The sequence below is a fragment of the Canis lupus genome, chromosome 32, assembly GCF_011100685.1.
Source record: "Canis lupus familiaris isolate Mischka breed German Shepherd chromosome 32, alternate assembly UU_Cfam_GSD_1.0, whole genome shotgun sequence".
In the NCBI taxonomy this organism is placed as follows: Eukaryota; Metazoa; Chordata; class Mammalia; order Carnivora; family Canidae; genus Canis; species Canis lupus.
Window position 1 is genome coordinate 16,082,542 of NC_049253.1, and position 576,716 is coordinate 16,659,257.

The 576,716-nt window shown below is 36.3% G+C and overlaps 2 protein-coding genes and 2 long non-coding RNA genes across 17 annotated transcripts; 2 read left to right on the forward strand and 2 right to left on the reverse strand.

Moving 5' to 3' along the window:
* Window positions 1–501: 501 nt before the first annotated feature.
* SLC39A8 (solute carrier family 39 member 8) lies at window positions 502–74,025 on the forward strand. Its single transcript, XM_038582022.1, has 8 exons — window positions 502–735; window positions 24,335–24,497; window positions 32,958–33,127; window positions 34,271–34,393; window positions 35,094–35,261; window positions 69,186–69,393; window positions 69,588–69,772; window positions 72,258–74,025. The coding sequence occupies exons 1-8, from the start codon at window positions 517–519 to the stop codon at window positions 72,405–72,407; spliced, it is 1,386 nt and encodes a 461-aa protein (XP_038437950.1). The 5' UTR covers window positions 502–516; the 3' UTR covers window positions 72,408–74,025.
* Window positions 74,026–102,510: 28,485 nt separating this feature from the next.
* On the forward strand, window positions 102,511–238,196 carry LOC102154226. 11 transcript variants are annotated; one of them, XR_005382750.1, is made up of 11 exons: window positions 102,988–103,099; window positions 105,364–105,479; window positions 109,616–109,797; window positions 110,684–110,814; window positions 115,672–115,801; window positions 148,296–148,441; window positions 148,514–148,571; window positions 165,146–165,279; window positions 185,968–186,049; window positions 187,026–187,143; window positions 190,861–191,066. It is a non-coding gene; the product is annotated as an uncharacterized LOC102154226 (long non-coding RNA). The 11 variants fall into 11 exon arrangements; XR_005382754.1 differs by lacking the exons at window positions 187,026–187,143; window positions 190,861–191,066 and adding an exon at window positions 238,082–238,196; XR_005382753.1 differs by lacking the exon at window positions 187,026–187,143.
* LOC111093601 lies at window positions 164,324–195,189 on the reverse strand. 2 transcript variants are annotated; one of them, XR_005382758.1, is made up of 3 exons: window positions 194,993–195,189; window positions 186,200–186,369; window positions 164,324–164,606 (listed from the first exon to the last, which is right to left on the reverse strand). It is a non-coding gene; the product is annotated as an uncharacterized LOC111093601 (long non-coding RNA). The 2 variants fall into 2 exon arrangements; XR_005382757.1 differs by lacking the exon at window positions 164,324–164,606 and adding an exon at window positions 183,093–183,135.
* Window positions 199,485–479,824, reverse strand: BANK1 (B cell scaffold protein with ankyrin repeats 1). Of its 3 annotated transcripts, none has more exons than XM_038582025.1 (17): window positions 479,615–479,824; window positions 446,848–447,246; window positions 403,030–403,184; window positions 396,694–396,832; window positions 387,897–388,033; window positions 371,040–371,145; window positions 351,413–351,609; window positions 245,077–245,155; window positions 241,178–241,477; window positions 236,779–237,081; window positions 224,230–224,295; window positions 211,967–212,142; window positions 207,588–207,651; window positions 202,675–202,704; window positions 201,820–201,875; window positions 200,440–200,504; window positions 199,485–200,185 (listed from the first exon to the last, which is right to left on the reverse strand). In XM_038582025.1, exons 2-16 carry the CDS (start codon window positions 447,224–447,226, stop codon window positions 200,445–200,447), a joined length of 2,247 nt encoding a protein of 748 aa, XP_038437953.1. In that variant the 5' UTR covers window positions 447,227–447,246; window positions 479,615–479,824; the 3' UTR covers window positions 199,485–200,185; window positions 200,440–200,444. The 3 variants fall into 3 exon arrangements, with proteins under 3 accessions (XP_038437953.1, XP_038437952.1, XP_038437951.1); XM_038582024.1 differs by lacking the exon at window positions 479,615–479,824 and adding an exon at window positions 479,229–479,337; XM_038582023.1 differs by lacking the exon at window positions 479,615–479,824 and adding an exon at window positions 479,229–479,337 and having other exon boundaries at window positions 236,779–237,084.
* Window positions 479,825–576,716: the final 96,892 nt, after the last annotated feature.

Sequence of the window (576,716 nt, forward strand, 5' to 3'; positions counted from 1 at the left end):
ACAGGAGCAAGAGGTGGGGTTCTGCCCTGAGAACGGTTTTCGCTCTTCCCAAAGTAACTGCTCGGTTCGGGACTCTATATCCGGGAGGAGCGTGCGGCCCCACACTATGCAAATCCCGGGACGTTTGCAAACCCGGCTCCGGGGCAGGCGGCCCCTGCCCGGCGGGCGTCCGAGGGCTCGGGCCACGCGGAGCTCCCGGGGCTGGCCGGCGGGGGGCCCGCTGGCCCTTATCTCTGTCCCCCTTTGTCCTCTTTATCTTAGGCTCTCCAGGAGGCCCGGGGCCCCGCTCCGCCTATCGCTCCCCACGCCCGGCGGCACCTGCGCTTCGATGCGCCGCAGGTCGCGGGCTGCTGCTGTCCCGGAGGCGGCGGAGGCCCAGGGGCGCCCGCGTCGCGGCTGACCCGGACCCGCGCCGACGCCCGAGCCGCGCACCCTTGGGCACCGACGGCGGCGCGCCCAGAGCGTCCCGGAGCGCTCCAGCCCGCCCCAGGCCCCCGCGAGGCGGCGCCGGCCGGCATGGCCCCGGGCCGGGCGGTGGCCGGGCTCCTGCTGCTGGCGGCCGCGGGCGTCGGAGGCGCGGCCGCGGGCCCCGCGCTGGCCTTCAGCGAGGATGTGCTGAGCGTGTTCGGCGCGAACCGGAGCCTGTCGGCGGCGCAGCTGGCGCACCTGCTGGAGCAGCTGGGAGCCGCCCCCACCCACGGCGTGGCCGAGCCCGCGCGGCTGCACTTCAACCAGGTACGGCGGGGCCCCCGCGGCCCTCCGGGCGCTCGGCGTCCGCCGGCCTCCAGGGGCCGGGACGCACGTCTTTGGGGAAAGCGGAGGGGAGAAGAGGATCGCGGCGTTTCCCAAGTGTGAGGCGGGAGCCTTTGCTTTTCCGCACGCCGCGCTCCTTGTAGCAGGCGCTCACTGAGGGCTGGTGCTGCTGCGGGAGCCGGGCTTCGCGGTGCTGCTCCCGGGGCGCTGGGACGTCAGACCAGTGCGGTTATAAGACTTTAGAGGACACTTTACGAAGGAGGTGAGGCCTAGAACACAGGTTTAGCTAGACATTTGGTAATGCCTAGGATTTCAGGACAGCCATGGGCTACCTGGGGGAATGTTAAGATCATACAGTTAGTACATTTCAAAAAATAAAAAAAAAAAAAGAAAGAAAGATGCACCTTAGGAGATACTTTTTAGATCGGGACGGTGTGCTTGAATTTTCCCAGCACAGATGGTGGCTCACACGCCGCCCTCATCAACAGTTGCCTGATGGAGAAGAACTGCCCACGAGGTACATACAGCGCAGGTGTCTTTCCTAGGCGGGTTTCATAGGCGCGCAGAGCTGAAGGGGCTGTTGTACAGAGATGGGGAAACCAAGGAGGCCCGGACCGAGATCACATACCCGGTTGGTGCCCAGACTGGGTTTAGACTCTTAGTCTTTAGTCATTTGTCAGGTCAAGTGTTTGATTTTAATTTTCATTCAAAACAACAACAACAAAAATATATTGCTCAGTACCTATACACAGGTTTAGCTAGACATTTGGTAATGCCTAGGATTTCAGGACAGCCATGGGCTACCTGGGGGAATGTTAAGATCATACAGTTAGTACATTTCAAAAAAAAAAAAAAAAAAAAAAAGAAAGAAAGATGCACCTTAGGAGATACTTTTTAGATCGGGACGGTGTGCTTGAATTTTCCCAGCACAGATGGTGGCTCACACGCCGCCCTCATCAACAGTTGCCTGATGGAGAAGAACTGCCCACGAGGTACATACAGCGCAGGTGTCTTTCCTAGGCGGGTTTCATAGGCGCGCAGAGCTGAAGGGGCTGTTGTACAGAGATGGGGAAACCAAGGAGGCCCGGACCGAGATCACATACCCGGTTGGTGCCCAGACTGGGTTTAGACTCTTAGTCTTTAGTCATTTGTCAGGTCAAGTGTTTGATTTTAATTTTCATTCAAAACAACAACAACAAAAATATATTGCTCAGTACCTATACACAGGTTTAGCTAGACATTTGGTAATGCCTAGGATTTCAGGACAGCCATGGGCTACCTGGGGGAATTTTAAGATCATACAGTTAGTACATTTCAAAAAAAAAAAAAAAAGATGCCCATTATAGATACCTAGTCACCTCCCTAATAAATATCCTATGACTGAGTATTTCTTAAAGCTGTGAGGTGGGCAAAGTGCACATTTAGCATCCTCTCCAAAACTCCTCCCCACTTTTGAAAATCCGGTTAACCCGGTGTCTTGATTTTTTTTTTTTTTCCCTTCTGTTCTTGTTCTGGTGACAGCTGATGATGAACAGCAGTATGCAGTAGTTTGCATAGTGTTTGCCACTTCTGAGCAATGTTCATTTGTGTTACCAGAAATTTTTGCATTCTGAGATGTTGTGGGAAATACTGTATACTCTATCTCCACTCAGGAATTTAGCATTTCCCAACATTATCTAATCTTAGATGCCAGCTAGGGAAACTTTAATCAGGTAAAATCCTTGCTAGTAACATTATAGATAGGCTGGCATTCTTTTCACTAGAACCCCCTTACCTCAATTAAAACATATAATACTTGGGAAGAAGTAGAACTTTCTGACGCCACAGGGGTTTCAGAGGGTGACCTGCCTTTGACCTGGAAGGGTTTTGGGGTCCGCTTATGTATGTTCTTTAGTAAACTGTATATAGGTTCATTTCTGGCATGCTATTTCCTTTTGCTTAGTATCCGAGAACTTCTGTGTTGGAAAACTGTAATGCCCTCATAGTATACAGCTATTTTAGAAAATGAAGCAAACACCTTCCTAAGTGTTTTCTGTCTAGTTGCTTTTTCTCCTTTTCAATTAGGGGAAACAGCTGACTAAAGTATTCTAGGTAGGAGGAGGGGCGGTCATCTGCTTGGAAAGGAGTGCGGGGATTTCGCTGGCAGCTGCATATCTGTGGCCCACACATTGTTTTGACTTAAGTTATCTCCTTATCTTGTCATGTCTGGAGGTGTAGATGAATTATAAAGCGACAGAAGACCCCGAACCATCTTTTGGCAAAGACACTGGAAAATATGCCTAAATTATTTAGGAAAATCGGTTAACTATATTAGCAATATGATCCTCAGTTTATGAATAAGTCGGATGCCTCAATAAATAAATTATATGTATGTTGACACCTTGTTTCTTAATCTCGTGTTTGCATATTTAAGTACCATCATTATAGCATCTGTGGGCATCAAAAAGAGACAGGAAGAAACCCACAATTACTTTGGAAACAAAGGGAAGCTGAGGAAAGTTTATCATGTAATCAGGCCTAACAAACATCAACTAAAAAGTGCTAAAGAAAACAATAGTCATCAGTTAAATGGTGACAAATGAAATGGCATTCCAGAGAATCCATTAATTTGCTGGCTTTCATATCTGCTCCAGCAAGACACCATCCAATCTGGAGCAAAATTTAGAGCCATTAATCTCTCTCTCTTTTTAAAAATATATTTATTTGATAGAGAGAGAGAGCCAGAGTGCACATAGCACACATGAAGTGGGAGGGACAGGAGGAGAGAGAGAATCCCAGGCAGATCCCAAACTGAATGTGGGGCCCACCCTGGGGCTTGATCTCACTCTGAGATCAGGACCTGAGTTGAAACCCAGAGTTGGATGCTTAACCAACCGAGCCACCCAGGTGCCCCTTCATATCTCTATTTTGAAGAATACAACTTCAGTTTCCCCACCTGCAGTAAAGTAGAATAAATAATGCATGGGCCTATTGTGAGAAGCCTGACTTTCTGACTTTGAAAAAGGCTGAGAAAATAGAATTTATTTTGATAAGCCAGGGATTTATCAGATTTTCTAAGAGATCTATTTACAAACGGCATTGTTCCTTTGGATGAGGGCTGTAATGTTTCTTAGGTCAGCTTTTCTCAAGTAATAGACTACCGTACCCTGGAGGTTTGTTAGACAATTTTGGAAGGGCTTCTAATATATATATATATATATATATATATTTTTTTTTTTAGTATCCCCAAGTACTATTAAATTAAGTTGTTGCTTTGGGAGACCAAAGTGACCCAAGTTCAAAACAGAGACAACAAAACAATTGAGTTTATCCTTCTGCTTCTTGTGGTTACTGACATCCAAAAAGCAGGTAGAACAGGCAATCCCAGACAATGAGAGGAGGGACCTCTTTGAGCTAACTGAGTCTTGGGCCCCTAGAATTGGATGTAAGCTTGATCCATCTTAGGGGACTCCCACCATAAACAGGGGCACCCTGGCTGAATGAATACCCCTCGTGATTGATTTAGGGGATTTAAGAACGGCCTCAGTGTTACCCTTTATTTGTTTGGATGTTCCTCTCTCCTCCAAATGTTCTTTTCTCTTCATTTTCTTTTCAAAAAAACCTTAGCTTCTAGTTCTTAGGTGTAGACACTGGTTAAACAGCTTGATAAAAGGGAACACTCTTATCCTCCAAATGATAACTCCAAGCGGCAGGAAATGTGTCTCTTCAGATCAATCAGTTGGCTAGGGAGGGTTAGTCGGGGTGCTGGAGACATGGGTGTGGATGCAGGAGGTTGGCCTGGAAGGTGACCTTTGTTTCACCCATCACCCAACCCTATGATTTTACTTTTCTCTCTCAACTCCTTCTCCTTCCTTCTTCTTCTTCTTCTTCTTCTTCTTCTTCTTCTTCTTCTTCTTCTTCTTCTTCTTCTTCTTCTTCTTCTTCTTCTTCTTTCTTCTTTCTTCTTTCTTCTTTCTTCTTTCTTCTTTCTTCTTTCTTCTTCTCCTTCTCCTTCTCCTTCTCCTTCTTCTTCTTCTTTCTTCTTTTTGATATTTATCCTGCAGGACATATCCTGCTTTTATTTTTCCTTCTACATTCCTGCACCCTGTTACCTGAGCCTTGTTTTTAAACCTCTTCCAATTCATGTTCAATCTTCCTAACACAACACTTGGAGTATGCTTCTCTCCTTTCAAAACTCAGCCAGGAGCCGGCTGTCTTTTTGCTGGTGAAGTTTAAATCCTGCGACTGACATTCAAGGTTGATGCCTGAGATGCCAACCTATCTCTCTCTACACCTAGCACTCACTAAACTAAATTATTTGCTCTTTGGTGAATTCACCTGAAACTTTTGCACATCTACTTCCTAGCTCATTATCTTCCCTGTATCCTTCCTATGTCCAACTAGAAAGTCCTCCTTTTCCTTGAATTACCCTATCAAAATTGTACATTTTTATGAGACCACCAAACTCCTCCATCAAACCTTTCTGGGGCATCGAAGCCAGCACCAACTCACTGATTACTCTCTTTTTCAAATTCTGGAAGTATTTTTTTTTTATTATGCTGTTTACACTTAACTATTCGTATGTTCAACAGATAGTTTGAATGACTACTATCTAATGAAAATGGTCATTTTTAAAGTAGATGTAGATTCTGATCGTATCACTCCTCTTACTAAAGGAATTCAATTCCTTCAAGGTAAACTTCAAACACTTTAATGTAGTTCAAGCCCTTTTATGATCTGGTTGCTGTGTATTTCTCAAGCCTTATCCTTTGCCACTACTCCAGTCTTCATGGACTGCCCACAGTTCCTGGTTCTCTCTGTATATCTGTTGATGCTTCAGCTATATCAGTTTAGACGTTATTTCTTCAGAGAAGCCTTTCTTGATCTGCTCAAGCGTTTAGTAGGAGCCCCTTCTATGTGATCCTAAGTTAACTGGTGCCTATGCAATCGTAATATATATAGCAATTATAATAGTATGATATGTAAATAATTTCATGCATCACAATATTCTATTTATATGCCCCCCTCCCCTACACTGATATCTACACATCTGATTTTAAACAAATTGAAGAGAATGACCTGACTCATCTCTGGGGGCTAGTATAGTGCCTGGTACATAACACATATTTTATGTATTTCTTTTTTTTTTAAAGATTTTATTTATTTATTCATGAGACACAGAGAGAGAGAGGCAGAGACATAGGCGGAGGGAGAAGAGGTTCCCCATGGGGAGCCCAATACGGGACTTGATCCCAGGACCCCAGGATCCTGACCTGAGCTAAAGGCAGATGCTCAGGTCCCGATTTTCTGTATTTTTTGAATGGATGTGTGAAGATTGTTTAATGCGAGTAATATAGTTTGGGTTCTCCCATGGCATTACAGTTTATTGAGCGAGGGATGACATACACACACATAACTATAATAATGCACAATAGCATGATATGTCTAATTAAAGAACAGCAAACAATCAGCCTTGTGTTTTCAGAAAACTCATCTGCATGAGAGTGTGGAATATTGGGTTGGGTCTAGACGGAATGAAAGAGGAGACTGCAGTGGTTTCCAGATGTAATGATGATTGCTTGAGCCTGGAGACAGTCAGGAGGTAGCATAAAGGCTCTGCCTCTTGTACTAGAAGGACAGGCAAAAAAGTATCCCCCAAACAAATACCTTCTACTTCCATCTTTTGCCTGTAGTGTCATTTAACTATTGTTAAATCTTTTACTTCATTAGTTTCCAGCCTAATGATGCCAAAGGAAGAGGCAGTGAGGGAACTCTTGGCTTTTTATTTCGCTGGATGGTTGGGCTAGCAGTGTGTAGCCAACAGAAGGGGTGTGTGTGTGTGTGTGTGTGTGTGTGTGTGTGTTCATTACATATGTGTTGTATGCATAGATTGTTGTACTTTTTCCTGGGGTGGGGGTAATGGCGGGTTAGATGAGGGAGATTGTGGGAAACCCTGACATGGACGGAGGAGAGAAAGAACATCTTTTTTTTTTTTTTTTTGGCTTTTGTGTTCTGAGAAATGGGTGGGGGTAAATCTTCTAGGAATGCCTTCCAGCCGGCTTGTTCAGGTGAGAAATGAAGGGTGAGACAGAGGGCAGGACAGAGGGCGAGGCTGCATTTAGGTCTCTGGTTGCCTTTCCTTCAAGACAATGTATCTATTCTCATCTATTATTCACTCTCATTTAAGTTGACTGTGTACAGTTAGATCATTGTTTCCAAGAAGTTTTGGGAAAATGAAGGACACTCTTAATTCATTTGACTATGATGTCAAGAGCTTAGTTTGCCTCCATGCCAGGTATGATTGGGATCCATTTGGGAAAATGCCCTTTATTCTTTCTATATCTAACTATCCTATGAGTCACATGCACTCTTTTGTACTTATCAAAAAGAATTATATCTAGGAATTTATTGGTCTTTTACTATGTGTCATACCTTTTAACTAATTTATTTGTATTATTGTATTTTATACTCACAACAATCCTCTGATAGTGGCACCATTATCATCTTCATTTTACACATGAGAAAAATGTGGCACAGAAAGGTTAAGTAACTTGACCAGTGTCACATAGTAAGTGGTGGGACCTCAGGCAATCCTAAACACTATTCCAGAATGGATGTTTTTAATTATAGTATTAAAAAGTCACACTCTTCCTAGCCTGGGCAACTATTACTTCAGATTTTGAATGACGAGTAGAAATTTCTCATCATTGATCACAATCATTTTACTGATTGCTTAGTCACATGAAGGGAACTGTGCCAAGACTATAGAAACCCCAGAGGTGATAATGGGTTGTCTTCCTTAGAGAGCTTCTAATCGAAATAAGGAATAAAACGGAGACTTATTCCTTATTCCTTTGCCTTGAGAAGGTGTGCAAGGCAAAATTGTGTAGTAGTTAAGTAATCACTGAGATAAGGTGAGAGATATCATTAGATTGGCCATGATTAACCGTCATATGAATGCTGGTGATAGCATATGCTACTGGTTTCACGGGAAGCAATGAGGGAAGAGTAGGTGAGGGGAATTACGAACTCTGACCGCAGGCAAGTCTGTGTTACGAGGGGGAGTTTGAGCTCTCACACACATTAACAGGAGAGGGCAGAGGTAAAAACTTTTTTCCTTAATGGGGGTAGATCTTTATTCCTCACTATGGGTGTTCAGAATAGAGTAGCCCGGTGGGAGATTTGCAGTTTTTATGTTTTCCAGGATTCATGCCCTACTCCTGTTTCCCAATGATACCCATTTTGGGAGATGCTGAGGGCCAGGGACTTCTTTCTCCCATCATAAAAATTCATTACTTTTCAACTATGACTGTTGTTTAAAGGTTCTTTTTTTTCTTTAAATTTAATGTTCATTTGAATTCTGTATGTCATCAGTTTCTTTTGGCGGTAGTAGGGGTTGGGGGAGAAAAATAAGAATATAAATTGGAATGGAAAATGAGGCCTGGAATTGAAAGGGATTGATATTTCTCAGGGAAAAGAAAATCCACCCCTTTTTGAAGGCAGCTTAATGTGGTTGGTGATAAGAGTCTGCAAGTTACTTATTTTCAGAGTGGCATTTCCTTAAGGGACTGACCATATTGCTAGGTGCAAATGGTTAATATTACGATCTTTTACCATGAAATTTACTTTGAAAAAATAATGTTTCTAAACTCTAGACCACCTAAGAAGCTGTAGTTTTCAGAGAGTTTTCCCATCCTCAACTCCAGATAACAGTAGGTTCCTGCATGTAATTGAAACTAACTAATTTATTCTCAAACTATTCCAAGTTTTCTGTTTCAGGAGCCAAATGGGTTCACCAAGTCTTGAGATTTGTTTTATAAAGAAATGAAACTATCATTGAATTACCTTTGTGATGATGGGATTTGGGAGCAGAGAAAATCTCCCGAATGGAGCCTTGTTTCAGCTGGTTTCTGTCTGCTTCCAAAGATCCTCTGTTGTTTTTCTTGGCTTGGAGTATAAGGAGAACAAAAACAAAAATCTGTAAATCTAGATCAAAGGTGTTAACCTGAAAAGTAGTATTTTGCCTTTCAAGTCTAAATATTTAATACCTTGGCTTTTTAAATAACTAACTGAATGGCTAAAGAACAAAAACAGGTGTGCATTGATAAGGCCTCTAAGGCTTTAGTTCCATGAACCTAGCTTAAAAATAATCCAGAGTTGTCATCGATTTATTTGGTGAGCTTCTTAGATCTCTAACTATAGTAGCAAATACAACATAATGGTTAACAATTTGGCCTCTGGAATCAAACAGACCTGGGCTGAAATTCTAATTCTGTCACTTATTAGCTGGGGAATCACAGGCAAGACACAGGCAAGTCACTTAACTTCCTCAGTCCTTAGTTTTTACATCTGTGAACTAGAAAAATAAGAACCTTACTCATAGAATGGTTGTTTGAACTAAAAAATAAATAAGAACAATCATAACGTTTACTGAGCAATCACTGTATTTCAGGCACTTCTATATTTATTGCATTACATGTAATAATGCAAATAAGATTTTTTCCCCATTACCTCTATTACTTCAAATAACATAACAAGTAAGACAATATGTGTAAAACACTTAGCATCATTCCTGCCTCAAATATATGCTCAATGCATAGTTATTATAATACTGTGTTACTTGATACATCTACACTCTTCTTAACAAAGTCGTCTTTCACTAGAGGCCTGAGGACCCCAGGGTCAGTCAACTTACAGAGGAAAGCACTACTATAAAAGGACAGCTAGGATTAATGAAATGAAGAGTTCAGTGAGAAATATGTCAGTCCAGTGACTTTGGTTTCATTGTTAGTTTCCATTGCACCTCTCACCTTGAAGTTCTTTTACCTTTTGCCTCTGCTTCCCTTTGATTGACCACTACTGATAAATTCCTACAAATGTAAACCTTAAGTGTATATAGGCTAATGAAATAATATTAAGTATTTCAATATGCATTGAAATTATGGACATTTCTTCTCCTCCAGATTTCTTCTTCTTCAGTGTAGCCTCCACTTCTGAGGCTACATTTAGGAGTTGGCTGTATTTTATTATTTTTGTCCAAAATTTACATCACTACTGAAATGTGAATGGTTGATAGTCTATGTTATATTTCTAGAAATTGATGCAATTGTGGTTTTAAGTTTAGATTTACTTCAGGGTCTCTGTATGGGTTTTATAAGCTGACTGAATCCAGGGCCCTTCCAGTCTAGCTGGCCTTGTTAGTTGATAGCACAGGAGCTGCTTTGGTCTCACTGGAATAAGTGGGAGATGAAAGGTAGCCCAGACTCTAGATCAATGGGAATGGTAAAATCGGTAGGCCAGTTCTGAGTTGGGTCACAGATCGTTCCTGCTTCATATACATATGAGCACATGTGCAAAAAACACAGTTTCTTTTATTAAGGAATGCAAGCTATTGTCCTGGCTGATTGAGTTTCTGTATCAATCATGATGGATCAGGGATCTTAGAATTTAGGGATATTCTTCGCTTACTTTACCTACACACCTTAATGAGAAAAGCTAGACCTTGGCTCTATTTCTAATCTTGAGATGAATGCCAGTTAGGGAAATATTCTTTTTAAAAATTAATTAACAATTAATTTTATTAATTTTTATTTTTCTCTTTTTTAAAAGATTTTATTTATTTATTCATGAGAGACAGAGAGAGAGAGAGAGAGAGAGAGAGGCAGAGACACAGGCCGAGGGAGAAGCAGGCTCCATGCATAGCCCGACATGGGACTCAATCCTGGGTCTCCAGGATCACACCCTGGGCTGAAGGCAGCGCTAAACCACTGAGCCACCCAGGCTGCCCACAATTAATTAATTTTAGAGAGAGGGAGAGAGGAGGGGAAGGGGCAGAGGGAGAGGAAGGGAGAGAGAACCTAATGCGGGGCTTGACCCTGAGGTCATGATTGGAACCCAAATGGAGAGTTAGATGCTTAACTGACTGAGTTCCCCAGGCACCATCCCCCCTTTTTTCAGTTAAGGAAAGATTCCGGGTAGGACCTGCACACTAGGAGAGGAAGCAGGTTCTGTCCTAAGAGGAATGAGGCTAACATTTATGGAGTACTTATCATGTTCCAGGCACTGTGCCCAGTACTTCCTTAAACACCATCCCATTAGCCCTCTTAATCTCACCGGGTAAGTGTTCTAGGTATTTCCAAGAGAAAAGCCAGTCTTAGTGGGTTAAATACTTCACCCAAAGTCATAGCTCAGAAGTGGCAGAGTGAGAATTCCATTCTAGGGTGACTGGATTTTGAAGTCTATGCTCTTTCCACTTTTGTTCCTCATGCTGAGGAATATCATCCCAAGAGCGACTGATTGATTTTCCAAAAAGCCAAGTGTCCCCTACTGCCATCTGTGTACTTGGATGTCAGGGTAGAATTGCTGTGAGCTTCTTGAAGCCACTGGGAACTATACAGTCATTTGAAGCAGGAAAGTATTCTCTGTTGATATTACTCTTGTTTCAGTAAAAGAAGAAAAAAGTTGTTATTTTTTTCCTCGTGCTGAAGTTGTCTCTGCAATAGTCAGGACTAGCTCTAAAACCTGATGTTAATACCTTCATAGTTTTTTTTTTTTAACCTTGCAATGTTATTTCCTGATTATTGGCATTTGATACTCAAAACATTATTGTGAGAGAATGAAGCCATATATCAGTCTCCCCAGAAACTGAGACACAAATAAGTCATTTGTCAGAAATGTCCACATTTGTCTGGGAGAACAGGCATTCCGAGTCCGAATGTCCATTTCTTCTCCATTGTCCTGGTTTGCAGCAGATGCTGTGTTAGTGGGGCCCCTATGCTGTGAATCCCCTGAATATGAATATGCCTTTGTGCCCTGCTTTCTGTATATAATTGAACAGTGGAAATATTTGAATTCATATTCCATTTCCCCACCTTCCACAGCACATAGGGCTCTGGCCCTGTCCCCAGTGCTTTCATGAGATTACTCTGTAGGACATCCCCTAGAACCTTCTTATTGCTTCCCACACTGGGCGCTTCTCAGGCCTTACCTCTGCCAGCACTGGTAGGTCTTACCTCTACTACTATTGAGCACATCCTACCGGAAACACACCCTCCCCTTGCCGGCAACCACATGTGCCTTGATTTTCTTATCTCTCTGCTTCTTTTTGATTTCAGTGTCCTTTGCTCATCCTTTAACTATTATTGTTCCGCAGGATTCTGTTTCAAGTCCTCTTCCTTTTGATTTTACACACTCTCTTTGCACAACCGCAGCCTGTCCTCTGGCTGAGGTTATCACTCATCTGTCTATGCTCTGTAAAGAGAGGGCTGGGTCCAGATTTCTCTTTTGAGGTTTAGCCTGGCACATCCAGTTGCCCATTGATGTGCCAACTCAGCAGGTCTAGACTTGTCCCAAATGGAGCTCATCAACTCTATCCTTCCTCCGTCACAACCTCCTGGTAAGTCCATTTTGCCAATCTCAGTAATCAGCATCACCATCTGCTTGGTTGTTTGACTAAGCTGAAAACCGATGTCATTCTAGACACCTCTCCCCCATTATTGCACCTAAGTCCTGTCATGGTAATGTCAATGTCAACATATTTCTGACTTAATCTTTCCAAACTCCAGGGTTCTCTGTTGTCTAATGGGGGTAGTTTTACTTACTTGATGGGATTGTTGTGAAGATGAAATGAGTTATTGTATCTTGCCATTTAGTCCTCTGCCTGGCATGCAGTAAATGCTCAAAAAATCCCTGCCATGTTGCTGCTTCCGCCAGTCTTGCCCCGTGCCAGTCTGTGTGCTCCTCATCACTGCCTCCAAACTTAAATCTCTCATTTGCAAATCTGGTCATTGCATCATCCTCAAGTGGCTTCTCATTAGTGTTAGAATAAAATCTAAACACCTTGCCTGATACTTAAGGCCCTGCGGTAATAATCCTACCCCCATATTTCTCCAACCTTATTTCTCCTTTTTTCTTTACATCTCAGCTTAGATACTGTTTTCTCCTGGAAGCCTCTGACAGTTCCGTAACTCTAGGGTGGGTTAATTATCCTTTCTTCACATGAAGGAATCCTACTTTAGCACTTATCAGGCTATCCTATAGTTACTTATATTTATATCCAAACTTTTCAATAGTCTGTAAGATCTGGGAGCTTAGGGGTTGGGCTTTTTCAATCACTTTCTTTTTTTCTGTAACTAGCATAGTATCTGGCATTTTGTAGGTATTCAGGAAATATTTATTGAATGAATGAAAACTTCTACCTTGTAACACTAAGTTTTATACTGACATACTAACATAACTTTTTAAATTAATCTAGTTGCCTCACTTAATTCAAGGTAAGCCAGCCATTCCTTTATTTTTTTGCAGGCAAATTTTTAAAATAGTATAAAAGAAATAGTATGTTAAAATATAACCTGTGTATCATTGAAGTAGAAGGAAATAATAGTTTTTTATTCCTTCTAATTTGTGAATTTTGTCAGAATTTTTTCCTCATTTAGACTTGGATTTTCTCCATGGCTTATAGTTATCATTCTTAGGGCAAGTTGGAAATATTGGTGTCAGTATAGCTTATTTGTAGTATCAGGGCCACCGAACTCGTTCTGGGAAAGTTTCCTGTTATGAACAGAGAAAGTCGTGGTTGGAAAAATTGGCTCTTCAGAGATAAATGACTGGTAAGTGACTCTCAGGTTGTCCAGTTGTATTTCTCAGAATTATACTCAGGTACCATGTGCCAGTTTCTAATTTTTTTTTCATCCATCCTTCCTTTCCTTAATCTGGCAAATTAGTGATTGTTATAAATGAAGTATCTTACATGTCCAAAGCCTTGTTGGGGTTGAAGAAGATATAAAAGGAATACATCCACCCTTCCAAGATCTTCATGTGATCTTATTAGAAAGCTATCTATTTTCACCAGCAGGTGATTATATAAGGAAGCACACTGTGAGTGCTAACCGAAAATACCGTGGGTATGGTAGTCTGGTGAGCATAGCAGTATTAAGCAGAGGAGGTGGGGCCAAATGTTAGGACAAATAGGGATTGTAGATATATCCAAAGATATATATCACATATATATCTTTGAGAGGAGATATATCAGAATTGTAGGTGGGCGGCATGGGGCATAGAAGGTAAAATACAAGACACATGAAAACTTTTTAGTTAGAATAGCGAGTTCAAGTATGCTTTTGGAGGATAGTGAAGGGACTAAGGAAGATTGGACACAGATAATTGAAGTTCTTCAGTGTCAGGACTTTAGATTCTTGGCAGAAGGGAAATTTTTTGTTTTTCTGTGGGGAGCCAGTTTGAGTAGAAGAGTGACAAAGGCAATTTTTAGTAGAAACAATCTTTTGGGGATGTAGGATAAACAGGGTGAGAGGTATATTAGATAAGATCGATTAGAAGTTCTCAGGGTGACAGTTAAGTGGTATGTGTCATTCTTATGTGCCAGACCAGAGTTTGTAACCCTTTGTACTCTTACAAATTATTGAGAACACCAAAGACCTGGAGTATATGTGGTTTATATCTATTGGTATTCACCGTTATAGAAATTACTGTTGAAAAAATTTTAAATATTTGTTTACTATATTAAAAATAACATTAATAAGCCTATACCATATTAACATTTTTTAATGAAACATAATTGTATTTTCTATGACAAAAAATTAGTGGGAAGAATGGCATTGTTTTTACATTTTTTCAAATCTCTTTAATATCTAGCTTAGTGGAAGACAGATGTATTCTCATATATGCTTCTGCATTCAATGTTGTGACATATGTCACATACTATCTGGAAAATTCATTGTTCACTTATAAAAGAATGAAAGTGAAAAAGGAAAATGAAGTCTTCGTATTATTATAAAAATAAGTTTGACCTTACATTTTCTCTGGAAGGGTTTGGGTAATCTCTAGGGGTCCCTGGATCACATTTGAAAACCACTGTGCTAGGGATACCTGGGTGGCTCAGTGGTTGAGCATCTGCCTTTGGCTCTGGTTGTGATCTCAGGGTCCTGGGATTGAGTCCTGCATCCAGGTCTCAGCAGGGAGCCTGCTTCTCCCTCTGCCTGTCTCTGCCTCTCTGTGTCTCTCATGAATAAATAAATAAAATCTTAAAAAAAAGAAAAGAAAACCACTGTGCTAAAGATAACTTTGAAAGATGAGCTCACTCTTGGTGGCATATGCCCCAGCTCTGCCTGGAGAACAGTCATACCTCCTACACCTTAATCCTGGAGGGACTGAATGGGAGGCTCTTGGTGAGCAGCAAGGCCCAAAGAATCTTCTGATCGTGGCAGCAAATGGGAGAGGGCCATCCTCACATGTGATGGAAAGTATGGTAGCTTCTACCATCTAGAAGCAGGTCAATGTCCCAAAGCCAAGAATCCAGACTGAGTATCTGTGCTCTGATATTATGTCAGGCTTTTAGGGGTGAGAGGTCCTTGAGAAATTGAATGTAGATGGGACAGGGCTGAGAAATCTGTCAACAGCTAAAAATCAGAAAACTTTGTAAACCTATTTTAAAAAAGTGCACCATAGCTTTTAAAATTCCTTTTTCTTCAGTAAAAAAAAAAAAAAAAAAAAAAAAAAAAAAAAAAAAATTCTAGCCTGTCTTAATTGTGTTTGGAGGTACCTAGAGAAGGAGATTTAAGAAACTCCTCATGATTTAACTTTATTTTTCTAATTGAGATAGGAATACATATATATTGTCTAAAACTTTGGCATCTATTGAGAAGCACAAAGAAAAAATAAAAATCACCCATAATTTCATCAGTGTTTATCCTGAGATAAACACTGTTAATATTTTGAAGAATACATTTCCAGATTTTATTTAACTTTTTTTATCATAATGATGTCACTCTATGCATATTGTTTTATAATACATCTTATTTCCTTGAACAAGGTTTCATAAAACAAGGTATCTTCTATTTTATTTTATTTTATTTTATTTTATTTTATTTTATTTTATTTTATTTTATTTTATTTTATTTTTCTTAAGATATCTTCTTTTAATAGCATATCCAGGAAAAGCCTGTTTTGTCTCCTCTTAAGAAATAGTGTTGAGAGTGAATGTGAATGCATGCATATATGTGTATGTGTGTATGCATGTGTGTGCATGCATGTGTCTGTTTGCGTGTATATGTGTGCATTCTGGGTGGGAATGCATTAGCACTCTAGTGGCTCCAGGAGGAAGTATAAGAAAACTTGAGGGAAAAATGGAAAATAAACTGGGAAATCAGAGTTGGGAATCACTTGATTAGCCATTCCTTAAACCTAGAGAACACTTGCCTAGAATGTATTTTGCTCAAACCTTAGAAAAGTCTGTCTTATCTTGGTAAAATAGTATTGAGAAAACTCTGAAGAAGAAATTGAGAGAGAAAAAGTTCAAGAGAGTGTTGGTAAGTGTGACTCAGTGCATATATGCATTGAGCAACATCAAGGAGGTTCAGAAGTGATATTCATGTTCCTTGTGACTAAGGTTTGGTCGTTCCACTATTGCATCAGTAACAAATATAGAGGTGATGTTCTCAATCATTCTTACTTTGAATACTCCTGCTGCCAGTGTAGTTCTGTGCTGCCACTGGTTCTATGACATTGTGCAATCACCCCTGAAAGGATAAATGAATGGGACTATTCACCTGTGTTGGAGTCAGAAATGGCCTTCCAATTGTTAAACTCAAACTACCCTTTTAACATTTAAATATTTAAGTTGTTCTTTTGGGAACTTTGGCTAGTTGCCATATTTGAAACACTCTTAATGTAATACTTTACTTTCTGCTCTTGTTTACTTTTTCATTAATTTGCTTAGGTTACTACTATGAACTTAAAATGTTTTTGCAATTGGCTTTTAAAAATACCGTGAAGTGAGGGGTTCATTCATGCATTTACACATTTATTCATTCAACAAGTATTTACTGAGCCCTATTGTGTGCCAGGCACACAACATTATATTATTAGTATTAGCATTATTGAATACTGAGGTAAATATGATCTCAAGGTTTCCAGAGGTTTCTTTCCCATTACATTATTATTTTGGATCTTCTCCTTTTCCTCCTCTTAATATGTTCCAAAGAATCTATGGCCAGTCGTACTGGTGTCATAGTCGTATGGTTATGTGATAGTAGCTTGGGTGGATGAATTAACCGGTTGGCTTCTCTGCTTGAGCTGCAAAAACACTGACTTTAAAATAGTAACAGGGAAGCAAAGCATTCAAAGTGGCACACATCCAAGTATCTAGGTTTGATGATTCTGTTACAGGAGGACTTCTTGGCAATGTCAGCAGCCATGGATAGGTAGTAGAGAGTATTGTGTCAGGTTCTGGGCTTTCTGCTGCTTGAGTGTGGTTATTGTACCTGTTCAACATTCCTGGTTGAGTGATGAGTAGGAGGGCTATTTGAGGGACAAAGGATTACAACTATCATGCATTTCCTTCTTAACTCTCACCATGGTGGGAAAACCTGGCTGGTGTTTGATTGTTCTCAAGGTTTCTCTTTGGGTATGATTTAAGAGTAATTTAACTCTGTGACTCAAGTCACTTTAAGGGCAAGAAATATTCTCCTTGCCAGAGTCTAAACAGTTCTCTCTTTCATTATTTGTGTTCTTATCAGTGTTCAACCAGCAAAACATAGGGGTATAGCAGCAAGAGTATTGGCTTAGAAGTCAGAAAGTGCAAAAAGACAGTCTGAATTCTGTCGTTAACAGTAATAAGTTGTTTCATCTTGGACAGCTTACTTTTCTAAGACATGATTTCTCCAACCCAGATTTCTCCTTAAATTTACTTTAGTAACTGGTGTAGGGATTCTAAGAATATTGCTTTTATGTGCTCCTCAGTACTCTTGTAATAACTATTGTTTAGACAATTCATTTTTCAATGAATCATATATTTACTTGCTTTACTGATTTCTGCCTAATGTAAGTTTTTGTTGGTCACATCTTATCTCTCCAGCCAGCAAAAGCACTAAAGAACATTTCAGACTCAGCACATGTATCTCATTCTTCAGGAAGTCTTCCCAGACCTTTTCCCTCACAGTACTTTGCACCTATTTTTACTGTTGCCCTTCCTACATTAAACTGTAGCTATATCATTTGTGTGTATATATATATATATATATATATATATATATATATATATATATATAAAATCTACTGAATGGTAAGCTTATTGAAGATGGAATCATGTCTTGTTCTCAGCACCTATCAGAACATCTGGCCCAGAGAAGATGTGATCGACCGGTGTTTGGTGAATGAATATATGAATGGCAGTGAGGGATAAGTTGGATTGGCTTTGATGAGAGTAGGACAGATGAAGATTTTGGGTGGATTCTTATTCAGACTCCTACCTGTCACATATCTTCAAAAAACAGGAGATGAGTCCTTCACTTAGGGTATGGGGAAGGATGAGTTGTTTGGCTTTCATCTTAGCTCCATACTTGGCAAGTTCTAGAAGATGGCTATAGCTCCTGCTGTAAAACAACAGTGTGCAGAGCAAGGCAGTGTAGAGAAGTTACTAAAAGGAAAGGAGTTAGGGCTCTTTCAGACTTGGATTCTAATTCCCATTCTATTCCTAGCTCCCCTGGGGCTTGGTAATGAAATTTAAAGTTTCTGTGGCTCATTTACTTGACATCCTAGAAAACCGACTGGACTAGATCTTTCATTCTAGTTTTGATTGTCACAGAGTCTAAGTGCATTACAAGGTGCTTTCTCTTCCTACTTTCACCTTCACAAGAGAGTACATAGCCACACTTAGCAGTGTACTTACTGGGTATGTGAATGGTTCAGTTTCCACAGAAGCACAGATCATGAAAAAACAGAATCTGAAACCATCATTGGAGTGACTTTTGAATGGGATTAGATTTCATTTCTCATGGGGTGTGAAGGCCTTGGGACAATGGGTATGAGGTCAGATGGTCCTAGGATTCTGTATGACTTAATTTGTGCCATTCGAGTAGATACCCAAGTAGAGAAAATAGCCTACATGTTGAGAAAAGGAAGAATGGAGCAGATTTAAAGAGTGAAAAAGCTTATCTTTTCGTTTTCCCATAGGTTCTGGATGTAGCATTCATTTCCTAGTTTTAAAAATGTCTTTTGAATGATTATATATCAATCAGGACTCTTTCATTTGTAAGTGAAGAAACTTAATTTTAATTAGCTGAAGTCACAAAGACAATTCATTGTCTCAGGTCACTGAAGAGTCAATCTTTAGGCATAGCTGTATCCAGGGATTAGTTATGGTGCTGGAAGCCTATCTGTCTCTAAGCAATAGTTCACCTTCTTTCACATACTAGAAAGATGGCCTAAGGAAATCCTAGACTCATAGCAATCCTAGTCAGAAAAGAATTTTTTCCAATAGCTCTACTAGATAGTTGACAGGTTTGGGTCACATTTTCCATGGTCAGCCCCAACTACATCACATAGAAGGAGGCTCCCAAGACAGGAAGGTGGTCTGTTACAGGATGATGGGGGTCCTGGACAGGCAAAAACAACAGGTATTCAATATATTTTACTGGCCTACATGATTTCTTCTGTTTTGGGCTGGTCTGGCTTTTTCTTGTTCTCTGTCTCTTTTTACTGCTTTTGCACAATTTATATATGTATTCCCAAAGGTTTTCTCTTCTTTCTGTGCTCTGTCCCCTGATGATCTTCTCCCCTCCCACTCATCTCTTATCTCTTTACTGAAGACAGCTGCATCCTTATCTCTGGCCTCTACCTTTCTCAGAAAAAGCTCACTCATCATTTCCATCTGGTGACCCACAGGCATTATAACTTAAAATGTCTAAAACCAAACTGGCCACCATCCTCCCAAACATGTCCCTTTTCCTAGGTCCCTCAGTCACACTGGTGGCGCTATCTTCTTTCTACTTTCTCAGAGGTCTAACCTCAAAGTTGTTTTTGACGATTTCCTCTGCATATCATTTCTCCCTTATAGGAACTTTTCTAATGCTTTATCATTATGTATCATGAACTTATCACTTTTTCTCTCGTTTCACAGATATTAGTATGTGATTTACTTCTGCCATAATTACTAGATTTCTTGATGGAGGGTGTTAGGACTATTTTTTCTTGGTTGCCATCCTTCAGCTTCCCCCACCTGCTCCTTCTCCCATCAGTATTATGCCCAGACGTTTGTGATTCCAGAAATATTCGTTGGATGAAGGAAAATATTTACGCAATACCTAATATAATTACATTGTTATTATACATGTAGTATAATACAATAGTAGTTGAAGAGATAAAAACAGATTTTGTTTAAGAACTATTGCAATAGGGGGATCCCTGGGTGGCGCAGTGGTTTGGTGCCTGCCTTTAGCCCAGGGCGCGATCCTGGAGACCCGGGATCGAATCCCACGTTGGGCTCCTGGTGCATGGAGCCTGCTTCTCCCTCTGCCTGTGTCTCTGCCTCTCTCTCTCTCTCTCTCTCTCTGTGTGACTATCATAAATAAATAAAAATTAAAACAAAATTAAAAAAAAAAAGAACTATTGCAATAGGGAAGAAGGGACCTTAGTGTAGAACTGGGCCCAGTTCCAAATACATCATGGACAAGTGGAGATTTATAGCCAAGGAGCAGGGTAGGGGTCAATGAATTGAAAATTGCTATGAGGAAACATCGTGTGTGTGTGTGTGTGTGTGTGTATTTTGGTTAAACAAACTTAATAGGATTCTTGTTGAAGGCAGGCCAGGGTGACTAGATACCAAAGATGGAAGATTCTTTCTAAGCTGACTTAGTAGGATTCTTGCTAAAACTGAACAATGCTGGCCCTCCAAGGATGGACACAAGGCTGAGGCCTCACAGACTTAGAAGAGCCTGACCAAAGTTTTGTCAAGTACAGCGCCTGTATCATTATCCACACTGTGTCATTTCAAATCTTGCCTGATTCTTCATGTATCATAAGCAAGTTTTAACTCTACAAACTTTTGGAGGAGTACGTTGCCCTAATCATTCAACCCTGCCCTGAGCTCTCCCTGCATTGGTGTTTCCACAAAGATATGTCTGGGAAAGATGCAAAAACAACAAAACAAAACAAAAATTTCTGACTAGTCAGAATTGGTCAGGGAAAAAGAGTAGGGGAAGTAGAAGAAGAAAATGCATGGGACTCTGGTTTAATGATTTTGGATATAATTTGAGATCTTATTTTATGATATCAATCTAAACCCCCATACCTCTACTACTTTCTTACTTTGGCACTTCATCTATATAAGACCCATTTGAAATCACCTTAATGTGGCAAGAGACTAAAGGAGTTTAACTCAAACATTGAGAAAAGTTCTTTAAGAAAAAAGTCAACCCACTCAATAGTAGGGTGTCTGCGGGCTATAGTCTACCTCTGACAGCACAAAGCTCTGTAGTAAACAGCTGGGTGGTACTCTTGAGAATGGCAGTGTTGTAAAAACAGATGGAAAGACAAAAGCTCAGTAAATAAATGTAAAACAAATGGTAAAAAAGCTCAGGAAGTTTTATTAGGACACATACTATCCAGGCTTATCATCCTGGATTGTTTTGTGAAGAGCCCTTGTGGATCTACTGGTTTCATAATTTATTCCTTGTTTGTTTTGGAGGTGAAGGGGTGTGTTTGAGAGGATGTTTGACCTTCCTCAACGGTTCTACCGGTTTTGTTGTCACCTCACTGTTCAGGCACTGGGCTCTCATCCTGTTTGTCCCTGCTCTGGGAAACACCACCCTTTTCTTAGACAACTGCTTTCTTTGTTTCAGGTTCAACTTTGTTAAATCAAAGCATTATGAAAATTGAGATTGTAAAGCCAAATAGGCGATTGTATAAAGCTATTGGGATCCTAGTTACTGGTAGAGGACTATTTTAAATAAATCAGGCCTGCCATTAATTGAGTTTTGTCACACTGCTAGTATTCTGTTAATATTCTGTCCTCATTCTCAAAGGCAAAGCCTAGAGTTTGTTTTTTTTTTTTTTAAGTTTTAATTTAAATTCCAGCTAGTTAACATACAGTGTTATATTAGTTTCAGGTGTACAATTTAGTGATTCAACACTTCCAGGCAACACCTAGTGCTCATTGCAACAAGTGCCCTCCTTAATCCCCATCCTCTGTTTTCCTCATCCCCCTACTCACTCTCCTCTGGTCACCATCAGTTTATTCTCTATAGTTAAGAGTCTGTTTCTTGATTACGCAAGGCTTAGAGTTTTGTCATCTCTCCACCTCCTTGTTCTTTCTGGAGATTGAGCAGTTGCCACTGTCAAGGTGTTATTGTTCCATGACCATCTATCCAGCCCAAATTTCTACACAGATGTTGCATAGATTGTCAAGACTCTAAGCTCTCTTACAGTACTGATTATATGTTCCTTTGGCTGCACTATATATTTTTTTTCCCCAACTGTATGAAGGACAGTGTCTTTAATGACATATGGTGGGCAATTAAGGCATTTTTGAGGGTATCGACTTTCAAACTCTTAACTGCCATTTACAGTAAAAAAATGAATTTTACATTGTGATCCAGTATATATGTGCATGATGCATAGTTAGAGCAAAAGCTTCACTAAATAATAATTTCCCTTGTTGTGTGTGGTACACTCTATAGTTTCTATTATATCTTTTAGCTCCTTACAAAATGCTGACTGTGACATTGCATGTGGATTTCCTGACCCACTGAGTCACAATTTGAGTCTGAAAAGAAATGCTTAACAGTCACCAAATTTTAGGAAGTCTTAGTATGCTAATTCTGAGAAGACTTTGGAAATTATCTATGGGCAGTTCCCCTTTTCATCCTAGTTTATAGTTGGAGGAACTTGAAGTCCAAATAGGTTAAGACTTCCTTGTGAGGAAACAGTGCTGTTTTATGTTTATGCTACTATATTCATTTATTTCTGGAATCTTGCAGTGGGCAGTTTGACCACATTGACTTTAACTTTTGAGTCTAGCAGTTATGCTCCTGGGTGGCTTCATGATAACAAATAAATTATTCCTACTTTCCTTCCTTCAGTTGACCTATTTTCCCCTTCCATTAGTTTATTATCCCCCCTAGTTTCTGCTGAAGACAAGACTGTTAACAGAGCGTTGAGTGTGCTGTCTCTTCTTCTAGGGAAGGCATGCAGCTATCATTGTCATGAATCCAAACCCATTGTCATGGATTGAACAAGGAATAGCTTTAGGCAAACACTTAGGCATTAAAAAACAAAAAGTCTAAATGAGAACTTTCTTTAAGGCATCTGCAATTTTAGTTTTGCCCACTGCATACATCTTGGTGTATTTGATGTTTTTTCATCTTAATAATCAGTAGTGATCTCTTTATACCGATACCTTTCATTTTTAGTTTTATTGTTTCTGTTGTGAAGGAAATCACAGAACTTTGTGGTCAAACAGTTAACATCAACTTTGAGTTCTAAATACCATTCATAGAGTGTTAGTCAGCTTGGAGTGCCATAATGGAATACTATAACCTGGATAGCTTAAACAATGGAAATCATTTTCTCACAATTCTGGAGACTGGATATTCAAAATCAAGGGGTCAGAAGGGTCTGTGTCTGGTGACGGCTCTGTCTTTGGATTGCAAATGGCTGCCTTCTAGCTGTCTACTCACATGGTGGAGAGAGAGAGAGCAGGCAAGCTCTTTGGTGTCTTTTCTTATAAGACCACTAATCTAGTTGGACCAGGACATCACTCTCATTGCTTCATCTAACCGTAATTATTTCCCAAAGGTCTCAACTTTAAATATCAGTATATTAGGAGTCAGGGCGTTAATATATGAATTTTGGGAGAACATAGTCCAGTCTATAGCACAAAGCTAAGTTAGATCATAGTCGAGTTTAAATATTGGCTGAAGCATACAAAGAATTTTCTCAATTGTATTTATTAAAGATAGATTTTTCTGTTTGATTGAATGGATATTTTTCACAATCTGTAACTCTTATCATGATTATTAGCTATAGTAACACATTTAATTTTTTTTACATTCTTAATAAGCAAGTATGTGGATGATACAGTTAAAATATACCCAAGAAAAAACTGATACATCTAAAAAGTTATTTTCATAAAGAATTTTTTCCTAAAAATTTTTATTAATAGTTAATGAATTTCTAAGCAGCCCAAACACTATGTTCAAAACCTTACATGGTATAGAAAAGCTATCCGCCATCACTGAGAACCATACATATTTTAGCAAATAACCATATATGCTAAAGACATACTTTAAAACAACTTTTATATATTAGAATTATTATTGCAGTCTAGAAGCATGGACTAGTTTCTTAAATAAGAAACTATAGGGAAGCCAGGTGTTTGGCTACAAGAAATGTTACAGAGAGCTACTCCAATAGTATATACAAAATATCCATTCAATCTAAAGAAAAACAGAGAGGGGAGATTGAGAATATAGAATCGTCTTTAAGTTTTTGATTTGAAAGTTATCGGTCTACTTTTAATGTCTGTAAAGTCCTTGGAAACCCCCAAACCAGTTCTTAATCTTTTTGGCTGCCATAGGTAGACTGTTGATCAAGAAGAGTTTTTGTTTTGTTTTGTTTTTTTAGTTTGTTTTATTTTTGCTATTTTTTCTTGTTTCTAGGTTTAAAGAGGCATGGGCTATATTAAAATTTTAGGGTTTTTGTGTAGAGTTAGTTCTGTGTGTCTAGCTGAAATTCTCTGTCTCTTTAAAGTATCTTTGCATGCTTTTACTCTGTTAACACATATATGTTTACTTTGTTTATCCTGTTTCAGTGTCTATCAGCAGAAGAGATCTTTTCCCTTCATGGCTTTTCAAATACTACTCAGATAAGCAGCTCCAACTTCTCTGTGATCTGTCCAGCAGTCTTACAGCAATTGAACTTTCATCCTTGTGAGGATCGGCACAAACACAAAACAAAACCAAGTATTTCAGAAGGTATGTTGGAAGTTTTCTCTCCTATTTGTTTGAAAAGTCTACAGGCTTGTCTGAAATTAAGTTAACATGCTTCTTTCTCTGCTTTATTGCTTTTAATTAATCTACGGAGAAGTCCTTGGTAAAATACTTGCATTCTAAAAGTATTTAGAATAAGAATAATTAGAACTCATTTAAACTTCATAAGTTGTGCTCTTCTATTTGTGGAGTCAAAATTACACTTGGTATCACTTAAAAACATTGTAAAACTCAATACCTTATTATTTATTTAATTTTATTGATTGATTTTTTTTTAAAGAGATGGCGGGGAGGGGGGTAGGGGGGTGGGTGGGGGGGAGGTGGCACTGAAGGGGAGGGAGGGAGGGAGAGAGAGAAAGAATCTTAAGTAAGTTCCACGCTCAGCATGGAGTCCAATGTGGGGCTGGATCTCATGATTCTAAGATCATGACCTGAGCCAAAACCAAGAGTTGGATGCTTAGCCAACTGAGCCACACAAGCACTCCCTCAATTCTTGATTTTAAACAATATATGCTTTATACTGTACATGTTGGATCGTATATTAACTATTTTGCTCATAATTGATCAATTTTCATTACCTTATGCTTATTATATTATTTAAAAGCTTGACAATTTATCCATAATTTTCAGTAAAGGGATAGGGAATAGCATGGTTCTAGATTAAATATTAAGGTACAAGTTATTACTGCTTTAATTTTCATAAAGGATAAAAAGTGCCAGTGACTATTTTAAGTGCCTCTAATAGTAGTGGCATAGATGTTGCATTTCAAAGGAATAACCTGCTGCAAGGAAATATTTTTTTTTTTTTTTAGGAAATTTGAAAATACAAGAAAACAAGTGTGTGCTTACTATATGGTTCACATACTTAAACATATAGAAGAATTCTTTTGCAGAAAATAAACCACTTGTTCAGGGGGTCTATTTGCTATCTATGTGCAATTTCTTGATATCTTCAAATTGTTAACCTGACCCACATGGATATTTTAATTTTCACTTTTTTGGTACATTGTTCATTCAATAAATGTTTATTGAATGACATGTAAAGCACTCTTCTGGGCATTAGGGATTCAGTAGTGAACAAGGAAAATTCCTTGACCTTTTAGGACTTACGATGTAATGGAGAAGAGAAAGAATAAATATTTATACAAAGAAGCAAATAAATAATAGAATTTCAGAGTGATAAATGCTATGAAGATAATAAAGTAGGTAAAGAATAGAAGGAGACAGTGAGCGAGTATGATTTTTGACAAGTCAAAGGAGGCCTTTCTGATGAGATTACATTTGAGCAGAGTCTTAACTGCAGGTAGGGAAAGGACCATGGCAAGGTCTTTTTTAGGAAAAGAACATTTTTGGTCAAGGAAATAGTCAGCATGAGCTTGGCAATGAGCTTGGTGTATGTAAGGAACAGCAAGAAAGCCTGTGTGTCTGGCATATAGTAAGCAGGAGGGGGAATAGAAAGAAACGATGCCTGGGGCCTTGTAGGGTACAGTAAGTTGACTGGATTTTATTCTGAATGTGGTATGAAGACACTAAAGTGTTCTAAACGGGGGAGTCACATAATTTTGTTTGGATTTGTAAAAGACTATTCTACTTGCAGTTTGAAGAATAGATTGTAATAAGGTAAGAGTAGAAGCAAGGAAATCAGTCAGGAGGCAGTTGCCAGGGGTTGGTGCTCAGGATTGGAGACTTGGACTAAGGTGGGAGAGGTAGAAGGGAGGAGAAGTGATCAGATCCAGGACGGATTTTGGAAACTGTGCTGGAATGGTTTGCCTCTGGTTGGATGGGGGTGGAGGGAGGGTGTTGGGAAGGAAGAATCGGGATTTGAGCCACTGAAATTGGAAAGATGGTTGTGTCATTTCCCAGGATCAAGAAGACAGGGAGGTGCAGTTTCTTAGGGAGAAAGCAAGTGGTGAGCATCGGGTATAATTTTTCATATGCTTAGTTTGAGACATTGACATAGACCAACAAGGGGGAATTACCAGTAGGCAGTGGCATGCATACATTTATGCTTAGATTACAGGTAAAAGCTAGAGATTTGACTGCTTAGAAATGGCATGTGAAGCCACTTCTAACCTGAGCCTAAGAGACTATAAAGAGAGAAGATAGAGAAGAAAAAGGATACTTCAACAAAGGAAGTACTTATTCTACTGACTCTTGAATTCCTTTGTGTATATATGATCTCTCTCTCTTTGAGTAACAGGAATAACAACAATGACAAAAATAATGATAGTAGCCAACTCTTATGTCATACTTACCATATGGCAGGTACTATTTCAAATACTTGATCTATGTTAACTCATTTAATATACATAGAACTATATGGTGTAGGAACTACCATTGAATTGTCAAGCTTTTAAATAATATGAGTTTCAAGTATTTTGCTTAAGAGTACACAACTTGTACATAATCAAGTCTGGTTCAAACCCATGTTCTCTTTTATATTTTATATTTACATACATAAAGAACAGAAGGCTCCAACAAACATACTTTATTAATATAGTTAGCAATTTTGTGAATAACAGTAATATAACTAATTGTCTAAGCAAATATTTTTCTAAGTTATATACTGAATAGGAATATATTTGTATTTCTACAAGTTTGTTTAATACGGTTTGCATTTTATATTCAAAAGTAAATTCAGAAAATGATTTATATACTAACATTTAATAGTAGTGTAACATAATAAAAGCATAGGTTCTGAAGCCAGCCCACCTGGGCCCAAATCCCAGCTCTCTACTTTTCCAGCTATGTTGGGCACATGACTATGTCTTTCTGCCTCAGTTTTCTAATCTGAAATAGCACCTTTATGATAAGGTTGCTATAAGGATTAAATAATATTTGTAAAGCTATAGAATATAATATGGCACATAGTTAGGCCTTATATATATATTAAATAAGATATACCTACCATGTACATATTTCGGGGCATAGGCGATGAAACTTCAGAAAAAGGAAGTCCTCTACTCCGTGCAGATTAGTAACTGACATTCAAAAGTGTTTTTTAGGGGCACCTGGGTGGCTCAGTTGGTTAAGGGTCTACCTTCAGCTCAGGTCATGATCCCGGGGTCCTGGGATTGAGCCTCACATTGGGCTCCCTGCTTAGTGGGAGCCTGCTTCTCTCTTTCCCTTTGCCTGCTGCTCCCTCTGCTTGTGCTCACTCTCTCTCTGTGAGATAAATAAAACAAATGTGTTTCTAACTTTAATTCCTAGGTTTCCTCTATCCCAGGAACCAGGAGGTAGGAACAGGGAATTGGGAAGCAGGAAGTGACACATTCCAGGGTCAACACTGCAAAGTCATAAAATGGAAAATCAATAATTCTACATTACAAGATTAGACTGGCACCAAATATTTGGATGGAGGCCCAATAAAGACAGAAATGCCTCTTACAGTACACCTTATCTTAGGAATTGAAATGGGGCTGGAGTGGGTGGGATGGGATAAGAGAAGAGAAAAAAACTCTGGAGAATTAGGGAAACTGGTAAAGTACTCATTATTACTAATCTAAGATGTTTATTTATTTAATTTTTTAATTTATTTTTTATTGGTGTTCAATTTACCAACATACAGAATAACCCCCAGTGCCCATCACCCATTCACTCCCAACCCCCCCGCCCTCCTCCCCTTCTACCACCCCTAGTTCGTTTCCCAGAGTTAGCAGTCTTTACGTTCTGTCTCCCTTTCTGATATTTCCCACACATTTCTTCTCCCTTCCCTTCTATTCCCTTCCACTATTATTTATATTCCCCAAATGAATGAGAACATATAATGTTTGTCCTTCTCCGACTGACTTACTTCACTCAGCATCTAAGATGTTTAATTTGACACTACATTGTCTTTATTTGATGTGCTATCTTATTTTAGTGCAGCTGTGTGTGCAGCTTGGTTGAACGATTTATTTAATATCTCTGTGCCTCAGTTTTCTCATCTGTAAAATGGAGATAATTATAGTACATTCCTTCTAGAGTTGTTGGGATATTGAATGAGTTAATATATGCAAAAGTCTAGAATATCTATGTCTTCACTCCTTTTATACATGTTTTCACAGGTTTTTTTCCATTCCCTGCTCCCTGTGTAAGCCTATTCTTTTTTCACAAATAAAATATTTTTTAAGTATTAAATTCATTGGATTCTTGATGTAACTGTTCACTTAATATAGAGTCAATTCTGAGCTCATTCAAAGAAATGAAAAACCAAAATAAAACTAATCCAAAGGAGTCATGATATAAAGATTTTATAAATGTGTTTACACTGATGTTTCAGTGGGCAGATAAAATAGTCTCATTTATCAGAGACCTTGTATTTTGTGATTTTGAAATTGCCTTTCAGGTGTTTTATAAGCTCTTACTGATGAGCACAATAAACTGATGGTAAATTAACTTCTTTAAGAGAATAATTAAGCTTTAGCAATAATTTGATGGTCCAAAATTGGTGCGTTATTTTGATGGGGTCACAGAATACTGCTTCATTCAAATAATAGGTAAGAGGAAAAGAATTTTACTTATTTCTGGAGATCACACTGTCCAACTCTGTAGTAGAACTGACTTAAGTCTAAGCACCAGAGATGTTGAATGGCTTCCTCAAGGTATAATATCTGGATGAGAGCACAGGGTTTTTAAGATGGTCTGTTTACTAATTTATTATTTTTAAATAATAATGATATGTATTGAAGGCTTACTGTATATTTTGGGGACTGCATTAGCTGATTTTATTTTATTTTTGTGAAAACTGTATGTAATAGGAGAATTAAATGAATCAAAGTGGATGCAGTTTTTAGAAGAATCTTAACACACAATGATCATTCAATAAATGTTAACTATTGGTTACTAATTTTCCTTGCAAATTTATCAAAATCTTTCATAGTTCACTAAGAAGCAGAGAGGAAAAGATCCTCTTTCAATCAGATCATTAGAATGAGGCCTATGGGTATAGGAAGAGGTTCAAGGAATTTCCTTAGAGTAATTCATTCTGTGGTGCCCCACTTGAAGAGATGGATGGAATTTTTTTTTTAATAATGTCCTAACAAAACAAGAAGAGGAAGCTATGTAGTATGCCTAGAAGGCGATGATTCACACTCCCAAACTTCCCCAAGTGGTCCTGAAAAATGTGCACAATGGTAATGAAGTTGGAAAAACTGAGTAAGCAAATGATTTTTTTTTGACAGAGTTCTGGGTTCTACCATGAAATATGGCATTCATTCATTCATTAAAGAATGTGTGCTATTTGCTGGCAATATTCTAGACACTGTCTAGAATAAACTTAGTTCCTCTCCTTAAAAATCTCTTGACTTGTATGATGTAGACAAATATATGTGATAAAACTACTTTTGTACTCAAGATATGGCACATGGTCCAATTACCTTTAATCAAAGCCTAAGGAGCAAGGGACAGCTGCCTGGAAGAGCTGGGAAAGCTTCATAGGAGAGATCTTGGAGTTGGCTTAGAGAAACACATGTGAATTTCTCAGGCAATGAAGATATACGTTTTTGGATAAAGTTCCTCAAATAAAGGCAATTCTGTACTTGGAAAGCATTCTGTTAGCATAAATTCCATGTTGAGAAGTGTGTAAATAACACTGGAAAAGTTGTGTGAGAGTCAGTTTGTGAACAGCAGCTTTGAATAGGGGCATGAGATGATTTGAGTTGTGGTTTCAGGATAGTCTGGTGGCCATGTCAAGTAGGGGTAGGAAGACTGTCATAACACCTCAGAAGAGGAAGTGAGAGATGATGAGGCCTGAGCTCGAGACATTTCAATGAGGAAGAAGCTAGGGTGAGAGATGTTTCAGGCAAAACTGATAGAGTTCTGTCGCGAATCGTCTATGAAAATGACTGGTTGGGGTGAGAAATTGAAATTAATCCTAATGTATTTGCCACCTGTGGAGATCACAGATTTCTCAGGGGAAGGTGATGTGTTTAATATGTGTATGTGGTTTTGCCTCAGTTTGGTACTCACAAACTTCTTTTGAGTAACACAGCATGCTTCACTTGTCTTCCTGTCGTATCCTTAAGCCAGCCTCTCTAGAATAATCCGGAGGAAATAAAGGTCACACCTACCATTAGCTATAAAGCTTAGGATAACATTCGTTCATTTCATTGTCAGCGATATTTATTAAGCATCTCTTGGATACCAGGCCTTAGGGACAGAGAGTTGATTTTTTTTCATTCATTTCATTGTCAGCGATATTTATTAAGCACCTCTTGGATAGATAGCAAGCCTTAGGGACAGAGAGTTGATTTTTTTTTAGCATGTTTCAGCATGTATGTATCCTTTCTACTGGATGAGATTATAAATATTTGTTGAATGAAGAATGCGTATAGGTTAGTGAAAGGATAGAAGGCTATTTGTGTTAAGGGAAACTATACATCATTATACCACGGAGGCAGATGTGAGATTGAGAGCTCTCTCCAAGTGGAGAGTCTGAGGGGAGTAGCTAGTACTGTTTTAGGTGATAAGGTAGTAAATGGGAATGAGGTGGACCTTCATAGTTCCAATGAGATGACTTTGCAGGACCTGGTCAGGGGTCTGGAACTGATAGGTAAGCCTCTGGAGAAGATAAAGGGATGGTCAGTGCTGTGAAGATTCTTGTGGTCAGAGTAACATTTATTTCTGTTCATTTCATTTGGTATGCAGGACAAACGACCTCATACTGCTTTGTGTGTGTATGTGCCTACACATTTACCAGTTCCCCAAGCAAAGATCTGGACTCCCTTTTGGCAGGAATCATGGTTTGGTCTGCTAGGCTCCATAAACATTTGCTTAGATTGTTTATATGTAGATAGAATTGCTTGAACTAGAATAATGGTGAGCAATCTGGTATTCATGAAGCACAATGTAAAATACTTACAGTTTCATTGAGTCCCTTGGTCTTTTTAAAAATTAGAATACCTCTACAGGAATAACGAAGCATATTGCTAAAATATGTCAGCACTGGAGCCAGACTGCCTGAGTTCAGAATCCAGCTTTTCATCTGCATGACTCGGGCAGCTCATTTGAACTCCATATGCTTTGGTTTCCTCAACTATATGAAGGAGGCAATAGTAGTACTCACCTCACAGGGCTTTGTGATGATCAAATTAATTAATACATATCAGTTTCTTAGCACAGTACCTGGCAATGGCAAACCCTCATAAGCAGTAAGTGTTGCTATGGTACTCTACTGAGACTGTCAAAGAGAAAAGAGGCCTAACATTTAAAAATGTTTTCTGGGCATTTTAAAGAAGTGCCTGTGCTGAGGCAGCTTCCTCATCGTTCATGCTGTCCTTCGTGCTCAGTGTGTGGGGCACAGGCAAAGCCACATGTTCCACGGTTCCAGGGGCCCGGGTTATGTCAGTCTGCACTGCCGTCCCAGTGTGTCCTGGGTTCACACAGCATGCTTCACTTGCCTTCCCGTCGTATCCTTAAACCAGCCCCTCTAGAATAATCCAGAGGAAATAAAGGTCACACCTACCATTAGCTATAAAGCTTAGGATAACATTCGTTCATTTCATTGTCAGCGATATTTATTAAGCACTCTTGGATACCAGACCTTAGGGGCAGAGAGTTGAAAGACTTGCCACCTCCTTCTGTCACCGGAGTTCTCACCGTATAGGGTATTTTCGCCTTCATCTGGGCTCAGCAGGGTGAGTTGTGCAATACAGCTCTCTCTGGTCCCCACGTGCTCCCCTCCTGACTGCTCACTGCACTGGGCTGTGTCCAGGTCCTAGAGGCCCCAGCTGGGTGAGGTGTTGCCTTCCCAAGGAAGTGCACTTCACAGGCGCCTGCAGACAAGTGATTATGCCAAGCACAGTGTCAGCAACTATGGTCACCTTGAAGCTAACCAGACCCACCCATCTCCACCCTTACCCTCCACCCATCACTTTGTACCTTTTCCCCGAAACTCTGTGTTCCTCTGAAAGGCTAAGTTTTAAATCAGGCTTTGAGCTACAGATGAAAGTAGGTGACTTGGAACCTGCAGCCCTCAGGTGGTTTGTCACACTCTTCCAGATGTTCTCCAAATTCCCTGCGAGCTAGAAATTTCTTTGTGCCTGTAGTGGCGATTTAGGACTGATGACAGCGTAAAGCCATGTTACTATTTGTATTTATTATTCTATATTTATATCACAGTTTTCTGTACAATTTTCACTGAGAAGATTTTGTTATTATTTTTTTAAGATTTTATTTATTTATTCATGAGAGACACAGAGAGAGGCAGAGACATAGGCAGAGGGAAAATCAGGCTCCCTGTGGGGAGTCCAATGTGGAACTCAATCCCAGAATCCTGGGATCACACCCTGAGCCAAAGGCAGATGCTCAACTGCTGAGCCACCCAGGTGCCCCAACATTTTATTTTAAAGAAGATATCTGGTTCAGGCTTTCAAAGAAAAAGATTGTTTCAAGCTTCATGTACAGTATGACTTCATTTGGCTCCTTTGTTCTGATTAATTTCTCCTCTTTCCCTTTGATCTACAGTTTGGGGATACGGACTCTTGTCAGTGACAATTATTAATCTGGCATCCCTCCTCGGATTGATTTTGACTCCATTGATAAAGAAATCTTATTTCCCGAAGATTTTGACCTTTTTTGTTGGTCTAGCTATTGGGACTCTATTTTCAAATGCCATTTTCCAGCTTATTCCAGAGGTAAGGATGATAGCTATTTGTTTCTGTGAGTAATTGTTTCTTTTAAATGTTTTAGCACTTTGTACATTTTAAGGCTCTATAATTCTCACAGCATTTTATGGTCTGGTTGATAGGGTTGGATAAGAGAAAGCTGAATCACAGCAGATGAAAAAGCTTGTCTCAAGCTACAAGGGATACTGGTGTCAGAGATAAAATTAATATTCTAGGAGGCCAGCCATCAGGACGTGCCCAGACAGCTCTGGGACACCTCTAAGGGCCTGAAAACTTTATTTTGTCTTGCATTTGGCAAATGTAATTTTTCTACGGACTTTATTTATTTATTTTCTAAAGAGCCTGTGGTGTCAGGTTTACTGAAGATGTACCACCAAATGTCTCCAGACATTTACTACAGCTTTTATTAAAGTTCGTGTGTCTTGTCTGTTAGGAATACCTTGACTCTTTATAATTTCAAACTCTAGCTCTTGCCCTTGCCCTATGTCCTTTAAACAGTGGATTATTTCATTCTCCTGTGTGTATGTGTGTGTGTGTGTGTGTGTGTGTGTGTGTGAAAGAAATCTTTTCTTCTTCATTCTCAGATCCAGCCCTTGAGTTTTTTTTATCTCTTTAGGACCAACCAGGATCCTCTAGGCTTAAAAGGATCTATTTTGGGAAAACAGTAATCCAAGTGGCTTGTTATGTTTCCTTTAAGAATTTGAATCTGGGTATGATGGACAAATATATTACTTTTAGAGAAAATGGATTATCAATGTCTCATTTTTCTTCATGACCTAGATCTAATATTATCTGGAAAGGTGGGAATCAATGCTTCCTCTTTACTGCTAAAAGCTTGCTCTTGCAAGGCAAACATTGATGAAGGTAGGAAACTATAAGTTAGAAAACTATCTTATAGCTAGGAAACTATAAGATACTCTGGGGTTTTATGAATAGAACTTCCTCTGGTTATAAGACTCCTCTGTGATCTCTTACAGTTTGGTTACTTAAATTTCAGAGTTTTTGTTTGCCTTTGGTGGTTAAATTCCCAATATTACCTGATCCGAGATGGATTTAGAACTTTGGTGAAAATTGTACACTGAAAAATTTTGTATTATATTCCAGAAATCAGGTTAAGTTACTTGGTTTTACCTGAATATTTTTCTCTCTCAGGCATTTGGATTCAATCCCAAAAGTGACAACTATGTTGAGAAGGCAGTTGCTGTGTTTGGTGGATTTTACATACTTTTCTTTTTTGAAAGAGTGCTTAAGATGTTATTAAAGACGTATGGTCAGGTAAATAGACTTTATTGAAATGTTTGATGTTTGACTCCTTAAAACTATGTTATATATTTTTATAGGCAAATGACAGAAATTTTATTCTTTTCTTTCCCTTTTTTTTTTGAGAGAGATATAGACAGCATGAGCAGAGGGGAGGGGCAGAGGAAGAGAGAGAGAGAGAGAGAGAGAGAGAGAGAGAATCTTAAGCAGGCTCCATGCCCAGCGCAGAGCCTGCCATGGGACTCAATCTCACAACCTTGAGATCATGATCTGAGCTGGAATCAAGAATCAGTTCCTTAACTGACTGAGCCACCCAGGTGCCCCAGGAATTTTGTTCTTATAATTATGTGAACAGCTCAGTTATTAGACTTGTAAATGTCAGGAGAAAGAAAAGTCAATATATTGAAAAGTATAAGAGAAGCAATTGATTCACAGTGTAGAATTTGGAATAAGGACCAACAATTTAATGTTAAGAAAAATGTGCCCAATTTGCATTCATTCATGTTCATCAAAATAACAAGGCATAGGTACCCTAACATGAAAAAACAGAATCTAATAAATGAAGATACTTTTAATCTAAAAAGATTACTTTACAGAATAGATATACACATTTTCTCTTACAAATAAAAAGCACTAAATTCTCTACTTTCTTGTATGTGTGAGCCATCATTTTTTAATTTTTATAATCTCTTCCTTTTTAAAATTTTTCATGCAGAATGATCATACCCACTTTAGAAATGATGACTTTGGTCCTTCTCATGAGAAAACTCATCAACCTAAAACATTACCTGCCATCAATGGTGTGACCTGTTATGCAAATCCAGCTGTCACAGAGCCTAATGGACACATCCATTTTGATAATGTCAGTGTGGTATCTCTACAGGTATGGTGATTCCATTTTCTCTTTACTATATTGCATCCTTTATATAATGTGAAGACTTCTGTCAATACAACCAAATCAGTATTATACACTTAAATGTGTCTGATTTATTCTATTATATGTGGGATAAGTGAAATGTAAGTCTATATTCTTTTTCTAATTTTCCTCCATACCCTAAACAAGTGAGTTCAGCAAGAAATTGAGGGTTACTGGATCTGAGACTTCATTATTCTTTAAGATTATTTAACTATAAGTGTGAGTTACTTAGATTTATATAGTAACATGTAGCAAACTTAATCAGAGCATTTCTCTTATTTTGGAATTCTTTCAAGATCCCAAACCAAAAAATCCCATTGAGTAATTTTAGAACTGCAAGAAAAAAAGATTTGTAAGCTATTAAAATTGGGTTCATTAATTAATTGATTTAGAATTTGTATCCCCACCTTCTAAATAATGTTAATAGATATCATTTGTTGAGTGAATATTATATGCCAGGTAGTATGCTAGGCATACTAATTGTTTTACCGCATTTACCTTTTATAACAGTTATTCAAAATAGGGTTTATTTTCTACATATTAGAAATATTTTGGTTTCAAGTGATGGATATCATACCCAAATTATCTACGCAGAAAGGAAACTTTATTGGAAAGATAGTGGGCTGTCTGATGCAACAGCTAGGCCAGAGGAAGAGCAAGAATCTAGGAACAATCAGAACCATTAGAACTCCTGGTCTTCCTCCTCCCTGTATGTTAGAGTCATTCTTTCACTGTGCACTGGCTCCTTCTGTAAGTGGGAAACAGAGCCACTAGCAACTCCTGAGTTTTATGTTTTACAATTTCAGCCACTAGAAGGAAATTGACCTGATTCTTTCAGCCCTGAATCCAAAATTCCTGGCAAGTGCCTCCTTGGTCTGGCTTGAATTAGATGTCCACTTCTAGACTAATCTACAGGGTTGGCTACCTTGTATGACTGTAGGGCATATGGATGGAGTAGAGGAGTGGTTATGAAAAAGGGATACTAGGTGACAAGATCATTGATGTTCACAACAATTCTCTCTCTCTTTTTTAAAGATTTTATTTATTTATTCATGAGACACACACACACACAGAGTGAGAGAGAGAGAGTGAGAGAGAGAGAGACAGAGATACAGGCAGAGGGAGAAGCAGGCTCCATGCAGGGAACCCAATATGGGACTCGATTCCAGGACTCCAGGATCACGCCCTGGGCCAAAGGCAGACGCTCAACCGCTGATCCACCCAGGTGTCCCCACAACACTCTCATTTGACAGATGAGGAAAATAAATTCTCGAGGGTCATTTAGTTGGTAAATAGTAGATCCATAAGCCACAAAGTTAAACACAATATAAAGAAGAAAAATTGAGGGGTGCCTGGGTGGCTTAGTTGGTTAACCATCTGCCTTCAGCTCAGATCATGATCTCAGCATTGAGGGATTGCATTGAGCCCTGCATCAGGCTCTCTGTCAACAGTGAGTCTGCTTCTCCCTCCTCTTGCTCTCTGTCTGCTTGCCACTCTGCTTACTTGTGCGCTCTCTCTCTCGCTGTCAAATAAAATCTTAAAAAAAAAAAAAAAAAAAACGGAAAAATTGAAAATAAAATCAGAGAAAGGCAGCCAAGAAAAAACAAAAATTAGAAAAAAAATATCTGGAAGAGGTTATGGCAAGTGACCTGAGTTTCCTTCTGGAAAGAAAACATGATCAGTCATATACTTTGCCCCACCTGATTAAGGAAAATCTCAAGTGTGTTTGAAGAGGCCATTTTGTGTTTGCACTGAGCTAACAGAGGAAATTATTTCATGCAATGATACTTCCAGCCAAGATTTTGCAAAGAATATGAAAATGTTCAAGTAGATAATCTCTTAAATAATTATAGCTAACATTTATTAATGCTCAGGGATTCTGCCTAGAATGTTAAATGAATGACCTCCTTGGGCCCTAGTCATGCCTGGGAGACAAGTACTGTCATAATTCAGAGACCGTAGCTTGGAGAGATTAAATAACAAACCCAAGGATACGTAGCTCCTACACGGCAAAGCTTGGATCAAGATAGAGGCCAACTGATACAGAAGCCTGCACGTTTGTATACCTTACCAGATTATTGGGTCATGGCTCTACTAGAATCAAGATGATGACATTAGGGCTCCTGGGTGGCTCAGTCGGTTAAGCATTTGCCTTCAGCTCAGGTCATAATCTCAGGGTCCTGGGATGGAGCCCCACGTTGGGCTCCCTGCTCAGTGAGGAGTTGCTTCTCCCTCTTCCTCTGCCTCTCCCCCTACTTGTGCTCCATCTCTTTCTCTCTCCTCTCTTTCAAATAAATAAATAAAATCTTTGAAAAAAGAGATGATGACTTAACTCTTAATAAGTATTAATTTTTGTAAGGGAAGAAGATAATTTGGCCTGTGGCCATTACTTTCTGAGAACAAATAAATTGAAATGCTCAAAAGTTTGATTTTAGTTTTAAAGTTTTTGGTTTTCTGATTTATGATTTACTATGGCTAGAAGACAGGTTTGTAGTAAATATAAACACCATGAAAAAAATGGGATCTTACACATGATGCTGTTTCACATAATTTAGAAATATCAATTGAAAAGCTATTCTTACTCTACTTCTCAAAGTAATGCTAGTACACAGGCTTTCATTCATTTACCCAATAAGCATTTATTGAGTACCCACTCATTGTCCTAGACAGTGGGGATTCAGAAGCAAATGAATTCTCATGAAGCTTATCATTTATTTAGTAGACAATATAGAGAGGAGTAAAACAAGAAAATACCACATAGCAATAAATACTTTGATGAAAATAAAATATGATGATGTGGGAGTGACCGGTGGGGTCTTCTTTTTTGATCAAGAAAGGTCGGTCTCTTCAGAGATCAACAGATAATTAAATAATGAGAAAGAAGTGCCAGCCATGCAAACATCTGAGAAAAGAATGTTCTGAAATCTTTGAGAATAATCAAATGGGTTATGTACAAGGGGACTGGAAGCTAAATAGCATTGGACTTCGTGATGTCAATCTTGGAGACCAGTGGCACAATTCCATCGATATTCTGAATAGAAATGACTGTGGAGGGTGCCAGGGTGACTCGGTCAGTTAAGCTTCTGACTCTTGACTTTTGATTTTGACTCTGGTCACGATCTCAGGGTCCTGAGATTGGGCCCCGTGTCAGGCTCTGTGCCCAGTGCGGAGTCTACTTGAGATTCTTTCATTCCCTCTTCCCCTCCCCGCCAACCACTTGAGTGCTCTTTCTCTCTCTAAATAAATATATAAATAACTTTAAAAAATATTTAGACAAGTTAGTGACCCTTGCTCCAGACCCGGTAAATATTAGGCATCACAATCCATGTGGTGTGCAGGAGTATGTGTGTGTGTGTGCACGTGGGCACACAGATACTTGTACGGAAGAACACGCATATTTCCAGGACAAGTTGGAGAATAATAAGAGGCAGTTATAGGAGAACACAGTTACTCAGTTATTGCCACTAGGTGTAACTGCGGCTGTGTTGCCGTGTTCTTTTCTCTCTTTGACTACTATGTAACCCTGTGGAGAAGTCATTTCAGTATCTGTGCAGCCAAATGGGTCTTTTTCACCTGAATCTACAGCTTTAGAAGGACTGTATTTTTATTAGGTGTTGATTCCTTAGGAATGTTAGATACTCAGGAGAGTGTTAGCTTTTCTAGGCCACTAGAGGGACCATCTGGCTTATTTCTCCTGTAGTCTGTAATCAGTCTTTTTCTAAAGGAAATCTCTTGTGCTTTTATTTAGGAATCGATGCCAATAAATATAAAGTGATAGGACTCACTTTTTTTTTTTTCCTAATAGAAGAAACATTAACATCAGCGATTTTATGTTTAAAATTGAGGTACAGTGAAGTGAAATATAGCTGCAAAATGTGGTGACGTTAGGACACTTCTTTTGTCAATAACTGACATGAAGTGACATTCTCCAAATACAAAGAGAACATTTTTGAGGTGCTTGGGTCTCTATGAGGGTCCAATAGATGTTAAATACATTTAATTCATCCATCAAATACTTACTGAGCACCTAATATGTCCTTGGCACTATTCTAAGTACTGAGTACACATCAATGGGATAGAACAGACAAACTTTATGCCCTTTCATAACATAACAAATATAGTGAAATGTGGAAAGAATTATTTTTAAAAAAATGTTTTATTTTTAAAAAATTTATTCATGAAAGACAGAGAGAGAGAGAGAGAGAGGCAGAGACACAGGCAGAGGGAGAAGCAGGCTCCATACAGGGAGCCTGATGTAGGACTTGATCCAAGGACTCCAGGATCACGCCCTGGGCCAAAGGCAGGTGCCAAATCGCTGAGCTACCCAGGGATCCCAGCATTCTTTTTAAAATTAAGTATGAGATAGAAAAGCCTGATCAGGAAGCCATGGATGCGGGGCTTGTCTACTGGTCTTTTCTCTTGGATGGCTGGTATTTCTCCATTCTCACTTGGAAGGGGCAAAGGTGGTGTGCATTCCTGGCTGCCCATGTTGGGAGTGGGGTGGGAGCAGAAGGGGGCACTGTGCATTTCTCACTTAATATCCCTGTCTTCAGCACTGTGTGTCATTGTGGCCTTCAGTTTGCTTTGTGTCCTCCAAGTGAAAGTCTCTTTAGTTCAATATTCTCAAAGGGCAAATTTCAGGTGCCTGGATGGCTCAGTTGGCTAAGGGTCTGGCCCTTGATTTCAGCTCAGGTCATGATCTCAGGGCAGTGGGATTGAGCCCCATGTGGGGCTCTGTGCTCAACACAGAGTCTGCTTGTCCCTCTCCCTCTGCTCCTCCCCCTGCTCTCTCTCTCTCTTAAATAAATTACAAATCTTTAAAAAAAGGGCAAATCTCTAGTCATCACTTGGGGTGGTTGCCTTGCTGCATTGTCTTGGAAGCAAAGACCTGTTTGGAAAACAGAAATCAGTTACTTTCCTATATGTGGTTATATTAGGCATTAATCAAAATGGAAAACCATGTAAGTAATAAAATTATCCAGAAGTGATTTGTGTTGATTTTGATTAACTGGTGTTTATGGAAAAGCTGGTTTAGTGGCAGACAGATGATGCTCCTAGACTGTCAGGAAGGGGACTTCTGGGTAGATCTGACTGTCAGTGGAATTTGCTCTCACTGGATCCGTCTCAATGCTTCTTGCCCCATGCATGGGCCATTTTATCTGGCTTTTGTCTTTGTGTCACAAACATTGATAACTGAATCCTCTCTGAATTTAGCCCACACTTCACTGGTATTAACTATACTTTTATGCATCTCTAGTGAACCTTTTCAAATTTTCAAGAATATCTTGAAATATCTTGAAAATATCTTCTAAAATCTTTTCAATGCTCTGCAAAATTCCCACTCCTACCATTGCTTCCTTTAGTGAGATGGAGATCATTATTTAGAATCTGTGAACTTTGCTGTTTTACCTTATTTGTTACATCCTGAAAACGGCTGTCTCCTCATCTGCTCTCCACCTTTTCATTTTTGTCAGGACTTGTATCCTTTCTCTTTTTTAAGGCCAGTTCCTCTAAAAGTATCCATTGTTCCCATGGCTTCCTGTTTTTCCAGAATATCTCCTTTCCCTATGTCTACAAACATGCTCAAGACTTTTATACCTGAAGGTATTCTTTTCTCCTGACTCTGCTTCTCCCCAAGATTTTCAACCCTACTCCTTCCCTGCACTGTCCAACTTCTTGAAGGACTAGTTAATACTGAAGACTTTTTGTCAGACATTCTTAAGTGCTTTATATATTAACTCATTTACTCCTTTCAGTAACAATCCTATGACATTAAGTATGATTATTATCTCCATGTTAATGATGTGGAACCTGATGTACAGAGAAGTTAAGTAACTTAACCAAGGTCACACAGGTACCAAGGTAGGATTTACATCCAGGTATCCTGATTAACCAGTCCATCTGGTTAACCCTACCCTGCGCTACTCTGCCTATCATTTCCATTTGGTAACTAGTCTTTATGTGCACCTTCCTCTTTTTCATCATTTTCTCAAATATTTAATCATGTATTACTTAAAAAAAATCAGTACCTGTTCTCTGAAATTTCTCTTTGGGGTGATACGAGTGATTTTTCTAGACAGTGTACTATATTCTTAGCACTCATTCTTTTTGAGAAATTCCTAGAGTTTAGCACATATTTGAGTACTTCTTGTTGGCTGAACACTAGGAATATAACAGCAGATTTTTCACTGAGAGCCATTGCCTCCGTCTTATAATTGCTCATTAGGTGGCTTCTGTGATGCTATACTTACCTTCTCTTGCCATTTTAGCTACTACTTTCCTGGTGCTTTCTCTGAAACTCCTTTTCCTTGTAGGGCAACTGGATGTGGAGGAGGAAGCAAGGGTTTTGGAGTGACATGGGCCAGTGCTCACATTTCAGCTATAAATTGTTCATTATATGATTTAAGGAAAATCAATTAATGAGCCTTTGTTTGCCCTTCTGTTAAATGATGAGCAAAAATCCTTAAGCTAATGATTTTTTGCAAAAATTAAATAATTTGTTTTGGGTTAACTATGTAACAGTGTCTGGCACACTGTATGCTTGTGATAAATACATGTTTCTTTACTCCCATTCATTAGTTTTTATCCTTCTCTTTTCTTAGTTTGTAATCATAGTGATCTCATAAAATCCTATCAGTGGAAATTTCATTCCTCTGGGAATAACTTCTAAATCTATATGCTTAATTATTTACATATCAACCTTTCCAAAAGGCCTGCTTGTACTAAGTCATAAAGGCTTTTGAATCTATTTGCATTTTTCCACTGGGAAACACAAAGTAACACATTGAAAGGCTAAAACATACAGAATTTCATGCTTTCTCAGCTCCATTATTTACCTTTTTTTATAACTTAAGTACTTTTTCTAAAAACTAAAGTTTGATTTTTAAAACTTGAAAGCCATCTGATAATAAAGACAACCTTCTAGATATAAATGCTTTCAAGTCAGACATTGACTTTCTGTTAAATAGACTAAGAGAGTTTGAAACATTTACTCTCACTTAATGGACTAAAACTTTAAAGTCTAATTTAATTTGCCATTTGAATGATATCAGTTTTTGTACCCCAGATTCTTTCTTTTAAGATTTTATTTATTTATTCATGATTGACACAGAGAGAGAGAGGCAGAGACATAGGCAGAGAGAGAAGCAGGCTTCGTGCAGGGAGCTCAATGTGGGACTCGATCTCAGGACTCTAGGATCACGCACTGGGCCGAAGACAGGCACTCAACTGCTGAGCCACCTAGGTATCCCGGACCCCACATTCTTTATCAGAGTTGTTCAGCTGTGCACTTATAAATCCAGTTGTATCTGTCACACTATGACACATTCTGTTCATTTGAAAGGACATTCTAAAGGATGTTCCTAAAGGAAATCCCTAAGGAGGGACTTTGGGTTATCTGCTGGGACTCCTTAAATGAGCCAATCATTTGGCCAGCTAGGACATCTCTGATTTCACTCAGGGAGGCTGGTATTACCACTGACACATTAACAAAAAATGTTGGTACTACCAATTACTAGACCAGCTGAGAGAATAAAATAAGTTAATGTATATGAAAGTGCTTTGAAAAGTAGTCAAACCTGTACTATTTAATCTATTTGAAAGACAGACTGTTGCTTAAGGGTTTCAGTCAGGGACTGCTATGGTATCCAGATGAAAGGGGAAAATATAAGGTAGTTTCCCAATAAAGATTCAAATGGAAAAAAAAAAGATTTAAATGGTTACTATTCTTCGTGAAATTTATAATTTTAATCAATTGATATGTGCTATCAAGTCCATGTAAGCATAATTAAAATATTATTAAATTTGACTTTTGAGTATAACTTGAAGATTTTTAGGACTTTCTTTTCCCTTTGTATATGGATACAAACACAATTTAATTTCTGTTGAATGAATGAATATCTTGAAGTAAAAAAGAGGAGAGAAAAGATGTTCAAAGACAAGACTTTCCAAGAGAAGCCTTCTCAGCTTCCCTAGAAATTACCAGAGATATATTGAGTAATTCCTGTCCTACATATTGTTTGCCAAAGAATCCTTAAAATACTCTCAAAAGGTCCTACTCACAGTGGACAGAAAGAAACCTTTTATGAGGTATCAGGATAAGATGCCAAAAACGTCTTGGTTTTGAACTTGATTTATAAAACACGGAGTTTTCCCTTCCTCCTAAGGGAAACTACTATGAGTTCTAACATTATATGGTAGTTTTTCATAAATTATGTAATCATTTGTATCTTCCTTCTTTTGCTCAATATTACATTTGTGGAGTTCATTTATATTGTTGCTTATAAGAGTCACCCATTCATTTTCATTGCTTTATAGTATTCCACCATATGTATATATTCATGACATCAGTTTCATTATTGTGAATTTAATCTTACCATATCTATTCATACTCTTATATTTCTATTTATCCATATGATATATTGAACTTCACATTTTTAAAACTAAGTAAAAATAGTATTTTGGACATTTCATTGTATAACTTGCTTTTTTTTGCTCATATTTTAGTACTTATATTTCTACTTCATTTTAACTGCATGATGTTACTACTACTTGTTTATCCATTTCCCATGACATTGATAATTTTTTTCCTTTTAGCTTTTTGCTATAACAACAATGCTGTAATGCACATTCTTTTTTTCTTTGAGAGAGAGAGAGAGAATCTTAACTAGGCTCCACATCCAGTGTGGAGCCTCTTGTGGGGTTTGATCTCACAACTCTGAGACCATGTATGACGTGAGCAGAAATCAAGAATCGAGTGCTTGACCTACTGAGCCACCCAGGTGCTCCTGCCATGTACATTCTTATCCATGCCTCATCAGGTTTCCATGGAGAGTCTGTCTAGGACTGTGATGGGTGTTAGTGGCACTTCAGGCAGAACAATTCTTTGTGTTAAAATGCCCTGTACATTGAAGGATATTAAACGTTGAAGGCTCTCAGGGTGCTATTTATCAGACGTAGCACTCCAGTCATTAATAACAAGGGAAAAATAGCCCCCATTACCCTCACATTTCTAAATGACCTTGGGTGACATTAGGTAGTTTCTGATTCAGAATCATTGATCTTTTCTCAACTTGAGCTTTGTGAGACAAATTTTGTAAGACAAGAAAATGATTTAAAGTGACTATTTTCTCTCATCTTTTGAGGATGGTACATAGTTAATATCATTGTACATGCACAGAAGAGAAAATAATTTATTTTATTTATTTTTTTAATTTTTATTTATTTATGATAGTCAGAGAGAGAGAGAGAGAGAGAGAGAGAGAGAGAGGCAGAGACACAGGCAGAGGGAGAAGCAGGCTCCATGCACCGGGAGCCCGATGTGGGATTCGATCCCGGGTCTCCAGGATCGCGCCCTGGGCCAAAGGCAGACGCCAAACTGCTGCGCCACCCAGGGATCCCCGAGAAAATAATTTATTAAGCATGAAGGATACCTTATGGCATTAAGACTTGTCTTGCAGAACATCTGTGAGAAAGATTGGGGTATATAGCTAGACTTGTAAGAAATGGGTCATATATACACCTATAGTTTTACTGAATACTAAAAAATTGCTCTATAAACTGTTATGCTTTTTTTTAACATTCTTATCGAGAGCAGAAAAGAATTCACTTTTTCTTCACATCTTTAGCAATACTTGGAAATTTCAGACTTAAAAAATTCGTTGCCGGTTTTAACGAGTTTGAAATGTTATCTTTTTGTGATTTGTCTTTGTATAATTCTGATTACTCGTGAAGTCGAGCATCTCTTTATCTGCTTATTGGTCATAAGTTTATTTTTGTGTTTCCTGTTCACCTATTTCACATATTTTTTGTTGAGTTTTTTTTATCAATTTACATTAAAGAAAAAATTTTTCTGATGTTTGTTAAAATGGTGAAAAAGACTTTAGTCTAGACTATAACAATGTGGGTGCACTCTATAGAGGATGTGGATTGGACTCAACTTGGAATACAGCAAAGCCAGCTGAGGATTTGTAGCTAATGAGCAGAGTGAAGGGCTCAATGGATAGGAAATCACTAAGAAGAGACATCAAGGATAGGGGACCTTTCACAAAACTGACTCTATACATTCTTGCTACAATTGGACCCTGCAAGGACACACACAGAAACCCAGATTGATGCCTTGATGACAAGAGGGCTGACTGAGGAGACTGACTGAAGGTTGGTTGAAGAATCTTTGTCATTTGCAGGAGTTTTATATATATATATATATATATATATATATATATATATATTCTAGATCCTACTCTTCATTGAGTAAATGGATTGAGTAAATGGATTACATATATGTTCTTAAAGTCTGTGACTTCTTTTCACTTAGTTTGCCTTTTATTTTTATAAAGTTTTAGGGGTGCCTGGGTGGCTCAGTTGGTTAAATCTCTCCCTTCAGCTCAGGTCATAATCCTGGGGTCCTGGGATTGAGCCCTGGATCCCTGTTCAGCAGGGAATCTGCTTCTCCTTCTCCCTCTGCCCTGCCCCCCCCTCTTAGTATGCTCTCTTTCTCAAATAAATAAATAAAATCTTTTAAAACAGTTGTAATTTTAATGAGGTCAATATATTAATACTTTCTTCACATTTTCTATGCTCTGAATCTTGTTTAAGAAAGATTTGCCCTTTGCCAAATAAAGAAGAGATGTTTCCATACTTCTAAAAGTTTTAAGCGTAACTTCCCATGTGGAATTTTTTTTTGTATATGATATAAGAAAAAGATCTAGTTTTTTTTCTGTGTAGATAGTCAGTTATCTTAGCTTCTTTATTGAATAGATCATTTTATCTCTGTCATATATCAATTTTCTATAGATCAATGCATCTGTATCTGGGCTTTCTATTCTCTTTTGTTTATCTGTATAAAAAATTTCTGGTCCAATACCATACTACCTTAATTATTATAGTTTTTAGTGTGCATTGAATCTCCTAAGACAAGACTCCTGTTTTTTTTTTCTCCATTGAAATTTATCTTTGTTCTTCTGTATCAGTATGATACGGAGTTTTGAAATTTTTATTGACATTACATTGAACTTAGAGCTCCGTTGAAAGACAGCTGACATCTTTATAATATTTCAGATTTTCCTTGTTTTGTGATTTTTTCACATGAGTCTCTTTAAGTTTAAAGCGAGTTCAGTTAGATGTATTCCTAATTATTTGTAGCCTTGCAGGTATTCCAAGTGTTATCCTTTTCCTACTATATTTTCTTTTCCTTTTTTTTAAAGATTTTTATTTTTAAGTAATCTCTACACCCAACATGGAGCTCAAACTTACAACCCTGAGAACAAGAGTCACATGCCAATTAACCAGCGAGGTGCCCCCCTAATATATTTTCTAATTGAATATTACTGGTATGCAGAAGTGACAAACTTCATTTAGTAACTGTATCCTGCAGCATTGCTGAATTCTCTTATTATTTCTTGTATTTTAATGCTTATTCTTTTGGATTTTCTATGTAGACACTGAAGAACAAATAAGTACATTTTTTTTTCTTTTCCAATTGGGCAAAAAAATTCTTATTTTTCTTTTCTCATTACATTGGTGAGGATTCCTGAGATAATACTGAATAGAAGTTGTGATGGTCAACATTTTGTCTTGTTTTTTTTTTTTTTTTTTTTTTTTTTTTTTTTTTTTACTTGTCTTGTTTTTGACTTTGATGGGAATGCTTCTAAATTCAGTAGGTTGCTTGTTTTAGTTTTTTAATAGATATCCTTAATTAGATTAAGAAAATTCCTTCTTATTCAGAATTTACTGTCATTCTCAGTGTTAGGTTTTATTGGATTTTTTTCTTTTCCTATATTATAGCCAAATATTGATAATCTATAACTTTTTCTTTTAGAATTGAGGAGTCTTTAATCAGGGTGAAAGACTAAATGAATAAATTATTTTCTCACAAAAAAATAGTGTCACTTCCGAACTACAGTATTATTTATTAGATGTAATTGATTAGTAACTTTTAAAACTTTGTTTCATCAAAAGAACTTGAGTCAGATGGATTTGAGTTTAAATTCTGATTCTGACAACTAATCAGTTTACTTAACTTTTCTAAAACTTACTTCTTCATTTGTAAGTTTGAAAAATCTCTACCAGTCAGGATTATTACTAGGATTAAATGAAATATTTAAAAAGTAATGAATAAGTATAGGTATGCAGTAAATATTAAATCGTATTACTAGTATGGCCATACTATCAGACATCACCATGTTCCTGAGAAGCAATGGGGATTAGGTGAGAGTAACAGTGAATGTTGTATGAGGACTCAAAGCCATAAAGTCCTCAGTTCAATGGCAGAATATTGAGCAGTTCTGGAAAGGAAGCCTTGGTAGAAATTTGTGTGATCATATATATGCCAAGTTTTTAAGTACTTGTCAACTGGAAAGAGGAGAGCATTTTATGCATTTTATCTCCTATGAAGATATGGTCAGAAAACATTTTAAAGATTCAAAAGTAGATGGCTTACTTCAATGCAGGAGCAATTTATAGCTAAGAGTTATATTAATGAAGGTTTCTGGAATAGAAGAGGAGAACAGAGCTTTCATCACAATTTTCAGAGAACAAAACCAAGTAGTGAGTTTGAATAAAGGATCTGGAGGCAGTTGAATTGAATTTGAATGTTGATTTGCTTACCTTTCAGAAAAAAATTCCCAAAGTCCAGGTTCATTAGAAGAGACTTTGGTGGATAAAGTCCTGTATACTAGGCAGTACTATCTTCAGGGACATTAGAGAGAAAAAGTGGAAGAAAATGGCCAGGCATGAGGTGGTGCCAAGTTTCCATCTGTGATTGAAGAAACCCTGTATAGGTACTCCATTGTATAGTAGATCCTCCCTGATAAGATGTGTCTTTGTTTATTTTAACTCCAGCACAGAGTATTGAAGGTGAGTAATAGATCAGTGTCCACAGTAATAAGTTTACCTGAAGATGGAGAACTGGTGTGGGGTGGGGAAAGAAAATCTTGGAAGAGTTTTCAAGAAAGAGGAGATTGGGAAAATCTGCCCTGATGGCTGGAATTACCGGCAAGGAGAGAGTTCTGAGGGATATTTAGAAGTGGCGCCAAATGTTGAATAATTCCTTCCTCAGTGTTTTGGAAAAGGCTTTGGAAAAGAATGCATACATTTGCAATGCTTCTGAAGCCAGATATAGCTACCTTTGGAGGCATTATTATGCTGCAGTTGGCTGTTAGGAGAGGAAGGCCAGATTTAATAAGTACAGAAAAAGACTAGAAAAGTGAACTATTTCAAGGAGTTTGTCATTGAAGGGACAAACAATATTTGGGAAATCCAAGGGAGATTTCATACAGGTAGGAAAGCTGAGTGGACAAGGAGAACTAAAGATGCAGAAGAGAATGGAAGTCATGGTAAGAATATCTGTTGGAGCAAATTCCTAGAAAAGAAACAAAGAAGGAATTAGAACACAGGTAGAGTTACTGATCATGAAAATGAGAAGGGGTCCTATTCTGAGATGGAGTGGAAAGTGGAGAAAATATCTGTGGAGTAGAGGAGAAAGAACGTGAGACAACTTCCATCTCAGGCAGGTGGGAAGTAGCGGTGAAAGAGTATGGGGTTGGGGAAAAATGGAAAAGGTTTGGACTGGACTCTGTTAATGTGGTGATCAGAACAGATCGAAACAGATTGCTGAGCAGAAAGGCAGAATTCTCAGCCTTGAGCCTGTGTCCTTACTTACAAGGATGGGTATGTAGACCTTTACAGTCTTGTGTGATGCCCACAAACTTGGGCACCGCTTTGCACACATGTGAGACAGAGCAATAGTCCATCTGCATAGAGTCCCACAGTATTCCAGACAGGGAGAATGACGTGCTTGCTACCTTCGGAGGCTAGAGGATTCAGGGAGCCAGGTGGTCACATACGGGAGTAGCTTGCTCCTACATTGAAGTTCCAGAAACATCATTTTGCACTCTATCTCCTGGAAGGCTGTTTCTGCGCAGATTTTCTTTTCTCTAGGCTCTAAAACATAGTATCAGGTAGAGCAACCCATTAATACTCATGTTAGATTTTTAATACTTGTCACTCCTGAATAATTCACAGCAATGAGGGTGATGGCGCTACTCGGTGTGATGGTGGTGGTACCTATTATGTGCAGGAAATATATTCAGGACTTAACAAATATTACTCATGTACAACCTTGATTGGTAGTAAGTGTGATGATCTCCGTTTCATAGATGAGGAGATTGAATTTCAGAAAGGTCAGAATTTAATTGAGTGTAGATTGATCACACTCTTTTAACAAAGCTAAGTTGCTTCCTGATTTGCATGCTTCTCATCAACTAAAATGACTGCTTTTGATGAAATCCAAATCTAGGTAGATTTTTGTGAGAAAAAAATTCTTATGTACTTGACAGGCATCTACCAGGTACTTGGTACTCCTTACAGTTACTTATAGACATGTAAAAAATAGTTAGAATACAGTGTGATGAGTACTGTAGTGGGGTGTACATAAGTTGCTGAGAAAGTTGTGGCACATGTTAGGGTGGGAAGTGGTGCAAGTGAAGTGAGCATGGGTGCTTTCCTGAGAAGGTGATGCTTTACCATCTTGAAGGACAGGTGGGAGGTTGCTAGGTAAATAAGATTTGATGAAATGGTAACCAACCTGCAGAAGATACTTCCAGTTATTATTTTTAAACATTTGGCCATTTAAATTTTTGAAAAATTTAGGGAAGTGTGCCTACAGAGCATTCTTAATTATTCCCCTTAGGAAGCTGCTTGATGAAGCGCATTAACTTTTACAACAGAAGAATCTACATACTCACCAATTATTATATACAATTTAAAGGGGTTCATGAACCCATTGAAATGTTCCTATAACCTCCCAACTAATCCTCTCTGATATAAAGAGATATTTGAAAAAAGAAGATAAATGCCTAAGGGTAAGAGTGGGTAGCACTATATAGTAGGTGCTTTATAGCTGTTATTATGTTTGATTCATACAACAGCCCTGTAAAAGAGGTATTAAATTAATTTATGCATGAGTAATTTAAGACTCTTAAATCACTCACTCAAGTTCACCCAGATAATAAATGGCAAAGCTATAATGAAATCCCTTCTTATGGTCCTGAGTCCCAAGTCCATGTTCCTTCCACACACATGAGACTAACTTCCTCATGGGAACATTGCTATAATGTGTTCCAGTTTCTAACAAGTAACTTAGAGGTAAGCTTCTGGAGTACAACTTGTGGTGAGTTGAGGATTGTCTGCACAGTGAAACCTCCCTATTTTTGATTCTACTAATCTGTCCTAGGTGATGAATTATTATTTGTTATATTTTGTTTATATGCTAGGTTATGTGCTGGGCTGTAGATTATCTTGGCAGCATCTACAAAAATTGCTTTTGAACAATTTGTAGTCAAGATGCATCTAAGGTTTTTAAGTTATCTAAAGAAATAATAACCAAGTTGTTTTTATATAATTGATATGCTACATTATTCTTATCCATACAATGTGGCAGGTTTTCTTAAGGACCTCTACCCACCCTCCACCATGCTTGCTGTGGAAGCCATTTGTTGGTGTGAGTTCCAGAAAGCAATAATAGTGTATTTATCTAAACACACTCTATACTAAATTGCTTTCACTAATCAAGCAGGACTTATCCCTATTTAGAAGAATTAGTGAGAATTTACTCAATTAGGCTTGATGTCAAGTTAATTTTCCCCCTATTAGTATAATGAAGAATTGCTGTCTTGCTCTGTCATGCATGCTGATTGATAAAAAAATTTAGAATGGATGCCAACACATTTTTCTTTTTATAAGTGAGGAAGAAATTGAGGAGGTTCAAGTAAATTATTCTGGACATCAGAAAGTTGCTTAATTATTTTGTGTAGAAAGCCCAGTTACAAACCAGCATAAGTGATGGAAGAAGGTAAATACATATTCTATTGCTGGTGTGTCTTTAACATCAGCTTTTTCAAAATTTTTTGAAGATTGCATTATAAAGGACGCTCGTATCATAAATATCAGACTAGCCAACATAGGCCTCTGTCTTTTCTTTGACTTCTGTTATTTGCTTATTTGAAAATATTTATAAAGTACTATATTCTTTGCATGCTACATCTTGCAGTTTGGGACTAATGGATAAAGACCTGGTAAGTAATTTTTACTCAGTGGATTGCATGATGGAAAATTTGCCAAAGCTTGAGTTGTTTTATTATAATAAATGGAATTTATGTCTCAGGGAGAAGCAGTTGGGGAGGTAGAATTTATTCTATATTCAAATATTCCAGGTTGTATTTATTCCATATATTTAAAAATAACTATTCTAAATTAGAAAGATTACAAAGTGAAACCATCTTGCAAATGAAGTGTGGTCGTACCGAAATGTTTTTGGTTTGACAATACTACACTACTGAGTATTAGCAGATTAGCAGATTGTTACACACACACACACACACACACACACACACACACATTCACTCATCTGTAGATATTTATCTTTTTTTTAAAAGATTTTATTTAATCATGAGAGACACACATCCACACACACACAGAGAGAATGAGAGAGAGAGAGAGAGGCAGAGGCACAGTCAGAGGGAGAAGCACGCTCCATGCAGGGAGCCCGATGTGGGACTCGATCCTGCGTCTCCAGGATCACACCCTGGGCTGAAGGCAGCGTTAAACTACTGAGCCACCTGGGCTGCCTGATATTTGTTTATCTGTCTCTCTATTCGTATCTATTCAGTTTTATGTCTGAGGCACATGTCCAGTCCAAAATATCACTTTTATAACTATTAATACCTCTCTGATAATCTTAGTGAATAAAAATACAATTGGAGGTGTTTGAAGACCGAATTAGGTGTTCACTCTTAACAAATGTACCAACAAGTTAGAATCAGATCATTGATTGGGTGGTAAAATTTGATTTTACTATATGTCTACTTTTTAGATAGGGGATTTCAGTCTCTTTCTGAGGATCTCATTCCAATTAAGTTAATAACTCATTTATTTTAGTTAAGTGGTGACTTTCTCCTATGTTTAACTTTGTTTGCTGTTTTAATCAGTGGATCAATTTATTCAGATATATTGTAAGTTTTAAGTTCTTATCAGTAGAGAAGACAGAGCCCAATGTGTGAGTCTAATGATTTTTGAAATGGTTGAGAAATTATTGCTTTATATTTCTGTTATCAGGTATCAGAGTATTAGAAGTAAAAAAAGAACAAAATTTATTTTATTGAGTTTTCTTCTTAAGAATACCAAATTGTTTAATGAAAATGACTTTATTTAACCTTTATAGCAACTTAATGAAAGTGCATTAAAGTAAAAAAAGTTCTATAGCTGAGAAAGTGCCAATAAAGATGATCTTTGCAGGTTCAGTAAATCTTGCAGATCTTTGGTCTAATACTTTCTAGTTCATCCATTTTAATTACTAGGTTATAAAGTATGTATCAGAAAAACAGAGGTGAGGGATCATCATCAATAGTTTTCTAGGCTGCAAAACAAATACTTAATCTACAGGTAGTTTTACTTTTTTTGCAAAAATCCTTTACTTGGAAGAAATAGTCCCCATTTTCTCTGGATTCTTTATATTTTTTGTGACTTTGACCAAAATTTCAGAGTCATGCAATGTATATATTAAAACAATATTGGTAATCTTTTTTTTTTTAAGGATTTATTTAGTTATTTATTTGAGAGAGAGAAGGCATGCAAGCAGAGGGAGGGGCAGAGTGAGAGAGAATCTCAAGCAGACTCTGTTCTGAGTGCGGAGCTCACCACAGGGCTTGGTCCCAGAACGCTGAGATCATGACCTGAGCTGAAATCAAGAGTCAGACATTTAACCAACTGAGCCACCCAGCATCCCAATAATGGCAATTTTAAATTAGGACTTCTGTGAAAACATTCATATTCTGAATGACATTCTAGTCTATAGGTCAAATCAGTGAACCTATATTAAAGGGCAGGAGATGGTATTCATTTATTCATCCTGTTGTTCACTCACTTGTCACGTATCACATGATCACCTCCCCAGTGCCATGCTCTGTTCTATGCTCTGGAAATACTGTGGCAAATTAGAAAATATTCCTGCTTTCTGACACTCTTTCTATTCCAGTGGGTCTCACAGCTCAGTATCCTAGTGTTACATATGATGTTTAAGAAATTAAAATGTGGTGGCGTGATGATGTTTGGGTGGCTACTTTAGTTTGGGTGGTCAGGGACACATTTAAACTAAAGTTTGAACCATAAAAAGCAGCTATCCGTGCAAAGATGAGGGTAAAGAAGGTCACGGCTGAGGGAACAGCCAGTATAGGTCTCTGGGGTGGGGGGAAGAGTTTGGTGGGTTTTAGCAATAGAAAAAAGGTCAGAGTAGCTAGGGCACAGTGAATGCTGGTATACCAGGATACTGGAGAAAATTCAAGATGTAAATCTTTCTTCAAAGTTTTCTTGTATTCTAGAACTTAAATATATCGATAACCTCAAATAAGTGCCTGGTTCTAAAATTACATTTTGTTATATGTAATAAACTCAGGAAGGCATAGTTAAGAAAACAACTACATTTTTCTATCCATAATGCGATCTGTAAACAACAGGTTATGGATTTGAAAGCCTAAGGATGGTGTCTTTTCCCTGCAATGACTGGAATTCTTTTCAGTGCATATGAAGTGTTAGCAAACCTCAGAACATCAGCTTAGTGTATTCTGCTCAAAACCAGAAGTATTTGAATCCCTGGTACCTAACGGAATGGAGGCTGGCAACAGCAGTAAAATAATCTATTATTGTAATAATAAACCACTGAACTCAGAAATTCTTACCTGAAAAAAAACAGTTCTTTTGAGCAGTCTCTGGCTTTTATTGCACGGGCTTAGGAGCCAAATCATGTGGGTTCGAATCCTGGCTTTTCCATTGTTAGCTGTGTGGTTTTGGTCAAGTCGTTGCCAGTGGTATCCTCATTGCTTCATCTGTGATTAGGGTGTTAGAAGTACTCATCTCATGGCAGTCAGGAGAATGCTCTGCAAACAGTAAGCACTCCTCAGTGTTAGTTGCATTTGTTGCTACTACTCTTATTTTTATGCCTCCTTCTCCATCAGTCTTCTGAGGTGAGTCTTGTAGAGGGAGATGCAAGATGGCTGCTGATAGAAATCTTCTGCTCTTTAACACCCTTACCAACACCTACTAATGTTAAACTCTGGGCTGAAATGAAAACAAATCCATGCCCCCAGGAGCTTTTGACACCTTCAACTTTTAGTCCCAGAGGATTGGTAAGGAAACAAAAGACAATAGAACTGCTTCTGTACTTTTAGTGGGTTTTTTTTTATGTAGATGAACCAAATTTGGAATTGACTAATGAACATTCTTCTTTCTACCCCCTTCTCACGTTGTGTATGAATGCTCATGTTTGCTCCATGGGGAGATCGGAGTAGATGCTTCACATGGCAATGATTTGTGAGAGGAAATGTACTTTTACTATTCTTCTACCTTTCTTTGGACATTTCTTTGGACAACAAATATTCAGGGTGCCTGCAGCAGTGCTAGATGCTGGGTGAACTGGGGTGAACAAGAAAGAAAATAAAATTCCACATCTCCTAGAAATCACGAGTATGCTTGCTTGGCATAGATGTTTAAATCCTGTCTCTGCTCCTCTCTAGAGGTATGACTTTGGGTATATTATTTAACCTCTTTGTACCTTGGTTTTCTCATCTGGAAAATGGGAATAATAACCACCTAGGGATGTTGGGAAGAGTAAATAACTTGTATTGTTAATGTTATCATTATTACTATTCTGTGCCAGTGAGTATGTCCTATATCTTTCATGCTCAATTCTCCACATAATTCTTCTTAAACTGAAAAAAAAAAAAAATTCTTCTTAAACTGGTGAGCAGATCTTCAGAGGGAACTAGGTCCTGGTACCCTTATCCCCTGTACATTTCCACTCCCCCTTTTCCAAATATGAAGTAAATTGGCCTCTATTTTTCTGAACTACTGAAATATAGATCGGGCTGCTGGCTGCCCCCTCACAGAGAACAGCTCTTTATTTCCAACTCTCTGTTGCTCATTTTCCTTTCTATCCCTGGCTGATTCCTTATTTCTGAACACCTCCACTAGCACCTTAGTTATCTACTCGGTCACAGTGACCACAGTTAGCTCTCGCTCTTATTTCTCCTGTCATCTCTCTTTCTTTGCCTCTTTTCACTTTTCCCAAGCTTCTTGCCCTAAGTGGCTTGCATTTCTAGATCTTCTCTGCCAATCAGAAAGCACTCCTTCCTCTTTTAATGGCTGGTTAATCAGTCATTTGTATTACATTGGGTGGGATCTTCTACATTTCAGTTCTTTTGACATAACTCATGTCAAATGGTAATTACACAATGCAGCTCCCACATGGGTCTGGTTCCTCTATCACACCCCAACCTACCCCTTTCCCTTGTCTGAACTATTCTGGAAGCCTTGAGGCTGAGCTATGTAGATATTTCTGGATTTGGGGAAAACTACTTTTCAAGAGCCTGGCAACATTCTTCAGCTTACATTAAAACCTAACCAATTTCCTGGTGCCTCTGGACTCCCTTTAAGACTTCTCAGTAACAATGAGAGTTGTGTGGGCTGGGGTGCACATTATACAGGCTTTTTATAAGAAATGATATCCTGCTTCCCGAATGTGTCAGAGAACATTAATGCTATTCCCATCTGTAGGAGCAGTAGGCAACCTTTTAAAGTGGTGTAAATAGTCCATTAGGATAACTGCAAATACTTAATTAGTGTATACTTTAAATTCCATTGGCAAAATAGTAGCATGTTTCTTGAAACCTGTCAGATTTCTCCTAAGTAATTTTTTTCAAGACAGTAAAATGATATGGTCCCAGACTGAAAATGAAAGGCAATTATTTCAACTCCTAAAGACCAAAACAACTTTACTCACATTCCACTGAAGGGATGGAGGGAAAGGGAACAATTTTCAAGGCTTCTGGAAATTGTTATTTTCCTGTTAATAGTTGTTTTCATTAGCAAGGGGAGTTTTGGAAATAGTTAAGAGATTTTCCAAAACCAGATGACTAGAGACTAAGTGCATTTGAATTATGTTTGGTTGCATACATTAAAGATAAAATTGATTTTTAAAAAGATTTTACTTATTTATCCATGAGAAAGAGAGAGAGACAGAGAGAGAGAGAGAGAGAGAGAGAGGCAGAGACACAGGCAGAGGGAGAAGCAGGCTCCATGAAGGGAACTCGATGTGGTACACTATCCTGGGACTCCAGAATCACGCCCTGGGCAGAAAGCAGGCACTAAACCGCTGAGCCACCCAGGGATTCCCGATAAAATTGATTTCTTCTTTCTTATATATATGAAGTTTCATTTTGGTTATAGTAATCTGAGACTGACTTTTCTGGGCCAGAGGAAGGACAAAGGAACCATCAGCTATAAAGTACATTAAGATTACTAGAAGATACTGTAATAAAACCAAAGCCCACTAAAATTTTACATTTGCTATTTTTCAAAAATTTTTATTATTTATTTATTATTTATTTATTTATTTATTTATTTATTTATTTATTTATTTATGAGACACACACACACAGACACAGAGGCAGAGACACAGGCAGAGGGAGAAACAGGCTCCATGCAGGAAGCCTGATATGGGACTTGATCCCCGGTCTCCCGGATCACACACTGGGCTGGAGGTGGCGCTAAACCACTGAGCCACCTGGGCTGCCCTTATTTTTTATTTTTATAGTAGGAGAATGAGGGAGGGAAGGCCGGAGGCAAAGAGAGAGAGAATCTTGAGCAGGCTCCATGCCCAGTGTGGAGCCTGACGTGGGGCTCTATTCTCACAGCTCTGAGATCATGACCTGAACTGAAATCAAGAGTCAGACGCTTAACTGACTGATGAGCCATCCTGGCACCCTTAAAATTTTACATTTGTATGGCACTTAATCTTTATGATATCTTTGTATCTATTTAACCCTTTTTGTAATCTTCATATCTATATAATCCTTTTTATAATTTTTCCCATTAAAATGTATTTGATGGTATATGTAGAGTCTGTGAGCATTCTCTGTGGAAGAGCTTAGGTTTTAGATCAATTGTGTTCTTTACAGAAAAAGGTGGCACATTCAAATAAGGATAAATAATAAATAGGAAAGGGAGAGTTTACAAAACTCTGAGCAAGGTTAAGCAAACCATTAGGAAGAGTGCAGTAAAACTGGGACTTAGAATAGTGGAGCTATGAGTAATCTTATCAAGCTATGAATAATCAAAGAGAAAAGGGAAGGAAGAAGTTACTAGAGCCTAGGAGGTACAGAAAAACACTGTACATGGGACAGTGATCTTCATCTGGGTGAAAAATGCATGTCCCCATCACAGAGACTGCATAAATCCCATCAACTACTGTGTGGTGTATCATCCCTGTGTGATAGCAATTCAGTAATAAGCAATCTAGAACTAAAATGTTGGCCACCACTGGTATTCTTAATATAAAATACCAGGGGATGGAAATAGGAAGAAGAGATGCAATTAAGGAATATAAATTTAAATTGTAGCTGATCCTAGCTTCTGTAGATGGTTTCAAGGCCTAAGTTGGTAATTATAGCTGCCTCCTTCCACTAAACCTTCTATATTTACCTCACTGTCTGGCATCACCTTGACTGGTAAGGTCCTTTTCCAATTGAAGTGACCCAGACCTTCATTCCAGCCAGATCTGAGTCCTTGGTGGTCTGGGTCTTCACTGGGTTGTTGCTGTTGTTCCCTGATGAGGATCATTGGGAGGGGAGTATTAAGAAGTGCCCCACTGAATTTCCTGAGTTCCAGACATTGTTCTTATCTTTATTCTGTAGCAGAAACTCAGGTTTTCCTGCTCATTGGGTGTCATTATCCTAGGCAATATAGCGACCCCCTCATCTACCTATTGGTTTAGGGATATAAAGAACTTTAAATTTCCTGGGGTAATCTCCACTTCCAATGAATTGGAAAATGACCTTATTTTTTAGTGGAAGAATTGTTCCTTGGACGTTAGGATCTTCAAACTCACCAAGTCTAAGGTGTTGGGGATGAGAAGCAAGAATACTTCAGGTGGGTTATTAGGTGTAAACACAAGATGGGTCACCCTAACCTCCACTTCTAGGTCCCTGGATCTGTGTATCCTTTACAGCAGTGATAGCCTCATGTATTTGACTGGTGGTGTAAGGCACATATCTACATCCTATGGGCAGAACTCCAACCTTCCAGAGTTTTATCTCTTGGCTTATACCCTAGCTGAGCCTTCAGTAGGGCATTCTATAATTCTGTCAAGCTAGTTTCTTCTATGAAGGGGCAGGTGATAGGATTTGTGAATTCTAAGGATTGAGCCCACCGTCTCACTTACTTTGCTTCAAAATGGTTTGGAGACAATTTATATGGGTTATCTTGGCTATATATTGGGCATACTATAAATCTGTGAGTGATGCTGCTAGCAGAAACACTGCAAGTAGGGAAGGCATATTAAATATGTCTATCTTTGTGAGTGAAGAGTATCCCCTTATCATGGGGAAAATCATTAATGTGATCACCCTGCCTCTGTGTGTAGCCAGCTGGGCCTTCCTGCCCCATTGGGTGATGATGCCTTTTGTGGGGGTGGGGTTCAGCATCATTCCTGGTTTTTGACGGGTTGACGGGTTGGACCTTCTTCAGTGCTGGTAAGCCAGATCCTGGCTAGAGGAAGAGAATGCTGAGCTGTGAATAGTCTCTATCCTCACTATTCTGACCCCTTTGTCTATGGGCCCATTAAATCAACATTGGGATGACTGATGAAAGATACCAAGTGAGGTTTATAGTCGGATCTTGTTCACTTCATTATTGAGACTACACTCTGTGATAGTCTCTAATGGGATTTAACAGAGTAGAATTATCTTCATCTTCTGTGTCTGTCACAAGAGGTCCATCTGCATAGTTCTGTCCAGATATCCTTGCCACCAATATCCAATTTTGGTTTTTGGAAGCTTCTGACCACCTAGGCAACTTTTTAAAACAATATAAATGTATTTTTTATTGGTGTTCGATTTGCCAACATATAGAATAACACCCAGTGCTCATCCCATCAAGTGCCCCCCTCAGTGCCGTCATCCAGTCACCCCCACCCCCCGCCCACCTCCCCTTCCACCACCCCTAGTTCGTTTCCCAGAGTTATGAGTCTCTCATGTTCTGTCTCCCTTTCTGATATTTCCCACTCTTTTTTTCTCCTTTCCCCTTTATTCCCTTTCACTATTTTTTATATTCCCCAAATGAATGAGACCATATAGTGTTTGTCCTTCTCCGATTGACTTATTTCATTCAGCATAATACCCTCCGGTTCCATTCACATCGAAGCAAATGGTGGGTATTTGTCGTTTCTAATGGCTGAGCAATATTCCATTGTATACATAAACCACATCTTCTTTATCCATTCATCTTTCGATGGACACCGAGGCTCCTTCCACAGTTTGGCTATTGTGGACATTGCTGCTAGAAACATCGGGGTGCAGGTGTCCCGGCGTTTCATTGCATCTGAATCTTTGGGGTAAATCCCCAGCAGTGCAATTGCTGGGTCATAGGGCAGATCTATTTTTAACTCTTTGAGGAACCTCCACTCAGTTTTCCAGAGTGGCTGCACCAGTTCACATTCCCACCAACAGTGCAAGAGGGTTCCCCTTTCTCCACATCCTCTCCAACATTTGTGGTTTCCTGCCTTGCTAATTTTCCGCATTCTCACTGGTGTGAGGTGGTATCTCATTGTGGTTTTGATTTGTATTTCCCTGATGGCAAGTGATGCGGAGCATTTTCTCATGTGCTTGTTGGCCATGTCTGTGTTTCCTCTGTGAGATTTCTCTTCATGTCTTTTGCCCATTTCATGATTGGATTGTTTGTTTCTTTGGTGTTGAGTTTAATAAGTTCTTTATAGATCTTGGATACTAGCCCTTTATTTGATACGTCATTTGCAAATACCTTCTCCCACTTTGTAGGGTGTCTTTTAGTTTTGTTGACTGTATCCTTTGCTGTGCAAAAGCTTCTTATCTTGATGAAGTCCCCATAGTTCATTTTTGCTTTTGTTTCTCTTGCCTTCATGGATGTATCTTGCAAGAAGTTACTGTGGCCAAATTCAAAAAGGGTGTTGCCTGTGTTCTCTAGGATTTTGATGGAATCTTGTCTCACACTTAGATCTTTCATCCATTTTGAGTTTCTCTTTGTGTATGGTGAAAGAGAGTGGTCTAGTTTCATTCTTCTGCATGTGGATGTCCAATTTTCCCAGCACCATTTATTGAAGAGACTGTCTTTTTTCCAGTGGATAGTCTTTCCTCCTTTGTCGAATATTAGTTGACCATAAAGTTGAGGGTTGACTTCTGGATTCTCTATTCTGTTCCATTGATCTATGCGTCTGTTTTTGTGCCAGTACCACACTGTCTTGATGACCACTGCTTTGTAGTACAACCTGAAATCTGGCATTGTGATGCCCCCAGATATGGTTTTCTTTTTTAAAATTCCCCTGGCTATTTGGGGTCTTTTCTGATTCCACACAAATCTTAAAATAAGTTGTTCCAACTCTCTGAAGAAAGTCCATGGTATTTTGATAGGGATTGCATTAAACGTGTAAATTGCCCTGGGTAACATTGACATTTTCACAATATTAATTCTGCCAATCCATAAGCATGGAATATTTTTCCATCTCTTTGTGTCTTCCTCAATTTCTTTCAGAAGTGTTCTATAGTTTTGAGGGTATAGATCCTTTACCTCTTTGGTTAGGTTTATTCCTAGGTATCTTATGCTTTTGGGTGCAATCGTAAATGGGATTGACTCCTTAATTTCTCTTTCTTCAGTCTCATTGTTAGTGTATAGAAATGCCACTGATTTCTGGGCATTGTTTTTTGTATCCTGCCACGCTACCAAATTGCTGTATGAGTTCTAGCAATCTTGGGGTGGAGTCTTTTGGGTTTTCTATGTAGAGTATCATGTCATTGGCAAAGAGGGAGAGTTTGACTTCTTCTTTGCCAATTTGAATGCCTTTTATTTCTTTTTGTTGTCTGATTGCTGAGGTTAGGACTTCTAGGACTATGTTGAATAGCAGTGGTGAGAGTGGACATCCCTGTCTTGTTCCTGATCTTAGGGGAAAGGCTCCCAGTGCTTCCCCATTGAGAATGATATTTGCTTCGGGCTTTTCATAGATGGCTTTTAAGATGTTGAGGAATGTTCCTTCTATCTGTACACTCTGAAGAGTTTTGATCAGGAATGGATGCTTTATTTTGTCAAATGCTTTCTCTGCATCTATTGAGAGGATCAGATGGTTTCTTGTTTTTTCTCTTGCTGATATGATGAATCACATTGACTGTTTTACAAGTGTTGAACCAGCCTTGCATCCTGGGGATAAATCCTACTTGGTCATGGTGAATAATCTTCTTAACGTATTGTTGTATCCTATTGGCTAGTATCTTATTGAGAATTTTTGCATCCATGTTCATCAGGGATATCGGTCTATAATTTTCCTTTTTGGTGGGGTCTTTGTCTGATTTTGGAATTAAGGTGATGCTGGCCTCATAGAACGAATTTGGAAGTACTCCATCTCTTTCTATCTTTCCGAATTGCTTTAGTAGAATAGGTATGGTTTCTTCTTTAAACGTTTGATAGAATTCCCCTGGGGAGCCATCTGGCCCTGGACTTTTGTGTCTTGGGAGCTTTTTGATGACTGTTTCAATTTCCCCCCTGGTTATTGGACCTAGGCAACTTTTTAGCACTCACCCACCAGTTAGTGTAGATCTATATCTCAGTCATTTCTTTTACACTACACCTAAAAGTTCTGCCCATGTGGAGAATTTTCCTTTAAGTTCCTTTAAGTATTTTAAGTTCATTGTGAGTACAGTTGTATAGCTAGCTGGAGCTGGCACGCTTACTGATGTCTCCACAGTTGACTGGCTTTAGGGAATACTCACGAAACCTTATTGTTGTTGAGGGAAAAGAAATGAAGCATTAGGTTCAGATACTATGGAAGTCTGAATCATCTGCCATTGCGATTTGCTTGTGTTTTCTAAAGCTGGTGTGAGTCTGTTCATTATATATAATTTAATAAAGGAATGCTGGTGTGAACAGCTGATTTTATGACTTGCTGGCCCAGATAACATCCAGTTCATGTTAGGCATGATGCCATGGCCACTTAATATCCCATGGGCACAAGATAAGTCTCTATAAGGACCCAGGAACAAGCAAGGCATGCCTTGAAAAAAGGAATAGTTAGTGGCAAAAGAGGAAATGGCTTTATTTTAACACCTTGGGGTTTGTACTGTGATTCTCTGATCAGGACTTGCTGAAGGTTTCTTTCAGCATCTCTGTCTGCCATAGACTCTTCTAATTCCACTGGGTCTGCTGGGTCATAAGAACCAAATGACAGGAAGGTTTGCAACATAGCCCAGACCTTGTAGAGCCTTTTCATGTTCTGGGCACTACTAAAAATTGCAGACCACTTATGAGTGACCAATATGCCATTTCCCCATACTTAAAATATATCTTAAAATATATGAAAAACCCAATTAAATTCCATTTGGGGGCTGCTTGTTATGGCCACTTCTAATACCAATGATTACATCATTTAGGATCCCAATAGAAAGCAGATGGAATGCTCAGAATAACTTAAGGAAAATATATGTATAAGGTGTGAGTGGGGTGTAAGAAGACCACAGGAACCAGTAATTGCAAGTTTTTGCCACTCCTGCCTGGACCCAAAAGGGTGGAGGGGAGAGAACAGTTACTAGAATCTGCAAAGAGAGTTGTCTTGAGATGAGCTGTGGCCTTCATCTGAAGGTCATAGACAGCCTTAGATGACTACACAAATGGGTATCAAAGAAATCAATACCTTGAATTCTCCCTCCTTTATCCTCTGAACTCCCTCTAGAGATTCCCCAGTGGTCAATCTCAAATGAGAACTAGAGGACAAAGAGCCTGCAGAGGTGGCTCATTCAGGACAGTAGAGTGAGAGAGTAGAGAGTTATTCTGGAAGGTTAGATAAGAGCTATTTATCACAGGTCTGGAGCTTGAATCCTGGCTGTTCCTTTCTGGATTATGAATTCTAGCAAGATGGAGAGTCTCTGATTTATGTTTCTGTCCTCAGTTCTTAGCACAGTTCCTGCCTACTATATAAAATAGGTGTTCAGTAAATAATTAAGTAGCCTAATCCCAATAGCTCCCATATGACTTTGAGCAAGCCATTTATATTCTTAGATTGTCATTTTCATCATCTTTAAAATAAGGATGCCAGTATCTGTTCTGTTTCACTCATGAGGATGTTGTAAAGGTCAAAAGAAAATGAGGACACTAACATATGCAAGTGCTTTGTAAACTGTGAAGTGCTGAGTATGCAAGACATTACTTTACATCTTTGAGATTCATTTTCTCCCATACCCAGTCAACTATCTGATTCATATAAACTTACCATGTCAGATTTCAATCTTCTCACAGTAGGTTTTACTTTCTCACTAATTAATCTCTTAGCTTTCATATACCTTGGACTCTTGTAGTTGAAAGTTCTATGGTTTTCTTCAAGAGTATATTTATGCTCAAGCTCAAGCACTTCTGTTGAGTTTTCCTTTTTTTTTTTTTTTTTTTGGTTAACAAGTCTCTGAACACTCACTTTTCTAAAGCTCTTTTTTTGGGGGTAGATTTTTCTCCCTTTTAAAAAAATAATCTTAATCAATGTGCTCCTAAATATATTCAAGGATCATATGTGAGGAATCTCTTGTCTTGCACACTTGTAGGCAGTTTTTGTTTTCTTTCCTGTAATAAATCCATGTTCATCTGTACTGTTAGGTAAAGTGATCTGTGGGAGATGGTAATAAACATTGATGGAGTACTTGGTGGCTTATAAAAATCTCATTTCATCATCACAACAATCTCTCTCATGAAATCAGTGATATATTCTCCATCCTACAGATAAGGAATTTGAAGTTAGATTCAAAGTGATTTTTTTTAAGGACTTTATTTTTTAAAGAACAGTTTTCAGCTCACAGAAAAATTGAAAAGAAAGTATAGAGATTTTCCATAGACTGTCTGCCTCCACACATGCATAGCCTTCCCTGTTATCAGCATCCCCTGTCAGGTCAGGACATTTGTTGCAATTGATGAACCTACACTTACACATGATAACCACCCAAAGTCCATAGTTGGCAGGTGACTCTTGATATTATATATTCCATGGGTTTGGAAAAATGTGTGATGACATATATTCATCAATGTAGTATCATGTAGAATATTTTCACTGCCCTAAAAATTCTATGCTCTGCCTATTCAACCCTCTTCTTCCCCCAATCCCTGGCAACCACTGATCTTATTGTCTCCATAGTTGTGCCTTTTCTATACTGTCAGATAGCTGGAATCATACAGCAGGTAGCCTTTACAGATTTGCTCCTTTCACTTAGTATTATGCATTTAAGATTCCTATGTCTTTTCACAACTTAATACCTCATTTTTTTGGGGGGGAGGTGTTAATATTACATGCACTACAGTCTATTCATTCATCTACTGAAGGATATTTTAGTTGCTTCCAAGTTCTAGCAGTTAGGAATAATGCTGCTATAAATATCTGTGTGCAAGATTTTTTGTAGACATAAGTTTTTAACTTCTTTGAAAGATACAAAGGAACATGATTGTTGGATCATTTGGAAAGTGTGCTTAATTTTATAAGAAACTGCCAAGCTGTCTTCCAAAGTAGCTGCACATCATGTCTAATGTACCATTAAACATAAGTTTTTAACTTCTTTGAGAGATACCAAGGAACACGATTGTTGGATCATATGGCAAGAGTATGTTTAGTTTAATATGAAATTACTTAGTTATCTTTCAAAGTAGCTGTACCATTCTGCAATCCCATCAGTAATGAATGAGAGTTCCCGTTGTTCCACATCCTTGCTAGTATTTGATGTTATCAGTGTTCCAGATTTTGGTGATCTTCATAGGTATACAGTGGTATCTAATTTTTGTTTTAATTTGTATTTTCCTATGATATATGCTGTGGAGCATCTTTTCATATGCTTATTTGCTATCTGTATTTTCTTTGGTAAATTGTCTGGTAAGGTCTTTGGTCCATTTTAAAATCATGTTTTTTTTTCTTATTGTTTAGTTTAAAGAGTTATTTGTATATTGTAATAGTTCTCTATCAGATGTATCTTTTGCAAGTATTTTCTCTCAGTCTGTGGCTTGTCTTCTCATTCTGTTGACATTGTCTTTGGAAGAGCAGAAGTTTTTAATTTTAATGAAGTTAAGGTTGTCAATTATTTCTTTTATGTGTTGTGCTTTTGGTGTATCTAAAAATTCATCACCCTATTCAAGGTTGTCTACGTTTTCTTCTATGTTATTTTCAAAGAGTTTTATAGTTTTAACTTTGCATTTAGGTCTGTGACCCATTTTGAGTTAATTTTTTGTGAAGGGCTAAGATGTTAAGAGCCTTGCTGATGATTATACAGTAGTTGCTATCAGAGCCAAGCTAGAACTTGGTTCTCCTGGGCTTCAGACCTAAGTTCTTTTCACTAGATTAAGTTGCCTCATCATGGCTGAGGTTAGAAATAGCCTAAAAAAAAAAAAGAAAAGAAATATCCTCAAGTGTACAGAAGCAAGCAAGCAAGCAATGACAACAGCAAACAAAAATAAAGGAGAGAGAAGAATACTCACTAACTTAACTAGAGGGATTTAAATTTAGTGTTTTCTTTGCTCAGTGGCTCAGTACCAGGTAGATTAAAAACAACTCCTTTGTGAATGTCTGTCTACTTATGTTTGTTACAAAAGTATTAAAAATGTATGGCTGTTAACCTATCCAACAGTGTCATTTGACACATAAACTTACAGAGCATAAGAAATATAGTTAATAATATCTGTACTTAGAGGTAAGAGAATCATGACTGATGTATTAATTTAATTTCTTTTTCAGAATTAAAGGAGTTTGTATACAGACTGTATGTAATATCAGGTAGTCAAGATTTGATCTTTTAATCTTTTCTGTAAATCCTCACAAGTAAATAAAGACATTATAACTATTTGTTTAGGTAAACCAAGTTGGAAGACGAAAACAAATGATCTTATTAAGTGTCTCTTGGCAGTAAGTTTTCGCAAAGCCAAGGTCTCTTCTACCGCTTTTCTCATGACCACTTTTGTTTCTTCTTTGGGAGCTATTGCTTCTGGCTCTGGGGCATCTCTTACCCAAGTCACCCATATGACCAAATTATGATTGTTTATTATGTTGCCCATTTAAGATGTATCAATTGTTAAATTAATTAAATAATGAGGCCATTAGGCTGGGGTGGCTCTAATGCCTTGGCAGCCTATATAAAGAAACCAAAATCTAAACCTGTAAATGTCTCAAGGCTATGAAATTGAAACCTAAAGACAATTGGTCACAAAAAGCCAACTGGGCTTTAAGTTAGAGCCAATCAATAATTTTCTTTCTTTGCTTCTGCCTTTTCTCTGTGAAAGTCTCTCCTTGAGCTTTTGTTGATTGAGTGCTCCTAACCACATCCGGTTTGACACTGCCCAATTTGAATCAATTTTTGTTCAAATAAATCTCCTAAAGTTTTAAATTTACCTCAGTTCATCCTTTAACACTGTAAAGTAAAAACACCACATTTGAAGACCAGATGGAATTCTTATGCTGCTGAGATTTACCTTTAAAATAAAAGAAAATTGAACACTTATTCCAACATTGCTTCAAGTGTTGAGAAGGGGGTATTCTCCTTGTGAATTGCCTTAAGAGCCTATTTCAACAAGAAGTGTCTCCTCACCCCCATAAATTCAGAGTAGGAAAACAGTTAGTAAAAATTGTCCACTTATTCCTTTTTCATCCCTGAGTAAGTTCACCAACATTTTGTAGTTTCCTCAACTCTAAAATGATAACAGTAATCCTTAATTCACAGAGTTGTTCTAAAGGAATTAAATATCTCAAGTGCTTAGAGCAATGCCTGCACATGATAGATACTATATGCCTTTATTTTGTCTCTTTCTGCTACTACTACACCACTGCTGCTACAAGTAACAATCCCTCCTCCTTCCATGTTAATTTAAGAATTTAGTGGCTCCAAATGACTTTTGGCTGTGTCTACAAACAAAAACATTCCCCAAGGATGAAGATTTGCCACTAATGACACAGTGAAAAGATGTATTGCAGGATCTAGTTAGTTCTGAAAGAGCAGTCCCCAAAGCAACTGAAGCGACATTGGGATAAATCTAAAACCTCTCAGATGATGACTTGGAAGGCAGCCCTTCTCGGCCGGATGTATACTGAACATTTTAAAAATAGTCAGTCATATACTTTACATCTTGTTTCTCCAATATAAATATACTTCTGGAAGATAGAAGTTGTATTTTCCACTTCTGTGCACTCCCCATAGCATCCAGCACAGTGTTTTACAAATTTCAGATGCTCAATAAATATGTTGATTAGCTGTTGAGGTAGAGTCGAGGGGAGGAGAATTAGGAATAAAATGTTCTCCAGTTAATTGCAAATTGCTTCCCTACTTAAAAATAAATTTGCATTTTATCATCTTTTTCTACAGTTTCTGGAAAATGCTTTAGTTGGCATTTGGTATTTGATTTTATACCATTTTGTAAATTTTATGGAAATCTAAATTTTTATAAGGGATTTTCTGTTTTTATTATTGTTTCAAAATAGAAAGAGGTGTTAGTGCAAAGGCAGGCCTGTTCCAATCACAGTTCATGAAATTTGTTAAGAGAATCATGGAAATTTAGAGCTTATAGGGAACACATTGTTACAGCTTAATTATCCGACACATTACTTGGAACACAATGGAAACTTAATAAGTCATTAAAAAATAAATGAATTATTTAGCACATTATCTTCATTTCTTCATAATTGAAGAAACTGAGACCCAGATAACCTACTCAGATGACATAGGAGGGATTACAGTAAATGTTCTTTATGTCATTGTGCTTGATTATTTATTTATTTATTTATTTATTTATTTATTTATTTATTTATTTATTTATTTATTTATGAGATACAGAGAGAGGCAGAGACATAGGCAAAGGTGGAAGCAGGGTCCTCACAGGGAGCCTGATGTGGGACTCGATCCCAGACCTGGGATCACACCCTGAGCCAAAGGCAGACACTCAACTGTTGAGCCACCCAGGTGTCCCTGTTATTGTGTTTTAAATTTGGATTTCACATGTACATTGTAACATGGAAAATGACTTTAAATTTAGTCTTTGAAAAAATTCCTTCGTTTTAATGTATGCAAATGAATCAGATTCTTAGGGTAGTACTGTTACTTTTTAGGAAGGTGATAGTAAGTATTTTTCATATAAATCAAAAGGATTTTTTTTAATTTTTATTTATTTATGATAGTCACACAGAGAGAGAGAGAGAAAGAGAGGCAGAGACATAGGCAGAGGGAGAAGCAGGCTCCATGCACCGGGAGCCCGACGTGGGATTCGATCCCGGGTCTCCAGGATCGCGCCCCGGGCCAAAGGCAGGCGCTAAACCGCTGTGCCACCCAGGGATCCCTCGAAAGGATTTTAAAAGAGGAACTAGAGTAAAATGTCTTTTGAATGGCTTGTTCAAAGCCTGTCAACCTATTCATTTCTTTTCTCCCTACCATAAATTTTTGTTGTTTTTGTGTTCGTTGTTGTTTTATTGTTATAAATAATTAGGAGTTCTTAACCACTATGAAAGATTCTCTGTTGGAACCATTGGTCTTTCTTAATATATATCTCCTACTTCTGTGTATCTGTTCATTGAAAATCTACCTCTTAGACTTTCAAGAAATGTCGGTTATTGGGGTGCCTGGGTGGCTCAGTGGTTTTGGCATAGGATTCTTGATTTCTGCTCAGGTAATGATTTCCTGGTAGTGAGATCGAGCCCCATGTCAGGATCTGGGTCTGGATCCTGCTTGAGATTCTCTCTCTCTGCTCCTCCCCTCAGCTCACGCAAAGACACTCTCAAGATAAAAAAAATGTTATTTTGTTGGTTGATTTTCTCTTATTTTACAGGATGGAAAAATGGAGTCAAGTTCATGTACCTGTTTGAAGGGACCCAAACTGTCCAAAATAGGGACAATTGCCTGGATGATAACGCTCAGTGATGCCCTCCACAATTTCATCGATGGCCTGGCGATTGGGGCTTCCTGCACCTTGTCTCTTCTTCAGGGACTCAGTACTTCTATAGCAATTCTGTGTGAAGAATTTCCTCATGAGTTAGGTAAGAGGCTCTGTTCACACAGTAGAAGTCAGTCACTTCTTGGTTTTGGTGGAGTGAGACATTTTAGGCGGCGCACTCTTAAAAATACCATTGGTGCATCACAATGAAGGAGCCCCTGTTGGACATTGATGCTTGTCTTTCCTCATCCAAAAAATAGCAAAAACTACTCACTTGATACTTTTTTCTTTTTCTAGGGGACTTTGTGATCCTACTCAGTGCAGGAATGAGCACTCGGCAAGCTCTGTTATTCAATTTCCTTTCGGCATGTTCCTGCTACGTTGGGCTAGCTTTTGGCATTTTGGTGGGCAACAATTTTGCTCCAAATATTATATTTGCCCTTGCTGGGGGCATGTTCCTCTATATTTCTCTGGCAGATATGGTAAGAAATTTTAATATTTTATTTTAATTTAAAATTTAGAAATAAACATCTGTGTTATGAGCTAAGGGTAAACTTCCACTTTCATATGTGAAAATTCTGTTGTAATTTAAAACATTCCTGGTTCAAGAGATCAACTCTTCTTGTACTAACAGTAATTCCAAAGTAGATTCTCACTGATCTTTTGATCTATGATCTTATTGATAAAAAAATGAAATGATTTACTTTTGCTGAAGTAGAGATATTTTCATAGGTTTTTTGCCTAGTGGGAGGTAAACCTTGCATTCTACTATAGTGTGTCCGCATGGGACCTTACCCCCTCTTTTGTGAGGATGTCACATCTAGAAAGGGATAACTTGTTAAATAGCATTTTGTTATTTCAAAGTTCTTTAAAATTTTTATAAAAAATTTATTTGAGAGCAAGAGTGTGTGTGCGCGAATGTGAATGGGGGAGGGGCAGAGGGAGAAGCAGAGTCCCCACGCAGCAGAGAGCCAGAAGTGGGCCTGGATCCCAGGATGCTGGGACCATGACCTGAGCCAAAGGCAGACACTTAACCCACTGAGCCACCCTAGTGGCCTGTTATTTCAAAGTTCTGAACAGTGAGAGCCTTTTGGGCTAAACTAGGGCTGGTAAATTGAACTAACAACATTGACTTGGGTTGGTATGTATTTGTATCTATGTTTATGTCTGTGCTGTGTCTATGTCTTTATCTATGTCACTGTGTATATGTGTGTGTGTGTAAGAGAGAATATCAGTGTTTCTGTGCGTTTTCAAATGAATCATGGACAGCTTTCTACAAAATGAAAATGTGCCACATATATGTAAATCAAGGAACATTTCCTTTGCATTTGGAACTGAATAAGTACTACATACATAATTTAATAAGTTAACTTCTTTCAAATGCATTCTTAGCTCCAAATGATAACTGTCTAGCTCTGGTCTTAGCTCTTTGCAAGCCCTTATCAGAGCAAGCACTTCATCTCTTGGCACTGTCACTGCATTTATATTTTTCTTCACAGAACTAATGTCTCATACTGTATCTATGCTAGGGCATCACTCGTTTCTCTGTTATAAGAATGGAATCTATTAGAATTGTTCAGTTTAAGGAAATAATACTAATAAATGATGCCTTATGTCCTTATAGCAGTTTTGGTTTTTTTTTTCAGAATAGTTTCATAACTTTCACTCACTTTATCCTGCTAATGAGTTTCTTAAATCAGGCACATGGATTGACTGGATTCTGGAGACATCTTGAATGCTTTGGTACAATGTGCCATTGTATATGTAGCAAATCATTTTGGAATATGTTTTAAAAAGCTGGCATCGGGCAGCCCTGGTGGCTCAGCGGTTTAGTGCCGCCTTCAGCCCAGGGCCTGAGACCCAGGATGGAGTCCCATGTCGGGCTCCCTGCATGGAGCCTGCTTCTCCCTCTGCCTGTGTCTCTGCCTCTCTCTCTCTCTCTCTCTTTCTCTGTCTCTCATGAATAAATAAATAAAATCTTTAAAAAAAATAAAAAGCTGGCATTTACAGATCTTATGCAGCTTTTTTAGTAGAGTATATTTGCTGAGTGAGGGTAGATTTTAAGTACAGAACTTGGAGTTTTAATTGCTTTCACTATAATGAGATTGTTATAACCTTCAATTCTAGAATAGCACATAAAAACTGTAAGATTTTGTGAGGGGTAGTGCAAGTAGAAGGAAACAAATTGAAGAGAACAGAAATTAAGTATATAGTGATTTCTAAAAATTTACTTAATCAGCTACTATAGATTGACATTTCTGTGCCTGGCCTGGAATTTGTAAGGCAGTTGAGACACTGGAGTGAGGAAAGGAGCCACGGTCTCTGCATCTGGGGGGCATTCTGTCTTTAAAGAGAGGAAACTGGAAATTCAATGAACAAAGTCACACACCATGACTAAATAAATACAAGTAAAAAAAAAAAATCTGTGAGCTAAGAGGAAAAGCAATATATGTGGTGAGACATGATATTAGGGGGATTTATTATAAATTAGGAGGGGCTCAGGGAAGCCTTGCTAGAAAGTATGATTTAAACTGAAACCTCAAGGGTGTAGCTCACTGGAAAATTGGAGGGGGAAGAGTTCAGAGAGCAGTTTGGGTGGGTGTGAAGATTGTGACAGGGGAAAGTAGGTGGGTACATCTGAGGTCCTGAAAGAATGGTGTGGATGGAGCATAGAGAGTAAGGGGGGGCTGAGAGAGAGAGAGAGCCAGATGGACAAAGGAAAACAGGACCATTAAAATGAGGTAAGTACCATCCCACTGATTCACTCTCTTAGGGAACACTATTTCCATACTTTTATTCCTGTTAGTGTCTGATAGGGCTAGATGTCCCTTTTATGCTATCTCTACTAAAGCTTAAACGTCTGAATTAAATCCTCACCCCCCTCCGCGAAAAATCTCTAGGCCACTGTTTTACATTTTACCACCAGATGGCAACAGTTATCTAACAATCTCTCTCTCTCTTTCCCAGTTTCCAGAGATGAACGATATGCTCAGAGAAAAGATAACTGGAAGAAAAACCGATTTTACTTACTTCATGATTCAGAATGCTGGAATGTTAACTGGATTCACAGCCATTCTTCTCATTACCTTGTATGCAGGAGAAATTGAATTGGAGTAACAGCAAATGAAAGATGGTGTTTTTAATGAAGGCATTTAATAAATAAAAACATCTCCAAAGGGATTTTTAAGCTGATCCTATTTAGTTAAAAGATAATTTTATTTTCAACTGTAGGTCAAGAAAACTGATTATTGGTTTTAGATCTGTGAAGTAAGCCATTGTTTGTTGTTAAAAATGCTTCAAAGGGTTTTCAGTTCCAGTCTGAGAAAGGCTGGTATAGGAGATCTTTGGTCAATACCCACTTCTTCATGTGTCATGCATTCTACAATCATTTAGACACCCAGACCCAGAGATGAATACAACCTTTGTAACCTATTGTATAAGCCTTTAAACCTCTGTGGCAGGCTCAAAAGCTCAGGCAGTTTCAGAGTGGTTTTCTTTTGGCCAATTTGTTCCAGTGCTTTCATTAACATGTGGAAGAGAATCGACATGCATATAACACAGATATAAATGATTCCAAGGCCTTAATGAGCCTAGGGAAGAAAGATTGCTCACAGCTTTTCTTTGTTTTATATACCAGTTAGAGACCTGCAGGATTGTTTTAAAACCCATCCTAAAATAATATGAATTCTGAAACCAGTAAAATTTTGTTAGCCCTACTAAGTTCAGACTTGGTCTCACACTTCATCTCTAAGTGGGAGCTCTAGTGGATCCTGCACAAATCCGGAATTGCTTTTTTTATGACTTAGGTTGTAATTATACCATAACACCTGGGCCGCTCGGCTTCAGAATACCATGTGTCTGCCTATGAAGGGAAAGACTCCGTGGGTTTGGAGAAAGAAAATGAATGTAATTTTAAGCAATTTACTTTTAAAAATAAACACGATTATTTAGCAGAGGATGTTTTAAATAAATGCAAAATAACAGATGGACTGCTATATCAAGGGCTGATTAACTAGAAGACACATTGCTTATGGGTGATTGAGAGCAATCAGAAAAGACTTCTGTGTTCAATCTACATTTTTCCTGTATGGCATACCTTGAAAAAATTTCCACGTACCATGGTTATGTCTGTACCTATTTTAGGTGATAGGGCCTGTTTGCTCCGTTAGCAGCTATAGAAAGTTGGTCTGCAATTAAACATCCTAACCCCAATTCACACTCCCACGTCACTTCAGGAGAGATGATTGACAGTGAGGAAAGTGATGGATAAAGGGCAACAATGATCTCAGGAATCCCATTTGCTCACAGACCATACAGTGGTGTCACACAGCAATAATGCAGATTAGATCAATATTTAACATATCTGTTAATGTAGATTTCACTTTATGACTGACAATTAAAAAAAAAAAATCTTCTTTGACCAAATAGTAAACACCGCTGAAGCCATCCATTGTCTCCTTCGTTGTTCATTTTAATATGTATCTTTTTGAGTGACTTCCAGGTATTTGGCATTACAGGGAGAGAGATAAGTAGGAAATTGGTGATGTGTTTATTGCAAAGATATTCAGCAAAATAAATACTGTAAAGATTAATCAGTAAACATAGAATCTATTTTTATCATCTAATCTTTTTACATTCAGTCTTAAGAAATAATCTTTACCTTTTTAAAGCACAGATTGTATGTCTGAGTTAAGAAACTATTTACGTGATATTAAAACAAGATAGTTTAACAAACTCTCATTCGGTGTAGATCATTGTGTGTGGGGGCTCTCTGGGTGCTTCATAGTACTCTCTCCACCTGTTGATTTTTTGGTCATTGCCCTCAACTATGAGGAAAACAGAGGTGATAGGACATGAAGGCCCAAAAAGCAAAAAGCAAAAAGAAAATAGCCTCTTATTGGAGGTTATGGTTGTGGGTAGAAGCTAGGATATGGAAAGCCATGATTATACTTAAATTATCCTAGATAACAATTCAAAAAATCAGTTGACATATACTGAGGCATGCATTAAACCAGTTAAATATTCCTTAATTTGAAACTTTAAAGATTCAACTCTGACACACCAAAAATTATTTGAATGCATTACATTTTGTGTTATGTACTTTCATTTTTTTATTATTGAACTTTCACAAAAGCCTACTGATAGCTGGCAGTTTTGTTTTTGTTTTTGTTTTTGTTGTTTTTTTAGCTGGCAGTTTTTTGAGTATTGAATTAGACCCTGTCTTTATCCGTCCAGGCTACCACAGACTGGGGGGCTTAAAAACAACAGAAATTTGTTTCTCACAGTTCGGGAGGCTGGAAGTTCAAGATCAAGGCACTGGCAGATTTACTTCATGGACAGCATCTTTCTTGTTGTGGCAGAAGGGTAAGGGAACTCTCTGGACCCTCTTTTAAAAGCACTAATCCCATTCATGTGGGTTTCACCTAAGGACTTAAGCACCTTCTCTGAATCCCCCCTCTCCTAATATCATAATCTTTGGGGTTAGGATTTCAGCATAAAGACTTGGGGGACATAGCTGGCCCCTATCACCATGCTGACCGCCCCCTGCCCCGCCCCCGAGACCCGAGGCTTACAATGTGTTATTCTTGTGCTCATGGGTCTGCAGGTGAGGTTTGGCTGATATAGCCTGGGCTCTGCTGGGTGGCTCCGCTTCAGGCTGGGGGTCATCTATGTGGAGCCACTATAGTGGGAAGTGCTACAGTCATGTGGTCAAAGGGCACAGGTGAGCAGTTCTAGTACAGAAGAGTGGAGAAATACAGTTTCAACTTACCTAGGTAGTCTCCAGAGACTATTATGTTACCTAGTAAAAAATAACTCTCATATCAATAATAATCCACCCACAGCTTCCAGAATTACTTCGTTTGAACTCTAATATTTATCCTTATTCCTTTTTTAAAAGATTTCATTATTTATTTATTCATGAGAGACACAGAGAGAGGGGCAGAGACGTAGGCAGAGGGAGAAGCAGGCTTCCTGCGGGGAGCCCAATGCCAGACTCAATCCCAGGACCCCAGGGTCATGACCTGAGCCAAAGGCAGGCACTCAACCACTGAGCCACCCAGGCATCACTATCCTTACTCCTTTTATAAGAATATTATTTCCTTTCCTTTACTAGTACGTCATTGTGTGCAATATAGCACTGCTTTACCCCAAGTCAGGATAATTTATTTTTCTTCGGTTTGTGAGTCTCACCCTGCACGTTCATTTCTATGGCAGTTGCTTAGCATAGCCAACACAGAAGTCCAGTTGTATAACCATCCCTCAGTGGCATTTTATAATGATCTTGAGATGCTTGGTAAACCCTGCCATGTCTACAAGGGTTTCTTTAACCAGAGCTCAAATTTTTTAAAAATGAATTAATTGAGAAGAACCAAAACAGCACTAGGAGTTTACCAGATAATTAGCATGAGTGTGTTATCAGAACTAGTTCCTCATGGCCTGTGCCAGGGGAAGAACTGCTGGTCTACTCTCCATGCTCTGATTGGCATTGATTTCCTTTGGGTCTCACTTTAGTTTTTATCAGTGGGCTACCATGATTTCCAGACTTTCTTTGTGTTTGGTCTATTAGAGTTCTTAACCTTGCAATAAATAAGTTCCCTAACATTGATGTTGCTACAGCTGCTTTCTCACTGACACTTTGCCTTCTCCCAGCTGTAGGTTGCAATAGCAGTGTTAGATTGCATTTCCTTTAGCTGCCTTTCTGTGATGACTATGCACAAGGCATGCTCTCATGGCTATTCAACTTCCTATGCTGGAGGCTTCCAGCTTCCCTATGTCTCATAAGCAATGAGTTTACCAGTAAGACTGCAGGCAAGCCAAGGCAACAGGATGAATTAAAAACTTGAATACATGTTCTGTTAATTCTTAAGATGTGCATTTCCCCCCATATTTTAACATTTCCAAATGATATGCTGCTCTCACTGGCAACCAGATGGCATTGTTGAGATAGTTATAGTTGAGTGAAAATGAAAGTCATCTGTTGGGATCTGGTAAGGCCAAGAAAATGCCAGTATCACTGTGTTTAGGATTTGGTGGTATATGATGATAGGCGCCTAAACATGTCAGGTTTACTTTCCTTCTTACAAAAGAATGTTGCTGCAGCAGTGCAGGGCTGGCTGGCATGGCAGTTTCTTAGTCATTGGGAATCCGTTCTGTCATTTGTGGCTTCTGAGTTCAAGATAATTTCATGTTCTTAGATATTTGCTAGAGAAATCCAGTCTTAAAATCTAATTCCACATGGCGGAAGGGAGGAATGGGTAGAAAACAAAAATTCACACCCATCTCTTCATTCCCCATAAAGGAGCTTTCTCAGAAAGAACATACACCAATCTCTACTTACATTCACTGGTCAGAGTTAGTCATATGGCCACACCAACTTGCAGGAGAAGCTGGGAAATGTTGCTTCTAGCTAGATACACTACCACCAATAAAATCAGGATAATGTTACTAAGAAGAAGTGAAGAATGGAATTGGGTAGACTAGTGGCCCTCTCAGGTATACACAGATTTGTGTCTGGTTCACTGGGGGAACTTATTATTCTAGATGGTTCTGGAATGGGCAGTTCAGGGAACTGCTTCTTTTAGGGATTCTCATGATTACTTTCAGACTAATTCCTTGCCACGTTGACTATTTTAATTATACTGACCCACTTGACCGGTCTTATCTTCAAACAGTATTGTTCATAAACATTTTTACTTCCTTTTATAGTCCCTCTATCTTGGTCTGTTGTGAGTACTACTGTACCTTGAAGACATCTCATGTTTTTTTATAGGATGGTCTAAATTCGAAGGAAACTGAAATAAAACTCTTTTCCTATGGACTTTGATCTTTCTGTTTAAAACTCTTCTGCTCACTAGGCTTATATCCAGAACTATGAAACTAAGTACTATTAGCAGATTTTGGCAGAAATAACATTTAAAAATCATTTATCCCCCAGCTGGATCATCACAGCTATTTAGCATAAGCAAAGCTGAGTCAAAAATGTTATTTTTTTACCTGATTTTGTAGGTAATTAGATGGGCCACTGGAGACATCAAATCTCAAGGTCATTTAGCTTGCGTGTGCATGGCAAGATTACCAAAGAGTGTTGCTGATGGTAGGGTTTGCATGAGTTAAGCTTTATATGATAGCTTAATTCCTACTGCAGTGATCACATATGTCATCCCCACAATCCTGTAGACCAATCTGTGGTAAAACCCCAGTAAGGCAACAAGTGGAAAATTTATGACCATGTTCATGGTCACCAAAGGGATATTTGATCAGGTGTCATGGGAAAGAAAAATAAAGATATAAAATTATGAGTTACAGGCAAAGTCTCTTAGGAAGATTTCAAGTCAGGAATGGTTCCCTCCCTCAAAAAGCTGAGGAAGTGCATAAAACCTCTCTCATTCTATATTTTGGGGCAGACTCCACCAGCATGCCCTACAGGATCCTCGGTGGGAGCTCGCTGCAGTCAGGATAGACAGGGTGAACTGGTGTCTGACTCCCCCCCAGGAAACAGAGGCTGAGAGTTTCCTGGTAAGTGGCTCTGGAGGTCAAGTGGGGAGAGTTGCTGCTGCATTTGGCTAGACCTTCAGAACTAGAGTTCTTTGGACAAAGGATACATGAATATTTCCTTCACCTACTATGAGCCATGTGGTGGGTAAGAGGTCTGTCTGGTTTGGAACAATTTCAAGTCATGTGTAAGAGGGATACTATTCTGAGGACAGAGAAGGTGAGTACTGGGTGGACTTCCAGAAACTCAAGGACTTAGGTGGTGCAGGTGGAGAACTAGAAAATATCTTTGGGAAGGAGCCTCTCTGAAGCATCCTAAAAGTGTCAGTAAGAGAAAGAAAATTAGCCTTTAGCACCTATCAGTCCAGGTGACATGAAGCCACACTTTGTATCCATCAAATAAGAACTTTCTATGACTCTTTTTCTCTCCCCCATCCAAGCAGGATGGGGGAGAGAAAACTCTGGAGGGGCCAGAAGCCACAATCCGCAAACATGGGGAGTAAAAGAGATAAAAGACGAGGACTTTTTCCCACATGCCTTGTCTTTGAATAAAGATGGAAGTACTGATTGGTATATTGGACTAGATACTTTTTTTTTTAAAGAGAAATATTTATTTATTTATTTATTTATTTATTTATTTATTTATTTATTTATGAGATTTTATTTATGTATTCATGAGTGACACAGAGAAAGGCAGGGACACAAGCAGAGAGAGAAGCAGACTCCATGCAGGAAGCCCGACGCGGGACTCGATCCCGGGTCTCCAGGATCACACCCTGGGCTGAAGGCGGCGCTAAACCCCTGAGCCACCCGAGCTGCCTGATACTTTCTTTTTTAAAAAAAGATTTATTTATTTATCCATGAGAAACACACACAGAGAGGCAGAGACATAGGCAGAGGGAGAAGCAGGCTCCCTACGGGGACCCTGATGTGGGACTTCATCCCTGAACTTGGGATCACGCCCTGAGCCGAAGGCAGATGCTCAACTGCTGGGTCACCCAGGTGCCCGAAGGTTTTGTTATTTTAAAGAACATATCTGTTTCAAGATTTTAAAGAAAAAAGTTGTTTCAAGCTTCATGTACAATAAGACTTCATTTGGCTCCTTTGTTCTGATTAATTTCTCCTCTTTCCCTCTGATCTACAGTTGGGGGATATGGACTCCTGTCAGTGATAGGACGCTCAACCACTGAGCCACCCAGGCGTCCCTGGACTGGATACTTTCTATAATTGACCTGGGACTATGTGATTGTAGGATTTGTCCCCCCAAGTCCTGTGTCAGAACAGTCATTTTGCTAGCCTCAGTTTCACCCAGGGGTAGAAGGACTGCCCCGGTCCCAGGCCCCAGACCCCAGGCAGGTGGGGAATAAAATCAAAGTTGTTTTTGGTTCACCCTGTGTGAACTGCATGTCAGTATACTGATTATATATGCGTTTTAAAAATTAGTACTCGCAACCATTCTGGGAAATGGGTTCTATTTTTAATAGCAGGCCGAGCTGGAGCTGAGAGCTTGCAGAGGGACATGGTGTCTGGTTGGGTGTATGGTTGGGGTACAGCATGACCGAAGTCCTGTCAGCCACACTGCTGAACTGAACAGTAGGAGAGCCCCTTCCTCCTGGCAGTAACCCCCAGGGCCTTCTCCTGAGAGCTCAGTACGGTGCTCCCTGCGCAGGAGAGGTGTGTAAAGAATTCTGTCCATCTGGGCAGAGCAAGTACGAAGGGTGAATGTGGAGCTGAGGGGTCATAAATTGGTAAGTGGCACGGGGGGTTATGACCCAAATGACATTGCTTTGTGATGATGGAACTTTGTGCATTTGCTATGTTGGGGACATACACTTTTCAACTGTACAGGAAGGAGATCCACTCTCCACACTTCTCTATCCTGCTATTTGTCTCAGAGGACCGACTTGTATGGCCATCAGAGGGCTTAGTCCATGGGGAACTTCAATAGGACATCAGAGGGAGAGAGGAGCATGAGGCTAGGGTATCAATTTCCTTGACTGTCTTTCCACTGGGTTCCCTCAGGTTGTTTGTGTTAGGTAACTTATGGGCAGCTCCTCTCTGGAAAGTCTCCAGAGCAGAGCTTCTTACATTATCCAAAATGAAGGTAAGTAAGATTTGTTTTTCTTATTTCCAGTTTGTGGCAGGTTGGTACTTTTGTAAATAGAGTGCAAAAGAATTACCAGAAAAATGAAGTAAAGCTTAAAATAAAGAAATAGATAATCCACACTATTTTTATTATTAGATACAAGAGATCTATGATTATTCTATCAAATTGCTATCGAAATTTACTTTCAGTTTCTGGACCTACCTCATGGAACAGCTACTGGGCTAGCACCAGTCTGTGGATTTCCCTCCTTTGCTCCTTTGCTTCTTGCAAACACCCTCCCTGTGCCCTTGACAGCTGGGATACTCTAAGCCCCAGGTTCACAGAGAAGGGCGGGTCCCTAAGTTCCACTTGTATATTTGCAATTAAACCTTTGTTAAATAAATGAACCCACCTCACCTTATCCTACCTTAGGTGGCCTTATTTCTCCTGTTGTGATTCCATTTGTTTCCTGTTGTGATTATGACTGATAAGCAGGAAATGTCTTAGCCCAGAAGAGGAGACTGCTCTGTGAATCAGGGGGGAGAGAGTAAGACACTAAAGTGGGTAAAATAGGAGTAGAGTCAATACAGTTTGACAGCAAACTGAAAATTCATAGGGCTAAAGATGATCAGAAGACATGCATTAAGTGTTCTTAGGTTAACAGGGAAGAATTGACTTAGATTAATTTGTCTGGCTGACTATTCAAACAGAGAATATCTAGGATGTTTTGAGAGATTAGTTGTGAAATGGACTTATTACCCTTCTGACAGATAAATATCTTTTGAAGAGATAAAAAATCCCAACTATCTGTGTGGTGACGCTTCTTAAATGGAAGTATCACTCCTTTTTAAATAAAGACAGATTTCTAGGTAGAGAAGAGTAACTGCATTTCTGTAAACACTTGCTGAATAAGCAGTTTGTGCCTTATGAGGATCTTTCCCCTATAGAGGTATTATATTCCCTCACTGAAAATGTACTGTGAATTATTATGGGGAATATCTGAATGGGAAAAACAGGCAATCCAGAATATAACCAGAGAGCTGAGAGGCTCCTCCTATTTGCTGCAGACACCTGTAAATACATAATGAGATTCATTATATTTGTTAGCCTTAATGTTATTCTTATAATTAAATGAGGGATGGTCAATGAACTTGGAAACATTGATTTTAGAAATTTTAGAAACTGTTGGGAAGGTACTTCCTATGCATCTTCTGCCTTTCTCCACCTTCATATTTTGCCTTTCAGTAACAAATCTTTTAATTTGCAAAAACCAAACCTCAGGATTCTGTGTGAGCATTTTATAGATGTCTGTGAGAATACTCGACAGCACTGTCATAACGATCACTTACTATTGAAGGTTAAAGAGGTTTAAGACATTTTATAATGGTGAATATTCAGGGCAACAATTATGTAAGATCAGGAATGGGCTGCCCTAAAGTCTTGTAGTGGCAAAACCGGTGAAAGAATTAAGAACACTGCCGACAGGGTTGGAGGGATGGGCTTCTGCTTATCTTGATGTCAGCTTTGTTCTTGTCACAGCTTCACTCTTCCTCTTAGAGATGGTTGCTGCCATCCTCAGGGGCTCTGGAGGGCCTGTCAAGCACTGCACCTACACCCCCCCCGCCCCCCCACAAGCTACACAGGATGCCCAGGCAAGGCCGGTCATAACCTTTCCATACAACTTCCCACAGTGGAAGCGAAAAGCCAGAGTTCTCACCTTTTGGACATGACTCCGGGGCTGCTGCTGGTCACATCCCTCATATGAAGAGGAGCCTGAGAATATAGGACTGAGGCCTGGAGTGAAGTAGAAGATACAGCTGAAGACTGGGGTAGAGAGTTATTCAGTCCTCAATGGTTCTCACCTCTGACATCCTTGGTCTATTTCTAATTTTTAAGTGAGTCCTTCAGTTTTGTGAAGGACTTACTCTAATGTCTCCATATGTCCTTTTCTTCTTTTACTTTAGGTAATTTGATTTGAGTTTCTCTTACCTGCAATAGCTTTCAGAGGAACACAGTGGTTCATATTTAGATATTTATTTTAAGCACAATTTCTAGCTTTTCTAACTCTTGAATTCAGCACATGCTGAGTACTTTTTGGACCTCATTGTCAAATTGTGGGGTGGGCTTCCTATTTGGGGCAGCATATAGCAAAACCTTCATTATGATCCACTAGCGGTAGACTGAAGTCTTTCAAAACATGCAGATAATATCCAGTTTATTTTTGTTTCACTTTGGAATATAGAAACATTGCAGGTATTTTAATTTCTGTGTTTCGCTATGTTAGCATATCAGAAGTGATGAGCGTTCCTCAGTAGTGACTGCAACTCTTTGGAACTAAGGGGGGCCTCAGTCTGTAATCTAAATAAGCTGAGGTTCAGAACAGATAATGGTGTTGAAATCATATTCTATGTATAGAACTGTGATTTTTAATAGCAGGAGCAGCATAGCAGAGGGAGTGACTTCTATGCCTTGACAAGCCATGCAAAATCAGACTTTTTAGGTAACTCCAAGGAAGATGTTTTATGTAGGATATGAATCTAGGGCATACTTCATACACCATGTGTTCACAGAAAAATGCAGTTTCTTAGCAACCATCACCTGGTTGTCAAGGTAGTACTTGATTTTTATAGACACTTGGCTTTTTTAGGCACATGCCTCGCTAATACTTAAACCTAATATCCAGGTTAGTATTGGAATAATTACATGTCACTTTCTTCCAAATCTTTAAAAACTAGCCAAACTTTACCTCTTTTTTTTTTTAAAGGTAAACTAGTGCAGGGAATCATTACAGAGAATGAGAAAAAAAATCTGAGCTTATTCTCTTGTGAATGAATGAATTCATTCATTTGTTCAGTACAACATATACTGATGCCAGGCCCAGAGGATACAAGATGAATCAGAGCTCATGTCTGCTCTAGAAGGATTGTGGGAAGATAGTCTTGTAAAAAAACCCCAATGATTCCACAATTCAGGGTATTATGATAGAGGACATGGGCAGTCAGATGAGCAGACACATAGACAAATAATAATTAAGCACAAATGGGGAATTTTTAGGCTGGCATGAGAGTCAGATAAGCAATAATTGACAGAGGAGGTAGCGTTTGACGATCTGACTTTGGCCTTAATGAATAATGTTTGATTCCTTTCTGAACAGACTTTCTCTCCCAAGCCATGGCTGGGAACCAAGAACTTCACTCTGTGACTTCACTTGAGATGGGAAGCCTTTGTAATTAATGATATCAAATGATACATTTAGTATCATCAGAATGATGCTTTTGGCATCATTTATAGTATCATTTATACTTTAACAGTCTGATTGATATCCATAGGTACCAAATGTATATATTTTGGTATATTTGCCCTGCAAAGTACAAATATGTTGGATGGAAGTTGTCCCAGATAGTAGGATAGTATCCACTGGTGCCAAATGTATACCTTTTCATATCATTTACGCTATAGATTATAAATACATTTGAGGTGAGGCACTCCAGATAATATGATTACTATGATCACTACAACAAAAAAGGAAATGTAAACAATTAGATTAATATTAACTAAAAAGAGCCTTTGGCTCAGGTCATTAACCCCGGGGGCCTGGGATCGAGTCCTGCATCAAGCTCCCTATGGGGAATCTGCTTCTCCCTCTCCCTATGTCTCTGCCTCTCTCTCTGTGTCTCTCATGAATAAATAAATAAAATCTTTAAAAAATAAAAAGAGCAGTCTTCTCAGCAATATACATTCTATAATTCCAATTTTTGTTTATATATGCTTAATATAAACAGATAAGAAATATATTCTTTAATACATCAGTAAGGGGGGATCTCTGTGGAATAATGAATGGTTTTAAATTGGTTCTTTGTAAAATATTAACCTTTTTTCTCAACTTCCTTCAATAAGCATGGATATAGCTGTGTTTCAGAAGAAATCTTAGTTGTTGGAATTTGAATCATTCAAAATTTGTCATTTTTAGTACTTTATTTTCTTCTGTGACTATTCTAAAAAAGCTAATAAATGCAATCAGCAAAAATAGAGACTTTCTCACAACTTAGATGACTGGAAAATATAAGTGTGCATCCCTATTACACGTGTAAATATCTCACTATGCTCTTTTTCCTTGTCTACAGTGGAGACAGTAATTTTGCCTCCAATTTCAACCCCTTTACCAGAGATTGGTTAGAGGTAGGCATATCAAACAGTTCTGGCCACCAAGAGAAGACAGTATGTGTCCTGAGACGTTTCTTAAAAGGAGTGAGAAAGAGATAGCTTCTACTTCCTTGGGACATTGGATCTAGATGTGATATTTGGAGCAGCTGTTTTTCCACTGTTATAGATCATATTATGTCTCCTCCCCAACCATGTCCCCCCCAAAATTATGTTGGAATCCTAACACCCAGTGCTTCAGAATGTGATCTTATTTGGAAATAGGATAATTACAGATGTAATTAGTTAAAATGAGGTCCTACTGGAGTAGAGTAGGTTCCTAATCCAGTATGCCTGGTGTTCTTCTAAGAAGGGGAAGTTTGAGTACAGATGTGCATGCAGGAGGACTGCCAGGACAAACTGAAGGCAGAGATTGGGGTGATGCTTCCACAAACCAAGGAATGCCAAAGATCCTCAGCAAACAACTAGAAGCTAGGAGAGGGACGTGGAACATATTTTCCATCATGCCCTTAGAAGGAACCAACCTCATACAGGGTTTGATCTTGGACTTCTAGCCTCAAGAACTGTCAAGACAATACATTTGTGTTGTTTAAGCCACCCTGTCAGTGGTACTTGGTTATGGCAGCCTCGGCAAGCTCATCCTGGGACTCTGAGAGGAAATAACCTGAAAGCCCAGGTGAGTCCTGAAGAAGCAAAGTAGAAAGTAGAAATGTGGTGTGAGGTGACATCCTTAGTGGCTGGATTAACAAACCTTCTCCTTGAGGTCTCCCTTCCTTGGGGCTTCTTGATGTGTGTAATGCCAGTTTTCCTAGTTGTACAAGCTCTTTGAGTTGCTTTCAATTACTAGCAATTAAAGCAAACTGATTCATCCCTCTCTAGTGTTCCCATTTGCAATCCAAATTCTCTTGTCACATGCTGCCCCTGGTCACCCTTCTCTACTTGTCCCCCAGAAGTTTCTCTATATGTCTTATCTCAAGAGGAATCATATATATATTTTTTTGTCCTTCTGTGACTAGATTATTTCACTTCACATAATGTCCTCCAGGTTCATTCCTGTTGTCACATATTGCAGAATTTCCTTCATTTTTTTAAGGCTGAATAATATTCTGCTATATCTATGTAGAATTTTTTTCTTTATTCACTCACCAATGGACATTTAGATCTTTTCCATGTCTTGGCTATTGTGAATAATATACTGCTACGTACATGCAAATGCTAATATCTCTTAAAGATCCTGATTCAATTCTTTTGAATAAACACCCAGAAATGGGATTGCTGAATCATATAGTAGCTCTATTTTTAATTCTTTGAAGCACTCCATACTGTTTTCCACAGTGGCTGCACCATTTTGCATTCCCATCAACAGTATACAGAGATCTGAATCTCTTCTCTACATTCTTGCCAACACTTATGTTTTATTTCTGAATGTTTCCATCTATTTAAAGGCATTTTATCTAGGGGTATCTAAAATAGATACAATCATAGAATTGAAGAAGAGAACTATGATTGTCTGTGCAAGGGGAAGGGGGTAACAGGGAGTTGCTAATCAATGGGAATAAAGTTTCAGCTAAGCAAGAGGAATATATATATTTTAAACTTTATGTATTTATTTATTTAAGAGAGAGAGAGAGAGCACAAGTGGGGCGGGGGAGGAACAGGAAGAAAGGCAGAAGGATAAGCAGACTCCATGCTGAGCACAGACCCCAGCACGGGGCTCCATCTCAGGACCCTGAGATCATGACCTGAGCCATGAAATCAAGAGTTGGTCGCTTCAGTGACTGAGTCACCCAGGCACCCCAAGAGGAATAAGTTTTAGAGATCTGTGGTACAACATTATGCCAATAGTTGACAATACTATATTGTACACTGGAAATTTTGTGAAGAGGGTAAATCTTATATTTAGAATTCTTACAGTAAATTAAAATAAAAATCCAGGAGGAAAAAGAGGCAAATTATTTATTTCTAACCCGAGGTTGCCCTGCTTCTGAAAAACCCAGAAGGAAGGGTGGTATCTTGCTCTTCCCATCAGTAGGAGTCAAGCCCCTTCATGACCAATGCTCTGCTATTTAGATAGCAGCATTCAATGAGAGACTAAACAGACCTGCCTGCTAGGTTTTCATCATTATGCATTCTTTACTTAGTGCTTTAGCGAGTGCTAGATTGTTGCTGGGTAGAAACAAAAGAAGCAATTTCAGGTCTATGCACTTGCTCTCCACTTCCTAGAGTTGGCTCTTGGGCCTAGGCTCTCTAGGCCTGAGGAGACATAGCTATTTTTATACACTGCTTTGATGGAGAGAAGCTTTGGAAAGTTTTGTGGTTGGACATAATCCCCAAGAGGAAAAGAGGGAAGAAAGTGCCTAAGGGGGCAGCCCGGTGGCTCAGTAGTTTAGTGCTGCCTTCGGCCCGGGGTGTGATCCTGGAGAGCCGGGATCAAGTCCCACGTCGGGCTCCCTGCATGGAGCCTGCTTCTCCCTCTGCCTGTCTCTCTCTCTCTCTCTCTCATGAATAAATAAATAAAATCTTAAAAAAAAAGATAAAGTGCCTAAGATCACAAGGCCTGGAAAATCAAAGACGACTTTGAGGTGGGCTATCATCCCTGAAAAGCTGGTCTGTCACATCTCCCCTTCCTGTACAACCCAGGTAGTTGCCAATGCTAGACTTCCCTGCTCAGGTACAGGGGCTGCAGTGACCACATCCTGCAGGTCCCCTCTGCCTTTTGCTGACAGGATGGGTTCCTATGACTTCTTCATCTTTGCATGGTTTCCTTGTGTCTTTAAGCTGTGAGCTAACTCACACCTCCACAGGAGAATGGGACATGGGTTTTGAGGAAAAAATTGCTCTCATAAGCTATCTAGCCCCTGATTTCTAGATGGCACTCCTTATTAGCTGTCCTGCTTCCATTTGTGTTATGGGTCATGGGCTTGAATGATCTGCTGGCAAAACTATGTTTTTATCCTGAGATGTTGTTGGTGTGTGCTTTCACCTTATTTATTTGTCCATTGAAGAAATGTTAGTAGATTGATATTCAGGAAAAGGTATTTTTGAAGGTGCTATTTTCCTGTTGAAGAGTAAACTAGTGGGAAGAGTCGTCCTTGAATTCTTTGTTTATCAGAGCTGAAAGGAATGATTTGTGAGGTACCTACACAGAACTTGTGAAGGTAAAAAACTTTCTTAAAAAGGACTCAGAGGGTGCAAAGAAACTAGATCATCCTTCAACCTGGTTTTAAAATACAGAACTTGCAATTGCTATTTCAAGTTCAGTACAAAAATAGATAATATCGAGCAGAGAACATTTTATTAAATATAACTCTTGTATTTTTTTAGTGCTGATCTATTGTCAATCAATCAATTAATCAATCAATATTAGCCATTAAGTGCTTCTGCTATTTTAAATGATATTATGCTATTTCTTTCATGTATCATTTACACTACCATTTACTAAGTAGTACTTCTGTTAAAAGTAATTTTCCTTTTGAAATTTCTCCTATGTATGTAATTATAAAAATAAGTTTGGGGGGCATCTGGGTGGTTCAGCGGTTGAGCATCTGCCTTTGGCTCAGGTCATGATCCTGGGGTCCTGGGATTGGGTCCGCATCCAGCTTCCTGCATGGAGCCTGCTTCTCCCTCTGCCTATGTCTCTGCCTCTTTCTCTGTGCCTCTCATAAATAAATAAATAAATAAATAAATAAATAAATAAATAAATAAAATCTTTTAAAAAAGTAAGTTTTGGGGATAAACTATAGAAATGTTTTTTTGTGTTAAATATTTACTATGAGCTTATTTTCAGCTACTTACACTTTTAGATTTCATCTATGTCACCAAAACCACTTGTTTTTAGTTTATTAATTTTTAAAATTATTTTATTTCTTTAAAAAATATAGAAACAGCAGACTCACTGAATGGGAAAAGATTTTGGAATCAAACAGACCAGACATTTAATCCTACTTCTGATATGTATTTGCTGTGTGAAGTTGGTCATACTTCTGCGAACCTCCGTTTCCTTATCTGTAAAACAGGGCTAATAATTTCTATCTTAGGGTGTTAAGTGGACCATGCATGAAATGTGTCTGGCGAGTGGTGGACACTTACCTCATTATTTTATAAGCCTCTTTATTTTCTGAATATCACTTAGGGAGGGTGAATGGTTTCTATTTCATAGTAACAAGGCCACAGAACTGTTACCATTTATAAAAAATTCTAATTGAAGGTATTTTTAAGATTCCACCATCATGCTAGATTTGCTGTCTTTGAAAGTATATATAGGTAGCAGGAATATTACTAACATTATTTTCAAAGAACATTATTTTCAAATTTTCAAAGAAAATTTCAAACAAAATTTTCATTACTAACATTGTTTTTCTTTGATGATTTCCATTACTTTGTAGTTTGTGGTGGTTTTCAGACACACATTACCCAAAATGCTATGGATTCTTTCCCTTTTCCTGTATTACCTCTGATGGAGGAAATGTGATTGCATGTTACAATTATAATAATAATAACATAGCATAAAGCATAGCACTTTATGCTCTTCATAGTTTTCTTTATTTCATTATTTCATTGTCATATTAACTCTACACAGTACACAGGATAAAGAATATTTGAATGAGGAAATTAAACCCCAGAGAAACTGTGATTTGTCTGAAATTATAAGCAGAATCTAGAATTCAGTGTTAATATCACCTTTGTAAAGATTATTTTTACTGTGTAAAGTACAGTTGGTTCTTAAGATTTTTTGGATCGTGAAATTATTTGAATGTCTGATGAACATGACAGAGACTCTTTCCATATGACAGTGGTATATGATACCACATAATAGAAATAGACGCATATAATGTCTGTAATTCATGTTCCCTCCCCAACTCAGGTAGTTCGTGAACTTCTAGTTTTATTACTTATTTATTTTTAAAGACTTTATTTATTTATTTAAGAGAGAATGAGTGAGTGAGAGAGCACAAGCAGGGGGAAGGGCAGAGGGAGAGGGAGAAGCAGTCTCCTTGCTGTGCAGGGAGCCTGATGCAGGGCTTAATCCCAGAACCCTGAGATCATGACCTGAGCTGAAGGCAGACACTTAACCAATTGAGCCACCCAGGCACCCTGAACCCCTGGTTTTAATAGTCTTGCTTATGGATCACATTGCACTGTACCTGAGAAGGCAGTCTTGTTTTTTTGATTTAGGATACTATGGTACATGTAAGGGTGCAGGGATGTGATGACCTGAGGCCCACAGCACCAATCCTTCCCCCTAACAATGTGCTCTGTTCATTTGTACCCCAGAGAAAGAAAAAAGGCTGATTACTTCATTCACCCAGTGTTCTATGGAGAGTGGGCAATCTACAAAATGTTAACATGTTTTTCTAAAAAAAAAAAAAAAAAAGAATGCTGGATTTAAAAAAGTTTAGGAAATGCTGCATATTACAGTCATATAATGGAAATTCACTTTAGTTCATCAAAGACTCGGGCAGTCTTTCAGGAAAGAAATCTGTGTAACTCTTTGATCCAGCTTTTCCCCATATTATCAAATCTCCTAACCTGTCCCCATATTTGTAGAGCTCTTATTAGCATCACTCTGAATACACTTTTAGAAACAGTGGCTACTTTCTTTCAATTTTTACCATTCTTCTAACATCTGCCACTTTATCTTCAATACCTACTGTGTTGTGGTTGCACCAGCATTTGGGAGGTGTGGATTCCTGTGCTTATCCCCTCAGCTTGGCCACATCTGAGGGCTGCTGCTCTCATCTGTCTAGTGGTCCAAAGTACTGAGGCTGATAGGGAGCTCATTTTCCTGGTTTTTACTCTAAAAGTTTTTGGAGATACTAGATGGGGATCAAATGCCCCCTTTGTAGTAGTTACCTCCTTCTATACTCTCCACAGTTTCTATTTCATTTGTTTTTAAACTGTTGTATGTGCCATTTTAGTGATGGTTGAAACTAGAGCTTATCCTTCTATAATCTTCTGATTTCCCTCCCATCAGGCAGGTTTTAAAGGCAGAAGAAGGTTGTAGATGAACACCATCATGGATGGAACCAAGAGGGTAGACTCACATTCTCAATCCACTTGTAGTAGCTCTGTGAGCATGGCAATCTGCTAAACTGCGTCTGTGAAATGGTTATAGCGATGGTGCCTTACCCCATCAGTGACTGGAAGCAATCAATCAATGCATATGATGGAATCGGAACAGGGCCTGATTATAGTGAGTGGGTGTTATTTTTATTGAAAGTCAGTGGATGGTCAAAAGGTGCAAACTTCTAGTTATAAAATGAAGGGGTCACATGGATACAATATAGAACATGGTCACTTTAGCTAGTAATACCATATTATATATTGGAAAGTTGCTAAGAGTAGATCTTAAAAGTTCTCATCATAAGAAAAAGATTTTTTTAAGGGAAAAGTTTTATTTTATTTTTTTAGAGGGAGAGAAAGAGAAACAAGAGTGTGAGCAGAGGAGAGGGGCAAAGAGAAGGGAGAGAGAATCTTAAGCATGGAGCCTGACACAGGGCTCGATCTCACCACCCTGACATCATGACTTCAGCCAGGATCAAGAGTGTCCTTAACAGACTGAACCACCAAGAAAAAGATTTGTAAGTGTGTGGTGATAGATATTAACTGGTTGTATTGTGGTGGTTATTTTACAGTATATATAAATGCTGTACATGTGAAAGTAACATAATGTTATATGTCCATTATATTTTAATTAAAAAAAGTCGAATCTGGTTCTCATGACCTACTCATGGCCGACTACACAGAAAGCACCCAAACCTTAGCTATTATTGCCATTATCACCATTACTCTTTTGATAATTCGACTGATTATGTTCTCATGGTCTTGATTTATCTGACTGCAGAATGAAGATAACTTTGATATGAACCTATTAGATAAATTTTAATTCTGGCGCCTGAAGTTCCCCTTATGGAATTGATACATTATCTTGTTGTTGATTTTTAATAACTTATACCCAGTAAAGAGCAGACAATTTTCTTTCTTGCTTATTTGAAAGAATTTTCCTGCCAAACTGACCCGGAGGGTAGAAGAGCTAACCAAGTGTGAATGTGTCAGGATGTATCTAAAGCAGCTTCAGGAAGGGGGAAGAGGCAATTATGCTAAACCTTCTGGAAATGCACAATCATCAAGAAAGTCATAGGTAATGGAAAAAACAACCTGGTCCCTATTGTGTTTATTTTGTCGTTCCTAACCATTTCATTACATTTGTCACAAGTGAAGGAGTAGCTTCAGTGTAGTTTACTCTCACAACCTAAATTGCTCAGAAAAAAGAAAGTTAGGCCTACATTTTCTGTTCTTTGCTTGTTTTTCCTTTCATTTATTTACTTACTTAATTTATTTTTTAAGTAGGCTCTACCTCCAGCGTGGAGCCCAACATGGGGCTTGAACTCACAACTCTGAGATCAAGATCTGAGCTGAGATCAAAAGCCAGATACTTAACTGAGCCACCCAGGCACCCCTGCTTATTTTTCTTTTTAAACTCCATTTTGCCTCTCTTACTGTGGGAATAGTTGCTAAACAGCTTTAAGTGTGAAATAGTTTTGTGAATCAGATTAATTTCTTCCTGAAAGGAAAAAAAAATTACCAGTACCAATATGGATTTATTTGTAATGGTCATTAGCCTTTTTCATCAATCAGAAATATAACCTTTTAAAAAGCAGAGCAGTTAGGTTTGAAAGCAGGTTGACTGGGATCTCTTGGGAAGTGCCTACTCTCAGTGGTCACTGGAAGAAGATACGTAAAAGAAGTTTTTGGCATAAGGGAAGCCCTGTTTCACTTAGGAAGTAGTTTTCGGATTTTTTTTTTTTCAGTGGTACTAATTATTTGCATGAAATCTTATTTGGAACTCAGATATGAAAGAAGAGGCAATAAAAATGAAGTGTGAGGACTTGTTGGCTTCTCCTTGCCCTCATTTTTTTCTTCCAAGATTATCTCTGAGGAAACCTGATAACTCCAGGTTTGAGCATCACAGTTATGTGGAATAAATGAATATCCTTGATAAATTTATCACTCTAATATGAGGTGAAATCCTTAAAAACACATTTTGCTTTCATATTTGTATTTGGGACTCTAGAAAAGGAGTTGGCGTTTTCTTCTATAAACAAGCCAGATAGTCAATATTTTATGCCTCGTGTGCCACGGTGCAAAATTGAGACTATTTTGCAGATAATTATATAATATGAAAGCAAACAAATTTCCACAAAATGTTTTGAAAAAATTCAAAATGTAATAATGATTGTTGGATACAAGTTTTCATAATACAGGTTGGCTAATGAGAAGAATTGATTTTTTTTTTAAGATTTTATTTATTTATTCTGCCCCAGAGAGAGAGACAGAGACATAGGCAGAGGGAGAAGCAGGCTCCTCGAGGGGAGCCCGATGTGGGACTCATCCTAGGACTCCAGGATCACGTCTTGATCTGAAGGCAGATGCTTAACCGCTGAGCAACCCAGGTGTCCCTGAATTTTTTTAAATAACGTTTTGCTTAATTGGAGTTCAAGTTAGCATGGCCTATAATCAAATTGATTGCAAGTGTTCATCTGTAAAAACATTTCTTACCTTGTGGATGTGCAAAAGTAGACGGCAGGTGAGATTTGGTCTGTGGGCCATAGTTTGTCAATTCCTTCTCCAGAATAAACTTCAATTGGAACATAGCAATTAGAAGATTTTAGTTAGCCAATAGAGTGCTTTTATTTCACACTGACAGCAATGAAACACTTTCTCACTGGTATCATATTGGCAATGCCTTTTCTCTTTGAAGGTGAAATTATAATACCTAGTGCTGTGGATAGTTTCAGAAAAAGAGAATTTCACATATTCTCAGTGGGAGTCTTTTCTGGAAGAAAATTTGTCAAAATGTGTCAAAAAATCTCAGAGAGTGTGCATTCACTTTGTTTGACTTAGTGATTTCACTTCTAGAATTTTAACTCAGTGAGGATTATATTGAAGTATTTATGTGCAATGTTATTTATCATGGCATTGCTTATTATAGCAAAATTTGGATGCATCCTAAAGGCTCAGCAATAAGAGGATCAGTGAAATAAATTATTGTAGAGCTATAAAAGAAAGTATTAAGTAGCCACTGGAAATTATATTGTGGAACTTTATCGACATGGGAAGATTGTTTTAAAAAAATGAACTACAGACATTATGGCATTGTATGATCCCATTACTGAATAAAAAAATATGTGAAGTATGCAAATAGAAAATAAAATGAAAGCCTACATGCCAAAACATTAATAGTGCTTATTTGCGAGATGGGGATATAGATCATTAGTAGTCGTAGCACAATAATCAGTACTATTTCTTGGGTGCTTAGCAACCGCAGGCACTCTGGGAAATGCTTTACATGCATAATCTCATGTAATCTTTAAATCAATGGTCTGAAGTAAAAATGCTTAGATCCTCTAATATAATGGGGATGCTGAGGCTTGGAGAAGTTAAATCGCTTCCCCAGTTGACACAGCGAGAAATGTGAGCGTCTAGGTTTTGTACTCAACTGTGTCTGATCCTGGAATTTTACTGTTATCTTGTATGCCATACTGCCTCTTATTTTCTTCATGCTAATTTATATTTCTAATTTTGCTCTAAAATATGAGGTGTATTTTTAAGAAAGTTGAAGATAAGAATATTGAGTGTAATTACACTAAAGCCCCTGAACTGCCATTAAATGGAACATTAAACCATTTCTTGTTCCACTACTGCTGATTCTGGGGATTTCCATCTGTCTGTCCTTTCTACTGGCTCAAGAGCTTCCATGAAGACTTGAAGATAAAAGTCATTACTCTAGCTATTGTAAAGAATGGGTATTCCAGCTACTTCTAAGTCTATAGCCTAGCCAAGAAAAATTTGCTTTATATAAGATGAAGAATAATCTTCCATATTTTAAACGTAAATTCCTTTTCTTCAGAGATGATATGACTCTCAGAGCTTTTTAGAATCAGTGCAAGAAGTGGGAGTAGTTGTCAACTGGTGACCAAAAAACTTCCTCGCACTTCTTCACTATTTCTCTCCTCCTTCACATTCCCTCAAAAGTGGATAGGAACAGCATTAGTCCAGGAGGGGAGCGTTAACTTATTCAAATTAAAACCTTAAGTGCTTACTTAATAATGTGTCTACCAGACATAAATTATCACCTGGATTTAAACTTCATGATTCTTTTTTTTTTTCCTGTATGCTAGGCCACAGATGCTATAAAAGTGATAACTATTAAACTCCGACATTTCCCATTCACTGAACAAGATGAACTGTTCTTTCCTACTAAATTGCTCTTTAAGGTAATGAGTCCAGTCACCAAATGATCTCTGTGATCATCTTGCCACTTTGGTTTGTGTGATTACTGGGTTATAGAGCATAGTCAACATGATCAATTTTTTTTTCTGACCTGTTTTGTCACATCTTTTGTTCCCAGCTCCTTGAAAACAGAATGATGGGTAAATTTATCTTTCTTAGGAGTTATGAAGAACCATAACTTTATTGAACTCAAGGAAAATGACCATTGTGAAATGATGCTGGATCACAGATAGATAGACAATAGGGTCATATAGGAGACACATGACAAATCTTGAAACACTGGTAAATTTTTTTTAAAAAAGATTTTATTTATTTATTCATGGGAGACGCACAGAGAGAGGCAGAGACACAGGCAGAGGGAGAAGCAGGCTTTATGCAGGGAGCCTGATGTGGGACTTGATCCTGGGACTCCAGGATCACGCCCTGGGCCGAAGGCAGGCACTCAACTGCTGAGCCACCCAGGCATCCCATAAGCACTGGTAAATTAAAAGAGATTATGAGCACAAATCTGGACATTGAAGTGAGCATATAATAGTCACTATTCAATCTGAATCATTTTGGAATAGGCAAAAATCAAGTTGTATGGAGGACAATAATAAATAGTTAAGTATAGTAGTTGGAGGTGGGGTGAGGGATAGAGGGAACTAGTCTATAATGGTATAAAGTCTGATTCCTTTTTAGTTCCTATTCATTTAACAATTAGCAGTTCTTTAAAATTAATTTCTTTTAAAAATTAATTTCTGTATTGGGAACGGTTAGTCTCTGATTTCAGAGACTTTGTTCTGTTTTGTGCATAGTCTTAGAAGAGGGAAAAAGGAATTAGTTCTGGAGGACAAGGTGGTGGCAGAAGCTCCAAGGATCATGGCCTCATATTACAGTACTGGGAAGAAAGTGGCCTTTTCTTATATTCCTTTATTCCAGAGCTCTTTGCCGACTTCCCATCAGGTTCATTGATCTACACTTAAGCCAATCACTATAAAGGTAAGTGGAATGACTGTGCTGCCCTTTAGGCCAGTCATGATTCACCCTCAGGGCCTGGGAGAGTTCAACTTTCCCTGTGGCCAAAGGCTTCTTGAAGAAGGGTGAACATAAGAGGGTTTCTTGGCACGAAGGAGAGTGAATGACTATTGGGTAGGGAAGGGAATATGTTTGCCAAAGTTGTTTTTGGCAAGTTAATATTATCAATTCTGGTTAAAAAAAAATCCTGTTATATTTTTTATTTTTTTCTTTTTTTCTGTTATATTTTTTAAACATTCTTCTCAGTTAACAGTATTCTAATTCTTCTTCACATTGTTAATTTGCTAATCAAATGCATTGCTTATGGATAACAAGTCCAATATTTTAAAAATATATGAGTCAATATATAATGTTTTACTGTAATAACATTTTATTAGAGTGGATGTATTTTTACAATCACTATTTAAGGGGTACCTGGGTGGCTCAGTTGTTTAAACGTTTGCTTTCAGCTGATCTTGGAGTCCCAGGGTCTAGCCCCAGTCAGGCTCCCTGCTCAGTGGGGAGTTTGTTTCTTCCTCTCCCTCTGTGGCCTCCACCCCAGCTCGTGTTCTCTCGCTTGCTCTCTCTCTCTTAAATAAATGCATAAATAAATTATATATATATGTATATATATATATACACATATATATTAAGATTTTATTTATTTATTCATGAGAGACACAGAGAGAAAGAGAGGCAGAGACACAGGCAGAGGGAGAAGCAGGCTCCATGCAGGGAGCCTGATGTGGGATTCGATCTGGGTCTCCAGGATCACGCCCTGGGCTGAAGGCAGGCACTAAACCGCTGAGCCACCCAAGGACCCCCATTTTTTTTTTTTTTTTAAAGAACCACAACCTAAAATTTCAGGATTTAAGAAATGATCAGGGGTAGGTAAATAAAGTTTACAGTTTATTGTAGGAATAGGAAGTTATTATACAAAAATGCCTCTCTTTCTTCAGGCTGTGATAATGGGAGTATTTAACTCCTATTTCTTTAGGTTTTGTTTGTTTGGTTTTTTTGTTTGTTTGTTTGTTTTTTTGTGGTATCTAAATTATCTGATATGAAGAATAGTGTTATGGCCTGAACTATATTTCCCCCACATTTATAAATTGAAAGTAACTCTCCCCCTTTTTTATGGATTGGTCAATGATTTAATGATTATGATATCAAAAACATAGGCAGTAAAAGAAAAAAATTAATAAATTGTACATCATCAAATTTAAAAACTTTTATGTAAAAGACACTACCAAGAAAGTGAAAAGGCAGCCCACAGAATGGGAAAAAATATTCCCAAATCACATTTTGATAAGGGATTGAGACAATATGAGGAACACCTAAAACTCAACAACAGTAAAAACCCAATTCCAAAATGGGCAAAGGACTTGACTCCAATGAAGACATTCAAATAGAGTAAAGGACATGAAGAGATGTTCACAATCCTTAATCACTAAGAAAATGCAAATCAAAACCACCATGAGGCACCATTTCATACTCACAAGAATGACTATAATCTTTAAAAATGGGAAATAAGTTTGGCGATTTTGTGGAGAAATTGGAACTCACACATTGTTGGTGGGATTGTAAAATGCTGCAGCCTCTGTGGTAAAACAGTTTGCTGTTCTTCAAGAAGTTAAACATAGACTCACTGTAAGATCCATTAGGTTGGGTCTTAATCCCATCTAACTGGTGTTCTTGTAAGAAGAGATTAGAACTCACAGAGAGACACCAGGGATGTGTGTGTACAGGGGAAAGACCATGTGAGGACATGGGCAGCCATCTGCAATTCAAGGAGAGAGGCCTCAGAAGAAATCAAACTTGCTGACATCTTGCTTGATCTTGGGCTTCCAGCCTCCAGAACTGTGAAAAAATAAAATTCTGTTGTTTAACCTATCCATTCTGTAGTATTTTGTTGACAAATTAATATAGATAGGAATTTTAATGAATACTTAAAAAAGTATCAAAAACTATAATAGGAGGTTTTACGAATTCCTCCTTGATGTAAGAACTATCCCATTTTAACAACTGAGAAACAACTGAGCCTCAGAGAGGTTAGGTAACTTGTAAGCGGAAGAATTGGGAATCACTTCACTCTAAATAGTTTCAATATATTATACAGCCTGGATAAGTATATTTATGCTACAAATTTGGTAAAAACTCATCTTACTGAATTCTTCCTATTTGTTAGGCATAAGGTGCTAAGCATGTTATATGATTTAGTGTGTTTAATCCTCACCATGACATTATGACATGTGTGCTATAATTATTCCATATTACAGGTAAGGCTCACAGACTGTAAGTCAATTTCCCTGGATCACAAAGCTACCAAAAGTTGCAGTGAGGACTGAGCTTGATAACCTGACTCTAGGGCATACTTTTTTTTTTTCCTTCTTTGAGGTTCATTCTTCAAAGTCAAGTTTTATTTTTTTAATTTATTTTTTAAATTTAAATTCAATTTGCCAACATATAGTATAATACCCAGTGTAGGGCATGCTCTTATCCAGCATCCAAACTACTTTCTATTTAATGGATCATCAGAAGGAAGATTTTATAATGTAACACTTTAATCAAAATGACACAGAGCACTCACAGTGTGGGAGACATGTCAATTCAATGGTGTGTTAATTGGTAAATGAATCTTGAAGAGATTTTTAAAAGGCAAATATGAAATATTTTTATGAAACTAGTACATACTTGGAAATAATTATTTACCATCATAGCACACAGGCTAGCCTTTTAATAAATTAGTCAAAGGATTAACAAACGAGACACAGGCAGCCCCTGAAATGGCATCATGTTACCAGAATGGCCAAGTGAATTCCACTTATGTATAGGGACATGCTATAATTAGGGCTCTAACAACAAATACCCATTGTTAGATAATTTACACATGTGACCCAAATCTGTCACAAACAGGGAGATTCACTTGAATAAAAAACTGTAAGATATCATAAAATGAAAAAAATATATATATGTTTAAGTCTCATAAAGTGGGCATTGGTATATTGCTCTTCCCTTTTCTTACCAACTTTAAGTTTCGAAAAACTGATAACAGGTCTCTCATATCAACTATGGAGAAGATGCAGAAGAAGCTGTCATTCTTGATGATAGCAGGTGGGGTCTATGAAATCAGAATGCAGCTATAAGTCTAGGTTTTTTCACTAAATGCCAGCTATACCTCTCTCTCACAGCTTAACTTGAGTCACTGCCCAGAAACCAATGGATGAATGGGAAATGCAGCAAGATGTGAAGCAGAGTGTTAATTAGTAGCAATGAATGAAAACTCATGATTTGTGAAGAACTCAGAAGCAGAACTGACTGTAGGAATTCCTGTGATTCATATAAAACATTCTGACTTTCTGAGCTGTAAAATCCTTTCTTGGTTAATTTGAGTTTTATTTCTCTTGCCATTAGTAAATTATATGTAATAAGCCATATGGTCTGGAACTAAAATTAATTCAGCTTCAAGAAATTTTGTATCATTCTTTGGTATAAATATTTAAGACCTTGAAGGGAAGGAAAAATTCTTCTTCTATCCCTCAAGTTCTTCCAGCTGGACTAAGTATTAAATTGACATAAAAAAGATTAACAGGAAAAAAGCCCAGAGTTTAATTAAGTGCATAGGGATTTTTTTTTTTTTTTGAGAGAGAGAGAGAGAGAGAGAAAGAAAAAGAAAAAGGACAGAGGGAGAGGGAGAGAGAGAGAATCTTAAGCAGCCTTCATGCCCAGTGCAGAGCCCAGTCCGGGGCTCAATCTCACGACCCTGAGATCACCACCTGAGCTGAAATAAAGAGTCGGACGCTTAACCAACTGAGCCACTCAGGCACCCCCCAATAATGAAATTGAATAACGAATTGACCAAGGCAGGTAGTTCTTATACCTTTTAGACAAAAGAGACAAAGACAAAGATAATAAATCTGTGAGGAATTGACAAAGGAAAACTTAATATTGGAAGCTTCAATTAGTAAGGAATGCCCAACAAAATTTGGGTAAGTAAATTCATAAAAAGTAACAAGAATTGTTCATATATCCTTCCTGGCTCTAAGTTTTCCATCTCTGGTGATTAGGATGTCTCTTTACCTCCTGGTACAGGGAGGGGTACCTTCACATGGGAGATTTCTTTTCAGCTTTCAGGAGGACAGAGGAGAGGCTGAGTGCCTTTCTTGCACAGGCTCTTTTAAGAAACTTTTATTTAAAATCCAATATGTTAAAGTGGACCATCTTGGAGTGTCCTGCCCTTGGTCCCCGTAAACTCAAAAGTTCAAGATTGAGAATGATTTCCTTTGAGTTGCATTTAGCATGGTACTGGTAGGAATAAACTTAAAAAGTGTGTCACCTTAAATCATGCCATAGAGATTTTCATACCATGGAATAAAGGATAGGAATTGGAAGAAGTGAGGTATTTAAAAAATATACCTCACTGTCTTATAAAGGGAAATGCCAATATATTCAGCAATAAACTCTCCAAAATTCACATCTGGCATACAGGGGTAATAATAATGATTCAGCACTTCTGGGGAAGAATGAGAAATACTCAAACTGATTTCTGTCAAGATTAAATGGGGAATTTTCATAAATGAGTTAGGGAGTTTTTCATGATGGCTAAATCAAACCTTTAAATTTGACTCTTAAACTTACACTTTCCCTGAATATTTAGGTCACAGTGGTTAACTAGTTTCACTTTACATTCATCAAGGGGCCTCCTGTGCTGCTGGCATAGTCGCATTACAATTCTCAAATTCATTCCCTCCCAGTCTCCTAGACCACGACATAATTCCCAGCCATATGCTCTTCTCAAACCTCCAAAGCTCTTTTTCTTTATCCTTCTTACAGATGAGCTCATTATCTGTTTTCCCAGAGGAAAAAAGCAAACAGCAGAGAACTTCTATAAGGTTCCACAACCACTTCCACACAGCTAGATGCGTCTTTCTCTTCTGATGTTACAGATGGACAATTTGTTAGTAAAGAGAAAAAATTCTCATGCCTCCACTTGACTATTAGCTCTCATCCCTTGTCTATTCAGAGACATTGCTCAGTAATTCTTGCCTCTTGTCCCTTGTATTCAAATTGGTCCTTTCTACTTGAGTATTCTTAGGCTGCAGATATACCCTAAAATCTCATATTAAAGAAAGGAAGAAAAGAAAGGGGAAAAAAGTCACTTCTGATGACCTCATATTTCCTTCCATTGTCATTCCTTTTCTCAGCTCCTATTTACAGCTGAAGTTTTGAAATTAAATTTTTATACTGCTTCTTTCCAATTCCTCTTCTATTCATTCTTTAATTCCAAAAAACTGGTATTTTAATCCCACCAGTATATCTAACTGCCCTTGTGAAGACTATTATTCACCTGCATGCTGTTAAATCTAATTGTCAGTTCCCAGCCCTCATGCTACCAACTTTGAAGCATTTGACATCTTGATCACTCCCACTCTTTGAAATGTGCTCATCACTTTGTTTCAAGGACTTTCTTTTCCTATTACCTCCCTGGCCACTCCTCAGTCCCTTTTTGATGATTCCTACTCAGATCCCTGATCTTCAAACGTTGAAGTACTCTAGTATTTAGACATTGAGATTCTTTTTTCTGTTTATACTCACACTCTAGGAAACAGCACCCAGACTGGTGATTTGCAAATCTCTACCTCCAACCAGGTATCTCTCCTGCATTTCAGTCTTATAGATCCAGCCGTCCACCTGACATTGCTACCTGGCTGTCTAATAGATGATTTAATATCAATGTGTCCTCAAACCTTCTTCTCCCAATCTTCCATATCCAGTAAAATGCCGCTCCAATTTTGGAAATTCTTTCCAATTTCTCAAATAAAAAGCCATGACTTACCCTTCTTGATCTCATCTGCTTCTTTCACAAATTCGTTTGGCTCTGCCTTCAAGTTTTTTCTAGAACCTTACCATTTTTCATCACCCCAAAACTGCCAGTCTAGTCTTATCCAACATCATTTCTCCGTGAAAGACTGGAATACTTTCTACCTTGTGTCCTTTTTCTATCCTTGTGTCTCTGATAATCTTTTCTCAATTCAGATGCCAGAATGATCCTTTTAAACATAAGTCAGTCAATGTAATTTCTCGGTGCAAAATCTTGTAGCTTCTTTCCATCACAATTGGAATAAATGTCAAAGGTCATACAACTTGCGTCCTGTGCTGAAATTGTTATGTGTCACCTCAACTTCTACTACTTTCTCCCTCATTCACTTCCTTCCCTCACACTAACCTTGGAACATTCTTCTGATAGGCCAAGTATATTACTGCCTTGGCTTTTGCACTTGTTATTTCCTCTGCCTTGAACATTCTTTTCCCCAATATTTGTAAGACTTATTCCTTCATCATGTTCAGATTTTTATTCAAATGCTATCTTCTTTTTTAAGGTCTTCTCGTACTGGTTATTAAAAACTGCAACCCTCTTATTCCTTGCTTTATATTTTTCTGTAGCACTTTTCCCCATGTGACCTAGTAGCTATTTTACTTAACTTTATATTGCCTGTCTTCCCTCCTAAAATGTAAACTCTAACATGGTAGGGGTTTTGACTTCTCTAACTCCAGCACATAAAGTGCCACCTCGCACTTAATAGGTTCTTAGTAAACATTTGAATATATGACGTATGATTAAAATTGGATGGGCATCTAAATGTAACTTCTTCAATTTTTCAGATGTGAAATAAGGTAGTGATTTATAGCATTATGTTTTTTTCTGTCGTTTAACATAAAAATTCTGTCTTATAAGAAATAAAAGGTATTCTTTGCTCTGATTAGTTGGGCATTATTATAACTGGTAGGCAATATAGGAAATTAAATGAAATTAGTCAAACCAAAGATTACACTTTTCACTTTTAACTTACAGTTATTTTTCCAAAATAGATTTTTGTTCCCTTTCACTTCAGTGATTTTGAAGGTTTCCCTATATTTTTTGTCTCAAAAATGGATTATCTCTGTAGGTCATCTGTAGAAAAGTGGCATCTGTCACATTTATAAATGGTCTTTTGAATGCCAACATAGATAGCAGAGTGAAGGAAAGTTAGCTAAAGTTGGATTTTTGAGTAATCCTCCAGCTCTGAATGGTTTCAAACTGTAGGGTGCACAGGAAATGCCTGGAGCTTCTGGTTCAATACAACTTCTCTGGCTCTACTCCAAACTGGCTTTTCTAGAATCTCTGACAATCGGCCCTGGGAATCTATCTGTACAGTGCGCCCAGGGATTCTGATGTAGGAGTTCCTGGACTTGCCTTTGAGCTATGTAGCTCTGATCATTCAAAAGATGTTTAACATCTTTCCTAGAAACCAAGCAAAAGCTCATGGTAAGAAGAAAAGTATCATAAATTTCACCCCTGTGGAGACCAATTATCTTGCTATGAATGGTGGCTTGTCTGTAGACTGTCCCCTATCCCCAGGATGCCATCTTACATATGTGCCATGGCGTACAAGGTAGGAGGGGGTAAGTAATTTCAACTAGGCTCTGCTTGATCAATACTAACCTATCACCCTTACTGAAAAAATAATTCTGAGGAAATGTCACGTAACGGTAGGTGGTTAGAATCACCTCCTGGCTCTGTTTGCTGACCTGTCATCATCTACTGCACAAATGACTACTTTTTTTTGTCTTAGGATTTTTGTCTCCTTGCTCTTTCTTTATCCTAAGGGAATCAGGTGATGAAAGGGGTCAGATTATGACACACTGTTACCATGGAGACCAGAAGCTACTCAGCTCCTGCGTGGGTTGATTTTCCCCCTTTCTAACCAGCTGTTATTCCATCAGAGTAAAAGATTTTTACCAGGTGGGAATATGAGCCTTTGAGATCTTTTCCTTTAGCTGTGGCTTGTGAGAGAGAGGAATGCCACAGAACACTTTTCATTATTCTGAGACAAAGTGCCAAGAAAATGTAGGGCTTGGGGTGGCGAAATTTCCTGTCATCATGGTGTTTGGTTTCTGGACTTGTAGTTATTTTGTTTTAAGCTTTGGTTAGCGTATTATAATTATAAATGGGAAGACATAGAGTGCTTTTAAGCACTCACCACGTGCTATGAGAGAAGGAAACGGTTATGTTCATAATTGCGAATTATTTGATAAAATTCTATCCATCCCTTTGAGTACTTACTATATCCAGGCACCCTTCTAAGTACTTTACATGTATTATTTCATTTAGCCCCACCTCAGACTATGAGGTGAATTTTATTATGTCCATTTTGTAAGGTGAGGAAGCTGAAAGACACTGAGTTTAAGGAACTTGTGTATGCAGACTTTCTAGTGATGAGACCAGGAGAAGAGCAAGGTCCACAGAGCCCACACTGAGGCCATGATCACTGCTCCAGAGAAGCTACTGCTAAGTCAGTTGTGTGTATTGTGATAGTGCTGCTCCATAACTGTAATTACGGTCATGTTCATGTTTGTATGAATGTATAAATCACAAGGATGAATCAATAGTTATTTCAGCAAGTTGTGAAATATGCTGGACTTACAGTACAGCTCACATGCTGGTGCCTGGACTATAGCCTCTGGGTCCAGCTTTAATTTCAGTAGTGGCTAAGGCTACAGGTCTCCTATAGCTCAGTCTCAACTCAACCCAGCCAAGTGCCACCTGGAGGCCAGGTATGGGTCTTTCTGGGCTTTACCCCAGGGTCTTCTCTGACTGTAGGGGCCTGTTATATTGTGCAAAACAACATCCAGAAATTGCAGGAGAGTTAACATGCCTAGGGAAAACTCTCAGACAACGGAGGTAGAGGTAGATTAGTGTGTAAAGGTTCCAGCCTTCCATTGACAGCTGGATAATTCCGGAAGGCATTCTATGTGTTTCTCAGAGGTCCTGGTAGAGAAAAGAATCCGTCCTAGGGGAATCCATCTGTGACCTTGAAAAGACAGCTTGCAATAGTTTTCCTCTCTCCTGTCTTACTATCGATACCCACTTATTTGCTCCTGCTTCCTGGGTTCAGTTCTTAAATAAACTACCTGCATCAAGTCTTTGCCTCAGGTTCTGATTTCTGGAGGAACCCAAACTAAGAACCAGAATCATTAATCATTGTTCAGAATTATGATGATTCTGCTATGTGGACAGTACAGTCACCAAAATATGGTCAAGTCCACATGCTCAAGATATACTTGTGAGTGTGTTTGGATCCTGGCTCTGTCACTATATACTTTACAACACTGTCAGGTAGATATTCTGAGCCTCAATAACCTTAAACGGAACATTGGAGAAAACACTACTACCTCATAGAATTGTTGTTAGCTTGCTCAGCACCCTGATAGGCCAGTCTTGGTGTGGCTGTGATCCTTGCCCCACCTCTGGACTTCCTCCCACCACAACCAGGCATTGGGAAGAAGGGACAGCGTGAGATAGTCATGAAGACGTACGTGTGGCCAATGAGGACTTGGAATATGCATTTTCTCTTTCAGGACATCAAGGAGAATGAAATGCTGGTCAGCAGTCTGTTTATATAAAACATGACAGAGGATTTGTGTGGCAATGTTGTCTCAACATTCTTATAAAAAATTTTATAAAAAGCATCTACTTTCCTCCATTCTCCTTAAACAAAAAACTCCGAGTCTACTGTAACGTACAGAGAGAACTCTAGGGACTCCAAAAATGCCAAAAGCTTCCGTGTAAATTATCCTTCCATTTATTAAAATGCTTCTATTTTATTAAACTTTCTGTCTCTTGCTGTTAAAGAGGTATTACAGTGAATGGGAACAGAAAGTGGGTGAATGTGAAATGTATCTAAAGTTGCCATGGAAACAGGTGGTACAACCAATCTATGAAGAGATATGTGTTCATCCAGGAAGTCTTCAAATTGTCCCCAAAGGCTGTCTGACACTAAGTGAACTGTGTAACCATGGCTGATGCCCTGGGCCCACAGTGCAGCCCTGTATCTAGGTAAGGGGGTAGGAGAAAGCTTATCTTCCACAAACAGCTATATGATTCTAAAGATGAAAGAAGTCATCTATGTGTCAGTTCCCTCCCCTGCCTCTGCAGATAACAGGGGAGACAGTGAGGAAGGCAACAATAGTGGCTTACATGTGAATTGCTCTTCCCATATTTCCTAGGGTTTTTATGTTCATTGACCAATTTGGTCCTGTAAGACAAGCAGTCTTGGCCTTACTATTCCAGCAGCAAAAAGAGCACTGAGGCACAGAGGGATTTGTTCAAGGTCATACAAATAGTAAGTAATTAAAGTGGAACTAGATTCCTAAACTCTTGCATGTGCAACATTTTTTTTTTTTCTGCTAAGGCATAGCCCAGGAATACCTTGGAAGACTTGGGTATCAGTTCTTCTGCAATTCAGAAGAAATCCTGGTGCTGCTGGGAGCTCAGTTGAAGTGTTAAACATGGGTTTCCCTTCTCTCCAGTCTGTCCACCATTTCTCCCCATATCCAAACCTTAATTTTTTATCCTCCATGAAGCTTTTCTGAAGTTAAGTTGTACCCACATATATATCTTTCTAATGCATAGTATGGAGATACTGTGATTCATAAGAAATATAATATTTATCACTCAGGTGACCAAATCATCCAAGGTTTCTGGCTCAAAAGTTTCCCAAAAGTCTCGGAATTTCTTGAGTGATACGAATAATGGGAGCATCTTTTGTCATAATATTGGATTTCTCATCCTCAGTTTCTGAAATTGTGAAGACTCATAAAGGGGTTATTCGAGGAGACATTGGTTTGGTAAATTTCCCTTGGTGTTATCCTTTACTTGTTGCAAATAAAACCCTTCCTTCTCTTATTCTTTGGCTTGATTGTGTCTTTTGGTTTGACATCTATCAAGAGATGAATCCAGTTTCAGGTAACACGGTGAGCCCTTTGCTTCTCCTCCATTTCTGACAGTGTTGGACACAAATTAAGCATTTAGATGTCCTGATTAATAGTGTGATGATTTGCAGCCCTTTCCTACTCCAGAGCTGTGGTTGTTAGCCTTTGATTGCTGTTTAGCGTGTCCAGAAATGTGATATTTCATTTTTTCCAGTTTCTGAAATTTTTATTTGTAATTATTATTATTTGTAATACATACATTTCACAAACAGAAACCTTCAAACACCACATACAATTCCATAACCAAATATTTAAGTTTTATCAATGTTCTTCAACTACTTACACTGTCTTCCCTGTGATATTACATTTTACACTTGATCTTAGCCAAAAGGCCGAGAAGCGATTGATATTACATTTTAAGAGATAATATCCCTTCATGATTCACCTGAAGTCTTAATAGAAGTGAAGTAAACAAGTTGTTAACACTACCAGAACTCCCTATCAATTGCTGTGGCTTCACTGAGCTTCTGTGCTTACTTAGTAAATTAACTTCTAGAATCTTAGGATATTTTACTGACCTTAGCCTGTGTTCTTACAATGAGTGAAGTATTGAAAGTCTAACTCAAAGGAGTTAAAACCACTTAATATAGGTGAAGCTTATACGCATTGCAATATGCTTTCCTACTTCAGTCATTCTCTATACTTAGGGTAGGGAACTGCTATCATAAATACACTCTTAAATGAGTAATGGCTTAAACATATTAGAAGAATATTCCTGACTCATGTAATAGGCTTTAGAGGGTCCATAGATCAGAGATGCTGCTTTCCACTTATCATGAGGCTTGAGGTTGATTTAAGTCTTGCCTTCTTCAAGGAATGGCTTTCAAGTTCATCCTGAGGGTGTCTCCACTGGAAGAGAAGAGAGGAGAAAAGATTAGCTGGTTTGTATGGGCTGGACTTGGATCACATGCATTCATGTTTAATGGCTTCACCTAGTTGGAGGGGAGTGAGGAATCTAGTCTATGCACCTAGAAGATTTTGGAGCATAGTTAACAATCTGAGACACCTCTCTCCTTCATCACCCTAATGACCTATCTTCTATGTAAATACTCAGACTCAAAATTTTACCTGGAGATACCAAGAAAAGCAAAGAAAAGCAAATTTATGAATGCTTTCTTTATTCCCCCTAAAAGTTTGTCTTTGGAGGTATGGACCAGTAATCTTATGGTCTCTTAACCTCTTTCAGCACAGATTGAAGGGTTTACAAAATGTCCTTGGTGAAAAAAATTACCTGTCACAGAGGCTCTGCCTAAAGACAAACTAAAGACGGGGAGGGACACTGATTAACCAAGGAGGATTTGTAATGTTACAGATTTTCAGACTTGGTAGCCAGTACATCTCATTTCATTTGCTTGCGTATTTATTTCCCTGGTGACTGGTTATAAAGGAGAAAGTCTAAGGCTTTTGCAATTGCAAGGGAGGTGGACCCTGGCAGTTATGGAGCTGTGGGAAAGGAGACATGCTCAGGGCTTCATTTTGAGTAGCAGTTGATGGATCACCCCGTAGGGAGTGTGACTTGTCAGATTTCTATGAAATCACTGATGCCACATAGTCTGACACTTCTCTGCACCTCTTCATTAGGTTTCAAATAAAACCCTTCTTTTCCTTATTTTTTGGCTTGATTGTATCCTTTGGTTCACATTCTCTTTCTTTGTAATAACATTCAGTACCTTGGGCAGAAATTCCTCTACTTCGTCCGCCAGATTTTGCACCAGGGTGAAGCTAACCAGAAGTCACAGTACTTAGCACTTATTTACTGCTTGCTACATTTGCTTGTGGTTTTTTTCGTAATGTCAGTGTAAGATTGAGCGTTTCCTATTGTTAAGCAACTAGTAATAGAGTCTGTACAAGGTAGTCTTACTTGAGCTCATTAGTTGCACGTAGAGTCCCTCTGTTCTGGTCTTTCCTCATTCTCGGTGTTGACAGAGGGCAAGAACACATACCATGTCATTGTTCTATAGATTTTCTCTTCATTGTTTCTCTTCAGCTCAAAATTATGGCTGACCAGCATAGTTCAGCTGAATTTTCTAGTTTCAGGAGCCTGGAAAGGAGGCAGCATAGGAGGACCTTAGTTCACCTTCTCCCGCTGATACACTTGGATAACAGCTACCTCACTCAGTGTGTCTAACCCAGAAAATGAACTGAGTGTTGGCAGAACTGACTCTCCACAGTTCATCGTAGTAGAGAGGAAGCCACATCCAAAACAGCAGGGAGGACAGAGTCCCTCTTGGGAACCAAACTAACTGGCAAGACTGAATTTACTAATTTAGCTTACTCTGTTCTTTCTGCTGAAAGCCAATGTCTGTCCTCTTCGTCTATAATGGGGTTTTCCTTTCTCATCAACTTATTCCATTGTATTTTTTTAATGGTTGCATATTACTTCTTTGCTTTGTTCTTAGTTTTTCTCTCTGATGTCTTAAAAATGCAAATTGATCTGATTTTTCTGTGTTTTAGCTTGCTCGCTTTTAAGTGTATGACATATTTTAATAATTTAATAAACTTGGACTCCTAAAGGTATAATAAATACTAATAAGACAAATGCTGTCTTTAGTGGCAGAATAAGCATAGTATTTTGAAAAACTCCATACTTTTTAGAAATGAAGGTAAACAGTTTTTAAAGATGCATTTCATTTCTACCAGATTATTTCGAATCTAATACAGTTATCAACCATCCTTCAAAAGTTTACATTATGCCACTTCACTTTTGTGAAAGACCTACATTAGTACCCTTTTTTTTTTTACTAACTGAAAGAAATCCAAAGAGGATTTTTGCTTTATCGAAGAAAGGTGAAAAGTGAAAATCGCCTCCAGTGTTGTATTTGCAAGGAGCAGTTACAGAGGCGGCGCTCACCCCGAGTGGTGAGAGTGGTCCCACAGAGCCCCTTCCCCCGGAACCACGCTCGCTTAGCATCTCAGCTTTGAACTGCCATAGCTTTGAACTGCGTCTGTGAGCATCTGGGCTTTATCTCGAGTTTTTTGTGCATCCTTTAGCAAGACGTTTCCTAAGGTATCAGAAAATCCCAAGTTAACTTATTTTTTGGATCTGGGAAGGCTCAAGTATTTTTCCATGTAAATTAATGGTAATTGCTTCCTTGCCTCATGCCATTTCAGTTTATGAAAGTGTTCATAGGAATGCTCTACTTTAGATAGTGGGGGAGACTTGCATGAAGTTTGTTTTGGCCTCAAGGATGTAATAATTTCAAATAAAATCTGAATAATTCTAAAATGACTTGCATACTGATTAAAACCAAATTGAAAGGGTCTAAGAAAACAAAAATCAGAAGATGGCTGTTCTACTCTATACTATGTATTTATTCCTGTACTTTTTCTTGTTTTCCTTTTGTGCTTGCTATTGAATATAGGTAAATCATGTCATTTTGGCTTACTATTTTCAAATCATGAAGCTAATTATATTTGACATGAAGAAGAGTAGGTTATCATATATTATTTCTACCTCCATAACACCTACATTTGTCTTTTTACAAAGATGTTCTAAAAATGATATACTGAGAAGCACTTCCAGAAAGATGCAGTAAGGATCTCAAAAAATGCATTCCTCCAGAAAAACAAGAACACTGGCAAAAATTATAGAAATCAACTTTTTCAGAACTCTGAAAATCAACTAACAGCTTGTCACAATTTAAAGAGCATTTATTCAATAGAAACTTGGTAAGAAGAGCAAGCTTTGTGGATTTATTTATTTATTTATTTAATTTATTTATTTTTACTTTGTGGATTTAAAATTTTCCTTATCCCATTTCTCTCTCTCACTTTCTCAAAGATTGGGAGGTTGCTGGTTTTCAGCAATTCCAGAGAGTTGTCACTATGTAACTTGTCTTTTTTAGCTTGCTTGCCAGCTGCCAGGATGGCGTTAGCAATGGATATTGGATAACACCAGGCCTTGCTGGGGTGGAAAGAAACAAACAGTGGGTGCAGACACCCTCTGAGCATTCCTCCCATTCCTCTCCTTTCAAAGAAGATGACATGATTTTTAGTGTGAGATGCTGGATTGCAAAGGAACGGTGCCAGAAGTATTGCCCTTAACACTAGAGGTTTTCCCCTTGAAGGGTATCTTGCCCCTCTCCATTACAGAAAGACCCTGGGCTCACACCCTCCTCAGAGGAATCCATTACTAGCTAAGCTCTCTAACACCATTTCCTACCAGGGGGGAAAAGAAGACATTTTAAGTTTGACATTATTTAAAAACACAACAAAGTTTGGAAAAAAGTATACTAGATTAACACATGAACCAAACAAAGAGTTTAAAATAAGCAAATAAAATCTTAGAGAAATGAGGGTTGTGGCAGATACTGAAGGTTGGCTCCCTCAATGTTCTTTCCAATGAATGAGCTTTTGCCATGTGTTCAACCACTATAAGAGTGTGGGAGGCCAAAACCTATCATCAAGAAGACCTTGCAGTTTGAGTTGGATGTGTGACACAAAGGTAGATAATAAGATAAGAAGTCTGTCGAGGATTTCTGGGGAAAATCTTTGCCTGATAAATATATAGCTTTTTCTCTCCCTTCTCTTTGCCCTCCCTTCTTCCTGCTACCAGTTGCAAGATAGCTGGAGGTTGCTCACTATCTGGGCTCCATGAAGGAAAGATGTGGGGAGAAGAGACCTTGATCCTAACACTTGGAACTGCCAGCAATCACTCACTTATACATCTCTTGCTGTTTGTGAAAGGTAAGCAGTTTAATTTGCTTCAACCATTATCAGTTAGATTTTCTGTTACTCATAAGTAATTCCCAAAAGATGCAGTTAGGAGATTGGACATATGAAACAAAAAGCAGTCATTTATACAATTCATTGGAAATATTTAGTATGAAAAATAGAGCTTGAATATGTAGCTCAATAGAGGGGTTAAATAGCTAAATAGGGACAATGGAAGTAAATTGGAGAGCTAGAAAAAGAAGATCCAGGAACTTTCTCAAAAGGCATCAGAAAGGGATAAAGAGATGGACCATGTGACCAAAATTTAAGAATTATGGAAAAGAATAGTAACATTAGTATCTGAATAAACGGTATTTCAGATGGCAAGACAAGCAATAAATAGAAGTAAATAGTTGAAAAAAAAGATGAATAAGATTTACTCAAACTAAAGAAAGATATTCATGTGATGAACTGACAAGTTTCATGCAATGTGAAACAAAATAGGTAAATGAGAACTTAAACATCTGCATATGATGATGAAATGTAAGAACATCGAAGTCTAAGGGGAAAGTTCCAATAGCTTCCAGAGATTAAAAGCAGATCGCTTCAATCATGATAACAAGAATTTCATTGTTATCATGCTGTGGCAATAGCAATGTTGGATAATGGAATACTATTTTTAGAGTGTTGAATGGTTGAAAGATATTTGAATCTAGAATTTTTCCCAGCTGGATTATCATTTAAATTAATGAAAAAAACCCTCATGTGTACAGTGCTTCAAAAGATTTGCCACCTAAGGATCCTTTTTGAAAATACTCTAGGAAAGAGTCAGAAAACCACAGGCCATAGATAGGCCCAAACCGGTCTACCACACGTTTTTGTAAATAATGTTTTATTGGCACACAGTCTACTCAGTCCTGTATGTCATATCTGTGGCTTCTTTCCAGCTACGATCACTCAGTTGAGTGGTTGCAAGCAGATTGTATATAATCCACGAGCCTAGGCTATTTTCTGATAAAAGAAAAAGTTTGTCAACTCTTGCTCTAGGACAAAGTATGCATAACATAAGGGAAGTTAGGATGAGTAACTAACTTGGCAAATTCACTGCTTAAATAATAAAGGATGAGAGCAAGTCAAAATATGTCTCAAGCAGTCCAGAACTAAAGTGTTTTATGTGACGATCACACTGTCATGGAAAGGCCAGAGGAAGCAAATTTATGCTAAAGTATTTGGCTTGTTCAGGCATCACTGTAGCATAGAGGTCCTCAGGTTTGTGCTGCACGCTAGCATCACAGATAAGGAGGCATCGTTTTCATTATAGGTACATAATCAAGGCCTGGATTCTGGCCCTCATCTTTCTATCTTACTTCCTGTAGGGTGGAGTGGGGGTGAGGCCAGAACTTGTCTGTGCTGCCACACTGTGATGTCTGAGATGCTGAGGGGGGAACATGTGTGAACATATGGCTAGTGGGGCTGCAGCCGGTCAAGGCTCTGGAAAATCCCCCTAACCAATTTAAAGTGATTCTTTTCTTGAGGAAGTGTTGTCTTCCTCTAACTCATACACATTTGCCCTCTGAGTGAGCAGCTGACATTTTAGAAAGGGAAAATTTGGCTTTGTATAGGTTTAAAAGTGGTAGGAGAAAGTAATTGGATGTATGCTATCAATAAATTAGTTGTATCCAGCAGAAGTATAGAAATTGACCAGCAGAATAGTCTATCCTTCCAATGGACAATAAGAAAGGAGGGAAGGGATAAGAAAACATGATAGGTAGAAATGTAAAATAGTCCATAAGAAATAAATCTCAATGTGGTAGTAATTACAATAAATATAAACGCATAAAACTGATCCAAAGATAGAAATGCTCAGGTCAGATTTCAAAATGGTAATTGTTAAGCAAGAGAATCAAGTGACTGTATCTTCATGGAAACACAGACATGACATGGCAGTTGTCAATAATAGTTATTACGGTGCTTTTTCCATATCAAGTTAATTATTCAGAATCAAAGTAATATCTGATATCCTGAAGTCAGAGGTGGGCATCCTAAGGTGTTACTTTCCAATTAATGATCTGTTTTAGCAGTGATTCTGTTTAGTAAAGTCTTAACATGACAGTGATAAGAAAGAAAACTTTTAAAATAATTCTCAAGAGATCCTTTTGCATGGAAAAACTTCTGCCTTACCAAAAATAAAGCTTAACAAAGCAATACTTGGGGCACTTGAGTGGCTTAGTCAGTTAAGCATCCGACTCTTGATCTCAGCTCAGATCTCAATCTCAGGGTCATGGGTTCAAGTCCCGCACCATGCTCCATGCTGGATGTAGAGCCCACATAAAAACAAAACAACACAAAACAATACTAAATATTATAATTTTGAAAATTTTGATTAACTTGCTTGGAACCAAACTTGTCAGGAAAGAGCTGTCAGCTGTGATAGAAAGGATGATTAACATGTGTATAGCGTCACAGAGAAATTCACAGACTCACATATTTTGCATAAAAGTCAACTAGTTCATTATGAAGAACAGAGAAACTATAAATCAATGAATTTTTTATTACATGACCACTTGTTTGAAGTGTTGATAGATTTCATCTGTAGACTCGATTCTGTTTTTCTAACTTTGGGTTATTAAGTTGCAAACTACTGAATATGATGTAGTTTTATTTCAGTTAGTAGGAACCAAAAACCTCATCTGTTTCTATGATTAAAGGCCACACACACAAAAAAGAGAACCCACAGTGGGTGATGTGTGATTGGACAATAATTACTATTTTTCACTAACAGCACTGAGTTCCAAAAATGCATTTAAGCGCCAAAATATAAAGTCATATAAAGGACATATATGGGATTTTTTTGGAGATGGTGAACAAAAGTCATTCTAAACCATACTTACTGAGATAGATCATGGCTTTGGTCTTTCATGATGTCATCTAACATCTAAGAATGTTTGTATTGCAGAAGTGCAAAATTTCCACTGCTTTGCTACATCTGGTCTGGTAATGGGAGAGAATGATTAACATTTAGGGAATGTTATACTAGTAACCATTCCAGCATCTTTTTCACCTATAAATGTTTTCTACAATAAAATCCTTAAACCTCCAAATATCCCAATGTCTAGTCCTTTTGGTTGACATGCTAAAAATCCAAAAGAAAGAAGTATGATCTGTGAGTACATAGAGGAAGTTGGAAACCTAATATGTCAGCCTCAGCTCTATAGTCAGCATCTTGTGTCCAATAATGAGTTAAACTGAGCCCAAGGCAGGCATAGGACTGAAGAAAGGAAATACACAGGCTGACTGAGGGTGGAGCATCTGGTGAATGAAGCCCTAAAGAAAGTAGGGAAGAGGAAAGTGATAGGATTTGTTCTATGACTAACATTTAACATGTTTACCCAGGATATGGCAGGAAATCTTGTGATTACCGTAATGCTGCTGAGATTCATTTGAAAAATGGTAGCTTTAGGTGCTGCACACTTACTTAACATTCGGCTGCAGATAAATATCTACAAAATTTCTAACAGCTCTGGCTTCTTAGGCAAAATTTGGTGACCCCCTTCTAGTCAACAATATCAGCATTAAGTCAGAGATGAAAACAATCAGGGTGAATTCTGTACCTTTTTTCTTTTCTTTTCTTTTCTTTTCTTTTCTTTTCTTTTCTTTTCTTTTCTTTTCTTTTCTTTTCTTTTCTTTTCTTTTCTTTTCTTTCTTTCTTTTCTTTTCTTTTCTTTTCTTTTCTTTTCTTTTCTTTTCTTTTCTTTCTTTCTTTTCTTCACATACATTTGTTATATATTTTTTTGTCATTTGAAAAGTAATTATTGAAAACCTAAATGTCAGGCATTTTGTTTGGTACCATAGTTAGCTCTGGTTAGAATAATATCCCTTCATTCGAGGAGTTAATATTTTTGTGTGAAGACAGGGAAATGAAGAGGTAATCACAATGTGGCATATGGTTCTAGGATACTTTAGGAGTCCATAGGAGTGTCACTTGACCTAATTTCAGATATCAAGGACAGCTGCTTGGAAAAAGTGCAGTTGTTAGCCGAGAGCCAAAGCATACAAATATTAGCCAGGTGAAGGCAGGGGTGGGAGGGGGTAGGTAGCAGTGTAGAAGTATATTCTGGGCAGAGAAAACTGCTCGTGCAAGGTTCAGTGGCAAGAAACATTGTGATTTATAAGGAATTCATTATAATTCAGGAATAGAGTAGCAGGTTGAAGGAAGGAGGGAAAAGAAATGAATCATTAAGAACTACTCTATAATTCGTGATAGGGAGTCTGAACTTCATGACAAAGCCTTCGGAAGTCACTGGAAGATTTAACTAGGGTTAGATTTGTGTATTAAGAAGATCATTTTGGAAGCAGTTTGAAGAATGACCTGAAAGGAGAAACCTGGGGCCAGGTGTGAAATTGGGATACTATAGTGTGAACCAGATAAGAAATGGAGGTGGTCCAATTCATATAAACAGCTGAGAAAATGGAGAGATGAGAAGGAGATTGGATAATTGGAACTGATGATTGATCAGGCATAAGGGAAGAAAGAGAAGTTAAAGCTGATTGCTGGAGTTTGTCATTTGGGCAACTGGGGGATGATGATATTCTTTGGAGACAGGGACAATCAAATCAAAAGGAGCCTACAGTCTCATGAGAGGTTTTAAGTAGCATTATATGCTTGCCGTTGTGCCTGACTTGCTTTCTGTTTCAAGGATTCTTATTGTTCCTCCTTCATTTTACAATTTGGTTCTCATTTCAAGACTTCCCTCATTATTTGTCTATTTTCCCTCTCATTGGGATGTTTTGTTTTTACTTCATTAATGGATATTGCTGGTCAAAATTTTTTTTGTTGTTGTGGAGGGCTGGCTCAGTCAGTTAAGTATCTGACTCTTGGTTTCCACTCAGGTCACGATCTCGGGGTCATGAAATTAAGGATTAGTAACCTTAATTCCATTTGCAACTTTAATTCACATTTGCCATGTTACATAATATATTCACAGATTCTGGGACTTAGAACTTGGACATCTTAGAGTGGGTAAGTGGATCATTATTTTGCCTACCACACTTATGAAATTCAATTAAACAGTATTTTAATTATCAAGGTTTTTCTTCTGTTTTTCAGATTTAATCACACCGAGGTCATTAATAATTCTCATGTGGCAAAGTACAATGGAGAATTCTCAGTTCTCTACTTGACCTAAGAGCAGCTTTGATTTATGAATGATTTACTTCTCCTTAATGCCCATTCTTTCGCTGGCTTCCAGGACATTACATTCTCCCTTACCACTTTCTTCTGTCTCATGGACTACTTCTCAGTCTCCTCACTGGGTGTTCCCATTTCTCTGACTGCATGATGATAGAGTGCCCCAAAGAGTTCTTTGTCCACTGCTTTCCAGCATTTGTACTCACTTCCTTGGCAACCTCATGGACTCTTAAGATTTTAATATTACTCATATGCTGACAGCTTTCATGCTTGTATTGCTATGTCTAGACTTCTCAAATTCCAGACCTTTATATTCATGTATCCTCTACATCTTTATTTGAAAGTCTAACAAACATTTCAAAGTCAGCATACTCATAACTGAAATTCTACTCTTCCCATCAAAATCTGTCCCATTGTAGTTTGCCCTATCTGTTGATGTCAACTGTGTCATTCCAGGATCTTAAGACAAAAATCTTGTAGTTGCTATTGAATTCTTCTTTTCCTTCACACCCCATATCCCTTCTGTTAGAAAATCCTGTGGCTGTGGCTTTAAAATATACCCAGTATTCATCACTTCTCAACAGCTTAACTACTATCACCGTGGTCTATGAACTATTTTCGGGACCTCATGACCCACACAACAGTGGTGAAAGTTATCTTGCAATAAGGAACATCAGATTCAGAAATATGATATATAAAAATTGAGAAATCTGCATTTTTATGCACAGACAATATCTTAATACTTTTATCATATGCTATATATACCTTATTGATTCCTGCATAAATGCATTATCAAGTACAAACTTTCTTCAATTCTATTTTCTAAGAAGTTTCATTCTTTAAGAAGAAAAGAAAGTCGTTGGACTTTAAAAATTATAAAAAAAATTATAGCAGCATTTCAAGTTAGTTTCCATGGCTGGCCAAATATTAAAATGTTCTGAACATGTTTTTGGTCAAGGTAAATGTGGAAATGCTTGGATTTGGATTATATTCACTTCAACCTTTATCAGACTATATTAACACTTGTCTCTAATGTTTGAATAAGAAATTTAGAGTACTATATCCTGCTTACATATGGCGGTAAGCATCAACCCACAAATATTTTAAACATTCCTTTATATGCCTCCTAAATACCTGATAGTTCCTGACCAGAGTAATAGCATTAGGCTAAATTTGATGCACTGAAATAATTTTTAATTATAGAGAGGCTGCTTTTGGATTCATTATCAATTTGATCTCCCATTAAAATGAAGGCAAAAAGTAAAATTTGCAGCCCAGATAGAGATTATGTCAAACTTCCTGTATCAACAGATATGATGATTTTGCATTAGTATCTTGAGTGTTTCTTTACTACTAAAAAGGTTTTTATTTCTAGTTGCTGGTTCTGATTAATTTCTTCCTCCCTACTGCACTCTCTTGAGGATGTTTGTTTGAGATAAGTATTCCAGAAAAATTTCCTTGCTATTTTTTAGCTATCTTTTGAAAAGCTTTCTAATTTTTAAAGTGATATTCAAAACTAATTACTATGGCACACTGGAACTTCTCAAACCAACCCAATGTTTTTTAGAATATTGATGAGAACACACTGTTTGTTCCCAAGTCTAAACTATTTTTTGTCTCTTCTCCAAAGAGATCCATCAAAGGAGAGAAAGAAGATGACTTGGGACTTCTGAAATAAAATACCACTAAGAAAACTTTTAGGAATAGAAACAACAATAAATAAATAAACAACAGCAAAGTACAGAAGATCCTAATATTTAGGAAGATGGATTTGAAAGAACAATCAGGAAGGAGAGAGAAAAGGACTCTTCTGAGACACATCAGTTACTATTCTTCCATTTTAGAATGCTCTATACATTAAGCAATATAGGTCTGATGGACCCGCAGAAAAGGCAGGAATTATGACCTCAGCTCTTATGTTTATGCATCCCAGTGGCTATCCCGCTGACTTAGCACAGCCTGCAATATCCCATTTTATTTGGTATCTGATTCTCCAACTCAAGAGCATCCTTGGAGGCCTACTTGGCATTGAAGACAGAGCAACTGTTCAGAAAGTTTTAGCATCTCCATAAAATAAGTGACAATGATTTTCTCAATACCTAAGCAAAGTGGGAGGTAACATTTCTAAAAGATGCTTCCCATAGCTGCTCTCAACCCATCTTTTTTTTTTTTTTTCAACCCATCTTTTAAAATACTGAAATTGCAGATCCTAATTGGCCTCTGGCACACATTTGTCCTATGGTTGATCCTGGGGTAAACATAGACATTAAGTGTGATTGATATCCCTGGAGCTAAACTATTTGAGTTTATTTGCAGGTCATCACTCACTGGTTGTACAGTCTTGGACACATTAGAAAATTTCTTTATTTCTCAGTTTCCAATTTATACTATGAGGATGATGATAGTAATAATATAGGCCTCATAAGATTGTTGACAGGGTTGGATTAGCACCCTCAAGTAAATGCTGGTCAACATCATTGGGAGGAGTGGTTCAAATTTTAGCAATGACAATTTTTCTTAAAGGTTTAAACCAGATTATTTACGCTAAAATAAGAATGAGATGTTTTGAGAGAAGTGGCCTATTTTAACCCTCAGAGTTCTAAACAATACTGGATTGAAAGATTTTACCAATATTGAAATTGTGTTGTAAGAAGGGACCCTGATGATTAGAAATAGATGCCTGAGACTTTGGTAGGATAATCACAATATATTTACCTGAAAGAGTAAGTTCTGAAGCTCAAAACACTAGAGTTAGTTTTGTATAAGTCTATCAAACAGGAGCCCAGGTGGCTCAGTAGTTTAGTGCCGCCTTCAGCCCAGAGCCTGATCCTGGAGACCTGGGATTGGGCTCCCTGCATGGATCCTGCTTCTCCCTGTTCCTGTGTCTCTGCCTCTCTGTGTGTCTCTCATGAATAAATAAATAGAATCTTAAAAAAAATAAAAAATAAAACAGGTTATAAGTTATATCTTAAAAGTCTATCAAACAATACTGATGTCTAAGTGCTTGGGGTTTTTAATTGTCAGGAACTATCTAAAAGGCAGATAATGTTATTTTGAATATGTGCTCCTATTACTAATTGGCAATTGGGATAACCTGTGTGTTTGTTACCAATGACCATAAAATCAACAAACAAACAACACAATTATCTGGCTTCTTGATTGCTCATGGCAATTAAGAACTTCAGCCTTTGCCTGAATTCCCATGAGTTTACCTAGAAACTCAATTTCCAGGTTGCTGTCATCCCACTGCCCAGGGAGTATGTGCCCAAGGAAAAGAAACTGTAGTAAAGCTTATTTCAACTGATTCAATTCAAAAGATTATTAAGTACCTACTATGTGCAAAGTTAGTGTCAAGGACTGAGAAGAGATATCAAGGAAAGACAAATACAGAAGCAAATAGATTCATTAACAGATATTGTTCAGAGCTGAAAGAAACTTAGTCTATATGGTGCATAATATAATAATGTAACAAGCTTAATATTACAACACTGTGTTATACCTGATGGTCAATGATACTGGTGGATGTAAGATATTCTGTTTAGCTTTATTTATTCATTTTTTAAGTAGGCTCCACATCTAGCACAGAACCCCATGTAGGGCTTGAACTCATAACCTTGAGATCAAGATCTCAGTTGAGATCAAGATTCAGATGCTTAACTGACTCAGCCACCCAGGCATACATTTATTAATTTCTTTTTTAAGTGCTATCATGTGAAGAATGACTTACTGTCCTTCGCCCTCTCCTCCTAAAATTCTCTGAAATCCCATAGAACTTTATCTTTTCCTCACCTAATTTTCATCAAGTTCTATGATTTATTTAATTTACAAGATAGAATAGTTATTGCTACATCAATTACTGATATCAGAATTATTAAAAACATTCTCAGCTAAAACACTTACTGTGTAAACTTGGACAGGCCCTCTAATCATTTTGTGTGCCAGTCTCCTTCTATTTAAAATGGAAGCTAATGACAATACTTATCTCACAGAACTATGAGGACTGAAGGTGTTAATAACATGTAAATATGCTTAAAAATTGTCCATATTATGTACAACAATCATTATATTAAGATGAATTAGAATTTAAAAGTGTTTTTGTTATTCTTTTTTTGAATCACATTGAAAACTAAAAAAAATCATACATTTAACTAACACAAATTGACATAAACCATTCTACCAAATAGTGCCCATAACATTATCTTGAAACACTGGAAACTAAGGGATACCAGAGAAGATTGGAAGGAAGATTCTTTTTAGATTTTCTTTATTTATTTGAGAGAGAAAGAGAATATAAGCAGGGGAAGGGGCAAAGAGAGAAGCCAGACTGGGCGGGGGAGGGGCTTGATCTCAGGACCCTGGGATTATGACCTGAGCTGAAGACAGATGCTCAACTGACTGAGCCACCCAGGCATTCCTGCAAGAAAGATTCTTATAATTTGCTATCATTACATGTTTGATCATTGATTTTATTTTCTTCATGTGTAACTTGAAAATCTTCCTACAACAAAACAATTAGAAATTATGGTTAAGATACAGCAGTCATCCTTTTGACTGCATAGCTGAATTTATAGGAAATTTAGTGATAACCACATGGCCAAAACAAAGAATGAAATAATATATAACTAATATCATGGTTCCAAAGTGACTAGAAGAGCTGGACTCAATGATCACTTGAGGCAGAGAATTAGATTTGGATCTTATCAGCACAGAGAGTAGGAGCTGAGACATCTCTGAAAGCTGTACCCCTAGTGAGGTATGAATAAGGGAAAGAAAAAAAAGCTGCTTACAAAGATGGGAGAGGGCAGCCCCGGTGGCTCAGTGGTTTAGCGCCACCTGCAGCCCAGGGTGTGACCTGGGATGATTCCCACATTGGGCTCCCTGCATGGAGCCTGCTTCTCCCTCTGCCTGTGTCTCTGCCTCTCTCTGTGTGTGTGTCTCTCATGAATAAATAAATAAAATCTTTAAAAACAACAACAACAAAGATGGGAGATAATGAGGAAGTTTATATTTCTATTTAGTTCCTTGTGTGAAAAACCTCTCTTAATAACTTGTAATCATGTTTTTGACACATATGTGTGAGGCTTGCGTTTATACAAACTGCATTATGTAGAAATCACTAACTTGAGAATTTTAGGATAAAAAAAATTGCTCTGCCTTTTGCCAGGCTGAGAGTGGCTGGTGAAAGTAAATACATACCCTTTTGAATAGGCTCACCCTAAACTTAGCCTGCACAAGATTGTCACAGATAGAGCCCCTCAACAATCCAAAATTCAAAAGACATGAGGAATATCTACTAATGGTTAGTGTCAGTAGACACACAAACAGTAGGATTAGATACCTAAGGACTTTAGGTATAAGAATTATTAGTAGACATCATGAAATATTTATGTCAGGAGATATAAAAATGAATCAAAATCATAACAAAAGAGAGTGTTAGGAATAAAAAGTATATTGAAAAGGAACAAAATTGAAATTGCAGAAATGAAACAAAAAATCTACTAAAAATAAAATAGAGATCTTAAATAGATATAGCTGAAGAGTGAATTAGTAAATAGAAAAGTAAATCTGAAGAAGTGAGCCAGAGGCAAAACAAAGGGTTAAAGAGACAGAAAATATGAAAGAGAGGTTAAACAATATGGTAGATATTACAAAAAGACCAAACATACTCTAATAGGACCTCCAGACAGTGAATTGAGAGAATGAGTGAGAAGGATTCAACAGATATTGAGAGCCTCCTCTGTGCAAGTATTATTCTAGGTCCTTGGGATACATCAGTGAGCAAAGCAAATAAGGGTACTTACGCTCATGTTGTTCACATTCTAACATAGAGAACAGAAAATTAAATATATATCTATGGATATAATACCTACATACACAATAGAGTACATTAAATAGCAAAAGTGCTACAGAATAAATAAAGAATAAAGTAGGATAAGGTATAGGGAGTATGTGATGCGTGTGTGTGTGTGTGGAGGGGGATAAGGTTGAAATTTACAGTAATGTGGGAGGAGTAGGCTTCGTTCGAGAAAGTGACATTTGAGCCAAGATTTGAAGGAGGTGAGGAATTGCCATTCAGATTTCTTGGGGCACTTTTCCATCCACTATTAAAATAATAGTTCAAAAGCCCTAAGATAAGAACCACCTGAGTGTTAAAGGACCTTGTTTTGTTTATTGTTGTTGCCACAACACTGTGAATATTAACTAGGATATAATAGCTTATCAATTAATATTTGTGAAATCAATGAATATGATATATATATCCTTGCTTATTTATTTTTTAAAAAAGATTTTTATTTATTTATTCATGAAAGACACAGCAAGAGAGAGGCAGAGACATAGGCTTAGGGAGAAGCAGGCTCCATGCAGGGAGCCTGATATGGGACTCGATCCCGGATCCCAGGATCGCGCCCTGGGCCAAAGGCAAATGCTCAACCGCTGAGCCTCCCAGGCATCCCTCCTTGTTTATTTCTATTGTAGAGGGTGTCTTTTCCTTTTTTCATTCTGAACTTTGTCTCAATAATCTGTGCAGACTTATCTTGAAGATTATTATGATGTTGATGCCATATCATCAATGTGATGTATGTAGGCAAGGTGCAGGTGTAGGGGGATTTTGTGGTGGAAGCATGTAGAAGTTATTTTTCTGATGGTTTCTAATTTTTTTAATTAAATGAGAAGGAAGGCCACTACCAGGGAGTGAAGAAAATGGAAATAGTGTTAGAAGTTTGAGGAGACTAGAAAGTGTAAAATAGTGATCTAGGAGACCAGGAGAATGAGTTAGAAAGGGAAATATAATTGGATTACTAGAAAGTTCTTTTTTAATATTTAATTTTAATTTTTTTTAGAGAGAGATGGGACAGGACAGAGGGAGAGGGAGAGAGAGAGAATCTTAAGCAGGCTCCATGCTTAGTGCAGAGCCAGACACAGGGCTCAGTCTCACCAACCTGAGACCATGGCCTGAGCAGAAATCAAAAGTTGGATGTTTAACTAACGGAACCACCCAGGTGCCCCCAATTACTAGAAAGTTTTAAGGAAGATTTGTGGTTAGTACTCAAGTGACATAGTGAGTGATCACACCAGATACAGGGCATACGGAGGATTGGATTTGTCCAGTAATGGGGCTTGGTCAGGCATAAACAAGGGAATGAGAGGGACAAGAAAGTTATGGCTTATGCAGAAGAGTTGGTATAATGATGTACAGAACTCAAGGTGAAAGTAGAGGGGAGTAAGGATCTGAGGAGATGAGTTTCAGTTTAAACGTGGCCAGTGTGGTGAAGATCAAAGGGGGATGAGAGAATATTTAGAAAAGGAATAGCAGAAGACGTGGCATGCTTAAAATTGATATTATGAGGAACTGAAGATATTGGTAAATTTTATTGAATATACATGGGTGTGGGTGGCTGAAGTGAGGTGGGGGGCATATCTGGAGGAGGGCAGATTAGGGACAGGGAGTCCAGTGTGGGGGGATAGCCTACTTTATTGATTCTCAATCCTGGGTGCTTAGCAAAATCACCTGAGAGAATAACTAAAAAATATGAAACCTAGGTTCCATCTCAAGCTAATTACACCAAAATTTCTGGGAGTACGATGTAAACACTAAAAGTTCCTCATGAGATTTAGTTTGTAGCCCAAATAGCAAACCACTGATAGACGTGGATAGAAAATAATGATAGAGAAAGAGAAGATGGGCCAGAAGGTAAAACCTTCAAAGAATGGAGTAAGGGAGGTGATGACGGGATATCGGTAAATTAAACTGCTACAGACATTTGCAGAACTATAGTAGTGCCTCCAAGTGAAACATCTTGATTCAGTCTACAAGAATGCTTGAGGAATGTTTGGATTCCCAAGCCCTAGAAATAGCCCAGTTTTTGAAATGAAGAAAGAACCCCCTCCTTTGGTTTTGTCTTAGAGAATCCTTCTGGTATCTTGATTCTTCTTTAGCAACTCTAGTTGCATTTAATTCTGCAACTGTGGTACGTATTATAAAAGTGGCTTTCAAAATAAAATTTTCTATAAAATGCAGAACGGAGGAAAGAATGGTGAAAATTGAGTTAAGTATATATTTCTTTTTTTTTTAATTTTTATTTATTTATGATAGTCACACACAGAGAGAGAGAGAGAGAGAGAGAGAGAGAGAGAGAGGCAGAGACACAGGCAGAGGGAGAAGCAGGCTCCATGCACCGGGAGCCCGACGTGGGATTCGATCCCGGGTTTCCAGGATTGCGCCCTGGGCCAAAGGCAGGCGCTAAACCGCTGCGCCACCCAGGGATCCCCTAAGTATATATTTCTAATGCATGATATAAATGGTCTGGAGGTCCCCTGCTTCCAAAACAAACTAGAATAATTTCCATTAAAAAGCTGAATCTAACAGTTAATGCTCACCTTGAATACCCTGCTTTAATTATTCAGGAAGCTTTGCTGGTGTTACGATCTGCTGAGGTAGATTCTCCCCAAGTTTTATGTTGAAAGATGTGAAATCAGCCCTTACTGGGTTGAAATTTAAATTCTCTTTTGTCCTTGCAATCTCTCTTAATTCAATTTTGCAAACCTCAGCAAGAGCCTGCATAGCTGCCAGACCTTTTCACAAATGATCGTCATGGGTACTTTTCCCAGTAATGGCTTGGTCTTACAGTATATGTGGAAAGGTAGAGCATAAAACTATCTGTGCTCTCTTCATGTCTGTGCATTGTTCTTGTTGTATGTACATGTTTAAGGATGTTGATATAAATCATGTATCTTTAAAAAAGACAATGGAACTAGGCTTTTGATATGTACATGTAAAACTGTGGTTGACAGGGATTATCGCATTTGAGGGAGTAGGGAAGACGATAATAGCTCTGTTTTGCCTTTACACTCAGAAAATTGGCTACTGGATATGCTGTTGGGACCTACCATTCCTCTAGGTACAGTAGGAAGAGTCAGCTTTATGAGTGAGTAGATGGGAAGGCAGCGCTGTATACCTGTAATTTAAGGGCCCTGCAATGTTTCTGTCACATTGCCTAAGAGGTACATTTAGAGGTCTAGTTATTTTCAATTTTGAATTTTATTATCCTTTAAAAGCTCACAATTCAAATGTCAGTAACACCAAGAATCTATATCATATAACTTTGGGAGGCCGAAGACTTCATTTAGCTGAGCTCAGAGATGTACAGTTTTTTTTCTGGTAGGAAGTCAGAATGAGTGTGTGAGGCAGGAGGGGAAGACAGGAGAAAATCAACTAGAGGAACAGAAGAGGAGTGGTGTGAGTCTATAATTATATTGGAGTTTTGCCTTTTGCCAGGCTTGTCCCCATGGGAGTATGCAGAATGGAGGACTAAGGACACCATATTTATTTATGAGTTCAAAATGGTTTTTGCATGTGTTTGAGTGTGAGTGCTGGTGTGGGGACATGAGTTCATATAATAAACAAATTCCTACAACGGAGTGTTTGATATGAGGAGCTCAGTGAATCATCAAGAACAGAAATTAGTTTCTCTTTAATAAAATGTCAAATGCAGGTGAAATTACCAATGATGGAAAGTTATAAGAATATGAAACCTTTTTTAAAAATCAGCCTTTAATAAAATAGAATCTAGGTAATGAATAAGGATTTCACATTAGAAGCTCTTTAACAAAAAGATATCAGGAGAGGCTGATAATAAAATTTTCTTGGCAGTCATTCTCTTGGAATTCTACTTTGTATAATTAAACCGAGTGAGGAAAAAGAAAGAAAAATAAAATATAATATGGGATCTTTTGACCTCAGTTCTAATTTAATTGATTCATACTGGCAGAAAAGCATCCTAATGTCTACATTATTATAATGGAACACAATTATTATTTTTTTCACAATTATTATTTTTAAGTTTATTCAAGTTTTGGTATTAGTTCATTTATTTCTTTAAAAAACTTCTATTATAAAAATCTGAATGTGATATTTCAAAGTAAAAAGCAAGGGCCTTGATTTTACATGTACATACACATGTGTGCTCATACATGCTATATATATGTCCATATACACATACCGTACATACATATTTCTACATATACACTTAAACATCTACAGATACCCATAGGCACACACATGTGCACATGTATACAGTGTATGTATTTATGCACACTTATAATATACATATAAATCCACACACACATATATTAGGGTGACCTGAATGAGGTTAAGTCTTCAGGGGAGATTAGACATGTGAGACACTGTATCCCCTTACCCCCACCCTGCGAAGAGAATTATTTGACTGAGTTGCATGCATAGGGACTTGTTTCTTTGATTGAAGATGGAGAGAGGATGCTAATATAAGAGCAACTGGGACAGAAAAAGAGAGGAGAAATGAATATCGGAAGGATAACATGGTGGCTTGGTACTGTGTCAGTTTAGCTAAGCTGGAACTCTGTTTCCCAGAATTCTACTCCTCTACAGTTCAGAGTTAGGGCTGGCCACAAGAGAAACTTGAAAAAGATATGGAAGCTGGTAGTAAAGCAGTGGTCATTACATTAGAAAGGTTTGTGCAAGAAAACAGGTGCTGTTCACATATCTTGTGGCTCATCTGCTGGCTCACTTTGGGGCATAGGCAGGGACTCTGGTTCTTGAGATGTTCCTCCTTCAGCTTCTCCAAGTCTTGGGCCAAGTGCCTGGACATCTACAGGGTGAAGGATACCAACTTCTCCTGCAGACTACCAAAGCCATTAAAGATAGAGGCAGTGATAGACACATAATCCTGTTTGTCCTTATGTGTTCTTAGGAGGTCTGGTTTGTCATTACTCTTTTCCCCTTAATGTCTAGCTTTTCTTTCAGGAGCTGAGTTTTCTGAAAATTAGCTCACAGTCTAATACTAGGGGTGGCTATATTATCATCTCATCTCATCTCATCTCATATCATATCATATCATATCATATCATATCATATCAAGTCTTATATATTATTGTATATATGCAAATTGAGTTCCTAACCTTGTAGATTCTCTTATGTAAAAGATAGACTTTGTTTGGGAAAGAGTGGAATTGTAAAAATTGGGATGGAGATTTTTGGACAGATTCTGATGAGGTCATATATTCCACCAAGCCTGCTTTTTCACCAGCCTTTCTTCTCATCTGAAGAAGTTAGACTCCCTTTCCTGAAGGACTTGTAACTGCCTCTCTTGAGATAGTTGCATTGTAAGAGATTGCTGATACTTCTCAGGACCTATTCTTAACATCTGTTATTACTTCTAGAAATGTAATCATACTTAAGTTCAAAGATATCCTAGAAGGTGAGGTACAGAGAATTTGCCATGAGGAGTTATAGTACACACTAAAATAATTGCATAATTTAGCCAATTTATAATGATATAAACCTGGAGAACATACATCAGAATAGAACCTCAGCAAAGAGACCAGACTGAATTCATTGATATGGACACATTGAGCACAAATTCTGGATTCAATATATTAACATGAGCAGCTAAGAGTAGCTTTAAAAGTTTTTCAATTAGTTGACTTAAAGCCTAAATCCAAGATGCCCTACATTAAATCAAAGTGAAAATGTCAGAACTTCCTTGAAATACTGAGGAGAAAGCCTTTGGATAAAGGCTTTGGAAGGTCAAAACGTTACAGTGGATTTATCCTGTAAAATATGTTTACCCATCCCCTATTTATATTTCCTAAGACAGTGGAGAGGACACTTGCTTCACCAAATTTGTGAGAAATGTATTCCTGAGAGAGACCTCAGTAACATCACAGAGGAGCTCTGTGGTATCTGTTCTCTCTAGGCCAAGAATGACAGTAGTGATTGCTGCCATTGGAGTGAGCTCTCTCAAGTCAATGGAAAATGGAGTTCTGAGGTGGCAGGAGCTAATGGCGACAATTAATTGGCAGAGGCAATGTGGGCATGATTATGATAAAGGACAAAGGAGCCAAAACTGTTATCAGAATAGTCTGATTTACAGATATCTTTGGCATTGATAATCGATCATGGTGTCATTAATCTCCTTCCCTTTCCTACAAGCCACTGTGGTCCTTTGACCTTTAATTGACCCTCTGGGAACTTAGTCAAGTTACCAACTCCACTAGGCCTGGAAAAAGGGCAGCAAAGAACAGGGCAAAACTATTGTTCACCTAGCACACTGACAGCAGAGTCTTGAGGAACGTCTCTCAATCATATGCTGGCAGTAGACCCCTGGGAGTATGTCAACTTTTATCATTAGAACTAATATAGAGTTTCTGACAGAGGTATCTTTGGTCTTTGATGTTGAAAGTGTATTTATTTATTGAGTATTTTTGTACCCCCCAAATAATTTCTCCTCCTGCTATTTATAACAATCACTTGAGGGACGCCTGGGTGGCTCAGTGGTTGAGTGCCTTTTGCACAGGGTGTGATCCCAGAGTTCCAGGATGGAGTCCCACATCAGGCTCCCTGTGGGGAGCCTGCTTCTCCCTCTGCCTGTGTCTCTGCCTCTCTGTGTCTCTCATGAATAAATAAATAAAATCTTTAAAACAAACAAAAAACCTCCAATCACCTGAAAGGCTCAAATGCATAGACAGAAGACATTTGATGAGAGAGGAAAATAAATGTTGCAGAAGTGAATAAAAAATCTTCCTTCAGTCAGTTCTCTCAGTTGATTCTAATTCTCACTTTATTCACTTTGTAGAGGATAAATCTAAGTCTTCTCTTACAAGTTCTCTCTCAAATTTGTTTTTTTCTGAAATAACATCCTTGTTTTCTTAGCAGCTTCTCATAATGCCTAATAAAGAGCTCTTTCTCTACCTGGCTGCCTTACGGTGAATTTCCCTGGGGAGTATGTTTAGGGGTTGAATTGTGTTTCCCTGTCAAATTTATATATTATAATTTTAACTTTCAGAACTTTAAAATATGACCTTATTGGAAGGTGGTATTTTTTTTTACAAAAGCAATCAAGTTAAAATGAAGTCATTAGGGTGGGCCCTGATTCCCCTTATAAAAGAGGAAATTTGGACACAGAGACCCACGCAGAGGGAAGACAATGAGAAAGGACATAGGGAGAAGAGGGCCATCGATAAACTAAGGAACGAGGCCTGGAACAGGACATTCCCTCACAAGCCTCAGATGGAACCAACCTTACCAGCACTTTGAGATCTAACTTCCAGCCTCAAAAACTGTGAGACAATACTTTTCTGTTCTTTAAGCCATAACTTTTATGACAGTCCTAGAAAACAATTACAGGAGAGGTTGGCTTCTATAATTGACTCTCTGTTACATGAAGTGATGTATGGAAGGAGCTCTGAAACTGGATTAAGAAAACTTGGTTATTTATAGACTTGGTTTTCCCACTTTCCAATTATATGACTTTAGTAAGTCATCTAACTTTGCAGATCAAGTGTTTTCGCACCTTTGTAATCCTTTATTCTCAGGAATTGATCTTAAGCCAAAAGGATGTTCTAAGCAGCCTTAGTCAAAATGCTTGTAGTTGACACTATTGAACGTCCATAAGTCCCAGGGTGAGTGGATAGAACTAGTTTATATCTGTCATATGGGGGAATTCTTGATCATGCACCCTTTAATTCTTAGTAATGTTCCACCTGGCTAATAAATTATATGGTCTCCTTATCCTTTGCCCTCTTCCTAATGTCAATTTTGCCCAGATATTCACTCTATCCCTAGCTTCAGGACTGGATCCTGATTAGTTAATGTCAATGATGTTAATCTCATTCCTTGCTTGTGATTGGTTCAAGTACACTTGCTCACTTTAATTAGGAAATAGCATTTCTAAGTAGTTACTGGCCCTGGAGTGAGCACATGCCCTAATTTGGCCAAATCAGATTAAAAGGCAATATCTGTAGACCATGACTGAGTGACAGCTTTTCTTAAATCAATGAATGAGATAGTATATTGTCCCATGGTCAATGGCAGGAACAAAATTTCACACAGAGTGGGCATAAATGGGAAGGCAATCCAGATCCTTGATTTTACCACACCTAAAATTTGCCCTAATCTAGATTTCCTGATATATGAAATCATGCATTTTCTTATTGTTTAGATCTTTTTGAGCTAAATTCATTGTAAGTGAGATAATGTTTTATTCATGTACTACGATTGATGTGACAATTTAACAGAACGTGGTGGCTTAAAACGACAGGAATCTCTCCTCTTATAGCTCTGGAGGCCAGAAGTCCTTAGTCAGTTTCACTGAGCTTAAATCAGTACACAGGACTGTTTCCTTCTGCAGGCTTTAGTGGAATATCCATTTCTTTACATTTTTTAGGTTCTGGAGGCCTACTGCATTTCTTGGCTCCTGAGCCCTTCCTTGCATCACTCCAACTCACTGATTCTCCCAGCACACCTCTTATGGCTGAAGTCAAATGTCCTTCTGCCTCTCTTATGTGAAGACATTCATGATTACATTTAGGGATCACCTGAAAAATGCAGGATAATTTCTCCATCTCAAGATCCCCAAATTAATCACATCTGCAAGGTTACTTTTGTCGTTGAAGTTAACATATTCATGGGTCCTAGGTGTCAGGATATGAATAAGTTTGAGGGACATTAATTCTGTCTACTACACAATGCTCTTTTTTTGGTTAAGATTTTATTTACTTATTCATGAGGGGGTGGTGGGCAGACACATAGGTGGAGGGAGAAGCAGGCTCCATGCAGGGACCCTGATGTGGGACTCGATCCCAGGATCCCAGGATCATGCCCTGGGCCGAAGGCATGCACCAAACTGCTGAGCCACCCAGGCATCCCCACAATGCTCTTGACTTTAAAGCAGAATGACAGAGATTCTGCAATGGTAAGATAGATGACACAGGATGTTGACTAGGATTTTTCCTGTTGTCTTAGAATTTCAACTGAGGTCATAAACCTGAGAAAGGTAAGTACACACAAATTTTAAAGAGATGCAGGGATGCCTGGGTGGCTCAGTGGTTGGGCATCTGCCTTCAGCTCAGGGCATGATCCTGTGGTCCCGGGATTGAGTCCCACATCAGGCTCCCTGCATGGAGCCTGCTTCTTCCTATGCCTCTGTCTCTGCCTCTTTCTCTCTGTGTCTCTCATGAATTAAAAAAAAAGAGAGAGAGAGATGCAAACTTGGGGTGCCTGGTGACTCATTCGGTTAAGCGTCTGACTCTTAATTTTGGCTGAGGTCATGATCTCAGGATCATGAGACTGAGCCCCATGTCATGCTGGGCTCCACACTCAGCACAGAGTCTGCTTGAGATTCTCTCTCTCCCTCTGCCCTCCCTCTGCTTGCATGCACACTCTCTCTCTAAATAAATAAAAATAATTTAAAAATCTTTAAAGAGATGCCAAACACACCCACAGCTAAATGACTAAAAGATAGCAAAACTTACCTAGGAAATCTCAACCCAATTGCCAATTTCTACTAGAGAAGAACACAAACTTTAAAGCATGATCAGAAAGAGTAGTTAAAATAGGTATGCCGGGCAGCCTGGGTGGCTCAGCGGTTTAGCGTGGCCTTCAGCCCAGGGCCTGATCCTGGAGACCCAGGACCGAGTCCCACGTCGGGCTCCCTGCATGGAACCTGCTTCTTCCTCTGCCTGTGTCTCTGCCTCTCTCTCTCTCTCTCTGTGTGTGTCTCTCATGAATAAATAAATAAAATCCAATAATATTGGAAAAAAATAGGTATGCCACTGAATTAAGAGTAGTATGGCATTTTCTGTCCCCTCCCAACTAAATAAGTAAGAATAGTATTCTGGCACTTTCCTCAAGCCAAATGATGGGTGTTCAAGAGACTGCAGATATTAGGAATTTGGAAAGTGTAGACTTTTATTTCCTGGCTGGATGCTTACATAGTTTCAGAAAATTAAGCTTGTTTAGTATTCCCACCAAACTGAGGTCTGGCAGGAAAATTCTCCAGAGATTTTGACAGGTCCCTTAGAGCAGAGACATACATAAACAGAGAAATTGGTGCTTGCTTCCTGTCTGCTTCCAGCCTGGAGAATTCTTAAGTCGTGAAGTTGGCTGACATTGTGCAGTGGCAAGAAGAGTGGGGAGGACAAAGCCCACACAATGGTATTCTATTATTTGGTGGGTTAAGAACACACAGTCTCCCATGGTCCAAGTAGCTTCCATGGAAGGGCACCTGTCTCACTGAGCTTTTATCCAACAAAGAAGCCTTCTGTGGAGAGGGAACTCCTAGGTAAGAGGTCAAGAGAGTAGGATTTGAGGGTAGTTGGAACAAGTCAGATGGAGATGCATCACTCATATAAGGGCAACTTGTAGGCTGGAGGTTCCTTATAAGTGGGGTTCCCAAAGAGGACATAAATGTGCCCCATGAGGGCATCTGCTATGGAAAAATTATAATTTATCTGCTATGTAAGTTATCCTATATACCTGACATATAAGACATCATGATCTCCCCTATCTATTGCCTTCACCCAGGGAGAAGCTGCAGCAAAAGACAGCGCAGATTCAGGAAGGAAGGGAGGAAACAGACAAGATCACTTTGTCATTGCAGTTATCTCTTTCAGTGATCAAGTTTGAACTGTGGGAAAGCGTGAAGTTTTGAAGTGAAAGCCATATTAAAGTCTTAATTTAGACAGGATGGGATTTTTTTTTTTTTTGGTACCTAAGGTAAATCATAGTTACTTAAATGAAATTGTTTTTGATACCAAAAGAGATTGGATAGGTATGGGGTATGACTGGGATATTATCTTGGATCAGCGAAGGGAGCTGGCAACAGACAGTGCTGGTCAACAACGGCTGGAGAAAAAACTAGTTTACTCTTTTTGACAAACTGCTGTATAGGTAAGAATGTGTCAAGGAATAAAGAATAAAAGTGTGACTCTGCCAGCAATATGGAATAGTAGATCCACTATTAAGTATATTTTGAAGGTAAGAGAACACCCAACGTTAGAATAAAGCTCTAGGTCTCTTTAAAACAAAGCAAATAATAAACCAAGCCAAACCACCACCAATCTGACCAAATGCTACTTTTTCATTGAAAATTTGAATACCTTGGTTACATACTGACAGTTTGCAACTTGAAACTTAGTCAAATTTGCTTTACAATTTTTTAAAAACTTCGGGCTTTTTGCAATTATTTTATTAAGCATGGGATGGTATTTCTGAATTAGGGGGAGAGTCAGATTCCATTTTTTTTCTTACCCCAGCACATGACTCAAATGAAGAGGAGGTATTCATAGAAGTAAGAGCAAGCATACCGAATGAATAGTGTACATGGCATTTTCCTGCTCATTTTATTTAACAGAAATGTTAAAATAAGCTTTTCATGTGACAGATTAGGTAACAGCAACCTAAAAGATCTTCTTTTCACAGCTGGCTTTTACTGTGCCATTTCCTTTCATTTCCTATAAATGTGTTTGGCCCACAGACCTCCCATTAGTTTTAAAGGGATTCAGTGTCTAAATATATACAAGAACATGAAAATGTGTCCTACTAAGGAGAAAGCTCTATTGCCTCATGCAATAGTGCTTCAGGGGAATCCTGAAAGATTTGCTAGCCATTAATTCCATTTTCTGCCCCGGTCAATGATTAGATAAGGAAACAACATAGCTTTAAAATGAATCAACCACACGGAAGACATTAATAAAACCACCAACTTTAGAAAATAATGTAAGATTTTTTTTTCTTCTTAAATCTAAGTGTAAAGAATCAAAGGCTTTGTTGAAATGCCAAGGTAAAGCAGAGTCAATATATTTAATAATGAAGACTGTGTATCTGTTAAAAATATGAACATGTACATTAATTTGTTCAACTAATGATTTTGTGGCTATTGCTAGGCCCTGTTGTAGATGCTGGAAATATGAACAAAATGTACAACAAAGTCTATATTCATGTAGTTTACATTCTAAAGTGCAGAGGCAGATAATATATATAATAAATTTTATGTATATGTACATTTTATGTATACACACACAGTGATGAGTTCTATGGAGTACATATAACCAGGAAGTAGGTGGCAGGAAAAAGAAAGCTATTTTATTATTTATTTATTTATTTATTCATTTATTTATTTAGATTTATTTATTTATTCATGAGAGACACAGAGAGAGAGGCAGAGACATAGGCAGAAGGAGAAGCAAGCAGGCTCCTCACAGGGACCCCGACGTGGGACTTGATCTGAGTCCAATGTGGGACTTGATCCTGGATCCTGGGATCATGACCTGAGCCGAAGGCAGGCACCCAACCACTGAGCCACCCAGGTATCCCAAGAAAGCTATTTTAATAGTCCTGGGAATTCTCACCAATTAGATTAGTGAATAAATATCTGCAGGAAGTGAAGGAGCTAGACATGACAATTACTGGTAGGAGAGGTTTCTAGACAGAAGGGGAAGCAAGTACATATTTTGGTTGGTAGTTATTAAACCAGTATGGCTGGAGGAGACAAAGAAGGAAAGCCATAATAGATGAGGACAGAAAGACTGCAAGGATGTAAGTTACATCCTTGTCTATAAGTCTATAAGACTTGTCCATAATGTCTCTAAGTCTTTCAGACTTTAGAGATCATTATAAGGAATGAAACATTTTTCTCTGAGTGGAATGAAAGCCACTGGAAGATTCTGAGAAGTTGCATGATGTGAACTTCATTCTAGTTTTGAAAGAAAGTTTCTGTATTCAAGATAGATTACCTATGAGATGAAGGAAGACCAGTTGGGGGCCACAGCAATAATCCTGATAAAAGATGATGGCACTGAGCAGGGTAGTAGTGGTTAGGGTCATGAGAAGTGGATATGTTTTGAAGATAAGTACAGTAAGATTTGTTAATGCATTGGACATGGAATCAGAAAAAGAGAGGACCTAAGTGTGACTCCAAGGTTTTTGGTCTGAGGAATAGGAAGGATGGAAGTGCTCTTTACTGAAATTGGGCAGGTAGCGGGAGGGGCAGGCTAAAGGAAGTTCTGTTTTGGGTCTGTTAGTTTCAAAGTGTCTATCAGATATTCACGTGGATTTGTCTAGCAGGAAGTTAATCTATGAATTTGGAGATCTGGAGAGAGATCTTGGCTATTAATACAAATTTGGGAACCAGAAGCATATGTGCATGTAGATATCCTGGAAGTGAACAGGGATAAAAATTGAATCATAAGGGACCACTCATGAACCAGAAAAGATAAGAAGTGAACAGTGCAGCTAGAAAAAAGTCAGGAGAGTATGTTATTCCAGAAATCAAAGGATGGAAGTTTTCCAAGGGAGCATAGCTGACTGGTCAAGTTGTTGACTAGTGATTTTGTCAAAGAAAATTTGGTTGGTGTCTTTGATAAGAGGAGTTTTGAGTGGAGTGGTAGTAGAGGGTGAAAGCCTTATTATATTACAGTGGGTTCCAAAAAATGGGGATAAATGGGATATAGCAGGTATAAGAAAATGTTAAAGGAGTTTTGTAGGACTATAGATGCAGATACATGGGGAATGACTGGAAGGAGATATGAGGTCAAGAGAATTTTTAAATGGTTTTTAGATGATAGAAATTATAGCAGTTTTTGCACACTGGTGGGAATGTCACAGTGGCAAGTAGAAAATTAATGATGGAAGAAAGAGAGATGGAGGCATTGCTGAACTGATGAGTTTGTGTAGGCGAGAGGCAATGGGATATAGTGCACCAGAGGAGTTGCCTTTAGACAGGAGCAGGGATAATCCATCTGAAGTAATGGGTGCGAAGGCAGACCACGTGGGTGCAGATGCTGGTACAGAAATAAATGTGGTGTGGGCGCCTCTGGAAATTCTTTTCTGGTTAATTTTCTCAGTGAAATAGGAAGCACATTCTTCAGCTCAGAGTGAGGAGGGCAGGTATTGGAGGCATGAGAGAGGGGAGATGGTGGCATGTGGTCTTTCAGGAGGCTGCAGGGGCGTGTGGGCTAGAGAAACCTAGGAGGTCAACTGGTCTGCACCAAGGCCTGACCACTTGCTTGCTGTTCTCCAACCTGGCACCTGAAGACTGTTTTTTTAATCATTTCTAAAGCAAGTCAGCATTGTTTTATCGGCTGACATTCAGTACATGGGGCAGGCACAGTACAAGGGAAATATGGCTGTTGGCAGGTTTGGGGTTTTGCCAAGTGAGTACGAGCAAGTGAGGAAGGAGCGAGAGAGAAGCAGATCTAGGCCAGGGAGGCTGTGTTGGTTGGCTGTAGGGCAGGTAGGGAAGTGGACGGAAAGAGAGGGAAGATATAATAAGGTGGGTTTCATTAATGATTTTTAGATCTTGGTGAGGTCAGGGGGCATTGGATATAGGTGTGATGGTTTCGAAGTGTGATGCTTGGTACCAGTCACAACAAGGTGTACTCTAAAGTGTGACAGTGGGAGACAACTCCAGGCTAGGAGGATGTGGTTGTTGGAGGAATGGAGGACGAGGAACCGAGAAGCAAGGTTCGTACACATTGATACTTGGCATCTCCAAAACTGATGACTGAGTTGTGTTGGAGAAACAAACAGTGAGCCAGAAACTAAAAACTTCAAGGACTCAGAGAGAGTAATATAATAGAATGATTCATTAAAACAAAACAAACTAAAAATAAATAAATAAATAAATAAATAAATAAATAAATAAATAAATAAATAAAACAAAACAAACTAAAACAGAACAGTGATATGAATATATATCCTAGGACACTCAAAGAAGTCTTATCTGCAAGAGCAAAGAACCCCAATTTAAATATCTTTTTTTCTTTTTAGAGAGAAAGAAAGAACCAGAGCATGTGAGTGGGGATGAGAAAAGGAGAGAGAATCTAAGGAGGCTCCACACCCAGCATGGACCCCAACATGGGCTCGATGTGGGGGTCCTTCTCACAACCCTGAGAACATGACCTGAACTGAAATCAAGAGTTGGTACTTAACCAACCGAGCCACCCAGGCACCCCTAAACATCTTTCAATAAGTGAATGATTAAGTAAATTATGGCATATCTATACAATGGGTTGCTCTGTAGCCCTAAAAAATAAGGCTAATAAGCATACACTGACCAGGAAATATGTTTATGATATATTATTTAGGCGAGAGGCCTAATATGTGGTGTACACAGAGATAGGTGTATGGCACATGCGCAGGGAGAGAAGTACCCAACAGAAGTTCTCAGGGGTTGGAGCCTGCAAGCCTGTTAGTTAAGGAGGAACTTTTCATTTCTTTCTTTCTTTCTTTCTTTCTTTCTTTCTTTCTTTCTTTCTTTAGTGCGTAGGGAGCGGGGCAGGAGGCGGCCGGACGGACGGCGAACGGCAGTGCCAGGCAGTGCGGGCGGGGGGAGGGAGGGTTCTGTTGTCGGGGTCTGCTTTGCTTCGTTTTTCTTCTTTCGTCGTTCATGTCTTTTCTTTCTTCTTTCTTCTTTCTTTCTTTCTTTCTTTTCTTCTTCTTTCTTTCTCTTCTTCTTCTTTCTTTCTTTCTTTCTTTCTTTCTTTCTTTCTTTCTTTCTTTCTCTTTCTTTTTCATCTTTCTTTCTTTCAAAATATTTTATTTATTTATTTGACAGAGAGAGAGTATTAGCAGGGGGAGCAACGGAGTGGGGAGGGAGAAGCATGCTCCTGCTAAGCAGAGAGCCCCTATGCGGGGCTCCATCCCAGAACCCCAGGATCATGACCTTAGCCCAGGCTTAAGGCAGAGGCTTAATGGAACCATCCAAGCTCCCCCATTTCTTTAGGTTAAAAAGAAACTTGCATTTCTTTTAGTAGCCATGTAAGTTTCTTTAACCTTTTTTCTTGTAAAATATAATATATAAATAAAAGTGCATAAACCTTGAAGTAGAGATTGCTGAGATCCCAAGCCAGCATTAGTGAGACTGCCACTTTGATCAAGAAACACAAGATTGCCAGTACCCCAAAGGCGAACCCCAGAGGGAGTACACTCCTGCTTCCTACTTTCCTCCTACTTCCTGCTCATCTCTGTTCCTGATATAAAAACTATCCCAACTTTTATGGTTACCACATTCTTGCTTTTCTTTAAAGTTTACTACCAAAGCATGCATTTTCACACACTGAGGTATAGTCCTGCCTATTTGCGAACCTTGAACAGATAGAATAATCCAATATGAATTTCGTTGTGCTGACTTCTTTTTGTTCCATATGTCTATCAAATTGATCCGAATCGCAGGGTGTTGAGTCTGTGTTATCACCACTGCCCCTGCCTTATGTATGTATGTATGTATGTATATGTATTTAGGTGAAAATATTTAAGTTCTCCTCCCTTAGCAAATTTCAAGTATTTAATACATATAATATGGTTAAATGTATAATTAAGTGTAGTCACGAGGTTGTATATTAGATCCTCAGATCTTACTTATCCTATAACTGAAAGGAAGCAGTTTATTTTTATTTTGTATCCTATATATGAATGCATGGATTCGTTTGCCCGTCCTTCTATTAACGCCTTTTGGTTTATTTTCAGTTGCGGGCTGTCATGAGTAACACTGCTATGCATCCTTGTACGTAGTGCGTGATGCTCTCGTGCATGCATTTCTGCGGAGCACACTTCTAGCTGCAGACTTGCTGAGTTCCAGGGCTGTGTGCTTTCAGATTAAGCAGATGACAAAACGTCTGACTCCCACCAGTGGTAGAGTCCCTTTTGCTTCATAGTCTTTTCAACATGTGGTATTGTCATTTAAACTTTTTTCCAAGATGTGTTTAATGGCAGCGTAGGGATATTGTTTTACAGTTTTAGTTTTTATTTCCATCATTTTCTGTGAGGCCATTTTTTTGGCTATTTGAATGACCCTCTGGTTCAAACTGCCTATTCATACTCAAGGCCATTTTTTTTTTTTCCCCATTGGATTGTTTGACTTTCTCTTTGGATTTTTGCAAGTTTTGGGGTTTTTTTAAAATGTAAATTCAAGATGTGTGTCTTCTCTTGGCTCTATGTTTTGCGAATACTTTTTTTCATTCTGGACTTTGCTTTTTTTTTACTCTGTTAGCAGTGACATTTGACAAAGAACTTTAATATGGTCAGATTTATCAGTGTTTTCTGTGCAGTTCAAGCTTTTTGTGTCCTGTTTAAGAAGTCTTGCCCCACTTTAAGGATATAAAGATATTCTCTTTTATTACTTTTTAGAAAGTTCCCTGTCTTTTGTCCTTTACATTCGGCTTAATAATCTATCTGCAATTGATTTTTGAGTTTAGTATGAGGTAAGGATCTAGTTTCATTTTTGCCCCTATAGACATCCATATAGCTATCTAATTGTTTCAGCACAATTTTTGGAAAAAAATGTTCTTTCTCCACTGCTCTGCAGGGCCATATATGCAGTAAATCACATGTTCATCTCTGTATGAACTTATTTCTAGAATTTCTATTATATTCCTTTGGGTTATTTCTATTTTTATGGTAGTCCTTACTGTCTTAATCACTGTATGTTTATAACAACTATGTGGAGAATGTGGAGTGCATTCTCCAACCCATTTATTTTTCTTTAAGAATGTCTTGGTTAGGGGGATCCCGGGGTGGCTTAATGATTTAGCGCCTGCCTTTGGCCCGGGGCCTGGAGCCCCCGGGATCGAGTCCCGTGTCCGGCTCCCTGCATGGAGCCTGCTTCTCCTTCTGCCTGTGTCTCTGCCTCTCTCTCTCTCTATGTCTATCATAAATAAATAAATAAATCTTTAAAAAAAAAAAATGTCTTGGTTAGGGTAGTCCCCGTGGCTCAGCGGTTTAGCGCCGCCTTCAGCCCGGGGTGTGATCCTGGAGACCCGGGATAGAGTCCCACTTGGGTCCTGCTTCTCCCTCTGCCTGTGTCTCTGCCTCTCTCTCTCTCTCTCTCTCTCTCTCTCTCTGTGTTTCCCATGAATAAATAGATAAAGGAAAATCTTAAAAAAAAAAAAGAAAAAAAAGAATGTCTTAGTTAAACTTAGCCCTTTCCATTTGTACCTTTCCATATATATTTTAGTACTGGCTTGTCAAGTACCACTTATACATAAACACAACATTTGGATTTCTATTGTTATTAGGATTATATTGGATTATATAAAATCTGTAGGTCAAACCGGGGAGATTTGACATCTTTATGACATCCAGCATTTAATTGATACCCATGGTATATTTTCTCATGTGTTGCAATCTTCTTTGATTTCTCCTTTATTGAGTTCTTCTTTGATTTCATTCAATAATAATTTATAGTTTTCTGCACTGAGTGCTTCTACGTGTTTTGTTAGATTTATGACATTAATGCATATACTGTCTGCAGTGGATGTCATGGTACACCCTCAGCTCCTCCCTCTGGAACTGGAGCACTTGCTTCCTTTTCTGCTGAGAGCATAGAAGTTCATGGTGCTCAGCTGAATCTCCTTGAAACTTTCCCTACATTCCACGATTGTGTGACATAAGAGATTAAAAGCCTGGCAGTCCCCCAAATAAAATTGTAGCTGTTTCTCTCTGTGTTAGTTATCTATTGCTGTGTAACAAGTAAGCCCCAAACATAGTGTTTTAAAAGAACATTTATGTTCTCACAGTTTCTGTGGATCAACAAAGGCTTAGGTGGGTCCTCTGGCTTTCAGACTCTCACAAGTCTGCTCTCATTTAATTCTCATCTGGGAAAGATCCACTTGAGGCTTACTCACAGATTGCTGGCAAGATTCATACGTTGCTGGCCCAAGGCCACTTTCAATTCCTTGTCACGTGAGCCTCTCCATAGGGCAACTTGCAAAAAGACAGCTGGCTTCGTCTGAGTAAAGAGAAAGAGAGTGCCCGCCAGAGAGAGCCTGCTAGCAAGACAGAAACCCCCATCTTTTGGTGACCGTTTTACTCCAGAAGCAGGTCACTTGGCTCAATCCATGCTCAAGGGGAGGGATTACACAGTGCAAGGATTCCAGGAGGCAGAAATTGTTGGGCATCATTTCAGAAGCCTCTTAACACACTATCCATTTCTACTTTTTGGAAAATTGTGTATAAGATTTGTGTTATTTCTTCCTATGTATTTCAAGTTATCTAGGACAAGAGAAGTTAATTTTAATGTTTTTAAATTGTTGGATGATTTGGATTCAACATCTTTAATAGTTAAAGGAATATTACATTTTTTTCTTTTGATAGTGTTAGTAAGTTCTTTTTTCAAGAAACTTGACCTATGTGCATGTTTAAATTTATTATCTATAACCTATTAATTTTTCTCTTATATTTCTTTTCCTTCCCTTCATTAGGCATGAGATTTTTTGAAAAGTCAGGTTTATAGACACAAAAGTTATATAAGGCAAAACTACAATTTTAAATGCAATGTTTGATGTGTTTTGATGAATGAATACATTCATATAGTCACTATAATTAAGATGTAAAACATTTCTATCTTACCTAAAAGATGCTTGTGTCAGAGATTGTGGTCAATCCCTTCTCCAGTCCTTTAGTCTCCAGTAACTATTTATTGATCTAATTTCTGTCCCCATGACTCTGCATTTTCCTGAATGTCATATACATGGAATCATATAGTATGTAGCTTTTGTCTCTGGTTTCCCTCATTTACCGTAAAGCTTTCAAGATTCATCCATATTGTTGTATGTATCAATAATTAGTTCTTTTTCATTGCTGAGTAGTATTGCTTTGTATGGATATATCACAATGTTTTTATCCTTAACTGATGGACATTTGTTTTTTTGTCAGTTCTGGGCTATTATGAATAGAGCCACTATAAACATTAGCACCTAGGTCATTTGTTGGCATGTTCTTTTAGTAATCTTAGGTAAATACCCATAAATTGAATTTGCACATCATGCAGTAAGGGTAAGTTCAGTTCCATAAGAAAATGCCAAACTGTTTTCCAAAAACAATACCATTTGTAATCCCACCAGCAGTGTATGAGAATTCCAGTTGCTCTGCGGTCTTGGTATCACTTGATATTGTCATTAAAAATTTTTTTTCTTACCAATCTAGTAGATGTGGATTATTTATCTCATTGTAGTTTTAATTTGCATTTCCAAGTGACTAAGAACCCTTTACAGCTAAGTCCCCAGAAGAGAGAGTTGCACCTGGTCAGTGCCACTAGGGTCCTCTGTTCTACCAGCTAGCAATGCCATGAGACATAAGCCACAGAGCCCCCTGGAGGATCAGATAGGACCTCAGGTGTCTAGCAGGGTGTTGAGAAGGCTCGCTGAGCTGGGATAGTGGAGGCATGGATAACACCATTACACCTACATTATTTTATTTAATTCTCCAACAACATTAGTATTTCCTTTTCACAGATGGGGAAGTTGAGGTTCATCAACTTTGTATAATTTGCCCAGACCCACAGAGCTGGTAAGCAGAGGCACCAGAGTTTAAGCTCAGGTTTTTGTGGTTCCAAAGCTCATACTTGAAATGACTCTAAAATTTACAACTGATAAATATCCCCTCAGGGTTCTTTTCTCCAGACTGAATAACATCTTTTTTTAAAGCCTTATTTTTCAAAAACTTTCATCAAATTCAAGGATTTACTGTGTCTTTTTTTTCTCCTTATATCACTCTGGGTTTCTACACTACAGTGTTGAATAATTAAATCCATATTTGCTCCTTCGGTGACAATTACTGTCACCATCATGTCAAGCTATTCTGATTGGGCCTATTGACTCTGAGTAAATGGAACATGGGACTGTTGGCCAGGGTTAGCACAGGCTGTTATAATGGAGTTTAATGTACCCGGAGGGTTCATGGATGGATAAGCTGCACCTAAGCAAGCCAGCTACACTTTATGGCAAGAGGTACTGAACATGTTTATTCCAATAATGCACAGGCTGTAATAATTTAACATTTAGCACTCATGAGTTGCTGTTTGACCTTTTATGTTCTAAAGAACGTGATTCAATTTAGAGGGTTGCTGTTATAGGTGCTCAATTCATACTATTGTAAGTTAATAGTTGTGGTCGGTAATGGGGCTATGGTCACTGCCCATTACAATTTATCTCTGAGTTTTGAGTTATATAAAAATATGGGGATTCTTTACTGCTCCCTTTCTCTTTCATACCACAAGTAATTAGCCTTACTACTTTTAGCAAAAGTTAAATAGTCATGTTTTATGGTACCTGTTGAGGTATTTTGCTATACTTTGACAATGTGTCCAGAATGAATCACTTTTAATGAGCTTTATTTAATCACACAGAGACAATATCTTGGGGGGAAAAGTAAGAGATAGTTTGTAACATAAGCATGTTTTGGCACATATTATTGGTGGCAGATGAAGTTGCATTTACTGAATTTTAAACTGGAGGGCTTATTATGCAAATGCTAAACTGGGTAGGACAGAGAAATTTGAACATAATTCTGATTATTTGGTTAGCTCTTACAGTATAGAGGGCAAAGCTGGGAATATAAATGGAACGGAGTAGCATTTAAAATTTTTAGTATGCTATTCTTTTTTGCCTTCCAAAAGACCTCCGACCTAATTTGTATGGGCATCTAACTACCTGGTGGCTGGGAGTGGGTAGGGGGCAGAGATTATAATTTATTAGGGAAGGAATACCAGGAAGAGACCAAGAAAATGTTCAGCTTTTACTTTTTTAAAAAAAGATTTAATTTTTTTATTCATGAGAAACAGGGAGAGACATACGCAGAGGGAGAAGCAAGCTCCCTGCAGGGAGCCCATGCGGGACTCGATCCCAGGACTCCAGTATCACAACCTGAGCCGAAGGCAGATGCTCAACCACTGAGCCACCCAGGTGCCCCAATGTTTAGCCTTTATTATTCTATAATACAATTATGTAGCAGGATCACAGTGCTAGCCTTCTGCCTGGAGAGACTTTTCTAGTTTTCCTGATTTCCTTCTTTAGTAGACTCGCAATCAAGGATGGAGGATTCAGCTTCCGGAACTCCCCTGTAATAGAGCAGAGATGTAACAGCCTGCCATTAAAGATTGCCTGGAGTTCTGAAGAAGATGTCACTAAAGAAGGAAAAAACACTTTATTTCTATCCCAAGAAATAAGCATTACCTTATTGAATGCCTCCTAGCTTTTGCCTGCTATCAGTATTTATATGTATATAGATACGTATTAACTCATTGAGTCCTCACAAGGACACTATGAGGTAAATTCTTATATTTCACAGTTCTGGGACTGGGGCACAGAGCCAGTGAACAACTCTTGGGAGATCACATGTCTAATGAGTAGCAGAGCAGCACTGGGCTGTCTTGCTCCACCAGCTCCAGAGAAGGTGGGTTAGTGAGGATAATGTGCAAGGCAAAGAGGGCAGTCAGCTTTTGTCCCTATGACCTATTTAGGACTAGGATATCACCTCTGAGCCTCATCTTGCACCACCTTCGGGCACAGCCATAGCAATGCTGCTGTACAATGTGGTCAGAAGAGGGAGATCTTACAGTGTGGCCTTCCTGAGCTGCCTCCAGTGGCCTCCAGGAGAGGCTAACCCAAGAGCGGGGGGGCCCCCGGGGTGATTTTGCACCCACCGTGGGCGCCAGGCTCAGGGACTGGAAGGAGACTGTGGCTGTCCTGCAGACATCTGTGGCCAGCAGGAGCAGAGGACAGACAGGGTTAACCAGGTTAATAGTACTCGGTGCTGACAAAGCCAGCCGACTGAAAGAGTCCTGCCATAGAATGGAACTCTGCAGCACAACAGCAGGCGAACAGCACCCAGGAGCCAGGGGTGTTGCCATGGAGACCTGTGGAAGCAGAGTACAAGCATTAAAGACTTTGACTCTTTATTTCTCCTGGAGGACTCAGAAACCTTATTCCCCACTCCCACTGCCATGCACCATGTCCTGACAGTGAGAAGTGCAGGCGAGCTGGGCTAGCTCAGGGACTAAATGATTTCTTTGCTTTTTCTTATTTTTTATTTTTAAAGATTTTATTTCTTTATTTGAGAAAGAGAGAGAGAACAAGAGAGTGCATGAACCCCATGAGGAGCAGAAGGAGAAGCAGACTCCATGCTGAGCAGGGAGCCTGATGCTGAGGCTCAATCCCAGCACCTTGGGATCATGACCTGAAGCAAAGGCAGACACTTCACCAACTGAGCCACCCAGGCACCCCCTAAATGATTCTTTTTTTTAAAAGTCTGAATATGTCCATAGGGGAAGTTAGCACTATTGGATGAAATTAAGTTATAACCTAAGTAAATCTGTTAATGAGTAGGGAGAGATCGGTAACAGAGGGCCCGAGTAAGTAGAGAACTCTAAAGAACTTGCGTTCTCTCCTTGAATCTGAGTTAAAGTGGGAATTAAATTTCATAAACCTGCTACAAAATCTGGCTAATCAGAAAAAAAGAAAAAATATATATTTTTATCAGCTGTATGGGCAAGGGGAAATGCACACATAAAACAATCAAAAAAATTAAAGGGAGGAAATGGAATTATAGAAAGAGGGCAACAAGATAATGATAGCCCTATTGATGGTAGCCAGTTATATTACAGTTTAATTTAACAAAGAAGAATTTGCGAGGCATTTAATGTCAGTGGTCCCTTGCTGTAACAGAAATTTATACAGCTGTAAAAAAAAAAAAAACAAAAACAAATACCTAAATACTGTGAGTAGGATGGAAAAATATATAAATTATAGGGAGAGAATAATAATTTCAGTTTCAATAGGTTGTACCAAGGCCACCCACACCTTTATTTGTCAGACTGTACTGTTTTTCCTCCCCAGTGCACTTCTGGGTCTGGGCCAGAGGGTGGTGGGTGGAGGGAGAACAGTTGCCTCCACCATTCTCCATAGCACTTAACCACCTCATCTCATTCCACATTTTCCTGTCTGCACCCACTGCTCTACTTTGTTCAGGCCCTCATTTGCTCTTACTTGGGCCATTGTGAAGGCTTCACAATTGAATTTACCTCCCATAATCTCTCTTCCTTTAATCCATCCTATATGACTTTGCCAAATTCAGTTTACAGAAGCATGTTTTATCGTGTCACTCTCCTGCAAAGTATCTACGGAAATCCCTTCAAAGAGCTCTCATTTGGTGACTGAATTGGGTAAAAACTCTTTTTACCAGCATGCAAGGGGCTTCATAGGACCATAGCAACCACTCTGCTATCAAGGTCGAAGCGTTCCTTTCCTTGGAGGTGTTACAGTCACTACAGGGCTTGTTCCTTTGCTCCTGGAAGATCTATAGTTTTGATCATTCAGTAATTCTAGGCATGTAGATAAACATACAGATGGAGAAAGAAAAAAAATTGAAGAATATAACCATGTGATCAGGTTAGGTGGAAGCAAGTGGGACCTTAGATGAAGAATCATATTATTAGAGAGGAGATCTCTTAGGATTCCCAGAAGAGGCCCCATCAAGACTCTAGCCCATTTGGAAGGCCACAGAAACACACAAGATCTAGTAAAATGGAAGATATGATATTCAGCCTCCACTTCTGGTAATACAAATAGGAATAGTGGGTTGTTGAGCAAATTTTTGCAAACTCACATCTCCCTACCTCTGATATCCTTGACCACCATTTTTTTTTGTTCTATCAGAGATTGATTTCTTTCTATATCTATCATCTATCTATCTATCTATCTATCTATCTATCTATCTATCTATCATCATCTATCTATCATCTGCTACCTGCTTTGTATCTACCTATTTCTTGTCAGTTTTATTGAAGTATAATTTGTATACAATAAAATTTATCAGTACTGGTTGTGTAGTTCAATGAGTTTTCATAAAGGAACCCAACCAGGTAATTACCAGCACAATCATGACAGAGCATTTCTATCACTGCCTTCCTGCCTCTTTGCACATACTTCCTCTCTGATCTCTCTCTCCACAATCACTGATCTGCATTCGATCACTCCAGTTTTGCTTTTTATTGAATTTTATATCCATAGAATCTTATTGTATGCATTATTTGATGTTGGGTTTCTTTAACTTAATGCATTTGAGACCAGAGAACCCATTTTTATATAAATCAGTAGCATTTAGGCTGTGGAAAAAAACAAGAGTTCTCAGAAGGCAATGATTTCATTCCTAGACTTGATACTTACTATCTGTATGGATGTGGGCAAGTTAACTTTAATTTCTTTGAACATTGATCTCTTAACCATTAAAATGGAGGGGGAATATTGACTTCATCGGGTTGTTTTGAGAATGAATGTTATACATAAAAATATTTAATATATTAATAAGTAGAAAGCCAAGAGAACACTACACATCTGACACATTTTTGGCCTTCAAAAATGGTAGCTAGCATTTTAACAAAAGCTTGCTGTGCCCCAATATCTGAGCTCCCTGGGATGACCATTCGTCCCAGACTATGTGTGCTGTCCTGGCATAATAATAATTGTGCCTTCTTGGAACTCAATAGTTTCAATTTGGGAGATAAATTATATGTTAACTCTAGATTTCCCCTTCTTCCTCAGTACTGAAATTCCCAAATTTTGATTGGTATGTGGCGCACCAGAATCAAGATTAGTTTTATACCTTCCTTGGTAGCCCAGTGGTTGACTAAATTGCGGCCAATGACACATAAGTGAAACTGTCAGGAAACTTTTGGGAAGTTTTGTTTTGTTTTTGTTTTGAAAGTCATGTAGTTTACTTTCACTTCTCTATTTTGATATGATTTTGAACCTTGAGAAAGGTTGTAAGAATAGTACAAAGAATTCCTGTATATATTGTATATAGTACCCAGAATCCCACCCAAATGTTAACATTGTACCAACATTCTTTCCCTCATTCTTTTTCTCTGAGTGAGCAGACACTCATTACTGCCCATTGTTTTGCTTATAGCTCTGTAAGTGGGTATGATATGGTATCTTATTGTGTGTTTTTTTTAAGATATTATTTATTCATTCATGAGAGATACAGAGAGAGGGGGAGAGAGAGAGAGAGAGAGAGAGAGAGAGAGAGAGAGAGAGAGGCAGAGACACAGGCAGAGGAAGAAGCAGGCTCCACTCAGGGAGCCTGACATGGGACTCGATTCCGGGTCTCCAGGATCTGGCCCTGGACCGAAGGCGGCGCTAAACCGCTGAACCACCTGGGCTGCCCTCTTACTGTGGTTTTGATTACATTTCCCTGATGGTTAATGATGTTGCTCATCTTTTCTCCTGTTTATTGACAAGATACTGTTTGTTGAATCAAAAGATTTGGATTCAAATCCCTTTCCAATTTTTAGTTATATTATTTGTCTCTAAAGAGTTGGGTTGTAAGAATTTTTTATATATTACGGATATTAGACCATTATCCTATATCTGATTTGAAAATATTTTCTCACATTTGATGGGTTGTGATTTTACTTTCTTGATAGTGTACTTTTAAACACAAAAACTTTTAATTTTAGTATCTACTTTTCTTTTTTAATTTAGATATAATTGACTTATAACATATTTCAAGTGTAAATATAATGACTTGATATTCATATATATTGTGAAATAATCATCACAATAAGTCTAATTAATATATATCACTATACATAGTTATAAAAGGTTTTTTCTTATGATAAAAACTTTTAAGATTTTATGAAAAATTTTGAGTGTTCTTATGAGTGAGGGTTATGCTTTTCTCTCTTTCTCCTTTTTTTTTTTTTTATCTCTGTTTACTGGAATGGTGGGAAAGCGGACACAGAGTGGCCAGAGCTAGAGTAGCCATCTTGGACAATCAGGTGAATTTGACAATGGAAATCATGCCAAGTGAGCCACAAAAAAGAAGAATCTTATTGTATTTTCCTTGAGAGAGAAATAAACTTCTATTTATTTTTAAAGGTAATATTATTCTACATTTTTTGTTTTTCACAGACAAACCTATTTCTAATTAATCTGCTAATTTATTCTCAGATCTTGAAACCCTAACTTGCATTGGGAAAAGTGCCTCAAAACTCAGTGCCACTGGAAGGTAATATCTCCTTTTGTTGCCTGTGAAATAGCAAAAGAGAAATGTCCTTTATCAGATTTCTATTTTTCAAGTAATTTATTTGCCAGTTTGTGGCAATTTTATTTATGTCTGTGGGACCCACTTGGTTGAATTAATATTCACGTAGACTCCAAATGACCTTCTGTTTTTCTTATCATGGTGTGGAGCAACACTCAGAGAAGTCATCTAATGAAGAGATTAGGATGAATAGTGAGGGTCTTCCACAAAGGAAGCTCAGAGCCTCTTTATTTGTCTTCTTTTGTTTGCACATGTGCTCTCTCTTATCTTTTAGTTAACTGACATTGGCCAAGGCTATTGTCTCTCAAACATATTACTTGCTCTTTATTCCAGTTGCCAAAGGCTGCATCATAAGAATCAATATGTTTATTTAGATATCACTGGGTCTTAGACTTTTCGAACTAGAAGGTATGTTAGCAATCATTTGGTTCAAAGACTTATTGCATATATGTTTTTGCTTTGTTTTTAGAGGGTGGGGAGGAGCAGAAGGAGAGGGAGAGAAAGCAAACTCCATGCCCGACGTAAAGCCTGATGCCAGGCTTGATCTCAGGACCCTAAGAGCATGACCTGAACCAAAATCAAGAGTCAGACACTTAACTGACTGAGCTATCCAGGCACCCCACTGCATATGTGTTTTAACTATTTTCCTTCTTTTACTGTTTATTACAACCAAATATTCTTTCATCTTTGTAGTATCTAGTCAGTTTGGCCAAAGTTGACTGCAAGAAAGATTTTTTAAGTTGTCAAACTATAATTCATAAGAAGTAAAGAGTAAGCAGAAAATATAATTAAGAGCACTTAGAATGTGAAATCTTAATTCAGAAGACATTTTATCAACAGGCTCATCTGAAGTTGGTGATGAGTTAAGTATGGACTGTAATTGGGGAGGTACAGTGATTGAATACTTGGTTTCTACTTAATTATAGAGGGGACATTAATCTCCATCAAAATAAGTATTTAAGCTTCATAAAAATGCAGAGAAAGAAACTCCTTCCCAATGGTCCATGACTATTACCTTAAATATGAGTGCCTATATTCTTGCATGCGGGCAGGTTCTCACACTATAAAATGTAAACAGTATAATGAAAGGATTAGAATTGTATAACAGAGACACAATGGCTTCTTCAGCATTTAAGCATGCATAGAGAAGTATGGTCATATTCAATTTACTCATTCGTTCAAATGATGTTCATAAGGATATCGAACCCAGAATAGGACCAAATAAAGATTATTTCCTCTTCTGCTGAATGAATCATGGCTAGAATTTTAAACCGGTTTGAATTTCATAGTCAAAGAGCATGTTTTTCTGTAGTTTTGAGAGAATCCATTAAGTAATGGCTCTTCATTGGTTTGAACTACTTCTAAGAGGTTAACCAATGAAGGTAAGGAATAAACACTCATGCATATTAACATGAAGTACTGATTCTATTGTGAGAATTTGTGTCTTTCCAAATTAGAGGGATTTTTGAAAAACATTTCTATCATCCTCATGGATTTATTTATTCTGTTTTTCAGGGTTATAATTTGTCTTTAGAAGGTGTGTGTGTGTGTGTGTGTGTGTCCGTGTATTTGTGCATGTACTTGTGCATATTTTGAGTTCAAAATTTCTTGATGGAGAATTAAGAGACTAAGCAATCTCACATCTTGTGCTTCTGGAAGATCTGGAAGGAGAATAGATTTAGAAGGTCCATGACTACCCTGGACCACCATTTTGCAGGATTTTGAATGCCAATGGATAAAATTTTCCATCCTACTCCCATTCTCTTGGTGTTAATCTAGACCTGTGGGTCTTAAACCTAAGCATGCATCAGAATCACCTGGAAATCTTGTTATGCCACAGGTTTCTGGGCTTCACTCCAGGTAAGTTCCTAGGTAATGTTGATGCTTCTTATTTGGGGATCACATTTTGAGAAACACTGATCAAGACTAAATAATTTAGACATTAAGAAATGACTTTATATAGAGAGAAGCCTGGATCCTAGGAAAAATAATCTCTCTTGGTAGGGGCAAATAACTTCTGAAAGATAATTGGTATTTTGTAGATATTAAATCATTTAAGCAACAGTTGATTTCTATAGTTGAGGCTTCAGAAGGATGGCACGACTTTCTGGGTCATCCAAATAAATGTACAGAAGGAGCTGTTCTTTCTTGAAGGGCAAATCTTGAGAAGAATATTTTTGAAATGATTCTCAATTTTTATACTTGAACATAATGACAGAGGTCATGCAGTGAATTGTTCTGCTGCTGGAGACCTATACAATGATTTGATGAGCACTGTCAGATATATCCTGGTGAGATTTGTTTCAGTGGAGATCCCCAGATTTTAGTCCCAATTATTCTAACTTAATAGGTTTGGATGGGGCCAGGAGTATATATGTATATATTTTAGAGGATTCCCAAATGATTTTGATGGGAAGACCTATAAAGTACTGAACTAGTGTATATAAGCTCATTCAAATATCTGCATGAGGAGGAAATGCATTCTTTCTAAGATTACCAACTTATTGAAATAACCATAATTCAAAAACTCATGTTGAGTCAAATTTAAACCTTTTAAAACCTGGTACTCTTATAAGCAAGTTTTGGTTCCAGTTCAGCTTCCTTCCCCTCTTTTTTTTTTCTCTTTAAAAGATTTATTTATTTATTTGAGAGAGAGAGAGAGAGAAGGAATGAAAGTGAGCAGGGGAGGGGCAGAGGAGAGAGAGAGAAAGAGAGGAGAGAATCTTTAGCAGATTCCCTGCTGAGTGTGGATTCCCCAATGCAGGGCTCAATCTCACAACCCTGACATCATGACCTGAGCTGAAACCAAGAGTAGGATGCTTAACTGACTGAGCTGCTCAGGTGCCCCACTAGTTCTGCTTTCTATAAAGTAAAACAAATCTATAAATTCTTCCTCATGACCTTTTTTTTTTTTTTGCAGTTTTTACTACTTATTTTCTGAAGGTTACCTATTCATGATTTGGTCAAATGTTCATATAAAACATGATTTACAGACCTTCTCTATCCATGTCATACTCCAATTTGTCAAAGTTCAATTTTAATTTCTATAATTCAGAATTGAAAATGTTACTCCATTTTAATTTAGAAATCTGGCCATTGGACATTTCTTAGTGCAACTTGAGATTACACTGACTTTTTTTTTTTTTAAGAACATACAACACTGTTGGATCATATAAAACTTTCAATCAGCTAATATTCCTAAACTGTGTGTGTGTGTGTATGTTTGTATACAGTTTTAAAACTGGGGCACAAGGAAGTTGATAACTCCAAAATAGAAATTGTAATTTCCTATACCTACATAGAGCTAGCAGGTGAAAGATAAATGTGTGAATTAAGCCAGTTGTAAACAATTAGGGATGGTAGAGGCTATCGCAAGATGGAGAGATCATATTTCATCTTAGAGCTTTAAAGTTAAAAAAAAAATTAAAAACATTGCCATACCAAAATTCAACACAAACTATTCCAAATTGGAACCTTACCAGTGGGCCAAATGAAGTCATTTCAGCTCCCTTCTTGGGTCAAAAAGTTGAAAGTCTTGGAATATGTTTCCATAGATCATTATGTTGTTGTTGACATTTTGAAAGAAATCTTTAGGCATAAGATATGGCCATTTTACCATGTGTTCCTTGAGACCTCCAATTTTTGAAGACATGCAAATAATTTGGGTTTACTGTCCATAATCAGGATATGACCCAAGTACATCATTCCAACACTCATTTTCCCCTCAGGTATACAAGTAAGGTTGCTATACAAAACTAAGAGTACAAAAGACAGTTTCCACTATAAAGCATTTCTCCAATAGGCATCAACCTAAAGCCTAGTTGAAAATGTTTACATGTTTCCAGCACTTGCTTGCTTATATTTATTTTTATATGTATCCCCTCCCCGCCCACCAACTCATAAATTGAAATTTCTCTTAGGCAAGTGAACTGTTTGTATTACTCTGTAGTCTTCCCATAATATATCACAAGCCATTACGTTACAGTGGGCAGTTCACGTTGTTTGCTTACTGAATTCTAAATCGATTTGTGAGATCTATGATAATAGTCTTTATAGTCTCACATTTACATTAGAATAAAGGTATTCCAACTCTAGGATTTTGCTTCAGCTGTACATCTGCTTCGATCTGTTCCTTCCTGTACAATCTGTGCCTGTCACACTCAGGATGGATTACAGAAAGTTGAAAGACTTCTTCCAGGCTGCTTGTTTAGGCATTCCTAACCACACCTGTCTTCTTGCTTAATGCTACTGCTTCTCGCTTAACTGGTTGCTATTTTCAGCGTTGAATTTAGTCTTAAAAAGATTCCTGAGTAAACTGTTATTACGGCCCTAACCGTTATTAACTTTTAAACTCTCCTGACCTTCACTTGTAGCTTTAGGGTCTAAAGGTAGTTTTTGAGCTTTTTAAACTATTAAATCCTTCTACTAGGAAGGAAACCTTGTTGGGTCAGTTGTTATAGTAACCTTGGCTTTCTAAATTGTTTTTTTTTTTTTTTTTTTTCTTTTACAAAGCCATTGTCTTTGGCCAAAGAAGCTTAATTCAGGAGAAATGAGACAGGAGTGTCACCAGGCAGAGGAAGCACACAGCTTATATTAGCAGAGCTGTTGATGCACTTTCTTATCTCAGTTGTGGCAGTAATTACAGCAAGACTGCCTTTGATTTAAGGCAAAACTCTAATTCAAGCCTTTCTCTTCTTTAGCCGTAGGTATCTGCAGGAGTTTATTTATGTTGGTATCTGCTGCAGGGGATTTGGGACTACATAGAGCTAGATGAAATCTGGTTTTAAAACCTTAGAACAACAAGGTGAAAACAACCTGATGATTTTGTGTATGAGAAGCCAGAAGAATAGCTCCATGCTGGGCCTTTTTATTCCACTAATCAGCATAGTAAAGGAAGCCTGATAAGTAGCTTTCCAAAGTCTCTCCTCCCTAAACTCTCTTTACACAATTAAAAAAAAGGCACAGTTGCCTCAATCACTTTTTTTTTTTCCCCTACAGTTGAGAGCAAATTGTAATAATTTGGATCTTTGGGGGAGCATCCTTTATCCTGGAGTATTAGATCATAGAGCAAAAACTAAAGAGAGGCCTGTGGGTGGTTGCCTACAAGACATCTACAATTTGTTTTGATTAAAATCGGAAAAGGGGTACCAGAATATTCATTTTTCATCATATGATTTTATCTAAGTGAGAATCTGTGATTAATGTCTCTTGAGAAAGCTGTCATGATTTTTAATGTGAATTTAAAGAACCCCAAAAGGGCAGACATTTAACTACTAGCAGCTTTAACATATAAACTGATTTGGCCAGGTTCCCTGCCCTGGTTCAGGGCTGTAGGATGAGGGGATGGGGGTGCTGGTCTGCGTTAGAGGCAACAGTGAGGGGGAAGTCACCGGTGTTTCTTGAAGCCCAGCTATGTGATCTTAGGCAAATCATGTAGCTCTATGTGTTTCAAGGTTTGGAATTATAAGATAATGGGTGTAGAGTTAGATTATACCTAATTGAAATTTCTTTATAGAGATAGTGTTACCAAATGCAGTTGCCCTACTGAAATTAAAGGTTTATTATTATGAGAGGCATTAAAGAATATTTCAGAAAACTCAGAAGATCACTGAGTCTTTACACTAACAGACAATCTGTTGCCCTTGACTGGAACAAAACTGGTTATGGTATGAGAGCGATGGCTAGTTATGATCTGAGGGTTGATTGGAAAAGATGATTAGTCTACCGATATTTTTCCAGCTACCAACAGCCATTCTGGAAGAGGTATGCTTTAAATACCAAATTCATCAATTAAAAAGAAAGCTGTGACTTCTCAGCCAGTATTTGCAATTTATTGGAATTGTGGATAGAAGGATCAGACTGTAGAGATATCATAAATTGGAGTGTGTACAGTATGCTTATTTGATTACAGTTGTTAGCTGATTTCTTACTGAGATGAAATCAACCTATCCATGGATTTTTTTCAACAAAAAACATTATGAGCACCTCCTATAAGTCAGGCACTTATGTTGCTCTGTTTTTTCAAACAAAGGGCACATCTTTATTTCATATCTTCCTCCAACTGGTTACATATTTTCTTTTCTTTCTTTTTTTTTTTTTTAAGATTTTATTTATTTATTCATGAGAGGTAGGCAGAGACAAAGGCAGAGGGAGAAGCAGGCTCCCTGCTGGGAGCCTGATTTGGGACTCCATCCCAGGACCTGGGACCTGAGCCAAAGGCAGACAAAACACTAAACCACTGAGCCGCTCAGGTAGCCTGGTTACATATTTTCTTTCTTTCTTTCTTTCTTTCTTTCTTTCTTTCTTTCTTTCTTTCTTTCTTTCTTTCTTTCTTTCTTTCTTTCTTTCTTTTTAAAGATTTATTTATTTATGATAGACCTAGAGAGAGAGAGAGGCAGAGACACAGGCAGAGGGAGAAGCAGGCTTCATGCAGGGAGCCCGACGTGGGACTCGATCCTGGGACTCCAGGATCCCGCCCTGGGCCAAAGGCAGGCGCCAAACCGCTGAGCCACCCAGGGATCCCTGGTTACATATTTTCATTGGTGAATGCGTTTTTTTTTCCAAGCCTCTACTTTAATTATAAAACGTTGAATCACTTTTTCTATGGAGTAGTGGGTTCTTTATTGGCATCTTGGACATATAATCTTTCAGTTATATTTAGGCATTAAATAGTCCAGCCCCACACACATAACTTGATTCAAACTTCTGTGCATCCGCTTCTTCAAGGCTTCCTTTACTGTGCTGGAGTGGGAAGAAGGGAGAGGTAACAGGGCAAGCATCTCATTATTTAACTTTCTCCATTTTGTGGATCTCTCCTACTTGGTTGTCGTTACACCTATGACTAACTCTTGTATTAAAACCATCTGTCTATAGAAGGAGTGAGTTTCTTCAGATTTTTGCTGTTAATATAAAGAGAAACTCAGATTGTAGTTTTAGCTATTAGAGTTTATTTCGTACTTAGTAGTGCAAATTTCTTGAGCAGGTCAAGCTAACCAGAAGTCTGAAAATTCTTCCAGAGTTTAGGCCCGATTGGTTCATCCCTTGTACACTGATACAAGATGTGGCTTCAACAGATTACCTCGTAGTAGAATCCAGAGACCAACCGAGTAGGAAAAACTTTGTTTTCAGTAGTCTCATAATTCTTCAGCTGTTTATGGAGCATGTGACTTTCTACTTATAAACTTAACGTTTATAAACTTAGTTTGTATCTTTGATCTCTATGAGACTTCAAAGTTTCCCACAGCATATGACATGGAGAGGGAAAGAATACAAAGTCAGTTTGTAAAAGGATGTTTCTAAATGAATATGATGCTATAAACTTATGCAATTAGTGAATGCTTAGAAGAAAATCTACTATTTCCAATAACTCCTTCCAATACTCCACATATCTTTCCTTTTATTTTTTTCCCTTCGGAATTATAGTAGCATAGGGTACTGTATCTTTTGCTTATTTGTCTTCTTATCGCCTGTCCTCCCACATTAAAATGTATACTTCCTGAGGCCAAGGATTTTGTTTTGTCCACTGTGGTACTCTATCCCTAGAATAGTGTCTGGCACTTAGAAGGGGTTAAGTATTTGTGAATGAAGAAATGAAAGAATGAATAACACACCCTCTTTAGCCCACAATTCCTAGTGTCCACAAAACACACATATGTTCTTATTGCCAAATATAAGGAACACACTGGGGCATTTTAGCCAAGTTATCACAACCTGTGTTGGATTACTTTTAACATAGAATATTTTGGTATTAGAAAAAAAATTTAATGTGGGGGATTTATCATTATTTTCACATGATTTTAATCTAGGTCTTCAACTTCTTGACTTTTATGGAAGCAAAGGCAAGAATTAGAGTATCTTAATTTTTTTCAGCTCTTAATGATGTCAGTAGTGAAAAAAGAAAATATGAAACTATTTTATTTTAAAAAGGCTACATTCTTGGCAAATCCAGAGGCAGGACAGAGGCCCAGGACACAGGGTAGGGGAGGTGATGTTCACTGCAGTATTTTCTGTCATTTAGGCATCTGAGTTAAGAGATATGGTACAGACTCAAAGTAAATGGGGTTCCCGAGAGTGAAGGGCCAGTGTGGCTATGATGAGGTGTGCACATCCATGAGGCAGTGAGCCAGAAGTCAGCCAACTAAATGGGCCAGGGAAGCTAACTACTAGGCCAGAAATGCAACCTGAAAATACTTGAATACTATATTTGGATGAGAGTCAGTACATCAGACCCAATAAAACCTTCATTTAAAAATGTAGGAGTAGAGTGGTTGGTCATGTTTAGCGGTATTTATTGGGAAGAATTATTTGTCTTAGTAATTATTTGAGTATGGTTAAAAACAAAACCTCTCTTCCTTTCTTTTTTTTTTTTTTCTTAAAAAATTCTAAAAGATTTGTTCATTTTGCTTCAACAACAGTGAAAATACTGGTGGCTGTGAGACACATTTCTTTCCTGGATGGCATTGGCATTTCTGCTCTTGTGAATAGTTCTTGAGTCCTGAAACATGACAGGCTTGGCTGAGAAAGCAAGAGAACTGAAATAATGTTGATTTCTACACTCATTACATATGATTAACAAAATTCAGAGGTGAATAACCCGTGGTTATGTTGTTGTTAGCTTATTGATTATGAAAATGAAATCTTGGCAGAGCTATAGATGACGCAGTGAAGAAATAATAGCTGGGGGATGTCAAGGTGTTCTTGTGACCCAGGCACAATGGGGAGGATTTCACTGGATGGAGACTCGGCCTCGCTTGTTAAAAGAATAATACGTTTTGCTTTATACTGTAGCTGTTGTGAAAACACTTTTGAATAAGAAAATTATACATCAGGATACTGTTATGTGAATAGGAACACATTCAATTTACCTAAATAACCCCTCTTTCTCAAATTCTGGCCATTTTTTCTTGCTTTCTTTTAGTTTGATCTGTTTGCTGCTCTCACTGATTTTTATATTCTATTGCCTGGTGTTTACTTATGTTTGAGAGGCTGAGTTGAAAATACCCTTAATCCTTTTCCATTCTCTAAGTCAAAGGTAAAATAACAGAGCCATGAAGGTCTCCACTGAGCCTCATTTCCTTCATCCTCTCTGCTTAGTTACCCTACCCATTTTATGAAAGGAAACAATTGCATTTATTTTATTTCTTCAAACTGTTTCTTGTTGTTGTTGTCTTTTTCCCCCATTTCATTTTATTCTTGTAAGAACACTTAATTGGCTCAGGTCACAGAGAAAGCCACTTTGGGTTTGGCCTCCAGCTGGTAAAAGCCTATTGTCTTATGGACTAGGAGCAAGTTTCCACTCCTTGTGTTATATCTGATTAGTTATAGAATGAAGCTTAATAAGAAAAAAAATCTAATATAAAGGGTTTATATTTTCATCTTTTAAGCATGGTATAATGTAATGTAATTAAATACTTAATTTTCATTTCTATGGTTGACAGTGTGGAGTGGTACATTGAATCTAGGTGTTGGGGTGGAGCAGACCTGAGTTTCAATCCTGAACACCCTTCTCAGTAGCTCCCCAGGATATGTCACTGTTCTAAGCCTCAGAGTCCTCCTCTGAAAAATATCTCTGGGAGAGGCTTCCGGAAGTTAGCTCTGACCTCAGATTGCCTGCGTTCACAACACAGCCTGGTCACTTAGCTGAGCAATCTTGGACAAATTAGTTGTCTTGTGACTCAGTTGTATCAACTGTAAAGCGGATAGTAACAGAACTACTACACAGAGTTGTGGAAGCTAAATGACTACTGAAGGACTTAATGATAATAAACAACTTAAAATAGTCATCTGGTATGCAATAAATAGTCAATAGCTAATAGTTCGCATCGGACTGATGATTAAATGAGATAATTTGGATTAAAATCCTGGAGGTATCCAACAGCCATCAGTTCCCTTTCTTCATTTCTTTAATCTTTGTCAAATTATTTTCTTTTTGAAAAAGATTTATTTAGAGACACCTGAGTGTCTCAGTGATTGAGTGTCTGCCTTTGGCTCAGGTCGTGATCCTGGGGTCCTGGGGTCGAGTCCTGCATTGGGCTCCTGATAGGGAACCTGCTTCTCCCTCTGCCTATGTCTGTGCCTCTCTCTCTCTGTGTCTCTTATGAATAAATAAATACGATTTTTTAAAAAAGATTTATTTATTTGAGAGAGAACATGCACACATGAATGAGGGGAGGGGCAGAGGGAGAGAATCTTCAAATAAATTCCCTGCTGAGCCCAGAGCCAGATTCAGGCTGGATCTCCTGACCTTGAGATCATGACCTGAACCCAAACCAAGAGTTGGATGCTTAACCAAATGAGCCCCCCAGGCTTCCCTTTACCAAATTATTTTCTGATTTAATCCTTTTGTTTGTTTAAATCTAGGTCCTTGCTAACGTGACTTCTACATCATAAACTGTTGGCATCTCCATTGCTACCTGTATCCTACTTGTAATAATTGTTATTAGCATCGAAACATTCTCGCTATGATGTTGCAGAGTTGAATGGTTGACTTTTGGTGGAAAGCAAAACTTTCCATCAGCGCACACTAAATGGCATACACTGTACCAAACTCTCAAATGTCTTAAATATCTGTGCCCTTGGGAACTTTCGCTCTAGGAAGTTACCTGATTGAACAACACTGCCTCACCAGTTGATGAGCTGCAAAACTTAGAAACAGAAAAAAGCTAAAGAATGAATTAATTTGAAGACAAACAGACCAAGGGAAAAATTAGCTGTGGGATGGCTTAGCTTAGGGTTAGCTTAGGGACAGCAAATGTGTGCCCATAGCATTTCCTGCAGCCTGTGGCAGTCATTGCTAGGCTCAGACACAGCTTTGTCATGTTTTCAGCCCAATTCTCTGTAAGTATGCAAGCCATCACTGGCATCCTGGTTGTTAGTTATCTATTGGAAATAAAATAGTGTGGTCAGATTGGCTTATCTGGATTGGACAAATGTCCAATGTCTATCTTGGAACAATGGTCACCTTTTAGAATAATAAGTAGTTCTTTAAGTCTCTCTAGTCCTTTGTGAACATGGAAACAACCTTATGTTTGTATTTACCAATTCCAAAGATGGTCCTTTTGAACTGGAAGTTTATTTCCCTTAGGAAGATTTTAAAGGTTTTCTGCATGAGCAAAGGAAAGATTTTGGCAAATGATTTGTTAACATCAGCCAATGAATTCATTGTATTTGTATGTTCTTCTGACATTAAAAACTGTCAAACTATCTTATTTTTGTAAGAAATGAAGAATCTCTCCTTTTATGCTAAAAGTAGTTTTTAATGAGTGATACTGGGTCCATCTATACTTCTTCACCCCACGGATTCTTCCTAAGGAGCATGTATATTGGGATCCATAAAACCGTGGTACTGATCAGAAATAAATTATTTTATCACTGTTTTTAGATAATGTTATACTTTGGAAACTTGGATCAGATAGCCCTAGTAGCCTGCAAGAAGGAATTAAGTTGTGCTTTATAATGCATCTCACTATTTTTACCAGAACTTGGTGGATCAAAAGTCACAACGGCTGACCTATATTCTTAAAATTTTTATTTTATTTTTACCTTTTCCCTAAGAAATCTATCTAGGCTTACTGTCACTGCTGCATCAGTCAGTATGCTGTAGGCCTCCTAAAAGCAAAAGGACAGGTTGCTCTTACCACCAAATACACACAGGCCATCCATAGCCCTAGGGATCCCTTTACTCCGATGACTTTGCTTTCATTTTCAACAATAATAGAGGCAGTGCTGGTGAGAGGATGAACACAATTACGACGCGAGGCCCCAATGCAAACGCAGGAGCAGACAGGTGGAGGCTGAAGTGCAAGGAATGCCATAGAAGAAATAGTTCAGGGATCCCTGGATGGCGCAGTGGTTTGGCGCCTGCCTTTGGCCCAGGGCGCGATCCTGGAGACCGGGGATTGAATCCCACATCGGGCTCCCTGCATGGAGCCTGCTTCTCCCTCTGCCTATGTCTCTGCCTCTCCCTCTCTCTCTCTCTGTGACTATCATGAATAAATAAATAAAATCTTAAAAAAAAAAAAAAAAAGAAGAAATAGTTCAGGCAAGATTCAAAGAATTGAGTAACTCATTCCTGGCAAGCATTCTGTCTCTGTTCCTCAACCAAGGGGCCACTGGCCTTTACTTTTTAACAGCCACTACCGATGGTCTGGTATCCAGAAACTCCACTGTCAGAAAAACAGAGTTAAATGATTCTTTAAGTTCGTCCTGCTTCTAGGGATCATTCCTCTCCCGTGCCCCCACTGCTACTGCAGCCACTCCTTGCATTTCAGAAAGTAGGTCTTCATGTGAGAAATTTGAGTGGCATGAAAGTAAAGGGCAAACCCAGCCTTTGCACATGACACCCGCCGCCTTTGGGTCCTCAGTGTCACCTACTTTTGCATATTCCACATTCCTTGCCTACAGTTCATCTCCCCTTTGTTTATTGTCCAACTTCTGCCCATCTTTCAAGACTCAGCTCACAGCACTTCTTTCAAGAAGCTTTTTATGTACTTCCTCTCATATCCAGGGAGGAATAAGTTCTACAGTTTTGGTTCCTTCTAGCACCTTGCACACAATGCCAGTATCTTGTGGGAGACAAAGACCTGTCTTCATCACCAGGATTCGAAGTCCCCTTGGTAATCCCAGGACCACAGTTCTTCCTTAATAAAGTTTGTGAGTGGAGATTGCATACCTAATTGTAAACCTTACATAAAAATGCAGGCGCATGAGTGAGGTAAGATTGTGTGATTGCCTAGTTGTTTACTGTAACTAGCAATAAACTTGCCTTGGAAAACAACCATTCTGCTTCATACAGGTAACATATTCACGGCAACTTGTCCTTCTCTTTCTACCACAACCTCCTGGCAACAACAACAGCATAATGCAGATACAGTGGCTTTAGGAGGTGTGGTTGGTAATGGATGGACTTGGATTTGGAGCTGTCTCAAAGATTTACTTTGGATCCTCTGTGATGTTTCAAGCCCTTCGTTTTGGCAAGCCCGTCATTTGCCAGTTGTCAAATAGGTTGAGTCATTAGTCTGGCCTTGTCATCTGGGAGCCTCCAAATGATGGATTTGGCTCTGCTACACTTCCCAACGGGATAATTAAGTGTCCACTCAACTCTATCTACCTGGTTTTATAAAAAGTAAAATAATATAAAAAGTTATGTTATTCCTTTTTTCTACCTGTGAAAGCAGCAAGCTGGGAAAATGAACTTGAACAAGCCATTTGCTCTAATATTTACTCCCCGAAGGACAAATTTCCTATTGGAAAAGCCAAACCTTGAAATTCTTTTTAAGCTAACAAAACAATTTCCATTTGTCTACTTTGCAGAGTGATTTTGTGTACATTTTCCTTTCTTCTTCACAACTACCCTGTGTAGCAGAAAGAACAAATGTTATTTTCTTTGTGTTGTAGATAAATATCTTGAACCTCAGAAATCATTTTAATGTCATAATCAGTTCCTCTGACTATTGGATTAATCTCTTGCCATACTGTGCTATCAGACATCCTGTACAAAAGGAACGTCTGATTATTGCATATCTGTGTGATTCTTCCATTTAGGGTCTATTTCTAAAGTGTATAGGCTTTGACAAACTTGTTTGCCAAGATGCTGGGATTCCTTAGGTGACTGTGTGGGGAAGGAGAGTGAGCAAGACCGGGTCATCCCATCCCAGAGTAGAGAATTTGTCTCTAAGGCGCTATAACCAACGGGCGGAATTGCAGGGTAGGATGGAAAGTGATAACTCAATATCAGAACTGATGAGAAATCTGTGAGACATTCCCTCCTTGCCGACACAGATGATTCTTTTCAAAGGCCAGGTGCTTATTGTCTCCAGTATAATGTGGCTTTTGGATGCTATCCAGTCAGCAAAGTAGAAACTCATATTTGGCAAGGTGAACCCAGCCATGGTTTCCTGGTGTGCTGAATCAATAGGAAATGACTTTGGAAAAATACAGCAATGACCACAACAAATGGTTTTGAACATTTTTCAGCCAAATACTATAAAGTGAACTGCCAAGAATTTCCCCTGCGATATCCCTTTTCAGATGATAACATATGACTTTGAACTTTTGCCCCCTACATACTATGTGACTTTCATTCTTCAGACATGATTAAACCAAAGTTCTTTCTACAGCTGGACATTGGTCCCTCTAAGGACCGTAAGTTGTCTTCATTCTTGCCCAGTGAGGGCCCATATCCCGATGCTATTGTCAGCTTCTTGGCACCCATTCTCATTACTGTATTTTCTCAATACCTCTGTTTTCTTTTCTTTTTTTCCTTTCTGTTTTGAATGTCAACTGAATATCAAAACAGAGTTACCATGTGATTCCTCACTCATCTGGGCAGCCTGGCTGTGAGCGAGGAGGAGTCAGTGGAGATGGAGGGAGGAGGAAAGGCAGATTGAACAGAGTCAGAGCTGCAGGACTTGGGGGCTGGGAAGAGGAGCTCTGGGAGCTGGAACATCATTCTGTGGACATCAGTGGGGGGCGGTGGTTAGCATGGGTCAGTTTGTTGTTCTGGGTGCTTTTGTTTTCCGTTTTTTTTTTTTTTTTTTTTTTCTGTTTTGGTTTTGAAGTGATGATATATTGATTTGGTGACTATTTTATAATGGAAACATTTTGAGTATGAAAAAAATAGACCATTTGTAGCAATATACGGGGATTGCCTTCTCAATGTACATGCAAACTGATATGTCTAAGGACAAGCTTTCGTCTCATTGCATCAACATTTCTGGACAATTCGGGAGAAGATTTCTAAGACACAGAAAATCTTCAGTGGCCTCTGCTCCATTTGGGGTTATAAAGGTTCAGATGTCAGGCAAAACTAAGCACAATACACCAAGATCTAGACATTCTCATACTTTCTCTCCTCTTTTTGTCTCTCTCTCTCTCCCCATTTTTTAAAAAATATTTTATTTATTTATTCATGAGAGACACAGAAAGGCAGAGACATAGGTAAAGAGAGAAGCAGGTTTCCTGTGGAAAGCCCGATGTGGGAGTTGATTCTAGGGCTCCAGGATCACGACCAGAGCTGAAGGCAGGTGCTCAAACACGGAGCCACCCAGGCGTCCCTTTTTGTCTCTTTTTGCCAGTTAAATGAATATGAGTATTTTTAAACTTCATCTAGACTCTCTGCTAAAAACATGTAATATCAAAGTGTCTTGCTGTTCAAGATCTCATACTTCCTCAATGTCAAGGATGATGATGAAGACATATTTCTTGAGCACTTACTATCTAGCAGACACAAAGGGTAGTCTGATACATAAATGTACCGCGTGCCTTATTTCATCTGCTGCTCTACAATCTGGGGGTAACAATTACTCCTAATTTAAAAATGAAAAACTTGAGGTTTAGGAAGACTAACATGCTGGATGCTATCCTGCATTTAGCAGTAGAGCTAGGTTTGAATCCTGCTCAGTTATTTCAAAGCTTATAATCTTGGGGTACCTAGGTGGCTCAGTTGGTGAAAGGCCTGCCTTCAATCAGGTCATGATCCCAGGGTCCTGGGATCCAGCCCCTGCCCCTCCTCCCTGCTTCTAGTTTCTCTCTCTCAAATAAATAAATAAATAAATAGATAAATAAATAAATAAATAAATAAATAAATTCTTTAAGAAAAACAAAAGCTCATAGACTCAATCTATATGCAATATTATACAAGATGTATTACTGTTTTTCTTTTTCTTGAAGGGTGTTACTGGTAAATAATGTTCCACAAAAAAGTGGAGTTACCTATGTATTAGGCAGCTTTATCCAAACTCTGAGGTGACTGCTCAACGTGTGCCAAGTACGACTTGGAGAGCTGGGGTTGCAGTCTATTTCTACACAAGTTTTAGAGAAGTCCTCCAATTTTCAAATACAATGCAGGCTGCCCATTGTACTTCTTATTTAATTCCAGGATTATCCATTTTGGCTGATGGAGGTGGTCATAATTGGGTGCCTATAACTGTTAATATGTTTCATTTGCCTATTATGATTTGAAAATAAGGTCCAAAGTGCTCCACGATTAATTCTGGATATCTGAAAAAATCAAAATAAAAGTAGCATCACACACCAAGCATCTGGTACACCAAACAGTGCACTAAGTGCTTCATATGCATTCTCATTTGAATCCTCACTAGGGTGATACAGAGTATTTGGTATTATTTTCACATTATCCACGAAGAAACTGAGCTCAGAGAAGCTGAGTAATGTGGACAAGACCTTTTATCAAGTTGTGGAGTCAGATTTAAAACCAGCTCAACACGACCCATTTGAAACATTCCATGAGTGTTCACTGAACCTCAGTTCTGTGCCAGGCACAGAGTTGTGAACAGGGATTCGCAAGGTGCAGGACCAATGTGGCCTTGTGGCTTTAAGGAGCCAGGACAGTTGGACTCCCTGCTGTGCAGCATGCCTGTAGCGACCTTGACAGATCACTGTATATGTTTATAATTGTATTTCTATCCTTTGAGCATATCATTTATAATCCTTGTGCTGGAAAAATCACACCTGTTAAGTAGCACTTTGCTCATGTTACTGCCGCTGAGCTCAATGTGGTATTCTTGATCTAATTACAGACTTCCTGAGAGAACATAACTTACTGTGGACAAGATAGGAAAGGGATAGATAGCTTTTCCTTCAAAAACAAGAACAAAAATAAAATAAAAACAGATAAACATAACAACAAAACGAAACAAATGCCAGAGTGAAGGTAAGCAAAACTCTCCTTGAAAATGTTTTTGACTTCAAGTCCCAACATAAAACATTTTATTTTTTTTGAAGGACATGATTGTCTACTTTAGAAAGCTGTACCACAATGATCATAATGATCAGAATATACATTTTGATAGCATTTCTCTTGAGTTGCAGTATTTTTTGTATACTGAGATTTTTCAATAGGTCCAAGAATGTTGGAGAAATAAAGATCTTAGATGAAAATGGACACTAATAATTATGGTGTCCTACCCCACAGAATTCATTTACACCCCTCTTGAATCAGTAGCATGATAACATTATGTAGTGATGAAGAACCAAACTTCTCTTCTAAGGAGGCAGCATGAGCTTATACTTCCTTGTACTCTAATCTTTAGTTTTTGTCATTTAAGTTATGTCCACCCAGACTAAAGCATAACCATGTGAAACACTTCAGATAATTTTCATGCCACTATTGCACATATCTAGTGAGTATACTTAAGAAAAAAAAAATTAAGGGGTTCCTGGGTGGCTCAGTTGGTTAAACATCCAACTCTTGGTTTTGGCTCAGGTCATTGGGATTTGCCCTCAGTAGGGAGTCTATTTGAGGATTCTCTCCCTCTCCTCTTCCCCCCTCCACTGTATCTCTCAAATAAATAAGTCTTTAAAAAAAGATCAAACCACCATCAAAATAAAGAAGCAAATAAAACTGATTTATAAATCATTTGAAAAGCATAGTGCTTATCTGTCCCATATAGACTCAAATTTAAATTAAATGCTATAATTATAATCTCCAAACTTCTGTAATATATATAAATATTATATATTTATATAATTTATAGTATTTTAAACAACTGATCAGTTGGTCCTTAGAAAGTGTATTTCTGTTCCTTGAATACTGACAGAGAATGAGATCTTAAGTCAGGTGATAAATGCCCTCACATGGGCAGAAAATGCCAAGAGAATTCCACTTTGACCTTCCTGTCATTTTAAATTGCTGTCTTTGTTACACACTTCTCATTTCTAAATTTAAGCTTAAAGTCCATGTTAAGAAGCTACCATTTTTATCACATGAAAAAAATTGTCTCTTTAAATCTTGTAAAGGGAGCTTGAAGATTTCTGGAACTATAAGTATGGACATACACTTCACAATCTAGATTTCTTTGGATATCTGTCCCCATAGAGTGTTCTACGTCTCTGTTCACCCCACCTTCCATTTGGTACATTTTTGCTTCAACCCAGACTCCATGTAGTTTATTGCTGTTGATTGAAACCAGAGAATAGATTACGTTAGGAAATTAAAAAGCATACACCTGCTAAATGACCTTCCTTCAGGGAAATTTAAAGCAGGTCCACATATTTATAGTAACCCCTATAATTTAGGACTTAAATGAACACGGCTTATAAAGAAATACATTTAAGTCCAACTTTAACTCTTTCTAATAATATTACCATCAAAAATAACTACCATTTACTCCACTATGTCAGCTACCATGCTTGAGCTAAATGCTTCCATGCATTACCTTCTAATGCTTACCAGGAGATCCTGCGGGAGGCCTATGCTCTGTGTCACTGCCTCCCTGTGCTCAGCACAGACTTTTAGGATCAATGCAATGACATGGGACTCATGGCCTACCTTGGCACCATCACCAAAACCTGCAACACCACGAACCAGTTTGTGCACAAGTTCAACGTCCTCTATGACCGACAAGGCATCAGCAGGCAGATGCGGGGTGGGGGTGTGGGGGGTGTCTCCTTCTGAGAGGATTCTTGAAGGGACGATGCACAGATAGGACAGTGGTCCTACGAAGGGGGGGAATCACACTCCCTTTAGAGAAACCTCCTGTTGAAAATAAAAGGGGAGCAGCCCCTCAGCACCCCTAAAAAAGTGCATCAACTCACTCTGTAATGTTACAGAAAAGAGGACTATCTTGATCAAGATGATGCTATTTATATATTTTTAAATATATTTTATTTATTTATTGATGAGAGACAGGGAGAGAGGCAGAGACATAGGCAGAGGGAGAAGCAGGCTCCATGCAGGGAGCTGGATGTGGACCTGATCCCAGCACCCCGGGATCACGACCTGAGCCAAAGGCAGAGGCTCAACCTCTGAGCCACCAAGGTGCCCTAAGATCACACAATTTTTAAGTGTTGATAGGAACAAAGATTTGTCTAGACGTCTTCTCCTATTAACATTTAATTATAGCTGTTATTTATTGAGCATTTACTACACGTAAGATTGAAAAAAGGAGCTTGACCTTGGAGCTCTTAGAGAGTGCAGGTTGTCGGGGGGCAAACTCTGTGAACGGCAGTGAATAGTGATGAGTACTGTATGGAGGTAGCACACGGTGCTTCCTGAGTACTTAGAAAGATTATGCTCAGGGAGCATGAGCAAGGGACAGGAAAGGCTGCCCAGCAATTAGTGTTTAGTTGAGACCAAAAGGACAAATAGAAGTTGGGCAGAGATGGAAAGGTTGGAGAACGGAATGAGAGAGCAATGCATGCAGACATGAGCAAACATGGGAACTCAGATGCAAGAGAGCCTGTGATGTGAGAGAAGCACAGGTGTCTTGGTGGGCCCAGGGCTGGTGAGGATCAAGAAGGGCTGCGGATGCTCTGCTAGGAGCCCAGACTATCTTGGTGTCAGGGAGGATTTCTCTGGCTGTCAAGTGGCCTTTGTGGCCTCAGTTCATGGGATCATTTGCATCCTTGGATCTCCTCACTCTCCCAGTGTTTAGAGCTGCCCAAGCAGAGGGCCAGTGCTCCATCCCGCATAGAAAGCATTTCTTCTCAGATGCTGCCTTTTTATTCTGCCTGTTGCTTGTGCTACTCTTTGTGTACATGAGCTTCTCGTTGTTTTCATCATATTCACAGGAGCGAAATAGGGAACACTTGGCCCTGAGGACCCTGAATGCCTAATCATTGTGTTTCTTGAATGTTGATGCAAGCGTAATAGTCATGTCAAGTCTTGGCACCACCCTCCCGCACACTTTTCAGTGCCTGCTTCTCCTCCCTCTCTCACCACTCTTTACACATTTTACAAAAACCCAGGAAACATCATGAAATACAGGCTGTTGGGAAGATCACTACACTAAATCAAGCTAGATTATGCTGCTTCATTTCCATGAAGCCTGGTGGTTATTCAAATGAGTATGTTTTTATTTTTTTTCCTCACTGTGTGTACTTGTTAGCTGATGGATACACCTGTTTCGATATCATTTCTAAGAGGCATACTCCATTTTCTTCTGGGTGAATCCCAAGGAGGGAAAAGTTAACACCCAAGACGTTAGCAGCTGGTGGCTACAGGAATGATCAAATCGACTGATGAGAGAACAAAAATCCATGTTTGGTTGATGTTAATTGCTGGTGGCACTATCCTTTGAAACGCAGATGATAACTTTTCAATATTTAATCCATTTGACCCGAGAGAGCACTGGGAATTCCGCCAAACTTTTGTTCCACCACAATTTGTCTCTTAAAGCAAGCATTTGTACGGCACTGTCATCTTCATTAATCCTTTCAGGAGTTGTGCTGGGAAACAAGAATTGTTATTCCCATTTTACAGATACTGAAAGTGAGAGATAGGGGGGAAGTAACTTGTTATAAATATTTTAGCACGTTATTAGGCCTTAACATTTCTAGGTTGTCATTAAGCTTATTGAATTTTCCTATTGACTAAGTTGTGCGGTCTCCTTCTAAATGAGCGCAACAATTCTAAAAGGGGCAGAATATTTAGCACTTTGGGTTAACCTTTTTGCCATAAATTACTCAATGCCAGCAAAGCCCTCTCCTTGCATACTTTGTTTTCTTTTGTCTTTTTCATTATGGGGATTATATTCTAAAGGCTACTAAAGAACAGATTATCTCTGACTCTACTTCCCTTAGGTTAAGTAAAGAAGAAACAGTCCTCTTTTTTTTTTTCTCCTTTTATACATTAAAAAAAAAAAAAGACTCATATGTAAGGACAATTCACTACAGGGAGGAAAAATAAATAGTAGCCAATGCTCATGCTAAAGAATTCTGGTGTTGCAAGGAAGATGGGTTGCACAAATAGTTATATCTTCATATAACATTAACTCACTTAAATTTATTGAGTGTTCATTGTTTTTCAGGCACTTTCCATACATTATTTCATTTAATCATCACTGATATTAGACTTCTGAGGAGGTAGTGTTTTAACCTCATCATGGGTATGAGAAAGCCAAAGCTTAAGGAGTTTGAACAATTTGCCTGAAGACCTAGAACCAGGAAAACAGCCAGTTTTCAAAATCCTCTGCTCTGATTCCTCAACTGATGAGCTCTCTGCATTGTCTTTTCAAAATTGTTTAACTATTCACTAGCCAATTCATTTTAGAATCAATTTGCCAATTTGTACAAAATATCCTGCTTTTACTTGCAGTGCAATGTCTTTAAGGATTACTTGGGGGAAATAAGACATCTTAACAGTAATAGATTGTTTCATCGAAGACCAAGGCATGGCTGTCCATTTGTTCAGATGTTCTTTTATGTTGCTTAATATTTGCAACAAAATATAAATACATTTTCTTCATAAAATCCATGTACATGCTTTGTTTAGTAACTTCTGGTTACTTTATAACCTTTGTTGCTATTTAAATGGTCTTTTATTCTGCTTTTGTTCCTGGTTTTGTTATTGCTGATATAAAGAAATGCTGTTGCTGTTTTTTTTTTTAAGATTTTATTTATGTGTTCGTGAGAGACACACACAGAGAGAAGCAGAGACAAAGGCAGAGGGAGGAGAAACAGGCTCCATGCAAGGAGCCTGATGTGGGTCTCCATTCCAGGACCCCGGGATCACGCCCAAGGCAGATGCTCAACTGCTGAGCCACTCAGGCATCCTGAAATATTCTTTTTGAAGTTGACCTTGAACCTAACAACCCTATTTATCATTCTTAACGACCTCTAATAGTTTTGGCCCATTTGCTTTTCTCTGTAGATGATCATATCATCTTCAAATAATGACAGTTTTTTTCTCTTCCTTTCCAATTCTAGTACTTTTTTTTTTTAAGATTTTATTTATTGATTAATGAGACACACACACACACAGAGGCAGAGACACAGGCAGAGGGAGAAGCAGGCTCCATGCAGGGAGCTCAACGTGGGACTCAATCCCGGGTCTCCAGGATCAGGCCTTGGGCTGAAGGTGGTGCTAAACCACTGAGCCACCCGGGCTGCCTGAATTCTAGTATCTCTTTTTAATTTTTCTCCCAACCAATATTGGACAGGAGAGATAAGAATGGACATTCTGTTTTCTGACCTGAAAGGAAATAAATCTCAAGGAAATATTTTATATTTTTTTCCACTAGAACTAATCAAGTTCAGGATCAATTCCTAGTTTTATATCTTTGTTTTCTTTTTAAAACATAGAACATTTCTGATTAATTAAGTTAATTATGTGATTCTTCTCCTTTTGGAGGTGTGATGACTCTACTGATAGATTTCTCTGTGTTACATCATACTTACATATGATTTAAATATGTAGAAAGAAATGGAGCAGTTTGGGATAAGCCTTCTTTGATCATAGTTTTTTCCTTTTTATTAAAATCAATTTGGATATGCCCAGATAATATTTTATCTACAAATTTTGTGTCAGTATTAATAAGTTATTTAGATGCATATTCCTTTTCTCATATAGATCCTCACTTGGTTCTGGAATCAAAGTTGAACTAGTCTCTTAAATGAACGGGCAGCTTTCCTTCTTTTTCTGCTTCGTGGAGCAACTTGAATGGGATAAGAATTTTATAGTCCTTTTTTGAATTTTTCAAAATATCACCAGACAACCTGTCATTAAAACACACACACACACACACACACACACACACAAAACTAAGTTTATCTGAACTCACTGCAGTACGGGGGGAAAAGTGCCATTTTGACAGAGTCCTGGTGTTTCGGAAGACAAGTCAGAGGTAGGATATTTACATGGCTTGGGGGTTTGGACTGAAGTGGTTTAAGATGGGTCTTGCAAAGAGAGAAACTGAGAGTGGATAAGTTCGTATAAAATTTAGGTTTGATGAGCACAGTGAGGCAAAGATCTTAAAGTGAATATTGATGAGGAAACTGTTATTTGATGAGCAAGATATTTACTGGGGTGAGCGTACTGTTTTCTCTAATAAACTGATCTGTAAGAATCGCCTGTAGCAAATGGCTCCCTGGGAGGATGACATTTGAGCAAAGACCAGATATGGAAATCTAGTGGAAAGTCATTCCAAGCAGAGGGAACAGCAAATGCAAAGGCCCTGAGCCAGAAAGAATGAATTCAGAACAGCAGAAAGCCAGTGTGCTGATAGTCACTATCAGAGCATAGATATCTGAATCACAGAGAACATCATAAGGGCTTGGAAGTTTACTTTGAGAAATATAGGAAATGACTGGAAATTTTTGAGGGGAAGAGTAATATGATCTAAGATTTAAAAAGGATTGCTATGGGCATTGTGGTAAGAGTAGATTTTGCGGAGCAAGTAAGGGTGCTGTTACAATACTGTAGGTGAGAGATGATGTGATTGTTGCTTAGATGAGAGTGGGGTGAGCAGAATTGGATCTATTGTGAAGGTAAAGCAAATGGACTTTGCAGGTCTATGGAACATGTATTGTGAGAGAAAGAGAAAAGTACGCAGTGAGAGTTTTGGCCTGAGCTAGTGGAATGAGACAGTAGTTGACATTGACTGGGAAAGGAAAGGCTCGTGGAGGAGCAGGTTTTGAAGCTGTAGGTAAAGAATTTAATTTGGGCCTTATCAATGAGGTGCCTTGTAGATATGCAAGTAGAGATGTCATAGAGGCAGTCAGGTACATAAGTTTGGAGCTCTAGGGAGAGGTCAGAGATAGAAACAGGAATTTGAATTTCTTAGCAAATAGTGGTATATATGGTCATGGGACTAGACGAGATCACCTCAGGAACTAGAATAGATAAGAAAGCCCAGACAATGGGCACTAGGTTTTCCAATGTTTAGATGATAGAGGGAAGAAGAGGAACCAGAAAAGGGTACTGAGAAAAGCCCAGTCAGGGCAGTGGGAAAAAAAGCTAGGAGAAAGAGTTGTGTCCTGGAAGCCAAGTGACATAATTGTTTCAAGAAAGAAAGAATAATCAACTTTGGTCAAATACGAGGATGTATCCTATTTGGATCACCTGACATAGCTCTGTGAAAGTAATGGGGGGCCTTGAAAAGAATAGTTTGGGTGAGTGATGAGAGGAAACCTGACTGGAGAAGGCTCAAGAGTGATGGAAAGAAGGGCGGGGGGGGGGGGGGGGGGGGGGGAGGGGAAGGGAGGTAGGGAGTGTAGACCACACTTCTAAGGAATTTTGCTGCAAATGGGAGCAGAGAGAAGCTAAAGAGGAAAGTGGCATCAAGAGATTTTGTATGTTAATGGGAATGATGCAGTAGAGAGGGAATAAATTATGTTAGACAGAAAGAAAGGGAATGGGGACACCTGGGTGGTTTAGTCGGTTAAGCATCTGCCTTCTGCTCAGGTCATGGTCCCAGGATCCCGGGATTGAGTCCTGCATCAGACTCCCTGCTCAGCAGGGAGTCTGCTTCTCCCCTCTTCCTCGCCTCTTGCCTGCCTTGTGTGCTTGCTCACTCTCTCAGATAAATAAATAAAATCTATAGAAAAGCAAATAGACTTGAGTGATAGTCTATTTCTCCCCATAATTCTATCTGCTCTTGCTTGTCTGTTTCACACACACATACATATGTCTATGACTATTATAAAAATGTTATAGGTATAATATTATATAGAATTATAACTATATAATACATAACAATAAACTATAAGTGTCTATTATATAATATATATACAATTTTAAACTTCCTCCTACTTCAAGGATATTACAATCCTTGCGTTGCCTTAAGCTGTTCATGCCTTTTGTTTTAATATTGCTACTACGGCTGTCTTTTATTTCAAATTTGCCTGAAATATCTTCATTAATCCCTTCATTTTAAACCTTTCTATATTATTTTACTTTTAAATTTATGTCTTATAGATAATATATTGCTGCTTCTTACTTTTTTAGCCTCATTTGAGTGTCACTATTTTACCTTGTGAATTTAGTTCACTTATATTCTTTTAATTTTGTATTAGCTCTTGTTTCTGATATATTGGTTGATAATTGTATATTTATCATTTTTCTTGACATTTTTTTAAATAAGTCAATTTTTCTTTTACAAGTTGAAAGTTGTATATTCTATGCTTATTTTTTGATTGGTTTTTGCTAAACTATTACGGGCAGTATACAAGCCTATTTTTTCCCCAAGGAAGACATATCCTTTCATGTCCTTACTGCCTTTGTTTTGTTCCCATCCTCAGGTACACTTTTTTTGGATGATGTTATCATTTAGACTTTGATTTTCTTGGTTTTATGGCTACTTCCTCTTCCCTTTTTATTTCTTTTGGTTTTCTGCTTCCTGTTTGGTAATTGATGATTTACATCATATCCCCAAAATGTATTACTTTGTTTTCTTGTCCTCGTGTTTTATGAAAGTATTTTTATGTTGATTTCTCTCTTTTCATGAGTACCTCCTTCAAGAGCATTTTAAAAGCAAGTTCTGGTACAGTAAATTTTCTGAACCCTTTCATGTCTCAATATATCTTTAGTCACCCATTTAAAAATTAATATTTTAGCAGAACATATTCTAAGTTCAAATATCCAGTCCTCTCATAGTGTGAAAATATTACTTCATTGTCTTGCATTCAGTGTCCCTGACATGTGATATCAATTTACTATTGTTCATTTTTAGGTTGTCTGTTCTTTCTCTCTAGTACATAGCTAATAGAATTTTCACTTTGTTTTTGATACTCTGGTAATTTATAATAATGTGTTTGGATATGGATTTCTTTTTTTTTATTATTGATTTTCCTCAGCATACTTTATTTTAGATATTGGGAAAATAATACAAGATGCAGCTTGGCTGCATAAGCATAATACCAGCTATACTGACCTACATGAATGGTTTTTCATATCAGCCTAGTTACCATGCAGGAAACAATGATTACATATAGTTAACAATGATAGCTAACCATTTATTGATTCTTATTATGTTAGACTCTGCAAAAAGAGTTTTTTTTCTTCTCACCTTTCAAGCTTTTATTTAAATTCTAGTTAGTTAATATATAGTGTCATATTAGTTTCAAGGATAGAATTCAGCGATTCATCACTTACATATAATACCCAGTGCTCATCACAAGTGCTCAGCAACATGCAGAAGAATGAAACCGGACCACTTTCTTACACCACACACAAAAATAAATTCAAAATGGATGAAAGACCTAAATGTGAGACAGGAAACCATCAAAATCCTAGAGGAGAACACAGGCAGCATCCTCTGCACAAAGAGTTTTATATGCATTATATTTTAACCATTATAACATTTTTATGAGGGGCGCCTGGGTGGCTCAGTTCTTTAAGTGTCTTCAGCTCAGGTCATGATCCTGGGGTCCTGGGATCCAGCCTGGCATTGGGCTCCCTGCTCAGCAGGGAGTCTGCTTCTTCCTCTGCCCCTACCCCTGCTTGTGCTCTCTCTTTTTCTTTCTCAAATAAATAAATAAAATATTTTTTAAAAACCCAACAGTTTTGTTAAATAGATACTACTGCGGTTTTTTGTTGTTGTTTTGATTTTTTTGGAGACGAAGGAATTGAAACTTAAGGTACTTACATGACTTGCCCAAGATCACTTAGTCAACAGATGATGAAGCCAACGTAGGGTCTAATTCCAGTTTTTTAACTCAAGGTCTTTCTTGTCTCACTTTGTTACCCTGTATGTCTAGTTGTATATATTTTGTGACAAATTATTTTTATTTAATTGATCAGCACTCTAAACATGTATGCTTTGGTTTAGTAATTTTGTTTTTTTATTCAAGGAGGAATCGATTTACCTACATGTTTAAAAAGTTACATGATTATATTTATTAGTGTTTGTAGAGAGAGAGACCTGGGAGGGTGGCAGTGAGAGAGGGTATAATGCAAACTGCTTTGAGAATAATGTAATAATGTAATACAGTTGTGAAGATAACTGCAATGTCTGGGGCGTGGCGTGCAGATGAAGTGGTTTAGACGCTCTGTGTGCTCATTATTCTTTCCCCACAAACTGTCATCCCCTGGTTCCTGCAGAAATAATTTCTATTAGTAAAACAAATGTAAGATCCACTTTTGAAAGAAGGAAGATTGCTAACGAAGAACTGTGGGCAGGGTTATAAGCCTCTCTGCCTTTGTCAATAGGAGGATGCATTTGTCATCCACATGTCCAATTAACAGTTTTTCCAATGCTGCTCCTTGATGTCTGGCTCTGATAACAAGCTCATGTCAGACTCAAAAGGGTAAACATGGTGGGAAGAGATTAAGTGTTGCTTCTAGAATCATTTTCTTCCTAGATAATTTCTCTGAGATCAGATGATACTCTCCAAAAAAATGCATGTGATTTGGATTAAAAAAAAAGTAGTTTCAGTTCTTTGATTAACCAGTCACTTTTCCCATTTCTGTCTCTAATTTCTTATAATTCTGTACTGAGTTTGGGAAAGTATTAATGCAGAGAAGAGAATTTTGATGACAATAAATAAAACTTGTGGATGAAGGATTTCATTTGTAGGTGTTCACTTGTTAGAAAGAGGCTCTTAAAAAAAAAAAAAAAAAAGGAGCCTCTTGATTCCTAAACTTAAAATTGACCTCATGAGATTCAAATGGTATTGGCTGCTGAAACTATAATTCTTAGTTATGTCTGTCATAATAACATTAAATACTGTTTATTGAGATGCAAGATTTTTTTTAAAGATTTTATTTATTTATTCATGAGAGAGAGAGAGAGAGAGAGAGAAAGAGAGAGAGAGGCAGAGCCACAGGCAGAGGGAGAAGCAGGCTCCATGCAGGGAGCCCGATGCGGGACTCGATCCCGGGTCTCTAGGATCACACCCTGGGCCGAAGGCGGCTGAGCCACCGGGGCTGAGCCACCAGGGCTGCCCAATTTGTTTTGTTTTTTAAAGATTTTATTTATTCATGAGACACCGAGAAAGAGAGAGAGGCAGAGACACAGCCAGAAGGAGAAACAGGCTCCCAGCAAGGAGCCCCAGGCGGGACTCTATCCCAGGACCCTGAGATCACTACCTGAGCCAAAGGCAGATGCTCAACCACTGAGCCATCCAGTTGCCCCAAGAGATGCAAGAATTTGGAGCACATTATTTATGGTCCTCTCAGTAATCTGCAAAGTAGGTACTATTATCTTCACTTTACAGATGAGCAAACTAAGGAAATTTCTCAAGGGCACCCAACTATGAATGTCAAGCTAGGATTCAAATTGAGACCATCCTTAAATGGCCACACGCCACTCACATCCCTGCCAGTTCCTCACCTTACCCACAAGATAATGCATCTTCACCCATCTTTCCTGTGCTGATTCACTGCCTTTATTGAAATCCCTTTGGTCTTTTTCTCAAGGTACCCTGTCAGTCAGTGCCTTGGTTATGAGTAGTTTACATGTTGAACTCCTAGGCTGAAATCTCATGTTTCTATTTTTAGCACACATTTAACATTCAGCAGCTTTCTAAATAAAACATTTCTTTCCTCAATAACTTTGAGTGAATACAGATATGTTAATTTACTATTGTATTGAAAGTGGAACAGCAGGAATTATGTGCAAGCATAAAGACTATTGGCTTTTGTATGGTTCAGGTTCTTTTTCCTTGACATAGCTAAATCTAAGAAGAATTATGCCTTCAATACTATGTAACCCACTGATGGATTGATGGATTGCTACCAAAAGACATCTATAGATTCAATTCAGATAGAAGGCTGTCTTTGATCCGGTTGAACCATCTGATGCAATTTCTCCCCTGGTATTACATGGTGCTTGTAATGATTGGTTCTCTGGGATTTCTACACTTCAAGGCTAATTTATAGCTAAATCAGATAATATGCTTTATAGCACCAAGGATGTCTGCCAATTCATGCACCATCTAATGTGGTGGCCGCTTGTCACAGGAGGCTATTTAAATTAAAATTTGGACACCTGGGTGGATCACTGGTTGAGCCTCTGCCTTTGGCTTAAGTCCTGGTCCTGGGGTTCTGGGATCGAGTCCCACACTGGGTTCCCTGCAGGAAACCTGCTCCTCCCTCTGCCTGTGTCTTTGCCTCTCTGTATCTCTCATGAATAAATACATAAAAAATATTTTAAAAAATTAAAATTTAAATCTGTTAAAGTGAAATTAAGTTAAAAATTAATTTTTCTATCACTCAAACCATATTTCAAGTGCTTAGTAGACACATGTGGCTACTGGATACTGTATTGGACTGTGACACTATAGAACATTTCCATCATGGCAGAAATTTCTATTGGATAGGGCTAATGATCAAGAAGACAGAAATTGGATTAAGAATAATTACTTCACAGAACATGCTGGTCAGCATCACCTGAGTTATAGAATGAAATGAGTCATACTCCCTCTCTGTTTATTTGTCTTCCTAGATACCTATTGGGAGGAAGGGATTCAGTCTTACACACACAGTACCTCTGTCATACAGCATAGTGACAGACTCCTAGGGGCTCAGAAAATATTTGCTCAATGTTGCATGAATGAGAATTCAAAAGAATAAAATGAATAGAGAAGAATTCTTGCAGGTTATAGAAGAAAGTGATTATTTGGACAGTATAAGTAAAACAGCCATTTTCTTTCCAAACTGAATTATATCAGCCTTCAAAATGGAATAGTTGATCCAAGTGTTTCAATGTAGAAGAGATGACAGTTGTCCAGGCTTCAAGGCCTAAAGACACTTATCATGAGAAAAGAAAAAAGAAGCCAGAGCTTAATAGCATTGTCAGGTTCAGTAGACTCTGATTTGGAGAGAGTGGCTGTCAAGTCGTGGTGAACATTTTGCTTCTACGAGTTGAGTGAGACTCTGAAAAGGAAAATAATCTTTTTATTCAAAGTCTTAATTTATTTCCTCTTCTAAAGCTAAGTAAAAAATATGATTCGAGGAGTTATTGGAAAGTCATTTATAGGAGCTTTTATTTTGGAGATGATGAGAAAACCATGATAAGTGAATCATTTATTCCTTTGAATCTAAAAGCCATGTTTTAGATATACCCCCAATATAGTGCTACACTTGAAAGGAATAGAATAGTGTGTTGCTCTGTTCTTACTCTCATATCTCACATGTTTTGTAAGCATATTATATATAAAAAAGAGTTACAATTGTGGTTGCAATAGCAGAACAAATTATTATATCATATTTGTTTTTTGTCGTTGGCACAGCTAGTGAGATCTGGGGTATGGAATCACAAGATTCCTTTTGGCACTGTAGAAGAAAGTTGAACTTGGGATTTAGTTGGCATTACTTTGCCTATGATTTAGCACACACTTTATGGCAGGCAGTGTTTTATATGGTCACTTATAAAAACAGAACTAAAAATGTGTGTAGTTAACCTCACAATGCAATTGTGTGATTTTTGTGTTCTGTGGATTGTATTCTTCTCAGGGACTAAGTCATTCTGCGGTTGTCATAACACACTTTCCTCTTTGCTCGGAGCTGCATCTGCTGGCCCAAGTCTTTGGGCATGCCATGAAGTTGCTTTTCCACCAAGAGTGGATGACTTCTGTGCATCCACCCAGATCCTCTCATCTGGCCCTCATTTTGCCTTTTGAGTTAGGGACCTACAATTGTAGTACAGAATGGGGACACCTGATCTCAGTATGGATTGAACTTTACTTCTAATCTTGATTTCATTCATTGCATGCTCTCAACAACTGAAACATGAGAGGAATAGTTAGTTAAGTCATGTCCTCAATTTTTGATGATAGAGCCGTTGTCTGTGAGTGAGGCCTGGGAGGGTAGCCCAAGATGAAAACATAGTGGTATTGTTTTGATATGGTCTCCAGCAATCCTGAAGATGGATTTAGAAACTAGGATAGCCTTGGCTCTAGTTTTCCTTAAATCCTCTTCCCCCTAGTATAGTGCTACCCAATAAAGGAAGATAGAAAACTTGAGGAAATTAATCAGCCAATTACTTTAAAAAATAAGTCAATATTGTAGTTTTTGTCTAGGTACTTTATCTAGGAATTTTGGAGGAAAGCAGACCTTTTTATATAGTAAAAAAAATGTTTAATGTCAAATTGAGTGGAAGGAAGTAGTTGGCTATTCATAGGATTAGATATATTAGAATAGCAACAAGGTGCTTCTTTTACAGTTTTGTTCTCCCTTATTCCTTTATGCTTTCCCCCCTTCTCTTACTATAACAAATAAGGTTTCTCCTTACAACTATGCCCCCCATTCATATAAAAAAAGAGACTCCAAACCAAATTCAGCTCTGTGGGAGCTGGGAAGAATAATGAAATGGAAAACAACTTGTCCTGCCATCCTATGCTCGATAGGAAAAATTCTGAGTTAGCTCAGAATTCTCACAAAGATCAAAAGATATATTTTCCCTTTGTTTTAATAGAAAATAGGTATTAATCTGTGAGTGGGAAGGAATACGTCAAGCTGCTGAGCTATAAAGAAATCTAAGGAATAACTCTAGATTATTGAATTGAATTTAAGAAAGCTTTGGCCGCTTGCCTGGATAGGTATGTCAGAGATGGGCAAGAGAACAGTTCCTCTCCTTAACTTCCTGGCAGCACACCATACATTCTCTTCCCATGGAGGCTGCATTATTAAGAGATCCAAGTGAGTCCTGAGGATGTTAGCTGAGATTGACTCTGGCAGGCAGCCCCAGAAACTTAGCTGGAAAGCTCTTATTCAGAAGGGACCTTAAAGTGTTTGTGACATGGCTGGAATATGTTAAACTCCACTGTAGACTCGGAGGCCTGGGGGTGGAGACTATTTAAAGCTTCACAGTCACACTCAGATAGATGCCTTTCTAGAAGAGGTAATTCACTTCTCCTGACAGGTGTGAAGGGGGACTTGCCACTCCTGGAACAACTCTGATGTCCCAGTTTAAACCAGAGAGCCCTTTATGGACTCTTTATTTATTTATTTATATATTTTTTTAAAGATTTTATTTATTTATTCATGAGACACACACACACACACACACACATACACACACAGGCAGAGACACAGGCAGAGGGGGAAGCAGGCTCCCTCCAAGGAACCTGATGTGGAACTCGATCCTGAGACTCCAGGATCATGCCCTGGGCCAAAGGCAGGCACTAAACCACTGAGCCACCCGAGGATCTCCTGGACTCTTTAGTTTAGTTCTGTGATTAGTTTTTTCTAATACATTTAAATCTATACATTCTGCTAGCAGAGTTCGAGGTGCATGCCAAGAGAAGCTTGAGTGTAACAGGTCAATGACATCAGCTCTGAGGTACAAAGTCAGCTGCTGTCAGAGAGCACAAGTCTCTAAACCTCTGAGTCTACCCTGCAGTCAACCATACAGGCCACCATAAGCCTTTGCAGGTAAAGCAAATGATTTCTTCCATTCTCCAATGGGATTTTTCAGGGACCTTGATGAGTTTGATATTCTCCATAGGGTGCTAAAAGTATTTTGGGAAAAACAATGTGTGAATAAAAAAAAAAAAAGCAACAAGATTTGTCCCCTTGGAAAAATACCCTCAGAGCTATGGCAACAGCTGAAAGGTTTCCTCAGTGCAGGTATGAGCAATTTTCATGAGTATGTTTGGAAATCTATTCACTTTGAGCCCTTCTCTTTAGTCTTGACAGCTGTCTGTAGGCACAGGTCTGTTAAAACTTGTGGTACCTTAGGGTCTGATTTTTCATTGCTTTTGGGATCAGCCATGTAAATGAACCACCCTCTCCTCTACCCCACCCCCGGCCCTGAAAGAAGTTGCATTTCTCAACTCTGAATTCATGATGTTTAGATTCCAGCAGAACTGGCTACTGAGATGATCATTCAGTCAGATGATATTGCTGCCTAGATCTTCTCATCCATGGGTGATTTTGCTCCTTAAGGAGAAATTTAGCAATGTCCAGAAATATTTTTGGTTATCAGAACATGGTAGGGATGTGTTACTGACACCTAGGACATAGAGGCCAGCTAGGGACGATGCCAGCTATCCAGAAATGCACAGGACACCCCCCACCACAAAGAATGACCAAGCTCAAAATGTCAACCTCTGCTGAGGTTGAGAAACTTTGTGCTACTTTGTAGGATAACAGACCATCTGGTCAATTCCCCTGCCCAGATGACCCACTCATATGGAAACCAACAGCCCAAAGACCCTGTTCACTGAGGAAACTCAGCCAATGAGGGAAGTGACACTTGAAAATCAGCCATCCCGTGAAGACTCCCCTTGAGGCTTGCCTCATGGTCTAGAATGTTTCAACCTTGGGAGAAGGTGTTCAAGAAGAGTTGTACTCTCTCTCTCATAAACTATGGATAAATTACATGAATGGCCATCTAGTATGCTTCCCTTTACTTAAAGAATAATTTACTACATACTATTTTCATATTAGCTACAAATTTCTCCTTACTTAATTTGTGTCAGGCACATACTAAGTGCTTTGCAGAGGTTAATTTATTTCAGCCTTCCAGAGTACATTGACATTGTCCTTAAGAGCTTCCTTTGTGTGGATGAGGAAATTGAGACTTAGAAACAGGTCACAATGTTTTGTAAATATTGAGCTTGTCAGGAAAAGAGTTGTGCAAGTATTCTAGAACATAAGCTCCAAGAAAGCTTGTAGTGTATCTCCAGTGCATGGAAGTACACAGTGGGTGGTAGATTTACACTGTTGAGCCAATAAGTTATACTACCAGAGTAAGGATTTTCATGGCTTTTCCATGGTGACAGTAACTGTCAAAGCTTTGTTGCTTCCTGTCATAAGAATTCCTGTCAGAATTACTTAAATAAACACAAATTAAATGAAAACAAGAATTCTATAGCAGCTTATGGAAGACAAAGAAATATTAAAGCATAAGGCCACAGAAGAATTCAGTGCAGTTCTGGGAGATTCTCGGACTTTCATTCTAGTGCCAGGCCCACCTCTCAGCTCTGCCTGTGTCTCAGTTCAACCATCTGAAAAGAATCCGCCAGGCTTTTGCCCAGTCAATAAATGGTCTCTTCTGGGTCAGGTGATACTTTGGTCCAAAAAATTATAGCCAGGGATGGAGCAAGGTCATGCCATGCACATGTGACTAACTTTAGCAGTCACTGCCTATGGAAGAAAAACTTTCAGAGGAGAAAGGTGTGGCCAGGATGGATACCTCCTGAGGTGTCTGGAATGTTGACATTGCTACCTTGAGAATGTGTGTAGGCCTGAACGTGGCCTGATGTCAATACCTCCTGACTTCTCATATTCAAGGCACAGTAGCTGTCATTAGCTCTTGCAATTGTTTGTGCATTTGGAACTTGGTTTAGGGTGAGTACTGTCCAAAGAAAGCACATTATTAAAGTGATTAGATGTTTATGATTGATAATTGGTAAACACCCTTCGTTGGCAGATGACAGTTGGTTTCAGCTGATGTGCTGGCATTCTGAATCAGATGGGCAAATTAGTGGTCTTAGGCATCTCTTTTCATTTTAATGTATGGAATAGATGATGTACTGAACAAATTCTTATTTTCCATGAGCAAAAGTCCATATTTTAAGTACTTTGCAAATGAGATTCCTCAGTCACTGGTGAAGCGTGTTGCTGGAGTTCATGTGCATTTAATATTGTCACTGAAGCTTTCCACAATAGATTTATGAGGAGAATGATTGTGTGATTCAAATTAGATTAAGAAGCACTGGTCACCCACAGAAAAAAATGACCAGAGCCTGGGAGTATTGTAGAGTAAGGAACGACATTTTCTTCTCCCTCATTCAGACCAAATTCTAAATCATCGTCCTCATTCATCAGGTAAGAAGGGGATGTCAACGAATTTTTTTTTCTTTAACCAGTGGTATAATTCCAGCACCATTATGATATGGTCATCTGTAATGTGTAGAAATGAGACACCGATTAGGAATACAAAGCTGGTGATTTCAATCTGTGCTGACTGGATTGTAAAACTCCATTGAGAGAGAGGACCAGGTTGATAGCTTAGTAGAAAAAGCCCTAGAGGACTGGATTCTCAGTAACACAAGATTTGAGCTTGTAGTGGAGATTTGTCAGCCTCTCCTAATAATGAGGTAAACACTTTTCCTAATAATGAGGTGAGTTACTTTTCACAGCAGTGAGGAAATTGGATTATACCATGAGTCCAAACATGTTCCTTCTCCTGACTTTTCCTTTCTCTTCCCCTGTCTTTCCTGCTACAGCTCATTACAGAATGTTAAGAGCCATTGCAGTGCGGGGACCATCAATCACCATAGCAGCTAAAGGTCCTCATGGAAATTTGATTTGTGTGGCTTTCTTCTTAAACATGTAGCCTTCATTATTCTTTTATTCCCCATATTGTGACTTTTAAGGCCCTAGGTGATTTGTCCCTTGGATGTTTTTCTGACAACATTCTACACCCTTCCCCGCATGCACTCCATTTCAAACACACTTGATTTTTTTAAAATTTTTATTTATTTATGATAGTCACACACACACACAGAAAGAGAGAGAGAGAGAGAGGCAGAGACCTAGGCAGAGGCTCCATGCACTGGGAGCCCGACGTGGGATTTGATCCCGGGTCTCCAGGATCGCGCCCTGGGCCAAGGGCAGGCGCTAAACTGCTGCGCCACCCAGGGACCCCCCCACCCACACTTGATTTTTATCAAACATCTCAAGCATAGTCCCATTCCTGGACCTTTGGACCTGCTACTTTCTGGGCCTGGAAAGCTCTTCCCCCATATATCAGTGGAAGACTTCGTCTCTCATCCTATTCATTTTTTCAATCATCGTTCCTCCCCTGACCACAATATATAAAATGTCAGCTCTGTCATTTTTATCTCCTTCTTCTAGTTTGGTTTCTGTATAGCTCTTATATCCACTTGGCATAAAGTTGTTATTTATGTATTTTTTAATTGTCTATCTCCCCCTAGGAGAATGTAAAGGTCTATAAGGGCAAGGTATTTGTCAATTTGGTCTACCAATGTATACTAAATTCTAGAATAGTGCCTGGCACATAGTAACTTCTCAATAAATACATATTGACTAAGTGAATAAGTAGGCAAAATAAAAGTATAGGCATCTTTTACATTTGCATCAGGAAATGCATTATATTTGCATTACCCTAAGTAGCATATTTTATTCATGGATGTGGGGTATTAGACTAGTAGTGAATTCCAATTGAACTAATGAGTAGAATAACTTAAAGTTGACTTCCATCAAGTATCTGTTTAACAAATCTGCTAATATTATTTTTTGTAATTTATCACTTTGCGTTTATAGCAAGGATTCTGGACTCAATATATCAACTCAACCTATGAATGTGTTATAATTTCTATTTTGCTTTCAGGTCACCAATTATGAAGACATAGGAGGAGGAGGAAAAAGTACATTCTATTCTCGTATGAAAAATTTAAGCTCTATTAAAATCAGGGACAAAGACTTTTTAACTTTTCAATCGAGAGACTCCTTAAAACAAGAGGTAGAAAGCACAAATTGGTTCTAGATCAGCAGATCTTGGAAAAATATACTTGAACCCCTTGACTTTAAAACAAGTGATCAGCATTGAAGATTAGCTATGCAACAAGAGTTAGACAGAAATGTCAAGTAGACATGGCTTATCTTTAAGATTTCCCCTGTATTTAGGTTCTTTTCATGCATCAAATGTCTCATATCTTGTGGATTGTTTCTCAAGGTGTATGGTTTCTGTATCACTCTCATCCCCACTTGACATTTCTCTGCTGGAACCTCTTCCTTTTGGAATATGGAGAATTTATGATGATAAATTATAACTACTAATAATGTTATTAATCATTATCAAATAATTCAGATTATTATTAGTTAATAATTGTTCAGATAATTCAAATGATTAACAGTTACTTTGATAAATCAACTTTTACTCCTGGGTTGATGGAATAATAGGAAAGGGTGCAAGATCTGCAATCCAGTTAACATAAATGTGTTCTTCCAGTCATCTGATGATATAGCCTGTATATTGGCATTACTGGTACTCAAAATTTATTTCTGAATGCCTTATAATGACTTGTGGTTCTAGAATAATTCAGATCTTATTAAGGATGTAATCATAAACTTAAATAGAAGGAGAATTTGTTTAGGTCATAGGTAATAGGAAGAGTTAGGGCTTAATGAAGCAAGGGGAAGATGCCACATGACTCACTAAATAATGCCTTTAATTTTCCCAAATGGAAAATGATAGCTCACCATCTTATCATGTATTATTTTTCCAGAAAGCAGATCACTTTATTATCAACTAGCATAGAATCAGGTTGAGAAGTTGAGTGAAGAGGATAGTTTTTAGTTCTGATATATCGATATTTAGAAAAGACAAACAATGGCAATGATAATTCCTATAGCTCTTTTAGCTTTGCATCCATATTCATCTCTGTACTATCTTAGGTAACAGAGATCTTAGCTGGAAGTTGACTGTATCCACTGCTGGGTGTCCAAATAGAGCGAATGAACGGGAGGGACAGCTACGGAGACAATTTTGTACGAGAGACTGAGACAATACGTAGGGCAAAATTGCTCTATTAATGAAGTTGCTGATGATTGTCACTGATGTTTTCTCTCTATTCAGTCATCCTCTAGCTCTGTCAGAGTCTAACAAGAGGTAGTTCTGAGTCCTGGTTGCAGATCTGCTGTTGACTCAGAATAAGGACTTAGATGCTGACTTTATTTCTAAATCTTTTTTTTTTTTTCCTTTCCAAGATGAAGAAAATGCCTTTCTGGGATACATTTCGGCAATCTTCTGAAGAAATAAAAACTAGGTGACATAATGATCAAAACAAGGGTAGGTAGTTTAAAATTTAAAGTCACAGATGAATTTGTTACAGATCGTTAGAATGGCAAAATCATTTAATAAATAATGTAGTTACTCAACATGGACTAGATATGATTTATGTCATTTTAGCAGTAGAAAACAAGTATGAATTTTACTTACATTAGTTTAACATTCTTTTATCTTTTCTTCCTCTCCTGACCCCCACTTTCTTTTTCTTCTTCAATTTCCTTCAGGCTTTTCATTTACCTGCTAGTGATACTCTTCCTGCTTTAAAGTCAGGGAAGGTGGGATTTCTCATGTCAACTCCAGACAGTATCTTGCCATTTCTCCTTTTGTAAAGAATAGAGAAGGTGACTTACTTCCTCATATCTAATTTAAGATGTTGATTTTGCAAAGAAACTCGACAGCAGTAATTTCTGTTTCTTACACTGAGTTTCAGAGGTTGGTTGCATATCTATTTTTGTTAGTTTGTAAAGGGAGGTAAGTCTCTGAACAGATTGGGAATTAGAGATTCTATAGGCTTTAAAAAAGAAAAACTCTCTCATTTTTGCTAGTGGAGTTAGTAGCTGATTTTAAAACTTAAAATGAGCCTCATATTTCTGTTCCTTTGGGGCTTATTCTGCATCTTCTAATGACCAATATCTGCAGTCTTAAAGCGAGTTCCATCTTTTTCTCAATTTTAGTATTTCTTCCTCACACAGCTGTCAGCGGTACAGCATGGGGGCTCATCTGTGGGCAGAAGTGCTCTCTGGGTGGGCACTGCCTGTGTCCCGCAGCACAGATGGTACTCAGGGGACGGAGCAGGCACTTTCGTTTTCTGTATCCTCTCCTCTCCTCTGCCCTCTAATAAAAATTCATTCTCAGTTTCTATAGCATCATGGGGAGGTTGATTAGCCTACAGGTTCCATTCTCTTTGTTTACAAAGAAAATAAGAATTTGTATGAAAGTGATGCCAGTGGATAATTTAGAGTCATGACCCACACAGGAAAGGGAGGTTGGTGATGTAGACAAACCTGGAGTGAATGGAAGCTTGAAAAATCATTCCTAAAGAAATATGGAACTATGTCCAGGACTTCTTTCCAAGAGCAAATGTACAAATCTGGGTGAGTCCTAATGCTGACTTTGTGTAACGGTTGTGATCAAATGAATTATAAGCTTTGGGGCATTACATACTTCTGAAACCAAGGTTATTTAGGTTAAATTCACTTCAAAATATACACTTACTTCACTTTCCAAATACTGAAAAACAGAAAGCAGGGCAGTTTAGAATTATAAGTATCTAGTGTGAATGGCAATTCTTAACGAATACCTATACCTGGATAACTCCAAAGTCTATTAGAAGAACCCTTTTGCCCCCTGTCCACAGAACTTCTGTATCAATATCAGTAGTGCATATTTCACTTTGAGCTAGAGAGAAATATGGGGCACTGGATACTATAGGAAGACCAGGAAAAGGCAAGGTTCTGTTTGAAATAGTTATGGAAAAGAAAGCAATGCTTTACAAAAGAAATTAGACTTTGGAAATGGCATATGCTTCAGTAGAGGGGAGAAGAGGTGATTTGTTCTCTCTATGGTTAACATTCATTTACATTTTTGGCTTCCAGCATGATAAACCAGAACTGTATTAATTTATATACTTGTTGGCATCAGTTCAGGTCTAGCCAATGGATACTGTGACAAGTAATAAAAGGAATCCTCTTTAAAACAGAGCTGAGAGGCTAGCAGGGAGATCTCTCACACCCTACCATTCATGTCAACTACAGACCCCAACAGAGAAAGACCACCCCAGCAGGAGGAAGAAAGGTTTTTTCCCTCCCTCAGCAACACCCCAGCCAGTGAGAGAATGTCACAACTCAGCCAATGAAAAGTCGCTATACTTTGAGCTTCCAGTTTACTTCACTGGGCATTCTGGTTTATAACAACTCCTCCCAGCATCCCCTTTTCCTCTGTAAACCGTCCCTGTGTTCTCTGGGGGGTGCCCATGGTTTTGCCCTAGCTTGCTTGTCCTGCAAGTCTCTGCTCTTCTCAAATAAACCTATTTTGGCTGATAAAATAACCGACAGTTTTATTCTTAAGGTTAATATCATGAGGGAATTAGAGGTGCAAGAGATTTACTGGGGCTAGGGGGTGGGGTGCGCTGTGAGAGATACAGAGGTAGGGAGAGACTTTAGAATGTGCTGCATGCCCCACACAGGTGGAAAGAGAGGGCAAGAAAGAATGAGTAGGCTGGACTAGTCAAAGGTTTTGGTGCCACTCCCAGAAAGTCTCAGTGAGGCTGATGGGCTGCCCAAGGCAAGAGCCGTCCAGCAGAGGAGTCCAGCCTGTTCAGGAGTTGTCAGCTCCCCAGCTCCTTGCAGCAGGTTCTCTTTCTCAGGGCAGCCTGAGTAGAGCACCTCTTTGCCTACCACACTGCTTCTACGTTTTTCATGTCATGCGTTTTAGCTAGTTTTAGCCTTCAAGTTCTTCTACTGAGGCCTGAGAGTTTTAGCAAGTATTTCATTAAAACTCATCCATTTATTTCTCTGAAATTGGCATCCGTACCCAAACTTCTCTGCTCTTTTGGGCTGTCTATTTCCATAAGATGTGTGACTTAAGGAAAATTTGTCTGAGAGTCGTGACTGATCCCCGTCCCACAGCTGAGGCTGTGCAAAATATGTGCTATTTCTGATACAGTTTTTGCTAGAATATTTCCTAAATCTTTTCCTCAAAGTGTGTCACACACTGTTTACCAAGTAAGTCCATCCTTTTCTCTAAGATCAAGAACAGTTTTTAGGAAGTACACCCCCCACCTCCAGCCTATTTGAGAGGACAGGAGGGAGGGAATGCTGGCTCTGGGTGGGAAGAAGATTGATGGCTTTTCTGCCTGTAAGCCAGGTTCTCCTTCCCAAGATGGTAATAGCAACATTTCAATTCTAATATATTCCCATCAGGAGGAAGCATCTGAGATCTCTGACTCAGCTCTAAATCTAAGTACACCATAGGGCCAGCATGTCTGAGAGGGATGCTCAGCCTGCAGACACCTGCAGCATTTCATCTGCTTCTAGAAAGTGGCGAATTGGTAAACCAATTGGCAAAGCAGATATAAATTGCCCTGAAGTCACTCCTGGGTTTTGCTCACTTCTTCCTCTCAGGGTTCATCAGGACAGAATATTTTCACTCTGAGAGGCATCAGGAAAGCAGCTTTTAGCATTGAAATGACATCTTTCTAGATTTAAAAAAAAAAAAGATGCATATTACAGGTGGTTTGAAGACTAGAGATTTAAAAAGTGATTTAGGATGACTGCTTTGAAAATGTCCCCTCTCCAGTGTAGTTCCTCTAGAATTTAATCTCATGTCCACTAAAGCCAGGCCTTTCATACTTTATCCCAGAATCAAATCTGGATGTGCTTATTTGTGTAGGCCCTTGGCTCAACGACCAAACAACCTGACCACTCCCTTCTGTGGGGGTAAGGATGCTTTCCAGAAATGCATATTCTTGGGTTAAAAAAAAGTACTGTGAACGTTAAGATAATTAGTGTCCTTACAACTCAGAGAGAGTGCAGCTAATAAAGAATGTTTTTGAGACTCAATCTAAAAAGCAGCTTGTAATTCTGTTTTGAGATGCATATCAAAAAATTAGTTGTAGCTACTACTGTTTTTATCCATATCATTCCAAATTAGCTACCAATAAGTCTATTAGACAAGAATCATTCCTATCTGTTCTCTTCACTGCTGGAGTGAAACTCTTGTCAAAGAGAATTGTGTCAAGTTGGTGCCCAAAGCAAATGTTTACTGTTGTAACAATTCTATAAAGGTAAGTTTTGGGGCCTGAGAGTCCATTCTCTGAAAAATTGCTGATGTACATCTGCTCAATACAGGACTGTGAGTGTGGGTCTCTGTGCTTAGGTTTACTCAAATGCTTGGCTAATAGGAAGAAACCTGATTTAGTGCTATTTCCATAAGAGACAGCACTTGAGAGTCCCTGTTCTGATTATGACCTTAGGCAGCCACTTAGCATGCTTCTTAGTTGCCCATCTGGCCTTAAAAATATGCTATTTCTATTATAGAAAAGGAAAGATTCTGCAGTGGAAAAGTTTGAATATTTCTGGAACTCAGTAGATTTAATACTGGATGTATTACCATTGAGTTAATTGTCCAATAGTTTTAGGTGAACCTAAGTTTTTTTTTTTTTTATTTGAAATTTGGATTCTCTAATGGAGTTAATGAAGTTATAATGCTAAAGAAAATAAGCTGATTCTTTATAACAACACACATAAAACTAGGTTTTCTCTTTAGTTCCTCACCAAATCTTTAAATTGAGGCCATATTTTGCTCTATTTAGTTTGCTATTCTTCTTCTGGCACTTTGGTGAAATAGTACATATTTAAAGATTGGTATTTTGGAACTCTGCAAACTGCATAAGTGTTTTTGCTGGGAGAAGTTATTCCTGTTAGTTGCCTTCCTTACTTACAAGATGACTGTAAAACATCATGAAGTTTATGCCCTATATAAATTGCTTTAATTATATTGGGTTTATGTAACTTCTTGTTTGTGTAGCCTAAATGGGTACATGAATTTTTTTCTAAAGAACTCAAGAAGATTGTTCAATGCTACGGCAATACATACAACCACATTTAAATGAAAGTATTTAGTCTTACTGGCTTTTCTTAAGTCTTGATCACCAAGATCATTGTCTTTGCATGATGATAATTCATTTTGGTAATTAAGTGGGAAGAACAGACCAGCATTCTCATCAAAGCAGTCCCAGATGGCAAGTGTAATTCTTAGACTTCCAGTTTACCAACATAAGAATTCTTCCTACCCTCTCCTCTGTCCTACAGAAACAAACATGGCCCAGATGCTGTGATAAATGTGTGGGATTCATCCTATATTCTTGTAGGAACATTTGTCATGGCCAACTCTAATTTAAGACCAAGAAATGCTTTCAGCTGCTTTTATCCAGTTGCTAAATCAAATAACAGTATCAGAAAGAAATTCGAGGAATTTTGAGATGACTGCAGAGCTGTTATGTAATAAAAATCCCAGTAACGAATAAAGATTATATCTATAACACTCATTTTTGTTTGCTTAGTATTCTCAGTCAAATTGGACTTTGTCAAATAAAATATAACAAAACCTCAAAGAAGTTTAAAAATCGAATCATTGCTCACGTTAATTACACAATTGTTGTCTGGTCAGTTGCACATAGTATGTAAGCTCTTTCTGGACATCCTCGTGTTATGAATATCTCTATGTCCTTTTTGTTTTTAATATACTTCCATTTTACTGCTCTTAATAATTCACAGTACATTGAATATGAACAGAACTGAAGAAATGTCATACCTGCTTTCCTTATTTTCATATATTTCAGGGTTGGTGATAGTGTTGTCATAGTAAAAATCCAGGTCTCCTAAAATTCCTATGTTATTATATATAGTATCTAACCCTTGGTTTGTGAAGGACTTGGGTTATTTTATTTTGGTAAATATTTATAGAGCATTCAGAAAGTAACCTGGTTGATGACATGAAGGACATTTTATTCATGAGTAGATAACAAGATGAGGAAAGTGTTGGGGAGAAGAGGGTAAGAGAGAAAATACTTAAGTTCTTCAGGTAATCCCACTCTGCCCAATGCTTGCTGTTCATTTGTATATATTAATTGGATTCCTATTTATATGCTTATTGCATGCAAAATTTGGGGTTGGGCGGGTGAAAAACATTATGTGACCAGTTCTCTCGGAAAGGGTTTCTGTGTTATAGATATATAATGAGTACCTTGAGTAAATAGTATAACTAATGGTACATAGTTGTCATTAGTAAGAATTGAAGTTATATATTTTCTAGGCCTGCTGTAACAAAGTACCACAAACAGGGGGCTTTCAATAGATATAAATATACTGTATCATGATTTTGAAGACCAAGAGTCTGAAATCAAGAGGTTGCCAGAGCCATGGTCCCTCTGAAACCTGGAGAAAGGGGAGATGCTTCCTTGGCTCTTCCTTTCTTTGCTGATTTGTCAGCTCTCCTTGGTGTTCCTTGGCTTGCGGCTGCAGCACTTCAATAATACTCTTGGCTCATGTGTCTGTATGTTCAAAGGGTGTTCCCTCCTTGTGTGTGCCTCTCCTCTTCTATAAAGACACAGTTTGTATTGGATTCAGGGCTCACTGTACCCTAGTATGACTTCATCTTACCTTGATTACTCCAAAGACCCTTTTCAAATAAGGTGACATTCATAGTTGGTGGGGGTTAGGACTTTGTATCTTTTGGGGCGATACATTCAATCCCAAAACTATGTGTTTTGATTTCTCCAATCTAGAGTATTAATTACCCTACAATCTGGCTCTCCGAGCAAATGGAAGTTTATTATGAAGATATTGGAAAGTGACATAACCAATGGAGACTGGAGGACTGGGCTAAGAGGATGGCTGGGAATCAAGGGTCTGCTGGGGGTGGAGCAGGCAAAATTGCAGCCAAGGTCATGCCACAAGAGCAGTCTGACCTCTAGTCTGTCCCCACACCGTGATTAGAATGACTTCAGCCACTGAATCAGCATCTCAGGAATGAATGCCTGATTGAATTTAGAAATCTGATTGTGCCAAAAGTGCACTGAATAAGAATCTGCCACCCTCAGCTTATGAAGTGGGAGGCTTCAGTGGGAGTAAGTTGGAATTACTTTCTTGTTAAAACTATAGTCAATCAGGAAATTTCTCAAAAGAATGATGGCAGTGCCAATAGGAAGAAAGAAAAGCCAGATACTGGATCATCAATATGACAAATATTTGCCTCAGGAAGATAAAGCCTGTGGCACCAAACTAAAATGATCAACTTGTCAATGCTCAAGTTCATAAAGAGGCAAGATTGGGCTTTGTCTTCTAACTTACCCATTGGCTATCAGTACTAGAGGGAATACCAGTAACAAACATATATAATCTTTAAAAAAGGAATTAAAAGATACAGATTTTGAAAGGAAAAGATTGTAACAGGGCATCCTCCTATGTAAAGACAATGGAAGGAAGGGGGCGGCACTTGACTCTGTAAGGGACCTGGTTTTCCATAGCAGTTTGAAGTAACTATGCTTACACATACCATGGAAAATTTTAAATAAAAGTAGAGAATCTTCCGGGTTCTGGTGGCCAAATGCTACACCGAATTGGGAAAAGGGCATCTTCTTTTATTCCCATGAAATTTGGCTGAGAACCAAGTAGGTCACCTGTAGGAGGCAGTCATCTTAGGAGCGGTGTCTTCACAAAGCTACTAGCAGCAGACACAGCTGAAGCACATATGAGAGTTCCTCCAAATAACTACAGAGATGCTTTAGGAGGGGTGAGAGCTATTATGAAGATAGGATTGCTGGCTAAAGAATACAGATATTTTAAAGGTAAAAGTTCAGTGTGTTTCTAATAAAAGATGTTGATCACACTGCTCAATCTAATGCTTCCCCTCTCTGTGGAAAACAAAGAAGTAAAAATGTACCAAATGATTAGTGCCTACTTTTCTGGTAACACTGATAAGGTCATGCCCTTTCCTTGGGGGACATCAAGCTATGGTGCTCAGCAAACGGCCAGGTAATTAGTATAATTTCAAGAAGAGCTTATTTTCATCTATTGTTTCTTCATAGAACCTGTAATCACCCTTGGTCCTTTTTTTTTTTTTTAAGAGTTTATTTATTTATTCATGAGAGACACAGAAAGAGGTAGAGACATAGGCAGAAAGAGAAGCAGGCTCCTGTTGCAGGACTCAATTCCAGGACCCCGGGATCACGGCCTGAGCCAAAGGCAGATGCTTAACCACTGAGGCACTCAGGTGCCCAGGCCTTGATCTTTTGAAAACCTTAGTGCCTAATCCAAAGTGAACAAAATGGGTCAGAAGGCTGTCTAGAGTTTACTTTGGGAACCACCACGTCCAATAGACAAGATTCTGACTTAAGTGCTGGTGTCAGACATGCTTTACTTTTCTCAGCCTCACAGTCTAGGAAGGAAAATGGATCTGAGCAAATGATACTGTTACTCACACTCGCTGGGTCACCCTTTAGCAGTATTCAATTCATCAACTCCCCCCATTTGTTTCCTTTTGTGTATCCACCATATTTCAAAACTGAGAAGTGTGTAAGACAGCCGCAGTTCTGATAAATGTTTCCCTTGGTGTCAGGTTTTCTAAAGTTTGTTTTTCTGCAATCTGAACTTTTAAAGTATGGTTAAATCAGATTATAAGATTATTAATAATGAGGATTGAACATATTTAAATAGGAAATAATTATATTCAACATAATCTAAAATTTTTATATAAAGAAGAGAGCTAACAAAAGAAGAACTAATCAATGAATAATTTAATACTGATGCCTCGATTGTAGATGGAAGTGAAATTCTTCCTGAATTTGTAATTTGGTATTTTTAGATTTTAATGAAAAATGAATTTAATGAGGGTCATTTTATTTAACTATATATTCTTGAGAAATAAGGAGAATCTGAATTCTACAACTAGGTAGTCTATGAATAAAGCTTTTGTTGCTCTTGTGGCAATACTGGCATTTAAGTTTCTTAAAATTATGTTATTATATATATGCTTAGATTATATAAAGCTCAAAAGGATTTTATATTGATTACAGACACCTGAGTAATTTTAATCATATAAGATTGGCTTGGAAGTTGGACTTATGCCAGGAGGAATGTCATTATTTTATGAATCAGGTAACCCAGAAGGTGACCTGATTAACATTTATTCATTTACAAAACATCAAATAAGCACCTGAAATGTGAATTGAGTGCTTGAAATGTGAATTAAGCAGCAGGCTAAATAGATTAAAATATTTTGGTTAAGAAATACATTTTCAGATAAAATTCTTATTAGGGAAAAACTGAGTTAAATTAGACTCTTGATTTTATTCAATGTACCAGTCAGAGATCCAGAAGAAACAGAAACTACTCTAGATATTTCAGCCAAAAAAGAATCTAATAAAGGGAATTAAGAGCTTACAAGATCCTTCAGAGAGCTAAGACAAGTTGGTTCAGGTTAACATGACTGTAGCTAAAATCCAGTGGTCAGGAAGCAGCTTGTGCCCATTACCATCATTGATACCACTTTAACTGCCTCAAGCTCCTGCAGCTGGTGACCAGAGCCTCAGATGAGGATCCCACTGGCCACAGAGACCAACATGGGTCTACCCTACTGGCCAGTCTCCACAGCAACAGCGGGTGCTCCCTGTCTCAACTCCATCTTCTAGATCTTCCAAGAGATCATCTCATTGGTGGAATGTATATCATACATAGCACCTTCCAAATGGTCAATTCTGTATGGAACTAAGCTTGATGTTGATTTGTAGATGTAGAAAGAGTTATACAGTATTACAGTGTTTTACTTTTTTTTTTTTAATTTTTATTTATTTATGATAGTCACATCAGAGAGAGAGAGACAGGCAGAGACACAGGCAGAGGGAGAAGCAGGTTCCATGCACCAGGAGCCCAACGTGGGATTCGATCCCAGGTCTCCAGGGTCGCGCCCTGGGCCAAAGGCAGGCGCCAAACCGCTGCGCCACCCAGGGATCCCTACAGTGTTTTACTTAGAGACATGTATTACTAATTCATTTATTTGAAGACAAGTGATCTTCATTCTGACTGAAACTAACTTTGGTTATTTGCAAAAGTCAGAATGTAATATTTCACTTTATGCTATAAGCAGGTGCAAATCCTGAATGCCAAATAAGTATTGTGCATGCCACCACTCCTGTCACCCCTGGCACCATCTCCTGTGGCAAACATTCTTAAATGATCTTGACACAGTTTTCCATTGAATCCAGGTTTCAGGCTTCATCTAAACACATCACTACAGTCATCCTTCAGCCAGTTTTCCTTTTCCCTTTAATTGGGAAATGAGGCCAGTTTATATTTACACAAAATGTAAATCAGTAGTTTTCAAACTATATAGATTTCTTTATTGCAGGATTACTTAGTCTTCTGTACTTGTATGCCTATTATGCTATTCTAAAGAGGACTAAAATACATAGAACTTTCTAATGTCACTTGATCACGGAGACACCCCCCTCCTTTTTTACAGAGCTCCTTTTTAATGCAATAACCATGAGTTCTTTGTAACACAATCTGGGAAACACTGCTGTAGTACTTTACTGTTGATGGATTTTTCCACCTGAGGTTTTTTATCTTTCTGGGTGACCCAGGTGGTCATTCAACACCTTGTAATCATTGTTTTTTAAAACAATGATATAGATTTGAGCCAGATGCTCTAAGAGCCAGTCAAATAAAGAGCCAGCCTAGTGTATCACAACGGCATTCACATTTCAAAGAGGATTATTTTCTTGCAAACTGTCTTCCTTGACATTTACTCCTAGCCAAAATGTTCTAAGCACTTACATCTAAGTAGACTGACCACATATGCCAGTTTATGCCTGGATTAGTCCTAGTTTATACTTGCTTTTCTATTGTAATTGTTAACACTACTCTATTTTACCATCAAAAGTGTCCTCTTTGAATGATGAATTATCTCCTTACATTTAATTCTCGTCTATGCTAACATTGGTCTTATTACCTCCATTTACCAATGATTAAATAAGGCTTAAGAAGATTGAAAACTGACTTGGTTTTGCACAGCTAGGACATAGCTGAGCCAATATTCAAACTAGGTCAGTCTTACCTCAAAGCTCATGCTCTTGAATGAAGTACTGCATTGCTCATGTAAATATCTGATGTCATTTAATAACCATAAAATTACTTAAGAATTTTTATTGTCTACATTTTGACGATGAAAATATTGAGGAAATCATGCTGTAATTTATAAATTTGAGGTCCATTGTATTAAGAATCTTATCTTTTGTTGTCTTTTATATGGTAATCCCTGCCTTTAATGATCAGCCCCACAAATTATGGCAGGCCAACAAGATGGCTGGCAAGTACAGCTACAGAAAGGGCTGCTAGTAGGGCTGCATAGCAGCCCTGAGCCCATCAGCTGGGACCTAGTAGATCAGGTCATGATGCAGATCTCTCTCTAAAAAATTTACCCATTTAGAAAAGCACTATGCAGTAAAATTCAGGTAAGCCCAAGTTATTAAAATCAGACCCCTTAGCATTATAGGAAACCAGAAGGAACTCAGATGGGCAAATACCTAGTGTACAAATAGGACATAATGATGACTCAAGTTACAAGGTCATTCTCATTAGAACAATACTGAGAGCAGGCTTATTTTCTAAAACTTGGAGTGTCTATTGGCAGAATAATTGAATGTTAGATTTATGAAAATATATTGGAGTCATCCATTCTTTTGAGTATTTAATGATCCGTTTAAGCTTAAGCCATATGCACTTCAAAACAAAGACATTCATTGTGCTATCATAAGGTTTTCTACTTTCAGAAAATTTTATATAAAGCTGTTTTTGTTTCAATGATGTTCTTTAAAGTGTTAATCCCATTTTACTGTCTAATCTAGATCAGGGTTTTTCAACCTTGGTGCTATTGACATTTTGGACTGGATAATTCTTTGCTTTGTGTATTGTGGGACATTTATTAGCATCATTTGTCTCTACACACTAAATGCCAGAAGCACCTTCTCCATAGTCATGACAATAAAAAATGTTGCCAGATTGCCAAACATCTGGGGCAAGGGAAGCAAAATTGCCCAGTTAGGAACCACTGGAATACATGCTTCCTTTATGTTAGCCTAGAAAATTGACAAGGTAGAAAACAAGGGAATTAGTATTATACATAAAACTCTGATAATGTTCAAGGCCAGTTCAAATTTCTTTAGAAGTCTGAGTTCTGGTAAATTTAAGAAGTTAAGGAAGGGGCCAGCTCTTGGCCAAAGTTAGGAGTAATGGCTTGGAAACAAACCTGACTTAAGAAGGGGATGATGGGAAAGATAAAGTATATTAGCTACTGGCTGCTCAGGTTTCCAGAATCAGCGCAAAATCCTCAAAAGATTCCCCCATGTATGTCTTTCCCTTCTGGCAGTGGTTAGGACTCTCTGAGAAATGCCCCAAATCTCCAAGGAAAGGCCACATCTTGTATCTATTTTTTTGTTCTTTGCCCCGTCCTCTCTCATCTTTATCATGAATGCAAAGCTTCTGCTGTGCAGCTCAAAGTTAATGGACAGTATTCTGCATATTAGGGGTGGAGTCCAGAGATGTAAAAAACACTGTCTCCACGGGGCATTTTCAGTTGCCCAAGTTATTAAAAATCAGACCCCTTAGCATTATAGGAAACCAGAAGGAACTCAGATGGGCAAATACCTAGTGTACAAATAGGACATAATGATGACTCAAGTTACAAGGTCATTCTCATTAGAACAATACTGAGAACAGTCTTATTTTCTAAAACTTGGAGTGTCTATTGGCAGAATAATTGAATGTTAGATTTATGAAAATATATTGGAGTCATCAGTTCTTTTGAGTATTTAATGATCCGTTTAAGCTTAAGCCATATGCACATGAGGTCACTCCTAAATTTGGATTAGTCTTCCTCCACCCTTGCATTCTCTCTATTTTTCTTTGCATCGTCCAGTGCAATAGGTAATGATATGGATTTCACCAGTTCCCCCAATTCCAACCTTCTCTAACTTCCAAATCAATTAGGGTTGGGAGGAGTCATGGTAGAGGAAGCATGAGGAAGACCTCAGTTAATTTTAGGTTTCCTTTTTACCAGGTCTCTTTGTGATGACAAAGTGGTAAGATTTCGAGGGCCAGAGTATCCCAAGAAAGAGACTATTAAAGGGGCTTTTTGCCATGGTTTTATTCTAAGTTAGCTCAGTTCAGAAGGGTAGTATTTAGAAGCCCTGATTTTAGATTTCCATCTATGCTAAAGACCTGAATAATATTCAAGCCTCATCTTTCTCTTCCACTCTTAATTGAGTCTCAGCTTAGAGATAATCCAATTGCTTTATAATTAGAAAAGTTGACATTTCACCTGTCACTAGATTTCACAATTTTAATAAGAATAAAGCCAATGACGAAACTGTAAGTATCAGTCACAGGCCAATATAGAGGTTTTTACTTTAGAGACAATACATATATTTGAATTTAGAGATGCAGAAAATTATATAAAACCAGTCAGTTGTTCTAGTGCTTTTCTGAACTCTTTGGGTGGGACAGTCCACATAAATGGGGGCTCAGTGTGTGAAAGGGCATGCTGTTTCTCGAAAGCTTAGGTGTGAAACTATGGACTAGATTTCCAGATGTCACAATCAAAGCATCATCTGTTAGGGATGAATCAAACATCTGTATTATTTTTTAAAACTTGAGTTTATTTGAGAATGTTACTAGTCATGAGAAACTGTGGTCAATATTTTGCAGAATCATTATAAATAGATATTCCTAACACTGTTTAGAAGCTAGAAAAAAATCATTTGTGTATTTACTGTGTGGGGCTTATGCAATGAAATTCAATGAATTAAAAGCTTTTTCAGGAGGCTTCCTTCTGTAAATTGGTGGTTAATTATTATACATTTATTTTGGAAAGTCAGACATAGTTTTAAACATTCATTTTATTTGCAGGAATCAGGCATGGAAATCATAGAACAATAAAACTGTGTTCTATTCTAAGCTAGTACATAGTTTCTAAGACATAGGCTGCTGGAATTGTAAGCCTTTTAATAAAGAATGTAGGTTGTAGAAATGTATGTTAATTTGAAATATAGAAAGTTAAAATAATATTCTCTCAATAATGGGCACTAACTAAAGGAAGGTTTCTGAAAACGTGATGTGACAATAATAGACCTTTGAATGTCAGAAATTCAGAAAAAGGACCAGCCACTTAAAAGGCAAATATGTATTGAACAAATTTGTATTTCTATGGTCATTCTGAGGACAGAGGAGTAAAATGTTAAGGTTAGTGCTTCAAACAGGTGCAATAACTTTGCTACAGAGCATTTCACTTCTCTGCTCTTGTTTTTCTTCAATTTTCAAAATGGGTAGCAGCTGCTTCAGTGGCAAAATGCACTGAAAACTCCAAGAATTGTCAAAGAATGCAACTGCTCTATGGCATTCAATTGGAATCTTGATATACCTATCTGAAGCAATTTAAATTGTGGCAATAACAAATTGTGAAATCCAGAGGTTTACTTCTGCTTTCATGGTATTTTCCCTGAAGATAGTAGGCAATCCAAATGCAAGCTTGCTTCGCTCAGAAAGCAGATGTCTGCAGATTTTTGGGTTTCATTATAATAACCTGAAAGTGAGATCACAGGAAATAGATTAGTGAATAATGGATCATCAATCGAAATTGATTAGCTAGCATAAAATCACCTTTATACATAAATCTTTCTAAGGAACAATCACCTTTACCTTGAAAAATACATATGTTTATCATTTCAGGAGGAGACAGTGAAATATTTAAAGTATTCTGTGTGCTAGACAAATGGTCCCTTCAAGTCTCTAATAAGCCTGCTTTAAACTTTATAAAAAATATAGCTGATATTTTACCTTCTTTAATAATCTTTCCTGCAACAGAAACTGAATTCCTTTTCACCTTGGAGTCGAGTAGGAAGCTAAGGAAAAAAAAATACAGAGCTAGCATTTCTCCATTTTAAGGCAGAACAAAGAAACATGATAAAGTCATAGTTGCCTTTTATAGGACAACAGCTTCATTGAGGGAATTGGCAAGACGCTCCTCCATCTTAAAAGGAAACAATTATTGTAAAGCTCACCTACACAAAGTCATTGAGTTCAAATTTTATTTCCATCTTGATGGAGAATAGCCTAAGTGTTGGGAATTTACTCTTTTCCTCGTACCCCAAATGTTGTTCTCAAAAAGTATGCTATGGTTGCATAGTCCTCCAGATCTTGTAGAAGGATCTTTGTTTGACAAAGGTATTTTCATAAACTCAGAGGCCTAGGTGGTACCCCATGATTCTGCTATGGTCCAGTGAGTCTAAAGGGTCCATATACTGTAGACTCACTAGGTCTGTAGCTTACTGGTGGGTCACAGGATGATCCAGAAATATTTCAATCAGTCCTTAAGGGTAAATGACTTTTATGATTCCTTATGATTCACCTAAAACATAAGATAACTTAAAAGCGTTATTAAAATTGGTTTATTATGAGAATTTACCATTATGAGATTTACCATTATGAGATTTTAGCAAGAAATCCAGGGCCACATGATCCTAGGCAATACTGAAAATTTCCTACATCACATATGTAGATAGTTGGAATAACATGCCTGTTTTTGAGGAAGAATTTATGGTCTGGACATTATCAGTGTTGCCTTGAACTAGTCTTGGTTTTCTTTTCTTTTTTTTTTTTTTTAAGATTTTACTTAAACTCAATTTGCTAATATATAGTATAACACCCAGTGCTCATCTCATTAAGTTAGTCTTGGTTTTCAATTGCTGCTCTCTTAGTGTTATTTTTAGCTTCTTGCTGGCAATTCATTTTCAGTTAGCTCTACATGTGAAGTGATGTATATTTACGTGAATGATATTTTGGGGATACATCTTTTCCTACAGCTAGACTTTAAGGACTGTGTACACTGTCATTCAAATAGACTCATCATATTCCTGTTGCTAAAAAAGATATATGCAAAACTCCTCTAAGATTTATTTGATCTGTACATGTTAAGTTCAGTCATACTTTGGCCAAGGTGACTTTTCCCTTTGGGTTCTTTGCTTTTTTCCTAAATAGTTAATTTCCTTACATTACTGCTCATGCAGTAATTTGCACCCAAACGCTTATGTAACCTATTTTGTTCATAGTTGTTAAAATGTTTCAAAGCATAGTCAGGATAGAAGGCTCTTACATTCTTTTTCGACAAAGAAGTTCTTTTTTTGCATTTTTATAAAAATTAACATAAATACAACCTACCTTATTGCGGAAGGGTATGTTATGTAACATATTTTCATTGCGGGCACTTTCATTACCTAGAAATATAAACTCTGTTACTATTTCTTCAGTCTTTCGCGTATTTAATGATTCATATATTCAGGACTTTTAAAAAACATTACATGCTTTGAGTACGATATGGGTAAAGGGAAAAGTTATTGAAGAAACAAGGGGTGTGGCCACTGCTCCTCCTGCCTTTACTACAGGTTTTCCATTTTCAATCCCATCCATGTGGCTAGGTTCTATTGCTTTTCTCCATTCTCACAGTCACTGCTTTGGTTCAGGTTGGAGACAGTTGCTCCAAGTTTAGTCAGGGCTCCCCAGCTGGCCTCTGGCTCCTCTTGACCCTCCCAACCTTCTGCGTACATTCCTCCCCACCACACTAAAGTGAATCACCATCTCAAGTGTTTTTCCACTTTCATTTGCTTTATCAATAATTCCCACTTACCAAGCATCGACTCCCATTGACACATCATTATCAGTCTTTATAGCAATCCCCTATGTAGAAGTCTTGTCTACATTTACATACAAGGCAACTGAGGCCTAAACAGCTTAAGTGGTTTGACAAAGGTAGTAACTGGTAAGTTGTGAAGGGCTAGGCCCATTGGAGTCCAAAGCACATGCTTCTTTTACTGTGTAACCACACCTCTACATTGCTGTTCTTGAATCACCTCAAAGTTATTTTGGATGTCAAGTGGTTTTGCATATACATATGAAAATCTATATGAGTTTTTGCACTGACCTGCCTCATCATATTAAGTTTACTTTAATTTTGAAACTGGTTTATCATATACTTTGTTGTAGTCCAAAATTCTTTGGTAAATAGCAAAAACTTACCATTTGGATGGTGCACAATAGTGAGTTTATCTAGAAGACAGAAAAAGCACATTCTATTGAGTTTTGCTCTATATTTATCTTAAACTTTCTTCTTTTTATTGTTTGACTACTTCTTGTCTTTGAAGTGACTATGAAATCTAATAGTCTGGTTACAAAGATACTAATGTATGGCCACAAAGTGTGAAATCATGTCTTTTACTACTTTTGTCTTTTTTCCTCCTGATGTTTGTCCCAAGGTGTTACGATTTTAGAAACATTAGACACTTAATAAAAGCTTGCTATTCTGCTTTAATATATTTTAGCCTGTGATATTCCATTCTTTTTTTCAAATTAACATTATTCAGTATGTTTAGTACAATTCAGACATTTTAAAGTATGTACGTTTACGACTTTTGACAAATCTATACAGCCATGTACCCATCACCCAGTTAGGAGAGAGAACATTTCATTTCTACAGAAAATTCCCTTGTGCCACCCATTAATATTCACCCCACCATTACCCCTAGTGACCCCAATCTGATTTTTATGGCTATAGATTAGTTTTTATCTAGAATTCCAGATAAATGGAATCTCAAACCATGTACTCTTTCGTGTTTGATATTTTTCATTTAGCATAAAGCTGTGAGATTCATTCGTGTTGTTGTGTGTCATAGTAGGTATTTCTTTCTATTGTTGACTATATTCCATTGTGTGAATATACTATGGTATAACTATCTCTTCTATTATTGGACATTTGGGTTGTTTCTGGTTTGGCCATTATAAATGAAACTGCTATGAATTTTGTGAACAAGACTTTGGGTACACATAATGTTTCCTTTTCTTTTCTTTTCTTTTCTCTTTTTTTTTTTCTTTTGGCAAAATACATAGGAATGGTTTGTCTAGGCCATAAGGTAGGTGCACATTTAACTGTTTCATCACAACTGTTTCATGACACCACTTTACCCTTCCATTAGCAATTCATGCAATGCATATCCAGTGTACTATATCCTTATCACTTCATTTTGACAATATCTAAATATTCTAGCCATTATATTTGTTGTGTATTGGTATTTCATTTAGTTTAATTTGCATTTTCCTGATGATTAATGAAGTTGAGCATATTTTCACATGATAATTTGCCATTTGTTTTTATAAACTAAGGTCTAGGTATGAGATGTGCTCATTGGTGCTGGGCTGTCCTTGCTTCTAGGGCTTTTCAGCAGAAGGGCTAAAGAAACACATTTTTATACACACAGTTATATTTCTATATCTATTTGTAATAAGTTGTTACTTTTACCTCCAATTCCAATCTAGAACCACAAGATTCATTCCAACCTTCCTTCTTTCCTTAGAAGTTACTCCTTTCTCTGACAATAGGAAGTCTGGCTATTACTATCCATATTACATTTATTTATTTACTCCATCTTGAATGTACAAATGGTACTTTTGAAATTGCTGAGCTAAAACTCTATAGAGAAATAAACCTACTAACTGGAGTACAGAATACATTTTTGTGTACTGATTTTTTAAAAAATTTTATCTTTGGAATATTCTGTTTTCTAAATTATTTTGTTAGTTTTCTTCTGTCTACCTTCAGTATGGTAACACCTCTAGGTTCATTTTCTTCTGCTCTTCCTGCCTCCTTCCCAGCCTCATCTTTGTTAAATATGTAAAACATTTCATTCAAAGGAGTGTAATTATTTTAGTTTTGTAAGTTTTGCTTTTTGATTAATTTATTCTTTTTGTCTAAGTTAAGTGTATTGGCAAAAAATTAATTATTTTTCCTTAGTATCTTTATAGTATCTATAGGATCTGTTATGATAACCTGACTTTACTTTCCTGATATGGTAACTCTTGTTTTTGCTTTTTTCCAGTTCATTTTATCAATTTTAGTTATGTTTTCAAATAACTGATTTTTGGTTTTATCTCTTTAATTTGATATTGATTTTTGATTTCATTTTGTATTGACTTTTGATCTGTTCTTTATAATTTTTCCTCTTACCTCATTTTTGGTTTGAGTTTGCTTTTCATTTTCCAGTTTCCTGAAGTGGAAACCTAGATCACTGATCTTAAGCTTTTCCTTTTTCTACTACAATATTTATAGCCAAAGATTTACCTCAAAGTACTATTTTAGTTGCATTTCACACATTTTGATATGTTGCACTTTCATTATCATTCAGGTTGAAATATTTTCTTGTGATTTCTTATTTGATCCATGGGTTATTTTGAAATGTACTTAATTCCTAATGATTTGGAGGGACATTTCTAATTTTTCAATCAAATTCTAATTTCTGGGACGCCTCGGTGGCTCAGTGGTTGAGCGTCTGCCTTTGGCTCAGGGTGTGATTCTGGGATCCGGGATCGAGTCCCACATCAGGCTCCTTGCACAGGCCTGCTTCTCCCTCTGCCTCTGTCTCTGCTTCTCTCTCTGTGTCTCTCGTAAGAAAAATCTTTAAAAAAACATAATTTCTTTCTGTTGTGGTAAGAGAATATAGGCAAATATGTACTCTTAGTTTTTCCCATGTCATGTTCTGTAAACATCAATATATTTCCTATTTATTCTCTCCTTAAAACCATATTTTAAAAATTAATTTAACTATGGTTATAGAAGTTTCTTTAAAGTATTTGTCTATTAAGACCTACAATGGGACCATTTTAGATTCAGTTTTTATTAATGGCTTTCCTTTTCTTTTCTATGAATTACATATTCCTATATCTTTGTATGCCTTCCTTTTTTTAAAAAAATTGAATACTGGACATTATAGACAATCAATTGTATATTCTAGATTCTGTAATATTCCTCTACTAATAAGTGTAGGTTCTTATTTCAGCAGGAAGTTTGATTATTGGCATGAACTTATATAGGCCTGGTTTTATGCTTTCTTTTCAATGTTGACTTATAGATAGCCCAAGGAATTTTCTGAAGCCCTCAGTAGGAATGAGCCTGCAAACTCTCCCTTCCATGTGGCTCTTGTAAGGGCTTGGTTTTAGGCTTTGTTAGGGCAGGTCTACAGGAGTTCTCACCCTAAGTCATGGTCTTTAATCATTACATTTCTTGGGTGTCACAGCAGGATGCAATGTTTTAACAAATTGTTAAGAAGATCTTTCCACTCTGGCAGGGCAAGAACTCGACTTCCCCAGTATGGCTTTTCCCTGGCTCTGCTCAAACTCTAGTATATCTGTTTTGCTTTCAGTGTCCTAGAAGCTGTTATCTTATATGCCTCAGTGGTCTTGCTCTGCACATGTTCAGCTCACCTCTTGACCACAGATTTGTGAAATCCCTCACTCCATCTGAGGCTACCTCTCTATACAGCCATCTCCTCTTCAGTGACCCACCACACACATTCTTAGAAGCTTTGGTTGCTCTGAATCTGATCTTTCCCTCCTCATTTCAAAGGATTGCCTTGCTTTGCACAGACTCTAGTCAGAAAATCAGTCTCCTGGGTCATCATTAGAGCCACCCTGTAAGTTTTGTCACTGGAATTATGGTCTTAGGCTGTTAACTGCCTACTCTCTGAAGTCAACTGCCTCATATTTTTGCCCAGTGTTAGTGTTCTGTACAGTGGGAGGGTTTGTCTGGTACTACTTTTGGTTAGAAAGGGAACTAGCTGATTCCTAATTAAGACAGCAATGATTAAAAGCATTGACTTTGGAGTAAATAAATTTTTTTTTTATTGGTGTTCAATTTGTCAACATACAGAATAACACCCAGTGCTCATCCCGTCAAGTGCCCACCTAAAAAAAAATAAGTTGTAGTTTCTAGTCTGTGTGTCTTTGGGCTTCTTAGTTTCTTACAATCTCAGTTTCCTTATTTATAAATTCAGACTAATGTCTACCTCAAAGGGTTATTGTAAGAAATTCAAAAGATAATATTAAGTGTATAGTAGTCAAATATTAGCTGTTACTACCTAATAGTCCTTAGTAAAAGTATTTATATATTTTGTGATTTTATACATTGTTAAAATTTTAATCTTTTTCCACATTAGAATGGAGATCTATAGGACTCAGTCATCTGTAAATCAGCCCCGTGTTTATTAACTTAATTATTTTAGAAAGTATATTTCTGTTTTTAGAAAACATTTCTAAGAGAGCTTAAAGAATTTTCTATGGAAAAGCAGATACCAATTTAATAATATGAAAATAAAAATTTTCAAGGTAAATTTCAACATGAAGCACTAGCTAAAACCTATGCAATCTTACTGAAAATGGAAGAGATGGAAATTTCAAGGTTTGCTAGTGGTTGTCAGTTTTTAATTATCTGTGCAGGGGTTAAGGACTTAGGGAAAGAGTGGTCCAATAGTGACAACATAATTTATTTTCAATTTTGGAATGTGCTGTTTATCTTTGGAGAAGATTTACCAACTTAATAATGTTTGGTTTGTATTAAGATTAAAACGAGTGTCCCCCCTCCCAGAACAATTAACAATTGTTAATTATTAGCAAGGGGAATCTGCATTGCCAAGAAACATGCTTGCTGCATGGGAAAACAACCTGAGATTTATAATTTAAAATTATCCACATGTGGACAATTGTGAGAACTGATGTATTGAGAATATTCAACCTTATTAAAAAAGTATGACTCAATAATTCAGTACTCTGTGTAATGGCTCATACATATTAAAATTATGGGGTGGAATTAAATTATTTGCAAATTTCACAGAAATCAAAGGAAAGAAATTAGCATTTATTGAAGGTTTGTTATGGATCAAAGAAGTTGAAAAATGTTTTAGATATCAAGGTACACAACCACTTTCAGATATATCTATAACTACTCCTGTTTTGCAGACAAGGGATTCAAGTACCAAGGATTAGACACTGTCCAGGCATACAGCTGGGAAGTGATGAAGCGCAGATTTGAATTCAGGCTTGACTCCACAGCCCTTGCATTTTCTTCTTTTAGATTGATAAAGGAATAACAGGCAAATCTTACTTACCAGAAACATTTTCTTCTTCTGGCCTTTTCCCAATAATGCAATCTCGTAGTTGGCGTAGTTTTTCCTTAATAAGGAAATGACCAGAAAATACAAGTGAATATCTACAAATTTGTCATGGATCAAATGAGAACTTCAACTACTGTCACTAGGACTACCATGACTGTATAACACTAATTTGGTACTTACACTGTCCCAATCAACCATCCCTGATATTTTAACCATGTTATCTTACTTAATATTTGCAAAGTCATAAAGTATCTATATCACCATATTATTTTACATATATAGAAACTGAGATTCAGAGAGGTTACATAATTTTCCCAAAACACACAGTTGTAAGTGATGGAGTCAGCATTGGGACTCAAACCCCAATTCTTGTGGTTGCTGTTTTTTCCCAATCTAACACCTGAGGGGGCTATCTTGGCTATCTGGTGTCCAAGAGCATTAGTGTGACACTGTGGTGATTTGCTACTGCCTAAGCCTACTTTCAGCCTCTGTGGGCACATTTTTTCCTATAAATGCTTTCTAAGAACTAGGAACTTGGAAACAAATGATGGACTCCCCTTCTTAGCTCATTTGTGATCTTTCTTTGCTTTCTAAAACATTCTACATTGAACATCTATTATCATTTTAACCAAAATGTAAAACAGGCTAACATTCAAAAATCTTTTAGAAGAGAATCTAAGAATAGCACTTTTCCCTAAGTGTTTCACCTGAAACCTAGAAACCATGCTTCTTAAAAAGAGAGTTATTTTCATTGCCATAGACATCCTCTCTGTGAGTGGGGTAAACATTCTTCTATAGGCACTCAGTGGTTATGAGCAGCAGTGAGGAAGGTGAAAGTCAACGTTCCTATCTTCTCAACCATCTCACCTTCAACTCCAAGGGTTCTACATGGGCTTCACTACTCTAGAAACTCTTCTATTATGAACTCTATGTTTGTGCCATTTTTCCTCTTATTTTCTTCAGATAATACCTCTGTCAATAATGTAATATCACAGTTACCTCTGATAGATTTATCCTTGGGGTATAAATGGATATTTGTGCAAACTACAAGATTAATATTGAAGTGTACATGAATGAGTGTGTACATATGTTGGGGAAATGTGGAAAACATTCCCTTTTCTATTATTGTGGGTTATCACAATATAGGGGAAAAATGTAGGGGAATAAGCTCCTTGACACTGGTCTTGGTAATAGTTTTCTGAATATGACACCCCAAAGCACAATCAACAAAAGCAAAAATAAACAAGTAGGATTACATCAACCTAAAAAGCTGCTACACACCAAAATAAATAAAAAATAATGAAAAGGGAACCCAACGAATGGGAAAAAATATTTGCAAATCATATCTCTGGTAAGGGGTTAATATCCAAAATATATTAAGAATTCAAACAACCCAATAGCAAAATGCAAATAATATAGTTAAAAAATGGCCAGAGAAAAAAATGGCAGAGGAAATAAATAGGGTTTTTTAAAAAAAAAAAAAAAAAAAGACATACAAATGGTCGACAGGTATATGAAAAGGTGCTTAATATCACTAATAAATAGGGAAATGCAAATCAAAACCACATTTTGGTATTATCACCTCATACCTGTTAAAATGGTTGACAGAATGTGGAGAAAAGGGAATCCTGGTGCACTGTTGGTGGGAATGCAAATCGGTGCAGCCATATTGAAAAACAGTATGTAGGCTTCTTAAAAATTTAAAAATAGAACTACCATATGATTTAGTAATCCCACTCCTGGATATATATCTGAACACAACTAAACAATATTGAAGAGATATCTGCACCTTCATGTTCACTGTAGGATTATTCACAATAGCCAAGATATGGAAACAACTTAAGTGTCTGTCAATGGATGAATGGATTAAAAAAGAAGGAAATCCTGCAATTTGAAAAACAGGAATGGACCTTGAAGGCATACTAGGTGAAAAAAGTCAGAGGAGAAAGATAAATACAGTATGATATCATTTATATGTGGAATCTAAAAAACCTGAACTCAAGAGAGTAGAGTGGTGGTTACCAGGGACCAGGGGAGTGGAGGGAAAGAGAAGTTGGTCAAAGGGTACAAACTTCTAGTTTTAAGAGAAATAAGTTCTGGTACCCAATGCACAGCATGGAAACTATAGTTAACAATACTGTATGATATACTTGAAAGTTGCTAAGAGAGTATTAAATGTTACACTATTAAATACTGTCACCGCAAACAGAAATGATCCTTTTGTGACATAATGGAGATGTTAGCTAACACCATGGTGGTAATCATTTTGCAATATGTAAGTGTGTGAAATCAGCACGGTGGTATGCCTTAAATTTACCCAATGTTATAGCCAATTATATCTTACTAAAGCTGGAAACATAAAAAGGAAAAAGACTGACTGATCGTCAGAGTATTCATTCAAAAAAAAAAAAGTATTCATTCAGAGTCACTGAACTCTGGCTCTAATGGAAAGCAGTCTTAGTGCTTGTTCTTGTATTTACAGGTAAATTTTGTTTTGCATAAACACTACACGTATTCATTACCCCATTATCCCTATATACACGACAAGTCAGACCACTCTCAAAGTAGTAATAGGCCACCCTAAATTCTTTCAAAAACAATATTAAATATAAATATACAGAGGCAGCCCTGGTGGCTCAGCAGTTTAGTGCCGCCTTTAGCCCAGGGCCTGATCCTGGAGACCCAAGATCGAGTCCCATGTCGGGCTCCCTGCATGGAGCCTGCTTCTCCCTCTGCCTGTGTCTCTGCCTCTATCTCTCTCTCTTTCTCTCTCTCTCTATCATGAGTAAATAAATAAAATCTTTTAAAAAATAAAAATAAATATAAGTATACAACAAAATAAAAACAACCAAAACTTTAAAATAACAACTAGCAAAATAATTTCCAGGAAGGTATTTCGGTTGGATTCTCTAAATTGTAAGCCTTATTATGGTCCATGGAAAATGAAGTATGATTGACTTATTTCAACAAAATTTGCTAGCAATGCTAGGAAAGTGTTTGTGTAGGTCTACATTTAGGCACATTTTATCCTTTTAGGGTAAGAGGGACCTTTGACAGTGATGGTTTTGGTGCAGGTTGAGAAGCAAGGCTATCATTCTGATCAGGAATGACGATTAGTTGTAGAACTGTAAAATCAGCACTCTTTCCCATTTGTTTGGCAAAACAACTGGCCTTGCTTGGCACTGCAAAACCTGGCTCAGGACCAGCCACCGCCAACCAGAACTGTCCTTCAAGACAAGTGGCTTCTGAGAAGGAGTGATCTCAGAGGTGCTGGGCAAGTCCCCTTGCCTAAACTACCTTCTGCCTATAAGCTCCACTTGTTTGAAATGCTATCACTGGGACTCATTTTTCTGTTGTTTAAAAATGTTTTCCTAAGCATTGTTTTTCAATAAAAATGATCTCCTGGGAAAGGTAGTATATTAAGCTATTAATGATTATTTGTACTTTGGTCTAAACTAGCGAATTAAATGTGTTTAATCAGTTTCCTGTGAACTGGTTTCTATGGCGCTGGGGCTTTCTGTGATGAGAATAAAAAAACTGTTTTTGGGAGTAGGAGGGCTTGTGGGATGACACGGAATCCAGTCTTGATACCCCTCTCTGAGGAATGTCATAGGGTGGATATGGCATATTTTGTTTTCATGTTCATAGAAGAACCACCTAATACCTCTTGGGATGTATGTTATATTAATAGAATACAAGCTCACCTGAAGTTAATACTCTTGGCAGCATTTCTCAGTAAATGTTGACTGATATATATAGTTTTTTTCCCCCAAAGGTTAAAGGGAAGAGAAGAGAAAACTTAATATATCTAATTGAGGACTATTACCTAATATGATTTAAATTATTTTCTTTTTCCCTTTAAGCCTAGTTAACATAATACACTCTTCAGAACGCTGAACACATGTTAGAGTAAAGATGCTTCATCTGAATTTCAGCAATGAGATTCACAAAACATTTACTAAGTTAAGAACAGCCTTATAAGGGAGCACCTTGGTGGCTCAGTGGTTGAGCATCTGCTTTTGTTTCAGGTCGTGGTCCCAGGCTCCTAGGATCGAGTCCTGCATCAGGCTTCCCTTGAGGAGCCTGCTTCTCCCTCTGCCTCTCTCTCTCTCTCTCATGAATAAATAAATACAATCTTAAAAGAAAAGAACAGCCTTATAAGGTGATTAGGAATTATCTCTGATGCACTGGGTCCCAGCACTGAGTTCATTGATCGTTTATAAACATGAATCATTTAATTGGTAGTTTGAAAAACATCTTTTTTGTGGTCAGTTAAAATCAAAAGAACAGTTACCTGTGTTTCTTGTAAAGACATTTACAGAGAGGCTCTGCAAGTGAGTTAATGTTACAGAAGGGATTGGGGTCAGTATTACCTGTTGAATCATCTCTAGCTCGGTCTTTCCCATCTGCCAATGTTTAAATTTCTCTAGGGCTTCATCCACAGATAGTTTCCCATTTTTGACCTTCTCCTGCAAGAGGATGAGTTCCTCCTGTCCAGCAGCAAGGCAGTCCACGGTGGAAAAGGCTTGACTCTCCATCCGAGCTCTGTCTACAATGTGAGGAGAGAAGTTTTAACAAGAAAACAATATATAACAACTGGGGAACAAAAGCACTGTAAAAATTAATCAGTTGAGTTTCTTGTTCCTGCCAGTCTATAAGCAGTTACAGAATAAATCAGTACAAAATTTTTAATGAGTTTTTTCTAAAGATTATTGTGCCGAGTACCTAGTGTTATGGGCATAAAGAATGTGTGTCATCACTGAGGAAAGAAAAAGGGACAAACAGAGAAAGAACAGTAGTAAATTTCTGCATTGTACTAGTCGTGGGCAGTAGAAAAATTTCATGTTCTTTTTGTGAGGATTATTTTTTATCACATGCACAAAATACTTAGCATAGTGCCTGTCATGCAGTAAGTTAAATAAAGATTAACATTATTATCAATGATAAACATTTGTGGAATAAACATAATCTCTGTAGCTTTGGGAAGAGAGATCCTAACCAACATCCAAGTATCATGAGATTTTTAGGAACATTGACAACTTTACTCCTAAAAGATTTAAAATAAGCAATTGCTGCTCATTTTGTAACAAACTATTCTCTTTCCAAAAGAGTTTATTTTTCTCAGCGCAATAAGAACATTGGATGGTCCAATTTCCCATGTGCTGCAGCTAATGCCACACCATAGACCAGTCCAAGGTACAGTAGCAGCAAACCACAGACCATGGGTGAATTCAGTGCTTTATTTGTCCAATGTAGTGTTTAAAGACATAAAAAAGGCTGCATACCCTTAAGGATGCTCTGTGCTCTCCAGACTACCTCAATCCCTGTCACTCCTTATGGTCACCAGATGACATCACACTTGTTAACTGCCTGGTTGCAGAACTCATCTGAGTTTGTACCTTCTTTAATAAGTACAACATATTTATTTTATTATCTCAAGAGGGATTGGGTAACTCCTCAGCAGTATATGCCTCATGCAGTATCAAATCTAAATATGTCAACAGAGTCTAGAATGAGAGAATAGGTATTCCTGTCCAGCTGTGTACTGGTTTGCTGTCCCTGAAGAACTGCTCACTACTCTGGGAAATACAAATCAAAACCACAACGAGATACCACCTCACACCAGTGAGAATGGGGAACATTAACAAGACAGGAAACCACAAATGTTGGAGAGGATGTGGAGAAAGGGGAACCCTCTTGCACTGTTGGTGAGAATGTGAACTGGTGCAGCCACTCTGGAAAACTGTGTGGAGGTTCCTCAAAGAGTTAAAAATAGACCTGCCCTACGACCCAGCAATTGCACTGCTGGGGATTTACCCCAAAGATACAGATGCAGTGAAACGCTGGGACACCTGCACCCCGATGTTTCTAGCAACAATGTCCACAATAGCCAAACTGTGGAAGGAGCCTCGGTGTCCATCGAAAGATGAATGGATAAAGAAGATGTGGTTTATGTATACAATGGAATATTCCTCAGCCATTAGAAACGACAAATACCCACCATTTGCTTCGACGTGGATGGAACCGGAGGGTATTATGCTGAGTGAAATAAGTCAATCGGAGAAGGACAAACATTATATGGTCTCATTCATTTGGGGAATATAAAAATTAGTGAAAGGGAATAAAGGGAAAGGAGAGAAAATGAGTGCAAATATCAGTGAGGGTGACAAAACATGAAAGATACCTAACTCTGGGAAATGAACAAGGGGTAGTGGAAGGGGAGGTGGGTGGGGGGTTGGGGTGACTGGGTGATGGGCAGTGAGGGGGCACTTGGCAGAATGAACACTGGATGTTATGCTATATGTTGGCAAATTGAACTCCAATAAAAAATTAAAAAAAAAAGAATTTCTCGGGATCCCTGGGTGGCGCAGCGGTTTGGCGCCTGCCTTTGGCCCAGGGCGCGATCCTGGAGACCCGGGATCGAATCCCACGTCGGGCTCCCGGTGCATGGAGCCTGCTTCTCCCTCTGCCTATGTCTCTGCCTCTCTCTCTCTCTCTGTGACTATCATAAATAAATAAGGATTAAAAAATAAAATCTTTAAAAAAAAAAAAAAAAAAAAAAAAAAAAAGAATTTCTCACTACTGGGAACCCATCTTCAAGAGAGAAACAGATCAATTAGACTGTCACTAGATCAGACAGATAAGAATTTAGGAAATGGAGGGCATTCACATTTTAAAAAATATTTATTTATTTATTTGAGAGGCAGACAGACAGACACACACACAAACAGCATATGCGTAGTGGGGGGAGGGACAGTGAGAGAGGGAGATCTCAATATAGAGTTTGATCCCATGACCCTAAGATCATGACATGAGCTGAGATTATGGCCTGAGCTGAAATCAAGAGCCGGATGCTGACTGAGCCACCCAGGTGCCCCTCAAATTTTACAGTAATAAGGATTCATTGATAATGTTCAGATTGGTTAGTCTGGAAAAGAAGCATTTCAAGTACTTCATAGCAGGTTGTAAGTATTTCCAGGGGACTTGAGCCTTGGGGCTGTCTTGGAATGACCTTTAATGGCATTCTTGGTTTTGAGAAGGATTCTAGCAGGTAATCTTGGAACAGGGACAGAGAGAGGGTTCCTTTCTAAAAATATTCACATACACATAAAATTGCTCCATGGCCAATCATTCCGATTCCTATGGGGGTTTTCTTGGCTTGTCTTTTCTCTTCAGAAGTTCTATTCTCCAGAACTAACAAGATGTCAACAGATTCCTCACTCTAAATCTTTTTCTTCAGGGATGACGGAGCATGAAATCCCAGGAGAATTGGAGAAGCAAAAGTCAGCCAGAGGGCTCACTGGTTCAGCAGCCAAAAAACAGATAACAATTGAGATCTTGCTTCTTATACCATTTGCTTTTTATAGGCCTCCCTACCCTACTCCAACCTGGGAGGTGCAGTTAGCAAAAGAATTCTACGGGCCATTCCTGCCAGAGTATGGAGGTTTAGCTTCATCATTTAATAGCTAAAACTTAACTAACAACTCTCTTGTATCATTCCTTTGACTAAGGATGAATGCGTTTTTTATTTCAAGTAACCTATGAAGCTGGATTTTCTGTTTTTGTGTGAAGTCGTCTCAAGGAAAGTTCCCGGAAAACCATATCAGCTTGTTTTGCTCTATGTGCAGGTTTAGCTGAATTCAAGAAAAATACTGAATCATCTTAACAGTATTCATTTCAATTATCCCTTCATCTTTTAAATTCTCACCACTAAAATATAAGTAAGATGACTTTTTTTGAGGGCGTGGAGCTCCGTCTTGCGTGGTTGTGCAGAGAGAACAAAAGAACAAAAGTTAGGAGCAGCGGGGGTTTTCTAGACCGCAAGTTCTGGAAGTGAGCTGTTTACAATTAGACTAAGTTTACATACTTCTGCTTTTACTCACCCACCACCCAGCTCACTAAAAAGTTTGAAGCAATTGTCTTGATAAATTAATATTAGCCATGACAAGTTGCAAAACAAAATGATTTAGGCATTTTATTATCTTTTCTCCTGAGGGTAGACTAGTCAACCCAAAACGTGCAACCAGTTATTTTTTGTAGGGTGTGCAAAATTGCTGTAATGCATTTAGATTACTGTTTTATGTGGGATGGAAAGTTTTTTTCTTTCCTCCCCAAATTTATATTTATTATTAGTTTATTTTCAGGAAATTTAGTATGATTTTAACAGGATTTTTGTTGAAAAGCATTCGTCAGTTTGCTAACTGTACATATTCCAGACTCTTGGTCTCTTAATGTAAAAGCTTTAAGACAAACTATAGTTTCTAGAGTTTTAATTACTTCTATTACTATTTTGGATCAGTTTCTCGTTACAAGATTTTCTATTTGATCAAATATTGGTTACATAACATCAAGTAACACCTTTGTGGTGAGTGTATGAATCTTCAGATGAGATATGAAAGTGAACCGAGCTTTTCATGAAGTTATTTCTATTACTGAGTGACTGGCTGGAAGAGCATTTTTTACTGAAAATTTGAAAGGAAACAACTTGATTGCTAAACAACAAAATTTACTTTATGAAATATTTACTCAATAAATATTAAGTAGCCATTAAAATAAACACAATAATTAAAAGACCATGTGAAAGAAAAGACCATGTGGTAACATAAGAAGTACTTACATAATGATGAGTACAGAAGAAGAATACAAATTTGTATACATAGTAAAATTTTAATGATATAAATGTTCATAAAATAAAGCATGGAGGGAAATTATCTTAAGATGATATAAGTTGTTCTATTGTGATAGTATCAGATTACTTTTTTCTAATTATCAGCTTTCTGTGATAATACTGTATTTAAAAACATTTTTTAAAAGATTTTATTACTTGATAGAGAGAGAGAGAGAGAGAAGGAGCAGGGGGAGGGGCAGAGGGAGAGAGAAGCAGACTCCCTGCTGAGCAGGGAGCTAGATGTGGGGCTGGATCCCAGGAGATCATGACCTGACCTAAAGGCAGACGCTTAACTGACTGGGCCATCCAGGTGACCCTATATTGTTTTTACAGTAAGAAACTTTCTCCCACTTTGCTAATAGGCTTTCCCATGGAATACATACCATTCCAAGCCATGCCAGATATGCTGTACCAATGTCATACCATGCTGTACCATCTCACCAAATTATTTTGTAATTGGAAAGGACTTGCCAGTAACAGAACTTAAAAACCCAGTGGCCAAGATTTACGTCTGAAGTTATTTTTTTGTTCCATAACTAAGGAACTAGGAGGAAAATTAACTCTGGGCTATGTGAGTGAATTAGGAGATACCTGGAATACTGAATTATATGTAAATTCCAAACAAAGTATCCCCATTTCTTAAACTTAAGGCTGTATATTGTATTGCCAGAGTTCCTCCCCTGACCTAACTTGAGTCGGCCTCTCTGAGTCCTCTTCCCAATTATGCTTCACTGTTTGTACTTCCAGGTCTGTCTTTGTATTGTTCAATTTTCCTAAGAATCCTGCTACATTAATGTACTCTGACTCCCCCACCCTCCATATCTGATGACCTTCAGTATCTGCTTGGGTTCCTTTACCTTCCATCAACCCCTAAGTGATATTTGATCACCTGGCTCTGCCTTCAGCAGGAATACTGTTAGGCCAGCTTAGCCCGAATCCCTCCTACCCCTCATGTTTTCTCTTAATAATTTTCCATGTGCTAAAAATACTAGTTTCTGACTTGTTATACAGACTATACAAGTATATGTATACATATGAACACATACACGCATATAAATATAATATTAAGTGATTTGGAAGGTACATATTTTATTTTAAAATAAACTTCAGAGTTTATTACTTTATTTATATAAATATAAAAAGTTTATATACTTTATATATATAAATATATATAATTTTTAATTATATATTTAAATTTAAATTTTTAATTTTAATTATAAATTAATATATATTTTTATATAAAAAGTTTATATACTTTATTATAAAATAAACTGTTTACCTTATATATATATATTTTTATTACTAAGTCATGAGTGAAAGGGAACAATTTTAATTTCACATTTTCTTCTAATTCTTAAAGGATTTTATATTATTTGAGCATCAGACCCAGAATATTGCAATAAAATTATGATTTGCTGTATTACCTATTTTTCTCATCAATATTTCACAATCACATTTTATAAATAAATTTACAATAATTACTTAAATGCAATTCCATGTTTTACTGAATTCATTTTTCACCACAAATTCTTTAATACCATAAGTTCTCTTTGAGCATTTTACTTTGTTTAGTCTCTCATTTACTTAGAATATATTTTGGGTAATACTTTCATGATGTACACAGAAATTACATCTTTTCTAAAACCCGGGGTATCCAAAAACTGTATCTGTTTTCTTCTTACATGAATGAAAAGCCAGACTAAATAAATTTCTTAAGTTGCGATCTTTTCCTAATAAATTGTTTAGTTCATTACCTCAAATTTTTGTTACACAGATTCTCTAATTTTTAAAAGTGATTTTGATTCTTTTTAAAATAGAAAAATCTGAGATGCCTGGGTGGCTAGTTGTTGAGTGTCTGCCTTTGGCTCATGGTGTGATCCTGGGGTCCAGGGATTAAGTCTCCCTACATAGAGCTTCTCCCTCTGCCTGTGTCTGCCTCTCTCTCTGTGTCTCTCATGAGTAAATGAATAAAATCTTAAAAAAAAATAAAGGTGAGTATAGTTCCTCATTGTTTTCTGGGTCATAGGGAGCCCATGTAGCCCTTCACTTCCTTGTTCTCCAAAGCTTTGTTTAGCTATGTCATTGATTGTATTTATATTTTATTAAAAAAACCTTAACCAAACCTATATACATGAGTTGGATCTCTCTTCTCCATTTCATCTGATTGTTTATAGTCCTTCCTGGTATTGAGAAAAAATCCTTCTCCAATTATGTTCTCAACTTCAATAACTGATTTTTATCCACCAACACTCCTTTTTGTTGTGATCAAGGTGGATTTTCATTTGCTACTGAATTATTAGCTTAAGTTTATTTTATTTTTATCGTGCTTCCTTTTGTCACTAGATCTCTTTCTTCATGTCATATGTTTCCTATCATCCTACCCTCTTACCTAAAATGTCTTTCATGTATTTTGCTTTCATCTTAGCCTGACATTGACCCCAGAATTTCTGCTGCTGTTTCTTCCCTATGTTTTCAATTTGTTTATGAGTTCACAGTTTTCTGAAATTCTATTTTTTGGCTTTTGTATAGGTGTCAGGTGCTGTACCTGAAGATTGAATAGTTCAGCTTAAATGTAATAAATGAAAATTCAAAATAATCTATACTTCTTTACTGCCTTACAATATTTTTAAAACAGGTAAAATACTTTTAAAAGCCTAAGATTTAAAAAGTTAGAAATTGTTAGTTGAAATGTTCTTATTGTATGTGTGAATGTATTTCCCATTACCTATATTTTGATCACTTGGTGTTTGACAATCTTACTCATTAAACAAATCATTTACAAAAGTATAATTATCCTGAGTCTTCATGATCAAATTATCCTTCCTTTTCTCTGGAGTGGTTTTTGAAGTTCTCATATTATTTATTTGTACTCTTCCTCAATCCTTCTTGAAAGGGAACACATCTGTAGAATCATGTTCACCAAGAGATTTAGTGTCTATTTATCCTTTGCTTCTATTCCTTGTGCTCAGTCAAATTTTGTTCCCTGCTCTAGGTTGTAGAGGACTTTGATAGTTGAAATTCACAGCTGAGGATCCTGGAGGTTAGCAGGTTTTGTTACTGCAGCTTTGCCACATACAGGTAAAACATGATTCCTTGGCGCTATATACTGATTGGTCTGTAGGCATCGAACTCCCCACCTCAATTACTAACAGAATTCTTCTTGAGCATACCATCCCTCCATCACAGAGCTTTATTGGGAGTGTCTCAGGAGGCAAAGTGTAACATTAAATCCCTCCTCTTTACTTTCTACTATGGGCTGTTCACACATCACCATTTCAGACAAGAACTCAGTTATCACACAAGTTTTCCCAGGTATGACTTTAATGAAAAGACTTTTGTGAACATGGAAATGTAAGTTATACTGAAAAAGAGAACTGAGGCCATTATTCTTTTATGGAGTTCAAATAACCACATTTTGATAATCCCCCCTCTTTTCTCTTTAATATATCTACTGCTAGCAAAAACAGCCTGATGAAAATACTTCAGAGACAAGCATTCTATTTTCCTCTATGTAAGGGCGATACCATCTATGTCTACATTTCTCCGGGCCTCCAACTTAGAGAAAATTCTGTTGTTTAACATTTATCAGACTTCTGCAGCACTAGGCACTTGGAGAACACAAACAAGATATTTTCCCTGACTGTATCTTTCCCCTGAGCATTCATACCCTCTGAAAAGACCAGCCAACAATGACTTTTCAGTCTGTATTGAAGAGTCAGTGGTCAGAGACTATACTTAAGGCCAGGTAGATAGTTACTTAGCAGAGAAGATTTAGTGGCTGCATATTAAACCCACGTGAATAGTTTCCATTATCAAAAATAAATGTTTCCTTCATGTTTTTATTGACATGATTCTCTTGATATATCTTCTATTTTTTCCCCTTTTGTAGAATTATGAGTTTGGGGGAATATGCCTCAGATGTAAGAAAACAACATGGAAAACACGTTAACAAATGATAACGGCAGAAGTCATTTGTAGCAAATGATACCATAATATAATAAGGAGTGGTTGGAGATTTGAATTTTTATGTGAAACATGGATTTAAGCATGGTTAAAACATGGCAAAAAATAAAATTATATTGTATAGACTATTTTTGAAATAAAACATAGTTAGCAGTCAAATTTGACACAATATGGCCTTCAAAAAAGTTACTCTTGGTTATATTTTGTCTTTTGCATGCTGGTTTTGAGTTTATGGCTCATTAATATTCTGATGTGTTCCATTTTTAGTCATGTCTAAGGTAGGACTTAGGCAACCAAATTTTAGAAGCTCCACAAATAATTCTTATACTCATCTAGGGTTGGGAGTCACTAATATAGTCACTAATATAGGCAGCCGGCTAGGGTGAATGTGCTCCCCTTACCTCCCACCTAACCCCAAAGAAACGGTTTATCTTCCAAGAGTGAAAGCAGCAGCACATCCTTGATGAGATTCGTTACTTAATTGTGTGACTGAGATTTGTGGATGTGACCCATAATCACAGGGAAGTTCAGAATGGTAGGAATGCTAAACCTCATCAGTTGCCATGTATCATATTTGAGGTAAGACTATGTTAATGATATGCAGATGATTCCAGTGAGGATAGAAAAGGCCCCTTGACATAGTCCAAGAAAAAGATATAACAGAGAGGGAAAAAAGTGTAATGAGTATGGGAGATATGAGTAGTCTTGAACCAAGACTATTATATGAACATATAAGGCAGGGAAAATTAACCAGATATTTCCATTTCTTTGAAGAACCAGCCCTTACGTTCCTCCAGCCCTCTTTCACTTGATCATGTTCACTTAGTGGTCTTCTAATTACTAATAATATTTCATAGAAAATTTATTATTTGAAAAAAAAAGAAAATTTATTATTTGTCAGGGGTCTAATGAATCCAAGCATTCTAGTAACTGGGAAGGAATCTTCCTCTAGTATAGACTTAATAGACTGAAATTAAGGGTTACAAATCAGTCCTCTATGAGCATCATTAACATGACTCAGACTTCAAAACTCTGATCAACTCCAAACTCTACTGACAAAATTCAGTTCTCTGGCTTGCAGTGTTGATGAACAAACCCTCTACCACCCTGTGAAGCTCAGTTTTGGGAAGGGGTGGGAGAGATGTGCTAGCAGCATATTCTGCAATACCACTTTGGCATTTTCCAAGTTCAAAACCAACTCAGGAAAACAGATTTTATAACTGTATTTTGATGGAAACTTTTATCTGTGATCCAAAGTCCTCACCATTTTCCCTATATTTTTTCAGGATGTGAAAATTGAGTTGAAGAAATCTGTTAAGTTTCCATGAAAATGGTGCCAATTAATTTTTTCTGTTCCTCAAGAAAATTCCTTGACTTAGCAATAATGTAACTTCCTGGCAATCCCTTGGCAGTCTTGAATGTAGGGCATCTGAAACACTTAGAATTTCAGAGGGAAAGTAGTTGGCTTTTGTAATCCCTTTTTATTCTAGCATATAGTGAAAGAATGAAATGATTTCTTTAACCTTCCTTAGAGAACATGTCTAGTCCTTTAGAAAATCTTGATTCTGACAAACATTTCATAAAACAGCTCCCCTTTTTTTGGTTCAAGAAAAGGTACTGCTTTTTCTATTACACTATGAAATCCCAGGATAGTTAAAGAGTAATCATTACTTCAGGATTAAGCAGTTTTGATCACCCATGATGTCCCATGGACTGGATGGTCATAAAGATATGAAAAAGTTTAGAGAAAAATGATTGGACAGAGTAAAGAAAAAGGTAAAATCTTTAATTTTACAATCTTCCCAATTATTTTTAATGATCTCTTCTGTTCTCATAATAGATTCTGATTTCCCTGCAGATTACAGTAATCGGGGATGTTTTTCAACATTTCACAAGGTTTAATGTTCCTCTTTTCCTTGCAAGTAGAATAATATTCTTTTCTGTTCTACAGAATTACTGATATGCAGGGTTAAAGGAATCTAGGGAAATTGCTCTAAGGTGACTAATCTAAAACATCATCAATAAGTCAGATCGAAATAGCAAGAGAAAAAAATTCATACAAAATGAGTAAGATTTTCAGTATTCTAGCCCTGAAAGGATATTAAAAATCTACTTATCCTTGATCTTAATGAAACAAGTTAGGTAATATGGTATAGGCAAATATTAGCCCAATTAAATATTTCATAATTAGGTTCTAGTTTCCTTTCACTATTCTCCCCTCCATTTTTTTCTGGGTACAGAATGGACTATTTTTCTGTATATACAGTAGAAGAATAATTGGTCTCTTCTAGGCTTAATAGAAACTAGCAGCCTTTCCTTATGTGGCTCTTTGGAAGTAGCCAGAGGACAATTGGTAAGATCAAGAATTCCAAGGATCTCTTCGCTCCTCTTGCTATTTGTCACTTTCCTTCATCTCTGGTGGCCTTCTTCACTTTTCCCCACAACTCTAGCAGAACTTAATTAAAACATGATAATTGAGTAATTTATTTCAAAATGCTTCAGGGAAATTTTCTCCTAAAGTGCTCAAAGCATCTTTTCTCTATATTCTTTCCAAAATTCTGTGAGGTATATGGGGAGTCCTAGTAGGAATAATCTCTACTTTGTTAATTCCTCAGGAACTGTTTGATTCTAATTGTAGAATGATCTCATATGGAAGTCTGCACTTATATCTTGAGAGAGGTAAAGGTTCAGTGGAAGGATAATAGTAGACTTAAAAAGAGAAATCTTTCTCCTGAAATTATGAAATCACTAGAAATGGAAGGTTGTCAAATAGAAGGTTTTCTTTTTTTGCATGTAAATTCGTGGGCAGTATATCTATGTGTTCAGGGCCAGAAATTCAGCTTCATGATGTGCTGCATTCAAGCATCATGTACTTAATTGGAAGGATGATCTAAGTACAACCTTGCTGCCATGGGAAGTGCCACTTGAAGTGATAGATGAAGAACACCCATTTAAGGACATACCTTTGCTTGAGGATAATCCATGATGTCCTAGGAGCAGTTCTACTGAGATTGTGTATTTAGTAGCTTGGTGGGGTAAGGAGTGGGGGCAAGGGGTGCCTAACCATCTCTATGATGGCACAAAGGGACACTGGCTAGGTGTTTAGCCATGAAACACCACCTGCTGTGAGATAACCTCTTGGTTTTATTTTAGTATCTCTCTCAATAATTTTCTGGTAGCGATTTCAAGGCAGTGCTGTTTTGGATTGAAGTTATTTCAACGGTGCGTTGAGGTTAAAAGCATCTGCACGTGTTCATTGATTATCAGAGCCAGCCTTCTACATCTGTCACCTTTTGTTTTTGATTTTTGAACTTTAACCAAGCTCTTATTATCAGGGGAAAGAATAATAATAAACAACCTGCTAGAGTTTCTCTTTTCAACAGGAACCAGATATGTTAGGGAAAACTTGAGACAGTGTCCTCTTTGTAGAGCGAGAGGAAAATTTTTCTACTATGTGTGATGTCTCTGGAGCTACAGTTTTAAGTTCTTTTCTGCATGACAAACAAGTGTTCCAAAAAAATGCTAGATCAAGTGCTGAGGGCAAGAGAATAGTGAGACAAGGGTACAATCTCTGATTGGAGTTCAATGCAGAGTACAGAAATCCCATGCTGGTTCCCTTCTTTGGGGGAATCAATCATCTGTCCCCTTGCCCCCAACCCTCCCAACTTAAACTCCAGAAGCCTCTCTCTAACAGTCTGTGAAAGCCTGGTCTCCATGCATGTTAGAGAATTTGTTTTATTTGACTTTCCTAGAGCCCTGGTAATAATATCATCAACATCATCATAAACATTCTCACAAGGCTATTTCTTGCCTTTATTATTTGAAATAATTTTCTTGTATTAATCTTAAGACAAAATTATATTTGGGCAAGACACTAGTTTAAGAGTAAAACTAATCAGGCACAAAATTATTTACTTCTATCCTTGGAGACCTTATTCATTATTTATAAGACTTCTTTAAATCTCACTTAGAGATTATTAAATAAACTGAAGTTCATGTCAGTACCTTGTCTTTTAGGACCATGGAACTTGTCACCATCAGATTGTCTTCCAGCTGTCTTTTGTTGAAACACTGTAAAAAAAAATAGTGCATAGTATTTATTGAACACAAACATAAAAAAGAACAAACTGTGGAAGTCTCTAGGAAACTAGAGTGTGATACCTCATTTTCCTTAGTAGCAAGTCTTGAATTGTATTATTTTTGAGTAGGAGGATCATTAAATTTACAATTTTCTCATTTGCACAGCTTATCATCAGTTATTTCAAAAAGCATTTTCTTTAGGCGGAACAGTGCAATGCTGATGGAACACCTTGTTAAACTGTTTAAATCAAGATATGATTCCATTCTGATATCAGGTATATATAAAAGGTGCACTTTGTTAAAAGTGATAAATGTTAAAATCACATGCAAAATTCCATTTGCACAGAAATTACTCATGCTGACTTTCTGGTGATAAGCAAGGATAATGACTATTTCTTCTTAAACAGATGAAAAGACTGCTGTATTTCACAGATGTGATAATGAAAAAGACACTTTATTCTTGCATCATCTAGCTAGACCTCAGACCTATTAAAGCAGCGTATTCGAATTACTTCATTATCTGAAAAGTGCTTTGTTCTCATTTATTATTTCTCGCATGAAATTCTGTGAGACAAGTCAGCATTACTCATCCCATTTTGCAGATGAAAGATAAAATTCATTGTTTAATATTTATTGAGCACCCACAAAGTTCCGTATAGCTTCTGGCATTTGTTAATGAAAAAGCCTATACCTTTTACAACTTGACTTTAGAAATTGAACATCCCAGAGTTTGTTCCATTATTTTTTATGGGTAGTCTGAATTACAGGGTTTGGGAACTGCTAGAGGTCTTGGAGATTTAGTCCAACCTCATATGCTTAAAGTGAGGGAGGTGGAGGTTTTACTAACTTGTAAAAGGGCTAAGTAATTTCGCAATGATCCCAGAACTGTTGTTAGTAGAGAACGTGATTTAGAGCCTCAAGCCTTTAACTTTGATCTATTGCTTGGTTCTCCACAGCACTGCTGCCTCTTCTCTTCCATAACTATTTCCTTTTAAAGATAAAGAAGAAGATAGAAGGAGGGGAACCAAAAGAACCCTTGAGCATTCCCAGCATTGTTGAGTCTCTGGTTTCCCTTAGCAGCTCACCAGACTCTCCTGGGACAATCCAGCTGTGGCATGTGGGAGGGAGAGCACCGTCCAGCTGGATGGTGCTTGGCCACTCTGATTGGAAGATGTAGCCCAGAGTGCCTGGGTGGCTCAGTCAGTTAAGCTTCTGCCGTTGGCTCAGGTACTGATCTCAGGGTCCTGAGATTGAGCCCCATGTCAGGCTCCCTGATCAGTGCTTTCTCAAATAAATTTTAAAAAATAGAAAGATGCAGCCTAGAAGTTGACTTATATTTTTCATCTTTAGTTTTAATATTCTTTAGATTAATCTATTGTCAAGGTCATACCTGTGTTTAATCCAGATGACATTTTTATTTTAACTTAAAAAATTGCTCCAGGGGTGCCTGAGTGGCTCAGTGGGTCGAGCGTCTGCCTTTGGCTCAGGGCGTGATCCTGGAGTCCCCAGATCAAGTCCCACATCAGGATCCCTGCGTGGAGCCTGCTTCTCCCTCTCCCTGTGTCTCTGCCTCTCTCTCTGTGTCTCTCATGAATAAATAAATAAAATATTTTTAAAAATTGCTCCAAATCCTATCACATCAAAATTATTATTAAGCATATGCAGTTTGTCAGTATTGTCAAGAGAAAGAGTACTGTCCTCTTTCAAACAGGAAAAGCAAATATATTTTCAAAGTATGATGTGTATAAGAAAAATTATACACATGAAATAACATTTCTGGTTGAAAATCAATTTTCTGCTTCAAATTAGTATTTGGAAAACATGCTAAATATAGCTTAATGGCAAGTTCTGGGTTTGTGGTTTATACTTTTCCTTAAATAAAATATAATAATGGATGTATGGTATGTGAATATATTTTAGGATATTAGAAAAATTTTTACAAGTGGTGCTTGATTTTTTTTTCCATTGGCTAGCTCTAAAAAGTCTTGAAAAAATGAAACACTTTTGAATTTTAATAACAGGCAGAGTCTTTGTGTGCTTTTTCTTTTTTTGCTGATACTAAGATAATAACTGAAAATATCTAAGACAAAAAAAAATCTGTAGTCTGCCATCATTAATATGGAAAATAATCTGAATCCAAAGATAAATCCAGACAACAAATTCTCCAAATATAAAGTACATCGATCGATTGATTTTAACGATTATGTTGCATTTTGAAGCTGCACTTGGAATTAACGATTATGTTGCATTTTGAAGCTGTACTTGGAATTGGTTTTTCCAGATTTTTGGCATTACTTTGTTAAAAATCACTTTACATTTTATATGTGGTTTTGCTGACAAGTGCCTAGTGTGTATGAAATGCAGTAAACACTACAAAGTCAACATTCTCTTTCAGTTTCTAGCCTTAGAATTATAAACAGTACATTTATTTCTTATTGAGATTTCACCAGGGCTTCTAGTTGGAAGAGTCTTGGGATCTGACAGAAGACTGGGAGGGGAGTTGGGTGTCTGAGAAGGATGGTTATCAAAGTGCTCACAACAGAACTTTTTAAAGGCAGGGTGTGCAGCACATCACACCCACAGTACAAAGACCCTTTCTACCTGGATAATCTCTCTTGAAATTCTCTCTTAATTTACCTTCACCTGCATGCATTTCAACTGGTCCCTTCCTTCCACTTACACACAATCCTTATTTCTTTACAAAGACGCAATTAGCACATTGACAAACACACTATTTTCTCAATGCTATGGAAGTTAGGAGGTGTTTTTGAATATGAGGTAATCTTGGAAAAAGACCTATATTAACTTGTCTCATGATGAGCTAGTCAATCAAAATGATCACTGACTCTAACATGCATAACAAAGTAAACATACTCTGTTAGCCTTAGGAAAAGGATAGATAGAAAATGTCAGAATTCTCTAATTTTTCAGTTTTTTACAGTTAATAATTAGCTGAAACATTTAACATTTACTACTAATACTTTTGTTCTAAAGGGCTTTATATACTTTCTATTTACCATGCTCACTGACACAAACCTTTATAAGAGGTAAATGCAAAATCCATGATATCCTGAGAATTGAACATTGAGTTATGGGTCACTCAGCTTTATATTGTATATACTTTTGTACAAGATTTGTGGTAAGATGAGAGTCTGTTTTAAACATACAGAAATTGGAAAAAACAAATAAACCCAATGCATATATGCCAGAATGCTAACCAACGTGGCACAATGGAAAGAGTATAGTTTTGTTTTAATGTTAACATATGTGACATGAGAAAATGGTTTTCCTGCCTGGGCCTTTATTTCCTTGCTGATAAAGGTGGAGCTCAGATGAGATCATTTCTGATGTCCCACTTAGCTCTGACATTTTAAGATGCTACCAATTCTTATTTTTCAAGTCACTCCATGCTCAATAGTGCTGGATAAATTCTTAAGCATGAATTTAAATAGAAGGCTCTGTTTTGTGGAAGAGATTATTTGTACCAAGAGCTTAGAATAATAGAAAAACTAGAAAGTTAAATCATAGACCAAGGTAATTTTTTATAAAATATGGAGGTGATTTTGTCCCTAATGTGTTTGAATTCTTACAGGACACTATTTTTTACAATCATATTTTACTTCATCAATGTTCAAAAAATGCTATTAAGGCAATTATGACATACATCAACTTGGATGACTCTGCCCGAGTGAAATCTTATTTTTCTCTTCCTACCTAAAATTGGAATTTGAGAAGAAAGGAAAATGAATACATTATTAGTAGTTGTCACTACATTTAAACGCTAAAAAAAGTCCACAGGGAAAGAAAAACAATTTATGCGGTTCAAAATAATCTCAAACAATACAAACGTCCCAAATACCATCCCCATTTATCTTAAATATTGGCAGAACAACTTCTATAAAATTTTCTCTAGAATAGAAATGACACTAAATGGAAAAATTAGCATAGTATTAAATATTCAAAACATTAAGCAAAGCAGAACTATCAGAAGAACAGAGGAGGAGGAGAAGGTGAAATATAACAAATTCTCTGGCACTATTTGTCTTCCTAGGTTGCTTTTGCAAAAATATTCTTCATGCAACTTCATTTGTGGCCTATTTTAAGTGAAGGGACCCTTCCAAAACCACCTTCTTTAAAACATCTGACAAAACTTATTTGGAATTTCTTTGTAAGTGGCTAAGTTAATGGAAAGTCCGTGCAATAGCCAAATGCATTCATAAAGATGTGGCTTATAAACAACAAACCCCTTGATGTCCCATGCCCATTAGAAGTGCAACACAAAATGTTTAGAGCTATCACTGAAGATTATTCTTGAAACTAGAGATTTGATATAAAAAAGTATACAGATTTGTATTGTGCTCTGGGTTCTCAGGGAATGATATTGTACAGGTTGCAGCTGTGTGTTTATTATTCATTCAATAAACTTTCATTAGGTTACTAACTGTGTTATCAACTACAGTGTTAAGCAAAGGCAAGTAAGACCCAATCAGAGTTTCCATACTGTCCTCCATTTTGATGTTTTCATTTAAGCAAAGGTCAAATGTGTCATGAGTGCTTACTAATGAAAGAAGATAGAGATGAGAAAAAACAATCAGGGAGGCTAGGGTGGTAACTTGACTCTAGTAGACTTACTCTTCCTACCTTGTTCCCCCAATATTACCCTGTGAAAGGTAATAACAAAAAGGTAGCATGAGGTAAAAACGAAACCAAACCAAACCAAACCACAATGTGTAAACAGCTCCTTTGTCTAACCAGCAAAAACAGGTTAAGAGAATATTCAATCATATCAGAAGTCACACTGGCTAATCAAACTGAAGCTCAGAGGAGAGATGTAGCTTCTTTGCAAATTGACCACTGTAATTGGCTTAAAACCATCATTGCATTTTGTTAGCAATAGTTATAGGTTATTAATTTAAACAAATTTATCAAATATAGGCCACCACATTTGAATAGGCACATTAGGGTTGGCATGGCCACAGATAGTCACATCAGCCACATGCTATGAAGGCTGTCCATCCAAAACTAGTTTACTGCCTGGGAGATATATGTAGTCAGGAGTTGTGCTATTCTTTTTTTTTTTTTTTAAGGAGAATACTGCAAATGGTCAATTAGCACACAGGAGGTCACTGAAGTGTTTAAGCTTACTTCTGAGATTGGTAGGGAAGGAAAGTTGGAAATCATATAAACTACCAGAAGGAAAATGGCATAAACACTCTAATTCAATGGCAATATCAATTTTCTCCTAAGGAGAAAGCATGAATTTTCTTTCCAATTTGTAATGGAAACTTTAAGTCTAATAATGTTCCCATAAAAATTTTCTTCCCAAACAGAAAACCTTACTATAAGTTATGTTTTCCGTGTCTAAGGAAATTAATTTTCACTAGAGTAGAATATAAACTGTTTTTATTTGCATATTTATTCCTTTGATGCAAATAAGAATATTTCTATTCTAGAAATGTTTCTTATTCAGGAAGTTGAGACACTTCAAAAGACAGAGCAGTTGGTTTATGGAATTCTGTGTAATTAGAGCTTGAGGCCATTTGCAACGAGTTTATTAGTGAAATCTCCAATTCATGACTGGGCAGGCAGGTCCTCCTTCGTCTTGTTACCAGGCAGGCAACATGTATTGAACACCTGTTGCTTGCATAGCCCTGGACTGGGGATTTATCTCCTCCCATATGACTTCATTTAGGTTCACTGGCTGATTTTTTTTTTTTTTTTGGACCATTTGTATTCAATGATGATATAAATGAAGATATTACTCCAGTAACATCCTAGTAATTTTCCTTTCGTTTTTTTAAGAGAAATGGTTTGGGTTGTTGAGAAACCTCTATAATACACTAGAAACTATGATGAGTTCATCTTTTGGTTCATGGTTGGTGATTACCCAAAAGAATTTCTGTGACTTCTCTTTTTATCCCTTTATTAGGAAATGTTGCTATCTTAAGAGGTAACCATTGGACCTGGTCATGCTTACTTTAACAGACATTAAATACTAATTTTGCTATTAAGACTCAAACTATAGAAATGCAGATTGAAAACTCTAAAAGGACAGGGCTGTCCCACTTGTTCTATGTAGTGTTCAGTATTGATAGTTAATAAATACCTTGAAAAAGTCGTGCAAGATGAGATATTGGCATATGAAACCCAGGCAAGAAGCAAAAAACACAACGACTGAAAAGATCTACCAAGTCCTATCTCATGTCCGTGTATACAGAATACTCTCCTTCATACCATTTTTGCATCCCACTCTGTGCTAGCTACTGTACATGTGTCATTTCAATTCCCATGAATAACTCTATGCAGGAAGTTTTATCATTCTTTATTTTTTTAATGAAGTAAGACTATGTAAGTTGTACAAAGCCACACAACTTTTAAGTGGCTAAGTCATGATTCAAATTCTGTTTCATCCAGTTTCACAGTCTTCATGAATTTTATTCCACCATGCTGCCAATCCCTCAGAGGAGGTTCTTCTCAGTGAGCCAACCCCACAGAACATCTTATTTTTCTCCAACTGCTACATATTTAGAGGAAAAAAGATATACACACTGAAAGTGCTGGTGAAAAAATATTGTGAATTTAGGAAATCTAATGTGAGAAAAAAGACAACTTGTGTGGGTAGCTATTTGATACATCTATGATTTAATGTTCAAATGACCATTCTCTGAAGTATTCTATTCAGATGTTTACTTTGTCTTAACAATGGGCACAACCTATGTCATGGTTTCTCAACCTTGGCACTATTGACGTTTTGAACTGGGTAATTATTCATGAGGGGCCTTTCTTGTGCCTTGTAGGAAGGATTAGTGGTATCCCTTCCTCTGTACACTAGATGCCATTAGTGCTGTCCCAGTGGTTATAACTGAAAATGTCCCTAAACATTGCCAAATGTCTCCTGGGAGGCAAATCATCACCAGTTAAGAACTAGTATTCTAGGCCAATTAAATTTATTACTAAAGAGATATTTAACAGAGATGCTATAAGCATCAAAATTTAAGGGGAGAAAGACCAGAACTCACTCTGCTGTTGAATGAAAATTGAAGCACTTGATAATATTTGCATTTATTTTCACATGTAACATAAATCTTTTGATGTCAATTTACACCACAGTTGATTACTCTTTCTCCCTTCACTAACATGAAGGAATTGAATTTCTGGAAGATGAGGCTGGAAAAGTTCTTCATTATTATGCCAACACTCTAACAGATGGTCAGTAAAGCCCTTCATAGGTTTAATTCAATGTTTCTGTGATATGCTATTGTGAGAAAGACAAAAAGAACCAATCAAAAACCCTGGGTTACATAGCCAGGCTTGATTCCTTCTGAAGGATAGTGAGAGCACAGGTCTGAACAGTTGTACCAGCACCTTATCAAGGAAAGGGGAGCGGCAGAGAATCTCAGGGGGGTATACAGGGACATTGGGTTTACAAATAGAATAAATATGTCCCCTCTGTTCTGAAAGCACCTGTGATATACATACTAAGTCCTGAAGCTAAATGGCTCGGACAAGGTCACCCTGCCAGAGAGTAGGATCCAAGGCAGTTGACCTAAGGCCCACTTTAATCCATTTGACCACATTTCTTCACTAATGAGGACAGAGACCATTCTATTCTGTTACATATACAATGATACAGATTAATTTTCCTAAGAGATTTTACAAGGTCTTTTTTTCTGTTTGCATTTCAATTACATTGTATGTGATCAATTTCAAGTATAAATGAATTGCAAGTGGAAAATTTCTGAGAGCAACTGAGTTGTACTTGACATTTGAGGGCCCCAGTAGTTGAGTAGCTCTCAAAAAGGTCATATACAACTTTGTTGCTCTGCAAAATGCCAAGGGCAACTCAGTAGCAATTGAAAATGGAAAGGGAAATTACATTCTACCCCAAAACCAGCAACACAGACTCTGAAGGATCTTGGTTCTACTAATTGTGTGAGGGGAAAAAAAAGAAATTGACCATTCATGCTGCAAAAGTTTCCCCAATAGGCAGTCATCTCTTTGCATGATTTATGGATATTCTTTTACTACCAATCTATATGCACTACCAAAATGTTCATTTTCTTCCTTGATTAGTCTTAATCAACAATTCTGTCATTAAGGAGGACTGTAAATCCATATTAATTCCTCCATATTCTTAAAACTTAATGAATGATCCTTTGCCATATCATAGGGAGAAAAAGGTGGGAGAGAATGCAACATCTGAAAGCATGTGGACTTCAAAAACCTTTCATTTAAGAAAAATGAATTATTCTTTTTGTGGTTGCTCACCCAAAATTAGGCTTAGTATAACAGGAATGAAATAAACAATCAGAAACACAGCTCTTAATAAAATGAACCCTGGGTTTAGTTTTGCATTAATAAGTTATATTTCTGGGGGCAATGGTGGAAATAGAATCCCTTTCTGCTATGTTATGCTGTGTGAAAGTGGTTAAACTGCTTAACTCTATGTCAATATATATCCTAGAACTTTGTCCCATTTTGTATGAATTCCCCTTTTCACATTAGTAGTACTTCAAACATAGGATGGTTTAACTGTTAAAACAAATACTGTATGATTTCACTCATATGTGGAATCTAAAAAAAATGAATGAACAAAAAGAATCAGACTTGTAAATATAGAGAACAAACTGATGGTTGACAGAGGGGAGGTGTGTGTGTGTGAGGGGGGTTGCATAATGGGTGAGTTGGAGTATGCCATCCTTCCTGTGTGGATCTGTTTGGCAACATGGAATCTCTGGGAATCCCCTATTATTAGGATTTTATGGAGCCCTCCTCACATAGGTACTATTGACCAAGAAGTTTGTGTTCAGCCCTTCTCCCTTCTCAAGAAAATGGGGGTCTGGGGCTGAAGATTCTAAGCCTCTATCATGGCTTGGTGTATTTGATGACCAACCCTCATCCAGGAGCCATTCAAAAGCCTATTCAAAGTTGCCTCATTAGAGCAAAAAACACTCCTTGTCATCCAGGAAGTTACCAAGGTTTCAGGAGCTCTGTGCCAGGATCTGGGGGTGGACACCAATACACACGTTTTCTACTATCTTGCAAAAAACCAACATGATTTTCCTGTATCTCTCTGGTTTATTTGCCTAGTCTCCTTACCAGTACTTCCTTGCATTTCTGAAGTAGTTGGAATTCTGCATCTTTCATTCCTCTTCCATCTCCTATTCTACACTCTTCTTTTTTGGCTACATTAACATATTCTGGATGTGCCAACATCCTCTACTACTTCTGTGTTCCGGCAAGAGTGGGGGCAAATTAATGCTCTTCTAATTGAATGGATGACTTTCTGGGAAATGATGGCAATATTATTTAATACAGCTGCCTGAGCTATGAAAAAAAAAAAAAAAGAGGAAAGATGTGATGGAAGACTTTTACCCTGTGAAATGCAAAGAACATCAAGAAAGAATTAGCTCATGAGACAATTTTTCCTAATGTGGGAACAGAATGGTCAACAATCAATAACATAAAAGGAAGAGGCAAGCAAGTATATCCCAGTGAAAAAGGAAAGGAAGAAATAATGGAAAGGAACTTTGGTGACCTCATTTACAGTTCAGATTTTGCTATTGAGTTGGGACATGGAGCCAAAACCTGTAACTGCTTTTATATACTTAACTGCAAAAAATATGAAAACAAAAATCCTGCATATTATAACACTGGTTGCTGTCTGCATATAACATGAATGTAGTGAGAGTAATTTATGTTATGTAATTGAATTAGAAAGATTTCTTATAAATGCTGAAGGGTGTCAAATGTGCAATAAGTAGGTAAGATAAATAGCTTTTAAAATTTCTTAGAAACTCAAGATTTCTAAGATTTTTTAGAGTTCCTGCATATATGTATGTGTGTGTATGCAAGTGTGTGTGTATATGTATGCATGCGTGTGTGTGTATGACAAATGTACCATTGACATGTAAGGTATTTACTTAACACACAGAGATTTTATCACCTGGTACTCAATAAATCTTTATGTAATTAATAAATAAATGAATTAAGTGAAAAATCATCACAATTCTCTTATTTAACATGAGATTAGCTGTAAGTATAAAGCAGTCATAGTCCAAATTCCTTCTCTAATGAACTGAGGCAACTGGCCAGGATGGAAGGTTTATTTTTTGGAGAAAGAATAAAGCAGTTCTGGCCATGAAACATGAGGCACCATGAGCCCAGGAGTTATACACTGGACTGAACAAAGGGACTTGAATTGTGCATTCTAAATGGTGAAATTTCCCAGTCTTCTTCCCATGCTCTGATCTCTCAAAGTTACAGCAACCAGATATATACAGTAGGTTGGAGTTTTGGATTTTATTCTAGGTAAACTGAAAAGCATAGGAAAATAGATCTAAATAAACTAATGTGGGGTAATTCAATGCAAAATTTGGTTACCTCCCCATTACCCTACAATGTAGTCCACAGTTAACAAGTTGAGTTTCCTTTTAGGTTTTTGGTGCTTCATTCTTACACATAAAAGCACAGCTAAGATATTTGATGGAAGTATTAAGCATTCTAGACAGCATAAACAGCAAACTAAGAAAACAGAAATAATATGAAAACTGCAGAAAAATTAAAATCACAGAAATCTGAAAAATCAAAGCAAAATGAAAGAAAATGAATTATACTGCCCTCAGCACTGCCAAAGAAGAGATAATAATGATGTAAAAAAAGAAAACAAATAGAGAACAAGAAAGAGTTCATGGAAAATAAGAATATGACAGCCGATAGAAGAATGGGAAGATAAAAAGCAAAAAACAAAACACCCCAATATGGGAGTCTCTACTTGTGGTCCTGAGAATTCTCCAAGGATTGGGATGTAGAGGACAAAGTGCCACTGTAGAAATTTCTTTTTTTTTGTTTTGTTTTGTTTTGAAATTTCTTTAATACAACTAAATTCTTGTGTTGAGCTGTATCTATATTCTGTCTTTAAAAAATATTTAGTGGGAGACAGTATCCCTGCCTAAGAGCTAGTAGCAAACTAGAAGTCACTATATTAGACAATCTAAGAATTTCTAATTATAGCTATTCCCTGCCTTAATAATCTAGATAATTATTCCAGTTGCCATTTTATTTCAGCTGACACATTTATTAATTTGTTATTTTCTGATTTTAAATAGTTTCTTGAACATTATCAGCAGTAGATCACTGTTGAGTAAATATATTGTGCACTGATACTTACATATACTTGCTAAATTTTCTTGTACAAATTTCTTTTTTTTTTTTTTAAGATTTTATTTTTTTATTCATGAGAGACACACAGAGAGAAGAAGAGAGAGAGGCAGAGACAGACAGAGGGAGAAGCAGGCTCCCTGCCAGGAGCCTGATGTGGGACTTGATCCCAGAACCCCAGGACCACAACCTGAGCCAAAGGCAGATGCTCAACCCCTGAGCCCCCCAGGTGCCCCTTTTGTACAAATTTCTAATACATAATGCTTAAGCGATTGAATGGTTTCTTTTGAACATACTAAGCACAGACGAGTAATTGCTTCGTTGGGTAGGTTTGTGGTTTATATTTAAATGCTCTGTTTGTGTACTTGGTTTAAATTGTTTGAATGTATCACCTATTGGTTCTCAGCTTTAGTTAACCCCCAAACATTTTGTTAAAAAAGTCTCTAATAAAGTGTCCCCTTGTACTCTGGATATTTATATTTATTTGCATATCTGTCCACAAGGAACTCTTCAAGAATGAAGAAATTGTTTTATCCCATTTTCTCAGCCTCTGGGATGGTATGTTAGTCCAAAAAAGCACTCAGTGCACATGTATGCAATGTACTGATAAATAAAAATCATCTCTAAGACACTATGGACTTGTGGAATACATCAAACCATAACAGAGTATACAAGAGTGCCAGAAAATAACAATAGTGTAAATATACCCTGCTGGGGCTATAGATATAAAAAAGCTCAGGGATTTGTTAGTTTTTTTTATTTAGGTTCAACTGAGTAGAAAATGAGAAAGAAGAATTAGAGTCTAAAATGAAGTTGAAATTCAATGACAGATGAAGTGAATCTTAATTGTTGGGGTGCTGTGCAATTATCAGAGTAATTGGGATTGCATGTCTGGGATTCTAGTGCTCAGAGATTTTTAGGTTTTAAGTGGAATTAGGAGCAAAAAATAGAGTTGGGGCAAAAAGTAAGGGGAATACCTCTTTTCCTGTGTTGCTATTTATTCATAGGAATTGAGCTTCCCTCTTATAGAATTATAGGAAAAATTCCAAATAGAATTTCTCCACACAAGTCATGGTTTCATGTTCTTCGGATAATTTATCAAAACTATCCTTCGAAGAATTAGAAACCAGAACCTTACCCATTATTTTTATTTTCCTTATTTATTGTGTTTCTAAATTAAAAATGAGCCAATACAACTCACTTATGACCTTAAAAGAATTTTTCATCTTTGGGGCTTTTGACCCCACTAAAAGGAGGACAATTTCTCTGATCCCCAAACACGTACACACACATACAGAAAACAAAAAACATTACCTTGAGCTATGTAAGGTGTGGTTTCTTCTTTTGGAGGGATATTTGTGGGTCGAGGTGTAGGGGCAGGAGGTCTGTTTATAATAAAAGATCGACTCCCAATTTTTTTCTTTGTGCTCATATTGGCTAGTATCATATCATATTCACTGTCTTCAATCTCAGCAAATGTGTATGGATCTTCCTCCTTCTCCTGCTCCCTTTCATCTTCTTTCTTTTCTTCTTCTTTGGGTTCACCTCCTATTTCTTGTCTTGCTCCGAGATCACAGCAATTCTGACCTCTTTCCATTTGGCCTTCTACCATTTTCCCTGCTTATGAAATATTTAGATGGTGGTTACTCTTCCATTATATGCAATATTGTTCATGTCCATCTATTGTTTTCTTGAAACTCCCCCCCCAAATAATTTACATATTGTTTCATAAATTTAGAAAAGAAAAGTACACCATATAATTTATTAACCTATTCTCCTGCAATTTTTAATTGTTAGCTTTGTTTTAAAAAAGTTTGTTTGGGGTGCCTGGCTGACTCAGTCAGTAGAGCATGTGACTCTTGATCTCAGGGCTGTAAATCTGAGCCCCACATTGGGTGTAGAAATTACTTAAAAATAAAATCTTAATAAAGTTTGTTTAAAACACAACCTTTTAGGAAAACATATAAATAAGCATATAAGTATTTGCCACATAGTTTATAAGGGATTTAGTATCATAAAATTGAGTGATAAAACTAAGCCTCAAATTCCAAATGCTTTGAAAACTTGTTTTTCAAGTAGAATATGCTAATTTTTTTTTTTTTTTCACTTGAAGTCATTTTACCTTTCAAAAGGGCTTGCACTGGGTATTTTGCCTAACATTCAATTTCTCTGAAGATGACAGGAGGAATAGCCAAATGTTCCATTACTTGGTTTCTTACAGTTAAGTCTCACTGTGGCTTGACAAACTGAGCTTCAAAAATGCAACTCTTGATTTCTATAAGCCAGCATGAACCTTATTCTTAGATAAAGAACACTGAAAGTAGGGTTTGTGACAAGATGGAAAGGATAATCAATGACTTGAAGATTAAATCATACGAAAAGAATAATATTTTATGGTTTTAATACTTGGAAAATCTTTGCATATTTTTAAAATAATGAATTAAAATATTTTAGTAGTATTTAGGAGACTAAGGTATCACCTACTTTGGTTAATGAATAAGTTGGAAATTTTTTTGATAGCTCTCTAACACAGTAATGAGAATTTTATTAAAAATTAGACTTCTGGGATGTCTGAGTACAAAGTTGGTTAAGTATCTGACTCTTGTTTTTGGCTCAGGTTGGAATCTCATGGTCGTGGGACCAACACCTACTTTGGCCTCTGCAATCAGCATGGAGTTGGACTGAGACTCTCTTTCCTCTGCCCCTCCCCACCCATGCTCTTTCTCTCTCTGTTTCTCTAAAATAAATAAAATATTTTAAAAAATAGACCTTTGACAGATGTTTTACTTAAAGCATTAATGAAAACAATAAAATGGAAAGAATTTCAGTTATCGAGTGAAAAATCCTTGCCTTTCTTGGTTGTTCTGAGAAATTCATGCACACGAAATGAGGGAGAACTATTCTCCTTCCTCTTTGGTGATAATCTGACCAAAAAATTTTAGGTTACTTATGGGTATTTCAGTGGAAAAATGTAGAAACTAAGAAGACAAGCTGTAGAGTGGAATAAAAGTATATTATCTTAAGTAGGTCAGCAATGGTTTTGGGTAGGCTCATGAGGAGAGGCCAAGATCCTCCCCCAATAGAGTCTTAGATCTGATTGTTTCAGTTAGTTTAAGCCAAGAAGTACTAATGCCTAAATGCTTAGCACTAACTTTCAAATCAGCACGACTTGCCTCTCTCCCTGTGAGTAATATGGTACTGAGATTTTGACTTCATGACTTCTGTTTCACTGACAGCGAAACAGGTGAAACCAGATTAAGTGTGTGGGAAACATTTTTACAGTGTTTCATTTTTAGCGGAATGTGTCAACTATCTTACTTTTATCAACCCATTTCCTGAGCTGTTAACTCCCTTTGTTTCTCCACCCACCTTCCTTCCCAACTCCTTCTAAAGTTGGGCTTGCCCCAGAAATAACACATTTTACTTTTCTATTTCCCAATGTATCAGATTCTACTTTTCACCTCAGAGTGGGGTCTGAGCATTCTTAATTCAAGTTGTACATTAGCAAATAAAGATAAAACTAAATCACTCCTATCATTCTAATTTTTGAAGAAAAAAAAAACAGAGTAAGACGTGTAATAAAAGGAAGAATCTTAAAAGCTGAGGAAGCCTGTTTACAGAAGTATTTGATACATTCTAATTACAGGGTCTGTGGTTTTGGGTCTGAGTCAAGGGAGGGATGTTAGTGATTGTTGCCTTGCAAATGTGTGGTGAAGATAAAAATGGACAATGTGTTCTTTATAAACTAAAAAGTTTTCTATAGTGTTTTATATTATTGTTTTCTCCAGTGACTATGCCCATAAATCCATTAGGGGGAATCTGATGCTCAGGACGTGAGGAAGTTACCTCTCTTTTTTGGTAATTTGAGGGTACATGGAAACTAGTCCTAGAAGACAATTCTGAAGGTATCACTAAAGTCAAAGAAGCCATACAAATTCTCTGGCAAAACAAAGCAAAACAGTGGTAGCTTCTAGTCTTACTTTCAAAGACCTTAATCAAACAATTTTAAGAAAAAATACTGACATTTTATTATCCATTTATAATACTTGCAATATTAGCCCTTATGAAAAGATGAGATTAAAAGTAACACTGCATAGAAAATGTAAAAGTAAAGTTTTAAAATAAAAAGTGGGGATTTTTGTTTTATTTTGCTTTTTGTATTTGGTATTTTTCAGAAGATATATTAGCAAACATTACAATTCTGGTTTTAGATATCTGGTGAATGCTCTCTACAGAGTAGTTTTAGACCTCCTAACCAACATACTATATACAAGAATTTACATTAGGGAAAATATGATTCATTATTAGCTCCTTTAAGAAATTTAGCCAGATAAAAGACAACTTTGCCTTCTTAACACTTTATTTTAATACTTATATAAAATTATTCCCTCTGTAAAAAAGTGAGAAAATATATCAGAATGTTATTGTCAGTGTACTGCTTATCTATGTTTCTCTCTCCACCCCCAGTATTGATTAACCTACTTCACTCATCTATCACAATGGACTATAAGAGCTTGGCACATAGTAGGTAATCGATAGATATTTGTTGAATGGGTGAAAGAATCAGAGCAGTACCCATTAGGTTTTCCATACTTTCCAGTAAGAAGGATTTTTCATCTCTAAATACAGTGTATAACCTTAGTAAAAGGTTTATTATGTTCATCAACTTGAACCTTTATAGAAATAAGACCTTCAATGATGCAAATGCTGACTTTCAGGGCTTCAAAATTCATTTTTTTGTTTTTGCTTTTGTTTTGTTTTGTTTTTCAAAATTCACTTTTTTGAACATATTTATACACTTTATAGCCCTCTAGGACTCAACAGCTGTGAAGTATAATGACAAATGGAATCTTAATAATAGATATTTCTTTCATCTTTCTCATTAAAGTTTCATTGTAAGAGCACTTTTTGAATGTGGAAAGTGTGTATAAAATAGTGATCAATAAAGTGGATGATAATTAGTGACTGTAAGGGTAAACCTGGAGCTGGAAGTCTGTCAGGCTGTTGAACACTCCAGCCAGATAAGCCCAATATGGAAGGTCCTCTTGAAGGTAACTGCACCACCCATCTCCCCATCACATTTGTAATTCTTGCATTTGGGAACAAATGTGATCATAGCCATTTAACTGTTCTCCCATTTTAGCAATATATTGTTGAGTGTCCTTAGACTTTGGTCTCAAGGCAGTGTGCAATAAGCCCTTTACCACTTGCTTCCCCTGTTGCTACCAGTTTAGTAAAGTGCCCAAGGTCATTTTCAAATCTGTAAAACATTAGCCTTTTCCTTTTGCCAGACGACTAGGAGTACTTTTTAAAAGGAAAGTTGTCATTTACTTTTCCACATGATGTTTGAGGCTCATTTTATGTGGAGCACTACAAACTCCTTCCAAGCTTTATTGTTTTACCTCTTTAAAGCTTTGTAATGTAGACTGTTCTAGAAGAAAGGGAGGCAGAAAGGTGGAGAGAGAGAGAGAGTGAAGGGAGGGAGAAAAAAAGAAAGAAAGAGATAGAGAGAGAGAGAGATAGGGAAGGAGAGGAGGGAGTGTGAATTAGTGTCAGGTATCTCTTGCTTGATTTCTGAGGCCTTAGTTAAGGAATAGTAGGAAAGTTGCTCTTGGTTTTTGAAAGTTGGTCTTCCCTGTAACAGATTTGTCACTGCACTATACACTATGGAAGCCCGTCAGACTCGTGTTGTTGTTTTAAACCTTAAACTTACCCTGTAATGTGCAGTGAGGTTGGAAGGCAGCAGCTACAGGTCGTGGCGGGGGGAGAGGTGGTCTGTTGCTCATGAGTGGCTCTTGTGAATTATGTTCTGGATTGTCTCCAGGAATGAACACATACAAGTCATCATCGTACTGGTTTACAGAACTTCCACTGCCAGCCTCTGCTAAGCTGTGCTCAGTCTCTGTGCCTGATTCATTCTGGTTTTCTTCTGCCAATTCATCTGCCTCAGCTCCTTCTGCACGTTGCCTGTATGTCTGCCTGCTTTCGTGATGAAATGCTGGGTTCTGTATGGCTGTTTAGGATGAACATAGTAGATTTCATTTAAACACACCATCTGGAGGCATTTTGTATTTTCTAATTTCGTACAGAAGTGGTAGTACTGCTAATAAAACTTTTATGATCTGATATGGTGGAGAGCTGACAAATGCATAATTTTAGTGAATAGTCATTCTTGAGCTTTTAAAATATTTACCAAATGAACAGTTAAAGCTTCATTATATCTTTCTACCTTTCTATAATGACTCACTCATACATACAATAACATTTTGATTCTCTAGGGTTATTGTTTGAGCAGATTCATACATATGTCTGTATTATTCCTTTTTTATCAGAATACAGTATAACTGACCTAACAAGTAATAAGTAAGCTATGGAAAAGGTAAATACAAAGAATAAAATAAACCTTGACTTGCTTGTAAATAATGCAACAAAAGTGAATCTGTGATCTTAGTTATTATTTTAATATAATATAATTATCACCATTTATATCCCCAATTATAATTATCACCAGATTGTATCTTAATTCTTGAAGATATTACTTGAGGGAAGTGTTAATATTTTTTGGTGGAGAAGGCATCCAAATCACCAACAGTAGGTGAATCTTTCTAAGACTCAGTTCAGTCACCTATAAAATATATCCAATTCTGAAACTTAACCAAATAATACAAGTTCCCTCCATCTTAAGAATCATGATTACATCTTTTGTTTTTATAGTGTACATAATAAATACATTTTAGTAGGAAGAATTGAAAAAATATATTATAATGCAATAACTTTAAGTCTTACAATTTTTTTTGTTTAAATTTTCTGTATGAAAAGTCTGCTTTAAGAAAAGATTCACAAAATTTTAAGATGAACTTGGAATCCCTATATTGGAGGGAATATGTGAATTGTTGTCATTGTCAGTGCAATAGACAAGCAGATGATTATTGTTTTGAAGTGTTGCTAAGCTGAAATATAGTTAAAGAAGCCAACTGGCAGACTATGGAGAAAAAGTACCTTTTTTTTTTTTTTTTAACCAATAAAGAGTTACTCTGTAGAAACTTTTCAGTTATGAGAAAAAATTAGTCATAAGGAAATATTGTGCCTATGATGGTACCCATATTTCTACATGGAATTTAATTTTTTATTGTTCTTTCCTTTCATGTGAGAAGAAAGATATTGAGTTTCAGTACTAGAACTGCAGACCAAGATTCTTTAATTAGCAGCCTGAGCAGAACAACCAACAGAATGAGAGCTCTTGCACAGATCTCATTCATCTTTCTACCTTTAATGTGAAACACTGAGCTTGAAATAAAGTAGTCTCTAGAAATGCTGATGGAATAGATGATGTAGTGGCTGAAAAGGATTTATTGCTCAGGATAGTAAAGGAATTTCACTATTTCTGTCAAATTGATCATCAACTTAGAATTACACTCATGCTATAGGAAATCACTTGTAGCCACCTATGTTTATGTATTCAGTGTTTACATCTTAAACAACAGAACCTCCTTGCTCCTTGCCAAACATGTCCAGACCTAGAATACAGCCCTGGAGAGTTGGATGTGGTGGCTCAGTGAATTTTAGCAAACTTCACAGTGATGGTGATACTAATGGAAATCTGCCAACTAAGGTGGCTATGCTTCACCCCCATCCCTGGGATAGTAAAGAGCCTGAGGCCTGAGAGTCCAGTCACACAGAATTCTATATACCAGACAAATTCCAGGTCCCATGATCTATGGAAATGAGGTTGCTCTCTATAAATAATTGAAATAACATTTTTCTCTTTATAGGCAGTCCTTCTGAGGATTTAAATGTCATAATAAATAAATGGTCATTATCAATGATAGCCTTTATCATCAATTTTATTATTAAAAATGAGAATAAAATTTATGACTTTAAAAATCAGCACATTAATTCTTACTCTAATATTTAGCACTATTTGGTGTTATGGCATAACTTCTGAAGGTGTTTACTGATTTGCCACAGTATGCTAGTTAGACATTGTATTGAATTTTATTTGATTTGCGGTCAATTTGCCTACCGTGTGAGAAACCAGTGGTCAATAATGGTTAGCTGAATATCAATTGTGCATTGGTAAAAGGGCAATGTCCTGAGGCAAGAGCATGCTTGATATGTGAGATGTTACTGTGCTGTGAACAAACAAGAGAGTGGTTCAGAGATGGGATGAAAAGGTTATGTCAGGCTTTTTAGATGATGAGAAGGATAGATATGAAGGGAAGGTATTGGGAAATTTGGAACAGAAAAGTGATTGGTTTCTTCATGAAGCAGAGTATTAGGAGTGGCAAATGTGGAAGCTAACACAGTTTTCTTTCTTTCTTTCTTTCTTTCTTTCTTTCTTTCTTTCTTTCTTTTTCTTTCTTCTTTCTTTTCTTTCTTTCTTCTTCTCTTTTTTTTTTAAGATTTTATTTATTTATTCATGAGAGACACACAGAAAGAGGCAGAGACATAGGCAGAGGGAGAAGCAGGGATCTTGATGCGGGACTCAATCCCAGGACCAGGGGATCACGATCTGAGTTTAAGGCAGACACTCAATCACATCACCCAGGTGCCCCACAGTTTCTTAATAGTAGTACTGCTGACATTTTGGATCAAATAATCGTGCATCGTGTGGGGTATGTCCTGTGCATCGTAGGATATTTAAGCAGAACTTCTGGTGTCTACCCACTAAATGCCAGTTGTAAACCTCCCTTCTCAAGTCATGATTATAAAAAAAACTTCTGTTCATTGACAAATATCCTCTGTTGTGAATGGGAAATACCCTGACTGAGTGCCATGGTGCTATTGCAATAATCTAGGGGAGAGCTGATGACGGCAGCATAGACCAGGATAAATAATGAAAGAGTGAGGAACAGCTGAATGCTGGCTATGCTGTGAAGGTAGAATCAACAGTATCATCTGACAGATTGGATGTGGGGTGAGAGAGGAAGTAAAAAAAGCCAAGGGAGATGCCCAGGTTTTGGGATTGAATTAAACAAGGAAAGAATCTTCACTTGCTGAGATGGGAAAGTCAGCAAGTGGTTTGGTTTGAAAGGGTCAAGATATTAGTGGTTTTGGATTTGGAAATGTTGACTGGGAAATGTCTATCAGACATGCTGGTGAAGATGCTGAGCAAGCTGTGTATACCAGTGGCATAATGGGTAGAGTTACATATGTGCAGAAAGACAGCATTAGTCTTCATACATTAGAATACAGAATCACATCCTATTATAGCCAGTTAGGACCTTCGAGAGAGTTGTGGTCCAAGTTTCTCATTTCCTAGCAGAGGGAACTAAGGTCTGAAAAGAAAGTCACTTTGTTTTTAAAAAAACTGAAAAAACAGAGTTGTCAATAGTCAGAATATTTGCATCACCCTGACTTGTGTATTCTCTCTGCGTAGGAAAGACTGGTGTTTGATTACTTAACACTGAACTTAGTAGAAGTATTTAGATTAGCAAGGCAATGTAGTAACATCTTTACTATATTATAAATGAAAAGTCATTCAGCTAATTAAATGCCTTTCCAGCTCACTATGGTCTCCTATACTCTCTTCAGTCTTACTTTATCAGTTACATGTACCTTAATATAGCTGTTACATATATACATGTGTTCATAACACCCAAGAACACTTACTGGGAGAATACGTAAATAATGAGGTAATATCACCTTCATAGTCATTTTCTTGCCCATTATTTCTGTTAACTTCTGGGATCTGAAAAAAAATGAATCTTATTTTTAATAATATCCATTAATCTTAATATATGTGCATCTCTACATAAACCAAATGGAAAGTTAATACCAGTCGAAATAAGAAATTGCTTTAGTTTATATTTAAATACTTTGATTATAAAACATATCTCAGCTAGTATATTTGTGCCAACTACAAGTGTTCAATGACGCAAAACATTAAAGTATAACTGTGACAGGAGAACATTTATAATAAATAATAAATTAATTTTGAAATGAAATTTAGTGCTACTACATTAAGATTCAAAACAACAGTCATAAAATTTAGGTGCAATAAGTAAGTCTTGAATAAAATTGAACACAACTATGTCTCTTAAAAGCCATGAGAATTCAGGGGTGCCTGGATGGCTCAGTCAGTTGTCTGCTTTTGGCTTAGGTCACGGTCCTAGGATCCTAGGATGGAGCCCTGCAGTGGGCTCCCTATTTAGTGGGGTGTCTGCTTCTCCACCTCCCTCTGCCCTGCTCTGATCTCTCTCTCTCTCTCTCAAATAAATAAATAAATAAATAAATAAATAAATAAATAAAATCTTTTAAAAAAGCAAAAACAAAAAGAACAAACCATGAGCTCTCTTTTTAACATTTCTGTATCTTTTATCAGTTCAAAAGATATTCTTAATTACATCAAGTATTATGATACAGTGAGAGTGAAATTGAAAAGTGGCTTATTTTCCATCTTTGAGAAAAAAAAGAAGACAAAAGAAACAGAGTAAGGGGATTTATGCTTGTTTTTCTGAAACCAGTTCCACTATACTTAGAACGGAGAATTGGTGAAAAAGACAGAAACCTGTTATCTCTGAATTGCTAGTATTTATTTATAATCTCTGAAGGAGATATGGGGCCTACAGTAGTGAAGCATATTTGTGCTCCTAGAGAAAGGTAACTAATAGTAATTACAGCTCTATTTGTGCAAAAACATCTAGAGAAAGAGATGGAGATTGGTTGCATTAACATTTGTCACATTTGGTTACCATGAACTGCAAGTGATCATTCAAATGACTTATGCTCTTGTTTTTATTAAAACTGAAATGAGGGACCCCTGGGTGGCTCAGCGGTTGAGCACCTGCCCCTGGCTCAGGGCATGATCCGCAGTCTCGGGATCGAGTCCCATATCAGGCTCCCTGCCTGGAGCCTGCTTCTCCTTCTGCCTATGTCTCTGCCTTTCTCTCTGTGTATTTCCTGAATAAATATATAAAATCCTTAAAAAAAAAAACTGAGATGATTAGTCCATTTGCTCTGCATTAGTAATGTTTCTTTAAAAATTAGAAGCATCCATATTGAAGCATTATTAAATTTAGAATCATGGTGACTTCATCAATTTGGTTGGTCACTCACTTTGGCCAATGGGACCCCAAAGGAATTTATTTTCTTTCTTCCTTTCTTCCTGCCTTCCTTCTTTTTCTTTTTAAACTAATGCTATCCAGAGAAACAATGTGGTCTTTGATTTATAGTGGAATCCTGAAAATAAAAGTCTCTTTAGTTTTATTTGTTTTTTTTTGTTGTTGTTGTTTGTTTGTTTGTTTGTTTTTTAGTGAGCCTGATTCAGAAGCTCATTTTATTTTTAAGTCATATTTTCCCCTTGGTGGACTCAATCAAATGCTAATACGAAAAGTCATATAATTTTACCAGGGAGATTGACATGTTGATTGATATTTATATGCTTTGGTGTTACATGCATTATTTAATACAGCCATTCTTTGTTTCCAATTAGCCTGACCTCTTTGTTTCATAAGATATATCAAGAATACATTAAAAAAATCCATAATGCTCTTAAAATCATATCAAGGAAGTTTTTGCTAGTTGGATAACAGGGATGGTTTTCAAAGATTTCAGAAATTATGTGAAAATGTCCCATATATTCACAAAGCTAGACATTATGAACTCAAAATCAGTGTGAATTAATAAAGAGACGAGTAAGTGTGTGGGTATATGTGTGTGCACAGAGGTCACAATCTTTTTTTTTTAATTAATTTATTTATTTATGATAGTCACAGAGAGAGAGAGAGAGAGAGAGGCAGAGACATAGGCAGAGGGAGAAGCAGGCTCCATGCACCGGGAGCCCAATGTGGGATTCGATCCCGGGTCTCCAGGATCACGCCCTGGGCCAAAGGCAGGCGCCAAACCACTGAGCCACCCAGGGATCCCAGAGGTTACAATCTAATGGAATCATTTTTGTGTTATAACTTAAGCTATATGACATCTGTATTAATAAATGAATAAGCAAGCCCAAAAATGTATTGAAGGAAGAAGCTTCCCAAATTTAAAAAGTAGCTAAGTTTGACAGATTTGAGCACTTTCATAAATATTACATAAAATTGACATTTTGTATATCTGGCTAGGCAGAGATTAATTGTTTTTTCAGGAATGAGAGGATCTTTAGAAATATTTAAACTAAAAAACAAATGTTTCTTACTTGAGTTCCTTACACTTACAGTCAGATTTATCTTCAAAAATATATTAGATTAGTAACATATTAATAACTATTGAATGAAATCAATGGTGGCTTCAAAGACAAGTGTGATGGCACTCTGACGTAATCACTTTAGTACTTGGCTGTGTGGTGCAGTTGGTGGAGCATGGATGGTGAAGTCAATCTAAGGATAAATCACAGCTCTATTATTTATTAGCTGCATGTTATCGGGCAAGATACTTAACTCTAAATCTCAATATTCTATCCTGCCAATGTGAATAGTAATATGTATGCCATAAGATTGCTGAGAGGGTTAAATTAGGATAATGTAAGCAAAACACGTATTACCTCTACTACATAATAAGTGCTCAATAAATGTAACCTGCACATGTTAGGTTTTCCTTCACCCTACAAAATATAGATCTGCATTTAATAAGCACAGGGATTATGTCAATTTGGTGGGTAAATCCTCAATAATAAACCAATAATTATTTAACTCATTATCAACTGTGTGCCTCCAGAAGTTCTGCTGGAATATAAACTTTCTTAAGTGTGGCATTTTTTTGTGGTTTTGTTATTAGAAATACTTAGATAATTTACAAGATAATAGAGATAAGAAAGGAAAAAAGAGATAATTCTTTAATAAGTTCCTTTTCCTAAGGCTAGAGTCTGACTTCACTCATTTGTTAAATATTTATGCAGGCCTAATATGCGCTAAGTACTCTGTTAGCAATTAGGGAAAATAAGTTAAAAATAAGAGAGATAACTTTCATTCTCACAACTATCATCTTTGTATAGGAAATAAAGACAAAATAATAAAATGATTAGAATACAATATTTTACTTACTTCACTACATAAATCCAGTCCTTAGAGTTGAAATGGAGAATTAAGAAATAATCAGATAATCAGGGCAAAATTTTACTCATTTGCTTTTTGTATGAGGAGATTGGATTAAAAAATTATCTCGATGCTTGCCTTGAGTCCTACTTCTCTAAATGAAAAATCCAGCTTAAATAATAAAATCTATTAGCTGAATATGCTCAATTTAATATTCCAACCCACAGATAGTCCTTGCAGCATACAATGTTTAATGAAATTAAAATCATTCATTATCAAAGATAAACTAAAAAGAGAACTTCTTGTTGACTGAGGTTTATAAAGCTCCACATGGCTTTGGCATCTAGCACTGTACAAATTGATCATAATTTTTTGATTTTGAAAGAGTGAATAAAAACAATCTTCACATGGCAGTTGGTTTCCAAATCTTGTTATGAGATTCTGAAGATATTATAAGTAGCTTAACTCTTGCCCAACTTTCCATAGTGTTGATTATAAACGATTTTGCCAGCTGTCAAGCACATGGCAGTCTGTGGAATGAGAGTTGGAAGACACATGTATGTTTGAAGGGTAACAAATTGGCCCCGTAATATTTTATATTTTATCCCAAATGAATGTACTAAGCTACAGAATCTGAAGTAATATTCCAATGGAAGTAATAAAGATTATGCTTCCTAAATGTTAAGAATAATGAACAATGTTTTACTAAAGCCACCAATAATAATATCAGAGACAATTTTTTCAAAGGTGCATAGTAAGTCTACATTATCTTAGCTCTCATTATATCTTTTTTTTTTAAAGATTTTATTTATTTACTTGTGAGAGAGACACACACATACACAGAGGCAAAGACACAGACAGAGGGAGAAGCAGGCTCCACGCAGGGAGCCCGACGTGGGACTCGACCCGGTCTCCAGGATCACGCTGTGGGTTGAAGGCGGCGCTAAACCGCTGAGCCACCGGGGCTGCCCTACATCTTTTTTTTTTTTTTTTTTTTTAAGATTTTATTTATTTATTCACGAGAGACATAGAGAGAGAGGCAGAGACAGGCAGAGGGAGAAGCAGATTGCCTGCAGGGAGCCTGATGCAGGACTGGATCCCCAGATCCCAGGATCATGACCTGAGCCAAAGGCAGATGCTCAACTACTGAGCCACCCAGGCATCCCTTTCATTACATCTTTTAAGAAAATGTATTTCTCCTTACACTTCTCGGAATATGACATAAAAGCAGAATCACATGATTTTTTATGAAAGTTTTCTTTGTATAATAGGAATTGAAATCTTGAGTGTAAAAATTAAATAGGAAACCCACCCATGATTGGGAAAAGAATAAAGAAGAATAAAATAGATGAGCTGTGAGAAGGAAAAAGTGGACATTTTCCTTAGTATGAACTAAACTTTTGATAGAATAACTTGAGGATATATGTTCCATTTTTTTTAGAAAGGCTTTTGATTTTAAATCTCTGCCAGTGATGCAGCTTTACCAACAGCTCTGAACTTTAGGTTTGGCACCTGACTCTGTAAATATACTCTTGCTCTATTTCGGTAGTGTTTGTTTCAAATCAACCACAGCTGTGGCTTCATCTGTGAGTTATCTGCACACTTATTGGACCATTAACTTGGTTTGACTTTAGCCATTTCTTTCATTAAGTGGGAATGACAAAATTTGAAATTATTCTTTTGTTAAGATTTAAACTGTAAACATAAAAAAATAGTTATCTTCATTTAAAATTATAGAATCCAAAATCTGAAAGAAACCTGTGGATAGCTAGTTTATTCTCTTATTCACATATTGATACAATACTAAAATGATGTGTCACAATAAAAACGTAATGATTTAAATATTTTTCCAAGGAAAAGTTGTTTTTAAATGTGGTCTATAGTCTGCACTGTCCAATCCTTTTTACAAATTGGCTTTTCTTGGGTTCTATACTTGTCTCTCTCCTCTTGTCACAGAATGCATTTCTTCTAGGTGATCTTATTCACTTCATTGTCTTTAATTTACACCTGTATCATAATCATTCCTGGATATATCATTTGCTTCAAACTTTTCTGATGTATATATTGTAGGCTGCAGCAAAGGATATTAGAATAAACAGTTATAAAAGCAAAGAGAAAAACCCAGAGGGAGGGATATCAGAAAAATCATGAGAGAGAATGTTTTAGATTGAATGTTTGTGTCTACTCCAAAATTCATATGTTGAAATTCTAACTCTCAAAGTGATGGCATTAGGAGGTGGGGCCTCATGGAGGTGATTAGGTCATTAGAAAGGGCCCCCATGAATGGAATTAGTAGTGCATTATAAAAGTAACCTACAGTGATCTCTTACTATTTCTGCTGTATAGGGGTACAGTGAAAGGTGGCTATCTATAAACTCAGAACAATGCCTTCACCAGAGACTCAGTCTGCTGGGACCATATTCTGGGCATTCCCAGTCTCTAGAATGGAGAGAAGTAAATGTTATTTATTAGCACCAGTTTTGGGAATTTTTCTTATGGCAACCTGAATGGACTAAGACAGAGGGTTTCAAGTAAATCCCAATATTAAATTATTCACCAAGAATGAAAAAGAAAAGCTCTTAAAACAGTTAGTGATATTTTTCTTTTTAAAAATTTTTAGAGGGATCCCTGGGTGGCACAGCGGTTTAGCGCCTGCCTTTGACCCAGGGCGCGATCCTGGAGACCTGGGATTGAGTCCCACGTCAGGCTCCCGGTGCATGGAGCCTGCTTCTCCTTCTGCCTGTGTCTCTGCCTCTCTCTCTCTCTCTCTGTGTGTGACTATCATAAAAAAATAATAAAAAAAGTCTTTAAAAAATTAAAATAAAAATTTTTAGATTATTTTTTATTGAAGTTCGATTTGCCAACATATAGTATAACACCCAGCGCTCAACCCATCAAGTGCCCATCTCAGTACCTGTCACCCAGTTACCCCATCCTCCTGCCCACTCCCCTTCCACTACTCTTTGTTCATTTTCCAGAGTTAGGAGTCTCTCGTGTTTTGTCACCCTCTCTAATTTTTTCCCACTCTCTTTCCCTCCTTTCCTTTATAATCCTTTTCACTAGTGATATTTTTCAATCAAGGTCACTGGTGACCCTAGTGAGGGGAATTATAACAGAATTGGATGAATTCATACTAGAAGAATCTTAAAATGGAAGTGAAGAATGGAAAGCAACATGAATAGGATTTCAAAAACCATGATCTGCATAGGGCAACTGTGCTTAAAAGTTTTCAAAAAATGAATTAGAGATGTCAGTGAAAGTGTTTTACTGCAGGCAAGGGCTACGAAGATCGTAAGTAATAACATCCAGAGCATACATGCACAAAATATGGTATTAGACAGAGTGGGGTATACAAATATGAAAATTTAATGATCCCAAATCTTAAGTATTGTATAACTGTGAAGAAGAAAAGGAGTATAGGTAAGACAAAATGAAATGAACATTTAAAATATACATATACTTGAAAGAGGCTATAAGGTAGAAACGTGATCATTTCCATCAGGTGGATAGAACAGAGAACATTTCAGGGTAGGTGGTAATGAGGCTGAATCTTAGAAGATAAGTATGGTTTAAATCTGCAAAAAAAGAGAGGAAGCAAATCTTGACTGATGGGTAAGCATGACTGAGACAGTAGGAAGACCTGGTGAATGCTTCCTAATTGGTTTGATTAGGTTTCATGGAGGGATATATTTGAATGTCAATATATGGTGGTGCATTATGATTTTATTTTATAAACTTTTATAAGTTCTTAAGTATGTATTTATTTCCCAAGAAATGGGGCATAACTTGTTCCTGCCTGTCTTTTACACAAGTAATTCTGATAATGGCCGGTAAGAGGAAGAGGGGGCTATTTCAATAGTCAACTTGAAGGATAGTGAGGACTAGTGAAGGATTTCTATATTTAATAAAGAAGGCAGATTTGTAAGGATCAAGGAGATGAGATGAACAAGATCTTTTACAGCTTTGATGACAAAAGCTGGAGGAAAGGGTCAAATATGACTATGTAAATTTCTGTTCTGCTCAAGGCTATCTGGTACCCTCTAGAGAACTCCTGTTTAGAGATGAGAACATTGATTAAAAACATCTTTCTATGAAACTGGGGGGGGGGTCAGAATCCAAGGTCAAGATATAATATCAACAACCTAGATATCCTTTGCACCGTTTCGTTTCATGTAACATTTGAATATATATTTGGAATGGGTATATGGCCATCGTTGGTGATTCTTCTCATTTCTTTGTGAACTTAAGAAGTTTACCAATTTGAACAAACAGAAACCAGTTAAATGTATGGTGATCAAATAAACGTTTAAGTCAACAAGACCTTTAACTATGAAACAGGCTGATAGAATTGAATGAAAAATAAGTATAAAATCCAAATTAAGTTATAAAGATACCAAAAGAATTGCTTAGAGACAAACAACTGGACAACAAACTATAAATTACATTTGATCGAATCTTACTGTATTTCTTTCTTAGAAATGAAAAAATTTTAAAAGGTTGCCATGATATTTCATGGGTTGATTGGTTATTAGGTGCTTCTGAACAATACACTGAAAACAAAACCCAGATAATTGTGTCCATCTCTTAGAAATGAAGTTAAATGAAATGGAGATAGCAGAAAGAAGGGGTTTAGTAAAAGAGGAAAAAAAACAGAGAGAGAAAAATGTCAGAGGTAGTCAGAAGGAGGATGTAATCACAGAAGTCAAAGGTCAAAGCTAAGAGAATTATTCTTAATGAACTTTTCTTGATTTCAGAATGGTATTCAGAATGCAACTAAAACATCCTGAAGATAAATGAGTTTCTTTTTTTTGTTTGTTTTCTTTTTTTTTTTGATAAATGAGTTTCTGATATAGAAAACTTTATGAAAACATACAAAGCTTGGAAATTCTTAGTATGTACCTATACACGCCATCTAACATTCTTGAGCATGACAATATCACTCATCTTGGTCAATCACTCAATAAATGTTTATTGAATGTTTGTTTGCTTTGTGCATAATACTATAACACTAGGCATTTTCCAGGGGGTATACAAAATATGTTGCATATAATATGTTCCCAGGATGCTGCATATTTAGCTAGAAAAATAAAAGTGAAATGTATAAAACAATTGTAGTCCCTTCAATGGTTTGACCAGAGTGCAATAGAAGATAAAAAAGAATGAAATTATCCTAGGTTGGAATAACTAGAGCTGAAATTTGAAAAATGAGTAAAATTTGAGAGCTAACTCTTGAATCTAGTCCCAGAAACTAATCATGCATGATTACTGAGCTAATGCATGAATAAACAATAGGTGAATTGGTGAGAGAAGAAAGAATGTGGGTATTCTTGGTAAGGAATACTAGTGCATGCAAGAGCTAAGCTGAGCAGGCCATGGGCACAGGGCAAAGATCAAAGCTACCCAATCAAAAAGGCAGGTGAATTTTTGGGAGAATATGTGAATTTTGATACTAAAAGTGGAGTCAACATTTGCTTTTTATATCCCAATTGTGGAATATTGGAAATATTTGTATATGATAGTAATGATGATGATTGATATTGCTATTAAACATCCTCTATAAAAACATGTAGGTTATATGAGTTAAGAGTTTGAATCCAGAAGTATTTTTTTTTTGAATCCAGAAGTATTGTTAGACAAATATGGATTCAAATCCTGGTCTTCTATTTATTACCCAATAAGCTTCAGCAATTTCTCAATTTTGATCTCTCTGGATGTAAAAATGATTATAAATATACCTAATGTCACAGGGTTATTGTGAATGTTAGATAAGAAAATATTTATCAAGAACTTAGCACAGAGCTTGCTACATAAAAAGCACTAAATAACTGTTATCTCTATTATTTTCCTTAAGATTATTATTTTATTACAGCATGACCTTTTATATTTTTCTCATAGCACTAACCTATGTTTATGTAAAAATTTATGTTAAGTTATAAGATTGGGTAAAGATCAGTTTTATTCAAGTTGAAATCTAGAGAATAAAAATAAAGAGCTCCAAAGAGTAGGGATATTTTTGTAGTTTAAAATAAAAAAAAATGTTTATTTTGAAGTGTGAGGAATTATAAGACAGATGCAATGGTGATCAATATTGGACCAATTAAGCTAATGGAAATTAAGCGAGGCTCTTGGATATGCTTGCGTAGGCTGTACATGGAATTTCTCCCAGGGCACCATTTCCACGGACTATGATATACAGAGCACCCTAAATACTGGATGTCAGCAGAGTTGTTGAAGAAAAGGGTCTCTTCAAATGATTTTACAGTGTTAAATTCCCAGATGGTTTATTTTTGGTTTTACAATGTTGATAGTACAACAAAGTCTTGTTTAGATAATATTAAACTTAGATTGCCTTCTTCCAGCATAAAATGATGTAAGGGAACACAGGTGCTAACTCAAAAGGGTATATCTTTCTGGGTTCGCCAAGAGTAGAGAAGAGTAAATTGGCTATGAATGAGGCTCAAAGTACATAAATGAGTAGTTAAGAAGAGAATAAGGAATTTGGTTTTAATAAACCATGAACCTATAATTGCTGCGTTCATTACCTTAACTCTGTTTCTGTATTCCTATAAGAAAAATAAAAGCACATCCATGACAGCAGCATAAAGCTTTACTATTCACAATTCTAAAATCTTGAAATAAATTTTAGTTTCAAAATTATAAGTTAATAAATCATAAATAAAGCATAAATCATTATGCTGTTTTGAATGATCCAATAAAATCAAATTAAAAAAAAAACATGCTCTCATTTGGAGGAAAATGAAACAGACACTAAATAATGGATGGGTTTACATGTTTCCAAGTTGGCAGACTGGAGTTAGTAAAGAGGTGGCCGGGTTTATGTGTATGTTGATTATATTAAAAATCACTTTTTCTTCTTTTTTTTTTTCCCTAAGCCTTGGATAATCTAAGTGTCAAAGAGAACCAATGGAAAAAACCAAACTAAATAACAAAAGACTGGAATTGTCATCTCCACAGCTGTTGGAAATTTCATTTATCTAAAACTGGAGGAGAAAGTGGTATCTGAAATCCAGGCCAGAAACAAACATAAAATACCACTCAGAGATCCAGCAGTTTCCAACAAAGATTATACTCTTCAGTTGCTGGATAATAAGTATTATTTTGACAAATGAAAGAAAGGATCCTTAAAGTTTATATTATTACTATCAGAAAATAAGTGTTTTTGACAAATTAAACAATGATTCTTAAAGCTTGTATTGTTGCAAGTCTAATTTCCATTGGGTGTTTATATGGCTCGAATAATCCTTCACTTCCAATACAGAATTAGAAGAGTCAATTCTTATTGATCAGAGCATTTAAAACATGAAGGATAGACAGAGAAGGTGAATCATAAATTAATGAAGACACGGTGGGATAGTACAATTTCTAGCCTCCTACCTCAATTTGAAGGCAGGCAACAAATTCAGAAGAGGCTGTTCCCATGGAATAAAGTTTTATACTTTTGTATAAAAGTATACCAAAAATACATATTTTATATATGTGGATTCAATATTTTTTATATACTGAAATGCATCATAGTACTTTATGTATTTCCTCCCATTTTATATTTAAATTGTGGAGTTTAACTAGTAACACTGTTAAAATCATTTAGTAGCAAGGCAGTAAGATCAGAAATTAAAAAAAAAAAAGAAATTATGAGAAATATTCTCATAATCAGAAAAATCTGGGAGATGAACACATAATCCTCAATGAATAATTCTCCTTATTAAAAGTCACCATTTTCACTCCATCTCAATTTACCAGATTCCATTCAAATCAATTATCAAAAGACTTGTACCATTCTATTTAACTTTCTAAATGCATTGGCAGGATGTACACATTTAGATCGTCCCTAAATATGAATTTATTTAAGGAAAATTACAAAAATGCATTTTCATGTACTCCAAACAACAAGAAATGGTAGTAGAATAAGCTTGATAAGTTGATAATAGAACCTGTTGAAATGAAATTTTCAGTGCATTTAAGGTAAAATAAAATGGAACACTTTTGTGATGGAAGAAACAGTATTGTTATATATTAAAGAAACTTCTTATCCACCCAACTTCTTATCCACCCTTAAAGTAGAGGAGAAACAATAAACCCATAAAAACACTTTGGAAGAAAAATGCCATTTTCTTTAGCCCAGAAACCTGGTGAGTGGCATTGATGGTGGGGGAGGCTATGCATGTGTTGGGGCAAGAAGTATTTGGGAACTCTTGATACCTTTTTTTTTTTTCCATTTTGTTGGATGTCTAAAATTTCCTTAAAAAAGGAAAATATATAAAAACTTAAAAAAAAAAACATATGCCACTAGATAGTCAATTTAATGTTCTTCATTTTATCTGAAAGCATCTCTGAAACTGTTTAGGGTAAAATTCTATAGAAACCAACAATGGCATAACACAGAAATATGATTCCTGAAACACCTAGGTCATCTAGCTTTCTACCATTACATATTAAATTTCTGTTTAGATATTTGAGCAACTTTACATTGTTATGGATCCTGAAATTAAAACCATAAGATAAAGACTGAATTACTTTATCTGAGATTTGCATTTATTAACAGCTGAGTTAAGTGAATGAATAAAAAATTAAATATTACGCCCTATGTTTGAGGACATTTTGAAGTTTTACAAAGAAATGTGCCTTACTTGGAAGTTGAGTCGCTCATCAAACTAAAGCAGTATCAATTCAGTTTAGGAAAAGTTCAATCTCTAAAGAATTACAATAGCAAAGGAGTTTTTTTTTTTTTAAGATTTTATTTATTTATACATGAGAGACACCGAGAGAGAGAGAGAGGCAGAGACATAGGCAGAGGGAGAAGCAGACTCCCTGTAGGGAGCCTAATGTGGGACTGGATCCCAGAACCCTGGGATCACTACCTGAGCCATAGGCAGATGCTCAACCACTGAGCCACCCAGGCACTCAGGTGTCCAAAGGAGCTTTACTTTCTTTTATTTACTTATTTAAAAACATTCACTCATAACCTAATAAACAGTAAAAAAATATATTAGGAAATGGAATGATCAGAAAGCATAAATCTCTGGAAGAAAAAACACAGACATCCACATATATGTTTATAATATATATGACAGGTATAAGAATGTTATTACAAAACGAATAACTTACTTAATATTACTATGTAGCAGACACAGGTCTAAATTCTGTACTTATATTAACTTATTTAATCCTTAAAACAATTTTGCTTTTGTAATCCTCATTTAATGAGTGAAAAAAATAGGCACAGTGGACTTAAATCACTTGTCCCAGTTTACACAGCTAATGTCTCTTACTAAGGGGCCCAAACCATTAGGAAAAAAGTAAAATAGCATATACAAAGAAGAATGTGCAAATTTACCCAAGGGTACTATGAATCAAGAGCTGTAGAGATTCGCAGGAGAGCTGACAAAAATTTGCAAGAAACCCTCAAGTCTCAGGGTGATGGCTAGCATTTGACACAGCTTCAAAACATGAGAAGGTATTTAAAAGCCGGGATAGAGGTGGGAGCTGGGCATCCTGGGCAGTCAAAGCAAAATAATAAAATGTGGACGTGGAAAAGCAGGGGCTGTGTCTGGGAAAGAATGGACTGTCCAGCTTTACCAAAGGTTAGGGGAAATGGAAATGCGTCTATGGAGTACCTAGTTGTGCAGTGCTTCCCGTCTGCTCTGTACTTCTAGCCTTCAGGTCAGGTGTGTTCTACAGGCTACACTGTTCATCAGTGTAGCCTGTAGAACACAGGCTGAGAGTAGTACTGTCTCAGCTATTATCTGAGTTAGGAGGCAATGGAAGGTGCACTCTTAGTCCCCAAAGAAGAGATGGGCAAAACAGCAATAATAGCATTTGAAAGCACAAGCCAGACATCATAAAACCATATCACAGCTGTACAGTTGCCAATGCAGGAGAGCTAATGGGGGAACAGGGGCCAGAGGCCAGAGAAAACAGGTGACACCCAGCAAAGATGACTCCAGACTTCCCTGTTCATTTTCCTCTGCTGCCACTGCTTGCAGATGAGCTAGGTATTTTGTGAGAAGCAGAAGACAGCTACTTTTTTACATTTGGCTTGGTACAAATTCAGGAAAAATCTCTTATAAATGTTTCTTGTGTTCTGAGAAATAAAAAACAGGATAAATGGACATATGTTATAATCTTGCTTTAGGCCCAATTTTTCAGGGAAAAAACTGTTGTAAGATGAAAATGTTACAAGTAAGAACATATGGGTTTCACAGTAATATCATTTGATAACTTAATGGTGTGTCTCCTTGGTAGCACAGAACTAAAGTGTGTGTGGCTCTTATTTCTTCTAAACTTACTTCAAGCAATATATACAATTACCTGTTTTTATACTCATATCGAGAATGGGATAACAGAGGCAGAGGAGTTTTTTAATGATTTGTTTATGGTCATTAGATGAAGTGAGTTTCTCCTAATGAGGGTCTTACCTACAATTCTTCTCTGAGATATATGCGATATGTGGCTACAGGTACTCCCTTTTGTCTTGCTGTCAAATAATGAGAGATGCAGATTCCATGATTTAGAAAGGTCCTGATTCCAGTTCTCTACATTTATAAAGCACTTAATAATTTTCAAAGCAGTTTCCCATATACCACCATCCTTCTATCAGGACTATCACACAGGATTTTTTGTCTAACAAGATAAATGTAGAGATGGTGGCTTATACATGACTTTTGGTATTGAAAGCAGAGATTCGAATCCCGGATAACCCAGGGCTTTGGGGTATGTGGATCCAAGTCCAGTGCTCCTTACACTATAAGATGGCATTGTCTGTCAAAACAATCTGTACCATGTATAGATGAAATTAGTAGAGACTAGTGAAAATAATAGATATTAGGAAATGAAAGTTTTTGCTCAATGAAAAAATTGTATCGGACTATAGATCAAAGTTCCATTCTAATAAATGACGATAGAGGTTTAAAAATTTATGTTGGTGGTAGAAATGAATTTGTAATTCATATCTTCCATCTTTGATTAATGTACTTTTTAGAGAATGTGAATAAAGGAAAATTGTGGAATTAATCCATCAAAATCTAGTAATCAATTAAAATCTCGTGATACAGTTCAGGATGAAAGATGGCCACTATGCCTTCAAAGTCATTAAAAGATGACTCTGAATATTCCTGATGATAGAAAAGTCTGTATTTTATCATCTTTTTATTTAATGGCAATTGACTTTTTTTTTTAGAAAGTGTCACCCTTCTCAGAGGAAAAACATTTTTGTCAGGTAGCCTTTGTCTTTTGAGAGCTGTAATAGCAGAAGTAAAAGTAAAATTCCACACATTAGAGTTACATTTGTTTAAGTTTTGTGACAAGCAGGTTAAAATTAATTTTAAATTGTGGTTTCACATTACCTTATTTCCCTGGCCCCCATTACCACAGCAAATTTTATATCCATGCTTGTTTTCTTATTTCCTGAATCTTTAGTTAACATTGCAAAGACAGGCCAAAGCACTTAACCTTTCAGCACTGATTTGTCTCTGGAACACAATACCCACTTCTGTTTAACAGCCTCTGTAATTGCTATCCACATTTCCAGCTCAGAGCCTATAGACAGGTCATTTGCTAAAAGAGAGGTGTTGGATTTGTGCTTGTTTCTTCTAATTATTTTTATCTGAAAAATTATCTGTCCAGATATGCATTTCTAGTTTATCCAATATTTAACACGTGATAATCCAGACATCAAGTATTGTATCTCAGGGACTATATTTCTTCACCCTTAAGTTAACTTATTCTTTTTCAGACTTGCCCATTAGCTCAATGTTCTCTTTTTTTTCACTTTGAAAAATAAATATTAAAAAAAAAAGAAAAAGAAATAAACACAAACTGCAGAAAGATAGGTTTTTATATAGTGAGTTGCCATTTTCAACTATAGTTTGGTGAGACATTTTCTTTTGCCAAATATAATGCAGCATGAATCAGGTGACCCTTATGTTATCCTTTTGTGAATCAGAGCTTCACTAGCTAAAAATTGTGGGCCAGGTATACTAAGATAGAAATACAGCAAGAAGGCAATTTAAATAGATCATATGTTTTGGAAAGATAATCAGAAAGATCAGGAAAAAATTAAACTTAAAATTATAACATCCTACTCAGAATCACCTAGTTATTTCTTACTGGATAAAGAAATCCATTTCAAACCTGTCAGCGTTTTATATAATAAAACCCATATAAGAAAGCACTGGAGATTGCCAATCACTTAAGTTTCCTGTCATACCCTACCCTATCCTGGAAAGCATAATGTAGACTACTGAGTTTTAGGGAGCTAATGCCAAAGATAACTTTTAAGATGAGGAACAAAATCAGATAGAGTAGTGATCTTGGCTTTGGATGCACATTAAATTCACACGGGGAACTTTTATAAACTACTTATTCCTAGGCCCCACTAACTAAGACCAATTAAATTAGAATCTCTAGAAGTGACACCCAACCATTTACATTTATTAATGGGTCTTCTAAGGACTCTACTGTGCATTCAGGAGGAGAAACACATAGATAGTGATTATAAGCACAGATTTGTGGTAAGATGACTTAAAATTCTAAGTGGTTCCTAGCTATTGACTGTGAACAAGTTACTCAATTTTTCTGAGTACGAGTTTTCATTTGTAAATCAAGTATTTATTTCTTTGAGTTGTTTCAAGAGTTAGATGAGCTAATTCTTGGCATAAATTAAGTACTATTACTACAATGCAGTGGGGGAAAGGCCCCTTCGTGTGCGGGTGAAGTGTGATAGCATGTGTGAAGTTCTGAAACTGTATTTTAGGGCCTATACCCCAATATCCAATGGCATTCCAGATTTTCACTATCATATAACTTCCTGAATTTGGACTTTAAATTTTTCTTTATAGGCAATGTCGTGCCTTCTTGAAGCAACAAAGCAGCATATTTAAGAGCATAAACTCAGGAGTTGAGTTGATAGGTTCAAATCTTGACTATGCCTCTATTAGCTCTGTGACATTGACCAAACATTTAACTTGTCTGTCCTTCAGTTTGTTCATCTGTAAAACTGGCTAGTAGTAGTACCTGCCTCAGAGAGATTTTGTGATGAGTAAATGCATTAATAAACACAATACATAAAGCTGTTAGTGTTAGTGTGTTCCAGCACATTAAAAAGTTCTAAATAAATGTTATCTATCATGAATATGATAATAATAATGATGATGGTAATAAGTGAACTCCTTTATTGATGTTTCAAACAAAAGTTTATTTTCCTTCAGTAGAAAAATCTAATATTGTGTCAAATAGATCTATCTATTCTTAGCTGTTCCCCAACACCATTTCCATTAGAATGCCATGTCATACTTATTAGAACCATGTATGAAGAATAAAGTTTTCAAGGGCAAGATTCATGTCTTTCTTATTTATCTGCCAGTTCACAGAATATTTAAAAGTAAAGATTCAAATCCATATTCACTTCTTGAAAATGATAGGAAAGATCATGTTCTGTTGATGGTTAACACATAGCACCCCCCTTGTATTCATTTATTTTATAAATATGTGTTGGTCATATATCATATAGCTATATGTGATCACATATTGATGTTGATATTAAGGGAAAACATTAAAGAGAATCCATAAATTATGTTGCTATAATATGTTGTAGTTCTCATATAAAAGCTTCTTTTGGAGGCTTTAATACAAATATTCTTACTGGCATCTTTAGAGATTTTGAGTAAAGAGATGTTTGGTTTTCTCCAAATCGTGTTCAATATCACATTTTAGAATTTTATATTACTCTTTTTGTCTTTTATCAAAATTTCCTATCTTAAAAATGCTTTACCAGAGAAACATTATGTAATTCATGAATTTACTATTTGCTTTTTCCTCACTGTAGCTATTAGTGTTTTTCATTACAACAAAATGTCTATGGAGGAGGCCACATTATAGTGTCAAGGATCCTATTAGATATCACAATTAGCAGCTGATATAAGTGTTTACAACTACAGCTGTGAAGGTACTTGTCATAAGGGATTCATTATAATGTATCTCATATCTGACAAAAGGCACATAATAATCTTTTATTGCTTTCTTTGCTTTCAGGGCTTTAATTTTTCTAAAGCCAAACAAGGTCATTTCACATCATTTTTACTTGACCCTTAATGTGACAGAAGATACTCTTTCTGAAATAAATACTATTATGAGCTACAGAAAACACCTTAAGGCAAAGTAGGCAACTTATTAACTACGCCTTTATGAGGCATCTTGTGGAAGGCAAATAAAATCCTTATATCTGTCACTGCCTTTTTCATACTTCACAGTTACCATCTTAAAATCCCTCTCCTGAGGCTTTTAGCAATGGCTGGTCTATGAAAGAAATAAAATGCAGAGGAAAAAGAAGTTTTAGAGTTATAATTTCCATGGAGTTGCAAATGCAGACATCAGGAGCTTCAATAACATTCTTTCTTTGTCATGTACCAAGTTTGTATATGGAAGACAGTGCCACTAACCTTTCTTTTAACTGATGTTTCACAGTCTGGCCTGAGGGCCAGCATGTATGTTGGTGAATTTATGGCCCTATATATTGGGGACAGTATTCACTTATGCATGAGTGAATTCATTTAGTCAACAAATAAATTGAGCACCTACTATGTGTCAGACAGTGTTCTGGGTAATAATGATTTAGCAATAAAATAGGATAAAGTTTCTGCCTCTATGGCACTTCATTCTAGTAGAAGGCAGTCAGATAATAAATAATATATGATATGCCAGGTGATTACAATTATTATGAAAAAAATAAAGGGATAGGTAGTGTCAGAGTGAGACTGATATTTTTCATAGCTTATTCATATATATAGGGCTATGAATATGTACATTTGAATATGAAATATGTACATATATATTTTTCATATGTGTGTATATGCATGTATATATTTCCCACCTCCTATATTTCCTACTCTGCATGCTCTTCCAGAACCTTGCTACTTCTAAGAGTAGATGTGAATGTTCTCTTTCCTTGAAAGGAGTGAGTCTTTGTAATTGGCTTGACTGAAGAGTAGAGCAGAAATGCCTCTATATGGACTTCTAAAGTTGGTCATGAAAGTGATACAACTCTCTCATGATACTCACTCCTAAAACCTAGCTACCAAGCTATAAGGTAGTCCAGGAATCATGGAGAGCTTCATCTACATGGAGAGAAACAGAGGCTCCCAGGTCCAGCTGAACTCTCAGCCCAGTGCTCCAATTGCCAGACATGTGAATGATCCAGTTTTGAAAGTGTATACTCCAACCCTAATTTCAACTGTCCCAACTGAAGTCATTGGAGCAAAGATGAATTTCCCCCATGGAGCCCTGCTCAAATTGCACATTTATAAGCAAATCAGTCATCCTTATGGTCTTAATCTACTGTTTGGGGGGGGGTTATTACACAACAATATATAGACAGGACAGTACAGGTACATACATATGCATGCTTGTTTCAGTTAAAGCTCTGCTGAGTGTGTTCCTTCCAATTTTAAGGATTAGATGGCAAATAAAACAACTTAGGTGACTTGAGGAAGGGACCACTGTGCTTCCCACTACAGCTACTAAAAGCAATAACATGGCCATTTTAATGGAGTTACATCCTTGGTTTGTTCTGTCAGATTGAATCTTGACAGAAGGTCTTAACATTTTTCCTGGAATTGCTTGAGTGCTGTGTCCAGGTTTACCAAGTAAGGCACTGAGCCTGAGGTCTAAAGTTGTGTGATGAAGCTCTGTAAATTGGAGATGTATAACTTTGAATCTGTTATTTAACCTTTAAGAGTCTCTTTGGAGTATGTGTGTGTATGTTATTTATATTATAAAAAATATATTTGTATTAATGCTGTCTACTGCATAAAGGTTCAAGGTTAACAATGGTAATAAGAATTGCTAATATTTTTGAGTGCATATTATGTGGTAGTCAATGTGCCATGTGCTTTTCATATCTTATCATTTTAACTCTTAAAACTATTCAATTTCTTAGGTTACCTCCCTTTTCACAGAGGAAGAAACCACGTTACTGAAAGATTAAGTAATTTGTCCAAGATTGAAAGTTAAGTATCAGAAAGGGATTTAAAAATAGTCTTTCAGCTAGCAGAGTCAGGTCTCTTAATCATTATATGGCATATCAAGTAAGCTTATGTGTGTGAAAGATGTAAAGTGCTGAAAACAGGCAAGTGAACAAAGAGAGCATGATATGATTATACAAAGGGAAGGAGCAGGAATGCTAAAGGAAATGAATGACAGAGAACTCTGGAAAGGCTGGACACTGCTGACACTGCCCACAGTACCTTTTTAAGGTGTAAAGTAGAAAAAAAATGGTGAAGTTGGTGGACAAGCAGCCTAAATGCTGTCTGTGTTCCTGCTCTGATGAGTAGGGCTTCAGAGAGACAGATTGTGGAACGAATAAGGGAATGGAGTAGGGGACTCCTCTCTTGGTTTTGGTGTCCTGTATTGATTGTTCAGATAATATCATTGAGCTTCTAAATTTTGTTTCCAGGGCTTTGTGTTGGATTCAGCCTGTGGCACCGTGTTACTTAGTCTGACATCATGATGAATATTGCCCAATTTTCATCTGGGCTGGATTCTATTTTACCCTCCCAGGGACTGGTTTCTGAGCCTCCCTGGCCAAAATTCCCTCTGTTTATGTTCTGCCCCTCATTACTGGAGGCTTATAACAATCATTGATAATTGACTGCCATCCACATTGTGATCATTAATTTTTTCTTGTTCCTATGGTATCTAGAAGTCGGCTCTCTCATCTTGTGCCTCTATAAAATCAAAACCCTTTAAGAGAAAAGAAGATGAGAGAAGAAAAGATTTCAGGTTTTCTAAAGGGACTTCACTACACATTGTTCAAGATTTTACTCAGATTATGTGACCTCTCATTTGCCCATGCCAGGAATGGAAAGGTTGCCTTTATTCACAAAGATTTATTGTTGCTCCTTTGATATTCTAGAAACCAGTCTGTGATCACACATTCCTTTGCTTCTGCATGCCTTTGCTTTCGTTTCTTCATGGGCTTTGTATTCCACCAACTGGTCTCCGTGTTTCTATTATAGCATCAACTGTATTCATTCAGTGGCATCATTTAGGACTTAGTCTAACACTTTAGAACAACAACAAAAAAACCCAACTACACTCGTCCACAAAAATTCATTCACAAAACACAGTGCAACATCTTCAGTGGCTGATACCTTGTGTGATGGATCCTTCAGCTCAACTAATTTGCACAGGGCAGAAACATGAATACTGTACTTGGTGTTTATAACTTCCTCTTTCACTACTGAATCCTTCAAACACTCAATCAGCAAGTCCTTTTGATTTTATTTCCTAAATATCTATAAAATTCATCAACTTTTTACCATCTCCATTACTACTGCATTGCTAGTCCAGAGGCAACCCCATTGCTTACTTGAATTATTGCAACACATGTATGTTTCCTTTTTTCCCATTTCTCTTCTTTTTTGCAGACCTCTGCTTCCCTAACCCATTACTAGTCCATACTACAGCAAAAGCAATCTTTGTCAGATGAATATCGAAATATGTCATCTTCCTACCCTCTTACTTAAGACCCATCAAAGGTTCCTCAATATCCCCATGATAAAGAGGAGAATTTTACATTGCTTATAAGTAAGGCCATATATCTTAGCTTGTCTCAGATTATACCAATTTGTTGGAAATCTGGTTTATTTATTTATGGCATAGTGATTAGTATTATCTCTTTCACTTTCCAAAACATACAGGTTTGGGTGATACATATGATTACTAAATTTATAGGGTCATTCATGATTTTGACTCTCTAGACTTATCTCTATTTCTATTTGTTTAAGCCTCAGATTACATGAATAATTTTCCTGAAAATACTATTCCTTCTTTCACTTCTGCATCTTTGCACAGTCTATTCCCTCTGTATAAATGGCTTTCCAATTTTTTGTCTAGGTGACTCCTATTTATACTTTAGGTGTCCCAGGAAAATTAAAAAATCTTTTTCTTCTTTTCCAAGACTATTCTAAGATACTGAATATTCTCAGTATTCTAAGACACAGAATCTCCTTCAGGATCCTATAGTATTCTACATTCATTCTACAGTAGCATGTGTTCTATATGGTAATTGCTTATATATTTGTTTGTTTCATCTACTGAACTGTAAACTGCTTAAAGTACAGATAAAATTATGTTTATTGTTGTATCCCAGTGCTACACAGTCCCTAATACATGGTATATGCTCAAAAAATAGTCCCTAAATGACTGAATGATAAATAAATAAATGAATAAATCTAAACTCTCATAAGGAAGAAGTACTTAGGAAGAGTAAATATATATCCAGAGAATTTAAAAATTGTTGAAACATCCATGCTTAAACAACATACATCCTTTCTGAATGAGGCAGAGTTCATTTGAATTAAGAATTTGTTTCTTTCTAATTCTGGACTACAATATATTCACAGTATTTTTTGTTAGCTTAATTAGCTCAGGAAACTTCAGTCTTGATAGGCCATTGCTGTGAGTATTCTAAATGGGAACCAAAGAATTCCAAGATTCTTTCACGGTGCAGTTCTTTGCAGTTGGTAAATTGAGTAAGGATATTACTAGAAGTTGTTATTTTTTATTGATAATGGTAGACACAGTTAACCAAACAATTTTGAAGCTCACTTTAACTAGGGAGAATATTTAATGAATGACTCATATAATTCTGGGAAGATTGTGATTCAAGACAAATTATATAAATTTCAAGATGCATGTGGAAGTAAGATATCAAGAACCTAGATATTTTGTAGAAAGGGCTTTTTATGATCAGGTGAATTTATTTATCAAAATGTAAACTTTTGTTTCTATATCTTAAATGAATTTAATTATAAAAGAAACATTATTGCTAAACAAATCAGAAAGAGGAAGAACTGGTTATTAACTGATTAAAGAGATCTACAGTACAAAAACCCTATAACAAACATCATAATTAATATTGAAATGCAATGGCACAAAAGAAGTCTTCTTGCTATCACCGATTTTTTTTTAAAGATTTATTTATTTGAGAGAAAAAGAGAGATACCACATATGTGCACATGAGCTGAGGGAGGGGCAGAGGGAAAGGGAGAGGCAAAGTATCCCAGGCAGATTCTGCAATGAGTGCAGAGCCTGATGTAGGGCTCAATCTCATGACTCATGAGATCACAACCTAAGCTGAAATCAAGAGCTGGGTGCTTAACCAACTGAACCATCCAGGCACCCCTATTACTACTCTATTCAAGATTGTTCTGCTGATAACAAAATAAGGCAAATAAATAAGTAAATAAATAAACAAACCACTGAGATTGATAGGAATGCTCAGAAAATGACTGAATATAAAATTGGTATAAAAACCAACTGCATTTCTATATGCCATAAATAATTAGAAAATGAAAAAATTTAAATATATAATTTAAATACTATTAACTACTGAGTATTTAGGAATAAATCTAACAAAAATTTGCAAGAGCTTTATGGTGAAAATTATAAATCTTTATTTAAATATATTATGAAAGATATAAATAAATGTATACATGATCCATGTATGCCATTAATTGATTATACTGGAGGCCTCATTCCTTCACTCCATGCTGTATTGATGCTCTTTGCCATTTTATTCTGCAGTTTCTCTCACCATAGAGGTGATGCCTATTTTAGCACCAGTTGATACTGAGATTAGGGATGTGATTTGTGATAGCCAATGGTGCGTGTAAGAAGCTGATTACTGGCTTCCCAATGATCTCCATATCCTAATCCCTAGAATTTATGAATATGTTACCTTTTATAATGAAAAGCACTTTACAGATGTAATTAAATTAAGGATCCTGAGATGGGCAGATCATCTTAGATTATCTGGGTAAATCTGATATAATCACAAAAGTCCTCATAGGAGGGAAAATGATATGAAAGTGGAAGCAGAGAGAGATTTGAAGAAGCTACACTGCTGCCTTAAAGATTCAAAAAGGAACCATGAGGCAGGAAATGCAAGAGTGGAGATATCCTCAAAAAGCTAGAAAAGGCAAGGAAATATATTCTTCTCTAGAGCCTACTAAAAAACCCATCCATGCCATAATCTTGACTTTAATCCAGTGAAATTTATTTCAAACTTTTGAACTCTAGAACTACAAGAAAATAGATCTGCATTGTTTTAAACTATCTGTATTGTTGACTGTAGTAAGTTGTTAGAGGATCCATAGGAAATTAGGGTATAAGCAGATGTATACATGAAGAGGCTTGAAAAAAATACTTGACTACCAGCACTGTGAGATTAGGTTCTGGTTAATGAACTAGAGAACTTTACAAAAAATAATTTATCAAAATATCTACAAACTGGAGGTCAAGAGTTTTGATATTGAGATTGTCTCACTGAGTGTTCAGTGAAAATGATGAATAAAGATCCAAGTCACGGCATATCACAATGAAATCTGGAATAACACTGGAAGCTATGCGGCAATGCTTCAAAATTTCAAGGAGAAAGTGATTTCTATACTAAACTAGATTTTTATATCCAGCCAAATTATTAAGCAAGAGTGAGCTCAGAATATAATATTTTCAGCCCTATGATTATGAAATATTTTATGTTCTCTTCACCCTTTCTCTTAAAATACAGAAGTAAATGAAATAAGGAAAGAGAATTCAAATATGAGAGAACTAAATGAGTAACCAAAGGATAGTGAAGCTGGGTTATGCTAGTAGGCCCAGAAGGCTATCAGTATATATTACAACAGAAAGGCTCAGGAAAAGGTAAAGTTGATGGACATCTGATGATTCTGAATGTACTAAGTTGAAATTTACCCTTGTATCAGAGGGCTTGGGTGTGAATTACTGATAGTGATGCAGGTTAAGTGAGCAAGTCAACAATGGTGATAAAAACAGGGAGAAAAAGTTGAATAAGATAGGAAATGTAACCATTGCCTCTGAATGGCTCAGCTGTAAATGTTATTTAAATAATTATAAGATGCCAACACTGAGTATAATCTAACCGAAATGAATGTTATAACTATATTTAGAAGATGGGAATGGTGAAGTGGAAGGAAAGTTATGTTTGGATGGAGGTGTGCATGAGAAGAATCAGTCTTACATTCTATAGTAGTAAATCAGTAGATAGTACTTAAAAGTAATTATCAAGAGGTAATAGTATAAAATATTTATTTAGAAATGTGAAAGTAAATATAAAAAAGAACATCCCAAAGAAATGAATGTGGTGTCTCTTGGGTATCACAACTGCACGTGGAATGAGTAGAATAGACTACATCCAGTTTTTGGTTACAAAATCTATAGATCTATTTGGCTTTTTAACTGTGTCCACAGAAAACTTTCATTCAAAGAAATAGTTTTAAAAATTTTGTTTCTTCTATTTTACCTCTTATTGTAAAACCAAAGGAATTTAAAAATCAGAAGAAACGTATTACTGGGAATGAGAAAGATGTGATTTGCTGATGATATAATGAAAAAAAAAAGATCAGGAGATACACGTTCTCTGCTTTGCCAACAATGAGCTGGATGTGTTTCTCATCTACAAAATGAGGAAGTTGGACTAATTGATCTCTAAGGCCTCACTCAGCTCCAACATGCTGGGTTTTTTTATTCCATTTTCATGCACTGTGCACAACAGTATGTAACTCGCATCTTTTTGCTTTTTTAAAATTGACATGAAGCATTTAAAAATATCATAGATTCTACCAATTAATTAAGGAAACAATTGCTAACAGATGGTGAAACTCTCACAAAGTACAAAGTATAGCAGGTGGGCTAATGTGCAACTCGTCCAAAAGCAAAAGGGTCTTTTATTGAGTGAATCTCAGCTTTCACAGAAATCCCCCAGATGTTTCCTTCTGTCAGGCATAGTACATAAACTGCAATAATCATTCCGAAGCATACATCACAATAGCCCCTAGGCTATTACGTGGCAAACTAAAATCAAATAACTCAATCTTTAACTGGCATTTAACAGAACTTAAATGTATTCTCTTTTGAAAGAAATTTTCTTTCATACTTATTTATCCCCAACTTTTAATCCAAACATGAACCATAACATAGTAAAGCAGTAGAGATCTTAATCTAACCTTTCCATCTCACAGATGAAGAAACCAGGGCCTATAGTGCAGCGCACGAAGTCATGCACTGAGTGATCAGTAGCACTGCCAGAATCAGGGTCCAAGTCTCTGCCTCTATGACACTGTGTTGGTAAAACCATAACTACCTAATATAGCCAGTGTGAGTTTGTTATTAAAGTACATACATATTGGGGAAACCAAGCAAATATCAAAATGGTAGGAAAAGCTTAAGTTTAACCTACAAGTTCTTGGTGGGTCTATTAGAAAACAGAATCCAGAAGGCATTAACCAAAAGCTTTAATCATCTACTGGGTTGTGCCAGCTTTTTAATTTGGCAGAAATAAAGAATATTCCCTGTAATCAAACACCCTGCCTAGGGTTCTGGGCTATAATAAATTAATGAAGTGAATTTCTCTTCTCTATTAGATTATCGGTGGCTACCATTTTTCCAAGACAGAGATAATAAAACACCATACCATAAAATGTTCTATCAGCAAGTGTTTCTTTAGTGCCAAGTGATTATTAATGCGGGGAAGGAAATATGCTGGATCAGCTTTGGCAATGCATTTAAAAACGTCAGGCCCTGAAAATCTCTAGAGCCTCATGCCCCAATTCACCATACTTATTCCCTCAGCTGTACTCTTTTCTTTCTATTGTCTTCTGTCATAGAGAGTTCTAGAATCAAAAATCTGGAAGGGTCTTACCAGGATTTGCTAGACTAATAATTCAAGAGAGAATAAAGTAAATTAACTGCAAGAAACCATGATTGCTACTGCTGGTGAAACACTAACCAGAAAGTATTAGAAGACTACATAAAACTTTTCCCAATTGCTTTAGGGCTCCTATCTGTCCTGTTAAATAGTTACTTTCACATTCTTTCATATCCAGAACATGTAGACACATATTTATAGACACTTATTTGGGCAGGTCCTTTACAGAATGAATGACTGGATTCACATGTAACAGATTTCATAAAAATGTGATCTAAACAGATGGAAAATCTGTAGACTTCACGAGAACTCATTGTGCCTCTGTAAGTGGTCCAGATGAGCTCTCTGGGGATAAACGGCACTTCTTGAGGGGACTATGGATCAACACCTCCATACAGATGTTGGAGGACTATATAGTAAAAACAATCTGAGACTGTTCAGATTTTAGCAATGAAAATCCTAAATCCCAGAGAACTCCTCATTTCTGAGCAAAGCAGGACAGTTGGTCAACCATCATACAAAATGTTAAAAAACCATTTTTTAGATCTCCAAGTACTTGGGGAGAAATTGTAGGATTACGTTTTGTCATAAAATGAAAACACATGCTTTAATCAGTAATAGGCATTTATGTCCATAACTTATTTTCTCTAAATGATTTTAATCACAAACACATTTAGTCTTTCAAAACACCTTTTCTCATTCCAAAAGTAATATAGGCTCATTAAAAAAAGTAGAAAATACATGGAATCAAAAGGAAGACAATGTAAGTCTGTAGTCTTATGAACTAGAGAACAATCACTGATATCTATTTATATCACCCAGACTATTTTCTTTTTTTTCCTCCTATACGACCATAACTTTCTGATGTCCAGCAGATTATGCATATGTTTTGAACTTTGGGAAATGTATCATCTTGCTCTTATCTATTTGCAATTTAAATGTTTTACCAGAGGTCAGGTGGGGAGGTGGATGGTACAGAATGAGCCATCTTCTAAAGAAATGTGTAGAAGGAAAACCAAATCTTCAATAATGCTGCTATGCTCTATTCTAATACAGTTTTTGCAAATATTTATGCCCATCATATTAAGTCTTTAAACACAAGGTCTATAAAAAGAATGATAAAATAATGGCTACATTTTAAATTTAAAGTCATGGAATTTAAGATATTCTTGGTTGAATGAGAAGAAACACTTGTGTCCATATTTTGTATGTCCTCAATTTGTGATTTAGGTGGAGGGAGGATTTCCTAACAAATATCTACATTATTATTATTATTATTATTTTAAAGATTTTATTTATTTATTCATGACAGACACTGAGAGAGAGTCAGAGACATAGGCAGAAGGAGAAGCAGGCCCCTCGCGGGAAGCCTGATATGGGACTTGATCCCAGGATTTTGGGATCATGCCCTGAGATGATGGCAGATGCTCAACACTGAGCTACCCAGGTGTCCTGCAAATATCTACATTATTTTGTAGTCCTCCTTTTTTACTTATAGTTGGTTTGTTTTGAAAGAGACCATTGCACGTGATCATCCACAATACATGGTTCATCACCAATACATGATTCCAAAAACTTTCCTATTCCTTGTGGTGTTTTGTCATTGTTGTTGTTTGTTTTTACCACTGAACTAAAAAAGCAACATGGTTCAGTAAGAAAAGCATGTGATTGGAATAACACCTGAGTTGAATTCCTTACTGGATCACCTAGTAAATATATAATTTTTAACAAGCCCTTAAACATCCCTAAGACTCCAATTTTTCATCTTTACAAATGAAGCATTTCAAAAATATGGGTTGTTCTATACTTTTGAACAACCTATTTTGATATAATGGGTTACTTCCATTGTACATATATCATACACACTTAGGTGAACCAAGAAGCAGTGCAAAAAGGCCTCATTCATTTGCTTTCAGAGTTTAGAAAGAATTTTGCACACTCAAAGATATTGGTGAGAATTTTATGGCAATCTACTCTCTATTAAGCCTTGGAAGACTGAGTCTGCTAAGAAGAAAGCAATGACCTGACTAGAAACACATACTCCAATGCATAGACTTTGTTCATTTTTGAAAAGCCCTACTAGGGTGTTTGTTTGTTTTGTTTCTTCTAGATGTACATGGAACTGGTCTGTGTAAAGAATATGTAAAATGCTTGGAAGGTTTCATGAAGCCTTATAATGTGGCAGCACTTGTATAAATTAGAGTTCCAATGTTCACTTGCCCATGGGCCAATAAAGCCATTTCCTGGGCTCATTTTTGAAGACAAGTGTGTCAACAATGTGATCCCCCTCTGGTGGGATTTAGTAGAAGGCATTTTCAGTGTCTCTGTCTGTCTCTGTCCCTCAGACAATTAGATATACAGATGTGCAAAAGTAAAAAAAAAAAAAAGACGAAACAACAATAAACAATTTACCCATCTAGGATATAAAGAGCTCATTTGGGACACTGTGTACGGGCATGCCTGATATCTGGTCTTGGAAGTCATTACTATTTTCAATTGTGAGTGACCACAGTTGCAAAAATTGCTATAATCACTTTAGATTTGTTTTCTTCCAAGAGGCAAATGAGAATTTTCTCACAGGCACAAACCTAAGGAAGCTGGGATAGTGAAGGATCTAAGGAGGTGTGCTCTAGAGCTTGTAGAGCAGGATTAAATCCCAGCTCACTCACCACTGGTATGTTTTGGCCAGTATCATAACCATCCCAAGCCTTCATTTCCTCATATACAAAATGGGGATAATATTGTTTATCTGAAGGCTATAATAAAGATTAACAGACTAATATATAAAAAATCCCGACATGGTATCTTGTACTAAGTATTCAATGTAGAGAAGCCATTCACTGCCCTACAAATCCTCTGTGTTCTGCCCATTCATTAAGAAAGCACTTTTTGTCAATTTTATTGAACACTTACTTGCCTGCCAAGCGCTGTTCAAAACACTTTACATGATTTACATTATCCTCAGAAGAATCTTATGAGTTAAAAACCATTATCACCTCGGTTTTACAAATGAGAAAATGGTGGCAGCAGTGGTGGTGGTGGTGGTGGTGGGAGATAGATTAAACATCTTGCCTAAATTTTCTTGCATAAAGAATTTGTATTTCAACGATTTTTCAATATCTTGAAATATATTGCATTCTGTGGTTTATTTTGTAAAACCTAACAGAGGTGTTACCATACTATGTAAGTAGAGAAGCTGGGATTCAAACATGGGACTTTTCGATATAGGTATTCTTTGCTTAATCACTATGCATACTGTTTCTGTAGATCTTGTGATTCTCCTAAAGATTTGGATGGAAAATGTGTTCCATCTTTTACATGTCAAAACAATTTGCAAATGACAGTGCTTTTTATGGGAAGTTCAAATGACAATGCTTGTTCTGTGAAAATACCATAGCAGTAAGTGTTAACATAAACATAGTGAAAATTAAGGGAAGTGTCTCAGAACTCACAGGGAAAGTCTACATAATTATTAGATCTTGCAGAGTATCCACAGAATGCAATATATTTTGAAGCATTTAAGATATTGTTAAAAATTCTTTATGAGAATAATTTCTAATTGTTAAATCATTCATGCTAATTCTCAGAGCCAAGGAAGGAATACCTCTTTTATTTGTTGCTTTGCTTGTTGTTGTTGTTGTTTTAATGAACTGAATAAGCAAAATAATTGAATTTCTCTTATAATTCCAAGCAATGCCTAGGATGCTCTTTGATTATATGCCAAAATCCTCTAAAGTCATAGACAAACATTTTGCTTTTTCACTAATATGATTATTAATTATTATAGTTAGGGACTGAAGAGTATATGGATCTGCTTCTGGAAGCTTTCCCAAGGATGTGTAATCAGATAATCATATAGATAGAATCCCAGTAAAGGAGATAGTGGTGTCATGTTTTTGGATGCTCTGCTGGTTTTGCCATTTAAAACAATCATTCTGTGGACAGGAATGGGTGGGGATGGGCTGCTCAATCAATAACCACATTATACTCAAATTCTGATAATAATTTGGTTAACCACATCTATTATGCCCATCTCTGCCTATATTTTCCATTCTTATTCTTCATCTTAAAGTCTGAAGTCCCATTTTAAGCCATATCCATCTACCCTCTCAATTCTTTTTAAAAAATAGACTTTGTGAAATAAACAAACAAACAAATAAATGAATAAATAATAGACTTTGTTTTTTAGAGCAGTTGTAGGGTTACAGCAATATCAAGAAGGTGTAAGATTTCCCATATAACTCCTTGTCCCCATATATGTATAGTCTGTTCCAATTATCAATATTCCCAACCAGAGTAGTACCTTTGTTAGAACTGATGAACCTATACTGACACATCATTATCACTCTAAGTCCATGATTTACATTAAATCATGTACTTGGGGTTGTACATTCTATGGGTTTGGACAAATGCATGATGACATGTATCCATTGTTATGTATCCTATGAAATAGTTTCACTGCCCTACAAATCCTCTGTGCTCTGCCCATTCATTCCTCCCTCCCTCCTGAGCCCTGGCAACCTGCTATTTTTACTGTCTTCATAGTTTTGAACATTTTGTTTCTGTCTTGCCTGCATTTTAATCTCATTTAAACATTGAATCCTTCAATTTCTCTATTCTTCATCTATTTTATTAGATGATGGATCTGATGCCTTACATTGCAATCATCAAATGATCCGGACACCATGGCCAATCACTTTACTTACTTTTCTCTGCACCCTCAAAGTCAGATTTCCTTGTTTTTCCTTGTTCTTACTCAAGCACTAAGCTAGTTAGTGCCAATTTAATCATTTGCCTATCTTTGCCAATTTCTGTGGGCCATGCCTTTACTATTCATGGAGGCAGACTTCTAGGGATAAGCCTAGAGATGAAACTCTTCTCAAACAGATTATGTTCCAGTGAAGTCAACTGGATAGGCTGAGTACATGCCTCAGTTTCCAAAGTTGGCCTATCAATCAAACTTAGATTATTTGTCTTACTCAACTTGAAATGCTTATACAAATTAGATTTGACACCTACTTCTGAATTAATCTAGTGCTCTACCAACCACACATACTCTTACCCTATTTTTGTTTTCCATGGCAGCTTCTTGTATCCTATTCATGGGCTCTCAGAAGCTGACCTTAGCCTACCTATGGTTTTTGCTTCTTTCTCACCTCAACTCACAGCCTAAAGTCATCTTGCCCCATGTAATTAAAATAAGATACCCTTGCACAGATTGACCAGTTCTCAAAGGAAAATTGCAAAATCCTGAGATTTGCTAAGATGAACTGGCCTGCAGAATTTAGTATTTCCAATCTCCACTGAGTTATAGAAAACCTTCATTGATAAAATATATGAGCAAAATCCTGATAATTTTTGTTTTTCCTGATACCAATTATATTTTGATTATGTCATCTGCTGTAAGTCACCTGTATTCTCTCCATGGCCCAGCTTCTTCAACTTTGAAATGGAGGAAGGACTTAAATCACATGGGTGTTAGAAGGGTCAAGCAAAATATTAAGGATGAAAGCACCATGTAAAATATTAAACATGAAATGAATATAATTTATTATTGTTTTAAGATATTTAAATTAAAACTTGAGTTTTAGCACTTTTTAAGCTCAAAGAATACATTAAGACATAACTCACTTAAATACAATTATTTATAGGGAGAAGGCAGGCATATTTCAGTTACTGTGCTCAAAATCTATTGACTGTATTTTCTCCTTATTAATTAGGCAGAGGGAGCTCCAGGCACAGCATCTCATGTGCTATCTGACAGTATGTGACTCTGTTATCCATCTCCTGCTTCTGGCCCATGATGCTAACTGCAAGAGAGTGTTCCAGCCCATTCTGGTCCCTGTAGGCATTCTTCGACATCATGCTCACAGCTGCAAAGCATGTAGTTTTTTCTCTTGTCAGGCTGTATTCTGGTTGCAGTCAGCCCAAGTACCATTAATTGCCCATTTTCTGAGAGGCGTGAGATCACTGCTCTGGCCTCTGTGAACCTTGGATTGAGCTCAGTCATAGTCAAGTTATCCAAGGAGAAAGTCTGGATCCTTCATCTTCACTGCCAAATGTATATTGGATTCTAAGTGATTCTGCTTTCAAGGTACTTTCTTTAAATTATTCACAAATTATAGAATGAGTTGAGACCAAGCATGTGTGGCTTTAGCAGAAAAAGAAAACCAGGGGGAAGGATAATTTAAGTAAATATAGGGAATTTATAATGGATTTCTATGCTGCACAGCATGCAATTTTCTTTAATTATTATTATTTTTTGTTGTTGTTAAGGAAATAGCTAGAAAGACATATAATTCCAGTTTTTTGAAAGCTTTAAGTTCTAGAATGGAGCAGAGTGCAGTTTATTTTTTCTTTCACTCTACCATATGGCTGCTGCTGGGGCTGAGGTTTCTTTGTTTATTTATATTTTTAGAGATCTTATATATTTGAGAGAGAGGGAGAGAGCATAAACAGAGGGGAGGAAAGCAGAGGGAGAGGGAGAAGCAGACTCCCTGCTAAGCAGGGAGCTCCAAGTGGGGCTCCATCCAAGGACTCCATGATCATGACCTGAGTCAAAGGCAGACACTTAACCCACTGAGCCACCCAGGAACGCTGGGTTGAGGTATATTTAAGACCAAATTTTTAAGAACGTACTAATGGCTAAACTACCCAGGACTTGTAGAAGGCCACTTTACTATAAAATTAAGTCTTTTACACATAAGAAATCTCTATTTTAAAATATATAGAAGAGGCAGGGGGAATAATACCAGGAATCCACCAGCTTAATTAGTGGCTCTCACATTTTTCCACTATCATCACTTCACATCATATTTAGGAAGAGAAGAAAGGAGGGAGGGAGAGCACATATAGTTATTTAAAAAAATATTTGTTTGTTGAAAGAATAGCAACTTTACAGTGGAGAAATCTGGCAGACATCACTTTGTTCAACTGATCAAAGTTAGTATCCACACTAATGAGAATAAGCAACATGTTTCTTGATGGGATGCCCTGAAAAAGGCACAATGTCACTGCTTTGGCATTCTTATAAAAAATAAATAACCTAAATTTAATCATGAGAAAACACCCAGACAGACCCAAATGGACAGAAGTTTTTTACAAAATAACTGTACTTTTCAAAAGTGTTAGTCATGAAAAAAAAAGAAAAAACTGTCTAAGATTAAAAGAGTCTCAAGGGATATGACAATTAAATATACTCTTGATTCCAGATGGGATCCTGGCCCAGAAAAAGTATATCAGTAACAATTGACAAGAATGGAATAAGTTCTTTATTTTTAAAAAAGATCTTATTTATTTATTCATGAGAGACACACACAGAAAGAGAGATAGAGAGGCAGAGACATAGGCAGAGGGAGAAGCAGGCTCCCTGTGGGGAACCTGATGTGGAACTGGATCCCAGTACCCTTGGATCACGACCTGAGCTGAAGGCAGATGCTCAGCCTCTGAGCCATCCATGCATCATAGAATAAGTTCTTTAGATTAATTAATAGTATAGTATCAATAGTACTCCTCTGGTTTTGAAAACTACAATGTTGTTATGTGAAATGTTAATATTTTGGGAAGCTGGGTGAAGATCTGGGTATTTCTTTGTACTATTTTTATAACATATTATACATCTGAAGTGAATTCAAATAGAAATTTTTAAAAATAAAAGCCTCAAATTTAAAACCACAGGCAATTCAATGTGCCCTAGATGACACAGTGGTGAATGGTGTCCCATTCACGGATCTACCTCAAGACTTTTATTCCAAAGCCATGCTGCTAAGAACACTGGAAAATGCAATTGCAGCATTCTTGAAACTCAAATTTGTATACAATGTTGCTGTATCTGAACACTAGGTTTATAATTTTATAGAAAAGTCATCATGAGTAAGAAATAGTTACTAACCATTTATTTGAAATTATTCCTAAATTCAGCCTATAATTTTAAGTGTAGGGAGATAGTCTATTGCCCATACAGAATTTCCACAAACAAAAACATCAGACTTGAAAATACTACTTTTTTTCTTTTAAATCTATGCCATTTCTTTGCAATATGAGATAAATTAGGAGGACAAGATTTCTAATGAGTTGCAGCTTCTTTGACATTCTTCTGCGATTTTCATGAAGACTGCAATGCCCAACCCCCGATGGCCTCTAGAGTTGATTTGTATCAAGCCCTTGGGTTAGAAGTAATAAGGTGACTTACCTTTGTGTTTTTGAGCAAACAAACAAGAACAATGTTTTGTTTGGTATCAATGAGCAGGAGTAAAAACCTTATTAAACAGATTTTGAATAGCTCCTATAGTTTTCTTTTAAACTGGAATATATATAATATATTGATGTATGGCCATAGATAGCTAAGCATTACTCTATTGATGATGGAAAACACCCCTCCCCTCATCTTATAATGTAAAAAAGCTCTGCTGCATACCAGCTATGTTGTGATGGAAAGCTGAGCACTAAAACTCACAACTTCAAACAGGATAAACTGTACCACATCAGAACTGTCACATCCATCATCAACTACTGAAACTCACTCTTTTTTTTTTTTTTTTTTAATTTTTATTTATTTATGATAGTCACAGAGAGAGAGAGAGAGAGGCAGAGACACAGGCAGAGGGAGAAGCAGGCTCCATGCACCGGGAGCCTGACGTGGGATTCGATCCCGGGTCTCCAGGATCGCGCCCTGGGCCAAAGGCAGGCGCTAAACCACTGCGCCACCCAGGGATCCCTGAAACTCACTCTTTTAGCATCAGTTCATGTAAATGTTTATGTCCCAAGATTAGACTTGGCAAATTGATCTAACGGAGACTCCTCACAAACTTTTCTGTTCCAAAAATAAGACCACTGACTGTTCCAGAAGCTCCCTAATTTTAATATTCTGACCAATACCTGCCACTATTGTCCCCAAACCTATGAGTATCTTCTTCCTATGTTATCCCCTCTGAGACATCCTCTTCACCATTACCCAGGAGGTGTAGTGTCCTTGGACACTTGGGGTTCCTTGTTGCAGGAAGTAAGAAACCTAACTTTGTTGTTCACAAATTTGTTTCTGGAGGTCTCTGGCGGAGGGGAACTGGCAAATATTGTTTTAGAGAGTAATCTTAGTAAGTAGAAATTTATTTTGTAATTTTAGGAGCCCCCTGCAGTGATTTTCTCAGAACTGCTTTAATGCCTTTGGAAAAGTTAAGCACAAAGACAAGAGCAAAATGAGTACCTGTATCACACAAGAAATAGAATGAAAATTCTCCATATTAGAAGTGTGATGATCCAAAACACCTCAAAAAACACTTTAGAAGTGTGAAGAATGAGGTACAATTCTCTCTGACTCTAGCCAATGTCTCCTAACCTTGGTTGCACAGAGAATTATCTAAAGGGCTTTTTAAAATACTAGTTTTCCAGGGACCTCTTTAGACCAACTTGATTAGAATCTCTGGAAATGAGGCTCAGGAATCAAAATGTTCCACATAATTCAATTGTGTCACCAGAGATGATGATCACTACTTTAAGGTGTTCACATAATCTTCTACTGTAATACTTACTATGATGTTTATTAAATACTAATTCATTCAACTACCCATCTGTTTAAAAAATACTATTGTGGACTTGGTGTAAAACATCATGGTTTGAAGACACGAAGAGAGCTGAACATTTAAAAAGTTGCATGACTCAGGAAAAATCTGACAGAAATACAATAAAACCTAAGAGCAAAATCTGAATTAAAAATGGCTTTTTTTCTGGCACATAGGATGCTTTGCAAAACTAGGAAGGCTGACTTTTGTGGCATATTCAGTTTTTGGATAGATGTATACAGAACAGAGACAAGGAATCAGATATCTACTTAATAAACATATCAACTGGACATAAAATAAGGTGGTAAATGTAAGGGAAGATGGCCTTTCTCGCCTCCAGGACACTGCTGGGTTCTGCCTCCATGTTCACTTAATATACGTCCAGGGAAAGCCAGAAGCTACAAAACTAGGGTGACAAAGATGCTGCTTTCATAAAATGTTATATAATGATCTCCAGAGCCAAATATTAATGCCTTTTGGATCAGTTCTGGTTTTGAATTTATGTATATACTATTTCCTTCCATGAGTTTGAATAATCAGGGGCTTGACCATTAGAAAAATGAAACTCCAGAATGATCCAAGCTGGAATGATCTCTAAAGATTTGTCAAAATCAGTTCTTGGAGGCTGTGATGAACACACACACATACTATGTGCTGCATGCAGCTATGGTCAATAACTAGGGGAATTGTGGGAAGGAAATGTTGTAGTTGAAAACTTAACCAAACTGTATTAAAACAATCTGAAACTTTCATTGGTGTATCTACATCCAGGAGTCTGCAAATATGGAAGGAGGGTGAACTAAACATTCCTAGCAACTCAAAATCAACAGTAAAAACAAAAACTGAACATTTACAACACTAGCATATTTATAATTATGAATAACTTCCTATCTCAGGGAACATCCCCAGAAGTGAAAGCATAAGCTATTTCAGTGCTGATTAGACCTTTAAAACCTGTCTTAATACCTAGGAAATATTTCAATCATTTACTTATATAGAAAACGCATGTTGTGAAAACTCACAAAAGCATAAAAGTTGAGTCAAAGCCATGTATTTTGCTAACTATTAGAAAATTAAGCTGCCTTAGATAACTATATAAACTATATAAAGTATTTCTAATGACAATTAAACCTCGAAAAAGACAAGATAAACTGGTTTGGTAGTAGCCATAAATATCTCAGGAATTAATTTAAGGAATGTTTGTTGTTTAGTCTATGTGCTCATTATGAGTTGCCCAGGGACCTCTGTTCTGCAAGGTTATTCTGGGACTCAGCTTTATCTTAATCCCTGTCTTTATGATCACCTCCAAAATGGGAAAGGAATGTAAAAGTTTTGCATTGGCTTGTCATGCTTTCTCCTACAGGTGATATGCATCACTACTCCTCACATTTCATTGACCAATCCAGCCTAGCGTCCATGTCTGACTTCAAAAGGGCAGGCTAACAACCACAACAACAACATAAAAAACAAGAAATCAAAAAACATACTATCATACATCTGGAAGGAGAACTGTAAATATTTAGAAAAGAGGTCTAATGACTCCCCCATACCTGTATCAGACTGAAATTAAAGTAAGGGCAAAAAGGATAGAAAATAATTTCTGCTCTGTTTTTAATATTTGTAGTGAACAGAAAGGCTTCTTTGCACATAGAAAGTTCCAAGAATTACTTGGGAAAGTAACAGGTACCAACCGTACAATGACCCCCAGGTCACTGAGATAGAATAATTCACAAGAGATTAGCTTTACTGGCATGAAATATTTTTGTAATTGTACACTTTTAAATGAGTGTAAGATGTAAGTGTGAATGTAAGATGATATGAAAAACAAGAGTCAGTACACTGAGTAGTTAAGACCACGGAGGCTGGGTTTGAATCCTGGCTCTGCCACTCAACCAGCAGCATGACCTCGAGGAAGGAATTTACCCTCTCTGTGACTCAGTTTACTCATTTATAAGTGAGGACATAATATTCATGGCCTCTTCACAGGGTTTATGAGGATTAAGTAAGTGCATGTATACACACATTTATTACTCAATACATATTGGTAAATGTGCTTGCTACAATTCATTGGACTACTTATCCATTTGACTAATTCCTTAAAGGATTGGACAAGTGAAGAGTTGAGAATAAATTTGGTCTGCTAATAAATAGCAATGCTTTCTAAGAGACAGTGTCATTTAGACTGAGCATCAGGAAGTCTGGCTCTAGCCCCACTTCTGCCCCTAAATAGTTGTGTGACCTTTAATACATCACTTAACATTTTCTTGGCATCTCCTTCTCTTCTGTCTTTCTTTTGTTTTTTCTAGGCTAGGTGAGCTTAATTCAACTTAAAATATATTCACTAGAGATGCTATAGTGTATACAGTATAAAAACCCAACCATGTAGCAGAGGAGTAACCACATTAGAAGAATGAGTAAAATTAAGTTTTACATGAAATGCAGAGCTTTAGAGACAAAATGAATTTTATCAGGGTGGATGGTGATAGGGCATTCAGTACAGAGAGTACAACATGACAAAATCTTAATAATAATAGTAACTTTAATTTATTAAATGCTTACAAAATATCAAATACATTTACTTATATTTCTTGTCATCAAAAAACTCAGAGAGGTGAATTTATCCTTTATGTTTTAAAAATAAGGTAACTGAGGCTCAGTTTGAACCATGTAAATTGAATCCTGGTTTGTCTAACCCTAGAAAGTCAGTGATTTTTTTCATTGATGTTATTCCATGAGGAGGAGGGGGAGGTCAGAGAACAGTGAGCAATCTGGGCCATTTGATTTATTTAGGGAGTTGACAGGAATGTAATTTAAAAAGGTCTATTCCATGTATTAAAATAATCTGTCTGTATTGTCTAAAACTTAAGCTCAATTATAATATGTACAACTTGAATGAAATATCCACCTCAGGGGTCCCTTAGCATTTTACACATATACTTATTTGTGCCCCTTTCCCATACCTTAGCTTTCATACATGTATCTGTTAGAGCATTTTAAGTGATTTGTTTATGGTCTGTAAAACAGAATTTTGAGTTTCTTGAAGGGAAGAACCAACCATATGTTATTCGTCTTCATATCCTTGAGCTCCAATCTCTGATTTTTAGACATTAAATAAATATTTGTTGAAGGAATTAGTGAATGAAGGAATAAGTGAATAAATGCTTTTAGATACACTCTCTGATGTTTGACTATTTCCTTGATTCTTAGCAAGCTGTCTCAAGTCCTTTGAAATCAAAATATAACAAGATATAAATCTTGAATAAATGCGTAATATATACAAAGTATTACTTTGCTACAGATGAATTTTATGTGTAATTAATGATAAGACCTTTGGATCTCCTATTATTTATTGAATACATTTTTTATTTTAAAAAATTACTTCATTTTATTTTCATATCAGAAGACATTTTGTACTGATAATAAACAGTAATGGAAACACATGATTTAATGTGTCAGCATCTTACATGCCCCAGTTTAAAAAGTGTTTCTGAGGCATAAAGCAAAATCAACTAATACTGCCGTGAAAAAAAACAGTAACATTCAAAAGTAACATTCATTTTCAGCTCACAAATAAAAATTTAGTATCCATTCTCCAATATTATGAATTTCTGCTTTGGGAATTCAAGAAATATTAAGTGGTAATATATTTTGAAAATGAAAGAAAACATTGGATCATGTATGTGGGTAGAGCTGGTTCTCCTCTAGTGATTGTATCAAAAGATTGGCATAGGTAGGCATCTTTGCTAGCAGGATGTCACTTCAGGACACATTCATGAGCATATGATCTCAGATCTCTTAAGATACTCAAAGGATCTTGTTCCACCCTCCCATTTCTTATGCCAATAGATAGTTAAAAGAACCCAAGAGGCTAGTTTTCTTTCTGCTTTTAAGGGTCCCAAAAATGAAAGAGCACTTATTCCTCCCCATAGAATCCCTTTTTCATGTTTATCACAGTGATAAGCAGCAAGTTTTTTCTTGGTTCTAATTGAAATTGCTTTCAATTAAGCTGGTTTCTTAAGAATTATGATTATTTTATAAAACTATCAATGGGAGTAATAATAACATCCCTTAGTTATATAGTACTTGTACTTCAACTTGCATGCTATGTGTATAAAAGTCTGAAAGCTCAGTGGCAAACTAAATACAGTCTCTCTTTTCTGGATAGGGAAATTTCATCAGTGTTTCTTGGTAAACTAGTGATCTTGAGGCTAAGATTAGCTATGTTTTATGCACAGAGAACAATTGTTTTGCGTGACTTTAATAAAACTCCATCACATCCTTAAGGGGAAGATAATGTTGATCTTGACTTCTACTTTGTAGGCTCACTACCATAACTTGTAACTTTCTTCCCAGTACTTCTTTTCCAAAGATATCTTAATTTTTTAAATTCCTAATAAAAATATTTTATTTATTTATTCATGCATGAGAGACACAGAGAGAGAGGCAGAGACATAGGCAGAGGGAGAAGCAGGCTCCCTGCTGGGTGCCCGGTGTGGGACTCGATCCCAGGACCCTGGGATCACGACCTGAGCCAAAGGCAGACACTCAACCACTAAGCCATCCAAGAGCCCCCATTCATTTTCAAGCTGATTTACAGGTCTTTTACATCTTTTTGGAAGTTTGGCACCTTAAATTTGACACATTATTTGAGGAAAATTATGACTAATAAATATTTAGGTTTCTTGTAATATAATTGAAATTCTCTGCTCACCTAGGTTGGATGTACTTCTATCTGATATCAGGATGTCTTGACATAGTGATACATTGGCTTTTCTTATCTACTATAAACATTAACTGTGATATAATACACTGAAAACATATTATGATTAGCTATTTCTCACATACTGCAGGCTTTTATATTATTCTGAGTACTTTCCTTCTCTATTATGTCTAACAACATTAAATAATAATGTCGTTCAATATGGTATATAGGTTACCTTTGGCAAATAAAATAATATGGAAAATGAATAAGATCATTTGGGGGAGGCTTTTAAGCACAGACAAATCTCATGCTTCAAGTTAAGTGATTTCCTTCTGTGTTAAATATCTGGAGCATTCATTTTCCTTTCTTCCAAAAATTCCTTTGTGGTGGCAGTCTTTAATTAGATCCATCCATTTTCTTTCATCTCATGCTTTTAAATATCTGTGAAGACTATGTTATGCTTCCGATATATCAGTTATTCAAAATCTGGTCTGGCAACAATAGGAAGCCTCCTATAGCTACCACTCTGTGCCAGGCATTGTTGTAAGTACTTTATACATGTTAACTCACTTTATCCTCCCAGCAGTTTGTTTTGAACAAATTGTGGAAGGGAGTATTTAATGGATAAGGAAATTAAGGTACAGAGATTTAATTATTTGCCTGAAGTCACAATAGCTCCTAATTGGTAAAGATGAGACTCAAATCAAGGTAGTATGGCTGCCAAGCCTGATCTTTTGAAGACTACACTAAATTGCCAATAACTTCTAAATGATTTCCATGCATTTTATGTAGTTTCCCCCTAACATATAATATGGTTCAATGTAAATGCCATATTTGAGAATACGTAGCAAATGTGTATTCTAAAATAAAAAAAATGCAGTTCTAATTTCAGATTATCTATAAATTTGGCTTTGCACATGACATGCAGATTTTTTTTAAAAGATTTTATTTATTTATTCATGAGAGACAGAGAGAGAGGCAGAGACATAGGCAGAGGGAGAAGCAGGCTCCTCGTGGGGACCCCGATGTTGGGGGTTCGATCCCAGGACCCCAGGATCATACCCTCTGCAAAGGTAGAGGCTCAATTGCTGAGCCACCCAGGGGCCCCTATGTGCAGAAATTTTTAAAGATAAATCAGCGATACTTCCATTACTTGTTATTTCCAGATCAAAATTTATTCCAGAATATTTACGGTGTGCCTTGGAAGAAAAGTAAAATAAAATCTTTAAATTTTCCCATCAGAGGGGCACGTGTGTGGCTTAGTAGTTGAGCATCTGTCTTTGGATCAGATCATGATCCTGTGATCAAGACCTGGGATCAAGTCCCGCATCAGGCTCCCCCATGGGGAACCTGCTTCTCTCTCTGCCTATGTCTCTGCCTCTTTCTCTGTATCTCTCATAAATAAATAAATAAAATATTTTAAAAAATTGTCATCAAAAAACTATCCAATCACATTTTTATTATTTAAAGAGGAAGTTTGGGGGGGAAAGCTTCCACATAATCTTGATGAAATTCCATGCATATAGATAAGCATAATCTCAGAATAAGATTGTTGAATATATAAAACCATTTAATTTGTTGCATTGGTTGAGTGATATTTTAAAATCATACTTCATGGTTATATTTGTTAAATTACTTGTCAGTTGAATAAATATGATATAACTGCTTCACTCATTATATAGTAATAATGTATTCTTGAAGCATTATAAGTAAATCAGGCATGGTAAAACATTATAATCCAAATGTACAATAGTATTTCTATATCTTATGAATATTGTAAGTATTTTTGTCTAATGAGGGATTGCTTTACAAAGTTATTGAACACTCACAATTTCTGTTAAAGAGAATCTAGTATTTAAGTAAGTCATATTTGGGCAGCTCGGGTGGCTCAGCGGTTTAGTGGCGTCTTCAGCCCAGGGCCTGATCCTGGAGACCCTGGATCGAGTCCCATGTCAGGCTCCCTGCATGGAGCCTGCTTCTCCCTCTGCCTGTGTCTCTGCCTCTCTCTCTCTGTCTCTCATGAATAAATAAATAAAATTAAAAAAAAAATAAGTCATATTCATTTATCACAACGTAAATGTACACCTATTTGGCTGTAAGTGTTCCTAGATGTAATACATAGCACAACAAAGAGAAAAGCAATTCTTTACTAGACTTCACAATGACAGGAATTTCAAGTAAGTAGGAGGCCAGATTATTTTTATTTGTGAAAGAATATTGATCACAATCATAGTCATGGGCCACCAATACCAATTTGCATGGGTTTTTAAAAGTCTTTTCTTTAAAGATAGTCTTCATTTTTTTGATTCATGACTATATAACTCATCATTTTCCCTGCCTCCTCTGGAAATCATATACAAGTCACAAGAAAAGGAAACAAACATAGAAAGTTCTATTGTTAATGAAACTAGAAGGAAGGCACCAAAAGTATAAAAGTACTGGGTTCTTATAGGAGCCATCAAGAGGAAGGTAAGTGAAGTGAACAGACCCTTTGGAGAGACTCCAGATGCAGCAGATCCTAGGAAAAAATGGTACAAGTACAATTCCTCAAAGTGAAGGGTCAAAAGCTCTTCTCATAATGGGAGAAGCCCTGGGAAACTGAGTGGAAATAGAACCACATTCCCCATCTTCATCCTACTATACCTAGTTCACCTCCAAAATGCAGAAGGGTAGGGGAAGTAGCAGTGGTATACCAAGAAGATACAGAGCAGCCCTAGGCAGCTTCTTCCAGAAAATGTTTTGTTTTGTGGCAGCTGAAACTCAGCTAGCCTCTAATACAACTGTGTTCCTTACGCAAGTAGGTAAATATCTTATAGGAAAATTTGACAACTGAATGTCAAATAATTATAGAAGGAAGTATTATGGCAACTCAGAAAGCTGCAGAAAAATTATGAAGAAAGCAACAGACTGTTTTAACAGATATAGGTACTCTTATCAGAAATCCCTTGCCATAGATCAGGATAAATATTTAAAGTTATAATCCCAGTATTACTAAAATGTTACAGAACATATGAAAAAAAGACAATATTTCCACAGTCTATTTAAACCATGAATACCAATATTCAACAATCACACAGAAAAAATACTCTAGAAATCTAAACTCATGCATTTCAATGTTAAATAATACAATTTGTCAATTAGAACCCATCAGCACCATATTAAGAAAATATATCATGACCAAGGGGGACTTTTTCCAGGAATACAGAAATAGTTCAATGTTCTTAAATCCATTCACTTATTTTAGATGTGTTCAAGTAGAAAAAGAATATTTTATTTACTGATACCAAAAAGGTATTTGACAAAATAGAAACTCATAGAAACAGAAAGGATGATGGTTTCTAGGGGCTGCAGGATGAAACGAAACGGGTAGAAGTTGGTAAAAAGGTATAAATATTCAGTTGTAAGATGAATAAGATCTCAAGGTCTAATGTATAACATGGTGACAGGTTGATAATACTGTGTTATACAATTATAACTTGATAGAAGAGTAGAACTTAAGCTCTCACACACACACAAAGGTAAATATGTGAGGTGACAAACGTGTTATTTTTTGTGGAGGGGAATCCTTTCACAATGCTTGTGTATATCAAATCATCATGTTGTACACTTTGGATATATTACAATTTTATTTGTCAATATTACCTTAATAAATATAAAAAATAATAATTTTGTAAGGTACAAGGGTAATCCACGTTAATCAATAGCTCCATTATACATAAACAATAACCTGTTAGAAACTACAAAGACCTTGTTTATAATTGCAGAAAACAACTGCTGAGGAGTGAATGTAGTAAGAATAGGCAAAACAAAAAAAATATAAAACTATCCTTAAGAACATGAAAGAAACCATGAGGATAAAAATGGAATGACATACAGTGTTTTTGAGAGGAAGATTAATATAAGGTTGTCAGCTGGTCTTATATTAGTTTATAAATAAGAGCAATTCCAGTAATGTTGTATTTTTCAGAATTACACAAGATTTTTTGAAAGTTTGGAAGGAAAAATAAATGACACTATGAAACAAAAATTCTATGGAAAGGGAGGAACCAGCCTTAACAGGTTAAAACACATTATAATGACTTATTCATGAATCGAAAAAGAGAGTAAAAGAATAGGATAGCAAAAGGTACAGAAATCAACCCAAATACACATGGACATTTATTGTGTTAAAATTATGGCATAGGAATTAGTGGGGAAAAATGAACCGGGAATTGTTGGGAATGAGATATCAATTTGGAAAAAAAGAAAAAGTAGATCCAAGCTTCATTCATTAAACCAAAATAAATTCCAAATGGAGAAATGATTTAAATTTAAATAAAGTTATGAAAGAAACATGACAGAATTATTTATACTATCTTTAATAATCTATCACTGACACAAAAATCTATAAACCATAAAAAAATAATTGATGAACCTGGCAACACAAAAATATTAAGTTTCTTCATAGAAAAAAATCAATGTGTGTAAACTTAAATGACAAAGGAGAAACTGGAAAAACTTTTACAATTTATATTATAGAACAATATTAGTCTCCCCCAAATCTAAATAACTTATCAAAATGGAAAGGGACAAGACTAACATCCAGCAACAACAACCACAAAAATGGGCAAAGAATATTAACAGTGTTCACAGAAATGTCATGCAAATAGTTCGAAAATATATGAAAAGATGTTTAATCTCATTCATGACAAAAGAAGTGAGATATTCCTTTGCCCTTAATGAGAATGGCAAAATTTCAGAAGTTTGTAATTCATAGCAAGGAAATCTGACACTCTTCTACATTGATTTAGAAAGGTGTAAATTGTTTTACCACCCATAGAGGGCAATTAAGTAGTTCCTATCAATATACATACAATTTATTTACATATTTACAAATTTACAAAAATTTTAAAAATGTGTATTTATTATATATATACATTGTAAATATATATATACATATAAATGTATATATATATACACATTTGTAAATATATAAATTAGAAGCCCTTAAGAATGTGACAATCAAAATCATATAGACAAGTGAGACTTTGTTTTGATGACCTAACTGAAATGGCAAAGTTCACATCATGTATTCATCCTTTATGATTTGTTCTCAGCTTATATGTTTTTCAGAAAATAGCTTATTACTTAAAAATGCTGAAAACTGATTTTATGAGAAGGAAACATTTAATAGAAGTATGAGTCATTTGGAGCATTTCAATAACAGCCAGGTAGTTTTTCTACTCAGAGTAATAAAGGGTTGTTTACTGTTCTTTCTCTTTCTGGATTATATCCATAGCCTCATTGGTTTCCTTTGAAATCGTTTATACAAATTAATTTTATATGGTCAAAAATCAATGATACCAGGGGCAGTCTTTTTTTTTTTTTCCTAAAAAAGCTTCTGCTGTTGAAATATATAACAATGTTACCATTCTTCTCAAAGAATAGTTTTTTACATTGGCTATTATCTTGCAAGTAAGTATTTACTTAAATTTATTTCTTCTTGTCTTACTTTTCACAAGTTTTTGGATCTCCATTTTATAAAACTGTGTCTAATACTTGCATGAATGCTTTGTTTTGCATGTCCCATACTCTTTGATAATTCATCAAGAAGATAATTAGATGAAAAAGGCATGTGTTATTCCAAACATAATTATCTACCAGCCTCCTTGCCAAATGACATCTACCAAGTTTACATTTAAATAGGAAAGCTAAGCCTTAAGGCAACAATGACTCATCACCCTGATATAAATGGAAGTCATCGTATCTCAATTTTTGAAATTTGGGGATTTCAGTTAGGTAGAACATAAATTTTAATGTTTTCAATTATTACACTGCATTTATGTCTGTCTTTCACAAGAAAAATATTTTAAGCAGAATTCTGTATCATCATATAATAAAAGTAACCAAATACAATGACATTATTATCATGGTCAAACCATTATACCATTTTGCAATTGGAAAGAAACAGAATATGCTGTGTAATCTATGGTCACTAACATCTAAGTTCATTCAACACATTTCATAAATATAATCAAGAAAGCTTTCTAATTGCCTTGAAAACTCTATAGATCTGGTAGTGTTCAATCAGTAGCTAAATATTTATATGCCAGGTGTACCTGGGAAAAAAAATATTAGGAGAAAAGTTGGAATAAAAGGACTACTTCAAAGGTGTAACAATAATGTTGAGTCCTTACTACATTGCAGACACATTGTCTATATTATTAAAATTAATCAGTTGTAGAGTTCATAGCTTGATATATTTCCTTATTGAATTTAATATTATGAAGGCAGGGATTTGGTCTATCCTATTCAGCAAAATATTTCTTGGGCCTCAGTTTCTTCATTTGTTAATGATTGGGCTGGGGTGTATGGTCTTAAGGGAATTCTCTAGAGGCGCCTTGATGGCTCAGTTGATACAGCATGTGATTCTTGATCTCAGGGTTGAGTTTGAGACCTGTGTTGGGAATGGAGACTACTTAAAAAAAAAATAAAATGTTGGGATTCTAAAACTAAATTCCATAATTTTTGACCTGTAATTATAAAATTGGGTAAATGGAATCACTAGAGTTTCATGGTTTTACTTTTGTTCCAAGTATCTACTTTATTTTTTTCTATTATAACTTTCAAAACTATTTTAGAAATATTTCTTTAAAACTGAATCTTAAGGGGCACCTGGATGGCTCAGTAGTTGAGCATCTACCTTCGGCTCAAGTCATGATCCCAGGGTTCTCGGATGGGTTCTCGGATGGAGTCCCACATCAGGTTCCCCACAGGGAGCCTGCTTTGCCCTCTGTGTATGTTTCTGCCTCTCTCTCTGTTTGCCTCTCATGAATAAATAACAAAAATATATATATATTTTAAAACCTTGAATCTTAATATACCATGTTTTTCATTGGGATTTGTTGAAATTCAAGAAAAATATTTGATTTTTAGAAAGTGCACATTCATCTTTATGCATATTAACTAGATTCATCTATTTTTAAAATAGCACTTCTTATAATAGTTCTATCATTTTTCTTTAAGAACAATGGAGAAATAATAGAAGTGACTCATTTTTTTCCAAGGATAAAATTTTTGGCTGGAATGACCATGGGTCTGACTCAGTATGGGAATTCATGTGATCCTGTTGATATGAGGTCAGAAAAGACATGAAAGAAAGAAATAAAACTCAGCTACCATTAGTCTTAAAATCACTGAATTCTTAAGAATTCCTATCCTGCTCCTTGAATTAATCAGGTAACCAGTAAGATAGAGTGGGTCATACTATGGAAATCTTTTGATTTATTTTTTTAGAAATATCTTGATTTTATCAGTAATAATGGGTGTATGACAAAAGGATGCAAACTGTAGCACTAATGACCACAGTGAAGAACATTTTTTACAGCTAATTTGTGTCATAAATATTTGTATGCCTTTTCTTTTGGGGCACATTATAATGTAAGATTATACTTCTCTGTCCTCTTTGAGTTAGGTTTGGCCATGTGGCTTGCTTTGTCAGGAAGCTTGAAGAATCAGGATGTGATTCACCACATTGCTTTCCTCTTGAGGCAGGAAGTGTGGAAATGTGAGCTGTGATTGAGTCTGCCAGCCTGGGTTCCTTAGTGACTTTGATGAGAGAGGCCCCCAGGCTGAACTACATTTAATATGTAGAGTGTGTGAGAGTGGTTTTAAGCCACTGAGAATTTGAGTGTGTCTCACTGCAGCTAGCCAGCCTATCCTGACTTAACACAGCAGTTTTTAAAAGTCAAGGACTCTCTTCCTCTTTGACTCTATGCATCAGTCCTGATTAAATACACAAAATCCTGATGATTTCTACAAGACTAATTAATTTGGCTTTCTGATTCACAATATTTTCTGATTTGAAACATGATCAATTTTATTGTTATCATAGAAATAAATTAAATATTGCATTCTATAAAATAATCCTACCTTGAATGTGCCAAAGTGCAAGATTCAGATTGCATATAAAAACTCCAACACTACAAAATCCTTAAAAAAATACAGCCATGAAAAAATGCCTGTTTTGACTAAGCTTGCAAATAACTTCTTTATTAACACTATTATTCTAAAGAATAAGCTTTGCAAAAGTATTATAAAATTGAGTAAAACTCAGGAGATGAAATTTTATGACATTCATATGAAGCATATGGCACTCTTGTAAGAATCAAATACAATTTGTAATTGACAATTAAAATATGATGTGGCATGTGAAGGGAACAAGCGTGGATTCTTTCTTACCCAAATTTTCCATTTTAGACATATTAACACTCAAAGGAGAAAACTGCCAAATTGACACTTTACTTTGGCTAGAAAATTAAAAGAAATGTTAGGATGTCAAATCTACAAGTACTCACTCCATCATATATTCTATTAAAATGACTAAAATAAAATATCTCTTTGTATATTATTTTTGTATATTCTTTGCCAGCATTTACCCAAATCCTGGATAGTTCAATATTTCCCAGTTCTAGTCTCAGACTAGAAGATTAGTTTAGAAAATGGAGAAACCTTACCTCTACTCTCAGCATCTTGTGTTATTACTATCGATTTTCCCTGTGGCATTGAAGTATAGATCCAGAGACAGCCAAGCTGTATTTAGAATACTGAAAAGAGGCAGCAATGAGCAATACCTCTAATTCACTGTTTATGACTATAGATACTTTAGATCTTTGGACAAACTGAGTACCTGAGATATTTCTTTAAATGTTTCTCAGTGCTAGTTTATATATATACCAGGTGCTGAAAATTATTTACTGAATGAATTAATGTCTAACGAGATTGTGTCCCTTGTTTGGGGAGGAAATATTGTGTAAAAATGTCTTTGAGAAGAGATCTCATGAAAAAGTGTATGATACAGAATAGCATATCTAAATAAGGAAGTTGGCAGAGAAAAATGATAGAAGCTATCAAACATCATTAGTGGTTATAATCAGTCACTGGTTCCATTCTCATTATACCAAGGCTTGCACATTCATTTATTCATTTAATAAATAGTGATTGATCATTTGTCACATCTAGACTTGTGTTCATTAATAAGGATAAAGGGCAAAAAGAGAAATAGTCTTTATGGAACTTATATCTTCTCAGAAAAGCCAAATAAAACAAATGATAATAATGATATCTAACATTTGAGTGTCCCTTCCAGCTACTAGTAAAATGACTTGTAATGTGTTCTCATTTAGTCCTCACAATATTTTTCATGAAGCATGTTCTATTTTTAGCACTATATTTTATAGATGAGAAAACTGAGACAGAGACAATACCTGCTTTGGGGCAAATAACTAGTAAGAAGCAGATCAAAGTTTTGAACAATAGCATCTGCCTGCACATCTCATGCTCTAATGTCTCCCTAATGAGCTTAATGACCACAATATTAAAGGAAACAGAGGGACTGGTATGCTTTTATGGCAACTGTAACTTCATCCAGACTCTTGGGAAGAACTTGTCTTTGATCCAGAATCTGAATGAATTAGTCACATAAATATTTTATATAATTCATTCCCAATTTGAATAAAAGGGAACAACAGTTAGCTAAATATGTTTAATGACAATCTAAATGTTATCTCCAAAACCACTTATATAATTTATTGAAATTATAAATTAGATGGACTTTCCCATCATTATAGAAGTAACTGTGAGGTTAGCATTTCCTTGTATGTATTTTGGAGAATTTTCCATTGGCTTCCCTGAAAATGGGTTTAGAATGAGCAGTATCCTTCCCTGCCCCTCAGTGCTATCCTCTCTGCCCACCCAGTGTCTCTTATGTTAAACAACTAGAGAGCCATGTTTGTTCTTTTAGGCTTCTAGGCTACCAATGAACATAGAAACATAAATGTTTCAGCTTTTAGATAGATACATTATCAAGATGAAACCCTCATAAATGAAAAAGTGAAGACTATCAGGGGTTGACTAGAATCTCAATATGACATAACAGGAGAGCTATAGTTAAAAGTATGCCAGACTTAGGGTCATGTAACATTACTGGTAAAAATTCTCTGTTGCACAGCAAACTCTGAGACCAAAGAATTCTCTGCTGGAGGTTTTCTACTATCAGTCCATCACTGGCAATCTCACTTTCAACCTTGGAGTCCGGTGATGTAATGAGATAAACTTACGCTGTCTCTAGAGACTAAGAACATGAAAAAGGTAAGAGATATTATGGTGACTATAACTCATCCCCCTGGTTCCTATCCAGTATGTCAGAAATTTGTGAATATCAATAATATTAATAATATCAATCACCCCAAAATAAGCTAGATGGTATGTAACCCTAGGGATTTTTGAATAATATGAAAAAGAACAAGTGAATTCAAAATCTTTTTAAAGTAATGCATAATGACTATTTCCTACCACTAGAGAAGAATTTAGCATTTCCTGGAATTTCCACACCATTAAAGAGTCTATTTATTGATCATCTATATCCATGAAAAATATCTCTGGCAGAGGAGTTTAGAGACTCAAGGCAGTAGATTTTAGTAGTTAAGCAAGCTCTGGGTTCAGTCATGTCTAAATTTCAACTATGCAACTTACCAACTTTAAGCAAGTCACTTAAATCCATTAATGTTTCCTATTCTGTAAAATGGAGATCATAATAAAATCTGCACTGTAAATTTTTTGAAGATTACTTCCATAAAAAAGTAAAAATGTAAGTGAGCTTTAGATGGGAAAATACTAGCCAAATTGACCTTATTGTTTTAATAAATGATTTTGGCTGATTCATAACTTTTATCATAGATCTATGTTGCTACATCAGAATTTCTACCAAAAAGATCAGTGATTCTCAATTTTTTTCTGTTTCTGATATATTTTGCTTAATAGAATAATATGTGGAGGAACAATTTCATCTTCTGTAAAAGATACAAAATATTTCAGTGTCCCGTGGAGTTCTAATTTACTTGATTGCATTATTTATTGCCCACAGAGTGATCCCCTAGATATTGAGAAAGTTCGTGTTTCTTGAGTAACACGTTGGAGTTATTCTATATTTCTTGTCACTTCCTTTTTAAAATGCATAGCACATTCTACACCACATTGCATGGATGGTTCACCCCAAAGTTCCATCTGGTTGTCCATCATTTGGTAGCTTCACTACACACCTGTGTGCCGAGGCACATGTGGGATAAGCTGCAAACAAGTTACTTGGTGTCGAATGTTCAGAATCCCACTACAGAAAACATTTTAAAATAATCATAGAGAAAACAAAGGCTTAGGAAAATCATATTGCCTCCTCATATCTCACTCTTGGTTGGGTCCAAGAAAAGGAAAACTAGATTTTAGTGATTTTTCCTTACCAGCTGTTTGGTTTTCTCTAAGCTAATATTAGGTATCTGGGGAATATGGTGGGGTTGTGAGAGATTTCCCAAGTGAGGACTGTGGAGACTGGCTGGAAGGCTACGTGGACATGTTCGGAAATTAACTACAATGAATGAGCTGACATCCACCTCTGCCTTTCCCATTATCTAATTAATTAAAATGCCAAGCTGCACTGGCCAAAATGACTTTCTCGAAGTGAATATTCTTCCAAAATGAGGCAAACAGGGTTTTATGTCCAGGTTTGTTTGTTTAGTTGTTACTGTTTTATTCCACTTCAGAAACTGTGGTGGTCATAGGACAAAGATATAATAAAATAATAGTGGAGACTGTTCACTTCTGACTGTTCACTTCCACAGCTAACTCATTTTAATTTTCCCACTCCTGACTCTTATAGGTAATTCCTGAATTTTCTAAGCATATTTTATGACACAACTGCCAAAATTCCTTTCCTCAGCTATTCTAGAACTGACTCCATAACCCTAAAACTCCCTAACCCTAAACTCCAGTTTCTCTAACTTGACTGTAACAATATCAAGGGTAACAGTAGCTACTTATTGAATTCCTAATGTACACCTGCTCCTCTCACCCTTACAAGGGTCTGTGGGATAGCACTGTCTGACCACAGCAGGGATTCAACAGAAAGTGCACTCAGGTGGAAAAGAAAGAGCTAAGAAGGAGGAAAGGGAGCTTAGGGAGATAAAATAACTTCCCCAAGATCACACAGCTAGTAAAATCTTTTAAAACTGATCACTCTCTGACTTAGGAGACAGGGTTCACTTCTCGTCCTCTCTAATATAACAATATATTCTTATACAATCTTACTGAAAATCACCCTTATCTATTCCTATTTCCAGACCTACAGCAATGCCAAGAGCAACAGGTAACTTATTAAGGTTATTTTAGCACCTAGAACCATTATACAAATAACTGGCCCTCCACACACACAGCCTTACACGATGGCTTAGTTGGGAGAAATGATGAATTTTGCCTACTTCTGATTATATGTTATTTTATCTGAAAATTAGCATGATAGGAGGAAGTCTGAAATGGTCCCTATTTACAATTTTCTTGAGGTGCAGGAGGCAAACATGCCCACTCTCTGCCTCTTTACTCTAGCTGCCAAGGAAGATGGTTATCAGTCCACTGATAGTAACGAGAGAGTCTTTCATTCAATAATATAATTCCCTAGAATCTACCTACATTTGTATGCATAGCTCTGATAAATTTGGACACCAAATTTAATGATAGGGGTTGTTTTCTAGTCAATGGCTATCTGCCTCAGTAAAATGTTATTACAAAGAAAACTTTAGGAATCTGGAAATATTTTCTAGTATCTAGAATGGAAGGTACTGCGTTGTTATAAAATTGCTAACTTATAATAAACTACTGGAATTTTCTCAGTTTGTATAATATTTATCAAGGTACTTTTAGCTAGTTACACTAGTCAAATAATGCCCGAAACATCATTTTTACTAATATGCTTCTCATTATGCCAACTTCTAAGTTAATTTATAATTAGTTGTCTAGGCATCTTCAATAGCCAAAGAAATAATTTCATTCCAATTTCACTTACATTAGCAAATGTTAGAATACAAACTCATATGTATTTCAGATGACTTAACTTTCTAGTTTGATTTGTTTTTCAGATTTTCAGATTTTCATTTTTTCAAGGTCAAGTATAGAGAAGGATATGGTTTAAAACCCTGGGCTGACCCTTTTCTCTGTATTTTGATCCAGTTCCCAAGGAGGCAGAGCATCTGATCTTCATCAAACACAAGAAGCTTTAAGTCATACCTAAGTTTCCAGAGAACAGTCTGGTAAGGGTGGCTCTCCTTTCAATGAGCTTAAATCTCAGACATTAGCTCACAACATCTTCCTTTGTTTGTTTACAGAAACCTTCACAATCACAAACGTCTGGGAAAGGGTATGGCTTCTCATCTATTCTATATTGCCACCATCACTTTTGGGTGTTCCTATTCTCAATACAATTTAAGCATCCTATCATTTTCAAAATATTTCTTTAATTATTTTGCAGCCAATTTTTCTCTTGCTTTATCATGAGTAACAGTTTTATCCTCTCTGCCTCCTGCATAAGAAATTTTCTAGCATTTTCATGCTATATGAGGGAAGAATCCTTACTGATTTTTATTTCTTTTCTCTGCAATCCCCTGCAATTTTAAAACTTTCCATTTCATATTCAAATTGGTCTCATTTGTTTCTTCAGCAGTGCCCTGTACTTTTTGTTCTCTAGAAACACAGACCCCACCCATAGCCTGGTTACTTGTCAGTTCTTCTGCTGCAGCCAACAGGACCCTGTCAGATTCTGCTCTGCAACTGCCACAGAACCCCCAGTGGTGAACTTGGAAGCTCATTTCTGTCTGCTGGTATACTCTCCAGTCTGCTTTTGAGACTATATTTTGGCCATTAAAAGGAAGCAACTTTTCAGGGCACCTGGGTGGCTCAGTGGTTGAGCATCTGCCTCTGGCTCAGGGCATATCCCAGGGTCCTGGGATCGAGTCCTGTATCGGGGTCCCCACAAGAAGCCTGCTTCTCCCTCTGCCTGTGTCTACCTCTTCTGTGTGTGTCTCTCATGAATAAATAAGTAAAATATTTTTTTTAAAAAGCAACTTTTCAGGGGCTCCTGGATGGCTCAGTTGGTTGAGCGACCAACTCTTGATTTCAGCTCAGGTTATGGTCTAGTGAGTCATGGGATCAAGCCCCAGGTCAGGTTCCATGCTCAGTCAGAAGTCTGCTTGAGGATTCTCTTGATTCTGCTCCTTTCCCCATTCATGTGTATGCTCTTTCTTGCTCTCAAATAAATAAATAAATAAATAATCAATAAATAAATCTTTTTTAAAAGCAACTTCTCTGTATAACTCTCCTGCACACCTGACTTTTCCATGTAGATCCAAATCTGTTTGAAACCTTGCTGGAAGAGTTCACAACATGAGAGTGCCATTTGTGCAGTCATATTGCTGTGTTCTTCACATTTTGTGACTAAATTAAATATACTGTTTTCATCCCTTGGTGTTCAACAGATTCTCTGTACGTGCCTCCCAGCAATTTTCTTTTTTAAAGATTTTATTTATTTATTCATGACAGAGAGAGAAAGAGAGACACAGGCAGAGGGAGAAGCAGGCTCCACACAGGGAGCCCGATGCGGGACTCGATCCCAGTTCCCCGGGGTCACACCCTGGGCGGAAGGCGGCGCTAAACCTCTGAGCCACCCGGGCCGCCCGCCTCCCAGCAATTTGGTGGGTTCTTTGTATACATATCTTAACATTTGTCATGTATCATTCCATCCCAAAAGGTTAAATCAAATTATTTCTTGCAGGCAGTTTGAATTGCAGTAAATATCTTTTGACCTAATTCTCAATGAATTATTGATGCTCCCACCCCTCCCTCATAGCCTGTGGTGTGGACATTTCACCTTATCCTCTGTGCACCTTATGCGGACATGGAATTGTTATTTCAAAGGTTGTGTGAATTTCTTTTTTTCTCTCTGAGACTCACGTGCTTCCCTGTTCAGCAGCACGCCCTTCCCTCTATGCCAGGCAGCGGCCAGCTACATTCCAACTCTTGCTTTCTCTAATGCTGTCTCTGCAGTTGGTTGCTTGCAAACAGCTAACTATTATGCTTTTGTATCTTATTCAGAGTCACCCTAAAAGTCCCTTGTTTCTACACTGCTGCTTAATTTGAATTTCACTTCTCCCCCAAATCCTCTTCCTTTTATTTCCCCAGTTACCTTTCATGCTTACTGCTGCATGCCTACTGCTTTCATGCTTCATGCTTGCGTCCTTCCTCACAAGCCACAGTTGAGCTAAGGTTGACGCCAAAAGCAGTAGCACATATGAGTGGAATGCAGATAGTCTGGGTTATGAGGCCTAATTCTGTTATATATGAGCTATGTGACCTTAAAACTTTCAGTACAATAACACCTTTTTCATCTCAGTAAGACAACATTAGGATAATTTAATTATAAAGACCTCGTGGGTTTACTGAATTTAATGCTATTTTCTCTGAATAGTTACTTCCACCCTCTCTAGTGTGATTAAATCTATCACTCCCTCCTTGGTGCTGCTCTGTGCCTCCTCTAAGTTTTCCAGAACCATCCTGCCACCACTGCATTGTAATTATTTCTCTAGAGATGGTGAAGTGATTGTGAGTGTGAATTCTGGAGCCATAAACTTGGGCATGAATCCTGGCTTTAAACTGTTGAATAACTTTTGTGATTTCCTCGGGCTCTCTGTCTCCTGGTTTTCTCATCTATAAAATGGGGAATGTAATAGCATCTACATCATGTAACTATTATAAGAATAAATAATTTAATGTGTGTAAAGGACTTAACATAGTGTTTGGCATGTGGTAACTACTTAGTAAACATTTATGACTCTCATGCAACTGTGACCTCTTTGGTGGCAACATTTTGGTTCCATTCATTTATTTCTCCCTAGCAGAAAGCATATTACCTACAATACAATAAATGCTCAATTTATGTTTAATGAATTGTACTAAATTGAGTAAAAACACTTAGAATGCTTCATAGTTCAGGTAAGACACTTGATGCATGTTTGTTTTTCTTGTTACAGGTTTTATTAACTTCCCTGTAGGATGATAGAACATTGCTATCTTCATTTAAAGAAAGTTTGTCATAGAAAAGCTGTGTGTTTTCAGTAGTCCATTAACTGAAATACAAGTGTGCTATAACTCAGGTGTTCTCAATGTCCAGTTAAGATATGCTGCTTCAGGAGTGGACTATGGGTCTTGAGTCCACACCTTCCCAGTCTCAAATCCTGGCTAATGATTAATACTTCTTATCTTTGGAGATGTTTTCATATGATTTATTTTGGCTTTGTTAGCCAGGGCACAAGGTGTGTGTGTGTCCTCGCTTGAAGTTCCAATCTATTGCTAAATTAAAGACTAATGAAGTACCATTGATAAAAAAAATAAGCCCTTGATATACAAAGGGCAAACTACTGCTTTTCCTTCATCCATCCTCAAGGAATTACATTAATCAAATTTCACATTAACTACTTTCCATGATGTCTATTAAAGCCAGCTTAAATAATTTAACTATTATTATTAGTTAACTTACTCACTCCTGGTCCAACTATTACTTTTCTAGGTAACAAACTCTTGCCTTGCTTCCTTGCATTAAAAGGAAGCCTAATAAAAATTTCCTAAAATCAAAACCAAGTACTCATTCAAAATCTTCCTGATTTCATGACCTCTGTTTTGTAAAGAAAAAAAAAAAAAAGGAGAAGGAAGAGAAAGAGTTTGTTAGAAAAAGGAATAGCAGAGTAAACCATTCAGTGAATGGTTAAAGGTACTGTGTTTGAACGGACTCCTTGAAGTGGCTGACTAAATTAGAAAAAAAAAAAAGTTGCTTCTTGATTGGTATCATAATTTTCAGGATATATGAATTTTAATCATATTGACATTCTAGAAGAACAAATGGGTAAGAAAAATAAACTTCTGTTAGGAAAAAAACTGGAAAAACACCTCATCTCTTGGTATTTTGCACTTCACTTGGGTTTGATTAAGCAGCAAGCCACAAAACAAATGGATGCTGACCTTTGGGACAAGAGGGCTACTGAACCTTCCAGAAGATCACAAGCCTATGAATTAGTTTAAAGTGCATTATTCCAGCATGTCTTATACTATTATAAAATTAAAAATTTCTGAAGAAAGATCATATCAGTACAGCAATTAGAAATTATTGGTACTTACATGAAAACACTGGCAGAGAATCTGAAAACTCAGTGGATGCTCAACTATTTATATCTATCTCAGGAAGTGTCCAACCAATCTGAGGAATGCATTTTTTTGCAGAGAGGTTCCATAGTGCTTTAGGAATTACTTGTTGATACCTAAGGTTCATGTATCATAAAGGTTATGGCTTTACACAGGGATTCTGTGTGGCTTCATAGAGAAATATTCCTAATTTTTTCCAGTGTCTTAGCTAGGAGACTGTTGCAAATGAAGAATAGCTTGGCATATAAAACCAATCTGAAACTCTCTTTAGATCTCAAAGAAACTGTACAATTTAATTAAGAAGAAACAGGCTTTACCATTATCGGGGCTTATAACACTACTTGTCACATTTGCTTGAATTCAGACCTAGTTGTTTGTATGCTTTGTGGCATTGCTTCTTATTTAGGTGGTTATGCAATGTGGAAACATTGTGATGAAGAGTGGCAATAGCTATTTAGATTCTTCTGGATTTCAAAGAGCCTGTTGTTTTAGACTGAAAATGCTTTCCCTATATTTTTGAGTAAAAAACAAAAACAAAAACAAAAAACAAAAAAAAACTCCACCAGATTAAAAGGCAGATGGCATTCAAATACTATAAATAAAAATAGGTCAGTATTTTGTCTATTTATTTCCTCTTAAGAATATTTATTTTAACTTAATCTCATCTCTAATGAAAAAAAAAAAAAAAAACAGTCGAACTCCATCCCTAAGGAAGAGGAAAAAACTGTTTCAGTAAAGAAGTCATTTAACACAGAGCCTTTGTGAAAAATGATACCCTGTTATAGCTTTTAATATAAATGTATTTTGTAAGGTTCATAAGTGAACTCCAAGGTACATACTAGTTAAAACTGCAATATAAAATAACATTATGTACCTATAAGATATAAAATTAAATTATAAAAATAAAATGGACATTTTTTCCCCAAAGTAGCACACTTTAACAGCCAGAAGGGAATGCAATTACAATTTCAGTTCTATAAATAGGTTAATATTTTTCAGATTTTTTTTTGTTTTTATGGTGCTGTGTGATGATGCATTTTCTTAAGGTAAAGTAGAAGGACTATTCATCAGGAAGAAATCAAATAGCATTTTTTATGAGTATATAAGAAGCCTGTGTTCTGTTGACCTCATCATCTAATTCCCTATCAGTGATGGATGGCCAACCAAACTTTCATCCACTCATGATTAATGGTATATCAGTGGGATGAATAGAATATGGAACCCTCCCAGCTAAGATCCTAGATTCCAGACACTTGATGTATTAGAGTGAATAAAAACATGTATATTGAGCTCTTTAACAACATACAACAAAGGAGCAGTAGATACCACAGAAGAAATGAAGATGACAAGAGATAGCCCCTGCCACCAATTCATATACAGTATGATGATTAATGTCACATGACTTGTATATGAAGTGATATGGGAGCTATCAATGGGGGAAGCTATCAATGGCTTCAGAGGAGGAAAAACCAAAGTGATGTTAAGAATATCAGGAAAGGATTCATGGAAAAGAAAGAACTTGAATGTTGGATAGAAATGGAGAATTGGCAGAAATTGCCAATTGGAGAAATGAGGATAAAAGCACCACAGGTGGATGGAAGCCTGAAAGTGGGACAGTTAATCCGGTACAGAGCATAAGAACAGACCTCATAAATGGTTTGGTTGAAGATTTATTTCTTCCAAAATTAAAATCATTCTTGGCGTTGTGTTTATGGTTTGAGAAGTACTATATCTCATACTAAGATAAATTAAAATAACACCAAATCTTTTGATGAAAAATATATAAGCCCAAGAGAATTAACAAGTAAATAAGATAGTTAGGTTGAGTGGAAAATCCAAAATTAAACTAATGACATCAAAAGCCACCTGATACGTTAATAATATCTTGTTAGAAAATATAATAAAAAATGCATTTGCGTAAATAACAATATTGCTAAAGATGAGACTAATAGTAAGTGTCCAAGGCCTAAGTGGAGAAGATTATAAAACATTAATGAAGAATGTTAAGGGATGCCTGGGTGGCTCAGGGGTTTGGCACCTGCCTTTGGCCCAGGGCATGATCCTGGAGTCCCGGAACCAAATCCCACATTGGGCTCCCTGCGTGGGGCTTGCTTCTCCCTCTGCCTGTGTCTTTGCCTCTCTCTCTCTCTCTCTCTCTCTCTCTCTCTGTCTCTCTGTGTCTCTCATGCATAAGTAAAATCTTAAAAAAAAGAAGGATGTTAAGAAAAATCAAATAATTGGGGCTCATGAGTGGTGCAGTCAGTTAAGTATCTGATTCTTGGTTTGGGCTCAGGTCGTGATCTCCGAGTCTTAAGATTGAGCCCCACATTGAGCTTCATGTTCAGCATGGTGTCAGCTTGAGATTCTCTCTCCTTCTCCCTCACCCCTCCTTACTTGTGCTCTAAAACACATAAAGAAATAAATCTTTAAGAAAAAACAAATAATTGAGATATGTATATTATTCCTGAATTAAAAGATTCAATATTGTAAAGATCCAAAAATGTATAAATTTAATACAGGTAAGTTAAAATATCAATTACTAGCTGTCCGTGCAGGAGGCCTTATAAATTCTTACAAATGCTAAGCTTTTACTAGGAGAATAATCATGAAGATTTTGAAAAAGAGAGACTAATAAGGAAGGATTTGCTTAAGTAGATAGAAAATATTATAAAATTAAATAGGATTGTATGGTACTGGCATAAGTCTCAGTGAAGATCAATAGAAATATATTCTAAGCCCCAAAAACTAATGTATGCATTAGAACACAAAATAGCATTACAGATCACTAGGAAAAATATGGATAACAAATCCACTTTTGGAACAGGGTAAATTTATCCATTTTGAGGAGGAATTTGACAATATTATCATAACTTAACTGTGCAGGGATCCCTGGGTGGCGCAGTGGTTTAGCGCCTGCCTTTGCCCCGGGGAGCGATCCTGGAGACCCGGTATCGAATCCCACGTCGGGCTCCCGGTGCATGAAGCCTGCTTCTCCCTCTGCCTATGTCTCTGCCTCTCTCTCTCTCTGTGTGTGTGACTATCATAAATCAATAAAAATTATAAAATAAAAAAATAAATAACTGTGCATACCTTTAGATGCAGCCATTCCATATACGTATCAATGATGATTTCATTATAGCATTATTTACAATAAAAAAAGGATTGGGAATAATATATAGTGATTAAAGAAATTACCATATACCAATATTTTGGAATACTATATATCCATTAGGAAGAAAATGTTGGCAAGGCAAGTACAAATTGAAAAAGGCAAATTACAGTATGTCGTTTACAGTATGGTTTTAATGGTTGAGACTGGTGGTAGGAAAAGCAAAAATCAAAGAAAGTTCAACAGTATCCATTCAACTTCAGATGCCTAGCAAATGATGGCATCAGTAAAATAAAGGGCTATAGGAGCAAGGAGTTGCTTTGGTGGAGATGGTGAACTAATTTTTAATATGCCAAAAGCTCAGATTGATGAATTTATTCAGCAGGAAGTTGGAAAAGACGGTCAATGGAGAGTTTGAGAGGCAAATATTTGGGGTCATCTATATGAAGATGAGAGATACATCATGGTGCATGAGCTTCTTATAGTGTTAGAGAAAGTAGAAAAAAAATATGGCCCAAAGACAAAACACTGGCAATGCCTGTGTTTAAGCAGTAAAAAAAGGAGTGGGAAAGAGCATAGAGTAAGAGAACCAGAGATAATGGAGGAAAACTTGATTTGCATGATGCCATTGGGCTGCCATAAGAGAGTCTAAGGAGGGTGAACCATGTTATGAGCTATAGAGAGAAGCCCACCAGAAGCAAAACTGAGCTACCATGATTGACACTGCGGTTACTGATAACCTTTGAGAGAACAATCTAGGGGAATGAATGATAAGAGAGGACAGATTACAAGGGAGTGGGTGATAGCACCCCAATTATATATTTAACTTCTATCTCCACTTGCTTTGTAGTCTTTCTAATTATTTCATCAGTAAGGCATCAGAAATAAATAGGAACTAAAGGAATGAAATACCAATCACCATAAAATGATTCCTGGTGACTGAACTTACATAAAGAGGTACCTGTAGGCCTTCCTATAAAATTTTCCAATTTATTCACTAGACACTTCAATATACCACTTAGCAGGGTAACCAGTTTCCCATTCTTAAGGGATCCAGTTGGATGGAGCCAGAGGTGGAGGGTAAGGCAGGGGGTGACAATATTTTAAATTGCACTGCAGGGGCTGTATTTACTTTCTCTCTCTTGTAAAGAACATAAATGAAATGAGACACATTTCTCTAATCCATCTGAAACCTTTGGTTTCCTTTTTCACCTGAAGTAAACTGACTTTTTAAAGAACCATTTATTTGCTTTAGATTTTCCTCAAAATAATCTATTTCAAAATAATAGTTTGACATAGAAATCAATGTGATCACAAAAAGGCAGGGAGATTGTTACCATGAAGATTAAGGAGATTCTAAGAAGAGGAGAAATTTTCTTAGTTGGATAAAAGAAGAGTAACTAAAACAAATATGATTTCACTCACCAGGGAAATGAATCTGTCAGTCCTCTCAGAGTTGGTAGCTTAATGCTTTAATGTGGGGCAGAGGGGGTGGTTCCTCCTGACTGGCTGATTAAGCTAATGAAATGGCCCTCATCAAAACAGAGTGACTTGGTAGCATGAGAATCCAGACATGGCGATGCTAACTTTGTGTTCTGACAACAGCAATGGCGCTGTCACAGTCTTATTAAACAGTATGTCCAATCAAACTTCATTAATTAAATATTGTACACTGACTATAGAATGATCAATATACTACTGTCAATAATAAAAGATTATAATGTCATCTTTGGATATCTCCCACTTGATACTTTTTTTCCACTCAATATTTTTATTTAGATTTTTACAGTTACTGGCAAATAATTTTTTCCCCACATAAGCCCATGGAAGTGCTGAAAAACTGGGGAAAGAGATTTAAGGAGTATCACTATTTCCCCTCCACATATTTTCAGTATTTGATCAATATCACCTTCCTTCTCAATTCAGAAATATAGAGATAATAAAACTTCTTTAGTGATCATCTAGTTAAATCTTTGCATCTTACAGATGAGGAAACTGAGTCTCTAAGAGGTGACTCATTTGGGGTCCAAGAGTGTGTTAGTAGACGAGGCAGAGCTAAACCTCCTATCACTTTTCCTTTCAGTCTTCCCTCCTTATGTATATAATACATTGAACAGTTACTTTGTTGGTCGTTAATGGCAAATAACTTTGCTTTAAAATTGTTCATTGATTATTTATTCATGAAGGTTTGGTATGTTTGAGCAAAGCTGGCTAGAGCAACAAAAAGAAAACCTAGAGGGGTGCCTAGGTGGCTCAGTTGGTTAAGTGTCTGCCTTTGGCTCTGGTCATGATCCCAGGGTTGTGGGATTAAGCCCCATGTCTGTCTCCTTACTTGGTGGGGAGCCTGCTTCTCCCTCTCTTTCTCTTGCATCCCCTGATTATGCTTGCTCTCTCTCTCTATCAAATAAATAAATAAATATAATTCTTAAAAAAAGGAGAACTTAGACTGTGAAGGCAGACTTTCCTAGTCACCTTTGTTTCCTTTCACCACCGGTGAAAATAATCTCTTTTTCACTGCTTGGCCCTGTTAATTTCCCCACTGCCTGCTGTCTTGGTCTGTGGCCTCCTCAGACCTTTTCCAGTTTTCCACTGCCCACTAAATAATCATCTGCATAGTTACATGCCACACAGGTGACTTGTAAATGTGCACAGCCATGGAATTCAATGTCCCTGCCAACAGTCTTAACCAACAGACAAGAAGTTCTAAGTGACCAAAGCTGCTTATTGTTTTCGGCCTTCAATCCCACCATTATCATTTGTACTTGCTTGTGTATGGTTTTGTAAATTATCTACGTGTATTCTTGAGTAGAAAATAAGATCTTCAAGAAGGGCTGTGGTGACCCAACTTTCTTTCATTCATTTTCTTACAAATCAGCATACTGCAGTATGGTAAGGGACCCTGAAGCCCCTTAATAAGTTCCAGTCACATTCTTAGACTATGGTGATTTCCAGTAAAAATGGCCTTAAGCTTTCTCTATAAAAGAAATAATGAATGAGAATTATGAGGTTTTACTCATAATCATTCATCTGGACTTCAGGCTTTTCACTTATAAAGTGAAGGAGTGCACTTGCCCATTTCTGAGGTCTCTTCCTCTTCCAACATATAATGGGACAATGTCAGAAACCTGACTCATGATGATGAGATCAAAAAAGGTAAATACCACATTTTCTAAAAAGGACACTGTGTACTACTATGGGAGGGAGGATACCAAACTTTAAAATCTCTATTTACGCCATAATCTATATGTTGTTTTTAAAAAGTGTATAGCAGTTTGGTTACATAAGATTTTTCTTGTCAACCTAACTCATGATGGGTGGATTTCTGTTCTTCTAGCCTTGACCAAAGAAGCTGTGTGGAAGCAAGCACACTCCTGTTCCAGTAGACTGACCACATTTGATTAGCAAACAAAACTACCTTTCCTGTTAATGCTAAAGGTGCTTGCAGATAACATAGGGTAATATATTGGAGAAGCTCCTTGTGATATTGTTATGATGTTTTGATAGGTATTGCTCTTATACTTTTGATAGGTATTACTCTTATATTTTTAGTCTTGTCTCGGCAATGTGGGCATTTTCATGCTATACTTGATTTTTAAAATTCCAAAAAGAATCTCAATTTTCCTTGTCTATATAAATCAGAACATCAGAAAGAACATGTGGCATATATATTATTATTATTATATTATAATATTATTCAGCCACAAAAAAAGAATGAAATTTTGCCATTTGCAAGGATATGGGTGGAGCTAGAGAGTATAATGTTAAATGAAAAGAATCAGTCAGAAATACTATATGACTTTACTCATATGTGAAATTTAAGAAACAAAACAAATGAGCAGAGAGGAAAAAAAGGAGAAAGAAAAACCAAGAAACAAACTCTTAATTATAGAGAACAAATATAGTTTCCAGGGGGGTGGTGGGTGGGGGGCATGGATGAAATAGGTGATGAGGATTAAGGAGGGCACTTGTGATGAGCACCGGGTGATGTATGGAAGTGCTGAATCACTATATTGTACATATGAAATTAATATAACATTATATGTTAAAGAAAGCAAAACATTAGTAATTTACCTTCTAAGTAAGTAAAATAATAAGAGTTTTTAGTATTGAAAGTAAACATCTCTAAGTGGATATGAGGGTTCTCTGCTATATAGTGTGTGCTTTTAACTTTCTGTGCCTAATCATGAATACTTAGGAAAATGTTGATTTTATAAGACAATCCATGATTTTATACATCAAAGTGAAATTATCAACATATCCCATAGTCCTCTCAAGGACTCATGGTCCTACACGTTCTTAGCTAGTTGAGGTGTAAGAGTTTCTCAAAATACCTGCACTACCATTCAGTCTACCACTAGAGTTCTGGAATGCAGCCATTGTGCTAGCAGTGAACAGCATTTGCTGCACCAGAACTCCGCTGAGCTGAGCATGTGTAGAGGATGAATGTCAGTATCCATTATCCACACAATTGCTTGGTATCCTGCTGACATCCTTAGGCCCACATGCTTAGCTCATCAGAATTCAGTTTGCAGCAAGGTGACCATGGTAAAGTGACCATTGCAAAGGTGAGCATAAGTAATGTTTTAAGGAAATTTCAAAGTATATCTTTGAATAAAAAGGCAGTACTGTAAAATTCTGGGAAAACAGCACCAGATGGGCCAAGCTGGCATACAACTATCAGAAAGAGCAAGAAATATTTTAGGCAAAAAGGCATTGGGGCAGTCTGCAAAGCAAAAAGAAAACTACAGTGTCTTTAACATCGTTTAGTAAAAAGGGTATTATGGGTTTTAATCTCAGACTTGTTTTAAATCCTAGTTATTTAACTTACTCTAGTCTATTCTAGGAAACTACATAGCACCTGTAAGTCTCAATTTTAAAGAATCTATAAAAAATTGGGGATGGTAGGGCTTTTCTTTAAGAGTTATTACTAGGATTCAATAAGTCAAATACATAGCCTAGTGCCCATCATGTACCAGACAAATAAATGGTAAATATTAATAAACATTGATGCCTATACAGCAAACTGTAAGAATAGTTTTCATGTGCACAAAATGGAAAAAGAAGTTTTGGCTTTGAAGTCTGTGTTTCCAGTTATAGCACCAAGATATTCAAACACAAGATTAATAAATTAGGTAAAATGCAAAAAACATGATTCTCACTTTAAGTGGAAAATTGAAACACTTTCAAATTTTCCACATAATCTTAAAACATTCAGAAATTGGAAGGACAATGTCCCAATTGTTTCCCTTCTAACTTTCCAGAGCGAGTTTAGCCAACAATTCCTTCATGATGTATAAACTGTCCCTGAGCCAGTGAGTTACAGTAGATTCACCGACCATAGCTCAAAGGAGAAAGGGCTGTGCATTGTCTAGATGGTGGCTTCCTTGGAGAAAAGAAATCCATTCAGTGTGTTAGGCCCTGAATAATCACATAAGTGTAGCTTACTTCTTTTTATTTATTAGAAGAGTAAAGCTGGTTTAATGGTAGGTAATAAGACTCAGGATCCACAGGAATACAGCTAATGCCAATGCAAGCCTACTCCCAAGTCAATGAAACCCTGCAAGAGTGGCTATGAGACTTGTACAGGAGGAAGATGAAAAGAATAGACCAAAGCAGTCATATGGCTTAACTAAAGAAAAATAAGATGCAGAGATACCACTTAAACAGTTAATACCATCAAAGGCATTTCCAGCTTTCAGCAAAATAATGCAGACCTAAAGGAGATTCCATATTTATCTTCTTGTTAGTAGATATAGTTTCTGGTGAAATTAAGCTTATAACTAGGGCAGCTCCGGTGGCGGAGTGGTTTAGCGCCGCCTGCAGCCCAGGGCCTGATCCTGGAGACCTGGGATCGAGTCCCACGTCCGGCTCCCTGCATGGAGCCTGCTTCTCCCTCTGCCTGTGTCTCTGCCTCTCTCTCTCTCTCTGAATAAATAAATAAATAAATCTTTTTTTTTTTTTTTTTTTTTTAAGAAAAGCTTATAACTAATGGGAGGGAATGGACTCAGTAGCTATATCATTATAGGGGAAAAATGGGCCATGGGACCTTTAGAAGGAGATGATGAGCAATGCTCTCTCTATAATCAGTGGCAACGGAGCCTGGGAAAGAACAAGATGTCAGAACTCAGTTCTAGCAAGGACACTGCTGTTAAACTATCTGACCTTGAATAACTCATGTCCATCTTCCATAATTGTCAACTTTCCATCTGTACTATGAAGACTCTGAGGTTCTCCTTTCTACATAATCCTTCCTACAGGAGAAAATATATATTGGGCAGTTTCTCTGAAAATTTCAAGTGGGAAGATTTGGTTATTCTCTTTGTTTTACATTGGCAGTTAGGCAGAGGAGATTGAGCAGGAGTGATGAATGCTGAAATGAGTTTTGGTTTGCTCTCCAGATAAACAGAGAGCTTTCAAGTTAGCCTGGTCCTTATCTTGAAGTGTTATATTTGAGGCTGTGATCAGCTTGATGCACTTTAAGTGGCTGGGGTATCACAGAGGGGATTGCCTAAACTGCCTGAAATAGATGATGTTTAGGATTTTTAGGTGAGTGAATATCATTTAAGATTTTTAAACTATAATTAAAGAAAAAACAAAAACAAAATAGAAAATGAAAGCAAAATGATGATAAGAAACAAGACAATAGGCTTGGCTTCCCTGGAATAGAGGATAATCATGAGAGGAAACAGGGCCATTTAGTCCTGCCTTCTGCCCACAAGGGCTTCATCCCATACTAGCCCTTCCACTTTTATTTAAACATTCCAGTGACAGGGAACATACTCCTTGCAAAGAAACCCATGTTGGGTTTTAATGGTTTGATTGTTAGAACAGTCTTGCATATTTTGAGTTCTCAAATTATACTTTCTTATATTCCTACATATCATATGGAAAATTATATTTTTGAATATTTAATATTATTTTTAATTAAATGGGTAGAATTGATGAAATTATTTTGAATGTTTATTTTGGAAATATTTTAGTGTTCTTTTTGTTGTAACAGTTATCAAGCCCTTAATATACAGACACTGTGGTACACATTGTACATAAATGATCTCATTTAATCCTTACAAGATATGACATAGACATTATTATGTCTATTTTACAGATTAAGATACTTGAAAGCTTTGTCTCAGGAAACACCTATAGTTAGTTCATGGACCTGGAACATAAACACAGACTCTTTTTTTTTTTTTTTTTTTTAAAGATTTATTTATTTATTTATGATAGAGAGAGAGAGAGAAGCAGAGACACAGGCAGAGGGAGAAGCAGGCTCCATCCCGGGAGCCCGACGTGGGATTCGATCCCGGGTCTCCAGGATCGCGCCCCGGGCCAAAGGCAGGCGCTAAACCGCTGCGCCACCCAGGGATCCCTAAACACAGACTCTTAAGCATAAAGCTATTATTAAATAATTTTCTAGCTCATTTTGCTTTAAACAGAGGTTTTTTCTTTGGATGTTAACTAGATTTTTTTGTGGCAATCATTTTGCAAATACATATAAATATTAAACTATTATGTGGTTGTATATACACACACATACACACAGGAAAAATAATGAAGGGTTGATTTGCTTCCTCTTCCTCACCATAATCAAATAATTCATCTGCAAAGAACTGGCACTGAAGCTAATCCAACTAATTCACATAAATATAGATTCTTACATGTCACTTCCAAGGAGAGAAATTTTATAATTCAAAACTGTGAATGATCTTATATAACCTTAACCAAGGAGAGGACCAGGGAAGACACACTTTTCTCCTCAACAAGAAATGAAGTATCAAATTCCTGTTACATAACCAAGCTGCATTATCTTTCAAGAGGTCATTGGTGGAATAACACATAGGGCACCATTTTTCTTGTTTTGTATGATGGAATAACAGTGTAAATGGTAAAATACATGACATGAAAGGAAAAGAAGCAATGGCTCTAGCTACGTGGTGGGATTACAGATAGAAGGACAGCTGAACTGCAGTAGGAAATGAAAAGCAAGTTTTTGTTAGTAACAATGAGAAACAGGAAGAGACACAGTCCTAGACATGATCATTATTTGTCTTACTGAAATCTCTAATGGATCTCTGGAACAACCTATTTAAATGTGTGGTCTGTCAGTAAATACAGTGGCTGTGCCAGAAAGATGTGCTCCTGTGTGAACTAGAGTCTCCCTCAGTCATGACTTGATTGCTGTTTCTGGCTGCTCATTTGGCCTAATGTGCTCTCCCTTGCTGCACCGTTACCCACATGTGCAATAGCTCATTCGTCATCCTCCTTTCTAGAGCACCTGTCACTATAGCATTTATGAGCTATAAATGGGGACTGCACAGCTTATACCCGTGGAGCTGACATATTAACATAATCCCTCATTAAGAAAGATTCTTTATTCTTTGCATTAATTGATCCAGCTCATGCCTATGCATCAACAACCTTTACATTTCTAATCTTTTGTTCTACAAGCCATACATTGCTCGTCATGGAAAACAAACAAAAGTTTAGAAAATATTCTTTGCAGCATTCAAATCTGCTGTCTCATCTAGCAGTGGGAGATTCCTTTTTGGTAAAATGCAAGATTCCCTCCCTTTGTGATTTTAATGTGTGCCCCATTAAATAAAATGTTTCTATTATATTTCAAGTAATTGTGTGTAGTTTTTAAAAATTCTACTCAGCAAACTGCATATTTTGTGAACTGTGATGACAATCAATTGAGAAAAAATTTTTTAAAAAGCCTCAGTGGATGTAGGTTCATGAGTCTTTCCCCCTACTGTTATCTTGGTATTTCTTTTGTCAACATGTCAGACGACCAAGCTCTTGCTCAGTCTCTTCTTGCTGTCAATCCAGTCAATTTACTGGTTGGCTGCTTAACAAAACAAAGTTCTTGGACATTGGAGTTTACCGCCACCTTTTCCAGACATAACGATGTTTATCATTAGCTTTGTCTGAACTTGATATTCTCACTATGTGTAGAGATCAAGAGAATAGTAAGACACCACAAATGAGCTCTCCATCGGTCAGAATGTAAAGATCTCCTTCATTATTTCCTCAAAATGAGGCTTCACGAGGAGGGTGTTGTGTGTTGAAGTGTACACAAAAGATACATTGCAGTCTTAATTCCTGGTACCTGTGGCTGAGGTCTTGTTTGGAAATGGGATCTCTGCAGATACAATCAAGTTAAGATGAGTTCATAGTGTATCATGATGTGTCCTAGGCTCAATGACTGATGTTCTTGTAAGAGAGGCATGTGAAGACAAAAGCACACAGAGATACACACAAGGGGAATGCCATGCGATGCCAAGGAATGTCAAGAATTGCCAGTAAAACAAGAAGCTCAGAGAGAGGCGTGGAGGATTCTTCCTCAGGGCTTTGAGAACGAATCAACCCTGCCTACACCTTGATTTCATACATCTAGCCTCCAAAACTGTGAGAGAATAAATTCATTCCTGTTGCCTTAAGCTACACAGTTTATGGGAATTTGTTCCTATAGCCCTAGGAAACTAATACAGAAGGCAAGAGGTACAAGATAGCAGAGAAATATTAGATTGAACATAGGTACCATCTTGTTCACAAAACCCTTCTCATGAAGCCCCATTTTGAGGAAATAATGAAGAAGATTTTTACATTCTGGCCAATGGAGGGCTCATTTGTGGTGTCCTGTTATTCTCTTGATCTCCACATGTAGTGAGAATATCAGGTTCACAAAATACAAGTCAACCTCTCCACTTTTTAAAAGTCACAACTTAAAAATGCACATGAAAATGAACTATCAGATACCCAGTGTCTGTAATCAAGGAGAGAAAGAGGCAAACATAGGAAGAGAAAGGCAATTGGCAGCAGTTCAGACACTTGACTTTTCTGCTAAATGGATCCAGAAAACAGGCAATGCAGGACAGGTCTGCTGCAAAATTTCAACATGTTATGATCATTTGTTCTACATTTGTTCTACAAACCTCTTCTAATAAGTCTATTCTCACCATATGACCCTGCCATATTGGGATCTTGGTATTTACTGAGCAAGAACAGAATTGCTATAACTATGGGAAGATTTCTCATTGTTCACTCTTTTAAGATTAAGTGTTCTGCACATGGTGTTTTCTATAAAAATGACAAGAGATGGGAAAAACAGATGGGAATGTTTCAATCCCGACTCACCTTTATTTATGCTACCTTTGTTCTCATCTAAATAACATCAACTTAATGGCTGAAAGAGAGCTATTCTATTACTCCCAGGGTTCTTATGCACAGTAAAGCTTCAGGTAACAAAATATCTTGTTTATTTCATTTCTGTCATCTACACCTTCGTGTAAGAATTAACTGACTCACCGCCAACATATTTCTCTCACCTGTTTAAATAGGTGTGGGGTGCCCTCTATTGGTGCAGATATAAGTGAAAGGCCTTGGCCTAACTAGTGATCATTCCATTAGTATAAGAATTTTTGTTCTTTTTCTTTGGTTGTCAGTTCATTTAAAAAAAAAAGTAGCTGGGAAGATCAAAAGTATTGATTTGATTTCAATTCTATGTAAAACTTAACTGGCATGAATGAGATATGGTGATGTAGTAACATGGGAGGAGCACAGATTTGACATCATCATGTCCTGGATTTGAAAACTTGCTTTAACTGAAATGGTTCATTAACAATTCTCATCCCACTTTTGCTCACATATCCAACACAAAACACCCAACACCTCACTGATTTGCTATAACCAAGGCCTTGCATTCATTTATCTGAAAAATATTTCCTGAGTACCTATTATATGCTGTTGTTCTATGCTGCAGACAGAACAGTAACCCAAACAAATTTCTGTCTTCAGATTTTTCAACAGAATGGATGTTTACCCAGTTATAAGCATATACTAATAGTTATTATTACCTATACCAATAGTTATTTCTAATGTTATTACTATTTGGATTGGAACTACTATAGAATTACTAAACATAGATGTCCTTTTTGTTAAAGTTTTATTTTCTATTTTGAGCAGTTCCTATGAATCTATGTATACATTGGACAATTCTTGTCCTCAGGAAACTTCACCATGAAGACAAACACAGGTAATTATAGTAATCAGAATACTACTGTACACATACAAGGGCCTATGTCCTTAAATATAATATACTCTTGTGCATTTATTTCTGTACTACATAAAAGCCACAAGTATGTGGCCTACCATCTAGACAGTTATGAAAAAGCATCCATCAGGTACTCACTTTGTTCTAGAGGGAAATATACAAAGACAGCATGTGGCCATTCAGTTGGTACAGCTGAGCTCTGAAATGATCACACATTTCATACTTTTCTATTTATGAACATGCATTTATAATTCCTCTGTTTTATAAATGTGAATGGGCTCTGAGTATAAAAACCAAAATTAAACTAAAATTTAAAAAATCATTTTTATTGATAATTATTTAATTTTAGCTAGACTGTTGAAGGAAAATCCCAGCTAATATTTATAGGCTTGTTTCTATTGCTTCCTATAGGATTTAATAATTATTCTTAGTTTCTACATTGGCAGAGTGGAATAACAATTAGAGGTATCCTTTTGGATTTGAATTTATTATAGCAAAAACGATATTTTTAAAATGTCAAAACCAGTATTTTTCTTTCTTTAATTTCTGCTTATAGTCCATAAATGTTTGTATAAATGAGTATAACTAAGGACTTGTTCTTACAAAGGGATACTCTAAGATAAGAGCTTTTGAATACAAATGGTAAAAATAAAAAGGTTTTAGATTTTGTTTAAGGAACTGTAGAATAATAATGCAGTTAGAAAATACTTCAACTTGAGATGTGAACTGTTGAAGCAACTGCTTTTAGTTACCTCTAACTTTCCCCTATAAATTGGTGTTTGGGCTACAGTTTATTCAAACAGTCCTTGGTAAACAGAAAAAAATAATATGATTATTTAATAAAAATCACATAAAAAAACTCGTATTTTTATATTTTATTTAAAATTCTGGTTCTTAATCATTAAGTTAGAATCAGTCTTTTAAAATAATCTTTTCAGGTGCCTGGGTAGCTCAGCTGGTTTAGGGCCAGACTCATGATTTTGGGTCAGGCCATGATCTCATGTGTCCTGGGATAAAGCCCCTGATTAGGGCTATGCACTCATCAGGGAGTCTGCTTGGGACTTTCATCCCCTTCCTCTCCCTCTGCCCCTCTCCCTGCATATGCACATGCTCGCACTCACTCTCCCTAAAGTAAGTAAATCCTTAAAAAACAAAATAAAATAATCTTTTCATTATAAGTGGAATCTATTTTTTTAAAAGATTTTATTTATTCATGAGAGAGAGAGAGAAAGAGAGAGAGAGAGAGAGGCAGAGGGAGAAGCAGGCTCCATGCAGGGAGCCCGACGTGGGACTCGATCCCGGGACTCCAGGATCACACCCTGGGCCAAAGGCAGGCGCCAAACCGCTGAGCCACCCAGGGATCCCCTCATTATAAGTGGTATCTAGAACACAAAACAAACAAACAAACAAAAAAAACCAAACAGATTCTTAAAAACAGAGAAAAACTGGTGGTTTCCAGGGGGTGGATGGGTGGGAAAAAGGGAGCAACAGATAAAGAAGATTAAGAGGTATAAACTTTCAATTATAAAACAAGTCATAAAGGTGAAAAGAACAGGACAGGGAATATCATCAATAATATTTTAATCACATCATATGGTGACTACACTTTTGTAGTGAGTATTGAATAATGTATAGAATTGTTGAATCAATATGTTGTACATCTGAAACTAATACACAATTATGTCAAATATTCTTCAACAATAAAAAATAAAAATAAAAATTTTGAAACAAAATATTTCCTTCATTTTTAAATCATTTTAGATTCAAAGAAAAATTGCAAAGACAGTAGAGCATTTCCATATACTCCACACCCAGTTTCCCCTATTATTAAGGCCTTACATTAATATGGTACATTTGTCTTGACTATTGAACAATATTGATACATTGCTAGTAACTAAAGTCCACATTGTATTCAGACTTCCTTAGTTTTTACTTAATGTCCTTTTTTGTTGTTGCTGTAACAAGATCCCAACCAGGATAGTATGTATTTTATTTTATTTTATTTTATTTTATTTTATTTTATTATTTTATTATTTTATATTTTATTTTATTTATTTTTAGTATGTTGCATTTAGATGTCATGTCTCCTCAAGCTCCAGAGGCTGTGACTTCTTGTTTTTGATGATTTCTCAGCGTTAAAAATTACTGGTCATGTGATTTGCAAAATGTTCCTCAAGAGAGGCTTGTCTAATGTTTTTCTCATGATTAAACAGAGATTATAAGTTTGAGGGAAGAAGGGGTGGGGAGTAAGTTACATCACATCACATCACATCACATCACGTCACGTCACGTCACGTCATGTCACGTCACGTCACGTCATGTCACATCACATCACATCACTGGTACAAACTGCCAGCACCACTCATCACTATTGATATAATCCTTGATCACTGGGCTGAGGTAGTATTTGCCAGTTTTCTTCTCTGTAAAGCTACTATCCCTATTTCATACTGCAGTTTTGGAAGGAAGTCATCATGTGCAGATTTAGCATATTTTAATCTTTAAATTTGATTGCATTTTCCCAACATGAAGTGGTAATTAAGTACATTTGAAAATATTTGGTTTCCAAAGTAAGAGCGAGAACACTGATGCATAGGACATCAGTCTCTTCCCTCACTGAAGCACACAGCTGGGAGTGACGTTGTAAATGGTGATAGAACTCACTGGGCTATTCCTCACCTGGAGAATTTTATTGGTTTAGGTCCCAGTTTCTCTTTAAATCTGCAGAATCCCAAGAATTCTCATAGAGTTTTATATGCAATTTAACACCTCTTACTCCACTCTTTAAGCATTTACCCACAGTGCACATTTTAACAATCATCTTCCTTAAATTTTCTAGTCATTGCCTCTCTTGTGTGGCTTATGTATTTTGGAGTTATTACTAAAAGAAACTGGGAGTAGCATAATGATGGAAAATCTCCACCAGTAACATCTTTCACCACCTTCACTCATCAGTCAGCTCCTCAAGAGGAAAGGAGCCCAATAATCACAGCATTGACTGTTTCACCCATGCACACACACACACACACACACACACACACATTTTACCTTCTTAAACTAAATTTAGGGTTTTTTTCTTTTAAAGATTTTATTTGTTTATTCATATGAGACACACAGAGAGATGCAGAGACATAGGTAGAGAAAGAAGCAGGCTCCCTGTGGGGACCTTGATGTGGGACTGATCCCAGGACCCAGGGATCATGACCTGAGCCAAAGGCAGACACTCAACCACAGAGCCAGTCAGGCATCTCTAAACTAAATTTAGTTTACAGGTGTTCCTGCCCATAGTTAAATTAATAAGATGCTCTGGAGACAATCTGATCCTAGAAAAGTCAAGGCTTCTCTCATGTGGCCTATTTTTGCTCTTTATTTTTCCTCTAGAATTTCACTTTGATAGACCACATGTACTTCTCGATAAGGAAACTCTGGCTCTGTTTCAAATAATATTGAATATTTGTGTACAAGAGGCATTTTGATAGACATTTACATTTTCATATATGCTTTATTTAAAAATCTACATGTTGATCTTCTGTATTTATTGCTTCTATTATCTATATTAGAAAACAGAGCATGCATTCTTTTTTTTTTTTTTTTTTAATGATAGTCACACAGAGAGAGAGAGAGAGAGACAGGCAGCGACACAGGCAGAGGGAGAAGCAGGCTCCATGCACCGGGAGCCCGATGTGGGATTCGATCCCGGGTCTCCAGGATCGCTCCCTGGGCCAAAGGAAGGCGCCAAACCGCTGTGCCACCCAGGGATCCCCAGAGCATGCATTCTTTCCCTCATACCAAAGGATAGTCCAATTCTCTGTTGTCCAAAATGTTAATTCAGAATGTAACATACATTCAAATATCTAATAAAATAATAGCTGTTATTGAAAGCTTACCACATGTCAGGAACTCTATTAAGAGCTGAAATGCTTCATTCAGTGCCCTCAACAATGTTAGGTAGTAGGTTCCACAGTATTCCTATTTTACACTGAAGGAAGTCAAGGTGTAAAATATGTTAGATTGATTATATTATGGTTCTAATTAATGGTCTTCCTGAATTTATGCCCTCTGCCTGTAACTCACAACTTCATAGTCCCCTCCTATACTGACTGCTCTTGTGACTTGGTTTGGCCATACAGTGGCAAACTTAATGGAAGCAGAGACTTGCAAAAGAGCATGCATGCCTCTGCTTTCTGACTCAGTTCTCTGTTCATCTAGAGAACACACCCAGATTAGCCTGAGAATAGACCTGGTCTGTCCTGCTAGAAAGATACAAGAGACACTTGACATGAGATTGCACAGAGCTGGGTCAAGCCATCCTGGTCAGGAATATCCTAAACAAGCCGGCTCACAGATGACCTGTCAGGTGACCGAAGACACATGTGAGTAAAACCAAGACTCAGTGACAGACAGATTAGAATGAGTTAACGGGACATTGGCAGTATGTGTAAAGTTTAAGGAAGCACCTCCAAAAAAATCAGAAATAAAAATAAATAATAATGCAGTAGTTCAAAAAATAAAAAATGATGCAAAGAAATCTATGATGAACAAAATATCAACATTTTAAATAAAGACAGAATCAGTATTACTGGTTTTCCCTTTTGCCTCAGGCACCAATACAGCATGGCACAGCACTGTTCAGCAGAATCGCCCAGGAAAATCAAGAAATCATGAAAAATAACAAATGATTATCGCTTTAAGCTAATCCATGTTGGAAGTTGTTTCCTACGCATCGATAACACACTGATAAGGGTCAATTTTAAGGTCACATAGATAATATTTGGGGAACCTATATTCAAATAAAAGCCATTTGACCACAAAGCTTAATTTCTCACTCTTACATTAACTAGCTATATATTTCATTATATATAAATTTCACAGAAAAAGAACTGATTTTGAGAGATGTGACATTGAATGAGTATTATCGTGGTTAATAGTATAAAACCTAAAGTCAGATGGGTCTGAGTTTGAATTCAAGCTTTCAACCTATCAGCTATGTTATTTTGGAAAGTTACTAACTTCATATCCTTATCTTGAAAATGTGGAAAGTAAATTTTATGCCATAATTTTTATTAGAATTATATGAGAATATTCTTATCATAAAGCTTAATACAATTTAGAATTTAATATGTAGAAAGTACTCAATAAATGTGATTTTCTTTTGAATATATTAAAAGCATGTATTTCCATTTTCTACTTAAATTATGCTCTGTATACCCTCTACTTTCAAGCCTACCCTGCTCTGAGGCCTATCTTAACAGGGAAAATAAAGGCAAGAGCAGAACAAGATTATTGTTTAGCCTTCATTTTCAGAGACATATTTTAGTGAAATAGAAAAAAATTTTCCAAAATTCATTGGCCCATATTATTATATCTGAAGCAGGTCTGGTCATTTGATCATGTAGTATTACATAAATAAAATGCCATTTAGACTTAAAGAAAAATAAGAACACATGCTTTTCCAGACCTGGTAGATTACGGCAGGAAGGAAGATAGCTATAGAGTTCATGGGTGAGATGCCACCTTCCCTGCTCCCCTTGGAGCCACAACTCTTTGTAGGATTGGATGTAGCATGCTTGGGAATAGCCCAAGAACATAAAGACTCCTGGGATAATGCCAACCTTATTTCTAGCACCATGATCACTTTGCCTTGGGAACAGGACTGCATGGGTGGTGGTGGTGAGGATTCTCGATAGATGAGTCTGACATAGACACACTTACTGAGGCCATTTTAGATGGAAGTAAGGGGCAAGGGGAAAAATATAAAGAGCAGTCATCCAACAGAGAGTGAAAATGATTGTTTTGATTATTAAACTGTAATGAATTTACTAGATTATAATAAATGATTCCTGCCCTCCCTCTTCGGGATGAGGGTTCTGTGAAGAAGATAAAATCTAAATCAAATGTTTTATTTACATATCTGAGTTTCAGTTTGGACACTCTGCAACCTGTTACATGATTACATAACCTCTGGAGAAAAGAAGTTCCCATTCATAAGGGCACTTCAGCTATGGGTGTGGGTGGTGCACAGGCCAAGGAAAGAGTATTTGGGTGGTGAACCAATAGCATCCACTAGGTGTTAATCTAGTGGTATTCCCCCAAATTACTACAACTTTAAAATTTTTAGCATCTTCCTCTTGTGTAGGGCTATGGTGATACTCTTTTCCTTGCAAAATACTAGTAACAGTAATGCTTAAAAAATGAGTACACTGTATTTAAAATAATAAATAATACACATTCATTGTTTTCTTAATGTACCAAACTGCAGTGTCAAATTAATAAAATTACAATGATAATGATTATTTCTTGTATCTAGCATCTAGTAAGCATGTATTACTGTTTACAAATGAATGTAGAGTCCTGAGAAGGAAAGAACTGTTGCCTGGAAGAACAACTAACTGAATTTACATCAGTCCTGGGAGAATTTCAGTGACTTACAGAAAGGAAAAAATAAATTCTTCAAAAGTATTTTATATCATTTTGATGGAATGGAAAAGATTGACAAGTCAATGGGGGAAAACTTGAAATGCTTATAGCAATGTTATGTGATAGAGGTAAAAGAAAATGATTTGTGAGATCAAAGTTCAACGGAATTATTCAGATGAATAGGCATTAAGCATGATTATGTGTATTTCCTTGTGTATGTATGGATTTAATTTTATAATTTACATTTTCATGGTTTATGGGTAGAATTAATGAATCATAAGGAACAAATTTGCAAACATTAAATCTAAAATGTACATGGAAAGATAATGTAAAATAATGCCACCTGGAGCTTTCATGAATCAGACTTGCAGCATCTGTGCTTCTTTTTGAACCTGACAGACATCCTTAATGAATTCAATTAAATGTACCCTTCAGTTAAGTTTTCTATTTCCAGACTCTCATGGGCACCCAAGGGTTCACATATTGATTAATCTCCTATGAAATGGAGGTTGTCACTCCTGAATTTGTTGAGGAATGGAATACATAATACATATTTACAGCATCTTCAACCAGAAACCTTGCTCATCTTCCTCTGGAACCAGCTTTTAGTTTTTTCAGTGTCTCATTATTTATATTTGGCCTTACTGGGATGATCACCTCTCTTTCCATCTTCTTTACATGCTCTCTTAAATATGAGCACAACAGAGAACTTACTGTAAAACATCATTTATATCTTTAAAAATTTCTTCTTTTTCTTCCCGTGTTTTCTTATTGTGACTGGAAAGTTAAAATGTCATCAGTTTGTGTTTATTATTGGATTGTATTTATTATTTGCTTACAATTATTGTTATAACATGATCAAATTTAGTTTGGTTATTATTGTTGTTAGTTCAACTTTCTGAGATACAAATTTTTCTGCAGGATAAGGAAAGAAATGTAGATTGTGTTACGTTTAAAGAACAGGTTCCTATGATATTTGGATAATTGAAATCTCCTTTCACTAATATATATTGTGTTTTTGCCAGTTTTATATACTCATTAGGAAAGCATATTCCATAGTTTTCTGACAGGGCAATATAAAGTCTATGTGCTGATATCATCATATCTCTATCTTCTCTTATGCTGGCCCAAATATGTTTCAAAAGACGGCCACTCACAACTTTTTTATTTTCATTCATTCATTCAACAAATATATACTGAGAATCTCCTTTGTGCTAGGCACTATTTTAAATACTTGGGATATAACAGTCAATAAAATACAGCAAAATTTCTATACTTATGGGCCTTAGAAGATAATGGAGGGAAAGAATCAATTATAAATAAGAAAATTGGCTAGTATATTAATAAATGACAAGCAGAGAGAAGAAAAAACGCACCAACAGAGTAAGAGGTATCAGATGTACAAATGTGGTAGAGGAGACAACGCAATTTTAAATGTTCCATTTAGATATATCATTTCCATACCCTTCTTCCTACTTATCTTTCTTCTGTTGCATATTCTATTTATGCATCTTATCCAGTAAAATCTTTTTCATTGTTTTTCATCAGACTGTGGCAGAATTTTACATTATATTTTATATCATTACAACCTCTGCTTTATGTATGCTAGCAACTCAGCCATTGGATACTACCTTGCTTCTCCTGAAAATCACTAGGGGCCTCTTCTACCACCGATGCTCACTATGGAAAATAAGCATCACCCTGATGTTCACCATATTATACCTGGATGGCAGAGTTTGGCAGATTGTAGGAGGTAGCCAAATACAAAAGTACCAACCAAGAGTGGGAAGCTATGGGAACAGAAAAGGTAAAGGAGACAAAAACAGAGAAGTAATCACTAACGTGACTAGGTTGCTGTACTCTTGCCCAGAATATTCTTGTCCTGAAATATCCCAAAGTGTTCTGGTCTCTAAAACCTCAAGTACTCAGTTTTATTGTTTTATCTTTACCTCACAAATATAAGGTTTAAGTTTTTTTTAAAAAGATTTATTTATTTATTTATTTATTTATTTATTTATTTATTTATTTATTTTTATGATAGAGAGAGAGAGAGAGAGAGAAAGAGGCAGAGACACAGGAGGAGGGAGAAGCAGGCTCCATGCAGGGAGCCTGATGTGGGACTCGATCCCGGGACTCCAGTATCGCGCCCTGGGCTAAAGGCAGGCGCCAAACCGCTGAGCCACCCAGGGATCCCCAAGGTTTAAGTTTTAAATTGACATTGGGTTAACTGTTTGAAATATTTTTTTTCTTAGTCTTCATAAGATACCACATCCCTTCCCCACAGATAAGCATTATTTAATCATGCAGCAAGCCCAGAAAACTAGTCTATTCTTTGAAGGCTTTAGTATATTTATCTGTTCACTTCTCATACATGCTTTATTTCTTTTCCAAAATCACAAACTTCAATCAGAGGAGAAAACAGAAATAACACATGGGCTTCCAAATGCTTCTGTTTCCTAGTTAGAATAAAGAATTACATGGAAATAATAAAATAATGTTCTGCTTACCTCCGAATGAGGAGCTATAAAATGAGAAAGAGTTTATAAAAGTATGAGGTGGGGATCCCTGGGTGGCTCAGTGGTTTAGTGCCTGCCTTTGGCCCAGGGTGTGATCGTGCAGTCCCGGGATCTAGTCCCGCATCAGGCTCCCTGCATGGGGCCTGCTTCTCTCTCTGCCTGTGTCTCTGCCTCACTCTCTCTCTCTCTCTCTCTGTGTGTGTGTGTGTGTGTCTGTTGTGAATAAAGTCTCTAAAAAATTTAAAAAAATAAAAGTATGAGATATTGTACAATTATAAAATATTCATTCCCTTATATTAATTCCCTTATTTCTACTCAATATTCCTCACAAAACCCAGTATAATTCTAGTGCATAGAAGGTATGCAGTTTCCTCAAAAAACAAAAAATGGCACTAAAAGATATTGATAAAAAGTCTTCTTTTGAGTTGCATGAGAACATTTAGCCCACCGAACTCACTCTGATATTATATATCTAGGGTTTTTTTTTGTTGTTGTTGTTGTTGTTGATTCATGAATTTTGCTCATTCATGGCACCAAATCATTTCTAACTTAAAAAATTAAGCTTTCAGTATAAATGCTATACAATTTCAGCAAACATGTAAGTTTTACCTAATATCGAGAAAATAATATCTCATCAAGTTGTTTTGAACAGTGAATAAAATGGCATATACTTAGTGCATGGTACAGCACCTGAGATGTAGCAGGGATGCAAAAATATTAGCCCTTCCTGCCCCCAAAGCACATGGAAGTTTGTAATAATAATCTGCACAATGATAGAGGAAAAATTAAAAATTGCCAGTGGCTTTTCCATTGTTGACTCAAGTTAAATCTATTTGGCTATAATAAAATAAAAATCATTTAAAACTATGAAGAAAGCAAGCTTAGTCATGAGCCATCATAACATACTTTTTAAATTTTCCAAAGTTTTTTTATCTAATTATTTAAGAAAGGCCCTTAGTATATATAGTCACAGCACAACTTCCTCACCCCAAAATTTGGAGGAGAGGTATATTAAAGCATTCTCTTGATTACTTTCCATTGACAAGTTTGTCACTCTTTAAAAAAGGGTTTACAAGCTTCTTTCTATCTACGAGTTTGCCAAACCTTTCAGAAAACTGTAACATCTGAAACATATCTGGGGGATACCTGGGTGGCTCAGGGAGTGAGTGTTTGCCTTCAGTCCTGGGATCGAGTCCCACATTGGGCTCCCCCTGGGGAGCCTGCTTCTCCTTCTGCCTATGTCTCTGCCTTTCTCTCTGTGTCTCTCATGAATAAATAAACTAAAAAAAAAAAAAGAATATCTGGGACCCAAGTATTGCTATCTATTTGAAATGCTTTCTTTCTTTCTTTTTTTTTTTTTTTTTGCCCACACTGGCTTCTTTCTGGTCACTCTCATTCATGCAGGTGTCTTTTCCTTCTCTAGAATTCTTGAATAACTCGAATAAAATGATTTGAGGAAAAATAAGGGGCTATGGGAAACATAACAGGGGACCTAATTTAGTCTCAAGTCAGAGAAAGTAATTTCATGGCCTATGAGTCTTAGCTGAGATATGGGTGGTAGAAGCTGGCCAAGTGTCAAGGGTTGTCAAAGCCTTAGGAAACAGGGACACAAGTCCTAAGGCCCTTCTCTAAGGAAAGGAACATCATGGCATTGGAGGAGCCAAATAAAATCCAACATGGCATGATGAAGTTGAGGGACAGGGAGGAGGATAGGGAAAATATATCATTACTCACTGCTGTTTTACTCCTTTGCAATCCTTGCAAATAGTGAATTTCTTGGCAAGTACCATGTTTTATGCTTCTCTTATAGTTTTAACCAATACGCTATATACTAAAACTCACTGACTGACACACTGACTATAAAGAAAACCAGTATATTAAGCAGTCTCAAATAAGTTAAGGTCTGTGCACAAGCATGCATGTGCACACACACACATGCACACATACACGCACTATATTTAAAGCAAATCACACGTATTAATTTATGTAATCTTCTTAACTATTATCTTCATTTTATAGAGGACTTGAAAGCTAAATAAATTAAATAACATTCTCAAAAATAATAATACTAAATAGCAAACAAGACCAGAAAACTAGGTAGTATAGAGCTTGAGGATTTAATCACCAGGCTGTGAAATATTTTACGTTTTCCCTATTACTATTACTTTTTTAAAAGTATGCTCTGTTAAGGTCACTATTCCCATTCCCACTGTCTGCCACACCACTATCTGCAGTCTGGATCCTTTTCCTGAAAGCTAGATCTAGGGGTCAGACTTTCTACTGGCATCTAAATTTGTATATAAAACAAGCCCTGCAGCACAACTTGTGCCTGTCCTCCCTCTGAGCTCATATCTCCCTCTCAGATCTCCTCTCTCCCCTTTATTCCCTGTACCAGTTAAAAGCCCCACCACTTACTCAGGAATTAAGCCAAAAACTTCTTGTCCCCTCAATCCCTATGCCAACACAGCCAGCATGACCTGTTGTCCTGTCTCCTTAGTGCCTCACTGGTTGACAACTTTCCACCTTCCCCTCTGTCACTATCGCTATTGGGCTCCCCATCATCATTCCTCTAATGGTCCCTCTGCATCTGAGGTTCCCTTACAACACATTCTTCATCCTGCAGCCAGAATGTTCTTTCTAAATCTTAATTACTGGGGACGCCTGGGTGGCTCAGCGGTTAAGCGTCTGCCTTTGGCTCAGGGCATGATCTTGGAGTCCCGGCATGGATACTCACATCAGGCTCCTTGCATGGGGGCTGCTTCTCCCTCTGCCTGTGTCTCTGCCTCTCTCTCTCTGTGTCTTTCATGAATAAATGAATAAAGTCTTAAAAAATAATAAAAAAATATTGATTACTATCATATCTTTGTTCTGTCCATACTCCTTTAATATTCTCCATTATCGTTAGGCCTGAGTATTAATTTGTTATTATGACTGACTTCAAGCTTATCTTTCTAGTCTGACTTCTTGCATATTCTCCTATGACATGCCATATATTTATTATAACATTATTAAAGGTATTTGGAGTTTTTCAAATAAATCATATACTCTTGCACTTCTAGCCTCTGCTCATCCCACTTCTTATGCCTAGAATGTCCATTCTTTACTCTTCTTGGCTACTCCTATTTGGTTCATTGGGACTCAATTTGGAGGCTGTTTGGATAATCTACTTATTAATTTCTGAGTGGATGTTTGGATGGTATACTTATTAACAACACTTACCACACTTCCCTTAATCACACCAGACTGTCATATAATTCAAGGCATTTCATGAATATTTATATCCTCAAGGTTTGCCATAGTACCTAGCACCCTGATATTCAATAAAGATTTGTTAAATGAAAGAATTTATTTCATTGTGAATAGACACAGCATCTCAAATGCTTAAAATTGATACTTTTCTATTTTTCTATCTTTTTCTTCTTTTACCTTTCAGCATGTTCTGTCCTGTGTCTATGCAGAGAATTAGCTACAAACTCTGGTTGTAAATAGATGCTTAAATTATGGAATTATAAAAATGAGATTATAAGTTGTTTAGAATTCCTTTTTTTAAAGGCAGAGATCAATTTTTTTTCTGTATAGTTACTTAACTTTAAGACATAAAACAATTTCAGAATTCCTTTTAGATTGCACATTTATTTATTTTCTCTAAGAGAGCAATGCTGAGATGTGTACGTGGTCACTTACGTTATTTCCTCACTTTTAGATTTCTAGCTCAACCCTCAGTGCGTAACAGTCTATAGAGAAATCTGGGCCTTGAGCTCTCTGAGAAAGAATAGGCTCAGGATGCCCACCATAGGCTATGTCCTCTTGAGTGGCTTATTAGAGGTGTTCCCACTATGGGTATGAAGAGGCCTGTGTGATGGCACAGAACTTTCAGGGTGCATTAAGAGCAGGCTGTGGAGTTAGAGAAATTTTGTGGAACAATTTTGGGTGACACAGCTGCAGAATCATTTAAGGTTGAGTAAGTCCCTGGTCGCCAACCTTAGTAACAGCAGAAAAATGAAGATGCTGAGGCTGGTAGTTGCCCAGATGTTTCAGCTCTGGTGACTGGCACATCAGCGTTCACTCTTTCTGATTCCTTTTTTGGTTCTTGGATTAACCTCCTGATATAAGTAAGTATCGCTCTCACTCTCACGTGAAGTTCAATTACTGGAGAGGATTACAGTACAGTAAAAACCAGAGTCTACTCTTCCATTTCATGGCCTACGAGTCTTAGCCAACCTACACAAGTGGATATAAGAAGGGTTAACAAAAATAACACAAAAATATAAGGAGCAATAATAACAACTCGAAAGAAATATGGGAGAAATAATAGCAGTACTAATTCAATTGTTAAACTGAAAACTTTGAAATAAATTCAAACCTCCCTACTTTTATTCTAAGGCACTTTTTTAAAAGATAGTTCGTTTTATCCTCTTATAGGTTTCCACATTTATCAAAGTAATTTAGATAAGGAGGAAGGATATTTAATTCTAGACTAGGATTGTTGGGAATCCCAGCAAATCTTAGGGTGATCTCTGTCAATACTGAATGAAAAACTCTCATCTTTCTTTGCTTTGTCAGCTATCAGTGCCTAGGAGGAATGCTAACCCCACAGCAATGGGTTGTTCTCAAATCTTGATTTCTAATATCATTCTCCTACAAAAGGAACCAGAGCTCCTTGAGAAATAACTGATAATAGGCTAGGGGTGGGAAATATATAAGACATTATATAAAATATAGTGCCAGAAAGTAAAGAAGTATTTTTTTAAAAAAAAACATAATTTTGGGTATATCAAAGGGACAAAGAAATCAAATGAAACAGCTCTTAATGGCCAAAGCTAGAATAATTTGGGCAAAAAAAATTACATACTTAACATACTTTGTATTATAACCCAAAATATAAAATAAACATCCATGAGTAAATACTGATATAAATAAATGACCGCATAAAAATAAGTAAATGGTGATAGAATAGACAATTATTCTGTGTAGAAGAATTCTGTACACTTTATGTAAATATTTTGACCTCAGGAGGTAGGGTGTAGAACCTGGCCATACCTCTGAGGTGAGCTGCTTCTACACTATGATTGATTGGGGTGGGAGGCTTTGGCTAGGATTAGGATTTGAAAAAAGAAGTGAAGCATAAATCCCCACTCCTTAAGTGGAGGTTGTGCATAGTGACTTCCTTTCAAAGAGGACAGTATGAGGTGTACGTGAGGAAACACCCTTACAGTGACAAAACCTAAGGAACCCTGCCCCAGCCACGCTGACAAGGATAAAAGCAGTGGTGAGTCCCACTGACAGTTTGTTCTATTGACGTGGTGTGATGTGATGAGACTGGCACTCCATCTCTGTGGTCTTTCTCTCCCAAATCCATAACCTCCATCTAATAATGAGAGAAACATTAGACAAGTCCATCTTGAGGAGAATTCTATAAAATATCCAATCAGGACTCTTTAGCACAGAGAAGTCATCAAAAACAAGGAAAGTTTGAGAAACTATAATAACCAAGAGGAGCCTAAGGAGATATGACAAGTAAATGCAATGTAGTATCTTGTATGGGATTGTGGGAGAGACAATGAACATTAGCTAAAACCTAAGGCAATCTAAAAGTCTGAATAAAGTATATTAATGGTAAGATATAAATATTGGTTTATTAATTGGGACAGATATACTATAATAATGTAGGATGTTGTTAGAAAATACAACTGGGTGGGGAGTGTAGGGGTACTCTGTACTATCTTTACAACTTGCCTTTAAGTCTAAAAGTATTCTTAAATATAAAGTTTACTTTCTAAAAGACTAAATAAAATAACTTTATACATCACTTTTTTTCTTCCTAGAAAAGTGAAAAGTCCTTGCTATTGTAATATTTAATATATAGAACATTAATCATTCTAATTACATTTATTTATCTAGGGAAATATGTGAATGCTTCATAATGATGTACAGGGGAGGGAAACTGAAAGAACACATCTCTTAGGGGCAATAATCAAAGAAAGAAATTGAAACGAATTGACAACAGATGAACAAGCACTATGTAGCTCGGTTTATGGACTCACCCAATGGTCAATAAGAAAAGTATGAGCTGAATTCAGTCTTGTTCAAGTTAATGTGTCATTTAGAGGATATATGAGTAGCATCGAAGAAGGTAACTTGTCAGAGGAGATCAATTTTGTGATTTTAGTGTTATTCTTTACAATTACTTTCTTACTGATGTATTATATTCCATTCTTAGGTCTTCAGAATATCCAGACACATTAAAAATGTATTTTTTATTAAAATTACATGGTTTGAAGTTTGATCTATTCTAAGTTAGCACCCATAGTTGATGTGGGAAACATGTGGCAAAGATAGTTCTTACCAAATATTCCATGCATTCCACTACATTTCTCAAAATTTCTTGTAGTTGGGTTGGGGCCATGTGACTGTTTTGGCTAATGATTTGTGGGAAGAAGTAAGGTCAGTCATTTCTAATAGAAGCAGTTAAGAGCCCAAGTCTCTTAATCTCCATCTCTCTGTTCTCCTGAGATTGTGACTTCAGAAGTCCTATTTCCAGGTGCTGCTGGTATAAGGTGGTGAGCATCCATTAGCTTAAGTTTCTGAGATATTGTGTAGTAGAGCTATCCCTCTCCAAACCCTGCTAATCTATGTTGAATATGTGATATGTGTTACGGTATTATGCCACAAGAATTTATCTGTTGCTATAATTAGTGTAATTACCTTACTACAACTAGTAAGGAAAAATGAGTTTATTTTAAGAAATTAATATCACATTTTGGGCTATCTTATAATAGGTAGTCAGAAGTAGCTTTTAATTAAGCTTTAATTAAGCTTTAAATTTCTATAAGATTTATCTGCTACAGAACCCAAATCACAATGTTTTATTCCACAAATGAATATTGTAAAATTTAGAAGCCAGCAGGTGTAGAAGTTACAGGTAGGGACAGAGGCCCTTGTAGAACCTATTTGGTTCTACAGCTACTCCTGTCAAGCCAAGAAAAATGACATAAATTCAAAATATTGAAAGGATGGGAAGTTCAGCAAAAGATTAGTATTTCAATGCATACTATTTCAGAAAAGGCTACATCTCAAGTGAAGAGAGTGAGTAATATCTACTGCTTGGGCTGTAATTTTAGGAACATGGGATGAAGACACTCAGGCCATGTTATTCCTAGAAGTAGGGAGAGATGCGTTTTGACTGAATACATTTAAAATGTTTTCAGGATTGACTATAAGATGCTGTGCACAATTTTTAAGATGATGGGGTACAAACAGAACATGTTCTTACTCTGCATGCAAAGGTCTTACAGCCCAGCTTTGGGATACAGTGTCATTAGTCAATGCAGGAAATGGCTGTTAGGACTGATACTCCCCAAGGCCTATCTACCATTCACTTAATTGTGTCTGATATATGTGTTGTCAGTTCTGGTATTTGTTTTCCTGGTGATCGAACTTTTTAGTATGACTGCAGTGAGAGGGTTTGTTTCATGTTGCATATATTCCCTAGTGGCCTCCTTAAACTAATTATTTGAGGGAACGATGACAGGTTCTATCAATTACGATGTTATACTTAAATATTTTCAATGGCATTTGATGATAAATTAAATAAATGTGTTGAATCAAGGAAGAGCCCTTTTTCCTCCCACCCTTTTATCTTGATAAATTTTCAAAAATTAAAATAAATATCTTATCGAAAAGTAAATTATGGGCATTGGGTTAAGGTATTGATGGTGTATTCCTCTCTACTCAGCTAATGAGTAGTTGCAGTGCCCCACTAATGAACCAAATGTATTTTTCAGAAAATTACCAGTCCACAGCAAGATTTATATTTAATTTACATCCACAGGGCAATTTTCTGACACAGATGTTTTCCTGATTGACTCCTTAAGAACTTTTCTTATAAGTTTTTCATTGCTTTGCTTTCAGAATTGCAGCATGGGTGTTCAGTTTTATATATGCTAATTTAGATAATCTACTTTCTTCAACTTTAGAAAGATTTTTAATGCAATAAAAGCAAAACAAAGAAAGATCCTTGTCCTCATAATATTCTTGGGTAGTGTGGAAGCAGACAATAAATACTGCCATGTAGTATTTCAGAAAGTGATAAGTGCTACAGAAAAAAAGAAAAGTTGAGCAACATAAAGGTGAATTGGAATACCAGGGGAAGGAGGAATTGGGGTTGGCAGTTTAAGCAGAGCGTCAGAATATTGAGCATTGACATGACATTTCAGAAAATTCCTGAAGAAGGTGAGGGAATTAGCCATTATCCTAATTATGGAAAAGGTAGGTAAACACTGCCCATAAAATAAGAAGACAATGAAGAACTGTAGTTTTGGCAAATATGTATGTAATTTGCAAGAGGTGACCTAGCAAAATTGTTTGAAAATGACATTCTAATATCAGTATAACACAACAGAGCCTATTATGGTGCCACAAATCAATGAATTGTGGTATCAATGAATTGTTCTAAGAATTTGAAGGTGAGCTAGTGGTTTTGTTTTAGTTTTGGTTGTTTATCAGCTATGGTCATAAGGTCACTGGCTACACCAAACTTTGATTGTCTTATTTTGACAGAAACTCTAAAAATCTCTTCATAAACATTAAACAAGGGAGCAGTTCTGATTTCTAGAATTTACTTGGGATGCATGTTGTGGGAGCTCTTAAATTTTCATTTCCTTCAAAGATAACAGCCACTAAATCATTTTCCCTTTACTCCTTTCTATTTTAGCTTGTAGGCATATCACATACACAACTTAGCCTACTCATCTAGTTACTACTGAGTAGAGAGATACTGAAAGACCCATTTTAAGAAGGAAGTTGTAGGGCTACAGTCTCATTTGTTGACTACACACTGTTTCAAAAGGCTGAGCATTTACCCTTTAAGTTACAAATGAAGGCTTTCATAATTCAGCTTGGAAGCTTCATCCTTGTTAATGCTAATACATTCTTGTCCTTCTTTCTGGCAATAAGAGATCCCATGTCCTGTGCCCCCTCCTTTGCTTTTGGCTCTTGGCTTCACATTTACACTGGGCAGCTTGCTGGTGGCATCCAAGCCCTAAGGCAGAATTCACAATATTTATGTGGCTGCAGTGAGACAAATTGTGAGACACCAGCTTTTTGGCAGCCAACTAGAATGAATGAAAAAACTCAAATCACTCTAAACAAGCCAGCAATAATTATAAGAGAATCCTGACTGCTGAGTGGCACTGTCTCACAGAGTTTATAAAAGCATCCACAGTCATGACACTATCCATTTGGTAGCCTTTCAGCACTGTCATAAGGTCTGAGTAGAATTGTTTTCTGTCCTGGGCACTTTCCACTAAACTTGGAAGACAGAATTGTCACTGTTTCAATAAATATTTGACCTTCTCTTGCTACACACTTGATGTTACTTCTTTCCCTCTTATTGTTGCAATAAGTTGTTTCTGTCTCAATGTTACATTGGCGCTGCCTAGCTCAATATTCTTTTTGATAGTCATCACTATAACATTATATATGCTAATTTATATTTTAAAATACATGTGGATCAAAATTTGATGATACACTTGGGAAGAGACTGCAACATAGCAATGAGAACTGCTGTGAAAACACTGAGAAACATTCACCTTTCTTATTAAAGTATAGATTTAATAGCCTTTTGTATTAGGCCAAAGGTGCCAATGCTACAGTCATATAAAACCTTGCACTTCTTCAATATGCTTTTCTTCCAATGATTTGTTTTCTCTGCAAAAGAAATTATTCCTTGTGGGTGTTCTCATGCTTCATCTTTCTTTTTTCTTACTTTTTTTTTCTTTCTCCTCTGGTCATTGAATATGCTACTGTATTACTCCAACATAAATAAAATTCTTAAATCTCATTTCCATTAGTTTCTCCAAATAATCTCCCTCTCATTAGCCCAAGTCCCACCATTGTCTATTGTTTTTTATAAATTTCACAATCATCCCTTGCAAATAATTTATGACATTTGTGTGTCTGGAACTCAAGCTTGTACTTCAAGGGGAGCGGAGTTTTTGGTGTAAATAATTTATACCATAAATTTTGGAGGCAAGAATATTTTTCAGGGTACATTCTCCAGATGAAATTATGGTATCTATACAGCATAGGTCATTTCAAAATCACAGGAAAAAGAGTACAATAATATCAGACAGCCCTATATAAACACCTTTACCAGATCCATTTTAATGATTAGTCTTATCACATAGTTTCATATTTAGTTTTATCCTGTAATTTTTGCCCATTCTCAAAATCTATTATTTTGCCTCTTATCTATATTTGAGGGATAGGCTTAACTCTATTTGAAAACGTTTTATCTTCTCTAGTACATACACATATTTCCCAGAAGAACGGGTGGTCTCACATTATTTCTCTTTCAGAAATGCAAAAATGCTATTGACATAGAAGAATAGCAATTCATTAAAGTAGGAAACAGCCACTTAGTGGATAATATGCATTACAACATCAGCCATAATTTCATCTTTAGTTTATTTTCAGAAGCTGTTTAAGCTGTGCTCTATGGAGACACCTGTGCCTCACAAAATGGTGCCCTCCACTTTCTGACATACTACAATTTATTGAAATATTCATAAATATTTAAGAAAATGGATTGACAACACAACAACTAATCTGAAACCATAAAAAAGTTCCCTTAGAAAAGTCCAGATTCTGACATCATAGTCAAGGGAACTGAGAGAAATTTTATGAATGCATTCAGACTGTTAAATTAATTAAACAAGGGGGGGCTATTAGACTGAGGTGGCTCTAATGTCATGGTGACCTACTTTTGGCAAACCCAAACTGAAAGGTACAAAATACCACAAGAGTACAAAATCGAAACCTATGGACAACTAATAACAAACAGCTGACTAAGCTTTAGGCTCTAGCCATTCAATAATTTCCTTGGTTAGCTTCCACCTTTTCTCTATAAAAGTCTCTCCCCCAGCTCTGTCAGTGGAGCGCTCCTAACCACTTCCAGTTTGGCACTGCTTAATTCCAATAAATTTTGCTCAAGTAAACTATTAAAATGTTTATTATACTTCAGTTTATCTTTTATCAAGACACACATACAGGTCATCTTTGACTTACAATGGGGTTACATCCCAATAAACCCATCATAAATTTAAAAGATCATTGGTAATAAATGTATTCAATATACTTAACCTACCAAACATCCTAGCTTAGCCTAGCCTAGCCTACCTTGCATATGCTTAGAACACTTACATCAGCCTATAATTGGGCAAAGTCATCTAACACAAAGCCTATTTCATAATAAATGTTGAATATCTCATGCAACTTACTAAATATTATACTAAAAGTGAAAAACCAGAACAGTTGCATGGGGACAGAAAGGTTGTAAGTGTATTGGTTGTTCACCCTGGTCATGGCATGGCTGACTGGGAGCAGTGGTTTGCTGCCACTACCCAGTAAAGGGGTTTGGGATAGGTGCCTCAGAAGGTACCACTCTGTCATGTGGATTATTTTGAGCCAAAGGCAACTGAGACCATATCGGCTCAAGAGAAATTTTGCCCTTCCCTTGATTACATAGAAAAATCTAAATTGAGAGTTTTTCCCAGAATAAGGGTTATTAACAGAGATAAATTTTATCTGAATGATCTGAATGTGTATGGCGTGGCAAACATCTAATTATCAAACATCTGCTCTTCTTATTGTCCTGCGAAATGCTTTTCTTTCCTCTGAAACGCGATACCCCTATCCCCTTTTCCTTAGTTCAGAATGATAATATATGTCACTTCATTTTGCCTGTCTGTGGAATTTCCATGTCGATGTGGATTTCCCATATGTATACTATTAAATCTGATTTTCTCCTCTTAATCTGTCTCACGTCAATTGGATTCTTAGTCCAGCCAGAAGAACCCTTAAAGGGGACAAGTATTCTTGCTCCCTGACACCAGCATCATGGGAGAGTATTGTACTGTATATTGCTAGCTTGGGAAAAGATCCAAATTCAAAATCTGAAGAATGATTTCTACTGAATGCATATCACTTTCTCACCACTGAAAAGCCAAAAGATTCATTAAGCTGAATCACTGTAAGTAAACCATCATAAGTCAAGGATTATCTATATAGACATATTTACACACTTATAGAAACATATATAATATGGCCATTGTTTAAATTCTGTTTAACATATCTACTTGCCAGAGAGTTAAGGAAATCAGAATATGGTAAAAAGCTGAATTCTATTTTTACTGAGGTTATAGGTAATTAGCTGAAAATCTTTTGCTAGTATTTTTTTTTTAAGATTTCATTTATTTATTTGAGAGAGAGAGAGAGAATGCCAATGGGGAGAGGGGCAAAGGGAGAAGGAGAGAGAGAGAACCTAGAGTTAACAAATTGCATTTTAAGGAGACATTTTAACTGGTTCTCATGATATTTTCCTAGAACATTTTAGTTACCTACTCCTGAACTGTTATGGATTTTTATTACTTTGTCTGAGGTCCATCTGTTTGCTTGTGTCTTTCTGGCTTCTGGGGCTCTGTATTTCTTACTTCATCTCTAGGACTCCAGCTCACTCTTCTCACTCTCCTCACTCTCCTGATTATAGCCCCAATAGCAGATAGGAACATGAAAGGATTAATTTAGCACTCAGATTATTTCCTTATCTTAATTTGTACTATTGAGTGATTGAAAAAAAATCATAGAAATTTAAAATAAAATTAATACTTATATTAGTCAGAGTTCTCCAGAGAAACAAAACCAACATGATGTGTATATATATATATATATATATATATATACACACACACACACACACATATATTTACTATATGTGTGTGTATATATATATATACACACACATATAGTAACTATAAAGGAACTGGCTCACACAGTTATGCCTGGAAAGCCCCAAGATCTTCAGGGTGAGGTAGCAAGTTGGAAACCCAGGAGAGCCAATGGTGTAGCTCCAGTGCAAAGGTAAGCAGAAAGGACTGATGTTTCAGTCTGAGTTTAAAGACAGGAAAAAGCTGAAATCCCAGTTTAAAGGAGATTTAGTCTTTTTGTTCTATTCAGGACTTCAACAGATTGGATGAGGCCCACATTCATTAAAAAGAGCAATATGCTTCACTCAATCTGTAGATTCAAATGTTACTCTCATCCCAAAATACCCTTGCAGACACACTAGAAACTTGATCAAAATCTAGGCAACCCATTGTCCAGTCAGGTCGACCTAAAAGTAATCATCACTATACTCTTGAGAAGAAGTAAAACTATAGTGATAAAATAGTTCAGAAGAGGAATAAAGCCATTAGTTAATTTAATTTGACCTATTAAAACTAGAATTTGTTATTTTCTCTTTCTGTATTTTTAGACATACTTTAGTTCATCTGCATAGAACAGAGGTGAAACTGAATTCGGACCCAGACTTCTATTTGAATTGAATCATATATGGTGTACTACAATAATGTTATGCAGAAAGATCTGTCAGATTTAAAGTGGGATAAGCTGTTAAAGAATACGCTAAAAAAAGGTTATGTGTGCCTTTCCGAAGTATTGAGATAAAGTCTAGTGCAGTGTTAAAGCGTGCAAGCTAGAGCTACCCTGCTTGAATTCAAACCTCAGCTCTACCTCTTGCTAGCTATGTAACTTTGGGCAGTCACTTAACCACTCTATGCTACATCCCTTTATCTGTGAAATGAGGATAATAAAACTTAGCTTTTATCACAAAGCAGTAAAACAGATATTAGCACTTATCAAATTTTGTATACAGTTTTGCTAATTTTATTATTTTTGATTCTTAAACTAACCTGTTCTTTTTTCCAAAGTACTTAACTGCTTGTTGAGGATTGTATAGGGGGTTAAGTTTATGGTAGAATTTTGAAGGATAGATAATAAAGAACAGTTGTTCACTGTCTATTCCTCCATTTAAATGTGAGCTCATGAGAGGAGTGACTTGTCTGTCTTGTATTACTGTAAATATAATATTCAATACAGAGTACATTCTTAATATTTGTAGAAACAATTACTTTTTATGCCACAAATACATATAATGTACAGATAGGTATATATTTGTATGTGAGAGAGAGCATCTACCGAGGTAGCCACTGTTTTGGGCATGACAGATACAGTGGTGAACAAACATATGCTTTTGTGGAATTTACAGTTCTGTGGGATAGATATTAAACACATATCCACCTACATTAATACATAAGTATAAACTCTGATATACTGTTATCAAATTGATGGTATGATAAAGGAAATAGATTCTAAGCTTGAATTTATTAATAAATGAATTATATTAATATATGATTATTTTACGAAGATGCCACAAGATCTAATATTAAGTGGAGGTCTATATTTATAACACATGTGATATTAAGCATAATGTGACGGACTTCCATTTTATTCTAACTATATTTAAATTGAATTTTATTTCTTTAATTACAAATATTCATAGCATATACCACTCTCTGAAATTACCTTGTCTATTCATTTACTATCTATCCATAATCAACTAGAATATAAGCACTAGGAAGGGCTACCAGCATTAGCTTAGTGTTGCTAAATGCCAATCTCTATTACCCAGATTATGGACACTTAAGGTTTTCTGGGAAATGAAACCTTTTTTGACTTAATAGGGGTGGTGGAAGGGGAGGAGGGCGGGGGGTGGGGGTGAATGGGTGACAGGCACTGAGTGGGGCACTTGACGGGATGAGCACTGGGTGTTATTCTGTATGTTGGTAAATTGAACACCAATAAAAAATAAATTTATTTAAAAAAATAGAAGATAGACTAAAATAAAACATCATAAACTTATTCATTTTCTGTTTGAGGGAATGTTACAGTAAAACTGGTTTAAAAGGAGATTTGATGAATATTATTTGTTATATTTACTTCTGGGGTGATAACTTAAACAGGAAAGAAAAAAATTCATAATATGGACTATTCATGTATAATATATGTAATTAAAAAATACTAAGTATTAAAATAACTCACAAACTGATTGAAATATTCAAATATGTTCATGTGGAAGTTTAAAAATCATGATAAGCTTTATAAATTCCAAAGGCCTTTCATATACATAATTTGAACCACAAAACATTCTGATATTTAATAAAATAGATTTCAAAGAAAAATTAAAGTACAGAGTTTTCTCTGTTATTTCCTCTAACAATCCTATTATATCAGATACAGAATGAGTGCTCAATAAATATAGGGGAGTGATTATAATGATAACAATATAACAATGACGTTGGCATTCTATTTAGAAGCATTATATGGATATAAGGTTGGAATGCTAACCGCAGAGAGCATTGGAGGTGAGGATCTGGCTCCTTCAGTGACTCTTATTAAAATCTAGATCATTCTGGCTCTCTTCCACTCTTATAGTCTATGCTAAAATTGGGAAGAACCATTCTAATCATTTCAGAATTTACATAGTGAGACCCTAAAGTTAGTAGGTTCTTATTATTTTTATGGCTAGCCATCTCTTTTGGAAGTCATCTGATAAAGATTCTGGCTCCAAATTTTACTGACTCCAATTTATGAGCCTCCATTTCCCAAAATGTAAAAAAAAAAAAATAACAGTCCCTCAAAGAGTAGTGGAGAACACAGGACAGGGAAATCTGCATAGAGCTTCTAGCCCAACCATATAGGTAATAGGTCTTCAACAAATAATTGACTTCAAAGGCCTCCTCACTCCCACGATGCTATTGTAATCGACTGCAGACTTGTTCAGCAACAGTCCAATACTGTGGTAATGAACCAGATTGCTCGGATAATTGGCATTCTCCCCACCAAATGCAAGATTGATAGATTCAATATAAATCTATGCAGTAACCCATTCTTGTAATAGAGAGTTCTCATTAAGGAAATGGATTAATTGGCTTACTGATATTTTAGTGAGAGTCACATTTGAATAAGTGGGCTCGGCAGTACAGAGAAAAGCAAATTAAACACTAATAAAGGCAGAAATGTGCTTGTCTAGGCTGAAGTCTCAGCCACAGACTCAAACTGAGGATCTGAGTTTAAGATTTGTCAATGTGAGTGGACTTTAATGTCTGACAGATGAAAAACGCTCTGATTTTTATGCCTGGTAGCTCCCTTTCTCTTCAAGACACTCATCCCAGCTGGAGGCTGCATGTGTGTTTCCTCCTCTAGATGATTTTCACCAGAGATTCCTAACTCTTTGTCAGGGAATGCATGTCTAATATAGAATATGCTTCATACTTGTTTCCATACACAGCTAATAAGACATATTTGGGACAAACTAAATTAGAGTAAAATAGTCACCAAACTCATTCCCAAAGTATCCAGGCGCTCACGCATCATTAGAAAATATTACCTTAATCTTTCTCTTCTCCCAATGAATCACTGTTCCATTTTTTCAACACTTGGAAAGACATTTTTCTTAAGATTAATTTTTAAGGAGAAATATATAAATATACACACATAAATGTACATACACACATATCATTCATATCAGCATCCTTCTTGTCCTACTTAAGAAATACAAAAGTGTTTTGACAGTGCTTTCCCACTTTTCCAGAACCACTAATTTTTCTCTCTTTCTTGGTCATTCCCACTAACTTAACAGTGTGTAATTTCTTCAATCATTTTTTAAAAATTATTTATTTACTTTAGAGAGAGACTGAGAGTGTCAGGGAGAGGCAAAGGGAGAGGGAGAGAGAAAATCCTCAAGCAGACTCCCCACTGAGCATGGAGTCTGACATGGTGCTCCATTCCAGGACCCTGAGATCATGACCTGAGCTGAAATCCAGAGTTGGCCACTTAACTAACTGAGCCACCCAAGTTCCCCAATTTCTTTAATCTTTATTTTCTTTCAAGATTTTATTTATTTATGAGAGAGAGAGAGAGAGAGAGAATGAATGAACAGGGAGGGAGTGGCAGGCCGAAGGAGAGGAAAGCAGACTCCTTGCTGAGCAGAGAGCTCGATGCGGGGCTCAGTCCCAGGACCCTGAGATCATGACCTAAGCCGAAGGCAGACATTTAACTGACTGAGCCACCTGGGTGCCCCTTCTTCAATCTTTAAAAAAATGAAAAACAAACACCTCTATTGACCCCATGTTCCCTACTAGCTACAATATGTTTTCTCTCCTCCCTTTACAGCAAAATACCCCATAAAACTGTTATATACTCATGATTCCCCAATTTCACTCTTCCTTTCCTCTCTTGACTCTCTAATCATGTCAAGGCTTTATTACTTCTCTCCCACATCTCTGACTGCACCTCCCGCCCTCAGAGTACTTCCCACAAACTGCTCTTGATGACCACAGTGCTAAACCCAAAGGCTGATTCTCTGTCCTTATCTTAGTTAACTTGTCAGTAGCATTTCACATAGATGACTACTTCCTCTTTGAAATTTTTCCTCCCTTCAGCTTCGAAGTCAATAGATTTTCTGATGTCTCTTTCTACTTCAAGGGCTGCTGCTCATTATTTTCTGCTCGTACTCTCATCAACTTAACTTCTAAACTTTGCAATATCTAGTAGGTATTTAAACTTTAACATATCCAAATCCAAACTACTGATCTTCCCCAGCAAACTGCTTCTTCACACAATCTTCCTTATCTCACTACATAGCAAGCAATTCATTCCTTGTACCAAAATCCTTGGAGACATCAGTAACTACTCCTTTTACATTCTGCTGCCTAATAATCAGTAAATCTTTTAGCTTTTCTGTAAAATACTGGAATATTTCATATCTGACCACTTTCCACAGTCTCTCCTACTGTTATCCTAGTCTAACCTGCTTTCATTTTGTCATCTATACTCTGGATGATTGAGATGGTCTCCAATCAGTTCTCATCCCTCCTGCTTTTGCCTTGGACTGTGTGTTGGCAAAGCAGCAGCCAGAGAATTAAATCAGAACTCATCATACTCTCTTCAGAATTCTTTAATGGCTTTTATTCTCTAAAATCCTCACCATTGCCTATGTGCTTTACAGATAGTGGCCTTTGTTACCTTTCTGACACTGTTACTTTTCTCTTTATTTTTTAAAGATTTTATTTATTTATTCATGAGAGACACAGAGACAGACAGAGGGAGAAGCAGGCTCTCCGCAGGGAGCCTGATACGTGACTTGATCCCAGGACCCTGGAATCATGGCCTGAGCCAAAGGCAGATGCTCAACCACTGAGCCACCCTTGTGCCCCTACTATTCTCTTTCTATCTCTTTTACTCTGCTTCAGTAACACTGGCCAACTTGTTCTTTTATGGACATGCCAGGCATACCAGCCTCCAGGTCTTTGTATTTGCTGTGCTCGTTTTCTCTTATTGGAATACTTTCCCTCCAGATATCTGCATGGTTTTCATAGCTTTCAAATTGTTACCCAAAGGCTGCCTTTACAGTGAGGACTTCCCTACTCATTTCAAAATTTCTGCCCAAAACTCTCCCCACATATCACTCAACTCAATGTAGTGTTTCCTATTTCTTCTTGGTCTTAAACACTAATGTTCACTTGACACATTGTATGTCCTAATTATTTACTTGTTTATAGTCTGTCTTTTTTTCCTGGTAGAGTTTAAATTGGTCTGTTTTGAATTCCTAGTTTTTAGAACAATACTGATACCTAATGGGTACTTGATAAATATTTGTTGAATAAGTCAATGAGTTGACTTGCCAAACTAAAATTAAAGAGACTATTGATTTCCTGGACCAAGTGAAAGTTAATTAATTTATTTAAAACAAATCCAAGATTTAGCCTTCAACAGGTACCATCTATTTTTCTTTTATATTATATTTTTGGAGGCAAAATAAGTCAGACATAATCTTTAATTTCTCACATCCATATATATCACAAGGAAGGTGTTGCTACATAAGGAAAATGAAGAAATCATACTGCCTGGCTCAGAGCTATGATATTTGGTGAATATCCTTTTTTAAAAATATATGTGGTTCTGCATTTTTCTCATATATAATCTGACCTTGGAGAGGGCTTTATACAAAGTAGAAACCATGCCACAATACCAGTAGAAAAGTATATATCCCATCTACATTGGATTACATGAAAGCATCAAAAATGACTGAAATTCAAAGCCAATTAATAGACAAGAATTTCCAAGACTCGTATTTTCTCAATGAAATTTCAATTCATTTGCTTTTGTATACTTTTCATTCTGAAAGCATAATGTCATTGTGTTTATTTCATGAGGTCTAGCCTCTAAAGCTATGGTGTCAATACTGATTGCTCTAATTAACATTTGTGATTAATTTTGCACTCACTGAAATTGCATTTCCTTTTGACCAGCAGGCATGTAAGTGACAGCTCAAGACTATTCTGTTCTACACAAGCTAATTGGCTTTAACGAAACCAGAGAAAAACAAAAGAACTCAAGTTTGGAAGGTTTCTGAGAAATTAGAAGACAAATGATTATAAAAACATAAGGTCACAAGGGGCTTTAAAGACCATTTAGCCACCATGAGCAGGGGCGTGACCCTTGTGAGGATCCCGAAGACTTCCCACATCTGAATCAAATACATCAAAGATAACAATGCTTGCAAACTGTAACTGGAGTCTTAAGTCAAGATAAAGGCCAAGGTTAAAGACAATGACTTAGCTATCAATCATAAGAAAAGATTATATAGGAAGAACCTTAGCTGTTTGGGGTAAGAGAAGAAGCTCATAAGGGGTCAGTGGAGATTTAGGAGAATGGCAGTGTCAGGGAAACCAATACCAAAGCCTGAGCCAAAGGACAAAGTAGATATTGTGGATCTACTATAGATTTAATACTTTCACATTTATTTCATCAAGTCCTAAAAACACTCTGTAAGGAATTATTTTTTCCATTTGCAGATAAAGGAACTAAAGCCAAGAGAAAGCAAAGAGATTGTTCAAGAATGCAAACTTGGTATTTGATGAAGTCAAGATTCAAATCCAGAGCTGGCTGGATCTCAAAGTCCTATGTGAAGAGAAAAGCGGAAAATTTGGCAAATGAGAGGGGATATGGCAGTTGAAGGAATGCTAAGAGCTGCAGAATTAGAGTATTAAAACTGGGTTTGCAGACTTGCAGAAGGGTAAAATTCTGTAATTGCCACTCTGGTGCATCTAATGGGATTTTAGAAAGAGGTTGCTAGGTAGTTCCAAAAGCATAACTGAAACATGAAAGTGTAATGCATGCAGTCAAGTTCAGTTATGTGTCTTGTTCCAGGTTCTTTGGTTCTAACAGAACATCAATATTGAACAAAAGCCAAAATTTTAAAATTCATTGTAGGCTGGCCTATAAAAAATATATGCTGAGGTTAGCAGTTGGGATATTTGTCCAGGAATTCTCTAAAACTGAACTTTAAAAAAATATAAAGAGAATATAACCAATTATTTTATTTGCATCATGGGACCTAGTTAAGGATATTATCAGGTAAGTGAGATCAATTTGACACTTACCTTCTGCCTCATCAATGAGTAAATACATGCTGAGCACCCCCTGTGCACCTAACAGTGGGAGGGAAAGGGAACCCATTTCCCATTATCAGCTTCTAGGCTTATAAGAAAGTAAAACTTTCCCCATTCTCACTGGTGTGAGGTGGTATCTCATTGTGGTTTTGATTTGTATTTCCCTGATGGCAAGTGATGCGGAGCATTTTCTCATGTGCTTGTTGGCCATGTCTATGTCTTCCTCTGTGAGATTTCTGTTCATGTCTTTTGCCCGTTTCATGATTGGATTGTTTGTTTCTTTGGTGTTTAGTTTAATAAGTTCTTTATCGATCTTGGAAACTAGTCCTTTATCTGATACGTCATTTGCAAATATCTTCTCCCATTCTGTAGGTTGTCTTTTAGTTTTGTTGACTGTATCCTTTCCTGTGCAAAAGCTTCTTAAACCACAATGAGATACCACCTCACACCAGTGAGAATGGGGAAAATTAACAAGGCAGGAAACCACAAATGTAGGAGAGGATGCAGAGAAAAGGGAACCCTCTTACACTGTTGGGGGGAATGTGAACTGGTGCAGCCACTCTGGAAAACTGTGTGGAGGTTCCTCAAAGAGTTAAAAATAGACCTGCCCTACGACCCAGCAATTGCACTGCTGGGTATTTACCCCAAAGATGCAGATGCAATGAAACGCCGGGACACCTGTACCCCGATGTTTATAGCAGCAATGTCCACAATAGCCAAACTGTGGAAGGAGCCTCGGTGTCCATCGAAAGATGAATGGATAAAGAAGATGTGGTTTAGGTATACAATGGAATATTCCTCAGCCATTATAAATGACAAATATCCACCATTGCTTCAATGTGGATGGAACTGGAGGGTATTATGCTGAGTGAAATAAGTTAATTGGAGAAGGACAAACATTATATGTTCTCATTCATTTGGGGAATATAAATAATAGTGAAAGGGAATAGAAGGGAAGGGAGAGAAATGGGTAGGAAATATCAGAAAGGGAGACAGAACATAAAGACTCCTAACTCTGGGAAATGAACTAGGGGTGGTGGAAGGGGAGGAGGGCACGGGGTGGGGGTGAATGGGTGACGGGCACTGAGGGGGGCACTTGACGGGATGAGCACTGGGTGTTATTCTGTATGTTGGCAAATTGAACACCATTAAAATAAATTTATTATTTAAAAAAAAAGAAAGGAAAACTGCACCGGCAAAGCAGGGTATGCTGCTATTTAGACTGAATTAGTATGTACTAATATATGCTAAATTAAATGAACAATCTACTAGAGAGCAAATACCATGTAAAGCACCGAGAGAGCAATGCTAATACAGAGAGATATAAGGAGTCAAGAAGAGTGATGTTCTCTGGCCTAAACATAAAGTCTAACTTCTGAGTAATAGGTTCTTTATCCCAGTCAGTCAATCATTGCTTTATGAAGGGATGCTCAAGATGCTTCAGCATCTACTTCTCTGCACCTTCATTCTAAACCCTGGACCATTTGAAAAGAAAGTCCAGGGTTATTGTCAAACAGACCATAGAGGAATCTGTCTCGCTCGCTCACTCTCTCCATCTCCCTCTCTTTCTCTCTCCCACACACACACTCACACATAAGGCCACTGTCTACAGAGTCAGAGAGCAGCGTTGGGATGGGTTAATGAGAGTAAGATGCCCCAGGAATCTCATCACAGCTGTGAGCAATAGAAATATTTCCAGGGAAAAGTCCTTCTGAAAAGCCAGCTAGAGAAAGTACATGGAAAGCTGATTTTCTATTTCCTTAATTTTACTGAAAATGATTTATGTTTAAGATCTTATTCACATATACATAAAACTACATAAGTGAACACTGTGGCGTAAGAAAAAAGATAATAATCTGAACGTTATTCCTAAGAGAAATAAACATCTATTCTCCAACTCCACTGCCAGCTAATAGAGAAGGACATATCTATAACTCCCTATCCATTTACACACTGATGTCATCATTTTGTTAAGTGAGTTAAACTAGAGATGGATGGAGTGACAATATTCTACATAATACAAGGAAATATCATATATTATTTTGCTTAAAATGCACTCTAATTTTTGCTGTATATGTTGAATCACAAAGTATGTCTTAATCTGTGGCCAAGTTCCAGTTGATTTTTAATTTTTCAGGTATTTTTTTATTTAAAAGATTAAGTTTTCAGAAAGCTGAATTGTCAATATTGCTATTTTTTATTTGAAATAGTCTGGGATTTCTTTAAAACTCTGTTGAGTGGTTCACATTCAGTTGTGGACTTAAATACCAAGCCTTATCCTCTTTGTCCATCCACCTTTCAGAGTAATGTCTCAGAGACATCGTCAGAAACCAAATATAGAGTAATTTACTTGAAAGACCTTATGGATTTTAGAAATAAATGGTATTATCATCTATATGAAAATAAATGTAAGTATTAATTAGATAATGTTCTCAAAACACGAAAGCTATTCATTCACAATAAAAAGATTCTGCTCGTATATTCTGTATAAATTATTAGCTTCTCAAAGGAAAAATGTCATGAAGAAATGTAAGAGGTGTGATTTGAAGCTCTTCTCTTCTTTTTCTTTTTCCTTATTATTCATATGGTTTCACTAAGATATGGATGGCATTTATTTGCTTATGAATGCTTGCCAATGTTTTTTTTCTCTGTATTATTAAAAATCACAATTGCTTTTTCCTTCTACCCACTTTATCCAGAGCTGACCAAACACACTGTGTTGTAATTCTCTGTGAAATTATAAAATTAACAGTGTCTCAATGATGGGATATTAGGAAGAATTGAACACATCAGTCAATCATTTGAGGGCAAAATGAATTTGCATTTAAAATATATATTTCTTCTGTATGGTTCATTGGATTGGAAACCTCAAACCTGAAAAATATCTACTCCTTTCAACAATTCTGAAACAATAATTATTTTTTTTCATTAATATATGGATTTTTTTTTTATTGGTGTTCAATTTACCAACATACAGAATAACCCCCAGTGCCCGTCACCCATTCACTCCCACCCTCCGCCCTCCCCCCTTTCTACCACCCCTAGTTCGTTTCCCAGAGTTAGCAGTCTTTACATTCTGTCTCCTTTTCTGATATTTCCCACACATTTCTTCTCCCTTCCCTTATATTCCCTTTCACTATTATTTATATTCCCCAAATGAATGAGAACATATAATGTTTGTCCTTCTCCGACTGACTTACTTCACTCAGCATAATACCCTCCAGTTCCATCCACTTTGGAGCAAATGGTGGGTATTTGTCATTTCTAATAGCTGAGTAATATTCCATTGTATACATAAACCACACCTTCTTTATCCACTCATATTTCGATGGACACCGAGGCTCCTTCCACACTGTTGGGGATTTACCCCAAAGATACAGATGCAATGAAATGCAGGGACACCTGCACCCCGATGTTTATAGCAGCAATGGCCACAATAGCCAAACTGTGGAAGGAGGCTCAGTGTCCATTGAAACAATAATTAATGGAAAGTCTTTTTAATGGAAAATTTGAACACATAGTGATGACAATCTTAGATTGATCAGAATGTGATTAGAACACAGAATCTCTTCATTATGAATGAATAGCTTTCATTTTTTTGAGAATGTTATCTAATTAACACTGACATTTCTTTCATGTTTTCAGTACTATCATAGGTAATAATACTATAATACCATCAACTTGTATCATTGCTATTACTGCAGGAGCAGAGGTGCAAATACCCAGAGGATGTAAGAGAAACAGAAAATTATTTCCTATATCCATCAAATGCTACCTTTGAATTTATGTTCATCTCTACTGTCATTATTATCTAGTGTCATGTTATCTATGGGGGACTGCACCTGTTAAAAGCTGGGTCTTCACTGGAGAAGGACAAGTGGAAGTATCACTCATTGAAAATCAGGGTTTATCTTAGAAAGCAACCATGGATGCTAAAGACTTTCACAGAAAATTTTAACTTCAGTCCACCAGTGGTTAAAAATTTGAGAATAGGGCTGTAGAAAATTGAGACAGGCAACCAAGATGTACTGCACAAGAGTATTGTAGGCAAATATGCTCAAGGCTAAATTGATTCATTGACTTAATGGAGATGCATACCATGTAGCACTGGTGAGTGGATGCATAGAGTGGATACTTACTTAAATGAATGTACTCATTAGATATCTGAGAATTACTATCTGAAATCTTTTTAGGGATAAAAATAATTCTTATTCCTGATATGAAGGATATAGAATAAAAATAGGAACCTCTTCAATTTTATTACAAAACCGCCTTTCTTTCTTTCTTTCTTTCTTTCTTTCTTTCTTTCTTTCTTTCTTTCTTTCTTTTTTCTTTCTTTCTTTCTCTTTCTTTCATTTCATTTCATTTCATTTCATTTTTGTATTTATTTTAAATACAAGCCAAAGATATCCTATTGTAATTCATTGTGAATGAAATCCACGCTATACTATTCTTAGAACTATTTTTCTGTTTCTTAAAAGTGGGGAAAAAGTTAGATTGGTTGTCATTTCACTCTCTGGAAGTCAAATATCAATGGTTTATAAAGTCCAATATTACATTGACTTCATTTAATAATCAGAATGAATGCTAAAAAAACCAGAAGTGACCCACGGCATTTCAATGTTCTATGTTAACTGTTCCCCACGGCATTTCAATGTTCTATGTTAACTGTTCATCAGCAATAAAATTATTTATCTTCTGAGAATCTAAAGACAAATTTTGACATATTCACTAAGACAATTATTGTCTTATATTTTCCAAAGAGCCATCAGAAGCATAATTCACTTTCTTAAGCAAAATGTGCATATGTTTCTCCTATTACAAGAGGAAATAATTTCTCTTCTAAGGTTGATTACGAAAAGACAAAGTGTATTCTATATACTAAGGTAGTATCCCCTTCTTCAAAATCTACCTTGACTGTATTCTTACTAATTCTAAACTAATGTCCTTCTGAAATCTAGGACTTCAACCTGTATAATAAGAATCTGAGATTTAACAGAGAGAGAAAAGGAATCACATATGAGAAACAAATTTAACATGAATTAACTTTTTATGGAATAGACTTTTTGAATGATTATCAAAATGTATTCCTTTAACCTAATAATTATTATCTGATTTCATGAGCGTAATAGTATCTTACTTAAGCTCTTGAATGAAAGAACAAAGGTAATGGATTTTCATATCCTTTTCACCATTTCCTCTCCAATATGGAACAGGCTATATAGAAGCCAGAAAGACAAGTTTTAAAAGAGACTATTTAGGGGAGGAAGTGTGGAGTCAGAGCTGGTTTATAGTGATACTAAAACAAGTTGACCTATCTTGCAAAATGCTTTTAACACAGTGAATGACTCAGGACCAAAAGACACTACAAACTTGCTGAGCAATAGCATCATTTCCAAAAGAGCACACGCACACATATACACAAGCTTTATAAAAAGAGTTCTCGAGATAAAATGGGGAAAAAAAAAAAAAACCTTACTGAAAAGTCTTCAAAGATTTTCTTGAGTTCTTTGTGACCATGCCTTTCAGCAATATGTGCTGGATCTGAACCCTCGAAATTTTTCATCTCAGATGCCCATGCTGCTCCTGAACATTGAAGCAAATGAATAGCCAAGTTCTTTAAACCAAATTTTGCTGCACAGTGGAGAAGAGTTGGAAGTTCTTTGAAATGAGTATCTGTAAGCATAAGAGATAATAGGATTAATATGCTTTTATCATGTCTGGAATTCCATAAGAAAAAGTTGAACACAATCTAGTACTAAAAGTAATTCTTACAAAGTAGAACAGGCTTTCAGTGTCATTTTGCATAGAAGAAACTATCAGTGGCTTTTTAAAAAGTTATTATTTATTTGAGAGAGAGAGAGAGAGAGAGAGAGAGAGCAGGAGTTGGGTGAGGGCCAGAAGGGCAAGCAGACTCCCCACTGAACAGGGAGCCCGATGATGTAGGGCTCCATCCAAGGACCCTGGGATCATGACCTGAGCCAAAGGCAGACGCTTAACTGACTGAGCCACCCAGGAGCCCCCTACCATCAGTCATTTTAACAATGATGCATCTCTTTCCTATTTCTCATCATACAATAAATATAAACTAATATTCTCATTAACAAATTAATGCCTCAGTCTTACCTGTGGGGTAAGTTTAGGAGTCAATGGGTGACGGGCACTGGGGGTTATTCTGTATGTTAGTAAATTGAACACCAATAAAAAATAAATTAAAAAAAAAAAGGAAAGGCACATCAACCTCTTAAATATAAAACAAAATAGAACAAAAATATCATATTGCAGTAACTCTTGAATATATTTCAACATTAGCAAAACACTAAAAAACAATATAAAATAGGTCCATCTATAAAGCCTTTCTGTGTTTTCTATTGCCATGCCTGGTTTGCTTCCTTCTGAAGGTGAAATGGACACATAATTGCTGGAGGGGTTATATTAGATCTTTATGTGAAATTTTTGTTTCAAAAGGAACTGCAACAGAAAATACAGGTGAGTACTTTTATAAATATTTTTAAATATTTTTAGTATGGAAATTTCCATCAGGATTTTACAGCTTTTGTATCAATGTTTTGGAGTTTGAATTTCATAATTAGTTGTTAGCTATCAATTAGAAGTATTAATTATGTATAATTATAAAATGGTGAATGCAAGCAGCTATTGCAATGACAAAACACACACAGAATAGTGATGGTTTGTTATTATTCTATATTTTCACACCTAGCTGGAAAAAATGTGTTATAGAAATTACACACCAGCTTGCTTGAATAGCTGTGGCATTATCAGAAGCAAGTAATGCAAAGACTTACAGCAACAGAAACGAAGGTGTCAAAGCAAAAGTCAATTTTCTACCATAATGTTTTAGAAAACTGAAACTGGCTTTATTTACCTCTTTGCTATTTTGTAGATTAAAGGGGAAAAAAGGGAAATAAGGGGAGTTAGATTTTGAGTTTTAAATTCACTTGGGTGTTTCAGGGCAGAATAAATTATTTAGCTTATTGGTTTTTATGGTTTAATAGGAAACAAAACATAAACCTCTAGGATACATTAAGAACTTACTGTAAGGAAATATTTTACCCTTCAAAATGTGTTAATACTAAATGGCCATAGGTAAATTCCATGGTTATATTTCAACAATAAATACACCGGTTCCTTCTTATATGGTATGCAGTGTGTCAAAATTTACCAAATATTTTATGAAGATGAGCTTGTGAAAGCTGAAACTGTCTAAAGTAGTACCATTTTTGAAATAAAAATCTAGTTTCTTAAAAAGGTATTAAGATATAATTTTTATTTATATTCATTAAAAGGTACCATAAACAAAATTTTCGATCATTAAACCAGGACAAAGTTAATGAAAAAATATTTACATGATAATGTCAGATTTTTACATGCCTTTGGTCATCTCTCTCATTGACACATCATACAATAAGCAAAAAAACCATCACCTGGCAATCAATGCATTATGCATTATTCCCCCACATTGCTATTCTGGTGAACTTTTAAATCACCGTCAATGCAGCTTAAAATGTTTTTATCGTTAAATAAATGTTTAATCATTATGAGAATGCAGTCACTTTTTAACCTCACTGACTTCCTGTCAGTAAATCCCTCAAGCTTAAGGTACTATAATATTAGAATCAACAACCACCTTCATTAAGAATCTCTCTTGTATATCAAAGAGAGTAATCAGGACCGTGACAAGTGTTCATGACTTTTCAGGGTACATTTTTTAATAGTTGTGCTACTTTAAACTGTGTTTTCTGATACAAAAATGGAAGTTCTGCTGATTTAAGTTTATAGTGATGATACTAAAGGGTGCTACAGGTTTAAAGGTTGGCTTCTTTATTTTCCATTTATTTACTTCATTTTTAGTGGTAGCTTAAAATCCACTAATATACTAATATATTTTGTGAAGTTATAGTCATGAAAGAGCCTTAAAGGGTATCTTTCCAGTTTCCTACCCAGTATTAGAATTGTATTCCTAGAATTTATACGAGATGCTCTGGGTACTGCTTGCCTACCTCTAGAGACAGTGTCCTTTACTTCTTAAGGCAGACTGTGTCTTGATTAGACAACACTGATTTTAGACAATTATTACTTCTGTTGAGGTGAAAGGTAATTCTTCTCAATTCTCATGTATTCATATCCTTCGGGCAATATAGAATATAATAGTCACAAGAGCACAGGCTTAGAGTCAGTATTCAGTATGTGAACTTCAACAAGCTACTAATTACTTAATTCTCTTCCAAATTTATAGGGCTATCAAGATAATTAAGTGACTGGACATAGAAAAAGTGCCCAGAGAAGTGTCTGAAACATAACAGACGCTCAAAAAATATTAGTTTTCTTCCCTTTCTCTCTTCTCTGTCAAATAAAGCATCCTTGTCCTAATTCATCTTTGTTCCAACCTTAAGTTCCCTGATTCTTTTCATTATTCCAAAGTACTGACCATCCTGATAATCTGCCCCTAGAATAGCTGCTCTTTTATAAAATGGTGAATTGGTTTTAAACTGGCCTAAATGATCATTTACAGCAATGCTTTTATTATCTTGAGTGAGGTTATTTTGTCTGCTTATTTTCATTAAGTAGGGAATGCTCAGCCTGCTAATATACATGGTCAATAACTAAAATATTTCTAATTTGAGTTTTTTTAATTAAAATATGAAAGCATTAACTTTTTAAAGAATTTGAAATGATTCATAGGAGCTATATTAGTTATTTTAATGTTAATTAGATCATGATCTTTAGCATTATTTTTGTAGAACATCAAATTAAATATACTCAGTATGTGGATATAATATATTTTATATATGAATAAAAGAATTTATGTCAATACAGGTATGATTATGTTAGGAACTAGTACAGGATTTTATGTATATACTATTTATAAAATCATACTTTTTATATTTTCACCCTGATTTGGTAATTATGAGAATTTGAGATATGAATGGATTCCTCTGTATCTGGAACAGGTATGTTTGCAATCACACGATCACTATAGTTCTTTTTTAAAGATATTTATGTTTCTAGGGCTTAAATTTTTTTATAAAAGTATAGTTTCAAATTGCACTGATGAGTTTGATGAGTTTTAACAATTCTTTGCACTCAAGTAACCACAACCGAAAATAAGCTAAAGAAAGCTGTGATAACCACAGCAAATTCTCTCATGTCTCATTCTAGTCAATTCTCCACTTTAGAAGTGGACTACTTTCTAATTTTTATCAACATAGGTAAGTTTTACTTATTCTTGGATTTCATATAAGTGGAACCATATATACTTATGTATTGCATTGTCTTCTGGCCTCTATTGCTGATGAGAAGTCAGATATCATTTTTACAATTGTTTTCCTGTATGGAATGCGCTTTCTCCAACACAAACTCCTCACCTTCTCCTTCTCCCCCCACAGCTACTTTTAAGATTTTACTTTTACTTTTAATTTTCAGCAGTTTAACTATGATGTGTGTAGGTATATATTTTTGTATTTAGTCTGCTTGGGAGTTACAGGGCTTACTGAATCTGTGGATTGATGTCAATCATCAATTTTGGATCATTCTTGGCCAATATTTCTTCAAATATTTTTCTGCCTCATTCTGTCACCTTTACTAAGGGAATACAATTACACATATGTTAGATTATTTAATATTATCCTATACAGCTTGGATCAGAATTGAATCAAATTGATATGTAGATGAACTGAGCCTGTTCTTTTTTATGGCTTTATTTTGAGTCTAGATTTTTCATCTCTTTTTCGTTTTGAATACTTTATTTGGACTGTCTTCAAGTTTACTGATTCTCTTTTCTTCTTTGTTTTGTCTATAAGTAAGCCCATCTAATTTTTAAAAAATTTTTCTGATATTGTATATTTCTAGGATTTCCTTTTTTATGATAATTTCTATTCTGATAAAAATAATTTTAATTTAAAATTAATTCTTGTTGCCCAACTTTTACAATAGAATTTATCACATTTTATCATAATTATTTTAATGGTCCATCTAAAAATTTCAACATCTGGAACATTTCTAAAGATTTTTTTAAAATTTTTATTTATTTATGATAGTCACACAGAGAGAGAGAGAGAGGCCGAGACATAGGCAGAGGGAGAAGCAGGCTCCATGCACCGGGAGCCCAACATGGGATTCGATCGTGGGTCTCCAGGATCGCACCCTGGGCCAAAGGCAGGCACCAAACCACTGCGCCACCCAGGGATCCCTGGAACATTTCTGAATCTGCTTCTAATCACTGTCTATTTTCTTGACCAAGAATCACCTTTTACTCCTTCTTCATAGTTCCTGTAATTTTTTTGTTATACACTTAGCATTGTATTAAAGAACTGAAGTAAATTATATTTACCCCCAGAATAAGGCACACCATTTCTTTAGTCAGACAACAACACTTGGGATCAGAGTCAAATTTATCTGTAGGTGAACTGAGCTTGGTCATTTTTGCATCTTTACTTAGCTTCAATTAACAACTGGCTTCAGATATTTTGAGGGCAGGATCACAGCTTTCTTCCACACAACCTGGGATCTGAGCCCTATTAAGACTCAAGAAACCTCAGTGGCTTGGGTGTCACCTTTGGGTTAGCAGATAATTCTTTTTTTTTTTTCCTCCAGTCCTGCCTCCAGACTTCTTCACATCAAAATATCTCTCTCAGATTTTGTGGGGCCTCTGTAGTACACTCAGACTCCTTACCATCCCATCCCAATCACTTGGAGGTATTTCTTCCAGCTTTTATGCCTCTCTGTATTTAGAACTTGCTTTCTATAGGTAAAAGCTTTGGTGGGATTTGTCTCAGCAAACCTGTCCCCCTTTCACTTTTCAGCAGTCACTAGTGGGCCTTCAGGGAAGACTCAGAATATTTTCAAGGATCTCTCTCAGCTTTCCTGCCCTCCAGCCCTTGGTTTAATAGCTCTATGCACTTATAACAGCCTACAAGAGAGGTGTTGGGTGATCTGTAATTGGGCTTTTTGAGATTTTTGTCCATCACACTAGCCTAATAAAGCCATTTAAAGTTTGCTAAATGTTTAGCTGGTTTCTCTTTACTTCTCATCAATAGTGGATTGCTCTGTAAGGGAAGAAGGAAGTCTTGAATTTCTTTTTTCTTGTGAAGGACTGGTCCCTTTTTAGAATTTGGTTTATTTAGATTTCTTTTGTCATTGACTTTCAGCTGGATTAAAAAAAGAGACTGATTTGGAAAATCATCTTGCTTCTTGTTACAATGGGAGCAGTAGACTCTTGTGATGTACATCTTAAGGAGAAACAGAAATCCTATTAGTCTTAGCTCATACACCATTTAGCAATTTTCTTTTTTTTAAAGATTTTATTTATTTATTCATGAGAGACACAGAGAAAGAGAGGCAGAGAGACAGGCAGAGGGAGAAGTAGGCTCCCTGCAAGGAGCCCGATGTGGGACTTGATCCTGGATCCTGGCTGGGATCACGCTCTGAGCCGAAGGCATATGCTCAACCGCTGAGCCACCCAGGCATCCCCATTTAGCAATTTTCTTAAACTTAAATTTATTTTATAAGCAGCTTATCATCTTACTTATTAGATTAAAATAATGGATTTCTTAGGAAGATATAAAAAACATGTAAAGTTTGCTTAATCTATCATCTGCTTAATTTCATGGAAGTTTTCATTGAATTAATCAAGATTCATTGCATCTGTTTTTATATTCTTGGTGTAAATAAGCAGCAACAATTCACATTAAAGTATAGTCAGTTTGCTTTTGACTTTTTTAATGGAAATACATTTTCAAGTTTCAGTTGTTTCAACGAAAGTATGTTGAATGGTAATTTCAAAGAACAGAATTAAATGTCTCTCATTTTCAAGGAAATTTCAATTTCAGTAGTTTTTGCAAATAAAAATGAATAAATTGGTACATAGTAAAGAAATTGAGTCATATATTTGTGCTGAGCCATTTCTAACAGTTCAAGGTAATCCCTATAAAAGGTGGCCAATAATTAGATTGAAGTAATCAAACCAAAGCTTTCAAAAGATTAATCCTGCTCACCAGAATAATAGAATGGGGAATATACCCAAAGTTAGAATATAAGCTTTAAAAATTTAAAAGATGACTATGGAAACTGGAAGTGCATGATCATGTAATCCATTTGTTCTCATAAATCACTATCTAGAATCATAAATATTTATTCACTCAAAGTAGAATGACCAGGTGGCCACTTTAGGACAAAATAATGAAGCACACAACAAAGAGGAGACGAGTCAGGATATCTGCTTTCTAATCTAAGCTCAGCCACTAAATCTGTAATGCTTAAGAAAATTCCTTTGTCTCCCTGAACCTCTGATTCTTCATGTATAAAATTAGAGGGTTGGGGACTTCTGATTTTCCTCTGGGTAAGAAGTCATGTCATAGGTGAGATATCAATTAAAAGAGTAAGGATAATATTTATGAAGGTTGAAGAAAGCTAATAATTTTTGTTCTTTCATCATAGGATTTGGATTCTGATAAAAACATTCATATTTCTGTGGATCTGCAAAACAGCATTGCTGGGTGCAATCCGTTCTATGAAAGGAGAACCACAAATGCTACATGTGAGGTACCATTCTTCAACCCTGTCGAAATAGTAAACATAAAATCCTAGTTAGAAATTCAAGCACAAAAAAAAAAAAAAAAAAAAAAAAAAAAAAGAAATTCAAGCACAAAAAATAACTGCCTTGACAATGTAAATTAAATGCAAGAGGGAAATAATGGTCCATCAATACCCTTGCTGCAGTTTTGTTGTTATCTTTTGTATTACATAAAATACGAGTGGGAAGTACACAGAAGTACACTTTAGTATTAAACTCAATTTTGTATTTACCTCACTAACTATTGCAATTATATTCTTGTTACTAAAATATTTTCTTGGGGTGGTTCAGTGGTTGGGAATATGCCTTTGGCTCAAGTCATGATCCCAGGATCCTGGGATGGAGCCTCCTTCTCCCTCTGCCTATGTCTCTGCCTCTCTCACTCTCTGTCTCGAATAAATAAATAAAATCTTAAAAAAATAAAATAGCTTCTTAAAATTTATGAGAAAATATTGAAAGTTGTATCCATTTTGTATGTCCCTTGTTAATTGTTTCAGGAAACTTCATGTCAGATTTTTTTTTAAAGATTTTTAACAGATTTTTTTTTTTTTTAGTTAAAACAGTTAAATTCCTAATCAGCATTAAATTCAAATGAATCCTGGTTTCATCTTAATACATAAAATTCAAAATAACATCTTTCAGTATTATAAATCTTAAAATTCTAAAACTTAATATTTACTTAATTTGGGAGTCAATATCATGCAGTTAGTGCTTAAGCATTAGGGCTTTGAAACCAGATTAAATGGATAGAATCCCAATTCTAGCATTTACTAATGATGTTATTTGGATAAGCTACTTGAACTTGGTATCACGATTTTCTCAACATTTAAATGAAGATAATAACATTTAATCAATAAGCTATTAAACCTAGGTCCAATGTATTCTTTCATACAAACAACTACTATTGAGCCTCACTATTCAGGAATTCCATATTTGCAAATTTTCCAACTCACAAAAATTTATTTGTGTCCCACCACCCCTAAACCAAAATTTGTGGCCCTTTTGTGGTCTTTGTATACATGTGAAGAGCAGTGAAAAATCTGAGTCACCCAAAGTGCATGTTCCCAGCTGAGTCCAAACAAGGCAACACCCTGCCTTCTAATTTCAACTCTCATACTTTAAACAAATGTCTTCCTTGTGGTCTATGTAGTGCTACATGTTTCCCATTTTTGTGGGGTTTTTTTTGGATGTTGGTGGTGATTTAGTTGTTTACAAAGTGGCTCCCTGGCACAATACAGAGGTGTTGTTTGGTGTTCCCAAGCACAAGAAGGCTGTGATATGCTTTATGAAGAAAATAAGTATGTTAGATAAACTTTGTTCAGGTATGAATCAAATGATATTGTTAATGAGTTCAATGTTAATGAATAAAAATACATATAAATGCTGTGTTTTTAAACAGAAACATGCAAAAAAATGAGTTTATGTATTGATGGGTTGACAAAAATGTGACCAGAGGTTTGCAAGAAACTAATCCTATATTTTTCCTAAAGCAATGTTCAGTATTCTCTATTCAGCGACTGTATAATATGTAACTACTGTGAACAATGACAATCAATTGCATTTTAATGCAATCTAAAGCCCCTTCTCCTTTTGGAGAGAGAGTTCAGAATTTGTTTCCCATTGCAACACGGCTAGAAATTTTCAAAATATGGTGCCTTCTTTTCTTTCTTCCACACAGTGAAGGAGTCTCTGAGTGCAGTCCTTTGTGTTGCTTCAGAGTGAGGCCAGGAAAGGCATAGGGCTAGAAGAGGAACCTGTGAATATCTCACCTTATGATTTCTGAGGCATTCTCCCTGCTTGTCTCTGTGTTTAGAGCCTACAAAGTTAAAATCCAAACTGGGCATGTTTAGAGTCCACACTGGCAACCACTCTGGAAGTAGGAAGGACAGTCCTAGGGCATGACTCTGTTTTGCCTATTTTCCCACTTACCATGCTTAGACAAAACAATAGGAAAAATCTAGTATGAAAGGGAATCCTTACCGTGCCGTTCTCAGATAATACAAATTCCTTTGAGTGATTGTACATCTTATTAATTTTGGTAGATTCTGTATATTTTGTTGTAACTAAATGCTTAAAATTTGGGAGTTTTATAAAACTAAAAAAAATAAAGTTCTGGAAGATTGATGTTCTGGCATGCAAAACATATGAATGATAACTGATATGAAGCATGGGAAATGAATGGAGCATGTGACCTTGAATCCAGAAAAAGTTCATTGTTCCTAAGTACCCAAATAGAATCCACCAAAAATTAGCAGCAGTAGTAATAAGAGGAGAAAGAGGAAAAGAGGAAGAAGGAAGAGAAAGGAAAAGGGAAGGAAATATGACAACTAATGAATGAAAGGAGTTGAAAAGGAGGAATCACAGACACATAGTGTTGGAATGAGTGATAGCAGAGCAGAAGAACATTAAGCAGCAGGTTGACGCAAGATGGTCTGATCCCAGAGAAAGAGTATTTGAGGACACACTGTAAAACATCTTCTCATCCAGGGCAGTGGGCCAGGAATGGCCAGGGTGAAATAAGGCAGCATGCAAAAGAAGACTGAAGCAATCCATGAGGCCACAATAAATAGCCTGGGAGCTGGGACCCCATGCCTAAAGGTGATGTTAAGAAGCAAAGGAGCATACAGAGTCCTCATTTAACAGTTCTTGGAATGATATCAATTAAAATTAAATCTTACAACATTTGAACAGGTTTATTATCCATTTTCCAGTATCAAACTCAGTGATGAAGTAATAAAAAGAGTAATGCTGCCCCAAGTAAGGCTGCTCCAAGTTCAACCAATCCAATCAATCTGTGGCGAATCTCTGTTTAAAATAAAAAATCTCTAAAATAAATAAATAAAATAAGAAGTCTCTAGAAACTTCATTTCTCTAGATGTGTGACTGTATTCTGTTTCTCTGTGTTCATTTAAAAATGACTTTTGAAAATCACTAACTTTGTCTCTGATGAATCTTGACAATATAAAACACTAAGAAGCGAGGAAGAAGCAGAATGGTGTCTAGAAAGAATCAGGAAACCTAGAACAATCTAAGTGTGGAAGCCCTCTGGATAAAGTTGTACACTCTCCCATGAGGCTATGACTTACAGATAGAAAGCTGTCCACTGGCCTTTGTATGGGTTGCACATGGAAATCAAAAGATATGCACCACGAAGCAGTAAATCAACATATCAGGCAAGAATGCTTGATTTCAGTAGTCAAGAGTATTCAGCATTTTTGAGGACTTCTTATAGTCTTTAGCAATGGATTTATTCTTTAAAAAAAAAGTTAAATAATTTTGATAATAAAAATGAACTAAGGCAAGGAGGAAAATCTGGGCAGTATTGGAAACAATAAATGGACTGGTTAGAGCTTAAGATGCCTTTGGAAGCACCATCATACATAACATAGGGACAGAATAAAAATGGAACATAAGAATGTTTGGGGAGCACTGAAGTGTAGGATAGAAAATGAAACATGTTAGAAATACCTGCTAGAAGATTTTTTCAGGAACAAGAAGTAACTGATGGCCTGAATTAGAGTGGAGACAGCCTGGAATGGACAAGGAAGGACAGAAATATCAGACACGTTAAAAGAAAAGTTAGTAGGACTTGATTGAGTCTGCTGAAGAAAGAGGTGAATTTAAGATAACATTCAGGTTCATGGCTCCAAAGTTACAAGGTAAGCGAAAGAGAAATTTATTAGGGAAAGTGACAATGGTGGTCATGGAAAAGTATAGGTGTGGGTGTTGATGAGGTAGCTGTCACAATAAATTACATAGCAATAAGTTAAATTAGACATATGGGCCTTTGAGTAGAGCATAGTGGTTATAAACTTAGCTCCTAGGTCACCACAGGGCAACAAAACCAACTCCTGCTGAAATTTCCAGCCCCCTGGAATGACGTACACATTTCAGAATTGCCAGCGCCACAATCACATGAGCCAGTTCCTTAAAGTAAACCTCCCTCTGTCTCTTTGTCTCTCTTAATACATCTATTCTATTTCTCTGGAGCATCCTGCCTAATGAGGTGAAGAAAATGACCATGGTGGGTTTGGTAAACCATAACTTATGGCTACAAGACATAAAAACTATTTTGTGTCTTTGAGTTACTATCCTTCTCAGAGCAATAGAATGAGTTTTTACACATGCAGTGACACTACAAATCACTACTGCACATCACCTGCAAATGTAAGAAGAAATTCCTTAAGTAATAACTTATTCAATTTATAATAAAAGGTCCACTTCCATTGTGAGTGTGTGTATATAATTGAGGCTAACCCATGCATGTATTTTTCTTATTAAATGGCTATTACAGAGCCTCTTTCCTGTTACCAGTTACTAATGGACAATGTTTATGTATTTTCTCTAACTCTATGATAAACTTACATATTTAAACTTATTACTTTTGTCTCTGAAAACCCTTTATTTTTTTGTGTGGACCCAGAGAAGAATAACATATGTGTCTTGGTTATTTGAGTAGAGAATTCAAGCAGCATATTCAGAAAGCTCATATGTCATTTCTTCCATTCTGCTGTCAGATACTACAGATCAGAAGTAGAAAATCAAGACAGGTACTGTCTTTCCTAGGGATTCTTGTGAGGAATTAAATGAGTTAAGGTAAATAAAGTGCTTAGAATTGTTCTTCACATAGAGTATGCAAAATGTGGATGTTAGCTCTTATTAGTAGAGCATACACTCTATGAGTGGCACTTATTTTTGTGACGTCTTCTCTTCCCTTGTCATTGGTGCCCTCTGAATGTATGGTTTGTATTTTACTGATTTCATATTCCTCTACCTTCCCTCAGTATTTGGAAGAGTGCCTATTATAAAGCAGAGTTCATTAACGTCTAAAAATTCATGAGGGTTTTTTTGTTTTTTCTAATGATACACACAAAATATATTTCTTAGATAAGCACTCTAAGATTACTTCATTTGCAGCCAGACTTTAAATTCTGGGACATGGAATGATAAGATAAAAATAAATCTGCTATCTTGACTTTAATTGGATTCGTGTCAATTTTATTTATGTATATGACAGTACTGCCAATTATTGCTGTGTTTACTCAGCGGTTTTCATTGGTGACTCATAGACCAGTAGCATCAGCATCATCTACGAATTTGTGAGAAATTTGAAATTCCTGGGCCCATCCCAGACCTACTGTATCAGAGATTCTGAGTAGGGCCCAGAAATTTGGGTTTTAGCAAACCTTCCAAGGAATTCTGATGTCCACTAAAGTTTATGAGCAAAATGCTAAATACAAGAAAGAATGGGGCTTGGTTCAAATAATTAAGCAACAGTGGACATCCAGGAAAACTGAGGTTAACCTCACAGATTGCTAATAAAACTGTAAAATATACAAAGTATGTCTGGGGTAGTACTTCTTCTCCATTCTATTCACTGTTTCTCCAAGAGATTCCCTCTTCTGTCTTAGTTTACATATTTTATTCATTTTTTAAAAAAAATATTTTATTTATTTTAGAGAAAGAGAAAGAGAGAGTAGGGGAAGGGGCAGAGAGGAAGGAAGAGGGCCAAGCAGACACTGTAGGGACCAGTGGAACCTGACTCAGTGCTCAATCCCACAACCCTGAGACCATGGCCTGAGCCGAAACCAAGAGTAGGATGTCCAACAGAGCCATCCAGGCACCCCTGACTTACATATTTTAAAATATCTTTTCAGGTTGTCAATGGTAAAGTCTACAATAGAAGACAAAACTTAATGCTAAAATACATATACTTTTATTTCCTGGAGGAATGTACAGTCTTACAGCAATCTCAGAAATAATCATTGTTAGAAATAATATTTCAACCATGCATCACATGTCATATTCTTATAGAGGTAATGTCTATTCAGATTCTGTGGATAATGAGCATGGAGGAAATAACTTCTTATAGTCAGTCAGGTATCATGGGTAGAGGTCACATTTATTTCCCATATTTCCATTATTATCAACAACTTCTTCCATAAGGATACAACTTTTGCCTTTCCAGCTCACCTTTCTGGCTTCCAGAATGAGCCAAGTCAGAAACTGGTTCTCAGGATAGAAACGCTACGAAAGCAGCTAGACACAATGCAGCCTACTACTTCAGCTTTTAAGCCTCTATTGTTCTTTATCATGTGCTGTTAACCCTGCTGTTACCACATACTTTGGATTCTCAGCCTGGTCTGTTACTTTTTTTTTTTTTGTTTTTTTTTTATCTGCTATTTTGTCCCTTGTATTATACATTGCTCTAGTCACAATTTTGTCCTATAGGCTTCTATTCATATACTAATGTGTGTATGTGTGAACACATCCTACAACTTTGGAGATGCTTAAAATGGGGGAAGGGCATATAAAAATGAAATTCAGTCTCACTACCATGGAAAATGAACCTATGAGGCAGTTAATTGATACTTTTCTGTTTCTTCTGTGTAGTGCTTTATTTCACTCTGAATTAGTCTGTATTTCCAGTTACTTTTAGATTTTTTTGCAGAATTTTGGGGGTCCTGGGGAGTTACTCAAAACTATAATTATGGGCACCTGGGTGGCTCAGTAGTTGAGTGTCTGCCTTTGGCTCAGGTCATGATCCTGTGGTCCTGGGATGTAGTCCTGCATCAGGCTCCCTGCGGGAAGCCTAGTTCTCCCTCTGCCTATGTCTCTGCCTCTCTCTGTCTGTCTGTCATGAATAAATAAAGTCTATAATTCTTCCCATTATTTGCTCTACAGATTGCTCTACAGATACTATCTATTGATACAGAGTTTGAGGAGAAACTTTGTTTACACTTATAATATGAATGAAAACCTAAGATTGCTTAATATAATCTTTTAGATCAAAATTCTCTTAACTTGAGAATATATTACATTTGAAGGCTCATCTTTTTCATCTATAATTACAAAATTCTCAAATATTATAGAATATGTGTTGTTACAGTAATGGAAATGGGCATAATGAGAAAGAATTACAAATGTTGTTGAAATGTGAATGGCTGACCATCATAAAAAGTTGCTTGACTCCAGATAGCACATTGCTTATCTTCACAGTGTTAGGATACATCTTAAGACCAGGAAGGTTTCTCTGATTCTGTAGGACATACTGTTCTTTCTTATCTATGCTCTCTATGGACTCAAGGCCAGTGGTGCTTCCTTTTCTGGAGAATAATTTAAGTGTGAAAAAGGCCAAATTTTGGACCTGGTATCAACATTATCTTTTTAGCTTCCTTCATTCTTTTCTGTCTTACTTAAAAAAAATATATACATTCTTCAATCACAGTTATGATGCTTATAAGCATAACTTTTCAAACTTCATGTCTGGAGAAATAAAGAATCCTCAAAGAAATACTGTAAAAGTGAGTAACAGTGGTATAATACTAAAGGAATAACTCTTTTTTGGTTATTCAAGTGGAAAACATTTTAAAGAATTCAAAGTGGTTGTTTTATTTTATTATTATTTGATAAAAATTGAACCATCAACTCACAAAAGTAACTTGAGAATATGCTAAAAATGTCCTTGGTAGAAGTTGTGAAAATCTATACCTATAGGTTGAGTTATCAAGAAAATGAAGTGAAAAAAAATCTGTAATTTCACAGTCAATTTACATACTAAATCTCCAAATTACTCAATTACTACGTTAGTGTTATGTGTAAATCTATCCCTAATTTAGTGTATTTACTAAACAGTGATGTGTTTGTAACTAATTTAAAGTGTGTTTACATGACCTTTTCTTTCCCTACCACCTATTCCTTCTTATCCCAGAATAAGGAATAATCTTGACCATTTACCCTTCAGATTGATTTTTTCATTGCTTCTGATTTTCTTCTCAAATGATTTAAAATGAAAAAGGAATACAGGTTTCCAGTTATGGAATGAATAAGGCCTGGCATAAGGAATATAGTCAACGTATTGTAATAGCAATGTATCCAGACAGGTGTATAAATACAAAAAAAAAAAAAACCTATATTGGGCAAAAATAGTAAGATGAAGGGAAAAATGTGATATCATTTACATGAAATATACAAAACTGTACAACATAAATTATGGAAACAAATGTATCTAGAAAAAATGAAGAACTGCATGAGAATGATCAAGAAATTTATTTAAAACAAGAAATTTAATCAGTCACTTTTCAAGTGTGTGGAATCACAGAGGGAGATTTAGAAAAATTCAACTAGATATTTAGCATTTTATTTCTTAAAAATAGAAGCTCTGAAGCAAATGTGACAAAATGTTAAGATTTGGAAAAGCGAGGTGATGGATACAAGGGTGTTTTTTGCATTGTTCTCTATATTTTCCTGTATGTTTAAATTATTTGATGATACAAAAAGAGCACAATAGCATGTGGTTCTCCTCTCCTTGGTAAATGAGCTATTTTCTATGAACCTAAACTTATTACAAGTTCATGACAAATCTTAGAGCTGCAGTGACTACTACATTTGTACCTAATATTCAGTTATATGCTCTACATTTTATAGACATATATGGAGGTAATATTCCCAGTTAATACTTTCAGTTGTCACTGGCAAGTGTATGCTGTCTTATGTTAGATTAAGATACTGCTATTTGTTGTAAATGGATATGTTTTGACATGTTCTAAAAAATTGGCATGGGCTTAATTAAACCAGTACTCTTCTCTGGGTGTAGGTAAATAATCTGCCTTAAATTAACCTAGTTTCCTTTTTCATGAACTAACTCCCATTGGTGATTGAACCAGCAGCTGTAGCCTTTTAAATAAATAAATAAATAAATAAATAAATAAATAAATAAATAAAGCCAAGCTATTTATTTTTTCCTGTCCATGACAGGGGAGTCTCTTTATGACCCAGTCCTTGGAAGGGTTCTGAAGTTAGGGAAATTCATGTAACTACCACAGCAAGACTTTCCCAAAACTCTGCAGAGAGCTTGAAACAGGGGAGAGCTGCAGACAGGTTAAAGCAGTCTTGTCTGGCCGCTGTGCTGCTCTGTCTCATCACCACACAATGTCAGGTGCATTCGAATCAATTTCACAGTGGCCCATACCACGTGTGTTTATATATACCACGTGTGTTATATAATCAACAACCAAAACAGAATTTTCTCAAAAATCATACTCTTGCTTTAAGGAATGTACTCTGATATTTCCTATTCTAGTATCTCATGTCTCAGTAGAAAATTGCCTGTTAAAATACCATATATTGATTTCGTAGCCCCTGATGATTCACATACTGGAAAGTTGTTCATGAATTATTTTGATGACTTTTGTGTTCAAAAGTTCTATGTTACACTAACATAGCAAGATCATTTAGAACCCTTTTATTATTCTACTCCTAGGGAGAATTTTTTTCTTATGGAAAATTCTCCTCAATGGAAAATATTATTTTAAATCAATAATAAAGCATTATAGGGTAAGAGAACACTAAAGTAGATTTGATTTCTATATAGTTTTTGAGTTATCTCTAATTATAGAGATATAATATACCCCAACTCTGCTTGCCTGGGGAAAAGAAAAGTCAAGGAAATTAATTGGTAGATAGGAGTGAAAATGACCAAGGCATAATGGCAAGGAATAACATTTTACTTATTATAAATGAAGTGACAGGGAACTAAACCCAGAATTTACCAAAGTCAACTTGAGAAGAAAAGAGGATGAAACAATGATATAACAGTTTTGATTAATATAGCATTTAGCATCATATTTTTAAGAACCATAGCTATCTGTATGTAATTCCATGGCTCACCCCTCAAGTACATCCTACCGATTCCTTATGGCTATCTTCTTCACACAGTGTCCTAACATCCAATTTATTTCATCTAAAATATAGAGTAATAAATAATAAATATTTAATAAGCAAAATATTTCACCAAATAATTGTAGAACTGTCTTCAGGGACAGATATCTGAAATTATACCTGATTCACTGTTTGCTGAACTTACTGCTCAGTTCATATCTAGAAATGTTTCTACAGAACTTACTTAACAACCTACCATTTCTTTCCCAAACTCTCTTGTTGAATTAATTCCACTTTGTGTATAAAGGCCTCTCAAATCTTCTCATCAATTTAACTTGAACACTATGAAAATCCAGGTGCAAGTTCTTAAAGACCAGGTATTCTGAAGCTGACTTTAATTCAAGATTATAAGGTCAAGAAAGCAAGCAAAACATGACTGCAGTCATATTCATGTCTATCTTGGGTATTTTTGTTCTGTGATTTGTATTTTGTTATTTTGTACTTCCACTAGGAGTAAAAGCCTCATATCATGACGGTTGTTTGCATGTTACAGGTTTAATAGCGTCCGTCATCTAACAAAATCCAGCAATGAGGTTTCTGAATGAAATACCTAGATTACATTGAACTTTTCATTTGTAGCTTTCTTTCAAAAATGTTTAAAAATCTCTTTCAAATATATAATGATTATTAAATTCTAGTAATGATTCAAAACTTTCAGACTCTACTAATTTTATAGCCTTTGTAAAGAGAGAGTAGTATTTTCTTTATGCCAAAGATCAGTATGAAGATGAATTACTTCCCTGTAGAAATCTGTAATAAGTTGAAGACACAAGGGGTGGATAAACTTGGCTGCCCATTGGAATCACCTAGAAAACTTTAAAAACTACTGAGAGCTGGAACCATTCCCAGATTCTTCATTACTTGGGGGTGGAAGAGGGATGTGGTTTAGGCATCAAATGTTCTAAAAGCTCCACAGCTAATCATAATACTCACTAAGTTTGAGAACCACTGCTCTAAACACTTAGTACTCATGAAAGATCTGAGACTAGCAGCATCAGCTTTACCTGGAAGTTTGCTAGAAAAGCAGAAGTTTAACTGTATCCACATTATCAGGAACTGTGATTTAACGTATCCAGAATTCTTTTTCTATAAAAATAAGGGACCAGAGCTCTTCCATCATTTCTAACTCTAAAATTCACATTTTACAGCCTAAACAAGGTAACAAGCACTTTTCAAACTTAGCTAGAATTCTTAACCCGTACAAATGAGAGGCCATTCCATTCTCTCAGTTCCATAATTCTCATTCCACAACCTAAATAAATTCAAATGCTGAAGGAATTTGAAAAATTGTTTAATAATTCTATCTCATATCTTTCCAGCACTTTTTCCTGCATAGAATTCCTATTTCTTTTCTCTTTCCTAATTGGAACACGTTATTCAAGACTCACGTAAAGATCATACCTCCTTTATGAAACAAGTCTTGAAAAATAATACAGCTTTTCTCTAAAATCCTATTGTTGAGGCAATCAATTCCATAGAGTTTAGTACATTGTTTCTTTCTATTATGACTTATACATTATCTTGTTTCCCAATCAAATTATGAGTGTCTCAAGTGAGATATCATGTTATGTTCCTTTTCTACCTTAACTTAAAGTCTAACTTTTGTGAGTTATATATTGTTAAAATGCATTTGGGGAATAAAATAAGTTTTCACCATTCTCACAAGATTTCTCATTCAAAACTAGCCCATTATTAACCTTTCCACATAATGTAAACTCATAATGTAAACATCTTAGGGGTTCTTGCACATCTAGGTAATTCAAAATTGCCGGTGATTTCAGGCTCCTACTCTTTCCCTTCCTGTTTCCCTGAGGCTTGCCAACCTGAGGATAAAACTACTTCAAATAGCATAGAAACTCTACAGAAAAAGCCTCTGCTAAATAGTCCTACAGTATACCTATACTAGACCTCTCCTATTCTTTAGCCTCATGCCTGTCTTACTCACCATTATGTCTCTATCATAGTGTATGGCACATAGTCGGCATATAAGTGAATTATAAACAGTGTGTCAACAAACTACATAGGAACAGGTAATTTTGAAAACGTACTGCTGAGCTCATGATAAAATTTAGAAGTATGATTTCTCTTGTAGTAGCTCCTCTATATACTTTTCTTGATACGTATACATATTTCTTTTTATGATACAAATAAGAGTCATTGTAGAAAACACAGATTAAGTAAAATGAAAAAAAAAAAGATGTAATACCTTAAATTGAACAACTATTGTTAACAGGTGCATGTTTGTCCAGACTCTCTTTCTACCTATCACATATATAAACATATATACTACTAAAGCTATGTACTGTTTTAAGCAGATCACATTCTATCTACTGCTATGTACCCTGCTTTTATTCAATTAAGTATATATCAAAGCATCACTCCAGCCAGCAAATCAGTTCATAATAAAATTTGTTTATGATTGTTGTATTAATGGATGTGCCAAAATTTATTTAATCAATTACCTACATTTGGAAGAATAAGTTATTTCTACTTTCAGTAATTACAAATAATGCTATGATGAACAATCTCCATTATCAATTATCTAGAAATTTCCTTAGAATAAGAATCAGGAAGCAGGTTTGCTGATTGCAAAGGTTAGGCACATTTTTAGGGCTTGTGATAAAACAATTTACCAAATGGAGCTTTAGAAGTTTGTTACAAATGTGCTTTCTTGCCAGGGGATGGGAATTGTCTAAAACATTTAATCACCAATGCAGATAGCTATATTCCTAGCTATAATATTTATTAAATAGTTGCACAGAGTGAATAATTGATGAAGCTGGAAAATACTTACATTCTTTCTGTGGGTCGATTTCAGGTTGGAATGATCGAAACTCATAATATGGTATCTCATGTTTGAATATGGATGTGAGAATATCATCAAGTTCATCCATGTCCTTCTGTTTTCAAACGAAAAGGAAATTTTCTTAGTTCATTTATTTACATAGAAACTCATCTTAGTGCAACATAATAAAAATTAGCTGGAGTAAATACTGGTTAATCTTTCTAATAATACTGACACCTCTTTTGAAAGGAAAGTACAAAATATTAGAGGCTTACCTAAAAGTCAGTTATTTTTTTTAAAGATTTTATTTATTCATTTGAGAGAGTGAGTGAGCGAGCAAGAGAGAGAGAGCACAAGCTCGGGAGTAGCAGAGGGAGAGAGAAGCTGATTCCCCCCACTGAGCAGGAAGCCTGATGCTGGACTTGATCCCAGGACGCTGGAATCATGACCTGAGCTGAAGGCAGACACTTAACCAACCGAGCCACCCAAGTAACCCTAAAAGTCAGTTATTAAAACAACGGAAAAACAGATGCAATAGATAAAAAATCTTTTTGTCTGGATGAGTAACTTTATTTAAATATTTACTAATTTAAAAAAGTATTACATCAGATCAATGATAACACTGGAATTTGTTTTGAAACTAAATTTTGTTAAAATACATGTTATATTTTATTTATTTTTATTTATTTTATTTTTTAAAGATTTTATTCATTTATTCATGAGAGACACACAGAGAGAGGCAGAGACATAGGCAGAGGGAGAAGCAGGCTCCCTATAGAGAGCCTGATGTGGGACTCGATCTCAGGACCCCAGGATCACGACCTGAACTGAAGGCAGAGGCTTAACCGCTGAGTCACCCAGGTGCCCCTACATGTCACATTTTAATAAAAGAAATAATAAAATGATAAGTCCAGTTCTTCAATTTAAACATCAGAAATGGAATAGTTTTAAATAGATTATTTCATTTCTGTGCCAAAGTGAGGGAGAATATTCATCTTGGTTTCCCCTTGCCCCAGCTATTGAATAACCATATATCTACTCTATTTTCCTAAACTGAGCATTTGGGGATGAACCATGTAGAATTCTACTATGGATGACGAACTGGTTACAGAGCTACCATTCTTTTAAAATTGTGTTTTGTGAAGCTATGTCTGAGACCAATTTAACTTGAGACATAGATAACTATATCTAAGGAGGTGGACCAATCAATAAAGATTGCCAGATTGGTATAGAGAGAGGATTGTGAACAAAAGTTCCTAATTAAGATTTTTGAAATGATTTCCAAATAAAATTAGACTTATTATCAATACATAATCACAAAAATTAAATGACTGGATTGAAACAAAAGACATTTTTGTTACTCTATTTATTTGTCAACATATCCACATGCTTTAAATAATAAAGCAGTTCAGGCTTCTCTAGATTTTTAAAAGTTCTCCTTAAAAGTAAGGAGAGAAGATGAAAGTCTTCTCAACTTGTGGCTAAGAATGCTCAGCAAAATCAACATTAATCTACTTAATGCTACGGACTATGTGAAGCCATTAGCTTTGGAGCATTTTGTCCTTAAAAAGGAGGAGAGATTCAACAATAAACTCATCTTCAAGGAATTCATGGTCATCTAATTACATATGGATAATGAATTAAGTTCTAGGTACTATGATAGAAAATCTTTATGGGTGTACAGTGCAGGCCAAAGGGAAGCAGCTCAATTCCACACAGGATGAAATGGTCAGAAAAGTTTTTTGGGATGAGCTAAAGTGAGATTGCTACATATATAAAAAGTATTCTGGATTAAAGAAACAACTTGCATATAGTCATGGAGGTATCGTAGCATGATCTGGTTAAGGATTTTGGAATTTCAATAAAACTGCAGAACAATGACAAAGAAGGAAGTGGGCATTTCAAAAAGAGTTTTGTATATATAATATAAAGTTTCTAATTCATCCTGTAAGCAACAAGGAATTGTCTAAGGCCTATAATAATTAACATGGAAATGTTTATTATGTGGATTAAATTAAGCTTATATAAGTTTAAGAATGATTATGATTATTTATGTAGTTGGGTATTGATATTGAGTGGAATCTATTCTATAAATATAGATGTGACAATTTCATATTACTAATTACTTGGTCTTTTCAGGAAGCCTTTGATAAGAGTGGTGGCGCAAAACATCACTGGCAATATATTTTATTTTATGTACATTAAGCTTCAAAAAGAATATGTCTTGGGGATCCCTGGCTGGCTCAGTGGTTTGGTGCCTGCCTTTCGCCCGGGGCGTGATCCTGGAGACCCAGGATTGAGTTCAGCGTCGGGCTCCCTGCATGGAGCCTGCTTCTCCCTCTGCCTCTCTCTCTCTCTCTCTTTCTCTCTGTGTCTCTCATTGATAAATCAATAAAATATTTAAAAAAAAGAATATGTCTTAGCTATGCAAACTGATGAAACAGGCCCTGAAAATATTAAAATCATAACATGAGTTTATAAATTTTCCTTAAAACTTATGCCATCGGCCATGAGAGCTGTGCATAGGCTATTATCTAGTTAGTGATATTTCTGTATGAGGAGATAAACTTGGCATTTCTTCCCCAAAGTATATAAGATTTAATAGACAGATTGGTGTGTCATTGAGTTACCACACTCATGTATAAGTTAGGCATAAGATCACCTCTATAATTCCTTCCAGTACTGATATTTCGAGACACAGATGAGAATTCAAAAGAGTAAGAGTTCCCAGTAGGAATCTGAGAACTACCATTTCTTCCCCTGAGACACTATGACACTTTAATTTGAGAAATGCTACAGCTTATATAGCACTGAATTTTAAAAATGCAGTAGCACTGTTTTTAAAATCAGAAGAAGAAAATTACCTTTACCATGTAGACAATTATTTAAGAAAGAATATAGACACCTTTTAATATTCTAGCCTACCATAACTAGTTGAGTCACTTTTATTTTCAATTTCATAATTATATTACTAGTATTATGCCTACAAAAATCAGATAGGACACAAAACAAACATGTAAAAAAAATCACAGAAATGGCTATTAAAAAATAATCTCCAAAGGATTTCTCCTTGGAAGATATCCTAACTAGAAAAATATGATACAAGTAGTTATGCTTATTTTTTTATATATTTTTTTATTTATTTATGATAGTCATACAGAGAGAGAGAGAGGCAGAGACACAGGCAGAGGGAGAAGCAGGCTCCATGCACCGGGAGCCCGATGTGGGACTCGATCCCGGGTCTCCAGGATCGGGCCCTGGGCCAAAGGCAGGCGCCAAACCGCTGCGCCACCCAGGGATCCCAGTTATGCTTATTTTTAAATTTCAAGGACACAAATAGGTATCCTTTCTAAACACTGGCATTAAAATTTGAAAATGCCAGAAGTTTTCTCCTTAAAATAAATTGTTCAACCTAAAATTTATTAATGAGATTGATACAATTACTGTTCAAATAAAGAGATCAAAATAGAATAGTTTAACATGAATATTCAGCAATATTCACAACCATCCTAATATTGTATTTATTATTTTATTTTATTTTATATGCTTTTTGAGAAGATTTTACTTATTTATTCATGAAAGACATAGAGAGAGAGGAAGAAACATAGGCAGAGGGAGAAGCAGGCTCCCTGTGGGGAGCCAGATGCGGGACTCAACCCAGGACCCCGGGAACCTGACCTGAGCCAAAGGCAGATGCTCAACCACTGAGCCATCCAGGCACCCCCATCCTAAGATTTTAGATATTAAGGAGGAACTTGATGAAAAAATAAGCGTAGAGTGAGATGACAAAATTATGTTGACACTAGTATTTGGTTATCAGAAAAATTACATATATATTTAATCTAAACATATATACATGTGCATTTTTGCATAGATCTATACCTATTAAGAATATTACAAAAAGAATTCAGAAAAAAACTAAGATATGAAGTGGATAGAAAGATATTACAAAATAATAACTTTGTACATATGAAATATTATTTCATGTGAGGAAATGTGGGATTGATCAAAGTACTTTAAAAAATTATTTTCATAGAACCTGAGTGGCTCAGTGGTTGAGCATCTGCCATTGGCTCAGGGCGTGATTCCAGGGTCCTGGGATCAGGTCCCACATCAGGCTCCCCACAGGGAGCCTACTTCTCCCTCTGCCTGTGTCTCTGCCTCTCTCTGTGTCTCTCATCAATAAATAAATAATTTAAAAAAATGTTTACATACATATTTATGAATCTGAAAAATTATATATACATATATAGTGTCACTTCTTTATACATATATACACATTTTATATATAAAATATACATACATACACACACATATATATAATTATTACTGATAAGCCACTTCTTGTAATAAGTATTCTTCCTAAAATAAAAATATATAAAAATTCTGCTTTAAAATATGTTTAGAATTAGGGACTTCTACTTCTGAGAAGATGGAGTAGTTGTACTTTCTCCTTTTCTTCTTCTTATACAACTAAATGTCTACATTTCGATAGAAAATAAATTGTTATACTAAGAACCAGAAAGATTTCTAACTGAATAAAAAGTGACAATCAATAAATGCCAACACCAAGAGGACAAAGATTTTTAAATTATCTGAAAAAGATATTAAAACAGCCATGATAAAAATGCTTCAACAAGCAAATACAGTAATTCTTGAAATAAAATTTTTAAACAAACCTCAGCAAGGAAATACAAAGTTTCAGCAAAGAAATAGAAGGTATAAAAAAGAATCAATTGGGATTTTTAGTACTGAAAAATACAATAATCAAAATAAAACCTTGTGTGGATGGGCTCAACATCAAAATGGAAAGGACAAAGGAAGAATCAGTGAACTTGGAGATAGAACAATTAAAGATAATCTCAACGAGAGAGACAAAGTAGACTAAAAAAATAAAAACTCAAATAGACTGCAAGGGACCTGTCAGATTATAACAAAAGACTTAATATTTATGTGATCAGAGTCCCAGGAGGAGAGGGGAAAAAGAATGGAGATGAAGAAGTACACAAAGAAATAATGGCTGCTAGCTTCCTGGATTTAGCAAGAAATAAACCTACAGATTCAAGAAACTGAGCCAACTATAAACAGGTTAAAGCCAAAGAATTCCATGCTAAGAAACATCATAGTTAAACTTCTGAACTTGAAGACAAAGAAAAATTTTTGAAAAGAGCTAAAGAGAAACAAAAACTGACCCTATAGGGTAGAAACAATTAGAAACACAGTATTAGTATTAGAAAGAAGTGGCACCACATTTGTCAAAAGTTGAAAGAAGAGAACTATTAACCAAGAATCTTATGCCCAGCAAAACCTTTAGGAATGAAATGGGAATTATGACATTTTCAAACAAAAGAAAAGAGGAAATTTATTGACAGAAGATGTACCCTACAATAATGGATAAAGGAAGTTCTCCAAACAGTAAGAATCTGATAAGAGAATCTTGGAACGTGAAGAAGAAAAAAGAACATAGTAAGTAAAAAATATAGGTCCCCACTTCAAGAACCTAAAAAAATTAGAACTCAAAGCAAGCAGAAAGAAGAAAATTATAGATATAATACAGAAATCAGTTGAATTGTAAATAGAAAAGAGTCAGTGTAACAAAAAGATAATTCTTTTTAAAAGATCCGTAAAATTGACAAACCTCTAGGAAGACTAAAGGAAAAAGAGAAGATAGAAATGACAAATGTCATGAATGAAACATGAGCTATCACTATAGACCCTGCAGACCAAAAGGATAATAAAGACATACTATTAACAACTCTACACACATAAGTATGACAAGTTAGATGAAATGGATCAATTTCTTGGAAAACACAAATCAAACACAAACCAAAACCAAACACAATCTCTATTATTTCTTCAAATACATATGCATCTACAATTTCTGTTAATTAAAAATGCAAATAAATACAAACAAACCAGGAAAAAAATGAACCAGAAAAATAAATAAAAACAAACCAGGAAATATTCATGACACAAAGCTGAATCCTTTGAGATGAAGATCTATTTACATAGCAACATCCCTTCAAAGTCTAATTTACCCTTCTTGAATAAGGGGCATGAACACTGCTTGGCTATGACTGCATTAAAAGACTACGCTTATTAGGATTTTAGAACAATATCATATAGTAAAAGCAGTGAGGAGATACTTCAGATATTTGGACTCAAATGAAAGGCTGTATGTTGCAGGTATAGGATAAGTTTATACAGTGAAACAGACTCAAAGAGTGTAGGTAATAATAATAACTAAACGTTGGGCACCTAGAATGTGGTAGGCTTTACATAATTTGTCTCTAATTTTTATAACATTCCTGCATGGTAAATTTTTTTAAATCCTTTTTTTTTTTATAGATGCAATAACTATGGTACAAAAAACTTAATAACACCAGAAACTGTAGAGCTAGTAAGTGCCACATCAAGGATTTTATTTTATTTTATTTTATTTTATTTTATTTTATTTTATTATTTTATTTTATTTATTTTATTTTATTTTATTTTATTTTATTTTATTTTATTTTATTTTATTTTATTTTTACATCATGGATTTTAACTTGTGCTTTTACATTCTAAACACAATGTACTTAATACTACATTGTAGCCCTAGTGGAAAGAATAAAATTTGATGTAGTTTTTGGGTGAATAATAAATTATGATCCCATAGTTTCATGATGGACACTGCAGTTCAAACATCACATGTCTAGTCAGAAAGTGGAAGGAAGGCACATAGATGGAAGGAAGATGGTAATGTAGGCTACTGTCAACCACATCTATTAACTACAAAAGCCAAAGCTCTGATGATGTCCGCTTGTGTCTCATTGTCTAAAACTGTCTTACATGACAATTGCTAGCTGCATGGAGTGGTTGAAAATGTGAGAATCTGGCTTGTCTGGCTTCCACACCAAGAGGGGCAAAAAAGAGGGATTTTAAGCATTGACGGTGGGTGAAGAAACCTATAAGGTTGGCCACAGGATATCGAAGCAATTTATAGATATGGCAGAGAAAGACAGTAATAGTAAAGTACCTTAATTAGCAAGAAAAACCACTTAAGTGAAATAACCATAGGAGGTATGTAAAATATTATAGGAGACAAGGTCCATTGAATGGTTACATTTTACTCTTTGCTTCAGATATCCAAAAGGAAAGTCAATGGTTGAGCTGAAAACATGTTCTTTTTATTATAATAAACTGTTACGCTTATTTAAGTTTAACTAGTAAAAGAAAGGTCACTTTATTTGTTCCATTGTTCATAATGTGTGCTGTAAAAGTGAGTCAAAATAGCCATTTAAAGGGGAATCTTACAGCTTACATAATACATCTTAAACAAAATTTCCTACTGCAGCTTGTAAAGACAATGGCAGGTAAAGAAGCAAAGCAAATACTTGCTGGGTTTTACAAAGCCCCCACCCCTTTTATAACTTTTGAGTATTTAACCCCAAGCAGTTAAAGGAGTAATCTAAATAAGTGAATAGGGTAGTTAAAGGAGATATTTTTCCTTGTCAAAATAATTTTTCTAAGTTTTGAGTAAGGTTTTAGTCGTTTCAACATGATTACAAATGCAAAAGTAAATACGAAAATATGAAATAATTCAGTTTAAGACTCCTTTCAAAAATGTTGTATTTATTATTGGTTCAGTATTCACAGAGCTGTGGAATCTCTTTATATAACATGAAAATGATATTATAATAAGAAAAAAAAAGTTTTGAGATCTGAGAAACCTGTATTGAAATTCCTGCTCCAGGATTCATTAGCTATGGACCTTAATAATACTTAACTGATAAAATTATTTAAGAATTTAAATAAGTAAATGTGTAAAATCTCCAGTATATATTCATTCCCTTTTTCTCTAAATACTATAATGTGAGCTCTCATAACTACTCATGAAATATAATCACTATGATTTAAAATGGCACACAAGTCTCTAATGAGGAGATAGCTCCCCAAACTGGCTTTTGTAGCAACCAAAGAAAATAGTTTGTTTTTTCTTTCTAAATTCTTAAATTAAATGGCACATCTTGTAAATCAATTAGAATGTAGGTTTTGATACTGTAGTACTGAGACTCAAAATGCCAGTGGTTTAAACAAGATGGAAGCCTATTTCTCTTTAACATGAAAGCCTAGAATTAGGCCATCTGGGGCTGATTAAGGGATGCAGGCTCTATATGGTTCTCTGCTATACTTAATCTTCATGGTCCTAGATGGTTCATCCATCACTCCTTTGTTGTCACTGTGATCAGTCAGAGAAAAAAGTCAGTGAAGGAGAGACTCTACCCTCCTTTGAAGGACATGATCAGAGATGTGCACACATCACTTCTACTGACATGCTTCCAGCCATTGGTTACTTAGATGGTTGTGCCTAGTTCCAAGGGAGTCAGGAAGTGCAATATTTACCCTGGCAAGCATATGCCTAGATAGAAGTTATGTTATCATATAATAAAGGAAAAAAGAATTTCTGGGGAAGAAATAGAAGTTTCTGCCATCTCCATTAGTCATGCATAAACATCACAATTTAGGTAAAGGCAATCTAATAGAATTTTTTAAAAACAAGAACAATTTTCCTAGAAGCTGATGGAAGCTTGATCATGCTAAATTTTTCAATTTGACCCGCTGTTTACATAATGTCAAAAAATCTCAAAGCTTTAACCTAACCAAACTTGAACAGACTCATTAATAGGCATATTTAATGACATTAATAATGAAACAAAAAACCAGAGTTCTCCTATTGTTGGCATTAGAAAGAGTGGTCATAAGAACCATGAATTTTCTCACCTCTACTTCTGTTTGGCAATCATTTTGTAACAACTTACTGTCAAATATGTCATAAGATAAATTTTAAAACAAAATTGCAATAACATAAGATAAATTTTAAAACAAAATTGCAATAACATATTCAGAGAAATGTCTTTCAAAAAAGACTTCTTTAAGGGCAGGCTGGGTGGCTCAGTGGTTTAGTGCCTGCCTTCAGCCCAGGGTGTGATTCTGGGGACCGGGATCGAGTCCCACCTCCCTGTATGGAGCCTGCTTCTCCCTCTGCCTGTGTCTCTGCCTCTCTTTCTCTGTGTCTCTTATGAATAAGTAAATAAAAATTTTTTAAAAGATGTCTTTAAATGATGCCATGATTTCCTAAGTTTTTGAAATTATTTTTTGAGTTGTTTTAGGTACTCGTTCCCAAGATAGTTAGAATTAGTCTCATTGTTTTATACTCACTTGATTTTTTCCTTTGTCTTTCTTTCCCTTCTTTGCCTTTCTCTTTCTACTTCAGTCAGAAACAGCACTCCTTCAGCCAACAGTCCAATATACTAAGCCATGAAAAAGGGTTGTGCCTGTACTATGGGGAAACTGGTGTCTGTTGGGACAAGGGGCTCTGATAGCCAGGTTACTTGAGGTTGGGAGGGTAACTTAATGTATAAAATACTTTCACCCTCTCATTCTTTGACCCAACAAAACAGGTATTCATCAGCTATGTGTCTGGCAGGGTACTTGGCTCTGGAGATGAAAGAGGGGAACAAATAAACAGTAACTGCCCTAAATGACTTTGGAGTCTAGCAAGAGACAGATATTAATTTGACAAATATCACACACATAGAATGTGTTCAGTGCTACAAAGAGATACACAGGGAGATGTACAAGGTCAAGAGAGTCTTCACTGAGGAAGAGAAGCTGTAATTAAAATTTGGAGGATGAACTGGAATTAACTAGGGGAAGACAGTGAGGGGAAAGGAGATTGGAAGAATATTTCAGTTAGAAAGAGGAGCATATATAAAGGCCCTGTGGTAGGAGATTAGGAACTAGCCATCTAGGCTAGTGTGTCTGGAGTGCAGAGGGAGAGAAAGGGGAGTGAGACTAGCTGGAGAAAAAGAGAGGGGACAGTGTCTACAGGGCCATATTGTTCATGTTAAAGATTTCCTTTTTTAAATCCACACAACTGGAAACTATCAAAGGGTTTGAGCAGGAGCATAGCCTGCTGAGATCTTTTTTTTTTAACAGAACTCCTCAGACTATGGATCTGATATAAGTAAGTAGGTCATGTGCAAGAACACATGGCGGGGGACCAGGCAGGAGCCCGCTGTAGTTTAGGGATGAAGAAAAGCAGAGGATGGGGATGTTAGAACTGGAGAGATGTGAAGAGAAGTGAGCAATATTTAGTGAGTAAAACTGACACGGCTTAATGATGGATTGAATTTATTGGGTAAGACAACAGGTTTTAAGGAGATTCTTCTGTTTCTGGTGTTTGAACTGGATTGATGATGATGCCTATCTCAAGGCAGAAAGAGTGGGCCTTCAAGGAAAAACCACATTTGGATGATATCTTACAAGTTAATGAGCTACCCTACCAAGGGAATATTTATCAAGAAAGGAAGAGAGTCTAAGAATCAAAACATTGAAATGGAAACTTTTTTTTTCTAGATCACAGAAAAAAGAGATTACAAAGGATTTGGAGAAGGAAAGCTAAGGAAGTAGAGGAAAACCAGAAAGATGGCTTCATGAAAGATAGGGGGAAAAAATCAGGAAAGTGAGTTTGGTCAATGGTGTGTGTTAGCTGCTGCTGAAAGTCAAGTTAAATTGAATAAGAAAAATATCCACTGGATTTGCTGTGTGGGACTTGAGCAAATTGGAAGTACTATCTTTGTGTGCTGCTACTTTGGGTAATGAGGTTGATGACTAAATGGCTGACCCAGGCGATGGTGGGGGAAAGAGAGGGAAGGCAGGATTCTTAGAAGTTGAATTTTCCTTGTCAAAGATTTCTTTTACTTCATTTCCTGCGTCTTGATGCTGTTTACTGTAGAGGCATAGTTCGTGAATGCTAAACACAATTTAGAGTTCCCAGATTATATATTTACTTTATTTCTTTATCTTACTGTTGATACTATAACTATTAGTAAAGAGGCCCACAGAATGCTTAATGACTTTTTAAAAAATGCCAACAAACACATTTTTGCCATAAGGATTTTTCAGTCTTCTAATTTCCAAAGGGTTACTGATGATTTGAGATTCATTCCAGAGGCAGATTCTCTAATTTTCTCTAATTATCTTGTTATGAATAATAGCTATGGAGGAACACTGTTAACTGTATTTGACTTGTGCTTTGTTTTCTGAATTGTTTAAAAATATTATGGTTAAAGAAGATCTGTAGCCTCTAAAGAGCTAGACAGGAAGAGCAGAAGGCTGCACTTGAATGGGGTTGGTTTCAGGTAGCACTCACATGGGCACACAGACATCCTCTGCAAAGGGCAGTCAAAGCCACCCCAGTGACAAGAGGAGAGGGGATTGTAAAAAGCAAAAGAGATACTTAGTTTAGGAGAAATTAAAAATGGATGGAGTATTTATTTCCACTGAGTAAGCAGACATTATAAATTAGAGTGTCATTAATAAAATATATTCTAAACAATAGTTAAGCATAAGCTAAGATGAATGGAGCCAATATGGAATGAGATGGCTTATGAGATAGAGAATTAACAGGAACTTAAAATATGGTTGTTAATAACTAAGTAACTGCACTCAGAAATATTTATTTCCCCCCCCCCCCACAATGGCTGCTATATCTGCTGTTAAAATTAACTAATTTATTTTTTCTAAATAAGGGACGTAGGTACTCAGTGGTATGTTTCTGTTTGACTCAATAATTGGTAACTGAGCTGAGTACTATTGTTTAAGTCTGAGCTAACACAATAAGGCATCCTTAACCATTGCTGAATCATTACCACATGTAGAGACATGGCACAAAATGTCACTTATTTTATCAGTAAAACACAAGCTTTAATAGATATGCCTTATTCTTACTGATCCATTTTAACTAGGAGCATAAACTATGGAAATTGAATCCAGAAATAAATGTCCAAATTGCATTTTATTTTTTAATTCCCCTCCTCATTTCAAATATTTCATCAGAAATAGGAAACAAGTAATAAAAATGATGAAAGGTACATGAAATCTACATCATGTCCTTATCTGAAAGGAGAACTGGGAAGAAGTGCTAATACAAGTAAAATAAAGGCTGCATGGAGAACCCACATACTTGCCAATGATTCCTCTTTGGTGAGAGTGGTCATAATCCCCAACTGAAGTATTTTTTTTTCTTGGCATAAAATTGTGGATTATTTGAGTCAGAAGTGACCTTAGAGAGCATATATTCTAGCTTCCTGCACTGTACACATGAGGAAATTCCATTCACACTAAGGAGAATAAAGTCTCATGTAGTGATTGCTGATTCGGTTAAAGAATCTAACTCTTGCTCCCGCCCATCCAGAGCTACTTCTCCTGGACTATCACTTTCACTTCCATCACTTTCCAGGAAAGGGAAAGGAGAGATAGTATGCAGCCTTTGGAAAGAGACAGATCTTAGGTATTTTTTGAGTAGTAATCATTTTCTTAATACTCAAAGAACGACAGACTGGAATCTGAAACCATATACCTGTTCAAAGTCTGTAATGAGCTACATGATGAACATATGGTTCATTACTCAGGTAGAACATGAAAAGTTTATAGCACAAATTCTTCACTTCTCTGGTATCCAGGGCCACCAAACATTCTTCATTTTCATAAGTATCAGATTCATTTATTCAATTTGGGAAATAAATAAGTGTATTTTAAGAGGGCAGTTTTCATTTTCCTTCTTATCATTTATATAACTATATTATAGTTCTCCATTTATGTTTTCTAAGATCACTTATGTTTTCAAGGAGGACAAAGCAAGCACTCCTATTTTCCCATTTTTGTTTCATGGTGTCTCCCATGTCAGGAGCTAATTATGTGAAAGTAGCTGCATGTGCAAAGATGAAAAACACAATGTCCATGCCTTAAAGAAGGTGGAGGGAAGGAAGAGCAGAATATGTTCAAGAGTGAGAAATCCTGGAGGGCTAAAACATAGGAATCATGGAGAGAATTAAGAAGACACGGAGAGAATGCTACGGTTAAGAGCCAATGCTGGGAAAGATTAGTGACTCTGCAGCCTGGTATACCATTCAAAGGAGTCTGGACCTTTTCCAGTGAGTCACTAGAAGGCTGTAGCAAGAGAGTGTCTTAGCTAACACTGGCATTATGGTGAAGTATAGTTTAAAAACTAGCTGCATTTGCACCTCTCATCAACAGAAGCTAATGAAAACAAGGAGGATGGTATACACCAATTCTTTCCCAGGAGACAAGGACCTAAAAAATTAATTAAAGGCTTTTGGAAGAATCTCCTGAAGAATTCTTTAAGGGAGACACTTGCTAACATCTGAATGTAACCTTGTGAAAAAAACTAACCTTTAAGAGAACTATCCACAATTATGAAGTCCCTCACAATACGAGACTTTCCTACGCCTGTATCTTCCCTCAACCCAACTGTAGCTGGGTTCATACTGTATTAAATATTTGCAGGCAGCAAACCAAAGATGGAAACATATATACAATTTAATAAAATTTGGAAATGAAGTGTACCTAACATGAAGATGAAAATAAGATTCCAATGAGTATAAAGCAAACCATGCACAATGATCAGTATATGCAACAGAAAGATATCATTTCACCAAGAAATACAGCTAAGAAGAATTATTTGGTACTACCTCAAAGTTCTTTTAACAAATAGGATGCTAATGCTTTGATCAATACTTGCTATGTTCTTTTAGCATTTTGACCTAATTTGCTTCTTAGATTGTATCTAGTTGTTCCTATACAAAGTTAACTTTATGGTTGTCCCCAGACACTTTTGTAAATAGGATGAACATCTCAAAGGTTTTAATTATCTCAGTAAAGTGGGAGTTACTAGTATTTCTAACACTAGCACTTGCATTCTAATTATCTTCCCAAGTTGGGCTTTCAATTTTCTTCATTTTTTCACTCAATCTCTCTTAAATTTGTTGTTTTAGGTAATGCTCTGGAAATTGTACCTTATGAGGCTACATGCTGGGATTTAATATCTACCCCAAAAAGATGAAATAATTTAGGAAGCAGTTAGATAATTAAGCTGATTTAGGTAAACTATTTAAAACCTAATGGACATCATTAAAAATAAACTAAGAAAATCAAATTTCTCATCATTTCTTTTCTCAAATGCACAGAATTGTCATTTTGTTATATGCCCAACAGCTTTTAAATGATAACATAAAGTCTCTTATTACAAATTCTAGGATTACTGAAAAATAAAACCCACAGATTTCTCATTAGTACTACTTTCCTCAAACTCACAGAGTGTTCACATTATTATACGCCAATAGCTTTTAAATGATTATAGGAAGTATCTTACTACTAAGTTTTTCAGATTACTTAAATCACATCTGCCATGAAAATTTACAAGAAAACCCAGGATGGCTCTTACAATACGCCATTTAGTGAAGTAGGTGAGATACTGAAAAAAATTGAAATCTGCTGGTGTATGTTCTTACAAATACACAGTAACCACAGTGAATAAAATTACAATGCATGCTGTTCTTTGAATAGAGATGTTCAGCGGACTATTTGCAAAATATCCAAATTTCCCAAATAAGTGACAGTAGCAAGCACACGAAATAAACAATGACTGTAAATGCTCTATGCTGGAACGGAAAAGCAAAGCTTTTTGCACATTTTTAAAAACATAATCTACTTGGGAACAAAGCCAAATGTCAAATGGGAAATCCAAATACTTGCAAGGAGAAGCATAGTGTAGCCTGGGCCCCCTCCTCTGAGGCCAAACAACCCTAAAACACACTAAGGAAATGCCCCTGCAGCTGTTTCTTTTTCATCAAGGGTAGAGTTTGCCTTGCATTATCTCTACAAATTCACCAGAGGGATAACTCATGTGGTCCAAATGCCAGTGGACTAGAGAACCATCCCGTGTCATTCCTGGTCTAAGACTTGATGGAGGCTGACTGAATTGCTGCCTGCTTCTTCCGCCAGGCCCGTGAGAGTACTGCTGGGTCTCGTCTGAGATCTCAGCCTCAGATTTTGATCTAACTTCACTACACGTCTAGGTCCCCTGACGACAGTAGCAGGACTCCTAAGCCTATCTGAAGTTCTATAGATCAAACTACTTCTCCTAGTGTCTCTTCTTACCATGCTGTGGTCTGCTGTCACCAAGTTAGAATAATTCTAAGTCTTAGCACTCCCTCAGGCTCAGAGTGACTCTCTCCTGATAGTAAAAGCCTGCATCCAGCTGTGACCATTCAGCATCCTTCTTTTCACTAGGCCATCAGGGAGAGGGGAAGAGGAGAATCCTAAGAGGTAATCATAACAACCATTTCTCACCTCTCATTTCTGATGCCTAGGGTGAAAGGGGAATAGTGTTGTCTAGTTATCTTAAAACTGGGCAAAACAGTTTTTATTCACTCACAGCTGTAGAAGAAATCATGACTTGGCATAATAAAGCACTCTGAAACATTGTCCAAGAGTCATACATTATATTTAATCTTATTACATATAAAAAGTTGTTTCTCCCCAAAGGCAAAAGCAACACAAAAATGTGTTGGGGGGCTTCTGTGCTGACTGAATACTGATAATCCAATATATCACTTTTATTAATCTTTTTGCAGTGAATGGAATTTTTAAAGTGGAAGATAAGGTAGACTTGTCACAATAAAATGAAACAATCCGTATTTCAAGCTGTTACTTTTGCTTTTGCTTTGCAATTACAATATAGACATTTTATCAAATGTCCTCAGACTCACAAGTTTGACAAATGATATTTTATTCCCTGAACCTTCTCTAAGACATTTTTACCTTTGCCATTGTTCTAATAGAAAAATGTGTCACACAAAATAAATAACAAAGCGTCCAATTCCAAACTAGTTTAAACAGATAAGGCTTCATGACAACCTATCAGCCACAGTACCATTGATGGTTTTGTTAAAGAGTGTTTTGTGGTAAATTTGAAGATCTCATTCTTCAGCTACCTCTTTTCGCCTTTACTCCCTTTTACCCTCCCCCTCCACTGCCAAAAACCCCAGGCAAGGGTAGAATTGAACCATCAGGTAGCTATAAAAAGAAATGCCATTTATTTCACTTTGAAAATGCAATGGAATAAGCACATCCAAAGGATAAATGTTCCACATTAAACAAGCTTTCTCTTTATTGAAAGTGGGTCAGGTAACAAAAAAATCAAAATAAAATGCAGAAATTAAACCAATTGTTTAAGATGAATCAAAATGCAATTGTTATATTCTATACCCAGGAGGGCATTGGCAGCATCTGCATTTACTGATAAACGTCTCAAAGAAGGGTCTTTTGAGAACTCTAGAAACTCCTCACCAAGTCCTCCTTGTTGAGTAATGCCTTGTCGCACTGGCAAAAGAACTCGGGGCTTGAAAAATCCCTCTGAAAATCTGAGCAGTTCTGGAATTCCTAATAAACACTATCAAGTTATAGCAATAATTTTCACTCTCAGGTGAGTAATAAATGAAACTAAGAAAGACACACCAAGCTTGGAAATTTCCACATGAAAATGATAATTCCTCGATTAATGCCTTATGTTCCCTTTTTGGTAGGATTCTTGGTTTGTCTGACTCCTGAACCTCAAAGCATCAGGTGATCTGACTTTTCTTTTGCATTGTCCAGATCTGGTTACAGAGGTATTCGTTTCTTAAGAGTTCTTAAAAAAAAAAAAAAAAAAAAAGAGTTCTCCTTAATCTTTCTATCTTCTCTATCTGCTCTGTGACAGCTTTAAAATGAGCCCAACCCAAAAGCGATTTTGAAATGGAGAACCTGTTTCCCAGTGACATTCTCTGGAATGACTTGAGGTAAGTAAACTAATTCATCTGTATCTCTGCACCTCTGCACCACAGAAGTCAGTTTCCTCCCTCCCTATTGATCCACAATTCATTCATATAACCAACATCCAGACTTTATACCAAAGCATCATTCTGTTATCCAGCATTGGCTCTTTGGCTTGTCATCAACTTTGTGGAAAGATCAACTTACCTGGCACACGCCATCTCCAGGACGGGCTACCCCCAGTAGGTATTCCACAGCCTTTGTTGTAGAGTATTTAATCTCTGCTGTGGCCTTAATGACTCCATCGCAGTAGACATGGACATTGACAGAGCCAGCAGGAAAGTCTTGTAAAATGCAAAGAAGAGTTAGGAGCTGAGTATATAATGCATGTATCCTATTATTATACCTTTTAGAGAATATGAAGGAATATTTAAGAATTCATTTCGATCTTGCTTACTTCTAGAACTAAACGTTTCATTTTATCTTGGTATCCACAAAAAATAATGTACAATTTTCAACTTACTTAAATAAAACCTTACAGGATCAGAACATGCTAAGATTACAGTAAAAGCAAAGCCCTAAAGCCTTTCTCCCTACTACTAAACTTCATTTTTTGGAGTAATCTATACTTATCTTTACATAATACTTTAGAATTTAGAATGATACAATCATTCATTTAAAGTTGTGTATCTGTTAATAATCGTATGAAGGAAATTCTTGTTAATTATAGGCAAGCTTCTCAAAATTGTACTTGGAAAGAAAAGGTAGAATTGATTGAAATTACTGAACTTTTATGTAATTGGCTACAGTGAAAAACTCTTAGGAAGGCAAGGTTTAATACCCTGCTATTTAAGTACTATTTATACTATACATTTATCAAAACCTTTTTTGTGAACAAGTTGTTCAAAGTGACTGATATGATGCCTTGTGAATTCTGCATTAACATATCAACAGGGCTAGAGTTCTCTCAAAAGTTGGGTTTGTTATGAAAGAATAACAACAATCATTTCAGTAAGAAAGTTATTTTGTTTTGTTTGTAACAAAAGTAAACAAAATTAAGCCTTGAAATCCATTTGCAGAACATACTTTAAAAAATCTGACACTCTGTCATGGAAATATTTCCCAAATTCTCCTGGAAAATTGTCACCCAGACATCTGGTGTTTGGAATATAAGCTGATAAGTGGAAGACCAAAAGAGTCTGTTCTAACCTTAGGCACCCGATGAAGCTTTAAATATTTAAATGTTTCTAAGGTTTAAGTATTAATTTTACTTTATCTCCTGAGGAGATTAAAGAACCCTCTTATAATTTTGCTCAGAGAGATTTAAAGCCAACAAAACTAATCTTAAACTTAAGTAGATCAAGAAGTTGTAATTTTCTCTTTCGATATTGCTTGACTAGACACGTAACCTGTGTTATAAAGAAAAAATATATATCAAAATTCTCTCTTCCCAAAGTCAGCATCTGCCCAGCAGTTAATGAAAGAGAAACTGCAACAAAAGTGCATCTCATCAGCTGAAGCTGCCCACATATGGTAAAGAGAGCTCTAGAGTTACTAAGTTCAAATGAAATCAATTTTGGTAGATTTCAGAAAGACAATTTTGAAAGAAGATATTGATTTTATTTATCAGGAAAGAGATTAGAGTTTGCAATGAGGTGTTCACCTTCTGAAAGAAAGTCAGGTGATGAATCATGAGAAATATATGATGAGAAGATTTGCTTGGTAGTTCTTTGATATAGAATACTTAAAAAAAATATTCTAACTCTTTAAAATCTAACATGAAAGCAGATGAACTGTTTTATTCTTGATATAGTGTATCATCAGCTCTATTGATAATGATGTTGATTTTTGAATAATCTTCCCAAGAGGTGTCCTTTGAAGTACTTTTATACTATATATATTTTTTATCTATTGAATGTCAGTATTAAATCAAGACCTTAGAGGATTCCGTATGGATTCATCTGGCTGGGAGGCCCTCCTTAAATATATATTATTGGATTGGCCTTTTCATAAACAGAACCCTGTGCCATCTGAGCATTATTTTATTTTGAGTGTGGTCATTACGATATCTACATTTTATAGCTCTTTAATAAAAACAAAAGCCAATTAATTTAAAGACTCAGAAGAGAGGGAAAGTGAATTCTGCTATTTACTATCTAAAGTTGGGAAGCAACATTTAACACTGGAAGTACACATAAATGTGGGTCAAGATAACCAAACCAAGTGAGGGTATTGGTGTAAGTTATGGAGAGGAAAAAAAGGCTTATAGTGCAAGAAGATAGAACTCCTTGCCCACAACAAACACAGATACTCAAGAAAGCAAACTAACAGAGGAGCAACAATAAAAGGGAATTCTTTTCAAATTTAACGTCTCAAGGTTCAGGCCATTTAAGACTCTTTGTCAACCTGCACTGTCTCTGGGATTTAAGTGATTTGTCCTTCCAGATGAGGGGCAAACTGAAACAGTTCACAGAAAATATAATCTTAAGTGTTTTTGAATAGTCAGAGCTAAATTCACTAACCCCTTAAAAACACATATTTCACAAATCCAATAACTGAGGAGCTGTTTGCTTTCTTTATTTCCATTGTCTGTGAAGCTGTGTTCCTTATTTATTTATTTATTTATTTATTTATTTATTTATTTATTTATTTATTTTTAATAATAAACTTATTTTTTATTGGTGTTCAATTTGCCAACATACAGAATAACACCCAGTGCTCATCCCATCAAGTGCCCCCCTCAGTGCCCGTCACCCATTCACCCCCACCCCGTGCCCTCCTCCCCTTCCACCACCCCTAGTTCATTTCCCAGAGTTAGGAGTCTTTATGTTCTGTCTCCCTTTCTGATATTTCCTACCCATTTCTTCTCCCTTCCCTTCTATTCCCTTTCACTATTATTTATATTCCCTAAATGTATTTATTTATTTATTTGTTTGTTGTTTGTTTGTTTGTTTATTTATTTATTTTTGCTGTGTTCTTTTATGAACCAATTTTAGCCCTTTATCATGTGGTAAACCTTATATGAACCCATCTAATGTTTCCATGGAAATTGAAATCAATATGGTTTTCTTTTGATTAGAACATTATTAGGAAATAAATATTTTGGTTTCAAAAGCTTGGTCATGCCTAAAAACTGATATCAATTTAGTACATATTAAAACTGCCCTTCTCAAATATGATATTTAGAAAAATTTCTTATCAATTGTTATTTTTCTGCTCAGGTTAAGTATAGTACTGGGCATGCCCTAAAAGTATTTTTCATACCCTTTCAATGAAATATGAAATTATAATTTATATTATTCAGAACAGCTTCCTAATTAACAAAGAGATTCTATATTTTTGTGGATATTTTTACATTCCTTTCAACTCTTTATTGGTTATCCCCCTGCTGTGTAAAGTATTTTTCTGGCTGAGCTGCAGGTACCAGAGGAATACCCTCTTCCTTCTGGGTAAACAATAGTTAATATTTCTAGTTTAGAGGGCAGCCCAGGTGGGTCAGCGGTTTAGCGCCGCCTTCAGCCACAAGTCCTGGTCCTGGAGACCCGGGATCAAGTCTCACGTCGAGCTCCCTGCATGGAGCCTGCTTCTCCCTCTGCCTGTGTCTTTGCCTCTCTTTCTCTGTGTCTCTCATGAATAAATAAATAAATAAAATCTTCACAAAAAAATTTCTAGTTTAGAGACTTCACATGTATTTTTACAATTTTTGGCATAAGGTGAGACTACGTCAGATTCCTGAGTAACTTCAAATTTGTTTAGCACAGGACCGTTCCTCTCAGTGACAAACCTGTAGATTCCATTAGAAAAGTGTGTTTTTTAGAAAATGAAGTAATTATGAGTGTATGAATTTGTTAAGCTGAGAGGCAAAAGAAGATAAAATTAGAGGATAGTTTCTTTAAAAAAATCAGGTTAAGATATGGAAGTGTATCAGAAAGGAAAGATACCATTTAGAAAAAGAGCATCTTAAGATTTCTTCACTGGTTGGCATAACTGTACTTTAACATAATTTTTTTCTTAATTATTACCTAATTAGAAAGAAACATACATTTAGAAAGAATATTAATATGGCAAAGAGTTGGGTTGGATGGTGAAAAATCTGAGAGTTCTGGGCACTGTAAGTAGGTCTCAGAGTATATGACATGCCTCAATGTTGAGAGTATTCACACACACACACACTTAAAACGACTAAGAGAAAGTATCCAAAGAAAAGAAAGAATAATAGGGAATAATAGTTAGTTTTAAGAGGTACCATTTTCTAAAAGAGAATGCTAATTGCCTATCCCAAAATCTATTCTCTTCCTTTTAGAAATAGAATCCTGATTTTTTTTTTTCAGGGCACATTGTTATCCAGCTAAAAAGAATAGATTTTCTGTTCTTCCTTTCAGCTAGAGGTGATCTTGGGATTAAGTTCTGATTAATGTGATATCAGCAAATGGGTCTTACAGACACCTTCTCAATTTAATGGGGGTCTTCTTTATCCCAGTATTGTGTTGATAAACTGACTCTCCCAAAAGAAAATCAGAAAGTCCTGACTTACAGTTTTTGCCAATTTCTGTGATGTATATATTTCCACCATGGCTTATTTCAACTACATGAAGCTCTTAGTATCACACAAGAGAATATTTACAGAGAGCAAATCACATTTTAAGTAACATGGCTGATTAAATCATGAGCCAGATATGAGAAATCAAATTATATGAGGAAATTTTCTACACTTATAGAAAGATACTGGCAAGATGGAGGCCATCTTCTGAACTTGATGCATCCTAATACGGAAGGATCTCTGGTATGTTTCCATTTTAGTTTAGATCCCTCCATCTTAACTTGGTATTCAAAGAAGTACAGAAAATTTTTTTTAGAGACTTAAGTTTATATAGACTCTTATTAGAGGTGTGGGAGACAGAGGAGATCTTTCCTGCCCCTGGAAATCACCAATGAGTTCAGGGATTTTATATGAGATAACATGTATTAGGAGCTCTCTTGAACATGATTCCCCAAGGGTGAAGGGGGATAAACAAATTTGGTGGTTTTCATATCAATAGATATAAACAGAGGAGTAGGAAAAGGCAGGATGTTATATTCTAATACAATACTTAGAAAGATGGTTCCCCTAAATTTTCAAATGGTTTATTACACCCCATCTAGAAACTGAGGGTGAGATATTCCAGAAAAGCCACTTCTTATGTTTAAAATAATTGCTAGAAGGAAGGAAGGACTAACACTTTATTCCTTTATTGGATGTTTAAGTGTTGTCTTGCATTTTGTTCTCTTATCTATTTGAAATGCAATTAGAGAAGTTATTTTGTCAATAAAGAAGGTGAAGCACAACTGGGACTTGTCTACAGTACCCAGTAAATGGCTCAAAACAATAAAAGCAGCTCTTTTGGCCACTAGTTAATTGTTTCTTTGGCTACACTAAAGACTCTGGAAAAATTATCAGCCTTTAAAGAGCATGCTGGACACTCTTTTACTCCACAATTGGTATAGAAGAAAAGGAACTTTACTATACTGTGCTGTTCACTGCTGTTCAATGGAACTTTCCAAGAGGATGGATATGTTCTAATGAAGCACTTGAAATATGGTTAGTGCAACTGAGGGGCTTAATTTTAAATTTCATTTAATTATAATAAAGTTTAAATAACTAGCGGTGGTTAGTGGCCACCATATTGGTCAGCATAGCTACAAAGCAGTTTCTCCATCTATGATTTGTGACCCATCATGTTATCAATTTAGTTGGTTTTGACTAGCACTGAAGAAAATGAAAAGAAATGGAATTTCTCTCTACTTATCCATATATTCGTACATATTGTTTACTTTTCCATTATAGTCTTTAAATATTAGCATAGTTATTTAAAATTTCTTGTCTGATACTTCCAACATCTGTGTCACATCCAAGTCTGGCCTGATATTTCTTTAGACTATTTTTGCTTTTTGGCATCTCCTGTAATTTCTTGTTGAAAACCAGACATACTGTGTCAGGTATAAGAACTAAAGTAGGTAGCCACGTAGTGGGAAAATTTATAGTAATCGGACTGGGCGGTGGGCTATAGTCCATGTCTAATATAGCCATAGGTGCCCAGGGGCTTCAAATTTCTCTACTATCTTTGTTTTTGTCTTTCCTCTTGCTCTTGTGCTTCCTTAACTATTCCCCCTCAGAAAGATTCTGCATCTTTTAGTGCTTCCAACTATAACCTACAGCCATTTATATTGAAACTGTTTTGTGGTGGTGGTCAGGTTGCGGTGGGGGGAAGCATTCTAATATTGTGATTAAGTCTTGGACTTCAAGTGGACTGGTGTCTCTGGGCTGTCACCTTCAAGTGTTTCTCCTGTGGCATACCTTCCTCCCACATTCTAAGTGAGACAGAAAAGTTAGAGGGTGCTACGATGGGGTAGATGCCTTTCCCCAGCTGAGATAAGGCACTATAAACTGGCTTCCCTGGAAGAGTAGGCTTTTGTTTGGAGAGTACACTGGGAGTATTTCACCGTGATTATTCTTCCTCTAACCCAGCAGAACCTCTAGACGATCTTCCTCAGATCTTCACTATGTGAACCTGGTAGGGTTCATGGAGGTGAATCCCACAAAATTATGGGTGCTCTCAGGAATTTCTGACTCGAGCTAGTCCACTCTCCACCTGAGCAATTCATTAAAATTCCCATTTAAGTGTGCTACCACTCTATGGCTCCAGTGACTTCCGTCCCAGCCAAGGCGATCTTGGATGTCACTCTCTTGATTTCTTTTCCTCTCAAGATTTTGGGATGGTGGTTTGCCCTGCAACCTTAGTTCTCTGAGGAGTTCAAGGATAGTCACTGATTTTCAGCTTGTTCAGCTTTATCTTGTTGCAGGAATAGGAGTGACAAATCCTAAGTTCTTCACATATCATGGCTAAAACTGTTAATGACTACTTTTCAAACTTTTGCTTTATTTATATATTTCTGAGTATGTTCTGAGTTTTGATATAAAATGTAGTTCTTACCAGGGTTAAAAAAATGTCAAGAAACACTGGCATGAGGCAAAAAAAAAAAAATTAAGACTCTGGGGGCATTTCTGTGGAGGTACATCCCATCCATCTTCCCACACACATTCATGGAACCATCGTATGTATTTCTACGTTTGGTAAGAAAATTTCTCTTTAATTTCCAGAAAATATGAGTTGGGAAGGTTAAACAGCATAACTGGTAAATAGTGTTCTATTTATTTCTTATTACAAATTTGCTGTTCAATCACATAGAAAATATATGACCTGGTATATCTTTTTTTTTTAAGATTTTATTTATTTATTCATGAGAGACACAGAGAGAGGCAGAGACATAGGCAGAGGGAGAAGCAGATTCTCTGTGGGGATCCCAATGTGGGACTTGATCTTAGGACCCCAGGATCACACCTTGAGCCAAAGGCAGATGCTTAACCACTGAGTCACCCAGGCATCCCTGGTCTGGTATATCTTAAAAGATATAGACTATTAGTTTTCTGCTTTTCTGAAAAACATTTGAATTTTGACATAATTGATTCTTTGCATTGCTCTTAGCTGCTAGGTAAACTGAACATATAATCTTAACGTGAATAATTTTATTTGACACTTTGATTTGCTGTTTGGGAAATATTATCTAAGTACTTCTTAATTTGCAATATTGATTTTTCTGTAGCAATTTTAGTCTAACTAGATTTAGTTTAAACTTGAAAACTAATTAGTTAGAAATTAATGTTCATTAAATCATTATAAAATGTGGCACGAGTAAGGGGTTTTGGAAGAGAAAGAAAAAGACAATGTTCTTTCCATCTCACTTCTGCATATCTTCATCCATGATAGGGACCAGTGTCTGAAATGTTTATGAATGCTTAGTGTACAGTCTTTCCTTTTCTATAATTCAAGTCTGACCTAACCTGTGCAAGGAAGCCCATAGAGGAGACATATGGTTTTCATAACACAATAGAAATGTCTAAATGTTCTATAAATGGGCTTCATAATAGCTGTATTCAAAAAGAAAAAAAGTTTAGTATGCATTTGACATAGTATTTAATTTTAAATGTCTTTTAAAAAAGATTTCATTTATTTATTCATGAGATACAAGAGAGAGAGGCAGAGACATCTGCAGAGGGAGAAGCAGGCTCCCTGTAGGGAGCCTGATGTAGTACTTGATCACAGAACCCTAGGGTCATGACCTGAGCCAAAGGCAGATGCTCAACCACTGAGCCACCCAGGTGCCCCTAATTTTAAATGTTTGTATTATATTTATAGATTCATAATAATATTGTTTACTTTTTATTGTAATGTATTTTTAAATGTCACATTTGTGAAGTTTTATAAAAGGTAATTTTGTTCTCTGATTGCAAAATATCATAAATTCAAAAACCAAGTAGTCCTACATTTATAGCAAAACATTCAGAAATTAATAGAATAGACTGATTTTAGTACAACTATTGTGGCAGGTGTGGCTATTCCACCTGGAATTTTAAATCTGATACAATTTATCACGCTGCAAGCAAAGGTGGATAATAAAATGGTTAACCTCATAAATTAAATAAGGAAAAGAGGGAAGACTGTATAAGGAAATGGTACCATGATGATAAATAGTGAAAAAGAAATATGCTTTCCAAAGCATCAAAAATATATTCACAGGCATGGAAAACAAAAAGGAAAGGAAAAAGTTCATGAATGAAAGTCTAAATGTTCATTAATCCTATTACAATAAAGTAAATAATTTTAGTTCCATATTTAATAGCTGACATATATTAAAGTGATCTCTGCTGACATATTTAAAACGATGTAATTTTGCAGGCAGTCATTTCACCACATGGTACACAAGCTAATTTCTCATAATTTACACATTCATACTTTTGGGAACCTAGATTACTAATAACCACCTCAGGTATGTGAAACCTATGCACAGGAAGCACCTGCAGAACAATATTAGTTTCTGTAAAGAAGTGAAACCATTTATCATAAATTTATTGAAAGAAACTCAGGATGATGTTTTATATTTATTAATGCATAAAAAAGTTTCTTACCTAAAGCTTTCATACACCAGACTGTCTTATTCCAACGGGTTGGCTGCATCCTAATACATTTACTATTTGATGTAAATTCAACCTCCACGGTATCACCAATGACTTCATCTCTCAAGATAATAAATATTTCACCAGGATTCTATAAGATAAAAAATATTACCCAATTAGGGCCTTGAAAAATATTACATTAACTAAAACACACATTATATTTATTAATGACAAAGTTTGCACATGATAATTATTTCTACATGTCCATATTTTCAACCATATTCAGAAATAAAATACGTAAATATGATTCTCACTACATCTTAAATTTCTCAACTTGGTGTCTGTTGAGTACTCATTTTTTTTCTCCAACCCTATCTTTTGCAACTGAAAAAACAGTGAGGACACACTTTTTCCATGTTTGTGAGGCTCCACATCTGAGAGTAATGAGCATCACTTCACAGATTCCAGGGAGCTGTAATTTGCAACCAAATCCTTTTTCCCCCCAAATCCTTTTATTTCACCTTTCTAGAACTTGGTACATTTATCTATAAATGAGAGGATTAAATAAGTTTACCTTTAAGATATCTTAATATTTATAATATGAGTTTTAATGTCCAATGTTTTAAATGTCCAATAGTTTTAAATCTTACTTAATTGGGCTTTTCTGGTTATACTTTATTTGTGATGAGTATCTGTGAAGGTTGGCTAAAGGTTACAAATCTAAAAGTTTCAAGATATTATGGAGATCAAAAAGCTAAATCTACGTATATAAGGCAAAAAGGATTATTGAAAACTTCTTTTGAAAAAAATCCAAAAAAAAAATAATTAGGGATAAAAAGATTGGCATTAATATGGAGAAAAAAAAGAAGGAATAAATATTTGTTGAGCACCTCTTTTATACTAGGAATTATGTTAAATACTTTTATTTTATTTTATTTTTTTAATATTTTATTTATTTATTCATAGAGACACAGAGAGAGACATAGGCAGAGGGAGAAGCAGGCTTCATGCAGGGAGCCTGATGTGGGACTCGATCCCGGGACTCCAGGATCACGCCCTGGGCAGAAGGTAGATGCTCAACCATTGAGCTACCCAGGGATCCCAAATACTTTTAATATAAAGGTACTTCCTTTAATCCTAACCAAAACATACATACTCTGAAGCCAAAATGGAAGGCTATTAGTTTTCTCTTTGAAGAACATGGTAGCTAATACAGAGTTACATTCTGAAGATTAATCAGAACTATCTCATTCAAAATCTGTATGCTACATTGTGCTGTTTAACCCCTCAAAATAACCAAAACCAAACACCATTTTTATGTTTACCTCAGATATCGCCTTCCCAAATGCTTTCTTCAAAGTCAAACTACATTTCAGCAAAATAAAATAAACAGCAACCTCATTTATACACTCCTATAAAAACTGTGTTTACCCAAAAGTCATTAACTTCAAAGTTCTCTTATTTAAAAATTATCTCTCTAAGCATAAACCACCTACAGATAAAACATGTATCTTTACTGCTCTGCACCAAAGAGTTTCTACAAATACGTTGATGTCACTGAATTGGTTCAGCTGACACACTTCCACTTCAAGCATTTTTCCACCAGCGTCTAATGCTCCCAAGTATCTGTCTGTAGGATATTTTAATTAAATTTCTCCTTACCAATTACACTGCAAATGGAGAAAAGATGCCACTATTCCAGCTAACACACCTTCCCACATGTCAAGAATGCCCCTCTGCTTTCTTCTGTATGCCTCACCAAGCCACTGCTTCATGTGACTCCTGACATCAGGAACATGAAGCTCTCCTCTTCCTCACATCTGCCACTTCCTCTTCACAGGGCCTCCTGTCTATCTCTTTTAGTTCCTTTGTTGCTCACATCTGTCCCCTTACTGCAAATCTGTAATGACTTCCCATTTACTTTGCCCAGATCCCCAAGATCCTCTGCTTCAAAGTTTTCAGAGCTCTCTTTCATGGGTACACTACGTCTTGTTTAATTTTGACCTCTCTGCTTCCAAGGCTAGTAAACCTAAGCAACCTCTTCCAATGTTTTATTCACCCAGCTAACTCATTCTCATTCATGAGTGCTCACACAAGCTTGCTGAGTCTGCATCAGATTCCCTCCTTAGGGACAACCGGGTGGCTCAGAGATTGAGCGTCTGCCTTCGACTCAGGGCCTGATCCCGGAATCCGGGATCAAGTCCCACATCGGGCTCCCTGCGAGGAGCCCTCCCTCTGCCTATGTCTCTGCCTCTCTCTCTCTCTCTGTGTGTGTGTCTCTCATGAATAAATAAATAAATCTTAAAAAAAAAAAAAAGATTCTCTCCTTAATAGAGGACAGGACTCCAACTTTCAACCATCTCCAAAGAATAGTTTTAAACAAAAGGCAAGCATATTGGCCATCCCAAAAGAGGCACTTACATCTTCATTTGTATCCAGGACCAGCTTCATGGGCTTATGAGCCGTGCATTTGCACAGGCCCTGCACTTGGGAGGTCCTGTACTCGGTTAAATGTTCCGCTGTCACTGCCTTAAAGTCCTTACTAATTTGAAGGAGAGCCCCTATATTTTCATTTTGCACCAGCTCTGTTTGTACATAATGCTGGCATGCTATTTAGTTCCTACTGCCCCTCCATCTCCCCACACTTATCCTCTTCATTAACGTCCAACTCAGGTTTCACAAGCTCCATAAATCTTCCCTACAACTTCTGCCTATAATAACTTCCAAAGGAATCATGGAGCATTTCACACCCATACTCCTCATTTGACCTTTTCTAAATTATGCCCTCTGCTCTGAATTAATACTTCATGTCTACGTCTTGGCTTCCCAGCTACATTTTCAACATCCTAAAGTATTTTTATTTTTTTATATCATTGTGGCATCTTGTAAGAATTATGTACATAAGAGACAATCTGTACATATTTTTAAAATTAAGATGGAATAAGTCTGTTAAAATATGACATTTTGAAATTGAACATGCCCAGCTCTACTCATGACACCCCTGAGGACTCACAGCTTCATCTGTTTTCTGCATCTCCATGGAGGAAGCGGCCTGTTCTAGGAGGGAAGGTCCAGCCTGTCCTTAACTATTATGAACATCTTAATTAAAAATATAATTATATGGGTACACTTAATTCAATGGAGAAAGTACTAAGACACTCAAATGATCATAAATTTGGTTTTATCAGTTATGAAGCTGCTATTTTGCTCTCAATCTTTCTGACTCATCTGTTTATCCCTATTTTGTTCTGAACATCCAGAGACAGAAAGAATTCTGATAATAATCACTTCCAAGGCCTAAAGTTTTGTGGCATTGGTCACAAACCTTAGGACCTAAACAAAATGGCTACAACTTGGTCTGTAATATAACATATAGATGGTGAAGTTTCTGGTTTTGATAGGGTTGTTTTCTTTAGGCTTTAAGGATATGTTATGCACAGGCAACAAAGGATTTTTATCCCAGCGCATCATCATGACTTTTGTATACCAAAGGCCAATGGCTCTTTTCATATATTTATAACTGCTTTAATATGCACTAGGTTAGCAAGCATAGTCTCATGGGCTTTATTAAGCCAGGACTGTACAGCTTCCTCCAGCTAACCTCTATCGGACCCACAACAGCACAGTGAGGATTAGGTTATGGCAATAGTTCCAAATTTGGCTGTTAATTCTGACCTTTAGGATCACCTGGGAAGTTTTTAAAACTGCCAATGTTCAGGCCATAACCCAAACCATTTATATCTGAATCTTTGGGGACAGGATTCAGGCATTATTATTTTAAACCTTCCCTAATAGTCCCTCTGTGCAGCTTAGTTTGAGAGCCACTTGGTTTAAGGAAAAGATATCTTTTGGTCACTGTAAAACCTTACCACCAAAGGGGCAGCACTTCACCACAGAGACACTTCAAGTACTGGTAAACACAATAATATTCTGTAGCTTTTCCTGTATTTTTCAGTGAAGTCACGGGATCACACTTTAAGGTAAGGTTGGTTACCAAGAACTACTGTGATTTGGTATGAGAAATAAGTGGGCAGTGCTGTTAGTTTTCTGTATATTATTTTAAACTATATCTGGGTCCAAGGAATGAATGGGTAGGAGGTAATCTCTAAGATTCTTGTTACTTTTCCATGGGCCCTTCAGAGACATACCCCTTCATATAGTCTAAGAGTTGCTCTAGTTTTGTTGGCTACATAATTAGGTCTGCATTAAAGTTGTAGCTATTTTTAAAGTGGCACAAGATTTTCAAGGTCTAAGAAACCTAAAATCCATGGAAAGGAAAAATGATGAGAAAGATGAATATGCAGAAGGATCAAGACTCCCATGCTCCTGGGTCCTGGGTCAAAGCAGTAGCAACATAACCTGCTGACTTAGTTGAACAAATCTACTAAAGCTGATTCTCCAGAACAGAAGAGGGAATAGGGAGGGAAATTCTTCAGACCCAAGCAATTTTATAACAAGAAGCAGCAGCAGGAGAGACCTTAACTCCCCCTTAATCAGAAAGAATGACGGTCATGCTACTATTTAAGACTCTTACCCAACTCAGTGGTGGCATCTTGGAAACACAAAACTGTAAGGAAACTTACTAGATTTCAAAGGTACTAGTTATGAAAGAGGCATGTGTCAAATAAGACCTGGTGACTCGCAATGTTAGTATGCTAAATTTCTAGATTTTGTAAGATGGTGGTGAAGTCTCAAGTCTCAGGAAGAGGGGAGGACCTATTCTCCTATTCAGCATAGGAGGACCTATGCTGAGAGTTATCCTGGCAAATCTGAAACATGATTTTCATTCATTTGGACACAAACATCTTTCCTCTGGTACTTGGCCATTGTTACATGGACTAAGATTGTACTAGATCTATGTTCTGAGAATACAAGATTTTGACTGGAAGAACTATTTTTTGTCCAGCGGTTAGTTTATTTTGAATGTTTTAGTGCATGTGGCTGGCACTAAAATTATCTTGTATGACCTTCTAACTCAGGATTCCTTAAGAAGCAGGGTACCCAAGAGAGATATGAAATTGAAATAATTTAACTTCCAAGGATTTGAAAGAATTGTATCCATGTCAATAAAAGATAGCGCAAGTTTCTGCTATTAAAAGAATCCTGATCCTATCCAACCATCTGAGTGAGCTATCTCAGCCTGGAGGGTAGTGGGGTCTAATTTTTACATTTCAATTTCTTTGCAAACTGAATAGTGGGGAAACTTTCATATTCTTCAAAATTTACTTTGTAGGTTTTGTTCAGAGCAGTTATTTAGACTCATTGCAGAATTCTTGGTGAGTAATGTTTAGTTTCAGAGGGATTTTTTCATTTTTGTGTAGATTTTACCTACTTGAGAATAATTCTCATTTCCTGTTTATTACAGTTTTTTCTATTTATTTCTGTCTTTTTTTCTGCTTAGGCGTGGGGTCTGGGGATGAAGGAATTAAATTTTGTATAACTGCACAGAAAGAAAGCTCGTCTTCTCCCAGGACTGCTAGTACCAGCAAGATCAGGAGATTCTTTTCCCAAAGACACCTCCTAGCAAACAGACAATTGCAGCCCCTGTCATTCAGTGGCGTAAATTCACTGGCTTCTACCAGAAGGACCCTTTCATGCAATTTCCAAGGCTCTCCTGTATTTTTGACCTGTTCCACTGAACACCACAGACACTGAGGGCCAGCATTTTTCTATTGTCTGGAGATTATGTAGACCCAGATTCAGGTCCAGCTCTGCCCGAGCTTATTTAATAGTTCATTACAATGAAGACTTAGGAGGAAGATGTGTTTTCATATAACATCTTCTCAGAAACCCACACTCCATCCCCTGCTACATTACACTTTTATTCCTAAAAGAAACAGCTCTGCTAGCTCATATTTCCACTTAATAATGTAGGCCTTTACTACCTGTTTAAGAATTGAAAAATTGGTGATCCACAATATACATATTTTCAAATTCTACTCAGGAATGTTTCCATTTATAAAAATAAAATCCTTGATCTGGTTAATATGAATCCAACTTTTTTATAGTAACTTGATATATATATATATACACATTATATATATGCTATATATATATACATTATATATATGTTATATATATATAATGTATAGCAACTATATATCTTTTGGCAACATGTCAAATAATACCTGATAAAATTAAGCTTTCATATATTCTCCAATATTAAATTATTCAACAAATGTTAATCAAATGTCTACTAGTTGCCAGGTATTGTTCTGGATTCTGAGGACAGAGCCATGAAGAAAGTAAACAAAAGGCCCAGCTATGTTAGAGCTTACATTCTAGTGAAAAGCAATATTTATGAAAACAATAGAGCCAGCCACTTAAATAACAAGGTATCTTACTGACCTCACATGGAATTTCAGCAGGAAGCACCACTGCCAGTGGTATGGTGCCTCTTGATGCTATTGATAATTCTTCAATTTCCTTTCTCTTACTTATTTCCTTGGAACATTCCACTCCTAGGTCTGTTGGAATATTTACCTGAAGGTAGTCCTCAGAACCTAGAGAAAAGTTTGTGAATGTGAACTATATCATGATTATAACATAGCTAAGATCATATTGTTTCCAATATTGTTATAAAGACTAATTGATAAACAATTAATTTAATTAAAATATGAGACGATCAAACTGAGTTTAAGATAGCTGGATGTTAATAATTAATATAATGCTTCACAATTTAACTTGTATTAAGTTTAGTCACCTTAGTGACTAAACTATACCAACTATATATATTCATTTAATAGTTTAAAGTTTCTCTCCCAAAAAATCCAACTACCATTTAAGATTTTTCTTAATATTAAATTAACAAACCTGAAAAAGATGAAACTATCTCTTTTCAACTACCACCATTAAGAAAATTTATTTTATTTTAAACCAAAATACTTATTTACTCTTTAAATATATTTCCAAATTTTAAAAACAAATAGCACAACTGGGAAACATTGCTAAATAAACTAGTACTTATATACAACACTGGTTTAATAGTGAGATATTAATATTCATCCAAATGTTAATATGTTCTGTGAAAATATGTTTGTTCTATATCAAATAACATAGGATTCTTTATGGCAGTATTACTAAGAGCAGTGAAATATGCTAATGTGAATTTTGAATCTCAAGGGGAAAGAATATTTGATTTCTTTTTGTTTTAACATTTAGTAATTTAACACTTGGTCTCAATGGTTAAAATATTTTTATCTATTGAAGAAAAAAAAGTTGTATTAAGGGTGATGGATAATTGTTTCATAACTCAATGTTTCAAAGCTTGAAGCATCTCATTAGACTAATGTGGCTGAAACCAAGTCTAACAACTAGATCACACAGTAAACTCTTAGGTCAACTCCAAAAGTATCCCTCAAATCCACAAAGAAGAGAACTGGAAAAAAGGAAAATAGCCCCTGACAGCTACAAACTGCTCTGACTCTGTGTAAAAATCTTGGTGTTACTGGGAGCTGGCCTGGTGTTCTCCTAGTAAAAGCAACATCAGGCATGGCCACTGTGTTACCATCATGGATCAAGTCAGAGATGAGACTACTTTATAGTCATGTATGAATCCACGCAAAAATATGAACATTGCCAAAATCCCAAAAATAACCAAACATCCCAAATCCTAGCTCCCATCAGTAGCTACTACTACTTTACCAATTTCAGCCTTAGCCTCTTTTCATTTTGTTTGCCCTCTAGATAGAGTAACCTACCCCTCAGTTTGCCAGGGATTTTCCTGGTTTGGGCAGGGAACATGTTGTGTCCCAAGAACCCCTCAGTCTGAAGCACTGTGAGATAGCTTGTCACCCTATTTTGGATAAAAGTGATTAATAAACCAGATCATAAAATTACAACTGCTTTTTGGAAGCAAGCAAACTATAGCAAAGCCCTGCTTTCTTAAAAACTCCCTCAAATCCCTTAACAATAAACCTAAATCCTATAGTAAGTCTTTTCTAATACTTTTACTGAGATGGCCCATGGTTCTCTATGGTGTGCCTTTCCTTCATTGGCTAGCAAAAAAATCCAAATGGTTCAAGTATAAGTGTGTTCTTAGTGTGTCACAAAAGGACACTGACAGGATGAAAAGCAAGAAGAGTCAAAGGCAATATAGATGGAAGCAGCTAGAATTTTGCTATTTTATCTAAAAAAATAAAATGAAGTTACCAGTTTCATATAGGTAATTCTATCAGTAAAGCTGAATAACAAAAAAGATGCCCCCTGCAGAAGAGCTATCTCCATGCCACATCTAAGGACAGTGGGTATTTTTTTTTCTTCTGTCTTATAAAAGTTGCAGAATAAAAGCACAAAAATACCTGGGATTTCCAGATTCTTCCAACTACTATTCTTCTATAAAATGAAATGAAAAATAGCCTTTATTTCTCTAATAATTTAAACTACTTTCAAAAGCAGTTTCATTTTCTCTCTCTGTCTTTCTCTCTCTCTCTCTCTCTCTCTCTCTCTCTGTGCCCCCCCTCCACCACCCTTCGCACACACACATGCACATGCAAGCACCAAACAATGAGAGATTGTGAGAACTGGCTCCATCATTTTGTGAATTGATGAAAGAACAAGGAAACTAATTTTATTTAATCACCGTGGAAGGACGTGGAACTTATTCTACTATAGCAGTATCTAGATGTTTTCTGCTAATGCTTCTGTGGCATTAGGTTAAGAAGAGCTATTTTATTTACCCTAAGGACATGATCATGACTGTACACAAAGATTTATTTTCATGAATGTTCACAGAAGTACTGTTTATAATGCAGAAAATTGGAAGCAGTCTAAGCAATAAAGGACTAGATAAAAACATGCACTATGAAAAAGATACTTTCACCAATAAAAACTCCATCAAAGTGTTTACCATTAAAGAACAAGTTTATAATATAATTGAAAAATTCAAGTTACAAAATTATCAATTTAGTAGGTTCCATTTTTATTTGGTAAAATAAAAAGTATAAGACTTCTGGTTTCAGGTTCCACATATTAGGAACTTTGGAAATCACTACTACTAACAAAAAGCTGAATAGACTGACAAATCAACAACTTTTCTTTGATCCTTAAGAAAGGGGTGTACATAACACAAATTGCTGTCCCCAAATTGGAGAGACAGGAAAATAACAGGGAGTCTCAACTTATAAAGAGTCAGGAGTGAAAAACATGCTAGGAACCTGTGACAGGGTAGGGAAACCTCAATTATAATTGAGGAATTGCTGGATGCTCCATGTAGGCAAATTTGAGCATTAAGAACTGCAGGAGAAACCAGCCAAAGGAGGGGTTCCACATTATTTTGAAATTTACCTCCAGGAGCTTGACTAGATTCCCACACAAAATACTGGAGAAAATTCCCCTCTTGCTCTGGCAGAGAGAGGAAGAAAGAAACCATTTTGAAATACTCCAGAGCACTCTGTTCTAAGAAAGGTTTGTCTTCAGGGCATACTGGTTAGTGACAGCCTAACCTACTGGGGTATTATCAAGAGTCAAAGTAGGGGAAGAGAAGTACCCAACAATAGCCCACTGTAGCCATCTTGTTCCACATAAGGGGAGAAAAAAACCTAGGAAACTCTTGTGAAGTTCATGTCCAGAGGTATAGGTTCATTAAATGACTGAGACCTAATCATAGGGCTCTCTCTAGAAAGCTTCCCCAACCCCATAACTCATTACCACATTACCAAAGGCCTATTTACAGTTCCTTTTATTACCTAGTGCATTATGTTTATTGAGAAAAATTAGAAGGCATATCAAAAAGCAAAAAACAAAATTTGACAAGACAGAGTAAGCATTAGAACCAGATACGGCAAGGATGTTGGAATTATCAGACTGGGAATTTAAAACAACTCTGATTAATATGCTAAGAGCTCTAATGTATAAAGTAGATACCATGCATGACAGATGGGCAATATAAGCAGAGTAATGGAGCTCCTACAAAAAAACCAAAAAGAAATGCTAGAGATTAAAAACACTTACAGAAATGAAGAATGCCTTTGATGGGTTTATTAGTAGACTGGACATGACTGAGGAAAGAATCTCTGAACTAGAGAATACATCAATAAAATCTTTGAAAACTGAAAAGTAAGCAGGAAAAAAATAAATTAAAAGAATCACCAAAATCAAAAACAAAAAAATAGAACAGAATACCCAAGGACTGTGGGACAATTACAAAGGTGTGACATACATGTAATGGGAAAACCAGAAGTAGAAGAGAAAAAAAGGAACAGAAGAAATATTTCAAAGAATAATAACTGAGAGTTTCTCCAAATTAATGTCAGATATCAAATCACGGATCTAGGCAGCTCAGAGAACACCAAATAGAAAAATTCTAAAAAAGGATATCATCTTTAAACTGCAGAAAATCAAAGATTAAAAAAAAAAATCCTAAAGGAACCTAGAGAAAAAAAAAAAAAAAACACTTGCCTATAGAAAAACAAAAACAAGAATGATATTTCACTTCTCCTTAGAAACCATGTGTAAGAAGAAAGTAGAGTGATATCTTTAAAGTGTAAGAGAAACAACAAACACAAAATTCTGCATGCTCTGAAATTAATTTTTAAAGGTGAAAGAGAAATAAAGACTTTCTTGGATAATCAAATATTGGGATAATTTGTTGTTAGAAGATCTGTCTGCAAGAAAAGTTAAAAGAAGTTTTTTAGAAAGAAGGAAATAGGGCAACCCAGGTGGCTCAGTGGTATAGCACCACTTCGGCCCAAGGCATGACTCCAGATCAAGTCCCACGTCAGGCTCCCTGCATGGAGCCTGCTTCTCCCTCTGCCTGTGTCTCTGCCTCTCTCTCTCTCTCTCTCTCTCTCTCTGTGTGTCTCTCATGAATAAATAAATTTTTTAAAAACGAAGGAAATAATATAGGTCAGAATCTCTGCTCTGCATTCAAAAAAGGTAAAATAAAAACATTTATTTTTCTTATTTGTAATTGATTTAACAGACAACAATTTGTCCAAAATAACAATAGCAATGGTGTATTTGAATATATATGTTTATGTGTACAAATGAAATGAATGACAGCAATGATACAAAGGATGGAAGGGAAGAATTAGGATTATTATATTATTATAAGGTAATGATACTATCTTTGAAGTGTATAGTGTAGTTTGAAAGTGTACTTGAATTAGCTATAAATGTAGATAGTAAACTCTAGGAAAACCACTAAAAAACTGAAAAAAAAGGTTGATATACTAAGAAAGGAGAAGAAATGGAATCATATAAAATGCTCAGTTAAAATCACAAAAGACAGATGAAGAATGGAAGACAAAATATGAGTAAAGGCACAGAACAAGGGAAAAAATAGCAGTAATGATTATGGTAGGTATAAATCCAACTATATCAGTAATCACTTTGAATACCAATGGTTTAAATGCACCAATAAAAAAGAGATTGTCAGAGTAGATCAGAAAATGAGACCCAACTATATGTTGTATACAAGAAATCCACTTTAAATATAAAGATATATAATGATTAAAAGTAAATGGATAGAGAAAAAATACAATATTGATACTAATCAAAGGAAGAAAAGGAGAAATAGCTATATTAGTCTCAGACAGAGCAGACTTCAAAGTAAGGAAAGTTATCAGGGATAAAAAAGAGATGATATAATGATAAGGAGTCAATTCTCCAAGAAGGGTTAATTCTTAATGTGCAAGGGCCTAAAAACAGAGCATCAAATGGTTTGAGGCAAAAACTGATAGAACCGCAAGTAGAAACAGATGAATCCACTATCATGGTTATAGAATTCAATACTTTTGTCTCAGAAATAGATCCAAAAGGCAGAAAATCAGTAAGGATATAACTGAACTCAATAACACCACCAATAAACTGCATATAATTAATACCTATATCCTAATTCATCCAACAACAGCAGAATGCATATTTTTCTCAGGAAAAATATTTTACAAGAAACATTCACCAAGACAGACCACATTCTGGGCCATAAGACACATTTTGACAAATTTAAAAGAAATAAGGCATATACAGTGTCTGCTCTCAGACTACAATGATTAAACTAGAAATAAATAACAGAAAGATAACTGGAAAATCCCCAGATATGTGGAGATTAAACACACTTCTAAATAATACATGGGTCAAAAAATAAATCTCAAAAGAAATTACAAAAATATTTTTAATTAGAATGAAAATGAAAGTACAACTTACCAAAATGTATGAAATGCAGGGAAAGTGGTGTTCAGAAGAAAATTTACAATATTGAGTGCATATATTAGAAGAGAAGATCTAAAATTAAATTCAAGTTTCTGTCTTTTGAAACTAAAAAATGAAAATCAAATTAAATACAAGGAAAGCAGAAGAAAAGACCAAATTAGAGGAGAATTAGAGTAGAAACAATGAAATTGAAAAAAAAAAAAAACACAGATTAGGAAGGAAGACATAAAATTGTCTTTATTGGGAGAAATTTGATTGTCTATGCTGTAAATCCAAAAGCACTGACAAATTCCTGGAACTAATAAGCAATTTTACAATGTTGTAAGATATATGGTTCATATGCAAAAAAAAAGGTAATGTTTTTCTATATACTAACAAATGAAATTAAAAAAAATTCAATGTCATTTACATTAGCCCCCTCAAAATGAAATACCTGGGTATAAATTTAACAAAATATGTGCAAGAGCTAGCTAAATGATGAAAACTACAAAACTCTGATGAACAAAATCAAATAAGAACTAAAAAAATGGAGAGATACACTATGTTTATGGATAGAAAGACCCAATATTGTCAAGATGTCAATTTTTTTTTTCCAATTTAGTCTATAGATTCAATACCATCCCATTCAGAATCAGATATGAGCAAACTGATACTAAAGTTTACATGGAGAGCAAAGGACCCATGATAGCCAACTCAATATCAAAGAACAAAGTTGGAAGACTGACACTATCCAACATCAACACTTACTATAAAGCTACAGTAATGAAGATAGTGTGGTCTTGGCAAAAGAGCAGACAAATAGATGATTAAAACAAAATAGAGAGCTCAGCTGAGAAACAGAGTCACATAAAAACAATCAATGAATCTTTGACTAATGAGAAAAGGCAATACAATAGAGCAATAGCAGTCTCTTTAAAAAGTGGTGCTGGAAAAAAAAAAGTGGTGCTGGAATAATTGGAAATCTACAGGCAAAAAAGTACATCTACGTACAGACATTACAACCTTCACAAAAACTAACTCAGAATGGATCACAGACCTAAATGTATAATGCAAAACTATAAAACTCCTAGATAACATAGGAGGAAACTTAGGTGACTTTAAGTATGGTGATGCCTTTTCAGATACAACACAAAAGATATGATCCATTAAATAAATTATCCATAAGCTGGACTTCATTAAAAAGGAAAAAAAAAACTCTGCAAAAGATAGTATATAGAGAATTAGAAGATAAGGGATGCACTGGGAGAAAATATTTGCAAAAGACATATCTAATAAAGGACTGTTCTGCAAAATATACAAAAAAACTCTTAAACTCATATAAGAAAATTACCAAATACATTAAAAGATCAGCCAAAAACTTTAACAGCTTTAACCTCACCAAAGAAGATGTACAGGTGGCAACCAGGCATATGAAAAGATGCTTCACATCACATGTCATCAGGTAAATGCAAAATTTAAAAAACACACAATTAACAGTACACATCTATTCATTAGAACAGCCAAAATCTGAACACTGACAATGTCAAATGTTAGTGAGACTTTGGAGAAACATAAACTCTCACACATTGACGGTAAGCCATTTTTGAAAATAATTTGGTGGTTTCTGACAACATTAAACATAGTCTTACCATGTAATTCAGCCATCATGGTCCCTGGCATTTACCCAAATCAGTTGAAACCTTATGTGAACATAAAAACCTGCACTGGATGTTTATAGCACAGCTTTATTCATAATCACCAAAACTTGGGAGCGATCGAGATGTCCTTCAGTAGATGAACAGATAAACTGTGGTACATCCAGACAAAGAAATATTATTTAGAGCTGAAATTAAATGATCAAGCAATGAAAAGACATGGAAGAACATTAATGCATATTACTGAGTGAATGAAGCCAGTTTGAAAAGACTACATATTATTATACCAACTGCATGACATTCTGGAAATTATACCAACTGCATGGTATAATTATACCAAATTATACATTCTGGAATTATACCAACTGCATGACATTCTGGAAAAAGTAAAACTATACAGATAGTAAAAAGATCAGGAGTCGCCAGGGCCTGGGGTAAGGCGGGGTCATGAACAGGCGAAACACATAAGATTTTTTGGACAGTGAAAATACTCTGTATGCCATCATAGTGAAAGGTAGGTGTCATTATATATTTGTCCAAACACCTAGATGATACAATGCCAAGACTATAACCTAAAGTAAACTACGAACTTTAGGTAACTATGTGTCAATGTAGATCCATCCTTAAATGGTAAAAACCGTATCATTCTGGTGAGTGATGTTGATAGTAGTGGTACCTATGCATCTTGTAGGGGTGGGGTGCAGGGAGTATACGGGAAATCTCTATCTCCCTCTCAGTTTTGATGTAAACATAGAAATGCTCTAAAAAATAATAAAGTCTTTTAAAGAAAGTATACATATACAGAACTATGTGGTAGGGGTTCAAGACTTATTCCTGAATGCATAAGAATACATTGGAGATATATATATATATATGTGTGTGTGTGTGTGTGTGTGTATGTATATATATATATTCCATTAATATCAAGAGCGGTTATTTCTGACTGGTAGGGTTATGGGTAATTTCATTATATGTATTACTAATAATATTAATAATATCTAATATACATAATATATAGTTTGGTTTTCTATAATGAAAATGTATTTGTTTTACAGATTGAACAATATACATTCCTCAAGTAATTGAATGATTTGAATGATCAAGAATAATTGATGAATAAAATAAACTGATCAAGATTTTAGACGGAGCATGTTTCTTTACCCCTCCTCTAGACATGTAAATGAAACAACAGAAAAGCTTATTTACTTTATAGGTCATGACAAAAAAGGGTAGGAAGCACTGCTGTGTACTTAGTATGTGAAATGAATCAGCTTTTCACTAATCATCTCTATATTAAAATGATCTAAGCAATTCTAAAAGATATATCTAGAATAAAGATGAATCTCCTCTTTTAAAATGAATTTAGGGCAGCCTGGGTGGCTCAGAAGTTTAGGGCCGCCTTCAGCACAGGGCCTGATCCTGGAGACCTGGGATAGAGTCCCACATTGGGCTCCCTGCGTGGAGCCTGCTTCTTCCTTTGCCTGTGTTGTGTCTCTGCCTCTCTCCCTCTGTGTCTCTCATGAATAAATAAATAAAATCTTTAATAATAATAATAATAATAAATAAATAAATAAATAAATAAATAAATAAATAAATAAATAAAATGAATTTAATGAGACTTCTGAGTGGCTCAGAACTCTCTCCCCAGGGCATGAACCTGGAGTCCCAGGATTGAGTCCCACATTGGGCTCCCTGCATGGAGCCTCCTTCTCTCTCTGCCTATGTCTCTGCCCCTCTCTCTCTCTCTGGGTCTCTCATAAATAAATAAATAATATCTTTTAAAATAAAATAAAGCAAATTTAATATTAGGCAAAAATAATCACAGATACCTTAAGCAAGATAATTTTATTTTTCTTAATAACCATAAAAAATGCACTGTAAACTTAGTAAAACTTTGTTAAATAGTAAAGCTCTAGAAAATAAATTTTCCTTTATGAATTAAGTCACAAAAATAGGTATATATATGTAATTTTCTTAAAAAAGGTTTATTTATTTATTAATTCACAAAGAGGAGAGAAGAGGAGTGGAGGGGCATAGGGAGTGAGAGAGAGAATATCAAGTAGATTCCCTGCTGAGTACAGAGTCCAACCACGGGGCTCCATCCCAGAATCCTGCGATCATGACCTGAGCCAAAACCAAGAGTTGGATACTTAGCTGACTGAGCCACTCAGTGCCCCTATATGTAATTTTTAAAGCTTGCCATATGCTTTTCAAAACAGACACCCTTTAATAATCCTTTTTCAAAACAGATATTTTTTAGCTTAAATTTTAAAAATTTTGTTTATATTTATTTGTCTATTGATTAAATCCTCATTTGGCAAGAGGACAGGTTTTCAGATAATCAATAAAACTAGGTGAAGACTAAAAAAAGTGGAATCTTTTATTTCTATCATATTTGAATTGCTTTTGTTATGTTGATTTGAAAAAAAATGGCTATTCCTCAATGCCCAAAGACTCTTCAAACCTGAAAATAGTTAACTGACAAAATCAAAGTTTCATTTTTTCATCACAAATGATTTGGAAACAACGACAATAACAAAAATTAATGTAGGAGAAATATACCTACTGCTAATAAAAGCCTCTGTCCTCTCATGTAACCTTGGGAAAGGTACTATATGTACTCTTCAGTGTCCTTAATTACTTAACAGGATAAATAGTACCTTTCTTGTTGGACTGTTTTCACTACATTTAATAATATGTATGATGTGTTAGGCCTTAAACAGACATTCAATTTTAGTTTCCTTCTCTTTTTTCTGATTTCTTGTAGCAAAATAAATACAAACATTTTATATTTTCAAAATATTTTATATCAATCTTTCTCAATTTATAATCCAACTATTATTTAGAAACAACTATAATATTTCCTTGTAATTTCAATAACTGAACATCATTGTTTTTGTCAAATTTATAATCTTGGTAAATGATTCTATAATCACAATACTGCTGATTTTATTAAGTGTGCCTAAAGAAGTACAAAACCTAGCATGCCTCTCTGGAGTTTTAATGTTCATAACCAAGAATACAATACTGTCCACTATTCAGGTAAGTAAACACATAATTTTCCCAAGAGATTAAAAAAATAAATGTACTGTAAAAAGAGATGTAATTTTTGCCAACATCTTGGTCTAGTCACTAGCATTCTTAACCTTTTTTTTAAAAAAAAATATGTATTTTTAATTGAGAGAGAGTGAGTGAGAGAGAGAAACTGAGCAGGAGGGACGGAAGGAGAGAGAGAAGTAGACTTCACGCTGAGCTAGATCCCAGGATCCAAGGACCATGACCTGCGCTGAAGGCAGAGGCTCAACCAATGGGGCCACCCAGGCACCCCTCATTCTTTTTTTTTTTTAAGATTTTATTTATTTATTCATGAGAGATGCAGAGAGAGAGAGAGAGAGACAGAAACAGAGATACAGGCAGAGGGAGAAGCAGGCTCCATGCAGGGAGCCCGATGTGGGACTCAATCCCGGGCCTCCAGGACCACACCCTGGGCCAAAGGCAGGCGCCAAACTACTGAGCCACCCAGGGATCCCCAGCACCCCTCATTCTTAAACAATCTTTGTTGTATGTTGCCCATTATAATGGACATAAGACATATTTTGTTCAATGCTACCTTCAATAAAACACCTTACTTCCAAATACATAAAAAATAAATATACTTAATATAGCCAAGCAAATGTTGGTTTCCAATAAGAAGATAAATCTACTTTATTTTAAATGTCCATTTCTTTCTTGGCACTCTAATTTCACAAACTACTAGCTCAAATTCTCTCAAACGTTAGCATGAATGTACATTTATACTTGAGTCTTTGACTCTAGACACTTTAGCTTTTTAATTTTAGTTCACAACATGCAAGGATAGTGCAGAGGCAAAGCATATGTAAGGAGATGGTTTCTTTGGTGGCCTATATGTTCCATTTTTACCTGCATTTCCATCCCATTTTCTTTATTATATTTTCTCCTTTTTCCTATCCTTTCCCTTCCCTTTTCCTAATCCTCCAGCCACTACCCACTCTTCCTTTAAGGGGCCATTTCCTACTGACCTCTTAGTCAAACTTGGTGCGCAGAAATGATACTATACCTTGCAACTCAGAGTGTGGTCTTCAGACCAGTGGCCTGTTAAGAAATGCAAACTCCTAGCCTGCTGCCCTGGACCTGCTAAATCAGAATATGCCTCCTAAGAGGATCCCCATTGATCTGAATGCACACTGAAGTTTGAGAAGCAATGTGCAGTAATAATTAATACCTGAGTATGAGACTTTTTCATTACATTATCATATCATAAACCATTAATCGAAATGATATCATGTATTCATGTTTCCTTGTCTCTTGTCCATCCATCTAGAAGTCAAGCTTTTGAGATAAGGCAATTAGCTCTTTTCCTTCACCTCAATGTCTCCAGTACATACAAAAGGGCCTTTCACAGAGTAGGTGCTATAAGTAATTGTTTCCTGATTTAATGATTGAATAAATCCATGCCTACCTTTTATTACCAGCTGTGTGTGTGTGTGTGTGTGTGTGTGTGTGTGTTGGGGGTTGGGGGGGTAGTAGTGGTTTGAATCTCAAGGCCAGTTAATTTATCTATTACATTCTATGCCTGACTGTTTGAAAAAGGTACATCTGTGATTCAGTAGGTATAACTCTAAAAATAGGAACTGAACAAAGCTAGAGAAAATCACCATAGCTTAGAAAGCACTATTTGCCTCTTTTCCTTTTTTTTTTTTTTAAGATTTTATTTATTTATTCATGAGAGACAGAGAGAGAGAGAGGCAGAGACACAGCAGAGGGAGAAGCAGACTCCGTGCAGGGAGCCCGACGTGGGACTCGATCCTGGGTCTCCAGGATCACGCCCTGGGCCAAAGGCAGGCGCTAAACCGCTGAGCCACTACATTTTCATTGTTATGTTTTCTGAGAGTTGCTAAGGCAGTTTAAATATCATCATTCTATCAACATTATCTCCTATATCTGGGTATATGACGCGCTGAGCTAAAGGAATTAAAAGGCCAGATAATGAAACAAACCCTATATCTTCTCTGAAGAAGTTCAACATGTATCAAGATAACTACTTTAAGCAGATTGTCCAGAATGAAATAAAGTCAAGATCTGTTGAATAAGATTGCAAACAAAACTGACCATCAGACTTTCAATTATTACCTTTAATGAATAACATCGAAGGTTTTCAATCTATTTGGTTGCTATATTTTCAAAATCAAGCTACAAGAAAAATGTTTGTATGAATTGATCATACCAACCCTTAGTATTAAATTATACACGGGACATATAATTCATGAATAGAGGAAAGATTTTTTTGTTGTTTTAAACAATATTCCATTGAAATACCTAGGGTATGATAATGCACACTCAATCTTGACATATTCAGCAATTTTCCAGTTTATTTTGTTATTTTTTCTTAGAATTAAGAAAAAGAACAGATTAATTTCAATAGAGATTCATAAAATATATAGTCTGAGCAATAGCATGAGGTAATTTTTGTTATAATGTTATCTGAATTAAAAAGCCTAGATATGTATATGTGTACAGTATATGCACATACATATGTATATCCACAAATATATGTAAGTGTATATGTATATATTATTTCTACATAATACATAATTTCTACATATACATATACATAATACATAATATATAATAGGACAAGAAAAATCCCCATTATCTTAACTGTTTATTTCTGAGAGGTGGGAATAAAAGTTATTTTCTTTTTCATTCTTTATAATATACACTAGACTTTCAACCCATAAATATTATTTTTCTAGTCACTAGATAAAAATGAACATCAAAAATTGTTCATCATTTTTATTGGATAAGAGGATAGCAGCAATTCCATTTTTCATAATCAAATTTATGTATTTTCACAAAAGTAATAAATATTATATGTAATTTAGAACACACAAATAAAAAGAAGAAAATAAAATCACATATAATTTCAATTTCTAGAGATAACTACAGCTAACTTTTTGATATATCCTTTCAGCCTTTGTTTGAAGAATATATATGCATATTTTTGAAAAGTAAAATGGGACAATCCTATATGTGTTTATATTACCAGGTATAATAATAATACTTTATACAGGCATACCTTGGAGATACTGTGGGTTTAGTCCAGACCACCAGAATAAAGCAAATATTGCAAAAAGACAAGTCAAATAATTTTTTTGGTTTCCTAGTGCATATAAAAGTTACATTTATACTATACTGTAGTCTATAAAGTATGTGATAACATTATGTCTAAAAAAAGTATATACCCTAATTTAAAAATTTTTGTTAAATTTTTAGCAAATTACTAACCATTATCTGTGCTTCAGCAGGTCATAATTTTTTGCTGGTGGAGCGTCTTGTCTTGACATTGATGGCTGCTGACTGACCAGGGTGATGGTTGCTGAAGGCTTGTGTGACTGTGGTAATTTCTTAAAATAACACAACAATGAAGTTTAACACCTCGATTGGTTTCTCTGTTCACAAATGTTTTCCTTCTAGCATGTGATTGTACTTGATAGCATTTTATCCATAGTAGAACTTTTTCCAAATTGGATTTGGAACTCTTTTGCAAACCCTGCTGCTGCTTTATCACCTAAGTTTAGGTAATACTCCAAATTCTTTGTTGTCACTTGCAACAATCTTCACCAGAAGTAGATTTCATCTCAAGAAACTACTTTCTTTGCTCATCCATAACAAGTAACTCCTCATCCATTGAAATTTTATCATGAGATTGCAGCAATTCAGGCACACCTTCAGGCTCCTCTTCTAATTCTAGTTTCTTGTTATTTCCATCACATCTTCAGTTACTGCCTCCACTGAAGTCCTGAAGCCCTCAAAGTCATCCATGATGGTGGAATCAAATTCCAAACTCTGGTGATATGATATTTGCATGAATCACGAATGTTCTTAATGGCATCTAGAATGATGGACCCTTCTAGAAAATTTCCAATTAACTTTGCTCAGATCCATCTGTAGCCTTAAGAAATGTATTTCTTAAATCACAGTACTTCAAAATCAAAATTTCTACTTGACCTATGGGCTGTAGAATGGATGTTTTGTTCAAAGACAATAAAACATTAATCTCATTGTATTACTCCACTGGGCTCCTGAATGACTAAATGCATTGTCAATGAGCAGTCATATTTTGAAAAAAATCTTTTATTCTGAGAACTAGGCCTCAACGGTGGGCTTAAAATATTCAGTAACTATGTTGTAGACGGATGTACTGACATCCAGGCTTTGTTGCTCCATTTATAGAGCACAGAAAGAGTATATTTCACATAATTCTTCAGGGCCATAGACTTTTCAGAATGGTAAAATGAGCATTGGCTTCAACTTAGAGTCACTGCATTAACCCCTAACACAAGAGTCAGCCTGTCCTGTGACGCTTTAAAGCCATGCATTGATATCTCCTCTTTAACTATGAAAGTCCTAAATGGCATTTTCTTTTAATAAAAGGTTAATTTCATCTACATTACAAATCTGTTGTTTAGTGTAACCAACTTCATGAATGATCATTTTACTTGAACACTTAGAGGCCACTGTAGGGTTACTAACTGGCCTAATTTCAAGATGGTTTTGTCTCAAGGAATAGGAAGGCTCAAAGGGAGGGAGAGAGATGGGGAGGCTGGTGGGTGGATCAGAGATAACACATATAACATTCATCCATTTAAGTTCACCATCTTATATGGGTGTGGTCCATGGCACCACAGAAAAATTACGACAGTAACTTCAAAGATCACCAATCACCAATCATCATAATAAACATAAAAATAGTGAAAAAGTTTGAAATATTGAGAGAATTACCAAAATATGATGTTGAGACACAAAGTCAGCAAATGTTGGGAAAATGGTGCTGATAAGCTTGCTTGATGCAGGGTTGCCACAAATCTTCGATTTGTAAAAAACACAAGCAAAGCACAGTAAAACAAGGCGTGGCTGTATTCCAATGGCTCTTTGCAATCTGTATCCCAATGGCTCTTTGCAATCAAGATTTTCACATACATTGTATTTTTTTAAATATGTAAATAAAACTATAATCCCTGTTCAATGCTGAATTACTGAATTTATGTCAACCATTTAAAACTATTTGCAGAGATTTTAAAATTCTGTATCAGAAATGGTTCCTCCCCCATAAATTTTTCAGCTAGACAGGCTCTCTTACTCCTCTTATATTACATTTAAAAATTGTGCAGATGATATTTTGCAGTATTTTGTATCAGAGTTAAAAAAGCAAAAAAATAGATACAATTAACCCAGGAAGAAAGTATTACTTTCTATAGAAGCCATAAATAGTAAATTCAAAACTTAAATTTTGCAAATTAAATGATGAAGATCCTCTTGTCCTGTGTAGGAATAAAATTTCAGTATTGTTTATAAAACTGTTTGGTTTATTCCTCCTTAAACTTTAAGTAGTTTAACTAGAGAGATATTACTCTGTGCATATGTGTATCCTAACTAAGAATACTAATGTTCCACATGTTGGCCATTAAGATAAAGACCACTGTGAAAATCAAGCATTCAGACTGACCTCTCAGAATGGGCCTTAAATATAAAACAATGAAAAGGAGAGAGGAGAACATTGTAGTCACTGGAACCATGCTCCTATCACACTTTTCTTTAATCTACATGAGATTGAGGAACTGACTATCTTATTCATTGTTGAATATATAACAAATGATCAATAATAATTTGTGCAATAGATGAATTAATATATTTCAATTGGAAATGCTTGAAGAAGATGAGGCTAGAGGGAGTTGAAAAAAAAATTTAAAAAAAAAAAAAAAGAGGGAGTTGATTAAGAGCAGAGAAGCGCCAGCCTCTCTTTGTGATGGGTCTACATAGAATTGTCTTACCTTTGAAACTAAGGGAACCATCCATTTTAATGGCAATTATAATGCTTTTGGTTTTGCTGCTGCCTTTGGTACAGGTATTTACACATAGCTACAGGATCCAGTGTGCTAGGTTTCAGGAGATACAGAAGCCTAAGTACAGGGAAGCAAGAGCAAGGAAACTATGTCTAATCTGACTTCATCAGTGGCTCAGCAGACATAAGCATGAGCATGTGGAGTAGCTAGACTTGAAGAATGACTCAACAGTTGAAAAAGAAGGAGGGAAGCTATTAGAAGAACAGGAACAAGATTCAGAAAGACAGACTAGAAAGAGAAAGGTACATAATTCTATAATGCCCAAGAAGTTTCCCTGAGAGAGTAAGAGATTATACATTAGAATTATCTAAATTTAAGTCAATAGTATTGTTTTTTTTTTAACTTCCATGAATTAGATTAAATTAAATAATAAAAGCATGAAAAAAAATATCAGAATATCACCTTCACTTCAAATTCCATGCCCTTGACACTGGACTTGACTTTCTCTTACATCATCAGTGAGTGAAAATACTGTCTTAACAAGTTGATGTAACTCCTGACTTTTCCTCTCCCATTGTAGCAAGATCAGTCATAAATTACTGTCAAAGACCTGGAATTTTAGTCATGGTGTTTAGTAAGTGAAAAGCTATAATCAATTCAATTAATTGCCTCAAAGGAAGAGAGTTTTAAAAAGAGATTTTATCTAAAATGAATACCCATGATTTTTATAAACAAACTTCCTTAGGATTATTAACAACACCTAACAACTACTGAACATTTAATATGTGCTAAGTAGTGTTTTTAGTGCTTTGCATATATTAACACACTTAATACTAACTCCATGAAGTAGGTGATATCATCCTCATTTTACATATTAATTCATTTGTTCTTTGAACAAGTATTTATGAAGCACTAACTATGTGCTAAGTGTTACGCAGGATGCTGAGGTGAGCCTTACTTCCCAGACAGACTGCAATCTAATGGGTTTGGGGGAGGCAAACAATACCTGAGTAAAAGGCGGACAGTGGTAGATGCTGTGAAAGCCCAGGCAGTGAGTTAAGTCTTCCAAGGCCACACTGCCAGTTATTGCTGAAGACAAAGAGAAAGCTAGCTAGTCAGATTTCAGAGGCTCCTCATCACTACACTATACTGTCTCTCCCCGCAGAGTGAAATCATGCATATGGCAATTTATCACAGGGACAATCTGATAGAATCAAAGACACAAAATTTTCAGAGCTGTTAAAAACAACATATGGTGCAAAACTCCAGTGAAAATGTCTAAGGCATTAATTCTTATGATAGCATAAGACTGTATTCCATTTGACATTAAATTGATATTCCAGTTAGGATAGCTAATTTACATAGAAATGGCAGTTTATGTGTGAGAGTGTATGTTTACCAGTCTTATTGTTCACTGAATTATCTCACAAGAATGTTTTATTTTACAAAGAATTCCCAGGAGCAGTTTACGTGTTGTTGGATTGACTCTTGCTGCCAGATAAAATGACTCTTTTTATAATGCCAAACATGTGGAATCATTATCAGTAGGTAATGATGATTCTTCTCAGCCTAAATTGGATCTGAAGGAGAAGGATACATTTCTGATTTTTTTCTTTCAAGTATCTTCAAATTCTTTACAATTATCTAAGAGTATAACTTGAATTTTGATGACAAACTTTCTTTGCTATGTTTTAGAAAAATGTTTACCAGCATTTAACACATTTTAAATAATAAGTGACATTTTAATCTGGTGTATTTAAGACTATTTCCATAAAGTAGCAGAGACTCTGGACCTGAGGACATTATTTTCACTTCCAAATCAAATAAAAAATTTCTTTGCTATATGTAAATAATTTTAGGATGTGTTATAGTTTTTAGTTTCATCTTTTCATGTGACTAGACAAAATGACTTTGAAATTGCCTGCTTTCATGTAAAAGCAGCTTTCTGAGTGAAACTTCCGCTTTCCCAGAAATATTATATATAAGCATGACTCTTCTTACACTTGAAGAAAAAGTATAGAAATTGAATCTACCCACCTTTGGGGCAGAAATAGGTTTTGCTTTTTTCCTCATTTATTCTGTGAGATATGTTAAAATGAGAAAGAAATTTTACAGTTACACCTAAAAAGTTTTTTTGAGGGAAGGATCACTTTGTTGACAAATAAGACCCTAAAGGAAGTCTTTTTGGGTTTGGGTAAAAGTAAGAACCAACATGCATTGATTTTGGATTAAGTCTGAAATACCCTGGGTAGAGATTTATATACATAATTTCCTTGGATCTTTACAATTATCCTAAGAAATGCATACTATTGTTTTCTGATTTTACTGAAGAAGAACTGGGTTTTTAAAAGGGTAAATAAATTGTCATAGATCACAGAGTTGGAGCAAAACTCTTTGATTTCCAAACACTGCTCTCTTGGCCACAGAGCTATACTTTCCACTACAGGGAAACACCCTTTGCTGATCCACATACATCTGGCCCCTCCCAGTACTAGTAAACTGATATCATCAGCCAACTTGATTCTGTTAAGAGCTAAGGGGAGCCCTAATGACCCACTTTGTTTGCTTTTTCTGTGACAATTCTTTACTCCCCTTGCAGCCATTCTAATCTCCTTTCCAGTCCCCAAATATAACCATAATCTTTCATTCTTTCACATAGGCTCTTTTCTTTTTGCCTTTTGTACCTAGTCCTGTTTTTCCTCCTAATTAGTTTTCAACACACCCATCAATGTTTACTCCCATTAGAAGACCTTTCCCAACTTCCTGGTAATAGTAGCTCTTAGGATGTACTACATTAGAAAGTGTCATGGATCATATCACTTATATATTATTTATTCTCCTATCTCTTTCATTACACAGTGAGCTCTTGATAGTTTCAACTTGTAATCTTGTTTCTACCTCAATATCAGGTAACTATCAAAGATCAGACACGTGGTAAAGGCTCCATAAATGTCAATTGGCTAAAACCATTATTGCAAACGAAGGATCTTTATAGTAAATACATATATTTTAAAAGAAAATCATTCAAAATTGAGTAAAGAAGAAAAATAAATAATACAGGTTTCATACTAACTAACATAGTAAGTAAAGAAGCATATTAGACAGAAAATATGAATTTTCTAGGTTATGGAATAAGTATTCCTAATATCCAGATGCCTTCAGAATTATGGGAAAAATGTATTCTTAATATATAAATATAACAATAAAGGGGAAAGCAATAAATACTTGATTCTAATGTTTCAATTAACAATGTGAAAATACATCCTGGTGATCAAAAGACTGATACAAAGAAAGTGTCTAAGTGCATAATGCAATTTGGTATGATTAATATTCTGATGAAGAAGGCACTATGGGTACCATTGTATTTTATTGAGTCAGTTAATATGATAGAATATTTATCATAAAAAGTACAAAATAGGGAAATAATAGTGATAAGGAAACATAAAAATAAATCTTACTATAATAAAATGAGATCAATGAAGGAGATACACATACTCTGAAGATGGTAGATCAGGAAAAGTGGGTAAAATTTTTTGTTTGCAATTTTGAAATGTGATATCTAAAATAAGAAGAATACATTTTGGATAAAATAGGAAATGTTTCAAATGGAAAATTTCGGAAACCTATTTATTTTAAAAGTTATATTTTTTAAAAATAGTGTTATACTGTTTCAGACAGGAAAATGTTCTAAAGCTCATCCAGCATGAGAAAGATAACTGGAATGGAAGAACTGCATAATATTGTATTCAAATAAAACATATTTCAAGTTTATAAATGAAAATCAAGATGCAGGGCTTGAGACACAAAATATGTCAAATCCTAATGCTCTTACTAAGTTTAGAATGTAGAGGTGCCTTATGAAACCTTAACATCTCCCCACAATTGAAAATATAGATGACAGGGAAGAAGATTCACTGCTTGTGACAGCCCTGACCTCTGCAAAGCTCATTCTAGTTATTGTTACCTCAGGTTTCATCCTAGTCTCTGACAATTTTAAAAACACTCTAATTAGAGCTGAGTATGTGTACATCCAAATCGTTAAAAATGGTCTGGTATACCCAAAGTACCCTAAAAGCTATTTTTTCAAAGTCAACCCCAAATTTGTTTACTGGTGTATTTATTTGAAATGTGGGCACTGGAGGTATCTGGTCCATTCCAGTTCTGTCATTTTCTAGTCGCTTACCCTTCTATGTTTGTATTTTTGCTTAAAAATCAGAATGGTACAAGTATCTAGACCTCATCTATCTTGTAAAAATTAAATACATATTTACATTAAATTATAATAATAGTGCTTGACTTACAGAAATTCATAAGTGAACATTAGAAAATATTTTTGTTGAAAATGTATGGAATAAGTGGATCAATCATGAACAAAGAATGAAAGAGAAGTAATATGCTTTCTCATGCAAGTCACCATTTGAGAATGAGACTTCAGAAGGGAGGCACCAACATTCTGACTCTCTTGGATTTTTCCCAGATTCCTCCCCACTCTTACAAGCATGAGACCTGCACAAATAATGTAATGTCTTGGGGTCTAATGACATTATTTGTCAAAAACAATGTTGGAGAAGATATTTTAGATGAGTTTTAACTGTGAAAACTCTAACTTTTAACTCTGTGATTTATTTATAAAAAGGGTTTTTAAAAAATAATTCCTCATATGAAGTACTAGAAAAATCTTCATTATAATTGTATAACTTCTTCCGTTTTTCATAATAGTTTATTTGTTTGTAGCTCATCCCTGAAACACTTACTTTTGCTTCTCCCTACATCAATATTTTGGACAATTCTGTGTAATTGTCATCACCATTTAAATCTATGCTTCGATATATTAATATTTTGTTTTATTATTTTGAACTATTTGTTCCAATCTTTCATTAAAGTACAACATTGATTTTGGGGAGATTTTCATTTTCTCATTGAACAGTTCTTAATATATCATTCCCAAGCCAAAGGCAAAATGTGACATTCTGGCCTATCATTGCAGATGTTTTAAAACTTAAAAAAAAATTTTATTCCCACATTCTTTCAGCAGTATAGTTCCATGCTTACCATGTGTTGCCTTTTCTTTGAACATAAATTATGATTTAGTGTTAAAATGATTGTATGTACACATTTGGCAAATATTCTCTCAACTTTAAGTATCTTATATTCTACATATAAGAATTTATCTTTGAAATGAAAAATGCCAAAATGTTAAGTGATTGCCTCCAGGTATTGTCAGTCTGAGTGACATTTCTTCGTGTGTGTGCTTCTTTTATATTTTCTGTACTAGTCAGATTTTTACATGAGCACATATCATTTTTATAATTAGAAAGAATAAAACCTTTAAATATTTTTTTACTTTAAAATTCTTACCCATAAAAAAATAAAAAGAAAAAAAGAAAATTCTTACCCATAATTCAAAGTCAAGGTAATACATTTGTTGAGATAAAAAAGCCATAAAATTATATGTGAAATTATATAATATCCTTCCTAAGAAGGAAAGTAGGAAAAAAACTCCAACTGCATAGCTCCTTTTTCCTACCTCCTAAACAGCTTTGAAAGACAAAGAAACATTTACAGATTAGACATGAACCTTACCTTCTCGTCTTTTTAAAGAATTTAAATGAGTTATAAAGAACTTGGCCAGTTGAATAACAAAATTATTGTGTTTGGCTCTAGTCATTGTGTATAATGGAGCAATGATTGAGAAAATCCTTTACTTAAGAAGCTCCAGACTATAGAAAAGGGATGATAGAACATTTGTTGGGGGATTGGGCGGCATTCAAACAGGGCTGAAAAATACATTCTCAATTACTATAATGTTAGTCAAATTGAATTCTTGTTGAGGTGCTTGAATAAAAGGAAATGTTGAATAAAAGTTAAGCTTCATGTGGGAAGCTATTAAAGAGACTGATGAGCATTACTTATGTCCCTATAAATACACTTTATAGCATTATGATACTATTAACAGTAAAAAAAAAATGTAGATACAGAATAAACTTAAGAGAAGGACTTCTGTTGATTTCAATCTGCCCAAACATTCCCATTACAATTCAAAAGAAAATCCTAATTGCCTAGTAAAGAGTACAACCATAAAAAGTTAATGGATATAGTTCCTAGGAAGACCTGTAATTCCAACTCTGCTATTATGCAACTGTAAGTGGTGATTTAAAAATTTTTTAACTCTCCCAATATATAGGAGTATTAAGATACTAGTAAAAGTAATTTGAAATCTCTCATGCAAACTTAATGTAAAAAATATACATCCTCAATATATGAGTGTTAAGTGAATTCCCATTTGGTGATATCATAAAATGTCTGACTTTTTAAATCTTTTTTTATTTCTCAATATAATTTAAAACTGCATATTGTGTTTCCCAGTGAAAAATTAAGTTAAAATATAAGGACCTCTCACTTTATTTCCTATGTGAGATATAAAAATATGGGAAAGTGATCTAAATACATCATTTTGTTCAAGCTGTTACTTAATCTGATATGATTCTGTGCTTGATCTTCCAGCATAAACCTAAGTGTGGATAGGAAAATGTTACTGACGTTAAAAAAATAAAACTTAAAGTGTCTGCCTAGGAAAATAATTAGAAGACTCACAAATGGCTAAATACCAGCTAGAATAAGGCATGTTTAATTAAAACACAGTTCATGTGTAAAATTTCCCTCCAATGGCTCAATCTTCACTTGAGACGGAAATTTTATTGACTTCAGATTATAATTCTGTAGGCTTCAAGATATTGACTTTCTTGAAATACACTTCAAATCTAGATATATATTTGCTGCAATAAGAAATGGCCATCTTTTGTTTTTCTGTTTTATACATAGTATATTTCCTTTAACACTGGACTTAATGTTCAGAAAGCCTCAGATTGGTGCTGTTAATGCAGCAGATGAGCATTTCCATGTGTAAATGAAACATGGAAAAGACCAGCTTTCGGCAAAAATGAAGAGAATAGGATTTTTGGAGTAGCGAGGAATGACATGAACTAAGTAGTATGTAGTCAATGGAATAATTATTCAGGGTGATATGAAACAGTACACCTTAGTTTTGATTCAAAAAAGGGAGGTCTAGAAATCTTGAAGACAGGCAATACATTTACAATATGAATGTGATAAAAAAGCATAGTGTTTAAAGTGCCATTGTTGGTGACCCTGGGTGGTGCAGACAGGTGAGCATCTGACACTTGGTTTTGGCTCAGGTCCTGATCTCAGAGTCATGAGATAAAGCCCCAAGTTGGGCTCCCCACTAAGCATGGAGTCTGCTTGAGATTCTCCCTCCCTCTTCTGTCCGTTCCACTTGTGCTTTCATGCTCTCTCTCTCACTTATTTTATTAACGTTATTAAAAAATAAATCTTTTAAAATGCCATTGCCAACACAACTGAAAATATTCTGACCAAATGTCTTTTATTTATTTGTAATAAATAGAGTGTAATTACACTCTGGTGTCTAGGACTAATAAGCTTCTGCTAACGATTTTGGTGTTTGAATTTCATTCTTCAACATATATATTGACTGACATTAAGATACAAAATAAAATAAAAACAATTCAAAATATAAACTGATTAAAATTAAAAAGATAAACTTTAAAGAGAAGTTGAAAATGTATCATAAAGTGAGAAAAACATTTTGAACTCTTAGTCTCCACAGCCTCAGAAATAATTTGAGCTACTTCATTAAATCATCTAAGACAGAGAAGTTTACTGGTACAAAACACAACCCTGTGTAGAGCATCACATACCTGAACTCACATTTATAATTCAGACTTTTTGAGTAATTTACTTTTCAAACAATCCATCATTTTAATTGGAATTCTGAAGTTATAATGAACTATTAGTTTCTTAGGGAAAGGAAAAAAAGCAGATACTCAACCCTTGAATCTAAAAGTTGGCAGCTAATAATTTCTCAAACCTTAATACATTCTGGAAGTACAAAAACAGTTCTACCAGCCTTTGTCCTAAATATACTATGTTATCATTACACATTTACGGTTAGAATTGATTAATTATTGTCTAAATTAGTGAACAATCAATGTATGTGTTTTAAATCATGCTATTAATTTCAAAACATTTAATTATAAGTGCCTGCTGCTCCAAGGCACTTTGGCTTTATTCTGTTGGTGTGTGTGTTTCAGAAAGAGAGGAGAAAAGCCACCAGCAGCAGACTGTAAAAAGAAAGATGGTGATACAGGTCAATGAGGATGGAAAATGGAAAAGCAGAGATATTTCTAAGGCAAAGAAATTACTTGAATGTGGGAGAGAGGGCTCTGTGATAGCACTCAGAAAATGGGGATAGAAGTGATGCCTTTAAAATATGGAACATATGAATAGGGCAGTTTTTTAAGGAGGGACAGCAGAAGAAATAAAATAAAATAAAAACACAAACAACATGAAATCTAGGGGGAAAAGTGCATATTAGAACAGTGATTCAAGGAGTCTCTGAGGTCAAAACAATTTTGGTGATAATACTAAGATATCATTCACCTATGATGGTGCAAAAGCAATGAGGGGTAGAACAACTGTCACCTAAACAATGATGATAAAGGCAGTGGTGCCAAATTATGGTATTAACCACCGTGCACTCGTGGTTGAAATACATGTTGATTTTGTATAAGAAGGAAAACCCAGTAAGATACCACTCTACAACCATGAAAATAACTGAAATTAGAAAGACTGACCAAGTGTTGACAGGCTGTTGAGCAGCTGGAACTCTTAACAAAGTTGGTGAGAATGTAAAATGATACAAATACTTGGGAAAACAGTTTTGTAGTTTGTGCTCCACTAATAATGTGAAGCATCTTTTCATTGCTTTCTCGCAATCTGGATATCTTTTTTTTTTTTCAAAGTATCTTTTGCCCAGTTGTTTTTCATTAGATGTTTGTTCTTTTTGTATTGTGTTTTCAGGGTTCTCTATATATATTCTGGATATAAACCCTTTTAGATTAATTTTTCTACTGATTATGTAGAAAGTTGTCCTGCTTCTTTGCATGCTTGTGGACATCATGAACTTTATTTTCTTGGGTGCTATATTCCTACAGATATTCCCAAGCTTTGCTCTGGGATGCAGTTATGTAACTTGAAAACACTTTGATATTTTTAAAGCTTGCTTTCCAATTTTGTGAGAGATGGCCAGAAGAGCCTTTAATCTGTGGCTAATTTTGCCTCCACTACCCAGGCAATACCTTTCTAAATACCCTACCCAATGTTTCTTGAATTAGGAGGTTTTTCCACTCTTGCTGGTGGCAACAAAACTATTTCCAGCTCTGAGTGATCTCCTGAAATGTTCCTCTATTCCCTCAGGATGGTTTTTCTATAGGTCTTGAGGCGTTTCCTGGCAGGCATGTCACAGTGAGTATTCAGGTGAGGATTCAAGGGGAATCCTCTGCACCTCTCCACAGCTCCCTCTCTGCACAGCTTTCACTGCTCTGGAACTCTGCCTGCTAACTTGAGATGCCACAGCCTCATTGTGCTCCCACATCCATCTCTGAACTCTGGGATGCCATTGACTGCACCTGTGGCAGGTTCCTGTGTTGTAGCCTAAAATCTCTCTCCTGGTAGTAAACCAGGACAACTACAGGACTCCCTTTACTGCTTCCTCTGTCTCTGTATAATATCCCTGAACTGCCCGATGTCCAATTTCTGCAAACAATTATTTCATATATGTTGTTCATTTTGTTTATCAGTATTGAATTCTAATTACTTTATTTAGCAAGAAGGAAAAGTCCAGTACACATCTTTTTAATTACGTAGCAAAATGCATATTGCATTTCTGCTATATAAAAAAGTGCAAGCATTATTTCAGAAAAAGCACCTGCACAATTCTTTGAGTTGATATCTAAAAAAGTCATTGGGCTCCCTCTTACCTAATCCTTGACAACACGAAACATTTGTACTAGAAAGAACAAGTAATAGGCAAACTATGGCTATTCAAATTTAAGTACCAGCAGAAATCTTCTTGAAAGTGATAAAGTAAACTTGTCATTTCAAGGAAAATTGACAATATTTGCTGGCAATGAGATCAATCTGTATTTTAAGCAAAAAGAGAAATTTGGAAAATATATGCATACCTTGAGCCTGACAACCACAGGACTTGATACTTTTCTGGTTACAAATCAACAGTAAATTAATAAACCTGACTTGAGGATGCTTTATAGTGAAATTTATCAATCCTTAAAATATTTGCATCTCATTAAACCAATATCCACATGTGCAATGTATGATGGTACAAATCATGTGTGTAAAGGGTCATCTGAAGTGCAAGATAGGCCAAAGGACTGTAATTTAACAAAGTACAAAAAGTTCACTGATAGGATTTTTATATTCCCATTGCAAGTAAGACTTAAGAAACTACCACTCATCAAGTTTGAGTGTGGTATTACAGAAGAATATTACTCTCTTTACTAACTATGTATCAGGGTGAGGCAAGATTTTATTTACATACAACATGCTGCCAAAGCCAGTATGAAAATCTAATTCTCGTATTAAACCAGATGTTAAAGAGTTTCACAGAAATGTAAACCAATGCCACTTTTCTCACCAATTGATTTTTGCTTTTGAAAAATAGCCCTTTTACATAGAAATATGTTATTTATGTTCACCTGTAATGTACTTACTATTTTAAAATGAATTAATTTTTTAAATTCCACATTTTAATTTCTGACATAGTACAAATTGATAGATTTAACAGACAAAAAGCTCTTTGGGGTTCTCAAAAAAATTTAAGAATAATAAGTCATTTTGAGATCAAAAAGTTTAAGAATCACTGGCCTAAGATTATAAATATGAAAGTCTTCAGATTCGACAAAATGTTTTAACCACATTTAGGGAGAGCTAGTCAGAACAAAAGGGCCAAGGACAGAAATCTGAGAGATTCTTAACTTCCAGCAGTTGCTCAACATCTATACATCAAATCTGTCCTTACAGCTTGTTTTTTGCTTTTTTTTTAAAGATTTTATTTATTTATTTATTTATTTATTTATTTATTTATTCATTCATCCATTCATTCATTCCTAAGAGACACAGAGATAGAGACAGAGAAACAGGCAGAGGGCGAAGGAGGCTCCCTGCAGGGAGCCTGATGCAGATCTCGATCCCAGGACCCCGGGATCATGACCTGAGCCGAAGGCAGATGCTCAACCACGAGCCACCCAGGTGCCCCATTATAACTTGTTTATTTGATCCTTGAAACATCTCCAATTTTTTCTCTAGAATCCATCCCCCTGTTTAAATTCAGACTCTCACTGCTTCTCTTCTGTATCATTGCAGTATATTCCTTGTCCAGTCATTACAGTCATTATCAGTCAGAGAAATTCTCCTAAAATCCTTGTCCAGTTGTATCTTATCCACACTTTAGACAGCTTTGAAACCAGTGCTTTGAAGTTAAAATTCAAACTCCCCAGAAGCATGAGAAAGCCCTTCAAACTGCATAGATCAAACTAGCTCTGCAGTCTCTCTATACAAGAACACCTACACATGAATTACTGTCAATTAAAGCCACATACAGTTTTCTCAGTGAGACCGATTTGTCTTAGCATCAGAGTATTTGTCCAGGTTGTCACATACTCCCAAAGAAAAGAGTTTACATAAATAAAAACAAGTAATTGAGCCTTCCTAGAGTCATTTTTTATCTCTTTAGATTTCTGAGTAACAGATACTGCTATAAATAGGTGACTAGACTACAATTATTCAAAGGTTTTCTTTCTAATCCAGTAAACAATTATGCAAGAGTGGAACTGCCGGAAATGATCTGAATGGGGCATTTACATGGCTGAAAAACAATCACCCTATATAAGGTTTACAATTTCCAATCAGCAATTGACTAGAGATTTATTTATTTACTTATTTATTTATTTATTTATTTATTTATTTATTTATTTATTTATAAGATTTTATTTATTTATTCATGAGAGATGCATAGAGAGAGGCAGAGACAGAGGCAGAGGGAGAAGCAGGCCCTGTGCAAGGAGCCGGATGTGGGACTCCGTCCTGGGGCTGCGGGATCACGTCCTGAGCTGAAAGCAGACGCTTACCGCTGAACCACCAAGGCGTCCCATGACTAGAGATTTAAAGAAAGTTGTAGTGTACTAAAGTAATGAACTTCACCGTTACTACTCTTTAGTTACCATTTAAGAGTTCATGAACTTATCTACAACATTCTTTTTTAGCTATACCTTCATTTCAGCATACAGCCTCTCCTGCCCCAACTCCCTCATCACTCAGTAAGTTGGAGGAGAATGTACTAGAAAGAAGAAAATTCAGCAAAGCCAAAAGTAGATTCTTTTTTTTTTTTTAATTTTTTTTTTTAGGTATTTATTTATTTATTTATGATAGTCACAGAGAGAGAGAGAGGCAGAGACACAGGCAGAGGGAGAAGCAGGCCCCATGCACCGGGAGCCCGACGTGGGATTCGATCCCGGGTCTCCAGGATCGCGCCCTGGGCCAAAGGCAGGCGCCAAACCGCTGCGCCATCCAGGGATCCCCAAAAGTAGATTCTATGCCACATTTCCATAAACATGTGTGACCAAAGGCCAGCACACAGAAAATGCATGATTACTGGATATCCTTTCCACTATAGAACACCATGGTTTCTCATAAAATAAGCTCTCCCAAAAGGTTTCCCCAGGGTAGAAATGTGCAAAAAAAAAAAAAAAAACAAAAAAAAAAAACAAAAACAAAACAAAAAAAAAGAAACAAACAAAAACCCACAATACAAATGTTTCCATTTAATTAATATGCCATACCACATTTATTTCTAATTTGCTGTTATTACAAATCAGTAAGTTTTCTTCACTATTAGGTACACTATGAACAAACTAGTATTCTCTTTGATATCACTCTGAACACAACTACCTAATGCAGTATCATGAATGCCAACAAAACATGAATATTAATTATATCACATCTTTCCTACAATAACATGGGCCTATTTTTATCTTTTATGACTGACAGATGATGGGAAAAGTAGAACACAGTCATTATTTATAATGGTATCTTTTTTCTTTTTGGTTAAAGAACTGTAGTTGGCTTATTTTGAAATATTGATTAAATTTCACTGTTTCTAAGAAATCCTTTCCTCATATATGTTTATTTTTTTATATGTGTTTAAATATATCTTCTTATTTCACTGGAAATTTTTAAAAGAATCTTTATTTAAAAAACATTTTTTTCCTCCCAAATTGGAATGTCTACAATTTTTGCACTAACAATCTACTCAGGCTTATGGATTTTTATTTTGTGGGTGGGTTGTGACAATGAAAATCAAACATCTAGAGAAAAAACAGAGAAAAGGCAGTTTTAGCTATTTGGTTCCGAGGCACCTGGAGGCCATTAAGTCAAGATGCATCCTTAATTAGCTGAAATTTCTCATTGTTCACAGTCCTTATTATATTTGTCGCTGATAATGATTCTTTTTTACAATTTACAATAAGTATTTCTAGTAATCTGTTTACAGAAATATAACAGACTAGAGATTCAGAAGTACCCAGCCCTATATATTAAACCTGAAATACCCCCAAATAATAATATTAAGAACAATAATATTATTAATAACAACATTCATTCACGAATAACTAACTGAAGCTGAAGTAGAAAATTTCTCAGAGACAAAAACAATAAATAGGCTCAAATTCATGGTGTTAAGGATATACATTGGAACCAATTTTTGCTCTGAGTTTTTTTTCTGCTGGTCCCTAGCGGTGCTAGGTTTTAAGGAGCTCCATACCCATTGAAAGAGAAAAGTCCAGGCATGAGCAAAATGGAGATCAGACCAGAAATCTTGTTATAAATTGGGGCACTAAAACCTGCACGCAAAAAAAAAAAAAAAAAAAATGTTCTTTCTCAGCCTTGGCTCAAGGTGGAATTAAAATGCAGAAAGATTGCTTCTTAAGATTTCCCAGACTACAAGCATTCACATGGGTTTAGGACCTGGATAGATTCTACTGAAAAAACTGCCAAAAAAACCCCAAGCCAAAAATTTAGTTTAAAGTGGTCCCAGGTGGAAATTTGAGTTCCTGGCAGAAACAGTCTGAAATCTTTTCTTTAGCAAAATACATTAAAATCAGACCTCAAAGGGTTTCCATAGATAAAGTTCCATGTTACATCAATTACAACGAAAAAAAATTACTTAAATAACAGAAAATCTTAGAAAACCAGGCCAGCAATCCACATATTACTATTTCCAGGAAAAGAATATAAAAAGTGTTAATATAATGAAAGAAATAAAAAAAGAAAAATGAGGCTGTGGAGAAATCAAAGATTATTAGGATGGGCTAGGCTTTGGATAAAATATCCAAAAGGAACTCTTAGAGATAAAATGTTAATGGCAAGTAATAACTGAATTTAGAAACTCAATGAAATTTTCACAGGCAGATGAGAAATGGTTGAGAAATTTGTTATCTAAAAGATAAATCTGAAGAAATTAAGTAAAATGAAGCAAGAGGACAAAGGGAAGGCAGATGTGAAAGGGTGGTTAAAAGATAGTGAGAATGAGAAGGCTGCACATGTGCTTAATCAGGGTTCCAGGAAATAATGAGAATGGAGAAGAGAAAGATTTTACTAGTTGGAATGAATGAACATTTTTCAAATTATGGAAAGACATGGAATCTCAGATCTAAGTAGCTCAATAATTATATGCAGGATAAATAAAAAATTAAAATCTAAATGATTAAATACCATTACAAACTGAAGAAACCCACATACAATGAGAGGATCTTAATAGTTTGATCATGGTGGGGCAGCCCCAGTGGCTCGGCGGTTTAGTGCCACCTTCAACCCAGGGCGTGATCCTGGAGACCCGGGATCAAGTCCGAGTCAGGCTCCCTGCGTGCAGCCTGCTTCTCCCTCTGCCTGTGTCTCTGCCTCTCTCCGTGTCTCTCATGAATAAGTAAATAAATAAAATCTTTAAAAAAAAAATAGTTGATCATGAAAAAAACAGATTGCCTACAGAGCAAGTGTTGTCAATGTCAGATAACCAACTTAACAGCAACATGGATGTGAGATACAAGAATAGTATTTTCAATAACCAGGAGAAAACAACTCCTATATCTAGTGAGGCTATCTTCAATAATGATGCAAATAATGATATTTTTGCACACATTGAAATTGAGATTTAATTAATTATTACCTCAAGAGCTCATGAAAGAAAAAATTTTAAAGATACACTTCATGAAGGAAAAATGATCCCAAAAGGTAGTTTGAGATGCAAGAAAGAACACCATATAAAGAAAATTATAAATATGTGGTTTAAGTTAAACAAATACTGATTCTATAAATATAAAAAATGTGGAAAGAAAAACTAAGAATAATTATCCTGTAAAATTGGAAAAGAGATAATTAGAATTAAAGCATTATAAAGGGCCTTTTTACTTTTTCAGTATGAAGGCAATATAACAATTTAAGATAATAGTTAATAATTAAAGGCAATTATTGAGAATAATTTAGTTACCATTTTAAGTATATATCCTGAAGTTTTTAGGATATCACTAAAGAATAAAGTAGCATGCCACTAGAATGGGAAGGGCCTCAAGATAAAAAGGTGGCAAAAAAAAAACACATTAAAGAAAAGAGAAAAATGAAAAAGTGAACAAGTAAAAACAATAAATGATAGAATTGAATCCATTTACATCAGGTATCATAATCAATATGATTTGATTAAATTATGCATTAAAGGATTAAGGTACTCAGCCTGAATTTTAAAAATCCAGCTTTGTACCATTTATAAAATATATACCTAATCTATAAAGACAGAGCAAAGATATAAAGATAGTTCAAAATAAAAGAGTATAAGAAGACATATCATATAAATAACAAGCTTGATCCAATGGCCATAAATAACAGTGCATACCAAACATGGAGATAAGTGTTCTTTTCAAGCACACGTGGAATATTTTAAAAATCAGTCAAAATACTAGGCCATAAATAGAACTCAATAAATTTCAAACTATCTGACTAATAAAGACTGCACTCTCTGATCATACAACAAAATTTAGACATCAATGGCAAAAAATCAATTAAAGCCCATACTTCTGTTTATTTATACTTCTAAAGACGAAATCAAAATAGAATCAGAAAATAGGTGGAACTGAATAACATTGAAGAGTTGTAAAAACCTGTTGGATATAGATGAAGAAGTGCTTAGAGAGAAAGTAGAGCCTTACATGCTTATTGTAAAAAGAGAAAATAGAAAGGTTACATATCCATAAACTAAGCATTTAAAAAAATTCAAAAAAAAGCAGAAGGAAACAAAGATTAAATATAATACAAAATAATTAAAATAGAAAAATATACAACAGAAAAAAATTTTTAAAGGTTGTCTTTTGAAAAGACAAATGTCATTTAAAAAATGAGAACCTCTATTAATATCTTAAAAAGGAGACACAAATAAATGATCTTAGAAATAGAAAAGCACGCAATTTATGAGGAGTAGATATAAAAAAATAAAGAAATGTTATAAACAACTTTATAGAGAGATATTTGAAAACAAATGAAATCAGCAAATTCCTAGAAAAATAAAACAACAAAAATGACTCAAATAGAAAATCTGGATGGTTCCAAAACTCTTAAATGTATCTAGTTGAAACATTCAAAGAACAGGTAATTCACAATGGAAAATATAATCTGGAGGCCAACCTCATACTGCATACAGAATTAATTCCAGATGGATATTATACTTTAATGAGAAAGTCAAAAGTTTCAAATTTTTAGAAGATATGCTTATGACCTAAGAGAAGCAAAGATTTTTTAGACAGGATATAATAAATAGTAAGCTTTAAAAAATTGACACACTTAACTATATTAAGAGCATGTTTTCTTCTTTTTTTTTTTTTAAAGATTTTATTTATTTATTCATGAGAGACACAGAGAGAAAGGTAGAGACATAGGCAGAAGGAGAAGCAGGCTCCCTGCGGGGAGCCCGATATGGGAATCAATCCTAGGACCCCGGGATTATGACTTGGGCCAAAGACAGACAGACACTGAACCACTGAGCCACCCAGGTGCCCCAAGAGCATGTTTATCAAAACTGTTAAAAAGTAAGTTAAAAATTGAAGCCCCAAACTTAAACTTTGAGAAGGTATCTGTAAAATATGTAACAAATAGTTTTAAAAGTATCCTATAAACCATTTTTACAAAGACAAAAAAAGGTGGGTAAAAGACACAAGGTAGCACCTCCTAAAACAAATTGGAGACTGTGAACATATGAAATATATAAATATGGGAAAATGCCCATTAGTAATCAAGAAAGTATAAATTATATCTATAATAAAATATCCTTTCACAGCCACTAAATTGCAAAACTAAATTCAGAAGGTACTAAGTATTAGAAAGAATAAGAAGCACTGGGGACCCTTATATTTCTATCAGGTAAACTGGTACTACAGTGCTGGAATGACTATTTATATTATATTAACTATTATATGCACAATTCCTGTGACCCAATAATTCTCTTCCTGGACCATGCTCCAAAACGAAGATTTGTGCACCAGGATTGTAATTGCATCAATTAAAGAAAACCAAAACCACAATGCTCTGTAAATAGTTATAATTTATGTGAGTAATAAAGTTGAGAGATAAATTGTGGTGCATTCCAATTATGGGCAATGAAAATAATTTAACTATATACACATCATCATGGACAAGTCTTAAAAACATACTATTGAATCAGAAAAGAGTTAATGCAATATGTTTCCATTAATATAAAGTAAAAAACCCAAGCAATCCAGATAATACATTTTATAGATAAATACACATGCAGTAAAACTATAAACATAACAACAACAAAAAAATATATAAAGAAACTGGAGAATGGTGGTTATCAAAGAAAATGGGAAAGAGAAAGATGATGGGGGAAGAAGTTCCCAGAGAGTTCAAGGGAATTAGTAACATTCTGTATCTTAAGATGAAGGCAAGCCTGCAGGTGAGTGATTTTTAAATTTCTCTACAAAATGCTTATACACATATACTCTGCTCTGTATGAATAATATATTTCACATCAGAATACAAGAATAGAATTTCAAAAATAACTTTTTCATATCAGTATAAATGATCAGGAATCATGCTTCAAGGTAGTCATTACTTTCTAAAGTAATGAGGTAAACTATAATTGCATACATATTTACAAAATCCACATAAATGAGTTCCTTTTCCAAAAGAAAATTTAGAAATTTTCAAACAACAAAGGAGAAATACTGATTTAAAATGTGCAATGCCACCATTTCTATTCTTTGAGCAATGCTTTATTATCCATCAACAGAGATTATATTCAAGAGAAAAGTGGTCCAGATTAGTAGTTCTTAAACATCAGGGTATACCAGCCACATGGGGAACTCACTTAATGTTTATTCCCAAGTCCTCTGCTCTCTGCTTTCACAACTCACTCCCAGAGTTGTAATTAAATAGGACTAGGGTGGTGCCGGGCATCTGAAATTTTGGCAAGTCCTCTTCTCACTCCTTGCATAGTCTGAGATGGATAGAGACTCACAAAATGAATAATGATTTATATTTATTCTTCTTGCTATTCTATAAAGTTGGAACAATGTAGGAAGGCTCTCTTTACTTCATGAAACAACACAAGAATATTTCCATTACTTCATAAAACCAGTAAAGTTCCCTTTACTCTTTTATTTAATTGTGGTGTTTGTTTGTTTGTTTGTTTTAGAGAGGGAGAGCAGGGGAGGGGCAGACAGAGAGGGAGAGAGAAAATCTCAAGCATGATCCATCCCCAACATGGAGCCCAAAGTAGGGCTCTATCTTACAATCCTGAGATCATGACGTGAGCTGAAATCAAGAGTCAGACACTTAATCTACCCAGCCACCCAGGCATCCCAAGTTCCCTTTACTCTTAAAAAAATATTTAAAATTCGAAAATTACAAACATTTAATAAACTAGGAGTGGTTCTATTTTATTCATCTTATTAGAGAAACCCCAAACCCATCGAATTATGAAAATGAACAACTAGAACCACTCGAAAATGGAATTTCTGCTTGCTTTTAACATGTATACACTTTTCTCCATATTTACCACATCTAGCTAGTGAGAAAAACAAACCCAATTATCTAATTGATAAGTTACCAGAAAGACAAATGTCATTTCTCTCAGAACTTCTCCTTGCTAGCCCCCTGCAGGTGTTTTTTTCTGAGCCTGGTCCCAAAGCTTCAGGGCCTCACCTGAGATCATCCTCAGCCTTGCAAGGGACTAGGTGCAAATGCTGAAATAAATGGAGCTATTCTTTGTTATCAGCCTTGGTGACTGAAATCAATGCTCCTCTTCCTATTCCACCCTATTTCCTCAATTTCCACTTGTTTTCTGTTCCCTGAACTTTAACCCCTCCTTTATTTGTTAGTGTTTACCTGGTACCTGACCCACTTCTTTCCTTGACATTCTTTTCAACCTTGGGTTTTCCATTCACTACTCTGATCTCTGCTTCTTGCCCAACCATTAATATCTTGGCCCCTATGTACAGTCCTAGAGCACGCCTGTCTCTCTCATCTTCCTTTTCTCACCCACTCTCAGCCTCTCTCTTCTCTCTCTTCCACCTCTTCTTCCTACATTTTACCTCCACTCTTCCTCCCTCCCTCCCTCTTTTCCTTTTACTTCTGCCCACCGTCCCACCCTTACTTCCCTCCCTCCTTCCTTCTTTTCATTTTATGTATAGAAAGAAAAGTAATAAAACCAGCTTATATTTATTAAGCACTGATTCTTCAGCAGAAACTCTTTAAAGTTCTTTATATGTACTAAATAATCTAATCAGCATAGTCATATCAGGTGAAAAGTATTATTACTTAAGTCAGGTCTCTGCAATACCTATTATTCAAGACTAGAGGCAAGTAGCAGGGTTTCCATGTGAGACATTTGTATTTACAATTTGTTTAGTGAAAAACTAAATTTCTCTTTTAAACATTCTGCTTATACAGGAAATTTTGAGGAGAAACTCATTGTAAGTTGATGATTCCTAATCATTATCTAATGTCTCTGAACCACTCAGTTTTTCTAGGAAGGAAACAATATACAACTACTCAAAGTATAAGACATAAGATATGGTACTTGACTGGAGAGCTGAATCTTACATAGAAAAAAAGATTGACCTCTCGTGCCTCATGCCAGATAATTCCCCCTTTCCCCACAGTAAGAATGGCAGGAGAATGCTGTATTATTACATAGGAAATAAACATTTAAAGGCTCTGTGGATACCAATCACAGGGAAATGAGGTCTAACTTCACAGTGCATGCACTGAACTATGTCCCTGAAAAGCATCATTTTTCAAAGCTACACAGCACCTAGCACAAGAGTGTGGTAACTTTGCCTTTTGTTCATTTTTTAGAACTGCAGATATGCAAGTAGATAACTCAGGATATTTAGCCAATTATCATGCACACAATACACACATAGGCATACCTATATACATATGGCTGTGTAAACAGATGCATATGTCTATCTACATACGTGTGTTTATATATATGTATGTGTTGTATACATATGCCAGTTGACATCCTGCTACATTACCCCTAAAATCTTCAATATGTATTTCCTTAAAAAAGGATATTCTTTTATCTAATCACAATATAATTTCAAAATCTTGAGAACTGAACATCATACAACACTACTAACTAATACAGTCAATAATCATATTTCATCAATTATCCCAGTAATTTCCTGTATGGCTGTATTTCCTAGTCCAACATCCAATTCAAGATTATTCACTGTATATAGCTTTCATATAACTTTAGATTCTTTTAATCTGGAATAATAATTCATCTTTTCTTTTAGTTTCTTGACCTTAGCATTTTTGAAGAGTACAAAAAATTCTTTTGTGGAATATCTTTTAGTTTGGGTTTGTCTGATATTTTCATCATGATTAGATTCAGGTTATGTATTCTTGGCAAGAATACTGCGGTAAACCTTTTCAAAATTATCAAAGAGAAAAGCCCAACTGCACCAATAAACATTTACAAACCTGCAATTAAAAAGCACAATTTGTACTCTTCTGTTTTTCTGGATGTTTAGGATGCTGAAATGTTTTAAAAAGAAAGTTACCATCATTACATTCTTAAAACTTAAATAAGGAGAAGAAAAGAAATTGTCTAAAATAGTTACAAAGGATTGAGAGCCCTAAGTAAATAATAAAATTTTAATAGAGTTAGGGATGAGGAAAGTATTTTTTCAAGCAGAAAGGATCTGAGATGAATTCATCGACAAACAGCTTTTCATAGTTGACCTTGAAGGATGGCTGGGATTTTAACTGAAAATATGGGAAGGGGTACTCCAGGTAAAGAAGGCAGCATAAAAACAATGGTACAGGCAGGAATGAGAGACTACGTGTTCAGTGGGAGGTGGTGTAATTGCCCTCATGTACAGCATGTGCTTATACTAATGTTAACAACAGAGATGGCCTATGCTGGAGCTATACCCTTGGGGAGCTAAAAGCCACACAGAAAGGATGGACTTCATTTGAAAGGCCATGTGACCTCACTGACCAGCAAACCAGAGCTCTTGTAGCAGTACGTGGCTCAAATAGGAGAAAAGAAAAACAAATGCCTCTGCATAGTTTGTTTCTGTTGTGTTGTTGCTGTTTTGTTTCTCCAAAAACTCCATTGTTAACATTGCTATTTTTTAAAGAATGTATGTATGTATGTATGTATGTATGTATTTAGGAATTTGGGGATTAGAGAGTGAGTGGGAGCAGGCGGAGGGGCAGAGGGAGAGAATCTCCAGCAGACTCCCTGCTGAGTGCAGAGCCCCACATGGGGCTTGATCTCATGATCTTGAGATCATGATCTGAGCCGAAGTCAAGAGTTGGACACTTAACCCACTGAGCCACTCAGGCACCCCTAACATTGCTATTCTTAGTTTTAGGCTTCTTCTTTAGGTTTAATGAAGCTAAAAATAATAATCCCTTGTTTGGTAATATGATAAGAAAATTAAAATTTTCAAGTTCTTCGTGAAAGAGCAGCTTTCCCACCACTATTACATCTACCATTTGACAGTGAAGAAAGCAAGATAAATATGAAATATTGAGATATAAAATTGTTAGGCAGGAAACTAGGCATGACAGACAGGATGGACCTTAGACATCCTGAGGGAGAGCCCCAATCTAGGACCACCCAGGCACCACCCCACTGCACCCCTCTAGCAGTCATTTTGCCACTACAGTATTCCTTCAGAGAAGAGTTAAGTTTGTAGCGCTTGTTACATTTGTGCAAGAAAGCAGCCCCTTGTCTTTTGCCTGTCTCCAGAATGGAAATAATGCTCCGATTTCCTATCCCACACAGACATTTTGAATACCTCTTGGAAAAGGACATGCTTTGTTGGCTAATTATGATACCATCCAGGCCTGTCTCTCAAACGCTGTGATCCTAGGACCCACCCAAAAGAAAAAATTAATATAAGCCGACACCCCAGAGTTTCCCACCCTTGTCTCTCTTGACTGGCTCGCTCCTCCCTTGAAGTGCACTTTAATGAAACTTTGCTCAGTTTTACTTTCGTTTTGTTGTCCTGTAATTCTTTACTGTGGCAGCGAAAAGAACCGAGGCTTCTTTCCTTTTCCATCTCACCCTTGGTAACAAAATAAATAGGAAACATGAATATTATCTTTTCATACACATACGAAAATATGATAAATGTTGGAGAGCACTGACCCAACTGTTAGAACAAACCACAGTGCTTACAAGAGTCCTAAGGCAAAAGATATCACAATAAAAAACAAAGAGCAGGGAGGAAAGAGACCAAATAAACGTGCCATGATCACAGAAACTGTTAATCATTTTTAAGGGTAAGATTTATAAACAATAAAGTGCACAATGGTAACACTCAAAAGTATTAGTTTATTTTATGCAAATCTGAGATTAGATAATTTTATTCTATATAAACAATGCTATATGAAACCTATATATGTAGAAAGAACAGATGGAGAAAATGAAGTAAAGATCCAAAAATAAAAAAAAGAAACAGAAGACTGAAAAAAGAAGAAACATGGTCAAAGTGGTTGTACCACACACAGAAACATGGAAAATACAGATGGGTCTGTATTACTTTCAATTTGGGAATTAAGAAGACAGGAAATTTAACTTACTTAATTCCTTAAAAGGAAATAAAATATTCAGAATAACCATGAGTGTATCTTTTTTCATCTTTTTTTAATATTAAAAACTTCTCTGGAGCCTTGATTAATTATAAAATATCTTTCTTTTTCATTAAGTTTTACAAAAATCTCCTCTGGTTTTTCTTTCCTATGTGACTACATTAGAACATTTAATTATTTCCATGACTTTTTGGCATTTTTATTATTCTCCTTATCATGTTTCTGAATAATAAGTTTCCTTTTTCTTTTATAATTTCTCTATGGGATAGAGAGGAGGTAAGAAAAGGGACAATAAAAATTGAATTCCACACCTTTCACCCTATTTCACTTATTTTTTTTAAAACCAGACTTTATGTATTCAACACTAATAGCAGTATGAAACAAAATATTTTAGCAGATCACTTAAACTGTTTATTTTTTTAAAAGATTTTATTTATTTATTCATGAGAGACACAGAGAGAAGGGCAGAGGCACAGGCAGAGGGAGAAGCAGGCTCCATGCAAGGAACCCGACGTGGGACTTGATCTATCCCGGGTCTCCAAGATCACGCCCTGGGCTGAAGGCGGTGCTAAACCGCCAAACCACCAGGACTGCCCTTTAAACTGTTTATTAAAACAAATTTATTATTGCATAAACTACAGCATTTACACCAATTTTATCAAAGAACACAACCTACACATAAAAGTTCTTTTATACATGGTTTAAAAATCATTTATAGAACTAAATTCTGGTTGCATGCTTGTAGTTCAGACAAATATATCATCTTGAAATGTATTTTCCCACACAACTCTGTTGTATTTTCCATTTAGCAGGTGCATCTAAGTTATTCCAAGAAATCAGAATCTAAAACTTGAATGGACTGAAGATGAGAGTTAAGTATCTCAAAGTAGTCCTATGTTATCCAAAGTGTAAGCTTTTCTCCTACCAAATATCAACAGAAATATAATTTGAAGATATAGCAGAACACCACTGCCATAGCCACCCAAGGGGACTCATCATAAAACAAAATAAGTAAAACAGCAAGAAGATATTGCTCAATATTTTTATATTACCTACCAGTGATACTGTAATTTAAGTGATCAAAACAAATTTGAGTTCTTCAAGGAAATAGAAATGATGAGTGTGGACAATCACTCAAAATTTTGTCACCAATTTTTAATGTTCTTCTGTCTCAGGGGAGAAAAATTAGCATAAAATCACTTGCACTTCATGTACATTATTGTAATTTTTTCCATAATTCCCAACTGTGATATTTTCCTTTTTCATCCAAAAAAAAAAAAACCCAAACCCTATAATATACTTGAAGAGTGCTAAAAACCCAGAGATCATAAGAAACTTGAGGACTGCCAATTTGAAAACTGTAGTGAAAATATTTTCCCCGTTTTGTTTCTAGAAATCGTTCCAAAACATAGAAAATGACAATTGTGCAAATGCCTTTTGTATTGAAAACAGGAAACAGTGAAATCTTAAGACCTCCAGATCAATGGAATGGCTCCAAAATCAGTGATGATTGAGCAAAAGGGTGTGCAGGAGGAAACAGAGAAAAGAAACCTTGAAGAAATAATCCAGAAGCTGCAGATTTCAAAAAGAGCAAACAAAAATACCTTCCTTAAGGTCAAGAGTCATGCCTTTTTATGTTGCAGACATAATGCAGTAGTTTCAGGTAGAAGCATCTGTGGAAGCAGTACAGTTTCAGAAAGCGGAGAAAGTGAGGCTAAATAAGGAACTACACAGAAAAGACAGATTTGTAGAAAGCAGTCTCTATCTGTGGAAACAGAGAAGTAAAGTCTTTCATTGTGTGCGAGAGGAATGGAACAAAACCAACAACAAAATCCCATGTTCGGATTTTGGCTATCACCTTTGGCTAGACCAAGACAAACTCGTTCAGTTTGGTGACACAATAAAAAAGCTGGACCAGCACTGGATCTATATGAAGACACTACAAGAGTAGGAGAAAAGGACAGGGGAGGAGGGGAGCAGAAAACCAATGACATACACACTAAAAAAAACGCCACCCTGAAAGAAACGGAAAATTGTGGCCAAATATTTCACCACGACTTTTTCAAATATAATGAGAACAACCACCTTTTTGAAGCAACTATATAATGCAAAAATGCAAGGTGTCAAGGCAAGGTTAACAGTATAAGATTAGGAGACAAATTGTAAGCTTTCAGTGCTCAACCAAATGGCATAATGGAAGAAAGTAAAAGCACCATAAAAATGAAGGAGAAATTGGAAGTAATATAGGGGAAGAGAAAGTACTGAAAGCATAAGAAGGTAGCAAGGGTTGAAGTGATATATGCATGCTAAATATATATTAATGATGAATGAAAAAGAATTAGAAGTTATAGAGTGCAGCACAGACAAAATAAATTCAACATACATATAGAAGGAATCCCTGAAAAAGAAAATAATAATAAAATAGTGCAAATAATAATGATAAAATAGTGTGAATATTTAAAGATATAAGTAAAGAACACTTAAATCTCTATATTGGGGGAAAGACAAAAACAAAACAAAAACAAAAATAATCATGTCCATGGGAAAAATAGTTCAGAAGAGTCAGCACTAGAATAAAATTCTAGTGAAAGTCACTAGACTTCAAATATGAATTAAGAATCATTTATCAGCCAGGTAAATAAGAATTCCCTATATTCTACAATGCTAGAAGAAATAAGAGCAAAATGGTTCTCAGCCCAGCTATACTTCAAGAAACAAACACGCAAGAATTTTGAATATGCAAAATTTCAGAAATGTTGCTCCCAAGGGCCTTTCCTCAGGATTCTATAAGAGATGACTTTCATCCAATGATACAACTAAAAAAATAATAACAAACTTGCCAACAATGAAAGCTCCTGTTGAAAGTAAATTTTCCCCCAGTGGACAGTGAGACCTTCAGATGACTGTAGCTATGGACAGCTTGACTGCAACCTCACAAGACACCCTTATGCACAACCTCCCAGCTAAGCAACTCCTAGATTCCTTAATTGTAGAAACTGTAATAGAATTATCATTTGCTGTTTCCATTTGCTAAATTTTAGGATAACTTGTCATGCAACAATAGATAACTATAAAACAAGGCTTAAAACATACTGAATTTGAAGAGGTTAGAATGCTAGAAAATAGGAAGAGGATTTTTTTAAGAGCCATTGGTGCACTGTGTGTCCCACCATGCGCCATGGGGAAAACTGACAGATGGCACCATCTTCAAGCACAATGACAGGGGCCTCCAGCAAAAATATCTGTGATTGACATACGTTCTTTGGTTCTACAGAACAGGATTCATGCAGACCCATGTTTGGAAATGACTAAAGGTAAAAGGCTGTGGCCATGTTGCTACTCTAAGGGTAGGACAGTGTTGGCTATACTGAAAATGGCTTGCATGCCCAGAGTTTGACAAGGAAAAGATAAACACGTGTTTTTACAGACTGGTGTAGGCCGAGTGGGAGAAAAAGCCAGCTGGGGGGAATCTCGGAGTGATTTCTATCAAAAGTGACACAGAAGAGTAACGTAGATATCAACAGTAAGAAACCACTAACCACCACAAGTAGGAGCATCAAGAGAGAACACAGTCATCTCATCAAGGAGCCACAGGTGACACATCCCAGTGAAGAGAGGGAATGTCAAAGAACCCAGAAATATGCTCCAAGGAGAAGAGGCAACACTTAATATTTGACATGGCCAATAGAAAATCAGAACCTCACCTCTGCCCTGTAGAAGAGGGAGCTATTGCTAGAATACTGGTAATAAAAGGCTAAATGCAGGTTGAGAAAACCAGTAATGCAGCTAACACAGCACCACTTCCACACCCAGGAGGAATTAGAATAGAACAGTAGGAGGGAGAAACTAACAATAGACAGCTTCAGAGTTTTGACTCTTACATGGAACTGCAATTAATTACTGTAGAGGAACCTTATGTTCTGCTCTTTAACATGTAGCTATGTGACTAAAACAAATTTTCTTTAAATTTAAAACTAATAAAAATAACAGTATTCCCTACCGTAGTAATAGATATCATACAATAATCAGCACAACAGAAGTTTTGTCATTCTAAAGCAGACATTCAAAGCTTAGACTGCTACCGACTGGTAACAGTACTAGGGTAGATATTAACTCAAGCCTTCCCAGTTAAGTAAGAAACCAGCTTCTGAAAACTCTAGAATCAAACTGACATATAGTATACCATATTTTTTCTACCAAGTATGATATGAGCTTACAAGACTACCCTAAGGAATATATTTACGAACCATTTTTTAGAGCAACTAATAAGCCCTGATTGGAACATAGCTAAAACTTAAGAACCTTCATGCATTTGAGGAAAGTGCAACATACATACAACATAATGTTGGCTTTTATTTTCTTTTATCCTAACTTCAGATATTCATTGGTCCAAAAACACTTTAGATGTCTTAATTATAGAAAAATATATAAAGAAGATTTGGTAACACTACCTCTGAATACGATACTCTCGATTACAGCGATGTAATCTTGGGGCTCCTGCTCAGTAGATATCTCCCATCTGCCTCCAGCGATATTTAATAATTTGTAGAGCTGATCTGAACTCTTCACTCCACACAGCAGAGTAACCACACTTTCTGGTGAATGAAGTATCTTTTCCAGAAATTGACATTTCTTTGGAGTTAGGTTTTTAAGCAGGCCATTTGATAATATCAAAAGTTTACATTTATAACAGTTTAAACTCAGCAATTCCAAATCCCAAAAAGAGTAATTCTCCAAGTGATATAATAGGATTGCTTCTCTTTTCACAACATGTAAAAAAACTTCTTTCAAGTACAGAGCCCATTCCTCAGCATCTTCTTCATATATCATTATGATATCCTTTGCATTTTCTGGAAAAAAAGAAAACAATGTATTAATTTTCTTATGTTTGAAGTGCTAACAGCAAATTATATTATTAATCTCAAAAAGTGTATGTATCCTCTAAAGAATATATTACTTTTATTATACCAGAGACCAATAATATAATTCATGTTATCCCCATTATGAAATAATACAGGATTAAAGTAAACCTTAAGGTCAACACAGTTCATGATTTGTGTGAGTCTACGCTGTACTCATTGAACCAGAGTGAACCAAGATGCTCAACCCAAAGAACAGAGAAGTTTCATGACAGAATAAAAAGGATATTTTGTAGGATTACAGGAGCTAGGCTACCAGGCATGGCTGTGCCAGTAACCACAAAATTTACCTTGATCACAATATTTAACCCCTTTAAGCTATTGTTTCTCCTTCTACTAAATGAAGGTAAAAGTAAATACATAAGCTCTACCTAAGGAATCAGATTATTCTGTAAAGACATGAGAGAATTTTCATAAAAAAAAACTTTCAAATCTTTTTTCCAGGTAAAGATAGTGCACAAAAACAAGTGATAGAATTTCTATGCCCAGAATACTAACAAAATAAAAATTTTAAAAAAGAAAAATTCAATAGCAGAAACCAAATAAAAAGGGTACTATCTTATGTCATCATGCTGATGAAATAATTCAAAGGTTCTGATAGGACAGCACTAATCCCAGACCTCTCTCTGACCCCACAACCAATTCCGAAAAAGAAACTTCAGTCATCACCATAACCACTAGGGTGCTTATGAATCCCTTTCCCATCTGGAAACTGATCAGGGGGTGTCTGCAGGACTAGGAAAGACTGTCAGGACTCTCCCCAAGCCAGGACTCAGGCTGAGCCAGGAAAACCAGGCAAATCCCACAGGAACTCAAGTGGGCAAGAAGAGAAGGGGCCTTGCAGACAACATTTAACAGGTCTCAGAGGCCACAACCCAGGACCTCCAACCGAGGACACTTTGCATCTCCTCTCCTTTTCTTTCAGGTCATAAAAAATTGAATGGAATACAAATTTTGTCACTCAAGTTGTAGCTTTAGGGAAAAATTAAAAGCAAAAAAGATAGGGATAGGGAGGGGAATTTAACGAATAATTTATCAACACTATATTAAGCAAACAGAAAGCCTAAGTAGAGCTAAGAGAAACACAAGCAAGATGAAAAGATTAGCAGATTAGATTGTTGTTGTGAGAAGATATTATGCAAATAATATTAACAGTAATAATATGATCATAAAAATAAAACACAGCATGCAAAAACTAGTAGAAATAATAAGCAGAGAAGAAAAAAAACCCATAGTATAAAGTATAAAAAGACCAGAGATTAAAATCAGAGTTCAAAGAAATTGATTTAACTTTTTCAAAAATATCATTTAAAAGTATATACGAGATAGGGAGACAAGTTGAGCCAAACAGTACCATTACCCTGATAATATATAAATTAGAAAAGCAATAACTAGGTTAAACATAGATAAAATTTTAATTTCTGGAGTAAAAGAAAAGCTCAATATTTTCGTAGTAAATGCAGAAAAAGAGAACAGAGTCCTAGCAATTGGTAAAAATATGAATATCTGGCTAAAAGACTAAAAATAGGAAAAGACTCAATATGAAGACAACCTAAAAGCTAAAGTAGAACAAAAGACATAGCAAAATATTTTAAATGTAATTTTAGAAGTCCTTAAAATATGAAATAAAAAGAAACCAGTTTCATGTATCAGTGGAGCACGATCATGTTCTAAGAAAAATTGTTAAGGGAAAACCTATTTTGATTAAATTGCGTTTGGTTTAGTGATTATTATAAAATGTCTCCACCTACTCAGGAAGGAAGAGCAAGTCACCCAGGAGGAGAAAAATATTAAGTTAGCCATAGATTTCTTCAGAGCAATTTCAAACCCAGATTATAATGAATTATAAGAAAGTTCTTACAAAAATAATTTTTATAGTGTATTCATATTGTAGTATATTATACAGCAGTGAAAATGAATCACTGTTAAGTACCACATGGGTAAATCCAAAGACATAATATGAGGTGAAAGAAAAAAAAAGTATATTTCATGATTGTATTTATATGAAGTTCAAAAACAGAAAAAAGATCCATGCTAATGCAGATAGAGTATCTGGGCATAGGATTAAATGAAAGCAGGGATGGGAGAACCTGCCAGGATTCTGGAAATGTTCTTATCTTGGTCGGAATGGCTGTCACATAAAGTATACACAGATAAAAATTTAATTATCTGTGTACCTTAGATTTTGTGTGTAAATTATTCTGCAATAAAAAGTAAAGTATCAAAAGAAAGAAGAAAGATGCTTTCTCTTTCAACTTTTTGATTCCTAAACAATACCTACCACAATTTCTTGAACAGGTTTTCAATAGATTTTTAAAATTTATTTATGTGTGTAGGATGAAAATGACATCTGGCAGAAAGCATATGGGAAATCATACACAAGTTGTGTATGAGTCATCAAGGTAGTTCTGTTATTCCCTGTGTAGTAACTCACCCAGCCTGGATGCTAAATAAATACATGTTGAACAAATACAAACATGGTACCGTAATTCAGTATTTTTATGTTTGAGGAACAGTAGAGAAAGTTTTCCTTCTATTATTATATACAGCTAGAGTAAGCTACTTTATAGTTATAAAATAAGGACAGTAAAGAAAAAACTAATAATTAAATTACCAGATGCTTCAAGTAAACTAGGACTCTACGTGTTTTACATATATCATTTTACTTTATTCTCAAAATTATCCTATGTAATAGGTTCAAATATTAATGTCATTATACAGACGGGAAACTGAAGTGGTACGGGAATTAGGATTCCAATGCAGGCAGTCTGATCCTACAGCCTATAGTTTTAACCTCTAACAGCAAAGGACACTATAGAATTATTTGAAAGATTAAGATAGATTCTTTGTAGTGATATAAGTTAGGTTAGTCAATATTTAGCAGCCTATGAGTTATTCTTAAGTATGCAAAGTATGTGAAAGCTTACCGGGACTCTGGTTTCCTACCAAGGAAAAAGAGGAAATAGAACATATGATATACTCCAGATATGGTTATCTATGAAGAACTTACAGAACTTTCTTCTTAACTCTAAAACTTAAATCAATAAAATTACAGAACAAGCTTTGAGGATATTTGAAAGTACAGAATGAGGGGAACCTGGGTAGCTCATTTCGTTAAGCATCTGACTTGATTTTGGCTCAGGGTAATGAGATTAAACCCCAGGTATGGCTCCCTGCTCAGTGTGGAATCTGTTTGTCCCTCTTCTTCTGCTCCTCTCCCCCTCTTACTCTCTCTCTCTAAAAATAAAATAATAAATAAATAAAATAAAATAAATAAAAATAATAATAATAAAATAAATAAAATAAAATAAAATAAATAAAAACTTTAAAGTACAAAATGAGTAATTCCCATGTTATGTGGTTGGGTATCACACTACCATAAGATATCAAATCTAGAGACAATAATAACCTATCTTTCAAAACTTCCCAAGAAAGAGTAGACAGGTAGTCTCTCTCAATACTCTACGGCCATTTTACTTTTAGGCTGAAATTAAGTGTTCCTTTTAAATTTATATTTGACCTATAGTTAGTCAATAACCCCTACAGGACACATTTCAAAAGCATTAAATGTCATCCATTTCTTCTCTATGGATAAAATCATTTCAATATTTTAACCTTTAACTTTCTCAATTATTATTTAATAATATGTGTTGCTAAGCACATAACATGTATTCTTTCATTTAATATTCATAAAACTATATGCAGTTGTCTTGTTATTCTTATTTTACAGGTGATCATACTGAGCCTCAAAAAGCTTCCGTAACTTGTCAGGGCCACAAAGACAGTAATTGGTTCTTATGCTGCCTTCCAATCTTTTCTTTTTGAAACCATGTTGAGTCAAAATACAAAAGATAATAAAAGCACTTTTCACAGCCATGATTTTTCTCTTCTTTACTCTACAAAACAGAAGCTTGTCCTTGAGTAAGATTTGGACTATAACCCCAACAATAGTTCTCTATTGACTCTCAAGACAAACCTACTAGCCTTTGTTTTACACACTTGAAATAATCAAACTTAATCATTATTTGCCAGTTTAATGTGAGTTATTGTCATTAAGATTTTCTGACTTCTATAGGTTGTGAAATGAAATAATAAATGATGAATCTGAAATACACAAATACAAAATTTTCATTCCTAAAAAGCTTAGTCAAAATAAAAGGAAATTGCTTTTGAAGATTAAATAAAGTCTGTAAATAAATTATTTAAAATGTAAATTTCCAGTCTGGCAACATAATGTAAATGACATCATTTTACAATGATAGAACAGAATACAGCCATGTAATTTTTATAAATATACTCCAAAATGTTCTTTCAGATTCCATAATGATGCCTTTTATTTATCCTACAAAATACTATAGTAACTTTTTTAACTTGAAGGAAATTTGTATCAGTAATTGATATCACTAATTGCTTTTACACAGAGAGCAGATTACACTACAAATTACCAAAAGAAATGTGACTGGTCATGAATCAAAATCCTTCCTGAATCAAAATCCTTCCTATTACATATATGTAGTTTTAAATGGCATATTTTCTTCTTTTTGAATAATATCCCATCTTTTATCCATGTGTGCATAATGAAGAAAAACAGTATAATGCATCTTTTCAATATTATATTTTTTTACCTGGTGACCAAATTGTAGAAAAAAAAGAGCAGAAAATTACGAAGAAATTATTTATAGCCATAATGGACTCAGTAGTCATAACATGAACACTAATCTTGATGGAATCACACACACACACAAAATATATCATTATTCAAAATATACAGTAAATGTAAACAAACTTGTCTTATCCTCTAACTTTGTGCTGTAACTAGTACAACAAAGAAACAAAACTAGGGACTTTTTTTCAAAGGCATTAATGTAGTAAAACACACTATAACTCATGTTTCTTCCCCAGGAAAGTTGGTTAATTTCACTTATTCATAGTAGCAAAAAATATCAGGTGCTTTCTTTATATATCTGTATAGCAGATTCTACTAATGTACATCCCATATCTTCCTGGCCCAAGAGCTGCAGCTCAGTGATAGGCTATTAAGCACAATGACCATTTCCAACCTCTGTTCTACTGCCTGAACACTTTCTGTGCTCTGAGGGAGTTTCCTCAGTGTGTGCATCTGCCTGGCAGCTCAGAGGTGTGGGGATTTAGGGCAGGGAGGGCTGGAAGGCAACCCTCAGTCAATGCAGGATGGAAATCAATGTGTAAATAACAGCTCTTCCTTCACTAGGACTATTCTGGGGTTTAATTCTATACAGTAATTAGAGGAACCCCAGTGATGCTGAATTGTAATTGTCTATTGTTATTCTGCTTATTAATATACACATTATTAAGCTTTTCTCCCCTTGTCTCACATTCCCTATTTTTTCACTAGTGCTTCATGGGCTTATTCTCTAAATCAACTACCTGCACTCATGTCCAGTTCTCAGTTTTCTTCAGGGGAAATATCTCTCTCTCTCTCTCTCTCTCTCTCTCTCTCTCTCTATATATATATATATATATATATATATATATATATATATATATATAAAACTTAGCTCTTCCTTTCAAATACAGGAAGGCACCAACACATCATTTTAAGATTATGCTTTTCAGCTATAATGAAGAACAACCAGGAAAAGTTATTTTTATACAAATGCAAAACCTTCCTCTTTCTTCTTCCTTTAAAGATGCAAACAAATGCTTTTATGAGTCACAGAACAAGCTTGCATGAGAATTTTTTCTTTTTTGTAAAAAAAAGCATGGTTTGTACTGTTACAGGATTATTTTGCAAAGCCCTTCTACCCCTCACATATAAACTGCAGGTGTTCATTTCCTCTATTTCTATCAGTTTTTAATCTCTGACACAAATTGTTAATAGTTTATTTGAAAATTATAAACACAAAAGATTATATATCTATGAACAGATTTTAAAATATTTAAAACTTACTTAGTGTAAATTTGTGGAATCCTATTTCTGCAAAGTCCATAACCTTTCCCTCCTATTATTGCATTACTCTATAGATTACTCAATCTAACACAACACTGACCATAAGACAGGCTATTATTTGATATTCCTCTAAGAAAAAATACTGTGATCAAATAAACATAATATACTATAATTTTTTTAAGAGAGGGAGGAGAGAGGTGCAGAGGGAGAGGGGGAGAGAGAATCTTAAGGAGCCTCCATGCCTAGCACCAAGCCCAATGCAGGGCTCAGCTTGATCTCACAATCCTGAGATCATGATCTGAGCTGAAACCAAGAGTCAAATGCTTAACTGGCTAAGCCACTCAGGAACCCCAATATACTATAAATTTTAAGATGAATTCTGATTTCAGAGAATTTGACTAGCTCCAAACAAAAGCACGTTCAGAATTCATTAAATATGGTAATAGTATCATCTTACATATTCTCAAGTGCTTCTCATTTCTTCAATTCACTCTCAAGAATAATCTCCTTAGGACTTGGATATTTTTAATGATCTGTCCAGACTGATTACATCACCTAGGCTCCCATGCCCATGCCAGTGGAAAGCACCATCAGAACACTAGATGGTGAGAAAAAGGAATGATAGAGTTCATTACTGGCTCTCTCACTCACTTCCCCCTTCTAGTTCTGGTAGGATCTGCATTCTTTTGTGGCCTCTTTTCTGTGGCTTTTCTTTCATGGCTCCAGTTTTCATAAGCTCTAGCAACAATTGTCCCTCCTCTTCCCTCACAAGGGTAGTAAAGGGTTCCTGCTATTAGTCTTCCAATACTTAACTATCCCTGCTTGAGTTCTTCAGCCCTGCACATGTTAATAAATAATCCTTTTATAATTGTTTTCAGTTAAAATCTTTGATAGTGACATCTGTTTCCTGTCATGATTCTAATAAATACAGGTACTGGGAGTGGCCACAGGAAATAAATTCTATGAGATGGATTTTGGAATTGTGTTGCTTTCATAATTGCAGAGTGTATAAACAACCCCTTGCCAAAGGAAAATAACAGATTGGCAATTTATGGCATGCAGAAGCAACATAATGACTCAGTGTTTCACCAGGGATAATTTGGTATGGACTGTCAATGGAAGGGAAAGTTTTAGGAGATCAAATGCCTATGGAATTTAGTTAATACGGTGGCAATAGGGATTATGGAGAAGGGCGAAGGATATATAATGGCTTCTCTGACTGTCCTAGAGAGCATGCATATGAACAAAGACAGGGGTAGAGCTCCAGTAGCAGGGAGACCCCTCCAAGATTCTTAAACCAATGTGAGGACAGTTTAAGAAAGGGTAGAATCATAAGACTCAAGTAAGACTGGGGACAGAGATGAGGCTGAGAACTTTTTTTTTTTTTAAAGATTTTATTTATTTATTCATGAGAGATGGGGGCGAGGGCAGAGACACGGGCAGAGGGAGAAGCAGGTTCCATGCAGGGAGCCTGATGTGGGACTCGATCCCAGGTCTCCAGGATCAGGCCCTGGGCTGAAGGCGGTGCTAAACCGCTGAGCCACCTGGGCTGCCCAAACTTTAAATTCCCAAGCATCTCTGAATCATTCTTAACTGAGGGAACCTGTGTTCCCTTGTAAAAACAAAAACAAAATTAAAAAGAAAACATTTTAAGAATTTTACCTAAGACAAATGCCTTACAAGCAATGTCAGATTTCCTCAGCATCTATGCCAACACTCCTCCTTGATTGCCCATAAGATCAGTAACTAGCATGAGATCCCATAAGTAAAAGGAATTCCAGAAAAACTATTTCACATGCAAAAATTATTACAGAATCTTGCCAATATGTATCAGCATTAGTCTGGAAACTATGTATGGAATGGATTTTAAGAGGTATTAGACCAAGGATGGCAAAAGAGAAAGACTAAACCTGAATGAATCCATCAATATGGTTGTATTCCTATAAGATTCAGAACTCAAGTGCCTGGGGTAGCACTAGCAGCCTATTAGAATAGATAATTAAAATCTGGACTCCATCAGTATAGAGTAATGTGATTACATTGCCAGACTTGCCTTCCATTATGAAGAAAAGGGGCAGGCAGGCAAACTTCTTCTTAAACAGCTAGACAGTAAATACCTTAGGCTTTGGGGCTACATATATTCTTTTTCTTTCTCTCTCTACCCCACTGCTCCACCTCTTTTCCTTCTTATTTTTCTTTTTTTATAACCTTTTACAAGTATAAAAACTATTCTTAGCTCATAAACTATAGACAAATAGGTCACCACCTGGGTTTTGCCTATTGGTTACAGGTTTCTAACCCTTGTTCTAGAGTATTCTGATATTCTCTTTACTAAACATCAAAAAATTCAATCATGAAAAACTCTGTGGTATCTATCCTGTGTAGCCTGGACATGATAATAAGAATTGGATATTCAAATTGAACTTTTTAAGAAATATATTTTATTTATTTATTAGAGACAGAGAGTGAGTGAGAGAAAGAGCATGCGTGGGGGAAGGGGCAGGGGGAGAAGCAGACTCCCCGCCAAACAGGGAGCCAGACTTGGGGGTCCATCCCACTGAGCCACTCAGGGGTCTCGAACTTTTTCATATCAATGAGGAATAATGAAGTCTGGATTGGTAGAGAATTAATGACAGCACTTAATCATTAGAGGCAATTAAGTAATCCACATATTTTTCACCGCAAGGATCTGTTGAGGTAACTGATCTGAAAGTCCTTATAAATAAACTATACGTATAGTAGATGAAGCTTCAGTTTTACCTTTATAAACAAAACAATTCTAAATTTGGGTACAAAAAATGACTTAAGCTGTGGTAAGTGAAGATTCACAGCCTCCTATTTGGTTTACAGACTCAAAACCCTTTGACTGAGGGAAGGCCAAATCCCTTGAGAAAGGATTCTTCTTTCCTTCTAAACATGCATACAATGAATCTTCCTTTAAGCATTTCCCCAAAGACCTGCAGCCATGTGCACTGGGAAAAAGGTATACCCATATCTCCTAGTCCTTATTATTTATTGATTTCCATGGACACAAATTCCTGAAGACCTAAAATGGCATCCTGGTAAGAATGGGAACTTATGGAAACCTGGTGTAATGACAAATGACATCTTGCCTTGGGCATATTTAATAATAGTTCCAATGGGTCCATAAAGATATCCTGGGCAATATATAGTGGAAATATACATACATAGCAAAGGGCAGAATTCTTACAGGGAATGAAGATATTATGGTAGGAAAGGGAATATATAAATATCTAGAATTGTTCAGCTTCATCCACCCACCACCCACTACCAAAAGCATAAATTAAAACAAATACTATATTCCTGGGATAATTGTAAGGATTGGCACCACCAAGAAAGATTTGAAAGATGTAATAGTGGTTATATCTTCACATCTTCACTCAACTCATCAGCTTACTGGTACAAACTGTCAATTTTCATCAACATTACTAGGTGTTGATATCAACTGCTGTTCTACACATATCTTTATTGGGGCAAATTAACCAGCTTACAGAAATTATTTACAGACATTGACCTGGTAAATACTTTCCTTGTAACGGCAATCAATAAAGATAATAACCAGTTTGCATTCACCTGGCAGGGACAGGAGCACCTGTCATTGATTTACCTCAAGGCTATGCTTTCTGTCATAATATAGTCTGCAGAAATATTGATATACCATAAGGCATATTGTAATACATATGTAATGTATAATTGATGATATTATTTTAATTAAACTTGCTCACAAAGAGCAAATCCCCTAGAAGATTTAATATATGACACTTATGTACCAGAGTGTGAGGTTTATCACCATGCTGAAGTTCAGTGTCCTTAAATATTGCAAACTTCTGTACACCCAATGGTTTAAGGCATATCAGGACACCCCTAAATATTGAAAAATAAGTTACTGAATTTTACCACCGGACAGGTCTTTTTGTATCCTGAAGGAAGCATATATACCTGGGTCAGTATCCCGACCACTTACCAGTTAACCAATAACTATACCAGCTCTAAGTGGGGCGAGATTAAGAAAGAGTTCTGCTATAAGGCTTGGCTGCAGTGCAGTCTTCCCTGTCATTTGGACTTTATAATAATATTATTTCATGGTTCTGATAACTATAAAAAATCCATAATTCATACCCCTAAAGTTTTGGAGAGAGACCATGTTTTATTCTTCCAATGATTCTTTACCAAAATATACATTTGATTGTGAGTAACCATATTCTATTAGGAAACCGAAATGATAAATACACAACCAGCCCCATGTAGGTCTGTATGGGTTAAGTTCCATGAGCATGTGGCTAAATCTTCTGTGACAACAGATCCTATTGTTTTAACACCTTTCCCTCAATACATAGCTATAGCCTCATGGAGACTTATTTAACTTGTGAAAGAAAAAAAGAAGCATGACAGCAGTTTGAATGGGTCTGAAAACATACTGGCAACAGCCCAGAATGAGTGGTTACTGCATCATAGCCCATCCATAGCTATCCCTGAAAGAGAACAGTGAGAAGAATTTCTCCCAGTTTGACAGAACTTTGAGTTGAGTCTCTTAATTGTCTACCCGAACTATAAATCTACTATCAGTAAAAGAAGAAAGAGCAGGAAAGGATATGCTCATTTCAGAGTTAAAATATACAAATGAGGTTACTAATTAAGAAAATATCAAGAATACATATAGATGGCCAATAGACACATGAAAAGATGCTCAACAGGGGGATCCCTGGGTGGCTCAGCAGTTTAGCACCTGCTAACGCCCAGGGCGTGGTCCTGGAGTCCCGGGATCGAGTCCCACATCGGGCTCCCTGCATGGAACCTGCTTCTCCCTCTGCCTGTGTCTCTGCCTCTCTCTCTCTCTCTCTCTCTCTCTCTCTCTTTCATGAATAAATAAATAAAATCTTTAAAAAAAAGAAAGGATGCTCAACATCATTGATCATCAGGGAAATGCAAGTCAAAACTACAATGAGATATCACCTCACATCTGTCAGAATAGCTAAAATCAAAGACACAAAAAACAACAAGTGTTGGCAAGGACGTGGATAAAAAGTAACCCTGTACACTCTTGGCAGGTGTACAAACAGGTGCAGTCACTGTGGAAAGCATATGGAGGCTCTTCAAAAAGTTAAAAATAGAACTACTCCAAAATCCAGTGTATTTACCTCCAAAACACAAGGCACTAATTCAAAGGAATACATGAACCCCTATGTTTATTGCAGCATTATTTACAATGGTCAAATTATGAAAGCAGGCCAAGTGTTGAGCGACTGATGAATAGACAAATAAAATGTGTTATCCATACACAATGAAATATTATTCAGCCATAAAAAAGAATGAAATCTAGCCATTTGCAACAACATGGATGGAGCTAAAAGTTACAATGCTAAGTGAAATGCTAAGTGAGCTACAAGTTACAATGCTAAGTGAAAGTCAGAGAAAGACAAATACCCATATGACTTTACTCATACCTAAATGTAGAATTTAAGAAATAAAACAAATGAGCAAATGGGAAAATAAAAGAGAGGCAAACCAAGTAACAGAATCTGAACTACAGAGAACAAATTATTGGGGACTACAAGGTGGGTAAGGGATGGGGCAATAAGTGTTGGGGTTTTAGGAGTGCACTTGTCATGATTGTACCTCAATTGCTATAACTATAAAAGATAAATTTGGCAAGGAATTAACAAAAATTGAAAAAATATGTCCAGAATGGCAACTCCCTAACAAAGTAACTAAACTATTTAAAATATATTTTAAACTCTATTTATTATATGCCATATTACCTAACCTTGAAAATATATGAAGAGAGAACATGATACAACTCTAAAGTAGTCACTAATAATTTCAGTAAATCTCTATTCTAAAAGTTGCATCTTCTTTAAATGACCAGGAGACATTAGTAGGGACCAGGATTCAACTAGTATCCCAATCCTTACCTGTAGTTGTTTCATTAAGCTTCTGTAGTATACAAGGGCATATGTTCTTGATAGCTCTTGGTCTATGGTCAAAGATCTACTGTGTTTTGCTGTGTAACTCTGTCTAATTCTGAAATTTCATGGTACAAACTCACAGATATACACCACAGTAGGCAATGCCAATCTCATCAATAATTAAGGCAATATTTTATTTCATTTCTATTTTATTCTTTTGTTTTATTTCTCAATTGTTTAACAACTTGAGGATTGAAGAGGGATATTTATTGTTCCATCCCATCACCATTCTCAATACAAATCTCTGACTCTTCTTTTATTGGAAGATGACTTAACACTGAATTGTAAATGTGACATATTTCAAAAGAACTTAAGTTCCTTTTAATACTAATAATACACGAAATGCATTCATATTAATTTTGTGGTGTATTTTCTTTATTCACAGTGTTGCAGTTTTAAGAAAAGGTTTTGAACTCAATTACAGTTAAAAACAAAAATTTAGGGATCCCTGGGTGGCGCAGTGGTTTGGCGCCTGCCTTTGGCCCAGGGCGCGATCCTGGAGACCCGGGATCGAATCCCACGTCGGGCTCCCTGCATGGAGCCTGCTTCTCCCTCTGCCTGTGTCTCTGCCTCTCTCTCTCTCTCTCACTATCATAAATAAATAAATAAAAAAAAAAAAATTTAAAAAAAAATTTAAAAAAAAAAAAAAACAAAAATTTAAACTTAAAACACAAGTTGGAATGTTTGACAGACTTGCCCAAGATCATATCAAGAGTAAGTCACAGAGCTGGGCTTAAATTCACACTGACTACCAACTCTGGCTTGAGTATCCAGCCACAATGCAGGCACTATTCTCAAAAAAAAAAAAAAAAAAGAATTAAACTTCAGTCCCTTCATTGAGGTTGGTTCCCAATGGATAAGAGCATATGATCAGTTGATCCGATTAAAAAGAGATTTATCTTTAGGTACATTGGCAAATCTAATTTTGCTGCCCTAGTTCTGAGCAAGAGAAAATTGTGTTGGTATTCCCTTGTTTCTTTGCTCTCCCTCACTCCCCATATCTACCCCTTCTTCCCAGAGCACAAGATGATGGCAGTGGTGGGGGAAAAAGTACAGCTAATCATGGCTTAAGAACAATGACCAGATAGTTTGGTTTTTTTCCTGAATTCCTTTCATGGACTTTAGGAGAGATTTAACTATGCAAATAAATACTCTTCAGTCTCCATTACTGAGGTATATAAATCAAGGACATGACAAATACACTCCATGTCCTCAAATTCTAATGAAATATTGCAATCTAATTACATAAGCAAATATTTGATTATCATTTAGACACTAATGTCTTTCAATAGTTTTGTTATGTGCAGAATTACATATGTTGTCATAATATGAGAAAATAACTGAGTAAGAAGACACCTTTAGCAAAACTCTGCAGGAAGTTTATCTCACAAACTACTATAGTAGTTTCTAAAATATTCTAATATAGTAGATTCTAAAATATCTTAGAAATGGCTATATACTAGAAATATATGCATACTGAAAGGAAGAATAGGATGATTGTCTACTCATTTGTTTAAAGTAACACCAGCAAGCGTGTAAACTCCCACCCCTTCCTTCCTGATATCTGCGTTCTCTGCAGCCATTATTGACTAAAAGGGAAACAGCAGACCTAGCAAAGTGTATCTCCTATCACTCCCAGAAGCAACCCAAGGCCTCCTGGGGCCTATGCTCTCAATAAACATGGCTCCTGGGTAGAGCTCACACAATGGCAATGAATCAAAACCCTGGGTGCCTCTAGGAAAGGCCTCAACCCTTTTGTGCATTTGGTAAGAGCTACCCTGCCCCATTCTGACTCCATTCTCTTCTCATAATGTGGTCAAGGTATTACTTGCACCAGAACCACTTTGGGAACTTGGAAAGAATTGGGATTAGGGTTATCATCCATCATATAATGAAGCATCCAAAGCAATCCTGGTAATTCTCTAGTCCATTCAAGTGAGAATTAATGTAATCCTTTTAAATATAGATAGTATTTCTAGTACCATATTTGGTGATTTCATTTTTTTTAAAGATTTTATTTATTTATTCATGAGAATACACAGAGAGGAGAGAGACAGAGGCAGAGACACAGGCAGAGGGAGAAGCAGGCTTCACGCAGGGAGCCTGACATGGGGCTCAATCCAGGGTCTCCAGGATCACACCTGGGCTGCAGGTGGCGCTAAACACCTGAGCCACCGGGGCTGCCCATATTTGGTGATTTCAGTTACAATTATTATCTCTCAAGTTTTGCTGATTTATAAAAATATAAAGATTTTAGTTTCTTCTAATGAGAAAAAATCCATGGCTTATGTTGTTTATTAAGGAATGAATTCATATGTATAATTTAATTCACTAAAATCATTAAATCATTTGCTTAAAATCTGCCTTATTTCACCAATATGATTTTGTCTGTCATATATGGCCAAACTGCCTGTATTCAGACAAAGAACACGATATTTGAAATTATGTAGCTAAAATTTGGATGGTAATTCTAAAGTGAATATTGGTTTATGATATTTATCCAAACTGTATAATGTAACATAGATGGTGAAGGGTGGGGATTTATAGCACATGTGGTCATGTAAAAGCAATTTTAAAAGTATTCTATTTCCAGGACACCTGGGTAGCTCAGCAGTTGAGCATCTGCCTTCGGCTCCGAGCATGATTCCGGGTCCAGGGATCAAGTCCCATGTTGGGCTCCCTATGAGGAGCCTGCTTCTCCCTCTCTGTGTCTCTATGTCTCTCATGAATAAATAAATAAAATCTAAAATAATAATAAGAATAACAATAAAAGTATTCCATTTCATACTAACTTTTTTTTTCAGACTTTTACAAAAATTGTTGTTTTACTATTATTAATTACCAGTCTCCAGGTGCCATTTTAGGAAAACTAACAGCCCAGAAGTCAGGCTTTAACCTGGTTACAAAAGCCAAAGTTAAAAAAATTAATGTTAAATTACTTTACCCATGGCTGATATTTTGCACAAGATTAAATACTAAATTCTATTCTGAACTGAAGTAATGAAGCACAGGAAATTCCTGATGGGACTATTTTCATTCATATTTGACATTTGGAAATGTATAATATAATAAAATCTGTGCATGAATTCTTTTAAAAATGTGAACTTTCTGACAAAGAAATAGGATTTTTGAGTATGAAGAAACAAAGAATTTTTACAACTGTTTTTATATTTCTTCTCTCTTATTAAAATATATAAGGAGAAGCTCTATACCATATAAAGTTTTAGAGATAGAGCTAACAAGGATTTTTAAAGTAAATGTTTTACATTTATTCTCAATTTTAGTAATCTGTTTTATTTATTGAATCTTATTGCTTAATTACTTACATGTAAACACAGTGTAGAGAAATAGCTATCCAACTACTGAATTTTCCTTTATATTTTTTCTGAACACAAAAAAATAAGATACTATAAGTATTTAAAAATTTTACTGCTTGAACTTAAAGAATTCTTATATTTTAACATAGTTTATAATCACAAGCAAAGTTGAAAATCAGACAGACCTAAAATATATAGAGAGACAAATGATACAATTCATTCTTTGGAAATTATTAATATGTCCAGACAGCCTTATTTAACACATAACTGTCCCTTTCTTGATCTTGACCCTCATTACTGTAACACTATTTCTGGTTTAATTTCTTTTTTAATGTTTTATTTGAACTCCATTTTGTTAACATACAGTGTTATATTAGTTTGAAGTGTACAATATAGTGATTCAACAGTTCCATATGTCACCTGTGCTCATCATTACAAGTGCACTCCTTAAACCCCATCATCTACTTAAACTGTTCCAACATTTGATAGTCTCATTCATTGCTTAGATTGTCAGATCAAACATTTTGACATTTATGCAAGAGACTTTCCATAATCATCCATAATTATCAAAATGTTGACAATACCTCCATATCAATTTCATAATCATTTATATCTTTTCATATATTTACTTAATAATCACTTAATGATTATTATTCAAAACAAATGTTCAGACCTTAATAGATATAAAGATTATGAAGCACAATTCCTGCCTTAGAGGAACTTACATATTATAAGAAGGAAATGGATTTTTAGAAATTACCTCAACACAAGGTACTTTATTATAATATTGCATTAAGATCCATGTTGAGAAATCTTCTAACTTTTTTTATCCTAGGTTTAATGTAAAAGTATTATCTTGAAAAGAAAGTACCAATAATTCTTCAATATTACAAATTGCAAAATTGAATTATTTAAACATTTAAAAGATTTAAATCTTACAAAATGTCTCTTTCGACATAAAAGAGTGAAAATATATCATAAATTAATGTGCAAATCACAGTGAACATTACAAGACCATATATACTACGTGAGCTCTTTTATGAATGCACACAAACTCATATAATTCAAGATAAATATTATCAATACTAATTTCTGAGGGGAAGACTGTGTATTATAGTATACTATAATTTTATTCTTATATTATTCTCTATTTTTCAAATGTTTTACAATGCACATACATTACTTTTATAAGAAAATACCCTTAGAAATTATCACATATGGTTTTATTCATGGCTAACCAGCCTGACTCCAACCATTTATCATTAGGAGAAAATAATCTCAAAATAAATCTCTACTAGGATTCAAAATGGTTCATATTCAGATATTAAACAAAGTGTGACCATAAAATAATATCAGTGACCATTGGAGGCACATCTACATCAGTTGCCTCTCAGAGTATCTCTGTCCTTCAAAGGGTTGGGATGGAAAAGACTATGTATTGGAAGCTGACAGCATCTAGCACACTAACCCTACAAGAAGTTTAGCCAAATATAACAAGACAGCCACACTCCTCAACCTGGTTAAGTTGTTTCAGTTTCTTAACCTGAGAAACAGTAGAGACTGACTCCTAATTCCTAGAGATAAAATCTGAATAGGTCCTGGCCTTCAGCAGTCACTGCTAAGCATAGTGGTAATTATGACAGTGGTGATGATAATTTTTTTTATGATAGTAATTATAATAAAGGCTACCTAAATGGAGCTAGTGCATAATATGTGCCTGTGACTATTCTGGTGTTTTACAAGAATGAACTTCTTTTAACCTCATGACAACCCTGTGAACAAGTGCTCTTCATATCCCATTTTGCACTTGTGGTGCCTACGGCACTGAGAAAGTAAATACTTTGCCGAAGCTCACATGTCTGTACTAGTAGGAATTGTAATAGCAACAGCAGCCAGTAGCAGTAATGATAAAAATTATTAAACTGGCAAAAACACCCAAAGTGAACAATAACAGGACTCCTTTTTTTTATTTCACTATAAAAATAGTGAATTCCAGAGAGATGTTTCAATAATGAGTAAGGATATATCTTGTCAAAGATAACCACCTAAGGATAATATTGATATGCTGTTTATATTTTATAAAAGCTTATTTCCTCATGGTTTCATCCAATGCTTTCACTAAACCAATGGTATGTGAAGTCTAATGCAAACAGCCTGATCTGTGGTATGCATGCTACTCTTCGTCCTTGTGGGGTCCACATGTGTTTAAAAATCTGCATTCATTTCCTATTGCTGCTATATAAAATCACCACAAACTTGCGGCATAAAGCAACAGATTTATTATCTGACAGTTTTGAAGGTTAGAAGCCTGAAACCAGTCTCACTAGGCTAAAATCAAGATGTTGGCAGCACTATATTCCTTGGAGACCTTAGGAAAGAATCCATTTATTTTTATTTTCCAGTTTCTAAAAGCTATCCACAGATCCTGGCTCTTGGCCCCATTCCTCCATCTTCAAGCCAGCAAAATTGGGCTAAGGCCTTCTCATGCTACTATGCCCCTGGTTTCTCTCTTCTGCTTTCACTTATAAGGACCTTTGTGATTACACTGGGCCCACCTGGATAATCCATGATAACCTCCCCATCTCAAGGTAAACTGATTAGCAATCTTAATTCCATCTGCAACCTTAATTTCTCTTTGCCATGTAACCTAACATATTCATAACTCCAGAGATCAAGATGTGGACACCTTTGGGGAGCTAGTATTCTATCAAACATCTGAACACTATTTTCAGCTCTAGGTTCTTTTCTTCCTTTCCTAAAGCCTTCTGAAGTAAAATAGATATATGTGCAAGTACACTTTCTGCTTCCTCACAGAGTGTTTGCAGGATGACCTTGATTAAATAAATGATCGTTTTTTAGATTTCTCACTGAGTCAAAGCAAATGATACATTAGAAATTTTCTGAGTCGATTAAAGGGGTTTGAAAATTCCTTTGAAGATGCAAAGCATTAGGCAAATGCAAACTATTAGGCTTGCATTTTTGAGTACTCTTCATTGCAGCCATTTTGCAATATATTTTAATCACATCTATATTACAGCCTTGATGATTTTAAATATCCTAACAGCCTTCATTAAATACATTGTTTTTCTAACATTATGCCATAGATGTTTCACTTCTTGTTACTTCATTCAACTCTAAGGGTCTTGAAAAGAGCAAAACTTTCTAAAGTTTACAATTATTAGTTAGAAACAGTGGTTGCTTATTTTATCCCTTGTAAAGAATGTTTCGATGTTGACCTATTAATGAGTAACAATATAATTTACTCATTTTCTGTTAAAATGACTTTTTATATATACACGGCTACTTCATTGACTATAAAAATGGAAATATCCACATGGGAGGGAATGCTTTTCTGAGTGTACGCATGTGCTTGTGTGAGAATAAAATGAGTTCATTTCAGAGAGTTAATATATTGGCTGGGAGATCAGGCTTTGGAGTCAGGCTGTCTTGGAATCTAAATTCAGCCAGATTCAAGCGAATAATTAACCTCTCTGAGCTTGGATTCCTCACTTGCAACATATAGATAATACCACTTATGAAATCTGTTGTTGTGAGAATTAAATGAGATAAACTATGTGAAGAATTTATCATCATTCCTGACACCTTTAAGTCCTAACTAAAACTTCATTTCAACCATTTCAATAAGGCGAAATTGGCCTTTGAAGGATAGCATTTGCCAGTAGGTAGGGATGCCAATTCCCTACATAGTGACAGGGAATCATAGAGAGTCATTCCCTTTAGAATACTTCTTCAATCCTGATTCAGTCAAGGACAGTGTCTCAGATTGGGGGCTCTTGCAATTTCATGAACTCTAACACTATCAAATTGAGGTTGACCTATGTGCCCAAAACCTGTCCCTACCTATAATTTTTAAACATTATTTTATTTCCAATCTGTTTATTTGTTTTGTTTTGTTCAATATGTTTATTTGTATGGTCACCTTCTCTTTATGGCGAGTGGTAATGAGTTTTCATTTACGGTAGTGATAAAAATGTTCCTTTAAAATATATTTAAGCTAAAAAAATTAAAGAAAATTTTTTTCTTAAACAAGAGGGTACTATAACCAAAAATTGAGGAAGGTTTTGTGAGAACGACTGAAATTTGCAAAACTCTGTCCCTGGGGGCTGTACTCATGACTGCATTCTGAAATAAGTAGTGACTTTCTGGAACAGAAGTTATGCATCAGGAGTTATCCTCAGTAGTCACAGTAAACACTCTTAGCTGTAGCTCACCCGGCTAACTAGTTCTCATAACCAAATTATTAAGATTTCAGCAATGAAGGTTTTTGAGTCATCTAATGTTCAGTTAGAGTGTAGATAAGAAATAATGCCACTCAGCTTTTCCCATCCTTACTTCTCTAAAATACAGTCCCTGAGGGCTGGAGCTACCTTTTTATGTATTTTTTGAACCTAGCACAGATCAAGAATAAATGTTTGAAGAGTAAATGAATACAGGATAATTACTCATGCATAAGACAATAGAGTAATTGGTCCACTCTTTCTTGATGGATAGCCTCAATCCCAGATACCTAGAAGAAGTAATTTTAATTTCTGCAATGTTTTTCTCTTAAAATAAGATATAGTAATTGGATTATTATTATGAGCCAATCATTCTCATGAGTAATTAATGTGATCATCAATATTCATAATGTCTTCTGGGCATCAGAGAGGTCACGTGGCTCATTAGTGACAGAGCCATTACTTAAGCCATTACTTAATCCTGTGCTTTTTTTACTTCAAATCCAGGGCAATGAAAAAGTATTTCCTATATTATTAAAGACTATTTAGTCTTGGGATGCCTGGTTGGCTCAGTGGTTGAGCATCTGCCTTTGGCTCAGGGCATGACCCTGGGTCCCGGGATCCAGTCCTGCATCAGGCTCCCTTTGAGAGCCTTCTCCCTTTGTCTATGCCTCTATCTCTCTCTCTGTCTCTCATGAATAAATAAAAATAAAATCTTTTAAAAAATTTAAACAACAAAAAACTATTCAGTCTTTCTTTAGATTAATAATAGTTTTATATGGAAGATGATGTAGTCTTTACCCAATAAATCATTGTGGATTTTCCTTTTTCTTTTGTTTTTAAACACTGTACAATAGATTTACATGAGGAGATAGCAAAATTGAAATACTTATGAATGACAAGTCACCAAAGCCATACAAATGTAACTTTAAAGTGCATACACAAATATTAAATATATTAACACTGCAAAGCTGAACAAGTAAAATTGTTAAAAGTCAACATAGAAAAATAAAAGCTAGAAGAACATATACCATGTTTTTTCCTACATTTTTAGTTGCTGTACATATTTCAATTATGTGCATTTATTATTCTAGAAAAAAAGAATAATAAAACAAAATTATTCCATTCTAGACACACATGGAGAATATTAAATTTCATTTGCTTTTAGATCCTAATCCTATTTTTTCTATTTGCTCCAGAAGATATTTTAATAAGCCAAATATTCTAAGTTATATTAAAAGGCTATAGTAAAAATAACTAAACTAGTTGTTATCAAATTAAAAAAATTAACTTAATATTGGAAAATGCCCTAAAATTATCTTTGTGTAAAAGGTGTCGTGAATTTTTAATATTTTTTTCATAATTAAAGAAAGTGCTTCTGCAAACCAAACAATTTGAAAAAGAAAACCAAAACCAGGGTCATTATGTAAGGTTAGATTTACATTTTAGAAATAGGGCATTCAGAAATGGCTACAACTTCGTTTATCCTTTTTCATAAACTTAATTTGACTACCTTACCGTCATTCTTGTGCTACCAGCAAATCAGCAAGCATCTATTCATGTGCTTACCTCTGCTAAATGGATGCCAGAAGCTACTCCTCCCTTTAAAGAGCATCCAATCTATTTGAGTAATGAATAGATTCATTGTCTTATTACTGTTGTTTACATGCACTGTTTGTCAATCTCCAAGACATAAAATTGTCAGTTTAAACTCTTTGCATTTATATAAATTACTGTTGTTTCCATTAGGAAAATATGTCAGCGGTAATTTATTTGGGTGACTCCTAATAACCTATTTGCTTCAAAGATGTGTCTTACTGACAAACATTTCTAACATGGAAACATTCGGGTTATGGCCAGGTATTCAAATTGATCTTCATTCTGGAACATTTTGATGAATACAATCCCAGTATTCAAACAATGTGAGACCACTTACATAGTTTACATGATTATTGAGATAGTGGCAGGTTTACATAGTCTGAAATGCTGAAATGTGAAAATATCTGTAAAATCAATTGCTCAGTTGAGCCACATACAGCTATTGACATACCAACTGCATAAGCACACACACTCCAAAACATCCTTATATTTAGAATACCATATGCATATTCTGAGTTTTATTTCATTTATACAACTTTACTTTCTCTAACAGATAATCCCCTTCTGATTTTCCTCCCATTTTTTTCTGGCACATTCCACAATCAAAGCACTCTTTTGAATAATTAGAATTAATCAGAAGGGAATTAAAGAAATAGGCAAATCATATGTGCCCTACACATCCTACCAATGTCATTTTCCCTACTCTGTGTATCCTCTTGTGTTTCTATTCCTAATATGCGCCCATCTCCCTCTTGTTCAAAAGGTGGCCAGAGCACTGAAGAAAATCTAGCTAAAAGTAGTGTTACCAATCTCTGGTTTGAAAGAACTATCCTCTCAAGAACTATCTGCCATTTCACAGGGGTGAAAATTTGGTGCCAAAAAAAAAAAAAAAAAAAAAAAAAAAAAAAAAAAAAACTTCCTCTCTACCAGTGGTAAGATAACAATGCATTCCATGGTTAAATACATTTGTGAAACAATGGATTAGAGAAAATTGAGGATGCATTGTTAGTTGCAGAATTTCTCAGACCTTCGTAATGTCCCAGTATGCACATTTAAAACTTATTTTACACACTTTTTCCAAGGAACATACATGCTACACAACACAGTTTGAGCAGCACAATATTAAAGAAAGCAGGCCCTGGGAGAATGAGCTCAGGATTTTCACGTATTGGCCATCAGATAAAAGAAGTTGTGAGTCACCCTTCATAATGTCCAATGCGGCCACCCATTTACTCATCCAGCAACAGACATGATAACTATCAATCACAGTCCACCTACTATGCTGCAAGTATTACCAAATGTTCTTTCCTCTTTTCATCATGAGGTACAAATGGATCTTGTAACAGAATTACCTAAAGAGTGAGGAGCCTAGATTTTTATATGCACCAGATGAGAAAATTATTCTAACGAGTCATAAAGTAATAAAATATTTTAAAATAATAAAATAAAATATGAACCAACTTTTTAAAGAATCTTCTGTATTTTCCTAAGGAGAAGCAGAAATGAAATGTGTGTTAATTGCTAACTTCTCAGCACACTGGTCCTCACAAAAGAAATAGAAAAGCTCCCCCTTTCTTTCCATAATTACAAATGCTTTCTAATGGGATGCCTAGGTGGCTCAGTGGTTGAGCATCTGCCTTCAGCTCAGGACGTGATCTCCAAGTTTTGGGATCAAGTCCCACAACAGGCTCCTGCATGGAGCCTACTTCTCCCTCTGCCTCTGTCTCTACCTCTCTCTGTCTCATGAATAAATAAATGAAACCTTTTAAAAAATGCTTTCTAATTACCCATAGGTTACTCAGAACTAGAAATTTTCTTAGGACCTTTCTATTATTCTTTTGATTTAAACTCTTTGGAGAACAAACTGCTTAGACATAATTCAAGCAATTCCGAATATATCACTTGAGCTTTACCTATACAGCTATACCAAATATTATTTTTACCTTTATTAGAAATCCCTTCATTTCAAAAGGTAAGAGGCTTAATCAACTCCACTGTGATCCAGTTTCTGTGTGTGTGTTTTTTTCTTTGTGGGGAGTGGCAGAGGGGATGAAGGATAATATATGGATAATATATAAATCATCTTCAAGAGTAAAGAAATGAAAAATTAATCACTTTTTTATTTTAAAATAATATAACACGAAAACAGAATTTTCAAAATGGGAGAAAAATGTTCTTTACCCATTAACTATTTTCCCTGAAGACAACACATAATTTCACATATAGAATCATATAATTTGTTTTCATAGCATATTATAGGTTTATACAGGTTCAATCTATAGGGAATATCCAGAGAAACATGTTTGAAATATTACTGTGTTTAATACAGCAATTAGAAAAATTAAACAGGAAACTGAAAGAACATTTATATGAGGCTCTCCATCTGGACATTCATTTAAGTATATGACACCAGAAGCACAGAGAAGGAGCCATGTAAACACCTTCCTTCTAATAAAAGTGAAATTTGAATACTATCTCATGCTGAAAGTAGTAACATTTGTCATTTACTGAGCACCGACTATTAATGCTCCAGGCACTTCACAAACAGAATCACATATAATTATATTGAAAATAAGTATGTTATGTATTCTAGATATAAGAAATTAGATTTTAGATGAGAAATTTGCTCAGCCAAGGAATAAGTAAGTGACACTTCCCATATTTAAGCTGATATAGATTTATATAGATATTGGTATAGACAATCCACAAATGTGGACACACTTAGTTGTCCTTAAAATATTATTTATCAATGTTAAATTGGAAAAATGTATAGGAAAACAGGTGAGAGATAGGAAATTAGTTTACTCTGTAATAATAATTAAAATCTTGATATATTTTAAACTGTAATTCTATATGCATATCCAAAGATCTATCTTAAATTTCTTTTTAAAAGGCATTGCATGCTTTTTTTCATTGTAGCATTTTATACAGTTTAATATTAAGTAATAAAATATTAGATATTTTCCTTCCTATATTTTCAATATAAAGGTCACAATTAATGATTCAAGGAATAAATTTTGTGAGAAAATTCATTTACATGGAAAGACATTTTAAATATAGAAAGCCATATCTTGTTACATTTGTTCACAGAACCACATCAGGAAAGTTCAACTCTCATGTGGTTATAACATAAGTGAGTGGAAAGTTTCCAACTTTGTCATTTGATTTAAATAAACCAAGTTACTATATATTTCTTCTGAAACCTAGGACCTTTAACACACAGAATTTTCTACTCAAATTAATCCAATAGAAGACTTACCAGCATTTAAAGTTGATTCTTCCCAAATAAGTGTATAAATATAATACCATTTGGATGGAATGAAAGGCATTTATTTTTGTTGGTGCAGATCCAGCAAATAGGAGATGGCTCGTGAGCCAGAAGTTCTTGGGATTCTGGCACCAGTCTGTTCCAGGTGCCAACAGCTGGTTCAGTGGCTTCTGATTCCCCAGCTTCCTGATGGTGGTAAAATAGCAGATTCCCCCTGGCCAGTTATGAAAACTGGTTCCTGTAGCCTAGTTTGGAAAATTACTCCTGATGGCCCGACTAAGGAGTTCTCCCAAACCTCTTACATCAATTATGTAAAAACCTAATTTCCTATATCAAGGTTCTTTTTGTTTAAAATGGTTGGGTTGCTTTCATTAAATGCCCTTAAATCAAGTGTTACACACTATTCCGATTGTTTCATGGAAGGAGAAGTAGATAAGTTAGTCTCTAAATCGAAGTGGAAGAATGAAAGACTACCTAATAATAAGCAAGAAAATTATGGAAAAGAAAATCTCTTGGGATAACTTTCTCTAGCAGATATTGGTTTGGAAATAAACACAGTAGTGGAGCAGAATAAAGAATTCAGAATGCAGATTCCAGGATATATGAGGCTTCATCACATGGCAAAGGTGGTACAGTTGACATCTGAACAATTTGGGGGCTAGAGGCACCAGCCTTCCATGCAGTCGAAAATACTGTGTCTAACTTGTGACTCTCCAAAAACTTAACTACCGAACGCCTACTATACACCAGAGGCCTTCTCAATAACATAAACAGTTGATTAACACAGTTTGGATATGTATTATATACTATATGATCACAATACAAGCTAAGAGTAAAGAAAATGTCAAGAAAATCATATGAAAGAGAAAATACATTTGCAGTACTATACTGTATTTATCAGAAAAAAATGTATAAGTGCACACATAGTTTAAGGGCCAACTGTATTTCAATTTACTGGAAAGAGTACAGTTCACTTAATAGATGCTGATTTCTCAACTGGCTGCTCTTATTTTGAAAAACTTAATCCCCCAGGGGGACTGAAATATCAGCTAGTACACTATGTTACTTTTATACCCCCTCCTCCTTTTTCACTAAGATAAATGTCACAGGCATTCTCTCACTCTGTATGCCTCAAGTTATTTTATTTTATTATTTTTAAAAGATTTTATTTGTTTATTTATTGAAGATTTTTATTTATTTATTAGAGACACACAGAGAGAGAGAGAGAGAGAAGCAGAGACACAGGCAGAGGGAGAAGCAGGCTCCATGCACGGAGCCTGACATGGGACTCCATCCAGGGTCTCCAGTATCAGGCCCTGGGCTGAAGGTGGGGCTAAGCCGCTAAGCCACCGGGGCTGCCCTAAGATTTTATTTATTTATTCATAAGAGACACAGAGAAGAGAGAGGCAGAGACATAGGCAGAAACATAGGCAGAGGGAGAAGCAGGCTACCTGCAGGGAGCCAGGTGTAGGACTCAATCCCAGGACCCCAGAATCACGCCCTGAGCCAAAGGCAAGTTGCTCAACTACTGAGCCACCCAGGGGCCCCTGTATGCTTCAATTTATATAAATTTTTAAAATTTGCTCAAAACAGTATGTTATCAATTTTTAAGGCAAAAAAATTAAAACAATATTGTTATAATTTTATAATTAATATTTTATAACTACATAATTCAAAATTCTAAACTTCTTAACGGCACTTAACTCTTAGAATATTAATCTGAGTGAATTATTTCCTCACCAACTCTAGGGACTTCAAGTATAGAGACAAAAATAATTGCTTGGATTTTCTTCAAATTTCAGTAATAAAGTGAGAGAATTTCAAATATTCTTATCAGGAGGACTACCAGATTCATAAGGCACCCTACTCTCAGTGCACAAAAGATGTAATTTACAGATTGTTTGACTTCAGATGAAAGATTCATAGCAGACATCATTTTAACAATAACAACAACTTTCTAAAAAAAGAAGCAGCTTTACAGAAACAGAGAAGAGGCAAGTATTTGAGAAATATAGGTATTCTGGTCCAAATCTTCTTTTCCTCCAAAGAAAAAAAAAAGAGAGAGAGAGAGAGAGAGAGAGAGAAACTCATTCAAACTAGCTCACCTAAGAAGAAGGGAATTGTAAGAATACCGCAGCCATTTATGGGGATCAGATCAGAAAAACGAATACAGCTGGGTGTTACCGGGCCTGGCAATGGAAAGTCCAAAACTAAGATCACCTCTCTCTTTCAATCCTCCTCAATTCCTCAACTCATCTTTCTAATCATCCATCGTGGACAAGAGTCCACTGGCTGTCATCTCCTATTGTGGGTCATTGAACATTACCCTTCCACTGACAACAGTCTCATTCTCTGTTTTGAAAGGAAAGGCTTCATTAAGTCCAACAACTCTGTAAAAGCCACACAGCACACACATCATTGGCCAGTAAGCAAAAGCAACAAGCTACTTCTGAATTTAGTGCCTGTTCTTGACCCACATGACTGTATCCAGGAATATGAATGATACAGAGTTTTATCCATTTCACAGGGGTATGGACAGGACATGATAAAGAATGAATCTCTGGTCCATAGATAAGTGCCTGAAGTAGAGGAAGTTCTAAATCTTTATTGAAAAGTTATGAGAGAAAAAAAAAAGTTATGAGAGAATTAAGGAAATTATCTCATTAACTGAAATGAGGGTAGAATTTTGCTTCAATTTTATCTCACTGACTTTCTCATTAGTGACTCAGTAGTTCACTAATTGTACTAAAAATCCAGTTGTCTTCTGAGATTGTATATCAGTCTATTAAATCTAAATAAAAGGAGATCAACCAATGAGAAAAACATGTAAATCCTAGAGATTCTTCACACAGTTCCAAGAAATACTCTACAGTTTGTCATTCTAGTGACATGATTTTTATAGAATCACACTACATTGATATGGTATGTTTCTTCCTCACGTCTTTGATGTGGATGTTTCTCCACTTTCTGTATCCTTCCTAAAAAGATACAATGACCTAGAAGTTACAACTTTAATAGTTTAGAAAGGTTCTTATAGGAAATGAAATAACACGATGAATTATTACACACTTTCTTCTAATTATACTGAATACTATAACTTCTTATTCAAAGTAGGTGCTAATCTTCTGATGATCTCACTTATCAAAGTAATGTGATATCCGTACCATATGAATTCAAAGTAGTAATAAATGCAGTCTTAAAGGCCAGAATTTCAAGTGGTCTTGCCATTATGCTATTTTTCTGAAAGTTAGGCATGATCCTACCTATGGCTAAATTAGAACAAAAAATGAGATATGCCTGGGTGGCTCAGTGGTTGAGTACCTGCCTTCCACTCAGGGCATGATCCTGGTGTTCCGGGATCGAGTCCTACATTGCGCTTCCTTCAAGGAGTCTACTTCTCCCTCTACCTATGTCTCTGCTTCTCTATATATATTTAAATAAATCTTAAAAAAAAAAAAAAGAAAAATCTTTAAAAAAAAATGGAGTATTGTTCCTAAACAAAGGGTGAGAGTTAGTCTTCAGCATGGATCATGACCAAAAAATGAGGCACCTAGTAAATGAAATTCCAAGGCAGATACTGTTCTTGTACTTCTTAGGATGTCTTTATAAAGCAGAGCATATTAAAAATGAAGAATGGGAATTACTAATACAGAAAAACAGTAAAAGAGCTTAAAAGAAAGGAAAATATGACACACAGTGTGATAAAACATAACTTATTTTAATTAATTGGATACACAGGAAGTCTTATAAAGCCACAAGACATTGAAAAATTACTTCTCATGATTAAAAAGGGAAGTGGTCTTTCTGGATTATTTCAATGTGGAGCACTAGAAAACAACAAAGAAATTTCTGTTCAGTGGTAAATGTCTAAAGAAAAATCATTCCTTTCTTCTGAGCGAAAAATAAATACAAGAGGGGTATAATTCCATATAATATCCGATATTTTTACCAGTTGGACTATTTCAATATCTGCAGTGAACTTAGATCCATTCTTTATATTTATAACGGCAAAAAATTACAAGGCCATATTAACAACTTATTTTTATAAAATAATAACTTCTGGAATGTTTGCCCTTCCTATTCTTATTTCACAGCTATCTCCAAAGTTACTGTAAGATACCCTGTAATATATAAAGAAAATAATAAAACAGCAATGTAATCCAGGTAATCAGGTAACAGCTATTGAAATTCTTAAAACTTGTGACTCATATTTGGCAGGAATAATATTTCTTTACATTGGATTTTTTTTAAGCAAGCAGTGAATATTTTGGTAAAGTAGATTCTCCTCTTCTTATAATTCAATGAAATATCCCATAATTTTCAGTTTGATCTTTACTTTTCCACATGTATTTACAGATATATTTTTAACTGGGTCACAACTGATACTCTGTGATATAGGAAAATAAAGCATGTTCTCATTTTGTCCTATTAAATTCCCATTTTATTCTTTCCTGTAAATGTTGTAGTCTAATGCCCTTTTAATCAATTTATCCTTAGTTCTTCTCATTGTGGGTTCTTTTTCTCCTTCTCTCAGAACTATTAACCACAATATTTCCCTAAGGATATAGCAATATCTTTCTACAGGAAGCCACACTCCTTCATTTATTTCATGTGGGAGCTTGATGGCTTCGTTCAAGTTTTCCTCCAATTCAATAGACTTTATTTTCTCAATAAAACTCTATCTTTTATATGTAAATATGACACTACTGACTGACCAATGACCTAAGAATTAAAATAATAACTAACATGTATTAAGCAATTACTATTTGCTATGGCACTCTGAAAATCACATGCACTTTCTCTTTTATTCTTCAAAACCACTCTTTCACATAAGTGTTACTGTTCACTCCACTTTTGCTTTTTAAATGGATAAATTGAGATAATGACAGATTTAGTTATTTATCCAAGATCAAACAGCAAATAAGCAAAAGAGTTAGACTGATGGGAGAAGGCCTGAGTCCAGAGGCCATCATTAGTAGGGCATGATCACCTACGACATGTGTTCAGATTGATGTGGTGAAAAAATGCCCTCTAATTTTCCAAGTATACATCACATACATTGCTGTTTAAGTCTGAAACCCTAAGCAATTAGATATCATAGAATTATTCCATATTAAAATGAAATGCCCTAAGAGAGCTACCACTCTTTAAAATCTTAGCAAAAATAACCTTATTGGAATATTTCCAGCTGAAGGAGGCAAGTTTTACCAGTCACCAGAACAGATCCGGGCTATTTCTTTGGAAGGAGAAATCAAGGTTATTTTCTATGTTGGAAGACTGCAGTCAGAATAAAAAGCTTCAAATCTTCAAGAATTTCAAGACAGAGAGACCTAGACAAACTATGTCCCTCACAAATTATACATAAGCATCTAATCTAGCATATAGTGAGACAGGGTAGATGCCTTTTGTTTTTAAACTATTTAAGGCTCTTCATCAAAGGTATCAAATACTGTTAATAAAAAAATACAAAAATTATGAGGTGGGGGATATCTGTGCTTTAATAAATAAACAGTTTTTATTGAAGGTAGCAGTTGAAATGAAATTCGTTTTTAAAATTACTAGTTTAGCAAAAAAATAAAAAATAAAAAAATAAAAAAAAAATAAAATTACTAGTTTAGCAATAATGCAAAGGAAGAATTTCTCATTTGGACATTCGGGGATGGTATCTAGTTAAATATAAACCAGAAAAGTACATTCTAAATGGGATTTTCATCTAATGTGCAATATTTTTACCTTGTTTTAGTACTGAGTATCCTATCTTTCCTGCTTCCATTAAAAGGCAAGTTGGATACTCATAGATCTTTCTGGTGGCACCACACACAGATGTCATTTCAATATACCATACGCCTACTGCTAGAAATATAAAGTTTTCATAGGCATGAAATTGTGCTTACCATTTTATACTCCTATTAACTACACAAATTTGGTAAGGAGATAAAGGATTGTTGGTGAAGCAACAAATAAATGATCTTCAAGTAATTGTTAGTTATGGGGCCACAGGAAAATCACTACTTGGGTCTCAGCTTTCTCTCTAAAATGAAGTTGGACTAACTTTCTCACAATGTGACACCTTAAGGTAAGTCCACCATGTTGTGGAAACACTTGTCCGAAGCAGAAAGAAAGGTCACACAAAAAAACCCTCCATGTGTTAAAGGAATCCATTAGAACTAGTTCCCCTGGAAGACTACTCATACCCACGTACTCAAGACTACTCGAAACTCATACTCATAAGGACTGGGCATGGGTTAATAACAAAAGATAGTTTCTTTTAGAGAGAAAAAAAAAATTCATTACCGTGGCCAAAGGAGGTAAATGAAACAAGTGATAAATTACCACTACTGGGAAGGACCACAGTAAATGGGGGGAAAACACATGGAAGGCACAGGAATAATCAGAATGAGCTAACAGTCGCGTCACGTGTCTCCAGTATTATTCACAGTAGCAAGTACCTCAAAGTGTTCTTGGGAATCAAGTGGGATAAAAGTCATTCTCTGGCTAAACCGTTCAATCAAGAAGTTCGAACAAACCTTCGCCCGCTCTGTTTAAACTAAACTGTTAGGCTGAAATCACAAATGTCAATATATTAACTAACATATCATATCAGGGGCTCTAATCCTCCTGTTGTCATTTAAATTGTCACAAACACACTTCCCATTTTAAGAAAGAGCAGCCTCTCAAAATTCATAAATTGAGGGATCCCTGGGTGGCGCAGCGGTTTGGCGCCTGCCTTTGGCCCAGGGCGCGATCCTGGAGATCTGGGATCGAATCCCACGTCGGGCTCCCTGCATGGAGCCTGCTTCTCCCTCTGCCTGTGTCTCTGCCTCTCTCTGTGTGTGTGTGTGACTATCATGAATAAATAAATAAAATCTTTTAAAAAAAAATTTACAAATTGAAAATATACACTGGGCAAGAGAAGCAACATCGCCCTAAAAGCTGCTGGCAAGCTATGAGAGCCTGTTCAGTAAGCTCAGAGTTTCACTCCGGTTTCCTGGCTGCGTGTCTCGCTGTGGACCACGGCAGCACTCCTGCCACCCAAGTGAGGGCTTCTTCCCAGTTGCAAAACTGAACCCTTTTAGCATCATCGCAAAGTTCACAAATGCACGTTGGAAACACAGAAAGAACCGGGTACAGCCGCCTTCAGGTCCATGTGGTCCCTAAATCAAACGTATCCCACCGCTCTGACGGCTCCTAGTTCTCACGAGCGAGCAGAACCCTGCGGCGGGAGGAGGCCGCGCGGGGTAGCGTGTCCCGGAGCGGATCCAGGCGCATCCTGGCCCCTCACCCTCTCCCCGCAGGGCCGGCAGGTGCGGCGGCCCCAGGCCCCAGGCCCCGGAGACGTGCGCGTCACGGTGCAGCACGCGCGAGGCTCTCAGACGCGTCCCACGGGGGCTGCGGGGGGCGGAGGCGCCGGTGGCCGCGGCTCTGCAAGGCTCCGAGCCCTGGGACGCTGGCGGCCAGCGCGTCCCGGCCGCACTGCCCCCCTCCCCGCCCCCGGGCCGCGGCGGGACCAGGGGAGGCCCCCGCAGCCCGCCCCCTCCCCCCCCGCCGCAGCGGCCCGCGCGCGCCGACACCCACCTGGGGGCGCTGGGCCGCGGCGCCCGCCCGCCCGCACCGACGCGCGGGGCAGCATCTCGGCGGCCGGAGCCCGGGCGCGGACGGCGCCGCCTCAGCTCCTTCCTGGGCGAGCTCCGGGCGGCCACCGCCCCTCGCCAGGGCTGCCCCGGCGCCTCGTGGCCGCCCGCTCCGGAAGCGCAGCGCCCGGGGACTCGGGCCACGGGGCCGCCGCCCGGCCTCGCTCGGAGCCGCGAGGAAGTGAAACTGCCCGGGGCTCGCGCTGGCCTCGCCTCGCCTCGCAGGCTGCCCTGGGTGCCCCCCCGACCCCGACCCCGCCCCCGCCCCCCGCACCCCGGGTCCTCTGCCCCGCGCAGCTTTTCGCGCGGGGAACCTCGGAGCCACAGTACCTGTGACTTCAGGTGTCCTAGGACGGCCCCGCTCCCGCTTCCGAAAAGACACTCGCCGGGCAAGGGGAGGGAGAAACGTGCAATCCGGTTGTGCAAAGACAGAAGTAGCTACAGATACAGTTAAATTCTTTTAAATAATTTCATGTTGCTCAGACTTTGTAGGCTAGAAGCACAACTTGTAAAGCGATTTAAAATCCCGTGTAAAGTTTATTTCCTTCTCCTGCTCCAGGTCAGAACTGGGTCCAGTAAAAAAAAAAAAAAAAAAAAAAAAAAAAGAATTGGTTGTGGATTGAAATAGGTTCTCCAGATAAGAGTACTCTGTTTGCTTCTTTGGAGATGGAAATCCTCAGGCTGTTCCCGGAGCCTTAATATAAATGTCCCTTTTTCTCTCAAGGATCTCTAAATTAGTCATTAACCTTTGGAAATTGAAAATGTTTCTGGAGATGAGATTGAAGATTTGGTAATAATTCATGGGTTAAATGTCCCTCTCCCTCTTTTAGAAAAGAAATCTAGGGGCACCTGGGTGGCTCAGTTTGGTTAAGCGTCTGCCTTTTGCTCAGGTCAAGTGGTCTTGGGGTCCTGGGATGGAACCCCTTGAGTTGGGCTTCTGCTCCGCCAGGAGTCTGCTTCTCCTCTCCCTCTGTGTGCTTTCTCTCTCTCTCTCTCAAATAAATAAAAAAATCTTTTAAAAAAAGAAAGAAAAGAAATCTTTAAAAAAAAAAAGAGAGAGAGAGAGAGAGAGAGAGAACTGTGTAGCAACTGTTTATCCCATACAAAGTCTTTTTTAGTATCCAAAATGATGACTTTTTCACATAACTCAATTTGTTTTTATGGTTTATACCATAATGAAGAAACCTTGGAGAAATATGTGAAATGACAGCAATTTTGAAACTATCACAGTTGTAGTTTTCTGCTTTCCAGTATTTCCTTCAATGTTATTATTAACATTGAGTTGATTTTCTGTATTTGAATTAACAAGAGATTTTATCTAATTTTTGTACTGATATATTGAGAAGTGTGTTGTCTTCTATAAATACCTGTTTGCTAAGAGATCTCAGTACAATAAGGTAAAGACAAGGGGTTTGGTTTGCAGGAGACCTATAAACCTGTGGTAAATATTTTCAAAAATTCACTTCTTAGGAATGTATAAGTCTTTTTAAAACAACCCACTGGGGAGAAAATGTCCTAACTGATGCATTTGCATATATATGTATGTGAGTGTGTGCATGTGTGTGTGTATGTGTGTGTGTATAGATAGATTTTTCACAAAAGATGTTTCAACCATGGTTTCGAAGAGGAAGGGACATAAAAATGGTCCCAATTAAGTGTCCAAATCTTCAAAGACATTTCAGTTTGTTCCATAGAAATACACAATGTTCACTCCCTTTATGCACACAAAAATTTGTGAGTAAGGATAGTCTTCAGGTAGCAAATTGTATCTGTCATATGTATGGAGCAACTTTCCTGGAGGAAGAGCCTTGGACTGAAAATCAGAAGGCTACGGTTACCATCTTGACTCTCCGCTCTGTTTTCTGGGCAACCAGTGCAATTCTGAGTATTTCTGAGCCTTGGACAGTCACTAAATGAGGAAATTTAACTAATTACAATTAAATCTCTCCCAGCTATACAATTTTATGATCCTGTCATCTCTAATATACATTGAATAAAACTTAAAATACACAGGAAAATTAAGTACATTTTCAGATCGTCGCTTAGACATCTGTGTCAATATAATCCTGGTAGATGGAAAAATGAAAGCAAAAATGTGTCTAAAATTTGGGGCTGATCTTTAAAAACTGTTTAATAGGGCTTCATGCTAAAAAATACCAAGAAATCATCCACTAAAGTTCAAAAATTCTTCCAGCTTTGTTTTTGTTTTAGGCACTGAATGAAAATATAACTTCTTCAAAGTTATGAGGTAACATTTAGCTCCTTTATCTGTTTATTCTTGTGTTTCCCTACTGTTGCTGTTAACAGCTACCTTATTTTGTTGTGTATTTTATGTGCCAAACACTATGTAAGTATTTCGCAATGTTCATGTCCTTTGGTTCTCAAAATAATGTGGCTTTAACCATATTTTATAAATGAGGAATCTGGGGTTTAAAAGTTTTGAGTAACAGAGGTGAAATTCAATCCTAGATCTGTTTCCATAGCCTGTCCTCTTAATTACAACCCTCTCCTTCCTTTTAAGGTCATGTAAAGTCATTGCTAAGGATTACATGGACATCATGGGCAAGGTTATACCTGTATCCATACCCAAAAGTTGCTTTTGTTTTCCTACCAACTTTCCTACAGGAAATAATCTCATGGAAATAAACATCTATATCTTTAAGAATAGTCATGAACTACACTCATAAATCATTATAATGTTGGCACTCTTTGGTTGAGGATTTGTAGACATTGTTTTCAGAAAGACAGGAAAATTGTAGAGATCACAGACACACACAAATGCTGTGGCCTAAGTCTTATGTGTATTCTAACTGCCCGTGCATTTATGAAAAGATATTTTAGAAATGTTTTCACTCATTTGGTCTTGTTTCTCAGTGTCAAGCACATCTTTAGTCACAGTTGACTTTATTTTCCTGTGCTTTCTCCCTTTAGGAAATGATACTGTCTGAAATGCTGGGTTATCTCTTGTTCCACATTTGTTCTCAGGGAAGAGGCACTTAGTAATTCTCACACTGAGATGCTTTTGCAGGCAGAATGCCACCAGCAGCATGTAATCACATATTTCTGATTTTACCAGTGTTACAAAATGACAAAAAAATGCTAGCCACAGTTGGTTTCTTGTTTCTCAATATATCAAACTCCTGGATCCATTGACTTCTTCCTTTGTATTCTTTTTCTAGCAGCACATTGAGGCCCTCAATATCATTACCCCACTCAGTGGAGATTATAAGAGCCTCATGCTGACTCTGTGTTCCAATAAATGGACATGGTTCCAATAAATGGACATGCTGTTGCCCTGTTGTAGTTGCTATGGCTGATTCCTTATGCCCTTTGCAGACTGGATGTTTTTGCTAATATTGTTGGCTTCATTTCTACTTTTAGATTCTGAATCCTTTTAAAAAACAAAACTTTTTTTCCCCCTAAAGCAGTAACCTGTTGTAAAAGTGAAATAGTATTTTGCTTCTTCATGGTCATATATTAACAGACAATTTTCCTTTTGAAGAACATGTCCAGATCTTTAGACACTGAATTATATGTTATTTTCTTTTTTTTTTAATTTTTATTTATTTATTTATGATAGTCACAGAGACAGAGAGAGAGAGAGAGAGGCAGAGACACAGGCAGAGGGAGAAGCAGGCTCCATGCACCGGGAGCCCGACGTGGGATTCGATCCCGGGTCTCCAGGATCGCGCCCTGGGCCAAAGGCAGGAGCCAAACTGCTGCGCCACCCAGAGATCCCTATATGTTATTTTCATAGGATTTTAAGACACTTCCCATTTGCTAGCTCAGAACTGGATGAAATATTCAGAAGGTTTAAAGGAATTTCCTAGTCAATAAAACATTTTTTGTTGTTACTGAGAGGCTTTCCTCATTTTTTACTTTCCCCACACTTAATTATTTAATATTAATCTAATTGTGTAATGGTCTCTCTAAAGATGTCCACATTTTAATTCCCAGAACCTGTTTATATATTACCTTACATTAAAAGGAAGATGAGGATCTTGGGATGGGAAGAGTGTCCTGAATTATCCAGGTGGGCCCAGTATAATCACAAGGGTACTTATAAGATGAAAGCAGAAAAATCAGAGAAGAGACATAGTGAGGAAACAGAGATTGGAGCAATGTGCTTTGAATATCAATAAGGAGACACAAATGAAGAAATGCAGGCAGCTTCCAAAAGATGGAGAAGGCAAAGGAATGGTTCCCTGCAGAGCCTGCAGAAGGAACTAGCCCTGCTGACACTTGGCTTTTACCCAGGTAAGATTAATTTTGAACTTCTCACTTCCAAATTGTAAGATAATAAATTTGTGTTATTTTAAGCCTCTAGGCCTGTGGTAATTTGTTATAGCAACAATAGGAAACTAACATACCAAGTTGTGGTGATAAGTTGAGTGTTTGGGGGAAATTCATTAATAAAAAATGTATATTTGTCTAAATAATATATTTATATTTTATTCATATAGAATATTCATAGCAGAAAACACATTTGTTTGAAGTACACATGGAACATTCTCCAGGATAGATCACATGTTAGGCCACAGAACAATTATTAATAAACTTAAGAATATTGAAATCATATCATGCATCTTTTATAACCATAATGGTATGAAATTAGAAATCAATTAGAAGAAAAAACTGGAAAAAAACCCGCAAACATCAAGGTTAAGCAACATGCTACTAAACAACTAGGACAAGAAAGAAATTAAAGAGAAAATTAAAAATACCTGGAGACAAATGAAAATGGAAACACAATGATTCAAAATCTTTAGGATGCAGCAAAAGCAATTCTAAGAGGGAATTTTATAGCAATATTGTCCTATCACAAGAAATAGGAAAAATCTTAAAACAATATAACTTTACATCTGAAGGAACCAGTAAAAGAAAAGCAAAGCTGAAAGTTAATAGAAGGAAGGAAATAATAAAGAACACAGAGGAAATAAAGGAATTAGAGACTAAAACAATAGAAAAGATCAGTGAAACTAAGGATTGGTTCTTTGAAAATATAAACAAAATTTATGAACCTTTGAATAGTCTCATCACGATGAAGAGAGAAAGGAATCAAGTAAATAAAATCATAAATGAGAGAGGAGTTAACTGATACTGTACAATTTTTTTAAAAATATGAGTAACTATAGAGAAATTATGCCAACATATTGGACAATCTAGAAGAAATGGATAAATTCCTAGAAACATACAATCTTTCAAGACTGACTCAGAAAGAAATTGAACATCTGAACAGACTGATTATTAGTAACAAAATTGAATTGAAATTTAAAAGTGCCCAAAAAACAAAAGTCCAGCACCAAATGGATTCACTGATGAATGCTACCAAACATTAAAGAAGAGTTAGTATCTATCCTTCTCAAACTACTCCAAAAAATAGAAGAGGAAGGAAAGCTTACAAATTCTTCTATGAGGACAGCATTAGCTTAATATTAAAACCAGACAAAGACACTACAAAAAAAAAAAAAAAAAAGGAAAAAGAAAAAGGAGATTTCAGGCCAATATCACTGGTGAACATAGATGCAAACATCCTCAATAAAATTTTTGCAAACTGAATTCAGTAATATGTTAAAAGGATCACTCACTGCAATCAAGAATTTATTCCAGGGGTGCAAAGATGGTTCAATATCCACAATCAATTAACGTGATAACAACATTAACAAAATAAAGTATAAAATCACATGATCATGTCAACAGATACAGAAAAGATATTTGGCAAAATTCAACGTCCATTTTTTGACGTCCATTTATGATAAAAATTCTCAACAAAGTGGGTTTAGAGGGAACATATCCCAACATAATAAAAGCTATATATGACAAACCAATAGCTAACATCATAGTTACTCGTGAAAAGCTGAAAGTTTTTCTTCTAAAATCAGGAATAAGACAAGGATTTCTACTCGCACCACTTTTTTTCAATACAGTACTAGGACTAGCCACAGCAATCAGAAAAGAAAAAGACAAAAAGTCAAACTGTTACTATTTGCAGATGACAATAACTGTAGACAGAAAACTCGAAAGATTCCACACACACACACACACACACACACACACATAAAAAAAAACTATTAAAACTAATAAAGAGATTCAGTAAAGTTATGGGATACAAAAGTAATATATGGAAATTTGTTGCATTTCTATACACTAATAATGAACTAACAGAGAAATTAGGAAAACCATCCCATTTAAAACTGAATTTAAAAAGAATAAAATGCCTAGGAATAAACTTAACTAAGGATATGAAAGACTTATACTCCAAAAAATTGATGAAAGAAATTGAAGGAGACACAAATAAATGTAAATATATACCATGCCCATGGATTAAAAGAATATTGTTAAAATGTCCATACAATCTAAAACAATCCACAGATTTAATGCAATCCTTATCAAAATACCAACAACATTTTTCACAGAACTAGGACAAATAACTCTAAATTATATGGAACAATGAAAGACTCCAAAGAGTCAAAGCAATCTCACGAAAGAACAAAGCTGGAGGTATCATAATCCCAGATAGTAAACTATACTACAGAGTTGTAGTAATAAAAACAGTATGGTATTGGTACAAAAATAGATACTTAGATCAAAGGCACAGAATAGAGGGTCTGAAAATAACCTTAGGCTATTTTGGTCAATTACTTTATAATGAAAGAAGCAAGAATATATAATGGGGAAGAGTCTCTTCAATAAATGGTGCTGGGGAAACTGGACAGCTACATGCAGAAGAATGAAATTCTTTTCTATAGCTTACACAAAAATAAACTCAAAAATTATGTGTTTATTTATTTGAGACCTAAATGTGAGGCCTGAAACCATAACCCTTCTAAAGAAAACACAGGTTTTTATCTCCTGGACATTGAATTTAGCAATATTTTTCTGGCTATGTCTCCCCAGTCAAGGAAAACAAAAGCAAAAATAAACTATTGGGACTACACCAAACTAAAAAGCTTCTACTATACAATGAAGAAAATCAACAAAACAAAAAGGCAACCTACTGAATAGGAGAGGATATTTGCAAATGATATATTGATATGGGGTTAATATCTGAATTATATAAAAAGCTCCAAACAATCCAATTGAAACATGTGCAAAGGATCTGAATAGGCATTTTTCCATAGAAGATACAGAGATGGGCAAAAACACAGAAAAAGATGCTCATCACTAATCATCAGGGAAATGCAAATCAACCACAAGATACCACCTTGCCACAGTCAGAATGGTTAGTATAAAAAAGACAAGAAATAATTAATGTTGATGAAGATGTGGAGAAAAGGGGACACTTGTGCACTGATAGTGGGAATGTCACTTGGTCCAGCCACTATGGGAAACATTATGGAGGTTCCTCAAAAATTAAAAATAGAATTACTATGTGACCCACTAATTTCACTTCTGGATATTTACTTGAAGAAAGCAAAAACACTAATTCAACAAGATATATTTACTCCTATTTTTCTGGCAGTATTCTTGACAATAGCTAAGATCTGAAAGCAATCTAAGTCTCAATCCATAGATGAACAGATAAAGAAGATATGAGGTATAAATAAATATATATATAGAGAGATAAATATAGATATAGATATAAATGGAATCTTACTTAACCATGATAAAGAACAAAATCTTACTATTTGCTACAATATGGATGAACCTGAAGGATATTGTGCTAAGTGAACTAAGTCAGACAGCAAAAGACAATATGTTTCATCTATATGTGGAATCTAAAAACCAAGCAAACAACAATAAAAACAACAACAAAAACTCAGAAATAAATTAATACATGCAGAGAATAAACTGGTGATTGCCAGAGGGGTGAGGAATAATAGGTGAAATAGATGAAGGGGGTTAAGAAGTACAAGAGGGGTTAATAAATCAAGGGGCACCTAGGTAACTCAATCAGGCAAATGTCCAACTCTTGATTTCAGCTCAAGTCATGATCTCACAGTCCTGGGATTAAGCCTTACTTAAGATTCTCTCTCTCTGCCCCTCTTCCCATGTTCTTTCTCTTCCTCTCTCTCTCTCTCTCTCTCTCTCTCTCTTTCTCTCCCCCCCCCAAAAAAATAACATTAATAAGTCAAGGGGATAAAAAGTACAGCATAGGAAATATAGTCAATAATATTGCTATAGCCCTTTTTTTTGGTGAAAGATAGTAACTAAACTTATTGTGATGAGTACCTCATCATATCTTTAATTGTTAAATCACTATGCTGTGCAGCTGGAACTAAAATTGTATGTGAACTATACCTCAATAAAAATAAATAAAAGACATGGAATGAACAATAACGAAAAGACATATTCAGTTCCTTTCAGCCTGAATTTACTAAGTCCATATGGAATAGTATTTCTTGTCAATTGGTGGTTGTGGTAGCCACTTGATATTCCTTCCTGCAGGGCTGTTTGAATTATGTACTTGCTCCTGTTCTCTAGTGATTGAGTAGATGTGCTGAATCTTCTTTTCTATTCTGTTGAGGATACTTGTGGAACTGAGTTTCCTGCTTATACTGTAGCTGATTCTGCTCCCCTTCCATACTCCTGCTTGTGCTAACAAGAGAAGGGGAGTTTATTGTAAGGGAGCCTGCTCAGTATATCACCCAAAACTATAAAATGTTTGAATGTTAAGAAATCTAAAATTCTCCATTTTTCTTTTTGTTTGTTTGGTTGTCTTTGTGGCCTCTGGTAATTTACTTCCATTTCTACCCTATACATATGGATTAGGTTAGGGTTTCAGCCCCACTCCCTACACAATTTGTATTGATGTTTTCCTTAGCACCTAACTCCCCACGGGTCTCTCAGTATCTGAATCAGTTAGCTTCATTCCTCATTCCTCCTTTCATAAAAGGAGATATTAGTCCTCATGTTTTCGTTATTCATTTATTAATTCTTTCAAAAAAGAGTTTGTAAGTACCTACCGTCTGCAAGACACAGCTGAACACTGAATATACAATGATGAAAGTTTCAGACCTTTCCAGACATTTTGCTTCAATTTTTGTGGAGAATTGTGTAAGATAAAGTAGTATTAAATGGTTCTGTAGTAATTGAAAAACACCTCTGGACCATCAGATGGATCAAGAAATTCTTCTAAGTAATGTGATATTGAGACAGTTTCCATTGTAAATAAATCATACTTAAAAAATTGAAATTGGAAAAAAAAATTGAAATTGGGAGCATTTGGAACAAGAAGACAATAACAGGAAGTGGTTGGAGAAAAATTTCAACAGAAAGAGAAGCAAAGATAATGTTTCTAGCCAGTGGTGTAACTAGTTATCACTGTGCTTAGGGTAGGTTCTGAGAATTGTGCCCCCTTGACACAATCCAATAATTGTAAGAGAATATAGAAATTATTTTCCACATATACCACATCATTTCATAGGGTAGTGAGTAGCCTGGTAACAGTTTAGAAGAGAAGAAAATGAGAACATTTATGTGAAGCAAGTGAAGTAAGCTTTCTTCTGAAGTCTAGGTCATCTTGGAGTATGACACAAAAAGCAAGTCATTGTAGTCAGTGTCTGAAACACTCATTCAGAGAAGAAAAAGCAGTTAGCATAGTTGACTCTATAAAGAGCCAAAAAGAAAAAAGTGAATAAGAACAGAAAGTGGCACTTTACGGTGAAAATTCTTACCAAAAATTAAGTCTTCATTCTCCAAGAGCAAATAACAGTGTTTGCAACATGAAACCAATACCAAAAGAATAATATCTCCTGCAGATATTCTGAGAATTATTTTTGCTCTTTTCCTTTGGTAGTTTAGAGTTCATTCCCTACCTTCTGAGAGAGCGGCTGTGTAGTATAAATTCCTCTTTTTAAGAGGACACATATGAAGGACCTCTGCTGCCTTAGTGAGCTATGAGTTTTTAGGGTAGGGGTTCTCAATGGCCCAGGCTCTACATTCTGTTGCAAGACCTCACATAGAGATCATGCATCTTGAACATTTGAAGAATGCTGGGGGAAATCTCAGGCAATACTTATTGGGATCTGTGATAATTTAATTTATAAGAACTAAATATTTGGTCATTTAGATAACCAATTATATACTTCTCCTATATATTTGGTCTGTGTCCACAGCTCCCAAAGCCCCTGGAATGGGCTGTTGACGGTGATACAAAGTATCTTTTGTTATAATTAGATCATTTTTTTTTTAATTAGATCGTTTTTTTTGTAAGCGCCTAAGAATGGGGCTATTTTCAGGAGAATCAACCAAGTGATTAGAAAGTTGGAACTTTTAGGGAGGGAAGGAGGAGAAGCTGGAGGAGGAGTTCATTTGTCAATGGCCAATGGTTTAACCAATCTCTCCTATGTAACAAAGCCTCCAGGGCAGCCCCCGTGGCATAGCAGTTTAGTGCCACCTGCAGCCTGGGGTGTGATCCTGAAGATCCCTGCATGGAGCCTGCTTCTCCCTCTGCCTGTGTCTCTGCCTGTCTCTCTCTCTGTGTGTCCCAATGAATATAAAAAATAAAATAAAATAAAAAGAATAAATAAACAAAGCCTCCGTAAAAACCCCAAAGGACTGAGTTCAGGGAGCTTACAGGTTGGTGAACACTTGGAGGTACTGGGAGAGTGGCACACCTAGAAAGAGCTTGGAGGCTCCGTGTCGCTTCCCTCATAACTTCCCTATTCACCTCCTTCATGGCTAGTCTGGGTTTTCATCCTTACAATAACTGGTGATCCAGTAAGTACAATGCTTCTGAGTTCTGTGGCCACTTTAGGAAATTATTTGAACCAAAGGAGGGGGGTGGTCACAAAAACCTCTAAACCAGTGGATTAGAAGCATAGGTAACAACCTGTGTTTGTGACTAGTGTCTTAAGTGGAGGATCCTGAAGTGGAATCTCATGCTATTTCCGGGTAAATAGTGTCAGAATTTAGCTGAATTTGCAGCACCCCCCTGGAGTCTGAAAACTGTTGGTTGTTATAGGGAAACTTCTACTCACACACAGGTTGGAATTGGGTCCAAGAACCCTTTAAGGATCAATAAAAAATATTTCTTCATGAAGACCTCCTGGAATCAAAACCCATGTATACTTTTGAAGAAGAGAGGAGGCAAGGGTAATTTCTTCGTGAGTCTAGGTCAAATATATGTAGAGAGGAACATTTAAAATTATATTGAAAATAGGGGGATCCCTGGGTGGCACAGGGGTTTGGCGCCTGCCTTTGGCCCAGGGCGCGATCCTGGAGACCCGGGATCGAATCCCACGTCAGGCTCCCGGTGCATGGAGCCTGCTTCTCCCTCTGCCTGTGTCTCTGCGCCTCTCTCTGTCTCTGTGACTATCATAAATAAATAAAAATTTTAAAAATAAAATAAAATAAAATTATATTGAAAATAGGAGTTTAAGGCATGAGCATAGAGCTACCTCCTAGGAGGTAGCCTGAGTGGCCAAAAAAACAGAAAGTGAAGGGTATAGTGAATTTGTATCTAATGGCTACAGATGTGAATAGGAAACACTTTGAAAAATTGGCTGAGAAATCTAAGAAATATATATAATCCTGTGTCACTGAAAATATTTTGTAAAAATTTTCCTACATTTGTTTCCCACCGATAAAAAAAAAATGTGCCTTTTATTTTGGGAGGCTGAAAAATACTTTTGAAGAGTAACTGAATAGAAGACAATAAATTTAAAAATTTAGGATTAAAAAGAAAAGCTATTTTTCACTCTATAAATATTTACTGAGCATCTTCTATGTATATAATATTCTCATAATGATATATAATGGATGGATGTTTCATATGCTAAAATAAATAATTCACAAGGAAACTTTAATAGTATAATAATAGGCAGGACTGATAAAAATTCAACTTAAAAATTAAAGAATTTTGTTTTATTGACACAATAAATTGTTGCCATGAAATTACCCTAAGGAATTTGAAAAAAAAAAAGGTGAATGTTCAAAATAATTATAATGGATTATTATCTAGTCACTCAGCAATTATGTGTTGAATATCTGCTATGTATCATGACCATGATTTCTATGCTGGTAGTGTTTGCTATAAGACAAGTTATAGTAGCAGAATAATTGTAGAAGAATATTCCAACATTATAGTAGAGAAGGAATAATATTATTATAGAATAGGCAATGGGTTATATGGGATGTTTAACAGATTAGAGAAGGTCATGGGGAAGTTGGCCTAGCCTTACAGTAAGGGAAACTCTCCCTGAGGTTCAATTATCCCTACACCTAACCAACTTAAAGTAATTAAAATCCACTGTCTAAAGTAGTCAATTCAGGAAAAGTGCCCCTTGCTACATTGAAACTATTTTCACAAGGGGACCTCAACCTACACTAAAACAAACTAATAAAAAATTATAATAGATCAGTAAAACTGTTAGAGAGAGAGTTCACTTCATTTTCTAAATCTTTACTGTGGCTTACTCATTACTACACTAGCCTCAAAAGATAATTTTTTTAATCTTCTTTTCTTAAAACTGATTGAAGGTGACAGATACCAACTATATTGATAGTTACTACTTTCATATATTTTGCACTTAATAAGAAGGGATATGATTTCAGTGACAAACTGAAAGATTATAATTTCTATCTGGCCCATCACTTTTTTTTTTTTTTAAATTAGAAGTATAGGGATCCCTGGGTGGCGCAGCGGTTTAGCGCCTGCCTTTGGCCCAGGGCGCGATCCTGGAGACCCAGGATCGAATCCCACATCAGGCTCCCGGTGCGTGGAGCCTGCTTCTTCCTCTGCCTGTGTCTCTGCCTCTCTCTCTCTCTCTCTGTGTGACTATCATAAATAAATAAAAATTTAAAAAAAAAAAAATTAGAAGTATAACCTTAGAGAAGAAAGAAGGAAGCTACATGTGAGAGAAATGCGTCATTTTTTTTCACCCTTTGCAGAGGGGACTTATTCTGCAAGGTTTTGGGTCATCCCCTCCTAATTAAGCATAAACAGTGAGAATGGTCTAATAGTCTACTAGGATCCTTCCAGTTCCCAGAAGAAGGCCTACCTATCTAATTCCTATTATGACACTAAGGGCAGAAGAGATCCATTCTCTGAGATGTGTCCAAATGAACTAGAAATCACAATTCCGATTAGTTTGAGACTTGTGACTCCCTTGAGAATCTGAAACGGGCTAGTGAACTCACATACAGTGTAGATTAACCCTTATCTAACCATTACATATGTTTGTCAGAAACTGAAGAGGATTTCCTCCTTGGGCTTAAGAGTGGATTTGCCTATAAATCTAAGATTCAATGATCTGAAGAGAATTGGCTCCATCTTTTGATGTCCCCTGTACTTATTTTTATTTTTATCGTAACAGTTATATAATTCATTCTTATTGACTTATAGACTTCCCATAATAAAATGTAAGCTCCTATGGGATCCTATTCATTTTTCTAACCCCAGGCCTACCTCGGTGTCTTGTATAGAATATGTAACTAATAGGTAAAAAATAATGTGTCTGTTGAATATATTTCCATGGAACTATCAGAAATACAAAGTTGAACAAGAAAAATCTCAGGTCTCAAAGAGCTTTCAGTCTAATGAAGAAGACAGATTGTAAGCTAATGCAAATTTAATTCACATAGAAGAAAACCCTAAATAAAGATGCAAAACAAATTCTTTAAACCTAAAAAGGAAGAGATCATTATATATCATTAGATAGAGATAGCTTTCTGAATAAAATATGTTTTGGAGTTTAGTACTTTAAGACTGGGAATTATTTCCACAGACAGGTTATTTCCACAGAGAGATGGAGGTAGAAAGGGGGAACCCCTATAAATTTTTATAAACTTTAGACTTTTGTGATTTAAAGAGCTTCCCTGCTATTATTTAAGATTTTATCAGAAGTCATGTATTTCCCTGAATTATTTTATATGTATGTGACAGAAACCCAGTTCAAAGCTACTTATGTAAAATTGGATATTTTAATTGATCATATAACTAAGGTATGGGGAGGGCAGTGGTCTATGTACCTGGGAAAATGAAATAAAGGGTTATTTTCTCTCCCTTCACCTCTTTTCTCTCATTCTAGAATAGCTTTTTCAAAAGGTTAAAAAAATGCCCAGCTGAGGCAAACTCAGTAGGATTGATAGTTGATCTCTCTGGTATCAAATTCAGAAAACTATGAGGCACAAGTATTCAAAGCAGTATTATTCATAATAGTCAAAAAGTGAAAGCAACTCAAATATCCAACAACTGATGAGCAGATTAGAAAATATGGTCTGTACAATATACACTGGAATATTATCCTGCAATAAAAAAGAATGAAGTACTAATACTTCAACATGGGAACCTATGTCAATTTAAAGAAGACAGGCAAAAAAGACCATGTATTATATCATTTTATTTATATGAAATGTCCAGAATAGGCAAATCCTTAGGGACAGAAAGTAAATGAGTAATTGCCAAGGGTTGGGAGTGAGGAACAGCTGAAGAGTGACTGCTAAAGAGTTCAGGGTTGTTTTTTCTTTGAGGGTGATGAAAAATTCTAAAATTAGATAGTAGGGCTGCTTGTGGAACTTGATGAATATATCAATGATAACTGAGGTATATGCTCTTAAAGGATGAATTTTATAATATATGAGTTATATCTCAATAAAACTATTACAAAAATTCATAAAGAAGGACTTTATTTGACCTAGACAGATTTAGAAGCTAATCTTTGCAGTTAGGGAAGGAGGTGTAGAGCATGCTAATTCATTTTGCTGGGGTCATGTGCTCATCTTTGGGACAATTAACAACAGCTGGAGAGGGAGTTAGGCTATTTTGGAAGATGGGTACACAAATTCCTTATTAGAAGGAAATAATTTCCTGGGAAAAGTTGAAAGTTATTCCCAGAAGGAAGAGAGAAGCAATGTGGGCAGATTAAAAAACAGATGTCTACTCCGAAGAGATCAGTTTGAAAAGTCTAGTTATGGCTTTAGTGGTCAGCTAAAGTAGTGCATACTGCAGTGTATTGAAAGCCACTTCTTTAGTTCTGTGGCATGCAGCAACCAGCTCCTGGGAGCATTAAATACAGCTCACAACTGCATTCTCTCTAGGAATTGCCCTTGGCAAAAAAGAAGCTGCAACCTATATTCAGGAGTGGCTCCGGTGGAAGTTTAATGTGGGATTAAAAGGCTGGATACCAAAAAAAAAAAAAAAAAAAAAAAAAAAAAAAAAAAAAAAAAAAAAAAAAAAGGATGGATACTTTACCCAATTGGGACATCTTTGAAGGGTCATTCAGCACAAGAACTCCTGAAAGTATAACCTGAAGTCTCTGTTGCAACTGCTTCTTTGTTCAACATATTCCTTTGCCCAATCCCACTTCCCTTACCCCACGTGTGTTGTTCTTAAGAATATTTCTCAACAAACTTCCTATATGTAAATATCGAAATGTATTTCCTAGAGAACTTATGACAGTTGGTACCAGGAGCAGCCCTAGGAAGCATACTCTAAAATGAAATTTGGAGCTGGATCCCACTCCAGCTCTGAAGACATCATCACTGGCACTGATAGCTCCTGGCATATGGTTTTAGTATAACTGCTAAACATTTTTTTCAGTAGTGAACTGGAATGAGATGCCAGTAGAAAGGAATGGATTGATGGCTGCAATATCTCAGACATATGAGAGATTTGAGGAAAATAGTAATGATAAGGACTATGGAACTGGATGGCTGTAGCAAAAGCCATTGATTTATTGAAAGAAGAAAACAAATGGTGGAGGGTGATTAATCATCAATTTAAAACAAATTTTGAAAGACTGAGAGTCTCCTAGGGAAGGATATAACTAATGAAGAGATTCTCATCCCCTGTGCCTGGAGGTCAGAGAAGGCTAAGGATCAGGTCCACGACTTAATTTTATGAGTAGCAGAACTACAGAGAATTTCAAATTCTCAATTCCAACAAATTTGCTATGCCAAGATCAGGGCTCTGACTAGGAAGGAATGGACCCTGAAACTTAGGATGGTGATATTTGGATTTCTGTGTCGATACACTTTAAAACTTTTAATCGTCAGATTTCTCTGAACTCCATGCCTAGGAAGTGTACCATGTCTCCATGAAAGGCTAGCACTTCTTCCTTGCTTCACAATACACAATCTTGTGCCTTAGAAAACAAGATACTTCATCCCTCCACATGATTCATCTCCATCTTCTCTCTTGGCCATTAGATTAATAATTAGGGTCCAGCAGCAATATGACCGGGTAAAAAAGGATAGCAGCCCCCCCCCCCCCCCCCACACACACACAGGAAGAAAGGGTCTATTAGTCAAAAGATGGAAGATCTAGTCAACATGTGCCAGCAAGATTCAGGACTGGATCCTGAAGGAGGTGAATCAAATTGAGAGAGGCATAAATTTGAATAATAGAGGGTTCTCAATATGGATTCACCTTCTTAAGATATAGTATTTAATATCCTAAAGCCTCAGGAGATGGAAATGATGATAATACACTGCTTAGTTGGAACTGTGAAGCTTAGAGAAATTGATGGCTCATACTAGATGAAGTAGAACTGCCATAGTAGAGTAAGGGGGATTAAAAGTTCAGATAGGCTTGCTAAAGATGATATATTACAGCAGAGAGAAAACTCATGAGATGACTGTTTTATGAAGAGGCCCAGAGAACACTGTTTATCAAAGTGACAAAGAATGTGTTACTGAGAGAGGAACCAGAATTGTTAAGAAGCTTAGTTAGCAGCTGTCATCCAAAGGCTAGGGTTACATAAGGAGTATCCCAGGTAGTAAAGGGTTGATAGAATCCCCAAACAAGCAATCCAACATTTTAACCACCAGAACAAAATGGGCACAATAATTGTAAATAAAAGAAAGATTGGCATGACAAACAGGGTAGCTTTATCTGCAGAATTCTATGGTGATGATTAATAGGACACAGGACCCCTGGGGGATAAAATAACCAGGCAGCCTACAAAGACATTATTTAATCTAGATTGTTCCAACTATATTTAAGAAAATTAGCTTTTAAACCTGATCCACTTCACAAGATCAGAACCCATTAAATGAAAGATTCTCAGGAAGAAGAACCTTGGATCACTGTATCAAGTGTTCATGGTAATGATTTCCCTAGTCCTTGTCCAAATTACAGCCATTTATTGTAACCATGCAGTCATGTATTATATGCTGGAGAATTAATAGATGTTTTACTGAATTCACATTCAGTGTTGAGTAAACCTGATTTAAGCATGTGATTATCACAAGATAAATAGAATTTCTTCTTGGAAATGGTAGCTATTATAATGGCAGCCCACTAAGGTACCAGTCCTGGTATTCATGCCCTTGTGTAATTCCTTTCCACACTGACTCAGGGACTGACCATTTGATTTTGACCAATGGAACACTGACAAACTAAATACATGGAGAGGCTTAATAAGAGCTTGCACATTGGAGTTGATATTGTAATGCTTTCTTTTAGAACCCAGAACCATTACTTAAGGACATCCAGCTATCCTGATGGATAGACCAGGTGGATAAAGAAAAATATCCAGCCAGTCCCTAGTTATTCCAAATACTCCTTCAGCTGAGGAGTGAAACATGTGAGTAAATAAGCCATTTTGGACATTCAGCATCAGCAGTCACCACATGGAACAGAAGAACCACCTAACTAAGCCCAGATCAGATTGCAGAATTATGGGAAGTAACATTTTAACCCATTAGATTTGGGGTAATTTGTTTATGTGGCAATAGATAAGTTAAATGTTTTTATAAAGATACATGGATAACACTGGCACAGAAAATAACATAATTGGTTATCGACAGATTGGAGTCATTTAAGCATGGTATCCTATTCACAGTTCAATTTAAAATACAGCATAGGCATCAAAGGGACAGAACTATGTCATGGGAACTATTGCCATATATAAGATCATAGCCATCATTTATTCAGATTTCTGAGTTAAAACTCCCTTGAAAAGGTTATAAAAATTATCCTGGCCAAGCAATTGGGATAAAAGAGGAGAGGTTAAACTGAATAGAGAAATTGATTATAGATACCATTAAAGTGGAATCAGAAAAGAAGAAATAATCTGTTTATATATCCCAATAATTTAAATCATATAGGTATATACAGTCACAAAAAAGTTAAACTATTTGATTTCAGGTAGGAGGAAACAATAAGAAATGAAAGTTCATACTATAAACCAAAGCTATTGATGTTTTGAGACATTGAGAACAGGGATTATAGCAGTATTTTCATTTCTATGGCCTTAGAATCTGCTGGAGTACCTAAAAACCAAAACCAAAAGCAAAAGCGACACTAATGGCTTCCTATTATATTGAGTATAAAGTCCATATCCCTTTTATGCCTTCAAGGACCTCTATGATTTGACTTTTTCCCATTATCCAAATCTTATCTTTCAAAACTCTGTCTTCCACTTAACATTCCAGCTTCACTCTCCTCCTGAATTTTAAACATGTGAAGCCTGTTGCTGTTCCTATGCCCTACCTTGAAGTCTTTGTAGGCTTTCATTTTTCCCTCAGTTATATTTCAATTTGAATATCACTACAGAAGATTCTTTTTCCGTTATACCTAATGTTGTTCCCATCTCCATCACTCTTTTAGTAGCTCATGAGAAGTCTTATTGCTTTGGCACTTCAATCAGACACAATAGCACACCAATGCATTATGAAATAAAATTCAAAACATGTAAGCACGGTGCAATGTGAGTCCATGTTATGCTAATAAGGTAGGCCCTGCATCCTGAAATACTGCCCATCTCTAACCTGAAATGGTCTGCAGATAGTGAGATGGCAGTTTTACAATCCTTAAAACTATTATCCTCTAGCCTCCAGAGCTCTTCAAATATGAGCATGAGTAACAGGAGAGATATGAGGGAACTACATTCACTTACTCCCTCATTTCATTTTTCATGGCAAAATTCAATTATCTATCATCTATTTATCTATCTATGTCCCTACTAATCTGATTATTGTTTTCTCCTGGAATAAATGTTAGCTCTATGAAGGCAGAGATATTGTCTACTTTTTTCATCCCTCTTTACTGCTACTGAATTAATAAATTAAAATTTAGGATTAGGGAAAGAAATCACTTTATTCTAAGTCACAGGGTAGTGTACATGTCCAGAATAAATTCATGGGTATCTCCAGGAAAGTCTCAAATGACAATTAAGTGCACATAGCTTTTGTTTACCTCAGATAACTTCTGAAAAAAAGTGATAGCAGGCAACACAGAATCAAACATTCTAGGTCTACTGGCCACCATAATATTGAATAGCAGCCTAATAACACCATAATTTCCAAAAGCTGAGATTATTACATGATTAATTCCTAAAATTAAAGTAATATTTAATCTGTACCTATATCAGATTTTTATTATAGAAGAAATGTTGGTTGAAAATAATCTTTTGGGGCAGGCCTGGTGGCTCAGCGGTTCAGCGCCGCCTTTAGCCCCCGGCGGAGTGATCCTGGAGACCCAGGATTGAGTCCCACATCAGGCTCCCTGCATGGAGTCTGCTTCTCTCCCTGCCTGTGTCTCTGCCTCTCCTCTGTGTCTCTCATGAATAAATAAATAAAATCTTTAAAAATTTATCTTGATTATTGAGAAAATTTGTCCACCTTTCTAACATTTACAAATATTTTCCTAACTTGCTAACAAGTCACTTGCTTTAAGACATGTTTCACTAGAAGTTTTGAAGTGGAATAGTTCACATAGCATAAACGGGATTAGACTGATAGTCAAGAGATCTGGCATTGATTTTTATTTTGCTATTTATAATACGTTTGGTATTGGCCTTGGGAATATCATTTTACTGTAGCCTGAATTTCACCTTTTTCAAAATAAAACTTGGACCAGATGTTTTCTATGCTTCCTTTATGCTCTTCAAATCTAAAATCTGATAATTTAAGATCAAAATATAGATCACACATCCAATCTGAAGGTGATGATGAAAATTTAGCAGCTCGCCCTTTTCAATTTGGACACCAACCAATGCATCAAGAAAAGCAAGAAATAGGTAAAATCCAGATTCAAATAAAGAATAATTCAACAAAACCCAAACTTACAAGTTGGTAGAACTTGTGGAGGGAAAAAAGTACAGAGAGAGTATTTATAGTAGTTGGTCACCAAAAATCCAGCAGATACTATTTTTAAGGTAAAATTTGTACATTGAATGCAAACAGCTCTTGTTTGCAATTGTTGCACAGAGAAGGAAAGGTTGGCAAAAATAAATAAATAAATAAATAAATAAATAAATAAATAAATAAATTTCCCTGACATGAATATGTTTGAAAAGCAGAGGATATAGAGCCAAATGTAGAATTTCTTAGAGAAGTCCCATTAAGAAGAAGAGATCTGTACACGTAATAGATAGGAGAAGGAGGATGTAAGACATTTGCATTACAAAAAGATCTACCTAAATATCTCCTACCTGTTGAATTAGAAGAAAAAAGGTTAATTCTGTATCATCACATGTAAAATAATTGCTAATCTAGATCAAATCATAAGTCCCTTTCGAAGTGAAATTTCTCAAATGCATGAGCAAGAAATATTGCTTCATATAAAGATGAATACATACAAAAATATTATGAGTAAAAAAGAGAGAAAGAAAAGCAAGTCGGATGATAAAAACTCAGAAAAATATTGCCATGGAAAGATGAACATTGAAACCAAATATCTTGTCACTAATATTCTGCAATCTTAATATAGTAGCTATTTCACCTATATATTAAGAATATAAAGAATGGATACAAGATCTCAGGAATGAGATATTCAGATATAAGGAAAAGAAACAATGCCATTTATGCTAAAAAAAAGTTGAAGGAAAAAAAACCTAATTATAACTGAAATAAAAATTGGAATTAATACCAAAAAACTGGAAACTGCTGAAAATATATAAGGAGAATAAAAAAATAGGAATAAATAAAATAAGCTGAATGGAATAGAAATGAAGAGTTAAAATATGGAAGGAGGGGCACTGTCCTGGCTCAGTCAGCAGAGCATATGACTCTTGATCTCAAGGTCATGAGTTCAAGCTCCACAGGGTGGAGAGATTCTTAAAAAAAAAAATGGAAATAAATGCTTAGCTAGGGAAGCTACAAGAAAACTATTCATCATAGGCATAATTGTAATCCCAAAAGAATGAAATCTAAGTAAATGAACAAATAAATATTTGAAGATTTAGTTCAAGAAAATTTTCCAGGTATCAAAATATTGCAGCTATACATTGAAATAGCATAACATATCTGAGAATAAAAAAAACTGGATATAATGTAACAAAGTTTCTAAACTTCAAGGATGAAAGTTATTCCTTTAAACATTAATATATGTAAAAGAGGATTAATACATGTAATATTCTTTAGTAATATTTAACACAAGAGGACAATGATGCTATCCATTTAATTTGACCTAAGAATCTTATACACAGTCAAACTGTTCTTTAATATAAATGCAATAAATAAATATTTTTTCAAAATAAAAGACCTCTGGAAATATTACTCCATTGAGATCTTGAAAAAAACTAGTTGTAGACTGAAATTTAGCCAAATAAAAAATAGATTGAAATATTAAAGTAGTAAGTATTGATTCTATGTATTGTAAGGAAAAGAAATGATATATAACTAATGGAAGTTTAGAGATAAAGGAGGATAGAAGTATATCTCAAATTGGGTTCCCAAAGAAGTAGACTCAGAGATTTGAGTGCAAGCAATTTTTTTAAAGAAAAATAATCCTAGTAAGCACCTGTAGAGAATGAGGAAGTCAAGCAGATAAGGGAAGTTGCCATTAAAGGTGCATCCTTAAGTAATGGGCAACTGGGGGTTGATTCTACTAGGCTGCTTTGGGATAGAGTACAGAACAAGCATTGGAGTTTTCTCAATCAAGGACTAGGGGAGTTAGTGTGATTATCCACCAATTTTCTCAGCATTAATTAAGAAACTACTTTGTCAACCGACCAGGAAAAATTCTTTTTTTTTTTTTTTTTTTCCAGGAAAAATTCTTAAGCAAAGAGTAGCATGTGTTTGCTATCAGCATGTATGTATATGATAATTGCAAAACAAAAGTGGTCAGTAACAATAATGTCACTACATAGTAGAAGTGTGTGTGTGTGTGTGTGTGTGTGCATGCATGCACATACTTGCAATTATTCATTCATTTATAGTGTCTGGAAGTCAAATAATATCTCTTAATACTGATTTTTTAAAATATAGGTTAATCAAAGCCAAAAATAATATAGTAAATTCAATTTGTTAGATTGGGAGAAGGTTGAAAAGAGAGGAATGAACATTTTATCATTGTTAATAATACAGAGGTAATGCAAACTAAATACATAGAATATAAAGCAATGTATAAATTTATAGATATACTAAAAATATCTTCCAGTTTCCAGAGGAAATAATGCAAATTGGCTACAGAGTGAAAGATTTTTTAAAGCAAAGTTATATAAATAGAAGGCATAGTATAAAATAATAAGAAATTTAAACTGAAATCTCTAAAATATCAAGCAAGATAATTGGCCTAACTTACTTACTTAAAGTAAAATGTGGGTCTGAGGTAAATCTTTTGTAGACAGCATACAGATGGGTCTTGCTTAAAGACGAAAATCCACTTACCATGAAATGGAAGTGAAAACAAAGTAGGAATAATAATATTTATTTTGGACAAATTGACTTTAAAACAAAGACTGTTACAAGAGACAAAGAAAGACACTACATAATAATATAGGGAAAAATCCAGTAAGAGGATATAACAATTGTAAATATCTATGCATTCAATATGGAAGCATCTAAATACATAGAGCAACTATTTTTTTTAAGATTTTATTTATTTATTCATGAGAGATACAGAGAGAGAGGCAGAGACACAGGTAGAGGGAGAAGCAGGCTCCATGCAGGGAGCCTGATGTGGGACTTGATCCTGGGACTCCAGGATCATGCCCTGGGCCTAGGGCAGGCGCTAAACCACTGAGCCACCCAGGAATCCCCTAGAGCAATTATTAATATATACATAAAAGAGTTGACAGTAATACAATAACAGCAAGAGACTTTAAAACCCTGCTCACATCAACGGATAGATCATTCAGACAGAAAATCAACAAGAAAATAGTGGTTTTGAATGACACATTGAATCAGATGAACTTAAGAGGTATATATAGAACATGCCATCCCCAAACATTAGAATACACATTCTTTTCAAGTGCACATGGAACATTTGCCCGAACATATCACATAATAGGCCACAAAACAAGTCTCAATAAATTTAAAAAGATTGAAATAATATCATGCATCTTTTCCAACAATACTAGGATGAACTTAGAAATCAATCACAAGAAAAAAATATCCGAAGAACACAAATATATGGAGGGCAAACAATATGTTATTTTTTTTTAATTTTTATTTATTTATGATAGTCTCACAGAGAGAGAGAGAGGCAGAGACACAGGCAGAGGGAGAAGCAGGCTCCATGCAATGGGAGCCTGATGTGGGATTCGATCCCAGGTCTCCAGGATCACACCCTGGGCCAAAGGCAGGCGCCAAACCGCTGCGCCACCCAGGGATCCCAGGAGGCCAAACAATATGTTAAAGTAATAAGTGTGTCAACCAAGAAATTAAAGAGTAAATTTTAAAAATATATAGAGACAAATTAAATGAAAACACAATGGTGAATAAAAAAACCCACAATGGTGGATTAGCAAAAGCTGTTCTAAGAGGGAAGATTATAGCAATATAGGCCTATTACAAGAGAAAAGAAAAATCTCAAGTAAACAACCTAATGTCACACCTAAAGGAGCTAAAAAAAGAACAAAGCCCAAAGCCAGTAAAGGAAGTAAATAATAATAGAGAATATATTTTGTTTTCAAGCACCATGAAAACACTCATTAAATTCATATCTTAAACTGAGAAAAGCCTCAACAAATTGCAAAATGTAAATAATGTATTCATTATCTAGGATGCAATAAAGTTGGAATTAGTAACAACACCGGAAAAAAACCTTCAGCATCTAGAAGTTTTAAATTAATACATTCTTTCTTATATGCTTTTGGTTTAGTATGAAATCCAAAGGGAAATTTCAAAACATTCAGGATGGTGAGATAGGCAAGAGGAATTGGGTACATAGCAAAAATCAGAGCCTGTGGAATTTATAGCTGAAGTGAAAACTCAGAAGAAAAATATATAGCCTTAAAAAATACACAACAAAGAATGCAAGCAGATAAAGAAAGCTTTCAAGTTAATGAGTAAGAAAAAGGACAATAAAATAAACCTCAAGAAAGCAGAAGTTTGAAGTTTAAATTAAAGGAGAAATCACTGAAGAAGGAATATCACTTCTGGCTTTGTTGCAGTAACTGGGTTCAGACTATGACTTCTCCTCCAAACTCCCACCTCACCCCCACCTCCCAAGACCAATTACAAGTGTAAATCTAAATAAGTATTTTAAAAGCTGTTTTTTCAAGACATTGCAGAATAAGACAAACTGAATGTAAGGAACCAAATCCTCAGGAAGATGGAAACACAGGAGAGCAGGAAACTATATTAGACGCCACAAAACCTCTTGGGGAATTGTTGATTCTTACCATAAAATATAGGTGTAGAACAGCAGGAAGTAAGTTAAAGCTTGCAGCAGTCTCACTGGGAAATTCAAGGTTCAAGATTATCAAGGCTGCTAGGATTGATGGCTAAAATTTTGGAAAAACAAGTCACAGAAAAATGGATCCAATAGAAAGATCACAATTTTCCAAAGATACATTTGCAAATTCCTAACTTGTGAATGGACAGAGTTTTATGGCAGAAAGTGGCTGCTAAATGGCAAAAAATTAAGCAGGGATTCTTGTGGTCTTCAAGTGCTGAGGAGACAGAAATTCGAGTTCAGGGCTTGCCAAAGAGAAAAGCCAATGGAAACACCTCAGGCTTTCCACTCACAATCCAGAAGAGCTGTCCTTTTTAACTAACTGCAAATTGGAAATAGACTAGCCTTATCTAGTCAAAGGTGACTGATCTTACTCAGTTTGCCTACTAAAGAAATATTCTTTTTTTTAATTTTTTTTTATTTATTTATGATAGATACACAGTGAGAGAGAGAGGCAGAGACATAGGCAGAGGGAGAAGCAGGCTCCACGCACCGGGAGCCCGACGTGGGATTCGATCCCGGGTCTCCAGGATCAGACCCTGGGCCAAAGGCAGGCGCTAAACCGCTGCACCACCCAGGGATCCCCTAAAGAAATATTCTATACATGAAGATATAAACCACAGCTTCCATAGTTTTTCATTAGTAATTTCTGGCATTCAATGAACTCTAACAGTCTTGTCAAGAAATAGGAACGAATGTCCAAAACCAAGAGAAGAAACACACACACAAGACAATAGGAAGACACACATTGTTGATATAGCTTTTGAGCTATAGATTTGAATCTTAAATACTCATAAATACTATGATTACAAATAGAGATGATAGAAAATTGCCTCAGAATAATGGAACCTCTATAAAATAATTTTAAAAAGTCTTAATGCTAAAAAGCACTAAACTCTAAAACTTGAAAATTACCTGAAATTAATAATTAAATAGATTGATTTAAGTACAGATCAAGGTCTTGGCAAATGGGAATATAGGAAAATTGACTGAAACACAGAAAAAAAGGAAAGGGGACACAATGATAAAAATTCCTACAAGTCATTGGAGTCTAAAGAAGTGATAAAAGAGAGGAAAGATAAAGTGTAATATTTGTGGAGATAAGATGGTGGAGAATTTTCTAAAACAAATGAAAGGCATCAAATCACAAATTCAACAACTTCTGTAAAGCCAATGATGAAAAACAAAGAGAAAATCACTCAGAGCAATATCATAGAAGCAAACACAAATCAGCCAAACAAAAAGATACATCATTTTCAAAGGAACAACTGTATTTCAACTGCTGATTACACAACAGAAAATATTGAAGTCCAGAAATAGTGAAGTAACAACTTTTAAATAATAGAAAAAAATTTTTAATCTAGAATAATGTAATCTGCAAAAATATCATTCAAAATAAAGACAAAAAGGGCATCCAGATGGCTCAGTCAGTTAAGAACCTACCTTCAGCTCAGTTCATGGTCTCAGTGTCCTGGAATTTAGCCCTGCTCACTGCTCAACAGGGAGTGAGCTATTCCCTGTTCTTCTCCATCTGCCCCAATCCTTCTCATACACTCCCCTTTTCTCTCAAATAAATAAATAAAATCTTTTTTTAAAAAAAAAGACAAAAACAAAAGAAAGACAAAGAAAGACATATTCAGGCAAAAGTAGTAAATAAACTGGAAAAATTATTCCCAGTACACTAAAAATAAAATAAATACTAAAGGAAGTTAATTTTGGATAAGAAAAATTGTCTTAGGGGATCCCTGGGTGGCGCAGCGGTTTGGCGCCTGCCTTTGGCCCAGGGCGCAATCCTGGAGACCCGGATTCGAGTCCCACCTCTGGCTCCCGGTGCATGGAGCCTGCTTCTCCCTCTGCCTATGTCTCTGCCTCTCTCTCTCTCTCTCTCTTTCTCTGTGTGACTATCATAAATAAATTTTAAAAAAAAAGGAAAAATTGTCTTAGATGACACCACAGTAATGCAAAAAAGTAACAAAATATGATGAGAAGTGTAATTATTTATGTAAATCTAAATGAGTATTTATGTTAGATAGTAATTATAACATCTGTTGAAGTTCTGAATATGTACAGAAATACAACACATGATAAAAATAATACATGAATGAGGAGAAGTAGTATCCAAACATTCTGAAAACCTTGCCTTGTCCATGAAATGGTAATACTAATTTAAGACAGACTGTAACAGTTTGGGGACTCATGTTCAAGTCGAGAGCAGGGCTCAGCAAGCAGGTTCTCTAAAGAACCTTGGAGTAACTGTTTTAGTCTTTGTGCATTACATAAATTTGGCCATAACTATCCAACTGCTTTTGTAATATGAAAGCTGTCATAAACAATGAATAAATGAATTTATTATTAATGAGTAAAGGAACAGACATGGCTATTAGCAAAATATTATTTACAAAAGCAAGTAGCAGATTATACTTGGGCTATGGGTCACAGTTGTTGACTTCTGGTCAAAAGCATTTACTAATAAAAAAACAAAAATTATGTAACGTAAGTGTAAACCAAATAAGGAATGGAAATGGAATATTTTTATTTATTTTTATTTTTGGGTAATCTCTATACCTAATGTGGGGTTCAAACTCACAACCCTGAAATTAAGAGTTCTATGCTCTTCTGACTGTGCCAGCTAGGTACCCAGAAATGGAGTATTTTTAAAAATTAATTTAAAAGACAGGATGCAAAGAAAATAAGTAATAAGTAATAAGATTTAGATTTAATACAAATGTTTGTGCTTTAAATGTGAATGAATATGTTTCATATTTCAATGAAATAAAAATGGTTAGATTGAATTTTAAAAGAATACAATTTTTGTTAATTGTAACAGGTTCACCTTATATTTGAGGACACAATAAAATTTTACAAACAGTTGATAGATAGATAGATGTATATATACCTCTATATATTTATATATATAAAAGAAAATGGTGTAATCTATAGTATTAATATCTAACAACGTGCTTTTAAAGAAAAAGCATTACAAGAGATAATGAGAGATATTTCATAATGATAATAAGGTTAATTGAGCAGAAAGATAAAGCAATCTTAAATTTGTTTGCATATAATCTTCTACCTTCAAAATATATAAAGCAAAATAGGCAGAACTCGAAGACTTGGTCATCTTTGCAGACATGAGATATTTGAGCACATGCCCTTATTGTAGCTGGAACAAGCAAACTGAAGTTACTTAGAACATACAAGTTTTGAAAAGCACAATTAATAGAAACACAATATTGATCCAATTTACAGGAATCCAGTGTAAACCATAGAGTTGACTTGCCAAATGTACATGGACCATTAACCAAAATACAGTATACTAGCTATGAAATGAATTTCAAAAAGTACTAATGAATTTACAAAATTCAGAGAATTTTCTCTGATAACAGTGTAGAAGCTAAAAATGAAAATGAAGTTAAAAATGAAGTAGACAAACCCTTCCAAATATTTTGGAAAATCAGCAACATACTTAGAAATAACACATGGGTAAAAGAAGAATCACAAAAGTAACTAGAAAATATTTAAAACTGAAAGAAAATTAAAATATGATATATCAAAAATTCTTGGATACAGCTAAAGCCTTCCTTAGAAGAAAATTTATAGCCCTAAATGTATTTATTAGAAATTAACAATGGCTGAAATTCAAGAATTCAAGCATCTATTTCAAGACATAAGAACAGCAAACTAAATTCAAAGAATATATAAAACAGGAAATAACAATGATAAGAATAGAAACCAATTAAAGCAAAAAACAAAATTGCAAAAGGAAAACTTTCCAATAGAAACCTTAGTTCTTTCAAATAGTAAAATTGACAAATTTCTAGCAAAACTGATGAAGAAAAAATTAGAGAACACAAATGATCAATTTCAGGAATTAAAAAGTATTTTAGAGATTCTATCAATATTTATTATCAATAAAAATATATTAATGAAAAACACTTATTTGCCAAGAAATGTAATCAGGTAGATAAAGTGAACAAATTCTTTGGCAAACGTTGGCACATGCCCTTAGATATGTACTAAGGTGATAGAGTTCACAACATAAGGGAAGACCACTGAAAGCTTCTGAGCAAGGAGAAAAAGTAAGAGTAAGAAACAAATATATAAATAACTTTGCAGATGAGGGAATGAGTTGAGGGAGTTATCCTATTGTATTATTTCTCTTTGTGAGACCGAAGGCAAGATAATGGTAAATGAAGTGACACGGAGAAATCTTGACCTAAGTTGTAAAGGCTTAGAAAGACAATGGAAGGTCATAGCCCTAGGGACAAAGTACTACATGGCTTTCTGGAAAATATGGGAAAATATACATGCACACATACACATGCACACACATAAATGAAACCCTTAAACTGAGCATGGCAGTTGTCCACAACTCCCAATTTCAATAATTACTCTTAGAAAATAAATAGAATTATCTGCATTATTTTAATACATTTCAAAGATTTTAATACTTATGCAAAAAATCTAAATGCCACAATAGATTAACACTTATTGACATAGGAAGGCATTTGGGATTGCCAAGAAAAAAGGCAAGCTAAAAAGAGTTTAAAGTTATATATGCTGTATGATATGATAAGAAATTATATATACTATATGACAAAAAGTGTGGCAGGAAAAAAAGACACACATCAAAACTACTATCAGTGCTTATGAAAGGCATTAAAGAATTTTCTCTTCTCGGCTTTTCAGTATTTTCTGAATTTTCTGATTTGAGCAAACATTATTTCAGTAATTAAGGATAAATGTTATTTTAATTGAATAATTTAACTATAGGTTAGGATCTGCTCAAAGAAAGTAATGGCACAAATTTTAAACATAATGGTATTTTTCAAAGGAACACCTTTTTTCCCCTATAAAACATCAGAGGGCTGACTCACTTTCTGATCATATGGAAAAATAAATAAATAAAAAAGGAAATGCATTTGTGAAAAAAAAAATCTGTATTTTGTTAAGTGTCATCCAGGGCTTCTGCAACATCCCAAATAATAATTTACCAACTGCTGCATTGTGACCTAAGCTAATTAATACAAAAATTGTTTTTGTATTTCACATGACTCTGTAAGACGTCTGAATAACTGAATGAATGCCTCCATTTTGAATTTGATGCTTGGCATTGTAAAGAGTGTCAAAAGAAGACCTAACTCATTTGAAATGTCTCAATCAAAATAATGCTTCCTCTGAACTTTGTAGGGGAAAAGCAAAATGTTTATTGTAACACTTTCTGAAAAGCTCTGTTCAATAAGTTTTTGAAAAGTAAACATGAATATGAACAATATTCAACATTTCCCTACTACCAGTATTAGGATTGAAGATTTCTTCATTTTTTATTGTTGTTCTTACTGTTCTTAAAAATTCCAACCACATGGAGGCTGAATGAAACCTCTGAGACAGGCAAACTATTGCTTGGTTCAAAGATGTATCCTGAGTGCCTAGAACTGTAGCTTGTCCATAGAAGGGTTAAATAAATGTCGAATGAAGTGGTCTCAGGCATATACAGATTAGTATATGATAAGTTCTTCTCTCTCTTGCAGCATACTTCTCCCACTGTTTTATTTTAGTTTTCAGTTGTATGTTTGCTCTAAATCTAATTTACTTTCTCTAATGTTACTGAGAAGTTTTGATAAGAAAAGAAATTAATAGTAATACTACATGGTTGTTGTTTAAAAGAACATTCTAAGCCATTGGAGAACCTGGAAGATGGTTTATATTGACAAAATTGGGCGAAGTATTTTACATTTTAAGTGCTGGTGAACACAATTTGAATAGAATTTTTATATAATGTTAAAATATTTTTGTACGTGTTCAGTGCTTGTGTAATCATATTAGCTTTTACTGGAAACCAAGAACACAAATAGGTTAGGGAAATACATTTTTTAAAATGCTTCTATTCTTCCTTAATTTAATTCTTATTTATAGCTCTAAATTGACACATGGACTGGCCTCTTATCTTTAAATAAATATCTTTAACATTAAGAAAAAGCTTCTGTGAAAAGTCAGTCTGATCCATTTAACTGCTGTTAACTCTCAGTATGCAGGACATGCCTATATCTGGGAGAATTGTGAATTTCATTATACTTATTTTCCTTTGCAGGGTATATGATAACATCTTAATGTATTTTCTATTGAAAACTAACTTCAATAAAATAAGAGGAATTTCCTCTCTGAATATATAATGGATGAATGACTTTTTGAAAGAGATACATAAATAATAAATCAGCTCTCAGATATTGCTGCCATGTATTATTAATTAAAAATAAAGATCAGATCTACATTGAAAAATACATCATGGTATCTAGCTGTAATATGTCTTAACAGTGGGGATTAAATTTTATGGGCAATGAAGTGGTCTTTTATCATAATATTCATGATGGCTCAAGGCCTTTGAATATTCCATTCCTCCTCAGTATTACACATACTTCTCTAAAGACTTGTCTCAAAACTTACTCTTTTCTTGGAATATTCAACTCACTCTTTCTGGTAACATTCCTGGAATAAATCTCACCCAGATTTTTCCACTACATGCTCATTAATACAGCAACCTCATTTCATTGTTTCCGGACATAGGCAGTATTTATCCTGTGATTATTGTTGCCTCTATTACCCTGAGTCTCATAGTATATGATGCTCCCTAGATGTCTCCAACCTAAGCAGGAATAAACTCTTATATTTGACACACCTGAAAAGTTCTGGAGGATTCTAAGTAGCTCTATAAACTCTAAGGGGTTACCAAAGGAAAATAAGCACAACCAATAAAAGTCAGACTTACAAAGCACTGATTGTGATATTAACAAGTTTTAATTAGCCTCCAGATTCACATGCCATCTCTTATTCTAAATAAGCTTTGACAAGCTGTTTCCAACCTCTTGGTAGGACTTCACAAGACCAAATCTATCTTGTTCACTGTTGTATCTTCAGTTGTTACTGTCTACTTCTTTTTGATGTCTCCTGAGTCTGGGCTTAAATTCTGGAGTCTGACTTAAAATTTATTGCTGCACATTTTAATTGCCTGCAATTTCCTGTTTGACATATGATATGCAAATTACTCTGGAAAGAAAAACCTGACAATAGTCTTATGTCTTATTTGCTTACCAAATTAATGAGAAAAAGAAATAATGTTTGGCTTCAGATCAAGATTAATACTTGAGCTCACACAAAAAAATTGTATTGCCAAGTTAGACTTACATGGATCAGAGAGCCTTCTAGGTGTCTATACATTCACACTAGGCTCTTTTCTTATCTTCCTTTTCCCCCTCATCATTAAGCATAAGCTGTATGAATAGCAGTTAACTTTATATCACAATATTAAGTTACAGGATATTGAGAAGAAGAGATATCACCCAAGGACTTTATATCCTGTCCTGGGGGAAAAGTGGTGTTTTGATTGTTTGCAGGATAGTTGTATTATGTTAGACAGGAGTATGACTTTGTAACTCTCCTTATTTACAGATTTTATTTGTTTAAAGATATATGTATGAGTGCCAAGTTGAAAGAGGTGGGCTTTTTTTTTAATTTATTTTTTATTGGTGTTCAATTTACTAACATACAGAATAACCCCCAGTGCCCGTCACCCATTCACTCCCACCCCCGCCCTTCTCCTCTTCCACCACCCCTAGTTCATTTCCCAGAGTTAGCAGTCTTTACGTTCTGTCTCCCTTTCTGATATTTCCCACACATTTCTTCTCCCTTCCCTTATATTCCCTTTCACTATTATTTATATTCCCCAAATGAATGAGAACATATAATGTTTGTCCTTCACCGACTGACTTATTTCACTCAGCATAATACCCTCCAGTTCCATCCACGTTGAAGCAAATGGTGGGTATTTGTCATTTCTAATAGCTGAGGAATATTCCATTGTATACATAAACCACATCTTCTTTATCCATTCATCTTTCGATGGACACCGAGGCTCCTTCCACAGTTTGGCTATTGTGGACATTGCTGCTAGAAACATCGGGGTGCAGGTGTCCCGGCGTTTCATTGCATCTGTATCTTTGGGGTAAATCCCCAACAGTGCAATTGCTGGGTCGTAGGGCAGGTCTATTTTTAACTCTTTGAGGAACCTCCACACAGTTTTCCAGAGTGGCTGCACCAGTTCACATTCCCACCAACAGTGTAAGAGGGTTCCCTTGTCTCCACATCCTCTCCAACATTTGTTGTTTCCTGCCTTGTTAATTTGCCCCATTCTCACTGGTGTGAGGTGGTATCTCATTGTGGTTTTGATTTGTATTTCCCTGATGGCAAGTGATGCGGAGCATTTTCTCATGTGCATGTTGGCCATGTCTATGTCTTCCTCTGTGAAATTTCTGTTCATGTCTTTTGCCCATTTCATGATTGGATTCTTTGTTTCTTTGGTGTCGAGTTTAATAAGTTCTTTATAGATCTTGGAAACTAGCCCTTTATCTGATACGTCATTTGCAAATATCTTCTCCCATTCTGTAGGTTGTCTTTGAGTTTTGTTGACTGTATCCTTTGCTGTGCAAAAGCTTCTTATCTTGATGAAGTCCCAATAGTTCATTTTTGCTTTTGTTTCTTTTGCCTTCGTGGATGTACCTTGCAAGAAGTTGCTATGGCCGAGTTCAAAAAGGGTGTTGCCTGTGTTCTTCTCTAGGATTTTGATGGAATCTTGTCTCACATTTAGATCTTTCATCCATTTTGAGTTTATCTTTGTGTATGGTGCAAGAGAGTGGTCTAGTTTCATTCTTCTGCATGTGGATGCCCAATTTTCCCAGCACCATTTATTGAAGAGACTGTCTTTCTTCCAATGGATAGTCTTTCCTCTTTTATCGAATATTAGTTGACCATAAAGTTCAGGGTCCACTTCTGGATTCTCTATTCTGTTCCACTGATCTATGCGTCTGTTTTTGTGCCAGTACCACACTGTCTTTGATAGCATTATATGTCAGCTTAGGTAGGCTATATAGCACACAGTTACTTAATCAAATACTATATAGATATTGTATTCTGTAGATGTGGTCATCTAAATCAGTTGATTTTTTTAAATTATGCTTTTTGAAAAAAGAAAGATTCTATTTTTATTTATTGAGAGAGAGCAAGAGTGAGAGATCACAGAGGGAGAGGGAGAAGCAGACTCCACTGAGCAGAGAACCTGACATGGGCCTTGATCCCTGGACTCTGACATGTTCTGAGTTGAAGGGAGATGCTTAACCAACTGAGCCACTCAGGCATCTCTTAGTTGACTTTAAGTAAAGGAAATGACCCTCAACAATGTGGATGGATCTCATCCAATTAGTTGGCAGTCTAAGTTTTATAGGCAAAAACTGAGGTTTCCCAGAGAAAAATTCTACCTCAAGACTGCAGCATCAACCTCTACTCAAGCGCTTTAACTGCCAGCCTGCCCTACAGATTCCAAACTTGCCAGCTTCCATAATTGTCTGAGCTAAGTCCTTGCAATAAATCAATTTCCCTCTGTGTCTGTCTCTGTAAACATATACATGTGTGAAATTTACTGAAAATTATAGTTAGTGGTCACAGCACACTTTGCCATTAGAAATGAAAGCCTACTGCCTACAAGAAGATCTGGGAAAGTGTTACCCTCAAGCTGCTGTGAACGGAAGGATCACTTAGTAGCCCATTTGCTTGCATCCGTAAGCAGGGCTACAGACACTCTAACAAAATGGGTTTCCTGAGGGAGGAGGGGCGAGATGGAGGAAGAGTAGGGTCCCCAAATCACCTGTCCCCACCAAATGACCTAGAAAACCTTCAAATTATCCTGAAAATCTACGAATTCGGCCTGAGATTTAAAGAGAGAACAGCTGGAATGCTACAGTGAGAAGAGTTGGCGCTTCTATCCAGGTAGGAAGACGGGGAAAAAGAAATAAAGACACAAAAGGCCTCCGAGGGGGAGGGGCCCCGCGAGGAGCCGGGCTGAGGCCGGGGCGAGTGTCCCCAGGACAGGAGAGCCCCGTCCCGGAGGAGCAGGAGCTGCACCGACCTTCCCGGGGGGAAAGGGGCTCGCGGGGAGGTGGAGCAGGACCCAGGAGGGCGGGGATGCCCTCGGGCTCCCGGGGACACTAACAGTCACCTGCCCCCGGGAGAGTGCGCCGAGCTCCCTAAGGGCTGCAGCGCGCACGGCGGGACCCAGAGCAGCTTGGGGGGCTCGGGGGCGGCTCCGCGGAGGGGGCTGCGGGGCGGGAGAAGCTGGGGGGGGCTCGGGGGCGGCTCCGGGAGGGGGCTGTGGGGCGGGAGCGCGAATCCAGCAGCGCAGGCCCCGGGGCACAGGGCGCCGGGACACAGCCCAGGATCCAGCCTCCCCCCGGGACAGGCAGAGGCCGGGAGGGCCCAGGACCCCAAGGACGCTCCTGCCCCGAGCTGAGCAGATCAGCGGCCTCGCCCCGGAGCCTCCAGGCCCTGCAGACGGAGAGCTCCGGAGTTCCTGCGGGGGCGGACTCCAGGGCTCCAGAGCTGGCCCCGCCACTAGGGCTGTTGCTCCTGGGGCCTCACGGGGTAAACAACCCCCACTGAGCCCTGCACCAGGCAGGGGGCAGAGCAGCTCCCCCAAGTGCTAACACCTGAAAATCAGCACAACAGGCCCCTCCCCCAGAAGACCAGCTAGACGGACAAGTTCCAGGGGAAGTCAAGGGACTTAAAGTGTACAGAATCAGAAGATACTCCCCCGTGTTTTTTTTCTTTCTTTTTGATTTCTGTTTGCTTCCCTCACCCCTTTTTTTCCTTTCTTTCTTTTTATTTCTCTTTTTCTTCTTTTTTTCTTCCTTTTTTCTTTTTTTCTTTTTCTCTTTTCTTTCCTTCTTTCTCTCCTCTCTTTTTCTCTTTTTCCCAATACAACTTGCTTTTGGCCACTCTGCACTGAGCAAAATGACTAGAAGGAAAACCTCACCTCAAAAGAAAGAATCAGAAACAGTCCTCTCTCCCACAGAGTTACAAAATCTGTATTACAATTCAATGTCAGAAAGCCAATTCAGAAGCACATATTATACAGCTACTGGTGGCTCTAGAAAAAAGCATAAAGGACTTAAGAGACCTCATGACTGCAGAGTTTAGATCCATTCAGGCAGAAATTAAAAATCAATTTAATGAGATGCAATCCAAACTAGAAGTCCTAACGACGAGGGTTAATGAGGTGGAAGAAGGAGTGAGTGACCTAGAAGACAAGTTAATGGCAAAGAGGGAAACTGAGGAAAAAAGAGACAAAAAATTAAAAGACCATGAAGATAGATTAAGGGAAATAAACGACAGCCTGAGGAAGAAAAACCTACGTTTAGTTGGGGTTCCCGAGGGCGCAGAAAGGGACAGAGGGCCAGAATATGTATTTGAACAAATCATAGCTGAAAACTTTCCTAATCTGGGAAGGGAAACAGGCATTCAGATCCAGGAAATAGAGAGATCCCCCCCTAAAATCAATAAAAACCGTTCAACACCTCTACATCTAATAGTGAAGCTTGCAAATTCCAAAGATAAAGAGAGGATCCTTAAAGCAGCAAGAGACTGGAAATCCCTGACTTTTATGGGGAGGAGTATTAAGGTAACAGCAGACCTCTCAACAGAGACCTGGAAGGCCAGAAAGGGCTGGCAGGATATATTCAGGGTCCTAAATGAGAAGAACATGCAACCCAGAATACTTTATCCAGCAAGGCTCTCATTCAAAATGGAAGGAGAGATAAAGAGCTTCCAAGACAGGCAGGAACTGAAAGAATATGTGACCGCCAAACCAGCTCTGCAAGAAATTTTAAGGGGGACTCTTAAAATTCCCCTTTAAGAAGAAGTTCAGTGGAACAATCCACAAAAACAAGGACTGAATAGATATCATGATGACACTAAACTCATATCTGTCAATAGTAACTCTGAACGTGAACGGGCTTAATGACCCTATCAAAAGGCGCAGGGTTTCAGACTGGATAAAAAAGCAGGATCCATCTATTTGCTGTCTACAAGAGACTCATTTTAGACAGAAGGACACTTACAGCCTGAAAATAAAAGGTTGGAGAACCATTCACCATTCGAATGGTCCTCAAAAGAAAGCAGGGGTAGCCATCCTTATATCAGATAAACTAAAATTTACCCCGAAGACTGTAGTGAGAGATGAAGAGGGACACTATATCATACTTAAAGGATCTATCCAACAAGAGGACTTAACAATCCTCAATATATATGCCCCGAATGTGGGAACTGCCAAATATGTAAATCGATTAATAACCAAAGTGAAGAAATACTTAGATAATAATACACTTATACTTGGTGACTTCAATCTAGCTCTTTCTATACTCGATAGGTCTTCTAAGCACAACATCTCCAAAGAAACGAGAGCTTTAAATGATACACTGGACCAAATAGATTTCACAGATATCTACAGAACTTTACATCCAAACTCAACTGAATACACATTCTTCTCAAGTGCACATGGAACTTTCTCCAAAATAGACCACATACTGGGTCACAAATCGGGTCTGAACTGATACCAAAAGATTGGGATCGTCCCCTGCATATTCTCAGACCATAATGCCTTGAAATTAGAACCAAATCATGACAAGAAGTTTGGAAGGACCTCAAACATGTGGAGGTTAAGGACCATCCTGTTAAAAGATGAAAGGGTCAACCAGGAAATTAAGGAAGAATTAAAAAGATTCATGGAAACTAATGAGAATGAAGATACAACCGTTCAAAATCTTTGGGATCCAGCAAAAGCAGTCCTAAGGGGGAAATACATCGCAATACAAGCATCCATTCAAAAACTGGAAAGAACTCAAATACAAAAGCTAACCTTACACATAAAGGAGCTAGAGAAAAAACAGCAAATAGATCCTACACCCAGCAGAAGAAGAGAGTTAATAAAGATTCGAGCAGAACTCAACGAAATCGAGACCAGAAGAACTGTGGAACAGATCAACAGAACCAGGAGTTGGTTCTTTGAAAGAATTAATAAGATAGATAAACCATTAGCCAGCCTTATTAAAAAGAAGAGAGAGAAGACTCAAATTAATAAAATCGTGAATGAGAAAGGAGAGATCACTACCAACACCAAGGAAATACAAACGATTTTAAAAACATATTATGAACAGCTATACGCCAATAAATTAGGCAATCTAGAAGAAAGGGACGCATTCCTGGAAAGCCACAAACTACCAAAACTGGAACAGGAAGAAATAGAAAACCTGAACAGGCCAATAACCAGGGAGGAAATTGAAGCAGTCATCTAAAACCTCCCAAGACACAAGAGTCCAGGGCCAGATGGCTTCCCAGGGGAATTCTATCAAACATTTAAAGAAGAAACCATACCTATTCTACTAAAACTGTTTGGAAAGATAGAAAGAGATGGAGTACTTCCAAAATTGTTCTATGAGGCCAGCATCACCTTATTTCCAAAACCAGACAGAGACCCCACCAAAAAGGAGAATTACAGACCAATATCCCTGATGAACATGGATGCAAAAATTCTCAACAAGATACTAGCCAATAGGATCCAACAATACATTAAGAAAATTATTCACCATGACCAAGTCGGATTTATCCCCGGGACACAAGGCTGGTTCAACACTCATAAAACAATCAATGTGATTCATCATATCAGCAAGAGAAAAACCAAGAACCATTTTAGATGCAGAGAAAGCATTTGACAAATCAGCAAGAGAAAAACCAAGAACCTCTCATTCGAAGCAGAGAAAGCATTTGACAAAATACAGCATCCATTCCTGATCAAAACTCTTCAGAGTGTAGGGATAGAGGGAACATTCCTCAACATCTTAAAAGCCATCTACAAAAAGCCCACAGCAAATATCATTCTAAATGGGGAAGTACTGGGAGCCTTTCCCCTAAGATCAGGAACAAGACAGGGATGTCCACTCTCACCACTGCTATTCAACATAGTACTAGAAGTCCTAGCCTCAGCAATCAGACAACAAAGAGACATAAAAGACATTCAAATTGGCAAAGAAGAAGTCAAACTCTCCCTCTTCGCCGATGACATGATACTCTACATAGAAAACCCAAAAGCCTCCACCCTAAGATTGCTAGAACTCATACAGCAATTTGGTAGCTTGGCAGGATACAAAATCAATGCCTGGAAATCAGTGGCATTTCTATACACTAACAATGAGACTGAAGAAAGAGAAATTAAGGCGTCAATCCCATTTACAATTCCACCCAAAAGCATAAGATACCTAGGAATAAACCTAACCAAAGATGTAAAGGATCTATACCCTCAAAACTATAGAACACTTCTGAAAGAAATTGAGGAAGACACAAAGAGATGGAAAAATATTCCATGCTCATGGATTGGCAGAATTAATATTGTGAAAATGTCAATGTTACCCAGGGCAATATACACGTTTAATGCAATCCCTATCAAAATACCATGGACTTTCTTCAGAGAGTTGGAACAACTTATTTTAAGATTTGTGTGGAATCAGAAAAGACCCTGAATAGCCAGGGGAATTTTAAAAAAGAAAACCATATCTGGGGGCATCACAATGCCAGATTTCAGGTTGTACTACAAAGCTGTGGTCATCAAGACAGTGTGGTACTGGCACAAAAACAGACGCATAGATCAATGGAACAGAATAGAGAACCCAGAAGTGGACCCTGAACTTTATGGTCAACTAATATTCGATAAAGGAGGAAAGACTATCCATTGGAAGAAAGACAGTCTCTTCAATCAATGGTGCTGGGAAAATTGGGCATCCACATGCAGAAGAATGAAACTGGACCACTCTCTTTCACCATATACAAAGATAAACTCAAAATGGATGAAAGATCTAAATGTGAGACAAGATTCCATCAAAATCCTAGAGGAGAACACAGGCAACACCCTTTTTGAACTCGGCCACAGTAACTTCTTGCAAGATACATCCACGAAGGCAAAAGAAACAAAGCAAAAATGAACTATTGGGACTTCATCAAGATAAGAAGCTTTTGCACAGCAAAGGATACAGTCAACAAAACCAAAAGACAACCTACAGAATGGGAGAAGATATTTGCAAATGACGTATCAGATAAAGAGCTAGTTTCCAAGATCTTTAAAGAACTTATTAAACTCAACACCAAAGAAACAAAGAATCCAATCATGAAATGGGCAAAAGACATGAAGAGAAATCTCACAGAGGAAGACATAGACATGGCCAACAAGCACATGAGAAAATGCTCCGCATCACTGGCCATCAGGGAAATACAAATCAAAACCACAATGAGATCCCACATCACACCAATGAGAATGGGGAACATTAACAAGGCAGGAAACAACAAATGTTGGAGAGGATGTGGAGAAAAGGGAACCCTCATACACTGTTGGTGGGAATGTGAACTGGTGCAGCCACTCTGGAAAACTGTGTGGAGGTTCCTCAAAGAGTTAAAAATAGACCTGCCCTACGACCCAGCAATTGCACTGTTGGGGATTTACCCCAAAGATACAGATGCAATGAAACGCCGGGACACTTGCACCCCGATGTTTATAGCAGCAATGTCCACAATAGCCAAACTGTGGAAGGAGCCTCGGTGTCCATCGAAAGATGAATGGATAAAGAAGATGTGGTCTATGTATACAATGGAATATTACTCAGCTATTAGAAATGACAAATACCCACCATTTGCTTCAACGTGGGTGGAACTGGAGGGTATTATGGTGAGTGAAGTAAGTCAATCGGAGAAGGACAAACATTATATGTTCTCATTCATTTGGGGAATATAAATAATAGTGAAAGGGAATAGAAGGGAAGGGAGAAGAAATGTGTGGGAAATATCAGAAAGGGAGACAGAACATAAAGAGTCCTAACTCTGGGAAACGAACTAGGGGTGGTGGAAGGGGAGGAGGGCGGGGGGTGGGGGTGAATGGGTGATGGGCACTGGGTGTTATTCTGTATGTTGGTAAATTGAACACCAATAAAAAATTTATTTTAAAAAATGGGTTTCCTCCACCGGAAGTTTCAGAGAATCGCTCCTTGCACGAACTCATGTACTTGCTCCAATTCTCTCATCCCAGGTGCAAACTCCACTCTCTATTTCTCTTCCTGACTCTTTGACTTATGTTGGGAAAAGGTTTTTGCTTCAATTCTCTTTAATTCCACACCCTGCAGATACACAGTCATCTCACTATTTCTTAGAATTCAGATACAAGAAATAGGGTAGGTTCTCCTCTTTCATTAAGAAGGAGACTTCTCTTTGAAATGTTCAGAGAGTATTCCTTCCCCCAAGTCAGTGTCTCCTTCCTAGTCCATTAGCAAACAACAACATCCAAAATATAACACAATAGGACAATAAATAATAATGTAACTTAATTTTTTACATTATGCACATGAAATTTATATTTTAAATTTTATATGTAAATTATATATTTCTTAATTTTGAAAATTTTGAAATAGTCAATTAAGTATGTAAGTGGAATAAAACGGAATACCTGACTAGTGGACCTAAAAACTGTCTACTACCTCCTTTTTAAAATAAGATTAGAAGTTAATTACATGGTTTACATTGTATTTTAATGATGGAGATATGTAAACAAATTGTGGTACAGTAACAGAAGATCAATAATGAAGATCTACACATGGTGATATTAGAGCCTAGTGGAGACTCCATTTCTACATAACAGGTGATACTTCAATGAGACTCTGAAAGCTGATCAAATTGTTCTAGGCAGTGATAGTGCTAAGAACACTGAAGACAGAGGGAATGCCATGTTCAGAGGTGTATGTTTAGCAGATGATTGGTCAGAGTAAGTTGATGTGTGTGGAACAGGACATTAAGTTTAGAATTGGATTGTGAGGAAACTCCACTGCTACAAAAATATTTAGACTTTATCCTGCAGTTAAGATGAAGTCATGGAAAGTTTAAATGCAGAGATGTGATATAATAAAATGTGTGGTTTAGAAAGGCAATATAAGGTTAAAAGACGGCGAGAACTAATAGGAAGTCATTGCAACAGTGAAGATAAAAGATGGTGAACCAGTATCCACCCAGTTCCCCAAACCAGAAACCTGAGTCATCCCCAACTTCTCCCTTCCTCTCACAGAAACAGTCACCAAGTTCTGTCAAATCACTTAACCAGAATTCTTAGAATTCTAAAAACAGAATTTTTTAGAATTCATGCTTTTTTTTTCATCCCCACTATAACATCACTGAAATACAGTGAAAGTCAGGTTCCTTTTTATCTGAGAATCCAGAGCACGTTGGCAAACTGAGATGCTGAGTAGTTTTGAATCCCTTTCCCCCCCTGGGGAGATCCTGGCATTTTCTCATGCCTGAAATCTGAATCCAGGGTGATCTGAAGGCCTGAACCCATGCTTCAGGAATAGTTGAGAAGGGAGTTGCAGTATGGCAAAAGGTAACAATGAGACAGGAAAGTGTTTGTGGAATCTTGGTGGAATTGATGTGTGACTTTCTAGGCAGTCATGGAGGCAGTGACAAATGGAACATGTCACAGCAGGGAGAAGGATCAGGCTGTGTCCAGCAAGATAGGACCAAATTTTGAAAATAATAGGCTCCAAGCAGGTTATTAAGGTCTAGAATCATGCAGAAGGGGAAAGTTTTGTACATCCTATTTGTTATCTAGGATATCTGAAAATGTTATCTGACTGAACCTTGAAAGAGGACTCTTAGTGACAGTATGCAGAATACAAAATTCAATTTAAAAAAATTTTTTCCCCAGTGACAATTTGTTTGTTTCAGGTATAGAATTTAGGAATTCATCGCTTACATATGACACTCAGTGCTCATCAAAACAAGTGCCCTCCTTAATAACCATTACCCATCTAGCTCATCCTCTGCCCAACCTCCCCTCTAGTAATCCTGTTTTTTCTTTATACTTAAGAGCCTTTTATGGTTTGCTTCTCTCTCTCTCTCTCTCTCTCTCTCACTCTTTCCCTTCTTCTATGTTCATCTGTTTTGTTCCTTAAATTCCACATATGAGTGAAATCATATGGTATTTGTCTTTTCTGACTGACTTATTTTGCTTAGCATAATACTCTTTAGCTCCATCCATGTCATTGCAAGTGACAAGATTTCATTCTTTTTGATGGCTGAGTAGTATAGTCCATTGTGTGTACATACCACATCTTCTTTGTCCATTCATCAGTCAATGGATACTTGGCTCTTTCTATAATTTGGTTATTGTTCATAATGCTGCTATAAACATTGAGGTGCATGTGCCCCTTCAATTCAGTATTTTTGTGTCCTTTGGGTAAATACATAGTAGTGCAATTCCTGGGTCATAGGGTAGTTCTATTTTTGGCTTTTTGAGGAACTTCCATACTGTTTTCCAGAGTGCTTGTACCAGTTTGGGATTTACTACTGGGCTGCAAGACTGGGGCAATATTTGCAAATCAATCAACATGATACGCCATATTAATAAACAAAAAGATAAGAATCATATAATCAACAAAAAGAAATTAAATGCATCCAAGTTTGCAAGTAAAAAGTCAAATTTTCATTATTTGCAGATGACATGATATTCTATGTAGAAAACCTGAAAGAATCCCCCCCAAAATTCCTAGTAAATGAATTCACCAAAGTTATAGGATATAAAGTCAACATGTAGAAACCTGTTGTATTTCTATATACCAATAATGAAGCGGCAGAAAAAGAAAACAAGGAATCGATCCCATTTGCAATTGCACCAAAAATAATAAGATACCTAGGAATAAACCTAACTAAAGAGGTAAAATATCTGACTCTGAAACCATAAAACACTTATGAAAGAAATGGAAGAGACACAAAGAAATGAAAAGACATTCCATACTCATGGATCAGAAAAAAACGAACATTGTTAAAATATCTATGCCACCCAGGACAATCTACCCATTCAATGCAATCTCTATCAACACACCACAGAGCTAGAACAAACAATCCTAAAACTGAACAAAAATGGAGCCACAAAGGACCCAGATAGCCAAAGCAATCCTGAAAAAGAAAAGCAAAACTGGAGGCATCACAATTCTGGTCTTCAAGCTTATTACAAAGCTGTAGTCACCAAGACAGTATGGTCCTGGCAGAAAAACAGACACATAGATCAATGGAACAGAATAGAAAACCCAGAAATGGACCCACAATTATATGGTCAAATAATCTTCAACAAAGCAAGAAAGAATATCCAATAGAAAAAAAGTCCTTTCAACAAATGGTGTTCTGAAAATTGGACAGTCCCATGAAGAAGAATGAACCAGACCACTTTCTTACACTACATACAAAAATAAATTCAAAATGGATAAAAGACCTAAATGGGAAATAGGAAACCATCAAAATCCTAGAGAACACAAGCCGCAATCTCTGACGACAGCCACAGCAACTTCTTAATTAGACATCTTGCTGGAGGAAAGGGAAACAAAAGCAAAATTGAACTTTTGAGACTTTATCAATATAAAAAGCTTCTGCACAGTGAAGGAAACATCAACAAAACTAAAAGGCAGCCTACGGAATGGGAGAAGATATTTGCAAATGACATATCTAATAAAGGTTAATATCCACAATCTATAGAGAACTTATCAAACTCAACACCCAAAAAACAAAAAGTGCAGTTAAGAATGGGCAGAAGACATGAATAGACATGTTCTCAAAGAAGACATCCAGATGGCCAACAAACACATGAAAAGATGCTGACATCACTCATCATCAAGGAAATACAAATCAAAACCATGATGAGATATCACCTCGCATCTGTCAGAATGGCTAATATTAACACAGGAAACAACACATGTTGGTGAGTATGCAGAGAAAGGGGAACCCTCTTTCACTGAAAATTAAAATTTCTAATGCTCAACAAAACCTTGAATATAAGGCAGGCTGGGTGGCTTGGCGGTTTAGCGTTGCCTTCAGCCAAGGGTGTGATCCTGGACACCGGGGATTGAGTCCCACGTCAGGCTCCCTGCGTGGAGCCTGCTTCTCCTTCTGCCTGTGTTTCTCCCTCTCTGTCTCTCTGTCTCTCTGTCTCTCTCTCTGTGTCTCTCGTGAATAAATAAATAAAATCTTTTAAAAACACTGGGTGTTATTCTGTATGTTGGTAAATTGAACACCAATAAAAAATAAATTTATTATTAAAAAAATCTTTAAAAAAACATTGAATATAGAATATTTGATAAGTTCAGCTCAATTTAAGATAAAGAATTATGGCTTTTATAAATTACCTTCATTTATTCTATCACTAAATTAGTAATGTAGTTATTTTGGGACACGCAATATACTTTCTAAAAGTAAAGTTTTTGATATACTCTTTTTAGTGTGCAATACGAACTCTAAGTAATCGATAAATATAAATCACGGTAGTCCAAAGTTTTGTGGAAAAGGAACAGAAATAAGATTTCTCAGTTACTACCCAGAACAAATGGCATAGGGGAGCTAATTCCTTGTGAAGTTAGAATAATTACTTCTTGGGAAATGTAAACACTGGCCTCCAAGGGTTATCTGTGTCACATTCCCACAGCAGGAAGTACATGAGATCTGAAAATAAACGAGCTTCAGTGAATTGCCAGTTATTCTGCATTGTATCAATATTATTATGTCTCTGACACCTACTTGGGAAATGTTCTTATGATTTAAGAACAATGTAACCCCATTTAGTCTTTATTAAAGCCATCTCTTCAGCATTTGTATAACTTCTATTAAACAGCATTTCAGTATTTTAAATTATTATTTAGTGCTTTCCATGATCTTGGGTACTTAAAAAGCCACAAGTCATCTCTGTTTTTGAAGAATTTAAAACCAGTACATAATTTCTGTCTCTAAATTGGTCTGTGTAAGACAGAGGTATACAGTCTCAGAGTGAAGGCATGCGGCTGACTGTCCAAAGCTCTGCTAATAGGGCAAGTCAAATTAAGATAATAAACTATTAATAGTTTTCAAAAGGTATAATCATGGGTAAAAATGTCAGGTAATCTTTAATATGGGCAACATTTAAGATAATTTATTTGAGGAGCATAGAAAAAAAAACCAAGGTCTTCAGAGAAACTTTTAAGAGCTAAACACTTTGTATATATTGTCATTTGGTCCTTCTAATGGCCTAGAATATAGACATTACTAATGAAATTAATAGGCAGAGAAGTTCAGGTTCAAAGATGCTACCTCACTTAAGATTATTTGGATAGAAAATGGTAAAGCTGGATCCTAGGCTCAGGTATATCTAATTTCAAAGCTAATGTGGTTCTCATCACATTATTATTTCTAACTAAAGAAAAATGTCAAATTATAAATGACCTGCTCCTAGCTAATATATTTGAGAAAGGGGATTTGGTAGTCTTTGTCAATTATTTCTAACATTTTCTTAAATATCAGGTTAATTCTATACTTATTTCCATTATAACATTTACCCCATTTTGTGTTTTGTCTTTCATTTGTCACCTCCACGAGATTGAGTGTTCTTTGAATGCAGAGATGTGTCTTTTATCTCTCCAACCATAAGATACTGTGCATTCATCCATTCATTCACAACATTTATAGGGAACCTACTATGTGTCAGGAATTGTAGCAGCACACACACAGTCTTTAGGAAAAAGCAAGAAATTACTTTCTTAAAAGGCAGTATACAGGAAGTACTCTGAGAATATTTCAGGAGGAATGCATCCCCAAAGTGCAATTATTCTCATTTCTATTTACTGGATTTCTAAGAGCCTCATTTCAAGAAAGGCAATGATGAACATGCATTTAAAACAGAAACCAGGGGGATCCCTGGGTGGCTCAGCAGTTCAGCGCCTGCCTTTGGCCCAGGGAGTGATCCTGGAGTCTTGGGATTGAGTCCCACATCCGGCTTCCTGCCTAGAGCCTGCTCCTCCCTCTGCCTGTCCCTCTGCCTGTGTCTCTGCCTCTCTCTTTCTCTGTGTCTCAAATGAATGAATGAATGAATGAATGAATGAATGAATAAAATCTTTAAAAATAAATAAATAATAAAACAGAGACCAAAACCTGGCATCAGAAGACCTAGCACCTAGTTATGATTTTTGCCATTTGTACCTTGGACACATCAATTAACACCTTCAAACCTTACTTTCTTGCCTTTTATAAGTCAGAGATGTCATTAGCAAAACAAAAATCTTACCACTCCTAAAATATAAAGAACTCTTGTACCCAACCAGGAAAACAAATGCCATCCTGAAGGGGGACAATTCAAAATCCTATCTAGCCAAACGTTTAGATTTCTTTACAACATTTACTGTTCTCAGATCCAAACTGATAATAGTGGAGTATGGAGGGAATAAACACAATGAAGTTTCCCAAGGGAAGAGGGAATGACACCAAGTGACACTCCTGGCAACGTGGGACCCCCCACTGAGCAGTACAGTGAAAACCCCCTACTCTACTTTAACATGGTCATTTGTCAAGAAAGTTGAGATGGAAACTCTGTCCTCTACATTTAACGGCTTTCAAGGTCACTTGGTTATTGGCACCACTGGCTGCCAAAGGGAAGAGAGATTGTGGAGGAGGACATATGGAGAGGTTTCATGTGTCAGACCTAGAGGTTGTAGGCAATGTGCATTTTCACTCACATCACAGAGATTGGAGCTCAGTTATGTTACTGCAACTGGGATTTTTGGCCTAGCTGTGTGCAGAAGAGAAAAGGGAAAAAAGATTTTGGTGTTAAGTAACATCTCTGTTGCAATAACCATTAGTGAGAAATCAAAAGACAAAAAAGTAGTGTCTAACTTCCTTGTGTTTTATCTCTTTTTTGTTTTTTTGGTTTGAACTGACAGTTATTTGTTGTTTATCTGTGGAAATCCCTAGAGTTGAAATTGTACATACTTCCTCCAAGATGATTTGACTTTGCTCTTTATTGACTGCTGGCCTGGGACTACTGTTATTTCCAGGGAAATCCCAGCTCAGTGAGAGTCTCAGGTGAGTTTCTCACCTTGCTATCTTTTGTGCTTAACCTGACACCCCCATTTCCTCTCAGTGTCTGTCATTTCTGCCTTTCTGTCTGTTCATTGGTCAGAAATCATAGCACTAGTTTCAGCACACAGGAACATTTTGGACGGGAGCCTAGAGATTGCCTTTTCTTCTTATAATCTGAACAATGCTCTATGAAGTATATTTTATTCAGGATGCAGTAGTTTTATAGTGGGAGGAACTTACAGTTAAAGTAATCCAACTTATATCTGAAAGCTTAGCTCCAAGAGAAGAATTTTGCTTTAATGGTCATATTTAAAGATTCTTTCTGACTTACTTCCTTACCTTCTCAAATAAATTTGAAATATTTTTTCTCAGATGGTAAAAAACAGAACATATCTTTAGCTTTTGAAGACTACTATAACTTCTATAGTTTATGTGCTTAAATATATTTTTGTAAAACTTAGTATTTCATAAGAAAATTTTATACAGTGAACTCAAATATGAAACTGGTGTCAACAAAGTATTAAGCTCATCGGTTATCACTGCACTACTTCCAGAAATTCCTGATGATATATGTTTCAAAATCTTTTTAGAATAAACTATTTAGAGTTCCACATGTTTTCTGCATGTTATACTTTTTTCTGAGTTTATGAATGTTTCAAAAATTTTGTAACCCATTTAAGATGCAAGAGTTCACAATATTGACAGTACTGAGACTGTTCCAAGATTGTTTTCATTTTTTTACCAAAATTTAATGGTTTTTAAGCTGTGTCATGGAGACCATAGTGTCCTACCAAGGTATTAATAGATCCAAAAGTAAAATAATTCTATGGTCAAATAAATCTGGTTGTCTTTTAGAGATTAATAATGTGCACTAGCATACTGGAGTCTTGATACATTTCTATATTCTTTTTAAAAATATGTATCTGTATTCTTAGTGAAGATATACACTTTGAAGTCTTTTAGAAAAGAATTTGGCATAATCTCATGACTCATAAAATTTCAAAATTTGGTGAAAACCTATCTCATGAACTTTTTTGCCACAATTTTAAAATAATAATGTTATTTAAGAGGGAAATCACAATTGAGCATGGCTACAGTATCAAACAACTGAAGCAGAAAAATGCATTTGTGTCTCATGCAGATGTAAGGATGTAAAGCTAGAGAGGTGTCAACATGAACCAACCAAAACTTGCAGTCTGGAGGAGAAAATGGCAGCATGATGTAGAACACATGAATGAAATATTTGAGGTTATTGAATGTTTTTGAAGGGCTCCTTAGAATTCTTTTGTTTTCTATCCCAATGAGATTTTTGTTTATGAAAAAGACAGAACTTTGGCTTAAATCACTTAATACATGTAAATGAATTCAGTGTTTGTAGCTAACTTTGATAGTTTTAGTTAGAGTTACAAACAATTTTGGAAAGGAATGGAGAAGGCACGCTATTATGTTATCAGATCTAATGAAATTAAATAATAATAATTATTATTATTATCATTATTTTTAATGTAGGTTTCACACCAAACTGGAATGGAGCCCAACGCAGGGCTTGAATTCAGGACTCCAAGATAAAGACCTGAGCTGAGATCAAGAGTCAGACACCCAACCACTTGAGCCACCTAGGTGACCCATGAGATTAAATTATTGACTATATTGGGAATTAATCATTTTGAAACATGGAAAAAAAAACAATTCAGAAAGGCATATTTGGAGTGCACATTTAAGCAAAGTGCAGATAACAGGGCACCCTGGCCTAAGAGCTCCTCAACTATGCTCTAATGGAACAAAAATTCCCATTGTGGAAGTGGGTGCAGCTCTCACTGCTTTATACCAGAGCTTCTGAGCCTCAGGAATGTTGACATTTTAGACTAGTTAATTCTTTGTTGTTGAGGGATGACCTAAGTATTGTATGATGTTTAACAGCATTACAAGCCTCTGGGTATTAGATGCTAGTAGAAACACTCTCTTCCAGATATGACAATCTAAAATGCCTCCAGATGTTGTCAAATCTCTGGGGCAAAATCTCTCTCAGTTAAGAACAAACAGGATTGGTTGGTTCTTTTACCAATCACTAAAGAGGTAAATCAGGTATCTAAACTTTTGTTCTGATTATGTGCTTAGTAGGCCATCTACTGAGGCACTATTGAAGAGTAGGTGACACCAGATTACCCCAGTTCATAACCCAACTATACCAGCTATTAGCCATATGACCATAGTCAACTTTCCTGATTTTCCTGTGTCTCAGCCTCCTTATTTCTAAGACGGGGAGAATGATAGTATCTACTTTACAGGATTGTTGAGATTAGATGACAACTTTTATAAAGCATATTAATCAGTGCCTGGCACATAATGTTTTATTCATAATTTTAATGAATTGCTAACTATTATTATTATTAACTTCACTTATACTCTCTAAGTGACCAATGACTCTACCAAGTCTATTCAATGATTGTGTTCCTTTTTTATTAATTAATACGTTGACATTCAGCTTTCTACTTGAGTCTTCTGTAATTTTGAGAGGTGTAAGCCAGAAGCCCTTAATTTAGTCAACTATTTGACACTTGCATTATGGAGTTCTCCAAGCTGAGAGAAAACTCTGTATTGCCGTAAATTAATTAGAGAAAATATATAAGAGGGATGGCTCTGGGTAGCCATTCTATCAAACTTCCTGGATGACAACTCTATCTCACCTACCTGCCTTCTTTCATTTTCAACAAGTTGTTGCTTAATTAAATATGCTATACTATCTGTAACAGAAATATCCCATTGCCCTCCTCTCCCATGTACTTGTATGGCCATGTGCATACCAATTCACCTTCTTTGTGAAACAAGACCATGGCGTTAAAGTTCCCTTATAGCACAAATTAACTATAAATGTAAATATTCACTAGTGATTTTATTTTTTAAAAAATTATTTATTTATTTATTCATTCATGAGAAACACAAAGAGAAAGATGCAATGACATAGGCAGAGGGAGAAGCAGGCTCCTGCGGGGAGCCCAATGCGGGACTCAATCCCAGGACTCTGGGATCCTGACCTGAGCCAAAGGCAGATGCTCAACCACTGAGCCACCGATGTACCCCACTAGTGATTTTCTTAACAGGTCAACTAGTCTTCTTTAGAGAACAGGGGGGCTTTGGGAATTGGGAAATAACAAGGGTCGGTTTTGATTGGGTGGGAAATGAGTCTGCGTGAGGCTTTGCAAGGGAAACCTTAGAGCACACAGCATTAGGAGCATGAGGAAACTGGCCTAGAGATAAACTGGTAATTCACAACTTGGCACAGGGCCACCTCTGTTCATAGACATCCTTCCTCAGCTTTCTCACAACCAGGCAGGGTAGAAAAAGAGAAGAGCCCCTATTACTGACATCACACCTTACTGACTGTTGGAAATTGAAGAGATCACTCTTCCTGAGTGACAGGTGAGAGCTAAGCCTTCATTCTCTAAAGGAGCATGTAGTGTCTGAGTCATCTCCTGAAATGACAGCTCAGTTTTACTGACAGTGCTGTGTCGATGCTCCTCCCCCCAACCTGTGAACGGTGCCTGGACTCTGACAGCTCCGTCACTCTGCAGAGGTTGAGAACAAGAAGAGAGGGAGGGGTTGCTACTGTTCCATTCCCATTGTTGTTCTGCCACCACTCAACACACTCCCATCCCATATGCTCTGATGTCTGCAGCCCAGATTGTGTCACTTCACCCACGGCCCTAGAACTTGGCTGCAATGTACTCTTAATCTCAAACTGCCTCAAAACTCTTCATGGAACAAGGTAGCATGTAAATGAACGACACTATTGTGGAGAGAACATTTTCCTATGCAACTGTGGATACGTTCTTTCTTTGAGTAACAAGAATTACTCGTGTGGGGTGACTCTAGCCTTGGGGGACGAAGGACATTGAAAAGTGTGAATAAGAAATACAGAAATTGTTGGAAATGCTGATTAAATCTGGGCATTGTGAAGCTTGGTAAAGTTAGCTTTAAGAATATCTAGCGTCTACACAAACCTCTCCTTCAGCAAAGTGTGGAAACAATCGTGAGCCTGTTTTGATGGGTGTTATAAAACCGATTTTACTTCTTGGACTGGCAGGCCTTCCTTGTTTGATCTGGGATTTAAAGTGCTACTTAAATGATTTGATCTTTTCAATTTTTAACTATAGATATCTCTTCACTTGGTTCCTACAGGATACTTTAAAATAAAAACTTGGCTTTAAGTTTCTGAAATTCAGTGTTAAACTCATTTGTTGAGAATAATATATTTTGCTTTTATATCTAAGTGTAAGTGGGAGGTATACTTACCACTTTACAATTTCAATGTATTCATTATTACTGTTAGTCTGTATATATGGAGAGCTTTCTCCCCTTCTAGATTCTGAAGGCATTGCAAAAGGAACCGCAGTGTCAGAGAGTGCTTACTCTCAAATACCTTCAATATTTAGTTATAGTCTCCTGGATTTAAAACATATTTAGTCATGAAAGAAAGTAAGGTAGTCTATCTTGCTCTCAAATGAAAAATAGGCTGTTTTTTAAATTCTTAGCACATTTCTGGTAGATAGTATATGCTTAATGAATTTATGATCAATAATTCATTGAACACCTGAAGTTTCTTCCTTATTAAAGTCTTCTGCATTTTATTTAGAAAGAAAAACCATGATTCCAACCTCTGATAAGAATACAACTCAGAATACAATAGTAACCCAAAATAGAAAAATCTTAGTAATCAACAAATACATAAAATGTATTATAAATTATTTATAATTATATTATAAATATTGTTTATTATCATAAATAAAATTTGCTTTATAATTATAAAAGAATCTCCTTTAGCTGTCTAATAATGTCGATTTTCTCAACACTATTTCTTTATGATGGTGCCCCTAAACTCTCTCTGTAATTTGGCTGTGGAAAACAAGTTACAACCTTTATGTCCTGAAAACACAGTTGAACCAGTTGCTTACTTTTCATGAGGGACAACTTCTAGCTGCATAACTGAAGATGCCAGGGTAGCAGGTACATGGTCATGATTGCAGAAGTGTGTCTGATGTATAGCAAGATTATGAAGTAGGAGACTGAAGTTATGGCTTTTGTCTAATATAACATACAACTCTGATTAACTGATGGTGCCCTTAACCTCAGGATGAGAGAAAGTCCTAAAACTGATCAAAACCCACAAAAAGTTCATATGCATTAATAACTTTTGCAGAGATATCCAAGTTTTAACATTGAACACGTCTTGGCAAGATCCAAATACTTCTAGTTTCAGGATTTTTTTTTAAAGGTTTTATTTATTTATTCATGAGAGAGAGAGAGAGGCAGAGACACAGGCAGAGGGAGAAGCAGGCTCCATGCAGGGAGCCTGACACAGGACTCCATCCCGGGACTCCAGGATCACGCCCTGGGCCAAAGGCAGGCACTAAACCTTTGAGCCACCCAAGGATCCCCCAGGATTCTTTTTAAACTGTCCTTAATCATTTGCTTTCACTAACTAATTTTATTTTATTTTATTTTATTTTATTTTATTTTATTTTATTTTATTTTATTTATTTATTTTTTTAATTTATGATAGTCACAGAGAGAGAGAGGCAGAGACATAGGCAAAGGGAGAAGCAGGCCCCATGCACCGGGAGCCCGATGTGGGATTCGATCCTGGGTCTCCAGGATCGCGCCCTGGGCCAAAGGCAGGCGCCAAACCGCTGCGCCACCCAGGGATCCCCACTAACTAATTTTAAAGAAAATCTTTTGAAGAATTTGATAATCTCTTTCTTTCTTTCTTTCTTTTTTTTGATAATCTCTTTCTTTGTTCAAAATTATCCATCTTTCCTGGATAAGATGGTTTCATTTAATATTTAATTAACAATGCTTTTCACACCCATGAATGTTTCAGTATGCCAGATTCAAAAACTTCATAAGTAAACAGTTTATGAGAGTCTTCAAAAACTGCCCAATATCTTGCTCTTTCAGGGTCTGCATTTCTGGTTTCCCTCCAGAAGGTATAATACATACAGTTACTCTATTATTTTTGTGTTATGTAGAATACAGTTGGCTTCAAATAACAAGACCCAAGAAATACTTAAACATACAAACATAAACATAACGAGAAATCCACAGGATTCATTAATGTAATGATTACGCCATTCCTAACGCATCATTGGAAAAGGAGAAAAGGATTTCTGTGACATTGTCAGACCTAATCTAGACCCATCACTCAAAGCCCTTCTTTATCCCAGCCTCCTCTCAAGGACCCAGGCTTATAATAGATGGGCAAAATTGGGATTCCCTGTGCAAACAAGACGGTCCAAAGGAACGAGGGTTGAAGTTTTCTGTACAATGCAGGAGTTTTCTGTACAATACAGCTCATACAACACTTTCCACAATTAAGATTCCTCCATGGAAACATGATCAATTTTGGTCCTGTAGTTAAGGATCTAAAGTTTTGACTGTTTGAATGAATTGAACATTATAGGCTTGTAAGAAATGAGGTTTTTATATTCTAAACTCCCATGTTCCTATCATCTTTTTAAAAATCTGGCTTTCAAGGAGAGTTTTCCTCTGTTTCTTCAGCAGTTCAGTGATAGGTGTATAACACCTCAGTTGAATTCCGAATGTCACTAAAAATACCAGTCTCACTTTCCTAGAGCTCTGTCATTTAAAACAAAAACATAAGCAAAAGCTGAGTGTGATTCCATTTAAAACAAAAATCAGTAGTAGTTGCTTAAGGCTTTATACATTTTAAAGTGCATTATTATAAAATTTTATACATTTTAAAGTACATTATTATAAAATTTCTCTATCTCTCAAAAGGGAAAAAAGTGAAAATTTAGCTACAATATTATCATGGGGAGATACGAGTACAGCCAATTAAGTAGGCAATAAAAACAGATTTGGAGTCATAGTAACACAGAGCATGAACCTATTGAGTAAAATGGTAGAGTCTAGAGGCCATTGATACTGATAGGCTCAGCACTCCAAGCTCTAAACCAAAGCAATTTTGTGAATTCTTGACTGCGTTCCAATAAGAGTTCCCCACAGTATGAAACTGATACAAGAAAAAAAAATGAATAAATAACCAAGAAAAGCTTTTTTCCCCCTAGAACTTATTTCAGACCATTTTAAATACTGGAGCCTACTGAATGCTGACATATGTTAACCTCTGCTTACTGTTCAGTCTTGGAGTTGTTGGACTGGACCGAAAGCATAACTGATTACAAATAATCCTTAGTTATTAATGATCACGTAGATTTCAATAAGCAATATTTTTCTCAGGAGTAAGATTTTGTAGAAAAGATTTCCAGAGCAATAAAATTTTCTCACAGGAAAAAACAAGGTGTATTCTATTCTGTTTTTTTTTAATTCTTCTTTAATTATCACTTTAAGATAAGCCAGATATATACACATAAACCAGGAAAAATTTAAGAAGTATATAAGTAGGCAATGATGTCCTATTACTACTAAATTGGAGTGGCTAGAGTATCACCAGCTGAGATGCTTGCTCATTTACTGTAGTTAGAATGAATAACCAGTGATTATTTTCAAAATAAAACTATTTTCATACTTGTTCCTACAGGTCCCTTGATCTATAACTTATATAATACTTACTAAGTCCTATGCACAGATCATGCAGTTTCTAGATATTTACTCATTTTATTTTTACAAGTTTCCAAGGTTGGCACTACTATTCTGTTTCTCAAGTGATTGCCTGGGGTATGGAGGGTAATTAAGTTGCCCAAGTCAAAAAATTAGTAGATGACAGCCAGAAAAACTCCATAACCAGGTTTCCTCATTTTTTTATCTTAATGCTTGTTTGTTTCACAAATAGTTTATCTTGGTGCACACTCCAAAACATAGTTCAAATCTAGTTATAGGAATGCCTTACAGATATATATATATATATATATATATATATATATATATATATATTTTTTTTTTTTTTTTTTTTTTTTTTTTTTTCGGAACACCTGAGTGGCTCAGTGGTAAAGCGTCTGCTTCTGGCTCAGGTCATGGTCTCAGAATCCTAGGATCAAGTCCCACATCAGGCTCCCCACAGAGACCCTGCTTCTCTCCCTCTGCCTAGGTATCTGCCTCTCTCTCTCTCTCTCTCTCTCTCTGTGTCTCTCATGAATAAATAAAATCTTTTTTTAAAAAAAAAAGGAAATTATTTTTTCTGAGGTGGATCCATTGTAGTAGCATTTTACCATATTATGAAACTAAAAATATTTTAGCAGCTTTTGTTTTCAGAGTAGCCTGGATAGTATAAAACTTCTGCCAATATAAAATGAATATTTTAAAAATGTATTGCTGAGGAGTGCCTAGGTGGCTCAGTCGGTAAGCGTCTGCCTTCAGCTCAGATTGTGATCCCAGGGTCCTGGGATCAAGCTCAATGCTGCAAGCTTTCTGCTCAGTGGGGAGTCTGCTTCTCCCTCTCCCCCTGCTCCTATTCTTGCGCATGCTCAATCTCTCTTGTACTCTCCTCTCTCTCTCTCTCAAGTAAATAAGTAAATAGAATCTTTAAAAAAAATTATTGCTGAATGGGCGAAGAATGAATAGATGTATTCAGAGGCCACACTCAAAGTAAAGATTTATGTTTCTGCTATGACAGATGTTGCACTGGACTGACCCTCTTACAGATAACAATTTTAAACTGAAATTTATTATATATTCACATATATATCTGGCTTATTTTATATATATATATATATACACTTTTCTTGTGTGGGTGCACCAGTAAGTGTGGTGTGGGGTACCTAGAAAAAAGTAGAGACACACAGCTTTGCCTTTCAAGGAGTCAGAGGATGGGATTCATTGTTGCATTAGTTAATGGAAAGTGAGAGAAAAAGGCTGGAAATGAATATGGCACAGAAGAGAAAGACCCATACTTTTCGTATACACTTCAGCAAAATCTTTGATTAACACCTGAAATATACTTATGGGAGACAGAGAGAATTCAGGGATTATAGGGAAAAGCATAGAACACTTAAAGACCAGAGTAAAAATTTCTTCTGCTCCCTCTATAGGAAAGATGCAGTTTGTAATTTTAAGGTATTTAACTGCTAGAGCAAAATAAACACTCTTCAGAGAACGATAACAAAATCCAGTGTTTGTATAGCATATCAACCTCAATTTTTAGAATGTAAGTTAAAAATTTTTTTCAGTAGCAATGTGAATAAAATAGGAAAATAAGATGCATAACTGAAGTAAAAGCAGTAATTGAAAAACAACCTATGGATTATGTAGGTGTTGGAATTAGCAGCAGTTGTATTTTTAAGGAAATAGTCTCATAGAAAAAAAAACAACTTAGGAATATCAGCAAAAAAATGGCAACTATAAAAAAACTAAATGAAAATCAGAGACTAAAAAACGCAACATTGAATTAAGAAGTATAATGGTTGACTTATTGACAGATTGAAGATGGCATAAAAGATCATCAGAACAATGATCAATAGAAAATATTCAATCTAAAGAACTGAGAGAAAAATAGTAAAAGGAAAGTTAACAGATCCTCAGCGCCATACAGGTACTATCAAGTGTTCCAATATATGTTTAATTGGAATCATATCTAAGGGGATCAATTTTTTAATTGTCATTTGAAGAGATAAACCACACTCATCTGAAAATCACTTCTTAGAACACCACATGTATAACTTACCATAAACAAAGGGATTGTCGTTCTAGAATGGTGAGATACTTTTTGAAAATAATATGTGGAAAAGACAAAATAATCATGTCCTTTGCAACAGATATAATGTTCTTTCATGCATGCACTATATTGTCAAGCTATCTTCATGCACTTAAAAGGATGATAATGCAGTCTTCAGATTGATTATTTCATAAAGTTTATGAAAATGAACTGTCATTGACTCTTTGTATCAAAATCAATTATGACAGACATAAACACCTGATGTTTGTGGGTATCTGGGTGTGCGTGGGGATGTAATAGATAGAAGCATAGATGTAGATGTAGATATAGAGTTAGACATGTGAGTGTACATATGCATATACATACACATATAGTCTTTATTTATTTTTCCACATATAGTCTTTAAACTCAGTGCTATGCTGTGTATCTTCATCATGGTACTTGGCTCATAGTCAGTGCTTAAACATGTTAAATGAGCAGAACAAGAAACACAGAATAGCTTGTATTTTCTAAGGATTATAATTAAAACTCACTGCTCTTTTTATTTGTTTAAAATTTCTTTGTGAGAGGAACAACGTTGAAGATGACTTCCATGAGGTCACTCTTTCAGGTGTCCTAAAATATATCCCTATGTTAAGTTAATTACCTAGACTGTAATTGTTTCTTTTGCCCCTGTATTTCTCAGTACCTTTCAGCAAATAAGCAAGACTTACCATCCTTGCCCTCACTTCTGTAGCCACAGAAGTATATTTACTGAGCTGCTCCTTGGATAATCCAAGAAACTTATTTAGAAACAGTCTATAAAGCTATTGTCGCTGCATCTATTTTAAGGGTGCCATTGAGGATGCTGTTTATTACTTCCAACGATGTACCCTTTTGTAGAAGCTCAGGAGAAATCTTTGCCAGCTCTCAGTACCAAGAACAGATATTCAGTACTGTCTCTGGGCAAATGTGTTGTGTAACTAACAAGGTCTCCCTTTGCATGTGAGTTCCAGAAAGTGAGAGCCAAATTTGAGGCCAACATTTTAAGTTATGTATAGTGCCTTCTGGTTTTCATTGTAGTCATATGTTGGCTTCTTTATTCCTCCATTCTGTTTTTTTTCTCTCAATCTCTTTTGCTTCAGTTCCACAGCGTGTCCTTTGTCATATTTTATGCATCACCATAAAGCATAATCTTATTTAGGAAGAAAGTGGATAATAAATAAATATTCCCTTATTTTAATTAATGCTGATAGCCACCCAGTTTGTAGGACAAAGAATATATGCTATCCTATTTTCCACTAAAATAATGCTGTAGGTTTAGGTATCATATGTCTTATAGTGAAGAAACTGAGTGCCAGAGATATGAAGTAACTTGCCTGTGGACCAGAAGCGTATCCTTGGTGAACACTCTCAAGTCCAGGACTCTTGTCACTAAATCCACAGCTGCCTTTGGAATTAATTCTGATTGATCTTACATTTGCATAATAATATCGGGCTTACTACAGGAATACTATACTTATGATTTAGAAGATCTTGTAGATCGTGGATATTTAGCAATCATTTCTCTAGCACCTTATTCACGATGATCACCCCTTCATGCTTGACCAAGTAATATAGTTAATGTAATATTTAATCTACTTTTCAGTTTTCAATATGTGCCTTGAGTAAAGTCAAGCAGGCTGTATCCCACCAGGTAGCCCTCTGTCAAAAAGAGAGTAACTCTATAAATATCCATGTTTAATCTATATTGGCTGTCCCTGTACCACTAGGCTACAAAGAAATAACTCATAAGGAACTCACTAATGTAGTGAATTTGGAACATAGCCACTCTTTTAATCACTAAATCTGTCATGTCTTTATTCATTTATGCCTATTCTGCAGATTAGAAGTAGAAAATAGGGACTATCTCTAGTTTCATAAATGATGATATTACTGAACATGATTCATATTTAACACAAACAGCAGGTGGCCAGCGTATGTTACTATTTTAAACCAAATGACTTCATTTTGTACACTTGCTGATTTGCCCTTGTTATGTGTACTTTGTGTAGAACATTAAATCTTTGTAAATAATGTTAAACATAAAAACGAACTTAATCTTTAAACAATCTCTTCAAAACCTGGACATTTTAAATTGGACATACTGCTTTTTGTTCATGTAAGACCATCAAGTCTGAAAGGAGAATTTATGTCAAATGAAACTAAGGAACAGTTAATTAGGTATTTTAAAGTCTCCATTCAAATGCTAAAATAGGTTCTGAAGGAAGTTCCAAAAGAAGAGTTCCTAAAATGCTTTGAGCTTAGCAGCATCTCAGGAATAAATTTGTAATTTCCTTTGCCTTTGACAGACACAGCACTTGTTGGACTGTATTAGTTCTGTGTATTGAATCATACTACTTCATTTTTGTGCACTAGTTTTCTAAACTCCATTGGATAATAAGATGTTTTACAGCAAACATCATGTCATTGTGCACTCTATTCTCTGCGTCTGGTATAATGTTTGTATATGCTGAATAAATGAATGAATGCCCAACCTTCTCTCTTTTTCAAAGCATATTTCTTTTTGGAACTTTTTTTAGAGCTGTTTTAAGTTCATAACAAAATGAAGAGGAAGGCACAGAGATTTCCCATAATCACCTGCCCCCATACCTGCATAGCCTCCCCCATTATCAACATCCTGCATGAGAGAGGTACCTTTGTTACAAGTAATGAATATATACCGATACATCATAATCACTCCCAAGTTCATAGTTTACATTAGGATTCAATTTGGATATCTTACATTCTGTGGTTTTGGACTGATGCGAAATGACACGTACCTGTAATTATGGTGTCATACAGAGCATTCTCCTGCTATAAAAATACTTAGTGATTTGCCTCTTTATCCTTCCCCCAACTTGCAGCAATCACGAGTCTTTCTACAGTCTCCATAGTTTTTCCTTTTCTGGAATGTCACATAGTTGGAATCATCCAGGATGTAGTCTTTTCAGATCGACTTCCTTCACTTATTAGTATGCATTAAGTTTCCTCAATGTCTTTTCCTGACCTAATAGATCATTTCTTGTTAGCAATGAATAATAGGCCATTGTCTGGTTGTACCCCAGTTAATCCATATACCTACTGAAGGACAACTTGGTTGCTTCTGTGTTGGCACTTATGGGTAAAGCTCCTATAAACACCCATGTGTAAGTTTTTGTGTGGATATAAGTTTTCAACTCCTTTGGGTAAATGCCAAGAAAATGTAATTGCTGGATGATCTGATAAGACTATATTTGGTTTTGTAAAAATCTGCCAAACTGTTTTCCAAAGTGGCTGTACTATTTTGCATTCCCATCAACAATGAGAATTCCTATTGCTCCACATCCTCTCCAGCATTTGGTATTATAAGTGTTTGGGATTTTTGTCAGTCTAATAGGTGTATAGCAGTATGTATTTCTGTTTTATTTTTTTTTCTCATTGCTGTTTTAATTTGCATTTCTCTGATGGCATATAATGTGTGGCATCTTTTCATATGCTTATTTGCCACCTGTATATCTTCTTTGGCCAGGTGTCTGTGTAAGTCTTTTGACTACTTTTTAATTGGGTTGTTTTCTTACTGTTGAATTTAAAGTGTTTTTAGTATATTTTGGACAATAGTCCTTTATCAGGTGTGTGCATTGCAAATAACTTTCTCCAGCCTGTGGCCTGTTTCCTCATTCTCTTGACATTTCTTTTGCTGAGCAAAACTTTTTAATTTTAATAAAGTCCAGCTTACCAATTTTTTTCGTGGATTATGCCTTGATGTGTGTATCTAAGAAGTCATTGCCACACCTAAAGTCATCTAGATTTTTTCCTATGTTGTCATCTAGGAGTTTTATAGTTTTATGTTTTACATTTAGGTCTGTGATTCATTTTGAGCTAATTTTTATGAAGGGTGTTGGGCCTATGCCTAGATTCATTTGTTCACTTATGAATGTCCAGTTGTTCCAACACATTTGTTAACATATTACGCTGTTTTAAAAACTAAATCCTTGTACTATTCACAAAATTAAATTTCAGAGAAATTAAAAAATAAAACTAAAAATTTTTTGAATAAAATAATTTGTGAGTAGAAGTGACCTTCTTAAATAAAACAGATACTATAAATATTAGAGGAAGAATAGAGAGATTTGATTGCCAGTTACATGAAAGTATCTTTCACAATAACATAAAGAATGTTAAGAGGCTATGGAGAATGTAGGGTAATTTTATTTTACAAAAGATGGAAAAGGGTTGATATTTGTATTTTACAGTGTGCTTCTACAAATTAATAAGAACAAAAAATTAAAGGGGAGCTCCTTGAAGAAGAAACCAGAAATTCAAGAAGAAGAAGAAGAGTAGGAACAGAAAAAAAAAAAAAAGTTCTGCCAGAGTAGTAATCAGAAAAATGCAAATATCAGTAAGAATGAGACATCTTTCATTTATCAGATTGGCAAGAGATGAAAGTTTTATAACATCAAGTTCTGGCAAGGCGCTAGGCCCACTAGTACAGACTTTATGAAAATACAAATTGATACAATCTTTTGAAAAGTAATTTTAAATTAGCATTTAATTAACATTGAAAATTCATGTATTTCTGACTAAGCAGTTTTACCTATATAAATCTATCCTCATCAGTTGTAGATATGTGCTCAAGGGTGTTTATCCAGTTTATTTTGTTCTGTGGGAGAACAATAAAATAAATTATCCTACAACTGCAATATCGAAATGTTGTGGAGCCATTAAAAAGAATCAAGTAGGGCAGCTCCAGGGGCGGTTTAGCGCCACCTTCAGGCCGGGGTGTGATCCTAGAGACCCGGGATGGAGTCCCAGTTGGGCTTCCTGCTCGGAGGCTGCTTCTCCCTCTGCCTGTGTCTCTGCCTCTCTCTCTCTCTCTGTGTCTGTCGTGAATACATGAATAAAATCTTAAAAAAAAAAAAAGAATCAAGTAGGTATGTTAGTGCTAAACTAGACAGATGATCATTGATCATAATAGATTAACAGATCAAGGTGAATAGCAAAGTTGTAGGTTTTCATTTTCATAAATATATATATATATTAGCGTATATACAATGCATTGGCATATGTTTATGCAAATATGGAGAAAATAGAATATTACACCCAAAACCCTTAGAGTAAATACTCTGGTGACTGGTACTGGATAGTGGGGACCGAGAAGGTTTTTGGCCTTTTACTTCTCTAATTTGTTAAAATATTGTAGGATTAAGGATGGTTCCCCACTATGTTTGTGGAGAGATATCACTAATTTGCAAATATACAAATTTTCTGAAAAGAAAGTGCAAAGAGTTTTTGAGATATATTTGGATAAAAAGGTAACAAGCTAGTGGAAAAGAGAAAGCAGTGGAAACTTTAAAAGTAGTGGTGATAATAATAAATGCTGCACAGGTCCAAAATCTATCATCCAGAATCTTCCAATCCAGCTATCTTTTTCAGATTTAATAAAAGTATGAGGCACCTGGGTGGCTCAGTAAGTTAAGCATCTAACTCTTGATTTTGACTCAGGTGGTGAGATCGAGCCTCAAGCCGAGGCCTGTGCTTAGCAAGGAGTCTGTTTAAGGTTATCTATCTATCTATCTATCTATCTATCTATCTATCTATCTATCATTCTATCTATCTATCTATCTTTCCCTCCCTCTGCCCCCACCCTGATCTCTCTCTCTGAATAATAATAATAATAATAATAATAATAATAATAATAATTGTAATAGGGAGTGTTTACCAATTAGGAAGGGGAACCAAGGGGAAAGGATTGGAGGGGGGAGGGGAACAGGGGGAATGACAGTGAAGAAAGAAAGTGAAGTGAAAGGGGAGGAGGTGAAGGGGGATGGGACACAAAGAAGAACCCCTGTGTGTGATGACACCAGCACTCTTTGGAAGTAAATTGCAGCCCTGAATTATGAAACGGTTCCCATAAATGCTGAATAATCTGGTCGAACCTTGCAGTAGGAACTAGAAATGCCAGAAACTGCAGTTAGGCACAACCACTAGAGTGTCTGTAGATATGGGCACATGCAATTATCAAAAACTAAGGTGGTAGCATTGCAAGTTGGGAGAAAATTTTGACTTTGCAGACTTTCATCATATGCTTCAAGACATTACTGTATTAAAGTTATATTGCCATGTTCCATAACAATTTTGATTTATGATGAAGCTAATCATATTTTCTGGTCTTGCAATGGCTTTATCTCAAAATTACATAGCAGTTTCTCATCTTTATTTAGCCTCTGAGCCGAGGACAGCTTGGCAGAAATTTGCCCAGGAGGCTCCTGTGCAACCCACTCACACCTACGCATCCCAGCGAATGCCACTCACAGATGGCCAATTTCCCCCACAAATGTGATTATGTCAATCATCAGTGAATTAAGCCCAGAGATGTTTCTTATGAAACCTTTGTCCTGAAGTGACTTGCTCAAGAACACACTGTAAAGTGCAAGATCTGTTGACTGAAACTTTTGCTCTTGGCTTGGCAGAGCCCTTCCACCAAATAAGGATAACATTTTTATCCTAAATAAGAATATGAACAAAGGAAAAACTCTCTAACATAACTCACTGTGTTCCAAAAGTGTTCCATTTTTGGTTTCTATTCCCTTTTTTAATATTTCGCTTGGCCTGGCACGTAATCTTACTGTTTAGGAGGTCTCCTTTGAGTCAACAATAGATAAGTAAGTTGATTCTTTGCAGCTATCATTCACTAAGAAGTCACTGGCTAAAGACTTGGAAGATTATTGCATGTGGTGGCACGTACTAACTGTACATTAGTGAAACAGCATGAACTAGGAGCTATACATATAAATCCTGTGCCAACCAAGACAGGAGAGAAAGGAAACAACTGACACTTCGTTAAACAGGGTCCCAACTCAGCTTTTGGTTTTAGTATTGCTTTGAAAGGTGACTTGGTATCTAACAGTGTCTTAGAATAGGATTAGAGACTGATTAAACAATTCAAATGGAGGAAGTGGCAATGCAGACAACACTTCATCTATTACTCATTCTTTTATAGCCTTAAGTATTTCCAGATTCCTAGAACATTCTGTGATATTTTTTTCTGCATCATAGGAAAACCAAAAAAAAAAACCTTCACAAGAGCACAGTTACAAATAAAGTTGGCATTCAACCATAGTATTATTTTGTTAGTTTAAACCAGTATTTAAGAACCTGGTATCACAGTTTGGTATTCTCCTTTCAAGTTTTTGAATAAACCAACCTATTGCCATAAATAAGAGATGACTAGCAGCAGCCATTATGCTTTAGATGTGCCTTGAGATGACTCTCATCATTCAGACTCCTGGCTTTTTAGTTCCACAGGGGGTCTTATAAACCTATTCCTGCTTGACTTGCTTGCTTTCAAAATCCTATAAAGGTTGAAGTAGTGAAATAATAACCACTTTGCCAAGAATTTAAATTGTGCTATAAGTTGGACTGAAGGCTCAAGGCCTTCTTTCCTTCTTGTCAGGTTTTCCCTGTGTCTTTGTTAGAAAATGTCACCACAACACGCCACACTCAAGTCACCATAACAAAGAGACCTTGAAGGTCTTCATAAGGAGATAATTAGTAACAACTCTGGTTGCAAGTTGCAAAACCAACTTGAGCTTGGTTTAGTTAAAAAGAAATCGGGAATTTATAACAATATAGAAAGGTTTCATGAAAATTTATTATAGAATTGCCTGGAAATGAGAACAGGAAAGCCATCAGACACTAGTTTGTTCTCTTAATATCTTTGTCCTTTCTTCTCTGTAGATCTTTTTTTCTGGGCTTCTCATTCCATGTGACAGGGTTATCAAGTCACAGTTTCCAAGATTATTTCATTTCTAAAAGCAATAATGAACTAGAGTCTTTCAGAATAAAATAAAAAAAAATATGGGGTAGAATTTAACTGGTCTGGTTTGAGTCAGGTATCTACCAGTTATCCAATCAGTCATGGTCAGAGACGCATTACTATCAGAAAGCCTCTATTATGATTCGGAAGTGAGGGAAGGGTGGCTCACTTAAGAACATCAAACAAAAACAAAAACAAACAAAAACCCCAAAACTAGAAAAACAAAAAACAACTCTAAGATGTGTCTACTAAAGCATCCTTGAGAGATTCTTCACAAACACGCACTTCTTCACACACATGCAATTCCAATGATACCTTCACATAATGTAGGCAGACTACTAAGATGGTCCCCAGTAATTCCTATCTCCTGATATTCATGTTCTTCCCCTTGAGTGTTGGGTGAACTTGTTGACTGGCTCTTATTTTTTTTAATATTAATTTATTTATTTCAGAGACAGTGTGTATGTTTGCAAGTGGGGATATGGGCAGAGGGAAAGAATCTTCAAGTAGACTCTTTGCTGAGTGAAGACCCAAAAGAAGGCTCAATCTCAGGACCCATGGGATGGTAACCTAAGCCCAAGCAAAGAGTTGGATGCTTCAGTGACTGAGCCACCCCAGGGGAACCTAATGACTGGTTTTTAATTAACAGAATATGGCATAGGGGATGATATGTCACTTCTGTGATTATATTACAAAAGATTCCGACATCTATGTATTGCCAGGAAATTCTCTTTATTGCCTTTTTGATTTGCATGCCTTGATGAAGGAAGCTGCCATATTGGGGAGGCAAACGTGCCAAAAAACTGAGAATAACCTTTGGCCAATAGCCAGCAAGGAACAGAGGCCCTCAATCCACTGACCCATGAGAAACTAAATCTTGCCAACAATCACATGAGCTTGGAAGCAGATCCTTCTCCAGTCAAGCTTTGAAATGACCATAGCTCTGGCAATACCTTGAATGCAGTCTGTGAGAGATCCTGAGATAGAGAACCCAGGTAAGCTGTGATCAGATTCTTAACTCACAGAAGTTATGAGATAATAAATGTGTGTTGTTTTAAGTTGCTAAGCTTTTTTTTTTTTTTTTTTAATTTTTTATTTACGATAGTCACAGAGATAGAGAGAGAGAGAGAGAGAGGCAGAGACACAGGCAGAGGGAGAAGCAGGCTCCATGCACCAGGAGTCCGACGTGGGATTCGATCCCAGGTCTCCAGGATCAGGCCCTGGGCCAAAGGCAGGCGCCAAACTGCTGCGCCACCCAGGGATCCCCAAGTTGCTAAGCTTTAAGACAACTTGGTACACAGTGATAACAAATGCATAAGCATGATCTATTTATCCTGTCTACAACTACAAATGCATTCATCCCCAACCTTATAAAATGACCATCAAAAGTCATGAACTGATCCTTAATCTAGAGGCAATATCTTTGAGCTATTTTGCACCCAGTTGATAATCTCTGGATGTCATCCATTCTTCCTCTGATATAATTATTACTTAGTCCCAGATGACTTCCCTTTAAATGATAAACATAAACTGGTTTAACAAACATTTATTGAGAACCTAGTACGTGGCAAGTATTGTTTTAAGCACTGGGGCATATCAGTGAGCAAAAGCATACAGATCTTTGCTGTTATAGACTTAGATCCTGGCATAGGGAGATGGAGAAAAAAAACTAGACATAAAAAATAGGCATTTCATTAAGCCTGAGATGGAATTTTTTTCACATTTCAACATCACAGTAGGGTACATCCAAAAATTTATGTCATATCATAGTTTGATTGGCAGCTTTTCTTCTTTTTTAGTTGTGCATAAAATAATGGTACATCTTAAATTGTTGATTCTTAGATTTGCTGAAATACTGTAACATACAGCATTACACATACGATACATATATACAGTGTATAAGAAATTATATTAGAAAATACATGCAGTGTGTTATAAAGCACAAATGGTCCAAAAAAAAAAGGTTGAGTAAAGTAAGGGGAAGCCCAGGCTGGGTAGAGATGGGAAGGAGAAGCTGGTTATATTAACTAGAGCCGTCCAGTAGGGCTTGCTCTCACTTCTTAGAGAGATGCTTTTTGAGCAAATTCTTGAAGGTGTGAGAGAAGTAGCTAAGCAGATACCGGAGAAATAGCATTGCAGCTAGAGAGAACAGCTAGAGGAGAAGCCCTAAGGCAGAAACACCTGGCATCTGGCCCTTGTGGCTTGAGCATACCTAGCAAGAGGGAGGGAGAGGAAGGAATGGCACGAACTAATGGGAATCTATTCAGGTGGGGCCTTAGCAATAGATGTGAAGCCTGTGGCTTTTACTCTGGATAAAGCCAGAAGAGCCACTGAAGGATTTAAGATGAATGAAGATCTGACTTAAGTTTTAACAGAGTCACTCTGGCTACTGGATTGAGATGAAGCTAGACTTAAGCAAAGTTTCCACTATTATTTTGTCATTTGCATTTAACACTAAAAATATTGTAAGATGGGTTCCTCTTCCTATTCATTCACTTCACTCCAGTGTTTGTGGGGGGAAAAAGTTGTTTATTCTTCATGGATGATATAACCAGACCTGTTTTTACTTTGATTACCTGTATTTTGTTGAAAAGGAATGAAAGATATGGAGATCTTATCTTTTTATGCTTTTATTGAAGATTTTTTGGATATGAAGATGAAAACCCCATATACTTTCTTTCCTTTGTGTATTTTATTGTGAAGAAAAATTATGTAACATATTTATGTAGCATGAATTATATACTGTAATAAAATGCTCCTTGATTGTGCACCATCTACCTACTGTATTACCTGTTAATAATTCCGTAGGAAAGCATAAAATGTAACGAGCTCTTTCTTGTTAGCATCTCATCTTCATCCCTCTTTCCTCACTCCTCCTGATTCTTGCAATTGATCTTAGGGTTGCTGATCCTGTACTTGCCAAACAAGCTCCTAAGTCCAGGTTCACATTTCCACTGCTCATGAAACATCTCCACCAGTAAGTTTCATAAAATCTACAAACATACTGTACTTAGAACTAAACTTAGCACCTTTTACTCACCAACCTATCTTACACTTACATTAAATTCCTTTCTCTCCTTCATCCCAATTCATCAGTTCATGTAAAACATTCTAGTAATGATGGTTAAGGTGATTAAGCTAATATATATATATATTAGCTTAATATATATTTATAAAATACATATAACATATATAATATATGTATTATATATACAGATGTATTATATATACACACATATATAATGTCACATAATAAATATTTATTATATTTATACTTCTCTCTATAATCACTATTAGTTTATGCCATCAATTTTGCTCATGTAGACAAACTTAAGAACTCTCTCAAAGAGATCTAAGTTTGATTATAAGCTCTTCTTATTATTTATTTTTATAAACAAAATGAAGTAATCCTTCACCTGGTAACCCCTCTGGAAAACAGATAAAGTATCAACTTCCTAGAGATTTATTGAAAGCAAACTTCATTGTGCTTTGCATCTAGTAAGAGTCAATAATTGCTATGTAATTATATATACATGTATAATTATTGCCATAGTATTTTTTACTAATTATGTCAATCAATTTTTTAATGATTTTTAAATATTTAATCAAATAAAAGTATATTTGGAACCATTGTTTTTGGATGATAGAAGTAGGAATATTTTATTTTTAACTTAATAAAATGAACTTGTATCACTTTTTTAGTACAAACAATAATCTTTTAAAAGTTCCAATTAAGGGGAGCCTGAGTGGCTCAGTCCATTAAGAGGCCACCTTCGGATCGGGTCATGATCTCAAGGTCCTGGGATGGAGCCCCGTGTAGGGCTTTCCTTCTCAGTGGGAAGCCTGTTTCTCCCTCTCCCTTGCTCATACTCTCTCTCTTTCTCTCTCAAATACATAATAAAGTCTTTTTTTAAAAAAAGCTCCAATGAAATCAATTGAAAGTGCTTACCTTCACTTTTACTAAAATTTTAAGTTCTTCATCACAAGAGAAAGAACCAGCTGCTAGTAAAATATTTTCTTCTTAAGGTAATCATTACATTAAGCTTTCTTTTTTAAAATTCACCACATTAATTTTTGTTGTCTTCTGAAAATATAACTATCATCATGTCCAAAATGGTCAGTAAAATATTAAATAATGAATATCACACAGTCTCTGCTATCCTATATGGATATTATTGAACATACTGTATTTTCAATCATTCGATATTTTCTCTGGAATTGTACTGGGCAGTAAAGCCTTGCAAGGAATAGTGGTTTCTCAAGAAGTTTGTTGTAAAGAAGTTAAGGTGACAAAGTTTCTTTTCCACAGTTTTACCATTACCAGGAGAGTGACTCTAGACAAGTTAATCAGCCCCTATTTGTCCCCTATATAAAATGGAGATAATGCTACCTGATGAGGGGGCTGTTGTGAATATTAAGTAAACAGTTAATAAATGTTAAATATTTTTGTCACATTTGGATTTACATGTTAAAGACTGTGAATTCTTGCAGTAAAAAAATAATCTATTCAAATTGTTCACCTCATGTTCCCTAAGTGTTTCATTACTCTCTTCAATGGTACATTTAAATGTGTCTTGTAATTAGTGTTCCCCGATTAAAATGTAAAAGTTGCTGTGCAAAAACAGTAAGATTTGGGGTCAAGAAAGAATGGACGTCCTAGCAAGACTACTTGTACCTTTCAACAAGTTGAGCTTTTGTTAGATGTTGATTCTTATTGAGGACAATAATAATTCACAAAAATGGGGGCACCTGGGTGGCTCAGTGGTTGAGTATCTGACTTCTGCTCAGGTTGTGATCCCGGAGCTCTGGGATTGAGTCCTGTATTGTGCCCCCCTCAGGGAGCCTGCTTTTCCCTCTGTCTACATCTCTGCCTCTTCCTCTGTGTCTCTCGTCAATAAATAAATAAACTCTTAAAAAAAAAAAAAGCTCACAAAAATAATGTAAGTTTTCAATGGTGACATATGTACAACATTCAGCACAGAGTCTGCTGCAGAGTTCCAGTTCATGTTGTTTTCCTTCCATCCTTCTTGTTCCCATTCACTCTTCAAGAAGTATTTTAGGAGGAACGCAGCCAACCTGCAAGAATGGAGTAAAAAGGTTCCAAGCATTTCATAAATTAGCCTACCTTCACGGGTCCCTTCCAACCCTGACATACCATGATCCTATGATTCTAATTCCACAAGAGAGGGAAAAAGAGTGGTCCATGGGTCCCTGCACCAAAACCCGAGCCAAGTTTTCTGCAAACTTGAACATGTCACTGATTTTGATGATCACTAATTCCTATTTTGCTGATCTTACCTTGGACTTCAATAATCTTGAGGGGAGAGAGATCAAGGATTCTGCTTCTTGCTTTCACAGTACTCATGGATAGGTGTCAAGAGCACTTTGTTCACCATATGTCACTACAGATAGAAGCAAATCTCTAGAAGAAAAAATTTTCTTTCCAGCTCTTTGGATGCTCTCCTTCCAGAACAGCAGAGTCCCAGGATCTTGCAAAAACTTAACACTTGAGACAAGTCTTAGCAACTCTCTCCCAGCTCTTTGCACTTCTTTGGGCTTCTCTCTTGCTACTGATTTCATCTTTCCAGGCCAGCTTTTCCTCACTGTCGGGATGTGAAGAGCCAAGATTCAACATTAATTCAAGAGAGATTCAAAGAAGTCCCTTTGAAAAAAACTGGTTTCACCTGAGAAACATCTTTATCAAAGCAAAGAGAAGTTTCCACATGGTAGAGGCTAGCCTTTTAGGAAACTAAACTGGGATTTGGAGTAATGTCCCATCTGGTGATGGAGTAGTAAATGTTACTCTTGTCTTGCTTCATCTTGTGTGTGTATATACATATATATATATATATATATATATATATATATATATATATATAGACTTTGGGACTGCACACTGCTGTATGTGGTTAGTCAAGGATAGGGACCTGATAACTCAGGTCATCTGTGTCTCAGGATCTGTGTCCCTCTCTCTAGTTTCCAATAGACTTTTACAGAGAAAAAGGAGTTCCAAGAATATGTAACAGCGTTCACTAATGACAACGTGCGGCTCGATTGAGAAGTGTTCTGTCCTGGTTTCTCAGTTCAGGAAATTAAATTCAGAAATACAAAAATGGAGGAAATGATTATCAAATTTCAGAATTCTTTGGTTTAATTCTAGTGCTAGATTCGCATTTTCCTGAAACTGTTTGGATGCCAGCTCTGCAGTGAAATATCTGTCTAACACAAGGCTTTAGAGAACAGATGCAAAAGAGATTAGACTTTGCCTTAAAACAACTTGCCATTTGCATTTGGGGATTGAAAAGGGGTAGGATTAACTTGTGGTATTGGCCCATATAATACCCATTTGGTTTCTCCAGAGATTTTTTTCCATTTACTCTGCTCTAGTGCAATCCTTACTATTTCAATAAATGGTTAATCTTATTCTCTATTGAGTGAGTCCTGTTTGAAGCACACTGTAGTCCATCTGCCATAATAATGCTTAAATAATGCAAACACTGGCTTTTATCATTACAAAAGCCCTCCAATGGACCAATTAATTTCAGAATTGTATTTTATGGATTCTCTCTATTCTATACTTGTACAGATTCATTTTAAGAACTCATGGTCCAGATTTTCACTGAAAATTTAGTGAAATTATTTCAGATATCCAAATTCGTATGTACAACAATGGAATACTAAACAAAATAGGCACTAGAGTTGATTATTATATTATAACCACAGTACTGAAAGTTTCAACGGAGGAAAAGGAATAATTAAGGGTGAGCAAGTAACTATGTCCCATGAATATCACTTCTTGAAAATAAGCAAAAATATAGTTTCTAGTTGTAATAAAATTACACTACAGCTAAGTTAATAGACCACATTTTCATTAATTTGGCCTCCTTGCTTTGCACCAGCAAGTCAACTTTGAAACCATTACTTAGTACCACTGATACTCATTTTCCTCATCTGTAAAACTAGGAACTGACTCAAATGATCCACAAGGTCCTTTTCAGATCTGTAAGTGCCATTCTGAATGTATGTGTTCTGCTATATTATAATTAGATAAAAGTATAATGAGTTATTATAAACAGTTATAATTAATATTTCTTTTGTATAACTGCACCAGATTAAATTTTTTCTTTAATGTTTACTTTTCTAGCATCTGCAATTACTGTCAACATCAGTAGTGAATCATCATTATTACCATCTTCATGCTGATCTCTTATGGTGGAAAGTAAAAGCATGGTCATAATGACATATCTCCAGCTCCTGCCAATTTTCTCATTGGTCTTGTCCTCTCATCCCTAGGTCATTGCCTGTGCTATTCCCTCTTCAGAGATCATTTCTGCTCAGGATCCTCCTGACCAAGACTTTACTTTTTCTGTCTAGTTTTAACCCATATTCCGTGATTCATTTTAGGTCAGTTCCCATAGCAGTCTGAATTTAGTCCTATTGTTGTACAACACATTGTAAATGCGTATTTGGGTCTCCAACCCCTATCATACTGTCAGTTTCATAAGGGGGAAGACCAATTTTTTTTTTTGTCCTTTTACCTGCCAATGCTCAGCGCAGTGCCTGAAGCAAGATCCTAGAAGAATAAGAGCTGCTAGATGCCTGGCAGAGAAGGATGGACAGAAGGGAGTGGGAGCGTATCATGTATAGGGAGGTAAAAAGAGGATAGAAGGGCAAGGCTGGTTAAAGTACTTAAAGATGGGATGCTCAGATATATTCTAGGGTACTTATCAGCTCTTGCAAATAGGTAATACACAACTACATCCTCGGGTTATCTTTTCCTGGGAAGAAGTCGGGGATTAGGAGTGGGGAGGGACTCAGAGAACATCACTAACTCCTGTGTAACTTTAAAGAAAATTAAAGCGGGGTGCCTAGGTGGCTCAGTGGTTGACCCTTTGGGTCAGGTCGTGATCCTGGGATCTAGTTCCTAACAGGCTCTCCCCACAGGGAGCCTGCTTCTCCCTCTTTCTATGTCTCTGCCTCTCTCTATATATATCTCATGAATAAATAAATAAAATCTTTAAAAAAATAAATAAAACTAAAGCAAAATAGTTAGAAGCTGTCTTTTTCCACAAACTACCCAAGCATTTAGGTCCTCAAATTTCAGAAAAGGAAAAGAGGGAGAGAGAAAACTCTTTATTTGGGTGCAATTTGCTAGCTTCTAAAAAACGTTCCAGAAGTGATAGCTTTTTTAAATGGAGATTTTTTTTTTCATAATCTCACTGATCTGTTAATGGATGTGAAAGAATCTATTACAGAATCAAGTAGAAGTAGCAGTTGAAATGGAATTTTTCTGAAACTGAAAAGCAAAAGTTTAAATTAAGGCAAATATCGTAGAGGAATGTGCGAATGGGTGTGAATGTATGACAACCAAAGTGTGAACGTTCTTATTTTATTAAGGGGATGAAGTGGTCTAAAGGGGATGAATGGGTGTGTGGCAAATGAGTCAAAATAGGAGTAAAATGGACAAATAGCAACTTCTTTGCAGTTTTAACAAGGGCCTGCTGGTTTATCTAAATATTCATCTGTGCAAAAACAAATAAATGCTGTGAGCAAAAATACCATACCCCCTTTCCTTGCTGAGCATGCAAGCTATTAACAGGAATAAAAGAGGGTGGGAAGTGTGATAAGGATGCCAGAATGGAACTTCAGCCTTGCAAGTAGCCACCTGCCTGTAGTGAACAGCTATTCATACTTACTGATAACTAAAGAAGTCTGACTTCATTTGATTTTAATCTTGTCTGCCTCTGGCTATTTGAGGCAGAAATATTAAAAATCTGGGCTGCTAAAGGCTGAAAATAGTGGTTTATTTCATAAGAAGGAACGACAATCAACAAATATCTCTTCTTTTCAGATGTTATATATAACTTCTTAGATTTCTCAAGAATTCTCCTAAAGAATTTGACAGAAAAAGCATTATTATCTGGTGAGTTACCTGAGTTAATTGAAAAGCAACATGCTGAATTTTAAATGAATGTGTATATTGTGTAAATATAATGATATAAATATAAAATCGCATAGCATTTTCATAATTCTAGAACATTCCTGAAAATATAGTAACAGCAAGCATGAGTTTATGGGGAAGGATATTCTGCTCTCGTGCAAAGAATGGACTACCCTTACGAAGAATAATGTGCTCTGATAAGCCTTGTTGAAAAATGAAACTTAAATAATATCTCAAAGGTTAAATCTTTACAGGCTCGCTAAAAAATTCTATGATAGATACCAGTCCTCCAGATCTTATTCCAAATATTTCACCAGCAAGTATCTCAGCCTACTACTGGGTGTTTCATAAACTCTGTATTCAGAGTTGATGCTTAGGGCAGCTACTGTTTTCCTCAACTTCTTCCTGAAACTGATGCCCAGCTTTCTGACAGAAAAAGATAGGGAGACAAAAAAAGTACCTAGCAGTCATTCTTCAAAATCTAACCCATAATGGACTCCATGTGCTAAATAAAACTGGGATACAGTGGAAGTGGTTTCCTTGGCAACAATAGCTACAGAAGTAATTTTCAAGCTTGGAAAGCTCTTTGTGCATTTGTTACTGTGGATATCCAAGTGGTGGAAGTAACAGAATCAAGAGTAAATGATGAGGGAAATAAGGGCTGATTCAGCCCCTGACTGTGGACAGTTTGGTTAAACCAGAGCAAACTGGGAGTCAAATAACAGGTTAAGTGTTTTAAAAAGCTGAAATGGAAAAGAAATGAATTATTTAGCTTGGTTCAAGGGAATAGAGGTAGATATGAAACTCAGAGAAGAAAATTTCATCTGTCAGGAGACATATCCCATGGAGAGAAAGAAATGAGTTAGTAGTTTGGTTACATATTCCAGAATAGCCTCTGAAAAGAAGTCAGGCAAAACTCTGTCCTCCAGGATATGAGACAACTGAATCACGACAAAACATTAAAGGCAATATTAGAGCAAGCCATAGTATTCCAAAAAGGAGTGTGAAGATCTCTTCTAGACTTTAACTGGTGTGACTATTTGGCTCATTTGATCTGTGATTTTTCTTTTTTTCAGAAAAGACAAAAATACAACTGTCACTTAAGTCATAGGATCTCTCTAAAGAGAAAGAAAATAATAATGAGCTGGTTGTCATTTTTATAAACAAAATGAGCTGGTCCCTGAAAACTCTTCAAACAGGGCATGTTTTCTGAGCTTGTGAAAGTAGCGAAGAGTCTAACTACTATCCCAGGAGTGTCCCCTGTTAGAGCCTACAGGGCTCTAGCACCTGACTGGAGCAGATAAGCTTTAAGGCTGACAATTGCAAGTTAAGCATTTGGACAAATCTTCAGCACCTCGGAGAACATGTTAAGAGTCACAGGGACACTTGCTCCATTGAGAGGGTCTCCATTTACACTAATGCCTGGTTCAACAGTAAACACATGGGGGTCCCAAGGCATGCTCTCAGGGGAAGAGGCTGAGTGTGTTCTTATGCACCTTCAGTTCAACTGTCTCTCACTTTCCACCAAATCTAGAAACGCAGTTTCTTTTTTAAAAAAAATATTTATTTATTTATTTATTTATTTATTTATTTATTTATTCATGAGAAATACTGAAAGAGAGGCAGAGACATAGGCAGAAGGAGAAGCAGGCTCCCTGCGGGAAGCCTGATGCTGGACTCTATCCCAGGCCCTAGGATCATGACCAGACCCAAACGCAGATGCTCAACCACTGAGCCTCCCAGGCATCCCTACAGTTTCTTTTCTTTTCTTTTTTTTAATATTTCTATTTATTTATTCATGAGAAACACACACACAGAGAGAGAGAGAGACGCAGAGACACAGGCAGAGGGGGAAGCAGGCTCCATGCAGGGAGCCTGATGTGGGACTCAATCCTGGGACTCCGGAATCATGCCCTGAGCTGAAGGCAGGCACCCAACTGCTGAGCCATCTGGGCTGCCCTGCAGTTTCTGATAACAGAGGAACCATCAACTATAGATTAAGTTACAGTAATAGCTTATGTCTGTCAAGTACCTCCAGTGCATTGTCAACTTCTCAACTCTGCTACTTGCCCAGTTTTACCAATCAGGAAACTGACTGCAGCTCAAAAAATGTTTCTCTTTCTCAGTCTTTCTCTCTGAATGGTGGGATTTGTTTGCCTCAATAGTAAGAGCCTAAACCAGAATTCAAAGTCAACTAGGTATATCTCCAGTGTTCTATTTTACTTTGCTACAGTCTCTAAAGTTATTCCCAGGTATTCAAGTTCTTGAGCAATTTGAGCTCAATATATATTTCTACTCTTTTGCTTGTTTGTTTCTTTAAAGATGTATTTATTTATTTTAGAAAGAGCTGTGGAGAATGCATTTTGGAGGGGGCAGAGGGAGACAGAGAAACAAATTCTCCTGACACTGGATTCCAGTGCCCGAGAACACTGGATCCCAGGACCCTGAGATCATGACCTGAGCCAAAATCAAGAGTCAGATTCTTAACCCACTGAGCCACCCAGGTGCCCCATTGTTCTTTATTTCTTATCATGCTATATCATATGTTCTACATACAAGATGAAATGAACCTCTTACAGTTCTACATATATTTTTAGTACTTTCCTATATTTATCTTTGCACATACTAACCATCCCCAACCAATTTCCCTATGTCAAATCTGAACTGGTTTTTAAAATCTCATTCCAGTACTTACAATCCATATTATCATCCCTAATTCGTTATCAAGAAACATCTTTTTTAAAAAAGAAACATCTTTTTCTTTGCTGTCCTTTTATAGCATGATATTTCTTCTTGTTTAAATAACATTTACCACTCTTAATCTGATTTAAGCTATCTGTAGCTCTCTTATCTCTGTTAGCAGCCTCTATTTTGTGTTGATCTCCATGTCTGATTTAATTTACTTTCCTATCAAGTATCTTATAGATAGCTACTAATGAAAACATTTTTCTTGAACGGCTTAATTAATCAATAAACCCCAAATGATTTAGAAGTCAGTCTCAGGTCCTCTTCATCATCAGCATCATTGTGGAGGTGGCATGTATGATATAAACTCTTTGAGTAGTATATGAAAAATATACTTTGATGATGGTTTTATATGGTTTTAGGGAACTTTTATTAAGAGTTGGATAATATTAATTTTCTTTCTCCCTCAAATTTCGTGCATTCCTTTCCTTTGAAATAGCATAGCATCTTAAGATGGTCAAGGAGTTGGAAACTGTCAGAAACAGTGACATCTTGTGGTCCAATGAAGGGGTTGTTCTGGAAGGTAGATGGAAAGATACCACAGATGGCAGAAGACCCACTCATCTTGAAATTCCCTTAACTGACAATTAAATAAACATGAAAGGAATTAAACTAATAATAATTATATAGATAGATATTTCCTGACTTAATGTTCTATGCTAGACACTGTTTTATTGGTTTGCATGTCTCAATACATTAATTTTCACAAAATGCTCTAAGTTAGTTACTATTGTTCTCATAATGCAGATGACAAAACTGAGATATGCCCAAAGTCAGAGAGTAATTGGAGGAATGACGATTTGTGTCTAGGTAGTCTGAGTCCCAAGTCACTGTTTTATTCTACATTAACTTTAAGTGAAGACACAAACATTATAATACTGGCTCAGCATTAAATCACTAATTGTATAAAACCAGGATTCAAAAGTACACATTACTCTGGTTATTCTAGAATGCTCTAGATTCCCATCTGAAACATCTTTACTGATCTTTAGTTGTAAGCACTCTAAATTACCTGAAATTAGACAATTGTCCTATATTCAAGATAGTATTTGTTGAGCCAAAAAACAACCATTCTTCTGGATTGTTGTTTAAAAGATTTTTTGATGAGATTATTTGGAATTTCTCACTGGGGATTTTTCAGAAAATAATGCCATGTTAGAGCTGAAAAAAACTTAAGAATATACATAAATAAATATATATATATATATCTTTTTCATTCAGCCTCTATATTCTATAGATCAGGCATGAGAAATAGAGTAACTTGCTACAATATATCATTTTAATTAGGAAGTGTTTCCTTTGGGGTGCATTATTAGAAAATACATTTAAATTTTAAATGAGATTTTATTAGCCATTTTTCTTTTGACAAACATTCCCTAAAAACTTAATATATGCTGGATGCTGCACTAGTTTCTAGAGATGCAATAATAAACAAAATACAATCTCTGTGCTAAAAAGTGTTTACAGGCTAGTGGGAGAGACAGGCTAGTAGTCACAATACAATGTGGTGAGAGTTGCAACAGGCACTCTAGATGCCTTTAGCAGAATGACATCATTCAGAGTTTGAGTGAAGCAGCAAAAGAATTCTAGAGAAAATGACATCTGAGCTAAAACCTGAAGGATGAGAAGGAATCAACCCAATGACAGGTATAATGGAACGGAAATGGCTTTCCAGGGAGAGAAAAAAGATGTACAAAGCTCTGAGCTGACCTGAGAAGGGAACATCTTGAGGGAATTTAGGGTAGTTTAGTGGGGTTAGACTGTAGTGATCAAGCAGAAAGTGATGGGAGATGGATCTGGAATCAAGCTGTGATAAACTCACTGTGACAATAGATTAAAAGCCTCTTTTCTGGAGAAAAGGAGACCAGTTAGGAGATTATGAAATCCTGAAATGTCATTGACAAAGAGGTTGAAACAAAGTAGACAGATACCAGAAATATTTAGAAGATAGAATTGACAGTCCAATTATTGACTGGAGAACAGTCATTGATGATACCATTTTTGGCTTGGGCAACTGGCAAGCATTGCCATTCACTGAGCTAGGAGCTAGGGAAAACAGAGGTAGTGATTACACTTCAAGATTCTGGAAATTGGTTGGATTATGACCTAGAGATAGAGTTGAGAAGAATCAATGAGTAGATGAAGTTTCAAGGATGGGAAGAGAAGATACTGCTTACAGCCTATTGCTTAGGAAGGGCCCCAAAGAATACTCATTTTTCAGGGAAAAGAGCTATAAAGGAGACAGAGTATCTAATAAAGAAGAATGAAAACCCTCCTTAAGCTTGTGCCCGAAACCAAGAGTGAAAGCATTTCTAGAAGAAGGGAAAAGACAACAACAGGGCATCTGGGTGGCTTAGTCAGTTGAATGTCTGACTCCCGGTTTCAGCTTAGGTCATGATCTCAGAGTCATAGGATCGAGCCCTACATTGGGCTTTGTGCTGGGCATGGGACCTGCTTAAGATTCTCTCTATCCCTTTGCCCCTCCTTCATCTCTTCTCTCTCTCTCTCTCTCTCAAAATAATAATAATAAAAAGAGAACACCACCAACATAATAATAACAATAGCAAATGTCAGGGGAATACTAACTGCATATTTGCAGCTCATACTAGCTCTATAAAATCAGTTCTATTGTTATCTTCATGATACAGATGAGGATAATAATGGTACCTAAATTAGAGAATTGTGAGTTTATATTGCAAATGCTTCAATTCCTATAAGGATAGTTCCAGTAGAATTATTAGGGATAGAAGCCAAGTTGCAGTGGATTGAGAAGAGTAAGGAAAATGGGCAGTCAGTTACAACAGGAGATGGGAGACGCATTCAGGGAAGCTTAGGATATGGGAACAGTGGTTTATCATGAAAGGGAAACTTGGGAAGGAATAGTGAAGCTTAAACAACTTTATCAATTCTAGTCACATTTACTTTCCTATACTACTTAGTATTCTATACCTAATGCTATTCCTCTTATATACCTAGCCTGAGACTATCTTAACACTTTGACATTCAATAGACTAGTTGACTGGACCAGTTGTCAATTCTCAAATAGAAAAGTTAATTTTGGTTGCCCTAAGATGGGGGAAAAAAAAAGATGTTTCAGTTGAGGGCCCAAGGTATACCTAAAAGTATTAGTACTCCAGGGTAGACAAGCTAAGAAGAGACTGACTGGTCATAAACTGTATCAGTCATACAGAGCTCTTGTGATTGACCTTGTCCTCTACCAAATGAATACAATATCCAGGCTCTGTAAAAATAAGAAAAAGAGAAAATGCAAAGTGGGTAATAAAGTACTCACTGGGCTTGCCTTTTCAATTCTGATTGGAACTGTACCTAATCAAACAATAAACTAATTAGGTCATTTGCTATTTTATCCTAGCCTATAGGATAAGTCTTATTTTCATAATAAGGCCAAGTCTTATTTTCATAATAACAAAAATGAACATTTATGTAGTAATTTCTAACATAAAGTTCTGACATACTATATTTTGCTTAAAATGCTTGTATGAGTTCTAAATATATGAAGGAAGAAAATAAAGTTAAGAGAGGGCTAAGTCAAACATCTTCAGACTCCAAACCTCTTTTCCATTTGTTATTAAATGCAAATGAATAACTTTTAATGAGGTGCCCCTTTTTAGAGAGAATGCATCTTTTCACTGTCATATGTTTTGGCCAACCAGGATCATGTTTAAATGAATAGAAGTTTAAAAGTGACACAGATGTATAGATTATGTCTGAATATTAGGCCTTTAAAGCCATGGAAATGAATCACAGAAAACAGTGCAAAAAAAAAAAAAAAGTGGGAGGATAAAAAAATAATATCCAAAGTAGCAGAACCTTATTCCATGGAAATTGAGACTGAGTGGGTCTATTTTTAAACAACAAGCCTCCTACTTATGAGCCTTAGGAACTTTATAATCAATGTGAAAGTCTAGGAAATCATTGTGTCAAAATTTTTGATAAAAATGAATGCCCTTGTTGGTAAGTTACATATATGAAATAATCAATGATATTAATAATTAAGATAAAGAAATCAACAATTTAGCTGCATACTTAATATGCATTATATTCCTTGTTTTGAATTTGTACCTCGTTCGATCCCTATGACATCCATGGAGTGAGGGTTTTTAGTTCCCTTCTGCAGATAAGGTAACTGAGGTTCCCAGCAGATGCCCTCCAGCAATTGCACTGTCATTGCATGAGTAAGATTTTTAAAATGGGTCTTCTTACTACTCATTCTACCACCCAATACTGCCTCCAAACATATAAAATGAAATGAAGAATTCAGCATGCGTATGGAGAATATTAATAAACTTCAAAACTCCAGGTAAAGTACGTCAATAGGTAAAGGATTTGGCTATGAACAGTAAAAACTCAGCTGCTTCTTCTTCACTGGGAAACCACTATCTCACACTCTGAGACAATTACAGTCTTGCTGACTTGTATCATGAACACTTATTATGGTTAATAAGTTGACAGAAAATATTTGAGATGCTTGACCACAAAAATTCACATTATCAGTACTATATATGTAATACTTCAACTTAGAAAAAGAAACCCAAAATGAAAAGCTGCTATTAAAATGTGAACCAGAGATACTGATATACAACTGAAGCAACATATCTAGATACGTGAAATAAAGCAAACTAAAAATATATGCTAGGATTTCCAACAGAAGAAGAGATGGAGACCAAGAACAAGCATGGCTCATATGTGCAGCCTGCATAACTTGGGCATTTATGCCTGCCTCAGAGTGAGTGAAGAGCTGAGGGATAAAATTTATGTTAGCTTAATCATCATATAACCCAGGAGAGATGTAGCAGGAATCCCTGGCTCTCTCGCTAGGGAGAGGATCAGCCAGGTGTGCACCTGTGCTAGCAATTTCATAGCTGGTCACTGGGATCTGTGGCTACATCTGCAAATAAACCTCTTTCAGCAAGACACCAACACAGACACATGTCAAGAAGCTAAACAAGCAAATTTTATGCAACAAAACAAAGTGAAATAAAGGTCTACTCCACCTGTGATTATGAAATCATATTGGTCCCCATCACACCCCCTCTAAAATTTCAACTCACGATCTTTCTAGTGCTAACCCCAGGCTGGGAAGAATAAAATATAGAGAAATAGACCAGAATAATTAAATTCAGTAAGTAATTATTATGCTTAGCGAAGAATACTGATATACAAAAAATATTTAATACATACTCATAGACCTTACATCAAAGTAAAATATTACAGTATATAAAAAGTAAATTTACTCAAAAAGTTGAGAAAAGGTGGTGAAGTAGATTTCAACTTCTTTTTATAAGCACTCTAAAAATGTTAGTTTTACCTGAATTCTTGGTGTATTTTAAAAAATGGATAATGCTTTTTTCATGAGATACTTTGCCTCAATTGTTCTCTTTTGACTGATTTTATTAAGTGTTCCTTTTGTATTTGTTTAGAGTACTTCATATTTTACCACCTGTGTTAGACTGGGTAGGTTATGTTGCAGTTACAAATAACTCCCTAATCTCAGTGCTATTATACAATGAAAGTTTAGTTTTTCATACACAAGCAAATCTACAGATCTGGGAAACCCCCAAGGCAGCTGTGTCACCTCATTTCAGATTTCTGGGTTACATCAGACTCAAGGTAGCTGCAAATCATACAAGGCTTTTATGGACACCAGAACAGGGGAGAGGCTCTCAGGAACCAGAACACTGTCCATTAAGTCCTTCTGCTTGGAAGTGACACATATCACTCCCGTTCACATTTCACTGTCCAAAGCAAGTGATCCTACCTTGCCTTAAAGAAATTTAAGAGAATTGGGAAGTGAAGTCTTCTATAGCCAGGAAACAAAAGAGAGATAAACATTGGTGAATGCTTACCAAACCATCAAATATAGATCAGTCAATGTACTAGATTTCTTTAAAAAAAGTACAAAATGCAAATTTAAAAGATGGGATGTCAATAAACTTGCCTGCATTGAAAAATACTTAACTTATTTTCTTAAAATTCCTTGATAGTCTTTGATCATATATATTAAAAAAACTTTTAATGAATTTTTAGGAATATAAAGTTTCTGCTCATTCACAATATTCCAGGAAAATTGTACGGATTTCTTCTACTTTAATCAGAGTTAACTCATCCCTTTCCTTCCTATATGTTGTTATTTTGTGCTGTTGCTTCTATAACAAATATCCACAGAACTCTTCCCACACACATGAAATTCTATAAGCCCCAAATTAATCAACCCCCCCAAAAAAATACACAAGATATTATATACTGATTTTAAGCCATCTACTTAATTTATTTAACTTGTTGGAGGCTTAAGAGTGTTCCAAATCCATTTTTTTTTACTGTGTTCAACACACTATTTTAGTTCAACAGTTCGACACATTTTAGTGAATACTTAGTACTTAATGTTTTCCAATAAGTATTTAATTTTGCACTAGAGACCTTAGCATATGAAAACTGCACTATTGTGCAATAAAGACACAAGTCAAAAAACTGACTATGCAGTTCCGGGGGTAGCATTACCTTCACTCAAAGAGAAAAAAATAAATATGCCTCTGTGTGTGTGGCAGAAAAGACACAATCACTTAAACACATGGGAAGTCAATAAAAGAACAAATGAAAAAAAAAAAAAAACCCTCAAAACTATTGTTACAAAGGGGATGACTCAGCTTAAATCCCTCCTCTACAGAATTTTTTTTTTTTTTAAGGTGAGGAAATACACAATATAAAATTAAATTGTCAAAGAACTTTCTTTTCAAGTTAAGTATGTAGCTATATACCTAAAAACAGCTCACTATCAGGTATCTCAAATTGGGGTAGAGTATATTTAAAAACTATTTTAGTACACATATGAACCATATAGGTGAAAGAAAATGAGAAAAATTCTTTCCAAGGTCAAAAAGGAAGCAGCCTTATGAATCTAGAGAGGAATTCAAAGAGGCCCTATAGTCAGCAGCTTCTGTGTGGTATCTACCAATCTTCCACAACATGGAGTTGTAATTTTAAAAACCACATTGGAGATAAAAGGCAGGATATTTGGATAGCCGTTGTACTGGAAACTCACCCATAAATCTAGGAGCCATAATGAGCTACATTCTTCATGAGATGATGAACTAGAAACAAATTGCTTCACAAAAGAACCAGGAAGGAAACTTATCCAGAGTAATTTTGGATTACTGGGGATGTGAGGTGGAGAGGTGGGGTTGGAATCGTTAAAATAGTCTCTGAAAATTTATAAGTGGAAGTCAGTCATTATGTAGTGATTGCAGGTCTGAAATTACAATAACTATATGATGAAAAAAATAACTGCATGATGTAAAAAACACCAAGGAAAGAAATCAAGGTGGCCCAATTATAGAAGGGATTCTGTGTGGTTGGCAGAAATTAAAGCAAATCATCTCTGCAGGAATATACCCTCAATCTAAGCCTCACAGTTCCTCACAAATAAAGTTTCAGTAAACATAAGCTTGCAGTGAGAATTTTCAAAAAAAGAGTCAAAAGATGATAAAAATACATGAGAAAGGATAAATAGAATAAATAAATTGGATTAGATGCATAAATATTTCAGATTTTCAGTATGATTAAATATAGAAAACAAAATCAGCATGTTTGTGATGTCTAACAAAATAATAGAGGTAGTAAAAAATATAGGCACTGAGCAGGAAGATTAAGAAAAGGACCAAATAAAAATTCTAGAAATTAAAAAAAAAACATAAAATGTAAAATTTACTTGATGGGGAGAGCTGCAGTCTTCTGTTTTCTGGACCATCATATAAGAAGCTTGGAACTCACATTCCATCCTAGCAACAATAAAAAGCTAAATGTATTGAAAAACCAATAACTCTTCTAGATCCATCAGAAAAGTGATGTCACAAGGCAAATTACTACAGCCAAAATTAGACAGACCAACAAGCAAATACCCCAAGCAGAAACTCCTACAGGAAACTTGAATTATAACTGATGAATTGCTGGAGTCTCAGTATTAGACAAATCTAAGAAATAAAATCTCCAAGGGGACCCAGATATAGGGAATCCCCACTACTTTTGTGTTTTGTCTCCAGAGAACTCAACCAGAAACTCTTAGTGAATATCAGAGAAAAATCTCATGATTCTGGCAAGAAGGGAGGAACAGGAACTATTTTGTAATATACCAAAGCATTCTGTTTTTTCTAAACAAGGACTGCCCTCAAGTAAACTAATCTTATCAGAGGCTATATTACTGGGATTTTATGAAGACCTAACCAACCTGGGCAAAAGGAAATACCCAACTCAGCCCAGTCTGGCCATCCTGCCCCACAAAAGTAGAAGAAGGAGATCTGAGATATACTTGTGAAGTTCATAATTCAGAGGCACAGACTTACTAAAAACTGAAACCTAATAATAGACTGTAGAATGTCTCCCTCCCTCCTACACCTTACTATCATATTGCTGAGGGGCTATTTATCACAGTTTCTTTTACCCAGTACATCATGCCTAGCTATCAGGTTAAAAAAATTACAAGACACACAAAATGACAAAGAAACATAATTTGAAGAGACAAAATAAACATCAAAATCAGACTCCAAAATGGCAGGGGTGTTGGAATTATGATATGAGAAATTAAAAAAAAACAAATTAATATGCTAAGGGTTCTAATGAATAAAATAGACAGCATGAAAGAATAGATGGGCACTGTAAGCAAAGAGATTGAAATTCTAATGAAGAACCAAAAAGAAAAGCTAAAGATAAAAAACAATGTACAGAAATGAAGAATGCTGATGATGGGTCATCAGACAAGACAAGGATATGGAAAGAATCTCTGAGCTTCATGATATGTCAATAGAAAGTTCTACAGCAAAAGAGAACAAAACTGAAAAAAAATAAACAGAACAAAATATCTAGAGACTTTGGGACAATTACAAAAGATAAAACACACATATAAAGGCAATACCAGAAGAAGATGAATGAGAGAAAGGATGGAAGAAATATTTGAAGCAGTTATGACTAAGAATGTCCCAAAATTAATGTCAAACATCAAACAAAATATCCAGGACTCAGAGAATATCAATCAGAATGAAGTTTTTAAAAACTAAGCTTATCATATTTGAACTGCATAAAATAAAATATAAAGAAAAATATTGAAAGAAGCCATTGGGGGAAAAATTTACCTATTGAGAAGCAAAGGATTACATCTATATTTTCCTCAGAAATTATGCAAACAAGAAAATAGGGAAGTGAAATATTTAAACTATAAGGGAAATAAACACCAATCCAACATTATGTACCCTACAAATTATCCTTCAAAAAATGAAGAAGAAATAAAGACCTTTCAGAAAAATTAGGACAAAAATTCAGATAATTTATATCAGTAGGTAGGCCAGTCTTGAAAAATAACTAAAAAAAAGTTCTTTGGAGAGAAGGAAAATAACATAAGTAAGAAACTCAGATAAATATAAAAAAAGAGAAAAGCATGAGAAAAGGAACAAATGAAGTTTTTTTTTTTAAAGATTTTATTTATTTATTTATGAGAGACACAGAGAAGGAGGGAGGCAGAGACACAAGCAGGAAGAGAAGCAGGCTACATGCAGGGAGCCTGACATGGGACCCAATCCTGGGTCTCCAGGATCAGGCCCTGGGCTAAAGGCAGCACTATACCGCTGAGCCAAGTTTTAAAAAACTTGTTTTTCTTATTCTTAATTGATCCAAGGGATAATCATTTGTTCAAAATAATAATAGCAAAAATTGTATTCATTTATGTATATATCTCATGTATATATAAGTTATATATGTTTATATATAAGAGGAATGAATGACATTAATGATGCAATGGATAGAATGGAAGAATTAGGATTATTTTTTATAGGGTACTAATACCACTTGTGAAGTGTTATAGTGTTTTTTGAATATGGACTTGTATTAGCTGTAAATGTGTATTGCAAACTTCAGGGAAACCACTAAACAAGAAAAAGAAGGAGGAGGAGGAAGAGGAGGAGCAGGTGTAGGAGGAAGTGGAGGAGGAAGAGAAGGAAAGGGAGAGGGAGAGGGATAGAAGAAAGAAGAGGTAGAGAAAGGAGAAAAGGGAGGGGGAGAGGGGGAAGGAAAAGAAGTATAACCATATACAAAGAAAATAAAGAAATGCGAAACATAAAAAACTCTCAATTAAAACCACAGATAGCAAAAAGAGCAAAAATAGGAACAACAAACAAGGGCAACAAAGAGAAAACAGTAACAAATATGGTAGATGCTAATCCAACCATATCAATAATCACTTTGAATGTCAGTGGTCTAAATGCACTAATTAAAAAAAGAGTATAATTGTGAGCATGGGTCAAAAAACAAAAGCCAACTATCTTTTGTCTACAAGAAACCCACTATAAATATAAAGAAACATGTGGATTAAAAATAAATGGATGGAGGAAATATATCATACTAATGTAAATCAAAAGAAAGCAGGAGCAGCTCTATTAATTTCAGGCAAAGCAGAACAAGGAAAAGTACTCAGGGATAGAAAAAGACATTACATTATGAAAAAGGAATCTATTCTCCAGGAAGACATAACAATCCTTAATATGTATGCATCTGGCAACAAAGCATCAAACTATGTCAGGTAAAAACTAATAGACTTACATGGAGAGATAGATAAATCCTCCATCATAGTTGGAGATTTCAACCTCCTCTCAGAAATGGACAGATGTAGCAGGCAGCATATCAGTAAGGACATAATTAAACTCAACAACACCATTACTCAACTGGACATAATTATCACCTATAGATTACTTCATCCAACAATAGCAAAACACACATTTTTCTGAAGGTCACATGGAACATTCACTAAGACATCACATTCTGAAACATAAAACACACCTTAACACATTTTTTAAAAAAATAGTCATTGAACAATGTCTGCTCTCAGATTGCAAAGGAATTAAACCAGAAATCAATATCGGAAAGATTGCTTGAAAATCCCAAGCTATGTGGAAATGAAACAACGCATGTCTAAATAATTCATAGGTCAAAGAAGAAATTTTAAGAGAAACTTAAAAATATTTTACAGAAGTGAAAACACAACTTATCAAAATGTGTGTGATGCAGCTAAAGCAGTGCTTTGAGGGAAATTTATAGCATTAAGTGCATATCTTAAAAAAGAAGAAAGATATAGAATAAACAGTCTAAGTTTCACCTTATGCAACTAGAAAAGGAGAGAAAATTAAATTCAAAGTAGTCAGAGGAAAAGAAATAATACAAATTAGAGCAGAAATTAGTGAAATTGAAAAAGGAAGTCAGTAGAGAAAATCAATCAAACCAAATCTGGTTCTTCAAAAACATTAGCAAAATCAATAAGCCTTTAGCCAGGCTAAGAAAGAAAGAGCGAAGACACAATCAGAAATGAAAGAGGGAACATCACTACAGATCCTATGAACATTAGAAGGATAATAAATGAATACTGTGAACAACTCTGTGCTCACAAGTTTGATACACAAGTTGGAATGAACCAATTCCTTGAAAGATGCAGTTTGCCAAAACTCATACAAGGAAAAAAAAAAAGACCATTTAAATAGGCCTATATATTTTAAAGAAATCGAACCAAGAATTAATATTTCCTAACAGAAATCACCAGGCTCAAGGTTCACTGGTGAAATCTACCAAAATTTTAAGCAAGAAATTATGCCAGTTCTTATTATCTCTTCCCAAAGATAACAGACAGGGAATATTTCCTGAATCATTTTATGAGATCAACATTACTCTCATACTAAAGCCAGACAAAATATTATAGGAAGAGAAAACTGCAGATTAATATCACTCAGGATATAAATGCACATTTCCTCAAAAAATATTAGCAAATCAAATCTAGTAATGTATAAAAAGAATTATACACCATGACCTATACACCATGATCAAGAGATATTTACTTCAGGTATACAAGGCTGATTCAATAGTGGAAAATCAGTTAACATATCCATCATATCAATAAGTGAAAGATGAAAAATCATGTGATTCTATTAGTAGATGCAGAAAAGACATTTGCTTAAATATCAGCTTAAATATACCTGAAAATAATAAGTAAACAGAAGATTTGACTTGAAGAAATAACCCAGAATTTAAAACAGAAACAAAGCAATATGAATATGAAGGAGGGGTTAGGGGATGTGCAGAAAGTGTAGTAAATAGTGTAATAAATCCCTGCCTAGGATGCTGGAAAATAGTAAGGCAGAAAACTGGAAATTATAACATTTGATCAGAGACTATCTGATAATTTTCCATAATTGATTAAATAATATGTTTTTAGGTTTAGAAAGCCTAAAATCCCTAGCAGGATACAGACATTTTAAAGACATTTTCATTTTGACATAATGTAACACCACTACAGAGCACTAATGCAAAGAGAAGGTTTTATAAACAGGTAAAGAGAAAAGAAAGATTACTTAAAATAAAATCACAGTTCTAGTGGTAGCTGATTTTATAACTTGATGAAAACCAGAAAACAATTTAAAAATTTCCTTAAAGTGCTGAGAAAAAACCTGTCAGCCTAGCAAACTATACTCAAAAACACTTGCAAACAATACAAAAAAATCTGACAGTTTATCATCAAAAGTCTTTTAAACTAACTTTTAAAACATATTTCAGAAAGAAAGAATATGATCCCAGGATATAGGTTTGTAATTCACATTAGAATACAGAATTAAGAAAAGTATAGATCTAAATCTAATAGAAAGTGCCCAGTATAAAATGATAATAATTATAATATAAAATGTGTGGGTATTAAAAAAGACAGACTTGAATTATTACAAATCTAAACCTGTAAATGTGGGTAAGTTGTGTACAGCTAATGTACTCTAAAGGAAAAGGGTAAACTTACTGATTAAATTTGGACTTCATACTGATTAAAGTTAAACATGAGCATCATATTTCCTATAACACATAACAAATTAAGATATTTTATGACTTTCAAACAAATGGAAAAAGAAAACATTTAATAATGGAGGAAAATATCAGTTAATACAAAATAAGCTTTGTAAGAAAAAAAATGGAGAAAAAATAGAGCAAGCAAAAAAATAGAAAATATAAAATGAGATGATAGAAAAAGTCCAAACATATTAGAGATCACATGTGAATGGCCTATTTCAGGTAAGGAACTAAGATTCTCAGACTTGTATATGAACTGTAAAATATAAACTAAGTGATATTTATGGCAGACATATATGAAACAACTCCTGGGGGCTACTAATGAGATAGAAAACAATATAAAATATATAAAATAAATTACAAAATCAAGTAAGTCAAAATTTGTCTGAGTGTAAGTTGTTTTGAGGGGAATGTTAAAGTTGTTAAAAACAAAATTTAGTGAATAAACTGAGGATATATTTGCAGATGTAGCAGAGATTTTTAAAAATATTTTAAGCCAATTGATTTGAAAATCAGCATGATATGGGCAGATGCCTAAACAATATCATTTAATATCATTTAATAAAAACTAAGCAGAAAACCCAAATAATACTAAAACCTTTAAAGATAGTGAATCAATATTTAAAAATATTTCCATAAAGGAAACAGCAGGTCCAAATGACTTTTGCAAATGCATTCTACAACACATTCAAGAAACAAATAATTCTAATTTTACACCAATTATTCCTGGAACTAGGAAGAGAGAAAACACCCCACTTACTTTGTTAAGCTAACATAACTGATTCAAAAACTAGAGGACAGCATAAGGAAGAAAAAAATACAGACTAATGTTGCCAACAAGATAGAAACAAAACAAATTCAGCTATATATACAAAACATATATAGCTAAAATATAAATAAAAATCAATTATACAAAATTCAACTACATTTCCATATAATATGAACAAATACAGCTATAATAGCAACTCTATCTATCTATCTGTCTGTCTATCTATCTATCTATCTATCTATCTATCTATCATCTATCATCTATCTATCTGTTTATTTATGGAGAGACTATGTCATGACCAAATTAAGTTTATTCCAGGAATGAAAGGTTGGGTTAATATTAGGGAAAAAAATCTATTCATGTAATTCAATTTATTAACAAATTAAAGAGAAACTGTATCATCACCTCAATAGATTCATAAAAAGCATTTAATAAATTCATCAACCATGTAGGGATTCTTGAACAGAAGTGAACTTCCCTAATGTGATAAAAATACAAAAACAAAAAGCCTAGAGCAAACATACTAAACGGTGAAAGATTAAAACCATTTCCTTTAAATTCATGAATAAGGAGGAAGTCCACTCTTCCTGCTGTTCAACATTGTAGTGGAGGTCCCTTTGAGGGAAATAAGATGGAAAACAGGAAAAAGAAATAAACATTACCAATATTGGAAAGGGATAAAAAATCTAACCATTAACCTCAGATGATATAATCTGCTACCTAGAAAACTCAAAATATTATATAGATCAATTATTAGCAGTGATCATAGATTTAAAGATGTTGTTAGATTTAAAAATCAATTATTCAAAGTTCAATTGCATTTCTTTTTATTTTATTTTATTTTATTTTATTTTATTTTATTTATTTGAGGGAAAAAGAGAGACCACGAGCCGAAGGCAGGAGCATAGGTAGCATAGGCTCCACAGGGAGCCTGGCATGAGACTTAATCCCAGGACTGTGAGATTATGACCTGAGCTGAGGGCAGATGCTTCATGGACTGGGCCACCCAGGCACCTTCAATTGCATTTCTATATAATAGCTACAAATATTTTTTAAATGTAGCTTTTAAAAGATACCTTCTTAAATAGTGGCAAAAAAAAAAAAAAAAAAAAAAACAGTAACCAAGGATAGTTCTTTTTTAAACATTGTGTAAGATCTGATGAAGTAAATTATAAACTTTACTAAGAGGCATTAAATAAAAAAATATAAACAAAAGGAAATGTAACAAGCTGATTATAAAATGCATGTGATAAGCTAGGGATGAACTATTGCTAAAATTTTCTGAAATAGTAAGGGAGGACTTACCCTACCAAATAACAAGATACAAAGAAGCCACAGGAATTAAGATAGTGATGTTGGGACAGGTGTACACAGCACTGACTGGAAACCAAGTAGAATTGTGTATCAGTGAAGAATGGGTACATATATTGTGCTGAGGCAATTGTGGCATTCATATGGAAAAAAGTGAATTTGTACCCTATTCCGCACACATGTAGAATCAGTTTCCTGTTATTCATAGGCTTAAATTCCTATGTAATAGATTATCTTGATAGCCTCAGGATAGTAAAGGTGTTTGTGAACATGTTTACACAAAGAATAGGCTTCTGACTTTGGAGAAAAGTCAATTTAAACAAGACATAAAATGTGCAAACTCTAAAGGAAAAGAATGATAAATTCAACCATATTAAATTAAGGACTTCTGCCCATCAGTTCTGACTTGGCTGTTGTTGTAATAATGTGGTGTAATAAATCCTGTCAAATCAGATATCCTATCACCACAAGCACTGCTTTCCTTGCTCATGGGTCTGCAGGTTAGCTATAGGTCAGCTGGGCTTGGTTCTAGACTTGAGTGTGGGTTGCAGCTGCTCCAGGTGACTTCCTTGGACCAGTGGCTAAACCAGGGTATGATCTTCTTATTGAGAAGAGCAGGAGCACACGATGGCAAGCTGAACCGTGCAAACACGTTGATGCCTCTGCTTGCATTGCATCTGCTCACATCTGCAAAATACCTGACCACGCCCAACACTGACGTGGCAGGGTGTTATACTCACACTAATCCAGAGGCGGTCCACTATGGCCATATGGCAAAGGGTATGGGCCTATCACTCTATTACAGAGGAGTGAAGAATTGGCAACAGGACTGCTATCAACCAGAGACAACTTAAGCCATGTAAAAAGCCAAAATTTGGGTGACAGTGTTTATCACATATATGACTGTCAATTGATTAGCTTCCCAAATATGAAAAATGTATTTTACAAGCCAATAAGAAGATAAATGATATGATTTAAAAGAGACAAAAAATAAGAAGAGGCATTTTACAGAAAAGAAAGCATGAATGTACAATTAAAAAGAATTGTTCAGATCTATTGCAAAGAAACCAAAATATGATGGCATGTCACACCTCCATATTTGTAAAACTTGAAGTCTCACTTTTCTAAAGGTTGGTAAGAATATAGGTATTTGGAACTTTTATACCCACTGGTGGAAATATAAATTAGTATATTACCTTGGGAAAACTACTGACATTAACTTATAGCTGCAGAGATACTTAAATTCTTTGACCCAGCAATTCTACTGCAAAAACTTTTGCCCAGATGCTACAGAAGATATACACATTGTGGCATTTTTGTGAAGACAAATAACCAAAAACAACCTAAATGTCCATAGAATGGTGAAAGGATAAATAGGAAATGGGATAGGGACGCTTGTGTGGCTCAGTTGGTTGAGCATCTTAGTTACAGCTCAGGTTGTGAACTCAGAGCTCAAGCCCCACAACAAACTCCACACTCAATGTGGAGTCTGCTTGAGATTCTCTCCCTCTCCCTCTGCCCCTCCTCCCTGCTCACACACTCTCTCTCTCTCAAATAAGTAAGTAAGTAAATAAATAAATAAATAAATAAATAAATAAATAAATAAAATCTTTTTAAAAATAGGAAATGGGATAGTCATACAACATAATAGGTACAGCAATGATAATAAACGAACTGCATCTCTACAACCCCACATGGATGAATGTCAAAAACATAATGTTGATTTTTAATAAAAAGCAAATTTCCAAAAACTATAGGGAGCAGATACCAGCATATGAAGTTCAAATAAAAGTAACAGCAATCAGGTTGCTTAGGGATTATTAATATATTATAAATTTATAAAGAAATGCAACAGAATTGTATAAACACAAAATTCAGTGAGAGGTACACAGTGGTCTTAAACAGCAATATGTGCTTTATCTTCTTAAACTGCACTGAGTACATGGTGCTTGTTTTATCAGCTTTTACACTTTATATATATATATATATATATATATATATATAAAATGTATAATATATATGCATTATATATATCCTTTTACATATACAAACTCTTTTAGAGCTGAACAACATCAAAAATCCAACTATCAAGATAATTCACAAAATTTCTTTTTTTTCTTGAGCTCCTATAACTTCCTCACAGAGGGGTATTTAGTCATCTGCATGTCCCCAAATTTATTCACTGTCAATTCCGTAACTTTCCAGCATTTCCCAGCTAGACATTTTTGCTACAGTATTGCTTTTTTACTGTTCTGAATTTGGATGGGAAGCATGAAATATGTGTTCAGGTAGTGGGTAATGCTGACACCTTATGTGGGTTAAATGTGGTTAAATCTAGGTAAGTAACAGATCAGCTGGATAGTAAGCAAAACAAATTTAAAAAACAACAACAATGGTTAAACATTTTCTCTAGGCCAGCCTCTGAGATAGTTAATTTACCCTGAAATAACTTCGAGAAGGCCCACAACAGCCCCATGGGTTAGGTTCTATTAGCATCTCATTTTTCAGGACTCCAGGCCCAGAGTCGTTATGTAATTTCCCTACATCACATAGCTATTAAGTGATGATGGTACTGCTTTACACTCCTGCTCTCACCCACTGTGCTGTACAGAATTGACTGTTAACACAAAATCACAGAGCAATCAACTTAAGTGTCAATACACAAAATATGTAGCAAATGATCATTTGTAAATATAAACACAACATTTTAAAAATCTGCAAATTAATTGAATAAATTATGTGCAGGATGGTACCCCTGGTACTTTGCTCTGTATCGCTCCATATGTTTTCTCTCATTCTTTCCAACTACTCATTTTTTTGTGTGCCTCATTTCTTTTTCACCTTTTTTCCACCTCCAGGGATATCTTTCCTCATTTCTATTCCCAAAATGTCTCTCAAATTTTCCACAATTCTGTGCAGTTTAAATTGCTTTCTGGTATTGAAATGAGAGATAACATGTAATAAAGGAGGGAGAGGGTCCTAAGCGGTCAGAAATACTTAAGTTTGAAGTGCATTCTCTCTAAATAACTAGCTTATTTTAGCTATTCAATTTATTTAATATGGTGACTATTTTCACCTTCATGCTCAAGAAATTAAACTTTTAAACTCTACCAGTTCCAGTTAAGTGTGTTTCAAAGCAAGCGCTTCAGGTCATGCCCTGATTCTGGAGGACCATTTGTAAAGTGCCTTAGTCCATGTACACCCCTCCCACAGCACTTAAACCACTTACTAAGGAGAATTCTTCAAGGGCTAAGACTCTGATAAGGTGAGCAGGCCAAATTAAATTACACTACAACAACACATTTTACATTCCCACGCAGAGGTATATTTTTCCCACTGAAATTATGATTTCAGCCTCTGCTTTTCACCCAACTACCCCTGCATTAGCACCCTCTCTGACATTGATCACTCCCTGGAAGATTTCTACACTCACAAGGAGGCACGCAGGTCAACTTGTATACAGTCAGAGAAAGCTGCATATCTCTGAGGAGAAAGCCACATACATTAGGCAGGAGCCTTCAGGAGGTTCAGGAGGCAAACTTCCCCTCAAGTCACTCATGCACTACCCACTCCCAGGTCAAGCCTAAAGCCATCACAAGAGAGCCAGCCCACTGACAATTTCCCTCTCTTGTGCCTACATACTACATCAGTGCTTCTCAGTAAGAGGTGATTTTGCTTCCTCCTCCTAACCTGCCCAAGGATTTAACACAGTAGTTACGACTTGGAGGGGGGTTACCCTTGGCATCTATTGAGTAGAGGCCAGAGAAACGGCTGAACATCCGAAGGTGCACTGAGTAGCTCCCACAGTAAAGAATATCTGGCCCCAAACACCAATAACGCCAAGATTGAGGAACCCCACAATATGTCTCTCTACTTCTCTTTGTTAAGCCACTGAACTTATGGCCTGTCACATGTCAGCCTACATGACAGCCATTCACCCCTTCTTCCTGCCAAAAGAATCCCCACTCTCTTAAGTATCAGATGATCTTCAGTGGGTTCTGGGCCCCTTTGTTTGGCCTGAGCCAACTAGACTCGTTCTTTTTCTCTTGCTCTACTTTATGACTAGAAGAAAAGTGCAATTTTGTCAAATGAGATATGAGATTGTAAATACTGACAGGCTTCTGGGAAAACCTCCCTCACTCTTACAAAAAAAGAATTTACTGTCTTCTCATCTGGCCTGTGGATATTGTACAGGATGTGAGCCTATACATGTGAGCTGGTGCAACTGTCTTGAAACCATGAAGAAAATAGATGAAATGCTAAAATGACAGAGCAGGAAAATGGGGGGGGGGGAACCTGGATCTTGAATATTGTCACTAAGCCCACGAATTAGCCAACATTACAAATGCCATACCCCAAAGTCATAGTAGATTTTCCTTATTGTTTCCTTATTGTTACATGGATTTCCTGTTACTTCCAGATGAAAGTATCTTAATATATTCACTATGGCCTACTCTGTCTCTCAAGGGAAGAAGATTGGAACACAATATTATTAGTTTTTCTGGGATTGTAGCATTCAAATGAAATATCTGATTAAGAGGCAGCTATGGGCTGAAACCTAACTAGGATCCCAAGCATCATCATAGCAGACCCCTGACATGTCTCACAAGGAAAAACCTATGAAACTTTGTCCTTTTCTGGATTGCATGGGGTATGGGCATGTCTGCTTTGGCCAATCTCTTTAAGGGCCCCAACCGTATGAATGACATTAGAGCCACATAAACGGAACACTTGAGAAATGATAAAATTTCATAGAAATAGCTCCAGGTATTTTCTTGAGTCTCTTCTACTGTCCTGTCTCTGTCATCATATTGCTGAATCTGTCATAGTGTGCATCCACTCATGCCTAGGAATGATGGTAAAAATGTGCTACAAATTCCCTTCCAATTGAATTCACCTCTGATTTCCTAACCTTCGTCCTCCTCACAGTCATTCAACAAACTTCATAATGACACAATTATAGAATCTTCTATTCTTCTGTGACATTCTCATCCCACAACCGGTATGAAATCACAGACCGATGTCTTGCTGTATTTGGAAAGAGCAGAAGTCCTGTCAGATTCAGGTCTTCAGTGATAAACTCATTGCTAAGTCTACTTCATTTTGATTTATTAAGCAATTGTCTTTATAAACAAACAGGACTACTAGAATCAACTAGAAATATTTACGAAAAAAAATAATTCCTTTGGTTTTAGAGGAAGCTTTGTTCAAAATAGAAGTCTAAGGAAACCAGATTTCTACATTCTCAGAGAAGAGAAATTTGATTAACATAGTCATTTTGCAAATACTGTGCTTTACTTTCTCAGAGACAATTTTATTTCATTTGTAACCTATGAATTATAAAACAGATTCCTGGCATTGTTATCTGCATGACCCAATAAACACAAATATTTCCATTTTTCTGCTCTTCAGGGAAGATCTTAACAGAGTTATCACTGAGCCTGGCTGTCTGAACCCATCTTCTTAATCCCAGTTTACTAATATATGTAGGATCTGATTAAAGGTCCCAATGGGAAAAACAAAAGTTGAGAAATCTAACTATAATGGATTAATTTCTGATGAAATTAAAGCTGATAACTCCTCCTCCCACTCATTAATAACATCAGAATTTTCCTTCTGTTTTCAAGGGTGGGTTTCCTGGAAAAATTCCATAATAATTTGACCTGGCTTTAAAGAGACACCATTAACCAACCAAACATTTCCGCTTTACTGAACAATTAAATCTGTCACGTTGCAATTGACATTCTCAAACATGTTGGAAAATGCTTCTCGGTAGAAATTCATTCAGTGAACTCTTGGCACACATCCTGAGCTTACCCTTTGAAAAGCAGAATATAAATACCTGTAGTGCTAATGGGTCTATTACAGCAGTCATTTCAAGGAAAGGGCAGAGCAGCATTATATTACTTGAAACAGTTTTCAGCTACAGCATCCCTAGAGATTAGTAGGAATGAAAAAGAAACTATTGCTATTGCAAACTCAATTTTTTTTAAGTATCTGTGCTAGTCATTTGCCCACGTACCATGTGTAGTGCAGTTAGAACATTGTGGCAATTG

Bases quoted from the DNA above. Each gene is read 5' to 3' on its own strand.
- SLC39A8 (XM_038582022.1), top strand. From the start codon at position 517: ATGGCCCCGGGCCGGGCGGTGGCCGGGCTCCTGCTGCTGGCGGCCGCG. The intron at 34,394-35,093 runs GTAAATAGACTT...TTTTTCATGCAG, and splicing joins TATTAAAGACGTATGGTCAG to AATGATCATACCCACTTTAG. The intron at 35,262-69,185 runs GTATGGTGATTC...CTTATTTTACAG, and splicing joins TCAGTGTGGTATCTCTACAG to GATGGAAAAATGGAGTCAAG.
- BANK1 (XM_038582023.1), bottom strand. From the start codon at position 479,283: ATGCTGCCCCGCGCGTCGGTGCGGGCGGGCGGGCGCCGCGGCCCAGCG. The intron at 388,034-396,693 runs GTAAGAAACTTT...GCATTTTACAAG, and splicing joins CTGGTGTATGAAAGCTTTAG to ACTTTCCTGCTGGCTCTGTC. The intron at 212,143-224,229 runs GTACTGACATGA...CTCACATTGTAG, and splicing joins CCATGGTCCTAAAAGACAAG to ACAGAGCTCGGATGGAGAGT.